This window comes from Calonectris borealis, chromosome 5 (assembly GCF_964195595.1).
Source record: "Calonectris borealis chromosome 5, bCalBor7.hap1.2, whole genome shotgun sequence".
In the NCBI taxonomy this organism is placed as follows: Eukaryota; Metazoa; Chordata; class Aves; order Procellariiformes; family Procellariidae; genus Calonectris; species Calonectris borealis.
Genome location: NC_134316.1, coordinates 25,096,869 through 25,667,703, shown reverse-complemented (window position 1 = coordinate 25,667,703; position 570,835 = coordinate 25,096,869). Strand labels below are relative to the sequence as shown.

The 570,835-nt window shown below is 45.9% G+C and overlaps 17 protein-coding genes and 1 long non-coding RNA gene across 47 annotated transcripts; 6 read left to right on the top strand and 12 right to left on the bottom strand.

Moving 5' to 3' along the window:
- Nucleotides 1-43,095: 43,095 nt before the first annotated feature.
- IRF2BPL (interferon regulatory factor 2 binding protein like) lies at nt 43,096-46,247 on the bottom strand. Its single transcript, XM_075151447.1, has one exon. The coding sequence runs from the start codon at nt 46,063-46,065 to the stop codon at nt 43,837-43,839; it is 2,229 nt and encodes a 742-aa protein (XP_075007548.1). The 5' UTR covers nt 46,066-46,247; the 3' UTR covers nt 43,096-43,836.
- A 54,727-nt stretch (nt 46,248-100,974) lies between these two features.
- CIPC (CLOCK interacting pacemaker) lies at nt 100,975-112,948 on the top strand. 6 transcript variants are annotated; one of them, XM_075151442.1, is made up of 5 exons: nt 100,975-101,097; nt 103,669-103,780; nt 104,096-104,270; nt 105,183-105,352; nt 108,508-112,948. In XM_075151442.1, exons 3-5 carry the CDS (start codon nt 104,204-104,206, stop codon nt 109,384-109,386), a joined length of 1,116 nt encoding a protein of 371 aa, XP_075007543.1. In that variant the 5' UTR covers nt 100,975-101,097; nt 103,669-103,780; nt 104,096-104,203; the 3' UTR covers nt 109,387-112,948. The 6 variants fall into 6 exon arrangements, with proteins under 6 accessions (XP_075007543.1, XP_075007544.1, XP_075007546.1 ...); XM_075151443.1 differs by having other exon boundaries at nt 103,597-103,780; XM_075151445.1 differs by lacking the exon at nt 103,669-103,780 and adding an exon at nt 102,002-102,142.
- Nucleotides 112,949-128,621: 15,673 nt separating this feature from the next.
- ZDHHC22 (zDHHC palmitoyltransferase 22) lies at nt 128,622-133,974 on the bottom strand. Its single transcript, XM_075152497.1, has 2 exons — nt 133,413-133,974; nt 128,622-129,138 (listed from the first exon to the last, which is right to left on the bottom strand). The coding sequence occupies exons 1-2, from the start codon at nt 133,972-133,974 to the stop codon at nt 128,873-128,875; spliced, it is 828 nt and encodes a 275-aa protein (XP_075008598.1). The 3' UTR covers nt 128,622-128,872.
- A 38,545-nt stretch (nt 133,975-172,519) lies between these two features.
- On the top strand, nt 172,520-186,500 carry TMEM63C (transmembrane protein 63C). Its single transcript, XM_075152496.1, has 22 exons — nt 172,520-172,717; nt 173,093-173,172; nt 174,873-174,960; nt 177,186-177,223; nt 177,646-177,788; nt 178,090-178,141; nt 178,551-178,659; nt 178,757-178,830; nt 178,936-179,016; nt 179,148-179,268; nt 179,392-179,525; nt 179,762-179,884; nt 180,392-180,545; nt 181,109-181,215; nt 182,035-182,121; nt 182,651-182,716; nt 182,826-182,988; nt 183,194-183,299; nt 183,504-183,671; nt 183,973-184,088; nt 184,254-184,325; nt 184,407-186,500. Exons 1-22 carry the CDS (start codon nt 172,520-172,522, stop codon nt 184,617-184,619), a joined length of 2,493 nt encoding a protein of 830 aa, XP_075008597.1. The 3' UTR covers nt 184,620-186,500.
- A 2,234-nt stretch (nt 186,501-188,734) lies between these two features.
- Nucleotides 188,735-196,039, bottom strand: NGB (neuroglobin). The gene is made up of 4 exons (XM_075151439.1): nt 195,823-196,039; nt 193,741-193,852; nt 192,175-192,294; nt 188,735-191,002 (listed from the first exon to the last, which is right to left on the bottom strand). Exons 1-4 carry the CDS (start codon nt 195,927-195,929, stop codon nt 190,856-190,858), a joined length of 486 nt encoding a protein of 161 aa, XP_075007540.1. The 5' UTR covers nt 195,930-196,039; the 3' UTR covers nt 188,735-190,855.
- Nucleotides 196,040-204,868: 8,829 nt separating this feature from the next.
- Nucleotides 204,869-236,030, bottom strand: POMT2 (protein O-mannosyltransferase 2). Of its 4 annotated transcripts, none has more exons than XM_075151435.1 (21): nt 235,786-236,030; nt 234,993-235,077; nt 234,073-234,177; nt 232,784-232,892; nt 231,830-231,938; nt 229,993-230,152; nt 226,714-226,820; nt 225,666-225,748; nt 224,433-224,542; nt 222,266-222,332; nt 221,300-221,372; nt 219,681-219,759; nt 218,761-218,912; nt 216,956-217,047; nt 215,796-215,872; nt 214,460-214,531; nt 214,187-214,246; nt 213,869-213,974; nt 211,875-212,015; nt 211,164-211,278; nt 204,869-209,981 (listed from the first exon to the last, which is right to left on the bottom strand). In XM_075151435.1, the coding sequence occupies exons 1-21, from the start codon at nt 236,028-236,030 to the stop codon at nt 209,876-209,878; spliced, it is 2,253 nt and encodes a 750-aa protein (XP_075007536.1). In that variant the 3' UTR covers nt 204,869-209,875. The 4 variants fall into 4 exon arrangements, with proteins under 4 accessions (XP_075007536.1, XP_075007537.1, XP_075007539.1 ...); XM_075151436.1 differs by having other exon boundaries at nt 221,300-221,369; nt 235,786-235,985; XM_075151438.1 differs by lacking the exon at nt 235,786-236,030 and adding an exon at nt 235,703-235,777.
- Nucleotides 236,031-236,067: 37 nt separating this feature from the next.
- Nucleotides 236,068-245,545, top strand: GSTZ1 (glutathione S-transferase zeta 1). 4 transcript variants are annotated; one of them, XM_075151474.1, is made up of 9 exons: nt 236,068-236,208; nt 239,363-239,414; nt 240,131-240,198; nt 241,028-241,108; nt 241,584-241,709; nt 242,249-242,324; nt 243,184-243,236; nt 244,458-244,507; nt 245,148-245,545. In XM_075151474.1, exons 1-9 carry the CDS (start codon nt 236,188-236,190, stop codon nt 245,272-245,274), a joined length of 654 nt encoding a protein of 217 aa, XP_075007575.1. In that variant the 5' UTR covers nt 236,068-236,187; the 3' UTR covers nt 245,275-245,545. The 4 variants fall into 4 exon arrangements, with proteins under 4 accessions (XP_075007575.1, XP_075007579.1, XP_075007577.1 ...); XM_075151475.1 differs by lacking the exon at nt 236,068-236,208 and adding an exon at nt 238,512-238,827; XM_075151478.1 differs by lacking the exon at nt 239,363-239,414 and having other exon boundaries at nt 236,075-236,208.
- Nucleotides 245,546-246,516: 971 nt separating this feature from the next.
- Nucleotides 246,517-254,327, bottom strand: LOC142082840 (kelch domain-containing protein 2-like). The gene is made up of 12 exons (XM_075151456.1): nt 253,957-254,327; nt 253,569-253,674; nt 252,933-253,055; nt 252,186-252,405; nt 251,162-251,185; nt 250,234-250,356; nt 249,492-249,679; nt 248,527-248,726; nt 248,112-248,203; nt 247,739-247,793; nt 246,951-247,048; nt 246,517-246,810 (listed from the first exon to the last, which is right to left on the bottom strand). The coding sequence occupies exons 1-12, from the start codon at nt 254,118-254,120 to the stop codon at nt 246,596-246,598; spliced, it is 1,608 nt and encodes a 535-aa protein (XP_075007557.1). The 5' UTR covers nt 254,121-254,327; the 3' UTR covers nt 246,517-246,595.
- A 2,055-nt stretch (nt 254,328-256,382) lies between these two features.
- TMED8 (transmembrane p24 trafficking protein family member 8) lies at nt 256,383-269,753 on the bottom strand. 2 transcript variants are annotated; one of them, XM_075151433.1, is made up of 7 exons: nt 269,461-269,681; nt 268,054-268,132; nt 265,237-265,366; nt 264,150-264,291; nt 263,582-263,881; nt 262,330-262,584; nt 256,383-259,225 (listed from the first exon to the last, which is right to left on the bottom strand). In XM_075151433.1, the coding sequence occupies exons 1-6, from the start codon at nt 269,558-269,560 to the stop codon at nt 262,367-262,369; spliced, it is 969 nt and encodes a 322-aa protein (XP_075007534.1). In that variant the 5' UTR covers nt 269,561-269,681; the 3' UTR covers nt 256,383-259,225; nt 262,330-262,366. The 2 variants fall into 2 exon arrangements, with proteins under 2 accessions (XP_075007534.1, XP_075007535.1); XM_075151434.1 differs by having other exon boundaries at nt 256,383-262,584; nt 269,461-269,753.
- A 1,367-nt stretch (nt 269,754-271,120) lies between these two features.
- On the bottom strand, nt 271,121-284,451 carry NOXRED1 (NADP dependent oxidoreductase domain containing 1). The gene is made up of 5 exons (XM_075151432.1): nt 284,383-284,451; nt 280,053-280,310; nt 276,390-276,541; nt 275,293-275,515; nt 271,121-274,650 (listed from the first exon to the last, which is right to left on the bottom strand). Exons 2-5 carry the CDS (start codon nt 280,205-280,207, stop codon nt 274,359-274,361), a joined length of 822 nt encoding a protein of 273 aa, XP_075007533.1. The 5' UTR covers nt 280,208-280,310; nt 284,383-284,451; the 3' UTR covers nt 271,121-274,358.
- On the bottom strand, nt 283,682-297,721 carry VIPAS39 (VPS33B interacting protein, apical-basolateral polarity regulator, spe-39 homolog). 5 transcript variants are annotated; one of them, XR_012673854.1, is made up of 20 exons: nt 297,574-297,665; nt 297,342-297,434; nt 296,749-296,848; nt 295,328-295,471; nt 294,295-294,333; nt 293,902-293,966; nt 291,225-291,281; nt 290,197-290,289; nt 289,480-289,513; nt 288,927-289,029; nt 288,811-288,838; nt 288,552-288,625; nt 287,935-288,010; nt 287,506-287,640; nt 286,909-286,950; nt 286,408-286,497; nt 285,934-286,020; nt 285,299-285,388; nt 284,882-285,014; nt 283,682-284,608 (listed from the first exon to the last, which is right to left on the bottom strand). XR_012673854.1 is itself a non-coding variant. In XM_075151426.1 (20 exons), the coding sequence occupies exons 2-20, from the start codon at nt 297,432-297,434 to the stop codon at nt 284,588-284,590; spliced, it is 1,476 nt and encodes a 491-aa protein (XP_075007527.1). In that variant the 5' UTR covers nt 297,574-297,721; the 3' UTR covers nt 283,682-284,587. The 5 variants fall into 5 exon arrangements, 4 of the variants coding, with proteins under 4 accessions (XP_075007527.1, XP_075007528.1, XP_075007530.1 ...); XM_075151426.1 differs by having other exon boundaries at nt 284,882-284,986; nt 297,574-297,721; XM_075151427.1 differs by lacking the exon at nt 291,225-291,281 and having other exon boundaries at nt 284,882-284,986.
- Nucleotides 297,722-297,809: 88 nt separating this feature from the next.
- Nucleotides 297,810-304,525, top strand: AHSA1 (activator of HSP90 ATPase activity 1). Its single transcript, XM_075151430.1, has 9 exons — nt 297,810-298,180; nt 298,578-298,768; nt 298,952-299,034; nt 299,715-299,832; nt 301,515-301,603; nt 301,941-302,075; nt 302,948-303,049; nt 303,615-303,666; nt 304,105-304,525. The coding sequence occupies exons 1-9, from the start codon at nt 298,101-298,103 to the stop codon at nt 304,275-304,277; spliced, it is 1,023 nt and encodes a 340-aa protein (XP_075007531.1). The 5' UTR covers nt 297,810-298,100; the 3' UTR covers nt 304,278-304,525.
- Nucleotides 304,526-311,412: 6,887 nt separating this feature from the next.
- Nucleotides 311,413-332,548, bottom strand: ISM2 (isthmin 2). Its single transcript, XM_075151425.1, has 6 exons — nt 332,411-332,548; nt 317,831-318,091; nt 316,981-317,335; nt 315,980-316,120; nt 315,394-315,471; nt 311,413-314,867 (listed from the first exon to the last, which is right to left on the bottom strand). Exons 1-6 carry the CDS (start codon nt 332,546-332,548, stop codon nt 314,350-314,352), a joined length of 1,491 nt encoding a protein of 496 aa, XP_075007526.1. The 3' UTR covers nt 311,413-314,349.
- Nucleotides 332,549-333,923: 1,375 nt separating this feature from the next.
- SPTLC2 (serine palmitoyltransferase long chain base subunit 2) lies at nt 333,924-415,268 on the bottom strand. Of its 9 annotated transcripts, none has more exons than XR_012673849.1 (13): nt 415,077-415,267; nt 402,214-402,408; nt 393,836-393,990; nt 392,663-392,811; nt 392,207-392,331; nt 386,825-386,918; nt 384,075-384,180; nt 383,011-383,230; nt 381,031-381,157; nt 348,460-348,595; nt 346,229-346,358; nt 338,578-341,085; nt 336,006-337,783 (listed from the first exon to the last, which is right to left on the bottom strand). XR_012673849.1 is itself a non-coding variant. In XM_075151421.1 (12 exons), the coding sequence occupies exons 1-12, from the start codon at nt 415,200-415,202 to the stop codon at nt 333,960-333,962; spliced, it is 1,617 nt and encodes a 538-aa protein (XP_075007522.1). In that variant the 5' UTR covers nt 415,203-415,268; the 3' UTR covers nt 333,924-333,959. The 9 variants fall into 9 exon arrangements, 4 of the variants coding, with proteins under 4 accessions (XP_075007522.1, XP_075007524.1, XP_075007521.1 ...); XR_012673850.1 differs by having other exon boundaries at nt 336,006-337,780; XR_012673851.1 differs by having other exon boundaries at nt 340,232-341,085.
- A 2,885-nt stretch (nt 415,269-418,153) lies between these two features.
- Nucleotides 418,154-443,195, top strand: LOC142082825 (uncharacterized). The gene is made up of 3 exons (XR_012673848.1): nt 418,154-421,356; nt 432,349-432,485; nt 442,374-443,195. It is a non-coding gene; the product is annotated as an uncharacterized LOC142082825 (long non-coding RNA).
- On the bottom strand, nt 432,485-449,770 carry ALKBH1 (alkB homolog 1, histone H2A dioxygenase). Of its 2 annotated transcripts, none has more exons than XM_075151419.1 (6): nt 448,976-449,770; nt 446,400-446,508; nt 441,718-441,880; nt 438,169-438,259; nt 436,834-437,027; nt 432,485-434,338 (listed from the first exon to the last, which is right to left on the bottom strand). In XM_075151419.1, exons 1-6 carry the CDS (start codon nt 449,513-449,515, stop codon nt 434,107-434,109), a joined length of 1,329 nt encoding a protein of 442 aa, XP_075007520.1. In that variant the 5' UTR covers nt 449,516-449,770; the 3' UTR covers nt 432,485-434,106. The 2 variants fall into 2 exon arrangements, with proteins under 2 accessions (XP_075007520.1, XP_075007519.1); XM_075151418.1 differs by lacking the exon at nt 432,485-434,338 and adding an exon at nt 435,751-436,294 and having other exon boundaries at nt 448,976-449,761.
- Nucleotides 449,771-453,383: 3,613 nt separating this feature from the next.
- On the bottom strand, nt 453,384-471,565 carry SNW1 (SNW domain containing 1). Its single transcript, XM_075151417.1, has 14 exons — nt 470,662-471,565; nt 469,438-469,591; nt 467,633-467,794; nt 462,155-462,250; nt 461,956-462,062; nt 461,015-461,119; nt 460,849-460,918; nt 460,077-460,142; nt 458,690-458,806; nt 458,213-458,354; nt 456,389-456,485; nt 455,408-455,525; nt 454,225-454,388; nt 453,384-454,144 (listed from the first exon to the last, which is right to left on the bottom strand). Exons 1-14 carry the CDS (start codon nt 471,198-471,200, stop codon nt 453,940-453,942), a joined length of 2,142 nt encoding a protein of 713 aa, XP_075007518.1. The 5' UTR covers nt 471,201-471,565; the 3' UTR covers nt 453,384-453,939.
- An 8,363-nt stretch (nt 471,566-479,928) lies between these two features.
- On the top strand, nt 479,929-560,917 carry ADCK1 (aarF domain containing kinase 1). 5 transcript variants are annotated; one of them, XM_075151411.1, is made up of 11 exons: nt 479,929-479,983; nt 482,968-483,105; nt 486,980-487,063; nt 510,528-510,731; nt 534,960-535,118; nt 538,934-539,092; nt 542,303-542,419; nt 554,228-554,377; nt 554,627-554,824; nt 558,541-558,734; nt 559,939-560,917. In XM_075151411.1, exons 2-11 carry the CDS (start codon nt 482,980-482,982, stop codon nt 560,108-560,110), a joined length of 1,563 nt encoding a protein of 520 aa, XP_075007512.1. In that variant the 5' UTR covers nt 479,929-479,983; nt 482,968-482,979; the 3' UTR covers nt 560,111-560,917. The 5 variants fall into 5 exon arrangements, with proteins under 5 accessions (XP_075007512.1, XP_075007513.1, XP_075007515.1 ...); XM_075151412.1 differs by having other exon boundaries at nt 479,942-479,983; nt 482,965-483,105; XM_075151413.1 differs by lacking the exon at nt 479,929-479,983 and adding an exon at nt 483,707-483,970 and having other exon boundaries at nt 483,013-483,105.
- Nucleotides 560,918-570,835: the final 9,918 nt, after the last annotated feature.

Here is a 570,835-nt window from a genome sequence, read left to right as displayed (position 1 = left end):
ATTTGCCAACAGGAGAGAAATAAGCTCGGGGGTGGGGGGGGAGGGGAAGGAAAGGGGGGGCTTGGAAAGAGCATTAAGGAGCTAAAAATAACCATGGGTCAACTCTGAATGAGCCTGAGGCACTTCTCCTCCCCCAGCCCCCAGCTGATGCCGCAGTCAAAGAGAGGACAAGCAGCCATCAAGAATTCTCTCTGTCTTCAGCAGCAGCTCCTCTCCCTTCCCTCAGGGCATCCCTGCTGCCAGGACAGGGATTGCCACACTGCTATAGAAAGAGGAAAACAAAACAAATGAAAAGGAATCTGCCCCAAAATAACCCCTCTGCCTCCTGGCACCACTTCAGCCACAGAAAGTTTTGTGAATCAGAAATGTTAGGCAGGAAAAGACCTATTAGTTCCCATCGACTCTCCAACCAGGGGGGTGGGAGAAGGAGAGGTTAGTGCTAGATTATCCCCTCCAACCTATTTCAGTTAAGTATATTTAGATAGGAAATTCCCTTAGACCCAATAGACAGAGACACAGCTCTCAACAGCGTCTGCTTTGAACACAGTAGCAGTGAGCTCTGTCACCCCTTCGGGGATCCGTCCAGGTCTGATTCGGAACGACATATAGGGATGAAGCAATGAAGATTACAAAGCACTATGACATAACATCTGGTGTTTGGTAAGATCTAACTAAGGCAATAAAAAGAGGGATAAAGACTCGATATATTTTGATTGTCGTAACCCATGACTTGTGTGAGTAACAGTTTCACCACCTTGCATGAGCTTTAAGAAGGAGTAAGAAACCCAAAACAGAGGCAGGTGTTTCTAACACGGCTGGGAAAATGACAGTAGTACTACTAATTTAAATATGTTACAAATAGTAGTTTAAACACCTACATTTAAGTGTAAAGATTGCAGAGGCCAGCACTCAAAAATAAAGAGGTGAGAAATGCATGTGCAGCAATCCAGTCTTTTACTCTCATTTCCCTTCCCTCAGACCCCTGCCTATTCAGTATACCAGGTGTCCTGAAGTGTTCAACGAATGAGGACGTCATCAGCCTTCCTCCCAGCCCAGTGAATTGAACCAAACTCAGACTGCAATGTCTAGTTTCCCGCTCCAGTCTTCCTACAGCCTGACTTTATGGACAAGGGATTTAGTACCATTAGAAGGCTTGATGTTTTTTCAAATGCATGTACTATTAAAGACAGTGATGCACACCTTGCCAGTGGATTTCACAGCTGTAAGCTGACAGATGAGAAATGTCAGCATGCAGATATAATGAATTCCAACCCAGATTCCGTAGGAGAATGTTTCTGTGATTGCATATGCTTTTCCCAGCTTCATCAGTCTTCCTGTGACCCTTCTGCTGTCACTCACCTACTTCCCAATCCCTCCTGCTATCTTCTACACCATCTTCTTGCCTGTCCCTGCCATCCAGCTGCTGCTCCTCTCATGCTCTGAAACCTTACAAAGAGAGCTTAAGACAGGAACCAAAGGATAGTAGCCAAGTGGGGAGGATGGAGGCAACAGTGATAAGAAGCATGATCACATAGATTTGCCATGTATGGCACTACGTGCTGGGATTCACTTCAAGGTTTGGGGAGCTTTGTTTCTATAACTATTTCTATTATGAAATGAAAATAGATCAGCAGCTCTGCAGTGGGGAGGGGAAGTGGGGATCTCACCCTCACAATTTTTGTGAATTCCCATCCCCTTGACAGTAAAATGAGAAAGAATAAAATTGGCTACAGCATTGGCTACTTCCCGTGTGCTGTCAGCCTGCTGAGCACCGTACAGTAACGGAGGAAAACAGTCTCCACCCAGGAAATTCAGACAAGCTGAGAATTCCCAGCTCTCGGAGGGAGGACATTCCCACTGTGTTCCCTGAACTCTTCCCTGATGGCCCTGCTGACGCCTGTGCACATCCACTGATATGATGTAAAGGTGAGGGAAACAGGACCAAATACATGCAAGGACTTGTAAACAGATAACACACCTAGTACACCTCTTCAGGCAGGGCTAGCACATACAGAGCACCGAGAAGGGACAAAATGGCCCAATAATCATGGCAAGGGAGACGATAAGCTGTTATGGTGAAAAGGCCTAGAGAGGACCCAAGAGAAGGATGTGGAAAGAAAGCCTCAGAAAGCCTCAGGAACAGTTCAGCTAACATTTGCCAGGAATGCTATCCTGCTGGGAACAAGGGGATGAATGGAATGATCTTCTAATCCTACCTTCCAATCCTGTGACCAACCTAAATAAACTCAGGCACCAGTTTAAAAGGTAGTCTGGAGGATGCTCTTACAAAATGCTTCCTGAATTTATTTTCTCTTGTGTTTTAAAGAGAGTCTTCTAGCCTTAAGAAAGTACAGTTTGACATGCTGGGGAAGTGCAGCGCTCAAGCCAAGTCTGTGAGAAAAACCCTACTCAGCAGCAACTTTATTTTGAATTCCCAGCACCTGAATCTGGAAGGCTGCCATTCTCCTCTAATCCCAGAGCACAAACCAGACCAGCCTACTGCAAACTCCATTAAGATACCACCCTTGCCTTTTTTTCAGAAAGGCAACCTGAACTGTATCAATGAGCAGTCAGGTGTCCAGCAGTGTGACTCATTCTTTCTTTGTCACAGTCACAAAAGCCATGATAAGACATGTTGCCCCTGATGGCAGGAGACAGGAAAGGATGACCCAGAAGGTCATCCTAGAAAAGCCCTTCTTCCAGTCCTGTGTTCCTTGCTCAGTGAAACTGAGAAAGGAACAACGTTTTCAATGTTGAGAGAGAGGATCAAGAGACTTGAATTTGTTCCTGCCTTGCCACTGACTGTAAGGTTTAGTGTATCCCTTCTATTACTTTACCTGTAAAACATAGGCAGTAAAAGGCACTAGACACAAAGAAACTGTAGAATTCAATGAATGGATAATTGTGTTTCTCAGGAACAAAGTATACATTTCTAATTAACTGGAAGAATCATTCTCTATTACCACCAGCCTTTGTAAAGCACTTTGATTGCTCAGAAAGAAACATATGACACACAGTTAGCAGTACATATTATTAAATTATTAATTCATCCTACTATTCTATATGCCAGCATATTTATAATGTGCCAGTTGCTTTGGTTTCTAGGTGAGGAATGCAGAGTATTGAACTCAAATTAATGAAATCAAATCTTTACACTACATACTTCTAATTAGAAATGCTACAGATGATTTCGAAAATGATATTGTTAACAAAACAACATATGGCTTGCCTTGTTCACAAGCTTTTCAATGCTGCGGTTGGTGATATAGTTTGGGATCCCCAAGACAAAAGATGTTACATAAATATCAATGCAAAAGTATTTCAACAGTTTCTCTCGCCAACAAAAGCCCCAAGGCTTGCTGCATACTTAGCATAGTTGTTTATTTATTACTTTTACTATTTTTATTATCACTGTTTTTTAAAAGTCAAGTAATACAACATATTAATTATGATTACAGATTTTCTGATATATTTCCTTTAAGATGGGAACTGAATCTCAATGACTACCTCCCAGTTTGGGTAGTTAATTTCTACCTTCTCCCACTTTCTTTCCAGTTTCAGCTGGATATAATCTGATTCCTCCCTTCCTTAAAAGACGATGCAAGTGCTGCTATGTACTGTTAAATAAACGTCACGTTCAGCCCTAAGAATGACTGGATTTCAGCAATAGGTAAGGAATTTCTATATTTTATTTTAAAAACTTGGCATATTTCAAATTAAAATGCTTACCTAAAGAATTACTTTTCAAATATTTGCACTTCATGATCCTTATCCCTTCTCTTTTCATTTCTTTCTAGTCCAGATCCCCTGGTCTAACTGGGAGGGAGGGTTATGGAACCCAAAAGTGGCTTTAAGCTGCTTAAACACTTCAGTAATTCTGGGGCTAGTAGAGGGTCAGTTTAGCTCCCGGGCATTGTGCCAGTGCCATCACCCACCCGGGACAGGGCAGAGCTAGGAGATGGGACCCGCAGATCTGAGCCTGCATGGGCCAGAGGAAGAGAAATCATCCACCAAACTAAGACTGGGAAGCACAGTTGTGGGATGAAAGGACAGCAGTTTTAAGAACTGAAGATTTCTGGAGGCAGTTTTTAACCGCTGGTTTGAGAATCAGCTGTGATTTCCACAGCCACATCTACCAAACTGGACTGAACCACCTCCAGCACAGAAAAAGCCTCAGGGAGGAGATGAAAAGTTTAATTAATTAAAGCTTGTAAAATGCTTTGAGACCCTCAGATGGAACACACTAGAGAAGTAGAAAGACTTAATTATTTTTACCATTGATATTATGGGGGGGGGGGGGTAACTGCTTCTTATTGAGATACTGTAGTCCTTTCATTCTTTTTGAGTTGGATCTGCTCTGCATATGGTATCTGAGACTGAAGAACAGCTGGCGAGAAATGGTGAGATGACAATCTCAAGGATTTGGGCTGTAAAAACATTTTTTCAGAGATATTTGCTCTCAATGCAGTTGTACATCATTATGTCAGACCTGCCATTAAACAGGATTTGGCCTATGGCATGAGTACACCTTAAACCAGGCACTGAATTGTGCCTTTGTCTCCTGCCACGGCAGTTCTTTTCCCCTTATTTCCCTTTACATGATTTTACAACGGGAAACGTATCTATTAGCTAAATGGCAGCAAAATATTCATACTGACATTATCAGAGCTAACCCCCTGAATAAGCACAAGGAGATATTGGCTAGCTTAGCAGGACAGGAAAACAGACTCCAGATCCTTTCACCTCCATGTCACCAGGTCCAGCCCAGTCTAGATTGATAGTTGCAAAAGTGCCATTTGACAGCTTTTTGGCACTCTGGACAAAATGAACTGGGCAAAGGAAGGATGGAAAAATCTCAGCCCAAGTCCCACTGGGACAAGTATCAACACTACAAATGGCACTGCTTGCCAGCTCAGAAAAGAGGCCATTGCACTTCTCAAGCACATTACTTCCAGGAGGGCAGGAGGAATAATGTCAGGGCCACGTTAAAGAAACTTGCCCTGTCCTGCATGTACCTTTTAGACTCCAGAATTAACTGAGTGCCTTCCATCAGAAAAATACCCACTTTAAAGAGCAGAGGAGAGACAGTTGGTATCAGCCAGACAGGGAGAGTGTTATTTGGAGGCAGTTTCCTGAAAGTAGCTGCTTTTAAGAGTGTGCCTCAGGAAAGAAAAGGGAATTACTGCTAGTAACAATCTGTTATAACTCAGTGTTACCAAAATACTTCTGCACCCCAGCACTGTATCCATCCATCCCTAGTTTATTTGCTGCACGAATCATAGCTTATTTGGAATAAAACATGGCTAGATAGAGGAAGCTGACTCTTAAAGTTACAGTATCTTAGACACCCTTGTGTCCTCCCTATGACACCTGGGCACTACCTTGTCCTTGACATATTTTTCATTATGATATCCTAATGAGGTACCCCTTCAAGTGTTCTTTCAAATGCTGCAGTCAGCATGGATCTTGGTGCAGTTGCACATGTACCTCATGTGAACAAACATGAGGTTTGTTTAAACAACTGTGTTTGGCATGGCCGTGCGTGAACCATGTGGTTCTGGTACTCTGAAGTAGGGGAGAAAAAGCAGACCAGCTGAAACTTTCTGTTCCCTCATAGTCTGATGGCTGTGTTAGCTTGCGGTTGTGTTGTCGTGGTTTAACCCCAGCCAGCAAATAAACCCCACGCAGCCACTCGCTCACCCCCCCCTCCGGTGGGATGGGGGAGAGAATCGGGAGGGCACAAGTAGGAAAGCTCCCGGGTTGAGATAAAAACAGTTTAATAATTGAAATAAAACTAAGTAGAACAGTAATAATAACAATGAGAACCACAACAATAACAGAATACACAAAGCAGGCGATGCACAACGCAACCGCTCACCGACCGCCGACCGCGTGTCACGAACGGGGGGCGAGCCCACCCCACCACCTGGTTTTTATACTGAGCATGACGTCACATGGTATAGAATACCCCATTGGCCAGCTGGGTCCACCACCCGGGCTATGATCCCCCTCCCCGGTGCAAGCATCACCCAGCAACAGCCAAAGCATCAATGGGCCATCAACGCTCCTTTCACACCGAACCCAAAACACAGCACACCCCCAAGCTACTGGGAAGAAAGTTAACTCTGTCCAAGCCAGAACCAGGACATGTGTCAACGCAGTCACGAGGCCCATGTGAAGTATAATATCTCAAAGAACAACACTTATCATAGGGTATGTCACTTCTTCTATTTCTGATGGGAATGCAGGACCAGCTCAGAACAATGTGAAGAAGCAGTACTGCTGGTATCACTCAAACAGAGATTGGGATACAGGGTCCTGCACCTGGGTTGGGGCAACCCCCGGTATCAAGACAGGCTGGGGGATGAAGGGATTGAGAGCAGCCCCGTGGAGAAGAACTTGGGGGTACTGGAGGATGAAAAGCTGGACAACAGCTGACAATGTGTGCTTGCAGCCCAGAAGTCAACCGTATCCTGGGCTGCATCAAAAGAAGCGTGGCCAGCAGGTTGAGGGAGGTGATTCTGCCCCTCTGCTGTGCTCTGCTGAGACCCCACCTGGAGTACTGCCTCCAGCTCTGGAGCCCTCAGCACAGGAAAGACATGGGTCTGTTGGAGCAGATCCAGAGGAGGGCCACGAAAATGATCAGGGGAATGGAACGCCCTCCTGTGAAGAAAGGCTGAGAGAGTTGGGGTTATTCATCCTGGAGAAGAGAAGGCCTCGGGGAGGCTTTATTGCAGCCTTTCAATAATTAAAGGGGGCTTATAGGAAAGATGGGGACAAACTTTTTAGTAGGGCCTGTCACGATAGGACAAGGGGTAATGGTTTTAAACTAAAAGAGGGTAGATTTAGACTAGATATAAGGAAGAAATTTTTTACGATGAGGGTGGTGAAACACTAGCACAGGTTGCCCAGAGAGGTGGTAGATACCCCATCCCTGGAAACATTCAAAGTCAGGTTGGACAGAGCTCTGAGCAACCTGATCTAGTTGAAGATGTCCGTGCTCATTGCAGGGGGGTTGGACTAGGTGACCTTTAAAGGTCCCTTCCAATCCAAACTATTCTATGATTCTGTGATACTTCTCTCCCAAAGGTAGAATTGGCTCTGGCAGCTAGATCCAAAGCATAATGCTGAGAAAACATGAGCAGATTTCCCATGAACTAAGAATTCAAGTAGTGGCATGTCCTACAAGCACATGGTCTGGACACTTTCTCCTCCTGTTCCATCCTGCCATCAGACAAGGGGATCACTGAGATCTGTTACTGGAAGAGAACAGAGGTAAGTGTTGCAAAATGATGGAACTAAAACCGAGGGCCTGAATTTGCAGTGAAGCTGCCCTGAACTTTATCACTTGTAATGAAGTGATAATCCACTTTCTGACATTCACTAGGAAAGTTAAATGAGTGAACAGAGAGAGAATTATGTGTGTTACGTGGGTTAGACAGCCCTGCTTTTTTCTACAAGGTGCAAGACCACAGCAGCAAGGCCTCTCTGAAGTTTCTTGGTACTGCAGAAGTCCAAACCCGAGCAATTCAGGACTCATTATTTCCTTGCATCTGTAGTGGTTTGAGTCCTGGATGAAATGGATTTACTCCTTGTAGGCTGACAGGATGGCAAAATTCACAGGTTAAAGTTTTGAAGCTCAGGCACAGCAGCAATAGTCAGGCATAACCAAAGTGCTGTCTAACCACCACCATGTCAGAAGGGGCAGAAGGAACCAGCCACATTCCTCAAGAGGAGCACAGAGCACCTGGATGGCCACAGCTCCTCCACAGTCACATTTACGTGCAGGAATACAACCGTGACCCAAGCCCAAACTACAGTTAGACCCTTTTATTAGATGAAGAATTGAAGCATGGAGGAAGAGATCCAGATTCAAAAGCTATTTAGACACCTAATGATGCAGATAGATGCCAGCTGGTATTTTCAGAAAACACCGTTCAGCAAATAAGAGATTAGTAAAAATCTGCCCTAAATCAGCCTACAACCAAGCAGAAAATCATAGGGATCGAAGACGAGGAGAGGTCACCACGGGGACAGCAAGCTGCTGGGTGTCAGCTGCTCCATAGGAAGCACCTCGGTGCACACTCCTTTCCTTTGGTAAACCTGAGGTAGTGTGAGGCAGCTTATCCATCAACAGAAGGGGAATGAACTGTCTCAAGTTTAGTGCTGCATAAAGGAGTGTAAATGGATATGGCACTGCTAGACTCTGGATACAAAGACGACTTACAAGCGGAACATTACAGTTCCTAGAAAGAAACCCAACAAACTCAGAAAATAAAACATTCTGACCTACTTTCACCTCCATTAACCTACTCCTTCCTTAAAATCTTAAGTAGATACATTCACTTGTTGCTAGGCTCTCAGCAGCAGGATTTGAAGTGCAGAGATTCCAGTTACGCTCAGCAAGGGAGCGTGTTGTGGTACCCTGGATACAAAGACTGTGGCTCTCACCCCCACCCTCGCAAACAGGAGGACTGATAGCTTGAATGCTTCTGCTGCTCTCAGTTGAGCTCAACTTTTGTGAAAGCCTGTAGGCAGAGAGAGGGGTCTCCAAGCACCCAGAACAAAGCCCACTAAACCTCCACGGGTCACAGCTAGGCCTTTCAGAGCTGGGGGCACCACTGAACTTTGGTTAAATCGGACTGACCAGCTCATCGTGAACGAGAATGATAATATGGTAGTGTCTGACTTGCTAGGGAGGTGGATGTGCATTGGGTGAAGGTAATGCTAAAAAAGCAGATGTACTTGACCTCTCTTCCAGGGTCCTCTGAGGACTTTCAGCTCGAACCCTGTCTGAAGGCACTGGTGACCTGGCCTCAAAGATGGGAAGGCAAGAGGAGATGCACAGGATTTTAACAACAAAGTGTGTTTGTAGTTCCACTAGAGCTGAATCCAGGAAATGTCATTGTTCACAGCATGGGCCATGACCCCCACAGCCTGCTTTGGAGGCAGTGACCTCTGCCAACTCAGCTCTTAGGTTCAGCTTAATCCTGACCTGCAGCTCCACCTTTTAGCCCCTGGCTTCCAAAATCACTTTGACAAGACACTGAACTCCTGACCTACAGAATCCTCTTTTATTCCAGTCCTTATCCCCCTCTGTCTCCATCTATCATTTCATCGCTCTGAGCTCTGCCAAAGCCTCTCGCTCTGGATCTGTGACACCCTTCTTATTCCAATACTGAGTATTAGTATTAGCAATACCATTCTCACCAGTGAACTCCTCTGTCTGACTATTGCCAACACTCCTCAACCCTGACAATACCTGGTTTTGTTAGGCACACTGATCGGTTAAACTGCACCCCTCCCAATCTGAAGTGCCTCTGCTACTGCAATTCAGGGCTGGCCCTTCCTCCAGCTGTGTTGATGCACCTCTCTCCTCAGAGGCTCTCAGCATACTCTATTCATAACGGCTACAGCCTGCAAAGATGCTGAAACAGGAAGCCAAATGACTGCTGCGCGACCTTGGGAATGCAAATTCCATGTGTTTGCAAAGTCAAAGCAAGCCATTTCCTTCCCCAGTCCCTCCTCCCTCCGCAGGCGTGCAAGCCACAGCTAATGGGAAAACACACAGGCACACACAAAGCTTTGTCAATGCTAATTGCCAGGAGCTGAGGCCCAGTCATCCTGTTGACTAATTTGTCAGCCGCTGCTGACTCAGCAATCTGGGGGGACAGTTTCTCTCAAGCGCTCAAGTGCATTGGGAAGTAAATGGCTCTTATTGTTCTTTCCTTCCTTTTGCTCCTGTGTCTGTATTTGTGGACAATTCCTGCTCTGGGCTTGACCTTGGCTGCAGCAGTGACTGGAGGCCTGGGATTGCCATGGCTGGTGGGCCTCTCATTAAACCCTAATGGAAGGAACAGGCTCAACGGCAGTACGAGAGAAAGGGGGGAATGTGTGACCTGATCTGGAAATAGCATGTGCACGAGCAGGCCAGGGCAGAGAGGAGAGAGCTGACCTGAATTATGTGTGTTGCGTGGGATAAAGAACAAATGTCCCTAAAACTGCCTGAAATATGCAGGACTTCCTCACTGAGCACTGCCTCTGCTCTTTGCTTAAACAGCGGATCTGGGTGTGAGCCCAGGCAAAAGTCCTCTGGCCAAAGGGAGAAAGTGCTGCTGGTGAACTGCAGATGACATGGGAAGAAACGCAGGCTTCCCGGGGCTGATGCTGCAGGCAGGAGAACAGACACCTGCAGCCGTGCCACGCAGCAACGTGCAGTTCTGCACAGTCGTGCAACAGGCTCCTATACCCTGGCAACGTAAGGACCTGTTTGTAGAAAAGGTTACCTGAAAATAAGAGATGGAGAAAGTAGAGGAAGAGACCGAAGACAGGGCCCTGTGAAATCCCCTTTTCCCCAGGTGGTTCATGGAGAACGATGCCCCAAAGGGCACAGGTGGGACAGCTCATATAGCACACCCACATCTACCCCAGCTGCCAAAAACATCTATGTCGCCTCACTGCACCACAGCTGCATGAGCCCGCACACATTTCCATAGAGCACACACTTACACGGAGGGAGAAACGCTGCCACGCGCTAACAGATATCCTATATGCACCCATTTATTTCTACATGGATCTTCTGTATGGGCATACTGATGTGGTGTATCTCTGTCCCCAGCATACTCATTAGCGTGCCCTGCTCTGCGCACGGGCCTGACTCAGTCCATCCCTGACTGAGTAGTTCTATCAGTGCTGTGAAACTTCAACGCGGCTGACAGCAGAGCTGAATCCTTTCCTGGAGACTGGCAAGGAGAGCGCATTTCTGCAGTCACTGCGGAGGGAGCGCTATGCATGCATAATACTTGTTGGCAGAATGGTACAGCTGGGGATTCTGTTGGAGTTTCATCTGGAGCTGATTAAATAATTCATTATCAATAATATTCTGAATTTTGGCAATATTTTCACTGAATAAATATTTGCAAATACGTTTCCATTATTTAGCCAGCTTTGGCTCTGTCCCATTTCATTTAATATGCAGCTCTATCAGACTTCGCTCCCAGGTACGAAAATAAGCCGGATCCTGTACGATGCGTGGATCCCAGAAAGTTTTAGCCAGTTTCAGCAGGTGGCATTTATCTAATTGTCTCTTTGTAAGAAAGAGCTTTGCTATGCAATGTTTTCCTAACCAGGCTGGGAATCCCAAAGGTCTTTATTGAGAGGCCTAGGCATTTACAGTACATACAACTTCTGTCTGTGCATCTTCTTTAAATTCCTTGGTTTGTAGCTTCTCAGAAATAGCGATTTTGCCCTTTTTCACTTTGACCTGTATGCCCTGCTGGTTGTAAACAGGCCATTTTGAACAAATGACTCTTCTTTTGGAGAGTATCCTGCATGTCAATAACATGAGTGGGTCCTCTGAAGATAGCAGGCAAGTTTATTTCAGGGTCACTGTTTTGAGAAAGCTCTAGAAACCAAACCTTCTTCTATCTTTCTCCTGCTGCCAAACCAGGTATGAAATAAAACTTTGCAGGATAGTTCTGTGCTTTCTTCTAAACATCCTCAGAATAGCCTGCTCTGTTCCTGACTTGCAGGAGTCTAGATTGTTGTTAGGCTGTTGAAGAATTTACTTTTATTCCAGGCTTTCTGAAGTTTACCTTCTCCCATCTCTTTCTGTCCATCTCAATTTAGTTACAAATCTCTCTCCTCCTGAGAATTTCTCTGCTCTGCTAGTGAGTCTGCATCCCTTTATATGGCTCACAAAGAGCTCACAGACTCCTGAGAGGTTCAGAAATCTATAATGAATAACTCAAAAAATAATCATTCAGCTGCATAAAAATACTGAGAGGCTCTAATTTCTATTGAGGACAAATCACACAAATGTGGCCCTTCTAAGACAAATCCATTTTGAAATAGGATATTCCAACAAATCACTGGAAGACTTTTTCAGAGATAAAAACCTTCTCACTTTCCAGACATCTCTTTTATTAAAAGCCCCATCCAGTTCATTGCAATCTCTCCATATTAGGCATAATACCAAATGCTAAAATGTATCAGAGAGAAAGATGAGAGTGATGAAGTTGGGATCTGAATTGTCACAGAAAATTACTTTATAATGTTAAATTGGACTATGGCCACAGTCCCATAAAAGTGGGTATTTATCACAGAGAGAGACAGACCCTTAGTCTTGGCTGTACTCTATGTATGTATTAAGTCCAAGGACAGAGGTGGCCTTAAACCACCTTTGGTGTCACCAGTCATGGGGTGCTGGGTTCTCTGATGTAAATTAGAGCAGCTCAATGAATCTCACTAAAGGGGCTTGATTTTTTTTGGAGATGTTGTGAATCAGTCACACACAGGCATAGAGTCAACTCCCTTTACCTTGCATGGGTTCACATGCCTGGCAGTAAGACATGTGCCACAGCACTTCCTTCTGTCTGGAGGAGTGAGATCCTCCAGAAGTCAGTCTAGAGCCTAGGCTAGGGACCCATCTATTCACCACCAAAGCATTGCAACCTGCACCTGCTTGATCAGCTTCCGAGAGTGAAAGCAATAAGCTCCTTGGACTGCTCTGTAAATCAAGAGTTAGAGCAGACCAGACCTGTACTATCTTTTATTCCTATTGCAAAACATGTTCCAGTGTTCCAAATAAATGTTAACTTTTGTCTCCTTTCCTGAGAACGGAGGATGTTTCTGTAATGCATGAAGAACTCATGGAAAAGGAAAACCCTGCCACTTTTATTTTAATGGGGTATTTTCATTTTATCTATGAAAGAAAATAGCTTCTTCAACCATCAGCTTCTCATGTGAAATTATGATTGCTATCAAAAATTTGGAGCCCAACAGAAAGAGATGAGGACATGACCCTGAAATGCTAGTTTCTTTCTCCTTGTCCCTCTCTTTTTTCTTCCTTTTTTCTCCCCTTTTCCTCTGCCTAGTCCAACATTCTCTTACTTTCTCTTTAGTAGGGATCAAGGATTTCAGTAACATAAATTTTAGCACCAAAGACATCTCCTGTAAAAGCCAGGTAGTTTGGATCCAGGGCTCTATACCTCCCACTTAGCTTCTATTTTAGTTACTGCTGACATATCCTTCAATCTCGGCATGGGATTAGGCACACAGTTTACCAGACGATTCTGTCCACTCAGTATAAAACTGCATCACTGTGTTCCCCCCCCTTTTCTTCCACTTAAGTGAGTTGCAGCCTTTCTCTCCTCCTTTCTCCACTTGTCATAGCTTATCCCAAAAGAGTTAAGTAGTGCATTGCCCCTTCCCCCAGCTGAGGAATGAGGTTGCTAAATTATATTCATAGGTCCCATTCTGCTCTGTGACCGTGTAAAATTAAAGGCCTTTCCTGTCTGAACAGGTTTACAAAATGTGGAGTTTACCAGGAGTTCTGCTGCTGTTGTCACGGTGCCTAGGAAAGTCTTGGGAAGCACAGGCAACAGCAAACCAGGCCCAGCTCTGCATAAGGAACTTTTCTGAAGGAGGGAAGAGGAGCCAGTGCAAATCCTGTGGATTTAGGAGACAAGCAAGCAGCTTCTCATGAAAGAAAACAAGCAATTTCACTTGAAACTGCAAGGGCAGAGGGCTTCACAGTCCCCTTTTCAGTACCTTGGCTTTAACAGAGAATCCCTCAGTTTCTCCTGCCACTTCCCCCCATGAATCACTAAAGAGCAACACCAGATACTTCTCCTTTGGGTGACCATGCTTCTGGTAGTGCAATGCTGGGGAAGGCTGAAGGGTCGGTGGGAAACTTCCACGTGGCTCCACTTCTGGGTGGCAGCGCTGAAGCAGGGACAGCCAAACTGCACTGCAGAACTCACTCATTTGTTCTACAACACTGACCAGCAGCATTTTGGAGGAACTCATCTAGGAACAGCATCGAGGCACCAAAACAACATTAAAACATGGGCTACATTGGTCCTTAAAGCCCCTTTCCCCCTCAGTTTTCTCTGAGGGATAGCTTTTTCCTTCTGATTTTGTCTTCCCTTCTTGCTACCTTCCCTGTGTTCCCATCTGGCCTGCTCTCTGTGTGACCTTGGACACCCTCTCACTGCCTCCAGTTTGCCATCTGGGGTAGTAATACCAACCTCCATCCCACAGGAATGGACTTGTGAGGGTGATTTTTGGAGAATTCATGCCTACAAGCACTTTGAGGTCCTCTTATGGCCTCGCTAGAGAATAGGAGATAACTATTTTGATTGCTGCTCTCTCTCCCACAGGCCAGTTCTCAGGCTCGGGTCAGCGTGACGCCCTGCCTAAGGCTCTCGCCTTGCCCTTTATACAGGGACGTGATGGTTCCTGAGCAGAGCCTTCCTCACCCAGGTTATTTCTGTATCAGACCTGCTGCATGCTAGGCTCCCTAAATCCAGTGCAATCCAGGAAGAGGTCGTTCCTCCTCTGCCTGCGCTGCTCACACCAGGTTGTCACCTACTCTGTGAACTGGGCCAGACGCTGTGCTGCAGCTTTGCTTTTACTTGGGGAATTACATGCTAAGATGGTTCCTTCTTCCCATCCCCCATATCTCCAGCCACAAAAACAAGCAAATGCTTGTGAGCTAATCCTGTGCAGAGACTTTATTAAATAAACACAACTGGTACTGGTGGCTTGTTTGTTTGGGGTTGCTTTTTTTTGCATTTGCTATCTTTGGAAAGCTAATCCTCTGGAGTTCACCCAGCGATTTCAGTCACCTCCAAATAACACTTACTAATAATCTTAATAAATCCATCTCCTAAGCAGCAGCCACTACTGCCTGGCACTGAAGTACACAGAACACCTCAGCAGCTCTGCTTCAGCTGATACCCTTGTTTATCTTGACCGTAAATGAAAAGGAGCGCTTGCTCCATACATTCTCAAATCTCTCCAAATGGCTCCTTCGGGCAGTGTGACTGAACAGATCAGCGAAGGGGAAGGCGGTCAGGAGGATGTGACTTGCAGGCTTCCTCTCTTCCTCTGCCCTGCTCCCAAACTAGCTGCTGAACACTTCTCACAAGGCTGCTCATATCTGGGGTAAGAGAGCCATATTAGATGCATGTGTAGCCATAAAGACAGAGAAACTGCTTGATTTCTTTCGAAAAATGAAAGCTCCCCATCAAAATAATGGTTCTAATCAAAGCAGGGGAATCTGGGGACATACTCTCCACATTTTTGGTGCCCAGTCTGGTGCTCATGGCAAGAGATGGGGTGTCAGGACATAGATATTCTGTTCTCACCTATTTCATTGACTTTGCTTGTGAAGTTGGGACAAGTAACAAAAGCAGAGATCCATCAGGCACCAAGAGTGGATCGTAAGCATTGCATGTGTCTCAGTCCAAAACTGCAAACCTAATTCTATCTAGGTTCCACAAGCTAATTTAGGGTCCCTGAAAACTATGCAGGGCTCTTGTTCTTAACATTGTATTTCCCCCGATACTTGCAGACCCTCATGCCTTACAGCGCTGAGGAGCTCAGTGCTGATCTCATGCTGAACATGCTTCTTCCCCTTTGCTCCCAAAGAACTTCAAACTGGCAGGCAAGTTCCTATCCAATGAGTCTTTGCACAGAGACTCTTTCAATAAGAGTCTCCATTTCCTTCAAAACAACTCTGCATGATGCACTGCTCTGCTTAAGTATTTTTAACCCCTGGTGTTACTGATGGGAAAATTAAAGATCAGTGTGAAATGACTAGTTTAAAGCAGACAGACCAGTGGCAAATCAGGTACCAAGGTGGAAGAAGGACTGGAGATTTCTTGCTTGTAGATCCTCAGCCCGCACAGACAGACCCCTTTGAAGTTCTTCAGTTTAATGATTTAATCACAGCTTATTATATGCTCTGAAATATCTGGATGACAGAAATTATGCATATTACCACTTCAACTTGTCTGTATGCCTCATTTAGAGTGGCTGACACTAGAGGCAGCTTCCTTATTGTGCCACCGGTGAAATTCAATGCCTGCTACAGTTTGGCTCCACTTTTTCTGACTAGTTTTCAGTATTCTCTGTTTCACAGGGGGGAGGAAGCTCTTGGGAAAGATGCCAGGGTCTTGGCCTTGATTACACTAATTGAGAAGTGTGGCGGTTCCAAACCTCCACCAACAGAAACTGAGAGAAGTTTGTAGCACTGGTGCCCTGTAATACTGGAACTGGCAGGGCAGGGGCTGGGCAGAAAGAGAGAATCCTATTTCTAATACAAGCTCATCCTTACTTACTGCCATCTCTTCAGAGTCAAGGCAAGGTTAAGCCAAACACTAAGAGAATTAAGAGGTTTGCAGTTTTTATCCTACATTAACCATTTGGCCTCACCCCTCCAAGCACCCGATTAGGATTTTATCAGCTAAACCTTCTTCCAAGACCCCTATGAGCCATTGGGGAACTACAGATTTTGGGGAGTTTATTTTTGTTCTGCTTCCCCATATTGTGCTCTCTGAGATTTTGAGTGCTATAGGCAGGGGCCAAATGAAGGGGAGAGATGCTAAACCAAACTGCCCACAGGAATTTGCAATGTTGAGGCCCACTATGAGTTAAAAAAAAGGGAGAAAAGAAAGAGAAGACTGTACAAGAAACATGCTATGAAAAGGGACCTGACTGTATGTGCAGGCAGGATAGATTACATTTAAAACATTTGTTATGGGAGCAAGAGTTTGCAGTCTGATGAGGGGAAAGGTAGGGAAAAGAAAGGAAATTACGAGGAAGAGAAGACAGAAGACTGTAGACAAAAGAGAGAGGAAGGAAAAGAAATAGTCTCATTTTCTTCTCCATTCATACTTCTGAATTGTGAAGCCCTTTTCGAGCAAGACATAAACGAAATGCGAGCTATCCCTACATTTCCTTTCCCCTTAGTATAAAGTAAAGGAAAATTCATCTGTGCACAGAAAGAAATGCAACTCCTACACTTAAAAGGGAAAAGACTGAGCAATGCAGATGCAGAATGACAGATAAATATGGAGACACACAGATACATATGGGCATACAGCCACAGACACGCAGCGCACACAGACGTGAAAAAGAAACAACACGATACCCATGCAACAGACACCCCCCAGGCATCATGAATAAAAGCAGCAATAAAATCCTTCTATTACTAGCATTTTGCACTACCAGACCGGCTTCACTGTAAAGCAAACAAAAAGCTTCTCCTTGTCAGAGCCGCATTCTCTGTGCCTGCCAGCCCGGCATGGCGGCGTGCAAAGGCTGCCGCACACTCTCCCTCTTCCACCAGCCTTGAATGCAGATACCCAGCTCGGCCAAGGTCTGTCTTTGCTGTCAGAACCTTTTATGCAGAACTAAAAAACTCAGCAAGTTTCATACGGCTAAAATGCTGAAATCACTGCCTCTGACTAATCTTCATTTTCTATTTAAGCTCCCCCCCTCCCCCTTTCTGATTGCTCACTGATTACATACAGCATTGCAAGGCACAAAAGCGATTTTAGCTATGTGTACATGACGGTACAATCTCCTGACCAGACCAATGTGTGCTTTTCTTGATGACAACGTTACACAGATCCCGAGTGTTGGGTGGCAAAAGCTGCAGCCAGTTTCCCATAAGTCTATTTCTGGTGCAATGCAAGTGCATGAGCATGGGGCTGGATGTATATTTAACTCCACATGTTTTAATCCAAAGAGGTCAGGAAATAGGAGCATGAATGCTCTTGTTGTGGCAGATGGGAATGTGTTGGATTGCCCACATTGTCAGGCAAGGGGCCCTGGGCCTGGAGGTAGTGCTGACATCATTGTCTCTCTCTGGGTTTTGCCTGGAGCTGCAGACAGAGAAAGCTGTGCAGGCAGTAACCCTTTCCTGGCTGAGCTCCCATCTAGCACGCTCTCCCACAATCTCCTCTTTGTCACTGTTTCTGCAGTCCCAGCCAACGCAGCCTTCAAAGAAAATTGCTTTGGGCCTCCTTAGGCTCTGATATTTCCCTTCCAAAAGAAATAAATTGTATCAGCTCTTGGGGGAGAAGGTTAAACATAATGGGAGTGTGTCACCTCAGCTGTGGAAAAACACAAGCCCCAAAAGAAAGCCTTGGCATTTATCATTCAAATACACAGATAGGAGTGCACAAGGACACAAACCTTCTGCTATAAACACCCAATCCTAAGTAAATTTAGGAACTACATAAAAACTTGACATTTAAATACCCTTGACTCAAGGCAATCGTATAAATCCAGGAAAGGGAACAGGCTCCAGCCTCTGCATCTTCAGCACTTCCAGTGGTTTTCAGATCTTCAGGTAATGGCTGAGGTGCAACTGGCCTAATTGTCGCTCTGCTCTGCCCCACAAGGACCCCTGTTTCTGAACTCCTCATGCTCCCCTTTCCCCACCCACACAACCTCTTCCCTAATACCTCAGCAGGTACCCACAATGTCACGGGAGTTAGCAACAGTTCCCAGGGGACTCAGCACAACAGAGGATCGAGTGTTAGGTCTGCAGGGAGGCTCTGGCAATGCCAAGGGAATATGCAACATAAATCCTATAAATCCAAAAAGTCAGAGCACACATAAATACCACTGTGGTTCTATGCATTGCTACATGGCTTTTAGGCTCTCTGACAGTTTATCTCCACTATCCAGACTGATACAACAGCAATTTGGAGAATTTGAACCAGCAACACCCATTCAGTAGCTCTTGGGAATCTTTAAAAGCCCCTTTTCCTTGTACATCAGCCCTTTTCTTCACCATTCTTCTCTGTGGTGACATGGAAACAAGCCATGAAAAAAAGGATTTTGCAGGAAAATAATTTGATTCTGTATTTGCACTTTTCCACAAACAGCAATCCCCTAATGATTTGGGGTCATTTTCTCTTGCCTGTTCCTTTTTATTCTAGCAACATAAAAAAGATCCTTAAAAAAATACTTGCTCACTGTTCAAATAACAGAGAGGGACTAACTCCCCTTGCTCCAGTAATGCCACAGAATCCCACAAAGCACACTGACCTCTCCTTCACTCCCCCCTGTTCTGCTCAGGGATTACAGCAGTCTCAGTACAGGCTTGTCCATGCATGGGCTGTGATTCCCAACCACTGCAAGATCTTTTATGAATGTAATTTCAGCCTTATCCACATTTCCTGACTTCTCTGTATTGCCATCAGAATTTTGATATAAAAGTAACCGACATGGTTAACTCTTCAGAGCAGGAACTTTGCATTTTTACTTATCTGTAGATGACCCTAGAGCAATACTGTGTTATAAGAGAAATAATAATTTGGTTGTGTGTATGTGCATGTGCATTGAATTGCAGAGGGGAGCATGAGGAAGAAGACAAGTGGTTTGAAATACAACATATTTAGAGTTTTTGTAACAGGATTTGTGAAACTGGGAAACGAGACAGATCCTCAGTCTCACCTGCAGCTCCTCTGCAGTATAAATTAACCACTGCCTGAACTGAGGGCTATGCATTTACTCTTCACACACACAACCTCCTCAGCTCCATGTGGGAAGAAGGGCAAAGGCAGAGCATATGCTGCTACCTGCTCTCTGGGCAGCACTGCTGCTGGGAGTGCGGTAACAAACACCATTCAGCTGTAGTACATCACTTTGGCTCCTTCCCCTCTGCTAATGTGGGATGCACATTAGCCACAGGTAGGTCAGGATTAAAGGCATAAAAAAGTAAATTGGGGGCCACTTTCTGCCCCTGTTCTCCTAAGCTGCAGCAAACGCAAATTCAGCTCATCCTGAACTCTGTTCCTATCTGTTTAATTTGTTGTAGAGTGACATTTATATGACTGTATCCACTGAATGAATCCAACATATTCTGTGTAACACACAGTTTGGTGACACAAATGTACATGTCAGATGCTTGTATGGATATCTACACATAGACAATATTATGTGCATTGCGCATGGTTTCGGTTTGAATGTATAACATAGATACGTCCAGACCCCCCAGGTGTCTTCTCCAGAGCATGAGACAGCTCCAAGGCCTCTGATGGTGACTGGGTCCATAATGTAAGAGGGACTTTAGCGCTATACTAGGACCCGGGGTCTGCCTCTTAGCAAGATCCCTTTGAGCGCAAGGGGTCTTGTGCCTGCACATGCTCTGGCTGAAGCATCATGGCCTCTCTCCACACCCTGTACAGGCACAGCCCATGAAGATAAATATTGATTGTCCGCATTCAGCGCCTCAGGAGATGAAGTAGAAGACAGGCCATTAGCAGATGTTAAGAGTGCCTTGGCTGCAAAATAGTGTGAGGCAGGAAACAACGATGTTAGTCTTGCACCCAGTGTCCGACTTGATAGGTCTCCATTAGGTGGCATTGGCAAAACCTTGTAAACCTTAGGAATCCCCTGTCAGCTACAAAAAAAAGCTTTGTGGTGACTGTGAACTCAAAAGTCTTCTTCTCTAAGGTCCTGTCTTAAGTAATTCGACAAATACCACTCCACAATCCTTGGATTGGGACTGCAGACCGGGCCAGCCTGATTCAATTGCCTTCCTTTATCTGCTGCCACTAGAGGAGTTTAACCTATTCCCCGGGGCTCAGGGCAGAGGACAGTGAGCCACACAGCCCTGGTCAGTCAGCAGTGCCGAAAACATAGCACCCCAACATGTTCAATGTCGGCCCCGCTCTGGGGGTATGAGAAGAAACCCGCCATTCCCACATGTGGATGTGCATATGCCTAGGGCTTGTGCGAGCGTTTCGGTAGTTTGCCTTAATTTATATGGTGCAGGTTTATTTGTGTGTGAATCTACAGGCGTAAGAGTGAGGAGCTGTTTCTGCTGGGATCGCCAGAGGGATTTTTTTGCTAGGAAAGAGTTAACTGGAGTGCCCTTGCTGAGCTCCATGTCTCCTTGCATTCCAGGGTAAATGGTGTTTTGCAGAGCCCGGTTACCTATGGCAACAGCGGAGAGGAATATTGCTGGCGAATCTTCTGAATCACAGGATTTACAGCCCATATGTTTATTCTGCAGTGAAGCACTTCCAGCCCTGCTTCTGATGTGAGCTGGGAACCGCGAGAGGGCTTTGCAGAGCCATTTAAAAGGCAATGTGAGCTGGAAGCGAGGCATTTTTAATCAAAGGCCAGGCTCAAAAAAGAAAAACATAGCAGAATCAGAGGAGCCTCCAGAATGAGCTCTACTGTCACGAAGCATACCTGTAGTCACACGTCGCCACCATTAATAATCTCCACACAATTTCGTGGCTACATAATAACTCCCCGAATTTCTAGCCTCAGGCTCAGCTCTTGCACAGCCACCCTGGGCAAATCAGCAACACGAAGTGGCTCCGAAGCTGGCACAGCCGCGGCACCGTCCCCTTGGCCAGACCGGGCTCTCCAGGGGCTAAAGGCACCTTGCTCCCTCTTGAGCAATACCCAGATGGGGTACTGCCCCGTGGGCAGCAAGCATAAATTAAAGCATCTGCTTTCTGATGTGTGCATGTACTACTGACTTACAGATCATTGTATGGATGCTTTTCATTATGACTTTATAAAAATTTGAATAGGATTTTTTAAAATTATCACAACTGGAGAGAGTGCTTTAAGCCTGTTAAGTATTAAGCATATTTATGGCATCATTTGAAAAACAAGAGCACAAATACATGTTTTTACATATAATTTTGAAATGCCAATGGCTTCACTGAACTAACTGCATCTCATCTCATCCCTTCTGAGAAAATAAGCAGTTCCAGGCCTGGCTAAGCTGTGGCGGGGAGATCATCTGGGAATTCAGGAAGCTAACGGCACAAGCCAAGGAGCTGTGGTTGAATGCTTGAGCAAAGATTAGTTTCACCTAACTCTAACCCTTCGAAAGTCAGGAATCTGGTCTCGGCTCCCTCTGTAGTCAGCAGAGATACATTCAATTATTCAAAGACAACTCATCACACCTAAAAGAAATACCTTCCTGTTGAGCGTGTGCATGCAGGTGCATCTCGCGGTACTGGAGACAGTAATGTGATCCCAGTACAGGCTGAGGGCAGGTCACTGTAAACACAGCTAGACAGACACATCAGACTGAATTCACGTGGAAACGTCCAATTTATACTCTTCTCTCTGGAACTTGAATGCTCCCATATGTTGCTACTTCTTTACTAAGAAATTCGCAGTGTATGCTACATATTAATCTAGCTATCTCAAAGCTTGAGAGGAAAACGCTATTCTGGCTGAATGAGTAGCTGGACGTTTTGCAGGAGTCTGCTACTCATTTTTGAAAGCGCACAGGCAGGTCATTGCAAACTGTACTTGCTGTAACCTAGAAGGAATTTGCCTTGCTGATAAATATTTAACAGTCACGAAGGACTGATCTGCAATGCCTTGTATGGACACCCTTTCAATGGGTTCAAAGCAGTACATACCATTTTTCAGGGCTGCAGTTCCAAATATACATTTTTTTCAGAAAGGGAAAGGGAAAGCAAAAATAAGATACAAAACAGCTGAATCACAGGGCTTCTGTGTGAGCCCTCAGAATTCAGAAATGGGCACATCTGTTTAACTCAGATTTTTGTTCCATTTGGTTAAAAAGAAAACATTTACTTCTTCTTACTATTTTTCTTTCCCTCAATTTAGAAAAGAAAACAGAATCCAAGTTTATTGATCCAGTGAAATTTATTTGGGAAATTGCTTTGAAGCCGTGGACTAAGATAAACAGTAATTCATAATATATGTCATGCAAATTGCAGAAAAGGAGAGAGAGGAGGAGGGTGAGAGGAAGGATTCATCCCTTAGATGGAAAATGAATGGGTCTTTAAAATAGGAGAACTGGCAGGGTATCTGCCTGCCTATCTGTGCATTGCTTTTTTAATGCACCTATCTATTGTATACAACCATCAAATACAAAATTAAAACTTGAGTTCGGTCTGCCTATGCATCATTCCCAGGTTCAGCTTTTTTGTTTGTTTTTTGGGGGTTATATTCAAGCCCTCGTTACAGTAGAGGAGATCTGAGAGGCAGTGGGGTTTGCATTATGCAGTGAAATCACTCAGACTTCAGATGATTTTGGTCAGATGGAGGGAGGGGGTCTTTCTTTTTCCCTGCAAATCAATCCTGGAATTTGCCTCGCTTCTGGCTGAGGTTGTAAGGTTTTAGAAAAAGAACCAGCAATTCTGCTAGCAGGAGGAATTTTGTGTGGTTGAAGAACAGAGAGTAAAAGCGATCTTTCCCGTGTGTTAGTTTCTCATTCTCCACCATTTCCTGAAGACAGGGCTTGGGGAAAAAGCACACAGACACATAACATTTTTCCATTAGCAGAGCAAGCGGGGGAAGGTAATGGGTTGGGGGGAGGGGGTGGTAATCAGAGATCTGCTTAGTCTTCATAGAAAGAAAAATGCCTGGGCGCCTGCTTTGCCATAAATTGCATCTGGTGGTTGGAGCTACAGCAAGTTATTAAAGCGACTGCATTAAAGTCATAATTCAGCAGGTCAGCAGCACGCTCTACAACCCCTCCTCCATCATCCCTCCCAGCCCCATTTTCTGAAGGGACCGAACTCCGGTGGCCTGAATCAGCTCCTGCTGCCGCACTTTGTGGCTTTTTTCCCTGGGAGGGGAGGAAGAGGGGGGGAAGAGCGGGAGAGCTCACGCTACTGAGATAATTTGCTTTGCAGAGTCATGGGGAGATGGTGCTGCCCACCCAGGCCTGGCGATACAGGAGAAATCCCGCTTCCCAAATTTAGCTTTCCCCACACAGCAGTAGGGTGACTCTCTGGCTCCAGGCCCCCTCATGCTCTGTAAATCGTTCTCCCAGCTTCCTCACTGGGCTGGGAAGGGGGGGGGGCGGGGAAGCAAGATGTCAGCGTACCTCAGGGACGGGGCTGAAGGAGGAAGAGGAAGAGGAATATATGCTGCTCGTGCCCGTTCGGACGGAGGGACGGGAGTGGAAACTGCATCCCACAAACCCCAAGATGGATGCCGGAGTGGGGGCTGTGAACCGCCTGCTTAGCAGAAAGCTCTCGCTATCGAGGTCAGAAGCTGGCTTGGAGGAGGCAACGTTTGTCTCACATTTTGTGTTAATATATTTGAGCAGCTCCCTGCCTCACTGCTATGATGAAAGCTTCCTTCAGATAATAGCTTCCATTTCATTTTCCTTTATAAAAAAACAGGTACATACAACATTAGTGCTAAAAGGTTCAGGAGTCCTCAGCAGCTTTTCTGATAACAAGCTTGTGCACATGTGATTAAAAAGAGACTTGTAGGGAAAAACCCCACAAACCCCAAAACTAAAGGGAAAGCAGATTTTCACTTCAGCCTCCCAGAATCCTCTAAAAGCAGTGATTTATTAAAAATCAAGATTTTTTTTTAAAGTGAATCACCTCGCAAAGATCCTTCTAAACATCCTCAAATGCGGAAGGTCACCATGATTGGGGTTTGGTTGCTTTTTGTAGATGTGACCCGTTTCTCCCATTTTCAAGAGGACAGACGTGCTCTGGAATCACCCTTGCACCCTCAGAAAGCGCTCTGGGGCTCTGTTTCTATTGGCCTGGCTGTGGGGAGCACAGCAGGCCACAGGGCGCCTTCCTTTCTTCGGATGCTAAATATTTTCGTATTGAATCTAAGGAGGAACGCTGAAGCTAAAACTGCTGAGTTGACAGGTAGGTGGGTGAAGTCACCCAGCGATGCCAGCTCAAGAAAAATGCCAGGTTTTCAATGCATGTTCATGGATGTGGGCCTAGAAAACAGCACACAAGAGGGAAAAAGCATGCACACCACTATGCCCTTGGCAGCAAAGATGCCTTGCTTAAAACAGACATGTAAATGTGTATTTTTTCTGCAGATTACATGTGTTAGAGACACTCTGATTTTTCCTTCTGTTTTTCACTAGCAGTATAAATATGTACCTCGCAGAGACTCCAGCAGAACACTGGGGGATGGGTTTCTTCTGCTACCCAGGCTCCACAAAATTGTCACACGGCTCCCTTGATGCACAACCACACTTAGACGCACGACTATGGAGGACAAGTAGAACATGCCACCGCCTTCTGGGTCAGGGTTTTTTATTCCCATTGAGATTTTATTATAGGCTTGAGATCGTCTGAGAATTAAATCCGCTGCTTGTCTACAGAATAGATAATGGCAGGGCAAGCTTCCCACATCACTGCCTCCTGCCAATGCGGCTCAGCCCTGACCTGGCTACCATTCATGACTGGACAGAGTAGACTTCATTCTCTGTATCCCATTCATAGCCACTGGCCTTTGCAAACAAGAAGGAATTTAGAATCCAATTTGATTACTTTTTTCAGAAGAGAAACCAACCAGCAAACCAAGCAGGAACTGAGCTCTGAGGGACTAAAATAATTTCGAATAGATTTCCTGTATACAATGTGGATGGCAACAACTTTTGAGCACTAGTGACCCAAGTAAAGAATGAATAACACAAAATTAAAATGCGAGCTATCCTGTACCCACACAGAGCTGCTCCAAGCTTTGTGTGTGTGGCATACGGCAGGGCCGCTTTGGAAAGGAAACACTCTTGTCACTGCAGTCTCACTCTCCAGCATTTACTAGAGCAGTAGATTTTTTTGTAGTTGCCGTGACCTAAGCACACAAGAAAAGGAAGTGTGTGACGGGACAGCTTGTATGGCTGAAAGCTCGTCTATATTTCGCAAGACTAAAAAATTGAAAAAACTTATTGCCTCTGCCTACAAACCTCGCTTTTCTATAGCTTGACCCTCATTCATGTTTGCACTTCTGAGAATGCAGCAGTTCAGACAAGCGCTAGGCGTTACAGCTGCGATTGCTGTATTTATTATTCCGAATACCACAGCAATGAGACAGACATTCCTATGTGAGGTCTACGATTTTCCCCAAAATGTGAGGATATTAGTCAAGCTCATATCACAATGTGAAAATAGTAGTCCGCCGTATTTCCAGTGTTCTTTCCAGCAACAAGGGGGCAGCAGGGAGCCTCGAGCAGAGCTCAATATCGAGCAAGAGCAGGCGGGCTTCAGCTCCTTATTTCCAGCCTCCTTCGGGCAGTGATGGAGGAAAGCCCACTCCTGGAGGAGTATGATACAGCCAAACCCCAGGAGAATACATGGGATCTTACCGTGTTTCTCAAGCAGACGGACTGGGAGTGTCCTGCTAGGTCTCTTTAGTATATCTCATACTCATTTCTAAAAAATCTGACGGTACAAATCATCTTTCTTCAACTAGTGTTTATACTGTTACACTAGACTCGTAAGGGACAAGCTAGGCTCCTCCGGATTTACATTGTCAAGAAGTCAGTTGCTGATCTTTCATATATAGAAATTTACTTTGCAAATGTACTGGGTCTCACAATTGAAGTGGGTTTTGGGGTAGAAACCACCATTTCAAACCTGCAGGTGCACCTGCACCAGTGGGACAGAAGAACCGCCAATGTAATTTGATTTTCACCACAGGATTCACCACAGGAGTATCCCTAGCAAATTCTCACCCCTCTGGCTGCAGGCGTGCTGGCTGTCCACCTTCCTCGCACCCAGATGTACAGAAATCCACCCATGGCTGTCTCTCCACGTCCTTCCCTGAAACGCCGCACAGAGAAACAACCTGTGAAATGTCCCTGGCATTTTGGAAGCATTTAGTGTGTAGAGCTGCAAAAAACTACTTGCAGGGGCATTATAGACATGCTTGGGAAATGCACAAATGAAAGGCAGCATGTGTTTATTCCTACTGTTCAGACAAAAATGTAGAGTAATATTCGAGAAGAAATCTGAGGGCAGCTTCACTGAGCAAACTACAGTTTAGCCAGATCTAGAGCTGCTGTCCTTTCCTGCAACAGGGCTTCTCACTAAATCACAGCAGCTGTCCCTCCAGCGCCAGCAGCAGCCGGGAACACAAGGAACCATTTTTTCTCTCTTTCCAGTGCGGAAGCAACACAGGAAAGTCACAGAGCAGCACTGAGTCAGGGCTCTGCGGCACAGTAAATTTCTGGGGCTGCCTGGTATTCTAGGCACATCCTTACGGCAATAAACTCCTCAGCATCATATCCCAGCCAGGAGAGAATCTGGAGCAGCTAAAAATACAGCCCCTGCATCTCAAAAGCTTGCACACAGCAAACTGCTGCCTGTGACCTCTACACCCTCCTCTCCCAGCACACACACCCAAGGCAGGTGGTGATCAGCCCCAGCCCTTAAGGCAAGGACCAAAGAGAGCACTATACGCGGTGATGGGCATTACACACAAATTTAGGAATAAACTTGGGCATCTAGTAGGAAGGAGAATTTCTCCTTGCCTGGCACATGAGAAAAGACAGGTGGGGTCTGCATTGCGTTGGTGTTTGAGGGGTGATTATTTCTCATTTTGCTTTGCGTAGTGGAACACCCCAAAGATTCTGGCATTAGCAGGCACTATAAATCTCGAGGACGCCACAGCTGTGACTGGATTATTTATAGCTCTGCTTTTACATTACAGCTCCAAAACATCACACAAAGAGGAAGGTAATGAAATCTCCACCTCTCCAGCCGTCGCCCTCTAATCTGAAACGGGATTTCCAGGAGCCATTTTCACTCAACCAGGGAGTCTAGGAACAAACATGTTCTCACCCTCCCACTCACTGTCAGACAGCCCCACAACTGGCACGCACGTACACAATCACACACACATTCATTCTCTACATTTCTCACCGAGAGATACAAAAAGTCTCATGCATTTGCAGTTTATCACATGCAAACATACACATCTCTTCTCTTTCAGTCACGCAAATACACAATTGCAAACGCATTCTGGGTTAAATTCTATTTTCACTTATGCTATGCAAATATAAAAGCTGAATACTTCCATTAAGATAACAGATTTACAACTGTGTAACTGAGATCAGAATACGGTGCTGACTCCCTCATACATAAATTTCCATAGTTGCTCCTGAATTTGTCTTTTTCCTCAGCCGCCTCTCCATGCATTAATCATTCAACATTTAAATCAGCCATCCACTTGCTTCTTTTTGCTTTGTCAATGAAAATTGTTCAGCATTAATTATAAAACTCATTTTCTACTGAGGTTTTCTTGGCTTTTTTTCATTAGTGGGTGGAAGTGTCAATTTACAGTCATCTTGTTCTGTCTTCAAAAATACCCTGTGTACCAGCTATACTGCAGAACACATTCTCTGTGTGAGAGTGCCTGTGAATGTGTGTGCGAGCTTGTGAATGTATATGCAAGATTGGGGATGCATGTGCATACATGTGCATATGTAGAAAAGATATGGAGATTGTGTTTGAATTAGAAAGGCTAAATCTTCCTCAGGCTTTATTTTACAGTTTGAATTTTAACCACTTTCTGAATCTAAAGATTTTCATCCAAGCAATAGAGATGATTTCAAGTTACAAAGCAAAGAGTTTATGGCAACTGCAAATGTGTTCTAAAACAAATCTCTTTGGTGACAACAATACAATACAGATCTAATTTTACATAGTGGTAAAACCTCTCCAGATTTGCTTTCATATTTTATAATCAAAAGGATTGGACATTCCTGGTCCAGCACGCTGTGCAATCCTGCAGTACAAAACCAATATGAGTACGCAGTGCACATGGTAAGATAATACTGTAGCCAAGAGGACATCACAAGGCAATAAATCACAAAGGCTAGAGGATTTGGTTTAAATGGGAAATATTTTACTGTATGGACTGAATACAGTAAGGCAGAGGCTGACTACACTTGTCTTTGCAGGTATGATTTTCACAATTGTGAATGTTTTACTCCGTTACTACAAAGCAGAAACTACAACAGCGCGTAAAGGCTTTCCAATCTTTTCATTATACTGGGATGCTGCAACCTATATTTAACCCAAGGGGAGGGATGTACTCAAGAAACAATTCTCTCCTTGGCAATCATTTCTCTTATCAGTTATATAGAAATGTTAGACCGCTTTAGCTGCCAACCAGGGATTACAAAAAGCGGGAAAAAAAGGCAATCAGGAGAAAGCTGTATCTCTCTGCAAAAATATATTATGAACCAACGTAAGATCTGAGTCAAGAAACTAAAGTAATCTCCAAGGTGACAACAAAAAGATGAACAATGCAAATGCTTTTCCCCTTCTGGGATTCTGGTACAAGTTTGTCCTGTCCTAGTACAGTTATGGTGTCATCCCCTTCATGGGGGCCTTGCTTTGTAGAAAGCGATGGTTCAGGTAACCGGGTATGTGATGTGCCAACTCTCTCCTCTTCCCTCATATCTTAATTCTGTCTGGGCTGGTGGCCACTGAAATATGGTGCCTGTTCTGTATGTTCTGCACTGCTGAGATGGACTTGCAGTTTCTGTTCAGTTTCATGGAACTGCTGCCCACCACAAAACCCTGCATTGCAACAGGCAGTAATTGCCTCAATTGCAGAAAACACCCAAAGTAAAAGGCTCAGAAAAGAGATCGAGAATGGAATCAATCCTGAACTCTAAACTGGGGAAGAACAGGAAGCTGTCGAGAGGAGGAAGTTAGTATTACCCAAGCTATATACATTCTGTGAAAAACAAGAAACCTTCAATCTCCACAACTATCAGGCAGTGCTTTTCACTCCTACTGAAAAATTGGAAAATAGAAAGTGTTTTTTTACTCTACGATGGAATGAAAATAAGTAGAAATAACAGTCAAATAACAGAGCATCTCTCCAATCTAACAGAAGTTGTGCTTTAGCTAAACACTCAGAGAGTGAGCTGGGAATACAGCCCAGGGTTTGGGTTTATTTATTTTGTACAGAGCTCTGCATGTGCTGCTCTGATGAGGTTAGCACACAAAGAGGCAAGATACTCTGTTCGTCAAGCAGTGCTCTCTCCCACTGATAGAACAGGAGGAAAAAGGTGAGTTTGATTCTCATTTACATCAAAACCGTTTTGTACACCTGGGTGCAAAAAAAAAGGAGCTCAAAGTCAAGTCTGCATTAGGGAGCACTCCTCCGGAGTAGGTAACCTGGGAAAGCACTACAAATGTAGTCGGAGATTATACAGGCAAGCCATGCTTCTGCGGTATCAGGAGCAGGCTCACTAGGTGAGGAGACTAAAGGAGCTGTGGCTCCGGCTCTCCCGTGGCTCCCCGCGTAGAGCACAGGCTTCCAGTCACACGATGCAAAAGTGCTTTGCAACCCTCCTTACCTTCCCCTCCCTGCCTGCCACTGTGTGTTCCTATGGAAAGTAAAATTTACTCCAGCTTGTCTCCCTTTCCAAGAAAAGCACAGGTTTGCCATCATAAACACATCGACACCAGAAATTCTTACTAGCAAAGCAATGCTGGTCAGAAATCATCTGATATCATACCCATGCCAGCAGGGCCTACGACAAACCTGCCTGTAGATGGACAGAAAGGTATTTTGTGCCAAATTCTAATTTACACCCATAACTCTTTACAGTTCTTGCCAGCATGAAGGAACCTTGGAAGAAGCATATACCATACCTGTTTTGACCCTGCTTGCACTTCATACTAGTGTGAATGAGAATCTGGAACTGTGAGTCCGTATGTGCCTTCTACATGCTTATTTTAGTAGTATTTGTCACCCATGTGTATGCAAATAAAGCTTGCAGAGGAGTTCTGAGTAATAGGGAGAAAACAGCCTACCACTGTTTATTAGACTACAGCTGATGCCACAGTAAAAAATGCTGCTGGTAATTTTAGTTCCCTTCCTCAGGGACACTTCCTGCCCTTCCACATTGTTATGAAAACTGCTGGTGACAACGCATCTGATCCCAGTACTGGGAGCTCCTCACAGAGACCCATAAGGAAACAGGCTCTTGAGCCTGTTTTTTTCTTTTTCTGCTAATCTTCCAGGTCCAGATCTTCCTTCTCTTCCAGATCAGAGGTGAAATGCATGACATGGCAGAACAAATGAAGCCTTTCTATCCCTTGCCCATGGTCTCCTTCTCCTAAGGTCACATAACTTCATTCACAAGAACTGTCAGTCCAATTCCTTTCATAGCCATGAAATTACCTGAAAGAATTTTTAACGTACTTAGATTTTAGTACTGTATTTTTACACTTTTCATCTTAGGTTTCATTGTCTGTTAAACCATCTTAGACTTCGAAAGCCGCATTTCTTTCTGAGTGATTCTGTCTTTTTCCACTTGGCAAGTGTCACATTTTTCTGTGATTTTCTTATGGCATTTAAAGCAACAGGATTCCTTTTATTTACTTATCTCTCTGGGCATTCACATCATTGCTCATTTCTCAAGACAAATGCACAGATCCAGGATTACTGCCCCTGCAAAATCATCCAAAGAAGCCCACCTACTTCATCTGACGTACAAAACTAGTGACAAATTTTATTTTTTCCTTATGTGAAAATTCTGAGTGATTCAGATACATAGACTGATGTTTTGAGCCACTCTACATACTAGGCATATACTAAATTTGAATGAAATCATTTGCACATGTGCAACCTACATTTACGCATGCAAATCAGGCAATTAGGTACAAAATTACCTGATTTGCATACATAATGCTAGAACCGAGCAAGTAATATGCAATAAAAACATATTCTATTAATATTATTTTCTGCTGTTCTGAAATTAGCTGCAACTGGATTAGGAAATACTCAAAATTTTCACCACTCAAAATGATTAGTCTATTTGATGAACATTTCTAGGTCTACTGATGTGCTGGCTAATTATATATATCAAATGATACCGATTTGGTATCATGTTTGGTGACTTACCATGAATTTTACAATAAAATGTGCAATTCCACCTTTTTCACATTTAGAATTCAACTTAAAATTCATTTGCACAAATAAATCTTGAGTGCATGAATATTAAAGCATCACAACACAGATGCCCCCAAAATTTGCTTTTGAATTCAAATATTCGTTGAATTTTTTTTTCTATTGGTGCAATCCAGCTGCTTTTCCGTGCATACAAATATGGAGCTGCTGTAAAAGCAGCTGCATATGTAGAAAAAGAAGCCAGTGAAAACAGAGTCTGTGGAGTCTGGAGGATATTTCCTACAGGACTGCAGTTGTAAGCAGACAGGTCACACCTCATAGATAACGAAACAAGAAGCTTTCTCTTGGCACAGCAACGCCAGAGGGACCTGCCTTACTGGAAGGAAAGTGCCTACCCTGGGAGGGCTCTGGTGACACTCTTGACCCTGACCTCTCCTCTCCAGTGGCTCTCTCTACCTCCCGCTACCTCGCTGCTCTGCACATGTACCAACACACTGCTTTTGGTTTGCTTCCCTCAGCTGTGCTCTGTCTTGCTCGGAAGGCAAACTCCTCAGGCACAGACCTGTCCTATTTGTCTACAAAGTCTTATGCATACTAAGGGGCTTTAGCTGTAGAATAAATAAACAGTAACTGCACTTCTGCTGTGTGGAGACATTTTTGCATGTCTCTAACTGTTCTCATGGGCTTATCTCCAAACCCCTTTAAGCAGCTCATTATCATTTTTAAGATGGGGTCACCAATATTCTTTCAGATAAGGGCAGATCTTTGGTTCCTGTAATGGCAGTACAAAGCTCCACATAGCGTTCAACATTTCATTCCTCATGCATCCTGGCGTTTGCTTTCTGATCAAAGATGCCCATTTTACAGAGGTGAGCTTCCATTAAGTTATCCAGTAAGTTATCCAGTAAGTTATCAGGTCTTCCCCCAAATATTCTGGTATCTTTAATTTAAAACTAGGCAAAATGCTGAGGAAAATGGTTTCCTCACACTGTGCACAATGGCACATGCCATAAATTTCACCTGCTACTATCTGGCTCATCACCTATCACCAGTGTGCCAAGTCCTACTGATTTGATTTTTTTATGCTCAAACAGCACTTTCAAACTTTTCAATATCCCCTCTTGTTCCTTCTCCTTTAGTATTTAAATTGTAAGCATTTCTAAAAAGACCATGTCTTTGTCTTCTAAAAACTATGTTGCATATCTTTGGCTGACACAAGCAAATAACAATAAAGACCATCAAGATATTTGACGAGATCAACATTTAAGAGCCATCATCTTGTGACAACCTTGCTGTTGATTATCTGTTGCCTCTCATTTCAGGAACTTCTCACTATTTCTTATTCATGGACGAATTGGTAATGAGAGACTTTTCACCTCACGACCTATTGGTCAACTGTCTTATTTATTTTATTTCCAGTGCCTCGCTGCTCTGCAAAGTTTTGCTGCGTATAACTATGCAACCATTTGACTCTTATTTGTCTGTCCATCACAACAGCTTCAGAGCATCTCCCAAGCATTTAAAACCAGAAAACTCTGCATGTCTCCTTCTTTTTCATCCCCACCTGCTGAAGGATAGAGCTTGTCTAGTTTTCCTTTCTTGCCTTTGCCTCTGGCACTTGTTTTTACTTTATTCTCTATTTCAGGCTAAGGATCTCCAGATCTCCTTGACACATGTCCCAAAAGAGGTACATTTCCATTTCTTGATCTTTCCTGACAGCAACCATCTCTTCCCACACTCAGCAATTTCATTTCTATAAGGAAATAAATACAGTAGCAAGTCCGCACCGCCTTTGTAAGCTCAAGAATTTGTAAGAGGCACTGGAAAGCCATGCAGACTAAGAATGTAAGTGTATCTGTAAGTGATATGTATTTCAAGCTATGGAGATAAAAAACAACAGTAGTTCTTCTGTCCCAAGTAAGATGTACTTCATTCTAATCCTAACATCTATCACACTTCCAAATAAACAATGCTTAGAAAGGACTCAGGGCCTTTCATTGTTCATGTTCGTCACACATATCTAGTTTAACCTCCCAAATTCCCAAAGAGAAAAAAAGGATTTTGTAGGAGATGCTATACCATATACAAAGCTTCCTTGATGTATCTGCAAACAAATTGCTAAGTGTAACCTGCCTCTCTAAGGACCCATGGACCTAGAGCAAACCAGCTATGATGTAAGGTTATTGGACCCAGCAGGGAAGGAGCCAGAAGAATTACAGAAAGGATTTAGTAGTGGGAGCAAATTAAATGGGTGAGTTTGTATGGTTTGCCTTGCTGTGGCAAACAGGCCACTCTAGCTATGTGCTCAAAGGGGGACAAACTGCTGACTGAATGGACTTGGGACCCTGAGACAGAATAATCCTCGGGGAAAGTAAACCAGAAGCTTGCGCACCATGAAGCACGTTGACAGGCAAATGGACCGTATCACTAAGAGAAAACTAGAGCAGCTACATAAAAGATAATGGCAAAACCAATAGGTAGATAGATCTCAATGGATTCTTCTGTTGTGAGGGGGAAAGATGGAAATGTTGCTTATCTGCTGCTGAAAAACCAGCAGCAGACAAGGCACTCCTCTTGCAGAGTCAACAAAAGCAACAGAAGCTGCAGCTTGCACCTCAGCAGGAGAGATTGCTGCAATGTATGCTGACATGGGGTCTGGGGACTACTGCTGGACTGGCAGAAGGTAGTTTGGGCCAGCTTAGCTCTGTGCTGATGAAGCTAAAACATTACCCTCAAATGCCCATCTGCATCTCTGATTGCCTAGTGCTGCTGATGTGGAGGGTTAAAATTGAGTAGCTACAGAGCAGCTCCCCAATGAGAGGGGGCCCACAGCATAGAGAGTGTTGAGCTATTTGGCTCTTGTTCTGGCCAGGCTGAGGCTGGCTCCAGAGGCAATACTGGCGATTGCATCTGGGCTGCATTACATTCATGGGGAATGTGCTCATTTATAGTGATCAAACAGCCAGGGAACATCACTATCTGTACGTTCAGAGATGAGAACGGTAGCCTTGGAATGACATCTGCTGCTAGAGCTTAAACTGATTGCCACTCTGGGCACTCCTCTGCAAGTAGCATGATGGAGGAAATAGAGGTGGAGGGAATGAATTCATGTGACAGACTACAGCATTCTGCTACAAAAGGCAAGAAAGACTTGTAGCTTGCCGAAAAGCTTTAGAAGAATTATTAGTCCTACATCAGCTTACAGAAGGTCCTCCTGAGAGCAGGGAAACTCCAGTAATATGCAGTTGGTATGCATACTTGCGCACATGAAGGGATTGTTCACTGGAGCATATATAGTTCTGTGCCCAGCATATATAGATATGTGTCATGTGCCATTTGAGCCATGGGTTGAGGTCTCTGTTCAACATAGCAGCTTCCTGCATCAGACAGCCAGAGAAAGTCGCAAGTAGCGAGTAGCGAGGGGTAAAATGTTGAATTGAGACCAAATGGTCTCAAATTGTGTGGGAGAAATGAAAAATCAAGAGAAGTCTGGTGACTACATTGCCAGGCTTCCTGAGGGAACAGCAGCCAAAAAGGCTTAAGAAGCTTAGTAAAAAGAGCTACCCAGGCCCAGACATCTTTAAGCATCAAGGAAAGCTGGTGTATCAGTATGCAGACTTGACAACCCTGAAATGGAACATCATTGAGAAGTCTGTGTGGTAATGAGATAAGTCCCCATCAAACCGTAGAACTAGCTTGGCTTGAAGACCCTGGGGGTAATCGTGTGTGTGCTGTTGAGAATTGATCTCTTAAATGCTGGCAGCAAGTAATATGGTGACTCTCACAGCGCTGGGAAGGAAGCAGGTGACTATAAAGAGCTCATCTGAGGAGGAAACTGTGTGGAGCAGGTGACAACATACAGTTCCCACAGACTTGGACCGAGATATGAGCACAAAGGGCCTGCTTTGAAGCAGAGAAATAACCTTGCTCTGGTCTGGTCCCTTGGTTCTAAAGTTTGAACAACTTGTACTGGCTTTAAGCACTTGCCATCTTTTCGGGGCTAGAGGACAGACCTGATGGCTATACAAGTGCTGGAAATGAGGAAGAATACAACTGTATTTACAGGCTCTGTGTTGGAAGGATTTTTTTCCTTAAAATATTAGGAAATAAATCTTTAATTTTATGTAACTCCTTATTTGCAACTGCAGGAAGGAATACTGTTTTTTTTTTTAAAGTGACTTTAACCTGATACTGTTGTTTTCAACAACGGTGCTATTAACAACTGTTATTGTTATACAGTTCTATAGAGTTATGTTGTAATTGATTTCCATAGCAACATGATCATGTCATATATTCTGGATTACAATTTAGAGGGAGAGGGGATGGGAAAAGCACAGAATGAAGACTACAGAGCAAAACCTGTCCTGATTATTACTTGAATCTTGAATGTTCTTATTAGTCCAATTTGTTTAAACAGTGTTTATTTGTAGGTAATGTTGAGGATCCAGCCAGGCTGCACCTGCCTCCCCAGGCATGCTCAAACACAGCCTGGGATTGCACATCTTCAAGGGAGAGCAGGGTGGGGTTCCTTCAAATGACAGAACCTTCTGCGAGGAGGAAGTTTCAAGCTGTAACTTGCAAAATATGTACAACACACTACTGTAAAAATCCAGCCATCAGAACAAGGAAGATCTAGGCAGAGAGCTGCAACTAATCATGCAAAAAGCTGAAAGGAGCTGCTCTTTGTACTAAGCATGTGCAATACAGTTCTCAAGAAATGCTGTCGTCTCTTCTAGCATGAGGAAAGACAGATACACAAGAGCATGAGAATTTCTGCATTGTTTCCTGGTATTTAACTGTCACACAAGCCACTAGACATCCTATCAAGGATGCTGACTAATGAATCTATCTTAGGCTGCAGGTCCTTGTTAGCACAATGTGACTAGATGTCCACAGATCACACAGCTGATACTATCCCTGATGGCTGCATCTCTTGCTGCCTCCCGTCCAGCAGAAACGATGCAATGAGCACAGCTAAATGAATACAGTTGGATGAACAGAAGAGTTGACTGCAGGGGGTGGGGGCGGAGGGAGAGAACCACTCAAAACCACAGCAAATGTTTGCCAAAAATGAGTATGTATACTCACCAAGGTACAGCTCTTGAAAGGCTGCATCCTTTTGATAAGATACATGGCATAATCTTTCACTGAAGGAGGTGCTATAAAATAGATGCACCAACTGGCCTTTCTTATCAATGCAGTCTGAGTTCTTCAGAGAGGAATTATCTTTACATGTAACAGGGAGTCAAGCACATCAACAACACTGAGCAAGTAATAAAAAATACTCCAAAATTTATTCCTGCAGGGAGACAAGAGCTCTTTCAGTTGTTTCACGCCTAGATATTTTGTACCTTCTCTTTTTATTTTATAGAAATAAGTTACAGACACTGAAGAAGAGAGTTCCAAGAGAAAATGTCTAGCATATCAAGCTGGATCAAATAAGCCTGCAACATCTTCAAGTCAGTGGCCTATATTTTCCAGTAGCAGACCAGATATTCAGGCTTCTCACTCCCTCCCTAGTTCTGCCCCTAGCTCCGACACAAATCAAACCTACAAAAGCGCGTTGTCTTTACCCCAACTGTGTGCCAGCCTGGACATGTTCAAATGAAAACCTGAGCTATGCTATGATCTTGTCTCTTATTACCGTGATGTGTGCAGTGAAGAGCAAGATTGCCTCAGATAGGTCCGGAATACAGCAATTCAAAGCAACCCCCTCCTGTCTTTGATTCGGATGGGCTGTGCTTTCCATCATAGCCAAAGGGGAGCTCCTACCTCTGACACACAGGTATGCACTCTCCTTCACCCCAGCCCTTGGTATGTTGCATCAGCAAGAACAGCAACAGCCTCCAGCCTTGGAGCTATCTGAGCGAAGGACACGGGCTGCAGGCAAATGGCCTGGCACTGAACATTGTTGTTCCCAAACACCTGTGTCACACAAGTGCTTTTGAGTTCAGCTATACACAGTCGTCGTAACAACATCCTTTTATCCCAGAGGAAGGGAGACTAGCAGTTGGGGCAGTAACCAAAGGCCATGGTCTCCCTCATTCTGATAGGCTTTTGCCGTGTGACCTTGGCTAAAACACTTGAGATTACCCATCTGGAAAACGGATAAACTAACATAGTGACTTGAGGAGTAACTTCACCCTTTCCTGGGCACAGTCCTCAATTGTACTTAGCAAAGTCCTAGCCAGCTTTGCATAAAAAGCACTTACTTATGGAAGGGCAAAACACTGTTTTGGCTTCAAAATAGACTTGGGGCTGCCTCCCCAGGAGAAGCCCCCCACCCCTCGCCAGTCTTCAGCAGCCCCGAGGCAGAAGCAGGCTGCTAAATCAGTGGTTTGTCTGAGAAGCGAGCAGAGGCTTGCAACAGCATGGCTGCTTTCTCTGCACATTCCTCTGGTGACGCTGCTTATTACCCAGCATGCAGATAACCCTGAGTCAAGGCTTTGGTATGAGTGGCGCTGCCAGGAGCTGCGTGCTCAGAATAGAGGGTTACAGTTTAAACCGAGGTGAAGCACCGTCCCCAGCCAGCTGCACCCTGCCTGCCTCCCCTCCTCGGCTGGAACCAGCCACCCCTTCACCTATTTGCAGAAAAGGAGCTTTCCAGTCCCTCCCCTCCACCCCACCGCTCACCCAGGGATCATTCCCATTGAGAAGCTCTCAGCCTAGTAGTAATAATCCCGACGAATTTAGCTGCTGCTAATAAATCCCACCCCTTTGCCCCTCCCAACCTGCCTCCATGCAAATCCATTTGTAGGTTACTTGAACAATAGCGGAGCTGTAATCAGCCCTCCCCTCTGGCAGCCTGCAGGGAGGGAGGGGAGGAGGATGATGACAGTGGGGAATTCTGCTCGGCTCCTTGAAGCTGCACAGACATGTTTCATGTCCCCATTCCCATCCCCTGCGCAGAAGCAGGCAGGCAGGCGGGCAGGCAGGCAGGCGGGGGATCACATGGCCGTCTCGGCCGGGCCCAGGCCAGCGGCAACTACATGCAGTGGTGGCCCTGTGCCCCCTCCCCGGCCCGGCCCAGCCCAGCCCAGTTCAGTTCAGCCCGGTGCGGTTCAGCCCGGTTCGGTTCAGCTCGGTTTGGCTTGCCGCCTCTCAGTCCCCGCCTGAGCTGCCATGCCGCAGCCGTGCCAAGCCACTCCATGCTGCGGTGGGCTTGCCAGGCTCAGCCTCCACTCACAGAGCACTGAACAAAGCAAGAGGCCTCTGCGCTGGCCAAAACATAGAGGAAAAGACCCCAGTGAAGCAGGCTCAGGGTAGCCGGTTGCCCTGGCACACCCGGTACTGCTGGGAGAGCAGTGCCAGCCGGAGAGAAAGTGGCAGTTCCCCATTATAGCTCTCTTTGGGGGCAAGGAAAAAACAGTCTTCTCGCTGTTAAAGCTGATCAGTGTGGGAAGGAGGTGTTTTCCTGAAAATAAGTTGCTATTCAACAGCAGCTCACATCTTTGAGATTTCTTTGCAAAGTGTTATAAAAGCAGCAGCGAGTGCATATGGCCGTGCAGGGCTACGGGGCGGATGCCAAATCAGCTGAAACCTAAGAAGCTTGACCTTCCTCACCTCCACCCCTGCTCCCACCGCCTCCAAATAACCTTACAAGGGTGCATCGGGAAGGCAAGGCACACAGCAGCAAGGGGAATGCAATCTCAGCCCAGCAGCAGGCAGGGCTGTGTGGCTGTGTGTCAGTGAGGGGGGAGAGGGGACACTTCAGGGTAGCTGCAGTCACCGTCAGCATCGCACACTGATACCAGCAAGGTTCATTTCGTCGAGCCAAGCACTGTGCAATGTTGAACCTACCTAGCCCCAAGTAGCTCAGCCAGTCCAACCAGTCACAGACCGTACTGGCCGGACAGACTGGTGACGAGCATCCTTCCCCTCCCATTCACATGTCTAACTGCTCCCTTCTGCTTTTCACTCTACAGTTCCCTGAATGGCTGAAAGAGAGTGGGTTTGCTGTCAGAAACTTGAAATGACACGTAATCTCCTGTGTTTCTTCTCACAGAGGTAGGCAAGCCCGTTCCCAGGGAGAAGAGCTGGGTTCCTGCAGAGCCTCCCAGTCAGGGCCAGCAGCATGGGGCTGAGCTGCCCCGTGGTGAACACACGGAGAGGGAGATGTTCGGCTGGCTCATCAGATGAGCCCAGTAGTAGCCTCGCTCAGTGCATACACACCTAATCCTATTTTTTAAGACATACGGCAGGGGAAAGACCTTGTCTGCAGTTCTTTTCATATCACCCCATCAGCAGAGGCGTTCCCCTTCCCAGTCTGCATTACAGGTTTTAAGGCAGGGGCTGAAACAACAAAAGCTCAGTACATTGTTTTCAGACACTTTGGAAATAAAGCCAGCAGTGCCTATTTCTATACAGGAGGGTATAACTATGCCCTCTGTATCTTCCAGGGGATGGTTGTAAGGACAACTATGTAGATACAGAACTATGTTTTGGGTAGAAAATGCATGCTGTAATGGATTCTGATGGCTGAATGCCAAGGGGGAAGCTGTTCTGCTTCAAGAATAGCCTTACAAGAGTCAGCATTACAGTGACAGTTCAGTACTCTGCTGCAAATCTACAGGATGTGTCACTTTGGCAGAGAAAGAGGCTGCTAATGCACAACACAAACCATCCTACTATGAATGAGAATGGCTGCATACCACAAAAAAAGAAAATAGCAAGACCTAGGGAAGAGGGAAGCTGCAAAACGACTACTGCATAGTAAGCTGGGAACCTGAGAGCTCTGAGGAGACAAAGCCCTTTCCCTTGAGGGGAAGAAAAACTCAGCTCGCAAGACTCATAAAGAAGCAGACAACCCTTTTTCCAGTGACTGCTGCAGCTCTGCAAAGCTATGTTGGCAGCCAGCCTATTTGAAGAGATTGGAGTTTCAAAACAATGTTAGTCCTGACTAACATTGGAGCTCAAATGTTAAAGGAGGGGCGGGGAAGAGCATGCTCACACGCACAACATTGCCAAGCAAATAAAAAAGGTAACAAAGTTTATACTAAATGACACCAGTTAGCATTGGTGAACTTGAGCTACTGATGGAACTGTGTAGTATTTCCCCCAAACGGACATAGCATCTCTTCACTGCATAAACACTTCCATCTCCAACTCACACACAGTTGCCAATGCTTAAAAAACAAACATCCAGTGACACACATGTTCTAACCCATTTCTTAGAAAATAGGCTACAAGGCTATTAAAAGAAACGTCGAGAATAATCTAACTGGAAAAAAAAAAAAAAACAACCACCCTCCTTGGGAAAATAAACCATTTAAATACTTCCCCATTACAAGAAGGAATGAGAGCACAACAAATGACCACCTGGACAAATAAATTCACTTACACAATTTATTCAAGCAAACATTGTGCTTTACCTTAAATAAATGGTAAATATGGGGGAGAGGAGCATTACTGTAAAATACAGACATCAGCTGAATCTCTGTACATGAGACTCGCTCAGCAGCTCCTTTTTCCTCCTCCTCGAAAAAAGGTTACAGCTTGTTTGTCAGCTGTGGACATCTTCAGAAAGAGAAAAACCTATGGAGTGGGTTCAAAGAAATGCTGGCTAATATGCTCAGACTGGCTGCTTAATGAGCCAGAGTAAAAGAAAAGGTCACATGGCTACAAAAAACCTCCATACAACAAATGCCCTGTAGCTACGGTTAACTTTAATTAACTGCAGTATTAAAATTCACCTCAAGCTTATTTTCCACCTATGTCTACTGCCCCTTACCTTTCCTTTGCCTGCTAAAAATCAAATTGATGAGTCTCATAAGTGGGCTTATGTTTCCAGAATTCTGACTGATAAGAGCTTTTCAAGAATGCTCTGCAATTAAAGAAATCCACCAAATGGGGCTCTTTCTAACTCCAACTACTGATGACTGATTTCAAGATTACAGGAGTGGTTCTGTTTATATAAATCAGGTTATTCACGCTTCTGTGACATAATTAAATGTTGAATAGCCAGTAGTTTTTCTCTTTTGATGGCAGTTGCAATTCACACATGAATATTACTTCTCTCATTAGGTTTAAACTTGAATTTCATTCATGTGTACGATTTTTTCCTCTGCCAGTCATGAGCTCACAATGTCAGTGCCCCTACCTCGTGATTTAGAAATAAACTGCTGTGTGGGAACTGCATGCTTAGAAATAATTGAAAATAGGATTAGTACAATTCTATACTCTAAAAAATGTATAGATTGTATCCAATAATTAACTCAAAACGTATAGGTTGGATCTAATAAATAAAACATTCTTTTTCTGCATTATTCCCTCCAATTCATTAATAAGAACAGTATGCTCTGAGATGTTTAAGCACCAATATATCACTTGGCAGAAAAAATAATATATATACACAAAGTCATTGTCTTAAATCACAGATATAGTGACGCCAAAGAATCTCAAAACATAACCCACCCACCCACCCACACGATATAGGTGGAGTATGTACCTATACAAGAGAGCAAAGATCCATAGGCACACTAAGCACATAGTCTCCAGGCTTCTACCATCCTTTCCATCAGGAATACAAATGAAAAATGGCTGATTAAGAGCAAGCAGATACCAAATGCCATCCAGACTTTCAAAAAGTACCTCTTTATACAATTATGGGGTTTTGAGGGGTGGGGATCCTTAATATTCAATAAAACTCAGAGCTCATAACCTGTGACACTGTTGCATTTGGAACAGCTCTTGTGTTCTGCTGGTCAAACTGCAAAGAATTTCTGCAGTGTTGCTGGTTTTGTTTTGGGTTTTCTATCTTTCCTCCATTTGCCTCACTGAAAAGGACAAAGTTCACATTAGGTTTGTTTGCATTTTCCAGCTAGTGTGAGGCCTGTGTATTTACTTTGCCTGTTGATCACCTAACAGGTATTGCACTGCTCCCCAATCTCCATAAAATGCCAATGTCACATGAAATAGTTAATTATACAAAGAATCACATATGATTGTTGCCAAAAGGAAAGCAATTCACTTCAGTGCTTTAAGGAAGCTTCCTCACCTGAAAACACAACACAGCCCCTGAACTGTTCACCATCTCAGTTATGAAAAGTCATTGCCTAAATGGGGTAGCTACCCACCAGCTGCAACACCAACTGTAGAAGCTGTTATTTCCCGCTACCCTTTTTTGCGCTGTGCTCAACTCCAGCCCTGCCTTACCAAGAGTCTATGGCTAATGTTGAGCTTCGACGACCATTCTTAAAATCAACTAAAATTATTAACCACGTGATGCTGGTTTTTTTTGTGAAAGAGGGCTTCGTTTCAAATCTCAAGCCTTATTAAATTGCGCAGGCAATGGATGCATCCTGTATTGCAAACACTGTTTGCAGCTGGGGAGCTGGGGGGGTAGTGGAGAAGGGAGGAGGAAATGAGATGCAGAAACAGTAAATAGAAAATGCTTAGTCAGCAACTGTTACTGCAACGTTAAAGGTGAAATGTAAATAGGCACAGTGCCAAGATTTAGATGAGTTTGATAACACTATCAACATCATCATCTTACTACATATATGTGAAAATGTGCGTACAAGTGCCACATTTATCACAATGAACTGCAGGCTCTTGGTATAATGGAGACTTTTAAAAAGGCAACATGGCTTGCACATGCTGCCTAAGCTCTGAGAAAAATAAAACTTGTTACTCGAGAAGTATTAATATCAATTGAATTTATTACAATTTACTAAGCTCCAAGGCACATTACAGTGTTCTGTTAACTACAGAAATGTATAAAGGACAAACAGAGCATGTTTTTCATGTACAGCATTTTGCTCTACTGTTCAAAAGCATCCGTGCATCAATAAAAGCAAAAACAAAAAACACATGAAGATTAAAAACGTTCAGATCAATAGAAACAAACTGAAACATTTTCCTTACAAACTTGCAACAAAAAACACCCTCCCCCCCAGAGCCACCCCACCGTTTTGCAAACAAAAAACAAAAACGAAAAAAATAAAGTGAAAGACTAACACTCAGGGCTTGTAAAACATAAGCTGTCACCATTTTTGTAGCAATTTTTTAGGCATCAACACTGGCCTTGGCAAAAAAAATTTTTTTTTGTCTTTTTTTTGTGTTTTTCTTCTTCTTTCAGAGAAGTGCATACATTTACAAAAATACACACCAGCAGCAGGTAATCGCTAAGGGCTATTAACTTTGTACCTAGCCAACACACTGCCAAAGAAATGAGAACAGGTATTATGTAGTAACCAAACAATATTATATTCTGTTTAACAAAAACCAGCTCTATCCTTCAAATGAAGAAGAGTACATACCTTTGTTTCAAAATATAGAAACATACGACGAAAATAATGTCTATACATAAGACTAACTTTTGCAGTTTGTTATATTCACAATTCTACATCTTCAGGAGTCTGAAGGGATTGGATTTCCTACTCAAGGGTCTCTCTCCTTTTTCACTTTAACGTCCCCAGCTAAAATGGTCGCGATCTCGCCCTGCATAAATGCCCAAGGCACATTGGAACCGACTAAGGGGCATTTCTCTCCGCTGGGGCAGTAGACTTCGCCAGTCGCCCCTTGGGCCTTGATGCTCTCTCTGGAACAAGGGAAGCAGAACTTGTGGCTGGGCACAGAGGGGCACTGAACAAAGTGGGTGTCCTCCAAGCGTTCGTGGCAAATGGTGCAGCACAGGGGCCCGCTGTTGGCCATGGGGGAGTCCGGAATGTTTTGGGGGTGCACTTGGTCCATGGCGGGGTGGGCGCTGGGGGGAGGAGGGGCCACTTGCAGGTTCATGTCCCCGTTGCGGGAGGCCAGGCGGCGCTGGCCCGGCACCGAGGCCGGCGACACAGGGCTGCTGCTGTTCCTGCGGGTGGACGTGGTGGAGTGCACCGAGCTGCCATCCTTGGGCGAGTGGGCATTGCCCAGCGTGTCGGCCACCGACATGAGCGCGGCCATGGGGGACTGTCCGTTCTGGGGGGCGGACTCGGGCGGCGTGGTCCGGTTGGAGTGAGGCCCGAGGGGCGGCGGCGGCGGCGGCGGGGGGCCCCCGCCGTGCACCGTCCCGAAGCCCCCGGCCGACATGGTGAGCTTGAGCGCTTCGCTCTGGCTGGCCATCCACTGCTGCCGTTGCTGCTCGTCGCTGAGCTTCAGAGCCCCCTCGGCCGAGTCCGAGGGCTCGGGAGAGGCTTTCCGCTTGCGCATCGCCCCGCCGCCGCCACCGCCGCCGCCGCCGGGTCCCCTAGAGGCGGCGGCCGTGCCCTGCGCCCCGCCGGCCCCGGCCCCCGGCCGCGGGAGACTCACCAGCGCCGTGGGCAGCATGGGGCAGCTGGCGTCCAGGTAGGGCTGCGGCAGCATGTCGGCGCCCACCAGCTCCTTGAAGAAGCGCACGGACTCGGGCAGCAGGTCCCCCAGGAGCCGCCAGTCGCCGGAGCCGTGCTTCTTCTCGTACTCCAGGTACTTGAAGCCCGAGGAGAGGCCGCGGCCGAAGTCCTTCATGCAGTCCTGGTACATCTGCTTGGCCACGCCGGAGGCGCTGGAGAAGACGGTGCCGGAGCCGCTGGGGTACTCAATGAAGAGCTTCAGCTCATAGTCCATGCCCGGCTTGGAGACGGCGTCGAAGGCAAAGACGCGGCCCAGCAGGGCGTGATCCTTCTTGAAGCGCACCTCGTAGGGGGTGCAGCCGGCCAGAGTGAGCAGCGTGTCCCGCACGATCTTGGGCTTGCTGGCCCACTCCTCGGCCCGGTTCCGCAAGCTCTCGCTGAGCTCGGCCAGCGCCTCCGCGTTGCGCTGCTTCTCTTTCAGCTCCCGCTCTTGGTCGCTGCTGGACACCGAGCCCGGCCGCTTGCCGCAGGCCTCGGAGGACGAGCCACCGCCTCCCCCGGCGCCGCCGCCGCCACCGCAGGTGCCCCCTTGGGAGGAGGCGGAGGGAGCCGGGGGACCTCCGCCGCCGCGGCCGCTCAGGCCCCCGTGCGGCGGGGGCAGCGCCACGCCGGAGGCGGCGGGCCCGTTGAGCAAGGTCTGCGGCAGCAGGTTGGGGGGTACGTTCATCTGGGCACCGGCGGCCCCCGGGGGCAGGCCGGACACCAGCCCCCCGTGCGCCCCGCGGCGGGAGGAGGAAGAGGAGGAGGAGGAGTTGGGGCTCTGCCGGTTCAGCTCTGGCGGCCCGTCCTCAGGCGGCTTGGGGAAGCCGTTGGGCCCCCCCAGCCCGTTGGGCAAACGGGCGCCGTGGCTGCTGCCCAGGCTGCCCGGCGGCGGCGGGTACTCGAAGCGGCTGCGCTGCTCCGCCGCAGCGGCGCTGAGCCCGTAGCGGTCCAGGCTGGACTGGGTCAGCCCCGCCGAGGCTGCCTTGGAGGAGGCGTCCACATGGTTGAGCTGCTGCTGGGCCGCCGCTGCCGCCGCCGCCGCTTCTTTGGCGGAGAGCGGCACTGCCTTGACGCCGACCGGCGGCGGGGGGCCCGGGGAGCGGCCGTCCTGGAAGCAGCCGTGCGCCCGCTTCAGCTGCCGGGCCGTCTCGATCACGAACTCGATGCGGTCGGCGCCCTCGTAGTTGACGCAGCCCCGGCAGACGGGCTCCGTGAAGTCCCAGATCATGGCCCAGGGCATGCGGGGCAGGTCGCACAGGTAGCATGACTGTCTCCGGGACGACGACACCTGCGCGGCGGACATGGTGCTGCTGGCCGGGGAGCTGCTGCCGCTGCCGCCGGGGTAGGGGCTGGCTCAAGTCTTCCCCCCCGGGCTGCAGGGGGGGGAGGTCTCCGTACCTGACCCTTGTTGCCCCTTTCAGCAGGGGGATCGTCTGCTTTTAGCTCGCTCCTGCTGCTTCTTCTACCTGGTCCTGCCGCTGCTGCCCCGGTGGGGTGGGAACCGCTTCTACTGCTCCTCCGGGGGGCTGGGTGGGGGTCGCCTTCTAGCCGCTTCTGTTTCCCTGCGCTCTCTAGCTCTCCGCTGCTGCTGCTCCTCCTCCGGGAGGAGGCGGAGGTGCACGGAGGAAGATGGGGGGGTCACCTTCCACCCGCCGCGGCTGCCTCGCGAGCTCGCACTTCGCTACGTGCTGATCCTCCGCCGCGAGCGAAAGAGGGGCACCCGCACGGAGCTGTCCGGTGCCGGCTGCGGCGGCGGCTTCCCCGAGCCGGCGGAACGGGAGCGGCCCGGGGGCAGCGGCGGCAGCAGCGTGGCGAGCGGCGCCGCCTGCTCCTCACTCACATCCTCGCCGCTGCTCGCAGTCCGAGCGCGGGGTGCTGCGCGCCGCCGCGTGTGCCTGCGCGCCCCCTCCGCCGCGCCGCGCCGCGCTCCCCCCGCGCCGCGCCGCCCCTCCCCTCCTCCGCGCCGCGCTCCCGGCTCGGCTCGGCTGCACCCGGGCGGGGCCCCGCGTCACCGCCGAGCGCCCGCCCCTCGCTCCCCTCCCCCAGGCCGGCGGCGCGGAGCCCACTTGTTGCGCGGGCCGCGCATGCCCGGCGCCCTGCCCGCGCCCTCCCCTGCGCGGCCGGCAGCTGGAGCGCGGCGGGGCACGGCGGGGCGCGCGGGCAGCCCGCGCTGCCGGCTATGTTTGGAAACTTGAACGCCAGATCGCGCCCTCGCCCGCCGCCCCAGCCCGCGCCGCCGCGACAGCGCGGGCGGGAAGCGCATGCACAATGATGGGGGTGGCGGTGTGGGCTTTTTCCTGGCTGGGCTTTCTAAGTTCAAATGTCTCTCTTTCAGGATTTTGCGAACCCGCGGATCGCCCCGCTTTGCCTCCGTGACGACTGCGCGGCGTCCTGCCACCGAGGCTGTCGGTGGGATTCCCGGGCGCTCCGGCTGCTGAGGCAAATGGGGATCCCGCCTTAATATCCGATTTCGTGTTTCTCTTTCAGTGATCCCGGTGACAGAATGACACAGTTTCTGTAAGCCCGTGACTACATCAGAAGCTCTTCCACTTTTGATTTGTTTAAATCAGCCATGTTTGCCGAGTGTTTAAGGTTGGGCTGGGAAAGATAGTGCTGTGCGTTGCTCAAGGGTGTAGGAGAGGCCAGGCAGGTGAGTAATCGCTGTGATCTCATCTCGCTAATGCAAAGGGACATAGGATTTCCCCGGCGCCGTGAGAACACACGGCTTTTTTTTTTTTTTTTTCTATTTCCCCCTTTAAATAGCTTGCTAACATTTGCATAACACTGCTAACAGGCAAATTACTCAAAACAACTCATGCAAATAAGCCGAGAATTCATTTCACTGGGAGGAAAACAAAATAAAAAAACCCCGAAGCCTGCCTTCTCCCGACCACGATCCCCAAAGTTGCCCGCTCCCCTCCCGCCCCCGCGGCCACGCCGGTGCCCGGACTCGCCAGGCGGGGCTTTGCACAGCCCGCTTTTAGTCTCGCTGCAGTCGGCCGTTGTTTTTGCAAACGCCGACGTCGCTGTCCGCGTCCAAAGAATAACAAACTCTCACTGCAGGGACGCGGTTCGGCAGGGACCCGGCGGGCTGCGCTGCGGGCGGCAACCGGCATCGCGTCACTGGCGCACGCCCGGGCTCACGGGCGCCCGCGGAGGCAGCGCGCAGCGGGGGGAACGCTCGCACGCTCGGTGAATGCGGAGCCTCTCCCAGCTGGGCTGTGTTGGATGGATTTCTTTCTTTCAGTACCTCTTCCTGATTCCTTTGTTGCTAGAAACGCCGAAAAACCCGTCCATTACAGGTTTCCCTCTGTGCTTTAAAGGAACTTGGGGTTTCTATGGCGTGGTGCCACGGCTGCCTTACACACACATGCACGCCCAGCAGCGATGCAGCACCGAGCAGGAAAGATACCTTGTATTGGGTTAATAACGTTTCAAAACTCACACGACAAAAAGTTGTTTCTTTAAATAATTCGTTTCATATCGCCAATGCGTCTCATTGCCATTTTCAGTTGTCTAAAACGTTTTATATGTGTCTGGTTATAATCTATAAAGCTGGCAAACGAATTTGATATGTATGTGAGCGGAATTATTTTACAGGGAAGGCTTAATGAAATGCATATGCTGAAGTTACAGAAATGGTAGGAGCAGATAAAATACAGTAAGAAAATCAATTCTGACAAAGTGACTCATTTTCACGGGAAGCTTGCAGAAGCAGCGAGTAGAGATAGAGAAGTCTTTGAATTATGTGAGTCTCCTATATGCAAATTGGCTGAAGAAGATGCAGTAAGGAAGAGTGGATTTCACACTTTGAAATTTCACACCTTTATAGGCTTCACAGAAGCAAGCTTCCAGTAAGACAGGTGAAAGCTGGTCAAAGTAAAAGTCTTTGCTTCCAGCCACAGTGATTTAGTGGTGGCTGCAGGATTTCTACACTAATATGACTTTATTTGACTAAATAAGCATGTGTTCGCTCTGATTCATATTGGAAGGTCAATGCCTTTCCTATCCTTTTACTGCCCCGTGTTGATCTTCATATGAGAAGCAGAACTGGACTGTGGGAAAAGGTCAGCCCCCGCTTAAAAAACTCAGGTTGAGAGAGCTGAGGCTTTCCCCTTCATCCCGACTGTCTGGGAATGCAGAACTGCAGCATATCCCGACTGTATTTCAGTCCCCGGGTTATACAAACCCAACCCATGACAAGGCACTCTGTGTGCTTGAACCACCCCTCACCCTGGCTTCTCGCTCCACTGAATCCTCCTGCAAGAAAGCCCTTTTTTGGTAACACTCACCTCACAGGAACAGACTTCTTGGCTCACAAGAGCAGTCTTTATAGTGGGTGTAAATAATAATCACCTTAGATATAATCTAGCCTCAGAAAACCATTTACAGGTGCTGTCAACTCCCTTTATAGTTCGTGAATAGAAAAAGAGCAGAGATTAGCATCTGTGACCCGACCAAACTGCCTTTACTTTTACTTGCAGGATACACAGTCGCGGAAATATGTTTGTTTTTCCGTAATGATTAAACTTTGATTTAAACTTTGGTCATGGGCACGTACTGTACCATTACGCAAGCGGCACTTCAGGATGAAGTGTCAGCATTAGCAACAATATGGCCAACAGCAGCGGTGATCTCTGCAAAGCTGATTGATGAAGAGAACTGCAATGTAAATGCAAATAAATGCCACTCCGTGGCACCTTCACAGGGAACGAGTTGTCAGTATCAATCTAATCTGGTAGGGGAAAATAGATTGAACGGTGACAATGTTAACAAAGCTCCAATCTATGGCAGCGCTGTCCCTGTGACGGTAGCAGCGTGCTTTCCTGCTCACCTTCCGCCGTTCCTCTGCCATGCGAATGGCGGGGCAGGAGCGATCCTGATCGGTCTTGCTGGATTTATACTAAACACGTCTGGTGTTTATTTAGCTCTGAAATAATCCAGGAATTAAAATTACGTTTGGAGGAGGAAAAGAGGAAGCCCAAACAATGAAGCCATTCAGGTGCCTGATCTGGCTAACTGAAAGAAAGAAGCGAGCAAACAAAAAATAGCTTAAGAACCCCCCCAGACAGTAGCTTGTTCAATAAGAGGGAGGGGAGCGCAAGGAGGGACCGAGCCGCCGCCGCGAACAATCGCTACCCAGCTACTGCTTTTCGCGCAGGAACGCGAGTCAGCACTTTGGATGCAGCATTAGGGATTCTGCGGCGATTGCCCAAAGTTTACGACCTGCCAGTAGTCCCAAGGGACAAGGAATCTAATTTGCGCTATCAGAAGTGAAATCTACTAACTCCTTCCTTTCAGTGCTAGGATAAATACTGCCATCCGATAATCCCTTTCCCTTTATTCCTATTGCCCTCTTTATTTGGAAGTACACACTCACACACGCACATACCCATCTGTGTAACATTAAAACAGCAGGTGAAGCTTTGATTTAAACGAAGGAATCAAAACGATCATACGAAACACGGCGTGCGGGAGCCGGCCAGCACCTTTCCTACTATGGGAAGCAGAAAGTGCAACGCACCATGAAGGAAGAAGCGACAAAACCCAGGTGCCTGGCTACGTCCCAGGTCTGCCAGGCTCTGCTCCGTGCCATTCCCGTGCAGGAGCTCCCAAAATACGGGGATTACTATTGATCTGCATGCGAGAGGAGTACTGCTGATTATCGATCAGCAATCCAGTGTCAATTATGCGGAATATAGGACAGCCCCAAAGTTTGCAAGCAGTAATAATTAGGAGCCCATGATCTCGGCAGCTTGGGAATGAACGGTCTGGTCTGGCTCTGAATGCTCACAGCCTGGGAATACGTTTAACTCTTTCCTGCTCGCTTTACGAAGTTTTGGCACTGATCAGTGCAGCAGTCACAGCAGCTGGTTCTTCTGCAGGCGCTCACCTACAGAAATGGCTTTTTCCTCAGTGGTCAAAACAGCAGCTCCAGCTGGAAAAAAAAAAACAAGAACCAGAAGGGAAGAGCACTCCCGAGAGTGTGATTTACATGGATTTACCTCAGTATAGCAAATAAAATCCGTCACAATCAAATTATTGGCTTCAAAACAATGCAGAGATTAGCAGTGAACAGAGTGCTGGTAAAGGGAGTGCGTTCAGCAAATCCAAACACAAACACTTCAGGAAGGAGTTGCAGAATTTTGTCAAATTAAAAGCTAAACAACATTGTCTTCTACTAGGAGCTGCCAGGAAGTGTCAAAACACCTAGTTACAAAGAATAGGAGTGTAATTACGTGTTTCTGTTTATCGTTTCAGTTCTCATCTCATTTTAATTCTGTTTTTTCCTACCATTCTTCAGGTAGTGAGCCTTGCTGACATACAGAGCCTATCGCTTTCCCACCTAGGAAGTCTTCCCTTCTTCCTTTTTTTCCTTCTCTCCTGGGTCTGCAGTGCAGACACATTTCTTAACGGACATTGCCTGTGTGTCCTCCGGTTTTACCGGTCCCATTTCCACATTGCTGCTGGAGCGCGGAGCCCAGGGCACAGCCCGGCGGGAGGCTGCTCTGCCCGCAGCCCGCCCGCCGCCGAGGCCGGGCGCCGCCGCCCCACGTGTCCAGCCAAGCCCGCTCTGCAGCCCCCCGGCCCCACCAACCTCTCGCTTCTGCCCCGGAACGCAGTTAGGGCTCCTCTTTGAGACCCGCCCCAAATCGACTTTCCTAGAGCTGTCTTTACAGTTTTAAAACGCGCCTGCGAGCCCAGATTTCCGCACGCTAACCTTTGCCAAATCTTACAGTGCAAAATAAGACACCTATAATTAATTCTGCTCGCTCCGCAAGGGACTAGCGACTGGGTAGCGTGTTTTAGGCTGGGATATGCAGAGGCTGGGTCTTCCGCTGTTGTTATTTTTACTTTATCCCCGGACTGTTTTCATCTTACATCCTGTGGACGTAGTAAACAATCAACAATAATGAATCAACTGAATCGGTACATTTTTTAAGGCTATTCCCACTGAGAGCCACTTGCACTTTCGTGACAGTAAAGAATCTGCCAAACATTAGCTTAGTTACCAGCAAGACAGGCTCCCCCCTCCCTTCACCCCATACACAGATTGTTTATCAAAACGTGCTGCCAAGAAAAATATCCCTGCTTTTGGCCTCCACCAGTGATTAATAACACTTGAGAACTGAACAAAACTTTACTGTGTTTTCCAAAAAATGGGGGAGGTGGAAAGGAAGGGGGGGGGGATTAAGAAAGAAAGAAAGAAGGAAAGGAAGCGAAAGGAAAAGAAACTCCACTATCTTAAGTTATTTCACATGGCACAACCTCCTTTTCCTCTGTAACTAGGCCATCTGAAAAGACCTAAACCACTTTTTTCCAAGACCCTGTTATAAATGCTGATTAACTTTGTTATTGAAAGAAGGATCATATGGACACAGGGTAAGGGTGAGAATAGAAGCGGAGGGGAGGCAGTTTCTTTTATTAGCACATATCAAGATGAGCTATGGGGGGAAACTGAGAGGAAAAAAAAGATCATTTACTTTCTTTTCAAAGACTGTTGGTAAAATTCCTAAGGGAGACTAAATGCCAAAATTAACTGTCTTGGTGTATTACTTTTAGACACTACTGCCTGGGTGAATTAAGTCAAGTCTTCAAGCAGCAGCCAAAGATAGCTGCAAGCTGAAAAAGAGGCACTACATTTCCTTGTTTTGTGGTGAAACTCACAAATTTGTGGAGATTGTCTTTGCTCCAGGGTTTTTTTTCATCTCTCTCTCTCTCTCTCTCACACCTTCTGGGCTATTTTTACTATTTTATATTTGGCATTATAAATGTGTTTTGTAATGGGAAGGCAAGGTAAGAAATAAGCAATTGTTAAGAAAAAAACAGAAAAGTAAATAAATGCAAGTGCATCCATGTATACTGTATCTATTTATATGTATACATACATGTGAGTCATATAAGCTATTTTTCATTACTCTGTACTCCAAAAGACATTATTTAGTAAAAGATAATAAACAACTCTTGAACAGTGGGATATAGACTAGTGAAAACAGTTTACTGAAATTAATGATGCTGGATTGAACCAAACCTTCCCTTTGGAATTTGTGCCAGACATAGTTTTCCTGAACCCTGTCCAACTGCCTGAGCGACAGACAATTTTCATTCTATTTGTGCTAAAGGCTTATGACTAGTGCTGGAAAATGAAGCCCTTGCCCTTGATCTCAGTGCAGATTAAAAAAAAAAAAAGCAGAACTGTGCCAATTTGTTTCCTCTGCCAATAGAAGCCCTTGTGCTTTGGGTAATGCAAAACAATAAAAAGTTCACATGAAAACTCTCCATTGAAAGGAAACCCACCAAGAGCCATGTATCTCTGCTACATTCATCAGCCAGTTTCCGAGATTCTCACAATGTCAGTAAAATGCTGAGGGTAAGGGCAGAAAATATTTACCAGCCAGAAATACCCTCTTCTTTTTCTATTCCACATCTCACTGCTATGCATTCGATGATGATTGCTAAAAATACTCCACTGTAAATAACCACACTCTCCCTTCTGCTAACACTGATCGCTCCATGCTCAGGTACTGCATGCAGATTTGGGGCTGCGCAGCCCCTGTTGTCGGAGCTGATTCTATTTCTGAAGGATGACATACACGTTTGACACACACACCCCGAGTTATAAACAGTGGCTATACTGTACTGCTGTCAGCCAGCTAATCTCCGATTGCTTTTTCCTAGATTATTAATAAAATTAGAATCCGAAGCAGAAGGCGTTTGCTTTCATTGTACAGTCTGCACTTGTGACATGGTACATGTGGAAAATTTTGAGTGCACTGCAGTGAATGGTCTGGGGGTTAGTTTTTAGCTTCCGCTAAGTACCTGGCAGGCTGCCATGGCTGAAGGATTCTGGGAACTGAAAGGCTCCCAAGCACAAACTGCCAGCATTAAGCAGTCCTGACAGCTCTGCTCCTTCCACACTTGGCAGCAGTTCAAAGTGCTCTTTCATTTGAAAGGCTGGAAGGCTGCCATGTGCAATGCAGATTTGCTGTGCCTGCTCTCATAAGGAACTGATAAATGCCGTTGCTGTTGCCATGGGGACAGGAGGCTATCAGAATGGCCTTGTGATCTGCAGCCTCTCAGCTCTGCAGGGTTTTTTTTTCCCTGAGATGGTGAAATAAATGTTCTAGAAAAGGTTAACTCTTGAAGGACAGGAAGCACTGGTTTGAAAGGACAGAGTGAACCTCTGTGCGTGGCTCCTCCAAAGTGCTGGGAACAAGATTAACACATACCTGCCAACTGTCCCTATTTGGGAAGGACTGGCCCCAGGGATTTTTTTAAGGCCAGGAGGGAGAGAGAGGGAGAGAGAAGGGGGAGGAGGAAAGACCTCCTTCTCCCCACGCGGTGCCTTCAGATTTCTCTTCCAGTTCAGGATCTCTCAGCATAATTAAAAGGCCGTCCCCTTTCTTCCCCTCACTATCCCCACATACAGTTTTCAGATGCTGGTGGAAATGAATTAATTTACCACTGGATCTTGTAACACGCCCCATGCCTTTAGCTCTCATTAACATCACTGGACAGCTAGCAGGATTAGACCCATTACGTGGACTCTGTGTGTGGTTAATGTGAGTAAAAAGACTGAACAGTGTGGTATAAAACTGCATGTTTGAGATCTTAGTGACGATGCAAGTCCTGAGAGTGAATCTTGGCTCTTCCTAGTTCCCAAGATTAAAATAAACACACCCTTGAGCTATGCACAGTTTGAGTGTGTACATAAATGAGTGTGCACATCTACTTCTGAAAAAGTGTAGAGAAAAATACAGGTGGCAAATATTTTAGCCAGAATTTATACCTTTTTTCCTATGTCTTCTTTTTTTACATGTTATTATTTCTTTCCATCTCTGCTACAGCGATAAATTTGGGTTCCCTAAAGACATTTTGCTGCAGTTCAGTAAACTGAATTCTGTTTAACCAAGGCGAAGTCTGGGCATGACATCATAGCAGGGAACAATGGAGTGCATCACTCCTCTCCCTGACCATGCAGCAAACTTCAGGGCAGCGTTTAAAAAGATCAATATGGGTATATATCTGTGTTTGCAGAGTGCATATAAAACGCAGTAAGGATTCAGATAGTGGCATAAAACAGGAAAGATAAAGCATTGGAGGAATTTTGTTTATATACTGGAGTGTTAGCAGTTTGAGGGCTTTGTTAAAACTGGTAAAAAAATCAACCACCACACGTGAACAAATCCCCCCCTTCCTTCTCTAAACATGGATCTCTGTCTTTCAGAATTGTATGCTTGTATCTTTCCAATATATGTGAATACTATTACATGAAATGGCACGTTAAAACTGAACAAATAGAATTTCAACCCAAATTTGACAGATAATCTGGTTAACCACTTGATGGTTAATCTGTCGCTTTTTTAAATAAACACCACCACTCTTACTTACTTTAGTTTCACTTATTTTTTACTGTATTCATTGTTTAAAAGCTTTTTTGTTGTGAATGTATTAAGCAAAGGTTTGAATGAAGAAAGTGGTCATTTGAAAAACATACAAGGGAGAATGTTTTAGAAATAGCACAGAAATACACACTATACATGTGTGTAAACACACACACACACACGCACATGCACCCTTTACCTTTTCTGAATTCTCTTTTAGTTTCTGTTTTCAAACAAATTAAGGCATCTGTGATTCTGAGTTTTGTATCTGACATCAAATCTTGCTGGTTAAAACAATCTGCATATGCAAATCTAGATAAAAGCTACTTGAATACATTTGCAAAGAAATTTCAAAATTGCAAACAAGCTGCATTTCACAAGCCTTTGCACCATACCAAGCTAGGCCAAAGGAAATATTTCTTCCTGACTGCTTAGGATTTTTTTTTTTTAAATAAATAAATGTGAAGTTAACTGTAATTCTACTGTAATTTCTTTACCTGATTCTCTCTGGGTTCTTGCCTACGGTTGTCATGGTAATTTGATAATTCTGGCTTGCTCTCTACACATTCTGTTTGTCTCACTGGATTTCCTGATTATTCAGAAAACTCTTTTAAAAAACCCTCCCGTCTCTCCCCCTCTGCCCCCGTTCTGGGCTCAATCCTGCTTTTTTCATTCCTCTAGCATAGAGGAATGTGTATTATTTTGCTACAAATCTACTAAGGTGAAATTGTTTGCTCCGCTTTCCTGAAAATGGAGATAATGAGATAAGCATACATACAAGAGCACTTCTTATATTTTTTTTCATAGTCTATGACAGGGGATAGAAAGGAAATCTGTGGAAAGATAACTGCATATAGATTTCTTGTAAGGTACTTGGATCTTAATGCTATAGATATTATTTAGGGTTTAACCGCTGCATTTCTGACAGCAGAAACATGTATTTAACTGTTGCCTTTTCAAACGTGACAGACACATTTGTACCTAGAGTTAGAGAGTTAGAATATATTCTCTCTGTATGACAGAGTAGAAGCAATATTTTTATTCAGGGGTTCAGGTGGCAATTTATGCCAGAAGAAACAAACTGATCATGCTTTGAATGCACCAGTGAAATGCAAAGAAAAATGCACGCTGCTAAGTAATATTTAGCTCGGGTGTGTTGTTACAAAAGGTTTATGTCATTGATGTGTTCATCTTTTTAAAGCACTCAGTGTTAGATTATGTATACAAAATATATACATACATATTATAGATGTATACATAATATATATGTATGAAGGTACATAAACTTGCTTTTTTGGGGGCAGTTGTTCACCCCCAGACACTACATGATTTTTTTGATAAAAGCACAGAGCTACCATATGTATCTATGGTTACTTCAAATAATTTGCTTGAATTTTCCATCTCTCATTATTTCCTTTGTCTAGTCCTTGTACATTTAGCTTCTACGCTCTTCAAGAAAGGATATGTGTTTTACTGTGCTGGTCAATGCCTCATTCAACTACACCTTGACATCATTAGGATCTCAAAGAATTATTTCAAGGCAAATAATTCACCACCATTAAGAGTCATAACTGAAACTATAGTCCAATTTATTACAATTTAGACCAAATAATTTCCACTATACGCTGTCTTTCCAAAACTATCTGTATCAACGGAATCTGCAATCCCACTGGATTAAAAGCATCGGTATCAATTAAAAGTACCGGTATCAATGGAATCTACAAATTCTACTGTCTGGCTTCTATTGCTTTCTTTTTCTTTCTCTTTCTTGTACTGGAAAGCATATTTGGGATTTCTTTCTAAGTTCTTTTGACAGCATCACGCTGTGGAATCTGCTAAACTCAGAGAGCATTCCAGCTGTGGCAGACCCTCTGCCCCAATCTATTGCCATAATCTAGGACATCTGTGACATCATCTAACAGTCTGTGATATCACCCTGTGAACCGCAAGACCAGAAAAAATTGCTGTTCCTTAGTCACCATGAATTTAAAAGGTGTCACAGGTAGTATTTGGCATGCAACTGCAATATTCACACTTGATTTTAACTGTGAAAATGCTGCTAAAATAATCTCTTGTACATAGAAAAAAGGACCTATAAATCTGTTTGGAAACTTCTCAACTGTACAAATCCTGTTTTCTTCTTACTTTGATTTTCAAATTTCCATTTTCAGTAAAATAAAAATGACAAATTTTTGTCATGTGGTGTAATAAATCAGCAATGAACACATTTTCTCTTATGTGCTAAAAAACACCTATCTCCCTCTGCTACTCAACAGAAGAAAAGGTTTCAGGAAATCACGTGTAGGACATCTAATATTAAAATGTTCTTAAGTTCTCTTTAAACTCCTATTTATTAATGTATTTCTACAATGTAGACACTGCAGAAACTCAATAGACCATATGCTTCATACCTAGCAGAAGAATGATGGCCTCTCTCTTCTGAAAAGAAGACTGAGCAGGGGAATGCTCTATTTTACATTCTGCTCACACCTGATTATTTTTACAAAATATAACCAGTAGCATTTATTATTTGAGCAATCATAAATATTTACAAAGAAATTATAGTCTTGAAAGCAACCTACATGCTGATGCTTTTTTCTTTTCTTAGAATGTTGTTTATTTACATACCTGCTAATCGCAAAAATTCAGTAATCTGTAGTGATCTTACTTTTATTAGTGTAAATTAGCAAAGTCTTGCTGCACAAATTACCAAGGCTTTGCCACGCAAATATAATAGGCTCAGCTATTTCTTTTAAAAGTCAGTGTGCTCTAGTCCATTTTTTTATTACTGTTATCTTTAGTTCTGTGAAGCCTTGGAACATTTCCCAGTCTGGATCTATAGAAAGTTTCCCGGGAAAATGTATAAAGAACCTGTGTTCTGCTTTACTCTGTGCTGGCAATGCCTGTGAGCTTTTGGTGAGCTAGGTCTTTGAAGACCTAGCCCATGCATGGAGTCCAGTCAGGCTGAAAAATTTAGCAGTTGAGACATTTTACAATCCAAAATCTCTTTTAAACAAAGGTGTGGTTTAGCAGGACTGGCTGCTTCTGACCTCTTTCAGCCTCTTATTATTGCAGCTGCTATGATGTAAGGCTGAGTATGGTAGAGTTAAAGTAGCTGAGGCTCAGGGAGAAATGCTGAGAACAGCTGTTTTACTGTAAACATTAACAAGGGTTTGACTTCATTTGCAAGCTGGGAGCATTCACAGTTTCTGTACAAATAATACTTCGGGAATTTGATCTAGATGTTCACAGCACAAAGAAAAAAAATTATCCCTTCTATACGTTACTGCAGCTTTGAATGAAGCAAATTCTCTGCACAGAAATGCATCCCATTAAAATCAACAGGGAATTTTTCACATTAATACACAGCTTACACAGACGATACAGACGCACACACAGGAAAAGACGAAGTAATATTTATCTGCTTTAGCTATTTCTGAAGCTCCTATCATGTTGGTATCTAAGTGCCAATTAGATACCAAAAATACTCAGTTGTAGCAGACACTGATATCTGCTGATTATTGCACAGCTACAAACAGAATCCTATCCAAGAGGGCAGAGAGGGATTTGAATGCTTTCCCCTTAGTTCGGTGCTGCAATTCATGGATGTTAGGAAACAAATTTCAGATCTCATTTCCTTCATTACATTCTCGAGGTTGCTTTATTCTGAAGCAAATGAAAAATCTCAGACAAAGTGACCTTTGCAGCGAGCAGGGACATTCACTGATATCACATACATCTGCATATGCACACACAGACATGCAGGCCAGATCCTCCAGACACTGAAAGCTGTTTTTTTGCCACATTATCAATGCAATGGAGTCTGCGACGCAGCTCAGCCAGCTACTTGCGCATCAGTCAGCGCAGATATGACAAAGCCTCAGCTGGTTTGCAGCCACTGCAGGGTCTGCAATGGCTCTTCCTTTCCCGAGTCCTTGTGAAAGACACACAGTTTAGAAATGGCTAAACTGAGCCTATTTCTCATGGATCCCCAGTTACCAGACTAGTTTCTTGGGTCCAGTGGTAGCCAGTGCAAAATACAGTAGCTCTGCTGGTGTTACAGTTTACACTAGGGGCCATGCTGGCAGGGAGACAAGCCCAGGATGATGCAAGGACGGCTTAAAGCTGCATTTTCACCACCCTCTTTGAGGCCTGCCAAGAACTGTTTGGCCAAAGCTTGGGATCTGGGCAACAGTCCCTACTTACAGACTCCTTCCAGAAACTCCCCATATTAAATATGAAGCTATATAAATCCTGACTATCTTCCCCATTTGTTATTATTATGTTTCACAGGCTAAGTAGCATAAACTCTGGTCACCCCTTTGATAAAAGACCAAGGCAAACTTGGGGTCCAGAAAGGCTTGTTAAAGTTCATCACTTCCAATGAAAATCTTAAAGTTGTGCCTGTGCTGTTGGATGTGGACCCCTTTGAATGAGAAATAAAATTAACCAATTGAACATGTGACCTTTTTAATGTTCCCAGGACATTTCCCACAAATCTGGAAGTATCAAATTTAGTATCTCTCTAAAGTTCAAAGCTAGTTAACTATATTCTGCTCTTAAACTGTTTGTGTTTATGCAGGATAAGGGGAAGTTTTTGGTCTCTGTCCTGGTTTATGGTGTTAATCTATTGTGCAGTTGAACAGCTACTGTCTCCTCCTCCAGACTGGCTGTGTTTCTTCAGATCATGGTTTGTTTCTACGTTTTGGGATGAAATAACATAAAACTCTGTCTACCTGGTACAGCTGTAAATATTGGTTCTCTTGCATTCCTGTATATAGCGGAAAATAAAAATATTCTGAGTGCCATTTATTCCTCACCCCAGGCATGTTCAAATCTCCAATTAAAGTTTCACCATCCATGTGCGATAATTGAGGCTTTGAAACGCACCTGGAAACATATCTCTCTTTTTTTCCTTCTTTCCTTCCCTCTGACAGGATTTCAGAGCTCTGGAATCATATCTGTTGTGCGTTGCCTTTCCCCTAGTCGTACTTTTTATTGAACAAATGTTCAAAAAACTACCCAGTTGTTTGCCTAGATCTTGTAACCAAAACAAGGCCCCATCCTGTCCTCTTCCACTGCCCATGCCTATAATTTCTTCTCAAGCTGAACGCTGAATGGGGCTAAAGCCAGCATACTATTACGTTTGGAACCAGGTTCCATCCAGGAAAATGATACAAATGAACCTGGGAAATAAGCTGCAGCTTGAGAAAGTCATAAAGCATGTTACAGTGTTCATATGTAACTGGAGATGGAGGAGCTGCTTCCAGAACAGGGACTGGAAAGGACATACTGGCACTCGTGTGATTTCTGAATCACTGAAGTTAAATTCTTTCCTCTCTGTCTTGGCAAGCCCAGAGACCAGATGAGATGCCGTGGCCTGGCCAAAAGAGAGACTGCTCTGGCACTACAGAAACATCTTCTGTAGCTGATTCTTCCTGTGATAGTAGCTCTTCTCACCATCTCAAAAATGCTCTCTGAAACACCAGCCCAGCTGCATGTTCTACAACTGGATGAAACATCTGTCACCACTATTAGAACCATTCAAGTAAAGAGTGGGATAAGACACTTCACAGCACTGGGCCAGCAAAGAGTAACCCTGCCCTAGGCTGGCAATGCACATTCAGGCAGCTGTATCAGGATGGTAATTCTGAAGGGCACCGAATGCTCTTTCCCAAAGCTCCCTGAGAAAACCAGGTCCGAAAGTTTGGATTTTGTATTGAAATTCCCCATTAAACATCCCTGTAAGTTGAAACATTTGGTCTTGTTGCCTGTTCCCATTTACTAATCCCACCTAGAAGCCTTCTTGTCTATAAGTCTGTCAGACACACATAGTTGTCCACCAGAAAGCAGGTGAAACCAACAAACTCATCACCTTGGTAATTCACAACACTAGCCCACACTGCTTTTCCTGTGTTGAAAACCGGACTGTCAAGGTATTTCGAGATCTGAGAGAGGCTGACCTCTAAGCATACAATCCGACCCTATTGACACACAATCCAAAATATAAATACTCTTTTTTATTTCATCTATTCCTCGATTTGTCAGAAATAAAACCTCTTTTCATAAATAAGACACTATATTTGAAAATCAGTCCTTCACTTCTGGCCCTCACTGCTATCCTGTAATTGACATGTTGCTGCCATAGCCCACTTCCAAATGTCCTTCACAGCAGTGAGCCACCTCTGGTCACAAAGAATTGCATGTATATCCCTTCCTAGCGCTCCCTATCAGAATGCTGAACCGGTCAGGTTTAAGCAAATCACTGCAAAACTGTAGAAGTTTAGGCCAGAAACTCCCGAAAAAGCCAATCGTACGGAAAATGTTTAAAAAAAAAAAAAAGGGCAAAAAATTCCTGTGATTTTCCTCAAACATTTTCCAAAGTCAGTCTTTCTCCAAATATAACCCAAAACTTCATCTGGAAGGTGTGCATTTATTCCAATCCAGGCAGTCTTTTGGGGAAATGCATAAAACACCAAACTGTATTGCATACCTTTTTGATTAGAAAAACAACTCCAATCGAGCTCGTTATCTGAAAATAAGCGTAGTCAAGCTTCTGTAATGGGAAAATGTCTGCATTCTCTAGCAGGTCAAATATAAAACAAAAAATGTCAAAGATAAAGTCTGACCTTATTTTTGAAGCTTTTAATTTTAAAGGTATCTGGAAGAGCCAAAGGAATAATGGAGCACTTGTAAGAAGGAATACAAAAAAATGTCAGTGCCAAATACACTGGGAAGGGAAATGTGATGGAGAAAGTACACCTCTGAAATAGATTTTTGAGGTGACAGCCTGAGCATCAGGTCCAGTGAGGGAATTAGTTACCCAGAACTTCAACCCCACAGTGCCAAAGTGAAAGGTACTGGGTTCCTAGAGGGGAGTTCAGAACCTCTTGTTCTGTGTCTAGATTTCGTATACAGAGCATGGGAAAAATTAGGCACCTCAGTGTATGGTATCCAAAACATCTGTTTCTGTATTTTAGCCAGTGACTATTTATATGAAATATTTAAGAAACAGTCGTGAAAGCTGGGAAGGGAATCTAAGGCGCTCTCTGCCAGATGGGTGCCTTAACCAGTACAGTCATGCTTTCTCTTACGCTTTCTCTGCTCTCTGTGACTCCCATTCTCTCTCTCTGGCCCAATGAACTTAAATTATTTTCTGCAGCATGGCACAGTTTCAATAGGAAGGGTGGAGAGTCACTGCCTGCAAAACAGCCTGCAGTCTGGTGGTCAGGCTGCTCTCCTGGGACATGTGAGTCGGAGTCTCCTCACGCACGGAACATTCTTGTGCTCACAGACAGGAAACGGTGAGGGTACACTTGAGAACTCACCTTGTTTTTTCTAATCTCTAACTGCTATTATACAGATAATAAAAGGAAATATTTAACAATAACCATGAGAATTACTGACACTTATAGACACCTTTAATCTTTGAGATTCCAAAGCAAACAATGGGTTATGCTGAAGCAAGTTTGCCCTTTGGACCGAGCAGAAGCCCAAGAATGCAGAAATGGGCTTTGCTGTACTTCTTAAAATGTTGTAATGCATGTTTCTTTGTGAGCTAGATCAACTCCGTAGGCTGAGTCAGAAGAAAATTCTGCTTGCATGGTATCCTTTTTTGTCCACTCTGTGGAGACTCACTAACACCATTTCAGCTTTAACCTCCTTTAGCTCCTTCTGCTTTCCTAGAGCAAAAGTACAGAAGTTGTATTTAAGCCCTGTGCAGGAACTCAGAGGGGTAAGTCTTACCCACAGGTATGTACATTTGAATCACGTTGCTTACTATCAGTTTATCATCTCCTGGGGCATCATGGAAGCAACACTGCACAAGCTTAGGCTAGGAGATGAAGAAAACTTCAACATGTTATTGAAAGTGCAGAGAAGAGCTTGAAGGAAGCAGAAAATAATAAAGCATGTTGGATTTTGGCCAAGACAGTAAGAATTAATAACCTGACTTCCAACAGCATCCCATGGTTACTACTGTAACTACAACTACGTCCAGTTGTCTGCCAGGTTGTCGGTTTCACATGGATTTGACAGTCTTGCAGGTCAGTCCCCTTTGAATCTACTTTAATTCTTACTATATTTAAACAAAAGAAAAAGAGGAGGAATTTCTGAGTCTGCACAGCTCCTGCTGGCAAAGCTACACAGAGCTCACAGAACAGTAGGAAGGGAACTTTCCAGAATATGGATGTCTCTTTTTTCAGCCAAACCAACACTTGCTCCTCAGATAATGACAGTCAGTCAGTCTCAGGCTGCCTCTGTGCTGCAGCCAGCCAGGAGTCCTAGCAGTGCAGGTCCTACTTCCAGGGTTACTCCATCATCCCTCCAGCTCCTGCACTTATACGAGAAGCAGTTATAATGGCCCCATACTGTGCCTCCATTTGAGTCAGTCTTTCTGTGCCAATTGCTGTGCATTAGCAGACCTTGTATACTGAAGGAACAAGAGCCAAACCTGTCTCAGTTTCTAGTTTTTTGACTCAGGAAGTTTATGCAATGCAGGAAGTTATGGTTTCCCAAGTCCTTTCCATAAACAGTGTCTTTGGTGAGCACTTTGCTCCTCTATGACCCAATCGAATCAAGGGCAGTTAGCATATAAATAATTTCATGTCTGTATTTAAATGTTTTGCTGAATCTGGGCCTAAGTAAAGATGTGTTTAAAGATAAAAAGTTTCCTAAAACTATGGATTCAGAATCTTTGTGCATACCTTAGAAAATGAAGAACTAATGATGTCTTTCTAATAGCTTCATTAACATTCTACATTAATTCCTTCCTTTTCCTATTTAAATGTAGAATATTTAAGACTTGTAAAATGTGTACTTTTACTATTAGGATTTTGGTTTGCTATAATTTTTGCTTTTGTATTTTGTGCCATACGTATGTGGCTTTCAATTTTATGCATTAAAGGTGACCAGTTTTGGCCATGATAAAGGAAGACCTCCTTTAAAAGACTTCCCTTTACCAGCAGAAAATCTCTAGCACAGGACAGGGGAGAAAAAGGAATGTCACCTACTCTGTGTCAGCCAAAACCTTAGCACATATTCCTCTTTGTGCCTGATTCACACAAATTCCTACTGCTGTATCTTATTACGGCATTAAAGATTTTGAGTAATTAGATGTTGAATACAACTCACATTGTCTGTCACAAGCTAACACACAGACACACATATGCAGTAATACATTCTCACCGCTTGTAATTATGAGTCTTTATCGTAGCGTTTTCCACCTTGAAAAAAGTAGTAGAAATATACAGCATGCAGAAGCTATTTTAATTTATAATTTCTTTTTTTCTGCTTCCATTGCCAATGACTACACTGGGAAAACACATATTCTAGTGGTAGGCATGTCAGAGTGCATTTTATATACCTTGGTCATGTAACATGGGCTGCACACACTATTCCAATCTGAGGACCTTTTGAGGAGACAGGTTGTGCCCATACCCCCTGAGCATACACTGAATGAGCAGGTAAGAACAATAGCACAAGAGCCACCCTTTGGCTCTGCCTCACAGTAACACAAATCCCTGCAGCATGTGTTCCATGTTGACTCACTGGCCTTACACATAGCCTGTGACCATATAAACAGGGCTTCAGCCAGACACTGTCCATCAGCCTCTGCTTTGCAACTTTGACATGTACACATGATGGCTCTTGCTGCAACTTCTGCTGCTGCTGTTGGTTTGGATGGGATCAGACATTGAAGAACTAACTTGGACACGTGGTTCTCAATGACGAGCAGAGAGTTTGGGACTGCAGGCTTCTCCCTCACCCTAGACAAAGGGAGACTATTCTGTTTAGAACAGAACACCTCTGCCACTTATCACGTAGACTTATTCCTATAACAGAACCTATCAAATACAGATCTCTTCCCCAGCAAATAGAGGAAGGGAGAGGGAGATGAGCATGCACTGGGAGGACTGCTTCACATTCTACAGAGGGAGGATGGACAGTGAGTCCACCACTTTAGGATAAGGAGTCACTCTGTGCAAACAATCGGAGCCTGCCCAGCAGCATGATGGGATTTATCCTTATGTCCATAAGCACTGCAGTCTGGTTGCAAAGCCTGGACGTTCCTGACTCCTGCAACCAGTCCTGCAGTGATAGAAAAGTTAATCATCAGGTGGCCAGCTCAAATGTGCTCAAGTCCACCATCCCCAAATGGTGTGGACCACTGTTGGCAGTTTCCCGGAAAGTATGCTCAAATAGAGGGAAAGGGGCCAAGAGATTAGCTAATAGTGCCTGGCACAGAGGGCCTTTGACAAAGTTATTCAGAAGAGATTTCCCTTCCTGGCCTACAGAGCCTTGCTGAGTACAAGGACATCATGACAGAGTGTACCCACTGAACATATGATTCCTGTATTTTCCGGATTAGGATATTGATTGCATTTTGATCAGTGCTATCTATCTTGTGCTCTCCTGGTCATGCTGTCCTACCAGACAAGGAGGCAAACATGAGTTTTTCATCAAGCACTAAACTCCTGATAGGTAGAGGATAAATGAGCTTTTGATCAACTCATCAAGGCTACCATGTCCTCCAAAGCTTTTTCTGGGGCCCATGACAGCCTTTCCATCCAGAATGGATGCTGCAAATAGAGCCCTTCATAGCAACTTCTCAAAAGCTAGCACCAGTGTAGGCAGTGAGTCTGGCTTCTTGATGGGGAGACAAGTCTGAGAAGCCATCAAGTTTCTTTTGCAGCAGAACTCACAGCATGCTCTCATAAAGTGCAAACATGTGGGTAAATGGCCACTACCAGTGGCCATTTCTCTTCCCCATTTCTCTTAGCCACTCTTTTCCCCCCCCTCTTCCCTCATGACCCAAGCCTTCAGGCCCTCATGACTAATGTCTTATTCCCCAGAATGTCGATGCGCTTCAGCCCCTAAAAGGAAACCAAAGGCTAGTTAGTGTGATTTTCCAATCACTGGGTTATGTGCATTTGGTAGGAGCTCCCTCCTACTCTGTTAGAAAAGCTTCTCTCCTGTGAATACCGTGCCCTCTGGGGCACTCTATTCCCTCAGTCCCAACCCCAGTGCTCACTGCACATACTATCTTCACTCTGTGCATTCTGGACCAGGGTTTCTCCCTCTACACAGGATGCCTATTTCGGCACACACATGAAGGCCCAAGAAGGTGAGGGGAACAAAACATAAAGAAAGTGCCAGCACCTAAAAATTCAGAAAAATATAAGAGGGCACATTATTGTAGTGCACTATTCATTTTACAACTAGCTCACTATTTTTCAGAAAAGCCCAAACAGAGCAATAAGCTATTTATTCTCAGCAAACAAAGTAACTGGGAATTTGGGCACTTATAAGAATATAGCAGAAGATTTGGGGGTCACGTAGAAAGATCTTAATGTGACGAAAAGGAACATAAATACCTTTACATATTGCCATCTCTTCTCCCATCAATTCCTGCTTCTCGCTGTCCACCAGCAAGATGCCAAGTTTGCTGGGAAACATCTGGACTAGCAAGGCCAGAACGCTTGTCGAGGTATCTCTGGAGACCTAGAGCATGATTAGGTCTAGCACAGGTTGAATCTGTACTGTTTGCTTATAAACCAAAGCAAGTTTTTCCTGCCCCAAGACCTATTTAGTTTCCCCTTTAGTAGAAAACCTCGGCATAAATTAAGCTTGTATTCTGTAGAGATGGATGAGGATGAGGACACCAGCGTGAAACAGGGGTGCATGGTGTACAGATACATGCGAAATAGAACAGGGTATCTCTGGTTTTAGCATAGTCAGGTAAACTATGCTGTTACCTGGGTCAGGTAAACTATAAGGAAAGGTCTCAGGTTAAGCCCAGCGCTTCTCAAAAATATCAATAAATGTGCAGATTTTCCTCTTCAAACTACTATCACATTAACTGGCAGATCATCAATTTCAGATTGAAATAGTCCAGTGTTGATACAGTCAGAAAATCAATTGTATTTCTAATTATATTAGTGGGAATATAGCCCAACTGTATTAAATTAGAGCTTTTGTTCTAAGACAGAACACAAGTTAATTTTTTTGTTCAAAAGTTAGAACTTTCGAAAATCCCACCTAATATGGGTAATAACACTGTACTCTGCAACAGAGATTCCAATTAGCTTTTTACAGAAAAAAGGGGCTGTGACTATATCTATTTTTAAAATTCAGTTATTAAAGTGTCTTTGAATAAATTGACAATAAAACACTTAATGATCAACAGCACTACATAAATGCTAGTAAATTACAGAAGACAGAAACTGATGGAAATTGCAAGATAAAATTATACAATTTTATATTTGGCATATGTGGGTTTGTTTCCAGCCAATTACCAAAATAAGTAAGTTGTTTTGTTATGGGCCTATGTTTCTTATCAAGGTCTTTACAACTCTCACAGTTTATAGTGACTAAAAATGCTGAAAGGAGATGATCAAGATAAATTTTTGTGTTTTGAACGACCTTACTAACAAAATCTATGATACTGAATCCAAAAGCCCTTTAAAATGTTATTTTTCAACTGTTAGGTTGTTGTTTGTTTATTGATTTCCCTAAATATTGGCAGTGAAACAAATCTGATCTGTGTCAGGGTTGTTTCTAATCAGTTGGGCTTTCTGAGTCCCATGTATCTATTTACACGTATTTCCCCTATTAAGGTTTCAGATCTTACTGGGAAATTTTTGCATTTGTCATGAGTTGGTATAACAGAGTAATAGTTACCTAACACTTGACACTATAAGGCCTTGGTTTAGTTGCTTGTAACTGCCAAATTTTAATAATTTGAATTTAAATTTTCTGTGCCGTCTGCCTCAGGGTGATATTTTGTACAATGTCAGCATAGATGTTTCTGTCTTTTCTGATGAATAACTAACAGAAATCTATATTGTTTTGTCAATGATAAAAAATTCTTACACTTGTTTTCAGAAGGTTCGGCACCTTGATGCTTCAGAACCGCAGACCAAATGCTAGGGTAGCCCTGGTAGAGAGAAATTGTTCCCTAGGTAATTCGCGCTGGTAAGGTGGAAAACAACCTGACATAATAAAGTCTGCAATGGCTAGCTGTGTGCACTCAGTGTATATAAGAGGCTAGTAAGTAAATTTGTTGATTATTTCATCCATACGGAGCACATCCTACTACAGGCTGAGCTGAGTTTCTTTCCAAATACAGGAGATGATAGACTGAAGAGAGTTAGAGCAGAGGGTCTGTAGCCATCAGTGCACATACAATACCAGGACAAGGCTTCCTGAGTCCCATCCTTCCTCTATTGTCAGCAAATAGCCGTGAAATCCCTTCGCAAAGTGCTCGTCTCATTTTGCCTTTAGAGGCTGGTTCTCATAAAGGACAGCTGCCTGTTGTTTGAGGACAAATGGTAGAGGTCTGTACAAGCATATCTAAGTTCCAGCTCTACTAATGACCCATGTGAGACTTAATGTAGTTCCACATGATGGAATTAACACAGGAAATTACACACAAAGAGATTATATTAAAAGAATATTATGGCTGCAAAGTCAAACACTCCAAAATTTAAAATGCTAAAATTCACATTGCCATGAAAACTTAATTCATTTCTTGTTGTTCACATGGAGCACAAGATGAGCAACACGGTTAAAATTGTGGGTACAAGGTCCCAGGAAATCAGCTGCATTACCTTGTACTTAGCAGAAGACACATACTTAATTGTTGTGCTGAAGAAGACTCTGTAGCCTAAAAATTAGGACAATGACATTGATGTTTTATCAGCCATTCATGTACCATGTAAATATTTTGAAAAATAAAGCCTAGTTTCATGAGTGGTGCAAAACTTCTCATCATCAAAGGTGCTTCATGATGGGTGAATTTAGGCCTCTTTCTTGTCTGTGTTTGTCTTAAAGAGATAGAAAATGACTTCATGTTTCTAGTGAAACATGCTCCTGACCCCTGATAATATGGTTAGCATAAATAACGCCATTTGATGAGGCAAAGCCTTCTCTGTGACCGAGTGAGTCACGTATGAGTTCCCCTTCCCCTCATTATCAGGCCCTGAAGATTCTGTGAATCAAGTAGATTTCTTCTTCCCCTCCCTGCTGGCCTCAAGGTTCCTGGGCACCGGGCCGATAACTCTCTCCCTTACCAGCCTTGAAGGTCCCAGGCACCCAGCCAGCCAGGTGTTGTTCATGACCCCGTCACAGAACAGGGAAGCGTTACAGCATACAGAGCACTGTCTATAAAATCAAGCAGTTACAATTCTCGGACCAGAACTGCTGCTGGACAGTGAGACCCATGACCTCCCCATGGCCAGGGATGCCTCTGCTGTCATCTGCTTCCTCCAAGGACTGAGTGAGTGACTTGTATTCTTTATATGTTTTTGAGTCTAGATTATGCTTGATATATTGATACAGCAAACCATTTATTAAGATCTGACCTGATCTGCAGAGGATCTGGGTGATTAGAAACCATAAGTTAAGTTAGAGTCTAGGTGATTAAAAATCATAAGTTGTACTATAAATTCTGTATTACGCTACTTATAAATTGTACTACATTGATTCTGCTTGTAGAAATCCTGTGCAGTTCTAATCATAAATTCTGTGCTACACTAATCGTAATATCCTGTTAAAAAAATAAAGCTTTAATTGTAACTACAACTTAGTGCTGTCATCATTCTGCCAAGAATCCCTAAAAGAACCTGTCTGTCCCCTTAGTGTCAGGTGACGGTGTTTTAGTCCCATCAAAATTAGTAATAAATTATAATTACTGCGCTATGTAATAATCAGCTCCATTCCCAAAGAGAAGGTAGACTGTGAAATAAACTGTAAATTCACAATAGAAAAAAATGCAGATGCTAGGTTATACATACACAGCAGCTTAAACCCAGGAAATCTCAGCTCTGACTTGTAATGACTTGGGCTTCATTTCCACCATTCTTGGTGTCACTTCTCCTTGATGGAATTATAGCTTTCAACTACAGCAGTGATTATTGATTTTACATAAGTCTGCATGCAAATAATTTAATTGATAATTCTGGATTATATCTGATTGATGAATAGTAAAACCCAGCACCTCCTGAAGCTTGGAAATGTTCCTCTGTTAGTGACATTACAATTGATCTTGAACTGGTCATCTGAAGTTTGGCTCCATCATTTCTTCCACGTTGTTTTCATTTTACTCACTATTGAACAGAACTAGCTGTTCATTGAATATCCCAGTAAATTTTCCAAGAACAAAATCCTGGGTTCTGCTTCTGATAAAATGGGCACTCTTTGAAATAACCCACAGGCTGCTAATAAAAAATTTATGTACTGTAACAGCTCATTTTGTTGCCTGACCCTCAAAGAAGATTAGGTACCTTGGCTTTCTATACTGTGCCGGGAGAAAATTAAATGCCCCAATCAGACAATCGAAAAGGATGAGTGGTGAGCTGCAAAAAGATGCATAAAGGGAGAGAAATGTGAAATGCTGTTGACCCAAGAATCCCATCTTCAAGGTAAGAACTCTGACTATCAGGCTAGCGAGTCATGCCCCTTCTTGTCTGCCATTCTTCTGGAACCATAAATCTTGTGCTCCTTTCAGCACGAAGGCACAAAGCCAACAGGAAGAAGAACGCTGCCCCTACCTCAACCAGTTTGCTAACTGTTAGGGCAGGCTCCTAGGGAGGAAGAAGGTGGCATAATTGAACCTCTAATTGAAGCAAACTAAACTCAGGACCCCAAGGACGTCATTGGTAAGTGCTCTCACCACTGGCTTAGAGGGTAAGGCAAGAGCTCTAGCGCAACGTCACCATATAAAAGGTGACCCCTATAATCTCATTTTAAGAAGAAATTAGTTATGATTCCTTACGTAATTTTCGGTCCTAAAACTACTGTGTAGTATGAGAATCCATTGTTAACCAGCCACAATATTCCTACTCAGAAGTGGCAGTATTTTAGCTATGAACAAGCAGCCACTTGGGATATATGTAACTGGAAAAAGAAAAAGGGAGAGGATCTGATTATCTATGAAAAATTTTTATATCCTTCAGATGGATGACAACAGACAAAGATAGTAATTTTTCTCCATAGTTTCATATGTTGCTAAAACAAAACAGATAATTTGTAATAATATCTCACGTTTCCCTATCTTCCTTGTTCTTCCCCCTTAGAGCAAGTGCACTCATTTACAATGGGCTTAGCTTTACAATCTTGATAGGGAGCCATCTGCCCAAGCAGAAAACAAGAAAATTAGCAGCAGAGTGGATTGTTATTTGACGCTATGATGCTTTTCATATTAAAGTCATAGCTCTTCCTTAAAAGAGTCCAGAAATAATAAATTCAACAAGTAATTAGTATTTGAGGTTTGGCTTCTTCCCTTGTGACCATCTTTAACAGAGACTTGCTTTTAAATTTACTGAGGGAATGACTGGCTACTAACACAGAGGCAGATACATTATCTTGGTTGATAATTCCAGATACTTCATATCCATATATGTTTTTTTTTATTTGAAAAGGCAGTAATTTTTTTTCTTCCACTTTTTTCCTTTTCCCTTGCACTCTCTCTTCCCTGAGCCATAATAATCAGAGGAGTGGATTGAGAGCTGTCGCATAGAGACAGCCTCCCCCAGTACCTGCCCTGCATACTAATTAAGTGCTTCCAGTCTGCAGGCTGGGACATGGATTCAGTCTTTCAAGTCAGCCCAAGGCTGAAAATGAAAATGAAAAGCTATAAACCTCACTGAGCAGAATGGAAAGCATAAGGTTGCTGGGATATTGTATTGTGCAAGTTACATTCATGAATACAGTGAAAAGGACTAAAAGAATCTGCTGTGACAAAAAATGCAATGGATCAGGGGGATTTCTTAGGAGAGCTGGGTATGGATCTGAATTGCAGCTACTGATTTGCTTTCATGTCATCTGCAATATTTGCCATCTCATTGTTCACCCCCCTTTTATAGGTAACTGCTCAATATATTACACACAATAGTAGTAGTAAGTACTGTACCTTGTGGCACCCCACTATTAACCTTTTGTCATGTGGAAAATCTAACAGTTCTGTCTTTTAATCAGTATCTGATTCATAAAAGTATTACCTCATATCTGTGACTTTAATAACTTTAATAGCTTTGTCTGAAGCTTTGCCTGTGAGATTAATGATTAGTGAAGGTGTAACTCCTTTTCCCTGTAGTACCCCTTCATACTCTGAACCAACAGAGAGCTGACGGGAAGATTGATAACGTCAGGCAGCTAGGAGTTTCCTGTGAGATTTCTGTGCAAAGAAGCTCAGACTAGGGGAAGTTAAGGCTGATGGTTGGGATGAGCGGAGAATGCAGCCATGGAGAGGTAAGGCACTGCTCTCAAACGCTGTACTACTTGGTTATCTAAGGGCAAGTTTGTTTCATTGTTCAGAACTTGAGAAGAAGGAGTGAGAGATCTTGGTTACTTAAATTTTATTTCAGTTGTGTCTGTCTCTTGCTCCTGGAAAATACGCTCTAGCGGCTCTAATTTGCAAGCAGAAGCAGCTTGGGATTCACAGATTCTCTTGAAGAAAAAGATGATGACATTTTTTTCCTTCCAGCAAGGAACATGGAAGAACTCTGTTAATGTGCATGTTTACTGCAGATCCAGAAGAAATACATCTCTTTTGATGAGCTGTTGACAAACCAGGGCTAGGGTAGAACCCTCCTCCCACCTCTGCTGGAAAGATGCTGTGGACCTCACAATTTCTAGGGACTCTTCTGGGCAAGTGGACTGTTCTGGAACCAGAGATTCTGTCTGGATAACCTTATTCTCATGATGCTTGATTCCTAAAGCCCAGGATCAGATGTCCCCAATTTTTCTTCCTTAAAGGGAAGAACTCTTTGCAAGAATGAGCACATTTCACTGTGAAACTGATGCTATAAGAAGCTTTGATTGGTGCACATAGGAGCGTTATAGCCTGGCTGCCAGAAAAGGGAGCTGGTAAAAGTAAATGGCAGGCCATAGTGTACCGATTGCAAAGTTTTCTCTGTGTTAGCATTTTTCTCCAGAGAAACATTTAAGAGTTGGTCTGTTTTTTGGATTGGATACTCCTTACCAATCTTGATTTTTGGAGCAGGCTAAAAGAAGGGCACCTCCATCAAAGTATATTTGGTCAGTATTGGACCAAGTCTTTCATGTGTTGATAGAAAATGCATCGAGTCCGAAATTCAAATGCTTATTTTGTACTTTAAACTCTCTTGTTCTGCTACAGAACATATCCAAACTGCATACCATTCTTCAGTATAAAATCAACAAAATAATATAACCTGGGTATTCTGCTGTGGATATAGCTTGATATCCTGTCTGCATTAAATTTTAGAAGCCGTCCAAGCACATGCAAACTAGAGTCCTTTTGAGACGCCAGGTGGCCTCTGTCAAGGGAAGAACCTGAAATGGGGCAAAAGAAAGTCTTATTTTGACAGGGATTCTTCAACTAATAAGTTTCCCAGAAGGCATGAACTACCCTGCTGTAAAAAATGATCTCTAATGAGTTCTCTAGATAACTAATGCACCTGCAGACAAAGATAAGATAAAACCATTGCCAAGCATTTAATGATAGCCTAAGGACTAATGAAGATCTGAAGGATAGCAACTTGAAAGGCAATGGTCACAGCCCACCAAGAACATGATGTACTTTCTTGTCTTACTGAGATATAGATGGAAATGATTCAAAAGCCTAGAGACCCAAATCCATCCTGAACGTTGAAAGGATAGATTACTCTCCTCTAGTAAAGCATGTAGAATTTCCTTCTACTGAGGTATTTGTCCAAATTGCAGAGATTCAAATCCAGTATGTAGTGTGTGTGTGTGTGTGTGGAAAAAGAATACAGAAATTGAAACTCTTCCTCCTGGCAATGTCTTCTATGATTCACATTTTCACTATGGCCAAGTAATACTCTTCAAGGGTTTTTTTATGAGCAAGATACCAGGAGCAGAAGGGGACAAGACCTATAGGCTTTGGTTCTGTTTCTAGTCAGAATCACCACCCCTTTGAGCATTTCAAACCAAATGACCCAAAGAAAATGCAAGACAAAGAATCATCACAAGAACAGAAATAAAAACATCTCTCTGGCTTTAGATCTCATATATCATATGCATAAATGTTATCTAGATTGAACTTTGGCTTTAACTTTGGATTTCAGGGGCAATTTTGATTTCTTTTTGAAGAGGGCAGAAGAGGGAGAACAGCAAGAGGGGCGTTGGTTTTTGCATTCTCCTTTGATGAGGACTGGCAGATTCTTGTGGTCTTTGCAGGTAGCCAGTTCCTAAAAGAGGACTGCTAACTGCTGTCACTTACAGAACTGAAAAGATTTCCTACAAAAGCAGAGTTTGATTCAAGCCCTGAAAACTGGCTGTGAACTCCGTGGCTTTCAGCTCTTCCAAAACCTTGTCTGCCTTGAGCTGAAGAGATCTGAGTGAGTCCAGTTTCTTAGATGAAAAGAAAAGGAATTCTCATCTCTCTATTTAAGTTCCTATACTAGTCCAATCTCTGAGATATGAATCAGTAATGTCTCCTGAGAGAAACCATCATGCCTAAAGACCGCCAGCAGCACAAAATATCAAAGGAACCTTGAGGAAATGTTTGGACACCTCCTTAGCCTTCCTTGAACAATTCCAGATACTTCTGAACCCAAGAGCCAGCCATGAACCACAGTGAGTCTGTGTCTGGCCATAACTACTCAATAATTGGCAGCTACAAGTATTGAGAGAGCCAAAGAATAAACCTTTCCTCCAAACATGTTCAATTGTTTGGACACTGTCTCTAGGGGCCGATGACACTTCTCTCAGTTTTAGACTTGCAATCTTGCAGCCAAAACCACAACAAGACAGGGTAGGATGCAGGAAATAAATCAGATGCCACCCTTTTCTGGAAATTATTTTTCTGCAGCTATTTGGCAACATTTTTAGGTTTGTGGACCGGAAGGTTGTCAGACTGAACAACTCAAGAGACAGGGAAAGGAACAAGTTTCATCATTGGAATTGCTACGCATTCCTGCCCCTCTTGTCCCACCCAGCTTAATATCTATTATCTCTTCTTTAGGGCTTTTTTTTAAATTGTCTCTGAAAAAGCTACATGAATGGTTGGGTGAGGAGACAGTACTGGATGATATCTGTACCACCACATTTAGATGAATCTTTAATGTCTGAAACATGAACTTAAGATTCCTATTAACATTTTCTTCCCCAAAGTAGTGGTCTGCCCAGCTCTCCCACAAATTGTTTTCTGGTCTTTCCTATCTTCCTTATGGTTGCTTTCTGCCTAATGAAGGTTTGATGCAGGCAGCCACAACAATCCTCAATTTGCACAATGCTCTTTGAGGCAGCGATGAGAAAGTAGTGCCTTCAATAAAAACTAGGAAAAGTCTTTAAGTGTCTAAGAAGAATGCTGGACCTGCCACTCCCCAGGAATTACTGTGTATGCTATGACACAAATGAAAGTTACACTCACCCTCTATGCTATGTTTTCTTTCCCACCTATATCCCTTTTTTAGATTTGTAAAGCAAATCAACGAACCAACCAATCCAGGACTGGCATCCAGCACCAGCAGTTCAATGCCACCTAACTAATTCTCTCTACTCCTCCGCTTTTTTTCATAGAATCATAGAATCATTAAGGTTGGAAAAGACCTCTAAGATCATCAAGTCCAACCATCAACCCAACACCACCATGCCCACTACACCATGTCCCTAAGCGCCTCATCCACACGTCTTTTAAATACTTCCAGGGATGGGGACTCAACCACTTCCCTGGGCAGCCTGTTCCAAGGCCTGACCACTCTTTCAGTAAAGGAATTTCTCCTAATGTCCAGTCTAAACTTCCCTTGGCGCAACTTGAGGCCATTTCCTCTCGTCCTAGCGCAAGTTACTTGGGAGAAGAGACCAACACCCACCTTGCTACAACCTCCTTTCAGGTAGTTGTAGAGCGCGATGAGGTCTCCCCTCAGCCTCCTCTTCTCCAGACTAAACAACCCCAGTTCCCTCAGCCGCTCCTCATAAGACTTGTGCTCCAGACCCTTCACCAGCTTCGTTGCCCTTCTCTGGATACGCTCCAGCACCTCAATGTCCTTCTTGTAGTGAGGGGTCCAAAACTGAACCCAGTATTCGAGGTGCAGCCTCACCAGTGCCGAGTACAGGGGCACGATCACCTCCCTGCTCCTGCTGGCCACACTATTTCTGATACAGGCCAGGATGCCATTGGCCTTCTTGGCCACCTGGGCACACTGCTGGCTTATGTTCAGCCGGCTGTCAACCAGCACCCCCAGGTCCTTTTCCTCTGGGCAGCTTTCCAGCCACTCTTCCCCAAGCCTGTAGCGTTGCCTGGGGTTGTTGTGGCCAAAGAGCAGGACCCAGCACTTGGCCTTGTTGAACCTCATACAATTGGCCTCAGCCCATCGATCCAGCCTGTCCAGGTCCCTCTGCAGAGCCTTCCTACCCTCCAGCAGATCAACACTCCCACCCAGCTTGGTGTCGTCTGCAAACTTACTGAGCTGAGCACTCGATCCCCTCATCCAGATCATTGATAAAGATATTGAACAAGACCAGCCCCAGTACTGAGCCCTGGGGAACACCGCTCGTGACCGGCTGCCAACTGGATTTAACTCCGTTGACCACAATTCTCTGGGCCCGGCCGTCCAGCCAGTTTTTTACCCAGCGAAGAGTGCACCTGTCTAAGCTGTGAGCCGCCAGCTTCTCTAGGAGAATGCTGTGGGAGACAGTGTCAAAGGCTTTACTGAAGTCCAGGTAGACCACATCCACAGCCTTTCCCTCATCCACGAGGCGGGTCACCTGGTCATAGAAGGAGATCAGGTTGGTCAAACAGGACCTGCCTTCCATGAACCCGTGCTGGCTGGGCCTGATCGCCTGGTTGTCCCAGACATGGCTCATGAGCACCCTCAAAACAAACCGCTCCATGACCTTCCCCGGCACCGAGGTCAGGCTGACCGGCCTGTGCAGGGACACTTAATAACACCTTTTAAGGCTTTGTATAGAACAATCAAATTTAAGTGTACATACCTGGTGGACAAAATAAAGATCTTGCTTAGCTTCTTGTCTTCCCTATATCAAAACCCTTTCCCCCCTCTTTCTCTATCTAAGGAAAAATAAAAAGGTTTTAAGTGATCACTTGCAAGGGGAGTATACTTGGATATAAGTGCACTTACAAGGCATGCCACAAGCCACTCTGAAACCATCTGAAGAAGTATTCCCCTGAAAGAGGGTGATGCCTGAATTTCTATAGACTGGCAGGTATATGTCAACATTTCTTGCCAGAGGGATGAGTGATAGATGAGTAGAACCTTAGCCCGTGCTACAGAATGCCTGGAAGAACATCGAAGTCAGAAGGTGAACTCCAGAGCTATCTAAACTATCAACAATGGCTTCAAAGGTGTTCTCTTGCTTAAACATTTTTATTAAGTGGATTTTCAAAAGAATAATACAAAACCAGCTCCTTGACTCTGAGAGGTTTATGACAGCAAGATGGGATCTATAGATTTCAGAATTTCGGTGACATAAAGTTGTCTTTGAACTTTGACTTCCCTTATACAAAGGACTCATTTTCCTGGACTCTCATTTAGTCCAGAGAAAATGTTTCCTAAAGATGTTGAGGCATCAGTAACTTTGGACTATTTGACATTTCCTTCATAAGCACCTCCAAAGATGCCAGCTGATGGTATCTTGGCCAGGCAAGCTTAAGCGGCACATTGCTATAGATGAATGATCCAGTCAGTCTAGATGCAAGAAGCTTTTATCCTTGAGATAGGATCCAAGGTTGTTGACTAAACAGATCCATTGACTGTTGGAGCACCTTCTCTTCCTTTCTTTGCTCATATTACAGGAGTTGCTCCCCTTCACTTCATCTGACAAACTCTAAACTTTTACCCACTGGAACCCACTCAACAGTTCTGTGTCAGGGATAACACACATAAACCCCTTCCTGGTTCACTCTGCATTTAAATTCCCCCACTGTGTGAAAACAGGAAAGTAGCTCCTACACGCTGCTTGAACTAACAGCTGTGACTTGTTAGACTGCTAGAAAGAAGAGATTAAAACTGTCTTCTTAGTAGGGGAGGCTATAAAATAAGAAAGCAGGGGTAGAAGGGAGACAGAGGTACATTCCTCCTGTGGAAGGGAGGAAGAAACTAAAAAAATCCCATAAGCCAAGGAGGCTACCATGGTTTCCCTACAGCTTTTTCTAGTCTTGCTTTAGAAGAGAGAAGTTCTTTAAAAGATTAAATGTAAAGAAGCCATACTGGCCACTCCTACATGATCATTTAGGAGATGGTCTAGTTTTTTAGGTTTTAGTGGGAAGGCTAGAAAGATTAAGTTCTCAAGTTAAGAACTGTGTCCCTTCTGGACCCCTTAGGGAAGGTTTTCAACATCGTACCCCATAACAGCATGTTTCTCAATGGCATAAAGGCAATTTCTGTGCCCTGGAACAACAAACACTGGAAATGAATCTGCCATATTGGGCAAGGTCCAAGGAGCCTAAAAATGTCCCAAATTTGATAACCTGACAAAAAATAATCTCTTTAAAATAAATTTCTTGAACCTACCTTTAAGATTTTTTAAAATAACTTACAATTTTACCCATTTCTTTCTTACATAAGAAAGAGGTTTGTTCTGAATACTGATCTCTAGTGCAGCTACTTGAAAATAAAGTCCCTGATAAATTAATTGGTTTCATTGCATTTAGTTTGTAGGTTCAGTATCCTTCCCAGCAGTATTTATAAATAGGTACAACATTTGCCTCTATGCAAGTATTTGAAATATCATGGTAACTTATTTCAGATTTTTAAAAGTAGACTGAATATTTTATTAGCAGCTCAGCTACTTCAAGAACTCTGTAAAAGCTTAAAAATGGATAGAAGGGAATGTTATTTTTTTCCATTAGAATCTCTCATATGTCTTTTAAATTCTTCCTTACACCTTGCATTTGGGCTGCATTTTTCTTTTCTGGAGGTAAAAATACTCATTTGTCTTGAATTACCATGTGAACTACTTTGCTTAATGCTTTTCTTTACTATTTGTCTGGTTTGGGGTTTTATCATTACAATCCCTTTTAAGGTAGGGAATATTTTTATACTTTATCTCATATTTAATAGTAAAGAAGTATAAATACCAGTCATAATAATTTAGTAACAACATAAGATGATAAATATTAATGTCTCGGCGTAATGTGTCTTAGAAACTGCTCTCTGCAAGACAGCATGATGATGATTATAAATTTAAACTGTCCCATAATTTAAATGCATCCAAATGCTCAAATGCATAAAAGTACACAACATTACTACACAGCAGTTCAGGAAGTGATGAAGTATATCATGCCCAGGTCAAACTTTAGGGGGAATGTAGTCAGTCAGCTGGAAAGTAATCACAAAGCTGTGTTCCTGAGAAAGACGCTACCGATCTTTAACAAAATCAAACAACAAAGAACTCGGGCTTATACTTCATCAATAAAATAGTACTTTCTGAATCATAACTCTAGCATCAGTATCATGCTTCACTTCAATCCTCGAACACAGAACACAGAATTGAGAAGGACACAGGCAACCAACAGGGTCCACAAGAACATGCACACTTTCCTTTCCATCTTCCAGAAGTAAGTCCCCACTACCTTTCAAAGGTAATTTCATTACTCAAAACCTACAGTATCACAGTATCACAGAAAGATATCAAGGAAATCTGTCATGCCTTAGGCCCTTATAATGACAGGGGATTTGTTAGGTGAAATGAACTCAAATGATCCTTGAGTGAACCACTTTACAAACTACAGGGAAAGGCATCCTCCACCCCACCCCACCCCACACCCCCAAGAAGATCCTTGCCAACGTGACCAGTAAAAAAATTTTCTTTCTGACCTGAAATCAGTGCACCAGATCTGAAATCCCATCAAAGCTGTGGCCAATCTCATCAGAGAAAGATGAAAGAGTGAAAAACATTTCAGAAGTGAAATTACACGACCAAAAAGGAGAGAAGAAAACAAGAAATTTTTTCTTCTCCTTTTCAGGCAATGAACGGAAACTCTGAAGCATGTGATACATTAATTAAATGCAACAATTAAATACAATAATTACTACTGAAAGCTCATGATCCAGCAAGAGATGAAGCACCTCATCTGATGAGTGGGTCTGGGTTGGCCCAATCTTCTGTCCCTGCACGTATCAGCCATAGAAACCCTTGGATCCCATACCGAAACATGTCCTTGAAAAGACAGTCAGTTTGCTTTCATGGACATGCCTAGTATCTACAGGACAGAAACCACGCCAGTACTTAGCTTTTCCTTTTATCTGTGCCATTTTCTCTCATTACCAACTTTTCTGGCTTCACTCTCTTCCATTTATTAGTTTTACAGCAAACAAAACACACGGCACCAAACACTTCCTGACACAGCTGCACGTGGAAAGCAAATCTTCCTTTAGTGCTCTTGTAAGAATGACAGCAGACCAAATGCACAAAGCCTCATTTCACAAGCTTTATTTTCCAACTTCATGACCATCCCTAGCCTGCCCTTAATTTATCAAGCTTCACCTTGTAAGCCATTCAGATTCCTTGCACCCATTACTCTGTCTGGAAGACAGTTCCAGAAGTTCATTTCCCTGATGGCTAGAGAACTTCTTTTAACTTCCTGTCTAAATGTATTTTTGATTAATTCATAACCATTTGGTCTTACCTTTTAACTTTAATTATTCTCTCTACTTGCTATTTACCCCCAAATGTATTTCTAGAAAGTAATCATATCCTCTTTGAATCTTCATCTTGGTCAGCCAAACCAAGCTACGTTCCTTTAATCTCCTCTCAAAAGACTTTTTTACCATTCCATTAATGGTCCTTGGAGACCTTTTCTGTGTTTGTTCCAGTTTAAATTCACCTTTTTTCCAGCACAGATGGTCCGACTGATACCGGTAACCCAGATGATATATTAACAGTACTTTGTCCTAATCGTAACAATATTTTCCAATACCCACAGAAAATGTGTTTTTGACATTTACAGAGGCCTTCTTCATGGCTGAAAAATACTATTAGTGCGTTTATCTTAATAAACACAGAGGTCTAACTTCCCACACCCCTGCTGACCAATGAGCCTCCAGCTTACAGCAGAAGGTCGCTAAATGCATGACTTGGCAGTATTAAATTTTTTCTCATTGTGATGATTCCCATTGACAGTCATCTCATTCTTGCTACCTTATAGGCAGATTCTCCTTAATATTAGTAATACCTCCTACCTCTCTGTTATCTGCAAATTTCATGAGCAGAAACTGGGTTTTGCACTAAGGTCACTAATGTGAAATATTAAACAGAATCAATCCCAATATGAATCTTTGAAAAATACTATAAACAAACTCCCCACATTTTTACAACCTCTCTTTCAAAATACCCCACTACAAGTCTTTAGCCAGTTTTTAATTCCAATTCATCTCCTTTCCTGCTTAAATAATGATTTCCATGAACATTGTTTCAAATGTTTTGCTTAAATCCAGATGTATTAGGTCCACTGCATTGTCCTTTTAAAAGAAATCCCTTATCTTATCAAAGAAAGATGAGGTTTGTCTGACATGATCTACTTTTGATAAAACCATCTCACATTTTATCCCATTTTCCATTTACATGATCTTGATTACTCCTTCCTTTCAAACTTTTTCTAAGATCTTGCACAACATCAAGGTCAAAACAACAATCCTGTAACTTTTCCCTTTCTTTTTAAACACAAACAATTTTTGATACTTGCCAATCACATGGTACCATCCCAGAATTGAAGGATTAATTGAAAATCCTTGCTAGCAGAGTTGCAATTTCATGTGCCAGTTCTTTCTGGCACATAATATAGGTTTCCTGGTTTATCAGGGTACGAAGTCTGTATTTTCTATATTCTTCCACACTGGTGATAGCCATTTCTATTACCCTACCATTATTCCCATTAGGTATTCTATCCTTGTCCTTTGAATGTCATTATCCTTATTCTCCATCTAATTCTCAAATCATTAAGACCACGTTTCTTCCTTATAAAACTTCTTTTCATATTTAAATATAGTAGGTCACCAAACTAACAGAAGTACATGTCTTATATTAGTGCTATAATTGATGTGATATAAGAATGGACTACATAGTATAAAACAGTATGAAGGAAACTCCATGAACATTGTTTGGCTCAGTGATATTTGAAGAACATCACTGAAACCAAGAAAACATTCACAACAAGGTATAATTCCCACTGGTACTTCCTACTAGAGGCACCAAGGTTGTTGCAATTTTTCCATTTAGTGTGAAGAAAAAGCTATTACATTGATTTCATTCCTTATTTCATGAAAGGAGGATGAGAAGAAAGGTGTTGCAAAGGGAAATGAAGAACAGCTAAGTTTTATGCAATGAAATTTTATCAAACAAAAAAGTGTATACTTTGTAAAATGCAAGTTTATAGTCTGTAAACAGAAGAACATACAGATTCACTGGCTTGCTGTATTTGCTTCTTCTTATTCTGTATTGCTTGCTTTTTACTATTACTATCCCATAAGAGAATCCCATTTAAGTTCTTCCTGAGGTAACATATGACAGGAAAAGCCATCCCTATAACATCATATGCAGCTGAGAACAAGGAGCAATCACTAAAATTAAGTTCTTATTCTCTTTTTATTCAGAGTTATGACATTTCCTCTATCTGCCTTTTCAGCCCACAGAAATGTGAAAAAAATATAGAGTTCTCACAGTTCTTCAATCAGAGTTTTCAATCATCCCTGAGACTGGAGAACCATGTACAAAATTTACAGAAATGACATCTCTTTCTTTTCATTCCAGCATCTCCAGACTCCCATCAAGCTCTGCTCAGCCAACCTAGTATGCTTGGACAAACAAGGTAACTGATCAATCTGGCAATTAGTTAAACATAATAGCCTTTAAGATTTGTCCCAAGTTAATCTTTGACAGGACAAAGTAAATGAAGAATTGGGTCTAAATAATTCTTTTGAAAGCAGAAACAATCCCTAAAAGAGGTATTTTTCTTCCACAATATTTTTAAAGCACTCTATAGCCTTCTCGGAGAGATCTGCCTTTAGGGTACTCTTTTCCTATTTGACTGCCTTGGCCTCCTTCTCATTCCTCTTCGATCTCAGTGCTCCCATTAAAGGATCACAGATGTTGCAGAAACAAGCATTCACAAGCTGGTAAATGCCAGCAGTAGTCTTATTCATGCATATTCATTAGAATAAGTTTACAATTGCATGATCACGTAATATTTCCATGGTATTATTCCACTGCTCTACCCAGACAGTGCCTCTTACCCTCTTCTGCACCTTATCCATTTTCTACATGACTTCCAACATCTAAGAACATGTAATTGGACTATTTCATAATGCACAGATAAAATAGTTTGGAGTCGAGTTTGCCCAGGAAGCCTACATTCTGTTGCTCTCTTTTCTGAATGCATGACTTAGAACTTTAAAAATTTTTTGAGATATTTTTGTCAGTAAAATGCATTTTTTCCTATAAATTCATAGGTCAGAAAGACTTTAAAATCCCTTGGTTGGATCTCAGGCATATCACAGTCTATTAAATTTCACTCCATACTAAGGCTACTAACTTATTTTTCATTAATGCATTTAAAAAAAACCAATCCCATTTTGATTTGAAGGTTATTCATATTTCTTTAGAGAAACTTTCAAACTTTTATCTTATGAGAGAGGAATCTCCATCTTTCTCTGTAGCTTATTGTGTCACTGTTAAAAAATTTGAGTTTTGTTTCTAATGTGAATTTATCGGGATTCAGGTTCCAGCACAAAAGGATGCTATTGTACTACGCCTATCTCCCCTAAAATGAAGAGCCCTTTAGAATGTGGGATTTTCTCCACAGGAAAGTACTTATACATTGTCATCAAATCACTTCTGAATAATTTCTTTCTCTCTCTCTTTTTTTTTTTTCCCTAATGAACTAAGCAGACCAGGCTCTTCAGTTTTCAAACTACAAAGCAATTATCCAGAATTATTTCTGTGGCTCTCTATCCACTCAAAGTGCTCACTGTTCTTTTTAAAATGCAAGCCCCAGAAACTTACTCAGGATTCCAGTGCCAATTCCATATCCAAAATGTAAATGACCTCTCAAGTGGTTCATTTCCTATTGAAATGACCTATTTTTGCCAAGTCATTACAGTGGGAACCGATCTTGAGTCATTTGTCCACTGTGACCTTGAAATCTTTTCAGAATCACGGTTTTCCAGGAAACGACTCTTCTTCCTATAGACCAACAGATAATATGTTTTCTGTCCCTAAATATATGATCTTCCTTTGGCAGTGTTAAAATATAACTTTCTTTGGGCATAACTTAATCAAACAGTCCAACTGGTCCTGTAAGACTGCCCTAGCTTCATTCAGTATTTACTATTTCTCCCGTTTTTATATTATCCACAAATTTTACCAAATGCATTTAGTACCATTCATTTATTAAAATAATGGGGAAAATACTGAATAGCATTAGACTACCACTAACCTACTGATAGCATTAGTATCAATCCCTGCGCAAGGTAAACTCCATTCATGACAACCTCCTATTGACAACTACTTTTTTGTGTTCCAAGTTTTTCAACCAGAGCAGCATGTGCCTCATTGACACTGTACAGGGTTCACTTTTGAATTAGAATGTTTTTTTTTTTAGTACCAATTCAACCGCCTTGTAAGTATCTGTATATATTGCTTCTATAAATTAGTAAACATATAAATGTCAATCAGACTTCTTTGACTAGACTGATTTTCTGTATATCTACTTTGATTGGCATTCACTATATTTCCATTCTTTAATTCTTTTTTTTTTAATAAATCCTTAATAACTTTCCATTATATTGGCATGGATTGATGCCAGGCTAACAGATCTATAATTACTTGGGTCAGTCTGCTTACCTTCTAGAATGTTAGCACAACCTTATTACTCTTCCAGTTTCATGGAATAAATAATTAATTAAGGGTGAATGCAAATTCCATCATATGGACCTATGTTGATCTCTATAATAGTAGGGTTCTAATCTTTAAATTCATAACACATGCCGCTGTCAGAGTTAGACTGCACTAACAAAATCACCAGTAATAACCGCAAACTGCAATATAGGTGAGAGGGTAGAGGGTAAGGGTAGAGGGGATGCACTTTGCTAATAGATTTCATATATATTTTATGATAGCAAAAGAACACTGAGAATCAGGTTTAATTACATGTTCTGTTGATTAAAGAATTTCTTTTCCTCCCTTTTTTTCCACTCATTCTAGCTTGTGATGTTCTTCTCTCGGCTTGATAAATATTGTACCCCTATCTGACCCATGACTATCCTTTCCTATTCATTCCTTTGCATGCCATGTAGCTTGCTTTCTGTCTTTTCCATTCCCTCTCTTAGCAAGAAGCAGCAGCTTTAAGATACAACACTTTAGAAAGAAGACCCATCATGGGGAAGAAAGTTCAGTAGAGACAGAGAATGCTCAGTGGATTTGGCTGCCAGATTCTGACAAACCATTCCAGAATATTTAAAAACAATGATTTTCAGAGATTAACAGTTCAACCAAATTCATCTCAATCACCACAGAGGCATACGGAGCTTGCTGAACAGAACTGTATATGTTTTGCAAATCTTTCAGAATTTGAGTATCTATCCACTGTGATTCTACTCCCAAATTTTACTACTCTGACATAAATTGTGATATAACTTCTTCCGATACATGTCATGTACAAAGCCTCTAAGTGTTAAAAAAAGGAAGAAGAGTAGGCTTAGAGCCTACCTACCACATTTCTGCTACTTTTTCCTAACTTAGACCAAAATCCGGCAATTGTATTAACAATCAGTGATGCTGGCTAAATAACATTTCTAATTGTAAAAAACCAATAACAATCAAAGAACATCTTTTCTCCCTGTGTGGTTCTAGCTGTTAATTAGACATATCATTTTTTCACTGTGACCGTGACAGTAGATTTGTACGTCCATAAACTTTCTATCTCTCCCAAACATAACGTAATAGCTTTTGTAAATGCAGCATCTCTGTAAAACAAAACCAGTAAAGTCTGTTGTGTTTTGACCGCAGCTCACTTTGGGCTCAACACAAATTTGAATGCCTGTGTTATTTCTGATGAAAGTAAAGAGACCTTTTAGATCTGATTTCCTTTGACAAAAAGGTGACATGATACTGCTTGGATGGCGTAAAATGGACTTAGAGGTGTGTTTAGGTCACTTCATGCAATGCAAGCCATCATCTTACTATAAATGAAAATCAGGTCAACAATTTTCCACAGAGTTCCTCCGAATGTTGTTGGGAAGGTGCAGCATCAATCCTCTTCTTTTAATCAAGCAAACCTGAGACTGATGGTTGCAGGAGAGTATTTGAACTCCCCAAATGTGCCATATGATGGTGTCAGATGCTACATTTTTTCACAATTATATTTTCAATGTATATTGAACAGCTACCATACAAATGTTTAAAGCTATTTTAAATGTAAATAGCTTTATTCTCTTTATTTCCATCATTAGAATAAATGAAAAGATCTCTTTTAGGCTTTTCTTTTGAACTAGTAGGCAACATCTATACCAACCTGGACACAATATTCTTTGCTTTTCTTTTCAGACACAAAATCGATAACATTAAGTAGGAAATCATTTTTCTCTATGGATACTTGTATCCATTATCCATGGATATTTCTCATGTGCAACGAACCATCTGCTTTAACGTCAAAGTTGATTCTTTTAGTTGTTCCTTTAATTTTTTTCTTCTGTCTCTTCACTTGCAGTATCTAATATGAAACCACAAATTTAAATCTCTCTGAATGAGAGTATTCAGGGCAAAATGCTTCAATCACTTTTAAATTGCTCATTTTGTGCTACACTGAAGGTAATGTTTTCAGAAGAAAAGAAGGTTGCAACTTTCTATCAAGTTCAAGCCTTTACCTTCATTTCTTTCTTTTCTTCCCTTTTTTTTTTAAGGTGCAGTCGCCAATTGATCTGTCATATTGTGGTTTTCAAAGATGAACTGAGAATGCTCTGAAAGGAGGTTGCTGTTGAAGAGCTGCTGGAAGACCTAGAGTAGGGAATTACATTTTCATTGTGGCTAACTTTCAATGATACTGAAGATGTCTCACTTGGAAGACCATCAAATCTATGTTTTCTCTTCCACTTCAACAGACAAAGCTTCATTCATTTGATGTGGAGACTCTGAAGAAACTAATTTTCTTTTTGAAATAAGTGTGAATTCTTTTTATCTCTTGATTTAACAACTCTTGACAATGCTTACATTTCACTTCAGAAAAATTAGCTGGTTTTGTAACTTCAGTCTTTCCAATCATTTTTTCCTACTAAGTCTTTTAGTATTCCCTTTCTCAACCCAGGTTAATATACATGGAAGTTTAGTAGTAACTACTTCTAAATTACCTATTTGTTGTATTAAGAAAAAGCTTTCCCACTTACTAAAATTACCATAAAAATAACCATTTCTTGAATTTAACACTGTAAAGAATGAAAATAAGATGTGTTAATCATGTTCTCCAATGATTTATCTTCCATTAATTTCTAGCAGATCAAATCCATCCTTGATTACCTGATACTCTTACCTATTTTCTCCTTCACAATAGCTAACATTTAGCTCCATCCCTGTTCTCCTGTGACTAAGAATATCATGCATTCCCTGTAAGGCTTCCAGTTCTGTAACTATGCTAATGCTTAGTACAAAGAAAAAGTATTTTATAGTTCTACAATACGTATTTGAAAAAGATTTCATGTACAAAAAGGGAGACAGGAATAAAAGTGAAACGAGACCTAACTTCTGGAAAAGTATATTATTTGGGAGTTCCTTTTCTAGAAAAGAACCCTGACTTTTTCAAGTCGCTGAAACTAATTTTCTATTAAACAGTTCAACATACACTGTGTGTGACTTACCACCATGTTACTGGGCTATAAGAATAATGCTCCAAGTTCTCATTTTGTAAGTAGAGCGGTGCTAAGGCCTTGTGATCTCCTTTGGTGAGAAGATGCTTTACACAGAAATTGCAATTTCTACCTGAACTACAGATATGACTTTCAGAAGTTTGTAAGTGGAGCCAAAAATTTCTTACTAAATTAGAAGCCAATTTGAAGCTCCCAATGCAGTATTTTAAAAAGCTTATGGAGGAAAAACATGGGAAAAGGGAAAATAAAGATGGATTACCGCTGATGGTGACTTTTACAGTGAAAACATGGAAGTTATTTTTGGTTTAAATATCTACTGCATGTAAGTCTAATGGTTTCTGCTCCCAACTCTACATGGTATTTAACACATACAGAGAAAATCCTCCCAATATTTGTATTATACAAATCAGAATACCTGTTTCCTTTCTACAAAATCTTATTGAAGTGAATATTGGTGAAAAGTGCTTGGTTGCTATCACTGTTTTCTGAAGTGTTTGACATATACACAAGACTGGGGCAGCCAAGGTTGAAGAAGGGCAAACTTCTGACACAAGATGCCACTGGAAAGGACCTTGAAAGCTCATCTCATCTATCTACTGTCCTAATGGAGCACAGAAATATCAGTAACATTTCTGAGCACAGGTAGTCTGAACATAAAGAACTCCAGTAACAGATATTTGACATCATCTCTTCACAACATATGCCAGTGCTTCATTATTCCTACTTATTCCTCCCAATATCTAATCTGAATTTCTCTAGCTGCATTTTAAACCTCTTATTTCTTGTCCTATCCATGCTGAACATGGAGAAAAATGATTCCCTTTCTTTCTGGGGTAGCCCAGAAGACATGTCTGAAGACATGTTTCGCCTCAGACTTTTTTTCCTACAGACTAAACACCACCAGTTCTTCAAACTTTCCTCATAAATCATGATCACTCTCATTGTTCTGCTTTGGACTCACTCCAGTTAACCAACCTCCTTTCTGAAGTGTAACGCTAAATGCTGACTACAATAATCTAGCTGAGACCTTACTGATGCTGAGCACCATAATTTCCTATATCTTACAGGCTACATTTCTGATTTTGCATCCAAGGGAGACCTACTCTATCCCCCAGATCCTTTTCTAAAGGACTAGCCAGTTATTTCCTATTCCAAGCTGTTAAAGCTGCTTAATCCCACCTAAATATGAAACTTCTCATTTCTCCATATTGAACTGCATCCAATTTTCCAGATTGCTTCTCCAACTGGCCAAGACCATTTTGAATTTGAATTCTGTCCTCCAACTTGCTGTGGCCAGCCTACTGCCATCTGTAAATGGAATAAACATACTCTGTATTCCATCCCCAAGCCACGAATGAAAATACCAAATAGTATGAGACACAGGAGAGATGCTTGTTCAACCCAGTTGATACATCCTTCCAATTTGACAGTGCTGATTACTTTTGCTATTTTGCTATTATTACTATTGTTAACTATTGTCTGAGTATGCTTTCTGAATAATTCTGCCGTTGTGGTGTTCATATCAAGTTTTCCTGCTTTGCTTATAAAAATGTGGTGTATATATATGACATGTAAAGATGGTCAGAAACCCTGCTGAAGTCAAGATACACAACCTCTATTATTGCTCTTCTGTTCACAGTCCTATTAGTCCAAAGCAGAAGGAAAACAGATTGGTGTGACATGGGCTGCTCTTAACAGATCCATTCTGTCTGTTAGCCATTTATTTGCTGTCTTCCAGATGTTTACATATAACTTGTTTGATTGTTTGTTCATTATCTGTTCTAGTATTTTTTTAGGAATTGAGGTTAAATTGATGTAAAATTCCCTGGCTTCTTCCTTTTTACCCTTTAAGAACTACATTTGTCCTTTTTCAATCTCTTAGAGCCTTAGCAAGCATCTCCAGGTTATCAGAGAGGCCTGCTGACAGCTTTAAATAGTTTTGGCCAGCGCTCTAAATAACCTAGAGTCCATTTTATTAGGCTGTAAGATCATGCTCCTTTGTTTTTCATAATAATTGTATTAGCCACATGATTACAGTAGACTTCTTTAGTGAATACTGAAACAAAAAAGGCATTAAATGTTTTGGCCTAAGACATCTTACATTACCATTTTTCTCTTTCAACTGAGTATTGAACAGTTTCTCAGTCTTTCTCTTATTCCTTACAGAATTCAAGTAGAAACTCAATAGTGATAAACTGCAATGTTCTTTATAAAAACATACTTTTTAAGCTGGTCACTTATAAAAGGTTTCTTGTTCCTCTTAATTATAACTTCTGTGCCTTGTTCTTTTTGATTTCTGTCCCCACATACTTATGCATTCCTTTACACTAATCCTAGTAATCTCACATAATTTTCATTTCCTGTATGACTCTTTCACGTGTTTGAGGTCAATATATATGATTTAACCAGATGATTTCTTGCTATATATCTGCTATTCTTTCCTTGCATTGGGATCATTAAATTCCGAATAGCATCTTTTTCACAAGGAAGTGCTTAATTCCTTCATTCCTTTAAACTTCTCTTCCATGACGTGATCTTCCAGTATTCTGAGTTTGTTGAAGTCTGCTTTCTTGAAATTCTCTTTTTCTATTTTGCTGTTCTCCTTCCTTTCCTTCAAAAGGATCATGGATATTTTCATTTCATGTTCACACAAGTTCTTTTCTGCTCTCATGTTCTCATCCACATCCTATTTAGCACAAGGCTGCTGTAGACTGTATTCTAACCTCTCTAGTTGCTTCCTCTACTTTCTGTACCAAGGTTGTCAGAAAAAAAAAAAAATTTTGGTCTCTCTCTGTAAGCGGTTACATTCCTTTCCAGCTGAAGTCTACATAAACTTTTTTGCCTGTTTTTATGAAGTTCTATGCCTTAGAGGATTTGGCTAGTTTCTCAAAGAAAACAAAACCACCCCAAAACCCCACAGAAGAGCCAAAACTGAATTCAAGCCCTATGCAGCAGATATTTCTGGCTTGGGATTTCAACAGAAATCTCCCTGATCTCATAACAGGTGTATGTATCCTCTTTGTGGACAAGCCACCATGTGTACCCTTATACTCATACTTTAAACATATGAGCCATTCTATGCCATTTGAGTTGGAGTTTTGTATTAAGAATTCCAGCTTTTCTGTTCCTCTTCATATAGCTGATTTCTATTTCTGAAGAGACATTTCTAGATGTGAAAGGACAGTAGATAATTTGGGCTTCAGATTGCCTGCTTAACCTGCTATCAAGTGAGAAATTTAACACCCATTCTCATGGAACTGTTTATATTCACATTTTTCAATGAAAAAACAAAACTTTTCCCGATGTGCATTCACCATTAGGGTTTTTTTCTGGTGACCTTCAGTCTGAGATGTGTTTTTTGCTGCTATATACTATGAGAGGAAGGAATGGCACCTATAGTCCAGATTTAGTAGCATTTGCTATTTACAGAAGATAAATGGGAGGAATATTTGGCCTTAAAACTGCAAAGTAAGTTAGAAATCTCAAGTTATTTTCTCACTCTGCTACTTATGCGGGTATTGTGTTTACTTAGAAGAACATGTACTTTTCATGCGCTTTAAATAAAGTACAGCTATAATCCTAGTGAAGACAAAAGAGATTTAGCATGAATCCATATTAACTGCTTGAAGTAAACTCTAGGATTATAACCTTTTCCTCTGGTATGACAGTACCCTGGTGTGTGAACTTTGGCAACTCATTTATCTGTCCTTTAATTTTTGGTTCCCCAGCTGTAAAATGACTATGACAATAGTTATCAAATTCAGAAGTGGGGTGTTTGTTTTAAAGAATATTTATAAACCCTTAAAGATCCCCAGATGATAAATGCTACAGAAAGCAAAGGATTATTATTAATAATGCCCACTTGGAATGATGCTTGTATCTTAGTGATAACTTTATCCCTAAAATCACTAGAAGAAGATTTAAAAGCTTACAGAAAATGCTGAAACGAGGCAAATTTTCTCTCATCTCTGTAAAGCATCTTGCTGCACTGAGAGCTCCAGCACACATCTGTCATCTGGAGGCCAAGCAGGCCTTCCACGATTCCAGGAAATCAATTGCAAAGACTGTAGATTGTCAGTTGCTTGTACACTGGAGGCTGTCCAGGCAGCAGATTAAATTGTCTGAGAAAATTGTAGCAGGCTCTAGACTGCACATAATGGAGACCCCCAATGACCTTTCTGAGGACTTGGGAAACATGCATTGAAATTTCCAACAGGGCCTTTTGTAGCACCAAAACTGCATACTGAACTTCTCTTACTCATCACACAGGGTCATTCACAACTGAGCTATTTCTGCAAATGTAATCACCATCCTTTCTTCTTGTAGAAAATGTACAGGGATACCAGAGCTGCATTATTTGTAGGACCAGAAAAAAAGAGAAGTTGGTACTTGTGAAAGCCTCAGTCTTTAGCAGCGTTTAATGGGGCTGCTGTTCCTGAATCTTTCACCCCTGAGAGACTTCAGTAGAATACCGAGAACACTTGCCAAATGATTGCTGATGCAGAAGGATGATTTAGACATGTAACAGTTTCAGTTTTGTTGTTTTATTCAGACTCTGTTGACTACTCCCTGGTTTTTGGTTTCATTGTTTCTAGAGTACCCTCGACATGGCCAGAGTTCAAACTGCTAATGTGACCCTTTCAGTGCTGCTCACTTGGGGGTTCAGGCTATAGTGTGTAACTCTCCTTGTCTTGCTACATGTACACAAAGAATCTAATCCCTTTTGAATATACCAACGAAGGATGAGCTACATGAAATTCTGTTTATTACTTCTGATCAACCTATGGTTTCAAAAACTGTGGAGTTACGCCTCTGACTTCTACTTCCCCATTTATCAGTGGCAAGGTAAGGCTGGTCATTTTATCTCTCTCCTTAATAGTATTCCTACTCTTTGGGAAAGCTGCATGGCTTAATGTATATTTGTAATTAATTTTTAAATTTAAATCTATTAGAAAAGATTTACAGGGCATTGTAAGCAGATGGAATAAGTACATTTGTTGGTTTGGAGGGGGGCTGTGTTTTCTGAATAGCTCCTTTACGTTCGCTATGACAGATAAACATGTCTTTTTCCTTTGCTAAAACATCATATGGAATTATACCCCAAGCTGCCCATAACTTAGAGTTTTGTATTTCTCTTCAAAGCAGCTTTTAGGGCATCAGACTACGCAAGTGCTTAGTTGGACAGCAAGACTTTACAACCTCTATAAGGCACATGATCAGAGAGGAAAATGGTGAACAGGAACTGCCCTTACCATTCTCATGGTTTTTTGACTCTACCACAGACTTCCTATATGACCTTAACCAACTTTTAAAATCTATTTCCTAATCCCTCATGTGCTATTCTGGGGTAATAATTCCCCATGTCAGAAGCGTCTGAGTATAAATTTATTGCTAAATGTCTTCTATGCTAAGACTTCTAAGTAATATCCTCTCTCAAAGAAAATTATCTTTCTGCTAAAGGAGCAATTGCTCTATTGACTATAAACTAACCTTGTTTATATTTTTAACTTTGCTTTATCAGAGATCTTGGTTTGATCATCTGTAAGTTGTACCTTATGCATTCATTTACACACCAGTATTCTTCTGCCACTTATATTTGATATTTTCACATGTTTTGATCCACTATAGATTACTACTTTGGTGCTGGGCACTGTAGAATTAGACCTCCTGTGTTCTTGGGAGGAAAGATGGGGAGAAAGGTATGGAGCAGCAATCCTTGCACACACACAAAAAGAAAATCTATGGGCTGAATGAATGAAGAATGGAATGAAAGGCATATCAATACGAAGAGGAGACTTTCAAAGACTGTTTTAGCCACAGGCCTTTTCATGTCAAATATCTGCTGCATCCAAGCTGTAAAAAGCAAAGCAGGAATTTCTAGGATCAATTTCACCTCTTTGACTCATCCCCTTCCTTTGCCCATTTGCTCTCGTAAGACAGGTCCAGAGTGTGCAACAGGAAACCAACCAAAAACAATACAAGAAAAACGCATTTTAATTTTAGCCACACAGCTGCCTCTGGGTTCTTTAAATACACACCCCTCTAAGTGCTTCCATACACCAAGCTATCCAAGCGTCCTAGACAGGCTGAGTCTCAACTGCAAACTCATTCCACAATTAATCTCTCTCTGGCATTGTTACAGCAATCAAACCAAGCTGGTCAAATGCCCCGTTGGGGCAAACTGGGTCCTTATCAAAATGCCCTCTGTTATGTGGCTTAAAGCGATGAGCTACAGTCTCCAAGTTCTTTGGGCAGGGACAAGTTTTTGGATAGGATTAAAAACAACCTCTTTTTTCCTTATCCTCTCCCTCTGCACATTAATACACAGCATAAGAAACCAAAAATATCTTTTGAAGTCATGCCTGTGAGTGACACTGTGCCCTAGTATAATGTGACAGCTGACCTATTCTTCTTGTGCCAGGCTGCGTGTAGCCTTGCTGTTTGGAAAACTATCTGGGGAATGTAAGGACTACCAGGAGTAAAATGGGAAATCCAAAAGCTCAGTCACATATTCAGTTCTTCATCTCGGGTTGTTTTTTCCCTTCGGCTTTTGAAGGTGAAACATAAACCACCTCTGAATTCCAGAGGTTTTGTACTGCCATCATGTGGAGAATTTCCTAAAAAAATGAAAAAGCATCTTCCCTGACTGGATGTGATTTTTCCTGCCCTTGGCAAAACTGAAAAGATCTAATTCAGTCTTACATCTACACAGGGCTAGTCCTGGAGCCACAAATGCCATAAACATCTGCTAAATATTCTACCATTCTTAGTATATTTTGCTTTTGCCTTACTGAAGCAGTGTATTTGTTGACATAGCAGAGCTGATCAAGAGTGTTACAGCCTGGGTATGCTTGCCATTTCTGATATTCCATTACAGGTTTCTTTCTCTAGTCTGCAGGAACACACAAACATTTAATATCCATGCTATTTCTTTCCATGCAGCAACGATACAAAGGAAAACCATATTACAGCAGGGTATCACAAATCCAATTATACGAATTATCTTAGGATCAGAAATAGACATTTTTCAGGCATTACTGTTCCCATTTCGCAATCCTCCATTTTATCTGACCACCATAACAATACCACTTGAGGAATTTGATAAAAATATTACACCTGCTCCAGAAGGTTGGAAATTTAGAGGGCTATATTAATTTTAATAAAAGAAGGAAAGTATTTCTACCTTCCAGGAAATTCCAAGATTTCAAAAGTTTTGACCAAAACCAATAACTATATTTCAATTCAAAAAAAGCAGAATGGAACATCACCAAATTTGATTTCTATTTTATTTCTTTTTAGTTTTGTATTGTACTGATAACATTGTATTTACTACTGTAAAAGTAAAAATAAAGTATTTAGGTAATTTTTCAGTGAACTTTTCAGCAATATTGGCACATTTTCCTTAAAGGTTTTCCTTTTGTTAAATCAGTACAATCTGTAAGACAATTACTGTCAGAAGATTTCCAAGAAGCTCTGTTTATTTTCCCAAAGACATGCAAACAAGTGCCCCCATTTTCGAGAGTGGTGAGGCGCCAGTAGCTCCTCCTGAATTCAGCACAACAGAGATCAGCCTTGCATGTGGGTTAAGAATCCAATTGGTATCTTCTGTCCATTCTGTTATCTCACTTGAAATGATAACTGTTTTTTAGTTTCTCCCTGACCAGAGGCTTGCAATCATAGTAATTATGGACCTCAGCGAGGTCAATAAATGACTCCAGAACAAAAGCATGTTCTAGTTGATACCGACATCCTCCTGTACAACAAGATCTCTTCAGAAGAACTGCTACACTTGGTAAGTTCAGAAAGTTGGTCTGAACATCTATGAAGTACTATCATCAAGTGACTGCCTTCTTCCAGTCTCTTAAAAATCCATTCAGATCTGTACATAGGCCACTGGAAAAATCAGCACTCAGCAGCTTTTTCTTGATCTGCTCCTGTAAGTCCTCACAATTCCTGTAGCCGTGGATGCAAACTGTTCCATGTTTCACTGTGGTAGTCTGTGCAGCATAGATTTCTAAGTTAAAGATAAAACGGATCCCGCTACTGTCCCCTAGCATAGGGGAACATGCTTGCCCTGCGAACCAAGAGCCAGTTCTATATTTGTCTTTTAAATGGCTCTAGTAATTCTGAACGTTTCACAATCGTATTATTAAGCAAAGCCTCAACCACTATTAAGTGAACCCACACGCAACAGATGAATTCAGACATCTAACATAACAAGCCTACAGGGAAGGCAACTGAGTCACAGTGGCACCTGAGCCTCTCGGAAAGCCTATGTCCAGTCTATATCCTTGGCTCATCTATCTGTACTACATGGCACAGCACATGGCTATATCAATGTTACTGCATCATATGATCTCTCTACTGACTAGTCCGTAGAAAATTTAATCCTTCTATTTGCAACTAATATGGCTAGTCTTTAATCCTCTGTAGCAGAGGTCTGAACTGAAGGTTCAAGGTTCAAATTCTCTTCTGCATGGGGTACATTTGTTATCCTTGCACATAAAGTAACGAATTCTTGCTTTTTCATTTACTTGTAAAAATGACAGGAAATAACAGACCAAAATCCTTATCAAAATAATATTCTTAAATATAGTCACGTAAAATATAGTTCCCATCAATTAGGAAAATACAGATTTGAGATCACCAGTGCAGCCTTAATTCTGCTACATTATGCATTTATGTTATCAGGGTATCTTTAATTACCTATCTTAGGTTTTTTCCCACCAAACAAGATGCCATTCAGTCAATTGGGTAGATGGTATTGGGAATAAATCATACAGAGAATTAGGCTGTTGTTTGTAGTATACCTTTCTCCCTTGGTATATAAATAAAATTGTTTTAAAGTAAGATTTGGGACTACTTACTGTAATTTTATGTAAATTAGATAAAGTCCTTTTCATCCTGAAAAAAAGCCCACAGGCAGTCCTTGCCTGGACCAAGTTTGACCTTCCCTATATACTGTAATTCAAAGAGACACACGACACCCAGTGGTTATTAGAAATAACGCAGGAATGCAGCAGCCATGTAGAATGTGCAGATACTTATCACCATTCTCAGGTATACAAAATTAAGATGCAGCTAGACAAATGAAGACACTGGACAAGTTACAATCCATATTAAGGAGTCAGTAGAGATGGCCTTAACAGACTCAATGCTTACAACACAAAAAAACTCCCAAAGCAACCACCATTTGAAATACAAAACCAAATAATTTTTGATCTCCAGGAAAACATGACATCTATCCTACTTTGGAGTAAACAGTAGCTCTTTCATGACAACAGTGTAAATCCTGTAGATTTCTACATCAGAAAAGAACAATATCATGATGAGATTTCCCTGACAGCATTGCCAGTAAAGCCATCCTTCTGCACCCTTTAGCTTTCCATACACTGGAGGCTATATTGAAGGCAGACGGAGAAGACGATGACTGCTCTGGGGAGGTAAGGGAGTCCGAAAGGGCATGCTGCCCTCCAAAGTATTCTGGACTGCTGAAATGGTCTGAGGCTGCACAGATTAACAGTAGTCACTGGGGCTGCTCTTATGCAGTTTCCCCAAATCCTCAGTTGGCCCAAGAGTCTAGGAGTTGCAAAGGGGGTGTTAAACGCACCTCCCAAATCCTCAGTTGGCCCAAGAGTCTAGGAGTTGCAAAGGGGGTGTTAAATGCACCTTTGTTCTCCTCCAATATAATACAGTACAGAAGAGTGTAAAGAGCATAAAAGTGCTTTATTCTTGATATGCCATCTCTGCTTATCATTTGTTATTGTTTGTCATTCTGCCTTCCCTTAATTTGGAGACATTTATGGTAAAGATGAAGTTGCGGATGGATACAAGAATCTGAAAGATGTGTACTTTGAAAAGGGAACATAGCTAGATAAAGTTGAAATGTAGAAGAAAAACAAGCTATTGCTAAAATACCTTCATTAGAGAAAAATCTTGTTAATTCAACTGCTGGGTGAAATTCTATGACCTGTGATAGATTTCAGGTCAGAGCAGGTGATCACATAATATCTCTTTCATGCTTTGATATTTATTAAATAAGATATTAATTATTAACAAAACCCACATGTGGAATGACTTTTCAAACAAATTTGGAGGTTCAATATTGTTTTAATGTCCAACAACACAGCTAACACAAATATAAAAGGTAACACATTTGAGATTTGATGCCCCTCTGCTGAAAGGTGAAGCAAATACTTTATCCACACATATTCATTCTTTGGTTGAAACCAATGAAAACCTAGAGGCATCATTTGAACAATATTCTTCTATTAATGTATGAAAACTACAGAAATGAATAATAGAAGGAACAAAGATATCTGTATCAAAATATCGTAAAAGTTAAGACTTTGGTTCAGTAAAGTGAGATGTATAAAGCTATTTATTTGCAGATGAACTTAATGCAATACAGTACCTACTAACTTGTATTTTGTCTGTGACAGCAAAATAAATTGGTGAGTATATGAAGAAAAAAGATTGAGTACACGGTGTTTTCAGACAAACCCCTAACCGTTCCAGTTCAGACAATGCATTATGAAACGACATTCTTCTGACCTGGCTATGCTTTACTTCCGAAGTTCGCCAAATATTTCTTTCTACTGCTGTGTTAGGACAAAAGATTCTTTGTTCCACAAGCATTTATGAAGTCCATGCATCAACACCTTTATTAATTGTTCAGTAACCACACAAGACCTATTATTTAACCGCCTTATTGGATAAATACTAGCTTTTGTCCCTCTTAAGCCATGAAAGGTGATTTCTGCATCTTTTCCTGGAAGAGATTCAACACTTTTTTTTTATTTAATAAAAATGTTGAAACACCTAAACTGAGTAAACATGCAGTCATACTTCACCTATATTCTTTTCACTCTTCTCCTGTTGTGTGACCAGAATAAACAGGGAAGTGAACAAAAAGCTAATACTCATTTGCCAAAATGCTCACCTTTAGCATAAACAAACAAACCACAGTACAACATATGGAAAAAGAAAAACATCCTGTTGCCGCTGACAGTAATCACTGAAAGCACACAGTAAATTAGACCTTGTAGCAATGAATAATGAAATGAAAGGAAAAGGGAGAGAAAGGACAATGACAGAAATATCATTAAAACCACAAAAAAGGCATATTTTGGAACACGGATAATTCAGGCGATAATGCTCAATATAAACCTAAGGTTTAATTCAACTGAATTCAGGAAGAATTCAGGTGATAAGATTTAATTTATTTAAAGCAGAGGTTTACCTTGACCGTCAAAGAAAACTTCTCTATTAACAGTACAGTATTTCAGTTCTCCTACCTGCTGCCCCTTGGATGACGGCCTGGTATCACGTAGTCCAAATCTGTTCTGAATCACCTGAACTGAACAGCGGGTTGTCTGTCCCAAATACAGATTGCTCGCTTTCTGATGAGCTGTTTTCAGTGAGTACCCACACATACTCCATATCCCGAGAAATCTGCTCTCTGTGGAGATCAGTAAGGGTTGTTTCTGGGGATAAGGCAACCAGGACCATGCCTGAGCAAATGTCATGATGCAATAGCATTCTTAGCATGCTTTTCCTCAGAACAGTAAGGGATCCAAATCCACAGTCAAGAGATCACACATCTCACAGTACTGTTTAGATGTAACTCCGAGTCAACTCTAGTATTTACTCAAAAATACATCCTAGGAATATGTGTCACTAGAGTTCTCTCACAGCACTTTGGATTAGTAGGACTGGAATCCATTCTGTGTCACATTTTCAAAATGACAGTGTCCCGGACATTTTTGTTTGCATTTGACAGGTTATTTATGAGACTACACTGAGATTTAAGGTCCTTCTCTTTTCCATTCAGGAATTTATTAGATTATGTTGATCTTTTTAATCAGCATGTTTCAGGTTCTCTAACAAGGCCATGATAACAGCGAAAGTATTTCTTTTATCCCTTTCTATTCAGGGAATTCATTGTGTCTTTGCTCAGCCCTTTCACACCGTCTTTTCAGTTTTCCCTAATGAAATGGGTTTCATGTCCAAATGCAAAATACTCTTGACAGACTTCTGGGTGCTGGTAGTGTTTATGCAGTTCTCAGACAAAAATAGCTATTCTAGTTGTATTCATTGATCTAGAGGATTCACTTCCTCCTGCTTACTTGCCCTTGGTTTATAGGCAGTTCATGGAACATTTCTTTCACTATCTCATATTTACCAACCATGTAGAAGAATAAGGGTATCCTTTTCTTTTGCTCATGACAGCTCCTCCTTTTGCTGTGTTTTCCCTCTTTGAGACAAGTTTAAAGCTTTTGGACCTCTTTGGTGCTGCTTTCCTCATTTTGTAAGTGGCTGTCAGTGTTTACGTTTTTGCTATCCTCTCTCATTCTTCAAGTGAGAGAGACTCTACAAGTCTAAACTCCTCTGTAGAGATGAATTGTACTCTTTTGCACAGTATTTGGCAAACCCAGCAGCATCCCTAACTCCTGGCTCGGATCACCCTGTCTGATTCCCTCAAAGTCCAGGCCAGGCAATACACAGCTTCAAGCCCTCGCACGCTTGCCTGGCCACACAGCACAAGGCCAACAGGAGGTATCCACACCATTTTTCAGTGAAGATGCTCTTTTCTGCCATGTCCCTGACAGTCGTGGTAGGATGGGTCTCCAAAGGTCTTTTGAAACCAACACGCTGGTGGGCCCTTGTCCCTGACAGACCCGGTGTGCATGCACGGCCGCTTGCACATCCACAGCTGCCTGCTCCCACCTTACGCCAATCCCCACTGCACTTGAGGGCCTGTGGTAAGGACTCCTATTTTGAGCCTGCCCCCTCTGTACCCCCGAGGTCCCTGTCCTTCCGCCTCCGCTCCCTATGAGGCGCGCAGGCCCCGGGCACCACGACGCCATCCCGGGCCTCCGCCCCGCGCAGCGCGAGGACGGACAGCAACGGCCGCACGCTGCAACCACCCCGCCTCCAGCAAGCGCGGAACGCGGCGGGCCGGCGCCGGCAGCGTCGCTGTGCGCATGTGCGCCGAAGGGAGCCTGGCGGGCAACTTTCCTCTTCCGGGGTGGGCTTGTCTGGGTGATGAGGGCGGTTCGTGCTCAATGGTAGGGTGTCGCGCATGCGCGGCCCGGCGGGGTTGGAGCTGTGGCGGCCCGCAGCCAGGTGAGGGGCGGCCCGGCCCGGCCCGGCCCGGCGCGGGGGGAGGCGGCGGTGAGGGAGCGGTGGCAGCTGTGGGGCTTGGGGAGTCCCGACCATCGCCGGGGCCTGCTTCGCCTCGCCGTGTGGCAGGGCAGCGGCCCGGGCCCGAAAGCCGGGTGGCTCGTCCCGCCTGCGCGGGGGCCTCTCCTCACGCCGGGCCCGCTGGGAGGGCGCCCCGCCCGGGCGGGCTGTGCTCAGGGGCTCCCCGCCGCCCGGGCCTGGCGTGTGGGCGCAGCGCCGGGAAGGCGGTCGGGTGGGGTCAGCTCTCGCCGATGCGGCGGGAGGGAGGGCTCTGGGCGTCGGGGTTAGCGCCCGGTGCTTCCCGTCGGTGCGCGGCGGAGCGCCTGCCTGCCGGGCCGGGGGAGCGTCTCTGGCCCGCCGGTGGGCAGGAGGGATCCCACGCCTGTGTGTCGAGAGAGTGGCGCTTTTGGTTTGTTTATTTTCGATTGTGGTTTGTTGTTATTGTTTCGGTTTTTTCCATAAGGGAAGAGAAGAAGATGTGCTAGCCCTTCCCAAAGCTTCCCTTGATGCAAGGCTAGCAGATGGCGTGTTCTTATTTTACTTATTTCTAGCCCTCCTGTTTCTAGTTCTGCCTTTTTGGAGATTAGCATCAATATGTATCACTTTCTTAAAAAATACATTTGTTTTGGAAAGGGCTAAGTAACGAAAGCATGGATCGGGACTTAAACCTCATCTTAAACTTCATCTTCTATTCCAGGGATAGTATCTAGGTTGCTCTTATGTAGTTATGTTCGCTCCATACCTGTTAGCAGGTCAGCAGGTGTGACTGAAGATGGAAAATAAAAATGGTGCAAATAGCTACTGCGGAAATTCTCTTCTGCTGACAATTATTCTGTCTTTCTTGCAGTTATATAGACAGTCACCCTGCCATCTCAGCACTGTTATCTAACATACAGAATTCATTACTGAAGGTGCCAAGGCTCAAGATCTTGGAGCAGAATTCTAACAACCAGTTGTCAGGACCTTAAGAAGAAACTTGCCTTTTGGGGTATATTATTCCAGAATGTCTGCTGCAATGTCATTTGAAGTAGCTTGCACTGAATACTGCCATTAATGGACTGCTGGCCTGACTATGATGCAGACTCCTGAGTTCCTGTATTTGTAATTTAAACATACAGCTCTAACATGAGACACAACTTCAAAGGGTTGCTTTATAGGAAAATAATTTCTACAAATAATATTAGACATAATTTCTGCACTTCATCCTGTTATTTTTCTGTTAGCCAAACTCTCAGCTACCTTCTTTAAGAGAAGAAGAAACTTTGCTCTGTCTTACTAGAGCCCATCTACCCTCAGGAAGCAGCTGAAGGTTGTGACAAGTATGTAGTATGGGAGGCCATAATGTAACTATATATTTTTCTGATTTTCATAGCTTTTAGTTTCAGCCCTCCAGTGTTCTTATTCTGGGTGTGGCAAGAAGAGGGCATTTCTAAGGCCGTGTCTTCCCTAGGAGTGCATTGCAGATATAGTGTGTGTTGCGCTTTTAGCAGTGTGGATTTCTTTAGCCCCAGCATGTTCTCTGATCACTTACTTTACTTTCTTTTCTTTGATGACTTACTTTACTCTTGAGAGTGAAACAGACTGTATTAAAAAACCCACAGCTTTGCAGGTTCCGATGTATTTGTGGGCTTCACCCAGCACAGCTGACTTGTTTTGGGTTTCAGTCCCTGGGATAGCTAAGTTTTTGTAAGATAAATACGGCTGAGTAACTTTTAATTCTTGAAAAAAATGCTGTTTATGAATAGCCTTTAGCTTTTAGTTTGTTTTGCTTTTTTTGGGTGGAGAACCATGTCTGATACATTAGTTTTCTGTCTACATTTCATTCTTTGAATAATTTGAGATGTTTCTATTCTGAAAGTCTCTATTAGCTCACTGGCAGTGTAAAAAGAGATACACAACTATTCCACATGACTCAGAGGGGCATTGATTTAATTACAGATAACAACCATGTACTTTGTATTTGCTATTTTATCTTGGTTACCCATTTTGCTGAACTTCATAGAATTGGGCATTACATTTTTAGCAGATCAATAAATCACGTTCCTATTTCGCAAGTTTTGTATGTACGGTAAGGAATTATTACCTTGTCTGAAAGAATTCATAACAGAGTTAGAAATTACTTATGCATTGTGCTCTCCAGATGAATCTACCATATACTTTACTCAGTAATTTTAAGTATGAAATGATTCTACTTCAGATAATTCAGTAAGATTGGCTGACCTGTGCTCGGTACTCTGACTTGCTCAGCCACTGAAGAAAGGAGCAGAATGAGACAAGTGCATTCTGCCCCTTCAACTGCATCCATGTCTTCAGTACTTTTAAAATATCTTTGATTCATTGATGGCATTCACAGCAGTAGTAAAAAATAAAGAAATTTAAAGAAAAGTAAAATATCTGTGCTGTATTTCTGCTTCAACTAATTTCTTCCTTCTTATGCCTTAGGTTTTTTGGCATCTTTTAACCTACCCTGAAGGACTCAACAGCCATGCCTAGTATGATATTGTTCTCTTGTAGTTGGTGCAGGGGACTGAAAGATTGGATCATGGAAACTTTCCTGAAAACTTCCTAAAAATTCAGCCTAAGGCAGATGGAAAATTTTAGTCCAGAAGATTCTACAAAGTAACATGTCAGTTGATGTGAAGAATTGTTGCCTGTCTTTTCTACTCTGTAATGCGTTATTAAACATGCATAGTTTAGAGAGTTTTGCAGGGAATAAACCGTGGTTTTATATTAGGTTTTATTTTGCTAACCTAAATGTGTGATAAACATAGCAAATGTGAAGCTGGGAGTTTAATAGAATTCTACAGATTGCTTAACAAATGCGGCAAACCTTTGATGACTACATTTCCGTAAGGACAAACGTGGCCTTCTTTGTTTTATACTGATGGAACTTTCTTTAGATTCAGAGAAAGTCCCCTTTTGTTCTTAACCATTTTTGTAGTTCCTCAATGGAAAAGATGTTAAAAACTGCCTGCGGCACTATGGAAGCATGGAGACAAAATAGTCATCTATTGAGACCCTCAAGGAACTATTGGGCAAAGTGACGGAAATGAAGAGCTTGAACCATCACTTCAGCATGGCGGCAGCTGAATCTGACAAGGACTCCGGATATTCAGGTTTAGAAAACTACTGCATTACCTTTTTTTTGTGTTGTCGTGCTCAGACTTTGCTTTTATTGGTGATGTTTGACAAATCTGACTCTAGCCCCTTACAGTTTGTGTCTCATTACCTGGGAGGGCCTTGAGGCAGATTGCATCTGCAATCATCCTACCATCAAACTTTTTTGGAGTGGAGCTTTATGTAGTTATAAAGTCCATCCTGTGAATTTGAATGGCAGGGGAATTTAAAATGTGCCTAATAAAGAAATGAATGGAAGAATCTCAGACTTCAGAGTCTAGAAGTGGGGATGGCAAAATTACTTTTTGTTCTTTGCAGTGATGAATGAACTGTTGGATTATGCCATATAATGTCTCTTATGATTTGACCGGATTGTCAGTAGAGCTTGATAAACCAGAGAGTAATTATTATAACATAAGTAAAATGTAGACATGGTGTACCATTTTCATACTCAACAAAACTGTGCAAAGATTGCCTTTAAAAGAAAAAAAAATGCTTTTGTGAGAGATACCTGCCTTATTGGGTTTGTAGATAGAAGATATCAAGACACTAAATGCCTGCAGCGCAGACTACGTCTGTGGCAATGCTGGAGCCCGTAGTTCTTTCCTGCACCAGGTTTTACAGCAGTCTTCATGATAGTGCACAGTCCCTTGGAGACTAAATACAAAAGAACAGAAAGTAATAGATTTTTTGGGAGACGATATCTGCATGAGAACTGGCCTGAAATATAAAGCCTTTTATTAAAGGCTATTTGATGGCTGTCACAGCAGGTCTAATTTTATTGGTATTCCAGAACTAAACTTGGTTCTTCTTTGTGGCTTGGTTGAAAGGAGGCAGAATAGTAGAATTGAAAGGAGGTAGCAAGCGTGCTGCATGTGAAACAACTAACAGCTGACTTCTACATCTGGCAGATGGAAGTTCAGAGTGCCTGAGTGCTATGGAGCAGACTGACTCAGAGGACGTGCTGAATGCGTTGTGTTGGAACGCAGAGGATGGGCCTTGGCAATGCCCAATGACCACAAGCCACTCTTTTCCTGCACTTTCTCCTATGGTTGTAATGAAAAATGTGTTAGTTAAGCAGGTAGGGAAGAAATAATATATTGAAAAATACTGCATGTTCTTAAATTGTTTGTGTTTTTTTTTAATATTTTTCTTCTCAATAAGATTTTACAAAGTTGTTGCAGCCCAGAAAGGAACAGGTAACTTGAAAAGTTCTATTGTGACAAGCCTGTTCTTTTGAGGGGGCGCTAGAATCATTAAGATGGAAAAAGTGTGAAATGGAGAAGCTCTGCTACATCTACTAAACCTCTTTGTCTCAAAGGGATCCCCAAAAAATAGGTCTTTAAGAATGTTATATAAATGGCACCAAAGATCAAAACAAAAAAAGTTGAGTGTTTTTCCTTTTGAAAGCTGATGTTTTCTTTCTGAGAATACAGTGAGAAGGGGAAAAAAGAATATAGATCCTGATTCTTTTTCTACTGAATCTGTTATGACAACAGGCAAAACCTATTAAATTCAAATACTCTGTATCAATGCTAACACAGGTATGGGTTTCTGTTAATATTTAGCAGATTATGCATTTGTGGGAGAGATGGTTCTGATCTCTGAGCATTGTGCTTTATCTTGACAAGAAACAATTTTATTTTATAGTCATGTTCCTAGATGTGTGGACAAAATACTGTTTAAACAAATGCTGAAGTTTTCGTGTAGTAGGGAGTAGGCAAGCTTCACCAAATGTTGATAGCCTTTGGCCCAGAGCTCAAAAATTAAATACTGATTGCAGTGGCAATCTAATGTTAAACTCCAGGTTGTGTTGCAAACAGTTAGGAGCAGTAGCTAATACATATGTTAAAAAAAAAAAATTATATAAAAAGACTGGTAGTGTAGCAAAAAGGGAATTTGGGGAGGAAGAGTTGGAGGTAGATAAAATTACCAGACTCAGTCGTCTTGAGCAGTGCGTCATAACATCCAAGTCTAATTATGTATGGTTAAGGACAATAATGTTAAATTGAAAAATGTTTACTGCAATAAACAAAAGCAACAAGTATAGGTCAGAATAATAACAAAGTGCCTTTCTGCCTGCCTCTTTCCATTATGCCCAGTTACCTCAGATAGTCATGCTGGACATCTTTTTAAAACGGTCTTTTCAACACAGTGCTCAGTTGGACTCACTGGACCCAAAAAAAAAAGCAGCATCCAGTTACTGCTGTTTATTTGTTCCAGTTTCAATTTCAATCAGCATCATCCTTCTGTCTTAGAACCACTGTGATCCTGCACAGTGATGGTTACCTGCTGTCCCAATTTCAGAGTGTAAACAGCTAACAATAATGTTACTTTAATAAAAAAAAAAATCAAGCAGAGGGATTAATTCTCTGAAACACAGTACTGCTTGTGGCAAGGTTTCTGTAAGTCTTGTAAAAGTCCTTAAGAAGTAGGAAGGCTTTTTAGACAAGTGACACTGATACATGCAGGATGTTAGCTTTCACTTAAAAAAAAAAAAAACCCACTTTGCAGAATTAGTAAAATAAACATGTCCTTCTCTGCTAAAAATGAGGTTTTGAGTAGGAGAACAAGAGCAGAACACAACATGAGTGGAAAGGAGAAGAAAGCAGATAACAGAGGTAGGAAAAAACAAAAACTAGATAAACAGTTACCACAGCTCTTTTGGCCTCAATGATTTTGGGGCTCTGCTGTGCTAGATACTGTACAATTGTGCAGTAAATGACAACTTCTGACCCCAAAACCTTGCTCCTTAAGGCTGCATGTTCTGTCCTGTGTATGTATAGCCATGGTATTTATATGGTTCCTCACTCCTAACATCTCCAGGTACTTTTCCTTTGAACGTGTTTGTCCTTTCTTCTGTGATAAGGTAGTAATATTTATTTTTTACAGGTAGTTGTTCTGTACCTCTATTCCATAAGCATCTTGCCCACTGAACCAAATAAATTCTGTGTCAGAGTAGGTAATTGAATCTGATCTCCAAGTCTCAGTGTCCTAATCAGTGGGTAATATCCGCTTTTGACAAGTTCAAGGCCTTTACTGTGGGAATGGACTTCAGCAAAGCATGTTAGCATTTGCCAGTTTAAATCTTACGAGACTGGGGGAGAGGAGATGGATTTCAGATAACTTAGTATAGTACCAAAAATAATAAAATGTATTTGTGCTAGCTAAAGACTGTGCCTTCAGCAGGCCTGCCAGTAGTGTTCCAAGTTGTAAGGAATTGGAAAAGCAGCTGACAGTGTGTTATATTAGTATAATTGTAGTGGTGATGACTTAAATGTATTAAGAAGTGAGATTCTGCTTCAGAAAGAAAGAGTATCTCTTGCTAGACCGTTTGATATATTTGGAGAAAAGCAGACATGCTTTTTAGCCAGGAGATCTCATGAAGATCCGTAGTAATGTATTGGAGGAGGAAGGGGTAATGTCTTGTAAAAATTGATGGATTCCCCTATATGGCAGAATATGGCTTGTGGGAGGGAGCTAAAACTTGGGCATTTTTCTTGAAATACAATGGTTTTAAGGTTTATCGGTGTGCACCATTTCACCAGAGGTGTGGAGTTAAACTGCTCTGGGCTTACAACAGGCTTTTTTCTTTGCATTGGTTGATATTCAGCATCTTTTTTTCTACTTCACGGTTTTAAATTTGTTGAAACTGTGTATTGTACTTAAGGTTGCAAGACTTACTGAACAGCTGTCGTCTATTTTAAATAACCATTTCAAAAGCTTGCTATAAGAATAGAATTGACAAGATTAGAGTTGCTGCCTTTCAACAAAGAGGGAGTCTGAATTGTTCCTAAAATGTCTGTGCAGTCTTTCTTTGACTGTTAAAAATATTTCATAACCACAATGCTTAATTATTTTTCCACTTTTCTGTATAACTTGTTGTTCGAGCCCAAGTCTGGGTCGAACTTTTACATAAGCATTGTACAATATAAGCGTGCACTGTAATTCTCATTTAGGAAAGCATGTATAAATTCGGATTGAATTGTTTTTAAATGTATCTGCTGTTCCATAGTAAAAGGATTATGGGTGACAGCTTTGATTCTAGTGCTATGCTCTGTTGACAGAAAAAGAGAAGGATGAGTTTGATGGAAAACTGTTCAGATCGTATTAATTGGACAGTGTATATCAAATATGGAGAAATGGCACAGTCCACCTGTTTCATTTAAGTTTTTTTGATCCTCTTCTACAATGTTGTTGTAAGACTTCTGTTTTTTTCCCATTTGTGCTTCTCAGGGGAGTTCATCACAGCTCCAATCTTGGACTGTGCAGCCATCCTTTGAAGTGATTCCGGCTCAGCCACAGCTAGTGTTTCTTCGTCCATCAATCCCACCTCCCATTAACCCTCACCCTGTTGGAAAAAAGAGAAATGACTCCACTAATTATCTGCCCATCCTGAATTCTTATCCCAAAATAGCACCGCAGCCCTGCAAAAGGGATCATTCCTTTGATCTAGAAGAACGTCATGAAACCAATTGCCATAAACGACTCTGCACAGAAGCACCCAAAATGGAGACTTCTTCTGTATCGATGAGCACGGGCTTGCCTACTAGTCCTTTTGCCCACCTACCAGTTAGCTTTAAGACCCCTCAGGATTCTAACCAGCAAAGTTCTTCAACTCTGGTGACAAGTGGAAAACTGTCAGCTCTTCCTGGTTTTCATCGTGTTTCCAGTGACACTCAGAAAGCGCCGGGTTTGACTCCCCTTTTGCCTTTTGGAACTCTGCAGGCGACAAAGTGCACCTCTCGTGAGAGTGAGAGTGCAGCACAGACTATGATGCAGTCTGCAGTGTGGAGCCCCCCATTGATACCAGAAGAGATTTGCAGTACCCCTGAGCTGCTCTTGCAACAACAAAGCAAGTGCAGACGCTTTCAGAATACACTTGTTGTGCTACGCAGGTCAGGATTGCTGGAGATCACTTTAAAAACCAAGGAGCTCATTCATCAGAACCAGGTGACTCAGGCTGAGCTGGACCGGCTGAAGCACCAAACACAGCTTTTCATAGAGGCAATAAAGAACAATGCTCCACAGTCATGGGCAGAGCTAGAAGCATCTCTAACAGGATCTGATAAAGCTGATAGCAACCTTGAAGACTCCAGTTATCCCAACATGTAGTAAAAAGCTGTTGGTCAAGTTATCTCTGTGCCTCCTATTTCCTGTCTCAAGCTTTTACTTGAGCATTTTCTGAGTCCAAGACTTGCGAAGTGGCATGCCATTAACAACTTGTCTTAAGAGCCAGTTGTGGGACTGGAATAGCATGGTGGGGTCTTGACAGAATGGGTACTTACTACTTCAGTGTGACCTTGAACTCCATGCTAACTCTGTGTACTTCCTTGGACTCGAGAAGCTCGGATGTGCCCTGCTGGCATGTTTCCATTCTTGCTGTGAAAAGACAGTCATTTGCAGTATTCTGCAAGCAAGCATCTTCCTATTCCCATCTTCAGATAGTCAGTTCTGAGAATGGAACAGCACAACAGACACCAGTGTTGGGCCATCATCAGCTGCGAGTAGATGAAGGGAGTTGGTGTGAGGAGAGAGAACTTATGTTGGTGGGGTGGTATCTTCAGGCTGGCGCTGTCCTTTGTTGCAGCAGAGAGTCTTGCTTTGGGGTTTTAACCCCAAAGCATTCTATATTCATTGCAGTCTTTGGTCAAAGTGATGAGTGTCTTAGGACCCAAGTGAAATGATGTGTTTTGATGAGTATACTTTTGATTTTGATCTGTACAGCTGAGTGAGTGAAAATCACAAGGCTTGCACTGGAAGTGTTTGTTCCAAAGCCATATTTACTAATGGCTAACAAGTGTACAAGGTAAGTGGCTTTGGATTTTCTCGGTAGCTAACAGATTAAACATTGTTATTAAAGACTCCAGTGGCTTTTTTTTAAAACAGTACAAGGAGTATATTCATTCACCAAGATTAATTTGGCAAGACTAGTTGCATGTTATTTGATACATATATCTTTAGTTTACAAGCCTAAACTCCTTTTTTTCTCTGAAATCAGGTTGCTAAGTATAAAAAAAAAAAAAGAGAGAGGTAAAAGGAAAAGGAGCATAATGGCCTGTGGTGAAACAAGTCCCTCTCCCATCCCCCTTCCCTCTCTTTTTTATTTAGAGAAATCAGGTGAACGTACCTGGAGAAAGGATGGGGGGGAAGGAGGGGGGGAGAAGAGAGAGAGAGAGATGTCAGCTTGGGTAATCTCCCTAAAAATTTCATCTACCTGAGTTTGAACTTAAAAAAAAAAACAAACCCCAAAACATTTTTCCTCCACATAAATTTATATAATTCCTAGCGTGCTTGCCTTGAGATATAGCTAACACCACTGTATGCATAAGATATTAGGCCTTACTAGTAGAGATCCACATAGTCATGTTACAAAAGCTGTTCCACAGACATTTATTTCATTTCAGTTTATCTAGACACTTAACTATGTCACTCCCTCCAATCTGAAGGTTTTTTTTCAGAGGCAGTCTGTGTAGAGAACTGAGAATGGCTTTGTCTAATAATGTTAAGGAATCTGGATTGTTTATGGTATGTTCCTTTCTGCATGACAATGTTTTCAAAAAACTGTGCAGTCTAGGTGACTGGGTGTTTTGATGCTTTGATCACTTCTATCATCTGTTTCAGATTCTTAAAAAAAGAAACTCGAAAGTAGAATGGATGTCTTGCTAATTTGTGACTAGACCTCATTTTCTGATGCCTCTGGGAATCAATATTGCAGAAGACCGTGCAGAATGCTTTTGTAGTCTTCCTCAAATATGTGCATTAGAGAAATTGTAAGGGGCTTCCCTCTTGTAAGGGATTTCCCCTTTTTTAGACTGATGAAAAGAAATGCCGTACATGCCTCACAAAGAGGAGAAATGCGAGTCATGTTTGTACTAGCCATAGGCCTAGAAAGAAATTTCATGGCAGGATTCACCCTGGTGGAGCTGTAGCAAACTAATAGCCATGCCTTTCATGGTATCCTGCCCACCTGCTGAAGACTAGTGCAGTTCATGGGAATTGATTAAAAGAAAAGTGTTCATAGACTATGTTCTGTCATGTATTTTTTTAAATATACCTGCTATAATTGTGCATACTAGGATGTCGGATAACTCACAGCACAGCAGTATCGAAACTCAGCCAGCAAACCCAGAAGGCAGGAAGCCAGCATAGTACAGTGTAATAACATAGGACATATCTGATCTAGCTCTTTTGGAATCAGTTGTGATATCTGCACCGAATGACAGGACAAATGTGATGGCACCTTAGGCCATTTGTGAAAGAATCCCAAAAGATAAGCTTGTTTCTTCTGAGCTTCTTACAGGAAGGAGAGGAGGCAGTCAGAGGCAGTTCCATTGATCTGATACCTTTAATAGGCCTAGAGGTGAGGTGTGAGAAAATGCATAGGGTATCTTTCCTACTTTTCCTAGAATTCTTATTCTACCCATCAAATAGAGAGGGGAATTTGAAGTTCAGAATATATATATTTTTAGGAAGTGATTGTCCTAGAAAACAAGATGATGTACTCAGGCTACCTAGAGATGAAAGGAAGTCAGGAAAAAAAGTGATCCAATCCTAGCAGTTTGAGACAAGAAAAGGTGAGTCTACCGGTGACTTCTTCTCCATCCTATTTCCACTGCTCTGATGGAGTAAAAGGAAGGAAAAATTGGCCTTGCAGGGTCATGCCCTCTGACATAGAGAGACTCTTGCTGGTAGAAATCTCTCATAGTCCACACAGTACCACATGTGTTTTTTCCCCTGACAGCACTGAGGATGGGCTGAAGTGGGTGTGCTTATAGCTGATGGGCCTTTCAGCTGGTATAATTTGTATAAATATATATTCAATAAAGCTGTGAATAAAGTCCAGCAGCTGGTTAGAAATCTACTGGGCATCAGTCCAGACTTAAATAGTATTTGCTGAACTAGAAAAATCCACTCTGAAACTATTATATGTAAATCTGGGACCCCTTAGGAAATATATCCCTGATAACTGCAAATCTTGACGCAACGTCTATAAAAAAAGGATGTTGAAGGCCCCTAGTGATAGACACGTCATCAAGTACCATTCTGTTCAGTTTCTCTTAGCTGCCTTTATTCCTAGAAGCCCTGTAAACCTTTAAACAATACGGGCTTTTCTTTCTTGGCTGCAGTTTAATGAAATAGGTTAGCTTGGAACTGTGCTGAAAAAATGAGTTGACTACAGCAGGACCAGAATAGGTCCTGATTCTGGGCAGGATCTGGAAGTGGTCCAGTAGATTTGAGCAGAAACATTAGCCTCTCTGATTGGAAACCTGTAAGCAATGAACTTACAGATTTTTTTGACCTTTGAAGCAGCAAGACTTTGCATTAACAAGTTAACTGAAGACAGCTGTCCCGGTCTAAAAAGTCAATCAGATGGCCTGCTGGGGCTTCAGTTACTGCTGACAACTAGCAGGCAGGGTAGCTTGATGGGTCAGACAGACTGCTGGTTTTCTATTATGTTTTAATAAATGTTGGTATTTTTGATTACTTTTACTATGTATTTTTGAAATTCTACTGCTCTAGTTGGAATGTAAACATTTTCTGTACTTTTGAAGTCCATTGCCAGCTCTGAATACAGTAGCCTAAGAACTCTGTTATAGAACATGACCTTTTTGCTAAAACTTTATAGAAACAGACTGTGAACTATGAATGAAATAAAGTATATACTTGAAAAGTTTGTGGGTTATTTTAATGCTGTTGAACTGCAGAGTTTTTGGTTCCAAGGCATGCTTTACATACAGCTCCATAACAGCATGTTGCCCATGTGGGAAAGTGCAGATCCAAAAGTGATACTATGATGTATCTCTCTGAAGAGAGTCATGTGAGCTTTAACAGTATGTATGAATTAAAGGGTCTCTGGGAGGAGCATGAGTAAAAGTGAGCTGTACAGAACACTAAAAATACATTGTTGTGGGTGACCATTGCCATAGATCTGTCATGAACAACCTGGAAGGATTTTTCCATCTCTGAACTGTTATCTCCATGTGATGACTGTACATTATGCTCACCGTCTGTGCAGGGTGAACTCCCACACTGTATCTTAATCCTGTCAGCCGGGTATGCAGAAGTTCTAAATTATGAAGTGAGGATCTTGGCTACTGAAAGAATTACTTGAGTGAAAATTTTTACTCTCTGTCTTGAAGAACATTCTTCAACTAAATTTGTATATCAGCTTTTCAGTAAAACACATTGTTCAAAACGTGGCCATCTTTACATGGTCTTTTCTTTGTTCAAAGATGACTCTTACAGTGAGAACTAGGCAGTCATTCCCAGAACATTCAGCAGCCTTGTGGTGTGAGATCCTGTCCTAAGGTACAAGAAATTCTGGTTAAAGTTCCTACTTGGCACCAGACAAGGCAGTAACTTCAATCTCATTACTTTACTTCCAAAAAGGAGTGCCATCAATTGAGGTAATTTATTCCCTGAGGCTGGAAACTCAGTGTTTGCAAATTCTGTGTTCGTAAAAGGTGTGGGTACAATTCAATTTCGGGTCTCTGTGTCTCTTCTGGTTAGCTTTTTCTTTAGATGGTGAAGTCTATCTGCAGGATGTCTCTGTGTCTCTTCTGGCTAGCTTTTTCTTTACATGGTGAAGTCTATCTGCAGGATGTCAGGCCTGTTCACTTTATTTCACTGAGGCCAAAAAGGTGAATTGCTTCTTTCAAGTGCACTATATCTGTCTTGTTTTTCTTTCTCATGACACACAAATGGTCTGAAAGGAGCAGTACCCCCAACAGGCTTGGGCTGAGGAATCTCCTGGCACGCAAAATTTCTGGCATCCGCTAGGTTGAACATAGCTTGCTGTTAACTGCTTTCGTTCTTGTAATTCCTGGGACAGAAATGCGGGGTCCCTACCAGCACAATTTTACACTCTTGCTGTGTCTAGGTGATGCTTCCTTTCAGGCGGCTGTGTAATGCAGCCATATAGCCCCCAACTGTATTGCATGGTCTAGAGTGTCCAGAAAGCATGAGACTTCTCTTCCCTTTTTAAATTGTACCTCCTTTGAGGTATGCCCATGAGACAAGCTTAACTGTTCCAGTGTAATCTGATTCAGAAGGCAGAAGGAAATGCCATGTGTTCAGTCTGCTCTCTCATAGAGCACAGTTTCCAAGACTTCTTCAAACTCTTGTTTGAACGAAAGCGTGTTTTTACAGGAAGCTTTGATTTGAAAGCTCCTAGTGATGAAGAATCCACCCAAATTGTTCAAAACGTAATTACTTACTGTTAAAAATGTGCCTCTTATATTGAGCCTGATTTTGTCGTCTTTCAGTATCCAGCTGTCAGATCTTTCGCCTTTTGTCTGCTAAACTGAAGTGCATGCTGTGACATTGCTGTTTTCACTGTAGGCATTTACAAACTGAACAAGTCATTCTTCAGCTTTCTTTTTTAAAGTAACTGATTAAGCTCTCAAATCTTTTGAATACTTTACTCATTTGTGGCACTCTTCTTTGGATCCTTTAAAATTATTTAAATGCATTTTTAATTGGAACGCTAACATTTTTAGCAAAACAGAATTGCTAAGAGTTGTACAATATCAACCCTCCCTACTGCTACTCTGCCTCATTTTTATAGCAGCCTTGGCCATGCCATCAAATTCGAAGTCTAAATCATCCTTGGACCTGTTGCTTCTGCGGTTGGTGAATGCCTGTCCTTTAAGTATGTTTCCATACTCCTTTGAATGCAGTTTGCAGCCAGAAAGCAAAACAAACTGGTTTTAGTAAGTGAACAATTGCATTCATTAGTTACCTCTGCTTCTCTCCTTCAAAACTTATTCACCTTTAGATTTTAAAGGTAATTTTATGTTGTATTCCAATTATTAAAAATAATATTAAATAATGTTACAGTCAAGAACCGATTTTGTACCATTTTCAAAATAAGAGTAGAAGATAGTGTTTAATAGATCTCTGTATACAATTCAGAAACCATAGTTGTAATGCATTTCACACCATCCGGTTAATTTTGTATAATTCTGGCTTTAGTCTGCGTCCTGTGGTGCACTGTTAAATGCCCATCAGAAGTATAAATACTATATCCGTGTTGGCTTTGTCCTCAATCAATTTTTAATTCTAATTCATCAGAATAAGGAGTCAGTTTTATTTGACCAGCTCTATTTCTTATAAGCTTCATTAATTTCAGTTATTTTTGCTTTCTATGTCCTTGATTAATCAAAGATTATGGGTTATTCCGTTACTTTCTCTCAGCTGTGCAACCTATGTTCATTCAGATCAGTCTACCTCCCACTGAAAAACTGATGCTGTTTTAGTTCTTCCATTCCCTCAGTCCTCTGAAATCTTTCCTAGTGGTCTGAAATTCATTGAAATAGTATTGATGGTCCAGAGAGCTTCTTGGTTAGCTCCTGTTAAATTTCAATCACAACTTATTCAGACTTGCTGACTTTAAAATGTTTAATACTGTTGTTTAAAATGTCCTGAATTACTTTTGAAGTGGAAATCAAGCTGCTGTCATGATATCAGAGGAACACATCTGGCTTTTTTTTCATTGCTCAAGAGAAATTTTTGTGAAATGCTTTTGCCATTCTGCACTGCAGCAATGTAATTTCCATCTTGAAATGGAGCACTGCCAGCATAAAGATGACTTCTGCATCTCATACATTTTGAGAAATGGAGGAAAGGGGCTTTCCAGGGCCAAAAGGGGAGTTTCATCAACTTCTTCATTGTTTTCTTCTCATTCTTATTGCGATTAAATTAATTGAGCTAGTTTAACGGAACTGGAATGCCTCTTACCATGCCACCTAGGCAATCTTACCTTTTTTCCATAGCAGCAGTAAGGGGTTTTTTAGGCCGCTTATGTTTACCAGGACAAAGAAATCCAATAACAGACAGAAAACCAATCTTTATTGGTTTCTAATAGATAGGACTGCTTGAAAAATGTATGTGTTTTCAATGGAAAACTCCCATGTTTTTATTGGAAATGAAAATGTATTTTGGCTGGAAGCTTAGTGTTTTGCGGCATTAGTCATAGCATTCATTTTTCAGTGAATCTCAAGCATTATGGAAATAGTCTGGACTATGGGGGTGGGGAGAGATGTTATTTCCCTTCACCCTCATTCCCTTCTCCTGGATTGTTTTGGATTGCCTATACAGGAAACAGGACCTGAACTTTGACGAGTGGTTCCATCCCCTCATGCTGAAGAAGAAGTCTGCATAGACTGCTGAAACTGCTCAATCATCTGCAATGGAGGAGGAGACTAATAGAGAGCTCCTGAGTAAGTGAGGGTGAAACAGCATCTCCTGAGAAAATTGTTAGCTCAATGAATACAAATACAATTTTTTCACCATATCCCTAAAAATGCTAATTAAAAAAAAAATTAAGGGTTTTGTTTGGTACAAAACATCGCTGTGCCAGATAGGCTTTGTTCTACATTTGCCAGAGGCAGAGTTCAATGCAATGACTATTTTGTGAGATGAGCAGTGTTTAGTGTGGAAAGCGTGAAATACGAGTACACAGCAGGAAAGCTGTTTTATCCAGAGTAAATGTTCACAATGCCTATTGTTTTGTATTCTTGCTAAATATTGTCCCCCATGCAAATGATAATGCTATACAACATGTCCAAACATGCTCAGAAATCAGAAGAGGATAGTCTTCATCAAAGTGAAATTGGCTCTCACTGTTCAACATCCTATTGCTGACCATGCTTGCAGCATGCTTACGTGATAGTGCTTTCCGAGATCACTCTGAGAGTGGGTTGCTGACATCAATTGTGTGAGAAATGGCCAGAAACAATTCTGAAACATTTTTTGCCACGCTAATTGTGCAAGGAAGGCAAGTCTGAGCTTGAAGATTATAATCTGAATACTGAAACGCCTCTAGATGTATAATGGGAGCTATAGCCAGCCCAAACTGGAACAGCAGAGCGGTGAACTGCACTGAGGGTCTATTGCTGTAGTGCTTGTGGTCTGCAGTGGCAGCATTTGGTAGAGACTGTTGTAGCTAGAGAGGGGATGCGGTTCAGAGTGAGGTGTTGGTGCACAGATACATCAATGGCCCTGGCTAGTTTCTAGCAGTTCAAAATCAAGCTGGGCAGTCTGGACATGCACTACATGGCCAAAGTCAAAGGGTCTATTTCTTTGAAAGGCTAGGATGCAAAGGTAAAACTCGCCTGCACATTAAAATTGTTACCCTGTTCATTTCTTCTGCAGCCAAACTTAAAACAGTCATGTTAGGCAAAGCAGAATGATGCACTGCCTCTGCCTGATCCTGGAGCCAGCAAAGTTATGGGAAGCATTATTGCATTTTCTGAGGCTTGCTTTTTTTCAAATTCCACTGTTTCTCCAGCATTAAACACCCACCAGTCTGAGAGACTACAGCCATCTGATGTAAAGGGGTTAGTTTATCAGTGAGCTTAGTTGGATGAGTGGAAGCAGATGAATGCCAATAAAATAAAAATCCTGAATTCCTGGGGGTGAAATTACTCCCCGATATCACTTTTCCTGTTCCATGTCATTATAACGTCTGTTTATCCACGGGTGAACATCTTAGAGGAGTACCCGCATGCTTGCTTCATCTCGCTTCAACCCATCTGGCAGTGGGTTCAGTAACAACCAAGTGCTCGGTAGCCCTGCAAAAATTCACTATTACCTCTTAAAAAATAATGACAATAACAATAACAATAACAGGCCACTGCCTGCATCTCACATTGGTATGGGGAAGGGAGGAAAACACCCCATTGTTCTCCACAACTTAGCTTGACTTTGGGCACGCTTTTGTAATTTCTTTGTCACACTCTGTTCTGATGCAAGCTCAGTTCTTGGCACATCATTTTTCAGTAAATGGGCTACGGCATCCATTTTAGGTCCCTTTAAGATATAAATGTGACTAAAAAGAAGTCTCTATTTGCCTGAAATTGTTTCTGTTTGGGATAAAACCAAATATAGCGGCACTCAATTCTTCTTGGACTCTTCTCATACATTTCCATGGCCCCCAAGCTTCAGGTCAGAAGCTGAGCACACATAACGGCATGAAATTGATATCGGCAATTACGTTCACACTTAATGTCCAACAAGTACCATTAGCGCTAACATGTCTAACATATGCTTTTGGACTTTTCCTTTTTTTGAGATTTGCCCTGGTCTCTTTCTTAATAATTCAAGAAAGATCTTGATGTGGATGTGATATTTATGATGTGTAATATCAGCTCTCAATCTTGTTTTAGTGATTGCTACTGATGTTCATTATTTCCTTGGCATGACAAAATGTTTGTTTTAAATCATACACTGTTCTCAAGGCACTGTAATTTTCCATTCCTTTTCCACAGTCTAAACAGACACATCAGGTAGACGATAAAATAGGAGAATTTTGAGTGAGGAGCTGGTCGCCATATGGCTGACGCCTAAAATCTCAGCAATTTGAGGAAAGAAAGTGGAAAAAGATGAAGTAAGTTCCACAATATTAATGCCATAAGTAGGTGGCAGCTGTTAGTAAAGAAGAAGGAGAACAAAGGCAGAAAGGAAAAGAATACTGAACAGTAATGTTATGAAGGATTTTTCTCACAGATGCGTGAAAATAGATTTTAAGGTAACCATCCACACACAGTGTCCTAAACCTGTTTTCCATATTTCTTTTTAAAAATCTGAACACTGTATTTTTAACCACAAAGATTATTTTTCCCATTTGATCTAGATATATAAGCTGAAATGTATTTTGATGGTGGAGATAAACTTACTTGCTGCTTTCATTGAATGCTCGCTCTTCTCCCTTCTTTCCTCCGGCCAAAGAGTACGCTGTAGGCTTATGTTCATGGCCTTAATCCTGCAAATCACACCCAGCTCAAAAGCACTTGGCACCGACATTGCTACTGCTGCATGAAATAATTCAAACAATAACATATGGTTGGAATTGAGATGGCCCCAGGCTCTCTTCCTTGTCTCACCTTGGAGAAGGCACTTTGGTCTTCTCAGTTGTAAAATGAGAAAAGCAATACTTGTTCCCGATTATAAAGTGCTTTAAGCTTCTTGTATAAGAATTGCAAGACTGGTATTTATTACAAGTCATGGCTGTGGGCTGTCATGGTTCTGGTGCTGGATTTTCTAAAGGCTGAGCATCTATATGGTTATACTAACCTACATTTTGTTTCATGCTAATAAATGAAACTATATACTCACTGGGTTAATTTCCCCTAATGTAATTCCAATTAGATTTGGAAGGAGAGGGAGATGGAGCAAGAGTAAAGAAGAAAAAGAAAGAACATCTTAAAATGATGTCAGAATTCAAAAGTGATCTTAAATCTATTATGACATTTCTGTTTGCTTGTATTTATGTAGCTGCTCTATTTAAGGGTCCTGACATTTCCAGAAGTTCTTAATTGGCAATATTTCTACCATCTGAAAGTTGTGTTATGGGAAGTTAACATACCTAACTGTTCATTTCAAGGTTAAAAAAAATTCAAATAGAAATATAGCTATGTTTTCTTCAGTTTACATACACATAGGGCGGTCATTCTGGTGGTACTTGAAAATATAAAAGAGGGTAAAAACATAAGCAGTTTGGGTATCTCTTAGTCTTATTGAAATGCTAAGAAATATCATCATAACTCATAATTGAACAGAAAACTACTTTAGGGATATAAGATTGTGAAATTCTCTGACATCTGTCAATAATTGCTGTAGCATTTACAAACAGAAGCCATATGGGAATCACATGCTCTAAACCCATGCTTATGAAGAGAAGACCAAAACACTGTTTTGTGCTTCTTTCAACACCTATCACCTATATATAATTACTTTATCTGCACAACTATTTGTATTTCATGTTACTTCTATTGAATAAAGCACTGGTACTAATAAATATTTTGAACCCAGCTGAGATGGCAAGAAGTGCAATGCAGAATAGAAAAGGGTAATAATAATACAAACAAATCCCAGGTGAGTATGATCAGTATCTAGATCCTCTTGGCTTAAGCTTGAGCAACTGTCTAGGTAAAAAGTGGAAGCTTCTCTGGTTTATTTTTCCCCACTGTTTTCCAGCAACAACAGGCAGCTCTCTATTCACTGTGCTTTACCCTGTTCAGCTATGTAACTCCCTAGGTGTGAAGATTTCAGCTGCTCCAACCTAAGGTTATTCTGAAGGCTGACAGTGGAAGAACTGCTGTTTGGAAGTATTTCCTGAAATGTTAATATGTCATTTCCTTTTCTTAAACTGAACTCTGTTTCTAGTTGATGCTTGTTTATCCAATAAGAATTATTTCTCCCACCCTCCAAAATACATGGATGGTGCCACATTTTCCTTACATCCACTTCGGCTGTAGTTACCCAAGCTAGGCAAATATAACCATTTTTTCCTGTTACAAATCCATTTCTCAGCTTCTTAATCATTTATGGCTTTTCTGTGAATTCCATCTGGTTTGACTAATGAAGGCAAAGCTGAATATAATATTCTGTGTCTTCATTGCACCAGACCACCATTGAAAAGGTTTATTGTATTTTTTTTGCTTCACATTCATCTTCATATGCAGTCTGAAATGCTGCCATCTTATTCTGCAGGCTCATATCGAGTTTGTCCATCATGTTGTAATTTGTAGGCTGGGTTGGCACACTCCTTCACATATTTCACACTTTCCTAATCTTTTCCCATAAACATAATACATATCCTAATGAGCCCCCCTGGAAATTCATCCTTTCCCAGAAGATGCTAATAGCTGGTTGGATGACGCTGGACAAGTTTTGGCAAAATTAGTTCATAAGGAGTAGTCAGTACACAAAGCCAAAAAGAGATTGGCAAGGGGAGAGATGTGGTGTTTGCCTCCAGCCTGACTACAGAATTTCTTCTACTCCAAACCTGGATCTCATACAAAGCTTCTGTGTTACATGAAAGATCCTTGCCTGAACTAAGGGCTTTTACTGTGCTGTTGACAGCCTGGACAGTAACACTTCTTTCTGAGCTGACGGCATCTCTTGCTGCAGGACATTGGCTCTGCCCAGGCTGACTGTACCTGCCAGCTGCATTGATTATACAGACAAATTTCTGAAACACCTGACTACCCTGAAGCAATGGAGTGATCTGAGGTGGCGGTAGGCTGAATTCATACACCTGGAAAACACTCCAGTTCTGAGAGCCAGAAACTGGGTCTTATAATTTGATTTGAAATTTCAGCTTTCCTCCTGGCATGAAAAATATTATGAGTTTTTTTGAGCTTTGTTTCCAGAGGCTTTAAATGAAATTTTAGATCTCCATGAACTATATGGCTGATAGCTTAGTAGAACTTTGTTGCCACCTTTTGCTTTCTGCAGGCAGTCCCTTTATTTCCTTGGCTTCATATTCACAAATTGGTTTATTTCCCTGGGTGGTTAGTGACAATGTAAGTATAAGGGAAGACAGCTAAAGCACTCATAAAATTGCAGTCTAGTACATACTAGTTTAGAGACATGGATAGATGGATCCAAAAGATTTTTTTATACCCTATACTGTGGCTTGAAGAGAAAAAGAAAAAGTCTTTGCCTTGACAATAACACTTCCAAAATCTCAATCAAGTTTTTTTAGTGTAATAAACTACTTGAATAACCAAAGTTTCTTCAGACAAATTCATCTCAGTGAGTGTTACGGGTGTTCCCTGGAGAAGAAAGTCATAATATCAATACATGCTACTGAGATGACCTATGGTGGTCTTCAGAACTGCATAAACCACTCTTATTTAATTTCATACTGGATGTTTTGGGAGAACATCCAGTGACAGCCTTGAATATCAAACTCAGTGAAGATTAATAAAGAACTGACACTTGAAAGTTGTCAGTAGGGGGACAGGTTCTCTAAGTCTTGAAGAAATTTCCATTGCTCAAAACACTGATCTTAGCACTGAGTGCTTGGAAGTTCTTATCTAGTGAAACACTTTCTTCTTTAGGTAATACTATTTTGAATTTTCTCTCCAAGCAGCTTTCATAGCATCTGGACTTTCTGGACCTGCTTGACTTTGGCAGTTCATGTTTAGACCTACAAAGTTGGTTGTACTGGTCAACAATTTCCTTCGAGCAATCATAAACCATTAGGAGTCCTGGCTGATGATGCTGGATCTGTCCCTTGTTTTTTGGTCACTGACCATAAAGCTTATCCACAGTCGCAAGCAGTTCTGGATGATGACATCATTCCTTGATAACAGCTTCTGTGACAAGGCTGCATTCAGCAGTTGCTTGTCAACTCCCAGGGCAACTCTTATGTGAGTCCACTGTGTCAACCCCATTACCCAATGAATATATAAGATTCTTAAGGGTATAGTGATGGCAAACCAATCATCCATCATATTTTCAGCAGTCTGATGATACATAGGTGTGGTGGGTTGACCCTGGCTGGATGCCAGGTGCCCACCAAAGCCGCTCTGTCACTCCGCTCCTCAGCTGGACAGGGGAGAGAAAATATAACGAAAGGCTTGTGGCTCAAGATAAGGACAGGGAGATCCCTCAGCAATTACCATCATAGGCAAAACAGATTCAACTTAGGTAATATATTAAATTAATTTTTCCCCATCAAATCAGAGTAGGGTAATGAGAAATAAAAATTAAATCTTAAAACACCTTCCCCCCACCCCTCCCTTCTTCCTGGGCTCAATTTCACTCCCGAATTCTCTACCTCCTCCCACCAGCGTGGTGCAGGGGGACGGGGAATGGGGTTGCAGTCAGTTCATCACATGTTGTCTCTGCTGCTTCTTCCTCCTCAGGGGAGGACTCCTCACACTCTTCCCCTGCTCCAGCGTGGGGTTCCTCCCATGGGAGACAGTCCTCCATGAACTTCTCCAACGTGGGTCCTTCCCACGGGCTGCAGTTCTTCACGAACTGCTTCAGCATGGGTCCCCCACGGGGTCACAAGTCCTGCCAGCAAAAGTGCTCCAGCGTGGGCTCCTCTCCCCACGGGGCCAGAGGTGCTGCCAGGAGCCTGCTCCAGCATGGACTTCCCACGGGGTCACAGCCTCCTTCGGGCACATCCACCTGCTCCAGTGTGGGGTCCTCCACGGGCTGCAGGTGGATATCTGCTCCACCATGGACCTCCATGGGCTGCAGGGGACAGCCTGCCTCACCATGGTCTTCACCATGGGCTGCAGGGGAATCTCTGCTCCAGTGCCTGGAGCACCTCCTCTCCTCCTTCTTCACTGACCTTGGTGTCTGCAGAGTTGTTGCTCTCACATATTCTCACTCCTCCCTCCAGCTGCAGTTGCTGTTGTGCAGCAGCTTTTTCCCCTTAAATACGTTATCCCAGAGGCACTACCACTGTCGCTGATGGGCTCGGCCTTGGCCAGCAGCAGGTCCGTCTTGGAGCCGGCTGGCATTGGCTGTATCGGACATAGGGGAAGCTTCTAGCAGCTTCTCACAGAAGCCACTTCTGTAGCTCCCCTGCTACCAAAACCTTGCCACGCAAACCCAATACAATAGGTTCATGTCTTCACCTCTTCTTATCCAACACAAGCAGCTGAAAGACTGACCTGACATCTAATGGAAATTTTCCAGTCAGGTGTGATAATAACATGAATCTGGGAATGATTCGTGGTAAAGATAGACCGAGCAAAACAGCTGAAAAACATGCCAGAGGCTGTGGATTCCCCTAAGCTGGTGGATATACAGTAATCACAGAAACCCAAGTTGATAACTATTCAAGATCAAGGTAGATTAACAGCAGCGTTTAGAAAACCAGTAGCAGACAAATGAAACTTTCCCATCCCCGCTGATCACACGGTGAGCCTTCTCTTTCACGCGCAGAGCTTGCTATTGCCATCCACGGCTTTGCCTCTTTTGAAGTAAACTGATCAACATGCTCCATTTATTTTTAATTGATAGCAATTCTGGAACTACTATTAAGGTGTCTGCCAACATGTTAAACGAGGCACTGTGCAAACAGCGTATGACTCTAGTACTTGAGAACTTGCATTTTTATTTGTAAACATCTGGGGACACTAGAAGATGCTGGTTCCAAAAGCCTTAACGGACATGGGTCTGGCCTGCCTGAGCTCTGACATCACTTGCCAGTTAGATTCAGCAGGACAACCAAAGCTAAAATCTCTTTGGTGTAATGAAGAGAAGGCTGCTGGCTGGACAGCACCGTAAGCACGGACTGGACTGAAGCACTAATTGGTCCATATTTGCTGTCTTTTGGTGTAATCTCCAAGGACTCTTTACTCCCCTGGATTTCTGGAAAAGAGCTGGAAAAGCAGAGAACCCACATATGGACATGTAGTTATTAGAGAACATCTTACTGTTCGTTAATATAAGTTGTCTGACATTATGTTTCCATTGATTTAAATATCTAGCAGGGGACAGAGACTCCACATATGCTTTAAACTTCCTTCTCCCTTTATTTATTTATATTGAACAAGTAGGTCATTGCTTTACTCCAACCATGATAGTTCTGGCTTGTCTTTAAATAACTTGACGAGAACTATATAGACTCTGCTGTTGCTACTTATGACTTCTACCCTGCTTGTAACATCATTTTCTGTGCAAGAGAGAAAAACCCTTTTGAGTCTGCCAGGGCTTTGAGGTTTTTTGTGCAGAAAGTTATTAGCAATGAGTTTTTTCAGTCTGGGCTTTCTTTATGTCCATTGAGTCCACAATCAATGAAGATAACTTGAATTCTGTTGTCATTCCTCCTACCGCCTGATGGCTCTCAGTACATCATCCCAACAAATGTCAAATCACTTCTGCTCTCACTGGGGCCACTTTCTCTGCTCTCTTCTGACTGTTTTAAAGATAGGTGCCCTAAGCTCTGACCTTGGCTTTTCTTTCTCTCAGTCCGGGACTGCCTGTCCTCCTCCAGCTATCTCCTTACAGTTAATGAGTCTCCTCATTCATTTATTCTGTCTCCTTGCAAGTATTTTTAGACTGTGATCATCTCCCTTGAGTTGGCTATTTCTTAAACAAGAGAAATGCTATTTCACGTCATCTTTTCTCATATGTTCCCTGTGCCTTATTACTTGAGACTCTTCATGTTTTAACTCTATATCCTCTAAGGATATTCAATGAAGACCTTTTGCATGCAGGCCTTGAGGGCTGCCCAATAGTGTAGTATGAAGAGAAAAACCATCCACTCCTTATTTTGTATGAGATTCTTACTATTCATAAAAACAGACTTCTTCCTGTTTACGTCACAGTTGCATCCCCTAATTTGCTCTATACTGACATTGCAAAGACTTCTGAGACCTTAGAGGTGGCATTATTTTTTAAGGTAGCGACACTTAAAATAGACAAACCACTAAGCAAAAGTCTATGGTTTCTGTGCAAGATCTTAAGCAACAGGGAGCTTTTACTTCAGCCACTAGCATTATCAGAGAAGAAATGATACTCATCTGATTTTCCAAAGCCAGAGAAGCCCTAAGTGTTTTATTTTTAAAACCTTTATAAGTATTTAGACGTATTGTCACAAGAAATCATGTTCCAAAATGTATTTGCTATTGCAGCTGCTATTTAATAAAATGCAAATAATAAGTAATGGCTCTCTAAGCACAGAAAATGAGAAGCTTTTGTTATTTATCCTTATAAAACTTTAGAGCCATTGAACAAATGTAGAATTTGTGACATTGCCATTGAGCTCAGCCTTCATTTACTAAATTATAGCTAAGAGCAAAGGTTCTCTTCATAGTTGTTGAGCCCTGTTACATTTTCTTGCCAAGGATTTCTGTAAGTGGATGCACAGGTATGACAAGGAAGGGATGTCAGGGCAGCTGGATATTTAAAGAACTACTCTCAACTCTGTTGAGAGTTCCTGCAGAACCTCTACTCTACCCCAACAGGGCAATCCACACACTTGGGAACGAGCAGAGAAATAAGCCCATATACAAGGATAGTCTAATGTTACATTTTTATAGCTCCTTTTATCCCAGAGGAACTGTAAAGGCTGTATACATCTGAAAGTCCCACCACTACTGCTGAAATCCACTAGTTTGCTGCAAAGGAACTGTTTAGCTGCATAAAATGGCGATGCAGCCAGGAACACAGGTGTCTGACAGAAAGAATAATTGTGGGGAACCATGCTGCAGTTACTCAAACTGGGATCTCTCTGTGCTTCACCAAGGACCGAGACTTTGTGGTGAGGGCAGACAGCTGTGACCCTGACGCAGGGGCTGGGCGTGATCCAACCCTGGTGTGAAGAGGCAACAAGCTTCATGGGCAGCTAATCCTGTTGTGCTGCGTGGGGGCTGTCCTTGCAGAGTGGCCCACCGAAACTCTGAGTTGGTTGTGCCCTTCTCAGCGTGCAGCCCCAAAGAGCTTCCAGCCTGAGGCGGTGTGGCAGCAGGCGCTGAGTGCTACGAGCTGCCCGAGACTGCAGTGTCAATCAAATGCCAAAAGGAAGGGGTGAGGGTGTCAAACCATAATTTCTGCTGACATGAGGAAGCTGCTGACTGAAATGTTGGGAGCCTGTTGCCTTTAGAAATATATGAAAAAGAAGTTGGATCAACCGGTCTGTGGAATAAGAATAATCCTGGGAATCCTTCCAAGGGGAGGTGTATGGCACGAGGCACTGGCTCTCGTTCCAGCGACAAGGTGACTGTCTGCTCACCTTGATGCCATTGTACCAGTAAGGAATAATTTATGTCGAGATGCTGTTTGTGGGTGATGATAATAGCTTAATTTTCCTGTAGCTTTCAGTTGAGGTTGATAGTGTAATTTATAAATAGAAATTAGAATGGGTCTGCCAGTTGATTATTAGATGCATTTTTAGATTGGTCATTACATTAAAGTAGGAAGGGTGAAAGGACTTGTCCAAAATCATATGATGAATTATCGGCAAAGCCAAGAAAAAAATCCTAACTTTTTCCTTCAACATATCTGTATGTATACTGTAGCAAATGTACAGAGACAGCTAATGAACTGTCAAAAAGCACAATACAGCTCATGTAAAAAATCAGAACACTTTTTATTGTACACTGTTAGTGAAAATACAGCGTATTACACATGGAAACACAGGTGCCTTCATGCGTACACACATAGTGTGGAAGGACATATATCCTACATGTTTTAATTATCCAGCTAAGGGTTTTTCCAGTATATTTTCATGGTTACTCTGCTCATCACAATAGACTTTGTTTGTTATTGATCCAAATGTGTATACAAGTGTGAAGCAGTGAAGGACAGTTACAAAGCCTGTAGGAATGAGTGCCTCTGTTCTGGTTCATGACAAACGCAAGGATGAAAGCAAGTGCGTTCCCCTACCTGGGATGCACCGAGAGCATTTCTGAGGAAGAAATGACATTTTTCACGGCTTGTCAGCATAATCCCCAGTCTATTAAAGAGAGGCAATGGATTCCTATCCAACCCGCGTAAGCTGATGCAGTTTGCCAAAACGGAGGCTTCTTGTTGCAGCTGCTGGGGAATCCAGCGGTATGATCCTGGTAGAGATGTCATGGTATCCTTTCTTAAGGCACCTATTAGCATAGGATCTCAGCACTGATCTCGTGGGCTGTTGCTGCAGCTAGAAAACAACTAACACATTAGGCTGATTAATCCCTGTAGTAATTCCATTAACCTCCTTAATGGAGTTATAACATGGATGAATTTACCCCTCTGCAGCAATGCGAGAGGGAATTGCCCTGGAGAGCCTATAAATATGGTGTGGCAGGCATGTCCGAGGTAAACATTTTTTTGTTTGTCTTAGTGCAAAGTGAAGCGTCCTGACTGGCTGGAAAACCTCCCTGTCTTCTGGGATTTTGAACTCTTCACAGCACTAATGGTGCAGGTGCCCCCTGCGAGAGGGTGATGCATCAGGGCTCAGACACATCAGCAGGGCTCTTGGCACCCTCCTGACAGCTCGCTGTGTGTCCACACTTCCCCCTCTCTCTCACAGGCGCGCATAGCCTGCTGCATCACACAGCTTCTCAAACACGGCCTTTTCATTCACCTCTGCGGTTTCCTCTCCTTGTGCCTCCGTCTGATCATGATTTATCTGCTTTCTGCTCCCTGTCAGAAGGGCAGCTTTGCCTGGACTGTGTCATTGGGCAAAGGACTGCTAAAAATAAGTAACAGCGCTACAGTCCTGACATATCATTGCATAGGGAGCAGATCAAGAACAGAAATGAGAAATTCTGAATTTCTCTTTTTTTTCTTCCTGATTTTCTAGCCTGTGGAGAGAAGGTTTACCTGCCACATTAGCCATGTGCATAGCCTGCTCCTAGGGCTGCATCGTAGTTCTGTCATTAAAGGCTTCTCAGTACTGTGAAGTTACCTCAAGTATATAAGAGCCAAAAAGGCACCCTGCAAAACCCTCCCAAGGAACAGACACCGTTTTTGCAGTCTACCACAACAGCCCAGGCTCTCTGAAAGCTCCTGCTACGGTTCGTTAGGGACTGTGTAGGGTAGCTAATGGGGCTGGGGGCTGGAGGAGTCAGGTAGGAAGCCACAGGAGGGTCTGACTAATTTTTCTGTTAGTTCAAAGACTGTTGCCACGTACACAGGTGCAGTGATGTGACTACTAAGCTGCAGTATCTCTTCATCTACATGGTTTGTGATCTCCTTGTTAATATGCTAAATTTTCTGTTTGATAGCCAGTCCTTTCCTCCCACAGAGGCTGCAATCCCGAGAGATGGAGTAGCCCAGCTCTTAGTGATCCAGGAGACAGTGGGAGAGAACAGGGGAGGTGTTGTGTGCATGGGATGCACACACATACCCAGTGATTTTATTTCTCTTTCTGCCTATGATAGTCACTTCCCACGTTCAGCACAGGAATGAGAAGTCCTAGCAGCCACCTCTTGCCAAAGACCTCTTGCAGGTTCTCCCTCCAGGGCCGGGCTCTTACCACCACCCCTTTCCGCACCTGGTACCGCGTCTGCCCACGCAGGATCAGCAGCATCTGGTGGCAGCAGAAGCCAGCGCAGGCCAGTCCGATCCCAAGCCAGAGGTAGAGCATGAGGATGACAAACATCTCAGAGCTAAGGAGAGCTCCTGCAGGCGAAGAGTCGGGGGAAGGGAGGACAATAAAAGAAAGATTTTAGACACACCTCACATGCCAGCGTAACACTCAGCCCGGCGAACCAAGGAGCTGCCTATATTCTCTGGCCACACGTGGGGAGTTAGGAGCAAGACAGGCTGGTTGCCCTAACTATATAAAATTGTTTCCTTTGTAGCGTCTGATGCAATGGACACTGCTGGGGAAATACTAAAATGATAATGGTCCCTGTACACTTCTCCCTTTGCTGTTAATGTGAGGATCTAGATTACAGGGGCAAATTCAGCCAGAAGTTAAACATGTCTGTAAGACTTCAGCACTATTTTGAAGAATGGTTAATTTATTTAAGGATCTACCTGCTCATCACAGTGAATCTAAGATTTCTAGGTTAATTTTGAAAAAAGATGTATGTCCTACAGCATGTAGATGCTTCCAGAAGCCTTTCTTTCTCCCTCTCATCACTATATATATATATACACATATATATATATTAAGAAAAACATTAAAAAAGAAAAATAAATCAGTAATGACTTTCCTAGCATCGGGAAAAGGCAGTTTTCATATGAATGCAAAAAACAGAAACAGAAAACTTTTCAAAATACAACGTAAATTCCTTTTTTAAAGCTACTGCTAGAATACTCAAAATACTTTGTAGGTCTGAAGCTCCTAAGTCAACAGTTTTTGTAGTATATATTTATGCTGAATATATTTAAATAAAAATATTCTGTGGGCCCTTTCCTCTACAATGATTTTAGAACTCCTTCTGGAAAATATTAGTATAATAGCAGGTATCACTGAACGACCTTTCAGTGCGTAGGCAGGTCTAAACCCGTTAAAATAATACTCTCTGTGTGTGCATAAGAATGTGTACACACATATTTTGTGTATATTGGTATATTATTAAACACACATATTTACACACAGGCACACAAAGAAAATTAAATGTGTGTCAGTACTGGTATAAACAGCTGTTATCCTCTCACTGGTTCCTGTGAGGTTTAAAAATGGAAAAGCTCTCACATGCTCCCGTCCCTCTGGAAGACCCTCAGGCAGGCAGACTCGGGCAGGTGAAAGCTCTGGTCGCTCTAAGGCCCTGCAAAAGCAATCCTGCCGGAGCAGGGATTGCATGGACAGTAGAGGTGTGCTGCCTAAAACAAGTACGTGGCTGCTTCAGGTTTTAAGTTCAATACAAGGGTGGCTGGAGAAGCGTCTCTTGCTTCTCTTATACAGAAGGATGGATTAGATGGTGTCATCTGGTTTTGCAATCTGTGAATCCCAGCTTCTTCACCTGGCAGTGCTCTAAGTGAGAGATTGGGGCTGGCCCGTGACAATCACGTCAAGCTGTGGGCTCAGCCAGCAAGCCCCTCTGAGGATGATTTGTAAGGACACTGACTACAGCCTCAAGCTTTCAGAGATTGTCCTCACTTGAAAACGGCAAGGAGTCATTCAGTTTTCTTCCTAAATGCAATGTCATCTTTCCCTTCTCATTAGATCCCATTCAGCTCAGTGGGCTTTATATGCAATACAGCAAGGGAAGAACAAGCCCCTTAGGACAATGATAAATCCTCATACTAATTCTGTCAGAATAAGTTAATCTATCAGGTAGGAAGCCCAGAGCCAGATATGGGCTTCTCTGCCCCTCTTTTGCTGGACCAGAGCCTGACAGACACTTGTTTTTTCCTACAGCTGATATTCAGGTGGGATATGGAGAAAGACAGCTATTTTCTTTAGAGCCTTTGCAAGGCGGCTGTAAGCTTTATTTCTATGAGCTGCTGAAATTCACCGTCAAGAAAGTAGTTACCCTTATTTCCCCTTCCAAATATTAAGCGTCTCTGAGCCGTGCTTTCCAGAAACATGATTTTTTTAACCTTTTCTTCAGGTTACCTACATAAAGCATTTTCTATAATTTCTTTTGTGGATCCAATCTGACCTGTGTTTACAAAAGTACTCTCCATTTGTATCTCATCACCACAGTCCATTTTAGTCTCAGATTCACTTTTGCTCCAACTGACCCGGTGTGATCTCAAGATTATTGCCATACATTATCTATGCCAGAAAAGCTGAATCACAGGCTGAAATTATAGACTCTGGGTCAGATCCTGAAATCCATGCCGGAGCACAGTCTGGGCAGAACAAGCCAACTGAAAATTTTCCTAGCATGAAAGCAGGGAACGCTCAGTTGCCATAAGACCAGCAGATTCCCCCTTCATCCTCCTTTACTCCTCCTCCAGTGCAGAGGGCATGCTGGAGAAGAAGAAAGGTAAAATTTTTTCCCTGCTGTAGCAATGCTGTTTGGATCCTACAACAACCCTTAACTAACAGTTATGTTAGCTGAAAAATATTGGGTGGACAACCCTTCCAGGTAACTATTCCAGGCTGTGTTTTTCTTTCCTGAACTGGAGGTTAAATGTCCTGGTAGAAACCCAGCAGGCCCTTCCTCCCAAGCAACCAAGACACCACACACCCATATATTGCTGTGTGAGGCAGCAGTTCTCATCCCGGCCGAGCTAGAGGTTCGCTGGGAGCTGCGGGGAGCTGCTGCTTCTCGAGGGTGTTCTGGCTCCCAGGTCCCAGTGCTGCACCCAGCCCTGTTGTGTCCCACTCAAACACTGCCCACGTGCTCTCTTTGGCACTGCAGTTGCTGACACCAGAGCTGTGGTACTTCAGTGGCTCTTCAAACATATGCCAGGGCCCAGCTCAGTGCAGATGAGCCCACAGAGACAGAGAGAGAGAACAAATTCCTTGATAATCTCCTCCCACATCCCTGCTCCCCCTGCCAGGCTGCTGTGCTGAGCAGAGCTCAGGCACAGGGGAAAATAATTCCCAGTGCTTTTAATGCTGGTGAAGCTCGTGCAACAAAAATTCTTCTACTTGGAAGAATGACTCCATAAAAATGTCATGGCAGGATTTCATGTTCATTGTCTCTCAGTGATTACCATGACAAATCCGCTAATTTGCCAAGTGGAGAGATATCTGTTTGTTTTCAGATGGCAATCCTGCAAACCCAGCCTGGAATCCGAAAAGCAAGCTGGGGCCTCTCTGGCACCTGTATCCCCAGCAGCGGAGACTCCACGCTCAGATCATAATCAACACTTCTGGTGACGGTGAACCAGCCAAAACAGACTCCGGCCCTTTCTTACTGAGCTCGGCTGAATCTGCAAAGCTAAAATATATGGGATATTTTAGTCTAACGAAAGCTGATCTAAGTGTGCGAGGCATGAGCTGCATGGGGGGGGGAAATGGCATTTTTCTGCAGTTGCTTTCAGGGCAGCGTAACAGTTCAGGCTGTCTGCATAGTCCCTTCTCTGACACCGGGTTTTATCTAGCTCTTGGGTTTGGACAGAGAAAGGGTTGAGGTTGGAGAGTTTGAGGGCATGTTGAAAGGTGAAGAGGCAAGGCTGGAAGAGCAGAGGAAGAGTTATGGGAGCAGAATCAGGAGGGGGAAGGGGAAGGGTTGTGGAGATTTATGGAAAGGCAGGGAGAGAGGGGAAAGGGGGAGAAGCAGAAGAAAAGGTAAAGGATGGTGACAAGGAGAAAGAGATACTTGCTTTTGGTGTGGAGCTCTTGCAAAGAGCAGGCACAGAGAATTTCCCCTGGTTCTCTGTGGACTTGTGTCCCAGACTGGGGTCACAAGAGAGGTGGTTAATCATGTCAGATTAACTCCTTTCTTCATTTCTGTTGCCTGAACCCCAATTCTCCTGCGCTGGAAGGATGGCACGATCTCAGTGAGTTTGTGCTGCCAGGAGGCAGGAGGTGAGTGACAGTGGAGGGGGTGAGTGGACCTGGGTGAAGAGAATGAGAATATCTCCGCTGGGATATGGGGAACCTGCAGACTTGTAGGATACAAATACCTACAGACCCCCCACCTCTGCCTGTAGGACAGGCAAAAGATCCCCCTCACCTGCAGTACAATGAGTGAAATCCCTCTCCTCCGTCTAATTGTAACACACTCCCTGCACAACAGATAGCTCTATTCTATCACCAGCAAGCTGGTTATGGGGCGTTTTCCAGAGCCTAATGCATTAGGAATAGGGCTGTGGCTGTAACCGGGAGTGGGTCCCAGCCTCTACTTCAGGTGACGCGAAGTCCTTTGCAAAGGCTGTCTCTAGCCTCTAAACAGGGCTTTGTTAAACACAGCCAATTGTCTCTTTTGCCTATTTCCCCACCACCGCTCCCCACACACAGCTATCCGAGGAAGATCACGTCCCCCCCCAGCCCGGGAGCCCTGGGGGAGGAAGACGCTCCTCATCTCCGAGGAAAGAATCCTTACCTGAGAAGAACTGGCTGATGGAGTGAGGCAGAAGAGTGAGGAAGGCCAGCGGGTTCGCAAAGGACATGGAGAGTGCAGCAGAAATGTAAGCCATGCCTGCCACCAGGGAGTCAAGGCAAGCCAGGGAGGTATAGAGGCAGAACATGATGAAGTTTCGCATGTTTCTGCTCCCAATGCAGTTCCCTGTGAAGAAACAGTGGTGGTCATGCCTCTGGGTGACTCTGGCACACAGTCTACAGAAGTGAGTGCTGGCCAAGGCTGAGCCAGGGGACCTGCTTCCATCCAGCCAGTCGGCCACCACTTCGGCTCCTTCACCCAAGTTTAAGCCCTTGCCCAAGTCCTCGGGGGAGCTCTGGATCACAAGGACGTAGTTGCCCAGGGCATTAGCTGAGAGGAAGAGGAAGAGGGCCCCATGCAGCAGAGCAGGAGAGAAAAGTGGGGTGGTGGAAGGGTCTCTGAACATGCTGGGGATGAAGAGAAAGATCTGGAGGACGAAGGTCACTAGGGAGATGCACAAGAAGTAGGCTGGAGCGACAACATTGAGCAACCTGAGAACTAGCATTGCGGATTACGTTCCTGCAGGGGAAAGCAAGGAGAGAAGGAACATCACCGCTCCGGCTGCACACTTCATTCTTCCATTTCCTGCCGGGTCCCGGCCCCGCTGCCTCCGGGAAATGCCCTCCGGGGGCCGCTCTCTCTCGCCGCCGCCCCACGGCCCCGGCCGGGCCGGGGCAAAGGGACAGCCCGTGGGCGCTCCCCGGCGCCCGGAGGAGGCACCCCGGCCCCGGCGCCTGCCTCCGGGGAACTTGCAGCAGCGATGACCCGGAGGGGCTGCGGAGGCTGCAGGGGAGAGCCGGGTCCCGCGGTGTGCCGGCGATGCGGGCACCGCTCTGCTCGCCTAGCAGAGTCCCTCTGCCAGGCAGGGTCAGTTTTGGTATTGCATGAGAGGAAAAAAGGTGGTGCTGGAGGAGGGGGGAGTGAATTGAAAGCGGGGGGGGAGGAGAAGGGGAGGGGGGAGAGGTTGCTCTAATCCACTGCAATACGGATCAAATCCAATGCTCTAATTTATCCTTTAAAGCCACGGATCTACAGATTACCTCTATGGCCGCTGCCCTGCTCTGCACGAAATAAGAAAATGCACAAAACAGCTGGTCAAGTGCTGTCCGGATGCAACCTGCGGCGCCGGGCTACCGAGCCGGGGCGGCCCCGCAGCCGCAGCCGGGGCTCCGGCCGGGCACGGTGCATCCCCGCCCGCCGGGCAGGCCCCCCCAGCCCCCCCGACCCAGGGGCTCAGCCTGCATTGCTAGGGCACAGGAAAGCCCGGGGGACCAAACGCAGCGAGGAGCTAGCTGGGTGGCAGTGTGGGTGCCCCGGCACCCCTCGCACCCCCTCGCCGGCAGCCCCAGGGCTCCCCAGCGCCGCGGTGTCTGCGGAGCCTCGGCGGCCCCGCGGCGCTGGGGGCTGCACGCCGCCACCTTGCAGTCCCCTTGTCCCCAGGCGCGGCGGGGTGCCGCCCGGTACCGGCGTGTCTGGCGCCGGCGGAGCCGCCCCGGCGCGGCGGCCGCCCCCGGCCGTGCCGAGACCCCCACGGCAGCTGAGTCGGAGCACAGCCCGGCGTCTGCCCTCCCTCTCCCCTCCTGCCCTTTTCCTGTCCCGCTCGGTTCGGCCTTGTCCCTGCCCCTGTCCCTGCCTCTGTCCCTGCCCGTGTCCCTGTCTCTGCCCCTGCCCCTGTCCCTGCCCCGGCCCTGCCCCTGCCCCTACCCCGGCCCTGTCCCTGCCCCTGTCCCCGTCCCTGCCCCGGCCCTGCCTGTGTCCCTGCCCCTGCCTCTGTCCCTGTCCCTGTCCCTGCCCCTGCCCCGGCCTCTGCCCCTGCCCCTGTTCCTGCCCCTGTCCCGGCCCCTGTCCCGGCCCCTGTCCCTGCCTCTGCCTCTGCCCCTGCCCCTGTCCCTGCCCCTGTCCCTGCCCCTGTCCCGGCCCGTGTCCCGGACCCTGTCCCGCTCCCTGTCCCTACCCCGGCCCTGCCCCGGCCCGACAGCCCCGGAGCTGTCCATTCAGCACCACCCGCACCTCCTGCGGGTCCCTCCGCCTCCCTCCGAGCACTACCCGGGGCCCTGGGGAGGAGAAGGGTGTGCTTGCGGCTCTGAGGTCCTGACAAGTCCCACGGGAAAAGCAGCGGGGTGGGAAGGGACGTCCTGCCTGCTCCAGCCCGCAGAGCGTCCTTCCTTCCCGCAATGTGGGTGAGGGAGGCAAGGTGAGGCTTCAGCATGTCTCCCTGCTGCCCCAAAGCTGCCCCTGTTGGAACCAGCATCTGAGACAAGGGGAAATTTGGAGGAGAGTCTCTGCAGGTTCAAAGCCTCCCTGGGTTTGCAGGGCACCTTTGCACAGCAGCTTCAAAGCCTCCCTGGGTTTGCAGGGCACCTTTGCACAGCAGCAGGTAGCTAGGAAAGGCTTTGAGCTGGGCAGGTGGTGCCCGGGCTGTATGACATGCTGGTAGAAGCTTTGCAGACATGTATTTGCCCTATGACAGCTGCACACCCTCACCCCCCTCTGCACACCCACGCAGCCCTTATACTGTCTACATAGGCGCTGTGCACAGCCGCTTGCTCTCCTACACACCTACGTGCTGCACCCTCCCAGCTCTGATGAAAAGCATCCCTGTCTCCCTCCACAGACGAGCCACCCGTGACAGGAGAAGGGGAGAGAAGAGGGCTGCTGGCTGCAGCTTTGCCCCTGGAGACAAACTCTGTGCTGGTCACAAGTTAAAGAAAGATGGGTTTAACCTAATCTTAGGTCCTAGGCTTACTGGTCAACCCCTCAGCACAGCCAGTGACAGACTCTGCTTCTCCAAGAGAGACTCTCCCTTTGCCTGAAGGTACAGAGCAAAATTAAAGTGTGTTTCATGTCTCAGCTTCCATGGAGAGGCCTGGAGGAGAGAGTGGCTGTGTCTGTCTCCTGCACATGCACTAGCGTGCAGGAGGGTGGTGACAGCAACCGAGTGTTCAAGGGTTCTTTATCAGAAATAACTTTTTCTCCCAGCTAACTTTCATGATTCAACATTTCTGAGAAAAACAGTGGCAATAATAAAAGCAAGTGCAAACCAAGCCTGTAGGCACTGGAGCTGCAGTGACGAACAACTAAGAGACACCTTCGGCAGAACTGGAGGGAAAGCTGCTCAGAACTGATCAAGCTTTCACTCCCACCTCCCTCATTCTCCTGTCACGACTACTAGAATAAAAATCCTCCAATATTCCCTCAACTCATCAATTTAAAGTAGACTGAGCCTTGCAATAGAGGTATGTGACCCAGCCTGGATTTTATTTTTAAATAATCAGACAGTGTTTTCTCCATATTTTAACAGCTTACATCAAAATAATAAAAAAAAAATTACAAAGAAACGTTTTCATGTCATGAAATACTCCTAGACTGAAGGGACTGCATCTCATGAAAGACATTAATCTGCCTGCATAGGGAGCATCATAAGCTGTGGTCAAAGGGGAAGGAAGGAAGGGAGGGAGGGAGTGAGGGAGGAAGGAAGGAAGGAAGGAAAGAAGGGAGGGAGGGGGGAAGGGAAGGGAAGGGAAGGGAAGGGAAGGGAAGGGAAGGGAAGGGAAGGGGGAAGGGAAGGGAAGGGAAGGGAAGGGAAGGGGGAAGGGAAGGGAAGGGAAGGGAAGGGAAGGGAAGGGAAGGGAAGGGAAGGGAAGGGAAGGGAAGGGAAGGGAAGGGAAGGGAAGGGAAGGAAAAAGGGAAAACCTGTTTTCCACTGGAATGGAAGAATGGTGAAGCATATTATTCCCCTCATTCTCATTAAAATGCTCCTGCAAATTGATGCTTTGACTTGTCACTGTCAAAATACTGGCTTCATATTTTAGAATATAGTAAAAAAAATTCCTCTTTCAGCACTGTTGTGTTGGTATGATGAGCTGTTGGCAGGATGGGGGAAAAGTTGTCTGGGGATGAATTTGCCTATGCACGTGCATGTGTACATAAGAGAGAGATGGGTAAATAAGGAGATTAGCACAGGGACTAAGTGAATAATGAGAACAGTAGTTAATTTGGAGCAAGCATTAAAAAGTAACAGTATTTACTGCAGGAATTTGATTTTCTCCTGCTATAAAACCAACATAATGAGAGAACATGGATGTGTGGCACTCAGAAACAGTATCTCCCTTTTACTTCTCTGAGGAGAGAGAGTTTCCCTGGACAGAGTCTGGTTGTGACCCAGGAGGTGGAGTATTTCCGCATCCTGCTTTTCAACTATAGCTAAATTACTTCACCCATATGTCAGGATTTTCCTGTCTTTTGAATAGGGTGGGGACTATGCTACATGCCTTTCTCTGGAAGACCTTGACAGCTCGGCATGAGGAAGACCTGTAAGAGCAATTTATTGTTGTTATTACCTACTGTGAAGATGTTCTTCAGAAATTAGCACAGCATACCGCAGCCAGTTCCTCTGTCTCACCCCAGCCTTCATGTCACTAAGTCTCACCACTCCACTCTCCCCTGCTGGCCAGTTGTGTGGAGGGGCTTTCTCTGGTATGGACCCTTTCCCAATATGTCCCTTTAGCAAGCGGGGTGGGAAGCCACTGGCATAATCTATACGGTTGTCAGCCAGCTGGTGTTTTCATCTTCTAGTTCAATAACCTGGGCTACACCTGATGATGACTGGCAGATGACAGTCTTGGTAGCTTGGTCCCCAGATCTCCTAGTTCCTTGTGCTCAGACATTTTAAGCAGAATAAAATACAGTTCCAGTCAACGCCATGCTCTGATACAGCCTGCTCAACATCTTTCAAGGTCTCGCTTTGAATTGCATCCCAAATTATGTATCATTTCTTCCAACTCAAAATGTGCATTGCCTCAGACAGCCCCATTAGTTTAGCATTCAAGATACAGTCTGATGGTGATTTTTCTCTGAAATGAGTGAGTTAATCTCTGCTATTTGCTGTGATAATTTGGAACAAATTAATGCTCTCTGTGGTAAAGCTGGTGCTGCTTGCCTTAAATTATCACTTAAATACAAGCCTTATGAAGTTTTTGCGGGCTTTTTTTTTTTCTTTTTCCAGTTAGTTAGCTTTCAAAATTTGAACACCCACAATGTCTAGAGAGGTTTCCTTTTGGTTAGGTAAAGTTGAATGGCCACAAAAAGTGGCAGGAGAAGCCTGATGTCTTCAATTTAGCAACGAAACAAATATAGCATGGTTGGCAGCAGAGCTGCGTGCCTTTCTGCAGACCAACTTCAAATCTGCCTAGGTGGAGACATGAACACTGAGAAGAAAGGGGAGCTTAGCCCTTTCCTCATTCAGTTCTGTGTTATACTACTGAGATTGTTAGGATGGACCTGATGTTCCTGAAAGAGAAATCTAATACTAAGCTCCTACTCATAGTGAGAAATTACCTTCAGAGGCCAACTCAACCATCTTTCCCAGTTCCTCCGTATGCTTGCCGCAAGTATACCTATCCCTTGCAGACACGGGTCTGATCAGGTCCCGAAGATCTCTGGAGATGGAGATTCTCCACCACCCCCAGGGCAATCCATTCAGTTCATTGTTATCCTTTCAGAGTATTTCCTCATGCCTAACTTGACACTCCCTTGCAATAGTCTAAGGCCTTAGTCCTTATCCCATGCCCATTGGATACAGAGAAAGATGAACCCTTTCCTCTCTGCAGTCTTTTATGTACCTGAAAGTGGCTACCATGTCTTCTCTAGATGAAGCCACCCTATTCCCTCAATCTTTCCTCTTGGGTTGTGTTTTGGAAACCTCTGAAAGAAAGACTGAAGGACCTGGGGTATTGTATCTGTTGTGCAAAAACCTGAGAGCTGAGAGGCACCCAACACTGAGGTCAGGCAGATTGACAGCATAGTTTTAGGTAGCCAGGTTTTAATCATTTTGACGTAGATTGCCCGTTGTGCTGCCTCAGTTGAATTGGGGGTTTCAGTGAGGAGGACTCATTAAAAAGGGAAGAGATAGTAACTAAATGGTTGACAGATGGTCATGACTTTAGCACACTGTCAAGCGCGTGCTGTATCTGAATTTATATCTTAAGCTGCTGAACCTCTTTTTCAGCTCCCATCTGGCCAATCTTCACCTGCCCTCCCCTTCTCCTTCCTTCAGGGACAGTGTTGAGAAAGAGGGGGATTTTATACAGTCGTACCTCCTGCCTCAGTGTGCCGAGTCTTCCCAGGCTGATACAGCCACTGTTTTCTCATTACAAACCTCCCAGCTTATCATTCAGTGTAAAACTAAGCTAGGAAGTAATGCTTGGTGTACAAGGTACTTATGCAGGGACGTGTTATGATTCAGATAGTGGCATACATTAAAAACTAATCCAGACAGTTCTAAAGTAAACGAGTAAATAATCTCCCACCTAATGACATATCTATGACTTGCTGTATCTTTGTATTTGAGAGACATTTTCAGATCAATAAGCCATGTGAATGAAGAGGAGAAATGGAATTGAGGGGGAAAAAATGCACCTAGAACCCTGTTCTTCAAAAGGGCTTGTTCTCCACCTTTCCCTGTGATGATGTTCTTTAGCGAATGGATTTCCAGCACTTCAGAAGGCAGAGTGAAAAGTTTATTGACAAAGGTCAATTGCCTCCAAATGAAGAATGAGTTGTTGAGTAGACTGTAAAAGATGTTTTATGTCTATTGAACAAGACCGACCTCCCGAACGTCTGAATAACAACCCACCGCACAGACGGGGCTGTTGTCATTTCTGCCAGAAAGTCCAAGACGCAGGCAGCCCCAGTAGCATGAGCACTAAGGGTATATTTAGACAAGGAAAAAACTGGTTTCTTTCTAAGATGTGTCTTAGGGGTCTTCTAATTCACAGTATTTTTTTTTAAACAGGACTTGATGGCTAGGGTACAAGGAAGTCCATCCTTCAAAACATTAGCTGATTTGCTTGTCTATGCTCTGCTTGACTTGGTGCTGGCTACCCGGGACTGCTTCTCCTCCTGCAACCAAGGAGCTGCCACGATGGCTACATTCCTCTGATGCTGGCGGTGACTAACAGAGGGAGTCCTAAGACTGCGGGATACCAGCTGTTTGCAGGCGCTCAGCAAGGAACACAAAGCTCACCACAAAAAATCAGAGCAGTCACTAACATTGCCTCATCCTGTGTGAAAGTCCTTACATGTCTCTCTGTCCTTCCTAGCCTATCATCTGCCTCATTCTTGGAGTCATATAAACATCTAAACATCTTCTGGGGAGAGAGGAGAAAGACCAAGCAGCCAGCGGGTTCCAAGGAGCTGGGATATCGTGTTTTTGATGATGCTCTGGGCTGTTCTATCTGGCCCGTGCAATGAAGCACCAGGCCTGTTTGAAACAAATCACAATTTACGGAGCACCCTGCTGTGTTAGGAAAGCTGTCGCAAAAATCAACATTTGACTCATTTGCTGCTTGCTAGTGGTGTTGGGAAACAAACTTTTGCAGTCAAGTGAAGTTCAATATGTCAGAGTGTGCCAGCAGGAAGAGAAAATGTTGATGATGGGTGGGAAGGGAGCGTTGCAGGAGGGAAGGCACTTACAGGCCTGAGCTCAGGCCAGGGCTGTTTTCCCTGGCTGTGGTGCACCCACTCCTCCATCCCCCTGGCCCTGTAGGTGCCCCTGAACCTGTCCCCATAATGGTGTGGGGAGTCTGCCCCTGAGGGACCCAAGACGGTTCCCTTCAAGTGCCTGTGACTGCCCCCTTCATCAAACCCTGCCCACGATGCTGGCTCAGCACCAGAGGAATGGCTGAATGCTATGGCAAAAACCCCTGTAGAAAAAAAGCTCAGGCAGTGAAAAGAAAAGGAAGGACAAGAGAAGGGGGAAGTACTACAGGCACTTCTTCCAGCAAAGCTCTGAGCATCCTCTGCAGGTATCTGGATGCTCTCGAATTCCCATCATCCCCAGCAAGCTTCAGTATCAGGCATTATACCCTGACAACAAGGTGTCACCCTGGGACTTCATGGGAATCTTTTCCTTGCTTTCAAGATACTTTGGCTAGCAGGAAAAGCGCACAATAAAACATCTCTTTTTCGGCTGGCTGATTTGAAGCTCCTGAGCCATAAAGCTCAAGCCAAGTGAGCAGTCCCATCACCCCCAGGTGAATACCACAGCGAGGAAAGGTATTGGACTGAGGTTCCTTTTGTTCTGCATCATTTCCAGGCAGGACAGTGCGGGAGCAGAGCTCTTAAGGACCAGAGAATTAAAATAAAGAATGTAAATGGTGTTTATTGCAGGGGAGGATTAAAGCCCCAAGTAAAGGGCGTGAATATATGAGGGTGGTCATTTGAAGCAATCTGCTGTCAGCAGGAGCAGCTACTGCTCCAGAAGTTGTGCACTGCCCTTTTTCACAGGGGTGACATCTTCCTCCCCACCCCCAGCCGGTTGCCCGACCTTCATCTGCCGTGCTGTGTTGCTGTTAAGCATTGTGTCAAATTTATATTGGGCACATCAAGGAGCAAGAGCCCTGGTCTTCCTTTCTGCTTGTGAAGTGTCATGCACACCTGGGGAATCCTATAAATAATAAATAACAATAACACATGCACATATTCATAACCAAGTCACTGTTTACATAGTGAATATTCAGCACCCACCAGATGGTTCTTCTTTCACTGCCTCCAAAATGGAAATGACCAGTTACTAAAGATAAAATATTTCTTCCCTCTTGCTGCTTCCCTAGGGGTCCTACTTGTTGTTCTCTAGCAGAACTGCTGCTCCCTAGAGAAGGAAGCCTTTCAGCCTTGGAAACAGTGAAATCAGATCTGAAATATGAAATGTTTCAGCAGGAGCTGCAGATAAATGAACAGAGTGTTAAATCAATTCCAGAAAATAGACTTGGATTCATCCTCCTGCCTGCCGCAGCAGTGCTCTGGGAGAGGCGATCTCTCTCCCCGCCGTCACACAGCTGCTGCCCCTGCCATCAAGATGCTCCTCCAGTGGGTCTGTAAAAGCAGTTCCTAAATTACTTTGGCTCTGCAAAGATGCTAGCTATCAACTAGTGCACTAGATGCACTGCACACAACACTACCCCAGCCACACTGCAGGTGGCAATGATTTTAACTGACTACTTGTTTGCTACAGGGAGGGCCAGATTCTGTCTGCTTCATTTCCACCCACCCCACTGGGTGCAGTTTCATTTATGATTCTTTATGTAAAATGCACTGACAGCACTGGGAGCAGACACCAGGCCTCCAGCCAAGTCAAACACCACCTTGCTTCTTGCCCTTCTTTGTCCCAACGTGCCATACGCACAGTTGCCCAGCTCCAGTGAAGGGGCCGGTCCCATCCCATCCCATCCCATCCCATCCCATCCCATCCCATCGGGTAGCTTGGTATGAAAGATGCTAGGCTCAAACTCTGGCAGATTAAAGAGGAGCTAGAGCTCAGGCACTTTACTTTCTGAGCCACGTTTGAGCCCCAGATTTAGTGCAGAAGAAGGGCCATTATTCCTGCCAGCCAGGTGCCCATGTGGAGGGGATTCCCACACTGATCCCCAAGCGGGTCGAGGTGCTTTCTCTGTACCCCTGAGCTAGACGTCTGTTCAGCCCCGTCACCAGCCAGGGCGTCCTCTGGGCAGCTCTCTGTCCCTAGCAGTGGTGAACAGCATCTTTTTCTGGAGCAGATGTGGCTTGCTCGAACAGAAGAAATTCAAAGCCCTGTTCAGGAAGAGGATGAGAGGTAGAACCACGTCATCCTCTGAGGAGGCTGGAGGCAGGCCCACGTTTACCTGTTTCCAGCCCCCATGTGGCCTGGACTCCCACGGGAGGCACCTCTTTCTTTGTGTCAGGGCCGGGGGGAGTGCAGAGATATCCCTACAGATTTTGGGAGTGAACACCAGGCCCCTACGGCCAATACCCCTTCTGGGCTGGGTAGGGCTGAAGGGTAAATCTTGGTCCAGTAATATCATCTCCCTAAATGAGCCAAGGAAAAATAATTGAGATGCTGCTTTCTTTTCTCAGCTGAAGGAAAAGAAAGCCACAATTTGATCATGGGTAGTTGTTTGAAAAATTCCAGGAACTACCTGATATATTTGGTATCAAACAAATGAAGCCCTCAGCACTGCTTTGAGTAAGCCCAAGTTAGGCTGATGGCACTATATCAAGGGCAACCACACATCAGGCTGCCTGAAGAAAGGGCGTGCTCCTGTAATTTCCCTTATCCCCAAGCTTCTGGTCATCTCCAAAGGCTGATGATGGTCCAGGGCCTACAAAGCCGGTGTGGTGTCTGCTATGGGGATGGCATCTTTGGCCTTACTCTCCCTCCTCCTCGCAGGGGCAGTGACTCAGTGAGGAAAACCCAACAGAGGACTGCAATGGAGGAGCAGTGGACTTCTGCAGAGGAGGATTGCAGAGGACCTCAGTGTAAACAGCAAAGAGGGAGGTGAATTATTCACCTCGGAAGACCCAGTGAGGAGTTAGGAGAGGAAACAGAAAAATGAGGAATAAATATGAGGGAGAAGTCCCACAGCAGCGAGACATGGGCTTTCTCCAGATTAGTCTTCACTTGCTTCTCTCAGATTCCTGTCTGGTGGATTTTGGGTAAGCACAGCCAGTACCCAGGTTTCCAAAACACCTGCCAGAAGCAGAAGCCAGGATCTGCTTCCCTCACAGCTGGGGAAAGGGGGCTGCCCTACAGAGCTGGAGGGGGCAGCTGGCAGGCTGTGCCTGGGGAGTGGAGGGAGCAGCAGCCACACAGTGGGGAGTGGGGGCATGATCACTTTGGGGGCTCCGAGGGGACGGGGGCCAGGGGGAGCCCCTGGGGCTCAGGCAGGAGGGGCCCTGGCATGGTGTGGGGGGCAGGACTGAAAGGAGTTGGGAAACAGGAGCAGAAGAGATGGTGGTGTGGGGATGAAGGGGACTTCGGTGTGATGTGAAAGCTGGAAAGAACAAGGGTGGTTGGGGTCAGAAAGAGCCAGCGGAGGGATTGGGGTGAGCGCCTGGATGAGAGGAGCTCTGTGCAGAAGGCGCTGGCTTCCCAAGCACCCTCCCAACCCCGGCACTTCTCGTCGGACCTCCCCGGGCACCCAGCTACCGTCCCCCGCTCGGTTTTCCAGGGCTGCCGCTGGCCCCTCTCGGGCACCTCTACAGCTGAGGAAGAGCTGCAGGTCCGCGTGTGAGGGATGAGCCTGTCACCTCCTGAGGAACGGCCCCCGGGGGGTGCGGGGGGTGGGCTGGCACATGGGGACAGGAGAGCATCCCCCCCCGCACCGGCGCCGGGCGCGGCGGGATGCCCGGCCCAGCCGGCAGGTGGTGCTGGGAGCCCGCCGGGAGCGCGGGAGGGGCGGGGAGCGGCGGGCGGGGACGGGAGGGAGGCGCAGCCCTGCCCGCGGTCTCACCCCGAAAAGCCTCGCCGAGCCGCTTCCAAAGGCCGCTCCGACCCGGGTAGCCGTGATGCCCCGGGCAGCCGTGATGCCCCGGGCAGGTCCCCCCCGGCCGGCTGAAGGCCCCTGCGAGTCGGGGAGAAGGGCCAGGCTTTCAGCGCTCGTTGGGCAACTCCCGCTGGAAGATGCAGACGCAAATAGGGTCTTCTTCAGAGAAGCATAGCCCCTTTCTACACTCACCTTTATCCGAGGCATTCGAAGGCAGTGGAGCAATGACCAAGGAAAAGGGAAGCAGAAATCCCACCCTCCCTGCCGGGCTGGAGTCGAGTCACCTCCCCAAAAGCCTTTATCATCTCGCCCATGGGGAAGGAGTAGCAAATGAAGGGGCTGCACAGAGACAAAATCAGTACGGGCCACCAAACTTGCTCTAGCACAACTGGTTTTTCCTACGGTACCTGCTTGTACATCCAAGACAGGCAACCTGGAGGTTCAGCTGGCTCCAACCTGCCCATAAAATATGCCCCTGGGGAGCTTCACATCCATCTCTTATCAAAATGCCATCTTGTCAGAGGCTAATACAAACTGGGCAAAGTGTTAGGAACTGCACAGTGGGGAATGAATCAGCTGAGCAAGAGGTGTCGGTCAGTGGGTATAAGCGGGCCCGTACCACATGTGGCACGAGATGTTGCGGTGCTGTATTTTCAGCCCACTGGATTGCAGAGCTCGGGGAGCTTGCTTGGCCCACAGCCCGTGCTCCCCTCAGCAGACGGCTGAGATGCTGCCCTGTCTGGGACGGTCAGGCGGCACCAGCCAGCCATGAGCGTGGAGTGTATGTCCTGCGGCAGTCAGCTCTTCTGAGCCCACTCTCCATCCCTCATGGCACACAAAAAGGGGGCAGATGTGTGGGGTGGAGAGAGTTTTCGGTGGAGGCTGAAGATACAGAAGGTGTAGGAGAGTGGGAGCCCTGCAGTCAGATGGGGATAGTGCCAGGGTGCAGTGGTGGTGCAGGGGGTGGGCTGGGGGGCACAAGGGCCCAGCTTACACATCCCTTCTCTGGGTCACCCACAGCATGGGGCTGCCACCACTGTGATTCGGGAGCCAAGCAGCTCAAGGACATTTGCGGACATGGGATGGAAGCCAACCATCACAACCCAAGAGAGACCTCTGCCCTGCCTCCCTCTCCAGCTCTGCCCGGGAGCCCCCACTCTGCAGCTGTGATCTCCTTTAGGAGGGCAGCGCTAGCTCCCCCAGCAGGATCCACCTGCAGAGCAGCATCCCCCACCCACACCTCCCCAAATCGCCACTGATGAGGACCGCAGTCCTCACTGCAGGAGGACAAAAGCTGCATCAGATGTGAATCTTACCCTCTGCAGTGATTCATGCTCTGTTGCAACATGGCTAAACGTGCTCCAAGAGTTCTCCAAGCTTTCTCCTTGTTTGTTACACGACGTGTTACGTTGGTCACCAACAGAGAGCAAAAGAGCTGCTGTATTTGCATTGTCTCCGTGTGCTAGAGCTCTCCCTGGGGCTCTTGGAGGTCTGCTGAAGCAGAGGCAGAGCTGCCAGCTGCTGAGCTACCTGGGAAGGTGAATGAGGGACCAGAAGCAGGGCTGCGATCATCAGTGACCACCAGTGTTTCAGGACTCTGCTTTTGTCATGGAGTAGCATTATTAGCCATTAATAGCATGTCATTCACTCACATTTCCCTTCTAGTTTCAGTTCAGCTGAGCATTCCCAGCTCCTCCCTGGTGTAACTCCAGCCTGATAAACCCCATATTGCCTCTACTTGAGTGGTGGCTTCATTTCAGTGCATGTGCAAAGGAGGGGAGGGAGAAAGGAGGTGCAAAGATCAAGATGAATGAAGTTGAAGATGATAAATTATAGACGCAGTAAAACCATAGGTAAAGCCGGCAGCATGAGGAGGGAAATTAATAAATAATTATTTGTTGATGACTAGGCTCAAACGTTGACTCCATGTTCCAGGCTGAGAAGTGGGTGAAAGTAGCTGGTGAGTGGGTCAGGAAAGCCACGAGGAGACATGCTCTTCACACAGCGCGCGGCTTACCTGGGGAACACCTTGCTGCAAGGCATTGTGGATGCCCATATTTTATATGGCTTCTGAATCTCTTTCAGGAATGATGTATTTGCTGGTGCAGGAAGCCTCGTGCTGGTGAGTGGGAGAGGACACTGCAGGAGCATCGTCCTCCTGCTCTGTTCTTATGCTGTTCTCAAGGTGTTTGCTACCAGCCGCTTCCAGAAACAGAATGCTAGTCTACATGAATCCCTTTTCTGACCTATGATAGCCCTTCCTTTTTTTTTCCTTTTGGTCTTATTTTCATTCTGATGCTATTCTGTACATGGAGGCAAGGCCAACGAGCTATTTAGCAAAGATGTTTTTGTTGAATATTTTGTATATGAGACAGTCTATTTAGAGTTAATGACTTGCATAAAGGACCACGCCACCGTGCATTAGCTAGCTGTGCTGCTGGCAACTGTTTTAGCTGGGGAGAACATCAGTGCATTGAGTGTTTGCTCCCGGGAAGGCCAGGCATGTGGGCAGAGACACAGCCTGCACGCAGAGCCCTGCGTTTGGCCAGAATGGTAATATGGTTCATTACATGATGTGCATCTTCCTCACTGGCTTTCCCAGCTCAGCCTGTCAGCTTACATCCTTCCCCCATAATCCACTGACATTCTCATTAAAACTACCATCACTTCTCCCCGGTATCTCTGCAATCAATCTTTCATTGCTTGAAGCATCATTGCAAATGCCATTTCCTGCTTCAGAAGGTCAAGTGCTCAGCCTGGATCTTCTTCTCGTCTGTCAGGAATTACCGGTTGCACCTCCTGACATAGAGGGGACATTGCCCTGAGACGTGCAGGAAAGATTTGACTCTGATCCATGACCTCCACTTCAAGCTCCATATAACCATGTATTTATTTTGTTTCTCTTTCACACATAGGTGCATAAGAGAGGGAGATGTAATTTCCACAGAGAGAATGGACCCGTGTTCCTATCTGCGTGCATCTCCAGAGCCACAAGCAAGCAACACAGCACACCCTGTGCTTTCAGAGCAGACATGGGGCCAGGTCAGAGTGCCTGTTGTTGACAGGGTAGGTGAGCAGTGGACCTGACCTCTGGGGAAGTGCAGACTAGCTATTTGCAGAATAATGCAAGGATATTTGATGCACAAAAGCTGGCTTGGCGTTACCAAGTGCAAGCCTGCAGGTCTACAAGAAGATCTCCAATTGGTCCTTCTTCAAGGGGGTGAGCGAAGTGCTCCGTGTTGCAAAAGGCAGGATCCAGGGAGGGGAAATGTGGAGGAACATTTGGTTAGTGGCAGGATGCTGGGGTGAAGAGAGGAAAGCCCCGAGCAAGAACCTACACCAGTTGCTTGCGGTGATACAGGAGCAGGTGGGAGCACCCACAGAGACACCGCTGGAGGCAGCAGTGGCTGACGGCCAGGGGGGCTGGGGATGGTACTCGTTGAGATGAGCAGTTCGGCTTAAGCTGCATCGGTGACCTGGACAACTTCATCTGCCTGTGCTGAGGGACCAGCCATGGTGCCTTTTGGTGTGGGGCTGGCAGTGGCAGGGCAGCAGCACCGGAACACCTCGCTTCCCCAGGCCAGCCAAAAAACTGAGATCTGGAGGCGGGGAGAAATCCCGTGCCTGCGAGCGCTGAGCCACACTGTCCCGCCTGACTGGCAATTGGGAAGAGCCAATTAGCATATTTTAATGTAACTGATTAGTGCCTGATCATGCAGCCTGGGTGGTGGGTGATTTTTGAAGCAGATTTGAAATTACAAGCATGCAGACACCAAACCACAAGGGAGCCAGCATGGGGGAGAGATGATTTCCCAGCTTAGCAGCTGCGGCCCCATTTCTCTGCTATTCCCAATGGCAAGCTGCCTTCAAAGAGCCCTGCAAAGGTCTGGGGTGAGCACTTGAAAATTAAGAAATTAACTTTTTTAATTAACGGAATTGAGGTGGCTGGTGTGATGGTGGCTCAGCCTCTGCTGCAGCTCTTCCAGCCTCTCCTTCTGCAAAGCGTGAGTCCCATGGTCTCCTGTAGGAAGGGAGAAGCATCTTGCATGGAGCCAGGGGTCCCTGCCAGGCAGACCCCAGTGAAGGGCGCAGAGCCCTGCCCTGTTGCAGCCGGCTCTGCCCCGGATTTCAGGGGGTGTATGTGGGAGGAGTTCCCCAGGGCTCTGGGAGTGGGCTGTGGGAGTGGGTTGTGGGGCAGGCCGGAGGCCCCTGGCCGGGCTGTGGATGGGGCTGGCACTGCCTCAGCCCGGGATGGTGCCCGCAGCTCCCCTGCACCCTGGGGACCCAGCAATGGTGCACACTGAAAGAAGCTGCTCCTACAGGAGCCCTGTTGCCTTAGTTACGGCAGGCAGGAGGTATTTCGGGAAGGAGACAGGCAGCGCTGGGAAAAGCAGGCAGGTCTTGGGAGAAGGCAGCTAACGCTGCCCTGGGGAGCAGCCCCTCTCCTGGCACCGTCCCTGGGGCTGTGCAAGGCAGGCTGGTTCACCAACACTTCCCTTACACGGTGACTGAACTGCCCGGGTTTCATCTTCCAGGTGTCCGCTTGGTGCCCTGGAGTCCAGCTGGAAGAAATGCCGAGCGCCCACGGCCGGGGCTGAAGTTAGCACAGAAGGGCTGCAGTGCTGTGCCATGCCAACTGCAGGAGAAAGTGCCCAGCATCGCTGTGTAAGCGCAACTTTAACCTCCTCAGGTGTGAGTTTCTATCTCTACCCGGGGGATAATCCCCCACTTGTCCCAGGGATGAGAAGAAAATCCCTGTGCTAGGGAGGTGAGGGCTCTCCTCGATGGTTGCCTACAGGCAAGCCCTGGCCAAGGGCTCACGGGCCATGCTCGCCGCATCCTAGCTGGCTCATCCTGGTGGGGAGCAGCCGGCATGGGGACATCCCATCAGTGCCGTGCCGTGCCAGGCTGGGCTGCCAGCCAGGGGCACAGACGGGTCAGCTCCAGGAGCAGGGAGCGGGGACTAAAGGGTATTTTCATTCCCACACCCTTCAAGTCTGCCCCTGACTTGGGCAAACTGCAGTTTTCCAGGGACATACACCAGCCTCACGGGGGTATTCAAAGACACATCCCCAGCTAAAGGCCACACCTTTGCCAGCGTTTGGCTCTGAAGCTTGGAGACACTGGAGCTGCCTGAAGAGAAACCACCAGCCTTTTTTTTAAACATATGCGAGATAGTCTTTTTCTCCAGACATCATTCTCGGAACAGTTGCACCATCTTGCCTGAAACGTGTCTAGACAAACTCAGCCCGAGTCCCTGAGCCTGCCTGGAGAAATTCAGCTTAAGTATTAAAGCTGTAAGTGACGGAAAAGAGGAATTACAATTGGGAGCATCATACAGACAACAGGATGTAGTGCTACGGCTCTGACTGCAAAGCAGCTCCCTGTGCCTCACCTCCCGCTGCCTCCGGCTGCGGCTCCGCGTCCCTCTTGCACTGCTGCAGGGTTATAAGCAGCGCAGGAAGGAGGTAACAGGCTCCTCCGCACGCAGAGCTGGAGGCTGAGCCACATGCTGCTTGTGCTTCCCAGACGTGTGGAGAGACTTAAAAACCGTGGGATGCCTGAGCCCTTGTGAGACCGTACCCATAAGGCTCTTCTTGGGCCAAAGTCACGGCCACTGAAGCCCAATACATAACAGAAAATGAAGGAGTTTTTCTCCTTGCTTGGACTCCTCTGTGTTTCCCTCTTGGTTTATTATTCTATTCTATTCTATTCTATTCTATTCTATTCTATTCTATTCTATTCTATTCTATTCTATTCTATTCTATTCTATTCTATTCTATTCCATTCCATTCCATTCCATTCCATTCCACTCTATTCTATCCCAACTAGGCACTATCTGGGCCAGGGTCAGGAAGAAACAAGTATCTCCAGGGAATGGTTTACACATGAGGCAGTTTTGGGTGATCCCTGATGTCTTGGCGGGCCAAGGGAGGGGGGAGTGGGCGTTCACTCCTTTGGGACTGGGGCAGCTCACCAGCAGCAAGGTTGCCAGCTCTGCTCAGAAGTCAAGATTTCCCAGCAGCATTTGCCAGTTTAAGTGATGGAGCATATTGGCTTCCAGTTCAGTAGGTCAGAGAAGTCATGGCTTATGAAAAACACAGTCTGCGCTTGCTGAGAAGTAGGGTATTGAATATTGGGGACCCAGTGGCAGATCACAATCACAAGGCATTTTAGAAAATCCCCACAGATTTGTTTCTCCCACAAGCCCCCGTTGCTCGGCGTTTGCAGAGCACATGTTGTACTAAGCTGGCACAGTCCTCTCTGCTGTCTCCTGAGGCAGGCAGTGTCACCTGCTGCAAGGCAGCAGTCAAGGTCTCCAAGTCTCGGTGATGCTGTAGGACTGGTGCTGGCTTGTCTGGAGTGGGGGGGCAAGCCGCATGACTTCTCCACATCATACATATTGCTGGGGCTGAAGGAGATGGCAGTGAGAAAGATTTGGAAATCTTTTTTTGTTCAGCTGTTCCGTAAAGTCTTAGGCATGTGTTGTTTGGGCTATGGTAGCTCCTAGAAATCACCAGCCGGGGATAAAGGTCTCATTTACAGTAAACTTTTATCAAAAGGCATCGCATTGTAGCCCACCTGTGCTCTGCACAATGCTCCAGCAGAGCAGAAATCAGCTGAGTGCTACCTCAGCCTTGGGGAGCCTGAAAAAAAAGGAAAGACACTATGGGAGACACCTGGTTTTCACCCCTTGGTTCCTCATGGTCCGTGAGCTGTGCCAGCCTATTTCTGCTTGCAGGATGAAGGGAGGTTCTTGGCTGGCGCCTCATTACATGTTTTGGTTCCCTGATGCTTCTCCTGGTGACTTTCATAGTTGTGCTTGTCAGACTGGAAGGTCCTTTAAACAGCAGGGGCTTAGCCACTGGATTGTGCGTCTTCAGCCTGAAGGGGATAAAATGAGCCCAAACGAGCCTTCAGAGGATGCTGCAGAGCAGCACTGTTTACTCAGCATCTGGAGAAGCCACAGATGTGGGACCCCAGGCCCCCCATATGAGGTGGTAGCAATGAAGCACTTGGGATGTCAGTGGGACTTCCCTGCGGTCACATTCTGGTGGCTGTTCCCTGCTAGCCCAGTTGCAGGTGTGTCCCTGATCATGGGTTGGGAACACCGGTGGCCAGGCGAGATACCCAGCACCACGCCCCTGGGTGTGCTGCTGGCCCTTTCTCCAGCACGGGGTGCGCTGCCTGCATCCTCATGGGTTGGAGAGATGGGGAGCAGGGTGGGATGCTTAAGGAAAACCAGGCTCTCAAAGCCCCTTTGCACCTTGGTGGCTCAGGTCCCTATCCCACCTGCCAGTCACTCCTGATGGCAGGAAGGCATGGCTGCTCTGCAAAAATAAGACCCCTAGGAAGTTTCTTAGCTACCAGCCCTGCCAAGCAACTGAGCGATACTGCATCAACGGGAGAGGTTTTGCAAATGCTGTTGAGGTCTAAAATGCTCCCATCCACCTGCCCCTGCCGCTGTGTTGGGGGCTGACCCCCCGTGTGCCCCCACCGCGCTGGCCGAGTGCCCTGGAGGCCCGTTCCTCTCGCCCGCTGTGGCTCACGCCCGGGCAGCCACCCCGAGGAGCCCGAGCGCCGCAGAAGCTGCTCGGAGAGGCTGACGCGGCGGGCACAGCCTCAGACCCAGAAATAGCCTGAGACGCGCAGACCCCGCACCCAGGCGCTCCGCCGGCAGCTCTCCGCCTGCTCCCCGCACCGAGAGCTGGGGCAGCCGGGGCCGCCGCGAAGCCGCCGGCCGCGGCCTCGCCCTCTCCTCCCCGCACGGATGCCGCGGGGCGCAAGGTAGGCAGCGCGGCGGGGGGCTGCCCGCCCCCGCTCCGGGCCAGGAGGCGGCTCCCCCTGCCGGGCCCAGAGCTCCGGCCGCTTTTCGGCCCGGCGGCCGGCAGCGCAGGCCCGGGCGCCCGAGCATCGGTGAGGCGAGGGGGGGGCAGCCCGGGGACCGCGGCCTCTCCGCCGCAGCGGGGCGGGCGGGGGGCGGAGCGGCGGCGGCCCTGGCCCCTTCCCCTTCCCCTGCCGGTGCCGGTGGCGGGGCCGGGCAGCCCGCGGCCGGGCGGCGTGGGGGGGGCGCGGGAAGGGGAGGAGGGAGGCGGCGGGCGCGGCGCGGCGGCGGGCGCGGGGCCCGGAGCGGCGCCGGGACCCCCCAGCAGGTCAGTCCGGGACGGGAGGCGGCGGCGGGGCGGGAGCCGCGGTCCGGGCTGCGGGGCTTGGCCGGCGCCTGCCGCGGCAGCGGGCGGGGGTCCCGGTGGGCAGCGGGGCTCCAGCGAGGGGTGGCTGGGGGGTCTCCTGGGGTGCGGGACGGGTCGGGGAGAGGGCGTCCTGCCGGTGGGATGATTGGGGTGGGGAGGAAGCCGCGCCGTGCGTGGGGCTAATCCCGGCCCCCCCGTGCTTAGCGGCGCCTCCCGGGTGGGCCTGGCTTTGGGACTGCGCTGGGGGATGCTCACGGCAAGTTGCGTGACCCCCTGCGCGGGTGTGCCAGCACCGCGTTGGGCACCCGGGTATAGCTCGCGAAGGTGACTCTGGGGGTCCAGGACACAGGCTGTTGTAGGAGATTTTGGGGTACTTAGCTCTGTTTAGACGCTGTTTTCCTGCCCTCGTTCTGGACCACATACGAAAGTGGCTTTAAGTAATGCTTGTCTCCACCCGCCTGACGGGCAGCTGAGGCCCGGCGAGGTGCGGGGGCTTCCCTGGGCTGCTGGAGCGAGTCAGCGGCAGAAGCAGAGAGCGAACCCCAGTCCCTTGGTATCCTTTCCCAGTGCCCGCGCGCTAGCCTGCGCTGCTGTCCTCTGATGCGAGATAAAATGTCATCCCACCGCTGTGTCATGGCATGGTTTGTGCTCGGTCCCCACGTCATCCTGGCCACAGAATCCTCCTTCCGGGAGCCACACCTGACGTTGTTAGAAATGCTTCGTGCTGGCAGGGAAGAAGGGGTGGGGATCTCTCCCCATTTCTCCCTCCGGCTTTTGAGAGATTGATGACTCTGAAAGGGCTGTCAAGTAAGGATGATCTAACGCTCTGGCCAAGCTGCTCTCCCCCCAGTTTATGACTTCATCCAGATTTGTCCACAGATCCAGGCCCTGTCTTCTCCCTCGCTTGGTCCCCATCCTCTCTAGCGGCAGCGGTGCTGCACAGTGGGTTTGCAGTTCAGAAACCTGAACAGAACGGGTGTTATCCAGGAGAAAGAGAGAGACCTTTGTCTGGCTGGCGGATGATATTTCTGCATGAACATCTTTTTCCTTTTAACTGTTTAGCCACCGTCTCCAGCACTGATCTGCACTCCTGCCTTCTCCCCTTTCAGAGAGTTCAGGGGGGAGTGGACAGAGAACGAGGAGGTGAGGGGAAAGCTGAGTGGGCAAAAGAGGTACGAGAAAGCACCTTGTCCCATGTTGGGGTTTTACAATGCAGTGTGACAGGTCAGGCTGCCTGAGCAGCAGAAAGAAGGCAAAATGTGCCATTTGGAATAAAAGGTGCTGTTGAAGTGGTTTGCGGTATTTGTTCAGAGGAGAGAGGGAGGAAAGTGTGGAAAAGCAGAAGGCAGAAAGACCGGCCCTGAGACCAGACCTGAACCCTGGCCTCGCTGCCTTCCCTGCTACCCTGCAAAGTGGTGGTCAGGGCTGGGCAGCAGATGGAGAGGGAGGCAGAAGCAGCTCTTTCAGAAAGGATTTGTCTTAAATAGCCTGGCAAAGAGCCATTGGCAAACAAATAAGTAATAAATAAAAGCAGGGAGGCCGCCGGCACCCTGCAGCCTCTGACTCCATAGCACATATGGGCTTTTCCGGCTTCCCTGTAAGCTTAAACCTCTGCTGCCTTCCCATGGCAGCATCCTGGCTCCTGTCTTCCTGCAACTCTGAATGCCTTTCAGCTCTTGTATTTTTTTACATGATAACACTTGAATCGCTCTGTAGCTGCTTTCCTCTTCCAAGCTTTCCCTGAGGTTAACTAGTTCATTCCTGATTTGGTGGCTGCTGACAATGGTAAGCATAGGGTGGTCCTGCAAACAGGGACAGAAATAGCAGTGCTTGCTGGGGATGCTGGTCAGGGCTGTGCGTAGGCCCTGGCAGGTAAATACTCTCCTCCTTCCACACAGCGACTTCTGGCCCAAGAGAAAGTAAGGAGATTTCATCACAGCTTCAGAGCCTACATCTGCAGAGTTGTAAAAGGAGGAGTGTCACTGCTTTAAAATATTCCTCGCAGGAAGTAGTCCTGTTTTAACAGACTGCAAGAGCTTTCCTAAAGCAGCAAGGAGAGGGAGAAATGTTTCTAAAACCTACAAGTGAATTCAATTGATATTAAACTAATCAGTCATCTAAACTCTTAGGCAAACATCAGTTGGCTGTGCAAAGGCTGACTCCTCCGTGAGTCCTATAAACACCAAAACCTTCTACCGTTGTCACTTCTGCGATTGGTGAAACAGCTCTTCTTACCTACTTTAATTGCTGTAAATATATTTCGTGTACTTAGCCCTAAGTTTGAAGAAAATATTGCATTGCTGATGCACTGCTCTCAGAGCAAAAACAGGTTTGCTTTGAGATTATTTCGGGAGAAGCACCTCCAGTCCCAATTTCCTTCAGCTATGGCTTGATTACATTCAGTCTCTAACCAGCTATCAGCTCCCTCAACGACGAGAGGTCTTAGAGCTTTTGAGGATTCCACTGGGCATCCACCCACACTTTAAGATGCCTAAACATCCTTTAAAAGCTGGCTTGAAGTTATTGCTTCAAATGTAGCTGGGACTGGTAATTAGGCTGTGATCACACCTTGTTATTAGGTAGGGACAATGGCAGCTGTTTGCTCGCACCATTACAACAACAGCCGTGCACGGGCCCTTCCCATTGCCCAGGCCACTATTGTTGCTGGTTAATGGGTGAGACTGGGCACGGCAGGTCCCGCAGGGCCTCTCTGCAGAGGCAGGGGGAGCTGGGGTGGAGCAGCCTGGCGGGGGGCACAGGCTCCCCTCTCCCAGCGCGCTGCCCCGGTCCCTGCGTCACCCTCACCTCTCTGGTGGTTCAGCCGCCGCTCGATCTCACACCTCCTCACCAGGTTCGCTTTGTATGACTCATCTTGGTGGTTACCTAAGCCCCAGCGCTGTCCTGCCTTGCCTGTCCTGGTACAGCCCTCTTTTGGCTGTGTTGGCCTAAGAGCTGCAGCCATGCTAAGGGCTGCAGAGAAAACCTCTTCGGCTGAGAAATCGCCTTCCTAATTGAAATTACCGTAATGTTGCCCAGCCTCTGGGGACCATGAACACCACGGTATAGAAGCGTTTCGGCACCGGGATCAGTTCTGCACTTCCCAGCAGAGTCCCCATGAGAAGCTGTGGGTACCATTTTGACCAAGGAGGGACTTTTATGCTGTCGTAGTTTGATGTCAAATAAAGATGTTTTAAAATGGAGTACCAGAGCAGAGAGGCTCAGTGCTCCTGTTCAGTGGGAGCATGTGAAAGATTTGGGTGACCCGATTCCCCTACCCCTAGCACCAACATCTTGTGTCTTGTCACTTGCAGATTTTGGGTGAGCCGAGAGGAAGGCAGGATCTGAACAAGCCAAGCTCCACTGCACCCCCCAAGTGCTAAAAGGCAGGTTGTGAGAGGTGGAAAAATATGTCGTCGTGTAATTTTGAGTTCCTCCTAACAGAGAGGAGGGGGCTCTGGCTCTGCTCCGCCGGGGATTGCTTTATTGTTAGCTGGGAGTTGGTGGTAGGAGGCATCTGGGGCAGGAAGTGATGGAGATTGAGGCAACGAGCCCCTTGTTGTGCTGTGTTGGATGGGGTAGGGGAGACTGAAATTCAGAGAAGGTAGAGGTGGGGGAGTTAGGGCAAACCTCAGGTTTGGAAGGATAACTGGGGAGCAGCTCCCAGCTGTGGCCCAAAGTGAGTCTGTGGTACCCTGAGATGAGGCCTGGGGACCCTGTGTTGGCCAAGCCAAGGTGACCCTGCTGGAGGAGTCCTCTTGCTGTACTACCCATGCAGCAAGACAACCCACACTAGGATGACGCGCCGGGGAAGTGGCACAGGCTGAGGTGCTGAGACGTCACATGAGGGCTGGCAAGCTGTGGGGTGACTTGCGAGGCTTGGGAGTGGCTGACTATGGGCCACAGGGCACCAGCGCAGCTAGGATCCCAGCTGGTGCTGGGACAGCCCCCAGTAGCCTGGGTCTTGGGACCCACCTGGCTGGAGGAGGTGGTTGCAACAGCAGGTTGGGATGGTCTTCTCGGTGTGGCTATGGCTTTGAGCAGAGTCTGCATCCTTGGAGATATTCAAAACCTGTCTGGACATGGCCCTGAGCAACCTCCTCTAGCTGATCCTTCTTTGAGAAGGGAGGCTGGACTAGACGATCTCCCTTGAGCCTCAATGCTTCTGTGATTATTTGTCCTACCTTCTGACAAATTTGGTCACCATGGGAAAATCCCCAAGGCAGCATTAGAGAAATGACCAGAAGTTTGGAGGTTTGCCTAGCTCCCCTGAGCCTGCAAGCAGCGGTCTGGAGGTCTCTACGCCAGTAGGAGACTCCCAGGGCTTCCAGGCTCCAGGCTGGAGACATGCACCGTTCCTTGTGTTTCTGGGCTGCTTTTCTCAGGGAGAGGTCACAGATGGCAGAACTTCATGGAAGGGAAGTAAAATGGCAAAAATGGCAGAAAAACGAACCAAACTTCGTAGATTTCAAAGTAAGTTTGATCTGCGCCTTGTTTGGCACTTGCCCTGCTGCTGAGCAGGATGGATGGATTAAAGTCACAATTTAAATTAATGATCAGAAAGCCATGACCTAAGTACCTAGTTTTAATCTTACTGTGTTTGTACACTTCTGCTCTTTTCCTAAGGACAAGCTGATTCTCAGTGATGAGTATGTTGTGGTACTTAGGGCTGAGCAGGAGGCTGCACCATGCTTAAGTGAGTGGGTTTACAGTGTAACATATGGTCTTATTTAGATTCTTAATGTCTATATTTCTTGCATTAGAAAATGGTGAGTGACACATTTCTTTATTAGATATCACTTCATTATTTATTATAAATTTGGTCCAGCTGTATTTCAGTGGAAAATGAAATCCAATTCAAATGCAGAAAGCAAGCATTTAAAAAATGGCTTCTAGTTGGTTAAATAAAACTGCTTAAAATGTATGGGTCCACAAAAGAAAAGAGTAAGTTTATGAAAGCATTATTTATATATGTAATGAATTTAACAATTCATATTCAATATTATATATTACTATACTATATTGTATTACTATAATACTATATTATAGGAACAGAATTTTATTTTAAGAGATGTAAAATATAACCAGTGATATAACCTGATTATTTCTGGCTTTTAAGAATTCAGAACTAGTGAAGATTATCCTCTCACACTTCATCTTCATTGGGCTTGGAAAGAGAACCAGGCTCTCCTGCATTAATTTTCTGAACTTTGACTAAACTAGTCAGTGTACTAAATTAATTGAAACATTTTTTTTCCTCTGCTTTCAAAAAGGTTGCTGCTGTCAGAGCCGCTTTTGCAGTTCATCAGGCTCCAGGTGAGCCAGTGAGCGGATCTGGCTGCAAGGACATGCTGCATGAATTTCTACTGACTTATTTTTCACTGATGAGAGTGATCTGAGGTCTTAGCATGTAGGTTGTTATAACTTCCAGTTTTAAATTGGCTGTCTTTTAATTTAAAAAGTTGTTAGTTCAGACAAAATCTGATTACTTTCAAGTCAGGTGTATGTTTCCAAAAGTCATAATTCTTTATTTGTTCTAGTTCCAAGTCCTCTTTATTGCTTTTTCCTTTCATATTACGCTGTTGCTAATCTTCTCATCAGGCAGTTTCCTTGGATTTTTCTTTTGGGAGGTTTTCATCAAATTTAATTTTCTTTCATCCAAGTTTTTAATTTCTTGTGTTTTCTTCCATGAAATTTCATCAAATTCTTCCTTGTTCAGAAACAAAAAAAAAAGCCAACAAAGCGAGTACTGCTAATAACAGCTGCAGTGGCTGGGCCACCTCCTGAGAATGGTGCATTTTAAAGACTTTCAGGTTAGTTCAGGCATTGCAGCAAAGTCAGGGGATGGATGTTTCTGCAAACACAGTCCTTTGATATCCTACACACTGGGCTAGATAAACCTAGCTATGCAAAACTTTAGTAATTGGACTTACAGAAACTATGACCATGCCCTAAGCCTTGTCTTGGGTACGTACGTACGCGTCACGACTACAGCTTCACGTGCGTTCCGAGGTAATCATTAGGTTTCAGGATTCCTTCCTCCCGGCAGCTACGTCTGAGGGGCTGACTGTTTATCTGGACAGCCCCTGCACAGAGTCACTTAGCTCATTGAGCAGAGCGAATCTGGGTAGCTGGGGTTTGCGGCCATGTCCGTGTGCGTGGCAAGCCTGGTGCTCTGCGCAGCACCAGCGGCATCGCTGGAGCCGGCTCTTGGGTTTGGGCTGGTCCTGCAGCTCATTTAGCACAGGGTCTCTCCGTGCCGTGGTGAGCATTAGGAGGAGCCTTTACAGTGCCCTCCTGTGGCCCCTCACACCTGGCTTTTGGTCCTTTTTTGGTGCCCTCCTTCCAGCTTGACATCCATGTGCCCTGCGACAGAGCTGTGCTGCCAGGAAAGCAGCTGGGCAGGATTTGGAGACTGGTGTGTCCTGCAGGCGGTCCTATCCCCAGGGAAGAGGCAACAGTGCGGGATTCAGCATCACTTAAATATTGATCCCTGCCACTCTGGAGGAGGGTTTGGCTGCTTGTGCAGAGCTCTGCTTGCCCTCCCGGGGTTGTGGTCGGCACAGGGATGTCGCGATGAGCCGGAGCCTCCACAGCACCTGTGGTTGCACAGCTTTTTGTCTCTAGTAAGTGCAGGTGTGGCGCTGGCACTGGTGAAGCAGAGAGGTGTTTCAGGGTGGGACGTGCCCATGCTTTACTGGAAGCACTGGTTGCGCCAGGGAGCCAGCTGGGAGGTGGCTGTGCTGAGGTCTCGTGCACTCTCACCGTGGGTTTTCTCAAACTGGCTGGAGGCTCTTTGTGTTTCCAGGTGGGGAGATGCTTCCCAGAGCAGGGACGGCAGCTACACAGCATAGCATGCGCCAAACTGCCCCTTACATCAACAACATAGTGGATGAGGAGGTGGAGACCCTCACTTATTTAGAAAATGCCTTGCTGGTACCACAGAGGCCGAATACGGGATCTCGGGGCGCTCACTGCAGGGCCAGCCCAGCCAGGCAAGAGCAGCATTCATGGTGGCAGGTTTGGGATGTGGTGGGTGGGGATGCAGGCAGGGAGAACAGCTTATCTGAAACCAGGCGGAAAGCAAGGGGCTGGGCTGGGGCTGGGCCAGGACACCCAGCCACTGTGAAAACCCCTCCCTATCAATGCTGCATCCCCAGGCATCTCTCCCAAAATGGGCACAGGGCCTGTCTGATTCCTCCTAATTGTGGCAGGGCCTCAATAGCTGCTGGGCTGTGGAGAGGCTTGCAGTGGCTGTTGCTGGGACACTGCTCTGTGCCTGGGCCCCCAAATCTCTTCGGCTGGCTGTATTCCTGGTGCCAGCACTGCTGTGCCCGAAGTGCCCTGGAAGGACAAGGAGGCACAGGCTTGGGGAGGCTCCTTTTGCAGCCATGTGCTGCAGTGCCTCATGTTTAATTTCCTTTCCTTTTCTCTTCTACGTGAGCGGTGATGCTGTGGAGGGCAGGGGGTGGCTGCCTGGCGACCCCACGCTGCCGGCAGGGGGGGCAGAACGGCACAGGGGCTGCCAGCCCTTCCCCGAGTGCCAGCCTGGCTGCGTGGCCCTGCGTGCGGGGAAGGCAGGCTTGTGCAGAGAAACCAGGGACAATCTCTCTGCCTCCCTGCCCCTAAAACTTGCCATCCTGATCTTTTTTTCCCATTTTCCCCCTGATCCCAGATAGCCTTTTTCTAAGTCTGACTTGCCCATGGAGTATCTCTGATGCTGGCTGTTGGATGTGGCGTGTTTGAAAGGATGTGGCCCCCCCCCAAACCCGCCAGGCTGGGCTGACAGCCCCTACGCAGTGTTGTGTCGCCTGCTCTTGCAGTGGGAAGAGCTTGCAGGTCGCTCCGTGACCACCCTGATGCCAAATCTCCCATCTGTCTCACCACGTCCTCTGGGCGATGCTGCGCCTCCCAGCCCACGGCTTCTCTCCTCCCGATGCCTTGTCTCTTTCCCAGCCCAGCTGCTGTACGTGTCCAGATGTGATGCTTCCTTCTCTGCCTGAAGGAAAAGAAACCATTTCTTGTATTTTCCTCTGTTGCATGCATCACTCCCGATGCCTCTTGCACTGGCCAGTGGGCACAGCCAGAACGGGGCAGGAAGGCAGCATGGTGGGTGCGGGCAGTGCCAGCCTGCAGCACTGGCACAGCAGAGGCTGCGTGCTGACCATCTGTGCCCCGCTTACCCCTGTGTGCTGGGCCACCTGCCTGCGGTAGGTGTGTGTTGGGGGGGATCCTGAACCCCAGTCCTTGCCATGCATCTTATCCCCACTCCCGCTGGCTTGGGATGCACTGACGTGCCCATGCCAACAGCCCCATGATTTCCCTCCTATCTCTGGTGCTCCAGGGCCATTTGACTTCCCAGGTCCTCTCCATGGAGGAGACGAGAGCAGGCTGGTGGGTGTGATGGGCTGTCTGCTCTGCTTTACCCTGCGGCAGGTACGTGGCTGGGGCTGTGCTTGGGTGTCCTGGACAAGGGGAATTCCCTGGGGGCGATGCGAGTGATGAGGACAAGCTTGTCTTGTCAGTGCACGCGAGCACCTGTCGCACTGGGAGGAGACTGGAACAGTCAGTGCTTTGCAGAGCTGCACGTCTGCAGCTCCACGTGCGACTGCGAGAGCCACCTCCCTTCCCAGTTGCAGCAGCAGCAGCTTTCCTCTGATCTCCCCTGAAGGCTGCGTGGGCTGCAGAGGCGGCTGGATGTGTGCCCCAGCGACCAGGGGGTCCGACTGCGTGCTCCCTCCGCTGCCCCAGCAAAAAGCAGCACGGGGCTGGCCCTGCGCGGGGGCAGGCTTTGGTGGGAGGGCAGGTGGCTGGCCCACGGCCCGGGCAAAGGCAGCGCAATCTGGTGTTGAGGCTATGAGACGGGTTCAATCTCTTCCCTCCTCCTTTTCAAGGACCAAATTTGCTTGCACACTGGCGGATAGGTGGCGATTTGGTGGGTCCCCTATGGATGCATCCCCAGGAGATGGAGGTGGCCAAGCCAGGCCTTGGGGAGCACCTTCTCTCCTTGTCCTCCCGTTGCAGGCCACTGTGTTCACCATCAAAGGCTTCCCCTTCCCTTTGATGCGCTATTGACTCAAACCAGTATGCTGCGAGCTAATCCCTCTGGCACGCTGGATGCGGCTAGCGCAGCCACGGCCGGGGCCATTCCTGCTTGTGCAACCCGCTGGTGCCGGAGCCTTCGCTGAGCTGCCAGCTCCCACGCTCCCAGGGCAGCGTGATTTACCCCAGTCGTCTGGTGTTATCCAAATCTGCTCAGAAGCTGGGCAGAGGTGGGAGGAAAGCCTCGCCGGGGCCAGGATTGGCAAGAGGTGTGCTCGTGGGCTCCTGCTGCAGCCCAAACCTCGCTCTGCTCCTGGCACCAAGCACAGGCGATAGAAATGTTCTAGCTCTGCAGATGCTCTAAAATCATATTTTATATGTGTATGTGTATATATATAGTGTTGTAATATATATAGTGTCATAACTCACTGCTCTCAGGAAGAAGCTTTTGTGCTTGCAGAGAGGGGAGCTGGGCAGGGCAGCAGAATCAGCTGCGGGGGACGTTGTGGCTGCTCGAAGCTGGGGAGGAACGAAGGTGGGGGAGGCTGGCAGCAGCCAGGTGCCAAGGCCTCCCCCAGAGCAGTGCGGAGGGAGGTGTGCGGGTGGCCCGAGGAGAAGGGGATCAATGGGACCAAGCATGATGCTCCCACTGGCCCCTGGGAGGCTCTGGGATGAGGGTGCTCGGTGGCAGGGTGCCCCCAGCTCCCTGTCAGGCAACAATGGGCTGGAATGGAGCAGAGCTGGACTCCTGCTAGCCCGCCATGCACCCGCACTCGCCCCCATTGCACAGCAGGCTTGTGGGCATCAGCCACGAAGGGGGCTGGCTGGAGCTCAGCAGCTGAGAGCAACCGTGCAGGGGACTGGAAGTGCGCCTGCTTTCTCCACCAGCTTGGCGGCAAGGTCCCTGCCATCCCCAGGTGCGCTGTGCCATCCTGGCCGGGCAGGAGACTGGGTGCAAAGCCACCAGAGTTGCCTGGTGGGAGCAGTGCTGGTATTGGGCTGCTCCCCAGTCTGCATCCCCCTCACTGCACAGCTTGAGTGTGCTTGCCTGTGTTGCGAAGCACAGCCCTCTCCTTGCCTCTGCCCTGGGGTGAGGTTCCTTTCGCTCGCCGGGGATGGCTGTGGCTGTGCTGGAAAGGGCTATGCTGGCCGCTCCTGTGGCTGGCAGTCTCTCTGCAGCAGGTGGCTTTGTAAATGGCAGCAGAAACCTCCCGCTTTCCTCTTCACCTCCCACAGCTCCCCGCTCCCCAAACAGCAGAGGGAACTCAGGGAGGAAGGAGCTGCTCTCCTGCCTTTTCCCCCATCACCAGGGACCACAGTGTTCCTGGCATGTTGATATTGTGAAAGATGCCTGTGACCTGCAGTGACAGCCTCAGCCTGGCCCCCGACCATGCCACGGCTGCTCCTGGTTTCCATATAGCTTTCCATGAGGGAGTGTTTTCCCCAGCAGAGGTGGCACTTTCCTTCTCACAGGCCTTAAAATCCTCCTCTGTTTGAGCTTGGTTACCTGGGTGGAGGAAGAAGCAATCTGCCTCTCAATGCCCATCACCGTCACGACCTTGCTGAGAGGTGCCCTCCTTGGCCTTCGATGCAAATGGGAGCAGCTCCTGCCGGGCTGGCTGTGCATGGGCACAGCATGCCGTGGTCCTGGAGCTAGCGGGTGATAAACAACCCGGGGCACCCTTTGCCCAAGACCTTCCCTAGGGCCGGTTGCTGCCATGGCCCTCAGTCACGCAGGCAGCAGGGGCTGGGAGTTGTCCTCATCTGCGCCTATCATTGTTAATTAATTGCAAGTGCAGGGGTTGCTCTGGGGACTGTGAGCAGCCTTCAACATCCCAGCTCGGAGCGGGGACCTGGTGGTGCCGGGAGCTCTCTTTGCTCTTTTCCTGAAATACTGTTATCCTGAGTGCACGTGTGTGTGCACATGTGTGTATGTTAACCGAGAGCCCCAGGATGACTCCCTGCCCCTTTCCCACCTGTGAGCAACCTCCATCCCCTGCAGTCAGCCCCGGCTTTTTTGCAGAATCATAGAATGGTTTGGGTTGGAAGGGACCTTTAAAGGTCATCTAGACCAACCCCCCTGCAGTGAGCAGGGACATCTTCCACTAGATCAGGTTGCTCAGAGCCCCGTCCAACCTGACCTTGAATGTTTCCAGGGATGGGGCATTTACCACCTCTCTGGGCAACCTGTGCTAGTGTTTCACCACCCTCATTGTAAAAAATTTCTTCCTTATATCTAGTCTAAATCTATCCTCTTTTCGTTTAAAACCATTACTCCTTGTCCTATAGCTGCAAGCCCTACTAAAAAGTCTGTCCCCATCTTTCCTATAAACCCCCTTTCCTAGATCTCTGCTCCCAGCCATTGCTAACCAGCAGCCTGTCGGCTCCCTGCCCCGCGCTTGGGCTGGGCCTGGCCTGGGTAATCCTTTGTGCTGAAGAGCGTTGATTTAAGCGTTATCAGAGGAGAAGGGTGCACGATGCAGAATGAGCGACGGGCCCCTGCGCTGGGGAGCTTGCAGCCCAATTAGCTCATGTTTGCTCGGTGCTGTGCGCACACAAAGAACGGTGTGAGGGGCTAAGCACGCTGTGTGCACAGTGGGATATTGAAATGTAAAACAAACATAGGTTAGAGCCAGCCTGCAGTGGCAGCTTAGTCAAATGTGGCAAAAAGGGCTGGGGGTGGAACGAATAAACTCCTCTCCGGTTCTTCCTTCCCAATTGCCGTGCGCTGGCTCCAGCAGCCGCTGGCTCGCACATGCGTGGAGGAGGCGCTGGAGAAGAGCCGCTCTGTGCACGGCGTCTCCCACGCACCGGCCCAAACAAACCTCCCCGGCTGTAGATCTCACCGTAAGCACCGTTTGCTCTTGGTTGCCTGAGGTTTGGCTTCATTCTCGCGCCGAGGAGCACTGCAGCATGTCAGTGCTGCTCTGCCCGGTCCGCAGCATCCCCTGGGGAGAAGGGGCTTGTGCAGGTGGCTGCCGTATCGCAGAGGAAGGCCACAAACGTTGTCCTGCGGAGAGCCCCACTGGAGGCGGGGGGCTGGGACACCTTCTCATCCAAAAACCTCATAGATGGAGCTTAGTCTGTCCCAGCACCAAAACGCGGCCACCCTTGGGTCTGCAGGGCGGTGCCGGGGAAGAAGGGGAGGGCAGGGAGCTGGGGGCGATGCGGCAGCCACCGCAGGGGGATGTGGCAGGGGAGGGTTTTGGTCTCAAATGCTGTGTTGGTTTAAGGTGAGTCTCAGTTTTTTTCCCTTGGGGCACCGTGACCCCGCGCAGGGTTTTCCAAAGGTGGTGACAACCCGCCACTCCTGAGAGCAGAAAAACTTGCTTGGCTTCCCAAAACAGGGTCACAGTCTCTCCTTCCTGGTGGGTCACATATAGTTTAGATGGTCAGTGTCGGCGGAGCAGTGGGTGAGGAGAGGGGAGTGGGGAGCACATGCGTTTTCTGTCCCAGGAACAGATGCCTCTTCCCTCAACCTGCTGCCCACGTTGTCCCTGGCCGTGGGTCCCTGCGCCTCCGCGCCATCCCTTTCTGCAGGAAGCTCCCAGGGCGCTAGGGGGGCCACGCAAAGGATTCAGAGATGGGAGTGGGAGTGCCAGAGGGGGGCTCACTGCAGGGTTTGCATCCCCAGGTCCTGGGTGGGCTCGCAGCTGCTCCCCCCGCCATCCTGGCCTGGCTGGCAGTGAGCCTGGTGGGCGTTTGTGCCCCTTGAGGGGAAAGCAGTGCCAGAGCTTATGGGCAGGGAAGGTGATCTTTATTTACACCATCTTTAAGCAGGTTTATTTTACTTAGCCATGATCTCATGCTTGTTTTCTCATTGATCCCACTTGCTCCCCCATCTCACGAGCACCCAGGCGCATGTGCCCAGGGTCACTTGTGGGTGATATGGGGACAAGGGACACCAGCCCTCGAGTCCTCCGGACCCCTCTGAGCAATCATGTCTTGATTGGCAATGACAAAGTTGCTCTTTGAGCAGGTGTTTTATACCCATTAGGAGTCATCAGTTGCTGCAGGGTGGTCCTTTGCCTCCAAACCTTACTGACCCCAGCCTCTGTAGCCCACTGGCCGGGTTGCCGCTCGTGGTGTGGTCCTCCTTGTTTGGAAGATGCGTCTTGTTTCCAGCAGGCTAATGGCACGGGCTGGTGTATGTCCTGTGTGAGGCGGCTGCTGTCCTGCTGGTGATGGGATGGAGGTCTTCTGCTGGTGGGTTGTCTGTGCCGTAGCCTTAGCAGGGTGTGGGCACAGTGTTCACACCAGTGTCAGTGTTTGTGCTACCAATCTCTCTGCATCCAGTGCCTTGGCTCCCCAGCGGGGTCTGGCTCCACTCTCCATGGGTCTGTGGGAGACAGCCCCAGGGAGGCGGGTGCTGTCCCAGTGGGGCCAGTGTCCTGTGCAGGCATCTGCCCTGAAGATGCTGAAGGTGGTGTGAAGAACCCTGCCGAGGAGTGCTGCTGCCTGGTGCCCGCTTGCCCCCACAGGCCGCTGGCAGCCCACTCCCTCTTTGCTTTCTGGATCTGGAGGCAGTGACTCTAAGAGAGAAGTGTGAAGGGAGAGCCAGGGAGGAACGCCTTGGACCCACACGGGGTTTTGGAGGGCCATGTCTGTGGTCCCATCCCCTCTGTGCTCGTCCCCCTTGGGGATGGATGTGGCCTGTGATGTGCCTGTTCTCCCGTCCACCAAGCTACAGGGATGGAGAGGTCACCATGCCCTTTGGTGCCAAAACTGCCTCTGCCGGGGTGTGCGCTGAGCTCAGCACAGGGTGTTGATAAGCCTTTTCCCAGCCCGAGGTCGTTAGTTGTGCTGAGTCAGTGGCAGTTGCTCGGGTTTCAGGCCACCCTGGTCACTGCAGTCCTGCAAGGTTGGTCGCTGCAGTCGCACAAGGTGGGACACCAGAGGTTCACCTCCCTGCCTGGCAGTGGGCACACCAGGAGATGAACCTGATCTTCCTGTGACGGTGGTCCTTGTTTTCCCCTCCCACAGCCTGACCACATCTCCTTGTGAAGGAAGAAGGATGCAGAGACAGTCAGGTAGTGGGGATGCTTGCTTTCTGGGAGACATGGTCTGGCTCCTCAGCCTGGCTTTTCTGCTGGCTTCGTGTGGCCATGGGCAGCTCCATCAGCAGCCCTGCGCCCTGCCTGCCCATCCGCCAGCCGAAGTGAGTAATGCCCTACCTGCTGGAGCAGGACGCCAAGGCTGGGTGAGCGCAGGCATGCCGAGAAGCCTGGCTTAGTCATCTGAGCGCTCCCAAGACTTTGTTTTGGTGTTTTGCTACTCCAGCTGTCTGTGAATCCCCTAGCAAATGAGTTTGCTGGCAGGGTGCTTCAAGGGAAAGACAGATTTTGAAAAATTGCATTCGCATAAAATAAATGCCTTATTTTCAATTGGAAATCTGATTCTCTGGATTAGTGCCCACCCAACCGGAGAGGAGCATATGCTGGTGTATCAACAAAACAAACAGGGCACTGAATATTCAAGGCAAACCTTACACACTGGAAATGCTTCATAGAAAGTATCCAGCAAATCACTTCCAATGGCAAATCTCATACATTCACTGTCCATTCACAGCCACTGCAAAGCAGAGAAAGGAGGATTGCCTTTCTCTAGTACTCTGCACATTTTCTGACCCTATTTTACCATCTTTCCTCTAAGACCTAGATTGGATAGACCATATATTGTGATTTCTGCTTCTATGTTATTGCTTCATTTTCCCAGCTGCAGTCCTGCCCACTCCTGTGTTTCTTGACTTGCCCATTGCTGTCGCTCCTCCAGGACAGAGGCTGCTCCAAGGGACGCCTGTCTGTGGTTGGCATCTGGAGGCACTGCCTCATACACAGCTAACGGGAACCTCTCCCAACACCTTCTGGAGGTGAAGGCACCCACCCAGCTCTGTTATTCACAACAATATTTTCTCTTCTAGGCATTAAATATTGGGAAAAGCACAATGACAATGGTATAGCTGGGAGTAGGATCTGGTCTGGCAGTGCTGTGGGGTTCATTTGGACCTTTAAGATACGATCGCAGAGTGCTGTCACCAGAGTATTGCAAAATACTGAATTATCTTACACGTTTGGTGTGAAAATTTAGCTTAGGTATTTTTTACAGTGACTTTAAGACTGACCTACAGTGTCCAGTGATCTCTCACTCTGTATACCAAGTAAGGTATCTCCTCCAGTTGGAGGGAGGTTGAACTTGTCTTACAGGTCAGAGTTCAAGCTGTTCCTGGAGCATGTGAGCAGAAATCTCCTCTCCCTCTTTCTGCTGCATGTGCTGTTCCTAGAACATTTACATGATTTACTTTTAGCTGGTTGCTCCCAATGGTTATTTTAATGGTAACGCTGCAGCTATATAATTTGCATAAGCTTTTCTAAGCACAGCACCATAAAAGGTGAGATTAGCTGGAACAAGCAGTCTAGAAAAGTATGGGTTTGGGTATTTGGAAGTGGGTTTCCATGGGTATCTGGGGGTGAAGGGACCAGGGAAAAGGCAGGAGAATGATCTTGAGATCAGCTTCGTAGGAGGTGTGATACGCCGCAAGGGCTGTGTTACAGGACTGAGCATGATGTGATGGCTCCTTCGGGCAGCGGAGTTGGAGGCGCCTAAGAGAGACGGGACAGAGCTGGACCGGTGGCATCAGGACTCTCTTGCTCCTGAAATTTCTCCGTGCAGTGCTGGGTGAAGAGACAGGAACCAGTTTGGCTGAGTGGGTGAAGGCTTGCGTTTGGGAGGTTTGTGGACAGGAGAGCTTAGAGCAGGAGGTGCTACCACCATCTCCAGGGGGAACCTGTTGCTTTTGGCCACCAGGAGCAGAATATCTGCTACTGGGGGAAGGGGGCAGCATCAAGGACTTGATAGGAAAGGACAACCTGTACTGATCCCTGTGACAATCCCCCTCACCCCGCCATCCTGCGGCAGGATGTTCCTCCTACGAGCGTGAACACGGTGCCTAGGAACAAGCTGCAGGACCTTACCACTGGGTAGTGGAGTGTTGGTGGCAGAGAAGGGACTCAGAGGTTGCTAAGTCTCCTTGTTTATTTGCTGAAGGTCCAACAGCTCCCTCAGTCAGAGACACACTCTTCTTGTTAACAAAAAGACAGTGAATTATTTAGCAGCTGAAAATGCCAGATGGCGATGGCTCTACTGCTTACAGGAGGAGGGGAGGTGGGGAGATGTGCACATGGGGAGAACAGATTGAGGGCGTCTCTGTAGGAAGGGACTGACCCCGGCCGGAGGCCCTGGTGGCCCCTGTGGTTTCACAGCCGCCTGACAGCGAGCGGGAGGCAGGTGGGCCGGGGCAAATGGCTGCTGCTTGTCACAGTGGCCCACTTGTTTCCCACGGGTCTCCCTTTGTTGGAGTTCCCTCTTCAGGGGTTGTTATCCCAATGGGGCCATGCTGGGCCTCAAAGTACGGGACTCCCAACCCCAGCTGGGAGGCAGGCCATGACTGAGGGCACTATAGGGAGGCTTTGCCAGCCCATCTCTCACTTCACAGCTCGCTGCAGGGGTGGTACTTCAGCCCCAAGTCTACTGCGATGCCCTTTGGAGCAGTATCAGTGTATCTCAGGTGACCTGGCAGTTCTTTTGCGAGCCACACTAATGGTCAGCCGTCCCGGCTTGGGCTATGATGTCTCCAGACGCCATGGACTGGCCGGATCAATACATATATGGCTAGGGACCACTGAGGAGAACTGTAGGCAGCATGGGCAAATCTGTAGCAGACACTGAAGCCCATGCCCCAGGTGACACTGCACCATATCCACAGTAAGAGGGACTGTCATGGGTCTGCGTGTCCTGGGGATCTTGATGCCTGTAGTTCAGTGGCTTCTGACATCTCTTCAAGGCACCTATGCAGGTAGCCGGATGCCAGCCTAGCCCTGGAGTGGGGTGAGCCTCGGGCTCTGCGGGGCTCATAGCCTTGGTCCAAGCATCCCAGACACTCTTTGGCTTCTAGTGGAGATTTTTCTTTGGGCTGGAATTTAGGCTTCAGAAGTGAAGAAAATAGCAAGTCACCATCTCTCTGTGTTTAATTTGGAAACTGCAGGCACCAAGACTAATTCTTAAGCTCTTCAACCCTGTTGAGAGCTTGGGTTGAGAATCCCTTGGGCATCCCTGGTGTCCACCTGATTGCATTTGCCAGGCTGTCAGAGCCTTTTTTTTTTTTGTCAACTCAGTGTTTGAAAGCCTGCCTCTTCCTCAGTCTTTCCTTTCCCCAGATGAGGAGGTCAAAGAGGGTCAGTGTCTCAGGCATGTCATCTGTAGCAGCTCCTGCCCCAGCACCCCCATGCTACCAGCTCTGCTCAGCCATGGAGTGGGGGTGTCTGGGCTCCTCAGGAGCTTTAGGACAGGACTAATCTCCTCAAGCAGGAAGCTGCACAGTCTGAGAGAGGCTGAGGCTACAGCACTGCACATAAAACCATGTGCTGCTGTAATCTCCCATCTGTCACACTGACACAGCAGAAGTAAATGTTTCCCAACAAAAGCAAATCCGTGTAGAGCTCAGGAAGATCCCCTTTCTAAGCCGAGGCGTTTTGTGCGTGCTCTCCCCAAGGACCTCTCAATCAGGTTTCCTTTGGTGTTGAAGCAGAGTTGATCCTGTTTGGTCTCGATGGGAAAAAACCCACCATAAACACTTTGCATCTCCAGGTCCCTGGAGGTGCTGACTGTCTTTGCATCCTCCTCCGTTGCTTAATGAGACCGTGGCTCTTGCTCCTCTTCCTCCGTCCTGTCTGTGTGGGCTGTGAGCATCCTGCAGCAGGGATCAGCTGCGGCTGGTGACTGCAAGGACTGCAGCAAGATCCCAGTTGTGGCTGGAATATAGATAAAAAGGAAGGAGATGAATGAATGCCCAACGGCTTGAATACAAAGCTCAAAGGAGTACAAGTTAATGGGCATGATGAGGTTTCTTGTGGCCTTTGCACAGGCCACAATATATTGTGCTCACTATTTCTGTGGGGCAAGGCACTCACGTAACTCCTTATAAACTTCAGGCAGGCCAGAAGATGTTCTTGTCAGGAGCACAAGTCCTTGAGAATAGGGACATAGAATAACTGAGGTTGGAAAGGACCCCTTGGAGGACAGCTGATAAAAGCTCCTGCTCAAGACCGGGCCAACTTCAAAATTACGTTTGGTTGCTCAAGGCCTCCAAAGTCAAAGTTTCGTTGTCCATTTGTTCACCCCAGTAACGTCAGTCTTCCCCTAAGCAGTCTTCAGCCCTCTGGGTTTATCTACCTAAAAAGTACTAGACATCTTACCTCAGGGCCTTTTTGGAAGAGACATTAGGGACCCAGCCCGGTTGCCATTTTGAAAACTCCCCAATGACCTGTTAATGGACCGTCCTGAGAACACCCTGAAGACCCCTCACTGTCCCAGGGTGCCTCTCACCCCGGCAACGTGGTTGGTCTCACCACAGTCAGAGCTGTCCTCCTCTGAAGGCCATGCAGCTCTCCAGGCCCACAAGCAGCTGGCTGAAGGTGCTGGCGGGGGCTTCAAGGCATGGAGACATGACAGGCATGCAAGGAGGAGAGACTCTGGCCCTGTTGTCCCCACCCCATGTTTGTTAGCGTTTGCTGTGCTGTCCTCCTGTAGTTGTAGTGAGTGCAATGGCCATGCAGCACTGTCCTGGCATGCAGGTCTGTGGCATCCCTGTGACAGACATGCTGGTTCATGGTGGCTGCTGTAGGGTGCTTGTTCCCAGGGGTCCCAGGCACTACACGTTTGGAGAGGATCCTCTCCTACTTAAAGCATGGTGATAGGAAAGGTTTTGGAAACATGACACAATCTTGGCCATTAATGGCCTTTAAGTGTTTCCTACCAGTGCGGGCTGTAGCCCACGGTATCAGCTCCTGGGGAAATGGGGGGAACCTTGGCATTTAGGGTTTTGAGAAGCTGATTCTTCTGAAGACTTCAAGGTGTCTTGGAAGGAGCAATCCTGCTCTGGTGGACAGATGGAAGGGAGGTCCCATGACTCCTGAGTCACACAGACCGTGATGCTGGAGGAGAAGGGAGGGCCGGGGGATGTTTCACAGGCAGTAGATATCTGGCTGTGGCGACCGAAGCCAGCACAGTCCCAGCAGCCCAGTTGTTAACATCGTCATTCTCTTATTCGCAGAAACTCAAGCAAATGCTTCGGCTCCTTGTTCCTGCCTGTTGACTGCACCGGGGTGGCCATGACTCAACCCAGCTTCCAGGACTGAGGGGCAGAGGTGGTGAGAGACCTGTCTGAGGTATGACGGAGACAACCAAATAGCATGGGGTTTAATGGGGTGGGGAAAGGGTATGAGGTAGCTGCGAGATTTCTTCAGCAACACCCCCTGCACTGTGTTCCACAACCCCTTCCTGGTAGAGACTGGGACTGGGGAAGCTCCAAGGTCACCAGCCAGTCCTCTCCCCTCCCTGCCCTTAGTGAGCTCCTCAGACCTCGCTGGAGGACTTGGAAGAGCCACGGCCCCTTTTCAAGCAAAGGCTTCTCTATCTGCACCCCTGCCCCTGTGTTGCAGGGTGAGGTCCCACGACGGCACCGATGGAGAGCGTGTACTCAGTGGAGCCAGCGCCTGACGGTGCCGGCCCCACCTCGCTGGACATGCTCAGCTTCCTGGACGCCCTGGCGAACAGCACAGAGGAGCAATGCTTCAGCGCCCGCTCCCGCAGCACTGTCCTGGAAGGGCTGCCGTTCGGCGGCGTGCCCACCGTGCTCGCTATCAACTTCATCCTCTGGCTGGTGAGCGGGCCAGGAGGGTGCCATGTCCTCAGGCACTACAGCCCCCCGGCAGCGATGTCAGAGACTGGCTGTGAGCACGAGTGTGTGTGTTACAGGTGTGCTGACAGCCACACCTGTGTGCAGCGTGCGTGCCTGTGTGCCCGGCTGTTTGGGGGAATGGGTGTGAGTGAGTGCAGGGGACCAAGAGCTTTGTCCACATCATGGTGGGCAGCAGGTGGCACTTGGGTGGCAGTGGTGAGATCACGGAGCAGGAGCAGTTTGGCTTGAGGCAAGAGTTTTGCATGAGCTTGGGCTCATGAGTGGGAAAACAGTGGGAGACCCCATGGGGTGAGACTCTGCAGCAAAACCCTTCACCTCTCCTCTTCCCTCTTCCAGCTTCTCCTCCTGGTCTTCTCCTGCCTTCGGAAAGCAGCTTGGGACTACGGGCGCCTGGCGCTGCTGATGGACAATGATAGGTGAGCAGGACGTGAGGCCACCGTGGGTGATGGCTCCAGCCTCTCCAAGAGGGCTGGCAGGAGGGCTGGCGCTGCGGGGTGGCCCATGGAGAAGCTCAGCAGGTGTTCCTGTCCCTCCTTTCCACTAGGAATGGCCTGGCTGCCCTTGTCCATGGAGGCATAGGCACTGCCTGCTGCAGGGAGAGGGAAAGCCCAAGCCAGCTTTGATTCCCACTTGCAGGCACCCTCTGGTGACGGTGCTCTTGGTGCCAGGGAGGGCACCGTCCTGGGAAGGACAGAGGCCCAAGAGCTGCTTTGGCTGGGGACTGAGACACTGCCTTTCCTCTGCCGCTTTCTTGGGATGAGCAAGGCTGGCCAGGGGACGAGGCAGAGGGAGACACGCAGCAATAACACGGTTCCTCGTGTGAGCAGGGCAGCTTGCTTGGCCCATCCTTTGGACTAAGTGCAGAATCTCCCCCCAAAATCCCAGTGTCCTGGTGAAAGTAGAGCCTGGACCAGATTTCCAGGTGGGCTGTGCTGACCGCAGCTGCCAGAGCATGGCTGACCCCAGGCAGCAGAGCATCTTTCTTTGCTGTTGTGGTTTAACCCGGCAGGCAGCTAAACACCACATAGCCGCTCGCTCACTCCTCCCCCCACAGAATCAGGGAAAAAAAGTAAAATTCATGGGTTGAGGTAAAGACAGTTTAATAAGACAGAAAAGGAAGGGAAGATAATAATAATAATAATAATAATAATAATAATAGTAGTAGTAGTAGTAGTAGTAGTAGTAGTAGTAGTAGTAATAATAATAATAATAATAATGATAAAAGAATATACAAAATAAGTGATGCATAATGCAATTGCTCACCACCCGCCGACTGATGCCCAGCCAGTTCCCGAGCAGCAGTCCCCCTCAGCCAACTCCCCCCAGTTTATATATTGAGCATGACGTCATATGGTATGGAATACCCCGTTGGCCAGTTTGGATCAGCTGTCCTGGCTGTGCCCCCTCCCAGCTTCTCTCTGGCAGGGCATGAGAAGCTGAAAAGTCCTTGATAGGTAAGCACTACTTAGCAACAACTAAAGCATCAGTGCGCTATCAACATTCTTCTCATACTAAATCCAAAACCCAGCACTATACCAGCTGCTAGGAAGAAAATTAACTCTATCCCAGCCAAAACCTGGACATTTGCACAGGCGGTGCACACAGGAGGGGTCTCTGCAAGGCTGGGCAGCCTGTGGGAGGAGATGTTGCAAAAGCCCCTCTCCTGCCTTCTCTCCTCTCCAGCTCCTCTTGGGCTCATGCTCTGGACCTGAGTCTGGCAATGGACAGGCAATGTTTCCCTTCACCAGGGAGATCAAAAGGGCAATCAAGACTTAAAATTCAAGCACTGATTACATTTCTTTTACTGTAATGCCACTTGAGGGCTGAAACCAGTGGAATATAAAAATCTGATTCAGCAGGCTCTCATCCTGGAGCTAAGGCCAATTCTCCACCTGCCGTGTGCCAGGGCCACAGAGAAGCCACAGGGACTCACCGGTGCAGAGGCAGCGAGTGCAGCTCCTGCCCCGAGCCCAGCGGTAGTCGCTGGTCCAGCCCTAGTGCAGGATGCAGGGAGGGGGGGAGGCATTTCCTGGGCTGCTCTCCTAGGAGAAGCTTCTCCGAGGGTGCTCATCCTCTCCCGTCTGCTGCTTCTCTCCTGCCTCACCTCACTGCAAAGTTTGACGTCACTTTTCTACGGAGAGCAGAGCGAGAAGGAGAAGTCACCATCGGAGAGCAGCCCCCTGGACGTCGACAACAAGGACGTGGTGAGTGCTGGCGGCCGTGGCAGCGGGAGCCCAGGCTGGGCTTGTCCTCACCCAGCCCACTCTGCTCTTCATGGGAAACCCAGGTCAGAAAAATGTTAAATGGGAGACATTAAATCCTCCAGTGTGGAGTTTCCTGCTTACCACCCTTTAGCAGTGGGGTATTCCTGGGAAAGCTGGAGGGTTTCTTTGTCCTGGCTTGATTTGAGGCATTTACCTTGAATGGCAGCTCGGAGGGGATGCTCCCGCCAGGGTGAGCATCTCCTGGCTGCTTGGCCATCCCTGCCGGCTGCGGGGACCTAGTTGGATGCATGGCCAGAGCCTTGTTCTGTGTGCCTGCAGGGACCTTTTTGGCCCTGGCAGGACCAAGTCCCCTGGATCACACCTCCACCTCTGCCGGCATGGTGGGCTGTGGGGGCTTTAAAGCCATCTTTTATTTCTCTCTACCACACCAGGCACAAACCAGGTTTGCTGGAAATGAGCATGGACCAACACCTTTTTCTGTCTGTTTCTTTCTGTTTTTTGGCAACAAAAGCTCAAAAATCAGTCACTGGTGTGACTATGAAAAAATGACAGAACTTCTTAAAAAAAACCTAGGCAAGAAAGGTAAAGAAGCAAAATTCTTGCAGGTGGTAGGAGGCCTGTTTAAAAGTTCAGTACTGGATGCTCTGGGCAAATGTATATTGCTCATCAAAAAATAAGTGAGAAGGACCACAGGGAATGCCAGCATGGCTAAAGAGCAGATTAAGGGAGATTATTAGATGTAAGAAGACATCCTTTTAAAAGTCAAGCTGTTCCCAAATGAGGAAAATCTAAACTGTGCCAGGTAAAATACACTAAGGGTGGGTGGAAGAGGAGTTTGAGGAAAAATTTGTAGAGAGCAAGTACTGGATTTTTCTTCACACATCAGGAACAGGAAACCTCCCAGAGGGTTTGTAGGGCTGATAGGTGAAGGTAGAAAATGCTTGCTGGAGAAGGCGAGAATGTGGCAGGAGAGCTAAATAAAGTTTTGTGGCCTGTATCCAGTGAAGAGGAGCTCGACCAAATTCCTGTCCGGAGGCCCTTCTCTGCAGGGAAGCACCAAAGCATCTCTCCAACAGCGGGGTTGGAGGTTGAGGTTGCAATAAAAGCAGCCTGACAAATTCCCGTTACCATCACAAATTCCCAGAAGCAGGCATGGGACCGCTCACTCACCCTGAGACGAATAGCCAAGCTATTGACTGTAGTGTGCAACCTCTCTCCTGCACATGGGCATCCTAGAGAGCTGGGAATCGGCTGATAAATGCTGGTTTTTCAGGAGGGTTTCTGGAAAAGCCAAGAAACTACAGCCCAGGGAGCTTGGGGTCTGAACGGACAACCCCCCAGACATGGTTCTCCAGAGCAGAACCCCGGATTGGGGTGTAGGAGGGGAGTCAGCCTGGCTGTGCTAAAGGGGTGTCCAGTGCCCACGGAGCTGTCAGGCACGTGGGGATGCCTGTACCTCCAAAGCCTCCCACTGTGGACGATCAGATGAAGCTGAGCTGTGGGGTAGGAGGGAAGGTCCTGGCTTTGGTAAAGCTGGGGAATGGAGAGGAGGAAGAAGCTGCCAGCTGTCACGGGACAGGGTAAGGGAATCCCACAGGGGGCTGCCTGGGGTGCCTCCCATCCAAAGTCAGCATAAATCCACTGGAAAGGAGGCGAAGAGGAGGGACCCGATGGCCAAGTGTTATTTGGTACAGCCATGAAAGGGAAGACTGCAAAGGGACCTTGAACTTGGATGAACTCCAGCATTGGTAAAATGTAACAGAATACGTAAGGGAGAAAAACTTTAATATTGTCCCCTGCAGTGACAGGGAATGAGCTATTACACAAGATCTTGGCGTTGTCATATATCGCTCTATGGCGGTGCTGGCTCAGCGCTTGGTAGCGGTCAAAAAAGCTCATTGCATGGTAGGGGCTGTCAGGGAAAGCACAGAGGAGGGAGCTGCTGGAAGCTAGGAGCCTGTGTTACAGAGACACCCCGTGTTTCCTGCTCCTCCTGAGGCAACTGCCTTTGGCCACCACTTCAGACAAGCTGCTGGGCTGAACATTGCTGAGCTGCTCTGGGCACTGTCTCCGCTTGCTCAGCCCCCCAGCTCCAGGCACCGCACCGTCTCCGCACACATCCCCAGTACGTGCTGTGTCCCAGCTCCTCGCTGGGGAGGTGGGGGTGGTCGCCCCTTGCTCATCCTGACTCTCTTCCCTTGCAGGGATTCTGCTCCTGGCTAATTTCTATCTACCAGATGAAGTAAGTGTGTGTCCTCGGCATTGCAGCCGTGCCTCACTGCTGCCCGACCCTGGGGAGCCAGTGCCCATAGGTTGTCACACATCACCCAGAGCTGCTGGGACTGGCAGCTGAGGAGAGCCCTCCTAAAACATCTCCCTGGGAGAGAGAGCAGAGGGTTCACCTCTGTGTTTCCTCCTGGCCCCTGGCTCCTGTCCCGAAGGAATGAGCTTCAACCTCTTTCTGGTAGGAGCTGGTCCTGTAGTGGGATGGCAGCCTGATGGCTGCTTGCATTCCCCGTTCCCTCTGTGCCCAAATCCCATGTGCCACAAGCGGGATACCATGAGTTGGCATGGGTTGTGTGAGGCTGGAGCAGCCAGCGTCCCCGGGGCGGGAGGTGGTGGGGAGGCACCACCAGCGCTCACCCCCACCCGCCTCTCCCCCAGGGATGAGGAGATTCAGAGCAAGTGTGGGATCGACGCCACCACCTACCTCTCCTTCCAGCGGCACCTCCTGGTCCTGCTGATGCTGGTCTGTGTGCTCTCCGTGGCCGTCATCCTGCCTGTCAACTTCTCAGGGGATCTCCTGGGTAGGTGCTTCCCTAGTTGCGGGATGGCTCAGGAGCATGGCACAAGCTTTCCCATCCTCGGGCTGAGCACCCTGCCCTGGGAACAGAGGGCAGAAGGACCACTCCATCAGGAGCCTCCATGTGAGCAGGAACTCACCATCAGCTGGAACGCAAGAGGCAGGGAGCTTCAGGATGGCGTGGGCTTGGTGGAGACCTGGGAGACGGAAAAGGAGGGAGCAAAGACCAGAGCTACTAACCCTGCAAGCATGGACACACACACTGCACTGAGTTCCTGTAACCTCCCGCTTCTCTTCCCCTGCAGGACACAATCCCACCCACTTCGGCCGGACAACCATCGCCAACATCCCAACGCAGTACGTGGCTGCCGTGTCCAGTGGGGCTGTGGGCACTGCTGCTGCGGCGGGCACTGCTGGGAGTCACAGTCCCGGAACAGGGGCGGGTCCCCGTGTGCGGCATGCTGCTCGCGGCAGCCCCCGTGTCTGCCTGCACCGCGCATGAGCACCGTCGCGGTGGGCAGCCTGCTGGCTCTGCTCGCTGCACCCCACTGCTGGCAGAGGTGCTCTCGGGGGTTCTGGGCCGCCTCCTTTCTGCAGCATCTCGGCCAACACCCTGGACGCTGCCCCTCTCATCCCTGGGGTGGGGGTCCGGCAGCCATCCTACTGGGTGGTTGGGCTGGCTGTGGGTGAGGCGCTAAGCGCCAGGCTGGTCTGCGTGCCATGCGCCCGCCGCAGCGCTTGCTGATCCCCTCTTCCCCTCCTCCAGGGACCGTCTCCTGTGGCTGCACAGCATCTTCGCCCTCATCTATTTCATCCTCACCATCCTCTGCATGGCTCACCACTCTGTCCACCTTGAATACAGAGAGAATGAGAAGGTGAGCAACATCGCTTCCTCCAGCTCTGCCTTGTTCAGCACTTAACAGCCTGCAGACCCCCACCCATCCACCCCCTCTCCTCCTTCTCCTCCCCCAGGTTGCCCGGACACTGATGGTTACCCACATCCCCAAGGAGATCACAGACCCTTCCCTTATCATCAAGCATTTCCAGTGAGTAGTGGTGCGCCGCAGCCTCGCCAGGGCAGCTGGCAGGCAGGTGGCAGGGGCTCTCCCTGTTCCCCGGCTCCTGGTGCCACCATGTCCCTGTGCCCGCAGCGAGGCTTATCCCAGCTGCACCGTCACCAACGTCCAGTTCTGCTTCGACGTGCGCAAGCTGATGAAGCTGGATGCGGAAAGGTGAGTGCCTGCAGGTCCCCATTGCCTCTGCGGGTGGGTGTACCACTCCTGCCCAGCATGTCGAGGGACCCAGTCTGTCTGTCTGTCTGCTATTCCCTGAATGACCCTCATCCCTATCGGCTTCCCGGCAGGCGCAAGGCAATGAAGGGGCGGCTTTACTTCACCACCAAGGCGCAGAAAGAGGGGAAGATCATGATCAAAACCCACCCCTGCGCCCGCATCTTCTGCTGCCGCTTCTGTGGCTTTGAGCAGGTAGGTGGGTGCGGGCAGGGCTGCAGGCAGCACATCCCCACTGTGGGCAGGGCAGAGCAGAGCATGGCAGCTCGCCCGTGCCGCAGCCCAGCGAGCACGGCAGAGTCCCGGCTGCTCCCGCAGGTGGACGCCGAGCAGTACTATGGGGAGCTGGAGGAGAAGCTCACGGATGAGTTCAATGCTGAGCGCAACCGCATCACGCTCAAGCGGCTCGACATGGCCTTTATCACCTTCCAGGACGAGCGAATGACAGCTGTGTGAGTGCCCCTGGGATATGCCAGCACAGGCACGTCCCCCAGCCTGGTGGCCATTGCCACTGAGGCACCTTGCCAGCTCCTCTGGCCAGAGACAGGCAATGGGTCTATCTCTGCTGTGCCACTGCCACCTGCAGAGATGGCTGCTCTGTTGGGGCTGTGGGAAGGGTCTCATGAGAAGGGTGGGGGGGTCCTGAGCCCTCAGCCTGGACCTGACCCCTGGCTCCCTCCTCCTGCAGGATTTTGAAGGACTACAGCCACATCCGCTGCCGCAAGCACCCCCAGCAGTCCTCTGTCACTACTGTGGTCAAGTCACACCACTGGGGCGTTCACTATGCCCCTGCACCCAGCGATATCATCTGGTGAACCCCTGTGGCGGGAGAGGGAGGGAAAGCAAGCAGCGGGGGGAACCCATATCAATAGCTATAGAGAGCCCATACCCATAGCTATAGGGAGCCCATATAGCTGTTGGGGACCTGTGCCCATACCTGTAGGGTGCCTTCTCAGGATGACAGGGGCTGACAATCCGTCCTGTGGTCATAGCAGAAGTCACCAGGGGTGATCACCCTGTGGGTGGCAGGGCTTGGCCAGGTGAGGTTTGGGGTGGTTGTGAGGCTCTGATTTCTGCAGCCTGACTCCAAAGCCTCCTGGTGCACAGACCCCCCCACTGCAGTCATACTCTGGTCCTGGGGCTCTGCAGGTGTCAGCGCAGCAGCACAGGGAGCGGGGAGAGGTTGAACTTGGAGCAGAGGCTGCCAGGATGGTCGGTGTGGGCAGTGGGAGGCAGAGCTTCGGGGAGCCACGCTAGGAGACCCAGGACATGTGGCTATTCCTCTGCACCATGTCTGAGTTGTGCTTTCCTCTCACAGGGAGAATTTATCGGTCCGTGGCACATCTTGGTGGGTGAGATTCATCCTCCTTAATATCTGCCTCTTCATCCTCCTCTTCTTCCTCACCACGCCAGCCATCATCGTCAACACCATGGACATGTTCAATGTCACACAGCCTGTGGAGAGCCTCAAGGTAGTCCCTCGGGCCCCATGCCAGCTTTCCCAAAGGGTCTCCATTTCCAGGCTTGTCTGTGACAGGGGGAGGGCACTGACTCTATACTGACCCAAGAAGACGAGCCGTCACTGGGATGAGCATTGATGAGAGGCAAGGAGTCATGCCCCTGCTTACCATCCATCCCTTTCTTGCTGTATTTCCAGTGACAGAGCCCTGGGACACCTGTGCAAACCTGAGCTTTGGTGCTGGTGTCCATGGGCGAGGGTGGGTTGGTGTCCATGCAAGAGGAGAGGGATGGGAAGAGCTCCAGGAGATGTTAGGAGCTGCCAGCAGCACATCTCCTTCCTGCTCATTGACATATGAACTGTTGGGTGGGCACTGGGGCTCAGAGCATGCCCGTGGTACCTTTGGCTGGCCTCAAGCTCTTACTTCCCGAAACAAACGCCCCTGCTCAGGGAGGGGATGCCCCAGCCCGCCCATTGCATGCACCATCCTGTGCCAGGAGGCCCAGGGAGCTGCCTCCAGCATGGCTGAGCTCCAGTGGGCTCCTGAGGGGGTGTCTGGCATCTCTCCTCTTGCAGAACCCCATCATCACCCAGTTCTTCCCCACGCTGCTCCTCTGGGCCTTCTCCGTCTTCCTGCCCTTCCTCGTCTACTACTCGGCATTCTTCGAGTCACACTGGACGAGGTAACGGGGCTGGCCCCGCGCTCCCCCAGGGCTGTGGTAGATGGGAGGAACCTCAGTGGGACTCGTGGGACCCGACCTGCAGGGAGGCAGGCAGTGGAGTGGCACACCCCCACAGAGCCCCATGGGTGTTGCCCTCCAGGGAAAGAGCCCTAAATCCATGCCTGAAGGAGCCATTTTCTTGCGATAGCCCTGAACGCTTCCAGGCTGCTGACAAAGGCAGGTGGAGCTGGCTTTAAGATGGGTCTGAAGAAGTTTGTGAAAGGGATGGCGTGATGGTAGACTGGCAGCAGCAGGGCCGTGGCCCTGACTCGAGCGGCACATCCCAGCCGTGCTTCCAGCCCTCCAACATGGAGGTACGGGTTCAGGATGCTCAAAGTCTCCTAGCTCTGCCCAGCTCCTACAGTGTGCTCTCTCTGTCTTGACCCTCCACTGGCCCCAACCCTTGTGCCTGGTCTGCTGAGTCCTTGCAGGAGCTTTGTCACCTCCCTTCCTTCTCCCAGGGGAAACAGGGGCTCCTGAACCTGTTGTAGACAGCCAGCTGCCTCGTTGGGTGTCTACACCAGCAGGGATAGTAGGAGAGGGCAGGGATGAAGGAGGTGAGAGGCTGGGAAGACAAGAGCTTTCACTACAGCAGATTTCCTCATGGTGACTCCCCCCGGCCTGGGAGACACTTTGCAAGGCCCCAGTAGATGCACAGATCAAATGCACGTGGCTTCCTGGGGCTGGGAGTGGCTCCTTGGTGAAGAGCGAGACAGAGCCCAGCCTCTCCCCCCACCTCGGAAAAGTGCAACATTCTTCTCTTGCCTGCCCTCTCCTCAGGTCGAGTGAAAATCAGCTCACCATGCACAAGTGCTTCTTCTTTCTGGTGTTCATGGTCATCATCCTGCCCTCGCTGGGGCTGAGCAGGTACGGACCACCCTGCCATGCTGCTCTCCCTGCCCCCCCGCAGCCGGGATTGCACCCAGACCCCTTGCCTCCCACAAGCCAGCCCCAAAGGGCTAAGGGCCCACTGCTGCTGAAACACGGCTGTCTCTGGGGAGGAAAACGCTCGCTCTTTAGCTGTGCCAAGCTGCTCCCAGACGGTCACGGACAGAAAGCTTCCCTGCGGAGGAGGGAGGGAGTGGAGCAGCTTGCCAGGCTGCCACGGCTGACCCGAGGGTGCTGGCGGTGCCCTGCTTGGGGTCAGCCCTTCAGCAGACCCTGAAAGGACCACGTCAGGTATCTGCGTAGCCCCAGCTACAGCAATCCTGACCGTCTGGGAGGCGAGCACCCACACCGTGATGGTCCCGTGCGGCAGAAGGGGCTGCTCTGGCAGTGTAGGGTCCAGAGGGTCTCGTCCTCCTGGGGCAGGGGAAAGCATGTGCCCACTGGGTGCTCCCCACGTTGCTCTGCAGCTCCCTCTCTTTCTGAGCTGCTCCTGTTCTCCCCCCTCCAGCCTGGACCTTTTTTTCCGCTGGCTCTTTGACACCCACTTTCTGGACGAGGCCAATATCAAGTTCCAGTGAGTAGCAGGGAGCTCCCGGGCGAACAGGAGTACCCAATGCCAGCCCCCAGTGGCTCTCCTGGCTGCCTGCCCGAGCATCCTCTCACCCTCTGCGTCCCCGGGGCAGGTGTGTTTTCCTCCCGGACAACGGCGCTTTCTTCGTCAACTACGTGGTCACCTCCAGCCTGATTGGGACGGCCATGGAGCTGCTGCGCATCCCAGGCCTCCTCGTCTACACCGCCCGCCTCTGCTTCGCCAAGTCTGAGCCTGAGCGGCTCCACGTCAAGCGCGTACGTGGCTCTGGTCACTTCCAAGCCTATGTGACTCCCCAGCATGGCAGGGATGTGCTCACTGGAAACTCAGGCTTGTGGGGACAAGCCACCGTGCAAGGGGTGCTGCTATGGCCTTGGTCCCATGGGAATAACAGGGGGAGGCAATCGTGTGGGCCAGGGTGCAAAGGCAGAGACAGTAATGGCGCTGTTGGTTGTGTCCCAGAGCCAAGCCTACCAGTTCCAGTTTGGACTGGAGTACGCCTGGACCTGCTGCATCTTCTCTGTCGTCATGACCTACAGCATCACCTGCCCCATCATTGTCCCTTTTGGTGAGTACGATACCATGCCCCTGGTCCTGCTGCCCCCAGCCGAGCTGAGAATGGCCAGTCCCAGCTGCCAGCAGCGGTGGTACAGGAGGGTATCGTCCCCTGGGCCACTGTCCCTGAGCCCTGACTGTTCCCGAGCCCTGGCTGTCTCCAAGCCCTGGCTATCCCCATTGTCCTCTCCCCAAATGGCCCTTCTCCTCCTGCCAGGTTTGCTCTACATGCTGCTCAAGCACATGGTTGACCGGTACAACATCTACTACGTGTACATCCCCACCAAGCTGAACCAGCGCCTCCATGTTGCCGCCATCAGCCAGGTCGTGGTGGCCCCCATCCTCTGCATGTTCTGGCTGCTCTTCTTCTCCGTCCTGCGCCTTGGTAGGGCTGCTCCCCACCACTGCTTAGGATCACATCTAACGCTTGGGGGGACGAGCCGCTGGTGTGACCCCTGAGTTAGGCATGGCATGGAGGGTGGGAAGGAGGATGAGATGGGATGGGGTGGGATGGGATGGGGGAAGGTGTGATGGAGACTTGGCAGATGAGGGGGGGTGTCGGCTAGTGTTTTGGGAAGGGGGTTGAGAGCTTGTAAGACCCAAAGCAGGCACCAGCCTGGGTCTCAGCTGGATGTGCAGCAGGTCCTTGGAAGCTCATGTGCTGCCCCAGTGTCTCTCTGCTTTAGGTCCCACCCGCCCTGTCACCCTTTTCACCTTTGTGGTCCTCCTCTCCTGCATTGTCTTCTCCTTCTTTGGCCTCTGCCTGAAGAAGCTGCAGCCGCGAAAACCCTCCAGCTACCAGGTGAGCACGCGCAGCCGCCCATCCTGTTCCCTCACCCCGCTGCATCCCCTCCTCGCCTCTCTGGGGTGCGCTTTCTGTGGGGAGTCTGAGGCGGTGCCTGGCTGCACCCCAGCTTCGGCTGGGGGCCCCCAATCTGTCGTTTCTTCCTGGCCTTCGTCTCCCCAGATGTCCGACCAGTCTGAAGGCGCCTTCAATGATGTGGAGCGGAGCAGCGTCTCCTCCACCCCCAACTCCAACGTGAGTACCCCTCCCCAGCCCCACCGCAGCCCCCCCACCTCTCTCCCCTGGACCCTGACCTCCCGCCGCCCCCCGGGGCAGCTCTTCGTGGCCACCGTCCTGCAGGAGCCCGAGCTGAGCCTGACGCCAGCGGCCTCCCCGGCGCACCAGTCCTACGGCACCATGGGCAACCACCTGGAGCCGGTGGAGGACGGGGAGGATGGGGGGCTGCAGAGCTTCGAGACGGAGCTGGAGACAGTGGAGGGCGAGTACAGGAGCGGCCCCGTGATGGAGAGCCAGGCCCGCTACCAGTGAGCATCCCTGTCACCGGGGCGAGGACCGGCCATGCTGAGAGCAGAGGACGTGTGGGGGGCAGGAAGGAGCCTTTCCAGCACTGGTGGGGGCCACCTCGCCGACGGGGCAGGGGGACGACAGGACTGATGTGAGGGGGAGACCGCATTGCATGGGAGGTGGCGGGAGGCTCTGCCGGCCCCTCCTGCTGCCTGGACCGGCTCAGGCCCCCCTGTGCCCCCCATTCCCCCCTGCCTCTTCCATCCTGTCGTGGGGAAGAGGGGATGCAGTGGTGTGGGAGAGGGTTTCTCTGAGAGGCCATCCTTTTGGGGACGGGAAGGAGGCCCTGGCCCCTCCATGAGGGGGAAGCAGCCCAGACAGCTCAGACGAATGTGCCCGCCGCCATGCTGTCCCGCAGATCCTCGGTAGCAGAGGACGACCACTCCTAACCCTTGCTTCCCCTGTCCCCCGCCCTGCCATCCCGCTGCCTCCCCTGGTGCCAGCCCTGCAGGCTCCTGCCCACCCCTGCTGCCGCCCATTAAAGCAGGGACTGCTGAGACGCGTGTGCTTTGGTGGAGAAGGTGCGTGCCTGGGGCTGCTCCTGCGTCTGCCTGAGCACAAGCAGCCCTGCTACGAGGCAGGCATCAAAACGCAAGCCCAGCTCTTCCCCACCCTCCCACCCCATCTCTGCCGCTGCTGCCACTGCACCATGGCTGTGCCCTTGGGTCCTCAGGGAGGAGCAGGAGGTCAAGGGACGAGTGTGTGAGGGCAGCTCCTCATCATCCTGCTCCCCCCAGCAGCATCCCGCTCGTGCTCGCATTCTCCCTGGGGCTGGCCATGGGACCCTGCATGGGTCCGTCCTGTTGCAACAGAAATGGGAAGGGTGTGTGGCCTGGCAGGACCCCAGCCTCCGGGTCCTGATCCACTGCATCCTGCCCTCACCCACAAGCCGCAGCCACGGGATGCTCCCCGGCAGCCGCACCGCCTCTCAAGCCTGAGTCCTACTGTGGTCAGTGTAAATGCGCTGGCTCCTGCCTGGGCAGCATCTCTGGGGTTTTCCAGCTCATCTGCCGCAGCCATGGAGGCCCCTGGGGATGAGGGCAGATCCTCACCCTGCTCGGCCTCTCTCCCATTGAGCTAGCCCACCTGGGCATGCTGGCTCCTCGCTCAGCTCTGCTTTGGCCTCAGGACTGATTTTCCTGCTCCTGATTTTTCTGCTGGCTTCAGAGCAATTCTAGCCACCATCCCAGGGCCGTGCAGGGAGGGAAGGGACGACGGTGCAGCTCTGCCGGCACCGGGGCTGCCAGCGTGGGGAGTGCTGCTGTGCGAAGGCAGATGCTCGGCCATGGCACCACTCAGCATTACTGGTGCCACTGGGGTGGGGACACGGTGTGCCAGTCCTGGAAGGCGGGGGTTAAAAGGCAGTCCAGCAGCAAGCTGTGGGTCTCTGTTGGACTCAAGTGGGCCAGCGGGTCTCAGCTCGGCCAGCTGGCAGCCCGGTAGCCGCCATCCCACCCATGCTCCTGCATGCTAAGGGGCAATGGCTGCGGCATCCTAGCCACCAAGCGATTGCCTTGGGGGAGCCTTGAGATTAGCCGCTCCCTTCCAACCCCAAAAAGCACCCTGGGGGGCTCGCAGCTCCCTGCCTAAGGTGCCCCTGGGGCTGCCCACAGCTCAGCCGCTGCCCTCACTGCCTGCTCCAGGGGCAGCTACGGCCGGAGCAGGAGGGGATGCTGGTGGCCTCTCCGGGTGGAAGAAAGTGCCTGCGAGTGGCACCGCGTCCTTGGGAGTTCGGGCTGCTGGTCCGATTGCCCTTGGCTGCCCCGCTGTAGGAATGTGCCAGAGGTCCGTATCTTCTCGTGATTTATTGCTATGACCGTGCCTTGAATAAAATTACTTCACCCAGTTGCTGCCTGGCATCGTCACCCCAGTGCATCCTGCGCAGTGCCAGGAGAGGGGCCCCTCACTGCTGGAGCCTGCAAAAGTACCCCAGCCTGTTTCCCGACCTGTGGGCTGCTTTTGACCCTTCCTGGGGATGTCCTGCAGAGGCTTCAGTGGTGAGGAGACCGCTCGGACATCTCCCCACCTCCAGGCACCTTGCCACCCACCATGGTCCCCACAAAAGCAAACCCCACCGAGTGGGCAGAAGCAGCAAAGGCACGGGAGTGGGGGAGCACCCCGTCATGTCCCCTCGGAAAGACTGGCACAGCCCTCGGCACTGTCCCCGGCACTGGGGATGGGGTGCAGCCCTGGGACAGGCATGTGCCTCCCCTGCCCATCCTCTGCCAGCGCTCGCCCCGCAGGCAGGGCTGACTCAGGACACCACCAAAGGGGCACACACTGCCTGTAGGGAGCAGGAGGGTGGCCTGGAGCTCCTCTGGGACCACAGCAAGGAGTGGAGGCAGTGGGGAGACCCATCCCATCTGGGGATGGAGCAGGTGTTCCCAAAGCTGAACTGCCCACCAGCAAGTCCCGGGGAAGAGGGCGAACACCATTTTAGGAACCTTTCTCTAGGTTTTGAGCAGACAGCGCTCTTTTGCTCCCCTCCTCCCTCCCAAAACACACTCTATACCCAAATTCCTACTTGAATGATTTGCCTCTGGTTTCAGCAGGTCCCTCCTGCAGGCCCTGGGGTGAGCCCTGCCCAGCCAGCCTGGCTTACAGCACAGGGCAGGGCGCAGGGGGAGGGCATCCCTTTGGGTAAAAAAATGGAAAATTTAAAAACTCACTCCCTTCATCACACACCCCCACAGAGGCCCCCCACGGTTTGTAATTAGCAGTAAATGGGGCTAAATGCAGGGCCTTGCTGGTGCCAGGGAGCTGAGGCAGGAGCCCTGGCTGTGAGCGAGGGCTGTAATTGCCCCCCCGGCTCGCAGCTCTCCCAGCCCTCGCGCCGGGGAAGCTCATCACAGCCTGGCGAGGTTGTGTAACCCTCACCACGCTACGCCTCCGCCACTCCGGCCCTAAGAAACCCGCTCGCCTGATTACAGCCTGCGCATACAAAAGTCCCTCACAGCTGGGGCCGAGCAATTGCACGGCGTCTCCCCCTGCGCCGGCCGGTGGCGGGCAGTGCCAGAAGCATCCCCGCCGGGCAGCAGCCAAGGCAAAGGGGCGGTTTGTGGGAGCCGTGGCAAACCTCCGCGCTGATACAGGGAGTCGAAGATGGGGGTGCTGCTGGGGGGTGCCACGCTGGCCCTTCCCTGCAGCGCTGGGGTTGGGCTCCCACCGCAAGCCCTGAGGCTGGCAGCTGTGCTCCAGGCCAGGAAGAGCTGGAAATTTTATTATAGCAATGAACCACAGGGAGGATTTCTTTGCGTTCAGATCTCTGCTGCTCTCCTTGCCCTTCGCAGCCCGTCACACGTCACCCTGCAGGACAAACGTTGCCCAAAGCAGAGCAGCGCGGCTTTCTCAGGATACTCACCATGCTCTCCTATGGTAGGGCTGGGATTTCCAGCCCTCAGGAGATGCTATTACAGACCTGGAGCTGGCTTCCCCACTTTAGGGACCACCCTTCTTCAGTGCAAAGTGCCCAACTCTCCCAGGGCTAGAAACCCACCATGTCAAAGCTAGAACATGCCCCGGAAAGGGGGAGACAGGACCTCCTGCATCCCACCAGCTGCTCCCTGGGGCAGGGCTGCTGGGGCGGCTCTGCAGTCCAGCTGGCAGGGGGGATGCTGCATGGAGCCGGGCAGGACTTCACTGCGAGGCCGTGCCCTGCTGCTGCGGGCAACCAGCAGTGGGTGACCAGCAGTGGGTGAGCCAATGCCATCTCAAAGAACAAAAGCAGCAGCTGAACAACAGAAAAGGGATTTTTAGGCTGATTGCTTAAAAATCTAATTCCATTAGAGATCATTAAATTTGAAGGATAATGAGCAATCAGCAGCAGGACGCCTTTGCTAGCCCCTCCGCAGCTCACCCATTCAATTATGGTGCACAAAAGCTCCCAACAGACATTTGGTGCTGGATGCCTTCTCATGTCAGTCGAGCTGGACTACACAAGTGCTCCCAATGACCAGTACCTCCCAAGCTAGAGCCAACAAGAAACCAGTAAACACCTCTCTGTCATCCTGTTTTTTTGGCTTGCTTGGGCCTTTTATATTAAAATAACCGTAAAACATAAGGCAGCAAAAAGGGCCGAGACTTACTGTTGTTCTTTATTAAACAGTACAGCTGGGTATAAGAGGCACACAGACTAGTTCAGTTCTCTTGGGAGTTACACAAAACATGGTACAGCAGAGGAGAAGGCAAGGAGCTGGGAAAGCTAGAGGGAGCGGGAATGGTTTGGGGCAGTAACACCCATGTCCCACCCATCACACAGCTGCCTGCTTGTCACAGAGAGCCAGAAGGTCCCCCCATGATGCTGAAGGCTGATGCCCCAGAACAAGGTTGCAAAGAGGACATCCCCATTCCCAAAGCCTCCTGCCCCATACCATGCCGTCACAGCTAGCGCCTCCCCCCAGCCCCGGCCCCTCCATCCCTCACTGCCTGGCGTGAGAATGGAGAGGACCTCACCTGACCCAGCTGATAGAGACGCCCATGGGCCAGGATGCACAACACCATGCTGTAGGACTGCAGGAGCAGAGCCTGGTACCGTGGGGAGGACAGCGAGCATCCTACATGGGGATGTTCACTGCCTGTTCCACAATACCCCTCAGCTCCCCTCCCAAACACAGCTGGAGGGCTCCTTGCTTGCTGGAACCCCACAGCCACCACCAGGCCTGGTGGCAGGGAAACAGAGCCCCATCTCACAGGGCAACCCATCACCCCCTCCATGGCATGGGGCTGGGAGACCTCAGCTGCAGCTGCGAGGAGCAGGCAGCCCTCTCCTGCCCCAAAGCGGCGGACATCTGAGTATAGGAGGAACATGTCTCTAGAACAGGACCATCTCAGCCCTCAATGCCGGTCTCCTCCTGCCCTGAAGCAGCAGCAAAAAAGGGCGCTGCCTGTAACTGAATACTTGCTCCATGTCCTTGCCCTGGGGCTAGTGATGGCTGGAAACATGGTTCTGCCTGTCCCACAAAGATGAACTCTTCTTCAAAGTGCTCAAGTTCAGCTCCCCCCAGAGCCCTCAGGTGCTGCCTCTCAGCCATTTCCTGGGATTTGTTCCAGCAGATGCTGTCTTCTCACTCCTGTACTGACACAGCACTGCTGCACACACCTAACTGGGTGCCTCGTTCTCTCCGAAGCGGCTGTGTCTCAAGTATTGCTTGGGAGGGATTACTAAAGAGTGAGGAGCTCTGCAGATGTGCACTGTGTGCAGCTGGGAAGCGCTCCAGGTCCTGACAGCATCAGCAGAGAAATTCCAGCTATGCTTTCTCTGGCCAAGAGCCAGAATGATTTCTGAAAGCTGTTGCCATGACATGATTGCAACCTTAATTTTTATTTTAAGACATCTTTTCCTTGTATTTACTTTATTCTCCTTAACAAAAAGCAGTAAAGAGCCACCACTGCTGCTGCGTTTCAGCTGGCTCTGAGGTTAAACCAACCAGCCAAAACAAAACAAAGCCTTTCAGCTGGCAGCCCAGACCTGCCAAAAGCAGCCTCACCTCGGGATTAACGTGACCCCACTGCTTGAAGCATCCCTAGGAAACACACAGAGTTGTGGTCAACCTGACATGAGGAAAAGCCACGGATCCCATCTGGGCGAGAGGCAAGGCAGAACAGAGCACCAGGATTAACTACCCGGTAGTGACACGTGGGTGAAGGGAGAGGGGGAAAAGCTCCCCGCAAGGTTTGAGGAGGACGCCACGCGGCATGGCCAGCTCCCACCTCTGCTGCCCCTGCCCCTGGAGGGAGCCAAATCAGCCAATGCAACACCTGAACTGGGCACAGCAGCGTGGGAGGAGCGAGCAGTACCAGACCTGGCAGGTCTCAAGCACGGCAAATAGGATCTCGGGCAAGTAAGCCCGATAGGTCTACGCTAGCTGTCATCTAACTAGGGTGGGTAGCAAGAGGAGGGAAGACGAGCCAGCTAAAAACCAGAGTAGGTACACAGGTGTTGGTGTTCCTGCTAGCCCGAAGGAACTTGGGGCAGGGCGGCGTACCTGTGCTGTGGCACTCCTAGGCTTCGCAAAGGCAGAGATGTCGTCATGTTGAAGCAAGGCGGAATCACTGGGAGAGCCCTGAAGCATGCGTGACCGGAGGAGATGGCGATGGGCTGGTGCACAAAGACAGAGGAGGAGAGAGGCAGAGAGCGTGGTGTGAGCGCTCTCCCTGCCCAGGGCCGCTGAGTGGTCAGGGATGGGGATGGCTGGCAGGATCTAGTCCCCTTCTGGGAGGGTCTCCCAGCCACGTCGCATGGCTTTCACCACAGCACCGTAGAGTTCGCTCCAAGCCTCCTGCACGTCTGGGCTGAAGGCAGTGCCAAGGCATTTCTCCAGCATGTACAGCAAGGACTCGCCGACAGTCTGCAAACCAAACAGGGAGGCGTCAAGCTCAGCACCGGGGGATGACACACAGCCCCTTCTCTCAATTCACTGCCTTTTTGGACTTCTCCCATTGCAGGGCAGCTGCTCCTCCTCCACCAGCGGGACCAGGCCACCCCATCCCTGGCTGCTCAGAGGGGCCCCAGAGCCAGCCCACGCCATCCCCTTCCCCTGCCCTATGCTGGCCCTCACCCCATACCCCACACCCTGGGTGAGCGGGGAGCGCAGGCAGGGAGCAAGGGCTGACAGCGCACATGTAACACCGGAGAAGAGGTAGACGTCCATCCTTTGTGGCTCCCAGATGCGGGTAGTCAGCCCCATCCCCTGGCATAGCAGAGGATCAGCAGAGCTGAGCAATGCCCTGATGCCAGGAGAGGGGGTCAGACCCCAGGCTGGATGCTGAGGGCCTGCCTCGCCGCCTCTCAGGCCTCTCCACAGGGCATTGCTCCTCACGGAGCTGCGAGCAACCCCATCCAGGAGCATCCGCACATTGAGCACAGGGCTGGTGGGGATCACTAGCCAAGCAAAGGGGACCCTGCTCCCTCTGAAGAGGACCAAAGCAAGTGGTATCAGGAGGGAACCATGCGTTGGTTAGAAACCTTTCCTTCGGCCTGCCCTTCCCCGCTGCATTATCCAGCATTTCTGTCCGTGCTTGATAGCAGGAGAGAAGTAAGCAAGAGTTTAATATGGAGGATGCTCCTGTCTTACTGCCACAGAGGAAGCGGGGGCTGAGGTGCAGCAACCCCATCCCAGTGCAGACACAGAGAGAGGTGGATGCTCCCTTTCCCAGGTGTGGTGAGGTTTACGCAGAGCATTTGATGCAGAGGTCCAGGGCCCAGGGCAAAGGCTGAGCCTGTAGCCCTGTGTCGCAGGAGAGACTGCAGTGCCCCAAACCGTGGTCCTCCGCAAACAGGGAAAATGCCTTGCTCCCCTCTGTCCTTTCTCACTGGGCTTACTGGGGGAGGGCAGAAAATGAGGGGAGCTCAAGGGCTTCCCTGATCAAGCCAACGTCGCTATGCTCAGCAGCTCGGGGGCTGCCCTGAGCCACCACCTTTCTCTCCAGCCAGCTGAACCCAGCAGGTGGGTGGAGAGGGATGGGGACAGCCGAGGGCTGCACAAACACAGCTGCAGCGGGACAAGAGAGGACATCTCACCGAGAAAGACTCGACCTTCACACCGACTGCCTGGTGCTTCTTGCCGAGGTTGCAGAGATACTCTTCCAGGCAGGACAAGTTCTCCAGGTGGCTCACAGCGGCATCGATCACCAGCATCACCTGCAGGAGCACAGAGGCAGAACGGCATTAACAGCAAGGCTCTGCTGCCTTCCCAGAGGAACAAAGAGTCTGACCCCTCTACTTCACCCTTCTCAGCCTGATCACCTCCCAGCCCAGCAGATGCCCTCTGAGCTTTCCCCGTCCCAGCGGGGGTAAACAGCCCGACAGCAGAGCAGTTAGGGGCTAAGATCTAACACTGATGCAGTCATTACAGCTCTTGGGACCCCAGGACAACTGCAGGGGAGCCCTGGAAGTTGCCAGACTAGAGTTTCCAAGTAGAAGTTGCCAAGATGGTGCAATTGTGAATAAGGCAACTCCAATTCTAAGATCAGCCAAGGTATTTGAGGAGATGGGGTGAATGGTACAGCCAAGAGACCTGGTCTGGTAAAGCACGTACCACCATGGTCTCCAAGGAGCATGAAGAGTCAAATGAAAACAGGACAGAGAAGGGTTAATGAGGGATGAAGGGAACAGACACACCAAATTAGAGGAGATTAAAGCCAGGGCATGGCTAGCTGGGCAAAGCCAAGAGGTGATAGAATTGTGCTCTATAATTTCAACAGGGAAATTATCTCCAACAAGAGCAAAGAGCTATTTCAGTTCAAGGCAATAATAGCAGAAGTAAAAATGGACTTAACTTTGCCAATAAACGGAGGCTGGAAAATAACAAAAAGCTTGCAGCTACGAGAGAAGTGCAGTCCTGAAACAGCCTCTTACGCGGAATAGAGATAGGAAAGCGAGGCACCAAACTGGTTTAAAGATGGAGCCAGACAGTTTATGACGGCATCTGCAAGCCAAAGCTGTACTCTGCCCCAGTGTGGCTGCTCTTCAGGGCTCAGCAAAGGGTCTCTGCTGCACCAGGTGTAATTCTGCCCATGCATGAGCTCCTCCAGATGACATCAGCATTGCTCCTCTTCCTATTTTGGGGGGGAGGCAAATGCGTATCGCAGCGCTCCCCCAGAGGCTATCCAAAAGATGCTGTGGGCCTTCTGGCTCTGCAGCCGCACCAACAGCCTCTCCACAGTAGTGGGTCCACAGGAGCCTGGCCCACTGCCCAGCTCTGTGCCACCTCCTGGTCAGCATGTGGCCAAGCAGAGGGCTTCGGTCTTTGTCTAGAAAAAAGCTCACCGAGGCACTTCCACGGTAGAAGAAGGGGGCTTCCAACTTTCACAAGAGGCAATCCACTCTCACATGAGGGCATGAAAATCAGCATGGTGCTTCTTACCCACCACAATCCACATCCTCGTCCCCTCCCCACTGTTGTAGTGTACTTTGTCCTGGCAATAGCACCTTCTGCTAGCATGAGTAACCCCCTGCTGTTACCATTTCAGGAGGAGACTTCCCATGCGTTCCCCAGTCAGACACCCCACAGTCCCAAGCCATTTGCCTAAGGGCTTCCTCCTCCATGGAGGCTGCGCTCCAGCCATGCCACAGCCCCCCTCTCACCTTCCTGATGTGATCCAGGAACTCGGGGGCAGAGAGGCATTCCTGAGGGCTGGCAAACTGCTTGCAGTTGTACTGGAAAAGGGGCAACAGGTCAGGGTCCAAGTCAAACAACCTGCAACAGCAAAAGAGAAACCTCCACCTTCTCACTTCCTCAGCTTTTAGAGTCCTGCTCACCCCAGGAACAAGCCCATCAGCAGCACACCCGCAGCCCCCTCCCACCTACTGATCCCTCCCTGCCTGTAAAGGATCCAGAAGTTATGAGAAGTCTTAATTTGGGGCAATCCAGGTTACCTATAGTCAGAAGAGTCTCTATTTGTAGGGAGGTGATCATCCCCCTGTACTCGGCACTGGTGAGGCCGCACCTCGAATACTGTGTTCAGTTTTGGGCCCCTCGCTACAAGAAGGACATGGAGGTGCTGGAGCGTGTCCAGAGAAGGGCAACGAAGCTGGTGAAGGGCCTGGAGCACAAGCCTTATGAGGAGCGGCTGAGGGAACTGGGGTTGTTTAGTCTGGAGAAGAGGAGGCTGAGGGGAGACCTCATCGCACTCTACAACTACCTGAAAGGAGGTTGTAGCGAGGTGGGTGTTGGTCTCTTCTCCCAAGTCACAAGTGATAGGACGAGAGGAAATGGCCTCAAGTTGTGCCAAGGGAGGTTTAGACTGGATATTAGGAGAAATTTCTTTACTGAAAGAGATTACAGGTTAACATTGGAACAGGCTGCCCAGGGAAGTGGTGGAGTCCCCATCCCTGGAAGTATTTAAAAGACGTGTAGATGAGGCGCTTAGGGACATGGTTTAGTGGGCATGGTGGTGTTGGGTTGATGGTTGGACTTGATGATCTTAGAGGTCTTTTCTGATCTTAATGATTCTATGATTCTATTTCCCTGGACCACAGCCCCAGCTCTCAGATACATGTTTATGGCACCTGAGGACCAGTCCCAGCTTGCTGGAGTTCCTCCCAGCCTGGCCCTTCTCCCCAAAGTCTTGGTTGTTGTCTCAACTCTTCCCATTCACACTTCATGATCCCCTTGAGCCCCAAAGCTCCCAAATCTGGGGAAGGCTTGCCAGCTCCAGCAGCCGGCTTTCCTACTTGAGCAAGGGGTGCATGTACAAACTCAGCTAATGCCCCACCCTCCCACACCATCACCAGCTCCCATTTTTTCCCCTCTCATCTTCCCTGCCAGTGTATGCCAGGCACGTGTGGGTCGCCGCAGCAGCCACCCAGGTAGATCTAACAGGCTGATGCTGTCCATGGAGGCCACAGGGAATTCAGTCTCTCCTCTCCCCATCCTGCACGTTAAACTACTGCATCCCGCTCCCCTCCACTAAAATTCCCAATATTGCTGTCGCTGCTCGCAGCCCTGCTGTGCAAAGTTTGGCTCCCGCCTGCTACGCTCCGCTCCAGAAGCTGGTCATCGACTCTCCGATCGTCCTTTTTAAACGACTTTTCGTAGGTTTTTTCCTTTTTCTCTTCCCATAATTGAGACATTAATCTGTTTAAGAGAGGCAAGGAGCTGGGTTTCAGCTGTTCCCCCCGCACACCATTTCCTCTGCCCTGAGACTGAATTCCTCCCCAGCAGGCAGGTCTTTGCCTGGGCTGGAGCGCCGTGTCAGGGACAATTCGGCGGTCCCTTCGATACGCTCCCCAGAGTCGGCGGACACGCAGCTCTTTGAACAGCAGAAGTAACGGTGACAAGGTGGGGGATCAGTGGGCACAAAGGCACAACGCCTGCCCGCTGCCTCTCTCCCTCCACCTCCCCGAAATAAAGTTCTCACTCGTGGAGGGTGGGAAAGGCCGGGAAGCCGCGCGGGGCGGACGGCCTTCCCCACGCCGCTGCCCCACGCCAGCCGCGGCTCCGCGGTGGAGGGGCTTCAACCCCGCGCTGCTCGCTGCGGGCCGCCAGCCCCGGGGCGGGGAGGGGAGAGAGCGCGGGGTGAGGCAGCCGGCCCGGAGCCATCGCCAAGCGAAGGGGAGCGTCTCCCTCCAAGCAGCGGAGCCCGTCCATCCCCCCCGCGTCGGTCCGGGCGGGCGGCCGGGGCTGGGGTGCCGGTGCCCGCGTCCCGTGCCTGCCGCCCCGCTCACCTGGAGAAGAGGACGAGGCCGTGCTGCACGGGGCTGCCGCTCACCCGCTGCCAGCTCTCCCGGATCAGCGCTCGCTGCCTGCCGGACAGCAGCGGCCCGCTCTCCATGGCGGGGCGGGGGCACCTGCCCCTCGCCGCCCGAGGCGAGGCGCTGGCACCGCTCGCTCCGCGGGCGGAGGGGCGGCGGAGGGGCCGCCGAGCGGCAGCCGCCCGCCCCTCGCTCCGCCGGGGGGGGCGGGCGGCGCGGCGCTCACCTGGGGGTCCCGCCCCCGCCGCGGCGGCACCCGCGCTCCGCCCCGCCCCGCCGGCACCGGCGCTCCCCGGTGCCCATCTCCTCCACCCGGGGCTTCCCCGACCGCCTCCCTGGTAAGGAGGAGCTCACGTTACATTTCCCACTCAGGGAAAGGAAGGAAGAAAAAAAAACTTAAAAAAAAAAAAATTAAAACACCCAGCGCCCCCCGCAGGACTCGCAGCCGCAGGGCAGAGGAGAAAGTTCAGCTCATTCATGGTTGACATTTTCCGATCGGCCCGATTTTACAAGGGAAGCAGCACGGCAGAGCAGTGCTAGCGAGGGGACCACCGGCACCCAGCCGTGCTCGCTCGCCGTTCAGCACGGCTCCCTCTGAGCGTAACTTTACTGCGGAGGTCCTCAGCGATGCTCCAGCACTACAGCATCCTCTGGCTCTTGGCCACTTCCACTGAGACTCAGGATGCCCCCCAGTCACCTGCTATCTCCATGGGCAGATACAGTCTAGACACTGCAAGACACATGTTTAATTTAAGGCTAATTAAGCCAGCTGAACCAGGCAAAGTTGTTAATAACAGATCAGAAGACACGTTATCTTTGTCATACATGTTCAGGACACCGAGCTTCTCTTTATTGTTCAGACAAAGGGAAACATTGCTTTTAATTTGGCCCCGGGATTTAGGCAGCATGGAGGAAACAAAGCAAGAAGGGGCAAGCGAGGTCTCAAGCAGCACAACAGAAGCCAGGAAAGCCAGAGCAGTCATGCAAGTAAAGGTTTTCAGAAGGATGCGAGCAACACAAAGGCACAAGTATTACTGAAACCATCACAGCCTGCTCTGAAATAACGATTGTATTGATCTTATTACAAATTCTGGTTCTATACATCAGACTTACTTCTTGTTATCAGGAGAGAAGACAGCAGCCTCTGACCTAACCCAGGAGCACATTTTCTCAGTGCAGACAAAAAGGAGGCTTTTCTCGTTGGAGACTGAAAATAATCCCTGGAAGGAGACAAGTTCAAAGGCACAATGCTACAACCTCAGCCACAGCCCCTGCTTGTCTCCCAGGGGCCTTCCTGCTAAAGAGCAGGAGTGACAGCACTGACTGCAGCGACAGTAGGAAGCCACCCGAGATGTCTCTGCAAGTGCCAGAATAAATTACCTGTTTTCTCGGGCTTTTGAGACCCCGCATTCTCAGTGCAGACCAGATAAGGTGTTGTATAGGAAAAGCTCCATGTACATTACAGGAAGCTGGAGGACCCTGTCCTCTTGAAGAGGCCAACAAACTCACAAAGAAATTGAACTGTCAGATAGGACTAGGGAACCTCACAAATGCTTCAGGTCTTTCTACTGAGCAGAAAAACAAATGATGTTCCAGGTTTGCTGTGTTTTGAATGCCATTGCTAGAAAAGACTTAATTAATTGTCAAAGGTCCCAAGTCCTGGAAAGATGCAAATGGTTTCTGTTAAATAATGGCTTCTGTTAAAAATACAGTATTTCAGCTTTCATGCTAACTACGAAAAGCCTGAAAAGCATATGATCTCTACACATCTATATTCTTAGAGAACAGGGGATAAATAGAAAGCATTCAATAATAAAGAAAAGTCATGAGCTGCAGGGCCATCTCATGGCTGGGGGGTTGGGAACATGCAACCTGCCAGCCCGCAGTGCTTCCTGCTGTTGGCCACCATCTTCTGGTCCACAACAAGCTCCCACTAAAAACAGCATCTTAGCTGTATGGTTGCAAAGGAAACATTCAGACTGGGGACTGGTGATAAATCAGTGCGATGATAACTGCTGAAGCTGCAAGGAGTCTGAAAGAGCAGCTAGCAGAGCAGCGGGAAATACCAGGTTAATCTGAACAGGGTGGCGAACACAAGCCCGGCAGTGCCAACACAAACATTAACCTTTAGCTATCTTGCAGCTGATCAAGCACACCAGTAAAGAGCACGAAGTGTCATCCTATATGCATCTGCACGAGCTACTCTGACATTCCAGCCTGTTGTCACAACCACACAGACACGGAGCTTCACCAGAGCCTGGCTGCACAGTTCAGCCTGACCCTGCTAACAAGAAGGGAGAGCAGAACAGGCAGGCAGCGCTGCGCTGCCAGCGCGCTGGAAAGGAGAGCGGAGAATCCTCCCTAGACCACAGGATACTGAGGAGCAGAGTTGAAGCACGTATATGCAGTCAGAGCAGCAATCGAGGCTGAATATTTGCCTAGCAACATTTTGAATATATTCAGAGCTGGCTGATAGAGGAGGAAGAGAAGCACCATAAAAGCAAGTTAAGAGTAATCAGCTCCTAAAGCTTACTTGGAATACGAGACACCTTTTCTTGGGTCCATGCAGGCACCATACCAGCTATCACATCCCAAAGCAACAGTGAAATACAGGTTCAGCTGTTGTTCCTGATGGCAAGGATACCTCAGACAATAGCAGTGAAGCCATGACGGCCAGGGAAAATGGTGGCTCTTGTCCAAAGTCTTCCCCCCCACACCTTCCCTCCGTGCTGCAGATGGTGGCTGCATGCTGAGCGCTCGCAGACAAGGCACAAGTGTCAGAACAGAGCAGACATAATGGCAGCAACAAGAGTGCTAAGCGTGACATGTCTTCTTCCGAGGAACATGCAGGTGCCTCAGCTGATGAAAGGGGCAATGGGCTGGCCATACCACTGTCCACCTGCTGGCACCCAAAGCCTACGCTGGTATGACACTCAGCAGAGTCTAAGAACCAAAAAGAAAGAGGTTAATACCTTCCCTGCGCCCCAGCACCAGCTCCTTCTGGGCAGGGTACGGGCACATTCAGGAGCAGTTTCCCCACCTTCCCTGCCCCTCTGAATGGTCAGTCCATCCCTTTGCTGCCTTCTGGCAGAGGTGTATGCTCTCTCCCTTGATAAAACCACCAGTTTTTTCCCTGTGACAGCATAGATTTTCCAACAGAGGAGGAGGGGGGAACTGTAAGGAGGGACTTGAGGTGGGACACAAGGAGAGCTCGGGGGTAAGAAACACCTGAACTGCCATTCATGTGACTTAAAAGAGCAAGGGCTCGGGAGACATGGTGCTCTTCCCTGCGTGCAAAGCAGCTACGTGGCTGTCAGAGGAGCTCCTCCTGCTGAGGAGCACTGCATTCACTGCAGCACTGTCACCTGCACTGAGGTGCTGACAGCACAAGAGGAGTCCAGAAAGGACTTAAAGTACAAGGAAAAACAAACAAGCAAACCTCCCTTCTCGTTCAAGTGTTTTGTGAGCCTTCAAGCATGAGGAAGCCCCAGGATGCATCAAGAGGTTGAGCACTGCAAATGTTTCCATGGTCTGAGGGTTTCCTGCGATGGTCCCCAGCTCCCTTGGCTCCCTGTACCTAGCCTGGCAGCTCAGCTCTTTTCTGAGATGTTCTTGGATTTCTACAAGACTGTTCCTGGAGCTGTCATGAGTGAAGAAGAACCAGGTCAGCACCACAGACTTCTCCAAAATCATCTTTAGGCCACTTGGAGAAAGGGGAGGAAGATTTCTGGAGAAACTCACTGACCTGCAGAGAAAACAAAGCTTTTTTATGCTTTGGAAGAAGACAAATTTATATAATGTTTTTAATTTCCAGTGGGTCTCATTATTGTAATCTACAGCACCTTCAAATTACAGCACCAATACTCATAACTCCCCTTGCCAAGTGTTGGCTTTGCTTGTTCAGTGCCACAGGGAAAGAAACTTGCCCAATCTCATAAAATGGTGTGACAGAACTGGGAATAAGCTTGCAAACGCCTGTCCCCAACCCTGCACTCAGGGTTCAGGGCACTTGGAAAACAGACCTCCCTCCCAAAGGAAAACCACATCAGCCTGGTCCAGGGATGGCTGTTTTGCATGTGCTGCTGTGGCGCTGTCAGTTTTCGTCCCAGCTGCTGTACCAACAAACCCAAATCGCCTTTGGACTCCTGCTCATTTCCAATTCTACATCTGTGAGTCCTTATGAATAATGCCACTCTGATCTAGCTGCTCCAGGCTCTCTGCTCACCGCAGAGACAGACTCCCAGGCTTGGCTAATCCCCTTTCTTTCCCCTGCCCCCAGTCTCAAAACCACAGACCATGGCAGCTCCTCTTTTCCCCAGATCCCCATCCTCAGGTGGGAGCAGAAGTCATGCAAGTTCCCAGCAGTCTCCTCAGGCTACCCCCTCAGGCCACGGCACGGCACAGCTCAGTAGCAAAGCAAATCACGAAATGCAGTTACGTAACATGAAGCAAAAGAGATGCAGGGGGGAATAATCTTGCCCATAAAAAGATGAAGGCAACAGCTGCAGAGCTCGCTGGCTGCCACTGTGCCTGCGGGGAGAGCAGGGCAGCACTACCGACCTTGAAGATTTGGGCTAAGGGGAGGAGGAACAATGTGTGGGAGAGGATTCAACAGCAGAATAAAATGAAAACATGTCTTTTGACTTCAATTTGCTACTAGACATCCCCAGGTTCATCTTGGATCTCCTAGGGCCAGCTGGGGAAAGTTTGTACAGCAGCTGAAAACAATCCAAGGCTGACAGGGCATGAAGCGGGGAGAGAAGCCAAAGGGGACGACAGAGAGAGCTGCTAGCCTGAGTATTTTTGACTTATGAGGCAGTTGGACCAGGTCCGGCATTTGCAGATGCTCAGACCTTATCTTGGGTGTTATTCACCTTGTGCTCTCTAGCACAGTGATAATCCACCAGTTGCTACCCCGACCACCAGGCTGTGATCTTCCAAGAAGCCTCCTCTACCTTTTGTAAGTCACTCTACCAAAGTGAGTTCAAAAAGTCTATCTACCGTGTTAGTTTTGACCGAAAGCTGAATTTGATCATAAGACACAACTACAGAGGTGCGTACAGCACACCAAGCTGGTGGGATGCAAAGAACTGTGGTCCCAAAGCTCTCCAGCCTCATTAGCTCAACATGGTGCTCTAGCTAATATGCCTGGCAACTTGACAAGCGTGTCAGCACAGTTACCTGGCTTCTGTCCTACCTGGGGATGGTGCACATGGGCTTGGATCTTCCTCCAACTGTCCTTATACTTCTGGACTGGATCATCCTTCAGCTGCTGAAACATCATGGCAAAAGCTTGGTGAAAGGATGCTTTACTCCCTGTGGAGCGTCCTCTGTAGTTTCCCCACTGGATTTATCTTGTTTCAGAAGCGCTGCTGGCACCGATCTCTGAAGTGGTTATTGATTGTCTTCTCTCTGATCTCAACTCCGTCTGTTCTTTCCCTCCTTCTTGCAATTTGAATTGATACTATTGACCAGGGCATCTCCTACAATCTTTTGACCTACAAGAGTTGTCTCTGAGAAGTGTCTTTGCTGTGACGTATTTAAAAAAAACAAAAAAAAAAAGGTTTTGCACCAATTGCGCCCATTCCTTGATGGCAAGGCTGGGCTAGCATCACAATCTTTCAGCTTTGCGCTCAGCCATCTGCTCTCAAAGCAAACCCCATGTGTTATTCCTTCTATGTGTGGGATTCCTTTTCTGCTTGAGGTCTTCTCCTCCTCACCTAAGTCATTCCAGTTTTGGGGCTCTGTCAAAAATATTCTTCAGTTCAGTGAGAAATTTTGCACCTGCAAACTCCAGAGTCAAAAATGCCTAAGCGTTGAATAAATATTGTGGCTCTGTCTTGAGGAGAATGATGTACTTACGCCACATCATAAAGCACTTTCCCATCCATTAGTAACTAAATAATATGTTAAACAGCAACTGTTAGAAATAAAGACTTAAAATCAGCACGCACAGATAGCTCACACCCATGAGTCCTACAAAGGCTGCCTGAGAGTACCTCCAACCCACTTATTGTTAATTTTTTTTTTTAATAATGCTTGAAAAAAGAAATTTCAGCAGACATACGGAGTATAAAATGTGGCAATACTCAAAAAGGCCAAACAGGATGATTAAGTAAGGAAGAAACTAACTAGGCCTGATAAAAACCATCATAGAGAATGAAAAACCCAGTAGGGAGTTTAGTATAAAAGTGTTTGAAGATGGGTGTACAACTTCTCAGGGTGATCCATCAGTTCATGCCTTTCCATCTCTGCCAAGTAGTGGTCTAATTCTTGACCCGTCTTTTACTACCGATGTCCTGACAGTTTTTCATTAACTTTGATATTCCTCATTATGTCTTCATTTTGTGAAGCAGCCTTTTTGCTTTCCCCCTCTGCATGACTCTTTTATAGCAGCCCCTAGTTTTGAGTTCTCACTTTCCAGATGCTTCTTTCTTGTATTGAAGTCAATTAAGAACTTGTTACTCAGCTTCTTATCTTTGGCTTCTTTCATTCTTCATGGCCTTGCTTTGCACTGGGATAGTTGGTGCTTGTGCTTTTGGTGTCCTTTATTTAAATATCTCTCCTCAGATTTCCTTCCAATGGGCTTTTGCCTAGAAGTTATCAAATTGTTTAAATTCACTTTCTTCAACTGCACTGGCTTTATTTGGCTGTTCTCACACAGTTCAGAAATCTTAAATAAAGATGTACAATCTTATGCATGTTCACATTCTCATCTCAATCAAGTCCTCCCCGCTTCTCAGCTAGTTTCCTTCTCCATCTTGTAACCAAACAGTTATGGTCCCTCAAGCATTCCAAGGGATCAGCACGCTGCCAGGCTGGGACTCAGCTAACCCAACACAGATGCCTTCATATGGGCAAGTAACCTAAACTCCCTTTCTGGTCAATGGAGAAAATCAGGTACTTCAGAACTAACTCATCCTAAAATACATGGTAAAAAAAAAAAAGGTCAGATGAATGAAGCCTGAAAACTACCTTTTGTCAGCTGCAAGGATGTCAGCTGCAAGACAGCAGGATGACTAGCTTTGGATGAAATCCGGAGATAAAACAATGACTGCAAGAATGGTAAATATGGAAAAAGCAATTTACAGCAATTGTAACACTTGGTAGACTATGCCCATTCAGATAAAGCACAATCTTTCTATTTCCAGAGCATGCATTAGATGGGCCAGAGCTAGAGTTAGAGATCGTGTGTTGGAAAACAACTCCAAAGTGTACGACAACCACAATCCTTGCATGTAAATCAGGAAGCAGTGGTAGGAGTAATGAAGATTTATTTCAACCTGGAGAAGAGAAGGCTCCGGGGACACCTTATAGCAGCCTTCCAGTACCTGAAGGGGGCCTGCAAGAAAGCTGGAGAGGAACTTTTTACAAGGACATGTAGTGATAGGACAAGGGGTAATGGCTTTAAACTGAAAGAGGGTAGATTTAGATTAGATATAAGGACGAAATTCTTCACTGTGAGGGTGGTGAGGCTTCTCTGGAACAGGTTGCCTATAGAAGTTGTGGATGCCCCATCTCTGGAAGTGTTCAAGTCCAGGTTGGATGGGGCTTTGAGCAATCTCGTCTAGTGGAAGGTGTCCCTGACCACGGCAGGGGGGTTGGAACTAGGTGATCTTTAAGGTCCCTTCCAACCCAAACCATTCTATGATTCTGTCATGTGGAATTGGGGAGACTGATGTTGGAAGACAGTACAGTTTGGGAAACCATATGGGTAAACTGAAGAAAATCAGAAGAGAGGCGTGGAAGATTTGAGGGCTAGAGAATGCAACTTGCATTGAAAGTTTCTATTTGGTTAACAAAAAGAAAATTAAGCAGCAGCTTGAAGACAGACCACAAGTTCTGTATTAAAACACTAGGTTATAAAAAAGCCTCATTCTTGTTGAGGAACACGTAACAGGACAATGGCTGGAATTTAGAAGCCTAGAAACCTAGCAGGTTCAAAACAAATGCAAAATGGAATCAGTCACTAGTGTCCACCCACGTGAGATCACTTACCTGCAGAAAGAAGCCATTCTTCCTTCAGAGGGCAGTGAGAAGTAAAGTTTTACTTCATTATCAGCATTTTCTGAACAATACTTCATGCCTTTTCCTTATGGTCATCTCCCTACTCTCTAGCACAGCTTCTGTATCAGCAGTCCTTCCCTCCAGAACGATAGCCCTGATCAGACAATATCCAAAGACCAGCTTGCACTTTCTGAAGCAACACCAGATGTCAATAGGCTTTTCAGTAACTACCTATTAGCCTATTGTATCACTATGGCGCATTCCATAGTCCAGTTTTTAGCTGTCCTGGCTTTACTTTAGCAGCCCTTGGAACATGTCTAAACAGACTGGTTGGCTCTGATCTGGGCAGCAATGTGTAGCCCCAAATAAGACGACTGTATTTTGTTTTTCCCCATCTTAGTTCCACCCCAAGGATGGCAACCCTTTGTTACACTGTACTCAAAAGTATACGCTGCCCTGTCACGACAGCCTGGCATAGAGCCAGATTCTGATTTACAGCATTCCAGTTTTATTACAGACTCTTGCATTTAGTCCACAGCAATAATTTGTACAAAATTGTGCTTCAGTCTGATGTTATGGACACTAGACACTCAACGTAAATGTTGGGTTCCTGAATAAAGTGCTCGATCTGTCAAATGAAGTGTTCATAGGCAACCTACCAGAAGCTTGATGAATATACACATTAAACCTGACATATTACACATATTTACAATTTAACACGTCTTTAAAATGGAGAAATAAACCTGTGTCAACAGACAGTACTTTATTACAATGTACCAGTTTCACTTCCTACTCTGCTTATCAGCACATCACTTGGACTGCAGTAAAACCTGACCTCCTAGAATTGCAGTCCAGCAACATTTGTGTGCTAAAAGCTGATTTAGATCACCGTTGTCCTAAATCAAACTCTCGAACAGGTCTGTTTAAAGTTCATGTTGCTACTTCAAGTGTGCATGTGAGGGAGAGAGAAAAGGGGGGAAAAAAACACCCCAAGATTTAGACGCAAAGAGAATGCTTGAAAGAAGACGTATTTATTACAAAATTAAATTCCAAATTCTACCGCATCTTCCATGATCTCCTATACAAAATACATTTATAGCTCAAGAGAACATTCTCCCATCCACACTGTATGGTGCAGTAATAACACCTTAGTTAGCAGACATTCAGTTCACGGGCAGATGCACGCATGCACACACACACACGCATTAGTAAGAAAGGTTCAGAATACAGGACAGAATTACAAGAGAACCCCTCTCTTTGCTGCTCCAAACTCTTGCTCAGTCAGGGGCAAGTTCTCCAAGGATGGCTCTAAACAGCGCCTCTTGTAAAACACAACAAAGTCACTTGGCAAAGTTTTAGGACCAATTACAAATTCAGCAGGAGTGGTTTCTGTGCTAGTATGTCCCCTACCTCAGATATTATTTGTAACAATCATAGCCCTTGACATTCAAGTAAAGGGCATAAGGGAGTTTAAAAAGTAAAGCAACTCACAACCAACCACGCAACCAAGGTCTTAGTACTTTAAAGAAGACGGAGACAATTTTCAGTCCTGACTGCTTGCAGCCCACAGGCCCCCGAAGAGAGCAAGTGTGCTATGGAGGTGGTGTTCTTATCCTCAGCCTTCTTGTCCCAGCAGGAAAGAGCCTTATGATGCACACATTTTTATTTTCATGACACACACTTGCCAATGTGTGGGGTCACTTGCCGTAAAGGGGAAAAAAAAAAAATCATACCTATATTCCCCAGCTGGTGGAGACACAGGGCACCGCTAAGGAGATTTTCACATTGCCAGCAGGATCCTGAGCGGAGGAAACAGTGTTGTAACGGTACTTGTGCGCAGAGTGCCAACCCAGAGGGTGAGTTACACAGGCACGGCCTCTGGAAGGGAAGCCGCTAAGCGTGGCAATGGAGAATTTCAGGTACATGCCTGTGTTTCCATGTTGACAGCTGGTTCACTCTCAAGCCCCTTGAAAATGATTCTCAGAGGGATACAGGAGGGGCAGGAGGGACCTGCCAAATAACACATTTGTTTACCCTTCCATAACAAGGTTCTGGTTTCACTTTCAGTGCATGTGACAGCTATTCATCCACACAGGATACTATGACGTGTCCTGTCCTACCCCTTGTTCAGGCACCCGTAAGAAACGGATGCACCGCCTAAAAATTGGAAGAGAAGCAAAGATATGTCCTGTACTTTGGGTATACTTGAAGAAGCAGAAGGAAGGAGGGAGATATAAAAAGGTAGATCGTGTCAATGCCCTTTGTGCATCCATAAGCTCTTCCAATCAAGATGCAAAAAGAAAACTCTCTGCAGATGAGAGTGTGGTGATGGCTCTCCCACCCACAGGGCTGTGAACGATGCTGGTAAGCAGTACATGACACAAAAGTCCTCCACCTGGACCAAGGGCAACCTTGGCACAGAAATCTCCATTCAAATCCTCCTCACAGTCACATCTGTGTCTCATAGCATGAGTAGTCCAGTTCCTGGAAATAGGCCAGTCCCTGCTGCTGGAATAGGTGTGTGCGCATCGGTGTCCTGAAACGACTGTTAACAGGAACCTTTTAAGATGGATGGATTGTCTAGGATGAAGCTAGATGAGCCTAGAGGCCTTCTATCTATCCTCCAAAGACTGAAGAGGTGAAAATAGAGTTTACACATAAAAAAGAATGTGAAGCAGGGAACGTGGCAGCCTGAAGCTTTTTGTGACTTGAATCCACAGATACAGTTTGATGAAATACTTTGTCAGTGATAAAAGGAGCCCTGTGAAGCAAAGTTCAAAGAGAGCAGCTGCTCCAGAGAACAGCATCTTCTGGCCTCAGAAAGCACCATTAGCTATTTTCCACATGACTGGGGAACAGGACTAATAAGCAGTCCTCAAAATGAACCTGAACTCATTCCACCAGCACAAATGGAAAAACAGAACAGAAGCAGCCCAAATTCCATTCAGAAAGCAAAGAGTGCCCTGCACCCATTGCCTCACATCTGCATCACTCAGACATTTTAAGTCAGAGTCAGTAAAGGAATCCCAATTATTGTATTTTATTGACCTCACAAAATACTGATTACTATTATGTTCCAGCTATGGCCTGACAGGTTTTGTTTTGAGAAGCAAATATTGAAGGTCAAATTCTAACTAAAATAATTTTTCAGTATTTTTCTTCTGAAAGAAAACAGAACGACATCAACCTACACTTACTTGAAAACCCAACCCTTGGAGTCCAGAGGGTGCAGAGGAAATGTCTGCCCTCTAGTCTTCAAATGTAGACCTTTTAATACTTTTAACTTCAGATTTAAAAAAAAAAAAAAAAAGATTCTGCTGGAGGTTGCTCACTCTTGTGGAATAGCTAGATTTTTTTTCCACTGTATGCCTCCACCCCCTTAGCAGCACACAAGGCCTAAGAAATAGATTAGTCTCAATGCCAATCAAGTGCTCTCAGAGGATTTCTGAAATGGCAGTCCTAAAGAAAAATAAACCTTTGCCTGTGTTGAAACAGAAGCTGGGCTTGTGCATAGGAAGGTGGGATGGGAGCATGGCCACCTTCAGATGGCCAATCCCCAAACCCAGCTGCCAATCCCCAAACCCAGCTGCCAATCCCCAAACCCAGCTGCCAATCCCCACCCAAAAGATTATCAGCAATAAAGGATAGAGGGACCCTGGCCAAGGAACACACTGGCTCATCTTTCTCAGGCAGCTCCTACAAAGCTGACCCCTTCATAATAACTGAAGTAACCAAGGTTATTGAGTCGATCTTTGCTTTCCCACAGATTCAATTTGATAAATAAATAGTGCTAGAAACTGTCATTCCAAAACAGTTGCAACTTTCTTAGTTTTCTTTGTTGTTAGTGTTAAGGGCAAGTGTGTGATTGTATGTTCTGGGAAAAACCCTACACTTTGAATCACGGCTTTTATCAGCTTTTCTGGTAAATCCTCCCCACGGCAATGGGACTACCTTAGGGAAAGCTCATATTCAGGATAGCAAGGTATTAAGCCAACAATCTCAGCAAGAGTAGAAGATGTTGAATCACATTGCTACAAAGGCAGCACCGCACTGTCTGCCTGCCATGTTGCCAACAGTTAACAATTTGCAGCTGCTGTCAGATCAAGCATGATCTGAATAAGTTTGCAGCCTTCTCCCTCGTCCTTCTTGCCTACATATCACCTCTGTGAACTCCTGGCTCATGCAGGTGGAAGCACTTCCTGCAATAGCAAGTGGAAAAGCATCATCAAACCCAGTAGCTAATGAGCGCAATAACTTCCCACCATGTATTACCAGCAGGTGATTAACTCAAAACCTTTAGAATCAAAAGCATAGGTCCATACCACCTGAGTTAGTGTCTGTAAGAGTCAACTTCTGGAGAGAGATGTGACACACCAAGCCAGAGCCTTACAATAGCAAGCAGCTGCCTTACTGAACAATGCTATGGATCCCCATTAAAGAGGAAATAAAGCAAGTCTCACTGGAGTCTCAGTCCCCCACACAGAACAACTATGCTAACACAGCCCTTCTGTGTTGTAGGAAACACATTAGAATTCAAGGTTTGGTAAGAGAAATGAATGCACAATTCATGTTTAAAGACATGCTGCTCTCCCTGTATCTGTAATTTTGATGCAAGGCTGAGAAGCAGAGCAAGAACTCTGAAATGAAAGGTGTAAGTTCCTTGAAACATACACAAAAGAGTTTTGCAAATATTACTTCTTGAGACAGGAACACAGCTGGGGTCTAAGTTTCATTCATGTTGGATGCTACAAGGTAGAAACCTTGAACTGTGACAAGAAACTGAAATTGGGTGAAGAGTAGGAGAGGGAATAAAAGGAACATTTACAAAAATAGATCTAACACAGGAGAAAGGCACCTGATAAGTAGTATTCCACTTTCTTGGAAGGGGTGGATTCAACATCCAATGGCCCTTGACACTTAGCAGACAAAGAATTTTTGCCTGGCCTCACATTTTCTTCAATACATTAATTTGATGCTCAGCCATCTATGAGAGGGAACTTGCTGGAATAAAGTGCGCAGATACCATGGTACTGACAGCCAGTTTTGCAGATGCCACATTCATTAAGATGAAGCCTTCCCCCTAAAAGCACAGGTACTGGCACTAGAACAGCTGGGATCAAAACATGAATGACAGCTGTCTGTAAAATTTCCAAGCTATCATTTCAGTCTCTGGTATACCCCAAGAAGGCGGTCTTCACAGCACACTGAGGCAGAAAATAAATCGCCTGCTATTTCTACTGTAATTTCCTTAGCAGTTTCAGACAGATCTACAAAGTGCTGAGCTGGAACAGTCTGGCTCTGAGTGCAGGCCTGCTAGGTGATTGTTATAAATGATTAAAGGTGACTGGAAAGCAAGGCAGTATACAGGGATAAACAATCTCCATCTCCTCTGTCTGCAGAGGGCCTGGGAGACAGGCAAGGCACAGTGGCTCAGGATTTCAAGCAGACCCCTTTCAGTCAAATTCTAAAAATTCAGGGTCAGAACAAAAAACCGCAGACAGCCAGGGCAGGGTAGAATGGAGGTCCCCAGATACATGAAGCTTTCAAAAACCTCACCATAAGAAAGGTTGTTAATCATGATAAAAGTCCTAATGTCTCAGACACTGTCTGGCTCTCAAACTGCAATGATGCTTAGATTACCAGAAGGAAGACACACACACACACATGAACGTGCAACTACACACAGCCTCCAACTTGTACTGGTCTCACTGCTGGAATGCCACTGCTGTTTGACTGATACATATTGCTCAAAAGAATTGAGATTTAAGTAGCCAGTTGTCCAGAAATATAAACTAAGGATTCAGAACACGAGTCTTTTTAAAAGGACCTTCTCATGGTCATCCTCTGCATCTTCCAATGCAGGCAGTGCAAACAAATGCCAAAGCAACAGGACTACTATACCCACAGTTCTCCAGAGAGGGCATTTTACAGTCACATGTCTCCAAAGAATGAGAATCAGCCTGACATGCAGCAGATCTCATGCTTCTCATTCGCTGTTCCCAGGCTCCCTTTGCTGGCTCTAGAACTCCCAGGAGTCCATCCACCGGAGCCCTGCCATGGGGCTGCTAGGGTCAGAGGCCATGGGTCCTATCATGCCATAGGACAGAGGATGGAAGAGGTAGAAGCTGTGGAAAGAAACCAAATGCCCATCAGGGACAGCACAGTTTTCTGTCTCAAGAATATTGCAGCAGATTAGTCCATACAGATGTCCTGAGGGACCTTTGTTTCTGGGCTGCTCTAAGCTCCGCTGGGGACCTCCTAATCTCTACTGAACACAATATATACATATGTGCTGGTTTGGGCTGGAATACAGTTAATTTTCTTCACAGTAGCTAGTATGGGGCTGTTTTGGATTTGTGCTGGAAACAGTGTTGATAACACAGGGATGTTTTTGTTACTGCTGAGCAGTGCTTACACAGCGCCAAGGCCTTTTCTGCTTCTCACCCCACCCCACCAGCGAGCAGGCTGGGGGTGCACAAGAAGTTGGGAGGGGACACAGCTGGGACAGCTGACCCCAACTGACCAATGGGGTATTCCACACCATATGACGTCATGCTCAACATATAAAGCTGGGGGAAGAAGAAGGAAGGGGAGACATTCGGAGTGATGGCGTTTATCTTCCCAAGTAACCGTTATGCATGACGGAGCCCTGCTTTCCTGGAGATGGCTGAACACCCGCCTGCCGATGGGAAGTAGGGAATGAATCCCTTGTTTTGCTTTGCTTGCGTGCACGGCTTTTGCTTTCCCTATTAAACTGTCTTTATCTCAACCCACACGTTTTCTCACTTTTACCCTTCTGATTCTCTCCCCCATCTCACCGGGGGAGTGAGCGAGCGGCCGTGTGGTGCTTAGTTGCCAGCTGGGGTTAAACCACAACAACATAGTACACAGTTTTATCACAGGTAGTATTTTCTCTTAGAAAGCAACAGCTTTGGAGAAAAGCCATCTGAGAAAACCTACAGCAATGAAGAATTTGCCTGTATTTGAGGGATGTGGCACCATCTGACACGTGGACTAGAATTAGAAACCACTGAGCTGTGGGTTTGGAGGAGAATAGAGTGTTCACACTGAGTGCTGGGATAAAAGAAAGGTTCCCTGCAATGGAAAGATGTTTTATAACTCATTACTGGGACACACATCTGAATCTAATCAAATTTGAGTGTTTAGAATTGGGCTTGATGATGTCTGACAAGTTCAGCAGAGTAGAGAGGCAGAGACAAAGGCTAAGGGTAATTAACAGGCACTAAGGTTTCCATTAAGACAGTGACTGTCACACATTCAGGAAAAGTTCAGCTTTCAGCACTCACCTGTACATGATGAGTAGAACCAGTGCCAGGAACCCCCCTCCATATACTTTTCTAGCTGTAGTGCTCGCTGACCAGAACCCAGCACAGAACTTCAGTAGTGTGTCCCAGGTGATTCCTAGGAGAAGGAAGAGGTAGAATCAGGAGCAATGCAGAGGCCAAAAACAGAGCTGCTACATTCAGCAATAGACTGGGCAGACAAAGCTCTGTTAACAGCAGAAAACCTTGTCAATTTTTAAATTTATTTACATTGGTAACCTTCAGAACTATAGGGATTGTTTTGTATCAACAGAAGGTTGTTTTTTCCTACCTTACCATCTGAATAAATGCAAAAGAGATCTGGTCCCCAGCATGGTACAAAATCGCAGAAAAAGCTACCAAAACTGAATTATAAACAGACACGACAGAAAAGTGGGGGCAGTAAACAAAGGGAAGTAACCCGTATAAAAGCATATGTAAGAACAGTGACACAGCAGAGAATAGGAATCACATCTCTAAATTTAAATGCCCTAAGCACTAGACATGACTGCCTCTTCAGGGTGGTAACAAAAAAAAAATTGGCACTGCAAGCTCCTTTGTGAAAAACATTTTGAATTAGTCAATGTTTTCAAGCACTTTGCACAAGCAAGGAAAAAACCTATTAAAAAAATATACTGTTTAGTCTGAAAACATTCAATTTAACAGAATTGTCTTCTTCCAGACGCTAGTATTTACCTGTCAACATGCTGGAAAAAAGCATGGCAGGAAAGTAGTGGTGAAAGTAGAGAACTCGGCCCATCATAAAAAAAGGCAGGTAATGAAGGAGCCAGCCCAGTGTGATCTGCCCTCCACCACATAGCACAACTCTGGACAGTTCTGGAACACAAATAAACAGACTTCAGCAGAGGAAAAACTCAACTACAGTTCCTATTTGCAAGCCTTATCACAGTAAGTAAACTCAACGGGAATGATCTTTGCAGGAAGTCATGTACTAGTCTGAAATTGCTCCAAGCCTCTGCAACATCCTAGCTGCACTCTTTACAGACATACAAACACTTTTCAGGAAAACAGTTATCCTAAAAGATATACAAAGATGTAAGTCTCAAGGGATTGGCAGGAGATTGACCATGCTCTATGTTAAGACTGAACTTGCAGTTTCTCAGGACGTACATCAGACTAATTATGTCATTCCAGTTTCTGATGTTTTTTATTCTCTCTGCAATGAGACTACAAGCCATCGAGATGATCACTTTGCCAGCCTTCCCTGGAAAGAAATGTTGCCTACCTTTCAGAGCCTGGGTAAGGGCTCTGGTGTCTGCACGCAGCTTAGCCAATAACTTATTGTCTAACTGCATAGTTTCACATCACATTTTAGAATTCACTTCCCACAAAGAGATCTACAAAATGAAGCAACCATTGACATAAACTGGTATGGTCAAAGTGTGACTTATGAGGGTTTGTGAAAAGCTCTATGACCTTGGCATTCGACATAATAAAGGATCATTGCATCTCTTGCATGTCATTTTCTTTTCATAAATATCAGGAAACTTTTCTAATTTCAAAACACCATGCATACTACAGTAGCACAGAGCACATGCAGAGCTTGAGAGTAGGGCATTGATCCAACGGGTCTGTCTCCCTTACAGCCAACACAGGTAGCTCCTTGCACTATTTTTGTTGAAGATCTGTCCTGTTCACTATTAAACTATTTGAGAGATGAAGCTCCCACTCTTTTCCTTGTGGACATTCCTCAATAACATAAGCTCAGTGGTTTCCCACCCTTGGCACACAAACTTTTAAGGTGTCTGCAAAAGTCAGTTGTGAAAAGGAAGCCTTATTATCAGTAACGTATGTAGGGTAAGTATCTCTACTAGAAAAAACATCTTGGAAGCCTGCAGAACAAGCTAAAAACCATGGGACCAGTAGATCTCTGCATCAGGAAGGTTTCCCTGACATACGTTTTATCACCTTCTCCTACTGATATGTCCAGATCAAATATAGTCTTTCCAACAGATAAGCATCTGGTCATTTCTGAGCTGCAGTAATCAATGTAACTGACAGCAATCGTGGCCAACATCTTGATTCTTGAGCAGTTCATAAGCAACTCCCATGCTAGGCTGGGTGATCACCTGCAGACCAGAGCTGGCATGTAGCTACTGACTAATCCAAGCCCTTGTCTCCTGCAAGAAAACAAGGCAGCAAAAGCCTACTGAGACTCATAAGTTTGGATCACCTTAAGATGCCAGCTTATACCCAGTCCAGCTCTGTACTCTCCAGCAAAGGAGTGGCAAGACTTTTGAGAAGCCGCTGATCACATCCCCTGCCTGTGAGTCACTTCCAGAGCTCTTCTCTTTGGCTAAGTAGGGGTCTCAGGGCCCTTGCTGACCTGAAGATTTCCGATCAAGTCTTATAGGCTTAGGAAATTTGGCAACTCATCAGGAATGGTCTGCCATGCAAAAAGTGAGATTTATTCATCAGAGTAATAATTTCTAGTATGGAACCCTTTGTTAACAGTCACATCATTCAGCACTACACTTTCAAAGCACTATATAGCTTAGTGTTTTGTACATACAGCTGCCTTGAGTGTATTTTGTTCAACCCCCAGGGTTTTAATACAATATAAAAAAAAGATTTTTTTAATACAGGAGTCCCAAGATGAGCTTTCCTGTACCAGAAAACCAGGATGTTACAATAGGCATTCTATAGTGCAGGAGGAAGACTGACCTCACCTTTGAGTTCAGATGTCAGTTGGACACCTCTCTTCAGGGTCACGGCAGTGGAAACTGCCATCAGAAGATATAATCCAATAGTGACCAGATTTAGCCACCAAATCACCTACATAGGAAAAAAAGAAAGATTTGGGACTTTAGGCTGGACACAGGAATGCGCATGTGAGAGGAAATGAAAAGCTACATGCAAGCATGAAAGTACAATGAGAGAGACAGTCCAAAAGGAGGAGGAGGAAGAGAACCATTGTCACTGGCAGAAGCAAGAGTAAGCTAAAATTTGCTAAAGACATTGGCTTGGAACCTTCCACTCCAACTTACCGGGTTTCCCAGCAAATAAACTCGATAATCAGTCTCATTGACACCAGAAAAACGCAGGCCCTGAGGAAACAGACCAGAAGGGAGTAAAATGGGTTTGCATCAATTCAGTTTGTATTTGCACAGTGTCAAAGGTGAGACAAATTCCCATCCATGCAGCTCAGGTGCTACAAAATAAAGCTGACATCATCTTCAATGTAATTAAGAGGTGCTATGCCTCAAGAAGCACAGCAAAAGCACTTGAAAACAGAAAGGAAGGTGAATTAATCAATATACCTGGTAGTTGATTGGCCAGTGCCAAGGTTTGGATGTAACTTCATTGTCCTTTGGTTTGAGGCCACTGTTTCCCTACAGATAAGTCAAGATAAAATTTAAATGAGCCAGCAGTTATGCTGCAAAGCCTGCCCAGAAATGTCTGGGTACACAAACAATACATGAATACTCTTCCTGAGTAAAGACTGTTTTCTGACTATGTAAACACATCACCTTCTGGAGATGGCCACAATGAGGACAACGAGTGTTTTAATATTACTGTGCAAGTGAAAGTGTTCTTTGGGTACCATTAGAGGCAATATTCTTTCATTTATCTTCTCCAGTTTTTCTGTCACTGAGAACACATGTTGCATAAGCAAGACCTTTGTTCATTAAGAGACTATTTCAACAGGTTTCCCTCCACTCTGAAATAAAAGCCTCAGAAAGATTATTTCCATGGAAACTCATGCAGGTGCTTCCTTACCTGAGACAGCATTATCACTGGTTGCCACGGAAATGCTTAGCATTAATAACAATTTGCTTGACTACCTTCTTTCTTTTAAGAATCTGAGAAGAGCTTTACAAACAGTAGCAAATAAAACCTTAGATTCCTTTCTCAAAATAGTAACTTCTCATTCTTCAGACGAGGGATTTAGGAGCTGGAAGCAGAAGGACTGTGGCCAAGAGCACAAAGAACAATCATGGGAAAGACCATAAAAGTAGTCCACCTTGAAAATATTAAATCCAGCTCTTTTTTTTATATTCAGGGATAAATAGGGAAAAGGAAAGCAGAAAACACAGCACTTTGATGAACTTTAAAAAAAGCAGAAGTTTTCCATTTTCAATTCAAATATTTATTGTTCTCATAAGTGTGTGTTTAGCTAATTTTCCTCAATAATATCTTCCTGCCTCACAAATACTAATTTAACTTTAAAACCTTCCAGTAGGGTAGGGAAAATTTCCAACTCTCCTTTACAGAACCGAATTTCAGCAGTGGAGGAATTACATTATTGGGCTGTAGCTAGATGACACCAACAGCAGAGCCAGCATCAAGCCCAAGGCTTCCAAACTTTTGAAAGATTTAGCTGCAAGATCACCCCTTTTTCTAAGCAAAAATTAGCTTAGAAAATTTAGCCCAAAAATCAAGCCCAAGGCTTCCAAACTTTTGAAAGATTTAGCTGCAAGATTACCCCTTTTTCTAAGCAAAAATTCATGTAGGTTGCTGGGGCATGTAAATTCTGCCCTAGATTGCAGCCCATAGATTGCCCTATTGCACCCAAATATCTCAGAAAATGCTATTTCTTTTTGATGCAAGAGAAAGGAGGAAGAAAATTATAATCTAGAATTAATGATATCCTACCCGGATCATAACCATGTGGGATTCTAGCAGAATTTCTGCAAAAGAGGGCTTCAAAACATCCAGGCTGATATTGGGCACTTTAGAAAAAGAGAGAAAAATAGATTAGAAGTCTGTATGGTTTACTTTGATTTGCCTCTTTCATAATAAACTAAACTCTCTCCTCCTGTGACAAATCTGCTTCTAGCACCTCTTTTAATACCCTACACAATTCATTCATATTTTGCAGTCAAAAGTATCCCCCAGTGAATTTCACAACTGGTGTACTCTTAGATTTCCTCCTTTACTTCCAGGAGCAAGAGAAATAGCTAAAAGTCCATGAAAAACAGATTTGTATTTCTAGCTGAAGTTAGAGACATATTGTTCATGGGCTGCTGTTTATCTGTAAATGAGCCATGAGTGTGGGTATGTAAAATGCATTACAACAGAAGAGGAAATTCTACCAAGTCAACAGCTCAGGATTCCTCTCCTTTGGTTTGCATACAGTCGCTCTGAAAGGATGAAAAACACTAGGTTTTCTAGTAATTCAGAACTCAGCCCAAGTCATCTGCAATTCATGGGATGAAAATAATTGAATAATTCAGGCCAAATGAGGCTGTGACACATATCTAACTCCCGGATACGGCTGGAAGGCCCATCTGTCGTCATTGACAAACTTAGTTCTCTGTCACACTTCTATTCATTTCTTCGTGGTACTGCAAAGTCATTATTTAGCATGCCCTGGTAAGAGAAGGGCAAAAATACACCAGAACAGGGTGGATCCTAGCTTTTTTTAAAAAATCATTAAAGTATACATGACATATTCATACCAATGACAATAATTCCCTGTTAAACCAATGATGTTAAAAATAACAGCCTGTGTTGCAGTGCCTATAAAACTTCACACTTTTGTTACCCATGAAGATCTCAAAATCCTTAAAAACGTCTTTATACTTCCACTACACTTGAAGCATTATCACCAGCTTACAGTACAAACAGTGAAGTAGAAAAAGGCTATGCATCTCTGAACAACTGGCCCAAGTTCAGCAAGTTCGCACTTGAGTTGGGAAAGAACACACAAATTCCAAGCACTGAATGCCAGTTCTTGCCATCTGATAGCTCATCCCTTCCTTTAACAGCAAGCCAAGAGGCACTCTTAAAGGAAAAGGAAATAAATTACTTACACTTAGGGTTAATATGATCTTCAAAGTTCCAGAGGGAATTGGGAGTCTCCTTCAGGTATGGTGTGCAAGTGACTTCCACTTGTTCCCAACCCCTGAGGAACAGCACAACAGTTAGGCACCACCCCACAAAAGATCACTCAATATTTCCAGTTCACATCTGATTTTTTCCCCATTTAGCTTTATAATTCCCCATAACACCTACCATACCACTCAACCCCAGCAGCTGCATTCTTACACGCTCTTACGGGCTCTAAGCACTATGTAGAAACCAAAACAGATTTGAAAGGCAGCCAACATCAAAATTCTACTGAATATTTGAACCACATTTCTAACTTTGGGCATCTAAACTAAAAAACCTAGGTCCATACATAAGCAGTGGGATCTTTGAAGATGATGCGTATTGACAACTAGAAACTTCTTCAAGTCAACCCTTACAGTCTCTCCAGAACAAAATCCCTATCGTTAATTTAAGTCAATCCATGCCTACAGCAACTGTGTTACAGAAACAAAAGAATGACTTTAGATGATCCCACCAACTGTTCATTTAGTCTGTCACCCTATTTCTAGCAGGTCACATCAAACACTTTGGGAGAAAGTGCATCAAACCCTGCAGTAACGTGACGGATTAGTAAGAAATTTTCTATCAATCACCACTTAGCAGACTTAACACCACTAATTCATTAATTACATTATTTAATCACCACTTAATTCTCTGAAGGACAGTGATTACTCCCCTTTAAATTCCTAAAAAAAATATAAAAATCCAATATACACTAGCCACCCCTATTTGCAGTTAACAAGTATTTTTTCCCCTCAGCTCTTAATGTCATCAATATTTTGTGGCGATAACTTCCATTCACAGGGCAAATTTGTGTTAGGGAAAAAAAAAAATATATATACCCCCTTTCTTGAATGCTGTTGACAGATGCAGTGATTTTTTTTTTTTTAAGACCAATCACATTATTTACCCATGAGCCCAGTTTTACTGGTACAGTCTAAATGGCATTTGCATTCCAGATACCAGAGGTATCTGCCTGCGCTCACTATGAGTCAGCATCCACAGGATTCCTCAGAAGCCCTTTTTACCATAACACAGTGAAGGGAAACCTAAGCTAGCAGTAACGGAGGCTGCTCTGGAAACAGAAGCAACATGACCGCACAGCCTGCTGCTTCAGGATCCATGTTAGCATCCCACACAATACAGCTTTGCAGATACAGCAGCTTGCTTGGCATTATTCTGGATGTCTCTGCATATACCTCATTTTAATGATGAAGATATATAATCCAAGGACATATTAAATCACGACCCCTGCTAATAGCAGCTTGTTACCGTTGCCCTTGCTTCAGATGCTGCATGCAAAAATGGCAGAAGGTCTTCCAACCACAAAAGAAATTAATACCAATAAAAAGAAATTTGGAAGATTATAGTATGGAACAGCATGAATTGCCCCAGTTTCTAGCAATTTTTGTGAATCCCAAGGATAAAATGGGCCCTGAAGAACATGTCTGTCATCCCCTCCTGGACTTACCAGATGACAAGATCTATGTCCATGCCACTCTTGGACCTCTCAGTAAGGGATATTTTTTTTCAGAGCTGTATACCTTCACTGTAACAGACTGCATAACCCTAACCCAGATCTTCCCCTCTGGTTATATTTTTAGTACCTGCTAGTTACTTTTTTATTCTTTTAAAGGTAAGGAAATGGAGGAAATGTGGTTATTGCTTAGTTTAAAATTACCATTGAGCAAAGGAACACGTCAGCTCAAGGTCTTGCTGGGGTGGAGGGGGATTACAAGCTATTTACCATTTTGGCAGAGTCTTTCCAGAAGAGCCCAATATACACCCTGTGGCCACATGGGTTAGCCGGACCTGACTCCGTAGGACTTTGATGAGCTTCCCAGCCTTTCTGCCCACCACTTCAATCCGCCAGAAATCATTGGAGTCTCCTGTTCCATTCTATCATGCAAACATACCATAGGAGAAAAAAAAAAAGAAACAACACAAAAAAGGCAAAAAACCCGCAAGCCCCAAAAACGCGAACTAGAAGACTAGGTTTGAAGCACTAAATAGAAACTTCTGAAACTAATGGTGGTAAAGCTAAATAAAGGAGCCCAGGCTACGGCGCTCTCAGACTTCACAGAAGAGATTCCCTACTAGGAAGAGATGATTCTAGACATGAGCAACTACTCACAAACACATTTTTATCTTGCCAACCTTAAACTTTTTTGCTTCCAATTCATACTTGACTGTGGCTCAGAGTTACATTTTAAACGGGGGTAACTTGGCTGCTTCACAAAAGGGGTTTAGGCAACAGCCCCTTGCGTTTGGAAATTCAGCCCTCAAAGCAGATTACATTTTCATGATTCAAAATTCTGTCATCATTCTGTCAAAAAAGGCACTTGTCTGTGAGACAAGGCCAAATGCATAAAATAATACTTGCCAGAGCAACTTCAAGGTTGCTCAAGTTTGGCGTTTCTGGAGCTGAACGCTGCCAAAGCTAGACTGGCAGTAAAAGTTTAAGTTATTTTCTTGTCTGTGTTCACATTAAATAGACCTTAAATATGAGATAAGCTATTTCATACTAGATCAATTTTTCCTCCAGTATGGTAGATGCACATCTATCACTTTGGCTAACAAACTAAAAAAGCAAGAATAAATCCCCTTGGCACGGTATGAACTCTCCGCAAAAGAAGGAGCTTTTGTTTTATCTTGCCATTCACTTACTATTCCGTAGCCAGTGACCTGAAAATGCTTCCTTGTCAGGGGAGCCTCGTGCTGGTGACTGTGAAGATTTCTAGAAGTTCTGAAATTAAATTAAAAGTCAAACTTTGTTTTGTTTTTATGTCTCAGTCAATTTGCGATAAGAACTTTGGTTTGAGCCATTCAGAGAGCTGCCAGCGCTTTGACCACTGAATTCCAGCCGAGGGCAGTCTTAACAGTGATGGGGCCACAGACTGAAACTGCCGCTTCCCACCATGCAACTGAGCTTATGCCACACTGGGCAGTGCTGGAAAAGGAGGACAGCATGAATAAATCCAAACCGCAACCTGCAACCACCTCCAAGTGGAAAAGACATTGTTGTTTTTGCTTTTGGTTTTTTTTTTTTTTTTTAAAAGAAGAGTAAAGGTGGGACTAACAGTCCTGCTCTTGCAAGAATTAAAGCAAGATCCTGTCCTCTCTTGACTATCAGTTTTGCTTTTGAGGGGAAAGATTGTACCATTTAGTTGGGCACAGATTTACTGAGGGGGAGATCAGTGGCCCCCATTAGCACCAGCTGTACATGGTGCAGACAAACAGCCTCCCGCCCTAGCAGGGCCTGCTAGCTGAGGCAACCAGAAAAACGTGGCCATGTCCTAGTCAGTCCTTAATAAAACCACTCAGACAATGAACCACCTCTGCCAACAATACAGCTGCATCCAGCCCTCATCTGCACAGAAATGCTCTGCCCACGCTGGATGAGGTTTGTATGTAAGGAGACGAGAGCCATCTGCTGCATCTTTGCCGCAGCACCGCAGTGAGCTGATCAAGACCTAACAGTATTGCCTTATCAAGATTTTATCACCTTCATTATCATATATTTGGTAGTAAACCCCAAAATTCAAGGCATTTTTTTTTTAAATCTTAAAATCATTTTGGAAACCTAAGTAATGATTTGTGAACACACAATATTGAATGCAATATGTAATGACTTCCAGGCTCACAAGTTTAGAGCTTCTGTTAAAAAAATCAAAGCTGCGACAGCACAGAGCATTGTGGCACAGTGACATTAGACGAGATGAAGATTAAATATCAAGTCACTAGGGTTCCCCTGCTTCCTCTCAGGTATTCCCTACAGAGAGGGAAGGCACCAGCTGACATTTTCATTAAAAGTGTTTCACTGCTGTGATCTCAGTGCTCTTGAGAACTCCAGTGGGTGGGTACTGCCTATGCATATAGGAACAGGACACTTGCAGTACACTGACAAAAACCCTACACTATTTGCCTAGAAAACTCAAAGAGTGGGGACAAGCAACAGAATGAGAGTTTTGAAATTGCTTCTTTGCACAAGCATTACCCTTAATATTGCACCTCACACAGCTGAACAAATCCCTCTGCTGCTTAGGTAGGTATTTCTAATGAAGTTGTGTGGTTCTGTTAAAAGTTTTCAATTTAAAAGACACCCTTCAAAACATAAACCATAGAAGAAAAACTCCGCAAACTCCACACTGGAACTGCAGATATACAGACACCTCTGTCACACAGCCCGCTTGTGCTGGTCTAACCATGTAGTCTCCAGCAGGACAAATCTCCCACCAATTCTATTCAATCACGCAATCTCTTTGAATCCCAGAAATCATCCTTACTCTTTATGTTCCAGACGAACAATATCTCCGTGCCTCACAAACTCCACAGGGCTTGAGGGGTTTGACAGATCTGCTGAAGGAAGGCAAACTAATCATATCAATGCACTGACAAACATATCAGGGTCTTAGAAAGTTTCTTGGGAACGCTCATGCCTCAAGGACAATACAAGGCAAGCTAATTTGTGTCGACTCTAAGCCTGGTGTAAAACACTGCTCTAGTTTAAAGACCAGCCCTGAGGGCTACTCCAAAGAACATGGCCCCAAGGAGCACATACTGCCCTTAAATAAAGAGGATGCCTGGTCAGGCTAACTGAACACCAAATATATAAATATATATATTTCATGAACTCTTGCAACACTGATTATAATTTTGTTATATCTAGGTTATTTGCATTTTTTGTTGTTTACAGACAGTTCTTGTTAGTTTTTATATACACGTTGCAGGTGAAGAAAGGAAACTCTGTCAGACCAAACATGCCTCAACTACACTATATGATATTCTAAAACAAAAGATATATGTACAAACCATAGATCTTCACGTTCAGTACTCTTATCTTGTCCCAAGCAAACATCCATGCAAATCAGTTGAACACAATGTATCAGAACGTACCCAACGTATCAGAAGGACCCAACTTCTCCAAGACCCATAGCCACAATAACAGATTCCACAAAATACTGAGTTCAGATTAATTTCCTCTCTGTTATTTGCAGCCCTACCTAGCTGAAAAGTTGTCAATGCAACCTTCAGCTGAGAAAAGCTTATTTACTTCAGCTGTACCATCTGGAGAAAAACCAAAACCACAGTAGACACAAACAGCGTTAATCAAGACGGAGCCATATTCCTCTTGTTCTTCGTCCTCTTCCCCCTCATATCCATGAAGGATACTTTGCCCTGGACGGAACTCAGAATATTTAAGTGAAAAACTGAAGCAGCGTTATAAAAGGCACTTTACTGGTATTTGTTACCTGTATCTGAATCATGTTTCTTTATAATCCACAGGTTATTCAAATCTTTATGTAAGTAGGCAGTGACCTGAAAACACAGGATGTTATTTTACCAAACAAGAAAAAAGCTGGTGATAGCAGACACACATTCGTCAGCAAGTCAAAGTCCCAAATGAATGCACCAATAACATAGAAACCCTGGGATGACTTTTATGATAGTGCTCCCTAGAAAGTCAGTTACTGGCCACTCCTTAACCCAGATCACACCTTTTATTCAGTGCATAACCCGTACACTCAGAAGCACTACACTTAATGGCAGTTCACATGCATCATGAGTAACAGCCTCCAACCATACAGCTTGACCTCCTCTCATCCTACTTCAGAGGCTCCTTCTACAACAACAGGATATCCAAACCTGAACTTTTTGAATAATCACTGACCAGTATCAGAACCAGGAGATGGAAGCAGCACTGGCTTTACAGACAGGCATCACTGGTAGAGATTTATGACAACAGGCTGCCTGTGACAACCATAATACTTCTGCCAGAAGATCCAGGCAAGGTAAGAAGGATTCAGGGATCAACTGTTAAAGCCACACATGCTACCCAGCTAATCCTTACCGGCCTGCTCAGACTCACACGGAGTAACTGCTCCTACTGTTACACCGGCAGGGGAGGCCACCCGGCCCCAGGGTGCTGCTCCCGAGGGCAGCCTTCCCAAGCAGCACGAGGAACTGTGCCCACTTTGCTCACTCTCCTCTTCCAGCAGCAGCAAACCCTGCTCTGTGGGACCCTAGACCAGCCCCAGACCCGTGCCTCCCACTCAGGTGGGAGCTGATGGCCCAGTGGGTGAGCGAGAGGCAGAACACACAGGAGTGTCTGAGGGTGGGGAAAAACAGAGAGCTGGAGGTGGAACCTCATACCTTGAGGTTATATCATCAGGAGAGGCGGGAGAGGAGGCAGAGAGATCACTGCCTCCATCTTTTCCTCCCTAAATCTACCCCACGTTCTAAATTCCCTTCTCCTCTCCACAGCCCCCAAACTGTCCCAGCCCCCTACCCTTGTCCTACCTCCAGGGCAGGGAGCACGGGGGGGGGGGGGGAATCTCCACCCTTTCCCACTTACCCTCAAGGAAACTCCCATCAGCGTCCTCTCCAAATCCCCTTTCCCTGCTTTTAGTGACATAAAGCATGCTCTGCACTTGAATTTTGCCTATCCTTGAGCCAGTTTTGGTATGACATCTCCATCTATGGTAATAAACATCAATGTCACATGAGAATATTAGAATTTTTGGTTGGGAAGAACAGCAGGAAAAGAAGATTGAGACAAAGTTTTCATTTCTGAAAACTTCTTCCTCACCACAGAGGCTGAAGGAAGTTAAAACACAAACACTTGTTTTTCTCTGGCAACTTTCTTTCAAGGAGCTCAGAACAATTTTTAGACACTAACATGCAAACTGCAAAATACATTTTGGGAAAGCTGCAGAACCTGCAAAGATTTGTGAAGCTTGATGATGATGATAAGAAATTCACTTAATTTTTGTACTACTTAATTAGGGATAGTTACATGATTTCTGATTTTTACTTCGATTTATTGCTTAATTTTATCAGAAGCCCTTAGAGATTTCAGATAGTTTAATTATGGCTAGCTTACAAATGTACAGATATGTAATTTAATGAGCAAAGCCTTACAAATTCTTTGGTGGCAGATGAGGAAAGCAAGGCACAAAAGGAGAGTAACTCATGTAAGGTCACAGAGGCCGGTGGCAGGAGTGAAAACAACACACAGCAGCCCTATTCTGTTGCTTTTAAAACACAGCAATTAAACCTATAAGATAAAGTAATGTATTTGTTTTAAACATAAGTTTTACAGCCTTCCTTAAGTCAACAACAGCACTTTCATTATGGACGATTATTTTTAAACCCTCTTGGGCTCCACCTATGGAGGGTGGTCTTGCTACTACACTGAAGCCTTGTTACTGTAAGTCACCTCTCTGATGCAATGTGGTAGGCTCTCTTCAAGCATCCTTTTTTACTCAGTCTTCCAAGCCAAGTGCACAGCTGTGGCACTGAGAGGGTAACAGATGCTGAGTAAATACATAGCTCCTGTCACAAGAGCACCTAATGCTAAGTGCAACGGGAGCGAGTCGATGGTTGTAGTCAGAGGCAGTACTACCACAGCACACTAACCTGCTGCTGGCGAGCCCCAATGCCCTCCGGGTAGAGGTGCCAGTGGGAGTGAAGGTATCCCCCTGCCATCCGAAGGTTCTTCATTGTGACCACAGACCCGTACGCCAAGTCTACATGGGAAGGGAGGAGGAAAAAAGGCATAAGGCAGCTCTCCTATAAACATCTCCCCCAGTGAGTCTGCAGTCTCCAATTAGGCATGCATTCTCCCGCTTTGTTTTGATGAAAGCTCATTTCCTGTTACTCCACACAGCTCGCTGCAAGCTTATCTTCCATCCCCAACCACCATTCAGTAGAACTGTTACATAACATTTGGCTGAAACACTTAAAATTCTCCCACCTAGTTTTAACATAAACAGAAGCGCTAGTTCTTTTGTATGTAATTTCAATAATGAGAGGTTTGAGATAGCTTTCCATAAGAGTACATGGTCCAATTAAAACATGATCAAGTTTGAAAAGCATGTGACTACTTTGAAGCCCTCCATCGCCCAACCCCTACAGCAATACAAGAGGGAAGGAAGGCAAGCTCAACTATCAGAGAGTGGAGCCAATACCCTGGCTTCAGACACCTTCCTTCATAGCCTCCCAACACAAGTGGGAGAACACAGTCTTGGAGAATGGACCTGATGCTCTCCCAGTAGCAGTTCTGGAGCAGGGAACAGTCAGAGAAAAGCTGAAGTAATTGGAAAGCTAAACCATATTAAAGGGTCAGTAGTCCCTAGCCAACCTGCAGATTAGGGAACGACCACAGAGCCATCTTTCTCCTAAATTCATATGCATGCTTAAATACAACACAGCTGAACCAGGGGCATGCTGTGTCACAAAGGAGTTGATAGTTTTCATTTACACACATTTTGGAAACAAATCCCACATCTGAACACCTACAAACCTAAGGTGAACAGGACAAATCTCTTTTTGTTGTCTCAAGCAACATAAATGCCAAAAAACATAAAGATGCACGCACACAAAACTGTCAAATCCCTCAAAATGGCATCTTTCCCCCTAGAAGGAATATGATGAAACAGCTAGTGACCTTGCACTAAACATGGTGTTATTTTCAGCCTTTTTCTTTTCTGTCAATATATAAAACTGCACAGAGGAACAGCATGGATCTGACCATGATCATGAAGGCATAATCTGCATCGTCCTGCACTGACTCACAGGAGACGCTGTTTTTATTTAAACCCTCACGTACATGGACAGCACTCAAAGTGCTTTATTCCTTTGGACACTCACGCTCTGGAACAGAGACATTATGAAGATTGTTCCCGATCAGCTGGGACTGAAATGCTGAACTGAAGAAACCATCCCCAGGACCACTACAAAAGAGAGCAAAGAATGCAACAATTCAAAGTCTGGCAGAACAGGCATACAAAGCTCTATCATGCATTACCACATTGTTTTTACAGAAGGAAAAAAATAAAACCAGACATGGCATCAGGAGAAGAGTGACTGCAGTTCCCTTAGATGCACACACCTCTAATGTTGTGAATCATAGCAGATAGAGACAGTCTTGCAGGAAATTGTCCAGAGCTGCAAAGACTTGAGGTCACAAAAATATACACACTCACACTGCACAAAGCACCATCAACTATCTTTGGAGGTGTTCTTATAACAAATAAGCTGACCCACTGTCAGGTTGTATCTAACAAAGCCTCTCTCTGTGGCTCCTTAAGTCTCATTTCTGCTAAGTCCGTACTGGTAAGACCAGTCGACTTAAACTGAAAAATAACAGATTTAATTTTATATTCTTTTTTTATGGTGAAATGCTTATTCAACTCATCTCTTAATGCTGGCATATGGAAAAACATTACTCGGCCATTTCACTAGCTGTTGTGCTCTTTCTACATAAAAAGCATCTTTTGGTTGCAGGCATTCAGAGAAGAGTCCTCCCTTTGGGCACACTCTGACTTTTTTTTTTTTTAAATCACAGCCAAAGCATTTTTTAAGAAAGCAATGCCTTTTTTTTTTGTTGTTACAAAAAACAAAAACAAAAAGAATGGGGTTGAGACATTTTCAGGTCCAGGAAAGAGAGGAGGAAAAAAAAGGAGACAGAGAGTTTGGTTAGGATACTTGCTTGGCATTTCAGAAAGTCTTAGGCTCAAACTCAGTTTCACTGCCAGCTTGGCCAGAGCCTTTCTCTAAAAACAATGCAGGAGTCTGGGAAGGGAGTTAAACAAAGACACAGCTTCTGACATTAAAAATGGAGAAATCCATAATCAATAGCCTTTAATTCAAAGCAAAGACAAGTGATTCTTCTTCTGGAGAAAACATTGTGAAATACCTTTTATTTAATACTGTAAAATGAACAGCAAACATAGCCGTGTAGAGGGCAAGTGGGAGCAGGATGAGGCAGAGTACACGAGCCAGGAAATGCTTCCCAAACATGACCTGTAACAAACACAACCTGGATCAAACAGTGCAGCTGCAGGAACAACTCCACTCTTTATCTCACAGGACTCTGAGCAGTCGTCCTATAGCAGAAGCCTACCATGCAAGCAAGCCCAGCAGGGTGCAAAATTAGCTCAAAAAGGCCTAGGTAAAAGCTTAGGCAGACCTTGTTGTGCATCTCCAAAAGCTGGAGCTGGGGTACCTTGAAATTTCAGCGTCTTGGGAAGACGACAAAAACAGGCAATAGGAGGGTTTAACTTTTAAAAATGCTGGGCATGCCTAACTTTGGCAAAGGAGGTTGGGCAGCCCCCATTGACAATACTTTGAAAACAAGGACCTTAGCTTGTTTATCAGAGCGGTAAACATCTTGACAAAATCACAGCAAGGAGATGGCTTCCAGAATAATAACTGTCAAAGCTAAGCAAAAGGGAAAATGAAAACATGAGGGTACAAGCTACTAGATACAATTCTCCCAACAAGTCTCTCTGTGCAAATATAACTGCAACAAGGACTTCTTGGGGACCTAGATATGCTGCATTCACAGAAACCAGCCCACTTAGCAAGCATGCTCTCACATTGCAACTGCTGTTGCTGGTCCTCAGCCAGAAGTTACAGAAAAGTCAGCAGCAAAACCTGTGAGCGTTTCTAGCTGCCTCAACACAAAAGCAGAGCATTTTATTTAAATCCCTTGGAAAGGTGGTTTGTACACAGATGCCCAAGACTCAATTACATATTCACATCCTACTGACACTGCTGGTAGTAGAGTATGTAATCTAAAATACAGGGTGGGTAATAAACAGCTGTGGGAGAAGAAAACACCTTAAATAGCAAAAATCGTTTGCTAAATGTCCAAGGCAGATGTACTTGCTATCTTCCATTTTTTTTTTACATGGTACCTATCATACAATCATTAAGCTAATCACCCTCTATCCCTTAATAACACATCCAAAGACTTAAGAAGTAATGGAAAAAGAGCTGAACACATTAGAAAACTAAGAGCTGAACACATTACAAAACTAAGAACTTACTGAAGTCAACAAAGGAAACAGTTGCTCAGCTCAAGTACTTGAGCAGAACGCTTAATAACCACTGGGCACTTGGAAAAATGCTGATTGATGGTATATAACCAAATTTATGCAGCGGAGAGGCATATGAACTAATCTCCAGTTCCCTGCTCAAAATGACCACAATATGCTTCAATCTTTGTGAAAAGGTTTTCTTTAACTACAGACTTCAATGCAAAGTCAAAAAAGAAAATGCATATGAAGGACAGCATCAAGCAAACCAGAACAGTGGACCAAGATAAGCTGAGAAGTCTAGAAATCAAATCAGTCCCAAAAACCTTGCATGTAAATAATCATGAGTAGTTTCCTAACAAATGCAGAGATAAGTTATTCAGGCTTCCAGGAGTTTAATCCTCACTTCTTTTTTTTCCCCTCCTCAAGCACCAAGGTTGCCAAATAGTTATTCAGAAAGCATCTACCTTCTGGAGTAAATTTCTTTACATGTTCTAACACTCAGGGGCTTGCTGCCTTTGCTGCCAGCAGCACAAATGAAATCACTGTACAGCCGTCTGCTGGCAGAAAGCTTAGACATGATGGATTTGTTCAATTTCAAATGCAATTAACTGACTTTGCTCAAGAAGTGCTTCTCCGGAGCTGGAACATTGCATCTTTGCAGCCCATATTGATCCACATTAATCAGAGAAAACAAATCACATAGCAGGAATAGAAAAAGTCCCCCAAAACCCCCACTGTTTATGAAACAAACAGACAAAAACAGTAAGTGAAAGATGGAGAAATTTCAAGCTTCAGAAGAGGCTGAGACAAGAGGAGAACTGAACACCTTTTAAAAGATGTGCTTGAAGAATTTGTTTTCCTGCTGGTTGCAAGACAGCAAATGGTACATCAAGGTATTTCTCCAAATATTAGATTTCACAGTCCCCATATATAAAATGCAATATATTAGAACAGGGCACCCAAACACACTAGCAAATTTCTTAGAGCTTGTAAGAACTAAATGTATGTGAAATCGAGCACGCTATGGCTGCCTTCATCCTCAGGACTGGTGTCCTGGTTTTGGCTGGGATAGAGTTAATTTTCTTCATAGTAGTTGGTATAGTGCTATGTTTTGGATTTAGTATGAGAATAATGTTGATAACACACTGATGTTTTAGTTGTTGCTAAGTAGTGTTTACGCTGGTCAAGGACTTTTCAGCTTCCCATGCTCAGCCAGGTGCAGAAGAAGTTGGGAGGGAGCATAGCCAGGACAGCTGACCCAGCTGACCATTAGGGTATTCCATACCATATGATGTCATGCTCAGTATATAAAGCTGGGGGAAGAAGAAGGAAGGGGAGACGTTCGGAGTGATGGCGTTTGTCTTCCCAAGTAACCATTACGTGTGACGGAGCCCTGCTTTCCTGGAGATGGCTGAACATCTGCCTGCCGATGGGAAGCAGTGAATGAATCCCTTGTTTTGCTTTGCTTGCGTGCACGGCTTTTGCTTTCCCTATTAAACTGTCTTTATCTCAACCCACACGTTTTCTCACTTTTACCCTTCTGATTCTCTCCCCCGCCCCACTGGGGGCGGGGAGCGAGTGAGCGGCCATGTGGTGCTCAGTTGCCGGCTGGGGTTAAACCATGACAACTGGCTATGGAGACTGCAAGTTACAGAGCACGCCTATGACTCACGATAGACCATAGCGTGCTACTGCTACGCGGCCTGTGCCCCCGTACTCTCGTGAAGCAGAGCCTGAGCTTGCGCTGCATATGCAAACTAGGTGCTGCAAGACATGCCTGTCAGCCAGGTAGCTCATACTCCTCAGAAGGTCATGTAACAGTGTTGGACAACATCTTGCTTTGGGCCATTGTACAGCCATTCCCAATGAGCATTTTTAACCTAGACTGAAATAAAATTAATCCAACTGCAAATGTAATAGTTTCTCTCGAGAAAAAGCAACAATCTTTTTGCTGTGCTCTTATGACATTATATCCCGCTGACATATGTGGGGTTTTTTTTAAGCTTATGGCAATAGTTTTTCCATTATAACCTTCATCTTTAATCATCATCATCAGATGCCCGTTTGCTGCTATCACTGTTTGGCTAGTTGTAAATAACTAGGAAAACAAAACAAAGAAACCCTTAATGTAAAGAAAAGTGTTCGACACTCACCAGTGACAGGCTGAGGTTCCCCAGCAAGTCCCATAGGTCATAGATTGTGTTCAGGCCAACCAAGAGGACCACAAAAAGGCCAACAAACTTTACCCCTATTGCTCCAGCAAGGTTCACGCCAGTCAGACTCAGCCAGAACCACCAGGAGGCAGAAAATGGCCTGCAGGAGAGATAGAGCAGGTCAGTAAATAAATAATGGCTCCTTGAATGGACATCTGTGATCAGGAAAACAAACAGCAAATTGGTTATCCCGCAAAATTACATTCCACCTTCTTCTCAGGAGCCCATGAGGAATAGAAAGATAATGTTTTCATTAATTTTACAACAATGCAACAATACCCCTGATACAGGCTTCAGAAGGGCCCAATACTTAAGCCTGGGCAGCCCTAGATCTCCCCTTTAAGGAAGGGAACATAAACACCAGGTATAAGCTAAAATACCAGTGTGAAGAAAGTCTGACACATGGAAGGTCTGAAAATAGAAACAGGACTTTTGCTCCATAAAATGCAAACTTACATCTCTCAGAAAGCTAAGGCCGTGATGGAGAACAGGAGAAAAAGAACAGCTACTTTTCCTAAAGCAGAAAGGCCATAGTGGAAAACATCTACCCAAAGCACAAACAAAAGCTGCAGCAAAAAGCAAACAAATTACAAACTAAACTAAAATTAAACCACAGAGAAAAGATGAGAAAAGATGACAGCAGAATTTAAAACTCTTTTCCTACTAACTCCTGATGCTTGTATTTTGGCTAGACAAAATCCCTGTGACCTGCTAAGCAATAGAATAGCTAGAGCTGGCTTTTAATTTGCATAAAATCAACTAGTTTGAAAACAGGATTAGCTCCAAGACATGAGAAAAAAGTTCAGGTCAAGGCACTCAGAGCTGATCAAACACTGCCTTGTAACTTGGTGCTTGCACTCCCTGAGGTGTGTGTTGTAGATGAGGATGGCCTTGGATGGCCCCAGATGACACTGCAGGCTGCATTTTAGCCACATGTGCTGCAGTGACACTAAGGTTGATATGATCAGTTCTTGACCATTTCATGAAACAAAAATTGCTCATATATAACACAGTACTCTAAGCTTTTATGTCTCTGAATTCTGGATGCATCGTGGGGAAACTACTCTGTACAGCCCAGCGACAAAGCAGCCTTCTGACATATCCAAATACCTATAAATCACCATCCCCCTCTGAATAGGTCTACAGCAAATATCCTGAGCAACTTAACTGCTTTATTCAAAAACATGGCTATATTTCTCTCAAATTTTTGGTACCAATTTCTCTAAACCCAACAAATTACACTATTTACCTCAGTTAGCAGGATTTTATAAGTGTTTATAGGATTACAGTCACAGATAAGCTGTGTTTCTCCAGCCTGGAGACAAAGTGATTGGTTCAAGATAACAAATTAATATTTTTGCCATTAAGGAGCAAGGCCTTGAACAGCCTCCAACCATCCTTCATTCCTCCTTCTCTGACCTACAATGCCCTATACTATCTTTCTTTCCTCTCAAGTTTTAAAAAGCTTTAACCTTTATTTTCAAGATTTGCAGTTCCATAAACACCACTTCTGCTGAAATTTCCTTTCATGCTAAAATAATTTATTTAAGTCTCTCTCTCCTGGTGTACTCCAGCCACTATCTTTCTCCCTAGTTTCACAAACCCTCATACTAAAAATTTTTCTCCCCTACCATGAGCCATTTTCACCTCCAAATTTCCTGAAACAATCTCATCTCAGCCATTCACCCAGACTACCAAGTGGCAGACGTATTCTAGTACTTTATCTGTGTGAAAGTTGAGTACCTATAGTTTAACAAAGTTATCATCTTTATCTTACCTTTCTGCACAGCTATTACATTTCACCATACTCAGAACAGCTCCCATGAGGAAGAACATCAGAATGGGGTCCAGCAGAATATATTGGGACAAAGTAATACAGCCCGTATCTGCAAACAGATGCACAAGAATGTCAAAAAGGCCTGCGGTTCCAAAGTGAATCTAAAATTGCAGGAAGCCTAAGTTTCCTCAGTGTAGTCAAGACAAGGGGAACAAGGGAAATTTCAGAAACAGAAGCAGATCAGAACATTTCAAACAACTGAACAACAAATGAAAAACAACCCTCACAAAAACCAGGCAGTACAACATTATCTGTTAAACACCATTTGGGAGGTGCTGCTAACATATTCAGATGGAGAGCGTTACAGACAGCAATGATCTACCTACTAAGGCACCAGCACAGTGCCAGAGGATGCTACAGGAGAAGTCAGACATTACCTACAAAAAATGAATATGACTTGGATATTTTAAGTCTCCATACCTCAATATCTGTGTGTCCTCACAAAACCCCAATTTGGGTAACGCCATTTACAATGTTAATTTCTCCACTTGGCTCAATTCAAGAAGGAACTTTATTCATTTCTTACTGTGAACTCTTCCACAGTAATGTAGTAGGCTGTTACATACCTCTATAATTCATATGGGAGACATCAATATTTCACTAGTGGGCAAAATCATTCCTGACCATCCACCTTATACAAATTCTTAAAATCGAGGTGAAATGTAGTCTAACGCTGTGGTTATGCACATAACAGAAGTACCTATGAACTAAAAAAGACTGTAAAATTCTCAAGGGGACCACCAATTAAAAAGCCTCATATATATAAAGCAGAATTACTTTGCTTTTGGGAACCTCTCTCATTAACCCCAAACCCCAATATCCCCTGGTAGGTAACACATGATAATCCAGAAATTAAATTAACCTGCTCAATTTTGCTGTAGCAGGAACACCTACCAAAAATAAGGATGAAAGCTGTGAGTAAGGCTGCTGGCAGTGACTTTGACAGTTCCAACACTGTGAGATAGGCAAAGGGAACCAGGCAGGAGCCAAGGAACGCACAGAACTGCAGGAAGAGAAGATCATGGGAGAAGTTACAACCCTCCCCAAGGTGAACATGCACCCACACCCTTTCCTTCCTTCATCTTCCACACCTACCAACAATAGGAGGTGTTGCAGTAGCTGAACTGACTCACTAAGAACATCAAACAAAAGCCAAATGAACAAAGATACTGTTCAGAGGACAGCTGCTTACTCTGTTCTGTCTCTAGAGGTGTCAGTAACAACAGTTGGTCATTCTCTTCCTAGACTACATCAGATATTCATAAAAAGATGTGTCAAGTAGGTACACTACACATCCACCATACTCAACTTATTTTAACAAGACATTAGAATATGAAATTCAAGAACAAAATACACCTGTACCTTACATCTTTACCAGACCAGTATCCTCGCCCCTACAAAAATGAGACTGAGGATAGTTGGGAGGAGGAAGAACAGAAATCAAAACAAAAGAAAGCAGCATCACAGTAAAATTTGTTCTCTTCAGTGTCTGGTTCTAACACTTCTCCCACCTTTGGCTCAAGGGAAATCTAGAACCACGAATTGCTGGAGACCCAGAAAGTAAACCAAGAAAAGATGCCTTCCTAGTTTTTATTCTTCTTTCTAGGCACTAGCAATTGGCCACTGTTTCTTTTTCTGACTTGTGTTATCTGTTGTCAGTTTTATGGCTCTTAGTCTTCCTAGATAGCAGTACAGCCAGGGTTTCAGACAGAACACCACTCTGAATAGTAATTTCCACCCCCACCCCGCTCCATCAGCTTATTCAACTCAGTGTCACTGGTGGTGGCAAACTGCAGGTGACAGTGGATGATCCTGGCTTTTTGACATCTTTGGCTCTCCAGCAGAGCAGCCGGGCACAATGGAGTGAGCACAAGCCCAAGCTCAGCAATGTTCCCTTTACAGAACAGGCAAAATATCTGTCCCACTCAGGAGTGTAGTCCTACTAATTAGCAGCAAGGCTTGGCCTCAATAATCACCTTACTTTCCTACCTGGCCTCTCACAGCCAGACATTAAGACTTATTCACAATACAACCACTAACACTTTTCTGAAGAGCGTAAAGACAAGGTACAAGGCTAAACAGACCTCTGATGTGATCCAGGAGAGCTGTTCTTATGACGTAACAGTCTGTACTGAAAAGCACAGAAGAGCTAACCAGCTTGATATCAGCCTGTAGGGCCTTACCCCTCTCATTCCCACGTAGTTGTGCTGCTCATATTTGTCCCCTGGCTTTTGGAAAGGAAATGTACCATCATATCCACTAAGGTAGCCAGCAAGTCCAATCAGCATCTGAAGAGGAAAGGTGAAAAAAACGGTCAAGGAAATCCTGAGTATCCAAGGAGTATCCAAGTCAGCAACACGTAAGATTTTTATAGAAGCCAGTCTGATCCAGAGGATAACTACTTAATTCAGACACATCATCCAAACAAGAGCTTATGTACAGAATTCATATGCATACATACTGCCCTTTGTCTAAAGGCAAAATCAGAAGGGATGAAAAGGATTTTGGCTGCTGACTATAGGGACAACTGCAAGCTCAAGAGAAATACCAGGTGTGGGATTTAGCAGAGAGAATTCTGTCTCTGTAGATTCTCCCGTAGCTCCCTATTCCTATAGTTTAAGGAAACTCAGCCTGAAAGGAAGATAATCTTCCTGAGGCAGGAGGAGTGCGCCTTCATCAACACTGCACACTGTTGCTAGAACAAGTACTTTGATTACAGAATAGCAAGTCAAGGCTTTCAGGGTCCTTTGTGGTAGGAGTCTCATTTACACACAAGCTGTCAGGAACTGTTTGGTTCCTTTGAACTGCAGGCTTCGATTAAATATCTCTTCCAAACCATGTAAGTGCCACGTTCATTTTTTAATGTCAAACCTTTCAAATACCCAACATGCAATACTGTTTTGTCTTCCCATATTCAAAGCACTTTCATAAAGAAGAAAAGATGCAAGCTGAGGCTCTGGATAGAGAATGCAAATTACCACGATGCCATCAACAGTTAGAAAAGATACTGGTGTTCATCACATCCTTCAGCCAGAAGGATAGGGAAGACTTTTGTTGGCCCACTCCTGTGGCTTCTAAAACATGTAACAGAAGAGCAGTTTACCTTCCCCAAAGGGGGGTGGACATCAAAGAAGAAGGTCCGATTAATGTAGTAACTTCCCATCTTCCCAAAATGAGTTTCATCCCAACTAGAAAAAAAAACAAATACCAAACAATCTGCTATAATGCTGAAGACAGTAAAAAAAAATCCAGGAAGGTCTTTTTACTCATGCTTTTCATCATATAGAGGGTTAGCGCCATACGTTCTGTATGAGACAATGCATTAAATTCACTGGGAAATCATGGCGAGTACTTCAGCCATTCTAGGCAGGGTCCTTTTTAAAGAGTTTGATATTAGCACTCCAAAACCTCTAGTTTGCCGTTCTGATCCCAGATTGAGCTTAGACATGTTAAAAAATCAGCCTGCAACCCACAGATCCCCAAAACCGCCTCCCCGAGACCCGGTCCCCGCTCTGCAACACGTCCCGAGTGCAGCGGTGAGCGCGGGGCAGGGACCGGGGCCGGGAGCGGGCTGGCCGGAGGGCACGGCGCTTCCTTGTGGCCCTCACTGCCAGGATCCCATCCCACCACCTGCCTGGAACAAGCACGGATCCCTTCCCAGCCGGGCAAGGCAGGGGCGGGCGGATGCTGGAGAACCGGGCGGGGGAACGCGGCGAGGCTGGGAGTTTGGGCGCACTCCCGTCCGAGGGGCCGGGCGCGGGGACGACAGCCGGCTGTTTGCGGGGCGCCTCCCGGGAGGAGCCGGACACCCACCCGCAAGCAGGGGCTCGGGCCCGGCCCGCCGCCCCCGGGGCAATGCCCCGCCGGAGGGGCACAGGCACCGCCCCGGCCCGTACCAGACGTGCGGCGGCTCCGGCAGGCGGTGGAAGCGGGAGGCGAAGCTGAGGAGGGTGACGAGGGCCAGCGCCGCCGGGCGAGCCGCAGCGGGAGGGGCGGCGGGGCGCGTCGGCCCCCCCGGCAGCTGGCGGCGCTGCCGCTGCCGCAGTGGGCCGCCGCGCGGGCCCGGCTCGGCCCGGCCGCCCCCCGCCGCCGGCATCCGCGGGGCTCCGCCGCGCGCAGCACCGGCCCGGGCGCGGCGCATCCTGGGAGACAGAGTCCGGGGCGGGCGGGAGGGGCGCGGGGCACGCTGGGAGATGTAGGCCTGCCGGGGCGGCGGCGGTCACAGCTGCAGCCGAGCCCTAGTTGAGGGGGCGGCCCTGGGCCGACACTGCAGCCCCCGCGGGGAGTCGCGGCGCGGGATGAGCTCTGCCGCGGCCAAGGTACGCGGTGCTGGCTCTGCGCTCTCCTTGCGGAGTGTCGCCGCCGGGCGGGAGGGGAGCGAGGGGAGATGGCGGCGGCGGCGGCGGCAGCGCTGGAGGGAGCGGGGCTTGGGGCGGCGGCTCTCCGCCTCGCTCGGTTTGGCCTTGCCGCCGGCTGCGGCAGCTGACTGGGATCGCGGCCTAAATCAGCTTCTGGTGCCCCGGACCCCGGCAAGGCCGGGCTGGTGGTTGCCGAGAGGACTGCACCCCCCTGCACAGCGTCTCTCACGAGGATTGCCGCGGTCTGCGGCCAGGTCTCTGACTCAGCGGAGAGCAAGGAATTCGCCCCCATGTTAAATAAAACTAATGCCTTTCAAAGCAGTGGTGGTGTTTACTTAAGATAGTTTATCCATGTGAGCTGTTAACACCAACGCCTGCTGCAGAGATACTGATAGTTTAGGAGCAAACCTGTTCCTTCTGCTTATACCTTTACATTTTAACCCAGTGGAATACAAGCGGTGCCTTTCGGACACCGAGGTTTCCCCTACGCAAGCCTCCACGGGTTTTCTCTCATGTCCCACGTGCGTGGCTGCTCCTGCGTGTGTGTGCAGGCTGCTTGGGGCGATGGGTCTCAGGAAACAGGTGAAAGACTTGGCCTTTCCGTGTGCATCCTGAATATAGCCTGGAAAGAGGTGGTATCCAGAGAAGACCATACTGAAGCAGACAGGCTTGGAAATCTGAGAGCTCAACACACAAGTTTGTGGTGTCTCTTCCATCTTCCTAAAAAGTTAAATGCATTTCCCAGATTTTTACTCTGTATTGGGATTTAAACCCAAACTTTCCTCACTGCACCACTGATGCTGGAAATGAAAACAGAACCAAACCAGAAATCTCAGTAAACGTCAAGCAAATGTCGTCCTCCTGCTATCCTCCCAGCTCCAGCTGGTCTAACCTGCAGCTTAAGGCGATTGTACCTCACAGGGTTGTAAATGGAAGCAGTTCTTCGCCATTACTTTCCTGGCCTGTGCTCAGCTCTTCCTCCAAGGAAGACTAGATATAATGTCACTCTGTGACCTGTCCACTGAGGAAAAAATGCTCCTGCTGTCTCTAGTCTTTACTTAGCTGATTGTTTTGCCTGTGATCTGCCCTGCTGCTGGGAGCAAAACAGCATGAACTTAAGGGATCACTCCAGGCCCCAGCCTCTGGAGACACAGTTCCCAGCTGAGGGATGGGTTGTTTTCCATGTTCTTTTTGGTGAAATCCCCCGGGGCCTTGAAATTATAGAGTGAAGCAATTAGCTTAGCACAATTTATTGCAAATGATAGCGCAGGCTGCAAAAACAACGAAGAAATGTAGAGAGGATCAGGCAAAATGTCTCTGGCAGCTGAGAGGCCAGAGTCCAAAACAGATGCGGTGAAGCACATGAATTTCTGAGCCAAAAAATCATCGGCAAGGTCCCCAGGAAAAACAAGTAAGAATAGTGTGTCATGAATGCTTTTGAAGTCATAGTTTCTGTTTCTTTCCCTGCAACCCAGCAGGTTAGATTTTTGAAAAAAAGCGTAGCTAAGATTTCTAATGCCCTGATTCCAGAAGCAGAGAATTTAAGAAAATCAGTAAACACTTTGTCCACGAAAGCGTTGCCAATACTGCCATCACTTCCCTCCTCACTTATAAACCATTTCGCCAGTAAACTTTGACTAGAGTAATTTAATCAAATGCATACCTCATTTAAAGTTATTTGAACCAATCTAAACTGTAAGAGAAGCATTAAGTTTACAAAGAGGACTGGAGCACAGAGATCCTCGGGGTCTCTCTGGTTTTCTGTTTACAGATTGTGTGTCAGTGAGCAAAAAACTGTCTTTTTCTGTCTTGCTGTCAGTCTCTGGTATAATTTCTATGCATTTTGGGAGGGTGGAGACACAGAGAGATCACTGGCATGCCATGGGATCTATGGAAGGAAGGAGAGACATGATTATGGGTTTATTTAGAGACATGCATGAGTACCAGTTTCCTGTGTGGAAAGAAAAGACCATAACACAAAAATGTTTTGTACAAAGTTGGCCTGGTAGCAGAGTAGCAGTCTCTCCCAGGCCTGCAATGTAGAAACCTCTGCACCAGCTGGTACTGATGGGAGGAGGGCTACAGGAGGAGCCTAAGGGACCTCCCCGCAAAGGCAGCCCCTGTTCTGGGAGCTGGCTGTTGTTCCCCAGTGAAACAGAAATTCTGCATGTGGCTTCAGTTTCCTTGTTTTGTTTCCTAGGGCTCTATTTCTGCATTGGCAACTGCTGAGAGCCTGACAGGCTCTCTAGATATCTTATTTATTTCTGGAGAAAAAGCTAGGGAAATAAGGATGGTCCCTAAGCGTGCTTCCAACCTCAAAGCTGGTTAACAGTTCTGCTCTCAGGGCTGGGGCTGCAGCACAACACAGGGAGAAGCGGGTGCAGGTGACTGTAGTTGCTCAGGATTGAATCTGACTGGCTGGGTTTTGTGTCCTGGGCACAGACTGGGGGGCATAGTCCTTTTCTCATTGGCTGTAGGAGAGAAGCCTTCCCCCATCCCAACTGAGTTAAAAGGGAAAGCAAAGAGGTTGTTTTTATTTCCTGGAGTAGATTGCACACATTGACCATGGCATCTGAAAAGGTGAGACATTGGACAGGGTGGAAGCATCTGGGAAGGCCGCCTCAGTGCTGGAGTTGAGGTAGAGATGAATTGTCTGCCTTCTTGCCCTTCATCTCAAACAGCAGAAGCTGTTTGGAAAGAGGCCTGGCCCTGCTCTGCGTGGCTGGAAAAAATATTTCATGGTATGCAAATACCCAGTGCAGGTGCTTGGCACAATCAGTGGGGAATTTGTTTCAAAAATCTAATATGGGATAGAAGTTAGCAACATCTGATAGGGACGAAGAGGGAAGCTTTGTAGACGGTAATTTTAAGGTCACTTGTGCATTGTGGGAAACATCAGGTGCAACTAAATATTCAGAGGGCCAGTATGAAAGACAGTGATACTACCTGTACGCCCAAAATAGGAACAGTCACTTTCAGAAAGGAGCCCTCTCTCCCCCAAACGTTGCTCTTCCCTGTCTTACAGCTCCTGAAATGCCTTCTGTTCATGCATTGTTCTCCTTACAATACTCTGGTGTTCCCACCGTGTAACCACTTTATCTCTCTCTCTCCTTAGCCGATACTTTATAGTTATTTCCGAAGTTCCTGCTCTTGGAGAGTAAGAATCGGTAAGATCCAGTGTTGATCTCTCTTTTATTGTCTTGGTGTTATTGCAGTATTCTCCCCTTCACTAACCCGATTAATCAGTCACTTATTAAGAGAGATAACAGCAAACATGAACCTCGAACAGTGAGGCATTTCCCCAGTCAGGGGGAAGGGAATACCACAGCTTACCTGGCTCAGGGAGAAGGGAGAGGAACAGACAGGAGGGTTTCGCTCAGCCTGCAGCTAGTTAGAGGGAATTACTCCTTTTGTAAAGCTAACAGATGGCTGTTTCTTCCACGTTATCTAGAGGGGCCCTACACTCTGTTTTTACATGGATACTGCCTCAGACTCTGGTCTGCCCAGGTCTTCAGAGCTGACCAGGGCTGGGAATGGTCCCTACTTGTACTGAAACAGTCTTAAGCAAGGTTTTGCAGGTGAGCACAGGGCCCCCTGCCCTCTATAAGCCAAATCAGGAGGGGCTGTGCTGCAAAGAGTGGCAAAGCTTATTTTGAAAAATGCAGTGATTTTGTCAGGACTGATCTTTAGTGCCTTGGTCCTTCATTTGCCAGAGCACTATCTTCTCGGTGGACTCAGGCCATCTTTCTTGAGGGATAGGCTCTTTTTTGGTTTTAAAGCCATTCTTTTTTTCAAATGGAGATGGTAACATTTCCCTGAGCCCATTACCGAAGAAACCTGTCTCAATGTGCCTGTCTGAAGCTGTACACTCTGCTCTTCCTAGCACTGGCTCTGAAAGGGATTTCCTATGACCTGGTGCCAGTGAACCTCCTGAAGGACGGGGGACAGCAGGTAAGGGTACAGCTACCATTGCTCTCTCCAGGGGTACTGAACTTGGGGATCATTGGGAGAATTGGGATTAGCACTGGAAAGTTCACAGGCAAAGTCACGGAATTCCTCAACGCTTCTCTGTAATTAATAGTTGCTTTCAGCCACTATTCCCTGGCATGCAAGACAGAGGGCGAAGATGACTGCAGGAGACGAAAGGTTTTTTCCTCTCTTAAACATCTGTGACTGAATTTCATAAGGCTGAAGATCTTTTGCTCCTGCTTAGCATGATATAACTGAACATATCTGGTGCACTGACTCAGAGAAGCTGCACTGCAATTTAAACACAGACTCAACCTCATTCAATTAGCACCAGAAAGTGTGTGTGTGGCAGGGGGTGTATGTCCAAAAGATGCTAAATGATATAGCAAGGAGCTGCAAAGGGCCTGCCAAAGGAAACAGTGGGTTGCCAGAAGAGATCTTCACTGAGAACTTATTCGGGGGGCCATAGCGGGGAGTTGTGCACCTAGTAGTACCACTGGCTTGATGTGCCAAGACAGAGTTGGAGACCTAGAACAGTAATAGTGACACTGCTGTAGTACCACCCATCCTGAGCTTTATATTCATGGTTTATCAAGAGGTAAGGCAGTCTGGCCCTGGATGCAGTGATCCACGAGCCCCAGTGAGAGCTTGCTGTAGGCTAATAATACAGCATAACTTACTGCAAACATTAGTACTGAGGTAGAGGGATAAGCCAGGAAAAAAAATTATTTGCTAACTGGGTTCTAGGGGAAGAAAACAAGGAAGAAGAATTTCTTGTTGCAGTAGAGTAATCTCAGGTTTGTTTCCACAGTTTTCTGCTGAATTCAAGGCAGTGAATCCAATGCAGCAAGTCCCAGCCTTGAAAATTGATGGCATCACCCTTTCTCAATCAGTGAGTTACCAGCCACATCCCTGTCAACCATTCACTCCAGCCTGCTGCCCGGTCTGGAGGGGATGGCTTTGCCCCATCTTTTCCCCCAGAGCTCCCCTCTGTGCATTGGAAAAAGATGGCATTTGTGGTAAACAATCCCACTTGGGAGCAGAAATAGCACATAGCCTCTGCTCGGAAACTGCTGTCAAGGATTTAAGCTCAATTCAGCTTTGGTTTGTAACTCCACCTTTCACTGAGCAGTTTGTAGTCTAACTTAGATGGCTGTGCCAGGGTTTACCTGAAATTACAGCTGGGCTAAATGACAACAAGGCCCCAAGCAGACATCGAAGGGGATATTCTGTTGCTTGGATTGGTAACAAACTTCATTCAAAAGCTGTTGTATTCTTTTGGATCAGCTCCCCTTTCCCAGGTGTTCAGGATGCAAACTTTTCCTTGGCTCTCCAATAACCTCCCCTTATCTCTTTGTTCATTACAGCTAGCTATAATTCATTACCTAGAAGACACCCGTCCTAACCCCAGGCTCCTGCCCCAAGATCCGAGGAAGAGAGCCCAAGTCAGAATGATCGCTGATCACATTGTCTCTGGCATTCAGCCACTCCAGGTATTGCCTTGTCATATCCATGCAAATGAGAAAACCAGGATGGGTTTCCAGGAGTCTGTATCCCTGAAAAGCTCAGTCTCTTTAAATTGTTGCCAGCCAAGAGAGTGGCAGACCTTAAGACTGTGTGTTAGCAGATGAAATCTTTGCTTAGCCTCTGCCTGATCTGCCAATGGCAACAATACAGTATTTCCTACAAAGAAAATCCTATAGCACCCCAGGGTTCTTTCCAGAAACAGCTGAACCCATATGGTTTCACTGCTGGGTCTAGGATGTTTTAGAAAGAAGACAATTGAGCAATCCAAAGAGCAGAGGCAAAGGGATACCCTGGCAGCTGTTACAGAAGGACAGTCCCAAGAGAGAGATATGGCAGGATGCATGATTTGGTGAGGGTGAGGTCCGGGCTGACCCAGCAGGCTGAACTCAGGCTGGGGGTTCAGGCTTGGCAACTCCTCATCTCCCCTCTCCTCCACTGAATGAGGCAGTGGGCAAGATCCAGCCAGCAGCGGTCAATCTAACCTGGAGATCGCTTGTCTTCACAGAACCTGAGCATCCTGAAACAAATGGGGGAGAAAAAAATGGAATGGGCTCAGAACTGCATCGCATCTGGCTTTCAAGGTGATTCATCCAAAATGATCAGCACTTTGACTGACCCTTAAAAATGCTGCACTGCTGGGGTCCTACTTTCCTCTTCAAGCAGAACAACAGATCTCCCTAGGCTGGTGTGCCGGGGCCCTGCCCTGTTGGCAAAGACAGTGCTCTTCCTGCCCAGAGTGCCTTGTCCAGGACTGGTAGCTCTCCAGGGTCTCTGAGGAAAGATGCTGTCCACAGGGCGCTTCCACTGCTGCGCACAGAAGAGGGGAAGCCTGGGGCCATCCTGTACACCGCAGCAGTTGATTCACCCTGAAGCATGAGGGCTGACAGCACTTCTCCTTTCCACCCAGCTGCTCTCAAACTAGTGCCTTTTACTTTAAAGTTCTATCAATCTATACTTATATGCTTTTGTAATCAGATAAAACATATCTGATGGCAAACTCCCACAGAATCTAGCAAGTAGCAGAGTATTTCTTTACCTCCCTGGGAGAAATAGGGTGCTTTTTGTTTCCTCAAAACCCTTTCCCCCATGTGCTGGAATGGCAGGCCCATCTTCACTTCCGGACAGATGCAAACTGAACCTTTGCATTTTTCCCCTCCCCACTCACATATCTCTATATTGTCCTCTTAGTATTTCAGGTGCATTGCCTGAAGCAGCTGAAATCACTCTGGGTCCCAAAAAGCTGAAGGACCCTAAAGACTCCCATAACTATGCTGTTGTAAAATTTCTGTTCCTTCTAGGTTTTGTCCCAAATTGTTCCTTTTTCATACTCAGCTCAGGGTCAAAATGCCCTTGTTCGTAATTCCCAGTCTAAAAGGCCTTTGGTGTCCCTTTCAAATGAATTTCCAATGCCTCACTCCAGTGTACCACCTCTCTTGACAGCACTGGAGCAGATTCTGCAGCACACTGCTGGGCACTACTGTATGGGGGATGAAGTAAGTATCTGAGAGAGTGTTGTGTACCATTGGAGAACTGAAAACCCCAGTATATTCCATAAAATAGGAAAGGAAATTAGTTGTGGAGACACAGCACAACCCCATCCTGTGCCTGGAGTTACATGCAGTACCTTCACCATAAGAAAAACAGCTGCATGGATCCTACTTAGGCCATTACTGAATTGCAAATAGTTACGGAGATGTTTACTTGTCTCTGCTGTTAACCTGCTGATGGCCAGATTCTGCAGCTGTATCTAGGATCTGGCTGCTACCTGAGGATGTGGAAACAGATTATTAGTATTTCATCTTTAAGAGATTTGGAGTTCAGAGCGTCCCATCATAGGGGCAAAGCTTGGCTCAAGAAACACAGGTTCAGTTCTTAGCTCTGCCCTGTGGAACCTTTAACCAAGTTGTATTGTATTTTTCTGCTCTGTTTGACCAATTTTAACATGGACAGATTTCAGAGAGCTCACATACAAGCTGTTCTGACCCTTACCAAGCTAGAGGCCACTCAGGCCTCCTAGTAGTCCTGTTTGGCAGGCAATTGGATCTTTCCTATAAAAGCCTAAGAAAAAAGGAAGGCTCCTGCAACATGCTGTGATGCAGAGGATTGTCTAGTAGGAGGCTTATGGAACTGAAGCCCTTGGTGGGCAAAGGCTAGTTACGAGATCTTATGCTGGAGAACAATGTGTGCTCTGAAGGGGCTTTGTGACCCGGGGAGCTGTATTGTCCTTGAGTCGTCTTTTCAGGTTGTGAGTCCCGGAGCCTGTGTGCAAAGGCCCTGTCACATATCAGGTCTTGACATTGGCAGGAGCTGCTTGATACTCCTGCAATGCAAACAAGTAAAATTTACTCATCTTTTCCCAGCCATGCAAACTCCCCCCTCCCTCCATCGCCTCCTTCTGCAGCTTGCCAGCAGACTTGTTTGCTCAGAGGCAGCTGCCATAGAATCACTGTGTCCTTGAGGTCATCATGATCAGCTGGTAAAGATGAGGCTCCCTAAAGGATGATGGCTGCTTCTACCAGTGATTGCTATGAAGTTCCTTTCCTTGTACCATTGTCGTATTATTAATGCTGGATTAAAGAATGAGATTGTTGTGACAACTCCTCTGTACTGGCTGATAAAATAATTTCTATCCTGCTCTCAAAGTCTGCCACCATGGCGAAGCACATAGATGGGCTCTGAGTTACTCTGACCCCTTTTCTCTGCTACATTTGCAGGTTTCCATGGCTGATCTGTGCTTGGTGCCTCAAGTTGCCAATGCTGAAAGGTAATTAAGGCTAAGCTTGCGGCGCTCTTCAAGGGCACCTACTCCTTGTGCTGGGCTGTCAGAGCTTACCTTCTGCTGCTCCTTGTGCCTGTTAGGAAAGCATCCCTCCTGCCTGCCCTACCCAGTTATGGATTCTTCTCTGCATGAATTTTCCTATGTCATAAATACTGTCACTTTTGGAAGTTCTTGGAAATAAGGAGCTGTGCTCTCTTCTCAGAGGCCCCTGGAGGAAACCTGATCTATGTCCTTAGAAAAGCTAAGGTTGCCTGCATTCCACATCCTCTCTCCCTGTTTGACCTATATTTACACTGCACGCAGAGGGAAAAGATTAATCTGACTGTATTTGTTGAAAGCCTTAAACCTATGCAAGTAGTGGCTGCATGATTCCCAGGAAAAGCATAATGCCTTCTTACCCCGTGCTGCACACTATGTAAAAGCCTAATGAAGATGGAAGAACTAACTAACCTTTTCTCTAGCATTTGTTTTTAACCCTACAAGGACGAACCTTTTCTCTTAATGCAAATGTACCCCAGCCTGTGAGATTCTCCCATACTGGGCAGGCTCAGTACATTGCCCTTCTGCTCACTGCTGCACTGGCTGCCTGACTCGTAGTACCTCACAAATTATTTTCCTTTTGCAGATTCAAAGTGGACATGGGTCCATATCCCACAATAACCAGAATAAACAAAACTCTCCTGGAGCTAGAGGCATTCAAAGTAAGCCACCCATCCCGTCAGCCAGATACTCCTGCAGAGCTGCGAGCTTGAAGCCCTTCTACTCATTAAATCAAGTAAGCTGAAGTGTCAAAGAGGACAACATCTACAGCTTGAGTGCTGTAGGACTTCAGTGCCAGCAGGAAGCCCTAGTACTATTGTCTCACTTTCATCTGGGTGGGAAGAAGGACAGAGGACCTGGAAGTAGCCTGGATGACATACAGGAGCTATGCCCATGCTGGAAAGCTTGCAGCTACTTCTGACTATGTTTTTTCTATCTGATGTATCTCCATGAAGCAGATTAAAGCAAAAGCATCCATAATTATCAGAAGTCCCCTTTGTTTGGCTTTGGTTTGGGGAATCTGGCCACAAACTGTGAGGCACTGAGCCAATTCTGGACTCTCCACAGGGGCTTCTTCTTTCTATCATCTACAGAAAGAGCATCAGGGAACTAGTGTGCACGCCTGCTACTAACCTAGCAGGCCTGCTTGTCCTTGCAGTTGCCTCAGAGCTATGGCATAATCATCAGTGCCATGGATATAAACAGTCTTCTGACAGAAGACAGCTTAATCCCAACCCTTGTTGGGTCCCATGGGTCTTGCAAGAGCCAACAGTCAGCCATTCTCCCACCCCTTGCAATGACAAGAGAATTAGTACCTGGGACAGCTGATTTGTACCTCTTCCTTATGTCTAGCAGCAGTCTTGCAGAATTTATAATAAAGGTCCGTCTAGAGCAAAGCTAGGTGGTTGTGCCATAGTCAGCAAGACACAACCAACTCACTCCCATACACTGAAAATGATGGCATTCTCTTCCTTTTCCCAGACACTGTTCTAGGTGTTTTCCTAGTCCTCAGCTGCCGACTATTGCCCAAGGGAATCCCACCCCAGATTCCCTCCAAACCAGAATGATGCCTGTACTTTCACAAGGTGAGGACCTTCCAAGCAGCAGGAGTAAATCCCATTCCACTCATCCCAAAGGAAACCCAACACCTGAGTCACCTTCAAAGCTGAAAGCACCCTGGGAATTCCAGCCCAGAAACCTGTAGGGCAAGAAGGGAAACCCAGAAGCCTGTGACTGTGTTCCTGTGCAGGCTCAGCTCAGATCCCACTGAATGTTTTGGCACCCAAGCCCAGGTATCAAGCCAGGGATATGGGAGTGAATTTCTCCAGCCTAATGCTGTATATCAGCTACCCTAAGAGGGCAATACCCACGGCCTTCAGAAAGACTTTACAAACCCATGATCTCTTGTGCCAAGGTAGCATTCACCTACATATAGATACTTGGACTGCCACATTGCTTGGACTCATTTATTGCCATCCATGTCCATATTCAGAAGAGCCCTTGCTGTTCCAGGCTCATTCTGAGTATTGTGCATTATCCTAGGTCCAGCTGGATCTTGACTGTGCTGTTGTAAAGTGTCCCAGCACAGTTGGAGCCCCCAAAGACCAACACCGTGTGCAGGTTATGCTCCTCTTTGTTCTCCTTGTCCACATCCATCAGGTGGGCAGAAGTCAGGTCAAGCAATGTGTGGCCAGCTCGGGGCACAGAGCAGAGGTCGTGGTGGATCACCGTGCTCCACGAAAGAGTATCTGAAGTAGAAAGGGGCTATCAATACTGACAAGCCCATTCCTAGTGCAAGGGATGAAACAAACGGACCAGACTAGGTGTTCAGAAACTGCAGCCCAATAGTCCCTTTCAGCTATGGAAACAGGGAGGGAGGGTCACTCACCTAGGTGGAAGACAAAGGCATCCTGCAGGGCTCCCTTGGCATTGCAGCCTCCACTGATCAGAACCTTCTGGTCCGACACAGCCACCGCTGCATGAAAACTGCGACGAAAGCAAAGCCGAAAGGTGACTACAGCAAAACCTGCTGGGGTTGCCTCAGTCAGCAATGGGCAGACTTCAGCAGGAGGCTGGGGGCTTAAGCTGCAGAATGGAAGTTAACTTCTGCTTCTCTTCTGCCCTGACTTGCTGAATAACCCTGAAAGAGCTGTTTGTTTGCCTCCGCAGGTCAGGCCATAATCAGGCCTGAAAAGCACCTCATTATCTTAGAAGGAGCTATCAAAAGTCCTACGTTTTGCTCTATAGAGTGAGATAGCAGGCTAGCTGGGCTTTGGTCTGATTTAGGTCGTTGTTCTAGCGTGCAATAGTGTCCCTTTAGGAACAGCATAGTCCTGGTACAAGAGTTTCTTCCTCTGTGTGTGTGTGTTGTTCTCCAGGTACTGTGGAGGCCAAACAGCAGGCAATACAGTTCACTAGCACACAGCAGAAAACTTCCCCTAGCCTGAAAGACAAATTTCCAGGGAGACTAAGGAGCCTGTACCCCCCACACCCTACAGGCACCAACTAGGACAGCACAGGAATTTCTGGTCCCACAGCAGAGGGGCCATCCACTGTATTTTGACCAGTGGGACAGAGATATGCAACTGGGTCTCATCACAAGCACTGTTTAAACCGAGCTTCAAGGAGAAAGGACAGAGGAAGAAGATAGCTTCTGGGTCTGCAACAGGATCTTACCAACGTGCGGAAGGCTGTCCTGCAAGGAGGGGGACTGGTGTGTACTCCATGAAACCTGACAACCAGGGGAAAGGCAGGTAAAATGTCCAAAAAGCTCAGCCTCATAACTAGACAAAAACTTCCATACTCTGCCACATCAGCAACCCGCCCTCTCTATTACCCAGCTTCTTCCAAAAAAGCAGTCTCTTGTTTTTCCCCATTACCTCCCCTCTTACCCCAGAAAGTTTTTTTACCCCATAGTTTTCCATCTCCGTTGCCTACTCAGGAGTTTGTATAATGTTAATGCTGCCTTCCCATCAAGCGTGCCTCATTCCCCTGTCCCTGCCTTAGAACAGACCTTCCCAAGGCAGCCACCTGGCACAGACTTTCTTACCCAAATCCAGGATGTGCATGTCACTGAGGTAGAGAGAAGTCCTCCGACCCCCAAAAATCAGCAGCTTGTTCTTCAGTAGAGTAGCTGAATGCCTGGGCAGAGAAGAAACAAGTGAACAAAGCATCTTCAGCAAGTTCCCAAAACTGATGTTTCAGCCTTGTCTTCTGCTATTGGGCTGCCATAGCTTCAGTCTCACCGGCCTCTACCCCCAGCCACTGCAGCCGAAAGACAGAATCCCATCACGATTCATGACAGGAGATACGGGTAGTCACATTGCTCAAAACATAGCCCTATCTTAAGGAGCAAACGGTGGAGAACAACCACCTAATATTTAGGAAATTACGCTGGGGTGGGAGGAAAGGTGAGCAGAGGTTTCCTGCTCTATTTTGGAGGGCTGGAATAAGAGCACTCTCACCCAAGCCTAGGCAGAGGCTTCTCCCCTTCTGAGATGGGCTGATACCAAATTTCATGCTCTGGATTGAAGACATAGAGCACATTGCTGCAGGGTGCAGCTGCCAGTGATGCCTTTTTGGGGAAAGTCCCTCCGAAAACAAAGAGCTCCTTGCGGTAGATAGTTGCACTGTGGTAGGTGAGCACTGGCATCCTCCCTTTAGCCTGGAAAAAGTTCAACATATGTTTGTTATGAGAAGTGCATTATTTGCTGCATGGCCCGTAGGAAAGGGGCCCACATCATGCAGTGAGTTTGACAGGTCCCAATTTTCACTTTATTGGCTCCCCAGCCAGATCTTTGCCACACAGGCAGACAGTACATCCTTTGCATACTCTGCACCACCAGAATGCTCTGATGAGAGAAGTCAACCTCCCACCCCAGCTTCCTCAGAAGAAGACAGAGAACAGAAAGATCTCATCCAGGCTTATTCTGTAGAAGCCATCTTGTGCCTTAGCCAGGAAAGAGACAGACAGTCCCTCACTGACAAGGCCCTCTGCAAGGACATGACAGGCAACTAAAGAGCTCAGAGATCTGCTGTGCCCAGAGCAGTCCCTGATCTGAGAAGACCAGCTCTTCACCTCAGCATCCAGTGCAGCTCTCGACAGCACCATATGAAATGAGAGGCCATTTCCCTCTGCCGCTTGTACAGTACCTCCCACCCACGACCTTGGTCAGACACAGCACTCTGCAGCAACCATTTTTTCCCCTTGCTTCATTCATTGTAGGTACAGCCCCTGGTTTCTGCCAAGCTTGTGGCCTTTCAACATAGCCGCCTTCTATCTGTCAATCCCAACTAAGCAGCTCAGACAACCTGCAGCAACACTGGACCAAGACTACTGGAATAAGGATACGGGCACATCGATTGTCACATTCAGGCAGGACCTGCCACCCCTACTGTGCTTTTGTCTTGGAAGAGCTACAGTACTTACAGCCACGAGGAGCCATTTCCAGGTGACTGTGTCCAGAATGTAGATGCCGCTGTAGTCTTTGCCCTCCCTTATGCCTCCAAAGATGTAGATACGCTTGGTGTCTGGGTCGTAGGTGGCTGTGTGACCATGCAAGCACGATGGCATGGCGTTTTGTAGCTGGAAGCCCACTGGAAGCCAGAAATCACTGTCTGTGGGAGCAACACCAGACAGATGGTGTGGGACTTCAAAGATGCTCTTGATTTCTCCAGATTTAAAGAATATGTCATAAAATCTTTACTCAAGACCTTGCTCCCTTCATCTCCTCCTCTCCTTTGATTCAGGGGACTCATCCAGAAATGTTTCTGTGTAAGGAATGAAGGGGAACACTAACTAGGTGGGGAATAGTAAGGTGGAAGAGAGGATCGGTGAGGTGCAGAAAGCTGCAAGGCACTGGAATTGCATCTCAGACTTCTCCACCAGTCATCACACACAGACTGCAAACCGTGCTGTTGCTTTTACCCCTTAAAATTCACCCAACTCTTTCTAGAACTTACACCTTAGTTCCTGGAGGGCTCTCACATACAACCACACAGCCTCTCATGGCACCCCACACTGTCAGCTCAGCCTGGTGACCATGCTAGGAGATGTGACACCTTTGCTGTCCTCTCCCTATGCACAGACCCCTGAGTATCCCCTCCCATCTGCATGAGTTGCCCTCGAGTCCCACTCCCCCCGTTGCCTTTGATAGCCCTAAAGTCCCCACCAATTTCCAGCTTCCAGAGTGCATCCTTGCAGGACTGCTGATTGACACCTTCTCCACCGATCAGAACAGCTGTCCCCAGGTCACTTAGGCACATGGCATGGCACCACCGTGGGCTGGGACTGCCTGGGGAGGGGAGAGCACAGCGTTGTGAGCAGAGTCAGACGAGACACCCCCAGCTCCCTTCCCTGCTAGGGAAAACAAGGCAGCTGAAGGCTCAGAGGGGAGAAATGGGAAGGCAAGGGCCCCAGGTCCCTTCCCACTGGGGTGGCAAGAGACAGCTTCCTGAGGAAGATTTTCTGTTGGCTTTGGGGAATAACTGCTGTACTAGGAGAGACATCGCTAGCAGACGGAGCCAGCAAACAGTCTGGCTGGAGGTAGGACGCATACAGGCTGCCAATTCAGATAGGCTTGGATGCCCCCCATTGATTACCCCTCCCTACGAGGGATATCCCAGTTGTGCTGTCCCCCTGTGTTACTCCTTGTGAGGGAAGGCTACCCAGGGACAGCTTGTTAGTGCCTAAGATAGAGCAACCAGAAGCCTGGAGCTGCCTCCAGAGATATTCCTCGTACTGTTCTGTTCCTCTTCCTTTCCTCTCCCAGGCCCCTGCGGTTGGCTGAGCAAACTAAAAAATACTTTTTAATCAAAGTCTATTCCACATCTTACCCTTTGCCTCAAAGGTCTATGCACCCAGAGGTGTGCCTGAGATTCACAGGGGCTACAGAAGCATATTGGAGAGCCTGACAGTACTGGAAGCACCTATACTGAGGGCAATTGCATGGAGAGGAACAGTATATACACACAACCTACTTGTAATTCTTGATCACTGGGGAGATAAAGGATGAAGCATGAGAGGCCTGCGACATTAAAGCGAATGGCATCACCAAGTGGCTGAAAAGACAAAGCAGGGTCTAGGAACCAGATCCTCACCTTGCAACTCCTCCACTGCCAGATCTGCAGAAGAAACACAGAGATGACCCCATAAAGAAAGCAACCAGCAGACATACCGTGCAAGGTGCTCAGCTCCACAGCTTAAGAGCCCTTTGGCCTTCCTTCCTCCAAACCCCAGCACAAAGCTACCTCACTGCAACAAACAAGGTGCAAGACCAATCCTGAAGAAAGTCTCATCAGAAGAACTGCAGAAGACAGGTAAGAGCAGGGCACGCTTCCTTTGACTGCCATCATGCTGTCACCATTGCATTTTACCCCTCTGATGGAAGGTCATTTCACCCCTTCTCACACTGCCTACAGCGGAAGCGACTTTATGATGGAGCTATATTTGCCTTTGTGAGAAGCAAGCCAAGTCCCAGGAAGCCACTTCACATGGGGACCACTGAGTTATTGTCAAACATTTACACACAAACTTGGTCACACCCTGGAGCTGACTTGGAATTCACACTCCAGAAGCTAAACATTCTGTTTCCAAACCCCTTGGCAGCTACCTTCTCCCTACTGAAAAGTCAGTACAATTATACTAATTATACATATATTCCTTTTCATATTCTCTACACTTTAATAATAACCAGCATCTCCTACGGACCAAGTGGTATGCTGTTAGTAGGGGAACAAACAGGCTAATGGAGAGGTTACAGAACGTCACAGTAGGTAACTTGTGCCTCAATTTACTCTTTTGTAAAACAAGGTTAATGATACTTGCCTTCATTTATAAAGCACTTTTACTCCCATGAAGAGATAGGCGTATTATGTTATGGTACAGAGTGTTGGCACTAGAGTATACCATGTTCTGTTTCTGGCCTTTTCCCAACAGGCAAAAATTCATCAAGCAGTTTATCCAGGACTAAGGAGCATTCTCGGTATTTCGCAAGCCAAGACAGACAAGCCCATCTTGCCTTGGAGGTATACAGAGAAATAGACTGGGAAGTTGTTGCCCAGCAGCATTGACAGATTGTTTAGACAAGACCTATAAAATAAACCTGGAAGCTGTCAGAGCTACCTTCTTCATTGAGATCTCTCTCAGATGCTGTGGGTTCAAATAAAGCTTTCCTGGGCTTCTTGGGGTGGACAGGACTCTTCTTCCAGGCCTCACTGGCTTCCACCTTGCCAGATGGTGGCTTCAGGGCACAGGGTACCGCCAGGGTCCTCAGTGGTGGGCGGATGTCCTTCCTCCCAGGCGTGGATGCTCTAGCAGTCACCTCTGAGCTCTGACTCTTAACCTGTGACAAGAGTTCCAGTCAAATCAGCCCTGAAGAAAAAGACCTGAGGTTACTGTGCGTCATCTATTACTGGGCCAGAGATTAGTTTCACGTGGTGACTGTTTTCAGGCTTGTCATCCCGTTGAGTCTTAAGGGCCAACAGTATCAGCTGCCAAATATACGCTGAGCAACGCAGCTACCTGCTGCTATATGCTCAGTGATCCGCTTTCAGACTGCTAGCTGTGACGGGCACAGCTAGCACAAAGCAACTGGAAAGGCAGAAAGGCCATCTGTGCTAGGAGTAACCAGGCTGATCGATCATCCCACCAAGGGCTTTTAAATTCAACCCTTCCAAAGGCATTTCAATGGAGACTACCACTTTCTTTAGCATAAGTGAATCTTCGGCTCCAAAACTTGCTTAGCCAGGTCTCCACTAGGAGAGCGGCAGCAAATGTTTCTGCTAGACATCAACTGAGCAGCTACAAGTGAGGGAGAAGATACTAAGGAGAGGGTGAAATAACGAGAGGAAGGCTCCAGGATACACATACTGCAGTAGGATCCTCCAGGTCCTGGCCAAGGGGCATATCATCTGCTGGGAGCACTGGTGACTGGGTGGTCTCCGGGACGAGGAAGGGGCGGGCGGGCGTACTGCTGGAGACACCTCGGAGCAGCTGCGGCAGAAACAGTGACAGTGAGAATAAAAGGACATGCCAAGTGTGCTGGCCTCCATCCACAAAGGATGAGCAAAAAGATGTCTTGCAAGGGACAGATTCCCTGCAAGGGAATAGTCCAGCTTTCATCTCTAGCACCAACAGAATAAACAAAGAAAAGCAAAGGCAGGCACTGGGAGATGTTAAATGCAAGGGCTTCAGCACAAGGTAAAATAACCACGTAAGTACCACAGACCCAGGAGAGAGTGGAACTGGAAGTGAACCGCTCCCTGCTGCCCGTCTCCTGCAACACATGAGGTGTTTTGACAAAGCTGTGTTTAGAAAATAGGCCTGGAGCACCACAGAGGGTTTAGGCTCAGCACAGATGTGCATTAGCAGATCCGCGTGAGGCGGCTCTGCCTTGGAGTAGCAAAGAGAAGGAAAAAGAGAGGATGGGAGAGGAAGTTCTGTAGCTCAGAAATGACAACATTTGGGACCTAGGGTAGGAAGAGAGGAGGATGTCGGTTGTTTTACCTGTCCATTGACAGTCAGGACAAGCTTCACAGGGTTGCCTTTGTCCATCTCTTTCAGTGAGGCCATGAAAATATCTGTCCTCCAGTCATCTTCCCACACCAGAGACCTGCACAGGGGACCATGGGTTTTCAGCCCACAAGTGATACTGACCATGGAAAAATTCCTGCTCCTACACTAGCTGGTAACACCCCAAAACTGAAAAAAATCCAGCCCTGAAAGCAGCCAAAAGGAAGCTGAAAGCACCACTAGAGAGAAACACCATGGTGGAGGACCAGCAGGCCTGAGGAGCTTTGGAACGACACCAGAAGAACCGGGCAGCATCACAAAGCAGAAACCTTTTCCAGGACACCCCTCCTGACACCCTGGCAGCACCAGCTCCCGTCATGACCTGCGGGTGGGCTCCAATGTGCCGACCCGCTGCGGGGCGACGCCCGGGGACACCACCACATCCGCCGCGACGCTTGTGTCCGGAGAGTAACAGCTCCAGTCTCCCAGCCCGAACACCACCAGCTGCTTTGGCAACGGCAGGGGCAGCCAAGCCTGGAAACCCATCTTGCTGGACTGGCTGCGAGGGGAGGGAAGAAAAACAACAGAAAACAGAGATAATCATCAAGGAGTAAAATGGAAGGTTCAAAAATATTCGAAAAGGCTTGAAACACGTTTATGCCAGGGGAGGGCAAAAGGAGAGTGTTTGTGTCATTTAAAGAGGAGACTGCGCAGGGATGCGATGAAGAAAATAAGCAGTAGCCTGGGAAGGGAGCGCAGCCATGAGCTGGGGCAGCACAGCCATGCGGGCAGGGGCAGCTCCAGAGAGGAGAGGCAAGGCGAGGCGAGACGTGCAGGTCGCCCCCGGCCCGCGGGGAGTCCACCCCTGCACAGGGCCGGGGCCGGGCCGGCCCCACCGCTCCCTCACAGCCCCTGAGCAGCCGCTGCCGCGACGGGGCTGCCCCTGGCGCCGCCGGTCCGCACCTGCCGAGCCGCCGCGGCGGCTCCCGCAGCGCCCACAGCACGTAGAAGGCGAGGCCGCTCTCCTGGGCGTTGCGCCCCGGCCTCGGCCGGGCCCGGCGGCAGGCAGGCAGCATGGCGGCGAGCGGGTGCATGGGCCGCGGGGTGCCGCCATTAAGGCGCCGCGGCACAGCTGCGGGCGGCTGCCGGCCATCCGCCGCCCCCGGCCTCCCTGCGGAGGCACTCGGCGGGGCCCGCCCCGGCCGCACCGCCTTGGTCGGCGCTAGGAGCGCCCGAGGTTGCTGTGCCCCCGTTCACGGCAGTGCCCGGGGGGTGGCCCTGGCAGCAGGGAGGAAGACGGGAGAGCAAGACCAGCAGCTCTGGCTGTCCTAAGCCAGGCCCACCCTCGCCTCCGTAGCAAATTACGCTCATTGCTAGAGCCCAAGCCACACGTCCCTTTCTGGGCAGGGGTTGTTTGCCGATTCCTAAATGATGGTATCTGTACACATTTCTTGTAGCTCTCATAAAAAGGAGCAGGTGTAAAACCTGCTTCTCTTATCCACAGGCAGGGCTACCACCAAGAGAAGGCAGGATAGTGGCAGATCCTCTTTAAACAGTAATTAAATCTGTGTATGTGTTACTACAGAGAGTCCGCTGTGTACCCAATACCACCTGTATGCTAAGCTCAAAACTGCTGTTGATAACCAAACACCACTAAAATGGTGGCGACAGGGCTTCAGCAGCCAACGAGTGATACTCTCCATGTGCAGCTGAAACAGGGAAGAGTCACTTCCCAAGCCTGCTGCGAGACCTTCACCGAGCGGCTTGTCATCAGAGCATTTCTGCTGCAGCCCAACCACAAAATTTACAGAAAGGGTGGGAAAGAACTAACCTTGTGAAATTTCATGTCACTTCCCTGCATCCCCACCAAGTTGCTTAGTTTTCCTCTCGGCCATATGCCAAGGACAGGGATTCATGTTCAGTGCGTGGTAGTCAAGTAGCTGTAGTGCTGTTTCTTCAGGGGTCTTAAATCAAGTCTAACTTGGCAGAGTCATCTATTGTCATCTGTAGAGTTATCTATTTGATCAACTTGCTTTATGATTGCTCCTGCCGATCAATTATTTTATAAAAGTGCTCCAAGGAAACACAGGACTAGAACAGAGACAACGGAACTTCTGCAGCACTTGTCCTACTAAGCTTCGTAACGAGACAAGTGAGGAAGGATGGCTCGGGCTGCAGGTATCATTCCTCATTTTGACCAGCAGGTGCTTCTTTCAGACCATGTAAATAAAGTCTTCATAGTAAGATAAAGTTGATGGGCAAGCAACTATGAGGAGCTATGAAGGGCAAACACTTTTCTCTAGATAATTTAATCAGTACCTGGTAACTGAAGAGATGTTTTTAATCCTTCAAATTGAAAGCTGAAGCAACGGAACAGCTAGCTATAGGGGATCTCTGCAAATGGAGGTGAAAAGTACCAATATGAAGCACTGGAGGGTAAAGCGTTCAAACTCTACCCATGTCCATGATACGAGCTTGGCTACTTGCTTATTCCTCTCCAATTCTTCAGGCATTCAGTACAATCTCAAGCATTGCAGAGAATTTGAAGAATTAAAAAGAAAATCCCAGGAAGTAATTTTAACAGACAGAAAATTTCCTGGCTGGAACCATCATCACCAGCTGACAACAGAGCACTTCCCTATCCATTTGCAACCAGAATGTGCAGTACACTGAAAAGTACATTTTGAGTATTTGCCTCTTCTCTGCTTATAAAACCAAGTTTAATTGTATTCTTGTTTTGATGGAAAGTCTGTAGTTCAATTTTTTATATCAAGACACTCACTTGCATTAAACAGAAGACAAAGTTCGTTGCATAGTGAAAAGTTTATTTAAAGGGTGTAAGTTCCAATATACTATTACAAATCAGCCACAACACATCAAATATAAACAATACAAACCAAACATAGAAGGAATGCAAGCACACTATAAATATAGTCTTCATATGTGCCCTTCAGCAAGAGGTTCAGTGCCACATTTTGTTAAAATATCCTCTCCTCCATTTAAAACTCATATCTTGGGAGGACATGAAAAGCAAACAGCTGGTGCCGAGAACTCAATTTTGAAATCACAGGACATCAAAAATATTCACATCACATAGATAAGGACTGACAGACAACCATCACAGTTCACAAGAATATAGGTCTGAAAAAGGTATGACCAGCTACAAGATGCTCCCCATTGAAAGACTATGCTAGCAGCTTGGAGCAGCGAGTCGAGAGTAGACTGCTTCCCTCTGAGGAGAGCAGATACTCACCAGGGCGTCCTGGAGGTTGCAGGGAGATCATTTCCAGCTATTTATAATTTCCAAACGCAGCTCCTTTACTTGGCAAAGCCTCCTTAGCTCTGAGCTTAATGGTTGGCATCCAGCTTCTTGCCCAAGTAACTTGACTGACCATTCCAGATTGGCTTAAACCCGATAACCCTCGCTGATGGATCACAAAATTCTTCCTCTCTCCCTACCTGATAAAGGATACATTTCTTGTGATGAAGCTTCTGAGAAAGCAACCTGTAAAATCCAGAACAGAACGCAGAAGAGCCAAGGGGAGTCAGACCCACCGTCCACCAGGCCTGATGTTGTGTCTTCAGCTGCAACAGCACCAGTGTTTCAGAAGAAGTTGCCAGAGACTTTTTGGAGGCAAACATGGAATAACCCCACAGAAAATTCTCCTCCTAGCAAGATGTACTTGAACTCTGCAGTTTTATGTACCTTCTAAAATTTTATTTAGTAGGTATTTACTGCAAATCAACTTATTTAGATAAATGACTTAGCTCTTTGACTCCTGCTCAACTCTTGGCTTCTTTCACAGTCTAATTAGCCAATGTATTTAACATGATCAGTTCCCCGTTTTTCATTCTAGCAGTAGAGATGTTCTGCTACATCTACATGACATTGTCACACCCAATATTTTCCCAGATATGAGAAAAAGAGAAGCAGTCTGTTCTTTCACACTTGTAGATCAAAACAAATTTTTTTGCTTTGGTCTCTTATCCAGCCTCAATACACATAAGCACACACCACTCACAACGCTGAATTCAGACACTCTTTTTAGAGAAAATGATGAATGGCCAGAAGGAATGCTCTTCTGTGTCTATCTAGTGTTCCTCTGGTCCTCAGGTTTAGCATTAGCATATCAAAAGGAATAGTCCTCTGGTGTTCCTCGATATCTGACAGCAGCATATGACTTTAAAAGGCAAAGATCTTATGGCGCCAGGAAACTCAAACACCATTCTACTACTCAACTTACAGCAACAAGGCAGTCTAATGAACAGCTTAAATCTCCAGGAACAGCCTACAGGGGTTTTCCTTGCCTGACCTTAGGAAGTGCCTCCCCTCTGCCCAAATGGGCAGAGAAACAAGAAATCCCTTGGATTAATGACATCTACGGCTCTTATTTCAGACATGCTCCTTGTTCCTAAGGCACCTTGTGATGAATCCTCTGTAGAGTGGCTTTAGTGGGCATAGTGAGACAAGGAAGGGCATAAGCAGTGGGGATAAAAGTCAACTGATTTAGGAATTCATTCTCTACCCTAATTCCCCACAAGAATGAGTAAGTCTTTAAGCAACTAGACATGTGACAAGGTTCATCTCTAACTCAACTCACCAGGTCCAGCACCACAATAACTGACCCACTGCAGGCCATAGATGAAGGTTACATGCACCCACAGTTACAAGGAGACATGCGCACAGGGTATAGCCAAAAAGAAAGGCGCGTGGCTGTCTTCTGGACTCTGTTGCATAGTAACTCGACTTTCTTCTTAGCACCTGAAGTCAGACAACTAAACTCTTTCTCTTATGCATTTTCATCTTACCTGTTCATGTAAACGGCTGATCACCAATAATAATCTACGTAACTATTAAATGGGCCCCAAGCATTAATTTCCAACTAGCCTATGTCTGACACCAATAACCTTTCACAAGAATACATATTACAGGCCTCCAAAGAGTTTGAGAGTAAATTAAATCAGTACAAGTGGTCCCCGATTTAAGCAATTTTAACTCTCTGTCCTCAGTAAAACACATACATTTTAAACTCCTACTGCTACATTACACCTAAAGGGAAAAAAAGAGAAAACAATGGAGAGCTTATGACCTTCTTTGACATAAAAAAGATGCCCAACAGATTATGGCCATTATTATAAATAAACAATTATACAAGCTAATTTTTATACAAGTCCTGCACTACAGGACTATCTTATATCTCTGGCTGAACACGTAAATCTTATTTCTAGATCTAAGTTACATTCAAAACAAAATGGAAAACCATTTTGTGCTTTCACAAAATAAACCCAAAATGCAAAAGAAGCTTCTTCCTTGATTTAGCTTTTTGAATTTCTAGACGCAATTTACAGGGAGAAGAAACACATTTTAAAAACCTATCTGAAATCTTCCTTCCACAGAAACAAAGAAGGAATTTTCCTTTCTCAAGGATTAATTTCCCTCTTTGAAGTGCAACTGCCTTTTTAATTCATTTTTCTTTCTATACCCAAGGTCTAGTTCCAAACGTGTCCAATTAAAGTAATAAGAGTTTCCTTATTATGCAAAAATAAAATATCCTTATTCTCACTATGTTGCTACAACGGAAGGATTATAATCTATTTTTTTTGTATAGCCAGATAGCAGGAGTGGATACAAATCCAGGAGATACACCAAACTGAAAAAAAAGACACATGAGAAATAAGATCACTTCTTTGAACCAACTATGGGTTCGATTTTGAATGGGAATGGCCGCTTTTAATCACTAGCCACACAGCCAAGCTATTGGATTTATCAGAAAATGAATAAAGACTATATATATCCTTCCAAAGGGAAGTTGTCACTTGGATAATGAATGCTATCTGAACACCTGAGAAACAACATGTAATATGGAAATTAAAAAAAAATAAACAAAAAGAGGAATTATCCTGTACAAGCTTCACATCTGTGAAGCTTCCGTTTCCTGCAGATGAACTATTCTGTGCCTAAAACTATCTTGTGTTCATAAGAGATACCAGACACTCTGGGAAACTTAAGCAGTGAAATAACACACACTGAACGCTTTCAGTTGCACTGCAGCAGCCCTATCTGTGGGCACGCTGCATTTGCAGACCGGGCACATGCTGATTGGGATGACATACCATATTCAATGCTGCTGTTGGACTTAAGTCACTGAGACAGGCACAGTTCCAAACAAATGACCTGAGCCTTATTAAAGGTTGGTCCACACTTCAGAAAGCTAGAACTGAGCAATTGGATTACCATCTACAGAGCAACTTATCTTAACTAAAACCACTAACTAATGCCTTGAAAACCAGCACATGCTATTTATGTGTCAGTGAGTGATCAAAATTGGTTGTGAGGCAGGCCTATTAACTTCTTAAAATATAAGAAAATGAATTTCGAACCTTAATATAAGCAACAGACAGACAGGAGGGGGAAGTAGCTGCGAGTTAGCAACACGGAGGCCACACTATAAGGGAAACAGTTTTTTAGTGGAGATAACCCACTAGCCTGCAATAAGCCATGCGACTGAGGATCAATAATTCTGGAATATCTAATGTATGTACAGGTCAGAGTTCCCTTCAACATAAATAAATCCTAATTAGAAAGTGGAGTGGGTGTCAGACAGTGCATCATACATTAATCAGCAAGTGCACGCAGAGTTCTGTGGATCTCACAGCAAAGGACCAAAGGCAGTCATTGAGTGGGGCAGTGCTGACATTGTGATCAGACTGAAGGGTCTTTTCTATCTTCTTCTGTTCAGTGTCTAGGAACTTGATAGACAAAGGACGAGGAAAAAAAAAAAGAGCACGCCTTACCCAAGTTGCTCAGGCCTCATTCAAGTGCTGTACAAAGGCCACAGGATGGTCCTTTATCTCCCCCAAGAGAGGCTAAAGGAAGGAATAGTCCTCCCCAAGCTGTTAAATGACAGAACATCTTACTCTGATAGATACCAAGTCTCCCTGCAAGGTTGTCCTGTGGTTGCCCCCGCTTGAATAAGGCAGCTTTGCAGTTCACCCCCTGCCCAGGTGCATGCTTTCTCTTTTGAGAAAGGCGGCTGTTTTCTCCCATCTCAGGGCCCAAAGCAGCAACAACTCTGCTCCCTGCCTGCTCACCCAAAAAGCCACTGTGCTCCGTTGCATTTCCAAAGAACCAATGTCCTTTGCATTTCCACTCCTCCTGCTCCCAGCTTGGGCTGCTCTCTTTCTTACTGTTTTGACCTACTAAGTGCTCTAGGGCAGTGAATAAGTAAACAGAGATAGTTAAAAGAAGAGCTTGAATATGGAGCAAATTGCACAGCATTACAATATAGCCTTAATAGGAAATATGTGGCCCTCCTACGAGAGAAATCTTTGGCTTTAACTACCCCAAAATAATTTTGTCCATCATCCCCTCTCAATAGAAGGAACGGACCAAGTAGAGGTGTTTTACCTGGAGGATTTAAAAATAAAACTCAGAACTTTACTAGAATCACCATGCAAACAGCCGTTTTGTGTCTCTGCAAAGAGGTATCAAAATGTAAATACAGCAGTATTCTTAGAAAAGAGAATGTTTTCAAGTTAGAAGTATTAAAATAAACAACAGTTACAGATAAACATCATTTAAAATTCATTTCTTGAAGGATTAACTTAATCCTTGTTCAACTCTGCCAGTACTTGAGCAGGTGATCACTAATGCCATCATTAGCCACCAAAACATGCCAAGGAGCTCCATCCTTTACCATGTGGTCAGGGTTAGCAATGGCCTTGCTGATTCTGGTTCACAGAAAGGATTGATTAAATCCCACACCTTTTGAGTTTCTGAGCACAGATGTTCTTTTCTAACAATACCTTTGCAACAGCAATAGCAGCTAACAAGCTACACTTCTCTGGGGAGCCTTCTCCTTGCTACATATGGTATCCAGCTGGCAGCAATACCAGTGAACCTACATGCTACTACTAAGAAACATTTCCTGTATGTTTATTGGTTGTACTCCAACCTTTTTGTATTTATTCAGCACAGCAGTAAGTAATTTCTTCTGCTTCACATCTGGATTACAGAAAAAACTTTTGGTGGTCACTGAAGTTTTAATCATCTACATATCCCTACAATCAACAGGTATAACATCCAATTCTTAATCTGTAGGAAAACCTTCTTATGGACTTATATATGTGCACCCTCCCCCCACCCCCTGTTCAAACACATGCTGTGACTGCCCTTTGGGGCCCACCTGTTGTGGCATGGCCTAGCCACTGCAGCACGGGCTGCCGCTGGTCAGCTGCGCTCCCACCCACCCGCGTGAAGGAAGCGCTGGCTGCTGGTGACATGTAGTAGTGGTAGAGGATGAGATTATTAGTGGCTAGGTGACAAGCCAGCTGTGCTTTCGGCTCATTGCAGCTGACAGCTGCCCTCTAGTGACGCAGATGCAGCAGGAGAGTTGGAAAAGTTATTCACAAAATAGTAACAGATCAAGAATATTTTCACTTCATTTCGTACCAGCGCAACAGATTGAAACCACGACCACCTGAACCTGGCCTCTGGGCATTTACCGGCTGTGACATGAATGTCCAGCCTGATGCCTGCACAGAGCAGACCTCCCGAAGTTTTACAGAAAGAGCAGCTGCCTGTGGACAACCAGGCAGTCACAACTACCTTTCTCCACTGGGCAGCGGGGAAGGAGGGTGTGGGGAGAAACCAGTTAGTGTCTGAAGAGGAGCTGGCAGCATTGTGCCTTGGTTCTGTCACATGGCAGTGCCCATCAGGCGGTACCAGGGCTAGGTGGCAGCCTGCTACACTCACCATTACCTGCCTGCTGTCCCTGCCCCTTCCCGTTTCTTCAGCTAGTGTAATAGACGTGAAAGAACAGAGTCTTATTGCGGAGGAGAGAGTACGAGTTATCGAATTTCAGCAGGTAGATGCCCTCGCCTGGGTACTCGTGGCTGCCTGCCTGCACCTCCCGATGGCTGTTCCTCCGATACACAGGCATGATCTCTCCATAGCGGTTCCGCAGATAGCTTTTGGAACCCCTTTCCACGTCACCAACAGGGGAGAGTCCTGAATGGGAGAGAGGAGACAAGTAAGCAGGCCAGAGCCCGTTAAGCCACTAGGTAGTCCAGAAAAAGATCAGCAAGACGAGAATGCAGCAGAGGAATGCAGATATATGAAAGGCTAACTATGATAGCATTACCCGTAGCATCTGCTCTGACCTTTCTGCAAAGAATACCCACAAAGTCCAGCTTTCCTTATCATGACAAAGGATATGCTGAGAACCAGTTCGCTTGGGAATACTGATGGGACAGTATCCACTTGCCTGCTAGCCTGGTCTCCTCTCCTTGGACTTACCTTTTAGACACCTCACTGCTTTTATACACACAACAGTGGTGCAGTGATATAGACTTGAAGCAAAAGAAAGGCAAGAAAGCTTTAGCTATAACCTCACTGTGTTTATATCCTCAATTCCTCATACAGGAACCGCTTTGGAGAACCTGCAAAATTAATTTCAGACACCAACCCCCCCAGCTACACTGGTCACACATCCACTGAAACCACAGAAGAGGCAACACCACTCTGTGTTTCACAAGTACAAAGACACAGGTAGCAATCCTCTCAAATGCAGTCAGCAGGAGCTACTGATGTACTGGGGGGGGGGGGGGTGTGGGAACAACCAAACAAAAAAACCCCAGAAACAAAATCTTTTTGCTTCTATTCACCACCAGAAATTTCTCAGTCTGAGAGGCTAAGAAAAACAGTAAAGTTAAAATTTCAGACCCTAATCTTTTTATCAGCTAGAAGTTGAAAAAGTGAATTCTGATTTTATTTTTCAATGTGTTCAATTTTAAGAACGCTCTTGGAGAGGGACAGCCATTGACATATGCTGAAGCAGGAAGGGCTAAATGCTTTCTCATCACAGCCTAACCAAGAACACAAAAGGCTGCAGAGATAACAAGTGGGCTGAGTAAAAAAAGTAGATGGAAATTACAGCATCTGACAGACTCTCTCAGCAGCATGGCAACAAACACCACAAATTAACCCTTATAAGCTCTGCACTAACCTTCAATTTCCTCCTCCTCCTCTTCATCCTCCTCATCACTGGATTCGCTGACCTGAACAGTAATGGCAGTGCTAGTAACCGTGGTCCAGTCAAAATAGACTCCAAACCCAATGTCGTAGTCATCTGTAGCAAACTCCCAGCAAATGCATTTCCCATCAGGATGGGTTGGCACGCGGACTGTCACCACCTCGCCTCGCTTCACCACCATCCGGCCATTCTTCTCTTTTCCCATCTTGGCTTTGAATTCCTTCATCTTCTCAGTGGTCCACATGGTGGGTGGAGCCAGAGGGGGAGGCTGAGCTGAGACAAGGGAGAAGATCATGGGCTCACCTGACTTTTCACTACTGACAAACTGTTATCTGAAAACAGTGAAGCTATTTCTGATAAGGCTTTTGCATTCTGGAGCCTGCTCCCAGAAGCCTTGGATGTGAAGTTTTCCCACTTGCTAGCCAGGAGCCCAAATTTCCAGCAGGAATTAGCAGTGTCTCCAGGATAGCCTCTGCTCTTCTCTAACCAGGGCAGGCACTTAAAAAGTGGCCCCAAGAAGTGTTTTCCTCTCAGAACTCACCTTTCCTCTGCTCCCCAAGGAGGTCTGCAGTCTCCAGCTCAGCTGAAAGGATATCCACAGCACCAGTGTGATCTGACTGAATCATGACTATATCCCCTGCTCCTTGAGGTACATGGTAGTTGGTTATCCGAACAACAGCTTCCTGCACAAAACACATAAGAAACGTCGTCACAAAGACCATCCTGGTAAGAAAGTCCCAAGTTGGATTTAAAACAACTCGTTAGTAATTCAGGCATCTTTCTGAAGCCAAGTCAGACCCTGCAGAAGCTTCTATTAGTTAAAAAGAACTGGCTGGCTCCGAGACACCTCTCTGCATTATTTCCCCCACAGCATCAAAGTCATGGAAGTCAAATGCTGTGTTAGTCTCACAAATTACACACCCCTTGGCCTCCCCAGGAGTCCCTGGACAGGCACGTCTTTGCATCTGCCTCACAGTTAATTGTCACCTCTCAACAAAGCAACAGCCTTACAGATTTAGCTGACTACTCTTGGAAAGAATTCCCAAGACACAATCTCTCTAGGGAAAGCCTTTCAGCTCTGTGTGCGTGTAGACTACACCCACAATCAAACTGTCATTTGCTGTGTCCTAGTTAAAAATCCATCTGGTTCACTAGGGCCAGCCCTCTCTCCTTGTATATGCAAACTCACAGCTCCTGAGCTGGGTGCCACTTGCACAGGTTTTCCCAACTGTATCTGTAATGCAAACAAATTGGCTGCTCACCAAAAGAAGCAAAAGATGACAGTGTCACTTTCAGTTCCCTCTTCCATAAATCTGCAAGAAGGGAATTCCCAGAAGCCCCAGACAAGAGGCAGAAGGTGAGAATAACCTTGAAGTCTTAGCGAGCCAAAAACTGCAAGAAAGCGAGGGCTAGCCGAAGACACAAGAGGGATTTTGCAAATCAAACTGGTAACATTTACTTCCCGCTAATGTATAGAAAGAAAATATAACTGAACCTATGTTAATACCACTTTTGTCTTAACACAATCCTTAAAACCTCAGTCCCATAGCCATAAGCACAGCAGTAGGGTGGAAGAACTATTGCTGCACCTCTGTCCTTACTTTCAGACATAAGAAACACCCACCTACCTCTTTGAGGGACTGGATTTGGTCAGGCAGCTTGTCTTCTAGTTCAGCCACTTCCTGGTCCTCCAAAGTGCCAGCTTCTTTCTTCAAATCTTCTGTCACGCCCGCACTCACAAGCGACCCAATCTGCGACCTTTCGGAGGAAGAGAGCACTACAATTCAGCACTTGCACCCAGGGTACAGCCAGCAGAGGAATCACTCTGCTCTGGAACTCGAATTCAAATGGACTGAAGGGAATAAGATTCTGTGGTCAGCACCTGCCAACCGCACAAAGAGCCCTTTGCAACCCAGTCCTGCCCTCATTTCCACGTGACTATCTTCCATGTGAGCCAGAGGGAGCAACTTCAGTGAGATACTCCGTATTTACCGTCCTTTAGACAGCAGTAATTCACTGCACTCACCCCACAGCATGCTAGCTCACCAACACTGTACTAAGTGCAGAAATCAGTAGCAACTTTTCTGCTCAAGAAAGGACAACTTCTTTTATGCCAGCTACTACATGACATCTGCATATTACATCAGAGGTCAACTGGGTCAGTGAAAGGATTCAAAACAGTTTTTACAGCCATCCTGAATATGTCCTCTATTTAAGTGGCCCATTATGCCTTTCCTATTAGCAATCCTAAGAGACAGAGGGAGCACCCAGGTGTCTCTCTGCCATACTCAAATATGCTGCACAGACAAGCAAGCCATAAGACATAAAACAGCAGCACAATAATAGCAAAGAGGTCCAAGTACTGCGCTGTGACAAGAGGAGGTGGACATATTAGAACAAAAAGAAAGGTACATAGCAGGAAAAGAATGGGCAAGAAAGGAAACATCTTCAGCATTCATTCTCTCTTGAGGACTTTCTTCTAAATTATATTAAAAAAATGCTGGGTATTGTCTATAGCTGGAAAGAGTTATCATCCCAAATGAACTCAGAGGGATGCCAGAAGAATCTGCCCTGTCATACTCTCGGATACTATGTGAAACTTTCATGAGAAGCAACCTCGTCTTTAACGAGAATAGAAACAGTTGCCCTTTTGAAAAGCAAATCCTCCTGTAAAACCAATGTGAACTGTCTTGGTCTAAAGGATCAGAAACATGAGAACACAGCAGTAATGGCAAATATGCGCATTTCCTCAAATGCCTCCTTTCAGAAATGAGAAATATGCTCATTAGCAAGGGAGCAGACTATCAGTATAGTGTGGAATAATTTAAAAAAATAATTAAAAAAAAAACATACACAGCTCAACTCAGACGCATTCCTTGCTGCATCCATAGAGAGGACTAGAACAGGGCAAATATGGCTTTTGTTTCCAAATCTTTACTCCTATGGGGGTACAGATTTTATCCAGAAATAAAGCCATTTCTTACTTAAATTCTCTCAACAGTGTGATTTCCTTTCCTAGAAATGGCATGATAGACCAGAAGGTCTGTAAGAAAAACTCAAATGAGCTGAATACCAGGATACACAAAATGGCAGCAGATGGACAATATAAGAAAAGAAGGGACACTTGGAGGGGATAATTTTTTAAGGGAAGAACTCTCACAGTGATCCGTAACTATTTCTCTGGCAGCCCAGGACAAATTTGGACTTCTATGCCATCATTTTCCAGCCCACTTGCTTTTTAGCTTAGCAGTTGCATGATCACACCTAGAAGGGCTATTTGGTCACTTGGTACCATAGGTGCGCATATCTGCTCAAAAGGCTCTCCATCAACATATGAGCTAACAGCTTGGGAATTTTTTCCTCCAGACGCTCCTGAAGCCCAAGAGTCTCACTGAAAGATTAGGAAGAGCTACACAAGCTTTATAAGCAAATTTACAAAGACAGAGTTCAGCTGATTCCTCCTCACACAACCCTCTTGGACCACCCCTGTCCCTTTCAAAGGATATCTAACTTAGACAAATTTATCGGGTAACATTCACAAGTATCCAGCACGTACTTTGGCCATTTTGCTCACAGTCTATATTAATCTCTTCGAAGAAAGTTAGAGGACATAATAAAGAGATGGAAGAACACATGTTTGGAGTTAAGAAGGCTGATATAGATGTCATTAACATCAAGTCAAGATGGCATCAAACTGCTGTTTTAGTAAGTAGGGTGGTTTGTTGGGTTTTTTTGCCGGATTTTTTTTTCCCCTCTTTTTCAATGAGGTTGTGGTTTATCTACTGTCTGATGTAATTAACTCCCACATTTCTGAAATTGTATCCTGTGCAACAAACGTATAATGGCAAATGAAACTCCACTGCATACGGTATTAGTGCTTGTAACCAATGCAATGACTTGGTCACAAGCACCACATGCCCAATAGATACTAACAAGCCAAACATCTGATAACAGGGTCGATCAGCAGCATTAATGAAGGAGTGACATAGAAACACAGGGTGAAGGAAAAAAAAAAAACAACGTTGTCAGGAAAACAGTAAAAGGTGTTTTCTTGTTCAGCTTCCACCAGCATTATAGACAGTGGGAATGCTTAATTATTAAAATAACCTTCAGACAGGATAGAGAAAATTTCCTGCTTAAAGTTTATTAGCTCTTACAATGGACTACGAAACCTTGCAGGGTTCCTTCCAAGCTGAATGATTCTGTGATTTGAATAGCTGAGCCATGAACTACACTTCTTCATTTCATAAGCTTTAAAACAAGCTTAAGCCTGTAAGAACAGCCCCTCCTATACTGATTCCAGTATATACTGTCCCAAAGCAGACAATTCAGTCTCCAGTCCCTTCTCTTCACCTGCACAGAATCAAGTGCCATACGGAGGAGGTCACAGGGGCGAAACAGACTGTCATGCCTGTGGGCCACAATACATAAAAATATTTTCCTACCCGCTCTGCGAAGTACTGGACTCCAAAGAATCAACCAGCTGACCTGCAGGCTCTGTCTTTTGGGCTGGGTCTTCATTTTCTAACAACAAATTGAATATACGGAGAGAAGGTGAAATAAATTTCGGTCTTTAGGATATACAAACAGGAGGAAAAACTACAGCCATCACTCGTACGTTGATAAGGTCACATGGCTGTGTAACGAAGAGCTGTGCCAACCAGTTTTTCATGTTATGAGCTGTATCTAGCACAGAACAATGATTTTTAATCGTCTCAACCCTAGGAAAGGGAGAACAAAAACCCATGCAAGTTTTTGGTGCAGAACCACTCTCAGAAGCAGTGTTCATTCAGGAACCACCGATTCTAGCTTTAGAAGGACAGAACAAGGCCAAATTTCATCACGTAAAACTGGGCTGACAAAGCCCTGGAAAAAGCAATCATGCAGCGGTTCCCACAGGGCACTGATGGGATGGAAATTCCCAGGTCACTGTAAAAGGACCATCTATAAAGATGGCTCCTGGTCTCCCCCGAGTCTCCTGAGCTCTGGGAAAACTCTGTCCCCACACAACTGCGGTATGCGCTCCACAGTCCCGCTGTCTGATCGCATTAAGGCAGTGAACTGGGCATGGACAAGTTCCAGCTTTTGCAGCTCTCTGATGATACGCTTTACAGCCGCTGGCCATTTCGTGGAGTCAATTCAAAGCTGGGAGGCACCTCCAGCCCACGGGCATACAGCACCAGGCCCCCAGCCCACGGCAGAGAACGCATGGCAGGGGTAGTCCAGCTCCCGGCTAGACGGGGCCTCTTTCACCAGGGAAAGCACCCTGTCTCTAATAAACCTCCATCAATCCTCGCTCTTTCCACTGCGGGGAAGTAACGCCGGGCACTGTCGCTGTAGTTCCAGGCGCTCGGGCGGCAGGTGGGCCGAGCACCCCGGGGGGCAGCGGCGGTGCGGGCCCGCCCTAGGCGCAGGTGCCAGCTGCTGAAGGGCACGCCCAGACATCACAGCCTGCCCCTTTCCCCCCACACCCGGTACGGCAAATGTTAGCCAGGGACTAAGTCCCGATGCTGCTCTTCGCAAGGGGTACGGTATTTTCACCGAAGCAAACTGCCACCGTGGACATAACGCCTCTCCGGGAGAAACAAGGAAACCCACCACGGAAAGGAAACTCACGGCATTCTCCCTGGCCGTTAAGGCCAAAGCTAAAATACGCGCCCCCGGGCCTGCCGCCTCACCGCCGGCAGCCCCTCGCGCACTGCCCGGCACCCCGCGGGCAGCCCGCCCCGCCGCCGGGGGGGGAGTGTCCTCCTCAGGGACCCCGGCCGGGCTGCAAGCGCTCGCCGCCGGCGGGAGGGAAGCGCGCAGGCGGGGAGCCGCTCCCGCCACCCTCTCCCCTGATGAGCCCGTACCTGAGGGGACCTGAGGCGCGGGGCCGCCGCGGCCGCCCGGCGCCCCGACGGCCGGGGGCTCGAAGCGGGAGCCGGCGGCGGCGGCCAGCACGTCCGACATGGGCAGGGCTGAGCAGGCGGCCGGCGCGCGCGGAGCCGAAGGCGGCAGCCCGCCACGGCGGAAAGAGCCGAGCGGGACCGAAGCGCTGCGGCCGCCGCCGGCGGAAACACCCGAGTGGAGGGGCGGCAAGAGCCGATCGGGTGCGTGCGACCAGGCAGAAGGGAGAGGGTGGTACCGCGGTGCTCATCACTCAGCCTCCCCCCTCAACAACGCAGCCAATCAAAAACTAGTTCCGCAGAGCCACCAGGCGCGGGACGCAGGCGGCCTTGTAGTATGGAGGGGGTGGCGGAAGGGAAAACGGCGTGCACCTCCAGGAAGTGGTGGTTGCCATGGGAACGGGGCTGCGGAAGGACGCGTTACCGAGGTGGCCTGGCGACGGCGCCGATGGAGCCGAGCCCGGGGCCTGCGGGGCCGGGGGCGGCCGAGGGGCCGGAGCCCGAGCCTGAGGGCGCGAGCGGGCCGCGGGCCGCCTGCCCCTTCCTGGCCTGGAGCGCCGCGGAGGTGGCTGAGTGGGTGGTGCAGCTCGGCTTCCCCCAGTACGAGGTGCGGGGCTGCCGGCCCGGGCGGGAAGCCCCCGCCCTCACCGCCGCCTGAACCGGTGGTCCTGAACTCTGTGTGCGTGTGTGCGTGTGTGTGAGTGTGTGTGAGCGGCGAGGGGGGGACTGTAGTGGCCGAGGGCGACCCGCTGCTCGCCGCCCACCCGCCTTTCCCTCCGCTTCCCTGCCCAGGAGTGCTTCAGGGCCAATGGCATCACCGGCCGCCGCCTCATCCTCGCGAACTGCTCCAACCTGCCCGCCATGGGCGTCACGGACTTCGGCCACATGCAGGTGCGGCCGGCTGCGGGTCCCGGAGTTCCCTTCTCAGCCCCTCGGAGCCCAGCTTTGACCCTTTCTGCTTGCAAGCAAGCTGGGCTATAGCCTGTCCGCCCAGGCAGATTGCTTATTCAAAGAGTGAGCCTGAAACTGGACAACCAAATTTGTTCAGCCAAACAGTTATATTTCTCGAGTCTTTTCAGGTATAAATCCTTATACAGCTGGAGGTCGCAGGCTTCCTCTCTGGGTCACCATAAGTGCATCAGAAGTGCTTAGCCTTTCTTTAAGCCTATGTTGCTCCTCTTGCCCCATGAAGTTGCTTAGCGAGATGCACGCGCCTTTCTTAGATATCCCTCAGGATTTCTTTTCAGTAATTTTCCACTTACTAATTTGTAGAACTTCTAAAAATCTAGGCAGATTTAACCTGCAGCAATTGAGCCACCGATCTCAAGCAGCAAAATGGCAACTCGTTATTACTTCCTGTTTTACACTTTGCTGAACACTCTCCCTCATTTTATAAACATGTAATTGTCTGGTCATTTTCCTTTCAAACCTACATCTTTTCTTTAACTAACACTGATAGTTAAGCTAACGGGACTGAAGTTCAGGGCTACAGTCTGGCCTTCCAAAGCTTCCTGAAGGTTCAGAAAACAAGCAAGTTGACTTAAATTTCATTACCCTCCTTCCCCTCCCTAATGGAAACCACAGAGGGACTCAGGGCTGCATTTACAGAGCCAAATCATTTGTTTCGCATCATGATTTAAAGTTGCTTTCCCCAGAGGACACAAGGTAGAAGTTCAAATAAGCAGGAAGAGGAAAAAATCTTTATGCTCCAATGACTAGAGTATGAACACTGTTTGTTTTATTCCAGAGCACTAAAAAGCACCACAGTTCTGTCTGGCTGCACAATCTTAACTTTGCTTGAAATGAAATATGCCACCAAAAACATTGACTAGTGCCTTTGCCTGTTGGTCGGAGGAGAAGGCATCAAATTACAACGCTTAGTTTTTCAGACAGCAGCCCTTCGAGAGTATTTCTAGTACAAGCAGATACAGCCTTTGTAGTCATTTGCACTTACCAAAGATGGCAAGAATTTTGTAGGCTTTGTAAGCCTCACCCTCACATTGGGATATAGGGATTATGTACGGTGGTAGTTTAATGGCTGAAAAACCCTAAGCCATGGGTTAGAGATATCAACTGTAACCCATTCTTCCTCCTGTAGAAACTGAAATTCCTCAGGGCTGGGATAAGCGATAGCCAGCATACTGCAGCAAGCTTGGAAATGAGACTGTCTCTGTAATGTTTTCCAAAGCTTGCAAGTGAATTGGGAACATCTCACACACTTCAGTGGAATCTAGATGTTCTTGAAGATCATGCCCTATCCTAGTAGTTACTTGTGTTTTAGAGAACTTTCCTCTGATAGAATCCAAGCGTGCAGAGCTCTGAGCAGGATGTGGCCCTTTGGGTCTTTCAGGAAGTTGTACTAGAGCAAGCACAAAGTTAACGCCATAATCCTGGGCGCATCAACTTCCCAACAAGAAATATCAATGAAAGGCTATGAACAGTCGAAAATGAGATAGTTACTATAGAAATAAACATGATAGCATCAGCTCAGTGACATAGAAACTTTTTGCAATTTAGGGGAAATGGCAGTTCGGTAGACAACTACACAGTGAATTATGTGGAAGCTACGCAGCACGGACAAGTGAAGTTACTGCTGGTTTTCATTCCACTGCACTGGTATTTTAAATATCAAAACCACTGAAGATACTAGTCCGGTATTCTTTTGATATCACACAAAGTAGGGTAGTGCTCTTCAGAGTCAAGCCAAAGCTGGGGGAAGGTTTTGAGCAAATGCTGTGAAAGATCAGTAAAACCTTGTATTTCGAAGCTTCAGTCAAATCAGAAGGTTACATTCTCAGAAGTGGCTTCAAAAATAATGGCAGGGCTCTGTTCACTGACAGTTCCAGATCCAGCTGACTCAGCCAGCCAGTTACCCATCATTTTCTTAATGAGCAGTATGGCATATTGGTTTAATTAGTTTTTACACCTCTTCCGTGTATAGACTCTGTCGTTGACAATATAACTTAGCAAACAGCAATGTTTTTGCATTAGGCAGAATAGACTCCAGCTCATTCGCCCATAACTTGTTTGTTCTGCAAGTGCAAAGAGGAAAGCGGAGCTATTTATGCCACTAAGAGACCAGATGTGATGCCATCCCCCACAGTAAATCTGGAGAATGAGCGGCCTGCTCTGCTTTTACAATATCACACAGGGCTCATGGGTTCAGATCCCTAGAGAGTTGCAACTTCAAGTGTGAAGCTGTTCCAAAATTCAGAAATTCAGTTCTTTTCCTGCTGCTCTGACACAGAGTGAATGGTATTAGCTGTTGCCCTGTGAAATGAGAATTTCTGGTATTTTGTCTTGTATTTCAGCAGATTTCACGACACGTGCGAGAGTTGCTGGGGATTGAGGAGCCTCTCTTCAACAGATCCATTGCCCTCCCATACAGAGACAACATGGGTCTCTTCCTGGAGCAAAAGTCCCGATCAGGAAAGAAAGCAGATGCCCTCACTTTCTCACAGTTTATCCAAGAAGCGGGACTGGAGCCCTATACTACAGTTCCTCCTTTGCAGCCCACACTGGGGTAGAAGCAGATGCTCTCCCTGTATCGCAGAGGGCCCAGAGGCAGGATTAGAGAGACTCACACTGCATTTCCACCTTTGTAAGAAACCCAGCAGGGACAGCAAAATATACCCTTATTACCTTGCAGTTTGTCCAAGGAGGTACAGTTCCACCTTGTCCTGATTATAGAAAAGGCCATTGCAGCTCTTAGCCATTTGATGACAGCAAACACATCCCCACATTGGCTCTTTTCTGCAATCCTTCATTTGTTTCCACGAACTAAGTGAAGCAGAAGCTATAAATCAGACTGTACCACTGTCTGTCTTTCACTTCTGCTTCACAGTTGATTAAAACGACCAAAAAACAATCATAGACATATTTTAATTACCAGTGATTGATAACAACTTCCCCGCAGCTCAAGTGAATAGATTTCTCCCAGGCTTTAGTGTCTGCAGACTGGGCTCACTGCAAAGCCCAGATGTAAGATAAATGGCATATACAATAACTGGTATACATGTGTGGTGCCAACTGCTGTCGGCGATCGTAATTAAGCAAGGAGCCTAGTTACAACATGCACAACTAATCCCTGGCCTCACCACAGAAATTATTTCCTGTAAGGCAAAATCAGTCAGTGGTTTCTCATAGTAAACAGTACTGAAACACATGGTAGATGACGGCAGGAAGTATAAGAGAATACTGTAAGCTGAACTAGAGAATTTAGGGAATAAAAAAATGCTTTGTCCTGGGTAGATTTGGACAGAATATCCAGTTACCTCCTTTTTCCTTGAAAGAAGTATCACGTAATCTGTGGTGGTGGGGTGCATTATCACCAGCAAGGAAGCATGAATAAGTGCTGATTAAAGCCTGGCTCAACAGAAAGAGTGCTCCTGACTAAATCATTACTATTTTGTCTGGTATCAACGGCTTCCTTGAGATCCCCCATGGAAAAACTTAAAAAGAAGGAAAAAAAAAACAAAAGACTGGGCCCAATCCTGTTTAGTTATTTACGCCAAAGCGGTAGCCACTACACTACAAAATAACAGTAATTTGGTTTTGTAATTCTATTTTCTATTGAAACTGCAACAGAAACCCAGTGAAACTGAAGCAGTTCATAGGCCAAAGTGACTATGTAATAAGCAAATTCAGACCAAAATAAAGCAAGACACAGGCAGCCAGGGAGAAGCAAGTTTGCTGAGCGCTCTAGAGTGAAACTTCTAGAAGCAAATGTGTACATAGGGTTATTGGCTGGAATATTTTAAAGAGTCCAAGAGTGAACAGTGCTGGTTCTTGCACCCCTCAGTCCCATGAGGGGGCTGGGATGAGATCTCAGCAAAGCATTCTGCCATGGGCTTTGTTACCGTTTACAAGGATTTAGAATAATAGTCAGCAGTTTCCTCTGGAATTTCTGAGAAAATGTCAGAAGCAGCTGTGGAGAATGGAGACTTGTCATCCAACGTCACACCAGGCTCCACTACAGCTGAAGTAAGAGATGTCTTGCTGCTGATCAGCCGACATTGCTTTGTAGGCCAGTCTCCAAAGGATGCCTGGTATAGCAGAGCAAGATGGCACTGGACAAGCTCACTTTTTTCTAGCAGCTGGCTAAAGGGAGACTCTCTCAGTTGTGCAGCTGTCAGGTCAAACCAGGGGAAGGTTCTGGAAAGAGAAACCAAGTGGAAACATTTATGGGCAATAACAGTCTGAAGCAGCTTGCTAATAATTTAACTAATAATGTTGACATTTCTTCAATGTCTGACTACGAGTCTCTTTCTTGGGTCTTTGAGAAACTAAGACTCAGAGACTTGAATCTGAAGTGCCCCAGGCATTACTCTGCCATGCGGAGCAAAACTGAGCCTAATGGCTCTAGAACAATCCTGCACAAGCAGGAGTCCTTTCCCTCAAGCAGTGTTCTCCTGACTTAACATCCTCAGTAGTCTAATCCATGAACTGCCGTAAGTTCATTACCCGTAAGAACTGTCCTCTCTAGATGTTCCCATAGGAATTTTTTTTTCTGCATCCAATGCCCCAGTCCTGATCAGTGGCTTCAGACAAGCCTGGTAAGCAGCCAAACAGGAACCAGGGACAAAATAACTCGGGGATGATAGCCCAGGTCTTTTATTGCTAATACATCATTTAAGGGAATCTTCCCTGGCAAGTATGTGGTCCTCAGGGCAACACACAGTTCAGCACTTTCTAATCCAACAAGACAAGCCATGCTTCAGCTGTGGGACGCGACAAGTTTCAGAGCAAAGAGGAAGCCTGGACAAGCAGTACCTCAGCATTCAACCCTTTACTTACTCCTCTTGAGTCATTGAAGAGGCAAAACCTTTGCTGACAAAACTCTTGCACACAAACCGTGGGCAGGAAGTTTTCTGCTCTGCACAGATGGGGCAGCGTTCAGGAAAACAGAGGTCATTGAGTAACTTCAGTGCCTTCTGGTCAGGCAGGCTCTGCCACGTGCTGCTGTTCAGGGCTGCATAGAAAATGGCCACCAGCCATTCAGCATTGACTCTTATTTTCCCTGCAGGACAAACAAAATCAAATGTCAATTACCAGTGTGCACACAGGTGTGAAGAGATATTCTCATCTCCCGCTCCTGTGAAGAATTGTGTTGGCAGTCAGTTAGAGCGGGTTTATTTGAAACCTCTGATCTAGGATCATTTTAGATGAGGGATGCTGAAATTAATAGTAAAAAGTCTAGTATAGCTTGTATTTTCTGTAGCTCATTCTCATCGAGTAAAGAGGAGCCCTTTACAGCTGCATATAAAGTAGTATAACCATTCAGCCATCATGGCATGATGAGCACTGTAGCTGCTTTAAGAGCATTCGGCAACGCAAGAATTAGAAGTGCACACGGAAGTATATACTGAAATTGCGATGGACAGAGGTAGCAGGTGGCAGAAGGAAAAGCACGTCCATGGAAATAGAAGTTGTGCCTGCGGGAAGATAAACAGATTTTGGGCCATGTTCTTGCTCAGAAAGAATATCTCAGCTCCTGCTCACTGATTTAGCCTCAGAGCAACTACTGTTTCATGACGGGAAATGGTAGCTCTTTAGAAACTGGTGGCAGGTACATGGAAAGCACTGCTCCTGAAAGAAATGGTGACCCCCGGCGTGCTAATCAGAGAAACCAGTGAAGGAGACACATACTGCCTCATTTTGCCCGTCCACTTCTCGTGCATGACTACCCCCTTCCATGCACGCTATTTCCACTCCAGCTTCAGCTGTACAGTGGCAGGATTTCTCTAGGAGGGTTTTCCTCTGCACACTGCACGCCTAACTGACAAAATTATCGCCAGCCCAGACCTAGCCTTGAATCATACAGGCAGGGGAACCACCGAGCGCAACACCTCAGAAGAACTGCTACCAAGTTGAAGCAAAAAGAGAGCTTTTACCTCGGGAACTGCAGGGGCACGTCGCCCGCACAGCAGCAGGGTCTCGCAGCGCCGCGGGCACTGTCCCCTTCGCCCCCCACTCATCGGGCCCCTGGCCAGAGCACCGGTACTGCGGCCTCACGGTGGCACTGTAGCAAAGGAGTTGCTTCAACCTGAAAGCGGAGGCAGCCGAAATGAGCGTAGCGGGAGGGGGAGAGGATGCTTCTGGAGAGCCCGGGCTGCGCTGCGGCGGAGCCGGCGCCTGGAGCCGGCGGTGGCCGCACAGCACGGGTGGGTTCGTGGGGTCTTTCTTCCCCAGTGCACAACACAGGTCATACCACAACTGCAGCAGCACAGGAACGTGTCGAGGTCCAAGTCCCCCCCCACTGCATGCAGATTCCTTCAAGCAAGGTCTCTCCCGTCTTTTCCTCTCCTTTCCCCTCCCTTCTGCAGCTGGATTCCCACTACTTGTCTGCCCTCCCTCAGCCCTGCAATCAACAGCCAGCATCACCCAAGTTTAGCTGATGGAGGAGAAACTAGGTTTAGCTGGTAAGGAGGAGGAAGCAGTTATCTTTTGCAGGATCTGCAAACTTTTCTAGTAAACAGTCTCACCCATAGCATGAAGAGCAGCGTCACATTTGGCCTGTCACTGGTCACCTCAGCAGAAGGCCAGGACTGGCCTGACCACAGGGGCTAGGCACCCCCAGGGGTCAGGACCAGGGGGTACAGGTCATACCCCTGCACTTAGAGCCCTCGGGAGAGCTACGGCAGCAGCTTAAAGTGAAACACAATGCACTAGTTTTGCTTTTTTGACCATGGAGACTGCAGGCTGCTTCTCTGCACCTTGTTTCCTGCGCTGTCTCACAACAGGTTATCTTGCAGCAATAATCTGAGGCCCTGGCAGGAGCAGGGTTTCAACGCCAGCATTGTTTTTGATCTGAAGCTCCTTTGACTCCTTTTCATTATGTTTTCAGGTTTATAGCCACAAAGTCTACAACTTCCTCTAGACAAACAGAAAGCTGAAACTCTACAGTGGTCCGTGACTCCAGCAGCTGGGGACTTGCAGAAGTGACGAACTGTGACAAAGTTTGCAATGACGTTTCATAATAAAATGTGAGAGGCAGTATGAGCCGTGCTCCTGCACAGCTCCGGTTTGGCCAGCGCATGTGTGCTATGCTTGCCCCGTGAGGTCCCAAACGACAGCAGCACGTCCAGGCTCAGAAATGATGTGGTCCGTTTTACCTGAGGAGAGGGGAGGGCAGTGACGAGGCTGTACATAATGCAGGCTTTCTGGATGGCAGGCCGAACAACGGAGCAGACAGATGGCACATGCAATGGGAGGCAGCAGAAGAACACAACGTCTGCCCAGGCCACCAGCTGAGCATTGTTGTAAAAGCATGCAAGCCCCTGCTTCTGCAAGTCTGCTGCAATAAGCAAGAAGGGGACTCGAGAGCCCACAGAACCAGCACAGGTGACCGACCAGCACCTCTGAGCACTGGCAGCGCAGTTACCTGTGCTCTGCCACATGCCGGTGAAACACAAACCACCGCTCCCAGGCTGGGACCGCTGGCTGCTTGCCCCAAGTGGCATGGAGGGCCTTTGGCTGCTGCCCATCACTGTTCCTACATAGCAAAGGGCAGCCGCAGAGTGACACAGGGCAGGCAGCCTCTCTGCCAGGAATAAACATGCAGAGAGCTCAGCTGCCTCAGCTGCCTGGCCCCAGTTCACTCAGGCTGATTTAAAGCCTTTAGCTGAAACAGCCAACCCTTGGGATCTGGCTAGTTTTCAAGATCTATAAAAAGCCATTTAATAATCCCTGCTTCCTCTCTGCCCTGAGATGATTAGAAGGAGGATTTTATTGTTCCAAGCATCTCCCTGGAGGACCATTCTCCCCACTTGTCTTGTTTTATATACGAGTTTACAGGGCAGTTGACAGTTTGTATGCAAACAGTTGCTGTAATGGTGCAGGCTGATCTCCTCTCCTGGCTGGGCGATCAGAGCCCAGCAAGAAGCTTGTCTGCTACAACTGACCCTGCAGCCATGAAACAAGCAGAGGCATGTCTCCATTTCAGCACTGCCGCTCATGTGGGGAGATGTTTTCTCTGTGGGTGAATATTTAACAACCTGGAGTATCAGTAACTGACCAGGCAAATGACAAGGAGAATTTTGAAGAGCCACAAAAATGGGGGGGGACTAAACTAAAACAGGCCTTAAACTAGCCAGTGTTCAAAGAACAGCATTAATGTCTCCACCACACTCAGATGGGAATGGTAAAAAAAGCAAACAACTAAATTAATGTTTGGTGGACAGTGGGTTGCCAACCAAATAAAGATCTTTTCTACCACAGCATCCTCTGCTTCCCAATAAAAAAACTGGAGTTTCCATACCTTCAATATTTTTGGCAGAAAAACATTATTTAGTGAGTTCTGTCTGAAGTGCTATGAAAAAAGTGCAGTTAAAAGTCCCACTTCCAGGCCCAGGCTGGGAAACACTTACCCAGGCTCTCAGGGCGCCTGGTGGAAACATGGATACTGGAGTGCGGAGCCCAGCTCAGCATCAGGAGCACTCGGGCCAGATGCTTCCCAAGGTGGCCCCCACCGATAATCCCAACCTTCAGGCCATGGCTGTCCCCCAAGGAAGTCGGCAAGCCCTCCTCAGTCCTTCTCTGCCTAGGGAAGCAGAGAAGCTGGAATCAGCCCAGCATGAGCCATGGTTTCCCCAGACCACATGCAGTCCTACCCTTCCAGGAAGGGACCCATGCCACGTGTCCAGATAGTACATCCCAACCCCACTCCTTGCATCCAGCCTACCTCACGCCCCTGCTCTCCAATGGGATGCCAGAGAGGCAGAGGTTGATGGCTGCAGCCTGGCATGCACAGCATCCGTGGGGCTCGGGGCTAGACCCCAGGGAGCATGGTGTCCCCATCCCAAAACACACCACCCATGCTGAGGCTAACTGGCCTCTAACTGTAAAGCAGCTCAGCAATTAAGAGCTGATATCTGGCAGACACATCAACCCACATGATGGCCAAGCTCAGGGACAAGTCAGCATGAAGAGGATAGACTAGTGACAGCAGAGGCCGCTGCTGAGAAGGGACATGGGACAGCACATGCTAGTGGAGGATGTTTGGCTCATTATAAATCATATCAACTAGTGGCAGGAGGAACAAGTCACAAGCACTGGGCACTACAAGGTTTCTGGGATGAAACCCCAATTTGGTGCTAGAGACAATCTCCATTCCCTGGTTTTGTCAGGAGAAAACTAGTCCAAATGATTTAAGACTGACTGACAGTGAGTTTATACAAACTTATTTGGTTCAGTAACCAACAAGTGTGGGTATAAAGAGTAGGTGAGTTTTTAACCATGCAGAACCAGATAAAAAGCTAACAAACTGTAGCATTGTGTAGGAATACCTATATAATGCTTAATTTCATACAGAGATGGTGTGAACCACACAAGAAACTCCCTATAGAGACCAGTCACCTTCCCCAGTCCTCCCTGTGACACGTTCATGCTGTTTAGACCGACACCAGGATGACCAGTGATGTGCCTGTGTCACGTTTTAGCTCAGTAAAGACACAGTAATTTGGGAAAAGCTTGGCATGTCAAAGTTTCTCCCTGACATGACTATGTCACCCAGCCAGCACATTTTACCAGCAGTGAGGAGCTCGCTTCCACCTTACCTGAGGTCATGGAGAATTTTGTGGAAGAAGATGGCATGGGCACACATGTTCACTGCCAGCCCCTTGCGGCGCCTTGTCAGGTACACGAAGGCCTCCTCACCTTCTACTGCTTCATCAGCCTGAGAAGACTTGAAAGGCTCTGTAATGTCCCACATCTTGGCCCAGAAGGACAAGCATCAGCAGCGAGGATTTAGAAGAGGAACGTGGCCTCCACCCACGCAGCATCTCAGTCCATCCCAGCACCTGCCAGTGTTGTACCTGCAGCGTGAGACCCCAGCCCTTCTCAGGGTTTCTCCTTGCCAACACGGGACCTAGAAAAGTGGCTGGTCCCCACATGCAACGCAGCCACCGAGAACAAGATGCATCAGTGGATGCCTGAACCCGTGCTTTCTCTGATGCTACATTTCTCTATTACACAAGTCCCAGTTGGACTTTAAAGCCCAGGCACCCACAAGCTCCTGGGGCAGTCTTCATTGGACCTGCTGCTGGGCCAGAAGTAATGAGAAAACCAAACCTTCAGCAAGTGGTTCAGTTTTCCAGTTCAAAGCTATTTTTTCATTCGTCCTCAGCTTTCCTAGGCCAATACTGTGCCTCCTGCCCTCCCCAGTTGAGCAGCCTCTCAGCTCCTTCTCCCTGCACGTATTTGCTGTGAAGTCCCTGTGTTGTGGCACAGCCAGCTCAGCAGAGTCCACGTGTGGGAACCTTTGCCCAGGACCTGCCTTATTGCTTGAAGAGAGCTGCAGGGATGCTTCCAGGGGTACAAGGCAATCGTCACCACAACAGAGTGACTATGACTAGCTCAGAAAGCTCTGAAAACCAGAGCAGCTGATTCCCTCCTTTGCTAAGGAGATGGTGTTTCAGCCAGCAAAGGTGCTGGGGGTTTAGATCTGGCCAGAGCAGCACCTCCCAGCCTTGCCTGCTTCAGCAGAGGACAGCTTGGTGCACCAGTTAGCCTGACGTGAGGCAAATGTACAGTGCTCTTGGCCAGAGCAGGACACTGCTGAGCTACCTGAATTACTTGTGACCCGTGATGGAACCCGGAGCACACTTCAGTGTATCACAAATCTGCACTAGAGATGGAGAGAGGTGAAAACTGGCCCGTTCCCTAAGGCTCTCTGCAGCTCACCCAACTCAGGCACGGCTCCCACGGGGTGAGAGGCACCAACTGGGCTGAAGTGCCCTCAGGCAAGCTCGTCAGGGACAAAAATAACCCCATGCCCCATTGCCAGTGGTTGGAGTCCTGTCTTGCGCTGTTCACCACCCTCAGCCCGCTGGTGCCTATGGCACCGCAGTTGGCGCGAGGAACAAGGGTGGCCTCAGTGAGGCCCCCAAGTTTCCACGCACAAGTTTCCACCTGCTCAGGTTCTGTCCTGGTTCATGTCCCCCAATGGTGTGGCAGGCACCAGCTCTACCTGCGCGGGCAGCGAGCCCACACCCCTGGGTGCACCCAGCCAGCCCAACCTGGGCACGGCTGCTGCCACGGTGAGCGTCTGGTTACCGGAGAATCCCACACTTTCACCCCGGGGAAGTTGGGAGTGCCGTTCCAGAGCCACGGCAGCATCCCCCAGAGCAGAGAAGAAAGCAGAAATCAGTCGTGGGGGAGGGCCACCTTCACTGCAGCAGTCTGTTTTTTTCTGCTGGGTACAGCTGTGCCACCCTGAGAGCCAACAGCTAGGTTAGCATGAAAAAACTAAGAGGGCAGGGGTTGAACATGTCTCTATGCCCACATAGGGGAAAAGGTGCTCTCAACCAGAAGAAGGTTGGCCTCTCCAGTGGGGGCAGATGAGTTGAATTTCCAAAGGAAGCAAAAAAAAAGCATTTTGCAAATTCTCTCCACGATCTACTTCATCAGCTGGACTGTGCAGCCTAAAAGCAGATACACGCCAAAAGCACACAGGGCCTGGGACAGGTATCAGAGAGGAATCCTGTATCGCACTGAGGCTGTCCCAAAATTATCTGCATCAGCTGGGCAGTGCCTGCCACATTGCTTAAAAAAAATTCCAACAAAAACCACCAGCTCTACAGTAATTTTAGGTTTACTACTTACATAAACCCCACCCTCCCCAGCCATAGGACACATTTCCCTGGAAATCCTCCTCTTCCTGCCCACACAGAGCAGTCATGGGTAGCCTGTGAGCTCCCAAATGCTGCCTTATAGACAAACGTTCCCTGATGCACCACACACAATCAATCAGACACTTACACCAGCCACGGTGTCCTGGTGCTCTGGAAGATGCTCACAAAGCTGGTGTCCAGCTTCTAATATTGGGGTGTGAGGATCAACTAAATCACTAACACCATCCCATGTGGCACATCAGCATTTTCTGTTGCAAGTGGTCCTGCTTTGCTGGGGACATTGGCAGTGCCACTACCCACAGGTCAGAAGCACTGCATCCTGCAAACTGCACACCGAGGTCAGGGGATCAGTAGGCATAGCCAGATCACAGCTCCCCCGCTGCTGGACTTCCACATCCCCTTACGTGTCTGTATCATTGGTCATACCACAAGAGGGGCATCCAGGACCCATGCTTGGAGAATACAGGTGTGAAGATTTATTTTATGGCTTCATCAGATTCCTCCAAGGGTATGTTCAGCTTCTCCCGTTGCTCCCTGACATAAATCCCAACCAGTGACACCGTTCCAACTCCCACAACCAAACAATGTCCTGGCCTGGTGCATGTGGGAGAGCCTGGCAGCAAACCTTGCCCTGGCCAACAGCATCCTGGGCTGCCTTAGGATGAATGTTGCCAGCAGGTTAAGGAAGGTGATCCTTCCTCTCTAAATCCAGAGTGCTGTGTCCAGTTCTGGGCTCCTCAGTACAAAAGAGACAAGGACATACTGGAGAGAGTCCAGCAAAGGGCCACTAAGATGACTAAGGGACTGGAGCATCTCTTGTATGAGGAGAGGGCAAGAGCTAGGACTGTTCAATCTGAAGAAGGCTCAGCGGGGATCTTGTTAATGTGTGTAAGTATCTGATGAGAGGGAATGAAGAAAAGGGACCCAGAATTTTCAGTGGTGCCCAGTGACGACAAGAGGCAGTGGGCACCAACTGAAACGTGACAGTCCATCTGAAGACAAGAAAACACCTTTTTACTGCAAGGGTGGTCAAATTCAGGAACAGGTTGCTCAGAGAAGTCGAGTCATCTCCAGCTGAGGAGATACTGAAAACCCAAACAGACACAGTCCTGGTCTGCCTGTTCCAGGTGACCCTGCTTGAGCAGGACTGGACTAGATGATCAAGAGGTCCCTTCCAACCTAAACAATTGTGAGAAAAAAAACAAACAGCAACAGAAAAAAATTGAGAGTGCACAGTGCAGCAGGGAGGCTGAAACCCAAATCTGCCCTCAGACTGGTACCTCACTACATATAACCTTCACCTTTGTGTGACCACCCCTGCAGCAGCAAACTCTCGTACAACATTAAAATGAATTCATCTGTGCTGATGCCATTGAAGGTGTGAAATAAGGTACTGCTGCAAGCAAAGCCACTCCATGGTGACACACATTGTGCTTTTCAGGACATGAGAAAACACCCTGCATACTCGCTTTGTGGGAGGTGTGATAAATTGCTCAGGATTAGCACACAGAGTGACAAAGTGCTCAGTGTGGGAAGGAAGTAAACAGCCCAAGGAGAAAGAGACAGCTTTATTTAAGGAATTGAAGTGAGGTCTGGAAGGATGAAGCCAGCAGTTGCCTGAGGAGTTGTGTTTCTGAGAAAGTGCAATTCAATCCTTCCTGGCATAACACACACTGAGAAAAGAGCTGCTGGGGCCAGCAGGTTTGTGCCCACTGAGAGGGGTCCCCCCTTGCTCTCCATCCAACCCAGCAGGGCTCTGACCAGCTCCACACTAGGTGCCTGTTCTTCCCTGATGAAGGGATCTTCCAAGAGCTGCAGACTGCCAGCACAAGGATACTGGCAGAGGCTGCTGTCCTGGCTCTCTGCAGGAGTTCATAAAACACCTCTTTCCCTAGGGTAAGCCAGAACAAACCAACAAAAAAAATGAGCTTTAAGGTGCAGCTGGTCCTTTCCCCCAACACATTTTTGATGTAGGGAGAACACAGTCCAGCAGGCTTTACTCCAGCCACAGTCATGACCGGTGATGCCCAAGCCAGCTTGAGTGTTACAGGGACTGGTCAGCATTGTCTGGTGGAGAGACCCACGAGTGTGACTGACGTGTTCCTCTTGCGAGAATAAGCCCAGGCGCCACCCAGAGCAAACCTAACCTTGCTGTGCCCAGTAACTTCCCTCCGTAAACAAAAGCGATGCCTGGCTTACAGCCAAGTCAAAGAGAATCAGATTCCAAAAAGAATCAACCCTGGTGGATCAGTACCATGCTTTCGCTGGCTACATCGGAGCAGCTGCCTTCAACCAGCCTGAATGCCACTGTCCCACAAGCCACAGGCACCCACTGTCACTGACGAACGTTGATCATGCAATGAGTAGTAACAGAGTTGCTCTGTTGGCACTGGACTGGACTTGCACTGGACTTGGAGTCACTGGCAAGGCAACGGCCAAGCAGGCTGCTTCACAGGTGCTCAGTTCTTCCATCGGATTTGCTAAAAGAGAGAACGAGACATGACTAACATCAGTGCTGAACACAGATCCCTCAGGGGTCAAGTTAGTGAGTCCCAGTCCGTGACAAGGACAATTATGGCCAGAGGGTGCTATTTCTATCAGTTTCACCCTTCATTCCTACACTGAACGCAACCCCAAACATAAGATTAGCTTCCCAGCAGGGATAAAAAGTATGTAGGACAGCCATGCCCTTACACCTAATCTACAGCCATTTCTGATAAAAGCCTCTGGAAGAAAAAGTTGGTGTTTCTTACCACGTTGTTGAGAATGCTGTTTATCTTCTCTTCCTCTGCAGAGCCTCGCTCCACCTTGCATTTATATGCTGTCAGCTGGATGCGATCCTTTAGATCCCTGTACGTCTGGATAAACAGCAAAACCAGCACCCAGCTGAGTGAAGAGGACACTTCCAGAGTTAGACAGTGCCCTGTAGGGCAACCCTTCAATCTCTGCCTCAAGTTCCCACCACAGCACAATTCCACAGCACAAACGCTAGGAGCCACTCTCCTGGCTTACTTGGCTGCCACTGGGAACCACATCACTGCTCCCAGGCCACAGGGAGAAACAAACCCCACACCAGGCACAACAGCAGTGGCACATGGCAGAGCAAGGGAAAGCTAGGGAGAAAAAGCAGGCTCTTGTCCCATTTCGTCACACACACAGCAGGGACCTACCTCAATGACAACATCATGGCACTTGTATTTTGTGGCAAGGTTCAACCGTGTCTCTACATCCTCCACCAGGCGCACATACTCCTGCAGCACCTACAAGGGAAGGAAGAGTGTCTCAGCAACCTTCTGCAGGTACCTCCTGCCTCGTTCTCTCACCTCAGTCACAAAACCTTTCAAGGTCGCTGGTCACACAGACTTGAACCCTTCCTTCCTAAGGCAACAAGTGACAAGGACAAGACTGCTCAGGACCCCAGAGGCAGTAAAGCTTTGCTCACAAAGCTCAGAGTCCTAGGCTACCTCATTCCTATGGATCGGGCTAACCATTGCCAGCCAGATGAAGCATGAGAAAAGTTATTGTAGCAAACAAAGGTGGCAATGCACCGTGGGGAGAGAGCTCCCAGACAACAGTAGGCCTGCTGTCTCTCTTGCAGTCAGACCGAGGACCCAGCCCTCGCTACTACCCACACTTCCTGTTGATGCATGGGGTGCTCAGCTGAGTGCTGCGCCCACCTGGCAGAGCCAGCAGCTCGGCTAGCTGTTTTCCCACTCCCAGCTAGGAAGCAGCTCACTTAGGGAATCATTCACATCCCAAATCCCAACAAAGAGCAGGAGGACATACGCAGCAGTTCTTTGCTCACCTGCACAGGTGCATTGTTCCTCTGCAAGATCTCCACTACCCGGTGGAAGCCAATAGGTGCCTTCTTCTTGGTGTAGCCCAGCCAGTTCTGAAATGAGAGCCAAACCCTATGTTAATCCTAAAGGGCAATCCCTCCAGCCACAAGAAAATGTTTTTCCCCAGTGCCAGCAACCAGCCACCACATGCACCACTGGCAGAGCCCTTCATGCAGTGGTTGGGCGCAGGTTGGCTGCGAACCCTTTGGTAACAGAGCACGAGGGCAGCCCCCTTCTCTGACCTTGTTGCTGCAGCCAAGCCAGGCCCAGCAGAGGTTTTAGGCAGGGAGAGGAGGAATGTACTGCAACACCCTGCAGCAGAGGTGCTGGGCCCTGCTGAAATAAAACCAGTCTGTCCGGTAACTCCAGAACAAGCCAGCTATCAGTAGTAGATACCAGTGCCTGGAACTGAGTCCCCAGCAAGGCTTTCCAAAACTCACCTTGGTGGTGAAGAGGGCATCCACATCATCCCAGGCTCGCAGCTTGGCACGGGCAGCCAGGGCAGTCAGCACATACTGCTTATCAGGAATCTGCAAGGCAGAAAGCTGCAGTCAGAGCACTAGCACAGCTCAGGCGGCCTGTGCGGGTTGGACAGGAGTGGCATCTGCCCCCAACCCTGTCAGGACCCACACCAACAGCCAGGCAAGGAGGTGAGATGCTACCTGAGGCCAGGGCCAGCACTGCAGAGAGCGGGCGGCGGGGGATTTGCAAATGCTGCTGCAGCCAGGGTGCACCCAGTGAAAGCCTCCACATGCCTTTCTGAGCCTCCCACTTGCCTTTCTGAGCCTCCCGAATGGCCCTGCTCAAGGAGGATGCCATGGCCCCCTCCCTGTCTCAGTGCTGAGTCCCTCAAACTGCTCCTACCTAGCCCCCTTGCTAAATACAATTTGGCTGGCCACATTTTCAGCTAGTGCTGCCACAACAGCAGGAGACTCACGTACCTTAAATGTTTTCTTCAGGTTGGTCGGGCTGCTGAACGTTCCCTAGAGAGAGCAGACAAGTCAGTGCAAATTCAGCAGGACAGGCCACCGGAGAGATTCAGACACCTGTTGTAAGGCATTTGCCTCACACAGGGTGAATCTCACCAAGTTTTTACTGCTTTTTGCTCATGTCAGTGCCACAGGAGGAAAAAGCTGTCAGAAGAGAGCAACTATCCACCCCATTAGCTCTCTGGTTTGGTTTCCCCTACATCCTCAACTGGTGCACCTCCAGCACTGCCAAGACCAGTACCACACACCCCAGCCTCATGGGATTAAGGGCCAATTCTGGCTTCTTGGAGCCAGAAGTAAAAGACAGTGGTTTCTAGGAGGCAACTCACTGACAGGCTGTCCCACGTTGCATGTCCCATCTTAGAGCACAAAAGAAAACTCCAAACTGGTCCCAGATGGACAAAGGGAGCTGGGTTCCTCTAGGTCTCTCGGAGGGATGAAATATGACCTCCTCCCCTTCTTTCCTTAACATGTCCCAGCTTAACCACCCCACATATTGAGGGCTAGAGGGATGAGACATAACCTTCTCTTCACCCACATCATCCTCACCTCAGCCTCTGTGTAGTGGTAGAAACAGGAATAAAAGAGGGTGGTCACTAGTGGCATGTTAAGAATTGAAGCCTTGCGAGGATATTTCCGAAATATCTCTGACTGCCCAGCTGTCTCCAAGTGCCGATCATTGGCCTGCAGAAACAGGAAGACAGAGAGGGTGAACATGAGCCAGGGCAACTGCCTGACCTAGCTGTGGTAGAGACCTGGGGAGAGTGTTGTGATAGCAATGCACAAACACAGCCTCAACATGCCATGAAGTCTCAGGGCTGGTATTTCACACATGTGCCTGGCACAGCAGCTTGGATAGCAATTAAACTACACTAACCATGGCAGGCTGGTTAGATCCAAAGTGGTATAAGTTAGGGACAGATAGAGATCTCGCAGCTAGGCCCAGTCATCTCCTGACCAGCAGGGAAGATCTCATACCTCAATGATGATCTGTCGCTCCAACAGGGTATAATGGTCTTGGATGTGGGAGGTATCCTCAGCTGAAAATGGCAGCCTGGCCAGACATGGAGGAAGGAGACACTGTACTCTTAGAAGGATGCTCTTCTCTACCAAACATGCTCCCCACAGACAGAGATGTGGGGAACATCTCCCATTCTCCCCAGCCTGAGTGGCTGGTAGCTACTCAAGCTCCTGCCCTGCTGCCCTCTCCAACTGGATCTCTCCTAGACAGGCTCCACAGAAGAAAAATTATGTGGCATCTCTTGCAGAACAACCTAAAGCTGATGCTATCAATTTCCTCAAGTGCTCAGGCACCCAAGCTTTCATCCTTCACAACCTGAAGGGTCAATGATCAGAAGGCCCCTGACGCATCTTTGCCCCCAAGTAAGCAGCAAAAGCTGCTGGACTAGTGGTCACCACAAATTCTTCCTCTCTGGTCTACATTGTGTCCACAACACCCCGCTCCCACTGAGGCAAAACCAACGTCAGCTCTCAAACTACATAAGCTGCGGCACTGGGACAGAGGTCTAATTTTCTTTACAACCACCTTCTGTGAAGCACCCACATCCTTTCCACCCTCTTGCATTTTTTCTTACCCAATGCAGCCTTTCAGAAATTCCCTCCTTTTTTCTACATCCTGGATGTTCAAATGCTCCCGGTACTGGGACAGCTGGAGGGAGAGGGAAAAGAAGCACAGTCTGTTCTCACGGATTTGGGAGATACAGGACGCCAGACGGCAAAATGGGGATGCAAAGCTCTTGCCTGACTACCAGACACCCGGCAGTCAGCCTCCCCTTGCCCACTACACTCCCTCTTCACTGACGAAAGGGAGCTTCTGCCCCTGGGAATACTCACAGCAACCTCCTCAGTCCTGTCTAGGAACCTGCAAAAGGGAATGAGCAAGCATTAACTTGGAGGCAGGTTCCTAGCAGTGTGCTGAGCCCTGCCACAAGAGTGGGCAAGAGCCTCACCTGAGCAGATCCAGAAGCAACTTCTGCTCACCCGTCTCTTTGAGGAAATGGATCAGATGACACAAGGCCACCTGCCGCACCTCCAGCTCCCGAAACAAGATCTCTACAGGAGAGAGAGATATGTATAGGTGGGTAAAGTAAGTTAGCACTACCAAGCCAGAGGGGGCTAAGCATGGTGCATGGAGTTGCAAGCCATTGGCAGGATTCAACAACCTTATCCCATCTCAAAGCACAGTCTTGGAGGCCAGAGCACAGGAGAAGAGCCCGTTCACTAGGCTGCCAGCTGAATTCACAGCAGTGTGCTACCCCTACAGATTGATTTTCATTCACCCCATCACCACTACCACCTACCACTGCTTAAAGCTTCTCTCTAGGGCCTTTGTGGGCATCACCATCCCCCCTCCCATGTTACAGTTGCTGCAAAAATATTTCACGCTCAGTAAAGTAGCAATACTCCAGATGCTCAATTTGTGACTTGCAGCCAGTGAAAGAACTCGCCCCTCTGCCCTTAAATGAAACACACTATAGAAACCCTGGCCCCAGTCACACTTACCTCTCCTCAGTGTCCGTTTCAGGAATATCAGGACCTGTGAGCACAGAGAGGCAGCTCTCAGCTGACCAGAGCAGTCTTCACCAGAATTAAGACAGACAGACGGCAAACTGGTCAAGGCCTGGGGAAGCTTTTGCAAAGGGCCTTTGCAAAAGACAACAGCTCTTATAGCACTGAACTGAATTCAGCTACCTGCTAGACACAGGACAAGCAGTGAGCCAGGGCCACAGCTGCCTGGATGCCTGCCTAAGCTCCTACTCTGGAGCTTGCATAAGTGAGACCAAGATTTACAAAGAAAAACCTTTCCATCAGACATCCAAGTGCTTAAAAGACCTGGATGAGGGAAGCTCTGACACAGTCCCATTTGCTGCCTGATGCTTTGGAAGCCAGATAAACTAGAGAGGCCCCTCAAATCATCTGTGCTGCAATGAGCAGATTAAACCTTGGCCTTCAAGAAGTTGCTGCAAAGATCTGTAAGGATGAAGGATCGGGTTCCTTGTTATTAACCTGACATGAATTCTGCAGAGTGGCAGGAAAGCCAGTAGGAATATGGAACTTCCCAGTCTTAACCTTTGACACTTTTCAGTAACTTCGTGGTTTTAAGTAAAGAACAACCCCCCATCTTGCAAGATTAGGTGGCCACTTGACTGCATTCACACAAGCAGCCTCTGTGGGGTCACCCAGGAAGTCCCAGCCCTATATGGCCCCAGCAGGACTCACAGCTGTAATGACATTCCCATCATGTCCTGCCACAGCTTCATCCAAGAGCACCAGCTTGTCCTGCAGGGAGCGAAATCTCTCTAGAGAGCAGACCTGGAGATGGAAGAGGTATAAGTAGGCATATGGGATATCAGACAATCCCCAGGCTGAACCAACTCCCAAGGCACTACCTATTCTTCCCCCATGAGCCCTTCAGCAACATGAATAATTGCCCTCCCAACCAGCGGAGAACTTCTCATTTAGCTGAAACCATGTGCTGCGTGATCACTGGGAATCTGTCCACAGGGGTTGCAGAGTTAGCCCTCATTACTGCCCAGGCTAGGACAGCAGACCCTGTAATTCAATACAAACTCCCTTGTAACAAGGCAAAACCTCCCTGCACACCACAAACCTCCAGCCCTGACAGGAGGAGGGAACTCTGCAGGGCCCCTTCCATGGAGGAGACCAGAAAAGTAGAGTTGTAAGACCCTTCCTCCCTTCTTCTTACTCCATAATTGTGGCCTCTCTCAGCCTTTAGTTCACCTCAGTCTTTGAGGAGACACATGCAGAGTAAAACCACAAGCTCCCTGTACGCTCACTGCAAACTGAGGCAGCTGAGACTAAGATTCCAGCTCCAGTGTAACCAAGATTGCTTCTGTCTTCCTCTCTCCATTTGCCACCAACTAAGAAGGCAAGTAAAGCCCCACACCCTCAGATTTTTTCCATAAACCCAGCCTCAGGGAGCAGAAAGGGTAGAGAGGGACACAGCAGTACAGATGCCTCCTGTCAGAGCCTAGCTGAGGGGATGACTCAAGTAAACAATGCAACAAAACTCTGAAGGTCTCCTGCTGCTCCTGAGCTAGCGTGATCCCAGCACTGCCACCTGGCAAAGCAGCAGACAGGCAGAGCACCGTCCCTGCTAGATGCTGCAAGCAACACGGATCCCCTCCCTGTTCCTGGAAGAGTCAGGAGCATAAGGAAGTGTAAAGCAGTTTAGGACCACCCATCCCCCCGTCTCTTGCAAGCAGGTGGGAGTGGAAAGTCCTTACCTTGCCCCTCTGCATTCGCCTGACTGTATCTTTGGGGCTCCAATCACTGCTGTAATCCTGCCACAAGAAAAATAAAGAGCTCTTGAGCCTCAAGAGCCCAGGTCACGGCAGCAGTCCCCAAGCTGTTTTCCACTTGCGCTGGATCAGAGTGATGGCCCATGCATAGCTTCTCAGACTTATCATTCAGCTGCTCCAGGGGGTTGTTAGTAGGATGTGTCCCTACAGTGTTCAGGTGCAGATGCTGGGCCCTCAGACTCTGCATGCTGGTGGGGAGGGAAGCTAGAGGGTCAGATGTTAACACAGAGTCCTTCTATTGCCTCAGTAAGGTTTGTCATTATATTCTTTATTAAGAAGTGCATTTCGACAGGTTGTCCTCCTTGCAAATTAAAGCTCCAATGTTGCTTTCAGAAGGACAAACAAAATACATGCAAAACTGACAAACCCAAAACTGGGGGGGGGGAAGAGTCAGTTTCTTGTTACAATTCAGACAGACTTCTGCTGGTGAGCCTTTCACAGCAGTGTGGAGAATGCAGGGACAACAGCTCAGGCAAGTGCCTGGAGAGTCACACAAGATTAGTACAATGTGACAAGAGCACTGAAGCCTGTAGCAAGGCCATCTTAAGGTAATATGCTAGTGCTGCTGCAATGACCAAAGTTCTTCTCCTGCAGCCTGCAGACACTACGATCTGGAAGCACTGGATAAAAAGTGGCAGTGGCCTGAGCCACTGCTGAGCTCAGACTCCAAAAAGGCACCTAAGTCTTTATGAGGCACTCAAGCCAGTGGTTGTAATTCATCCTTCTGCCTCAAAAGAGCCAGAGAAAGGGAGAAACCAGAACTAGCTCTGAGGACATTGAATTTTAAATTCATTGAAGATTTATTGAAAGCCCAAATTTAAAGAAAAAAAGGGCTGACCCAGTCCTATTAGGGGACCACTGCACACAAGTCTCTCAACTCAATGTATAGCTGAGTGTCAAATGTCCTGAGCACTAGGGTTCCTTCCAGCACCTCTGGTCAGAGACAGCTCCTCAGCCTGTCACCGTCAGTACACTGGTTCAAAGCTGCCACTAACGTTCCCTTCTTTGTTTCACCCCACTTACAAGACTCCTGCCTGCTTTTAAGGTCCTGTACAACCCTTACCCTTCCTGCTTCACTGCCTCTACAGGAACAGAAGACAACAGGGCACACATTTCCCCTACTGTGCTTTCAGGAAGTGCTGCCTGTTAGGTTATGTGATTAATGGCTAATCAACATAAACACATCAACCTGGTGAGGATCAGATGGCCAAGGACAGGTGGAGAAAACGCAGTAACCTAATCAGTGCAATCTGAGCACGCTGACTTGGCCACTCCTTGCCACCATCAAATGAGACAGATTAGGTTATTATCCTTTGTGTAAAACCCTCCAAGATGAGTAAACCAAAGAAACTTTCCCCAAACACCATGCAACCCTAAAAAGGTACAGGACTTATGTATAAGACGAAGGGGAAAGAGAATCCTGGGATGTTTTAAGAGGGTTGTGTAAATGTGTAAGGCTTGTTGCAGAAGTTTACTGGAAAGACAAAAAGCAGGGAAAAGGAGGTATCAAAATGAATTGGGAAAATAGAGAGAAAAGGGGCCATAGGGTGCCAGCCAAGTTTAAACAAGTTAGTGTGCCTGTTTGACTGAGCCCCGCAAAGGATCATTGCAGTCTGTCTTATATTCTCATTAAATTCTATATTTAACTACCTTCTGTGTGGGTGGGCTCTCTATTCCAAGTGTACGTGTTCATATGGACGCTAGTGAACTTCAAGCTCAACCAGCCAGTAAGTAGAATAAGCAGTCTGAGTACCAGGAACCCTAGGGGCTCAAGGGTCCAGATGCCAGCAACTGGAGGAGACCAGGGTCTGGGATTCAGCTGCAAAACAAACTGGGTGTCTAAGACCAGCTACTGGAGAGACCCATAGAGTGTGTATATGTTCCACTAGTGGAATTCAATCCTGGTCAGACAGAAAGGAGGCTCAGGATCAGGCTTGAGTGTTGTGTGTTTTGTGTCTGTTGGTAAAGGCATCGGTTTCTGTCTGTGTTAATCTGTGTGGGCAGCTGTGTTAGTATTGCGCATGTCTGTATCTATTGGGAATATATGCTCAGTCCTGTTACTGGTTGGACCTGGGGACATGGAACCACAACCCACACCTAGTAGGAGGAATCCATCCAGTCCCAAAATCCACTAGATTCTGCAACACCTAACACTGCCTATCTGGGAGAATAACATTCCTGCCAGCTGGAACTCCATCTCTGTGCAATTCTCTCTGTGCTGTCCCAGTGATTCATGAACAAGAAATTTAGAAGCCTTTAGATGTAAAAAATTTAAAACGCACACGTGATGGCAATTCATCTGACCCAGCATGAAAGCAGCTTACAGGCAAAGTGCTATTTAGAAATCCTTTTCACAAAGGCTGCTGGGCCATTCATTAGGAGAAGGAGTAACTAAGACCCACCGCAAAGCTCCCTACTTCTGAGCAAAAGCAGAGAACACATAAATTACTGTGAGGCTGCATTTTGCAGCTCCCTGTCCTATTCCCTGCATTGCCCTCTGCTGTCTGAAATAGCAATTAATCATTTCCCATGAAACCAATGGAGTAGGAATTTCTCCTGGCAGCACTCTGATCTCAACACACTACAAACACAGGCTGCTCACCTTGTACTCAGCTTTCGGTCTGCGCAGTTCTGGGGCGTAGTTTTTAACTCCTGTGTCAGAGAGGGCTGAGAGGGAAAGGCAAAGCTGAGTAGCACATCAAAATCCTGATTCACAGCCACTTCCCAAATTGCCCTTTTCTTGGTTTTTGTGGTAGAAGACCCAAACTCAAGCACCAAATGGCAACACAAAGTTGCTCTACACCCAACATAAGCAGATTACCCCAAATCATCATGCCAACTCTTTCGCTTCTTTGCTGAATGACTTTCAGAAAACCCATGATTCAGTTTCCCTTTCTGCAACATAAGGAAGATGACACTTCCTTTTTTTCTGGAAATGCTTTGGTTTACGTAAATCTGCACCCCTCCCAAAATGAAGCGGGGATTCAAAACTTACCATCTGAAAGGCACTGGAAGCTTGGAAGTTTGTTTCGTCCTAAAATCAAAACGAACACTCATGAGAGACTGTTCCTTCACCAGCAACATCTCTTGCAGAGGGAACACAAGCCTAGACTGCAAGCCAGTGCACTGCAGCTATGCCACTGTAGAACCAGCCACTCTGTATAGTGATTCACGCTACACCGGCATAGCTGGGGCTCGCCTGCTTGCAGTCTAAGGCTTTGAAGTTGTCTGCGGCATCACAAACCATATCACACCCCAGCCCTATCTGCCCTCTTGTTGCTGAGGCCAAGAGAGGTTAGAGAGCCTGAATTCACCCATCTACCTGCAGAGCAGAGGCTCAAGCACACAGCACTGTTTAGGCCATGGCAACACGGACAGCTTCGTTCACCAGGGCTGAGATTTGGATGCCTTTCATTATCACTCTATTATCAAAGTTGAGAGTAAAAAACCACCCCAGAGAAAGAGAGACAAAGTAAAAGCTGGTTTGTCGTCTGGCTGTGAGACAACAGAGCTGAACTCTTGCAAGCTGTGTAAGTCCCCCCATTGCCTGCTGCACAGTTCCCCCCATAACCAGCTATGCTACCACTGCTGCTACCATGCGTTTGCTGAACCAGCTATAACATCAACAGCAGCCAGCTGAGCTCCAAATAAAGGATAATCAACCTATCTTCCCTACAGTACTGAAGATCAAATGAGGGCCACATGGGTCAAGCCAGTCCCTTTTCCACCATGCAAACAGATACCTGTACAGTGCTGTGCTCTACCTTGCTGTTCTGTGGAACCTGGTTTTTAAGAAGCCATAATCTCCAAAGCCCCCTCCCATACCACAAGAGCATGCGATCTTCTGCACAAGACGGTCTCCAATTTCTGACCAGTGAGAGATACACTCCCACACTGAGGAGAGATCAGAGCTTCCCTGTTTTGCAATACACTTAAGAGAAAACGATTTACACAAGATAACACATAATTGCCCCTTGACGCTCTTGAGGGAAAAACCATTTGTCCATATTGTATATGAGGAACCTCACCTTTGAACAGGCTGCTTAGGGAGTAGGAGGAAACTTGTTTGGGAAAAGCAGCATAGGAGGAAGAGCCCTTCTGTAGGCTGGAGTCTCGTCCCTCCAGCGAGCTAGTGCTGCTGGAGGCTGTCTCTTTGATTGACCAGGAGATACCTATGTGCAGACAGAGGTAATTTGTAACAGAGAAAGAGAAAACCAGTCTGTAAAGAATGATCTTATGGCACGGGAGGAATGTTATCAAGTGTGTCCTGGTCAGTTCTGCACTAGCACATCCTGATAATTTTGACCCTCAGCACTAAGTAGATGCAGTGCACAGAACCCCAATCTCGTAATACTGCTTATTAAACAGTTGCGCATTGTCCTCCAGAAATGATTGATTTTAGCAATGCTGTACAGCTGGTTATGGCTTATATAAAAAAATGCATATGTTGTTGCATGGGGTAAAGCATAATCCTTGCTCTAAAAGTACAGAGCAAGGCAAAGAATCCCTGGCTTACCTCAAATTACAGAAGCATACCTTCCTGAACACTGGAAGGTGTTCTCCCCACACAGACAAAACAGCTATCAATATGCATATGCTGCTGGCAACAGTGCATATGTTTCCCTCCTTCTTGTTCGAGACACAGTTTTCCCTTCTTATCATGCAGCTGCACAACACACACATTTTAGGACAGGGTGACAGAGCAAAAAAGCCAATAGGTAGAGACCTTGGGTGGGAAAAGAAACGGCCTGAACCAGAGGAAGGAGCTACAGCATAGGACAAGAAGAACAGACTCTTTGAAGGTCCTCTGGGTGATACAAATGGAAATTTTCACTGTTTGGCACTGGCTAGCAAGTGCCACATATTCTGTGGGTCATGAACTCCAAAGCGCAGCAGACAGCATCGTGTGTGGGTCATGAGCTTTCTCCCATCACCACTAGAAACGCATTTGCTTAATGCTTACAATTCCCTTTCAAACTTCAAGCGTAAGAGTCAATCTATAAACACACACTAAACCTTGGAATATCTCCTTAAAGTGCTGGGGGGACAAAGCACAGAGAACTTTAAATGGTGCCATTTCAGGCAGCAGTGTGAAGGAAATAATCATCTAGAATCCCGCAGGCCAGCTAAGCATGATGAATATCAAGCCATAACCTCCAAACTATCTGCTCTAAGTTGGGCTACATATTGGGAAAAACACAGTGAATTCCCTCCACTTGTCTGCATGCCTCTTCTCTATGTAATTTGGGCTTCTGCTCATTCTCTTTTCATTGGATCCACACAGGTAAATCAAGTGGCTCACAACGTGACTTGAGGAGACTAGAATTAGATGAGATATGCAGGATTAGATAGCAAGTAGTACTCCTGACCTTGACTAAACGATATGACTTAAGCAGTAATTTTAAACTCCCTCTGTCTCAAGGATAACTTGCAGTACTTGTGCACTTACTTCCCACAGGTTCTCCGCTCCAGCTGACCCTCTCAAGGTCGTCATCATCATCATCGACAATATCCCGAAGGCTATTCACTGCCCGTTTGGATTCCTTTAGCTATGGACAAAAGAAAGAGCTTGTATAAAGACCACCAGTGTTGCAGAGCACACTTTGTTTCCTATTACCTTCAAACAATCTCCCTCAGAGCTTTGAATACAGCTTCTTCAGCTTCCACTACCTCTTCTGGAGGAGGTATTTTACGCCTGTAGGTGTTCAACAGACACGGCAGCCCTTCCCCACCACTGGGAATCCAAAGGCCACCAACACCTACACAGACACTGACAGCTCAACCAGCAGGAGATACAGTTTGGTGCACGGGCGAGGAACCACCGTCCTAACGAGATTTCGGATTGGCTACTGCGGGGGGCGAGACGGGAGCCCTTGGTGGCCTCCACACCGGGCAGGAGGAAAGCATCCACCCCACCCACGAAGCACAGACCCCAGCGAAGCGCGGGGCCGAGGTCAGAGCTGAGACGGCCACGGCGGGGCCTGCCCGGGGGGGTCTCACGCCGGGCCGCGGCGCCCCGGCAGACGCGGGGTCGGACCCTACCTGTGAGAGCTCGTCATCCTCGTCGTCGAAGGTGAAGGCCCGGAACTTGGAGCTGTGCCAGTACTCCTCCTCGTCCGCCCTCGCCCTGCTCATCTGCAACGGCACCGCGCGGCTGCCTCAGGGGAGCGGCTGCCTGAGGGGAATCACCGCCCCCGCCCCTGTCCCCTGGTCCCGGTCCCCGTCCCCGTCCCGGTCCTGCCGCCCGGCCCCGCCGCCCCCCGGTCCCGCTCACCTCCCCGCGCCTCCTCTCCCGTGCCAGGCACCGCCACCGGCAGGGCAGGGCAGGGCAGAGGAGGAGAGGAAGAGCGGCTGCCGCGCAGGGCACGCCGGGACAGGTAGTCTCCCCGCCGCGGCCCGGCCCGGTGTTTCCCCGCTCGCGCACTACGAGTACCGGCGTGCCCCGCGCGCCGTGCTGCCACAGGGGCCGGACTACAAGTCCCAGCGGGCCGCGCGTGGCGGTGCAGTGTCTGGGCTGGTTGCTGAGGGCTGGGCTGCCGGCAGCCGGATTCGGGACGGCTGCGAGGCGAGGCGAGGCGCGGCGTGGCCGGTTCCAGGAGGTGCCGACAGGCGGGACGGGGCGGGAGGGCCAGCTGGAGGCGGCGCGGCGGAACCAAGAAGTCAGGCCGCGCGCAAGGCGGGGGAAGGCCGCCGGAAGGGACCGTGCCGGTGACGGAAGCCGGGAGGTGGCGCGGCGGCCGGCGGTTCTAGCAGTTTCCACGGGCGGTCGGTGCGGAGGAGGCGGCGGCGGCGGCGGTCCCGATGGCCAAGTGGGGGGAGGGAGACCCGCGCTGGATCGTCGAGCAGCGGGCGGACGCCACCAACGTGAACAACTGGCACTGGTGAGCGGGACGGCCCGGCCGGCCGGCGCCGAGACCCGCCCGGGCGGGAGGCCCCCGTGCCCCTGGGTGGAGGGAGGCTGCCCGGCCGGTGTCCCGGGGGGGGCCTCTTCCCTCTCTCCCCTACGTGCGTGTCGGTGCTGAGGTGGGGGTGTCCGGGCTGATGCCCCGGGAAGGTCACCGCGCGTGTATGTGTGTGTGCGGGGGGAGGGGTGGTGGTGGTGACCGATCCGGTGTGTTGGGGGTGCCCGGAGAATACCTGGGTGGGTGCTCCGGGGAAGGGCTGTGTGCGTGTGTGGAGCGGGGCAGGGAGGGAAGGACCGGGGAAGGCTAGATAGTCCCAGTGCGTGCTGGTGGTGTGGCCTGTCCCAGGTTGTCACACTGCCCGGTTTTCTCTCAGGACGGAGCGGGATGCCTCCAACTGGTCCACAGAGCGGCTGAAAACTCTCCTCCTGCCTGTCAGGGTGGAGAGTGAGGAAGGGGCTTGTGAGGTGACAGAAGTGAGCAAGCTGGATGGAGAGGCGTCCATTAACAACCGCAAAGGGAAACTTATCTTCTTCTATGAGTGGGCTATCAAGCTGGCATGGACTGGTGAGTGATGTTCTCCTGTCCTGTTTCAAGGCCAGATTCTAATATAAGACTAAGAATAAGGATTCTTACCTCATTTGGGAAATAATAATAAAGGGAAGTATTGTATTGTGATACAATACAAGTTTGCTTTTACCACAACCAGAGTAAGAAATGTTGATCTGAACAACATAATTGTAATTGCAGGCACCTCAAAGACAGGAGTGAAATACAAAGGTTATGTGGAGATTCCTAATCTCTCAGATGAAAATGACATCGATGAAGTTGAGGTAAGCAAAGCTAAAGGCTAATACTGCTCGCTGTATGGCTGTTCTAACAGGAATCCTCACAGCATTAGTATTTCCTTCCATGTTACCTTTTTTAGAACATTTGTGTAGAACTTTTTTAGTGTTAGAGACTGCTTAAGTTAATAGAATCATAGGATGGTTTGGGTTGGAAGGGACTTTAAAGATCACCTAGTTCCAACCCCCCTGCCATGGGCAGGGACACCTTCCACTAGACCAGGTTGCTCAAAGCCCCATCCAACCTGGCCTTGAACACTTCCAGGGATGGGGCATCCACAACTTCTCTGGGCAACCTGTTCCAGTGCCTCACCACCCTCACAGTGCAGAATTTCCTCCTTATATCTAATCTAAATCTACCCTCTTTCAGTTTAAATCCGTTACCCCTCATCCTGTCACTAAACTCCCTGATAAAGAGTCCCTCCCCATCATGTTGTATCTTTATCAAATTAATTCCTGTCTTCTAGATATAAGGGCTTTATAGCACATGAAGGTATTAAGATACATGCGTACATTAATGTAGGATGAGAGAGATGAAATTAAAGATTAATAAAGCTGCACTGCTGCTTGTGAAAGTTTAGCCAAAATGTAATTGCGATGTTGAATTGAGTAATAAAAGGACCGTGCAAGTACGGCTTTGTTAATCAGCACTTGTCCTTCTTGTTTAGATCCATGTCAGCCTTGCTAAAGATGAGCCTGACACTAACTTGAAGACCCTGATGAAGCAAGAGGGTGCAAAAAAAATTAGAGATGCAATGAAAACTTACATCAGCACTCTCAAAACAGGTATGTAACTGAGAGGGAGAAGTGTTATGGGAACCCATGTGGGCTAATGCTAAAGAAGGGATGGGAGTAATGAGAGGAGCGAATATTAGTTCCTCACCCCATCTCAACAGGAAGGTGTCAGAGCAACAACAGTAACTTTTCTGTCTCTTTTGAAAATGGTTAGCATTTGGCAAGAAGCACTTCTGTCTCTAGACACTGTAGCACAGCCCAGAAAGATTGTTTTTAGTGATAACCCAATAATAAACAGCATTTTTGGATTTATGTTTTAAAACTGAGAATGTCCTTCACATGCTGAAGCTCAGCTATAGAGAAAATAAAGCCAGTAAAATGTGTTTGCTACCCCAGTGACACAGAGTATCAGTCACTGCATGTGGCACAATCTGGCCTTTAGTTTGCTTACTCCCTTGGAAGGTGATATCTTCTCTCTAGTTTGTTGGTTTTTCTCTTTTGCCACACTAGTAAAGGCATCTAGTGTTATTTGGATTTGAGAATAACTGAGAACTGGAAATTGCTCTGCAGGTTTTGTTGGTGTCATTGAATGAGCTGTCTCAGCATCTGGATCAGAATTTTTTTTTTTAGAAGATAAATCTGATTCCAGCAGTTGGAGTTAAATCAGTGTGCTTTGATTGAGTTTGGCTTTGCTCTCTAGTACAGGCTGGGAATGCTATGGTTGCTTTTTATATCCATTTACCTATATTACACTACACGTGCTGGATATTCAAGTTTTGCAGAGTACAAACCACCACTGGTTGCTGTTTTTCCAGGATCAAATTTCTGTACCCTTGGGTTTTTTCAGGCATTTTAGTGTTCAGGGTGGGAGATGCCGTCACCCAGTGGAAGATGAGAATGTTATTCAGGAAAAACTGTATGATCTTGTGGGCTGGAATAAATAAGAATAGGTGGGAACTAAGTATTGCGAGATGCAAGATTAAACACATATAATAAAATTCTGCTATATAATGGAATTTTGCCAGTTTGAACAGATGAAGAGGAAGGAGAAAGAGCAAACAGTTTTATAATTGGTAAAGGCAGAAGCGATAGAGCTGGAGAAAAAGCAAACATGATGCTGAAGAGGCTGAAGCTTCTGGTGGGGTTATAAAAGTGCTAATGCTGCTGCACAGGGCACTGATGAGACCTCCCCTGGGTTTCTGCGTGTAGTCCTGGCATCTGGAGTCAAAAAAGATAAATCGAAGGTGGAGTTAGAAGTAACTTTCTTTTGTACTACAATGATATGAAAAATGGAGAGCCAGTCTGAAAAGAAATGGAAAAGCTTGGTTTGGTTTGTCTAGACCAGCAAGATAAAAGTATTTGAGATGTGATTGTTATTTGTATTAGAGAGTGAGAGGGAGAAAAAGCTACGTAAGTGTAAGGCTAACTAATATGAGAGCAACATGTGGAAGAGAGTGATCGGTATGTCTAGGCTAGGAAGAGGAGGCAAGTTCCTAGCTGTTAGTATAGGCAGGTTCTGATATGGCCTTCAGTGGAGAGTAGTGAGGGCAAGAAGAATTAATTGCTTGTGAAATGAGGTCTGTTTACTTTTTTTCAAAACTGTTTCAAGTTGTGGGTGATAGCAAGAGCAAGGGAGAAACCAGGAAGCCCCTTTTGATTGTGTATTTCAAAGAGCAGTTAAAAGGTTTACTTGATCTTTTATTAGTTTCATGGGCGCATTCCTGTCTTTCCAGAATTCACCCAGGGCATGATTTTGCCCACAGTGAATGGTGAACATATGGAAACAACACCTCAGGTGGCTCCTAAAGCAGAAGATCGCAAGGTAAATAAAACTGTGCAAACATGCTTTTGGATCTGTGAAGAAAGGTACACAGTATTAGATTGCAGCACTTACAGGAGCAACCAGTGCTGTTCATAGGAAATATATATCCAGGAATTGGCAATCTGTGGTATAGGCCTGACTGTTTCGATTTGCAGCACATGGTATTTCTTAATTCAAGCAGAGTGATAAATCTGCTTTTTACACACTCAAATATGGTTGGTACCTAATTACATCTTTACCAAAGGCCTTCGTTTTTTCTCTTGGAAATGTGAAGCACTTGTTGAGGTTTTTTGTGAAAAAAGTATGTGTGTGTTTGTTTTGTTTGTTGTTTTGTTAGACAGCTGCTAGCAGCAGTTCTGCCACATCGCAGTCCAAATCCATAGGAGTCAAGATCCCTACATGTAAGATCAGCTTGAAGGACACTTTCCTAACATCTCCTGAAGAGCTCTACCGGGTATTCATTACTCAGGAGGTAATGCCAGGCTTGTTCTGAGAATTGTTCTTTGCAGATAGGAGGTTGTTCCTAAGAAGCTTTTTAAGTTATTCTGTAGGACACTCGCAATCCATGAGAATGGAATAAGAAAGCTGGTCCGCAGAACTGTTGCTTAAAGCTCGCGTGTGCATCTTTTCGCACAGTTGATGAGAGGATTAATGCCAGCCAGAAGCCAGTTCCAGACTGCTGTCAGCACCTATCTGTAGGTGTATTGCTTACTGCATGTGGTCAGATCTCTTGGGATTTATAGTTGTGTGCTTTTTGGTTTTGTTTTGTTTTTTCCTTTTAAGGTTAGGTGATATCAAAGTGTACTTTGCTGTTTTACCAGGATCAAATTTCTGTACCCTTGGGTTTTTTCAGGCATTTTAGTGTTCAGGGTGGGAGATGCGGTCACCCAGTGACCTCATAGCTTCCCCTCTCCTGCACACTATTATATAGCTTAAGAAGAGAGAGCAGCATTGTATCATTATTTAAACATGGTCTTAGTCTTTTAGTTCCTCCTTTTTTTTTTTTAAAAAAAAAAAAAAAAGAAAAAGCAAAAAATACGACTTTTTCTTAGAACTAGGTTTCATTAAGGAATCAACAGAGTAAATCAAAGTGTAGCTTACAGAACACTGCACAGAATATGAAAGCTAGGGGTTCTTTTCCCTTGGCAGGCAGAATGCTTCTGTAGTGGCTATAACCTTGCTTTTCTGGCCAGGACGGGGTTTTTGTCTTTTCTTGATGAAGACCTTACACTATTGACTTACCTCCTCTTCCAGGACTTTTGTAGCTAGGTGGGAGGCATTAGGCAACAACTTTGCAAGCAGATAATGTCAAGTGATACAGGTCTCCTCCTGAATTCTTTTCAGACGGTCCAAGCTTTCACCCACGCACAAGCCGCCTTGGAGGCTGATAAAGGAGGCAAGTTTCAGTTACTGGATGGCAGTGTCACAGGAGAGTTTGTTGACCTAGTAAGTACTAACTAGTGCAGGTGTATCTTCCTCGGGGGCAGCCTTTTTATTTTTGAGGTATCAATTCTGTAACAATGCTTCAGTTAGCTAATTGTGGAGTTCTACTTGGTGCCCGATAGTTACCTATAATCGCTGTGGCTATTGAAGCATTCCTTATAGTATGGATTAATGTATGGGACTTCAGTCTGGGGAGAAAATCTGGCTTCCAGTCATGCATCTGCCCTGTCTTTGTGTGATTTTACATATTTATTAGGGGTTGGAGGGATGTTAAAGATAGTAGCTGACCCTTTTCCTCTTTAGCTCTCCTACCACTAAAGTCTTCTGGACAGGGACACTGTCTCAGTGTCTGGGGCTGTACTATGGCCTACCTTCCAAGAAAAGGAGTGGAAAGAAAAGAACACTTAAAATCTCTTTCCTTGTGTGTGTGTGTGTGTGTGTGTGTGTGTGTGTGTGTGTGTTTCTCAAGGGGTCTCTAAGGCTTCAGATCAACACAATTCTAGTTGTTTTCTATTAGACTGCAGGTTTTGCAAAAAATTACCACTCAGTCTTTCTTTTTCTTTTCAAGGTCCCTGAGAAGCAACTTGTTATGAAATGGAGATTTAAATCTTGGCCAGCTGGTAAGTAGTCCAAAAATGGACTATGGTATTACAGCCCTTGCCTGTGTTTGAAGAATTCCAGCCCCATTTGCCACACTGCACTCTGGCTCGTGATGAGGGAGCACACGGTGTTCTGGGAGCTGCACCAGCCTTATCCCAGCTTCATATCCCACACGATCAGGTCAGAATCATCAGCCACCGCCTAGAGCAGCGGCCAGGGATTAGGAACGATGAAGTGGCAGCTTGCTCAGCTGTGGCCACAGCTGCTTTGAACCCCATGAAGAGGGAGCCGTCTCTTCCCTCTGTTTCTGAGGAAGGCCTGCAGTAGTCATAAATAGATCCTCGGGAAGGATCCTGAGGAGTCCTTTAAGTGGTGCCGTGTGAGAGGAGCAGAGCAGCTCCTTGGGGCAGCATGTACTATACTACACACTGCTGACAGGTTTCCTTTGGTTCCCCTAGGGCACTTTGCAACAATTACCTTGAACTTCACTGACAAAGGTGGCGAGACGGAGGTGTGCTTGGAAGGCAAGGGCATTCCTGCCAGTGAGGAGGAAAGAACAAAGCAAGGCTGGCAGCGCTACTACTTTGAGGGCATTAAACAGACATTTGGCTATGGCGCCCGCTTGTTTTAATACCGGTTGCTGGGAAGGCTCTGCCTGAAGACTCTGCCACGTGGACTGATAAATTTCTCACCTGTCCCTTTCTAATCTTGGCCCTGCTGCTGAGTAAAGTGGGATGACAGGTGATGAGGAAGGCCATTGAGCAGCACCACTTTCAGTCCCTCACTGCTTTATGCATGTCTCGTGCTGCAGGGGATTCTCTTACATGTACATACTTCTATTGCTAAATAAACCTAACTTAAAAAAAACACTGTGGCACTTGTGTTCTCAGATCGGCTTGAGTTCAAAGGGTCGGTCGATAGGCTGAGGAAGGGATCTGTCTGGAAAAACACCGATCAATGAGGAGTGCTGATCCCAATGTGATTTACTCCTCACTGCTGGGGGAGTAGAGAGCATGAGCTTGATGCAGTTTTTAGTTTGAGCAGCTGCTCATTTTCTCTCTTCTTTTGATCTGCCGCTAGTAAATGTTTCGAACCCTTTCCATTTCTGAAGGGATCTAAGCTCCTGGTCAAGCTATTCGTCTCCTCCCTTGCACATCCCCTTCTTCAACACAATCCTTTCTTACGCTTACACTAGCCTGCTCTGCAAGAATGCCAATCATTTAGTCACCCGATGTCTAAGACAATCAACAAACCACTGCTAGGGAAACTCCCACCTACAAAACAGTTCTAGCAGGTTGCAGGGCCCAGGGTCGGCTACCTCCAAGAGCTTCAGGCCAAAGCAAACTGTAGACTCTCAATGGGGCTGGGATTTATTCCTGTAAAATAAGCAAGGTGCAGTACTTTTGGCTGACCCCACTTCAGCTGTCGCTTTCAATGGTGAGGAAGGAAAAACCACTTGCTTGTTCCGTCCTGCTAATACAGTTAGTTCCCAGAGATGTCTTCTGAAGCAATAAACATGTTTATAGGATGGGGGGGAAATCTAGTTCTTGTCAGAATTGTCAGTCTGCTTGATCGCAAGGGCGACTGAAGTGCTTGGTTTTCACTTTGAGGCATGAGCTTCTCTTGCATACTTTGTTTTCCGCTAGTGTTTTCTGCAGAGCATCTCTAGTAAGCTAGAAGTAAGTAATGTTACTGGGTGAGGATTCCTGTTTTGGGGATTTTTTTTTTTTACTCTGAATGGCATGTTGTAGCCATCCCCTTTGGTAGAGGAGACAGGAAAAAAAACTTCAGTGCCTGTTTAAAAAACCCAAATGTAATTGACTTGTCTTCTAAACTATGGAGAGGCATTTCTAGCCTTTTCCACTCATTATTTCAAAGTGATTGTTCATGGAAAAGTGTGTACAGACATCAAGAGTGCAGTATGAAACTAAGAAGTTCTGTATTGTGTACTTATCCCTGTGCTGACCTGTGACCACAAAGGAAGTTGTACGAAGCCGGGGCACCTGTGGATATGGTGGGGCTTCCCTGTGTCCTGCAGGGTTGTCTTCCTTAAAGCACTGTCTGGCTGGGAAAGGGGCCGCACGTACTTTGCCAGGATTGTTATGCACAGGTGAACTACTGTATGCATCTGGTAGGCTGCAGGAGTTTAACATGATGTAAGCAGGCTGATGTCACTGTGCAGCGTGCGTTTGGTTTTCTGTTTGGGAAATCCTGGACAGAAACAGAGGAAATCTTAAACAGCAGGGCCAGCAAGTGTGTTCACAGCCAAGGCAAGAGCTTTGTAAGAGAAGAACAAAATGATCTGAAAACTGAAAAAATGAGCTCATTCTAAGTTAACTTGAGACAAACTCAACGGCTGAATCACAGTGTCCTTGCTGTGCTTCAGCAGCCGTGCCGGCAGCTGGCCGCGCCGCGGCAGCAGTGCTCGCCTGCAGTGGGGCTCTGCTGGCACAGCTGAGCGAGGGCAGCAGAAGGCAGGCCCCGCTAATCACCTGCCGCTGGAAGGTTAGGAAGTGGGACAGGAAGGCAGCTGAAGTGGAATTTTAATTGCCTTCCTTTCATCACAAACAGGGTTTACTTCAGGCATCCTGCTGCTACTCTAATAGGACACGCTTTGGCCTCAGCCAGCAACTCACATTCATGGGGCTCACGGACTCAGGGCTTCGCTCGGAGGCCGTTTGAGGGCTCTTCTTCCAGCAAAACTCACTGCCCTGAGTTATGCGGGTGCTGGCCCAGCTGGCTCCCTGCCCCTCGGGCTGGAAATCGCCATCCCCACAGCAGCAGAACGGGCTGTGTAGCCATGTAGCCGTGCCTTGGCTGCTGTTCACAACCCACTGGTGTAGATCTTGTGCTAAAAGGCCAGGCTGTGAGCTAGTGCTTAGCCTGAGGCACAGAGCGTGTCAGGATATGCTACTCTAACGGGTCACAGCGGTGGTAATGCCTCACACCACTTCAGCTGCTTACTTGGCGAAGGCGAGCTGAGCCTTAAGTTGCTGCATGCTAGCGAAGGTCCCGGTGTTACATCTGCCTGTTCTCAGCAAAGAGACCCACTCCTTCAGCTGCAGCTGACATCTGGTGCAGCTATACAGATGCTAATGAGAAACCCCAGACCTTTGCTTTACTTGGAAGTGTCAGGAGAGCCAGACACAGTTTGCAGTCCTTCAGATATTTGGGGGAGGGAGGGCTATATAAGATGAGGAAGAAAAGCAAGGTTCAGTATACTCCTGCCCAAAGGCTCTTCAGGAATTTGAACTGACTCAAAATAAGAAGGGAAGTCTTGTGAATTAAAGAAAACAAAGGTTAAAAACCCAGAAAACAGAGATAGAAGTAAACACGAATAGAATTTTTCACGGTGATGAGAAGTCAGAGGTGGATGCTAACTGGCTGTGCACTTATCAGGCACATGGAGAAGATGAGTAAGGAGCAACCATCAAACAACAAAAGATGGGGTCCCAACCAAGGGGTCTCTGAACACACTTAGTGAATTCTGGAATTTCTTGCAGCTGGTGGTATGGTACCACTAAAAGTTTACATGGATTCAGAACAGAAGTGGAAAAATTCATGGAAGAATAAACCAACCAAGGGCTATTAAACAGAAAGACCATCACATCTGGCTCACGAAGCCTCTTGGCCACCAGCTGCTGGCAACAAGGAAAGTACTTCAAGGAAATAGCGACATGTGCTTGTCCTTTTCTTCACTCTTCCTTCCTAGTCACCTGCTGTTGACTGCTGTCAGTCAACAGAGCATCCAGAGACTGGATGCTGGTTTAGGTGATGGTGTTATGACTCACTTGGCCCTTTTTAGTGTGTTTTGATCATTTATGTATGTGAAACTTCTACGGGAAAATCAGGCCACAAATCAAAAAGATTGAAAGCCCCTAGCCCAAGTAACCATTAAAACTGCTTTGAAACATCATCCCAACCCTATTTCAATGGCAAAACGGGAAGAACTTCAATAAAATATTTTTTAAGAAAGCCAAAGTGAAAGTAGTTGGATGTTTCCAGCATGACAGGGCCTGACACAGTTTGCCCTAGAAGACTTACTTGGGAAAGTGGAGCAATCTTTCAGAATTCAATGAGGAATGGGGCTGCAGAGAGGGAGGGAGGAGGAGAGAGAGGTGAGGGCCAAGGGAATTAAGTCAGTCTGTAACATCAATTCATGAAAAAATACTGATAAATGCAGTCAGTAACCTGTAAATACCCAGCTAATCAGGTAAAAAGTAATGACCAGCATACCTATAGCACGGCTACATCAAGCACAACTTATATCGAGTCAACCTAATGCCTTTCTTTGGCAGAATATCTGGGCTTTATTAAGGCTTCAGGCAATGCTTTATATGATATTTTTATTAGTAAATAAGGGAAGGCCTAATAGAGCTGTAATGAATCCAGTATGTTTCAGTATAGAAGATAACTGATAACTTAAAAGTCCCAAGTAATTTACATCACCACCGGTGCTGTAAAACACTTAGAAGACAAGTTCAGGATTGAAAATGGTCTTGACGAAGTGGAAAAGTGATCCAGGAGGGAAAAAAGTATATTTGACCTCACTGAATTGCAAAGTTTTACACTGAGGCAGAAGCCACCAGTGACGTGTACAAGAGGGGAAGCAACAGGCTTGGCAGCACATCTGTAAAGACATTTAAGCTGGGCAGGTTATGGTGAATTTTCAAATGAACATAAATTTAAAACATCATGGAAGAGAACAAAAGCTGCCTGGGCAGGCTGGGGTTTGTAGGTCTTGTGAAGAAATCTTCCCACATAGCATTAAGAAAGCCCCAGATAAGACCCTGTGTCTTCAGTTTTGGGCTCCACGCTTCAAGAAAGATGTGAATTACTTGGAGCAAGCCCAGTGGTGGGCAATGAGACTGACTGGAGGTCTACAGGTACAGCTTTTAAGGAAAGCCTGAAAGAATTGCATTTGTTCAGTCTAGAGAAGAGAAGATGGCGGAGAAGGAGGGAAATCAGAGCGCAATGATAAAATTCTGAAAAACATGAGAGGTAGGAGAAAATAAGGCTCTCTGTGATCACTGCAGATAAGATGCAGTGGGCTTAAAAAAAGCAGGAAGGATTTAGCTTGGCTGCTAGTAAAATATTTCTCCCTGCAAGAACAGTAAAGCTGAGGGTTACTGTGGCATCTCCATCACTGGAGAGCTTTAAGTGCAGGAGAGAGCGGGACCAGCTGGTGAGGAATGATTTGCCCATGTCCCCATGGTGGGGCTACGTAGTTTCTCGAGACCCCATCTAAATCCATTTTCTGTGGTACATCCCTGTGTGCGAAGGCTGTGATGCCTGGTCGGGGGGACTTTCTCCTGGCTCTTCAGAAAACTCACGGCCGCCCCGCCGGCTGCGGCTCAGCTCCCACAGCACAGGCAAGCCCGGCCGGGGTTGGGGCTGGCATGGCGGGGGATGCTGGCTGGCGGATGGGCTCTGCTGTGGCCCCTGGCCCGTGCGTGACAGTCAAGCTGCGCAGGGCTGTGATCCCTACTGCCGAGCTCCCATGCGGTGAGAGAAGAATAGCTGACATGCTTGCAAGGACCTGGAACAAAGCAGGGGCCGGGCCCCGCCAGCTGGGCTCCTTTCAGGCATTTCCGAGGAGCAGCTGGCCGCTGCGTGGCAGGGAAGGAGGGTGAGACATTCCTTTCCCGACTGCAAACATGTGGGTCCATCCTCTGTGGAGATGGAGGGCGTAAATCCCATCCCGTGGACACGTCGGGCAGGGCTACCCCAGTGTGATTTTGGCATCCCTCCTCATGGTGTCGGTGAAAGCGGAGCGGAGAACGGGCTCTGCTGGGTGCTGGGGTCCTGCCGGGGGTGATTCTCCGCACTCAGGGTGAAGGCAAAGCCCAGGAGACCAGGTCTTGCTACAAGCTCCTGCTCACCCATTGTTCACGCTGTGGTGTTCAGCAGGGCTACTGCCGAAAAACTGCAGCTAGTGTGATTTTTTTTTTTGTTACTCTTCTACAGAGAAGTTGGCGGCTGCGTGCCATGCTGTGCCACACAGTGGGGTGGCAAGGAACAGCGGTGCCTGAAAGGTTTTTTTCCTCTCCAGAGCTTCAGTTTTAACTCAAGGTCCACAGACCATCACAACCACACTTGGCTCTTTCCTAGGCTCAGGTTTGCGATTCAGGTCTGCTCCACAGGCTTTGGCCAAACTCTCCTGGCATTATCATCCTCTGTCTTCTCCTCCCAAAGCGGCTCCTTCTGGGCCCAGCTGGGCTTTTTGTGGTTTCCAAAAAGCAGATTCTTGGAGCAGGAGCCCTGAAAAAAAGCAGACAGCTAATGGGATCTCTGTTGCCATAATCGTGTTTCTACGAAATCTTGCATTCATCCCTGAGAGGGGGGGCTGCACTCACCCTGCCTGTCCCCCAGGCAGCTGACCACACGCCCGTGCCTTCAAGGTGTCATCCGCAGTCAGAAGGTCTTTGCACAGCTTGCTCCTGACTTGTCTGGGGCCAAGAGGGGAAGTCAGCAAGGACATGGTGACCATGGTGCCAGCAAAATCTGGGCTCGGCTCCTCCTGTGTACAAACTAACTCTGCTGCAAGTCAGGTGCCAGGGAACGGGTACAGCTGAGCCACACAAAGCTCCAGTCCAGGCTGGTAAACTAAGACAACTCAACTGGTCAAGAAGTCTTGTGTTCAAAGCGGTGGGCAAAGGTGCAGCTTGAGAGTCAGCCACAGACTCACTCTGTGATTTCAGGTGACACCTCCAGGTCTTGAGCACCTCCAGAACTAGGGCAGCAATTCTTCCTGCTTCCATCCTCTGGCTGTGGGATTTCTCTAGCCCAGGAGTTTTGGAGCAGGGCTCAGCATCCGGCACAGCAAGGACGTTGTTGCAGAGGGTAAAGGCATGTTAGGCATGTTATATACACCGTAGTAACTGCTGCCTGCCCTTCCAGGGAAAGAGCGATTTTCTCTGTGCTGCTTTTTGCAGAGCAGGGCTCAGCTTGCTCCCACTGGCTCGGGCTCCATGCAACATTTTTGATGTTGCAGAAGACCAACGGGAAGCTCAGAGCATCCTTCACGGAGAGGAGCCATCTGCTCCACCCAGGCAGGGGCCAGCAATGGCGCCAGGCAGCTGCAAGCAGAAGCCCATGCTGGAGTAGCAGATAACCCTTGACAGATGTGCAGCCAGCACAAAGCAGAAGGAGCAAGAGAGAAGGAGGGAAAACAGCTGGAAATAGCAAGAGCTTGGAAGTGATCACGATTTATGCAGCAAATTGAATGGCAACAAAAAGTTGTGATCCCTGGAAAGCTTTGCAAATCCCCCTGCTATCATTAGCTGCTGGCTCTGGAGGTGGTTTGCCAAACCAGTTCTCCAGCTGGGATGATGCTGGGGGTTTTTTTAACTCACCCCCATGCTCAACACCTGCTTAAAGCACTGCTGGTGTAAGGTCGGCCGGCACCCAGCTCTGGCCAGGCTGAGTATGGAATAAAACCTGGGGTCAGGGCTGAGGCACAGGCAATGCATTTGCTTCTCAGCACTGACCCTGATGGTCTTCTCATGGGAGGCTTCCTTCCCTGTGAGCAGAACTTCACATAGCCCATGGCTGTGGCAGTGGGCTCCGGATAGTCTGCGATTCTTGCAGCCAGACACTATCAAATGCAAATGCTAAGGGAAGGAAGCAAAGCCGCCACGGTCTTTGCAGTACCGCTGCGGCTGGGGACCCAAGACACATAGCATTCAACGTAGTGCCATCCCTCTCAGCCAAAACAAATAGCAACATATGCTTCGGTCCCAACAGAATGAACTCAGCAACACATACATATATAAAGTGCTTTATTGCAGCATCAGAATAAAGAATTCTTCTCTATGAAATTTTGTAGGAATAAAAGACATTTTATATATATTATATATAAAACCCACAATAAACTTAAGGAGTGGAAGCTTAGAGATTCATCACTTAAATAGCAGTGGGCTGGACAGACTCTTTGATGGGATATAAAAATGAATGCTTCCTTAATGTCTACTTTTCTCATGGTGCCCCGCAAAGCCTCCAGGTGTGTAAGGTGCTTGTGTGAGGAACAACACTGCTTGTTTCTCATGCTCCAGTTCATGCCTGTATTGTCCAAACCATAGAGGCAGCGAGGCAGAACACCCACTCAGCTTTCAACCAGCTTTTGGGGGGTGCTCAATGCAAGAAATTTTTCTACTTGCCCTTGGACCATTTATTACAGAATATAGTTTCCTTTTGTGGGGTTAGACTGGTTGATATACCCAGTATAAAGAGGAGGAGGGTGCAAATCCTGGGTAACAGTCCTTAATACAAGAGCACTTCCTCAGAGAGCAGCCAGGCTAACAAACAAATTGGCTGAGCTATTGAAAGTCTCCTTCAAGAAAGGCTGTTTGCAGAGGTCCTGCTTCATGCATGGGTCCAATACTGGACGCTTGGCACGTTTAACGGGAGGTTGTTTTAACGAAGTCTGTGTACTGATGGTAAATAAGCTCCTCTGATAGTCTGCTGATGTTAATGATGACATATGATATGGGAGAGGAAATATGAAGATGCTCTGCCAAATGACAGAAGATAACAAGTTCATCCCTTCCATGGCCTCGGCCACTCAATTTGTCTGCTTCCCCTACAAACGCCTCCACGTCTGTTGCTGAGCCTCCCCGCACACGTCCCAGGCTCCCAGAACCAACCCACCAGACCACTGCCACCCCCTCTTGACCACCTCTTTATGACCTACCTCTTTACCAGCAAATGACCATTCGGGCTAGGGAACATGTAATGGTCGTGAAAATTTACCAGGGTCTGGGTCTCCATCCATGCTTATTCGGTGTGTCCTCCTTCTCACCCTTTACATAACACTGGTCTCTCAGACTGCACGCCTGTTGGGAGATGGACGGTGTCTGCCTATGTTTTGATAGTACCCATAACTGGAGTCTGGGGATACCAGTGTGGAATAATAGTTAAATAAGAATAATTCAGTGAAAATCTCATCAATACTTTTGTTTTACCAGCAATGAAGTCTTAGGTACTGATGACCAAGGATGCAATATTCTATCAGTAACCAAGGCAAAGAGATCAACATACACTCAACATATATAAGACACTGCCAGACAGACTCCCCAAAGAGTTATCAGACATTCACTGTGGATATTCACTGGCCCTGGAGAAAGCTCCTGCAAGAACGATGGACCTAGCACAGGACAGTCAACCAAGGACCTCTGCACCCAGACAGATGTCCAACAGTGTCCTGCAGAAAAACATGGACTAGCCAACAGCCTTGGGTGAAACCTCTAGTCTAGAAATGACTCCATTCTTCTTTACGTGTGCTTGACTTGCTCTTTTATTTCCTCTGATGCATAAAATTTGCTAAATAAAAGCTATGAACAGTTTCTGCCAGGTTCAGCAACTGAATTTCCAGGGATAAAGGTGCTCAGCCTAGTTTCTCTGCGGGAAACTTGGGAGCTCCCAAAATACGCTGGGAGGAACTGCCATGGACCTGTGAAAAGCTGAATAAAACCCAGGCAAGACCAAAGCGCCAATGGAGAGCATCATGATCCATGACCTGCAGACACCAGGTACTGACATTATTAGCACGTGTGTCTTCCTCCTTTGGAGCCACACTTGCTCACCGGGCCAGGCAATGACCTGAGGAGCACAGGGTGCGCCCACGACTTGCTTTCTCTGGGCTGCCTCTCACTGGGGACCTGGGCAGACACGGGGTGCACCCAGTGGCACCTGGCTTGTTCCCAATTTGGCTCAGTGCTTTTTGCTCCTCTCCAGCAATGGCACGAGAGGTGGCCAAGCTGCCTCCTGCCCCCGGCAAGCCTGTGGGTAGCAAACGGAGGACTTTCTGCTGGGCCATGTCACGGGTGCTCCCGAGCACTGAAACCCGCCGGGGGCTGCCGGGGAGCCGGGGCGTGGAGGCGGGCTGGTGATGGGATTTGCATGGGTGCTGCCAGCCCACTCCCCCAAGCACTGAGGCAGAGGGGCTGAAATGCACACAGGCGGCGTCCCCCCGTGCTGACCTCCTCTGACGTCCACCCGTGTCTGGCTTTGGCACCCAGTGTTCCCTTCCGCAGCCAAAACCGCGGTGGCAAGGCAATCTTGCAAAGGCAGCCCGGGCGGCCAGTCTCCTCCTGCTCCGCACACTCCCTGGACCCATGAGACCCTGCTAAGCCTCTCCCTGCTCCTTCCCAAGTGCACACGCAAAAAACCGAGGAGAGGGGAGGCCCCGCTCTGTACGCATGGCTGGGACAGCCCTGCCTCTCCCTAGGAGGACCAACCCCCAGTTTCAGAAGAAGACCAGCGTGTGCCAGGGCAGGTGTCCAGGCAAGAGCAGGCAGCTCTGCCTGCAGAAGGCCAGCTCCTCAGATGCGGCGTGAAGCCAGCAGGAGCTGAGGCCATTTCAACCCTGCAGACATTCAGCTTTCAGGTTGCATTGAAAGATCGTAGAGAATAAAAGCAGACGGGAGCAGCCCCCCGTCCCCTTTACGCCTCCCATCCCCTGCGGCTCCCCGCGCGCCAGCCCAGGCACCCCGGGGTGCGGGACCTCCCCAGGTGGCACAGCAGGGATCGCACCGTGATAACCTCTGGCACCCTCGGAAATCCGATGGGGGCCAAGGTGCCCCTCTAAGGGGACGAGACAGATGGTGCGTCCTCCCCTCTCTGCCCGGCACCCCCAAGGAGCCCGTGAGCAGGGCCGGCGTGGGAGCTGGCGGTGGCCGTGGCTCCTCTGAGCATGGCTGCGGCTAGTACTCCTTGGCCTCCTGCAGCTGGGAGAGGTACTCCTCCTCGGTGGGGTTGTCGGCACACCGTCGCCCGTTGTTGGGGGGCCGGACGGCGTGGTAGCGGCTCCAGTCGCCCTTGCAGAGGATCCAGGGCAGCATGTCCACCTTGTAGTGCAGCTCCGGGGAGAACTCGGTGCTGATGAGGTTGGGGACGCCGGCCCCCTTGCCGCGGGTGATGAGGCGGGTGTGCTCGTCATAGCAGCAGTGCTGGGCAGCCAGGGTGGTGCTGTCAAGGGAGAGCATGGAGCGCAGGCAGAAGCGCGCCGTCGGCTTGTAGATGTCCAGGCGCTCCTTGGGGCCGCTGGCGTCCCGCCATCGGAAGCTCTTGCCCTGCCGCTCATCCCGCAGGTTGACGGCACTGTAGACGGCCTCCAGCGGGTAGGAGCAGGGGCAGCTGGGCAGGTCCGTCAGCACCTTGCTCAGGTACTTGGTGAGGAAGTCGCTCTTGCAGTTCAGCCACTTCTCACAGCTGTCCACCTCTGGGGGGGAGGGCACCGAAAGGGTGAGGGCACGCGCAGCCCGCACCCCGCTTTACCCAGCTGCCATTTGTCCGTGGCCTCGCCAGCACCACCAGCGGAGCCTGCAACCACCAGGCAGGAGCAGCCAGGCTCCTGGGACGAGCTGGAGCCAGGCTCCATGCCCAAGGCAGTGACAGAGGGAAAGGGTTTCATGCTGGGGCAGAGCTGCCCCTTGCAGGGGCTCTGCCCGGGGCACCCACTGCTACAGGGGCCAGGCTGGCAGCATCCCCCCATGGGAGAGGGCACGCGGCAGGCTGGCCTCAGCCACTGCACCGTAAAACAGGACCGTGTTGTACCAGGGCTGTGAGAGGAACTGGGTTTCCCAGCATGACTGCCAAAGCCTGCACATGGCAGTGGTTTGGGTAACTTAGGTCTGGACACCAGATGCAGCAGCCCTTGGCAGAGCCCTCCCCCCCAGCCAGCTACACCCCCTGTGGGGTCTGGCACCGAAACCCCCAGCGCAAGACAAGGCAGAGCAGAGGCTGACCTGAGTTGAACAGCTCTGTGGTGTTGTCGCTTTTGAAAGGCGTCTCCTCTGTGGGGAACACCATTTCCCCCTCTGCTCCTTGAGAGGGAAAAAAAACCCCAAAGAGCCAGGTTGAACACCAGGAGGAGTGGTGGGTTTTTTCCTCCGTAAGGGCACCAGACACCATCCATTTTCCACCCCGTCTCCCGCCACTGCTTTGGCGACACGGCCCTGTGCCTGGAAGAAAGGGCCAGCAGCAAGACAGGCAGGACAGACCCGCCCTAGGCTCTGGGTTATGCAAATCCCAGTGCACGGGGCCAGCTCTCAAAATGCCTCAGGAGAGGATTTCAAGCTCCCAGTGTGAAAGAGGTGCAAGGAGTTGCACACCAAGCTGGATGCCAGCTCTACCACCCTTGGGCACCACGTAACTGCCTGGGGAGCCATGAAGCCCCATCAGAGCTCTTTCAAACCCCCGTGGTCATTAGCCCAGATCATATTAAACATAACTAGTTCTTGAAGCATGAGCAATGCCCAGCCCGCAGTGGTGGGGGACCAGCCCACATTGGGGTCGGACAGTGCCCAAGCACTGGCATGGCCGAGAGCTCACCAGGGCAGTGCGGCAGGTCGCAGGTCCTCGACTCCGTCGCTGTGCAGGCATAGCCACAGGACCGGGTCCTCTTCTGGTTGCCGCTGCCACAGGTGATGCTGCAAGGGGACCATGGGCTCCACTCCTCCTCATCTTCATAGTCTGTGCATGGCAGGGGAAAGGCAGAGAGTGGTGGACCTCAGCAAAGCCTCAGCAGAAGGGGAGCCAGCAGCCACCTGGGACCTCCCTCAGCTCTGCCCTGGCCCTGGGATGTCCTTTACAGGGACGCAGGGCCAGCGCTGCCCGGAGTACATGGAGGTGCCCGGCCACGTGATGCCAAGGGCCAACTCTGTCCTCGCTGGCAACCCCAGGGAGCAGTCCCTCAGTCCCTGAGCAAAGGCTCTCGTTCTCACAGTTTTGCTCATGGTTGTACTGACCCAACAGGCATCGCTGCCCATCCCCATCCTCACCAAACCTGCCCGATGCACTGGCCATGATGCTGAAGCAAAGGCTGTTAGCAAAGGTTGACTGGTTTTGGGCTTGTGGCCGGGAAGCTGCAGGAGGGAGCTGCTGTGCTGCCCTGGCCTGTCTGCGCACCGGCACCTGCCCTCTACCCCTCTGCAGCTCCTCTCCTGGGGGGTGCCCGGGTCTGTGGCAAAGGCTTCTGGCACTGGTGTCACTGCAGGGACCTGAGTCGATGGCAGCAGCACTTGCCGTTAAACATTTACACTGTATTCCTCATCTGAGCATGCCTTTCCTAGAGTCCACGCTCCAGTCTGATTACATGCAAGGGCAATTCCCGCTGGGACGCTGGCATGTCTGACCGCTGGCAGCCCCAGCTGGGTGCTGGCCTTGCTCCTCAGCATGCTTGCTTATTTTTTAAGTAGGAGCTGAGCACCAGCGTGCTGTGATCCCCGGTGCAGGGCTGCTCCCCCTGCAGCGAGCCAGGGGTGCGGGTCAGGCAGGGCAGGGGAGAGCAGTGCCACTCTTCAGGGCAGCTGTGCACACCCAAGAGGACTCACCGTAATTATACTTTTCCTTAAAGATCCAGTTCTTCTGCCCAGGCCACCGCTGGTCCCAGTCACCTCCCACTCCACTGAGTATGGACTCCTCCTCCTCATACTCTGCTGTGTAATCTTCCTCCTCCTCATCCTCTTCCTCCTCCCTGTCCCCTACATCCAGGTTGTCATCTTCTTCCTCCTCTTCCTCCTCCTCCTCCTCCTCCTCAGCGGGATCGGTGTATTCCCAGAAGAGGGGCCAGAAGAGGTCTTTGTGCGACAACCACTCAGAGGATGTCAGGGACCAGTCATTGCTTGTCTCCTTCAACAAGTCCATCTCCATCTCAGCCTGAGGATCATCCACCACTTCGATGGTCACCTGGAGGGCAGATATGAGGTAGGGTAGTGAGCCGGGGCACAGCCCTGGGACAGACCTACCAGCCCATGCACTGATTCCCAGCCCAAGAGGCCAGAGACGCTTTGGGCTACAGGACCACGCGATGAGTGCAAGAGATCTCGCCTCATCTGGAGGGACTGAGCAGGGGCAAAGCGGGAGGTGCAGGGGGGCTGGTGGTCACCCACGGGAACCAACACTACCCTCAGAAATTGAGAGGTTACCCCCATGGGAGCATTTGCTCCTGCTCTACAGAGAGGGGCTGTGGGGGGACAGGGAAAAGGCCATGAGCAAATTTCTCTGGCAAGGAGCTTGTCTGTGCCAGCTATTTGCATCTGGTAGTTACCAAGAAGACAGACGGCAGCGGCCACGTGGACCCCGCTCACGAGATCCTTCCTCTTAGGGAACCAAATGAGGCTGGGGAGCACATACAGTGCTCTCCCGCATCCCCCCCGCAGCCCGCCCAGACCTGCTCCCCACCTGGATGTTGGGGTTCTGGGCGCTCAGGTCCACGTTGGCCAGCCCCGGCAAGCTCTGCAGGTCCAGCACGAAGGGCAGGCTCTCCTCCCGGCCAGCGCCGCGGGGCTGGGGCACCGCTGGGCTCCTGGCAGCCTGCTGAGCCACCCCACGGCGCCTGTGCCGCCGCGGGCCAGCCTGTCCGCTCCGCCTCAGCCCCCGCACCTTGCCCGACGGCGGCAGCTCCTCGTCCCCTGCCGAATGGGGGTCAGACGAGGCAGAGACCTGAAGAAGAAAGAGGCGGTGAGGACATCTCCCAAGGGTGGCTGTGCAGGGAGCAAACCACTGCCCAGCGAAGTGGAGTCTGATCTCCTGCACCAAACGGTTCCTCCACCCCATCTTATTGCAACATCAGGGCAGCAATTAACATGTTAATTAATCAAGTTAATATCCAGTGGCCTGTGCTGTGCCAGGGCTTGTCCCCACTCCACCTGAACAACCTACAGGTCTACTCAGGCTGGTGCTTCCCATTCCTGCGACCACCCTCTCTGCACCCCTCTGCTGTCCCATTGCCCATCTCACCTGGCTTTCCGCTTCTTGCTCTCCCTTTTTGGCCATCGCTTGGTCCCTGGAGATGGGTAACGGCAAGGGCTGCTTCTGGTCACAGAGTTGCCAGAGCTCACATTTAATAATTTTATATATTTATAAAAAAGTCTATAATAAGGGCTTTTGACAAGGGGGAAAACCTCACCTAAATAAATTCTTCCGTGGTGTCAGTATAAGGGCAGGCGACTTCAAGCAACACAGGTTTAACTGAGATTTCAGACGCTGCCCACAGGCTACCACAAGGAGGGAAAGAAACTACTGGTAGATATAACCCAGCTACCTTTATCTCCTTGGGAAAGGGAAGATGCCCAGCTGAACAGGACAACAAAACTTACTTGCCAGTGCTGCCAATGGCTCTAACCGCTGCTGCCGCTGCGGTGGCACGTGGCGCTTTGCAGCCAGCCCTGCCCAGGGGGCGCAGGGGGAGCGGACAAGGACCCTCACTGGGGCGGCAGTGCCGGCTGGCTGGGGGCGCGGGGAGGCGGCCAGCAAACCCTGCCAAACGGCCGGGCTTGCGCCGAGTTCCCACGTTCCTCGTCCCCGTGCTCGGCGCGCGCCGGCATGAAAGAGCACGAGTCAAAGGGCCAGCAGGCTCCAGTGCGCCCGAGAAACCGGAGATGGGAACAACTGGCAAAGCCCCCCTGCAGCACGGGCTGTCCCCGTGAAGGTCTGCAGGGCCCCGCAGCTCGAGGCTGGGAGCGGAGGTGCCCGAACCCCCAGCATCTCCGCCAGCGGCTGCCTATTTCTGGCTGCCCAGCTGAAACCCCCTTTTGTTCCCAAGCTCTCGCCCTTCGCGCCAGCCCAGCGAGAGCCACAGGATTAACGAAGAGAGCGGCGTGCCCCCTCCCCACGGGGGACGCAGAGAGGCATTTCTACCTGCAATTAGAGCCAGATGGTTTGGGGAAGGACTCCCCTCCCTTTCATCCTGATCACTGGAGCACTTCAAAGGCAGCTGGAGCCTGGCCAGGCTCTCATGAGTGCACACAGCCTGTCCCCAGCCCTGTGCCTGCACATCAAAGCCCACGACCCCCCGTCCCCGGGGGAGGGAAAAGAGCAGCAGGGACGCTGCTGGTCCCTTGGCTGCTGCCCAGAGCGGGCTGGACGTGGGGAAGGGCCGGTGACAGACTTCACCAGATGGGCCCGGAGGAGCGAGGGCTGCAGGGATGTGGGAGCCTGTGCTGCCTGGCGAGAGCGTTTGGGGCTCACCCCTCTCCCTGGCCGGGAGGGCTCCTGTGGCACTGCTAGCAGCAAACGTGGGCACAGACAGACCCCTCTGCCTGTACCTTCTCCTCCCAGCTCCCTCTGCACCCATCTAAAACCACAACGGTTTCAGGAAGGACCCATGGAAGGATGCCTGGCTGTGCCCCAGCCTGTCTCCCGGTGCCTCAGCCCCTCGCCAGGTCTTCTCTTGTGCCCAGGGACTCCCTGGCAGGGAGCAAGGAGGAGCCCAGGCAGAGCAGAAACAGCAAGGGGGGCCGAGCAGGCAAACTTGGCCGTGTCCCGGTGCTGGCCGCACGACACCACCCGCCGGTGCTGGGTTTGCTGCCAGCTGCGCGTGCCCAACGCAACCCCTGCACAAGGGGCTGCCAACAGCCCTGCGAGGCTGGTGCTCCTGCCTAATTTGCAATGAGCTTATCGGGGCTGGGTAAGCTCGTTTCACAGACAACCCAAATTTAATACACATGGAAAGCGAGGTCTCCTCTAGCAACAAGATCCGAGCTCACCCAAGGACATCAGAGCAAGCGAGCCAGGAACAGACTCCAAGTCTCCAAACTTACATTCAGTGCCTAATTCAGATTTTACGCCCAAACAAGCTCAAGAAATTCAGAGTACTGTTCCCACAGGGAAAATGTAAAACTGCTCCAGGCGAACTGGCTGCGAGAGTGCCGCAGGGCGAACAGAGCTCCCTCAGCTCCCAAATCCTCTTGAGGCACAAAGACCCCAGGGGTGTCCATCCTGGATGGCCCAGAGTCCTTCAGCGATGGTCACTGCACTGTACCCCTCCCTCCTGCTAACATCTGCATTGCTCCGAGGTTTCGCTAGGTTGAAATTTGTCCCTGCATCAGAATATGTCCCTCCTGAGCAAGGTCCTGCTTAGTGCCCTGCCCCAGCCGATCAAGCCATGGATTTTAGCAAGGTCCTATGAGGCCCAGTGCTCCCTTCAGGTCAGAGCATCCCTGGCATCACAATCCTGACGGGCAGATGTGTCTTCTCTGTGTCACCAAGGGGCTCCTGCCAGCCACGCAGGCAGCTGCCCTCAAGGGTCGCACTCCTGCCATGTGACACCCACCCTCTCCTCCGCCCTGCCTAGGGAACAGCTGGATAAAGCCATCAAGCCTGGAGCTAAGCCACTGCAGTGCATCAGCTAAGGCAAGAGCAGAGCTGGCCTTTCCAGAGTGAAAACTACTCTCACGCTCTCCCTGCAGAGCACAGGAGAAAGGCTGCAAACCGTCGCAGAGCTGGTCGTCAGCAGCTCCCTTCTCCTTCTGCCGCTGGGGAAGGACACCTGCCACCACGCCGCCGAAGTGGAGCGCGCAGTGCCGGGAAGCCATCAGTATCTCGCAGCCAAGCTCCAGCCTTCTCCTGCAACCAGCCAGCACCAAGCAAAGGAAAAAGCCAAAGGGGGAATTGCCGCAGCTCCTCCTGCATACATTTGGGATATCCTGCCTGGCTGGGAATAAAGGTTTCCAGGGCAGGAACCTGACAGAAACTCTGGGGCAGCACTTGGGAAAGAGCATGCACTTTCCGTTTGTGAAGACCATGTTTAGACTGAAGGCTATAAGCAGGATCACACCTGCCTCACCTACACACCTTGGGGCACAAGCTCAGCAAAGATGTTAGGAAAGGGACGGAACTCGTCAGCAATTCACCCCAGTATCGTGCCTACTTTGTACATAACACAGGCGACCGGCTGTATGGAAAAGGTGTGGGGAAAGGCCACACATCATTCCTTTAGAGACTAAAGGCTGATATTTTCCCATTTCTAGTCCATACACTTCTATTAATATTGCTCGGAAATCTGAAGATGGCGAAGAGAGCAGCTGCAAAACCATTTCAAAGGATGGAAAGACTTTTCCAGGGAAAGACTTGTACAATTCAACTTGTTTGTCATGTTAAAAAGAGAAAGCAATGACTTGATTTCCCAGTTCTTTAAGGCAATAATCCATCAGGCACCAGAAACTCTCTAATCCAGAACAGAAACACATAATAGGAACCAATGTGTCCAAGACAAAGCCAGACAAATGCAACTGAGGAATAAAGATCGTGCTTTTAATGCCGTAGGCCATTAACCACAGGAACAAGCTAACAAGGAAAGTGGGAATCTCTCTTGTGGAGACAGTCAAACCCATGTCACTCCCATGGGCTCAACACACATGTACCGCATCTGTGCTAGGGAAGAAATTCAAGGATCTAATGATTTCTTCTGGTCTTAAAATCTGCGATTTTGCTATAAACTTCTCTAAGACTCTGAGCTAAACCTGGGCAAAGAAAGCAAATAACCGACATTCACGTGCTGCAGCTCTTACACAAAAATGATTGGAGACGTGATATCTCAGATCTTACAGCAGTTTAAAACCTGAAAACGTCAACAGACTAGTCCCTGTGCTGTACTGCCTGTTGGCAGCCAGGGACACCACTATGCTGCCACCCCAACCACAGGTACTTGTCCCTCCGGCGCGTTCCTCAGCATCTCCGTAGCCACTGCAAGTGAACCCACTGTCAGTGCTCTTCGTAACTACATACATGGGTGAGCAGAGCTGCTCTTCATCACGGGGTTAAACCCAAGCCAAGGACACTTGAGAGAACTCCCCGGGGAGCGAAGCACTGCTGGAGCCTGTGCATCAGCGTGTGGAGAAAGCGAGTCCCCGGCATAGGACAAGCTCAGAGGATGCAGCTTCGATGCACACCTATCCCGAGCCGATTAGCGAGTGCATAAACTCATTCAGCTTAAACCAAAGAAACCTGTGCACATGGGAGTCAGATCAGAGGCAACGTTCAGGCTGTGCTTTGGGATTGTTAACACTGCAGTGAAGAAAATGACATATTTGCTAAAGGCCAGTATCACACTGGGCTATAATTATAAGGAATGGGGGGTTTTGTTGCTTCATCATTACTGCTTGTGTTAGGTTTCCTTTGAACAGTTTTACCACGCCATACTGAAACAAGAACCCACCAGAACTATTGATCTTTTCCTGAATAGAGTTGAGTCTACACAAGCGTCTTCCCACTCTTTCCCCCAAGCTCTCTCCAAATTATTTTAAAATCTGTCCTGCCGTTTATTGCAAACTTGGCCACTTATGAATTAGCCAAGTACAAAATAGAAATCAGAACATTTTTTTCTTTTTTCTTTTTTTAGCATAAAACTTTTCCTTCCATATTCACCTAAATGAGCTGCAAAGATCTGGAGAAAGCTTTCAAAAAAAATTTATCTTTGCACTGAAACCAGGCAGGAACAACTCCAGAGCAGAGCTTTTATTATAAAGCTATGGAAGCAGAGGGATGCAGGTTGGTTGCTTCAGAAGGAAGCCCAGTCTGTCTGGGGAGAGCTCTGGGGCTGTAAGTTGCAGAAAGGCTCAAGACAGTTTTTGCTGGTGAGAGTGAGAGCAAGGGGAGGTTTTTCCAGTGCTAACAAGTGACACTGTTAAGTCTTTTTAAAATAAAAGAAGGTTGAACAACAGGGTAATCAACAGGAACAAATGCAGCGTGCCACACTACCTCCCCCCCATAGTGCTGGGCATGCTCCCTCCTTGATGATCCCACTACAGACACTGCTCAAAGAAAGGGCTTTTTTAGCCCAGAGGTGGCTGAGACTGCCTTAGCCTCCCGAGGGCTGTAGTTTGATCCTCCCGGCTCATAACCCATCCACCGGCACATAACCCATCCACTGGCACAGTCTTTCAGCCAGATGGAAAATCCACTGGACGCACATCAGGCAAGTGACCTCTGCTACCCATCAGCTCATCACCCGCTTAATGGATTTTCCAGAACTGTGCCAAAGCACGGCGTGCTTCTAGAGGTGTCAAGAGCTGGGTGGGTACCTACGAGAAAACGGGGAAGATGCCACCCAGTCCCTGTTACTGTCTGTAAGATCTCCCGAGCCACAATCCCAACGATCAGACACATCACCTTTAGACAAACCACCTTAGACCTTGCAGGTGGTTTAGCAGGAGCCATCACTCAGGGTTTTGATAAGTGAGCTCCGGAAGATCTGCCAGAGGTAATTTAAGGTAGTGGACACCTTCAGCTGCCTACCTCTTCTTCTGCTCTGGGTTACACTCTTGCCCGCAAAGGGGCTGTGGTGCAAATAAAGAGCAGGACCAAGATCTCCCAACTGCTCTACTCACTGGTCCACCTCAGGATCAACTCGCACTTGAGTGTTGTTTTTTTGTTTTTTGGTTTTTTTTTTAAATAAAGACACAAACATCTCCCTTTAGGTTTTGGGAGAGCTCTGCAAGTGCTCGTAGAACAGACAAGGCACTCTTATCACGCTTGCGTGGGCAGATCCTGTTTATGACAGACCAGCAGGAGCCGGCAGCAAACTGTGGGCTGTGCAGATAATTATTACGCCCTCGTGATTGTAATTTTCACTCAGTTATCAAAATACTTTAGATCATATGGAATCACTCTCTTTTCTAACTAGCTTCATCCCAACTGTCTTGAGTAAGGAGCTGCAGGAGGCAGCATCAAAGGCCTCCTCATGTCTCATTTATTTTCACGTCTCACATTTATTTTCATGTCTCACAATTGTGACAACTGTAATCTCAAAACTCTTTCCAAGGTTGGTGACTCGGTTGCCCCCGAGGCAGAGCCAGCCCTGGAGCAGAAGACACCACAGCACAGAGAAGCAGCAGCACACAGCACCATGAGGAGCAAGGACACATCATAGTTGACTTTGTGCAAGACCAAAAATGGGGCGGTTGGCCAGGGCCAGGCTGCTGTCAGTGCTCCTCACTGCGCATCCCCGTCAGCACGGCCCAGCCTCTCTCACCGCAGCCGGCTCTTCTGCGGGCACGCCTATGAGTAACTTGCCCATGGCATCCTCAGCCAACTCCCCAGGTCACTTGTGACACAAGGAGGACAAATAGGAGCCTGGTGCCTTTTCACCTCTCACCATGCCTGGCTGTTGCCCTCCTCAGTGTCACACGCAGGTGCTTCTCTACCATAAATATCTTCTCCCTCTTTAACACTGAGACAAATGCCGTAAAACCCCCATTTTGCAGACAAAGAAAATTACCTGCCCCAGGTAGCCTGTGGCAAGGCCAGGAATAGATACAGGTCTCCCATGTCGTACTTGGAGAAGGCTCTCAGGAAGGTCCACCAACAGCTCAGTTTCTCCTCCCCACCTGCCCCCCAGGAGGGACTGCCCTGCCTCCCACATGGATGAACAACACAGGCCTTGCAGTGGAGAAGCTGGGGCATCTGGTTAGCACCACTGACATGTCCCAGCACAGCAGCCGGGGCTGTCCTTGCACCCGAGACTCTGCCCAAGTGCACAGTCCAAGGGCTGACCCTTGACAGGTGGTGCCTGCTGCGACGAGCCCAGCCGGTGGCAAGGCACCCTTACCTGAGGAGGAAGGTACCCCCGAGACCTCTGCTGCAGCCAGGCCAGCTGGGAGCTCCAGATAGAGCACAGCAGTGGGTACGGGAGCAGGGCCCCCGCAGGGACTGCACGGAGAGGTCCCCCGGAGAGGTGAACAGACACACATCCATACCCTCTGGTGCTCTCTGGCAAACGCTCCTGCTAGGGCACATGTTTTCTGTTAACATAGTTGAGTGGTAATATGCCTAAGCTCTTAATGCATTGGACTGAGTTGCTGTTAACTTGTTCCAGCTCTAAACCCCATGTGCTTCAGTAACCATTAACTTGTTCCAGCTAATGATCCACATTTGTTAGCCTGCACAACGTAACCCTCCTCCTGCTCCAGCTGCTGCTTCCTTCCCCGCCGCAGCCCAGGCAAAACTGCAAAAGGAAAAAAAACCCAAATATAGCAAAGCAAGTGCAGAAACCGGAGGGACGAGACCAACGCCAGCCTCCCCCTGCCCCCCAGCCTGCTAGAAGAGCTTGCAGTGGGGGGGGGACACAGGGCAGGCAGGAGCGCAGGGGGCACCCGCTCCTCTTGTCCCACGCAGGGTGCACAGGCTGCCCCCCCCATGCAGGCAGCGGGGCAGGGAAGGCAGCCCACCAAACAGATGTAAATCCATCGCGGATCCCTTCAACAACAGACAAAATGGGCACTTGAGCTAGACTCGGAGCATCTCCATGCCCTGCACGGGAAGGGATCCAGGCAGGGATGCTGCACCTCAGCTTCCCAAAGGAGCAAGGCTGGGGTGACTCACAGTCAGCAGCTCCTGCCCCAGGTGTTGGCTGCAGCTCCCCAGCATGGGGGCGAGCCCAGCTCCCCTCCCCAGCCCAGTGGCAGGATTTAATCACTCCCGCACGTCAGCGTGGGGTGGAGAAAGGGTCTCAGGGTAGGGAAATCTTCCTCTCTGGCCCCAGTCTGTGTCATTTATAATTCACTTGTTCATAAGCTTTTCCAGGACAGTCCCTGCTACTTCTAGGTGCCTCACCAAAAAATAATTACTTTTTTTTTCCCCACCAGATGGGAGCCTGAGGCTTGCAGGGCTGCAGAGGCAAGTCCAAAGTCAGAGGAAAGCTAGGGCACATCCAAACAGGGAGCCCCATTTCCCCAGCATCTTAGCCCTCAGTTGACCCCTCCTCTTCCCTTTGGCCGGTCACTTCCCAGCAGAACCTCAGCTGTAACCCCAGGACGGGTCCCCAGAGCGGGCACAGATGCGCACTAGCTGAGCTGTAATCCTGGGTGCGGGGGAAAGCCAAGCTGACCCTGAGACGCCCACAGCACCTCTGGGCAGCCCCGCATCTCCTCCACTGGAGGCACGAGGGGGGCCACACTGCGGATGCTCCCCAGGAGAGAAGAACTAGGTGCTCCCCTAAGGGAGATCTTTGATTTTTAAGGAGCAGCCAGCTTAACCAGCTCATACAACTGCAGTGTCCCCAAAGGGGAATGGGGGAACAGTGGATGTGAAGACAACTGTACAACACCTTGTCTCGCTGGAGGTGCTGCATGGCACGGCACAGCTGGCCTCCCCTGGGATTTTGGCTGTTGCGGGAGCAGCTGCAGGGGAAGGGGAGGGCAGGGAGGGCAGCAGGAGGGAGTGTCGAAGCAGTGGGGAAGAGAGGACATCCCAGGGAGGCAAAGAGGTGCCAACCCTCCACCGGTGGGGCACCTCCTGCAGCACCTCCCGGCCATCCCAGAAATACTATCCCCTCGCCTGGCAAGTGCCTCAGGGCTCAGCTGCCAGGAAAGAGCCAGGTCTGGCTTGCTCACCCCCAGGCTCAGCCCACTGGGGCTGGGATGGAGGACAGCTCAGCTGAAGGGCACCGTACCCAAGCCACGCGCCAGCCTTGTGCTGCACCCTACGTGGTGGAGGCTCCCTTGGCTGGGGACACGTTCCCAGCCCTGCCTCACACCCCACGTCCTCCATGCTAGATAAGGCCCTGGCAGACCGGACCAACCAACAGCTCCTAATCCAAGATAAACCCACACGTCACTTGCACTTTTGCAAGCTTTTGTCTGAAATGGAAACGTTTTAACACTGAAACATGTCTGCAATCTCTTCCCTGCTTCTTCGCTACAAGGTCCGGTATTTTATACAGAAACCGAGCCTCTGGCTGACAACATTTGCTTTGGAGGAGCTGGACGGCACGGGCCACCTTGCTGTTGTGACTGTAGCTCAGACTGTCCTCAGGCTTCCCTGCGGGAAGTGTCTGGGCATCTTGTTTTGGGGATTATTCTGAGTGGAAGAATATTTATTGACACTATGGAAAACAGAAGATCCCTGGTTTGCGCTCCCTACCCCTAAGACACTACAAGAGGAAAGCAGGAATTAATCCCCAGCACACTCCCTCCATCACCTCGCTGGGCTTGGAGGGACCACGGTTGGAGGCAGGATGAGTCCCCCAGCCTGCCTGTCTTTGGGGAGAAGGTCTGCAAGAGCCGGACACTTTTGGGAACCCAGAGAGAAGACTGGGCAATGCCACGGGGAGCGATTTATGCCTAATCTTTTCCCCTTATATGTGCCTTTTACAGAAACCCCTTTGATTGTGACAATGAGAACGCAGCAGACCTATTTGTGCAGTGAAAAGGGAAGAAGCCCCCTTGTTGGGCAGCTTCCCTACACCCGGCTCCCTTTGTTTCTGCTCCTGCCTCAGCCCCAGGGCGGGAGGGTTTTCAACTGTGTTGACTAAGATAATTTGGCACTTCTCAAAAGGAAATTTGCTACAAAGGGCGAAGTACCTCCCTGCGCACAAAGAGCCCCTTTCAGAGCGGAAGGATGCTTCAGTGCACGTTTTGTACCCACAAATCCGACCTCCGCCAAGGACAAAGCCAGGGACAAGAACGCTTAATTGCTGAAGAAATGAAAAGGTAAAAAGCACATCCGCAGGCAAAATGACTCTGCTACTGACACAGCCCGCAGAGGCCGCAGGGATCTGGCGGTGCAGGGAGCCAGCACCGACCCGGCTGCCCACTCACACCCCGGCTGAGCCCTTCCAACGGGGCGGCAGCGCGGCGAGGAGCCCCCACGCAGGGCAGACATGGGTAACAACACAAGCTGGAGATCCGCAGCAGGGCGAGATGGCTCTGGGGAAAGCGAGATCCTCTTCTCGGCCAGACAGTCCTGGGGCAGCCAAGAAGGACCAAGAGCTGGGGGGAGGCACACGTGCCTGCGCAGGCAGGAGCCAGCCCAGCGGTCTCCCCAGGCAGTGTGTCTAGGCCACGTTAGGCCTCCCAAATGACAGGGCTACCCTGACTTACAGTCTCTTGACAAACTCCACTCAAGCCCAGCTGATATTTCCCTTTAACGCTTTTTATCTAATACAGCCAGGCCATGTCACCTTGGAGCTCCTTTACCCTCCGCTTGCTGGTATCTCCAGCCAGGCATCACGTCACTGCTATACATTTAATTCTTAATTCTCCTCTGCACTCAGACTCCCTATGCACAGGGCACGTCGATTTAAATCAAGACTGCTACCGATGATTTTTAATCAGCAAGGAAAACATCTTGGTGTAGACCTTCAGTTTTAAATGTAATTTCCCATCGCTACTCTTGCTGCCTGATGCAACCAGTAAATAGTACGTACTGTTGTTATTCGTTTCCTCATTTCTCAGGGGGCAGGAGCCAGTCATACCAGGTGCTGTACAAACTCACTGATTTGCAGCCAACTACAGCCCTTATGCTACGCTTGGTATTTCTTTTGTTGCCCTCCGTTATCTCTTATCACAGACGCCAGATTTGCTTTGCTCGCAGCCTCAGACCAGGGGAACTCCAACAGCAAGCTCCAGCCTGGATTCTCACCTTGCCCCTGTCCCAGCCCCGCAGTAACACCCCCGGTGCCTCGGGGAGCTCGCTGCCGTTGCTCTTGGCCCCCTCTCTCAGAGCAGTTCCCTCCTGCGGAGGAGCACCCACCAAGCCCCGCGGAGCTGGGCTGGGCGGCTTGGACGCTCCATAAAACACTGCTGGCTTGCTCTGCCGCACCCCATCACTGCCGGGACGCTCACTACCGACACCCCCATCACCATTACCGCTGGTACTATTACTTCTATGCACACTTATTGAAGCAGTTGCATCCATTCACACAGATCTAATCACTTCTAACATTTACATTTCTAGCATGTTAGAACATCAGCTATTTTCTATTTACTAGAAGAGCACAGGAACCAGTTGGTATCAGTCGGAAAGAATCCAAACATCTATTAACAATGCTCAAAGCCAGTATTTTGAAATCTAGTGAGTTTATCAAAACATATTTTGCATTTAAACCCCCTGACTTCATAAATAAACACAGCATTAAGCAATGTGATGAGCTGTCCCTCGTCTCCACAAGGGACACAAGCTTTTCCAAGTATTCAGTTACCCAAATTCGAAGAGCCGCTGGCGTGGGTCAGCGCTTGGACCTGCCATATTTCTGCCCACGTCAGTGTGATGCATCCGACCTGCAAAAGCGTTTCTAAAAACGCTGCTGTACACCTGCCTCCTGCTTCAGAGCCCACCTGCCTTCCCAAACATCGCCAAAAGCCTCCCAATGACCAGGTATCTTCTCTTGTTAGATTTAAGTCACAGTTTGGAAAGAAAGTATTCTGCCTTTTCAACTTCCAGTCAAATAGCCTGAAGAAATAGAAAATATTCTCGCTACGTCTGTTGCTTGTGCTGGGCTCAGTGTAACTCAGGCAAAGCTTTTCTGCACAGTATCACAGCTGAGAAAATGTAAATGCAAGCGCTTGCTCCTTTGGTAATGGCTGGAAGTAACGCATCCTGACTGAGGTACAGGACTTTGGGACATATGGATAAGGCTATCGCCCAAAGATAAAGCATGTGTTTCCTCCATGCTTCCTACAATTAGAAGACTTTTTAACTCAAAAATTTACTGAAAACCTTAATGATTTTAATTTTTCTAAATTATTTTAGTACAGAAGTGCAACACTGAGGCTCAGCACAGATTATAGAAATTCCATTCCATTCTAAACTGAAGAAAAATGTTTGCTTTAAATAAAGATGTTAAATTAAAATAAGTCTAAGTTATGTAATTGTTTAATGGTTTTGATTGTCTATCTGCTCTGCTCCGTCATTTCTATTTTTCTCCTCCCGGCCCCCTTCATTCTACCCACATCTGTAGGGCATTACCATAGTGTAACCAATACTCCAGCTGTGGCTGCCCTGCTGCCATAGAGACAGGACCTATCAGCGCTGCAACAGGAACCATCTGTGCCTATGACCCAAAATCACTCTGGATTTTTTTTTTTTAACCACCATACTGCTGCGCTTGTGCTCTCTGCTTTAGTTCAAACAGCCAGGCATGACTACTCCAAATTCTGCCCCGCATGCACCAGAAACAGAAGATTTCCTCCCAAAACGCAGCTAGAAGACACATGCCAATACCTACCGCTTCCTCCCTGACGCTCCAACTGTGCAGCCAGTACCCTGAGGGATGCAGGGTGTGCCCGGGAGCACCAACAGACCCCCAGAGGAATCCATTCTTCATCTTCCTCCTTGCTCCTAACCTCCACCCTCAAACGTTTGCCTAGAAACTTCTTGTATGTTTGTATTTCTGCGAGAAGCAAAGGTCCCGGGGACAGAGGCTGCGCTGTGTAAGTGCCGCATGTGATCTTTGGCTGGCCGCACAACGCTCCCCATTCACAACCATTCACAACCTGGAACTGACAGCAGCTCGCCCCACTTCCCGATGTATTTTAGACATCAGATAAAAAGGAGCCTGACATTGCGCTGCAGGGTCCCATGGTGGGGACCTGCACAGCTTCCTAACATGCAGTTTGTCCCTGTCCTACGCTCCCTGCCAGAGGGCTGCAATACTTTCCTGGATTTCAAGCATAAATCCCTACTCCCTCTGCAGCCAGAGCCCAAGCACACTCTGCCTGGCATTTGTCTGGCGCGTGAACCAGCATCTACATCTATGCTTGAAGTTTCACAAGCAAAGTACAGCACCAACATGGTATTACCAGTGCTACAGCACGCAACATCCCCAGCAGTCCTGTCTGCATCTGCTCAGTCCACACTCCAGTCAAAACCATGACCAGGCTCGACTGGTGGTACTTGGCTGGACGCAGCCCAAACCCTCTTTTGCCCGTTGGCCAGGCTTTCCGTGCAGCAGATTCCTTCTTCACACTTGTTGCCTGGATTTCATGCTGGAACGGAGTTTAGTGCATCCGACAGGAGCCGACGGCATGACTCCTCCACAGATCAGCACTGTGTTTTGGCAATAACTAGCAGTAAGGTATATTCCCACCACTCAGCACCTCCTCTGCCAGTCTGACACTGCAGATCAAACCTCCTGCCTCTCATACTGCTGTGTATCTCCAGCAAGGCCTGAGCTGCTCTTACCCTGTCCTGCTCAACCTCCTCCTATCGTCACTTTTCCCACTTACTCCTTTCACCCACTTTTAGCAGTAGCATTCTTCAAAAGGGTATTTTTTAAACACAGCTCTGCTGCCTGAACCACTTTTTCTCCAGTGAACAGTTTCAAGATGGAAACAGCTTGTTTTAACCGTTCAGTTGTCTTTCTTTCTTATTTATTCAAACCCTTCTCCCTGTCCTCCTGGTAGTTTGTTTCTTCGCCGTTCTCCTCCTGTCATCCCCATCAGGTCTCACCAGTTGGTTCCTTGTCTGACCAGTCCCTCACTGCCTGCTGAAGTTTCCCCTTCCACGATGCGCGTTCCGAAGCCAGCACTGGCCAGGATCCGGCTCTCAGAGGACAGAGAGGCGCAGCCCCGGGACCTCCCCCCCAGCCTGTGGGGGCTCCTGAGGCCGCTTGCCCGGGGGACGCTGATGGGGCGCAGGCAGCCGGGATGAGAACGGAGCGTGACCACTCTGGAATCTGCCCCAGGGTCGTCCCAGCGGGAAGGAGAGATGGTGGCTGAAATCCGTCACGTCTTACTTTTGTAGTAGCGGAGTTTTGGAGTTCCTGGCAAGCCACCAACCTTGCTAATTTTGCGCAGGTCGGGTTGCGGCCGGACTCCTCTCTCCGAAGGCTGTTGCCCCCTGGAGGCAACGGGTCTTCCCGGGCACGGGGTGACGGCACTCGGCCCCGATCTCAAAGCACCTAAGCCTGCCCCTTCCCTGCAGCCCCTGTGCAATGCAAGGACCTGAGGCTACCCGAAAATCCCGGAGGCCGGGAAAGAGCTCTGCCCCTCAGCGAGTGGAGAAGCAGCCCGGAGGAGGGGAGGCCCTAAACCCTGCTTCTCCCCGCTGCTGCTTTTCCACTCGGGGCTCCGGGCGGCCTGCCCGCGGGGACACGTGTTGGATGCTGCTCCCTTCGGAGATGCACAACCGCCTCCGAGGGAGCCCCGATGACCGCCCAGGTGGCCGGCTGCCCTCCTCAGCCTTCCCGGGCACGGGAAAGGGTGCGGAGGGCTCGCCCCAGCACCCTCCCGGCTCTTCATCCTTCCCCAAAGGCTGCCTTACCTCCGCCAGCTTGGAGCTCCTCTCCTTCGGGCTGTTGCTGCGCTGTTTCCTCATGGGCAGCCCTCTCACCGCAGCCAGGAAAGTTGTCAGAAAGACGAAGCCGAGGATGAGCACGACCTTCCCTCTAATCAGAGGCATCTCTCCCTCCCGCCCTCCCTCTCGCCCCACCTCGCACGCCCAGGGCAGGCGGCCCGGCAGCACGCCCGCCCGCCCGCAACGCTACAAACCCCGTCCTTCCTCGAGAAAGCGAGAGGAGCAGGGAAAATTTTAAAAAAGAATAATATATAAAATATCGCAGCCGGGAAGTGCAGCCCCCCGCGGGTGCGGGCAGGGGCCGGGGCAGGGTCCGCCGGCCCGGGCGCGCCCGGCCGCTCCGCTCCCTCTGATCTCTCTTGCAGTTTGCCGCGCACGTTTCGGTGTCGCTGCTCCCCGGGCTCGCCTGCCGGTGCCACTGATGCTGAAGGGTAACTCTGAAAAGCTTCGCAAGTGTGTGCGGGGAGGGGGGGCAGAGGGCTTCGCCTCCCCACCCCCCTCCCTAATCCTTTCGGCAATCTGATTTCTTTTCCTCCTCTTCTCCTCCCCCCGCCGAGTCACTCCCCGGTGCTGCCGCGGCTCTTCAGGCAACGCCGGGCACCGGAGGGCGGGCGGCCGGGCCGCCGCTCGCCGGGGAGAGGCTCCTTCTGCATGAAGCGCGGTCAATCCCCTCCCGGGCGAGCGGCGCGGCAGCCGGCCCCGGGCACGGCCCCGCCGCGCCCCTGCCCCGCTCGGGGGCTGCCGGCGCTGCCAGACTTCCCCCTCGCTCCCTCCGAGCTTTGCCCCCTCCGGGGCGCCGCCGGCCGCTCCTCCCCTCCCGGCAGCTGCATGGCCCGGGCGGCCGCGACCCCCTCTACCCGGCGGTGCCCCGCGGGGCGCTGCCCCTCCGGCGGGGCCGGCCCGGCCCGGCCCGGGGCTCTTTGTTCCGCTCCCGGGCAGCGGCTCGCCTCGCCGGCGCCGGCCTTGCACAAGCCCCGCGGCAGCGGGCGCTTCCCTCCGGGGGAGCCCCGCCGCAGCGCCGGGGCAGCGCCCTCCCGGCGAGGCGAGGCGGGGCGGGGCGGCCGCGGGCTCCGGTGGCTCCAGCCCGGGCCGGCCGCATGAGGCGGGGAGGATGGAGGCGCCCGGGACGGAGGGGCGGGAGCCGGGCCGCGGCCGAGGGGCTCAGCCGCATCGAGGGTTCAAAGCCTCCCGCCTCGCCCCCGGGGAGAAAAGCGGAGCCGGATTCCGCTTGCAGAGGCCGCCCCCCTCCCCTTTTTCGTGCGGGGCCGCGGGCTGCAGCGCCGGGGCTGGGGCCGCTCCGCTGGAGAGCGGGGATGGGGCCGCCCCCCCACCCGGGCCAGCCCATGGCAGGCAGAAACAGGGCTCTGTGCTCCCCCGTGAAAGCTCCGGCTGTTCCCGAGCTGCGGGAGGAAGTTTCCATCACTCAAAATAAGTCTTTATTCTTTGATCTGCTCTCTCCTGCGCCGGCAGCATCTCTTCTAGCCCCCAAAGCCCGTTGGAAATATGCTGTGGCTGTTTACTGGGGGTCTAGAGAGCATCTTTTCCAGGATCTCCGCAGGCATTCATCAGCCTGTGAAGCAAATTATTAGGGAAATGATTATGAAGGAATTACCAGGGAAAGACACTGAAAGGAGGTTTTGCAGCCCACTGAGGGAAAGTGCCAGTGCTGGCACAGACCCAGAAAGGGACACCTAGCAGAGAAAAACAAAGTCCAACATTTCTACGGCAGCCTTAGCACAACCCTGCAAGTCACCTGGGCCCATTTGTGCACCCACAGCTGAAAACCGGACCGCACCTCCTTTTCAAATACTGATATCTAGTTTATGCAAACTTAGGGCCGAGATGAATGGAAGGAAATGTTTAAAACAAGGGACAGACTGCCAGACAGATGTGAGGTCAAGAATCCCATGCGAGATGGATCAAGAAGCCCTTTCAAACATCTCATTAGCAGTATGACAGCTGATAGCCTGACACTCTAACAGCACCCAAGGGTAGCAGCCTGACTTCCAAGCAGAGCCAGCTTTACATGGCTAGCACAGAGCTACAGCAGGCACTCACTGGAGTGCTGCACGTCAGGAACAGCAGTAACCTCTGCAGACCTGCCTCTCCACAACAGAAGCAGCTTCCCTACACTGTGCATCAGGGCTGTTGTTGTACAATGGACCCGAGACTGGTAAGAAACAGCTAAGCATCCATCTCACATGCAAGGTTTCCTGGCTCTGGAGGCCCAGGCTAGAGGGGGACACTGATCTATCTGAGCTCTCAAACAGTTTTACCCAGCCATTCATTCCAGCATGAAACTCGTGTGTTGTTTTTTTTTTTTTTTTTGGGGGGTGTGGGTGTGGGTGGTAGAGGGATTGGGAAGAAAGGTGAAGAGGATTTGGTCTCCCTAACAGGGGAAAAGCCTTATTAGCATTAAGAAAAAAAAATAATCACAATAGCATTTTTTTTAAAGTCTTTATTATGCAGAACATAGAATATATTTGAATGGATTTTTTTTCCCAAGCAGTTTTTTCTCCAGTGTTTGTTTTTTTTTTTTTTTTAAAACATGCATTGTTACCTTTTTAAAGCCAATGTACCATCCATTTATCTTTTCCCCGCCCACAGAGCATCCAACTTCATGTTAATCCTGAGTGTAAAAAAAATTAGACATCTGGCATAAAATATTTTGGGGAGAGCCCATTTAAAAATTTTATCTAAAATGTCTTATCTACAAAAAAATCCAATATATATGTACATTATAGCAACACAGAGGCATAAGAATACAGTGCAATTTAAGACTAAGTGCTGTGACTTGGTAATTCTGCCCAGGGCTTGTGGAAATGTGGGCCACCATTGGCTTTGGGGCTGCTAGCCTAAAGCCTCAGGCTCCAACGTTCCTCTGATCTCTCTCAAACTGGTCTGAAGTTAATAATATTGGAAGGCTGGAGATGCATTTAGGTTAATATACCGATAGGGGGTAGCAGAAATACTGTCTGAACAGGATGAGATTTGGCAAAAAAAAACCAAAGAAGAATGCTTTACAGCAGTCAGATGGTGTGGTGCATGTTTCACTTTGCCATGGGTATTTTCAGAATGGTACCAACCCGTGGCATACTCAAGTGAGGCCTGTTCACCTACTGTTGAGGAAATTGATTTGCTAGCTGCCACTACTTCGGAAGTCCCTGACCCTCTCAATAATTCTCCCACTTTCAGCAGCCCAGGAACAAGTTACTGATGCTTGCTACATAGGAACATCGGTGCAGAGAACTGCACTATTTTTGGCCTTGACATACAGACACCTCTTCTGCTCCTTAAACAGCTGCTAGCCAGGGTCAAACACAAATTGAGTTGAACTTCTCCCTCCCTCCCAAGAAAACAGCAGTACATATTGCTTAACTAAGAGCACAGAGTATTCTCCATGGGTTAAAATCCACTGCATTCTTCAAGGTCAGTTTTAATTTCAATTCTTCACACCAAGAGTCACAGTTTAAGGCCTTCAACACACACCACAGTTATCATCTCCTTCACTCAGCCCCTTTTGGGGATGTAAACACAACAGCTCCAATGTCTGCACCAAACGCTTCTCTTTTTAGTGAAAGATAAAGCACAATACTTCATACAAACACTTCTTGGTTGCACTCTAGCTTCGCATCCAAATCCTTGAACAGGTGAACAACTGCAAGGCTGGGGATGTTTACAGGAATACAAGCCATCACAATGGCATCCGAGTTGTGGTTTTGGTTTTCTTTTTTTTTTTCTTCTTTTTTTCCTTTCTTTTAAAATCATGTTCAAGGTACACAGGTCGAATGACTGGTGCTTTTCCCAAACAGTGGTCCAATGCCACTTGGGTGCCAGGTCTAGTGCTGAAGCCAGCGATGCACCTGCTGAGGGGTCATACTGGGCATTCCCAGACAGCTCAGTGCTTCACTAGTGTTAAAACAGAACAGACCACAGGTACCTCAGATCTCTGTGCAGAAGGTGCCACCCACACAGATCCCAGCATGCTTGACACTAAGGATAAACTGTAAAAATAATATATATAAACTGTACATATAAACTGTATAAATTTTGACTGAGCATTGTATATTGGGATAAATCTCCACAACTTTCCTTCTCTGTGATGCAGCAAGGGGGCTCATGCATAGTGCTCCAGAACCAATGCTGCAAGGTGTTCTCAGATGAAATGGAGAGCTCAGGCTCACAGGCTTTCCTCCCACCTTTCCTATGATCTGCCTGAAGGGACAACACGGCTTCTGGACAAGCAAACGGCTGCAAGCCAAATACTTTTCAGAGGTAAAGAAATGAAAATTTGCACAGAAGGAGAGGAAGTATTTACTTGGTGTGGAAAAGTTTTAGAGGAATGTCCCTTTGGGCATTGAAAGATGCATTCCTATCCTAGGGATGCTTGTTCAAGTACACATGAAAGATCTCTGTACAGCTGAGAATAAGTGATGATTGACTGCCCCTTTTCTCCACCTCTGCTGTATCAGTCCTTCATGCACACAGCACAGGGCTGGGTCACTGATTTTACCGGCACACTTCCCTTTCCTGCTCTGTGTGAAAGTGCAGCTCTGACAGCAGGTACCACTTCTGCACTCTTAGAGGAAACAGCAAGAGAAGGATGGATGATGCAATTCCTTCACTGAACGACTTCATCACAGTAAGATGTTCGGTCAATTCACTCCTGAGTCTTTGCCTAAAGCAGAAGCATGCTACACCAGTAACCCAAGAACCAGAACAGCTCTTTAAGGATGCTACTGAGAAGGGAAAAAATATAGAAACTAAACAAAGAGTTAAATATACCATATACACAGATACTATACAAAAGTTTGTGTCTTGTGTAAAAAAAAAAAAAGCCCTGAATATTTTGACACAAAACCCCTTGGTTTCTTCTCTACCAAAGAACTAAAGAAAAATTATGAATCAGGCTCCTTAAGACAAAGGTCTACTTGGGAAGGCCTGTTTCTAACAAGAAGCAGATCTCTCACTCTTCGCTGATGCTCAGTAATAGGAGCTTCTCAATTTTCTTAAGAGTAAAAGAGTATCAGCCTTGAAAACTTAATGGTTCTAAACTCTTCACTCCACTCAGCAGAGGCAAAATCTTGCTTGCTAAGTTCTTCAGAGAGGTACTGGGAAAGTAACTATTGTATATTTATGAGTAAGTTTAGCCAATGTACAGTACAGGACAAAATCCTTTGTTCAAAAGCAGCCTTCATTTTCTTTTGCATCTCTTAAGAAATACCAGGAGTCATTTTCAATTAGAATGTCTCAGAAAAGTTGGCAGGGACTGAAGTCTATTTCTTAAGCAGCTTTTCTTCCTTTGTGATCTCTCAGGATTGGTTCTTTCATTCACTTCTACTGCCAGGACAAAAAGGAGACAGATTTCTGGTCAGTACATAAATAGCAAAGCAGCAATCCATCCTACACATACCGTGACAGCGTACATGCTGTAGGTTTGCCTAGTACAAACCAGTAGTGGTCTGCTCCTTCAGTTGTGGGAGCGGAGTTTTTTTAGTAGATGTGAAAAGATTTTCCTGGCTTTCATGCTCAGTGAATTACTGACTTAAAAGTGCAAAATCTTGGACTTGTAACTTTTTACTTTTTCAGAAGCAGCTTCAACAGTACCAGACTTCAGCAAAACAGGTTCCCTTGAATAAAAGGCCTCCTGAGAGAGGAGGTTGCTTTCCAAAAAGGATATGGCAGAGCTGAAATGTAACCAAGCAGTTTGCAAATGCTACCAACTGCCTGAATGATTTCTGAAATGTCTTTGCAACCCAGAATTCAAAGTCACATGCAGACAGCATGACACAGCAGAAAGATACCAAATGGCAGAATTTTAGCGTGAACACAATTTCCTCAACAAGTGCAACTGGAATCCCAACAGGGACCAGTAATTTTAAAACACTGACAATTTCAGAAGTGTTATACAGGAGTTATCTGAATTACTCAGATTTATCCAGATGTTTTTCTCCCTTCTAAAGGCAAGCTGCCCTAAAACTGAATCCCAGAGACAAGACTAAGACTCGAGACTCGTAGAATCTACGATAACCCACTTCTAACTTAATACATCACAGTTTTCAAACTGACTTGACTACACAACAGACACAAGCACGCTGTACATCTGGGAATGCTCAAAACAGCTCCCTACTGACCCGTGCCTATGCCTTCAAGGTGGTTGGTTTTGTCCGATCTTAAACCATTCCATGATCAAGTCAACAGGACCAGCGCTGGAGTCAGGACTTCCTGCACTTATCTCCTCTTGTTCCCTACTACAATCCAGAAACAAAAAAAAGCAATAATTCTTTGAGGTAAAGCTTCTTGAAGTCAGAAAGCAGGTCATCTGCTGGAATGTTAGAGCTAGTCCCGGGCAGAACACAGGCAAGAAAGTAAGCTCATATAATTGCAGTTTACTCACTCTGTGGCTGAACAAATGAGACTACTCCATAGCTATCAAAGTTGCACATACGGTTTACAGACTTCTTGGACTGTGCACATACTTTGCTCCAGAAGGCAAGCAAATCAACATTAGTGGACTAAGACAGAAACAGTTATCTGGGCCTATTTTGAAACAGTCAATTTTAGTTCTTCTCATCTAATTCGATTTCTGAAATGCAATGATAAAAAACTGAACTGGTGTTTTGAAGTTCCGTTACTTTAAAACGGAACAAGATCTATAAATGCATGAAGAGAGATATTTGATAAAATAGAAGCCAATTCTGCTTTAAATCACTACATGTATTTGCAGAACTGCTTGGTTATAGTGACCAAAGCACTTCTTCCCTGTTAGTTGCAGAGTGAACATAAAAGAACTTAAAAAAAAAAATTTTTTTTCAGCACCAGGTAAATAGCTTTGAGCTGCACTCTGCTTTAGCATTATGATGAAGAATCTGTTTAAAAAACTCCAGTCACCTGTAAAAACCATCATGCTAACCCAAATTGAAGAGCTGGCCCAACCCAATTGACATGATGTTAAAAGTTTTACTATCTTTGCAAAAACCCTATATGTCCAAGGTATAAAATACAGAAAAACTATACTGCAACTGACTCCCGTTATAAAATTTTTGGTACCTCTTCAATGATCCATTCTGTTCACTGAAAGAATTCAAGATGCACTGACTAAGTAGCAGACCACCTCTAAGGTGTGCTAGAGCAAAGGTATCTATTTTAAACTTTGATCAGAGTAAGTCAGTGTGGAACTTACAAACAGCAACTGGCTCAGTGAACATTAATTTGATCCCACAGTAACAGAAATGCACAAGAATAAAGATCTCAAACTGAATGCAATTGTGAGGCTATTCTCTCTTGAGGGAAGGCCTACACAGACATGCAGCTGCCACCTGAGACTTTGTTAGCTCGCCGAAATGTAATGTATGATACAAGATCCAAGCTATTTTCTTTGCACAAAAGCTTTGCGCAACAAGGCGAATGAACACTTCATATATGACTAGAAACAGTGAATTAGCGTGGCAAAGGGTGGCAATCAGTCTTTCACAGATCTGCATGAAATAAGTGGTTCTCCTAATAGTCATCCATTGTATAGGCCTGCTTATTGAGAGGTTCTGGTCTAAAGAAGCACAAGGCTTGCTATGGTTTACTCAATCCCAAGAGCACCCTTCTAGAACTTAGCAGCGACTTGGTTCATGGTTTTATGATAATTCTAAAGCAAGAGAAAGTAACCTGAAGACGAGAAAGCAACGCACACACAAACTTTTTTTTTTTTTTAAAAAAAGAGAAGAATGTCAGAAGGAAGACAAAACAGAGCCCATTTAAAAAAAAAAATTAACAAAAACCCTCTCCATCACTTACCCTATATCAAGAGGACAATTAGTGTCAAAACCAGGAGGCAATCTGGTATCCATACTGGGAAGGAAAAGAGGCTAGAGTTCCAGAAGTCCTTCTGCCTGTGGCTTAGAAAACTAAATAATGTTTGGGAACAATGGTCCTGTCAGTGACATGTCAACAACACATTTATTTTAAAAAGGCTAAATTCAAGTTTTAAACACAAGTAACTGCAAAAGAAAAAAAAATTTGGTTGATTATCCATCTTGTTAAATATGTCAAAGTTAGCAATCAACAGTTTCTCTAGGAAGTCTCCAAGAACAGACAGTAAGTGAGCTTACTGGGAAGGTCAGACACCTAGCAGTGACACTGGAAGTGCTGCCATGCCAGCGTCACACATGCTCACAACATCTCAGCCAGCATTTGGGAGGCTAATGGTGCATACAAAGTCTGAGCTGATCAGCCACAACCAACTTGGGTTGCTGTGAACTCACTGAGACAAATAAATAAAAAAAGCAACAAGAAAAAATAAAGCCAAGCACCTCTAGGGCCAGACCCCAAAGACACAGGAATCAAAGCTTTTTTTTCTCTTTTCCCTATTTACAAAATGCCATTTAGAGCTGATGTGGCCACTTCAGTATTGTGAGGAAATGTCTTTTATGCTAAGCAGTCATAGGTGTGTTGTTCATGGACGCTGTGGCTTGTGTGCCACGGAGTGTCCCACGGGGTGTGTCCCTCCCACCAAGGCACATGGAGGGAGTTCAGTCTTCTGTTTCTTCATATGTTGTCTCATCAAACGGCCGGTCCAAGAGAGGTACCAAACGGTGACGGGAATATTTCAGTTGCAAAAGGTCCCCAACTTCATTGATTTCTTTTAAAGCCTGAGAAAGAGACCACAGTAGATCAGCAGAGGAGACAGATGCAAACAAGTTATCAGCACATCTTCCTTTCTGCATGCCTGCAGACTACTCGGACAGCCATTTTACTTAAGTGAGATTTTACTGTGCTAGAAGTCTGTAGCTTCAGAGGTGCATAGGATTTGGTTTTGATTTTAGCATTCAGAAGTCTTGAGACCAAGTAAGCAGTACTGGTCACTTAACAGAGTGACTCTGCACCCACCTGACTACGCCACTTCCAAGGCAGGATCATAATATCCAGCAATACTAACTCAAATTTCACAGTCATCCCCAAAAATGCCATGACTATTCATAGACAGAAAAACCGAGAACAATGTTCTTCCCTTCCTGGAGGTAATAAAGCTGAAGCAGAAAAAAAAATGTACGTGGAGGTTTGCCTCCTCTTTATGTATCCTTCAGTATGAAAACATGTGTGTTAGTATACCATCTCTGACCTACTGTATTTTTTAAATTGCAAGATTGCAGAAGGCAAACTGCAATATTGTGCTAAGAAGTTCTATTGATGCATTTGTTATATCTATATTTGGTTAATTTGCATTGTCCATATACAACAAGAGAAGCAAGGCTCTATCATAAACAACATTGCATGGGAGATTTTTGCCAATCAGTCTAGGGAATGAAAAAAAGTTATTCTAGGTAGAATCCCAGGCATTTTCTCCCTAGAAAGCAAGTCCCACTGACTGAGGTTGCCACAAAGGCAACACTCAGGCAACTGATGGCCCAGAACACTGCTAGTGAGCTAACAAAACCTTTCACTGTTTTGACCTGAATGCAAATGTTATGAAGTTTACTAGAGATCAAACATCTGCTAGCATAAGAAATCAGGAAAGTCCCAGCTCAGTTAATCATACTTTCTTTATGTTGCAATCTCTTGGATAAGACACTGGTACACAATAAGGTTTGTTAAAAAGCCAAACCCTAAACTTCAATTCATTTCTCTACAGAACGCTCCTGGAGCAAGGTACAAAATCAGTTGCTGCAGACAAATCTGCAAGAGTATGTGATGCTAATTATCTTATATAGGCAAGTGACAAAGAAATATGTTCAGAAGATGACTTCCAAGACCAATGTGATTTTTTAACTCAAAGGTTGGCATTCTGCACTCCCTTGAATTGTAAATTTATTCAGCATTCCTTCAGAATGCCACTAATTCAACATTAATGCTCCAATTTTAACATGTTCTGGGTCAAATGCCTGTCTCTTGAGACTAGCTGGCAGACTGGGGTTAATATCCCTACATGCTTTTCCTTTCTGGATGGATAGTTCAAGTTTTTGTTTCTTTAAACAATGGTCCCTCATGCTTGTTATATCTGGCAGCAAGAACCTCTCCGCTCTAAAATCTGGGGGAACGACAAACCCAGAAGTTGGACCTTGGAAAAAACAAAACAAAACAAAAGTGTGGGCACAGTTTGCCAGAGCTTTAAGTAAAGATCCCATATGGAAACAATTTAAGGTTGAATTTCTGTTGAAAGAGTCTGTTAACTGTTATTCTTGAATGCAGATTTAGGATTTTATTAATTTAAAACAAAAAGGACCATGTGACCAGCAAAGACTACAAAGGAAATGGCATTGGTGAACTCTGACTTCAGGAGAGTGTAATATATTTTTCATCACTCTAAAGAAAGCACGAGCCCACAGGGATGCAGGTTATGAGGGACTTCACTCTGATCCTGAGCCAAATATTTTCAGGCAAGGAAGTTTTATTTACATAAAATGGTTAAAATTGTAACTGAGAACTGTTCCCCATCATGTGGGTTTATTTAATACGAACAAGGAAGCATTACAAATATCAGCATTTACAAGACAAGCTTCTCGCCCCCGTGCTCCAAACCTGCATAGATTTTGTTTAGAAAAAATGCCATAACAGCCCTAGTTAGCATCCATGCACACATGGTTGGGCGACCAAGTTCTCCTCTCTGTCACTGACGAAGAAGCTCTCTGCTAGCTCTCTCCAAGACTATTCATTTCAGTTCTTTTTCCTCCTGGATATTGTTGCCACAGTTCAGCAGAGGGATCAGATCTGAGGGCTGCCTTAATGATCAGCTGCCTGAAATCAATCCCCTTTCACTGCATCACAAGAAAACACAACAGTCACTGACACAAAGACTTGCTCCTTATTAACTCCTCTCGCCAATGTTCTGGGATCAGAGCATGCAGCTGTTTTGAACCTTAAAGTGGACTACACTAACTTGGAACAAAGCCTCCACATACTGAGCTAAATCAGGATTTCTTCATTCACTTCAAAATTCACACCTAATTTTGTCCTGGATTAATTCTCTTAGGCAGACAAGCCCTAATATATTAAACAAATATTTCCTCCATTTAGAGCAGTTAGCACCTACAGAGATACTCTAGAAATGAGTCTTTAGAGTTAAATGCACAAAACTTGAAACATTTTCTGGAAAGCAGAAAGACTTGTAAGTGAATTGACAGGAAAAGAGCTTTTTTAAGCAGAGTAACAGAAGTTACAGACTGGTTTTGGAAGAGAGCAAGTATAGTTCTTATATAGACCCTGCAAAAGCAGCTTGTTATGGTAAAGACTCCAGCTAGTCACTAAGAGAGAAGACCAAGAATCTAACCAAGAGCAAGACTGCACGGTTGCTCAGGTAGTGCCAGCACATCAAGTTTGCACGGTTTCAGTTGTAGCTCGGTTTGCAGCAATATGATTTCAGAGACTTCAGTTTTCTTTCTTTTCCTTCCTCCCACCTCCTTCCCATACATCCCCACATGTCCACCCGGCCAGAAGTCACTGCTCCCTCATTGTGTCAATGCGTTCAGTTCTATTACCATGCTCTGAGCCAAGTCTGTGATACTATTCATTTTATATGAGGGGAAAGGAAGGGAAGGAGAAGGTCTTCTCCAAACATACTGTTTCAGAATTTTTATTTGGAACAGAAACAACTGAGTTGGGATAATTATCAGAAGAGTAGCAGGACAAGTAGCTGGGAAGGAACTCCTTAAGCAGTCTGCTGTTGGAGTGTCAGGGCAGAATCTCTCAGGTCTTACAAGGCAGAATCAACTCAGAAACAGCAAGTACAGCATCGGATACATGGCAGGTTTTTAACTGACACAGAAAGACATAAATATACATTACCAAACTGCACACACCACTGCCTTACTATTTTTCCTATCAAAACTGAAATAAAAGAGCCATTTTCAGCTGTTGATTTGAAAGTTCTGTGGCAGTGAAGTGTGAAAAGTTTGAATATTTCTTTTTTTAACAAGACATTAGTAAATATCTGTTTTTATGTCCCATTTGCTGTTCATGTATTGAAGTGTTACCACCTGATCATATCTGGACACTGGGCATGATTTCCCCTTCATAACTCCATGATGACTACTCTCAATCACCTTCTTGTCCACAAAATGTTTGAAAAAAGTTTCAAGGATTTTTTCCTCCATCATCTTCCCAAGGATCAAGGTGAGGCTTCTCAACCTGCAGTTCCTCACATCACACTTCTTGCCCTTCTTGAAGTCAGTGGTGACATTTGCTTTCTTCCAATCCTCAGGAACCTCCCTCAATCACCATGACCTTCCAAAGATGATAATCAAGAGTGGCCTTGCAGTGACAGCCAGCTCCCTCAATACTTGTGGGTGCATCCCATCAGGTCCCATGGACTTGTGTATGTTCAGTTTGTTTAAATGTTCCCTTATTTGATCCTCCTTCACACCAAGGGTGTCTCCGTTGCTCCGTATTTTTCCATTGACCTCATGGGCCCAGGATTCATGAAGGCAAGTCTCATCAGAAAGACTGAGGCAACAAAGGCACTGGGACCCTGGCCTCTTGCATGTCATTTGTCATCTGATCCCTATGCCATTCAGCAGCAGCCCCACATTTTCTCTACTCTTCCTTTTGCTCTAATATCCCCATAAAAGCCCTGCCTGCTGCATTTCATATCCTTTGACAGACTCAGTTCCAGGTGGGCTTTGGCTTTCCTGACCCCATCCCTGCATGCTCAGAACTGTCCCTCTATTCCTCCTGGGCCACCTGTCCCTGCTTGCACCTGTTATATGCTTCCATTTTACGTTTTTGTTGGTTTGTTCATCCATGCAAGCTTCCCACTACATTTGCTCTCCTGTAAGTCAGGATGGACCATTCTTCGGAGGGGGGGGGGGGGGGGGGGCGCGGCGCGGAAGGGGATCAAACCAGCTGTCCTGGACACTCTCTTTGGGAACATATCCTATGGGATTCTTTCAAGCAGGTCTCTGAACAGGACAGAGTCTACTCTCCTGAAGTCCAAGGTCATGACTCAACCTAGCTCAGGTTCTGAGTCATAGAACAGCAAAGCGAGGAAAAAAATACAATGGAGAACTTTGGCAGAGCCTAAGACAGCCCATGTACATGTCCATCAAAGAAGATTATTCTGAAGACTCAAATATTAATGTAGTTACCACACCAAAATGTAATAAGGATAATCAGGCTTATTCATATAACCCCCTTTCAACTATATTAGAGAGTAACTTCCATCCTTAATTTTTAAGGCAGCATCTCCTAACTGTCATGCAGGCCTCCTTAGAGGGGACCTCCATTCCTGCTGGAACATGCTTAGTGCAGGCAGGAGTCAGTAAGGCATTGCATGTGGCACAGACTCATTTAGGACAGGATCATTTAAGATACAGGGCTCTGAAGCTGTAAACAAGAGCTGGAATAGTAATCTTTGGAATAAAAATTCTCACTGGTAATCATGTGCTGAGGTTTGCACTTGCTTTTGAGAAGAATATAGATGTTTTGAAGGTTCTCAGGCTTTTTTTTCTTACCTTCTGCATCTACGGTCAGAAGAAGCAGAATTTTTTCCTTCTAAAAGATTCAGTGGAAGGTAGAGCCTCTTAAGAAGGGAAAAAGCATTGTCTCAAAGGAATGAGACCGTCTCTCGCATAATTTAAAATAGGAAAAGAAAGTCCCTGAGATTTACTGTAGGCAGCCATTATGCATTGTTGAAGCAAGGAGAGAGAGATTAAATCATGGCCAGCTCTACTACACAAGGCTTTGAACATTAGGTTCAACCAGTTTGTGTACCAAACATTGAACCAGTCTACAAAAAATAGACAATTGTTGTATCTGTTTATAGGAGGCATGAGCAAAAGGAAGACAAGATGAGACACTTACTGTATCAAGCATCTCTTTGGTATGAGCTGCAGACAAACAGAATCTGGCTCTAGACTCGATGATGGGGGTGGCAGGGAAGCCCACAACCACAACACCGATGTTCCGCTTCAGCATCTCACGGCCAAACGCACTGCCAGAGAGAACAAGAAAGATAGTCAGAATGGTACGAGTGGAGGCAAACCAGCAGCAGCATGAAGGTCTCAGTACGTTAACCCATACAGGTCTTTGTTGAAGCAAGCCTGTAAGACCACAATTTGGAGCTTCCAATGCTTTCTTTTAGAGGCAGAATGCCTGTTCACAAAAGCCTTTTTTAAATTCAATCCCAAGGTGGTCCTCCTCAAAAGGTTTCGTTGTATTAAGTTCTAACAAAGCTGAAAGATTATATGTGGCAGAGGCTGGTCTTTTAGCAGGCTGTTTCTAAATGGTTTTGTAACCTAAGCTTGGAAATCTTTCCGATAGGAAATGGGGATTTTGGCTCAGAAGTTTGACTATACAAGGAATCCCCCCATGCTGCAATTCCCCAAAGCAGATGCTTCTGCAGTTTCAAGATGGTTTGTTTTCACCAATTTAATTCAATTAAAGTACATTAGGGTGTCACAGAATGTACCACTTTTTAAGTGCCTATCATGGGAACCACTGAATTGCCACAGTAAATTGAGATCATCTAATCCGATACCAAATATTTTTAAGGAAGGTGCAAAAACCTCATACAACTGTCACACAGCATCTTCAACAAAACAAATTCTTATGCGCATTAAAGAAGTTAGCGGCTGTGACTTACGCGATGAGAGGCACGAAGATCTAGATCCTTTCCATAATGGCAGTACAATTGCGGGTGTTTCTACAGGCCACAGGAAATGTTTAATGCTTTTTGAACTGACCTAGTCTTAAGAAGTAGCAATGAACTTAAGAGGCTTATAAGGATGTACAAAAATAACATCCTTTTACTAGGTTTTAAAATTTTCTGCCTTTTACTTCTCTTACAACTATTTTCCTTATAAGTAGGTGCATCCTGATACACTTCATTTTGTATCCATTTATTACTCTCAAATTATTTTAAAAACAGTCTACAAGAGACAAAGAAAGGATGAAGCAGACCTGATGTAGATCCTAAGGGCCAACTCTCATCAGAGCTCTGTGTTCTTGCTCGTTTTTAAGTAAGTTACTGGCCCAACTGCTCAGCTAATAAACATTTCCATGAACGTTTCCAGGGAAAAGATTGTACTGACTGGTAGAGCAGCTGGGCGGTAGAAACAGTATGCTTCTGTGTGCTGGATGGTGCACACAGCAGACTTTACGTCACCCATAAAGGTTACAGGCCGTTTAAATTTGGTTATACTGAGAAGGGTGGAGGAAGACTATATCTAGCTTCATGCAGAGTGCTAGAAGATGTTTGTTCCCTCACAGAACCACAGTGCTTCGCCAGACTGAAGCCTAATTGAGCTAGAAGAGCACTAGAGATGCTCGGTACGGCTTGAAGTGAAGCTATGCTTTCCAAATTTGAAAGTGTTGGTTGAGCACTGCATTATACACGGACACTGAAAAGCAGCTACCAAAGCCAAGTTAGCCTTGAAGTCAGGTTTTTGTTTATGTTGCAAAAATTTTTGATATATACATTATATCCTGCTTGCAGAATTTTAGCCTTAATTATCCAGATAGCAGCCCACAAGTCCATAAGTGTTTATAAAGCTATGTGTTACAGTTCTATTAGTATTTACAATAACAATACCTGAGCTATTAAATCCTGACCTCTTAAAAAACTTGGGATTCATCAAATACAGGTTGTTGCGTCTCATCATGTCCCACCCTCCTGCTTTTTCTTTTTTTAATTTTCAGAGTTCATCTGTGGATATGTTGGCTGCTTCTGATCCAGGAGCTGGTTGAAAGATTCCTCCAGTGACTTTTAATGTTAATTTCCATTCAATTTCAGCTTCTCTTTAGCACATATATATACTTTACATATAAATAAAATGAAAAAAAAACCCCTAACTTTTAAAACATGGCATGTAGTGGTAAAATTGCTTCCCTGAAGTGCTTTCTTGCTGCCCCAAGCTACAAGCCTTGATTTTCTCAAGATCACTTATAGGAAGTTTCCATGTTTTATAAGACCCAGTAGTAATCATAAAAGCAAAAATCAAACCAGTCTTTTTCTATATTTACAGAAGTCTTAATATTCTTGTACCATCCTAGCTTTAAAGGAGATGGATGAGAAGTTATCCTGTTAAACCTACCCAATTTTTGCTGGCATGTACAGCATCAGAGGCACAACAGGGGAATCTTCATTTCCGTAGATGATAAAGCCCATCTCTTTCAGACGTCTCCTGAAATATCTTGTGTTCTCTGCTAGCTGCTGCACACGCGCTTTCCCTAGAAAAGAAATTAAATAGTCATAAGTTACATGCGTAACTGCAACATAAGATCTCTAGCTAAAGTACAAACTATGAATGTACCACTTGTGCTTATGGAAGTGTTAAAAATAAATGCAACCTAGAATTCGCAGTTTCTTCTCCCTCATGTAATCAAGATTAATCACTCATTTTCTGACAAGGCTGTACCTGAACGGACTGAGACAAGTACAACCATCAAGTCCAAGCACTCCCACTCCCTAGCTTTTTTCATATCAGGTTTTTAATCAAGAGGTACCTGGCAAAACAAGGCAGTTACCTGCTTTTAAACAAGATTCAAAATTTGCTCAAAATTCACTGGTAACTGCATCTTGAAGAAGAGTTTGCTTACACTTTGAATAATTAATGGAAACCTATTGAATCAGCTGGGGCTGTTGGCCATGTTTTATCCTGCTTGTCTGTATTAATGGAAATCACTACCTTCCTCCTTAGGTCTGCTTGCTGAACTGATCACGTGGCTGCTCCCTATCCTTTTTCAGTTAAAATGAGCTGGGTTTAAATTACACCGATTACTTCTGATAATCCAGCTCACTTTGCATAAGCAGCAGCAGCCAATTTATCATGTATTCAGCCAATTCTGTATGGATTTTTTTGACCTTTGTCAAAATTAGTACACAGGACATTAGACAGCTAGTATAATTTAAATATTCCAGTTATTCAGATATGCATAGGACAACCTATTTATCAGTTAATTAAATTCTAGCCTAGCACAGTGTACTACATTTCTGTATTGCCCAGAAAAAGATCCACATCATCTCACTTAAGCAGATGATAATGCATTTCTGATCAACCAACACTCTAATGTGCTTAAGAGATTAAGCACTATGCCATTGATGAGACTGTAATAAGTAATATTTATAATTACTTGTCTCTGGTCCATAGTGTATATTTCTGGATAATTGATTATCCAAACACTGCCTTCACCAAATGGGCGATTCATATACTGAAGCATTAAATCTACAGCAGTGCAGATCTATGCCACATAGTGAAGTCGGCTGCGAGATATTAATCGTCTTCCTTTAAAGTTGCAGATAACATAAGGTGATTAAACAAAAGGAATGCCAGGTCTCAAAGAAACACCCAACACCCACATAGCTCTGCCCCAGGCCAGAACAAATGTAATTTTAAGAACCTATATAGTTTTTGTAGCCAAGAGTATCAGACATTCCACCCACAACCATGCAATCAAAGGCAAAATCCCATCAAAGGCAGAGCATGAGAAAAAAGGATGAAACCTGTTAAGTTTGCAAAACTCAGCCTATCATTAGTGGGTAGAAGCTGGTATTTTTAACAGTATTCACTGCCATATAAGACATCTCTTCTCCATTAACAGCATTATTTCTTAATCTTTTCTCCCCCAGAGTTTTTGCAGAAGCTTAATTCCTCTTCCCCAAAAAGCAGTAAGATTTCAGTAAAACACAAAGGCATCTTGTGCTTATGAAACTTATTTTTTAAGTGGCTCACATCAGATCGGATCCTCTACTGGAGGCCCAGCTTTCTCTTATGTTTTCAGACCAATTATTTGGTTATTTTAAATACCCCTGACTGCAACATTGAGGGAAAAAAAAACCAAAAACAACAAAATAAGAAGGAACAGGCCTACTGCAAGATACTACAGAGAGTGGGCCAAAAGCCACTATGTACATTTCTAACATTGAGACAACCAATAAAAACACAAGTGTCCAGAGCAATCTACATGCAGAAAAAAACTACTATGGTACCTTCTGAGAAAGCTACATCTGCATGTCTCCTATACAGAAATGCACAACTTCTGACAACATTTCAAGTCAGTGATGTAGAATCCCGTCAAAATACACGAGATTTCACCACTATCAGAGCAGTAAAGTAATGTACACAGCTGGATACAACTGCTGTGATCAGCCCCTCTCCCACAACCAGGAATGCAGCTTTTCCCATACATACATTCTCTCCATGCTCCCATAAAGCACATAGTTTACAGTGCTTCAAGCAGAAGGAACTTCAGCACCTTTACAGTTTCCCCCTCTATACATTCACACTCTTTTCCAAGTTGTTGGGAGCCTTCCACGCTAAAGATTAAAGAGCAGCCTTAATTTGTAGTTGGCAACAGCTTCACAGTCTTCCTTAAACTCTTTCCCATAAAAAGAGTTTATGATTCTAGATTTGTCCTTATAGATTGAAGAGTGCTTTGAGATGTAAACAAGTTTCATGCGCAAGTCTTTCAGTTCTCTACAGAGACGTAATCACCTACTACAGCAACTGACATATTTGGAAGACACTTGCCTTCTTCAGGTTTGTGGGTCTCAAAAGCCTGTCAGCTTTTACTTTGCTCCAGAACCATCAGTCAATTTAATTAAATTATTACCTCTCTAAAAACTTGTCACCATGGCTACAACAGTATTACCAAGAACTTGAAAACATATTCAGTGGTGTCTTCTTACTACCCACCATGTGTCATTACCATCTTCTGAAGAGAACTGTAGTCGTGGTGAAGTAAAGCACCAGGAATCGAACAAGAACGGGGCGCAGGTTCCTTGTCCTCCGCTTTCCTTTCTCCCTGCATTCTGTGCAACAACTCTCCTCTGCACTTCCAACATATTTAGTCTCCTATTCCACTATAAAATCCTGCACTTGAAGAGTGATGCTACACGCTAAGTGAATAGGGTTTGCAATATTATGCAACAAGCATACACCCAGTGTTCAGCTCTGTTAACATTTGCTGGTTCAGCCCCACTGGTACACACTAGTGTAGCAGGCTGTTAACTGCTACTTCAGTTTTACCATGTTTTCTGGGACCACAAAGACAAACCAAGCAGTGCCTGGAGACAGCAGTGACTAGGTACCATTGCTAATCCCACTTATACCCAAACAGTGCTTGAGCATTCAGACAGGACCTCAAAATCCCTTCCCAGCCCAAACATCTTCTGAAGCTCAGAGCTCTGTCCACATCTGCGCAACTATAGGCCTGCAAAGACTGCCAGGACTGCAGCAATCCTCTAGCAGCTGGCTTTCTTGGCAGTATGCAGCTTCATTTTTAAGACCACGCAAAAAAGGCCGGCTCAGACACCACCCTGCCAATTGTTCTCGCATAGGAGTTGTGCAACAATTCTGGTAACATCCTTTCATCTAGGAAACTGGAATGTGATGACCTGCAGGGAGGGAAGGAAAGGGAGAAGAAAGGGAGGATTACTGGAACTGAGTTCTTCAAAAGGCTAGAAAACTAGAACCCCTTATCAGAGCAACTGATCTGAAGTCCCTTATGAGTCCTGTAAATGGCTTAAACTAGCTACTGACAGACCTACACTGGAATTAGACAATTAACTAATAACTTCTCCTTTGCTTTTATACCCTTTTGCAAGTTTACTGCAGTCATAACAAGATTGCTCTTGCAATTTAGTAAAATACTTCCTTGCCTGTAGCAGCCTGGGCATCGTTTAGCCTAAAGCCCACATGTATCCCCTTAAGAACATGCTGCCATTGTATCAGAAGTAAAGGTCACATGCCTAAAGGGGAGAAAACTCTCCCTTTACCACCCAACTCAGAGCTGTAGCTGTGTGGACTCAGAAGAGAAAGAAAAAAGAACAGAGAAAAGAAATGCAACAATTGCCTCTGCTTGGATAGCTAAGATGGGCTGAATATTTATAACTGACAGTTTGACAAGAGGAACATGTTTTTACTTGACATAACTTTATACCAGTCCAAGATAACAGGCAGTCACTTTAAATTGGCATTGCTCATTTTCATACCGACATATGTTTTACTGTACACCTTAAGTGCAGAATACGTGGTACAGAGTTGCAGCCCTCCCACCCCAGGTGTTAATAAACCAAGTGTGAATTCCCAGATCAGTAGCAGCTTTGCTGAGGAAGTCACTCAGCTCCTCCCAAACATTTGCTCTAAGGCATTGCCCATAACATCACGGTTGTTATCTACTCTACAGAGCCAAGAATGCCAGATATATGCTTTTGCATTTATAAACCCTAAGCAACTCAACTCTAGACTTAACAGAACAGACAAGTCAAGCTTTAGAGTTTCTGCAGCAGAAGGGTTCAGTACCACCAGCTGAACCAATACCAGTAAGTAATGGCTGACTGACTGTAGTATTTTTACCATTCTTCCAATACTTAGCACATACCTTCCAATATGAACAGCAAACTTTTGCCCACTTCTAAACAAGCTTCAAAAGATGGTGTTTCTAGATTTGTGCTGAGGGAGATTATTTCTCTTTTCTGACATTTTACCATACGGCATATCAAGTCTTACAAATACATAAAGCAAGCAATGTTCTTTCAAAAATGCAGCTAGCATCTCCCTGGGAAAAAAAAATATTCCAACACCCTAGAGAAAGCACTCCATTATGAATCTAAAGGCACGTGAGATGCATATTCCCCACAACCCTAGAGGAAAGTAAATTAGTATCTCTGCCAGGACAGATTCCACAGGCTGAAAGAATGATACTTCACCACTTGTGAAGGCCTCTTCTTTAGAGGTCATATTGCTCAGAAAGACAGAAGTTAGACTGAAAACATATCTAGGAGATATTTAAGCAAACTTCTTCTCAAAGCAGAAATTAAGTTGATACTTACCATAGTTATCTGCAGGATAAAAAGAGGACTGCACATTCCACCACACCAAATCTAAACTCCTCTTGCAATGGGTTTATCAATGAGGCACATAAACAGATAAACTCACCTGTATTTAGCCTTGCTGCTCTTTACATCATAGAAGTCTCTTTACATCATAGAAGTTCATGCTTAAACTAACAGTCCAAATACTGCAAGGATTCTCAGACAACCCTTATTTGCAAAAGGCAGTTTAACACACACACAACAATTGCTCAGCAATTAAAAATTTTTGCAGGGCCAGGATGAGCTTAGTCTTTGAGGAAAAAAAAAAAGAAAAAAAAAGAAAAACAGACACTTCTTAAAGCTGAGATCTGTGTAACTTCTCTATTCCATCTTAAAAAATCATCTCTACAAAGAACAAAGAAGCCCTAGAATTTGTGGAAGTTACTGTGCCACAAAGATCTAATATTTGTAACGTTCCTGTCATCTGTTAAGGCTGATGAATAAGCTATCGTAGATGGTATTGGACTCAAAAGAAAATTTAGTTCAACCAGGATGTATTTGTTTTTCCCCCCTCTTGTGATCTCTAGGCAGTAATTGGAGAGCATTCACAAATCCGTCCTTCTAAACAATGCAACACTTCATCAGCAAGGCTTCTTGAGAAATACAAGGCATGTTGCGTTGTACACAGACAGACTACCAACTGACACTGAACTCCATAGGGGCAAACCAACTTCAGATGGGGAAAAAAACCACAAGTAGGATTTTATGTATTTTATGCAATACAAACAAAGCTATATGTTTACATTTTTAATTAATTCTTACAAAGACTTAAAAGCAACATAGTAGGACACATCTTTAAAAATGGTTCCTGAGCAGTGAAACTGTTAACTGTATGCCCAAGCTGCAATACAGCTCTTGTTGGTCAACAAATACCAGTTCACATTAGATAGCTATGATGAATTTACTATATGTTCTTTCATTAACTGATCTTGTAGCTGTTTGACACATTAGAGTTTTAATCTTGCAGTCTTAATTTAACCTTTTTTTTTTTGTTGCCAACATGGACAATGAGGCTAAACTGAGCAATTTCATGCCTTTATCTTACATTACACTTGAAGGCTAACATCTTCGGTTCTAATGATTAAATGAAAAATTTAGAATAAAAAGAAAACTCTTTATATGAATAGATTGCTATTCAGTACATGCAGAATCATTCCACTTGTGATACATATTTATTGCCCCAATTACTCAGTCTCTCAATAACAGTTCACACTGTAACATAATGGAACACCCTCAGTTCCAGTTTTCATTATGTGATCAACGAAATTAAAACTTTTACAAGCAGAGATTTGTAAGAATTCTCTGAGAACTTGAAGATGTACTCTGATAGTAGCACACTGCCTCTGATAAGGCTCAGTATGTATCTAACAAGAAGTAGGTTTTGTTAAGAAGATTGGCTGGAGCATATTAAAGACATCTTTTAAATCACTGCAAGAAGTAAAGAAGATTAGGGCAAGTTAATCTTAGTATCAGAATCCTAAGGCACCTGAGATGACAACACTCCATTAATTCTTTGCACAAGAGTTACTTTCAGTTTCTAATGTAATTTGTTTCGCATTGTTTTTCAAGCTTGTCCCATCTTAGAAACTCTTGCCAGCGCAGAGGTGTTGGAGGTGAGAAGCATTGTATCACCTACTGACAGATGTGCCATCCTTAGTTTGTGGCAGAATAATTTCTCTTGGTATAGCTTATTTCAGTCAAGGAAGGGATTTACAAGGCAATAAGCTTACCCTGACAAATACCACAGCTTTACTGATGTTAGCATGACCTCAGCAGGAATACTTTGCTAGGAGGGATATCAATTTTGTAGGACTGCTTACCTGGGCAAGTTTCTTGCCCTCTCCTATCCTGACAGCCACAATCTAGGGAATGTAATAAATCTTTTCCCTCCCTTCTACAAATGCTTTCCCAAGACTAAACAAGTTAATTTTTTGGTCTTTCTTAGATGAAAAAATAAGAATAAAAATCAAGCCAACTAAAAGAAGGTACTTGGTCAACTAAGTGCTCATGCGGATTATGGTAGCTCTGTGTGCACATACACGTGCACGCGTATGTGTCGAAGGACATCAAAGCAGTAGATCTCAATGTACTTTTTCATGAAACAATGCTGAAAGGTATTTTATAGCCTAAGCAGTAATGTTTACTGACTGTTGCTAGTTACTTAATTAACAACTAAGCCTCCATATTCTTGTGTGGAATAAAAAGAGCTTGTGGAAAGGGTATGTTCTGTAGCATCCACCGTCATTCCCAAATGACATGACCAACCTACAACCCAATTTTATGGAAATCCTTACTTGAAAGGGTACTTATTAATCCAAGCTTACTAAAGATTTTTACCAGATATGTATGTAATTAAAAGCCAACCATCACTGAAAACAGAAAGAAAAGAGAAAGAAATCACAATCCATTATGAAGGCACACAGAACAAACTGATGTCATCGTGTCCTGCTCCCCAAACAGAAGATAAAGTGGTTAAATACATCCTACATGGAAAGGACATGGACCAGGCTGCAACATTTCACGGCTGCTTTTCTGAGAGCACCAGCATCAATGACAGTGAAGATAAAGCACTATTTCATTAGCATGGATAGAGCTTTTTCTCCATATACCTTGCTATCAATGGGCCAAACAGAAGAAAGTGAGTGATAATTTCCGCTTCAAAAAGCCTGTATTTTCAGACATTTGGAAGTGTTTAAATCAAAGTGATGATGAAAACTTGGTTACATATATCATTCTCTAGAAGTTTGTTTCTTCAAGTCAGAGTGATGCTACAATATACTGAAGCTTGTAAATTTTTCCCCATTAAACCCCCCTTGTTTTTGCAAAGGCTTATACTTCCATTCTGTTTATTATTCCTACATTTCTGTCTTTTGGTTGGCTGTTTCAGTGGAAGACATAATTCAGCATACTCTGTTTTGGAAACAAGCATTTTTCAAATCTCAACCAGGAATTCAATATTCTTCTGCTGATTTAACAGATTCTCCACTAAGCTTTCAGAAACTAAGTTGCCTCCTGAGGGCTTATGAAGATCTTTTGCAATGTTAACATAATAAGTCAAGCTGTTTTCTGGACACTATACTTGTAAATACCTCATCGTTAAAAACACACAACCAATTCCTTTTTTGAGAAGGCATAAAAGCACTACTACTCTTTTACTGACGTGCATGTTTTTCATATAAGATATAGAAAATACCCTCTTTAAGGCTTCTCCTGAAAAGCACAAGTCAAGCATGACTTCTAACAACATTTGCACAATGAAAAAAAATAGCAAAATGTTTTTAGATTTGCCAAGTAGCAGAAAGGACAAGCACGACTTAAGAATATCTGACTGGAAGCAAGGGTCACTTATTTAAGGGTATAGTAAGTAACCTGAAAACTAGACAAAGTAGAGTGAGATTTTAAACTAAAAAACACTGGAACGCTGAACAAAATTCCAGTTCAACATTGATTAAATCCCAGCGCTTTTACCTTTTAAGGAAAAGTTGCACTAAGAAAGACAGGGAGAGCACGATGTTGTTAAAAATGCTGTAATACATGTTTAAGGACCTGGGATGGTAGTATCTGCCAGAGCTGATTTTAAGAGGCTTGTAACATCATCTGTCAGAAAGAAGACTCATAACATGAACTCACATCCCAAGGCAGAAAGGGGGATCAAGATTCATGTGCACAATCCTGCCAAAGGCAGCACTCACCTACACAATAACAGAAGGGTCACCTCCTACAGCAACCTATTCTTTCAGCCTCAAAAAAAAAGAAAAAAAAAAGAAGTGATTTACAACAGCTCAAAAACGAGAAGGAGGTTTAAAACAAACTTTTCACTGGTTTCTTCTGAGACATCATACTATAAAAGCTAATAAGGGAAATTTTATTATACATTACATACAGATTTCTTGTTTTTCAGAATACTTTTCCTATCTCATTGTTTAAGTTCCAGGGACAAGGTGGCTCCACACGTACCAATCTGCTTCCTTTAAGTTTGCACGTGTGACCACTGCACTGCTGCCAATATTTGCAATATGAATTTTACATCCTTCCCTTCAGATGCCATCTGCAGATTTTCATTACAGGTCTTCAGAAAAGTATTATATACTATTACACAATGTAACCTGAGATTGCACAGAGACATATTAACATGTATGGGTCAGAATACTATATTGCCCCAGTTTTACATTATAAAGCACCAGCTCACACAGGCAAATGCCAAGAGAACCTGTGAAAACAATGAGAAACTTTAAAAAGTAATTAGAATAATTCCTTAACTCAGTGCTATTATATTACTGTTTAATAGCTCAAACTCTAGTATTTAGCAAACCAGTCAGAAGAGAGAAGCGACTCATTGGGTTTTCCCGCAGTGCTGCTGTGGGGATCCAGGTTTAAAACAAGCTTGGAAATGGGAAGAGTCATTATGGGAACAGTCTTTAGGCTTTATGTCTAGAGTCTGGGGTCACCAGAAGGACCGAGCGTCTTCCACTAGGGGCCACTGCCGCACAGAGGGAGTCAGCAGCCGCCCTCTGCGGTACCCGACTCCCTCTGTGCAGCAGCGACCTGCTGTCAGGACGCGCTCCCCCCAAAAAAGCCGATGCCGCATCACGGTAGGGCCATGCTTAATTCATCCAGGAGACGCTAAGGAACCGCTAACTGGACAGCTGAGCCAAGTTATTTATTCTTCTGACACACTTGCCTGCTTCCCGAGTTCACCGCTCGGGAGATAAACTGCAAATAACATGGGAGGAGAAGCGCGTTTAAGAGCCAACGCACTTGAAAGCATGAACGAGGAAATCAAAAGCCCGCTGAGAGCTCATGTTCGTTGGCCATATGGCAGCAGCATTAGGAACGATTTATTTTAGGAGAAGCGGTGAAGGGCTTGGCTCATGACCATTCTGAGTTAACCCCATGCCTGTGGCTTTTTAACAAGACTGTATGCAGGGGATTTGCCTGGATTACATAGGTACTGAGTATGGAACCACTGCAGAGGTGATGTAAAAATGTTCAGTACTTTAAAGGAGAGATAAAAACAGTTAAAATTGATTTTAAAAATTGGCAATGGTAAAGCCAAGGAGATTCAGAAACAGAAAAACGAGAAAAGAAAAATGATGGCTGATGTTCTTGGCATTGAAAGGTCTCAGAGAAACAAAATTTATGCTAATCTAAGTATCTGTCATTGCATTTGCTATCAAGCTAAACAGTTCCAGTGGAGTTTAAAGGCATGCCAAAAACCAGCTGGGTGCATGTATTGTGTGCTCACTGAGTTTATATATACTGGTGAGATTGAAGCCTTTGGCATATTCCAAAGCCCAGAGGAATATTTTTATATTTGCACTTTCTGATTTTGTTTGCAACTACCAGCTGCATTTAGAGAACTCCAAGGCAGCCTGCTTGCACCATGAACTTCATCATAAAGAGATGCAGCTCTCACCATGAAGAGGTCATGTCTCTTGACTGGAAAGATATGATCTGTTAAGGAACTACCATTTAAAATATACTGACTTAAAGAAGTTTTAAAAGAACTTGGTCGAGTGTGTAATCATAGAATAGTTTGGGTTGGAAGGGACCTTTAAAGGTCATCTAGCCCACCACCCCCCCTGCAATGAGCAGGGACATCTTCAACTAGATCAGGTTGCTCAGAGCCCCGTCCAACCTGACCTTGAATGTTTCCAGGGATGGGGCATCTACCACCTCTCTGGGCAACCTGTGCCAGTGTTTCAGCACCAACATCATAAAAAATTTCTTCCTTATGTCTAGTCCAAATCTACCTTCTTTCAGTTTAAAATCATCACCCCTTGTCCTATCGCAACAGGGCCTACCAAAAAATTTGTTCCCATCTTTCTTATAAGCCCCCTTTAAGTATTGAAAGGCTGCAATGGAGGCACTTTCCCATAAGACCTTTCTAATTGTTCAAAATAACACACGTTCCACAGTTTATTATTCTATTAATAGAAACTCTACATTGGTGACCGCAAAAGAACTTGACTGATCAGGCTGCACATGCACTCCAAACATCACAGTGGTAGTATTGCCCAACCTTGTTGTAGCAAATAAAATAGTATTTGTATTAACAGCATAAGTCATAGAATCATAGAATTGTAGAATAGTTTGGTTTGGAAGGGACCTTTAAAGGTCACCTACTCCAACCCCGCTGCTGTGGGGGGGACAATCAAGTCTGATTTCTTCATATGCCCTGATCTGTGTATCATTTAAACTGTAAATTCTCTAGAGCTGTCACGATCTCTACAGCAGTGAGCACAACAGTCTTAGCTCATGTCAAAGGTTTTCTGCGATATGGTGACACTAAGATGTTACAAAATGACATGGTAATAAAATCAGCTAAAATGGCTGCTCACCCGTGCACAGCCATGACAGTACTATAATTATTTGATTAGTCATCTTTTGCCTCAAACAGCAGACTTTGAAATAAGATACATGTGTAAAGGAGACCAGCATGAATAAACATTTTAAGGAGTTAGTAAAAGCAGAATTAAAACCAAATGATTTAAACTGAGCCAATGTTTATCAAACTACAAGAGACAGCTTTTCTACAGCAAAATCCCTTTTATAAGATCCTGAAAACACAAGCTTTAAAGACATAGAGACTAAACCAGTACAATGCTACTGACACCACAGCCACAGAAAAAAAGATGGGCTAATGGACTATCCTGCCTCAAATCTGGCCAACGTTGGCTCCTAAAACCAGTGTAAACCAAGCATTTAGTAATAGTTGCAAATACATAAAATGCGTAAATTCCATTAGAGATGTTTATAAATGCTGAAACTTAGAAATTATTAATCCTTCGTCATTAAAAGTGAGATTACAAATGTTATCATTTTGCCTAGACTCCATGCCTAGTGCCATTTTTGTACAAATGAACAGCTAACACAAAGCAGCAATGGCTAACAGCAGAGCTCTGGGAGTAGAAAGTTAACACACTAGCATACCTCCAGCTATAAATTTTTACTGAGCTACCATGTGGCAGATCAGGATTCACATACGTACCAGCCAGGCAATTCAGAACTTCAGGCCTGCCGACCACCACCACTTACTCATCAGAGGACAAGTCAGCTTTCCCTGACCACAGGTTGAAAATGCGCATAAGCAAACATACATAAATCAGCTACGAGGCAGCAGGAATTGATATCATTAAGAAGTGTCAATGCAATGAGGTCATTCTAGGATGTATCCTGCACGGACAATGATTCTGGAAACATTCACTCTGCACCTTCCCCTATGGTCCAACAGCATTGGAAAAGGCACTTGTGGAATGTAAGAGAAGCTCTACAGGTTTAGTATTCTCTGTGTAAAAATATAAAATGTCCAAAAGTGCTGAAAATAGGGTGCAACTGCTGTGGGAGGTACTGCTTTCACTTTTCACAAAATCCTTTACGTTGGAAGAGATGTCTTGAAATCAGCCAGTCCAATCAGCCTGCTCAAGCAGGGTCAGCTAGAGCAGGTTGCCCAGAACTGTGTCCAGCTGGGTATTGACCGTCTCCACAGATGGAGACTCCACAACCTTTATGGGCAGCCTGTTCCAATGTTTGACCACCTTCACAGTTTCAATTTTCAGAAACTCCCTCCCTCTTTGATAAATCCTAAAATTATCAAAAACTTATCATTTACCAGATGCAAAAAACAGCTAAAATTCCATACATTAATTCAGTTCCACCTTGTACTTTTAGCTGCCTCCCACAATAGAGGATGAAATTTCAAGTCTATCAGTTTGAGAGACTAATAAGAATGAGCACTTTGCAACTTTTGCTCATCAACATGCTGCACATAATAGATATGAGGCATCTAGCCTACACGGCTTGAAGCTGCTGAGGTATTTTGCTGGCAAAAAGCGAAGGCCCGAGCTGCCAAACCCCAGAATAATACACATCCGCTTCTTATGTACCCTGGCAGTCAAAGAGTAAGTCAAACTTGCCAGGGCACTTTGCTCATTATACATAAAATGCTTGACTGAATTTTAGTAACAACTCAACATGGCTTCAGAGTTATTTCAACCTGTGGCCAATCCCCACATGAATGTCCAAACTGCCTAGCCACAGAAATAACAAGCATAGCAAACCCAGGTTCAAAGTGTTTTCTCTTTGCATCTAAATCTAAGATAAATGTTATTCATGCCACACTGTGCAAATATAACTGCAAGGACTCCACCTCTAAAAATAGAAGTGGTAGGAAAGTAAGAACTAGTAATGAGTGGTATTACTGCTACCTCTGCCCAAGTAAGAAAGACTAAAATGCTTTGCAGAGTTAGTTGATCACACTTCCCTCTGCAGCAATTAGCCTCACAAAAGGTATCAAAAGAACTCAGCAAGAATAAGCTTCATCATGGTGTTGCTGTGATTATTTTTTTTAAAGCAAATAAAAATTAGATAATTAGGAGAACCAAAGCTGCCTCTCCCCTCCAAGGCTTTTGCAGACATTTCTGTTTAACAATCATCATTGGCTCAGATGTTTTTTTTTTTTTCCACAGCACAGAACTGAGCCTGAATGTATCATATAATTAGGCAGGTTAGAAGAAATAATACTTTGGCTGGGACAGCAAGAAAAAGAAGTAGTTGCCAGGAGGACCAATTAGTTAGCAAACTACCTAACACCACTCTGAACTTTTACTTATAAATGCAAACTGACTAGTTGGCAAGTTTTTAGAAGAGGAACCTACCTCCCTGAAGCTACAGCAACCAACAAGTTTAAGTACAACCACTCCTTGAGAAAATCCCATTAATAACCTGCACTGTTCTTACTGCTAGGTGAGAACTACAGTAACAGTCCTTGGGTGGTAAAATACAATAAATGGTGCCAATTGCACCTGAAATACTCAAGATTTCTATCGACACTTTTTCAAGCTCTCCCTCAACAGATTAGTGGAATTGAACTTGCAGGAAGAATTAGCTCCTGAAAAATCCCATGCACTATCTTGCTTTCTGAAATTTTCCTTTAGAGGTACATCCAGACATAAAAAGAAGCAAAAGCTTTGTGACCAATGACAGAGAAGTATGTAATTTCCATAAACAATATATATTTCTTATTTTCTACCAATCTGGACATAAAGCCTCCACTGCTACCAAAAAGCTGCAGCCTTACCAGGGCCATGTAATTTATCACAACCAGATGGTGTGCTGTCAATAAAGGAGGGGCTGCTATCATTCCAGGGCAGAATAATTACCTTCCCTTTGAACCAAGGACAATGTTTTCAATAAAAACTCAAAGCTGTTTAAAGCAACTTCCAGTCTGTCAGACTCCCACTGTGCAGCTCCAGGATTCATTAGACTCACAGAAGTGAAGGAGACCATTTGTTAAAAACATAGCACAAGTCTCTCAGAGAGGACATTGATGATATACAATTAAAAAAAAAATAAAGAGGCATTTTGAACCTTCTTTAAAAGCTTTTTGCATAGACTTTTTCCATCACAAGTTTTACAGGGAAAGTAGCTGTACTGCATTAAAATGCCATCTATATCCTAGGCCTTTTAAGTAAACTATGGTAGATCTTCACTGCTCTGGTATGCATCTCTTCTGGCTCTGCATTTTTGCATCTCAAAAGCAAGAGTAGCAACATTTTTTCTGGGAGGAAGACTAATAGGTAAGGGTTGTGAAGCACAGAGAATTAAAGTTTAGCTAATAAACAAAGCTAAAGAAGAACTGAAAGCCGTCTCTTCCAGACCAAAACACCACTAGGCTGATACTCCTCTGACATCTGGAAACACATCCCAATTATACTGGAGTAATTCAGAGAACTGGACCTTGCAGTGTAATTAATCAAGTTACAGTAAAACCAAATGGTACTTTCACTTTAAGCAATGCAAGAGACTGGATGAATTTCACTACATACTAAATTTCCCCTAGAGCTTCAAACTCTGCCAAATAAAAAGCCGTAATTATTTGAACACTCAAAGTATTTTCTGAGTCTACTTCCAAGCCAAATTTTGACTTTCAACTTCCCCTTCTTTCAACAGTATATATTTAATGAAGTGGTTAACAAACACATCCTCTTTTCACAACAGCAGAACATTTTGTTCGTCTTGAAAAGCTAGAATAACTATCAAGCCTGGGAAATTAAAGGTGAGCTGCAAGCCCAAGTGTGACCATTTCCAGGAATTACATGTAACAGAATAGAATGGAAATGTTCATGTAGTTTTAGTTCCAAGATGGTAACAAACATTATTAAAAGATGGCTTAGCCTGGTTTACTCTTGATTGACCCTCTAACTAAGATAAAATCAGCACATTCTTTTCTTCATGCAGAAGTTGCCTAAAGGCTGCTACTCAGATTCTATTATATTTTACATGTGATTTGCAGCCTTAGAAGAAAAAGATATTCCGGCAAAGCATGATAGAAGAGAAAAAAAAAACCCACAATAATTGAACAGCATTTAAGATTTTGCACAAATCTCAACTGATGTACATTTCTGCTCATCACCTCCAGGAGCTGCAGTCAGTAGCTGATGGCTTACTACCCAGAAGACCACAAGGAATAAAAAAGGGTAAAGATAAAGCACAAGATCTCTCGGTCCTCGTAAGAAGCACCGTTATGTGCATGAACAAAAAGCTTCACAGGGAAAGAATAAGTTGTCTCCTCTGCATGAACAAGCAAGGGTGGCTCTTACCTTAGGATATTGGGGTCCATCCCCACCAGAACTTCATAAACATCACTGGAAAATATCTTTGTTGTTCTTCCTTAATGAGTACATGCAGTGGGGACATAACACAATGGAGATAGCAAGTAACAAACTTCCACAGAGACAGAGATACAGATCTATTTTTACTTAAAAGCTTTTTTAAGCTTTTATTTTAAGCTACTTTTCACTTAAAACTTTTCTCAGAGTTTGAGCATTTCTTGCACCTATGCAGAAGCCTTCAATGGAGATTTTGCAGGCTTTTCCAAAGCCCACAGACACAGATGTACGGCAACTCTCGCTGAGTGTGCAAAGGTGCACCCAAGAGAAAAGTTCAATGTCCTTTACAAGGTAGAGGCCTTTGTTTTCCAACACATGCCAATAAGTCTCGTCTTGATAATGAACCATTTCTACTATTCTTGTTTTGTACAATATTGTTCTCTCCAACTCTGCTGTATTACACACAGAGTATACTACAAAATAATCTTTTTTGAGATCCCCACCAGCTATAAAGCATTAGTGTGCCACTGCTATTAAAGCTTCTTTAATGAGAAAGTAGTGAAAATTGAGTACATACTGGATTGTCAGAAACCAGTCAATCCAATCAATCAAGCTAAAGGCCACTGATTTTGAACTTACATGAAGCAAATACGTTCAGAACTACCAATATTAACTGATGCACGGTACTTGGAAAAACGAAGCCAAAGAACATAGGCTACACCAGAGCACAGATGATCAGCTGCTAATTACATCAGCACTTACACCAGGGCAGAACCAGACTGTAGCATGTTCAGAACCTTCCTCTTGATCAACCTCCTTCTCCAGTGACTGAAGAAGAGATACCAGTTTCTAATTAACACCACATCAAATCATGTAATACAACTTTAAGGACAAACATGTCTGAACGATTTTGCTGTAGGTTTTACCTTGACTCTTCCTTCTAGTTTGCATTTTAGATTTCCTAATTAACCTGAATTTTCTAAAGCCAGCAACTGAATTAACCTATTTTATTAATTGAAACACCTTAGTCCCTCTTGCGAGACAGATGGATTGGTATCTACATTGAAACATAATTAAATGAAACGGGGGAACCCTACAAAAACCACACAAGGCACCAACAGTCAACTTTGCGGAGCTTTGTAAAGTGAACTTCAGTGCAGTTCTGGGGAATACAGATTTTTAAAGGCTCCACTGGTATGCAACATCATGGGTACACTAACTAGCACTATTTTTAAAAATACCAGGTATTTTCAGCATTGTGATAAAAACACAGCCAATAGCTCATCCTTGGAAATAGTCCCTGGATTCTTTCAAATCTTTCTCGTTTAAAATATTGCTCCACAGTAGGAACAACATGCAACTCTTTGGTACATCCAAAAGACAGGATTATTTGTAATTTAATATGGAAACATTTCAGCTGTCTTAATACCAGGATAATTCCTATGCAAGTCTGGCATTTGAGACACGCCACATATTTGTCACTGAAGTGTGTGCATTTTTGTGCCCTTATGTGTGGTCCACCAGTAGATGCATTGCCCATAACAGTACCCCCTCCCACACATTTGCTGTCAGGTTGCTGAAGAGATTATTGGCCCTTTGAACCTAGAGCTTTTTCATTGGACCATTTCTTTGTTCTATAAGGCACCATACGGTCCTCAAGAGTTCACAGCTAAAGGGATACTAACAGCCTAATCTGGCTGTGAGCAATTCAGCAAAATGCATGTGTTTACATTTATCAGCTTTTAAAAGAAATCTTAAGAACCACTGGGTTTGTAGCAGTAACCGTAACAAGGTTTAACACTTGAGCTGCAGTGCTTTTTTCCCCCATCTGATTTTAAAAGCTGCCCTTTCCCTCTGTATAGATAAGAAAGTGACACACAACAGGGATATGGAACCATTAGTATCTTGGACTCCCTGTGTGGTAATTAGAGAAAATGATTTGCTGACCTCAAGCAGTCTTTGAAGTCTGCACAAGCAGTACGTAGAGAAGAGGGAAGGGTTATTCAGCAGGACATATATCCCCTCAGGCCTGCCTCTGCAAAAAGTTCTGCTGGACTGATTCTTCTCTCAAAACCTGGAAACACCTGGGCTGCCAGAAAACTTGTGTTTATAGATAATGGTCAAGGATTGCTGTAAAACAGCATTTGCATATCAGTGTTTTATTTAAGCCTAACGTACAAAAACTGTCATGAGGCAAGCATTGCTTTGCAGAAGTCTGAATTACTAATCAGTTAACATTGGGAAAAAAAAACAAAAAGAAAAAACCAAAAAAACCCAACCCCAAAACCTATATAGCCCTTCTATTTAGAAAGCTAACCACAATTCCCATTGACATTTACACAGGCTTTTATCTTACATAAGACAGCATACAAACTAAAATGAATTGCTAACATTGTTTATTGTCAGCAGCCCCCGATTTTAAAGATACAGAAATTACCAAATAGTAGATCCATACTGCGTAAATAATCTAGTTGAGTTAACCATGTAAGAGAACCACAACCTCAAACATAACACCAACAACTTGTAATTTATTCCAAGAACTCAATTTCAAAAGATGGGAAAGTGTAATACAGTCTCTTGCCATTTCTCTGCATACTCAAAATGCACTGTGTATTACAGAAACCTACTTTTTTAAGACTCAGGAAAGTCTTAAAAAAGACTGCTGGTTGCTGGTACCATCAGATTCCTTAATGACTACTAGAATTACATTTAGCTAGTAATAGACTTTTAAAATTTTTTTTCCAGTATTAACTGCAATGGTATACCAGATCCAAGTCAGACACTGCAGAAATAGCAACTGCCTCTACTTTAAAGTTTGCACAGTGGAGAACAAAAGATCCTGTGCTCTCCATTTGTGTTCAGTGTGACTCTTCATAGGAAATCCACCTAGACAGAAGTAGGAGGATTTCATGTCTTTGGTGAAGAATGGATCCTGTCCAAGGCAAAAAAAAAACCAAAACCAACAACAAACAAAACCAAACCAGAACATTGCCTCCTGTGAATGGCTCTCAGAAACACACAAGCCCTTTCCACTTAAACTAGAATTCAAGATAATGCCTGGTCTGGTAGAGCTGATAAAAAGTTATCCATGAACTTTGTTTTACCATTAAAAAAGAGCAAGAAAGTGAAAGCATGTGTCTGTCTATCTAAAAATCAGTAAGACTGCCAGAACACAGAATTATTTCATATGCGAAGGATTGCATAGGAACAACAACTCATTTCACCATTGCGTTACACTTATCTCCTCTGATATGTTCCAAGCCCTATATATCAATGCTGCAGTGAGAGACTAGGCTCATGAAGAGATCCAGAAGGGCACCCTAACTCCAATTCCATAAGCCACCACAGAACTTTTCCAGAAGCTGAATTTCTACTGAAAGCAGCTTAAGTTCTCTCTAGAGTATTGTAACTAAATAAAATAGCTATACAGACAGGCCCAAGTAACTGTCCTGTGAGAGAAAGTGAGAAAAAAAGCACACTACCAGCTCAACTTCACTCTGACACTAGCTGAAGATCTGCTGAGGAACAGCAGTATTGCCTGCAACAAGTAATTTCCCTGCCCCCTGCCAGGGGAATCCAGAAAGCAATTTCTGAAATATAATTCACAAGAGCAATACTTTTTTATGACTGTTTAGTTTTTAGGTTTAGCTGTTCATGTCTGTTTATACCTTGTTCACTGTATATGGTTACACTGCTGTCACATGGCTAAAATGCATTGCATCCTAACAATTATGATTTACAGTCATCTTTATTTTGAAGTTGAATGTAAAAAGCATTAGTTCAGATTAATCGATAATTTTAAAGAATGAGATTAGGGCTATCCCTCCAGAACAAAGAAATTAAGTTTGTGTTGCCTGGGTACACGTATTATCTAACTCTGCATATTAATTACCGGGATTGGTATTAACACTACTTACACATTAGCTCATACAAATTGCGTATTATCACAAATCATTCATAATCATTGCAAAGACAGCTGTACATATCCTGTTTGACAGCTGTTCTTGTGCCTTGCTGAGAAGAAAGGGAAGAGAAATGTGTGCTGGTCAGACTATTCTTCTGAACTAGTTATGGTGCCTCCACTATGAAGAAGGCAAAAAACATGAAAAAAACTTTATACAGTTTCAATAAAACTTAACTTGCCAAGTTAATGGAATTTTAGAGAAAAGCAAGCATTTTAAAACTTTTGTTTTCTTTTTATTATGATACCTTGGACATTGGAACTCAGAAAGCACATCTTTGCTCTTAAACTCAAGAATAAGACAAATCATCAGTGAAGAAGCAACAGAAGGAAACAGACTCAAACCTTTGTACAACACAAACAGGTTGTCAGGCCTTTATGGCAGATCGAAGCCACAGAGAGAAAAAACCATCAGGAACACATACAAACACCACATTTCTTTACAAGCTAAGGAATGTGCAAGCTTTGACAAAGCATATTATATAAAGGATGTTTATAATCTACTTCCATGGAGACAGTTCAGTAGCTTTACAACATAGTAACAAAGAGTGTGAACTATATTTTCCATCTGTTTTGTGCAGACTGTTTTTCTACAACGGAAGCCAGTATCAAAGCTAACTGTTCTCTGGGATTTTAAACAGCAACACAAGAGGGTAGAGAAATGCTCTTTGCCTTTGTAATACAAAAGATGATGATCAAGGATATGGCCTCTTCATATGTTTCAACCAGGTAGTGTTACAAATAACTTAGTAGTCACCTAGTTTCAGCTAGCATTATTAACTGCCTTTACTAATTGTAAAATATCACACAGATATAAAATACCTTACAGAACCAGACAGATTATCACCTCCAGCTGAACATCTGCCATAAGAACACCAAATCAGCCCACTTCCACATTCTAGGACAGCTATAGCCGAAAAGGAAGGCTATGGTCAGTATAAAACATGAATTCAGCTTTAGCTGAAGCATGGGAAGAACAAAAATGCCAGCACTGTAAGAACTCCTTCCATCTCCGAAGTTCATTTACAATGGTAGCATAAAATCTCTTCTGAAGCTGTCCACCTCAAAAGAGATAAAACAAATAACAAATAGCATCTATTGTACTGTTATATATCATTAGCACAAGTTCTGCCATGCTGCTGCTGTTAGGCTGGAGTACACCCTACATTATATGGCATAGATGTTCTCTACATATATAGATCACTAGGAATGGAGTGTAAGACACATTTCTTTTCCTGGAATACAAAAAAGCTGTAGTGCACACCAGCTTTTCCAAGAAAAAGCATAATGCTCGTTTAATAGGTCTGATCTACACAGACAACACTTCAAAGAAAAAGGCACTTGAAACACTCCACAAGACATTACTACTATAGAAAAACAAACGTGTATGGATTGTACAGCTCTCATGGCCTGTTAGACTGTCCTCAAATCCGAAGGGCAGTCACTGAACATTTGCAACCTGTATTAGGAAAAATCTCCCTACGAAAAATCTTCCCAAAGTCCCCTATATGAGCCTTCAAACAACCCTTCAATCTCACTGAACACATCAAAACCAAAACTTAAGCAATGTTACATACCCCACCACATGGATCTAAGACTGTGCCTCAGCAGCAGTAGTTTCTCCCACCACTCCAATAAATACCATTACAAGAGAACTATCAAAACCCCTGGATCCTACACACACGCTTCCCAGAACACAGTTCAATTCCCCCAGTTTACCAGGTATCTACAGAGGTTCCATGAAGGCACTGTTAATGCAAATCCTTCACTTCATGATGAATTGTCAAAAGAATTCACCCTGAAGACAAGACAAACACTTGTAGGGGAATATTTTTCTGTCTACATAGCACCTTCCAAAGGTTTCCCTTGGTACTAAAATTTCTAAGTTAACTACATACCAAAATTCATGGACTCAACCAAGATATTAGGGCACAATCTCCACAATCAACAGGCTACAAGCTACTACCTTCTTCTTCCTGATGGAGAAAATCCTGTAACAAAAAAATGATTGTGTAGCCTTACTCTACTCCAAACTGGGTTACTTTGTCTCAAAACATGGTGAAGGAAGCAGGTACAAGTATGAGGTATTATAAAAATTAAAAGGATTAAAATCCAATAAAAATGAGTGCATACAAAGCGGCCTACAGCAAAAGTTCAGGGTTAGGAAGGATGAAGAGTCTGACAGCCATATCTGTGTCGCTGAATGCCCTGTGTTAACAGATTAGCAGTAAAATAACTAGTTTCCAAGTAGTTTTTTTTTTTTTTTTAAACCAACAGCTGCAATTTTCACCTATATTTAAATTAATGTATTTTTCATACTACATGCAGTACTCTGGAAAAACCCCACTCCTATGGTTTGAATTAAAAATCACTAAATGTTAATTCCAGATGTTCCAATAACCTCAGGACTGTGAAAATGAATACTACAGTCCAACTTAGCAAAGGTACGAAAAAGTACAATTTTCCACAGGGAATGTACATACCTAAACTTATGATAGTACCACTACAGGTGTATTATTTATCATCTTTAACCAGTCTTCCGTGCCTTGAATTACACAAAACCTGTTACATTACAAAGTTATAACTAAGGCAAGGATAACTAATAACTAATGCTTAAGGATGATTTTTAATTACACTGAAGTATATCCATTGCAAAGGCATTCAAAACCAATTTCTAAACTTTAAAAATGCTAGTCTTTATTTGCAGCTTGGTTTTTTGTTTGTGTGTTTCTGGTTGGGGTTTTTTTGTGGTTTTTTTTTTAATTATTTTTAAATAAATAATTCAATTACCCACTATAATAGTTTGAAATTTGTCTAGAAATGCACTGGAGAATTTATATTTAAGTGGAAGTAAGACTGATTATGATTTGCAAGGTCTGCAGTTTACTGTGTATGTTGATTTGCCCAGATGGCCAAGAAGGCCAACGGCATCCTGGCCTGTATCAGAAACAGTGTGGCCAGCAAGAGCAGGGAGGTGATCGTGCCCCTGTACTCGGCACTGGTGAGGCCGCACCTCGAATACTGTGTTCAGTTTTGGGCCCCTCACTACAAGAAGGACATGGAGGTGCTGGAGCATGTCCAGAGAAGGGCAACGAAGCTGGTGAAGGGCCTGGAGCACAAGTCTTATGAGGAGCGGCTGAGGGAACTGGGACTGTTTAGTCTGGAGAAGAGGGGGCTCAGGGGAGACCTCATCGCGCTCTACAACTACCTGAAAGGAGGTTGTAATGAGGTGGGTGTTGGTCTCTTCTCCCAAGTCACAAGCGATAGGACGAGAGGAAATGGTCTCAAGTTGCACCAAGGGAGATTTAGATTGGACATTAGGAAAAATTTCTTTACTGAAAGAGTGGTCAGGCCTTGGAACAGGCTGCCCAGGGAAGTGGTGGAGTCACCATCCCTGGAAGTATTTAGAAGACGTGTAGAGGAGGCGCTTAGGGACATGGTTTAGTGGGCATGGTGGTGTTGGGTTGATGGTTGAACTCGATCTTAGAGGTCTTTTCCAACCTTAATGATTCTATGATTTACATATGAAAAAATGTTTTTTACCTGTACATTTCTCTGCTCTAATCTCCTACCTCTCAGCAGCTGCTGATCTATCTGCTTCCCCTCTTAGACCTATTCCTCACAGTGCCTCTATTGATGCTAGGACAGAAATCAGTTTTTCATCAACTTCTGACCTTTTCAAGACCTGCAGGACAGAAACTGCAAATGTTGCTTCATCTGAAAGAGCTGGCCACCATTCAGTACATTGACTTTGCTATTCCAGGCACACGTGTGTGAAGCTTCTAGAAGATAATTACAACTTTACACAGGAAGGACCTACACAGGTAACTGAAGTGGCTCATGTATCTATCTAGTTAGAAATTCAACCCAAATTGTTCCTTTCGCAAATAATTTCAGTACCTGCCATCTTTCAAACATCCTTTTTTTCCTCTGTAAGTATGACCACTGCTGATACTAGCAGCATCTCAGGTGGTTTTGTTGAGCTGAGACTTTGTAATACTTGAGAAAATGAAAAAACAGGAAGAGATGCAGTGACAATGCAAAATGAACAAATGAATTACTCAAAGACTTTTTGTTTCGTGTAACAGTGTAGGAGCGAAGGCACATAGTAAGCATTCCCTGTACCAAGCAGCCACCAAGGACTCTTTTCTTTGCCTCTTATCTGAAACTCAGTCAGTTCAGCCAAATAGAGGGATTTGTATGTCACGGAAATCACAGGCAATGTGGTAGCCATAAGAAACAGTGCAGATCAACTGCAGATGACTAGCAACAATCTTCTCCCTCATTCTCTACAGCTGCATCAGCCAATGAAGTGCTGCTTTTAACTATAAAATCAGATGGGAGATGTATAAGTGCAAGAAACAGTATCCAGCAAAAGTCAGTTGATGGTCACACTCCACGTCAACACCTTAAAAGTTTCTAACAGCATTGTTCCTGAAGCAGTTAGACTAATGCTCAAGTTCTAGCACAGCAAGGCTTGATATTCAGTGGAAGAGATATACTAGCCAGCTATAAAGTGTCCACCTTTGGTTTGAAATAGCCAGTAATCAGCTTAGTCTAAAAAGAGACAGATAGAGTTAGGGCATCCATTCTCTTACCTGGATAGTGAGCAAGGCTGAGGGGTGGGATGTGTTTGACTATGCCACTCTTTGGGAAACTTCTTTGGGAGATGGCAGCCGTAAACACTAGAATACCATCTTCTGGCCAAACTGAACAGAAATCAGCTCCCTAAAGAAACGATGCCTCAGGAGCACTACGAAACAGGCTCCACGAGCTTGACATAATAATAAGATCCTACACAGAAGTAAGCTTTGACCAGTAACTGATACTGTACGGTACTATGAGAAGTACTTCATCTTCGTGTTAGCACTTACTCTGAATCCAGAAGAAAACCTGGCACTTACTCTAAATCCAGAAAAAAACGTGGCAGACAGACTACCTTCTACTAACAGTCTCTTGGTACAAGGATCTCTTAAGGGATAAGGAGAGTGAACAGAATAGTCCTAAATACCTACTTTTCCTCAGTGGTACTAAATGGGACCTTATGGAATGGAGCACAGTAGTTTCCAAAGGTCTTTTTGTCCCTCAACATGACTTTGATATACCTCCCAATATTGCTAGAGATTTCACCTACATAACACAACGAGCAAAGGGAGAGACAGGATGCTGCAAATATGTATGTGCTCTTTACTAACGTGTCCTAAAATTAAGAATTTCCACTCTGGAGGAGTTGGTTTGGTTTTGTTTGTTTGCTTTTTTAAATAGGAAGTTTATGTATGAAGTCACTGAGAAGGTAGCACCTGAATCTTTCACAGAATGCAGTCTTCATACATCTTTTTGTGAAGACCTTGATCCATTCCCATAAGAGGCCCTGTACAACATCTCAAGTTTCTCCTTTGACAAAGATGCTTATAGTTAAGAAGTTCATCTCATGATAAAAGCTATAGCCTGCAAATTTGCCACCATGTCAGAGCTGCCCACATCTGCCTGTACATCTGTTATAGCAGCCGTACTTGTCCTTCTCCAATGTGCTCTCAGATTTACCCTAAAACTCTGCAATAATTTCAACAACAAGGGTGTTGAGCTTTCCTATGTTAGTAAGTTGTATTTGGCAAGCAGCTCCTGGTAGCCTGCCACCTGGAACTGCAGTGAGGTGGAAGAGTAGGCGTTGTGCCTGAAAAGACCCAAACCCTGGAGGCCTCGTCTCTGCTGTGACTTTTATAGACTTGTTTTTCCTGCACAGCTTTATTTTCCAAGGATCCTGGAAAGATCAAAGCTGGGCATATAAAACTCCCAATTGTCTCTACAATGCCAGGTCCTGAACAAAAAGTTACTTGTCAGGAATATAGCAATAAACCTAGAAAAGACAAGCTATTTGCAGTAAAGATTGGAGGTACTAAACATTCTGCTTCCAGCTCTTGGTACAGACAGTTATTCTGTAAGAGTACCACATCTAAGCACAGAGTACTTAGTTCTGGAGATGCTAATTGCAGGGCAAATGAGTTCTCCACTGACCATTTAAGGCCCGAGTTTGGCAACACACTTATACAATACAATATTAAGCCGACCAGCAGGAAGGCAAGCTTGAAGCTTGAAAACCTTAAGAAGCTTTGGAAGTATTTTACTGGCGCTTTTTTTTTTTTTTTGAAATCCCAGTGTCCGTAGACAAACAGTTAAGAAATCTTAGGAGCTGCTAGCCAACATGAACTTGAGAAGCATGCATACTCTGTAATACATTTTCCCCTACAGGCAGACAGCCTTGTAACCACAGCTTTTCCACTACACAACAATTATGCAATAACCTGAGCATTAAGAGAAGCTTACCCATGGCAGCAAGAGGCTCTACAGGTTGATTTATCCTGTTCTTGACAAGCCAATTTGTCTTGAGCTAAACCCAACTGTTGAAGCTAGACTGCAACAGAACCTGCACAATCTCATTTAAAGTTGTCTCAAATCTCTCCACTGGCCATATGCTCTCAAAACACATTAATTGGTGTGCAGGTTTTTCAGATAGCTTCTTCCTTCAAAGATTAAATCTGTACTATCTAAGGAAGCTTATTAATTCTGGGACATTAGCAAACATCTGCACACTAGTAGGACTAAAGTACACATTGTAGATTGTCAAGATCGTCCACGTTTGGGCATTTGTGGTAGATCAACCGCACTGATGTGAAATGGCATGAGTTGACCTGGTGCCAACCACATTTTACATCAGAACCCGCTAAAGTAGGCAAGGACAGTAGTTTGACTGGTCTGCAAGTCCCACATAGCCTAATACACCTGCACATAGACAACAGAAAGGGCTTCAGTTACAGACTGTTGCTTGTTTCCAAAGAAGCTAGAAACATTTACATTATATGGACTTCATAGAATGAAATTTTGCCATGTGTCTGTACACTGCAGACACTATTGCAATACTAGTATTAATTTTTCTACATCACCTCATTTATGATTACTCCTGTTCAAATGCTTTACCTTAACATTCATACTGACTTACAAGCATTTTAGTCACACTATTGCTAACAATATATGCTAGTGAGCTGCTACCCAGTGTTTTTTCCTTTCTCTGTATGAGCAGCACACCAGCATTCTGTAGAAATGAGGCACTTCAAGTGCTATTGAGAGTAAAAGGCGAGCCACACATTTTAAATCAAATGTAGTGTAAGATAGAAAGAAAAATGAAATTACTTCAAAGCCACATTCCTAGTTGTATTTCTGCTATGACAGATCAGTGTTTAGGCTGGGTGAAGATATAGGATGACAGCTCACACCTGAACAGAAATAGCAAGAACCAGAATGTTATGAGAACAAAGCAGGTGTACAGTTATAAAGGTTTATGAGCTCTTGCACAAACATCACAATGTTGATTAAAGTCCAAAAGAAGAGACACTGAAGATTTCTCACATTCCAATGCACAACACAAAGGGTACAGCTCTGCTAACGTCTGTAAACACTCTTCAAAGTACCAAAGGCTGAAAGATTTCTCCCACCCAGCCCAGGTTAAAGCAATTTTTCTGGAGGCTTGCCATGCTCTGTGGGAGGGAGGTAGGGGTGCAGCAACAAGCTGGATTTAAAAGATCCCCAGCTGGAAGCACAAATACCAAGAGTGATGTTTAAAACTGTTAGTCCCCTGGAGAGAAGCAGGAAACTCTCTTTATGACCCTCAGAGTATTTGTTTTTCCAACAGTTTCCCAGCTCAGCTTGAGATTCTCAAGGGCAGCAACAAAAAAAGTTTTCACTTTGCTGAAATTAGTTTTGACTGGTCCCTGGGTTCCCAAGGTGATAATTTAACACCTCATTAACAAGTGCATTATTGGAGGAAATTCAAATGAACCAATTTTAATGCTAATTGAATGTTTTCAACCTCCGCCTGCACAAGGAATATTTATTTCCCCTTTTGAGTACAACAGCAGCCACGGCTTCCATTTGGGGATCTACTGCTAACAATGGCAAGGTACAAACTTCATTTATAAATATACTATAAAGTACTTAAAATTCAATTCCAAGTGATGTAACATGGGCTATTCCTTCATTACTGCTTACACTTTATACTTGCATACACTTACGGCTTGTCTTTGGAAAGAAAAGGGGAGTATGTCCAACTTGAAGAAACCTACTGATTAGGCAGCCAATTGAACTACTGAGGTCATATCTTCACTTGAGGGCCTGATTAACCACATGGAAGTTAAAATACTAACTGCAGTCTTTCTCGCCTAGAATTTAAGTGGACCAGGCTTAGTTTTGTTTCCAGCATCTTCTCCCTGTGCATATTAACATTACAGCAATGGTCCTGCCTTCTCAACAGCTCAGTTAGGTTTAGTTCTCTGCCAACACAGCTGTACATTCTTATTCCCTATGGCTATAATTGGTTTAAGTACCTTTTCTGATTTAACTCACTCAAGTTTGTTGCACACAGCAATGGCAAGACTCGAAATCCGTATTTTTTTTTTTTTTTCTTCTTAAGGTTTCCTCTGACTAGATGTAATCAACTACTAGCTCTTCACAACCGAGGTGCTCAGATGAGACAAATACCAATCAAACTACGTGCAGCTGAGTAGCCTTCAAAGGTTAGTTATTCATTTCCAATAGTTTAGCAGCTGGGATGGCCTATGCAACTGCTACCTCCGTTGCTTGCGACATAAGAGCTATGTAGGGTAATAAACCTTGATTTCTATACAGTGCTCAACACAATGTTCATTCAAAATTTAAGTGCCATCTTGGGCAAGGTCTATCCACAACTTATTCTATATGTGCCACATATGGCACTGTGATTGGGTGTGGGATATTTGCCTCCTGAAACTGAGATGGAAGACAGTAAACTTGTTATAAACATCAACATGTATAATTATTATTATTGAGTTAACGTCCATGGAATGAAGTAGTTCACCTCTTTTTCAAGCCATTAACACTGCCAGCTTTAGTTCAAACTTAAAAACACTCCTGGATTTAACGCTCACCTTCAGTTTTGAATACACAGGACAGCAAACTAAGTTTCATCTCTGAAGGAGGTTAACCAGTTCCTAGACTGGTTTCACCTTGCATGTTTTGATTTGCCCACATCTCAGTCAGGTTACTTTATGATTTTCTTCCACTTGCCCCCACCGATGTTATCAGGGCAACAAACAGGCTGGGTCCTGAACACCAACAGTGCTAACAGAACTCCAGTTGCACAAGATATATCACTGGCTCTTACGTAAAAGGCAGAAAGGTTTCCCAGTCCTAGATTGTAATGGCGAAAAATCCAACTTTCAACTCAAACCGAACCATTGATGCTGAAAAATTCACCAAGTACAGTACTTAATATCATAAATCCCAACAATGTCTCATTTACCAGGACAAGCACCAAGCTGTCTCATTTTCCCTACAGTCAATTTAAATAACCCAAACACCACATGAACAACAAGAATCAAGTGGCTCTACACTACAAGTTTCCAGAACTCCATTCCAGGAATCAATTTTTCATCTTTGTGTATACTGTGACCCCAAAAAGTCTGCTTATTGTGTCTTTTTATTATTATTGTTTAAAAAAGCCCCTTTATCTACAAAACTATCCAAAGTTCATTCATCTTTGAGGCTGAACAGAGAGAAGGAGCAGCATCCACTGAACTGCTGACAAGCATCTGCAACACTTGCAACAATTTCAACCACAGTGACTTTGAACTGGAAAACCAGCTCCGAAATTTTTTTTTTTTGCAGAAAGAAGCCTTCTCCATCTCTCCTACTGACCTTGCTCTACTATATATATCAAAGCCAAATGTGATGATATGCGAGATACCCGTGTACATTGTCACTGGAGTCCTCTGACAACATTCTATGTGCTCAAGATAGACAACTGTTCCTTTGAAAAAATTCTCAAAGTGATCACAAATCAAGTGTGTTTTGGTTAAGACCACATGATGGTCTTCTAGCCAATTACATGCAAGACAAGTAATGCAAAGTAAAACAGGACAGACATACAGCATTGAGCTAATGATGTAGAGGAGTTTCAGAAGCAGTACTGCAAACACCACTACCAAGAACCCGTAACATGGCTTTGCCATCGCTTTGGCTGTTGCAGTGTTTTTTGCAGTCTGGATGAAGGAGCAAATAATATACTTGTATTCATATATAATTATATTCCCATAACTGTCTTCAGAGAGATTGAGGCTTGCTAGTGACCTACATGCATAAACAGTATAGAGAATTAACAGATTAGTTCGAACAGAAATCAAGACGCAAGAAACTACTGTCCCAATTCAGGCAGCACATCTTATGTTCTCTATAAGCAGCCATTCACCTTTTCATAGCATCTGTATTTTGTCTGTGTTGCATCCTACTAATATCCTATTTAGTCACTGGCAGCTTGCAGGAAAGATCTGAAAGGAGATATTTACTTTTTTTAGTTATGTAAAGTTTTAGTAATTACAATGCCTTATATTGTAAGTTTAGAGCCTCCAGGTGTTTCATTAGATTTAGAAATAACCTGAAGTATAAGAGGAGAGAATTAACTTATTCTTGCAAAGTAATACACAAAAAAACCTTTTGTCCTCAAAAACGAATTGCTTCCTTCTACTTATTTCTCAGCTACAGACCATCTCAATCTGACATCACAATTTCCACAAAGGTTTGATGCCATGGAGGACAGCAGCTTTTACAAATAGCGTATGGTGAACAGAAGCAGGCAGATAAAGAAGCCGCAAAGGCTCTTTTCAAGAAAGGATTCTTGAAGCCATTAAAAGATTTAGCTGTGGCCCAAAAAACGCGGTTAGGAGCTAGCCGTCTACTGTTCTGATTCCAGCTCCAATTCCTGTGCTCTTGTAAAACCATTGCCCTATCTCAGTTTTCCTTGACTAAGCAGTGAAATTTTTGTAATACACAGTCGATTCAGAAGTGCTTACCAGTGACCCAGTTTAACACTTTCTCTACTTGTCTTCCACAGTTAACAACTCTTACCAGCACCACTCTACTCCACATTTACTTGTAGTCAAACCAACTGCAGGCATTGTCCTCCAGAGCCCCACACATAATTCCACAGAATCCAAACAGAAGTTTTTCAGCCAAAGCCCTTAGACAAGGAAAAAAACTTTGTCATGCTATCACTAAGCAGCTGCTCAATTCACCCAATTGAACTTTTGCCAACTTCATCCACAGAAAATGCATACAAAGTAATATTATCTCTAAAGCCTTAAGGCAATTAAAAAAATGCATGACTGGGAAACAGCACAGTGCAGAAAATGAACAGAGAAGCACTTTCATGCTGGGATCATCCTATGAGGTGCTTATTCTAGCTGAAGGCTGACTTAGATGCTTAGAAAGCCAGTAACACTTTCACGAGACCTGTAGCTGAGAAATCCTTTCTGAGTATGAGCAGACAGGACTTTGGCTATCCAGCACTTCCGAAAAGCACTGCAGTTTGTACAGAAATCGGACATACAAAGGCTTCTTTGAAATGACACAGCTTTCAAGCACCAAACCGCTTCTTTTCTCAATAGAAAGAGTGGCTAGGAATTCTGGTACTCCTTAGCACCAAATTAGCAGGATGTAGCCTGACATGCATTTAAAGCAACACGACAACAAAAAAGGCCTTTTGAGTTTATTTTTTTGCCAAATTGGTTCCTGATCTGGTTCACCTTTCAGCTCTGATGGATCTTGCTGGCATAATAGCAGGAGAACAGACTGGAGTGGAAGTTGCTTCCATTCTCCCAGCTTGAACAAATATCACGCTGTAGCCTCAGAAAGGGGCAAAAATGCCTTAGTTTGAATACTGCGAACAGAAATCAGTTACACATTCCTTGCCTCCCACTTCATTAAGCAAAACAGATACTGGAAGAAACCCAAAACAAGCAACGCCTGAGCAGACCACAGACTGTTGGCAAATCATCAGCTAGGAAGAGCTCAAACAGTCACTTTTAAGATGACAGCAAAACCAAGCCCTTTTGCACCAAGTTTTCATGTAGTTTGAAGTTTGGTTAATATTTGTTCTCACGAGCAGCACTGGGGACAATTCTTGGCTGGTACAGGTATCTCACATGGACCACTCGGAAGCACTCAAAGCCAGCACAGATACAGGCTGCTGCCTGGCTGTACTTGCCTCAGTGATGACTTCCCTATTGAGCAACCACCAACACCAATTGCTGGCACTTAACTCTGTTCTCAGATAATGTAAGCAAATCGAATGAAACCTGTTATAACAGAAAAATTCTTAAGTCATTTCTTCAGCAAGCTTTTTCACTGTAGGAGTCATCTGCCAGGTTAGTTGGTCAGATGACCCATGTTCAAAAGCAAACACAGTTCTTCAGTATACACTACCACCTCGTGGCCAGATGCCTGAAACTCCCATAACTGAATATATTCTGCAGTTTGAATTTAAGAGCCTCTGAACTGAATGCCACTGACAGATCCTCAGCAAAATACACTGTCATCCTGTGTGAGCCGCTCACAACTTTTTAATTACCCGTGAAGAGGGAAAAGTATCCTACATGCAAAGTGCTGTACCATTTCAGTTTCAAGGCAGCTTACACAAGCGCAAGCTATTTACTTCATGCTATAACTAAAGGAAGCTGCTACCTACCAGGCAAATGAGACACAACAATTTGTGGTTTTGACTTTGAATGCATCGAGACTAGTACAGATTTCCCCTTTCTTACTTTCATAATGAAAAAAGAAAACTAAGACAATAAAGATGAATATGCTGAATTTCTTCTGCTGGTGCATTAAGTCTTGAAAACTGCCTCGAGCTCCCCAGGTAAAAAAGGGATTTCAGAAACACTCCCGTATTTACTGTAACTGAGGTGCAAACGTCAAATTATACTAGAGATGAAAATCAAAAGCATTGTCCCTGCAGTAACCAGCACACAAGACTGTAAAAGATACACAGCAAAATACTCTGAAAGCAATCTAAAAAGTGGGACAAATGACAAAGGACAGGCAAAGGGGAAGAGAAAGAACGAGACTAGAAAAGCTAGACACAGAACAAAAATCAATACAAGACAATACTGTGTCTTAGATAAGACTAAGATGACTTACCTCTGGCTGGAAATTCCTTATGCTGTTATTAGGCTGATCTGCCAAGTAGGATAGTGAATTGGTTTATTGCTCCAGAAATTCAAAGTCTACAGATAATTATAATTCTACTAACAGATAATTATGAAAGCGTCCACTGAATGAGTTATCTGTCAAAGTGATAAAGAGGCTCTGTTTGGCTTCCCCCTTCCACATGCTTACTGTTAGAAAGACTCACCAACAGTTGTACCATCTTCACCCATAATGCACTTCATGGAGGTGATGATTTGCTCCACAACAGGAGGTGACAGTGATGTTGCATACACAGCACTGTGAGAGTATGTCCTGAGGTAATCAATCAGTTCCTAGCAAGACACAAGAGGCATCAGACATTGCCTTCCCAGCAGTCAGAGAAATGCTTTATTGTCGTGTCTTAATCACACAGTAAAACGGGTCACCACAAGAAACCTCTTTCAGAATGCTCTGGAAGAGAGGTATCTCACGGATTGATTTTGCGGTACAAGTAATAAACAGTTGAAAAGTGAACAGCGGGGACATGACAACCCATAATTATGTTACAGGGCAAGAATGTGTGTTCATCAAAGACAAATGCCTATGACAGACTTGTTTAACACCACCAGCACTGGATTGCAACAAGGTGTTTGCATTACTCAAGCTGTGCGCAGGCTGTGTTTCAAAAGTGTTTATTATAACACTGGGAGTATAAAACAAATGAAATAGTGGGGAGCAGGATCCATAGGTGCTTATGTATCATGCTCAATATAATTGTTTCCCCACAAAAGTCCCAAACAGGGAAACAGGTCACAAAAATATTTCCTCCCATTTATCAGCACAATATAAATAAAGCAGCAGGTGTAATTTAAGAGTGCAAGAACCTCAGCATCCCCCTCCTGCATTTCCCAGTTAAACACACCTGCTACATTTGTTAGAGGGCAAAAGCAGGTCATTTAGGAACAAAGGACCAACACACTGTAGATCTAGGCTGCTTGTTGTTAACTGTAACAAAACCACTCTAAAATACCCAGACCACTCCAGAAAAATATTATAAAGACTAGTGTGAATGCCAGGACAGATTCTATCTTCTGCTACCATAAAATTAATAATGATGGCCCTATAGATAGCACAAGCTGGGAACATATAGAAATATGTGGAAGTGTTCAATTTTATGTTGCTGTCTGCCTGGAGTCAGAGTTAAATGACAGGAAGTGTAAAAGGACTTTGAACTAAACTAGGTAAGAAGATTTAAGGCTTCTTACCTCTGAAGCAATCCCTCAAACAGTAGCTAAAACACAGTTGCGAAGGACTCTTAGCTGCTTCACCTTATGCCAAGGGAGTTAATCCCACTAGCTCACTACCTTTGGAAAAAGATTAATACGGTGCTTTCTTCTGGAGAAGGTGTCAGAGTAATTTTAATTCGACTGTAGTAAACTCCCAAAGAGGAACATCTGCAAGTTCCATCTCCATTTGGATGGGCTGAGGTAATTGTCACTATTAGTATCTAAAAAACTATTGTCCTGGTAGGAAAATGGTAGAATTTTACTCTCAAATAACGCTTAGAAGCCTGATCTGTGAGATACATTTGAGGATATGAGAAAGGGGACACATGCAATTGCCTACACCCATCCCTCCCAAAAGAAGGGGTTTGGCAAGGGCAACACTTTCTATCAGTACCTTCCAATAGAAGGGAGTAAGAGAGTCAGTAGCAAAAAAAAAAAAAACCCCAAACAAAAAACTAACAAACACCACCACCAAAACCCAAAAAGGGAAGAAGTGTCTTTTTATAAAGCAAACTGTTCAAGTCCTGAGGGAATCAGTTCTACCAGACTAACTCAAGAAGGGGATTTTCCTCCAAACAGGCTGAAAAACTTCAGCTTTTGGCATTTTTCCTGCAAGTCTCCTTAAAAGTAACATTAAGAAATCCCTGCTTCCTGGCTCCTAGCAGTTCCTAAAAAGATATTACACTACTACTGTATATTCTGCAAACCGAGATCATCACTGACCATATAAGAACTATACAATTATAAGGTATTTTACTAGATTAGACTCCTCTGCATTGCACAGACTTTCACTGTACTAGACAGTACGTAAAATTATGAAACAAATAGACAATCAGGGTACTTGAGAAATAGATCAACTTTGAAATGCTTAGTGAAGGACTCCACCACCTGAAAGAGCCATGAGATTCCCAGCTTTTTACCTTCTTGCCCCCAATGTATCCTCCAGCAGCTCCAAAGCTTTTGGTGAATGTTCCCATCATAACATCCACATCTTCAGGACTGAGTCCAAAATACTCCACTACACCCCGGCCACTGGGACCCAGGGCACCTATACTATGAGCCTCATCAAGGTACAGATAGGATTTGTACTTCTTCTTAAGGGCAATCACTTCAGGCAAACGGACTATGGATCCCTCCATACTGTTGAGAAACAGAAATTCAGTGTAAGTTGATTTAATGGTTGGGGCCTCCTTATAAAGCCTGAAGTTACTAAGCTTTCTTTTCTTCATTCTTTCAGAAATTATGAACACATGAAATTTGCTAGACACATTGTGTTCTGCAGAGAGAGGAAAGATAACTCCTCATTGCACCCGGGGCCCAGATCGCTACTTGCTACCTGTGTAACATCTCTGGGACGCTGACATACAAACTAAATAGCAGCAGCACGAGGAAGTTAAGGCAAAGGAATGTGTTCAGTGACAAATTTATAAATGAATTATCTCATTTTTACTTCCACCCTAATGTCAGTATTCTGATCTGACATCTACTTACCTATTGTTTTTAAGTTTAAGAACTGACTAGGCTCTCATTAGAAGCAGTCCAAAATGCCCCATTTTTGCTGAAAGTCACTATGATTTAAATGCCTAACACAGCTAAGCCTACTACATGCTCCTACTCACTCTCAGCAAAAACATTCAGTTTGCACAATTCCATTCACACTAGCATCATCTAGTGAGCACAGAAAGAATGGAATGGACAAGCAATTTAAGACCTCAGCTCTGATGTAAATAATCAGTTTAGATTAATTAATTTCTACAATCTAATCAAGATGTGGGAAGCATTGTGATAACACCAGGTGCAGCTAGAGTACTAGCACAGAAAGTCCAGGATGTGAGACATACATAGCTCAATTTAATTCGCAGATGAGATTAATGAAATAACTATGAAGTGACAATATTCATAGTTTGATTTGGCAAAGGAACCCAAATACTAAGCAGCTAGATCTCATGTGGAGGGTCTTAGGAATATAAAGAATAGTTTGTACCTGTATATTCCTTCCACCAAGATAAGAATTTTTTTCCAGGGCCTCCGTGTACGAGGTTGCCCATGCACAATAGCATCTTTGAGCAGCTTCTCCAGGCTTTGCATATCTGCACCAGAAATTACTGTTAAATGGTACCAAAACAGCTACTAGCTTGAGCTTTGACGTGACTAAAGACAGCAATACTCCAGAAATGCACAAATTGCTCCAATGTGGAGGGCAGACCATACATAAGTCAGTAAGCATGGGCTTCATCTAGATGCGGGCCCACTGATAAGATTAAAGGGAATGGTGACTGTATGAACTCCAAGGAATAATTTCATCATTCTAAGGTAAAAGCACAAGCTAGAGTATTAGGCACAAACAGCAAACAAGGAAGGAAGGAAAAGAAAAAAAGAAAAAAAAAAAGGAAGGCATCTCATTGTAAGGAAAAGAGAAAGTAAGTTATGTAGTAAACGTGTCCCTGTGGATAGAAATAACTTGAAAAAGAACAAGCAAGCTCAAGGATAATCAACTAAAGGTAAGTAGAAGATAGACCAAAGTGCAGGACAAGAAGGAGAGCAAGTGTATTACTTTGTTTAAAATTGAAGGGACTGGAAGTATGGAACAGGAAGCTACTAAACCAAAAACAGAAAAGGAAGAAAAAAGAACCACCAGTGTAGGAAAGAGGACAGCGCTCAGCATATCAGAAACTAGACAGATGAAGTTGTTGTTAGCAACGTATTCTGAAACCGTACTAGCTTTGGCTACAACACTTCACGTGATCCTAAGAGACCTGACTACAGTCCTGAAAAAAAACCTGTGAAAAGGAGTGAAGATGGGAGTAATCAAACCATAAAAGGTAAAGTGCTGAGCAAGAGACAGCTATAAACACTAGGGCATGAAAAAGAGCACAAACAATCATGAAAAGAGGACTGGTAGACTAGGGCAGTTGCAGCAGCGAGAGGAGCTTGTGAACTAGAACTAGACTAGAAATTATACAGCAAAATAGGTCAGTAATAGACTGTTAAGAGACAGCTAATTTTCAGAAAAAGACAAAGATTAAGAACTCAGCAGAGGAGTCCTTGCCTCCAACAAATCTCTCAGGGAAAAAAGGACAAGTTTAGTGCAGTTAGGGAGAATAATACAATATAAACTTCTGCTCTGATCTCTCAAGAAAGAGAGAAAGACTGGGAACTAGGTCTGACCTTAATAAAAAGGACAAACTGCAGAATAAGGTACGAAAAAAATGAAAACATTGAAAAAGGATTTTAAAGGGGATTTTTCATTTTTTTCCATGATTTCTAAAAAGCAGAATATGAATGAAACCATTAACATCTCAGGAAAATGAAGTTAACTAAGGCAGCATAGAGTATAACAAGAGCAGGACAGAGAACACATACATAACTATGAATTGAACATCATCTTGACGGGCCAAGATCATTGCTTGCATTTTGCATTCTGATTCTAATCTGCCATTCCATTCTCTTTCACAGATCCACACCATCTATAAGGTTTCTAGACTATCCCCCAATCTCACCATTGCCAGTTTGTACCCCGTTCCCACAGATCATCTGTTCTTCCTCATCACACCAGAGCTTCCAAGTCCTTCTCCTCACACCCAGAACTCTTTGTCACCAGTGTTCTCAGAAATTCTGGAACTGGATGCAATGTTCAGAAGTATGTCTATTTAAATGCAGAAGTTGAATGCAAAGCTTTTGTGATCTTGCCCAGCAATCAAGATTTATGAAGAATTAAGGAAAGGGAAAAAAAAAAAACAAAGCCACCAGAATGTTATGGTAAGCTCTACAATTCTGTAATGAAAATTATTCAAATGATAGAGAACAAGAAAGAGAGAACACAAAAGAAACAATAAGCACAGCAGAGGATGCACTATCCTTCGTCCTAAGTAGGACGAAGAAAGGAAAATAATTGCAGCCACCCAAGCTTTGCTGTCACCACCACAGATTTCAAAGACAGCAAGAGTCATCACGATCTCACAGATCGATACTATAAAGAGTATTAGGAGCAGCTGAAGAATGAAGATAGTGGCTTTACTAATCAAGGACAACCAGGTACCTCTTTCACTGAGAATAAGAGAAGGAAACCCTAAGTATTTTTAATCTGAAAGTTATTCTAAATACCTCCTTTAATGGAAGCTGAAACTAGCAATGTGAAAATTCTGTGTATTTTGGAAACAAATACTTAAAGCAAGTAACTCAGTAAAATTAATCTATGCATCACATCTCAAAAATTCCTTTTGTACTACATTGTACCAATGCATGGCTGTCTAGTTTAGGTAGGACATCTGCATTCATAAGCTTTTGTTACTGTAGGATCATGTCAGCATCTGGTCCTAAAATTAAACTTTCTTTTCCCCCAGATTGTAATTTAGACCACTACGAGATTGCATTACTATGTGACATAGACTGTTAGAATAGTCTAACCATGCTGAGCTATCCAAGTAACAAGAAGCTATGTTAAAACACCAGTGTCCCTAGACTTGCCAAAGGGCAGCATGTTCCTCTTCATACGCAGAAGATGTAAGCCAGAACAGCTTCAGAATAAAAATGTTATTAGTTGAGACTGAACATATCAAAAAATATCCAATTCAGGATGATTAAATTCTCAGTAGCAGCAGTCTTCTGACCTTTCAGGCAACCAGCAATTGATTTCCTTGCATGAAATTGGATTTCCAACTATTAGAAGATAGAAGAGATTGTATCTGATCTATAGCATCTGCAGAAAGGCAGAGCCCACCATCTGATACTTACTGTTGTGCTTAAAGATTCGAATAGTTGCTCCTGACAGTCTTGCTCCGAGCACTAGTGATGCATGATTCAGTTCATCACTCAAAATCAGACAGCCCTGAATTAGAAGGGGAAAGAGGAAGATATTGAAAAGGTTATGTTTCACAGCCAAGCATATAACACCTTTCAGCTCTGAACTGCTTAGAGATCATTTAAGAGGAAAAAAAAATTTCCAACATAAATGCAGCTCGTCCAGGCAAGACTTGCTAAGAAACAATTTGCGGCCTTAGTATGGCAAATAAAAATACACAACTGCTGAAAGAACCACTTAAGTTTCACTTTTCCCAGAAGTCCTGCAGCTGAATCTGCCTGAATATCTCATGTTGATGACTAGTACTCATCCTCCTATGCAGCCAGGTAAAACAGAAAGCAGAGCAGCTTGCCGCAGTTCACTCAGCAAGTCTATAGTGGTGCTACGAAACAGGCCACCAAAGTCCTAGATTAAAGACCTTATCAAAATTGCACTATTTCTTACATTAGGAAGTAACCACTGACTAAACCCATGTGTGCTGAGTGGTACCAAAGGAACTAATTTTCTTTAATGAACAGAACTATCAAGTACTTTGTAGATGGAGGTAACATACAAGAGACAGGAAGTGGAAAACAAAATTGCAGAGTGAAATTGAGAAGTTTTCTGAAGCCATTAAACATTACACTGAATTTGTTTGCTTTTTCAAAAAAAGAGAAGATATATCCTTGGACAAATATCAAAACAGGATACGTCTGTTTTGAGAGCAGCAATGATTACAGGTCAATAGCTGATATGCTGAACACTCAGTCACAGTGTTATCGCTGCGGACAAGAATGCATACCGGGGGATTAGTTTGTGAGAGAGCAATAATATTTCTAAATAACCTCGGCCCACTCCAATTATGCAAATCTGGTGCAACTCTAGAAGTGACTTTGTTAAGTTAAAATTCCAGAAAGCGTGTCAAGATGCTGAAGATTCGACACTAAATGCACGCTCATTCTGTGTTTGTCTATTAACAATTGGTAGAGGGAAGAGTCAAGAACCTTTCTTCTCTGCAATGAGAGTTACTAGAAGGGACTGTGAAAAGCATTGCCTACAGTTACAGAAGGAGGTGCCACAAACAATAGGAGTATTTTTTCCACAGTAAGGGAAATTTTGCACTAGAATTGCAATGTACCTAGAAATATTCTACATCCTGGGAAATCTTGAGACTGATTTTCCCCAGAAACTGCACTACATCTCAAGTGTTCAAACTGCTGTTACAAGGATTCACACTGCATATTTCAGAGACTTTGGCGTAAGAAGCATGGAAATCTCCAACGAGCATTTACTCTTTGGAACTACTATATCAGACAAGGAGTATGTATACTACATCAGAGGGCATTGCTGTTAAACACTCCTGTATCAAAACATGAATATAATAATCCAGTACTAGTATCCTTCCTAAATGGTAGGAAGTAGGAAAAGTGATAGATTAAAAAAAGAGGAAGAAGAGATTAATAGTCTAGAAGGAGCTTCTCCATAAAAACAAGTATGAGCTTTTGGTAGAAAAACAATATTTAGCAAATCGATGAGCAGCCTCTTTTCACCCCCCTGTAACAGAAAAGGACATTCAATTAGATAAAATAAATTAATTTTAAAACTGAAGAGGAAGTAAAGGGTCTGCCACTAGAGAGAGGGCAAAGGATCAAAGAAGCCACTGGTACAGTTCAGCAATCACTGATGATCATATGTAAAACTGAGTGCTGCTACCACAATAAGACTTCAGTTGCATTTATCAGCAAACTTACATTTGAAAGAGTATCCAAAAGACTAACACTAATTAGAGATCACACTACTGGTATCAAGAAAAACACATGCCAGTGAAGATCAGACTTACCAATGCATCCTACAAGGCAGACACAGAAACTGAAGTGAATGCCACGTTTTACCACAAAGCACTTGTCATGGTTTAACCCCAGCCGGCAACTAAGCTCCACACAGCTGCTCGCTCACTCCCCTCCAATGGGACGGGGGAGAGAATCAGAAGAGTAAAAGTGAGAAAACTCGTGCGTTGTGATAAAGACAATTTAATAGGTAAAGCAAAAGCCGTGCACGCAAGCAAAGCAAAACAAAGAATTTATTCCCTGCTTCCCATCGGCAGGCAGGTGTTCAGCCATCTCCAGGAAAGCAGGGCTCCATCACACGTAACGGTTACTTGGGAAGACAAAACGCCATCACTCCGAACGTCCCCCTCTTTGCTGCTTCTTCCCCCAGCTTTATACACTGAGCATGACGTCATATGGCGTGGAATATCCCTTTGGTCAGTTGGGGTCAGCTGTCCCCTCCCAACTTCTTGTGCACCCCCAGCCTGCTCGCTGGTGGGGTGGGGTGAGAAGCAGAAAAGGCCTTGGCTCTGTGTAAGCACTGCTCAGCAGTAACAAAAACATCCCTGTGTTATCACCAACATTGTTTTCAGCACAAATCCAAAACATAGCCCCATACTAGCTATTATGAAGAAAATTAACTCTATTCCAGCCAAAACCAGCACAGCGCTGCATACATGAATAGCGTAATTCAGTCCTGAGCACTTAATTTCACAAACTAACTATACATGGAAATTAATTTGCTTTCTTACAATCAAAAAAGATCCTTCAAGCACCGTTGCTCTAACTCCATTATCTAGTCTCTGTCAGTCCAGAGCTATGATGAAAAGCTCTGTGCTAAAAGCAGTACAGAATGCTGTTATTAGCTAGTTACAGTAACTACATTAATGACACTTACTCCAAAACAGGCAAGTTTCAGAGTCTAGCTTAGCCTCAAATGCCTGACAACTTCTGACTATGTAATCCTCAAGTCTCACATTATCTGTGGTCTAGACTCAGCATACTTGGCAGTGACTGTACCAGGCAGCCCACAACTTGGTTGTCAACAGCGGGTCTCTCCTGGGGAAAACTGCCAGGTGCAGAAAGACCTGTTTTTAGTGATGCTTTAACAGTGCTGAAATACAACTTTCAGTGTACACCAACTGTACCTGTTTTCAGCATCTGCTTAGCAGAAGCTGCTGTTAACAAGGCATAGTGAATAAAAATCAACTAGGTAATGCTGATGAAGCTTTTTAATTCCTTTTGCTGACCAACCCTGATCAGAGTATGGGGTAGAGTTGGGTCCTAAGATGGTCAAGTCATATTTGTTGCTATTAAAAGAGGATTCAGTAGCAACACAAACCAAGTGATTAAGGATTCCACAGAGCAAAAACAGAATACGTGGTCCAGTATTACATACATGTGAGTAACTTTATTGCAGTTTGTGTTTTAAGCTAATTAAGTTGCAATATAGGTGCCCAGATATGATGTAAATAATGATTAGCTTCAAATCATATCAGTGACTGTCAAAGAAACTCCTTCTGGCCAAATGCAAATGCCATTACTGATTATACTTGCCAAACCTCCAAAATTAACGTTCCAAGCAACTTTGCACCTGAAAAGGTACATAGGACATGCAGAGAGAGACAAACAGTAGGGAAAAAAAAAAAAGAGCCCAAGAATTTAATCAAGCATAGGAGACTCTGGGCTTTACTGAGGACTATATCAAAGCATTGCCGAACAGGCTGTGCACACACAGCCAGTTGTGTACTGGGTGGTGCCAGAATTCAGGATTTATGCGAGTCCTTATTTGCAGACAGTGAAGAAATCAGAAGTGCAGTGAGAAGCAACTTCAGGCAGCCAAAAAAAGCATGTAGTGAATGTTCTGAACTGTGAAATGGTTCATTTGACAAGAACTCTTTTCTTCAGAAGAGAGCATTTTCTGTTTGGAGTATTCATTTGAGTATAAGGGCACTTCTAGTGTTATGAGGCAGAAGCTTCTTACTACTTTATTTAAAGTGCACAAAAACTAAGTATGCTCATTACTAAAATAACACAGTACAGACTGCTGTATCCATTTATGAAATGAGTTGGTTTAGTAAATGTGCAAGTTATGTGCATGAAAACAGGTATGTTACATGCCTTGGAATTTACTGTTCAGATTCTCTCAATGGTTGTAAAAACTGTTAAAGTTCAAATGTGAAAACTAAGGAGCTGAGTAAGGTGTCTCAAGGTTATTCTCATGAGGTATTAAAGACATACAGTGGGATCCACATACACAGAAAAAAAGATTGAGTAACTTTGCAGTAATGGGCAATTTGTACTGACAACAGACAGAAGTCTGCTTAAATGTATCTGACCATGTGTGTTCTGAATCCAAAAGGTCTCACAGAATTCATGAATCATTTTTCCGTTGAAGAGAAAATTGGGGAGATAGGGGAAGACAAAAAGCAGAGAAATGCAAGTAAAATGCAAGTAAAAGATGTGTCAGGAGTAACATATGTTGTTCAAAATCACAGCAATGCAGAGGTATTTGACTCCAGAAAGACTTCATTTGAAGCCCTGAATTTCTCTCTGGCATCGGACTGAAAGACGTCTTTCATTATGGAAAGCATCTGATATTTAAACACTACAGCTAGTCAAGAAGAGATTCACCAGGAGGAAAAGTTGCTGGGAAGAACAGGGCAGCAATTTTATAATCTGTAGATACCACAAGTGGAAGAACTTACAAAGTGATCTCAGCAAGTGGAAAAATAAATAAATGGAATAAAGGGAAAATAATTCACTACACAGGGACAAAGAATTCCAAAAGGCTAGTAGTATTAGGCTAACAGTAAATCATTTTCAAAAAGAGGAAACAATTCCACTACTTGCACTATTTTACTCTAAGTAGGAGCTAAGAGAACATATATTTTGCATCAAAAGATGCAAACAAAGAGCTCTCTTCCATTTAATTTTCCAATAACTAAAAAAATCATAGTTTGAGATGCAGGACACTCAGGCTGCATTGTGTACTGTTTTATGGGGCACACAGTAGACATCATCAGTCTTTACATTTGACCTTGTTTCTCGCAAATCGCTTATCTACTAGGATTTTGCTCCTTCAAAGGAAGGATTTTTCAGCTGTCACTCAAAAATAATAAATTCTCTATTTATTACGAATATGCAATTCAGCTTATCTGTGTGTCTCACTGCCACAGTCACTTCTTAGTGTCTCAAGAGCATCAGAACAGTTTCAGCCAATCAGCCTGTTAATCAGCCACCATTTCATACACTAACAAGTAGCCTGAGGAAGCAAGCCTTAACATGCTAGGCTCTCTCCCAGAAAGAGGGCAAGATCTGGACTGCTACTGGTCCCACGGATGCTGTTTCCCAAAAAGATTTTTGCAAATGTTAGAGACGCATACTGTGACCTATAGTTTCCATAGAGAATATCTGCAGGGGTTGCCACTGAAGAAAAACAAAACCAAACATGTAGCTTTTAGAAAACCCAACCAGCAGAATCTTTGTTAGATGAGCTTTAAGCCATACCTTGCCAACCAAAGCAGGAATGTTCATAGAGTTGGTTGCAAACCCCATTCCATATGCCATTGCAGATTCCACACCTAGGAACCTGGCAACTAGCTTTTCCAGCTCCTCATGTTTGTCCAAGTTTCCTGCACATAAAATAAACGAGAAATTCAGAGTGAGAAGAAGCTTTCAGTATTGCTATATTCTACGAGAAGAACTTCCACTAACCAGGCTGCTCTTTATTTAAAGGCCCATAAGGGAACACTGAAAAAAAAATAGGTGAAAACGTAAGTGAGCCAACTGCTATGCCATGTAAACTAAACCCAGCAAGTCAATTTGTCTTCACTAAAGTAAACGCTTCTTTATTGATTAGTCTAAAGTTCAAAAGCTGGAACAAGTAATGTTTCAAAGACCTGCGATCAAATTACAGACTTTGAAACAGATGTTCAGGGAACATCCTATCTTGCTGCAACTTACCCATCTCCTGCCTAGTGCTGCACACCCCAGCTCCATAATGGGACAGAACTTTAGCTGCTGCTTTTTGGCAAGTCCCAGCCTTCTGTGCAAATCCGAGGTAGTTGTAGGAACCCATATTAATAATGTCCTTTATCACTCTTCCCGTGTACCTGCGTTTTAAAAACACCACAAGTTAGGACACCCACAGTTAAAAAAAATTAACTACAGCAGAAGGTTCTTACTTCAGTTTCCTAGAATATACACTGAAATGTTAAAAAAATCAATAGAACCAACCACTAAATTATTTCAGTACTGCCCCTCATCATCAAACTGAAATAATCAGTGAAAAAGATGCTTTCCCCATCTTACAGTCTCAAACTAGTTCCTGGAAGAGTTTACATTAAAAGGTGAATTTGCTATCATATCTAAAATTGCTTGAGGCTTCTCAAACCGTTTGTTGTTTCTCTGACATGTCCACGCTCCATCCCAGAAACATACAACTTTCTTTTCAATTACAAATTAAAATCTCTAGATCAATTAACTTGGCAGCCCCTCAAGCAGGATATCCTCTAACCACAGAAAGGAAACACATCTGGCACCGCTGTGCTAACAGTACGTGACAAGGAGATTAAGGAAGAAGTTTAGCGGAAAAAAAGTTCTAATTATTTTGCCCTTGAAAGCCAAGGAGAGACATGACTAGTTTCACCAAGTACTGTGCTGCAAACCTCTTCACATCAAACTTGTGATATGTCGTTTCCAATTTGTGAAAATCGTTGTCCTTGCATTTCTGATTTTGTTTCTACAGATTACTTCAGTTCTGACTCAAAACAATCATGTTAAATTCAGTTTCAGGCAGCAACATTTACTTCAAGCGTCAGGACTGCTTCTAAATCAACACAAAGTCACAACTATCTACTCTAGGTTCTGGTCATCACACACAAAAGTATAAATTTTATTATAGGTGTATGCCCATGAAATCTTTACACAGTCAGGACTTCGTAAGTAGCCCAAAGATTATACACAAATAATCACCTTGGTGGCCAGATGTGTTTCAAAAGAGCAAAATTCATCGATTCAAGCCGCTGGAAAGCTCAAAACAAACACGGTTCACAATCCTCACAATCTGCAACTTGCTCTTATAGACTCTCTACTTAAAGATAATTGTTGGAAGCCTTTTTTTCAATTTTGACTCACGTGAATGTCCAGTTATAGTCATGGGAAACTCTCTCCATCATGTCCACCTTGGCCCCTGGCACACTGCAGATTGGACGGTTCCAGCTGTCCCGAATGCGCATGTAGAGGTTTCTGTTGTAGAAATTTTCAAAGTCCTGGTACAATGGAACAAAGTCCTGAAACACATCAAAAGCACTCAAAGTAAAAGGAAAATATATATTCCTAGCAAACTAGGAATAAGAGGAATAAGTTGTTTCTGTCATTCGGGTGTAATCAATAAATGAAAAAAATCAAGAAAACTCAAGAAAAAGTTAGAGAGGTCTTCACCACAAGCCCTGAAACGAATTCCACCCAAAGTGTGGAATTTCCACCTGGAAATCCATGCCAGTGCAAAATTATTTGAAGGTGAGACAGCAGCAAAACTGAAGAGATTCATCTGCTAGCGCAAAATCCATCTGCTAGATGTGATTTCCAAACTTCTTCAACCTGCAAATCTATCACGCCCCCAAGATTTCTTCAACAGTAGGTGCTTATTTATATATAACTTAAGTAGCTCGTAGAATCTAAAAGGCATCAACCACAACTAGAAAAAACAATCATGGCATTAGGTCATGCTTCAAGTTAGAAAGCCTCAGAGACTTCTAATGTATAGGAGAGGGTGTGCTGAAAGCAACACAGAAACTGAATTGGGAGCTCCTAATGACACAATGAGGTCTTGTTCTCTGAACTCAAATGGAACTTGAAACACCTTGGCTCTCTTTCCAGCTCTTGCTGGGTAGTTGAGGAGAGCATCTCTTGAAACACACAATAACCCCCTTTGTGAAATGCATGGGCATATAATCTTTGCAAGAGATTTGTATTCAACCTTCAGAGTTAAGCAGAACAAGGGAACATGCAATTGTTTTTTGGCACCAAACAGCATGCATTGCTCTACTGAATACACAAAGAATTTGAAAACTGAGGTACTCTGCTGTATTTTATTCTGTACATAAGAAATGCATTTAATATAGCAGCACTAGCATTATTATAAAGGTTACCATTAGAACGTTCCACAGTTTTTTGTTCTGAATCCAAGCTAGTAAGTTACATTATGGCACCTCTCTTCTGCACAGCTTATGGGCACTTAAGTCCCACAGGATTTCTTTGCATGAGCATTTCCTGAATTCTAGCTTCCCTTCCAACGTTTTTCAGGAAAAGTAAATGACTGTCTTGAATGGATAACACACAAGAATGTCAAACTAACTGTGACAACAGGGACATCTGAGCACTCAAGAACATTTTTTTCTGGCCTACTTAAAATGCTCCAAAGCCATGAGATTTGCTTATTACTATTCAATTAAAAGGAAGTTTGACATTCAGTAGTTCTAAGAATGCATAATTTGCTACTGTTGGGGAAAAAAAGAAGCCTTTTTAATAATCTACAAAAGGAAAAAGTAAAATTTATGACAAAGGTAAGAGCCAGCATAGCATGTCTTCCTGTTTTTCACAAGAGAAATACAAACATGGTGAGGGGCATTTTATTTTTGGTGACAGGATAAGCAAGACAGAATATCTGTCTGACCAAACATTATGGTGCCTGATATTTGTACCACTGAAGCAAAACTGGGAGCATTTATGCCAGCTTTTTAATAGCAACTCAAACAAACGGGCACTGAGAAGCTTTTATTTACAATGCTTGACTGCAGGAAGAGTACTTTTTCTCTACCTTCCCATTTTAATGATTTAACAACTTTGTCCTTTCAGTTTGGAGTAAAGGAACCATATAGGTCCACCCCTTTGCATCCTCCTACCAGCAGCTGCACAGGAAAGGCAGAGCCCAAAAGTGGCAACTTCTAAGCAGATATAGTTGCATCTAAGCCCCCTTCTGATTTGCCTGTGCATAATGACATGCCAAAAAGGCACAAAGATATTAATTTTCAACATTTCAACTATGGAAAAACAAATCAAATTTAGCCAGTGATTACTCCTCCAGGGAATCATAAGTATGTCCTTTCTCAGCAAAGACTGACAGCGGGAACAAGATTTCTATGAGCTAATATGCACAGAAGGGCAATTATTTCTTCCATGTTCCTCTACTTAAATATAGTTTTGCATTATTTCGCATGTACCAGGTCTTCTCTGAAGGCTCTTTATCAAGAGAGGTTAACAAAGGTAGTAGGTCAGCTAATAAAAAGCTGTAACCCCCTAGAAAATCATTAGTTTCCTGAAGTAGCGACATAGCTTTGTCCTTCCTCAACTTCAGTGTCTCAGGTTGTTCCAGGCAGAAAGTGGGTTTCAAGGCTGAATCACTAACAAACTGGTCACTTTTACAATAGAGAAAAACATCTTGGTATTGACAAAGGCATTTGAGAACTTCCTTCATATATGAAAAGTTACATAGCTATTGTACCCTATTACAAAGTGGCATGAGAGTACTTGTAACAACATACTAAGAAGATCCCGATTCATGACACAAAATCGAAATAATTATCTATAAGTCTCTGAAACCTTCTGCTACATCATTTGTACAGGGGTGGGGGAAGCGAGAAGATCAAAAAGAAACTCTGGCACATTAGAAGATCAATACTTGAGGGACTTGTACTTGTTACGTCTAATTATAATCTACTGAGATCCTTTAAAGCATTTTCAATTCCTCTTAACCATCTTTGCATGAGAATTCAGCTTTGCAGTAGTTTTTCAAGCACACTAACTATGTGACCCAGGAAACAATTGAGATTTTAGCCAAGGTTCTTGGCTAGGAGCAGAGGCTGGAAATGAGTCATTATACCAACTCAAGCAGGTATGCCTGGACTGATACAGTCCAATCTCACCTCAGACTGATCAGATAGAGCATGTTTTATTTTGAAACCCAAGCTGACAAAGCAGGAAGAGTAACAAGCTCAACTGGTGAGATAAAGACAATCACCCACAACAGGTTGACACCACCAAGATATATAACACAAGTACGATCTTACAAGCCAACAGTATAACTAAGTTTAAAGTGATTTAACTGTGAAGTTGAGAAGTTCCCTGAACCTAATGGATTATGATAAGGAAAAAAGGTGTCTTAAAAGTCAACAAGAATTCAAGGAATAAATTATGGGTAAGGGAATTAAGGTCTAATACGGGACACTAGCCTTAGTTTTTGGGGATACCAAGCTGTAAGATTACAGCAAAGGGCTCTAAGTGAGGCATCAGCTTAATGCCAGCTCCTTTGTTGTCTATTCCACCCTCCCACAATAAACCACTCTCAGCTAGCTCCTACGAGAAAGTTCCTTGGAATAGGACAGGCAGGAAGTGTTATTTTGGCATAAATCAAAACCGGACTGTCTATTTCCTCAGTAATCCTAACCCCACCAAGAGGTTCTCATGACCCATGCATATGAGAACACAAAAAAGAGAAATGGTAGGGATTTTTATAAACTGGTTATTTATAAAATGGTAATGCCTTTATAAACTGGTACTGACTTTTGGAGTTTGAGAGCCCTCTTTTGGAGCTGGCATACAGGACCAAATGGTTTGCCTGGTTGGTTTGGGGTTTGTTTTTTTTGTTTGTTCTCCCCACCCCAATCTTTCTACAGTGTGGCATTTCAGATGGAGAGTAGAGTGGACAGTACACCAAAAAGACCACTTGAATTCCTCATGGAAATTAAACGTTTTCAAACTCTGAACCAAGAAAAAACATTTGGAGGGGGGATGGGACGACGACACGAAATCTGTCAATCCATACTATTTCAAATTTTTGGCACATGCAGCCACAGTGCTGTGCTGCAACAGTCTCTTACTGCTGGAAGCAATCACTGTCACCTTTAGATGGCTTTCAGAGCTTATTGTTCTTTTTCCATCAAGTTCTCATCCTATTTCAGATTTAACACTCCTTCTAGCCCTAACAGACCCTTAGAATATCAGCCTGAGATGGAACAGCTTCATTTGGAGGAAAAATTTTCTAGGAGTGAGTTGATTCTTTGCGCAATCTTCAGAGTAAGCACAAACAACTGCAAAGGTTATACTGTTTCCAAAGGAAGGAGCAAAAGCAGCATGTTCTTTCATTTGAATTCATATGAACATGGAGCTAAGAAATCCTAAACAGCTCTTTTCCTGTCGATTTGAGCCTAGAACATATCCCCTATTAGTAAGATGATGCCTGATGAAGAAACCTAAGTACTAGTGGTCTCCCAGAAGCCTGAAAGGCACAGCAATTTCAAAAAAGAGTGAAACAAGGGAAGAATAAAATTCTCCCTTCGGGTGCAGCACCTTAGCATAAGTGATTTGGGAATCCAAGATTTCATCATACTGTAAATTAATACTACAACAAGTGAAGGTCATAATGAGAGCTTTGTAACCATTAGCTTGGGGCACAGTGACATGCAAGCGCAGTGATTATGCTGCTTTTAGAGCCAAGTTTTCACAGCGTTGCACCTAAGCTAACAAATGGTGCCATGAGCACCAGCCGGGCTTATCTGCAACTCACATAATGTGTTCCCTGATAATACAAAACTGACTCTGAATGGAAATCAAGTAGACAATTGCAACAAATTTCAGGCTTCTAAAAGGAAGCAGAAAGACTAGTTCCATCTCACTGCTACATGAGTCAAGAAAGAGTGGAGCAATAACTGTGGGTAGCCTTTATACCATCAGGAGGCCTCTGATGAGCTATACAAATGCTAAGACAACATTGAGCAAAAGACTCCATTTACTGCCCCGGAGGTGCTCCTACAGCTGGATTCCTGTGAATAAGTGTTTGAAAACCCCAGATGCTAGAAACATGTTCTAACTGGGCAAGCTACTGAGCATGAAGAGGTATGTTAGAGAGTTACCGGCCCCATTTGCACAGTTGCTTCTGTATACAAAACGTACAAGGTAACCAACAGGCAAATCAGACCAGAAGAAAGGCAAAAGTGATTTTCATCCTGCCTATAAAATCCTACATTTTGCAGATTTAACTACATTGTATGACCAGACATTACATTAAATTCGGTATGCATAAATTGATTCCAGGGTAATTGAGAATTGTTAATCTCGCTGCTTACCCATGACTGAAAACAGACTGATAATGCTTCAGAGAGGATGTGCTACACAACACTGGTTTCCAGGAAAAGCCCAGCTGGATATATTTTAAACAAAGCCAAAACCCATCAGACTATTTCCTGGAAATCAGTACTATGAAAGCTTGTCCCTTTTCACCCTTTTGTGTTCCAACGGTGAGTGAATATTAGGTTTTCCTGGAATCATTAATTTCAATGCAAGGCTCTAATAAATTCCAAGGAATTTACCCACCATCCCAATATAGATGTGTTGGAAAGCCTGCTCTTTAAATTAGTTTGGTCACTTTTGGTTTCTTGTTCTGATGCACAGATTAAGATTACAATGTTAAGTGACAATTTAAGGAAGGATTTCCTCTACTGAAATAAATTGCCCTCCAAAACACACAAAAATTGGCTACTTTTTGTGTTTGTTTTTAATACCAGATTTTGGACTTAAGTTTACATTATACTTTCAGCTGTGATCACCTTCAGAAACACACCACAGAAAATCCACATATTTTAATTTCATGACTTTCAGGACAAGTTCATCCAGCCCTTTATGAAACACTTCCTCGCACTACGTAATTTTGTTTTGCTCACGAAGCAGGTTGTCACACACTGTTCAGCTACACAGCTACTCCCACTACCTTTGCTTTGAGCTTTTCACCTAAGCAATTATAACTATTTCAAAAAGCTAAAGCTAACTCTTTTGCTTGCTTGCTACTTAAGAAAATCATAATCATCTAGTTGGCTCTTTAGAATCTAAATAATAAAAACGTTACTTTTCACATGAGGTCACAAATCTGCCAGAGACTACCCCAGGGTAACCGCAGGGCTCCTTCGATTTGCATGTATTAATAAAAAAAACAAGTGTGTGAGTTTCGAGCCTTTTCTGCACACTAGTATCTGCATTCCGTTACCAGATGATTGGGCTGTCAGCCAGCAGCTTGAGAGATTCAAATATTTGAAAATCCTGAGAAACTGTTTCAAAACAAGTCATTGAGCACCCCCCCAGCACCAAAATAAAACCTGGCTCCCACACTAGACAGGCAGCAACGTGCTCTCATCAATTCATTTGCAGGCAAACAAAGCTTAAAGCAGCAAAGTGTGAGGATAAGTACTGTATGTTCTAGACCTCACATGATCACTTTTCTATTTGTCCGGTATCGGAAACAGCTATTCCAACCTAAGCACTAGAAATATGATTTGGGGAAGTACACTAGGCTGAGATTTCTTCAACACCAAAGCTTTTTTAAACAGGATTTCCTATTTTTCATTCTTACGCAATATTCACTGGCACTTCTTACTAGCTCCATCCACAGACATCCTATGTACCAAACAAAAACAGAATACATGCATCTCTTCCCTGCAAGCTATGACTAACACACAGACTCAAAGGGTTTTAACTCATCTGTCCGGGAGGCAGAGTTGTTAAGCTAATGTCTTTCAGGGTAAGATGGAACGCTAAGTCAATTTATAAAAAATTTCAAGGCTAAATTTCTTTTAGAACTAGGATAATCAGTTACTAACAACCTCTGTGCTTCAACATCCTCTGTGACAATCTTTACCGAGAGCATAATATCAATAACATATTCCCAGATCAGACCTACTGTCCGAGGTCCTCCTTTTGTATGCTCTCATGGAAGTCATGACTGCTCCCCCAGAAAAGCACTACTATAAGCAGCCTTGCACCTTACATACTGGTAACAGAACAAGCGTTTCACAAAAACTGTGCAACAGAAATATAACAACTATAGTATAGAGTAACTGCACCAACACCTCAGTTACCCCTTTATAATCCTCAAGTACCATGAGTACAGACCAATATTTAAACCTTTATTTTCATGTCTTGGTAGACTTCTGCAACTGTTTGAATGTGCTCTTCTGTATCAACTTCTACTTTATACACAGAAAAATACAACGGTGTCATGTTCTCAGGTGACATAAACCAGAGTACCTCAAATGACATTAATGAACACATCAAGTTTCAAGCTGAGATTTAGCCAGCAATCCTCATTCGGATATTGTAACTGTTAAAAGAGATTCAAGATTTTTACTTCCAGATTCCAGAAGTCAGTTTTGGAAATAGTGTAATTTAAACTCCTATACTTTTAACCAATATGAAATACCTATTACTCATTAAACTCCTATGAGAATGTTTCTATTTTGGAATTAAGCGCCTTACTACAAATCAGCTTAATTATACCTCACAATGCTCATACAAAGAAGCTACTGTGAAGTAATTTTAGGCATTGGTTAGTTTACTGCATCTTAGCTAATCTACTGTAAAACGACATGCACTTTACTCCAGTGCTGCCTCCAAAAAAAGCCTCCAAAGAAGCCTTCCTTTTTTTGCTTCCCCCCTCCCACCCTTGATTATTTGTTTGCATTAGTGAGATGTCCTTCCCAACCCCACTATTTTCTGCTAGCCAACTGCTTGTGCAGCTGCACAGGGAACCAGAAACCAGCATCTGGAAAACAAACTCCCTTAACATTTTATAAGCCAGATTGGCTCCCCAAAGCAGTTGAGAAAAACAGAACCCCAATCAGCAAGAGTAAGCCAATTCACTCCACCTTTGGGAGCAAAGCTCACCGGTATTCACATTGTGCTAAGAGGGCTCACACTAAGAGTTAGCAGGAAATAGCTTGTGAACTGTGAGTTTAAATAGTAGCTTTCTTAACAGCAATTAATTCCTGTGGGGAATAAAGGCCTCTCAAAATACTTTACAACTACTCAAAATTAGGATTATCTATTCCAGACTAACTGCTGAAGCAGGCAAGACTTTTCATCACAAGCTTTTGTGAACAGGTCTTATTATGAATTAATTCTTTTTAATTGCTATCAGTGAGTCAGGAGTCAGTACCTCAGATTACTCACCAGCTAACCTGCTAGTGTTCTGAACTCCAGATGAATTTAGTGTCATCCAAGCTTGTGCTTTGGTTCTCACCCACAAACTTTTCTTTGCAACTACTTAGGCTAAAGAGGATTAATAGCATGCTTCCAAATCAAAACACAGCCACCAGAGCAGCATCAGAAAGACTCCCACTGCTGTCAAACTCAAACCAATCCTTTGATAAGCATTTCTTTAGCTGCTGATGCTGGCATATGCAGTCTCTCTCCCCCAAACCCTTGTTTCTGCAGTCTCTCAGCATGTTGATATAACTGTTGATGCAGCTTTGGAGTGAACCAGATGAGGGAATTGCTCTGCCAAAAAATAACCCAACTAAACGAAACATCATTGTTTAACAACACAGCAGTACTAGCATAATATTTGGGGCATTCAGAAGACAAGGAAAACAGCAGAAAACTTTGAACACCACGGCTCCCTAAAGAAATGCTCAAGCTATAGCCTCAGCCACATCATTTCCCACCGACCATTATTTCCCAGTGATTACCTTTTGTTCTTCTCTTTCTGTTGCATTTTGACACTTCTCAATCTTCCACTGCCGCATGAAATCTCGCAGATATCCAAAGAGAGTGAGAACACCATAGCCTACGTAGGTCAGCACAGCAACGAGCATTGGTGTTTCTTCAAATGCTTCATTGAAAGGCCTTTTGTATAATCCTCCATTGTGCACAATATGATTTATCTATAGTAAAAATTTAAAGAGAGGCAGTTGTGAGATATATTCATTCAAGAAGTGACAGATAGGCATTTCAGAGTAGTCCCCGATCAGATATAAGCTCTATATCCCCCCCGCCCAGCTCAAAATACTTCCAGCTAGGTTCAGCCATTACTGACAAATACTGTCTGTCTCCATATACGAGGTTGCTAAGTTGTTGATATAACTACAGTAACAGTTATCAATTTAGTGCAGTTTAATCTAACATCTCATTAAAGTTCTTTAGCTTGCAAAGCTACATAGAGCGCATTGCTTACATCCAGGCCAACCAAAATGAAAAAATTGCCTTCCCCCTTCACCAACAACTAAGTAGGCACAAATAACAGAACAGTGAGGCTTCCCAGGCTCACTACAGGGAAAAACAAAGTAGAAATGAATAGTTTTATTAATCTAAACAATGTATTCTCAGGATTATGAGAACTGAAAAAGTAACTGGAAAATATCAAAATAGCCTCAACTTTGGAAGCCTATATTACTGTAACAAAACAAGTATAATCTATGTGTCTCCATAGCCGCTAGCCTAAAGATGCTGACGTAAACACTATACTCATCCATAAGGTGGAAATGACACCACAGACAAAAAAGTCATTGTATACGCAGTCTCAACATTGCATGTATGTCAGCACACAGAACAAAGCAAGGCTTTCTGCATAAAACCCATGCTAAAAGTCATCTTGCTACTTACATACCATCTCCTGAAGATAAGAGCTTGACTAGTTGTACAATACATGTGCATGTCCCTCTCAAGTATGATTACTGTAATACATATTTGTCACTATTACAGAAAAACTTCACAGCTACAAGGCAAGGGCCTACTCAACATAACACTGGGTGGGTGGGGGAGGGAAACATCATGGTTTTAACTATACTACTTGTTCAAAGAATTAAGATAAAGATCAGATCTCAAAAGTCAATGTATCAAAATATAGAAACCCAGCCATTAGATGCAAATTGCTATCTGTATTCCTAAAAGTTACAGAGTAGCTACCCTATAATAGAATAGCTATGTGTGAAAGAACACTCTCTGAGACGTAAATCCCCTATCTGTAGCATCAAAGGTGACAAGTCTTACTCCTTGCAGAATAGATTTATTTTTGCCAGTACTCCTAGGCTTAGGAAAATTACAATCTATTAAGTAATCTAAACAGATTAAGACTGGCATACAATTCTGTAACACTCTGGTATCCAAATATATTATGAAGGATGTTGCCAGATGTGCACGGGAGCAGCTAGAAGACAAGAAGGAAACCAAGATAATATGTTTCAATAAATGCCTATATTAATAACACCACACTGAAGAGAGGGCTAGGACAAAGATGTTGCTCAAATTTCTGTGGATTGTACTCAGATTGGAGCTTATAGCCAGATATAAGAAGAAATGTATTTTAAAAAATGTTCTAATCAAAGAAACATCAACATCTAGGAAAGAGGTTGATCCTAAATACATCAAAAAAAAGACAACAGCAAATAATCGAGAGGGTGGGGGAGGGGGACAGCAGACATAATAAAACCAGTTATTCACCTATGGCACTCATACTATCATATGGGAAAGGAAGCCAGAGTTGTACTAACCTCTGTAACAGCTAATGAATCAATAAAGGCACACATACTTGCTGGCCTCACCAGACACTGCATTATTTGGAAAATGACACCTGCTCATCTCACATGCTGGAGCAAGTCTGTATTTCAAGCCTGGCGTTGATATCTTGAAAGCAATTTTTCAGAAGCAATTTTCTAATTTAAGCCACCACTGTACGCAGTATGTTTTTAAAACTACTTCAGTATTAAACCTGGCCTCAAAGCGCTGCAAGTTAGTTATCTGCATCTGGGGTAAGTGCTGCTGCTAAAAGAGAAGTTCCTACTGTGTCTTTGCTGTTTTGTTTCTTAGGGTACAACTACACTATAGCTATGCAGTCGCTGAGTATAAACCGCACCAGCACCTTCCTCCTGATACGCATTTCTACCTCTTCCCTTTTGCCAACACAGACATCCAGAACAAAGTTTTAACCAGAGCAAATCCTCGATTTGGTCACCGTAGTTGCAGGGACTTTAGAATTGGTACAAGTGTGGAAACAAAATAGCAAAGACACAGTAGGAACTTCTCTTTTAGCAGCAGCACTTACCCCAGATGCAGATAACTAACTTGCAGCGCTTTGAGGCCAGGTTTAATACTGAAGTAGTTTTAAAAACATACTGCGTACAGTGGTGGCTTAAATTAGAAAATTACCATGCTTTGGAACAGGTGTAGGAACACTTGCTTACCACATTGCAGCTCAGATGATGGCAACTTTAATGCAGGCCATAGATTTATACACTGTTCTCTTCAGGAACAGTGCCAGCCAAAGGAACTGCCCCTGCCCCACTCACTCCCATTTTGAGCCATCTGCACCACCCTCTGGCTTGCACAACTAAGGCTAATCTGATTTTCAGCATAGCGTCCCTCCAACACTGAACTGATCCAGGTTGGAAATATAATGGTTTGCAGAAGGTTATTTATTAGACCCTAATAGTCTTTACAGCACCACTCCACAAACTCATCCAAGAGATCTCAGCAAACAAGACCCAGCAGCTGTTGGGGAGAGAGAAGGGGCAGCAGCACCATGACAATCAACAGGCTCGGTGAGCCAACGCTGCAGAGGAAAAACCATGAAAGCTTTCTCTTCTCTATTACTTTCGAGATTGCTTAACTGTATCACTATGACTCCAATTCATGAAACCATAGAATTTTATTGCATCCAGATCTGAGAAAGATCATGCACCAAAGCTCCGATTACTACAATTTCACAGCTTGATGAATTAAAGTTGAATTTTGTGTCCTCACGCTGACAGACCAGGCTGTGAATAGCAGCTCTTCAGGAGCAGACACATGACATACCTGCTACCTGTGGCTGTCTACTAGTAGCTCATTTCTGGATAAGCAGACAGAAAACTGGTAGTGACTACTTTGCAAATTACCTAGCATCTAATAAACAGAGATCACATCAAAGATTTTAATGTCTTTCCCAAGTAACTGGAAGTTCATCTGGAAGAGATGAGAGGCTACATCCTAAGGGTATGGATCTGAGGTTACGTAATACCAAAAAATAGCTACTGGGGAAAAAAAAAAACCAACAAATCCAAACCTATACACAATTTTAATCAGAATAAAAGCATACCAATTTTTTCCAGGTCTTTACAGGTGCCTCTGCTTGTGACAAATGCTAAAACTAAACAAGTTATTCCACATGGTCAAAAACAACATCTCACTGAGAAAGGCCCTTTTGGGAATACCTGTATTGATTCAACACATACTCCAATCAATTCTACCTCCCACTGTTCTCCTACCAATGTGCTTATACATCCTTATACTCTTATGTCAGCTACCACATAAGCTGAGAAGCTTCTATGCTATCCTATCTAAATTAAACATTAAAGAAATACTCTGAATGCAATTGCATGGACTTTTCATGAAGCATACGATGACTATAAATACACTCTAGAATTGCCTATAGAAGAGACAATTGTAGCCACATTTTAGATACAAGCCTATTCATTCTTCCAAGAATGCCTTATGAATCTGCACATTTGCCTTCAAATGAAGGCTTACATGCTGTGAGCTCCAAGCCTGCTGCCAAAAAGCAGCAAGTTCAGTTCCAGAGACCGAGAAAGAAGGTGGCTACAGCTTAGTGATTCATTTCCTTTTCTGGAGAAAAAAAAGCATGCAAGATTAAGACTTTTATGGTTTCAAGAAGTCTTATGATAACTGAGCCATGATCTTTGAACTAGAAGATACTGCATATCTAAGTGGAGACTACAAAGGAAAGTCAGGGTTCACCTAAGTGTCTGGTTCAAAAAACCACATATATGCTCACCTACATCTCTCTTTCGTGTACTGCCCAGACCACATGTACACAGAAGAGCACCATCCCATTAAGAAACTCAACTGCAGGAGAAAAATCAGATGATCTGCACCACCCAGCTGTTTACAGAAGGCAGCAAAGAGATGGTATTCTGAATCAGCCACAGGTAATGCCTGTATTGGGCCAAGCTCTTGGGGAAACAAATCACATAAAACGGTATTGTAACAGTTACTGAGCAGCAGCAGCATACAGCTACAGCTAGAAAGGACTGCCTTGGTCTAAGCAGAACACATCAGGGAGTCTGATGATAATCATCTCCCCAACCTGGTAACAAACAGTTCCAATTCACAAGATGTTACATTACAAAACTGACTTCAGATTTAGTTCATGCTGCAGATTAGAAGCATTATAAGTAGCATGTCTAGTACAGGCAGAGGATGGCATTGTGGATGTACGCACGTGCAGCACAAGCATACCCAACCTGATGTTCTTACCCAACTCCTGCGCAAAGTTATGCTTTAAAGACCAGTCTCCTGATAACATCAGATCTTGCAGTGCCTTAAGGTCAGGTACCATCAGAATGAGACTCCAGCTCCACAGATAGAAAAGGTATTTCTGACTATCCCAAGTTATTCTAATTCTTTAACTACATATATGGAAAACATCTCACATAATACCCCTTTTGCAGTTACCTTAGCATGATTACAGGTCATCCGGCATTAGGGACAGAATAGTGTAATCTACACAAAAATAGTTCTACTTTAAGCCACCCTACTGAGCATAAATTCACACTAGAATGTATCCAATTGCATGCTTTATTGATTACAACCTCCACTATCTGACTAGATGTGAAGATAACTCCTTTATCAGAGCATTAAAAAAATTGCAATTCATAAACAGCAGTTAGCAGGAAGCTTGCTTTTACTGGTGCCCTTCACCATTTTCCATTTCCTAAATTTGGACAGTAGGATCTTCAGAGAAGGACCACCATACCTCACCCTGTCATGGATAAAGAAGGAAAAACAAAACCAGCAAACAGATACAGATTTTAGTGTTAATTAGGCTTTCACTGCCAGCACCCAAAACAGGTCATATATGAGATTGGCATTATTCTGAACCTGATTTCCTTTTCATTAAAAACTTATTTCTCAAAACCAATAGGAAAAAGGGTTTTCAGTATATTTGCTATACCTGTGTCAACAGACAACTTGGATAAGAACTCATCCTAAACAAAGTCAGCATGGCAGAAATCGGTAGATGCAAAGGAGCACACAAGAAGCCAAAAACTCTCAGACTGAAGGGTACCAGGTTTAACTTTCAAAAGCATTAGAGAAGGAGAATTTTTGTGAGAAGACAAAAGCCATGCTTAAGCACAGGAACATTTGCAGATACTACCATAGACAACACACAGGATTTATCACAGGAATCTGAGTACATACCTTGCATGGCAGGCATATACTTCAGGGAGAGAAGATGCTACAAGTGCAACACGCACAGCACACAGTAAGAGAGAAGTACACAATAACTGGTTATGCTGCTACCCCAGGAAAACCCTAACACTCTGTATTAAAGAGGCTGTTTCATCTCATGCTGCCAGGAAGAACTAAGTCAGATGAACCTGGCAGACCTTTATGTAAACACCCTAAAAGGATTATTTATGCTGGAACACAACTTCACTAAATTCTTATTAAAATTTAGTAGCTTCTTGTTGCCGCATACCACACATACTGCAGAAATTTTACTAGCAGCTTTTTTTTAGAAACATAATGTGGAAGACCACTTCCATGAGTTGCTTGCTCTTTTGTCAAAGATTCCTGCCAAATATAAGGAATAAAATGGAAAGATATGGGATGCACCTCTGCTCTAGGATATGCCTCCACTCTCAAAAGCGGTCACGTTTATTATAAAGGATCAAGGGAATCAGCACTAGAGAAACTACAGCAGTGAGAACTCCACATGGGCAGCTGCTCTAAGTTGTTAGGGTATTCTGTAGTAATTTTACTGTCACCTCCAGCCCTTTTCCTTGCACTGCTTTGTTCTTAGACTTCAGATCTCAGACTGTTGCATGGGTAAAAAGACCAAGTATTTACTACCAAAATTAGAATGAACTGATTTGAATCACATTTTAAGCTTTCAAAAAAAAAAAATCACAGGAGGGGAACTTGTTTTACAAAACAGACTCTAACACTGGAATGTATTCCTAATTAAATATTTGTTCTTGTTGGCAGGTATTATCAAATATTTTGATTTGCCACTAGTTACTCCCAACATATTTGACATTCCTTTGTTAAGACACACTTGCCACATCTACACAAACAGTATAAATCTTCGTAATGTTTAAGTGTTGTTTGGCTTTTTTTTTTCCCTTTTAGCAAGTGAATGATGCAATTAAATTTGGGGGTTTTTCCTTGCTACATATGGCTGACAGTTTGAATCCTACTTTTTTTTCCTGACAGTTTACCTTAAATTACCTTAAACCTAATATGTTACTTTATCTAGTATGTTCAATAGATTTTAGGTGTATAGCATTTTGACAGAGAATTCCTTAACTGCACGCCTAATTACTAAATGTGTTTTACAATAAAGATTTCCAAAGACAGCGCAAGTCTGTAGCGGTTCACTAACAAGTCAATCTCTAGGCCCTCAGATACCTCTGAAAGAGTTCCTAACGTACTTTAGAATTCGCTCTCACTTATGTTTACAGACATTAAACCCCATTACTTCCTAAACTTTTCAACTCCCGCTTTCTCAACGATAAGTATTCTTCAAGACTACACTTCTCAATTAAAAATGGTTCTTTTTCTAGGAGTGATTTTTTAATGAAGGCAAAAAAAAATTGGAAACCTTGCTGAAGCTGGGCCAATGTTTTATGTTCCTACTAGAGAAACTGAAGTCAATAGGTAATTAAGATAAAGCTTTTTTCCCAACGAATTGAAAGCATGACATTTAGGAAAGCAATGTTTCTGCTGTACGATTAAGACAGGAAAATACCACATGACATATCACTCAACTAGTTACAATAACAAAAAATGAACTTGCATACATTTATAACAATTTTTATAGCATTTAAGGCTTATCACCAGCTAAATTTGAAATGGCAGTCCCAATGTAATTAAAAGATTTTAACACTTTATCCAAACTGACTTCTCAGTAGCACATATTCAAATCCAAAAGAAGCCAGTCACATCAACAGCTACCATGGGTGCTTGTTTTCATACCAGTACAGATATACAAACTCTCAACAAGTGCAACACTGGCACTACATCTATGATGGCCTCAAATATTCATTTAGCCAGACAAAATGTTGTGTAGCTATTCCTTCCACAAAGGCTTATAGCCTTTTATAAGTGAATTTTGTATTAGAAAAGTATCCTCATGCACAGGCACGCTTTTTCAGAAATAGAGTTTTGTTGATTAAAACATCTGAAGGAGATCACAGTCTTTTCTAGGTCAGCCAATTTTCTACTCACTTCAGTTTTACATTACTGACACAATAAATGAAGTCAATCAAAAAGGCAAGCAAGAGGCAGAAAGTAATTTCTTTCCTCAGGTCTGATGCAAGCCTCAGAGTACATGCTACAAGCCCTAAGGTACACATTTTTACAGGGGTTCAAGGATTAAACGCTCATGTCTAAACCTGGGCAAACTCTCCTGCAATCCATGAGTTTCTCTCTGTAACCATGGAATACCCAAGGTTGGAAGGGACCTCCAGTGGTCATCGTGTCCAACACCCAGCTCAAAGCAGGTCTGATTACAGCAGGTTGCCGAGGGCTACGTCCAATCTAGTCTTGAACACTTCCGAGGATGGAGGTTCCACAACCTCTCTGGGCAACTTCTTCCAGTATTTTACTACCCTCATGGAAAAATTACTTTCTTTATCAAAATTTCCCATTCTTCCAAATTACATCCATTGCCTCTCATCCTATTGTCACGCACTTCCAAGAGTCTGGCTCCATCTTCTCAATATCCTCCAGCCAGCTAGTTGAGCCTTCTCCTCCTAAGGTTGAGCAAATGCAGCTCTCAGCCTCTCCTCATACCTCATGTGCTCCAGCCTCTTCTGCTTCCTGGGGGCCCTCCACTGGATGAACAGACTCACGTGCCTATGTCAGCATCTTTCTGGGGAGCTCAAAACTGGACACAGTACTCAAGATGCAGTCTCACAAATGCTGAGTAAGGGGGAATGATCACTTCTTCGTGAATAAGTTAATACGATTTATTTCTTTACGATGAATTTTTTTTCTTTTTATCAGAAATATTTGCATTTTAGATTTGCACGCAGATGTGAAAAAAACCCCACAATTCTGTACTCAAATTCCTTTTTATACCAGTGGATAGGGCAGCTATTTAGCATCTTTATCTTATCCTAACCTTCATCTGAAACAAGGGCTCATTCACATCGCTGCTACCACTAACTCACTGTAACAAGAAAAACTTCCAGTATTTGTTGCACTCATCTTCGTAAGTGCTCTTCCAAAGAAGTTACACTAACCTGAATCCCAGCAAAAGCATCTCTAAAATCAAGATGAAGCCATCATTCCCCTGCATCCTGAAGCGTCTCACAAGATGAGCCTACAAGCAGTATGATTACTCTCTCTGAAAAAACCAAACACAAATCACAGGACCACCCAAGCTGTTTTTAGCATGTACACACCAAAGCTTTCAGAAAAAAAAAAAATCTACGCTGCCCATTTTAATAGCTATAAGAATTCACGACTTGTGACAGTTTTAAAGGAATGCAAATCCCACAGTCCTCCCACTCCCTTCAACCAAACTATTCCTTTTGTCTTCCTGAGGAAGTAGTATGAGACCTTGTTTACAAAAGCATGTATGCAATAAGCTATCTGGAGATTGCTATAGTATGGTATTTGAAGACCTTCTAGAAACATCAGGGAAATTACAATTTGTTTATATCATTCCAGCTCCTAACTGACTGACTTGGAGATACCATGCGCAACAGAAATTGATATCTAAAACCTATATTCCAATTATTTTTTTAGTTTGAGATTATTTCTTCTTCAACTTCTAGAAGCATAACAGAACCATTCTAAGGTAAGAAGCTCAATTAAGGAGTCCAAAAAACCACATTACTAAATATCTGTTCACAATAATAGGTAGATTCCAATAAGTTATTATGGAAAATAAGGGCACCTTGGCCCATTAAATATGTCCCAATCTCCCTATTTTAAGCAAGAAAATTTTTTTCAGATGCAGCATTAGAAAACCATTAGCCCTTTGCTTCAGAGCAAAACACTCCAATGGTGAAATACATTCCAGTTTAAAATTGCACTGCAGAAAGAAAAAGCAATTTTCCCTGCACTCTTTATTATTCCCACAAGTGTCTTGATAGATCCTAAATACCATTTTTCTACTGAACTCACTTAACACTCTCTCTAACAGACCAGAAGGACATAAAAAGTAGAATCATGCACAACTTGAAGAGGCAACTTCAATGTTCTTTTATTTAGATTTGCTTTCTTTCTCTTGGCTGTGTTCATTTCCTCACGTCATGAAAATACCCTTTGAGGTGTCAGGCTTTCATCTTACATAGTGCAGTATTACACTGAAGCATTAAATCAGTTTTGAACCCATCCACAGATTACTATTCTTCCTAACCATGCACTCCTTTAACTGTACATAGTCAGAAATAAGTTACTTACTTTTTTCCAACATCCCACAATTTTTAATTGCTAGATGGTTCTTCAGCCTCTTTTAATTAAGATGCTTATAGTGAGATTTTTGCATTCACTGAATTTTAATCTCTAAACAGATTAACTGTTAGCAGAATCAAAGTAATTTGAACACAGGACTTCCCAAGAAACCAAAACAAAGAGCTGTTATTTATCTTAGTATTTCAACAGAATGTTTTTTTAATATGCTGAAACCTTAACTTCAAATGATTACTTTCCTAGCCATTGATGATATTTCATTAATCTCCAATGTAGCCAAAGTCAGTTACTGCACAGTCTTAGTAGACTACAAGTTCCCCTCTCCTCTTACCAAGGGGAAGGATTAGCAGTTCAGATCCCAGCAGGAAACAAAGTAATACAACCTATTTAAAAGTTAAGGTGAACAATTTCACCCTTTTTTGCTTATGCTGGAATAACAGTAAAGAGCCCACTCTATGTTAAATACCAGCCTCTCTCTCTGGAAGGATTTGTAAGGAAAGCCTGAAATCTGTGTCATAAGGATAATACCCTTGAATCTAAACTTCTTTTTTTAGGGTAAAAAAAACCAAAAACAAAAACAAAAAAACCCAAAAAACCAAACAAACCAACCCCAAAACTTACTCAGGTAACCACAGCAGAGATGTCCTAGTCAGGGGCAGATTCCTTTTTTTTACACCGTTAAAAATGGGTAAAGCTTTCCTGGCTATGAAGTCCTACAGGAGGGCACGGTGATGTACTACCCTGTCTCCAAGCTCTCCTCTCACAAGCTCCAGGCTTTTCCAGATAAATCGCCAGTGACTGCAACACTTCTTTACACCAATAGCTTTTCTTGCCCCTCCTCTTCCCATCAATATATTCATTTTATCTAGATCTCTTCTTGGCTCTTACTTCTCTCAAGGAACCCATCATAGGCTTTCTAGCAAAAGCACTTTTCCCCTTATCCTACTTTTCTGGTTTTTTTTCTACTAAATAGGAATTGCACTCTCACGTGTAAGCTGCCTCCTTTTTGGCACTTGATTACTTTGCATTCCAGAGATCACTTGCAGATTCTCAAGTATTGTATGTGGTATGTACATAGTATAGATATATACATACATAGACAAATATATTCAACACAAGGTAAGCATTAACATGTTTCCCTTCTCCTGTGTAAAGGCCCAACAACCAAAATTCAAAAGCCAAAAGGCCAATCAAGTAGCCAACTCTGTGATACATCAGCAACTATATCTTTGGCAGCTCTTAAGCTCCCATCACTGACGCTATTTGAGAAAGCTGTACATGGCTAGTACCCCCAAACAGTCACTTCTTCCAGTCAGGTTCTAACATTTAGACCCTCATTTTGAAAGTTAGCAATCTGGCCCACATAAAATTATGGAGAAAAGAATGCAAGACTCCTAATTATAAATCTCTGCTAGACCAGCAAGCAGCTGCCAGAAAGATATAAAACTTTCTTACAGTCGTCTTATATCCTCTGACAATGCTGCTACACCTTGGCTTTTTGCTAAGATTTCTCATGACCACTTCTCACCCTTTAGAAATAGTTATCTCAAACACCTCAGGCTTCCAAGGCATATTTGAGCATAGTGTCACATGCAAGCTACTAACTGAATAGAATGTCTCATAAACCAGCAAGGTTTTTAAGCCTCCCCAGTTTGACATTGATGGTTTTTCCATTCACATGCTGCATCTCCCATGTTTTCCAGATACATAGCTGAACAAATCCTTGAGGAAAAGGCTTCCTTATCCCACTATTCTGTTCCGAAGCAGAAGAACATAACTGTACTCAGCCCTTCTTCTTTAAAAAGCACAGAGGGGAAAAAAAACACTCACAGAATAACACTCACCACCACCATGTTTGGTCTTAGCGCAAAGATTTACATCTACGATTTTATAGTTGGTAGTGCTTGGTGTTTGCAAGGCAAGACTACCAATGCCATAGCTCCCTGAACCAGTAGAAGCTAGCACTGCTGCCAAACAAAGGTGCTGTACCCTCCTCCTCCATTTGTTCACTCCCAATACTGTGCTATCACCTCCCAAGTGCCAGGGCAAGACTATGAGTGTCCCTCCAGTGAAAGAAATACAGTAAGCATCCTGGGTTAAAGTTAACTCAGAAAAAAAAAAAAAAGTTTAGTTTTATCCTGCATCAGTTCTCAATCTGGTTCACGCAGTGATTGCACAAGCCTACACTGGAAAAACAGAAGGGGCAGCACAGGAGTAACAGGAGGGGTGACAATGGGGGAATGCTTTTCCCAAGCAGCTTTAGGTGTCCAAGGAAACACAACCTATTCCATACTGCTGGGATTGCCTTCATGAGAACCATTAAGTACCTTACACTATAACACAAAAGTTTAGTGTTTTGCAGAGAAACAACCGGAAGTCTGAAAGCACAAAACCACACTCCCATCACAGGGTGTTAATACAGCCAGGTGGGAAGTGCTGCATCAACCTTTAACTCCTCTGTAGAGAGAAGTCTCTACTCAAAGCTACTTGTACCCGTAGCCCTGTGCACCATACCTGTAACAATAGAACAGTAGTGAAGAACTGCTAAAATCTTTTCTCCTAAAGCACAGACTATTATACTATAGTGAGGCTTAAGCTTAAAGCTCTGCTGCTAACAAAAGCCTTGCAGTAGAGATATAGCAAAGCCCTGAGGGCCAGCCGTTTCACATGAAGTTACCAGCCTGGCGAACAAACACCCACCAGGCGCAGCCCTCCGAGGCAGGCCCGTCGCCGAGGCGCTGCTCTCCCTCCCCAGGCGAGGGCCGGGAGGGCGCAAAGCCGACCCCCGCCAGCCAGCCAAGTTTTGCCGAACTCCCCAATAGCCGCACCTCGGTGCCTTCCCGGAGCCCGCCTGCCGCCGCCGCAGGGCGGGGGGCGGCTGCAGGCTCCCCCGGCTCCCCAGCCCACCCGGGGGGGGGCACTGGCGGCTCGCACAGAGGGACGAGGCGGCGGGGCGGCAGCGCCCCGAGGCACCGCTCGGCCGGAAGAGAGCAACCGGGACAGACGCCGGCCGCGCCGCGGGCGGCCCCACAAGCCCTACCCGCCACCGGAGCCCCCGAGACGGGCGACCGCCACCCCCCACCCCGGTGCCGGCCCCACCCGGACGGCGGAGGACGCCCGCCGCGCACACCTGGGTGTCAGGCGCGGGCAGGCCGCGCACGTAGCCGTTGCGGAGCGCGCCGTGGGCCGCGCCGCTGCAGCCGTTGGAGCGGGGCTGGGCACCCAGCGCCGCCGCAGCCCGCTCGGGCCGCTCCATCCCGCCGGCTCCGCTCCGCTGCGCTGCGCCCGCTCCGTCGCCCCCGCCCGGCCGCGCCGCACCGGAAGCGCGACCTGCCGCTTCCCCCAATGGCGGGCGGAGACGTCACGCTCGGGGACGGGCTCCGCAACGACGCATCAGCGCGCGTGCGAGGCTGGCGGCAGAGGCCAGGGAGAGGGGGCGGGGCCCAGGAGACGGGGCCCAATGAGAGCGCCGTATACCAATCAGATGGGAGGGGAGCGAGGTAAAGGAAGGGGTTTGTCCAATCCCAAAGCAGAAAGTTTGGAGGGAGGTGGAGCCAGAAGGTCCAAGTTGTCCAATCACTTGGCAGAGATGGAACCGGGAACGAAGAGAAGGAGATGAGTTAGCCAATCATAGCGCGAAGTGGAGGGAGGGGCATGAGCGAACAGCGGGGTCCGTCCAATGACAGGAGGGAGGAGCCGGGCCGTGGCTGAGGCGGCAGCCAATGAGCGGGTGCCGGGGCGGGCTCGCGGGGCAGGGGGTGAGGCGGAGGTGCGTGAGGCGCCCCAACTGCCGCGCCGGGGGGCGGGTCCGGTCCCGGTGGCAGGATGCGTTGCGCGGCGAAGGGGGCAGCGCCGCGGGGCGCGCTGGCTGGTGCTGCTTCCCTTACCGGCGGCGGCCCTTCCCTCGGGGCACCCCAGTCGCTGGAGGTGGGGGAGGGACAGGGTGGGGTGGGGCAGCCAGGGAGCCCCTCGCCGCCCCTCGCTGCTCCGAATCGACGGAGCTGATGGATGAAGCCGTTCCTTCAAGACCCGGGGGGTTGCCCCAGGACACGCAGGGCTCGGGCTGTGATGGGCTGTGTGAAAGATAAAGTAACCCATCGCAAGTCTGACAGGAGAACCCCTGGGTGAAACTCTCTGCATGGCTTTTTAGGAGGTCAGACTTAATTACTGTAATGCCTTCTCCTGCCCAGGATCGACTTGGGAGAGGTGTATCTTGGCTCAAGTCCACCTGGATAACGAAGGACCTGATAGGAAACCCTGCGGACAAGCTCCAGGCAGAGCTTAAGTCAATAGGATTTAAACTTGGGCTTAAAGGTAGGCGTATGCTTGGCTGCCTTGCTGAGCTAGTATCCCTGACAGCTTAAGTTGCCAGTCTGTTAACTCTGCCTGCGGCTGTGTTTAAAAATCAGCATGTATTTGGCTATGAATTTGAGTATTTTCTGACAGGGTTTGGAAATACATACTTCATTCAAAGACCGGGTAAACTAAACACTGTGTTTATTTCCGTGGTAGGTATTACCAACCTTAGTAAAGTTTGGGTTACCAAACATCACATAGACAACAGCAGAGGAAAGGTGCTCTGCAAACCACAAAGCATCTGTATTTGTGCACTGTCTATTATACAACTTGTATACAACTTGGTGAGGGAGTGAGAAGGGGAAGGCATCCAGAGATTTCTGAGTTGCAGGAGTGTTAATTGGTAGGAAGGAAACAGCCTAACACGTTTAATCACATACTGAAGAGAGAGAAGAGTATGACCTTTGATTTCTCCAGCGTAATAATTGAGAGGGAAGGGCTGTAGTGTTTCTTAGAATGTAACATGAAACAATCAGAACAAATCTCAGTTAACACAATGGAAAATTAACAGGTTTAAGCAGATGAATTTGAGAGAATGGTCTCATCCTTTTCTTTCTGATTTGCTACTATTGATAGTTATTTTTCTGTATTATGGTCACATCTTGGAGCCTCTGTCATGGATCTTATTGCAAATTCAATGTGAACATGGAGTTCCTAACAGAAGTGAATTAGCTTCTGTGAAAGACAGTCATTTTTCTTCCCTCAAGAAGACTTGGGAGAGCTTCACAGCCTGGTTTCAGCCTGTTTGTAGGCAGCAGTATGTGTCCAGCACGCTTCATATCTCTGGGTCACTTCTAGACATGAGAGCTTTTTGTAATGAGGGGTGCAAACACAGACTCAGGGGTAACAAGCGCAGGCTGGGTTTGAGACCTTGTTCCTTTCCTTGCTGTCTGCGGCCGCTCCCATATCCTTACTAAAGCAGGTATGGACTTGCCTAAGAAGCATTCTTTCTTCACCTGGTTTCGATATGCAGTGAGACAGAGCCGTCAGCTAAGATGGGATGGGCTGTGTCCCCTCTCTCATGTTGCGGGATGGGAGCACGGGGGAGACTGGTGTTGCTAGGAAGGACCTAGTGATCAAGCAGCAAACACCCCTGTTGAGCATTTGGGTGCTTGTGCAAGTGGACTTGCTTCAGTGTAGGTGCAGTTAGGAGTGCTGGTGGGGAGGAGGCACAGGGACCCCTCTTGCTGCTGAGCTTTTCCTGGATAAGGAGGGGAGGGCTTTTGCAGAGTCGAAGTGATCTATGAGGAAATGAACAAGTATTATAATGAAAAAAGAAAATGAGTGAGCACATAAGAGAGAAGTGTTCTAGGGGACCACATACTGTAGAACTTTTTCTGTATTATTTTTTTCCCGTTGCCATAGTTGGCTGTTGGTATTTTCCTCCTGTCTCTTCTCCCTTTGAACAGAACAGATTGAATTATACTGCCCAGTTTGTGCCATGGGGTGCAGATGGTCCACCAGCCTACCCTCACAGGGCGTTTGTGGGGCAGCACCCTCCACTCCCTGCCCACCTGCCTACGGAGGAGTTTCATCTGCTAATGCCTTACTTCTAGAGAGGATAAGCTGCTTCACCTGCCAGGCACTGGATCTCACTGCTGTGTTATCTGTTCAGTTAGAGCCCAGACCCCTTCCACGTGTAGGTACCTGCACACTGGTTACTTCATCTGTCCTTAAACCCAACTAGCACAAACCCTTACAATGCAATGGTTTCAGTTTTGGTTTAGGAAACACAGGAAGAAAAAACATTAAGGGACGCACCAGTTCACTCATGCAGGACTGGACAGTCTCGCACACCGGCTGCAGTGCTCCCCTGCACATGGGACCTCATCGTGTTGCCAGGACCCACCCTGCCCTTAGTGTGGGGCCGGCATAACCTGGTGTTTGAGGGGCATCTGGCCCCTTCTGGCACAGCGCAGGAGGCAAGGAAGGCCATGCTCACCCTGGGGCTGCAGTGACAGAAGAGTCCAGGACATCCGTGGAGACAAGTCCTAGCATGGGGGTGCCATCCCAGGGCACAGCTGCTGCCACAGGCAGCACCAAGCACACCCCACAGAGCTCCTGGAGTCACTCCTGCAGGCAGCTCTGAGATGGCTCCGTGTGACACACGAGACACCCATGTACACAGGTGGCTGCAGCTATGCAGTTGCAAAACAGAGGAGCCAAATAAACTCAGAACAGCAAATTCCAGTTCTAAGTTTCCTTTTAGGTCTCAAGGATACTATTCCTGTGAGCTGGCAGAGCAAACAGCCTTACTCAGCCAACTGAATGAAGCAAAGGACTGTATCAAAAAATGTAATGAGTCAAAAGGAAGAGTGGACCATAAGTAACAAGTCAGACAGGGAGGGATTGCTGCACAGCAGGCTCATATCAACACAGAGCTTACATCAAGGACATGAGTCAATGGGTACTGTTTCTAACCATCTGTAGGTTTGGGGATCACAGAGTAGAGTTGTGAAGTTTGGAGACAGCAGAACAGCAAATTCAGGAAGGAACAATTGGGTAACCACCGGGGCAGAGAAGTGTAGCAGAAAACGTCTGCTCCAATGTCCCAAACAGAGAGAACAAGGGTCTTCTGTGCTCATAAGAGATAATCAGAACTCGTCACTGAGATGTGACTGAGGGGAAGAATTTCCTTCGAGAAAGGAGAGAGTTGATAACTGAGAGAAAATTGGGTATGTGAATGATGCCAGCTACGCAGAGTCTCAAGGCGGCTGTAGTCAGAAATAAATCTAAGCCTTTGATTTTTATATTTGCAATGCAGAGACAGAATAAGCAGCGGCTCAGCCATTGCATTCAAGGCAGTTAATAGCAGGCAGGCTGCTCTGAGAGGGAACAGTCTACATTCTTCAGGTGCCTTTCTTCTTCTTCATCTTCAGTCTCCAGGAGCAGGCTGAAGTAAGCACGAAATGAGTGCTGAAGGTATAATTGAAAAGGCTGCGGTTTGGGCAGACCAATGCAGTGCTGTGAGGTGGGTATTGTTTCTGTTTCCTGTTTTTTTTTCACAGTTACAGCAGCCTAGCACTGAAACTGCAGGGACTGTGCTGGGAAATTACTTCGGGGGAGCAGTGAACCTGGGTTTTTAGTTTGGGTCTGAATGGCAGAATGCCTGCCTGAAGCGTAGGAGAATTAGAAGTGTGGAAAGCTCTTTGGGGACCTCATAGCCCTTGAAGAAAGCAGATAGCTATGAGGTTGCCCCAGGAGAATTTGTCAATCCCTTAGCTAAATTTCATGGAAAGCTGGAGAGGCCTTGGCGTAGCTCGTAAGAGGGAGTGACGCTTGGAAAGTTGGCTAGCTTGGTATAGGAATGACCATCATTTGTCCTCAGCATATCTTGGTAAGTAGGTAAACTGTGAATGCCCACAGCAGCTTCCTTCTGGTGGAGGCAAGGGGAGGCAGGTACATCTTTCTAGACAATGGAGTTGGTTGGTTTAAATTTAACTGAGCTGAGAATTGTGTTTCTGCTCCAGGAGAGACCCTCCCTGGGCTTAACATTTTCTGCTGTGAATGCTACAGTTCTAGGCTCACCACAGCTTCTATTTCACTGGCTCAGAGAATAACATTATTCTGGAAATAACTTAACCTCTAAAGCTATACAATGCTAAAAAGACTCTGTTCAGACAATTTTCCCCTCTTTTTTACGATGAAGTCTTGACTGACTCTATCTCTGGGCACTGATTTGGACCAGAATTTGTAAACGTGATGAACTGTTTGCTATTCAGGGTGTTTGCCTGGAGAAACCAGCCAGGCTTGCAGAACGTTTTTGTGGTAAAATGGGAAAGGAGTCAGGACGGGAGGTTTGTTACCGGAGATGCAAAATGCCTGAGAGGATATACCGGGGACTGAAAGATGTGTATTAATATGGGCCTGATGAGCCACAAGAAAACAGAGATGTAAAAGGGGTTAGGATGGTAAGTGTAGGATCAGCGTGTCCAAGCTTTGTTTGGAGCCGCCTTCTCTATGCTTTTCTGCTTTTCCTCATGTCCCCTGTCCCCAAGACTCCTGTGCGAAACAGTACTCAGAAAGTCATGTCCCTGTCTGTCACCGTTCCCCCCCCAGTTCAAATTCCTGGATGTTTGCCTCTTCTTTGGGCAGTGGCTTGTGTAGTTTTTTGGAATGGAGATTACTGTTTCTCTGCAATGGAGCTAGACTGTGTCTTATAGCTAACTTAAGGCCAGCAGTAATATCCACCCACTTTCACTATGTTTAACCCAACCCATGGCAATACCTGCTTTTTTTGGAGCCTGAGTTTTGGATCTTTCTTTATGCCATCTCAGTGGAACTGTGTGGTGATGTGTCTTCTCAAGTCATTGTTACGACTTGGACTGGGCAAACCAAGGGGTCGTAGAGGTTTCGAGATTCCCTCGGGTTAAATTAAGGTGAAACAACACCAAACGATCGATTAAACATTTTATTTATGGTAGAAGCAACCTGAACTTGGAAAGCGTAGTGGTAGGCAACGTGGGTTTTATTGAAACATTTAGAAGAAGAAGAGGAAAGAGAGGAAAAGGAAAGAGAGAAAGAAAAAAAGAGAGATATCACCACCCTTGGATCCTGTGACAACGATGACGGATGGACGTGGAAATCCTCTGGTGATGAGTGCGCGCTGGCTCCTTGGGTTGGTGTCCTTTTATAGTCTTGTCCCCACATCTCGGTTGTGTCGGCCACGTAGTTTCTAGAACTTACTGCGTAGGCACCGTTGTGGAGGGGGTGGTCACGAGGGGTCTTTCAGGTGGTCTTCGGGTGGTCGCGAGCCCCTTCCTCAGATAAATTCTGTATGATCTTTTGCCATATATGGCGAGTTGTCTGGCTTTGGCAGAACACGGAGCTGCGCACCCTCCATGTCCTGTTATCTGATTTCTCATTTGCATCTTATCATTGCCATGCAGAACTCGTTTGCCACAATGTTTGAGACATCAACTTCACATTAACTCTTTCAGTCTCTCACAGTCACTTACTGGCACTGTGGGACCAACAAAGGCTGTAGATCCAGGAACCCTTGTACTTGCCACTGAAAAAAGCTGATATGGGTTAAAACTTTCCTAGCAAAAATGGTAAGTTTGGTCCTACCATGCAATTCATCTTGTATCTGTGTCAGATATGTGGTTTAGTAGAGGAGGAGAGGCAGGTTTGGGAATGAATGGCTGAGATGGGATCAGTTATTTTATCATTCTTGGCTTATGTCAGCTTTTGTAAATGGAAATATGGCCTGGCAGAGTCTGTGGTCAAGATCCAGGAGTATTGGCAGAATGGAGGTGCATTCAGTGCATATTTACTTGGGCAGCAGTGGCTGGAAGCAAGGTAATCTCAGTAGCTTCTGATCTCGTATTTAGTTCCTGTGATATGTTGTTAATCACCCGTACTGCTTCAGCTTTCATGTCCACCCTCCATGAAGCAGTGTAGCAGAACCTTTCTTTAGGTCGCAGGTTCAGTTACTTTCTGACAGTGCTTCGTGCATCTAAACAGGCCTCAGTCCCCTAGGTTCAAGGCTCCCTACTGCATTCATTACTAGACCCTCCATCTCAAACACATTGGGGATTGGACCTTGCATAGTTGACGTGATGGGATCCTATTTCGTCTCCCTGTCTCCTAATAGTGAAGAAAATCTTGTGGCTGTAACCTATGACCATCGTCTCTGCCTTTTCTGCCACCCATGTTGGGTGATATTGAGCCGATGAGGTCATTTTGTTTGTGCCTTGCTTTCTTAGTCCATAAAATAAGAGTAGTGTGAGACGGTTACCCTCCCTCTCCCCTCCCCACCCAGGATGAAGTGAAAGGCTGCATCTGTGCGGTATAAACAAAGCCCTAATTTACATGTAAATGCGTGTGATATCGCTGTAGCAGCAGAGTTGTACCAGTGAAGCCCTCCTTGTGTGCAGGCAGCTTATGTCAGCAGAATAGGGCTCTTTTTTGAGCAGAACTTTTCTAAGCACTATCAGCTATATCAGCAAAAACTTTGAATACCAATATAACTGCCTCATTAGGACCCAGAGCCCCATGATATTTTAGTTCCTAACTTCTTTTTAGGTGCTTAATACTTTTGAGGATCTGGGCCTGCAACTTTTGGCACTATGGAAGTGACCCCAAACACTCCTCCCATCAGTACCCTGGCAAACAGGTTCAGAGCAGATGTGGTCTCACTTTATCAACGGCTGCAGAAACTCTGGTAAAGGGCACTGAGCCTGGCAGAGCGCCATCAGGCTGCGATGGCTAACTTCAAGGAGGACAACTGCTTCTGCTCTTGCTGCTTCTGACAAGGTTGTTGGTGCTGCAGGAGACTAGAGAGACTCCTCCTTATTCACCTGGTCCTGTGTGAAGAACAGAACTAAAAAGAGTGTTTCCTTGAAAATGTGTCTTTGTTGATACTTTTTGTTTCATCCCTTACTGATGCTATTACAAAGGTGGCATGTGAGAAGATAGCATACTGTAGTGAAGAAGAGAGATGGTGAGGACAGTACTCTAGCACCTGAGCAGTGACCAAATCTTAGCTTGGAGAAGGAAGGAAGGAGCAGTTTGTCCCCTTTCAGGTACCAAGCACAGTTTTGCAGGTTCTCATTCTCCTGCCTCTGCTCTTCAGAAAAACTGGATGAAGGGAGATAGACAAGTTCACAAAAGACTTGTAGCTAGAAGAACTTTTTTTTAATGCTCAGCTTTCTACCTGCAGAGTGAGTCAGTTCAACTCACTGATCCAACAGAAAATTATCCCATGGAAAATTGACTAATTTTGCTTCAGGTCAGTGAACTGAACTGACTTGGTAGCTGGGGGAAGGTGGCCATAGATTAGATGTAAGGGGAAACTACCCCTTCTGTGCAGTGAATTGCTCTTGAGTTACAAATCTGCTATTAGGGGTGATGGGAGCACAGAAAGAACCAGCTACCTGAAGCTCAGTCCAGAGAAAAAGGTCAGTACAGGAAAACAGAAGGCTGCTGCCTCTCCTTTTGGCAAGGATATTATTATGTGGATAGAAGAGAGAGAGGCTTTGCCATCCGGTGCAATGGGGTGAGGGAGCAGTTGAACAGAATCCTTAACTACCCATAACTAGGTAGTTAAAAACTTTCCCTTCAAAATCAAAGTAAGTAAAAGCCATGCTTAATTTGAGGAAAGGAAAGATGTTAGAGGCTGTGCCCTATCATAGGGGAAATCTGCCCCAGGACCAGGGATGGATACTTGGGCTTCCATCAGAGAGACAGTATGATGCCGCAGGCAGGACACGCACTGAGCGCTCGAATTGTCTTTCCTGCTCACACTGCTCACTGTGTGTTGATCAGCATCAGCCAAACAGGGCGGCAAGGCTGGCTCTGTGCTTGCCCCCCAAGTGCAGGGGAGAGATGTCTGTGCCCAACAAGTGTAAGAGGCAGCTATGGGGAATGTCAATTTTCACAGGAAAATCGCATCTCCAGTGAAGATGCTGCAGGCCTGAGTGGCTGCTGTATCAGGCATGGCCATAAGAGGGAAGTGTGTGCTCAGGCATTAGGTGTCTTTCTCCGGGCTGGAGCAACCCCAGCTGGGTTAGTTGTGGGCTCTGCAAGCAGCGTGGGCTCTGCCTGGGTCCCACCTCCTGTGCAGGACTAAAAGCAGGGCCTGTGCCTCCGGAGGCACCTGAGCCAGGTGTGCAGGTAGCGATGATGGGGATGGGGAGAGAGGGGAGCAGGGGTGGGAAGGTGAATTGCCGTGTGTAGGTGTCGGTCACTTCCTGGAGATGGGGGAAGATGAGATGTGCAACCCTGACGAGTCCTGGGAGAACTGGGGCTGCCTTGTCCAGAGATGCTGGGCAGCCAGGTGGGGAAATCTCATTTCAGTTGTATCCTCACACATGTACATCAGATCACTGGCTGTTTTAGCTGAATCATACTCAGATTAGCTTATTCAGGCTTGAGGATGGTGATGTTGAGGTGCTTTTAGGAGGGGTAGGGGACCTCAAGAGAAAGAGAGCTGAAGTCAGCAAGGTGAGCTTAAAAGGTTTACAAAGAGGAGAGTGGGTCCAAAACGATATGGGCAGGCATCCCTGCCAGCTCTCTAAAGGAGATGTTTTGCCTGAAGCACTTCTCAGAGCATTTTGTAGGCCAAACGTACAGACCATGCAAGCTATATAGCAGTAACAAGTGGGACTTGGTTGTTAGCAACCCCGTCAGACTCTGGTGACTGTCACCCTCATGATATGGGCCATCCCTGACTCTCTGCCTTTGCTACGAGCTTGTTAAAACTCACCACAGCACAAGGCAGAAAAGGACACTTGCACCATGCCATATGGGAGCTTGAGGCTCCACCAAGTCTATGCCTGCTGGCTCCCGTGGGCCCTGGTAGCTGGAGCTGTGACATATGTATGGCTGAGGAGTTTCTACTTGCCACCTGGCCTGGCTGAGGGCAGCTCTGTGCCCACCCTAGTAACACTGCCCCAGCTCTAATCACACACCAGCACCTTCTGCAAGAGCTGAGGGAACCTGATGTGACAGTGGTAGCTTGGGAGAGGTCCCCAGGCTGTGTCTCATGGTGTAAGTGGGAGCTGAGTTTCATCTTTTGGTATGGGGTGATACCTGGCTGTTGTGTAGCAGAGTTAGGAACTCAGCGCATGGTTCCTATATACCATGCTCCTGCTATGCTATAAAATCAGTCACTGCTGTTCTGGACTTCTGTTTCCCTGCTATCAGCAGGGAACTGAGCTCTCCTGCAGGGATCCACAGGGTGCTTTGAGGAGAAATGGAACTGAGATTCATTTCCTATAGTTAACTGCCAAGAAATGTGAGCAGCAGGGTCCAGTCAGGAGCACCAAACGACCTGACCACCAGCTTCCCATGAGTTGGCACTGGAGAGAGGCACACAGTCTTCTCCTTATAGATCGGCTTCTCAAGGACATTTTTTCCTGAGAGGTAGAGACAGAGGAAAATGAATGAGACAGAGCTGAGTTTATTCCTTGTTCATGCCACAGCATGAAAACAAAATGCATCCAAGAATAAACTGTACAAGAGCTGTAGGCAGGTGTTGTGGCAAGGCATTGTGGGGGAGACAGGGCAGGTGCGCCTTTTGGCGGCTGGCTGAGCATGCGTTATCTTGTGCTTCTAAAGCATCTTACGCCTGTGCAGCAGAGGGACCTCTAGTTGTAGGAGCAGGGACTGTAAGCCTGGCTGGTTATCTAGAGGCATAAGTGATATGAGTGGGGAGAGCTGAGGGAATGTGTATTGCTCAGCACATACATGTTGTGTATCATGTGTAGGCAAGGGTGTTGCACAGCAGGGGATGTAGTGTGTGCGTGGGCTGCGGGCAGGGGGTTGCTGTGCGTGTGGATACACAGGCAGCGTGCCGGCAATGGCTGCATGTAACACAAGAGGTTACTTTGCAATTAAATGAAGCGAAGAATTACCATGGCGACCGCACTCTCCTCTCCCTGCCAGATGCCAGGCTCCCAGGCAATAATGTTTGTGTGTCGTTCTAAAAGCCTAAAACTCACTCTCCCTCTTTTGAGAATGCGTGAGGACCATGCTGCCTTCTCTCCAGACTGGGAGAGCAGTAGAGACACTGGGATATGGGGGTGGTTTCTGGACACTCCATCTTTCAGCAGAAGGGGGCCACTGCCTGGGTACCTCCTACACTGGTGGCTGCTGCAGTGCAAAGACAGAAGGGCTATGTTTTGAATTGCGATGATACATTATGGTTCTTGCGCGGCATGTCCACACAGTGTCCTCAGGAGCAGTGCAGTCTGAGCCAGTTGCCAGTTCTTAGGCACCTACTGTGCATGTGCAGAGAGCTGTCTGTTGGAGGACCTTGCACCCATGCTGTAAGAGAGGTGCTCTAGGGAGCACCACAACGAACAACTTCAACCCTAGTACCACCAGGAGCTTGGACCTCACCAGCGATAGGTACTGCAAGACTCCAAGGATAGACAGAAGGCAAATGTGCACCAGAACATAAAGCCTCCTTGCACCTAGTGTATTCATGCTTGCTGTTAGTGTCCACACGGAGTATGTTTTCTGTTCTTCCTCATTTGGATCGGATCATGACCTGTGCTGTAGCCCCTGGCGAAGAAAGTACAGCTGCATCTTTCAGGTACCACAGGAGCTAAGGTGTGTTCCTCAGAGACCTTACTCCTTTCATCTTCAGAGGCCTTATTTCTTTCATAAGCTCTCTAGGTTTAGTGCTCAGTGGTCTGTGAGGCCATATAAATCATATCTCTCCTGTGCTCTCAGTTAAAGATTTGGGGAGATGGTTGCTTTGTGGTCTGTGGGGAAAACTTGGAGGAGGAAAGCCTATGTGGCCTAAAATGTTTGGAAATGCTTGGTTTGGGGAGGAACGCTGATGCATCCTGCACAGAGCCATGTGCAAAAGCTAGAAAGAACAAACGAAGATGGTTTGTGCACGCTGGTCCTGTAGGCTAAAGTGCCACAGGAGACCATAGAAGTGCTGTAGATCAGCAGGTAGGTCATCATGTCACTTCTGCTGCACTGGAACATTGCAGACATGCAGAACACAGTTCGAGGTAAAGGTCTGGTACTCCTCCTGACTGATGTGCCCATTGCAGGTTCTTCCCTTGAGTACTCGTCTTTTCCCTTTAAGGGTTTTTTTTAAAGCACAGAAGAGCATGCTAGACACTGACAAACAGGTATTGTCATTTTGCAGAGGGCTGGCAAACGAACAAATAGCTGCACTTCAGTGGAGGTGAAGCAATCTCTCTACACAGCAGAGATTTGCTAATTTGCACGGTCATGAGGTCTCATTGGAAAGATATTTTTAAATGAAAAAGCAAGGAAATGATGCAAAATAGAGTTGAGCATATTCCAGGAGATAGTTAAATTTTTCATCGTGAAAACCGATAATAGATCAGTCTGTGTGCTATGAACATCTCATCACAAAAATACATCACCAGAGGCTTCTGGTGTCTATTCTTGGCTGAGCACTGACCTTGGCTATTAGATCTCAATTAAGGAAGTATGTGACTAATGTTTCTCTCTCTCCCACTTTTCTGCTGCAGAAAATAATATTCAATGAATCAAGCACTGAGTACCTGCACACTTACTCTCCAGGTGGGACCCATGGTTTCTCAGTAGGTTCCATGTCACCTGAAAAAACAGCATTTCTTGTGTGAATTCCAGGGAAAGGAAGTATTAACGATCTGTGGAGCCAGGGATTGCAGCCTTCAGCATTGAGCAGCCTCTGCTGTTCCCAACAGTGTGCAGTGATGCTTGCAGCTACAGGGGAGGGGTGAATAGGTCACAGGGATTAGAAAGAGCATGCCATATCTTCACTTCTTTATGCTTGCTCACCTGGGATCCTTCTTTCCTTTAATTTGTCCCTTTTCTTTAATTTCTCCCTTATCATTTTGTCCTAGGAGAAGGGAAGAAGTGCTAGTGGATTAGACAAGGGTGGTAATAAGACTATGCAAGACTTGTCTTGCTGCATAAGACCCCTGTGCAAGCCAGGAGTTGTCCGCAGACTGGTTCTACTTTCAGCCCAGGTAAATGCTGAAGCATCAAAAGAGCGCACCAAACTCAGATCTCTCCTGGAGCACAGTCACAGCACTGGGCGAGGAAGGGCTTGGAGGAGATCATATCCCTACACTTATGTTTGACGTCCAGCAGCAGCTGTCAATGGCAGTAGCAGCCGCAGAAACAGTTGTTGGAGAGGTGTGCTCCTGCTGTTGACAAGTGAGGATAGGGCTTTAGGAGGGGATGAAGAGTTCTCTCTGCCAGCTAATTATGTGTGTTGCCTACAGTTGGGATTCAGGCAGGGAACAGGTGACATGGCAGCATCTGAGCTACAAAGACGGAGGAGGAGGCGGGGAAAAGACAGATTTTTGTTGCACTTGTTCCAGCATTGCTTGGAGGCAACAGGAAGAACGAGGGGAAAAAATGGACTGTGGACAAGGACATGCTATCTCCTACAAATTGCCCGTCTTATGGGGAGCAAAAGAGATGCCACTTTGTCACCAGCATTGTGATGAGGATTTGATAGAGCAATGTCAGTGTGAAGAATAGAAAAGAGGTTTCCTACATGGTGGAACAAAACCCTTGCTTTAAAAGGACCTGTGGCATGTTTTCAGCTGTCTGGGCTGAAAAGGGTCTTATTTACACATAGCATTCAGCTGGGTTTAGACATAGCATTTAGAATGGCTGCAAATTATTTGCAGTAGTGCGGCTAAAATGTTCCTGACCCCCTGTCTTAGACACCTGACAATCAGCACTTTTGCAAAGTCAGGTTTCATCAGAGAATGAGAACAAGCCGACAAACTCAAACCAGTCATTACAAGATTGGTGCTGTTCTCTGACAGTCTTTCCAGGTGCTGGCTGTATTTGACAAAAGGTCAGACTAACATCTGACTTCAATCTTAGAGGAATGCTGTCTGAAAAGCCAAGGGGGAAAAGGCCAGTGTATATGAAGGTGTGCTGACTGGAGTGGCAGAAAGCTGTACCAAAGCTTGATGTCAGCCACTGGGACAAGGTAAGACAACTCCAGATCAATTCTCTCTGTTCTGGAAAAGATGGGACATGCTATGCAACAACTGGGAGTGAGAAGGGTGTTAGATCTTGGTGCTTGTCCCATATTCAGTTTCTTCCCTTTTCTCTGCCTGCCTTGGCTGTGAGCAGTGACACTTTTTCTTCATCCTTGAAAGAAACGATTTCCAAACATTTTTTTGTTACCACTACTGCTAAGAATTTCTCGATGCTCCACTCAGGTTTACTTCTGTTCAGCTCCATCCCATGATATCTAGCTCCACAGTCTCAAGATTTGTCTAAGGACATGTCTCCTTATGAACCAGCGAGTCTTTTCAAACTTTAAATTCTGTCTGAAAACAAAGCTAACTCCGAAGCTTCAGCAACAACCAACACCTCTGCCTGGACTGATTGTTTTTAAGCAAGAACAGTGCTTTGAAAGATGAGTCTCCTTTCCAGGCTGTGTGCTCTCCTTTGGCTCCTCCATCATTTCAAAATCAATAGCTGTCTCTGATTGCCCCCCTCCCCTCCAGAACCTGCTCTTTGCTACCTCATTTTGGTTTTAATTTGCCACAGCAAAATTGCAGTCATTTTTCCCTCATCCTAATTAAGAAACCTATCTGTTAAGGAGAAAGAAAACAAAAACAAAACCTTCTTATCTAAGCCCTTAGCGCAAAACAGAGACAGAAATGATTGGTGAGATGATCATCTCTAGAAAGCCAAGGCCTTTATTGATTCTTCTGGCCTTCCTCCGTAAATACAGAATGAGTTTTAAATTCACCTAGAAGGAAGCTAAAAGCTAATGTAAAGTGCTGACTTCCCAACATCAGAGAAGAAAAAGGCAGTATGTCTTCTAGGCTGACTCACTTTTTACTCTCTATACATAGTTTCAACAAGAATATTTGGATAATGTTTTGTTGTACCTCATAGAACCATAGAATCATTTAAGTTGGAAAAGACCTTTAAGATCATCCAGTCCAACCATAAACCTAACTCAGCCAAGTCCGCCACTAAACCATGTCCCTAAGCGCCACATCTACACGTACGTGTGAGTGCCATCTCACCTTACTTCTATTTCAGTTTCCTCACATTTTGGTATAAATTGGCCTTGCTCCTGACCTTCCAGGGGGTAATGGTCCTGACCCACCTTTTGGAAGAGCTTTGAGGTCATGAAACAGATCAGAAAAGCTGCATTGCGGGCAAGTGGCCGCCTTCAGCCCAGCCAGCAGCACTGAGCACTTGACTTAAGGAAGTAAGCATTGAGTGATGGTAAAGGAGGGCACAACCTCAGTGCTAAGATGTGTGATTACAGACACAAAAAGAGAAAGGCTACACAGAGAAGCTCAGGGGAGAGTCCACTACGCATGGGGATTTTGTGGAAGAGGATGTTCAACAGCACCATAGGAAAAGGTCAGAGACAGCGTAGTGCCTAATGACTTGGGAAAAATGATATGGGAAGTGCCTCCACGAGGTTAAAACTTTCACTGTCCAGAGGAATAAACATCTCCTCTATTCTGCAGAGAGGGAAAGCTACTGCAGGCTTTTCCAGACTTTATCCTCTCCCTCCTTCTCCCCCGGTGCAGTGGAAGTGGCAGATACCGTCCGTGATGCCTATCTGAATACAAGCCTTAGCTGCAAATAAAAATCGGATCTGGCTCCCTGCTGTACTCCAGACACTTATTTACCATCTTGGAGAGAGAAGCATTTAGCTGATTAACCTGTTCAGAGTCTCTGTGCATAGTCAGCTCCTCTGAAGAGGGGTCATACACTTAAAATAGCAGGAACCGGATGGGGATGATGCTTACTGGGCTAAAATTACTGATATTCCAAATTGTTCCTGTCTTGACCGGGACCCTAAGAGAAAAACCCCTCAGAGCAGGACCTGCTATAAAAGTCCAGACAAGTCTGCATTAAGAGCATAAAAGGAGGCTTTTGAGTCTGGCTTCCTAAGGGAATAAGGCTTATGTTCTCATGGTTTGTGCATGTGTGTGTTAAACTCTGTGTCTCCTCACATTCCTGTCCATAACTTTGAAACCTGTCAGTCTATTTCAATTAGATTTGATAGATGGCATAAATTTCACAGCTAATTAAGTTACTGCAGGTTTAGTAGGTAGCCAGTTAGAGGAGAGGGACCCTATAAATAGCCTGATTCAGGAAAAGGGTGCACCGGGCATGTGTTAAATACTGGAGAAATCACATGGGAAAAATCACTTATAAATGCTCAGCTGGAAGAAAAACTTCAGTAAGAGCTCACAATTTTTCAGGAACATAAATCCATAGGGAACCATGGTACATTCATTCTGTACCTCATAAAACTACCGCTTTTGTTTTATTGTGATGTAGATGGGAGGAAAAAATTATTTAATTTAGGAAACACTGTAAAAAAAAACCCCACAGCCTAAGATCCAGTGGATTTAAGTGGATCTGGTGGATCTAGCAGGTTTAGGAACTAGTATTCAGTAGCCCATTTGTGGTTGGCATGCTGTTTGTAACAGAAACCAGCACTAGCAGAGAGAGCAGTGTACCACCTGAAATAGGAAAAGGTGCTGAAGAGGGCTAGTGAGGAAAGTCAGGGGCCCAGGACACACGATCTATGGGGAAATGATGGGGGTCCCAGGGTTCTTTCTTGTGGCACAGAGGAGACTAAGGGGGATGGGTCTAACTGTAGACTTCAATTATTTGAAGGAGAGTTACAAAGGCGTGGAACCAAACTCTTGGTAGTAACAGATGGTAAGAAAAAGGCAGAGGGAATAGTTACAAGTTGTATTTTGGGAAACTCAGGCAGGACATAAGGTGAAATTTCTTCATAGGGTGAGTAAGGCAGCACTGGCACAGGTTACCAAAAGAAATGATAGACCCTCCATCATGGAAGGTTTCTAGATCTCATGTGGGTAGCCCATTGGCAACAGCACTATTCCTAGGGGAGGCTGGACTAGACACCTCCAGAGGTGCTTTCAACCACCATTTCTGTGGTCCTTTGACTACAGATACCAGAAGATGATGCAAGGAAACAGCCTGTATGAGCTAAGCTGTAACTTGCACAGTGGCAAGTTTTATCTCACCTCAACTTTATGAGCATATGTGAACATGTTCTTAGTCAGTGTTCAATTCTTTGTATAGAAGAATGGTTTTATTAAGGTATTTGTGATTATCATTTGCTAAATAGAAATAGCGGAACTTATTTTGTACTGTGCTAAACTTGTGTCAGCCACATCTTGAGCCTCTTGTACCAGACCTATAGCATTATGCTACAGATTGTTTTCAACCAGCTTTGGTTATTAGGATTTACAGAGGCATCAGCAGACTGTGGATGACTGTCACTGGTTTTCTCTCAAAGTTTCTTCTTGCATAGAGATTATCCAAAAAAAGGCCTTTTATATACAGGTCTTTTGAGGCCTCCAGCAACTTATTTTTCTGGATGATTAATTTCTGCAGTCCACGTACTTCTGTTAACTTTTTGAGGTAATGTGTTCAGACCTAGGCAAGTTTTATGATTTCATCAGAACTAAAGTATGCTTACAGCACACTGGATTATAGCTCAATTAATTTTGCACCCCAATTAAGTGGAAAACAATCTTGTCACCGACAAGTCTCTTTTCTGTGTTAAATCTATCCTGCTTCAGGTGCGATGCAGAGAATGAGAATGACTTACATGAATAGATGAAAACAGATCCAAGCTCTTGCCTGCACTCTGCAAGATGCAAGCCGGCTTCCACCTGGACCTGTAGCCATGGCAGTGAGATACTGTGCTGCTATCTGGGTATTCCCTACCTACTAGCTTCTCCCTACCTACTAGCTCAGTAGAGCATGTAGCATAATTAGAGGAGTTTAGGTGTACCTTACTACTATCTGTAGAAATATCTCATGTGGAACAGTGAGGAAAAATGTCAACAAGCTCTCAAAGAAAGGGAAAATACCAAAGATCAGAATAATTCTGGCAGCAGGCACAGCTCTAGGGCCTGCTTTGGCCGTAAGTTACTGCCTGGTAGGCATGCAGAGGGCATGCAATAAATTTGTCTTGGGCACTAGCCAGCAGTCTGGTTTGTAACACTGAACTTCATTAGCACAGTACTGTCAAGATGACTGAAAATTCTAAGTTTGTACAGGCAGTTTCCTCTTCTGCTTCCAGTATTCATCGCACTGTGCTTTCATTCTGATTTAACTGGAGATTTTATTTTCCCTTTACTCTTGATTATATAAAAAAAAATCACTAATTGTTTAAACTCTGTTGGACAGTTAGCTTAATCTATAGATCACATAATGTACATGTGGTAAACAACATGCTTCATTTCCAGGTAGCCTTGAATTAAACATATGATTATCTTCCTGTAGTCAACTCATTACATTAATTTTCTTGCAAAATTGGTCCAGATGACCTCTTCTTTCCATCCCCTCAGCTGTACACAGCAGGACATCCTAGAAGACTGCAGCCTACGCCACTGATGCACTTTTGTGCTTGGGGCCCTTGGGCAGTACTTCTCCTTTAGAGGAATTAAAAGCTACAGAGATTATCTCAGTGAGCACAAGCAAATATTTGTGGTACCTATAGATACAAAAATTTGATCAGTGCTATGAAAAATCCTGTTGTGTCATCACAAACCTAAACACATGAGGTGCAACGTCACAGCCCGACAGCTGTGTAGCGTAGGTCAATGGTTCCCAATCATTCTGTCCTAGAAGGAAGAATCAGCAGAGTGTATCACTGGATGCAGCCCTATTCCCCGCCTTCTTCCCAGGGCTGTTGCTGCCTCTTCAAAATCATGTTCTGGAAGCACAGTTTGCAGAGCCCACCGAAGTCCTGTGGTCTGCTCATTTGTACTCGGCTCTTCTGTGGTCACAGAACCAATGCGCCTGCTAGGCTGGCACTTCAAGAAATTCTCCCTTCTTAAAGTTGTTTCTCTTTGTACACGGATGACTTTTTTTTTTCCTGGGTCACTTCCTATATGCCCATTTCTGGGTCATGGACTTTTCATTTTCTGGGTGTCTGATACAGAATTAGATCAGGGCTGCCTCTCACTCACAATGGCAGTAGGTAACAAGCTTGACTGCAAGTCAGTAACTCAGCAAATTCTCAACTCAGTCACATCTAAACATAAGGCTTCAATGGACTGGATACTTCCCATGACCAATTGCTATCAGTAGTTTGCAGGATTTACTAGAATTTCAAACTGCAGAGGACAAACAGTATGGTTTCTTGTCCTTGAATTACAGGAACAACTGAATCCTGGAATAAATGATTGCTTGTCATTTGTTATATATTTGCAGGGAACTAAAGACATAAGAAGTGAGAACCATGGACTTAAACCTCAGCCCACAACATGAAGAAACCAGCTCCAGTTCATGACCGTCTAGCTCCATGAGTCTCATGTCTTCTCTTGTCTTCAGTGCCAAGTGAATTGGCAGATTTTTGCTTCCCTTTCAAGAGTGAAGACCAGACAGTCTGCCTTCTTACTGTCAGGAAAACAAATACTCCTTGCCCCTTCCCCACCTTCAGGTGCCACTACAGGAGCTTTGCTGGAGACTGACTTAGTCAACTTTCCTTTCTTGTCATGTTGTAACCTCTCTGCATCATCGTATTCCCTCTCCCAGGGCTCAGCTGTAAAAACACCAGGCCTAGGATACAGAAAGGACACATTTCTGGCATAGAATAAGATATTAAAACCCACATCTGGTTATTTTAGACATTAAATTACTGGAGCTCTTTGCAGTATTGTGTAAGGAATTAATTGCACATATACACACATTCACCTGCTATGAAATAAGCAGACCAGACACACTTTCCCCATGAGGAAAAGCTGCCACATACCTATTAAATTGGACTTCGATACTGCAGGCAACACCTCTCTGAAACTGCCCAACAAACCCCGAACTGCCCATAAGCAAAGCACCCCTGCAGACATATACAGGGCTCCTCCACTGGAGCTGGCAGATGGCAGAGGCAGTAGATTCAAAAGAAGCCTGGAGGGAACAGCACAAGGGATGCGGCAGCATTAACAATACACTAAAATAACTACCAGGGAGAAAAAGAAAAGAAGAAAAAAGCCAGTTCAAAACTGATAGAGATCTTTAATTTAAAAACCCAGTAAGCTTATTCATTGGGAAAGTGCAACAAAATACCCCAGGGATACTGCATTCCACTCCAACAATTAAAATTGCATTAAAAAGCAGATAGGAAGGTCTGAGTCTTAAAGAGAACTGGCACCAAAGCTAGTGCTTTTCTTTGTTTCAATATATTTATCTTTGGGTGACACAGATAGTCACTGATTAGTTTTTTAGGTACTTAATTTACAATTTCATTGCTTCTATTTGCAAGTCATTCTGTTCCTTAAAGCTAGCTTGGGACTGGAGGACCATAATCTACAGGCACTTAAGAGGGGGCAGTTTTGAAAGAATGGGGATGTAGGGCTCAGTCACATACTTACTGTTGGGAGGAGATCCAGCTGGGAGCTAATAGATAGTCTACGTAGATATTGCCCCCAATTGTTTCTCTCTAAAATCTGAAGTATGCAAAAAAAGTCCAGTTCCACTCATAAGAGCAGTTTCTGCTGCAGCTGATGAGGTACAAGCAGGCAAAAGGAGAGTGCAGGACTACAGCAAGCTTACAGCAGGTGTTGCTCGAGGAAGCTGCTAGTTTCTGATCACTGAACCAATTTTTGCTGTAGACGCAATTCTCTTGGAAATGCTGCAAGTAGGTCTCACACCCGTAGCAGCCTATTCTCATTCATACTTGTTACTGCACTTCAGCTGAGCTTTACAAGCCCAATAGGATTCTGTAACACACAGGAATTATATATCTTTTGCTAGCACTTTCTGCCCAATGATTTCAAAATACTTTATAAGCATCACTGAACCAAGCTTAAAATTCTCTGACATACAGTTATTTTAAAGGGAACCGAGTGCAGTAAACGTCTGCAACAAAATGGCAATAGAATTCATGTCCCGAGTCCCACTCCTGAACTTACCCTTCTTTTCCTTTTAAATTCTTTTTCTCCCCCAACCTATTTCTTACAGCAAGAAGGACTATATTTATTCTGCAGAAGTTTATTAATCCCAATACAGACAAGTGACTTCTAGTATGATTACTTTAGTTCCCAATTCCATATGGAGGTTGCCTGTCCAGTCTATGTCAGCATGATCTCCTGGTCTCAGCTGTCTGTATTTGGTTTATGTCTCTTGGCTCTGCTGTTTTCCTGATGGTGACTGTCTTCAAAGGGTGCTTGGCCCTTTCCGTTTGTCCCATATTCCTCTGGAAATTTCTGACCCTCAGCCAACACCTGCCGAATAGTCATATTAATGCGGGAAGACTGCAAGTACTTGGCACAGACCTGCCAATCCTCATCGGCGCTGGGCTCAATGACTGAGCCAACAGGAAGGTCTGAAGAAAGTGCCTGGTCCAGGCACGAAGGCAAAGCTGTCCCTTCAGGGTTGGGGAGGACCCGGGGGACAGCATGGTACAGCAGACGGCTGAAGCCAGACATCACCATGATATCTCCACTGTGCATGAACATTGCTGTTGGGGCCTCCTCCCGCTTCAGGCCCCCAAGCAAAAATATCGAGGATTGCCCAAAACTAGAGATGGTATGAGGATGGAGAGAGAAAAGAAAACAAATTCAGGTAGAGAACAATTATATGTACAGTAAGAAAATATTAGCAGCTAAATCCCTTTATAAAAAAAACCCAACCAAACAAACAAGAAAACCAGATGGATTCCTAGTAACAACTTTACAATGAGAACATGGAAAACAGACTAAGAGGCCTGGTTCAAGGTAGGCAGAATATGAGCAGTAGCCCTGCCAGGTTTAAAGCTCTGCTGAGGTATTTTATCCTTGCCTGCTAGCACCCAATTGCCACTCTGCTGCTTCAGAACAGAACTGTGCTCTGTGCAAAGAGCTCTTCCACTCCAGGCGCCACATCCATGCTATTCAAGCAGTCTTTAAAGAAAAACCTATGCCCTTGAGCTACAGCTTCCTACTATTCAAATGTTCGGAGAACGAAGATTATATACCCAGTTAGCAAACTACATTGTACTGAGTTCCTATAACCACATGCAACCATAGAGAAAAAGCCACCAATCCTTCCACAACACTCAAGTGCTTTCCTTGACTCACCTGAACGATAAAAGGGGCCGAGAATGGTCTAGTTCAGACTCATCCACATGAATTCCCAGTGAAGAGTCAAAATGATAGTAGTTCAAGATCCCTGCTTGGGCTTGGAAACCCCGGAACCCACAGGCTGCGGCCACTTGTTCTGACAGGAATGCAAGGTCTGAGGGGAAAGGAGTGTGGTGATTTGCTGAGTACCTCTGGAGGAAGGAGAGTGGGGGGAAAAGAAAAAAACAAACAAACCACACCCAGAACATCAGAGCAGCAAATACAATTGGAAACAAACATCAAATGAGAACTCAGAAATTTGGCTGACAGTCATGGAGAAGGACATCATATCTGCCTGGAAAATGACTACAACATAGGTAGAACCACTGCAAGTTTACCTCTTATCATTTAATTCTGGGCCTATGCTGAGACTGCCAGAGATTCAATTATTCGTGGAGTTAATCATTATATCTGGATGGCAAATTTGAAGTCAGTAAGATTAGTACCTAAGGTTAGTACCAACATCCTGAGGATCTACTTGGTCACTACTTAAAGCTGCCAATGGGAAGACAGTTCTGTATCTCAACAGAGCTCTGAAACAAGCATCTTTGTTCCTTCTTTGAAGAGTACAACAAACAGGAATCAATTGCAAACCTACTGTTCTCTCTCCCATGAGTGATTCTGAGAGGACTGGAAGGGAATAACCAAGTTTTTATTAAGGCCACCCAATAACAGGCTGACCTGGTAAATATAAGGCTGCAAGCAGATTTGGTTAAGTATCTGCAATATACTGATAAGACTGCATATTCACTTTACTATCTTTTCTCAGCCTCCATCTGACTCAGTCTTATGAAAAAGTTTATTTTGGTCAGGAGCCCCAAAATAGCTGTTAGTTGGTGAGACTGTACTATACTGGTTCAGACTCTTAAGTTCACATCAGCAGCAGTCTCTTCCTGCTCTTGCTCACACGTCCAGAGGACTAGTTTCTCAGAAGCAGCTGTCTTCAAGCACTCAAGGTCATTCTCACCTTAAGTAGTTAATGATGCTTTTGTGACCATCCCTTTTGGTAGGGTAAAAATGCTCACTTACCCTGAAATAGAGTCACAGGTCTAGAGCTGAGTATATGCTACCATATTACCTTTCAAAGGAAAGAATGCAGCAATGGACTTTTGCTGTTAAATCCTTCCAGTAAACTAAAAGAGATTAAAATGTTCTTACAAGCATGGTTTGTTACAGTCTTTCCTCAAGACCGTCTTGCAGGATCACAAGCATTTTATTCCATGATACCCTCCTCTGTCTACCATTCGGAGTGCTTACAGCCAACAAGAATGGAGAAGAATTTAATTTCAATACCTTAGTATCCCAATTGTAATGGTAACCAAGGGTCACCCAGCGCAGCTTCTCCAATAAGCTTCTGGGCTCCCGTTTACTGGAACCTTTCCTTCTGCAAAGACAAAATGGAAAGAAATAGGATACGTGTTAATTTCTGAGGGGTTTGCTGGTAGTGCAGCATACAGTAATGAGATTCACTCATCCGTATGACAGCCTATTAAAATGATCAATGCTAAACTTTTATTTTCAGTGCCATTATTTTTTCCTCCAAAGACCTTGAAATTCAGTTCATGCAATTTGTGCAAGCTATAGGGCCTACTGCTGTCAGTTTGAAAGCTTGTATTTTCAACATGGCACATAATGGGTTATCAGGTAGAGACAACACAATGAACTGGTGCAGATTTGGAAATCAGAATTAAGCATGTGCTATTTGTCCACCTGAAAGTGAAAGAACAGAATCTGTGAAGATCTAAAAGCTGCAAACCCAAGGAAAAAGATATTCTAGGCATGTAATGGAAAATGACAAGAATGGAAAATGCTTCACCTGACTGTGAAGGATATCAAGCTGCATAATACTGAAAGGACTATTAGATCTACTACTTGGTACTTTTACAAGAAGTCCTTAGGATGGACTGACTCAATGTTCAGTAAGAAGCAAAACTGCTCTAGCTATGACCATACACTTCTTGTAATGTCAAGAGTCTAGATTGCAGGTGTCTCCTATCCAGACTGTGGGACAAAAAGCTGTTCTTCTCAAGTGACAACCCTAATGCAGAAGGACTCAGTGGCCTGAAGCCATGCGCCAATTTACCATTCTTGAAGGTGGTGAAGGCAAGAAGAGACCTCAGGAATGGGCTTTTACTATGGCCTTAGGAAAAGTCCTTAAACAGTTACGAAGAGTATTACATTTACTGTAGTAAATTGGATAGAAACATGCTAGTCCACTTATTCCAGCAATTCCAGCTTCTTTTCTCAAGCTCATGTGTTATGGTAAAGAATGAAAGAAAAGTGAAATGTACTCAGAACATCATGATAAACATTAGCACCAGATGGTTGGCTCTCATTTATAGCCTCATTAGTTCAGTAGGACTCTCTTTTACAAAACAGGATTCATATTTGTGCTGCCATGGTCAAGTCTCAGCCAAGCATCTCCATTTAATGTGCATTTCTACCAGGATACACAGCTTGTTTCTGCCCTTCACCTATACCATACTGATAGCTCCTAAGCTAAACCAGGAACAGGAGTAAAAAGCCAGTTTCTTTACCTTTAGTAATTTTTCATAGCTTGCTGATTATTGAAAGTCATTTTTCCAGTTTCCATCTTTGTCATAAGGTAATAGCAACTGCAATTACTATAATGCAGCAACACAGTAACTGTCAAATACATGCTGCTTGGAACAATTTATGGAGCCTACAAGCAGGTAACACAGCAGTTAGAAAAGGGAGAGCCCGCAACTCGTTCACCTTTCAATCGACAAACTTAATGTTCATAAACATTTTTAGCACGTGCCTTTTGAAAGTGCCCTTCTTCTTTTGTTATAGTGCTAGAGTGTTTGCATAACAGCAAGGAACCCTAATATGCTCGGTAGGTCCTTATTCCCAAAACTTAGTATTTTACATGTGATTTCACATGCGATTGCTAAGGAGAGGGAAGGCTGAGCGTTACGTATCTGGAAACAATAAGTTCCTAGAGCTGTAGCAGCAGGTGCTTCTACAAGAAAGCACAGAGAAATTCTGGTATGTTAGAAAGAGAAAAGACTGAACAGCAGGGGGGCTTTGGTCTGAAGCTCCCTTTTTTCTTTATTCACTGGTAAATGATTGCATCTATAAAATCCCCCCAGCCTTTTCCTTATACACAAGGAGATATATATATCCCCGCTAGGGATGCTCTACTCCCTTTTATGCTTTTAATTGTCCCCAGCACTAAAGAAAATACCTGAACTCCACTTTGTGGAGAGAGCATAGCATACATTTTTAGGAACTGTATGGACTCTCCCTACCTTGTGATTCCTGCATCCTGAAAAGAGCAGATAAGCCATGACCCAAGCACATTTATGCATGTTCCTGACAGCTTTAAAAAGCGTTAAAGTTGTGTCCGATCTTGGAAGTAGACATCTTTTTAGTTTAAGCACTCTGTTTCTCCCCTCCCTGAAAGGCTCTCACTCCAGATCCTAGACAAGTTGGCTAGTTTGATCCGCTGTCCCCTAGGTAAAAGCACAAATATAGCAGTTTGCTCACTTGAAGACTCAGGCAAGTGCTTAATAAAAATGCCAGTGTTTCTCCCAGCCACGACTCGTCCAAACACTGTTTTCAACTGAATTAGATTCAGCTGCAAATTAACTTCTGTTCTGATCATTCTCTCTGCGTGCAGGAGGTGCTGCTGGGAAGGGCCTGTCAAGCTGGAACAATACCCCACTTTTTTCAGCTGTAGGGCACAATGCACAATACTTTCAAAGAACAATTTTTAATCCTTGACAGAACACAAAAAAGGCATCTGAATTTCTGTAACTAATTCTGACTGAGCCTGGAAAACACAAGTGGGGGGCATAACTTCTCTCCTAGGTGCAAATATTTAGAAGTCCAGATTTTGCTTTTGCCATTCCATATCTTGTAGATGTTAAGAGTATTTTTGAAGAAAAATCTCAGCATGTCAATTTTACTAAAAGACTGAGGTGGAAGATGAGAGTTGTAGGGAACTCTGGTCACGCCATCACACGAAACAATCGTTATGAAAAATGAGCAGTGAAATCAACAAGGTAATGATAAATACACAAATAATTAAAAGATTGTGTACTGTTAACAGCATCTTCTATCTTGTATGTATTTTTACAGGCAAAAAAAAAAAAGGTCTTTAAAACTTGGACTTTAAAACTTTCTCACTGACTTCAAAACTTCGACAAATTCTCCATTAATTTCCAAATCAGGTAGAGGAAAGGCAGCTGCGTCAGCCACAGAACTCGGAACCTGTGAGAGTCTTTCAGAGTAAACAAGGTTGCCATCAAAATGGTACATTTAATCACCATCAGATTGAATGAAAAAAAACCACCAACCAAAACGAAGAAATACTTTGGAAAGTAAAAACACAGAAACTAGCTGACTTGAGAAGTTCAAAAAAGTGCAGATAACAGCCTTTCAATTACAGTATACTAGGTCCAACAGCTGACTGGGAAGAAGAGCTGGCATGAGTGGGGTGTTTGGAAAAGATGCCTTTTACCTCAGGAAAACTGAGGCCTAGAGGGACCTCATGGTTCCACTTGTAGCTGAGCTTAGTAACCTTCCAAGCACAATGGTATCAGCCAGGGTCACTATTTTACATTTGACTGATGGCTTTGGAATAATTTGCTACTAGAAAATCCCATTGTGAGTGTGAAAGCAGAGATTTAACAAGGATGCACATCAAGCCATGAAAAATCCATCTTTAACTTGGCATGTCTGACACCATCTGTATACTGCCAGCATGTACACAATCTTTTTCAGCTTCCCTTCCCTGCTCATTTTTCTTAGACCTTCTCAGAGCTGAGACCTTCTGGCTCTGCTAGTTTTGACCACCAAAGGTTATTGTGGACTTACCTCAGCTGCTCCTTGCTCTGCCCCCACAGGTCAATGGTCTTCTCAGGAGCCATGTGCAGGTCCAGGTTGCAGACATTGGGTTTCTGGGGGTATAGCTTGAGACACTGTTTCACCCAGTGACGCTGGCAGCCCGGAAGGAAAGGGTTTGGTATGAAAATAAACCCTGACCACAGAGAAAGAGGGAGGGGGTGGGGAGAAAGTATGATTAGATATTTCCCTGTTTTTTCTAAAACGAGAGCGAAGGACAGGGGTTGGAGGTACTGAAAAGACACCTTAGATATACAACCACTGACTTTGCATGTAAGCTGATGAAATCTATTAACAGGTTTGAATAATTAAGTTAAAACCTATTGGTTTTTTCAGTATAAACAAATGGTGGCCATAAGGTGGAAGGCAGGGAGGGCAGCCAACACTGGTCCAAGTGAAAAATGATAATAAAGGACATATCTGTGTAAGGCATATTGATTACAAGTAGATAAAGGAGTAAGAACTTGGAAAACCAATTGCTTTGGAGTAAAATTGATTTTGAAATGATTCAGCAAGATTCTTCTCTTGAACCCTGCAAACTTAAAGTAATTCTGGCCTAGTTTTTCTAGACTTCAGCCTAACCTTGTCGCTGCCTCTGAACTTGTACTGTCTTCTTATTGCTACTTCAGTATCATCAACTGCAGAGAGCAGTCCAAGGGCTGAGCAAGTCTCTAGTAACATAAACCATCCTCTCCTTTGCTTCATGCTTATTTCCAGGTAAGTCTGGTTATATCCATCTTTGTATTTTGGTATGGCAATACTCACCAAAGGGGATGAAAGTCACGTTATATCCCAAACCGCTTATTGCTGAGTGCAAATACTTTGCAGTCATTGTTAATTAACAAAACAAACTAAACATGTAGCTAGTCTGCACATTCTTTTAGCCAGGCACCTCAGACAGAGTTCAAGCAGCAGCCCAAATAAGAGGGTTAGCAGAGATGCCACGGATTGATTTGGTCTATATCTTAACAAACAAGAGTCCTTGACATAAGATCTGCCATCACCAGGACTGCTAACAGGATTCTTCACTGGAATTTTCTTCGCAGCACTCCAGGGGTGTTTCCTTCCAGGCCCGGGTCCACGGTATTGATGAATGAGTGTCTGACAGGAAGATGCTATTAATCTGTATTGTACCTACTCCGAGAATCAAGACACTCTCTCAAAGACTGTCAATTCAGTAAGACTCACCAACACAAAATTCACATAAGGGTATGGGAGGAACAAAGGAAAAGGAGGTTTTAAGGTTTTGCCCTACTGCGTCTTTTTGAACTTCTCAGTCATAGCCAGTTAAACAGAGACAAAAATAGACGAAAAAGGAAGATGCAAGGCTAGGAGTCTCAGTAGGATACAAACTTGCCTTGTGGCCTTACGAAAGTGGTAATAAAAGCACAGAAAAAGCTTCCTGCCAGCATATCTCACAGATCTCAAAAGATTAAATTAACTGGTTAGAAAAAGAGCCTTCAGTGTATTAAAAATATACTGTCATTCATTTCACTCCATTCCTTGCACCTTTAGACCACGGCAGCCTTCTGATAGGTCTAGTTACAAAAAGTTTCTTTGCCAGAAGCATTAAATTTACTTTCTGTTGGCCTCTGCATAGAACAGAATAATAATATTGCCCTTACTGTCTACAGCTTTTGATGTGGGGTTCTCAAAGCACTTTACTACATTAATGGAATTACGCTCTACTATGTATGTATTATCTCCAGGTATTAATGAAGGAATTGAAGACTGGAGGGCTAGTTACACACAGAGCTGAGAACAAGAATTCAAATTTTACGACTCTTGTATCAGAAGCTTAGAACATGCTCATGTCTCTCCAAACCTTTCGTTGCTTACTCCTAAGAAACCAGATTAGTCTAGATTTATAAAAGCGAGAACAACTAAAAAGTGGGTTACTGCTATGCTTCTGATGTCAAGAAAGGCAGAAACCCCTGAATTTCTAACAGTTGCAGAGTTCTGCTATAAAATTCTACACTAACATTCAAGACTAATAGTTCCTGGGAGTGCTAGAAATCAGTGACTTACCACACATGGGAGGGAGAAGAGCAAGAAATATATTTCTCTAGCAACCTTAGTCAGGACACCACAGACTAAGAACACCACAGACAAGCTTTGAAGGCAACACAGTTGAACCTCTTGGCCTTGAAAGAGTTGGTCTGAGTGGAATGGGCAAAAGATGAATTCTTTGAGCATCTGTATACTAAAGAAATCTGCCTTGAGGAATGAGATGCAATTCTCTTACTGCAGCAAAATCTTGCAGCACACTAGGAATTAATTTACACCTAGTGAAAGTGGTCTCCAGCCTCAGTCAAAGGAAGGATAAGACACTCCGATGTCCAGCAACAAGAACAACCCCTCATAAAACCAATTTGTGTCAGTTACAAAGACCCAAACACAGCATCACCCATATCTCACAGAACTCAGGACACCGCAACAGAATTTCACCCAGCTTCCTTAGTCTAATATTTCATTACTCACTGTGGGGACAAAACCAAATTACTTCCCTTCCATTTGCCCATAGACAAATTAAAGAAATTCTAAGTTATTTTGGAGGACTATTGCAGCAGTTGGTTAAATATCTTATAGTGCTTTAGGATGTCCAGATAAAGGTAGCTGGAAAAGGATAAAATATTATTCTTGTCCACACATGATTTGATTCTAAACAGGACTGAGGATTTGTTAATGTATTTGCATTTCATTTTAGTGAAAGGTTTTCTTTATCAAAGCAGAAGAAAAATGCAGTTAAGTGGAACACTTGTAATCCCCTCCACATGTAATTGCTAGGAAAGACATTCAGACAGACATAAAATGACAAGTGAGACCAAGAAAGGGCAGTTATAATATGACAGGTAAGTGGAACAAAGAATTTATAGAGGCAAGAAGAGGTGGAAGCCTTTCTCCTGAAGTTATTCTATTCCTTGTGTATTAACCATGCCAGATGGCTAGTGCGGCTGCCTCAGTTTCAGAAATGGTAGGCTGGCTTCATAGCAACCCACACAGACACTGACTGCAGTCCTGATGAACCAAAAGAAACATGAGAAAAACCAAAATCAAACAAACAAAAATCCCTGAAATAAGGAGGATTTGGGGAACTACAAACTCAACAGCCTTACCAAAACCCCTGGTAAGACTAGGGAGCAAACTTTCATGACAGCCACTTCCAGACAGAAGATGGTTGGGAACAGCCCACATAGATTTACTGAAGGCAAATTTTGTCTAACCAGCCTTACTGCCTGCTACAGTGAGATGCCCAGACAAGGGGAGAACAGGGGATGCTGTTTACCTTGGCTTTAGCACAGGTTTTCCAGTCAGTCTCCTGCAGCATCACTGGAGCCAAACTGGGGACTCATGGATTTTATGGGTAAACTAAAAGAGTGAGCAAAAGTTGGCTGGGCCACCAGGCTTAAAGAATAGTGATTTGAAGGTTCAAAGTCTAACCAGTGGCTGTTATGAGCCGCATTCCTCAGGTTGAGAATGGGGCCAAGACTGATAACTACATCTACATTAACAACCTGGACGACGGGACTTTCATCCTCAACACACTTACAGATAACCCTAAATTGGGGCAGCAGTGGACATGCTGGAGGCTACTGCTGCCACTGAAAGGGACCTTGACAAACCAAAGGAATGGGTCAACAAGAACCTCAGGAAGTTCAACAGCGATAATCCTGCACCTGGGGCAGAATAACCCCATGCAACAGTACAGCCTGAGGACCAGGGAACAGCTCTAAATTAAAGAACGAGGGAGTCTTGGAGGATAAATTGAGCACAAGTCAGTAGTGCACCCTTGCGGCGATAAAGGCTGATTACACATTGGCCTATATTAGAAAGGGCTACCTAAAAAGGCATTATAGAGAAGGTGGAGCCAGATTTTTCTCAGAGGTGCATAGCAAGATTATGAGAGGCAACAATCACAAATTACAGCAAGACAAATTTTGATTAGCTGTAAGGTGAAAAAAAAAAAAAAATCACAAGAGCGGCCAAACACTGGAACAGGTGCCCAGAGAGGGTGTGTAATCTCTATCCTTCCAGACTTCCAAAACTCACCCATACAAAGCTCTGAGCGACCTGATCTAACTTTCAACTCGACCCTGCTTTAAGCAGGGAGTTGGGACTAGACCTCTGGAGGTCCCTTCCAACCTAACATCTTTCTGTGATTCTACCAGGTGACCTGCAAACCTAAGATCCATTTCAGTTTTTGAAATAACCTGCCTAATGAAATTACTCTGTACCTTGAATAGGACAAGAGGTTCTTACTTATTGTACTCAGTGTTCTACATCAGCAAGTAGATGCCACACTTCAGCCCCGAAACGCCTGTATTTCAGTCACTTATCTAATTTTCATGCTATATGTTGAGGAAAAATAGATGCTACAGAAATATAAAATCTCTTTCAAAGGAATCCATTCTCACAAGGGATGGTCTGGTTGATCAGAGACTGTGAAACAACTGGCCCTTCTGTTCTCACTTTCATATATATTGCTGCATCCCACCCTTTAGCTGACTCCTTTGTCCTCCTGCACTTAACATTAAATTACACTTAGGCAAACCAAAATAGCTTTTTCAGGCAGGGCACGGAGGATAAGATGGAAGATGCCCGAATTCAAAGCAACAAGGTTGTGTTTAATTTTTCTTGAAATCAGAAGTACCTACCCGGATACCCATTGAGGCCATAGGCCTTCCACTGGCTAACTGGCTGTAATCCTGCTCTGTAGGCATCTTGATCACTCACTGAAGAAATACTGAGCTGTGATCTGAACACCTGGCAAAAGAAAACAGATCTGTTTTTTTTTTTAAAAAAAAAAAAGGAAGAAATATAAAACTCATCCAAAAATAGCACCTATAAGAAAGAGTGCTCCCATATTCCAAGGTAAGTCTCATGAAAATGCCAACCGTACCACAGAACTATTGTCTAAGCAACTGTGAGCAGAAGAGGGCATGCTGCTCACAGAGCTAGTATGTACTCAGCACAAGAACCAAAAGGTACCTACAGTTTTTACAATACTTGGGGATCAGCAGAGATATCCTCCATTCATAAAAAAAACCCAAACAATTTATACCAATCAGAAAAAAAATCAGCACTATTTGTCCATTTCCACACTACAGCCTCATTCTGGTAATTATCAATCTCCATTAGAGAGCAATATTTAGTACCCATAACACTTTATATCTTCAAAGAATGTTCCAAATACAAGTTGCTCATGATCCCATACGATAGACGACTATTCTAATCTGTAATTTACAGAAGGAGAGGAGGTACAGTGATGAAATTAAGGCCTTTGCAAGCAGTCTCTGCAGTGTAAATCATTGTGTAAATGTGTAAATCATCCTCTCTGCAGGCTGACAGCTCTGGTTAACGTTTTCTGAGCAATGGGTCTAAATTACATACATAGAATCTGTAAGAAAACTCTGAACTAGGGCTGGGCAGCAGCTTCTGGCAACTCAACGTGCTCAGTTTCACCAATTTTTCAGCTCTCTACCAAAAGCAGCTTTGCAACTGCCAGCCTTGAAGAGCTTAGTTCAGAGTCCTGTCTGCAGAACGTCTCCAGGAAGGCTCTTTCTTTGACTAAGACTCTTGCCACCCCTCTGCCTTCTCAAACTGCTTACACACTGGCTGCTGCCAGGGCTTCTGGAGAACAGGAGCTGTTTCTATGCTGAAGAATTACATGTGCTGAATCAGTCAAATAAGCCTGGTAGCAGGGCAGCTGGGGTATGTCACACTTCACTGAAGAGCTCAATCACTTGAAGCAGTTTTCGAGAGAAAAGGCACAATAGTATCTAGGCCAATCTGCCTGGCCTGTAGCTCCTCTTAAAGAGAAAAGCCAAATGTTTTTAACCTAGGGGAAAGAGGAATAAAAGATGCTTTCACTAGTAAGCTATCAACTGATCTTAGAAGGTAACAGGCACAAAAAGAATGGAGAGGGGACAGATGCTTGTGACGCTTTCAAGTACTTTAAATTTCCCACACGGGCTGTAATGCTGGAAGCCTTTATTTGATAAAGGATTGCTGCAAGCTCAAGAAAAGCTGAAATGTTAACTCCCTTGTTTAATGCTAACGCCTTGAACAATTTCATATGGGTCAGGTTTTGTGTACCGTTAACAATATCAAAATTATAGTCTGAAAAGATAGAAAAAATATGTATTCTAATAGAACAGTAAAAAGAAAAGGCTAAGCATTTGAACTATGAAAAATTAGGCAAAGTTTCATTTTAACTATATTCCCTACTCCCTTTTTTCATATAGACTCATATGTAGAAAATCGCTGGTTAACAATACTTCAGCAGACATCCGTTATCCTTTTGTGAGGTAACAAAACGGAAGATGAGTTTAAAGGATCACTTCAGATGACTCAAGACACGGGAAACTACTAACCATGATGGCTACTACTTTCAGATGTGCTCCTGACTGCGTGCCCCTAATCCACTGCAATGGTTGGACTTCGTCCTGATGGCTAAGCCAAACGTTTATTATACAGGAGTAAGAAAGGAGAAGAAACTTTACCAAGAGGAAGACAGCAAGAACCCTGGGCACACACTGCACAGCTGGGGGAAGCTGATCCCGGCTCCCTCTCCAGCTCACCCAGGTATTTCAGGGCCAAGACAAGGACCAGCTGGCCCGGGAAACCGTGTCACCTCCAACAGTGAAACTTGCTTTTTTCCATCCACATGTCCCTTTGCTTCCCTTGGTTCTATTAGAGGCTTTGGAGATCCCTTCCTGCAGCATAGAGAGCTAATTAAACATTATGGGAGTAAATAAACATAAGCAAACGTGTTATCTGTGAATACACAGTGTGCTGGCCAGGGGCGGCTGGGACGGCACCTTGTGCCCTCGGGCAGGGTCCTGTAACCCCGCCGGCCCAAAGGGACCCTGGGCGAGCCTGCCTCTGGGTCCTGCGGGCAGAGGGGCCCTGGGCCCTCAGAGCTGCACGCCCCTCCTCAGCTGCTGGTCTCTAGTCATGCAACTGCTTTATAAACATTATAGTGACCCGTAAGAGGCTCAGCGCTGGACGGCAGCGTCTTCTAGCCAGCAATAGGACGCCATTAGAGACTTGGCGTCGAGCACGAAGGGAAGCAGGTGGAGAGAACAGGCTGCAGCAACACCGCCAGAGTACGGCGCTGAAACACCGCGACACCGCTCAGAGGGCGGGACGAGCTCGGAGCGCGCCGCGCCGCGCCACCCGACCCGGCCGGCCGGCCCCTCGCCGCGGGCCGGGAGGAGCCCGGCGTTACCTGGGCCCCCGGCACGGAGAAGTCCACCACGCCCCGCAAGTCCGACACGTCGCGTTGCCGATAGAAGCGAAAAAGCCGGCGGAAGGCGTCCTCGCCGCCCTCCCGGGTCAGGGCCGCCGCCGCCATTTTGGCCAGGCCGCGGAGACCGGCGGGCGGCGCTGCGCACTGCCGGGGCGGGGCCGCCCGCCCCCCTTCCCGCCGCAGCTCCCAAGATGGCGGCCGCCAGCGCGGTGCGGGAGGCGGGGCGCCGCTCCAGGAGGCTCTTCGACATCTTCGTGGCTGACGTTCCCTGGACGGTGTCGAGTAGTGAGTTTGCGCTGCCCCATCATCCCCCAACGGCACTAGGGCTGGCGCGGCTCCGCCGCGTTTGCCGGCACAGGCCGTGGGCGCCGGGCGAGGGCGGTTGCGGCTGCGGCTGCGCGGGGGTGGCGGGCTCGTGTAACCAGGTGTGCGTTTCCCCCACAGAGGAGCTGAAGGAGTACTTCTCCCAGTTCGGGTCAGTACAGAGGTGCCAGCTGCCGTTTGTGAGTACCCGCTCATCCTCCAGGCCGCTGTTCGTGTCTTCTCGGTAAAACGGGGAAGAGCCGCCGGCTGGTGCTCGTCGGGCCCCGGCAGGGTTGGGCCTGCTGCTGGGGCCCTGCCCCGAAGCTGGCTCCCCCGCTCCCTCGGAGCTGCTTTCTAGAAGCCTCTTCTAGTCAGATTTTCGGTGCCCTCCACCCTTAGTTCCTTCTCCCAGTGGGTGCCTGCGAGCTGTAGGCCTCATTGAAGCTTAGTGGTTTCCATTGGCTTTGAAAGAGCTTTAGAAAGCACATCTCTCAGATCCTGTTGATGCTGCCGTTTCTGAATAATTAACATAAAAGTGCTTTGAGCTTCTCTATCATCGTGTTATCTTGCTTCTGACAAAGAATAAAGCGTTTATGTGCCTGGTCGTACTGGCCTAAAAAATCCAAAGATGTGGGTATGAACCTACAATCTTTTCCTGCTGTGCGGGGCTAACAAAAACCGCAACCTTTTCAGGATGCTCCCAAGCTGTCAGCTGTTCATGCCTCTGCCGTTTAGGTTATTTATCTTCTGAGCGTGTAGGTCAGGGATAATAGCATCTAGTGCAGTTTCTTAGAGATGAACAGTCAAAAAAAGTGTTCCTTTCCCACTCTGTTATGGATAAGTTGCAGGTCATTGCTGAAGAAGTAGAGGTTCTCCTGCCTGCTCATGTTTCTCCATGTGAAGTAATAGTCTGTTAAATTAAGCTCAGTGTGTAGTGAACTTCAGTTAGTGAGCTGATGGGTTCACTACCAGTTGAGGACTAGTTTGGAAATGGAGAAAGACAGTTTGAAACAGTCTGGTTATTTCTGAACACTGAAGCTTAGGTGTCTGCCTGCCATGCTCTGTTCCTCCGGCCCAGGACAGAACGCATTGCTTCATTGCGAAGGCTGGCAGCTTACCATAAACCTGCCTCCGTCACTTACTGAAGCTAAACTGATGCACGTGTCTATGTTTTGAGTCAGTGATTACTTTAGGAGGGTTCATTAATGCTTAAAACTGCCAGAGGTACAAAAATCTGCCCTACTTAAGACATCCTAATTAAGACATCACTGGGATACTGGAACCGGGCAGCGTGACTATAGTACCTTGTGGGTGAAAACTTCACTGGTGTTTGGAAGTGCTGCCAGTCATGCCTGATGATCAGTGAATTCAGTGGCAGAGCTGTTGTGAACTCTGATGGGGATCAGAGTTGGGATAAAAGGCACTTTAGTAGACCTGGCTTTTCTGCATTATCTCCTTTTATTGACAACTGTCTTTTCCAACTGGCAAATTATTCTTAAAAATAACTTTTTTTCCCTGTTCAATGCAGTTAGTGCTTGTCATCTCGAATTGCAGCCTGCTTTCTTAGCATCTTAAGCAGCTGCTTTATCTTGCTGAATGCTTTTCAAGTACTGTGGCAGGCTTATTTTCAAATCAGGCAGCCATTTAAATGTCAGTTCTGTTGTGACTGGCTTAATAGTAGATAACTACTGCAGTTTGAAATAACGCATAGCTGGTTGTTTCAGTCTTCAACTGTAACTTAAAATCTTAAATTTTTTTATGATTGCTGGACTCAAATTGAGAGAAAAGGATGCAGAACAGCCTCTGCTAGGCCCCCACATGCTGTCAATGAGAGTAAATGTCTTAAAGTGTGAAAAACTTCTGAAACAGCAAGTGTGCCAATTTCTCTGATAATTTCTGAATCCTTAAATTGAATATCCATATAAAGTTTTTAACAGCCTATGTGAATATTTTCTACAGTAATTGGATTTTTTTTTTTCAAACTGGTAACTAGGACAAAGATACAGGCTTTCACAGACGTTATTGCTGGATTAAATTCTCAACTCTGCAAGATGTTCAGAATGTGTTTCAGAAGGACTCCCACATACTTGAAGGTGCCAAGGTAATGTGCTAATTCCTTTAATAATGTAATGAGTTGAGCTCTTTAATTCTGCCTTCGGTTGGACACAGTAACATCAAAATATTGCCATACTCATTCCAAGTGATTAAACATTTTGCCACTTAGTGTACTTTTAATGTTTTTTTAAATCACTTTTGTTTATTCCCCCCTCTCATATCCACTAGTTAGGGTCTGAGATCCTGCAGATACCACAGAGATCACACACCAGATACCAAAGCCTCCTGTTATGCTAAGCCAAAGGAATATGAATGCAGTAAAACTGTTCAGGAACTGCCATGCAACTAGTTGTTATTTCTAATACAGGTTTCTGCAGGTGGATTCCAACATCTAATTTGGATGTTGGGTGTCAGGGGGAAAATGACAAAGAATGTAAAGCTAAGCTTTGAACTTTAGTGAAAATTTCTTTTGTTCTTCAGCTATCATTTCATACAGGAAAAATCAGCTGCCTGCTTTCATGTGTTCAAGATAACTTTAAATTAGCTTTAGTGTAGCTTTTTTCCTTCTTATTTGCTGTCTCTAACATTTTAAATGTTAATAAAGGAAAAAATGACACTTTGGCAATCTCAGTGCTTTAGTGTATGGTGTCAAGAGACAGTGTACACCATCAGTTAAAAACCGTTGGTCTAGTACCCGTACAATGGTGTCTGTCATTGACTGGTCAGTTGGAGCCAGACAGCTGTATCATCTAGCTTCACTGCAGCAAATAAATAGAACAAAGAAATGGCCATCCCACTGCTTTCCAAACATTTAGTATGCAGTGGTGTTGACAGATAAGTATAAAACCACAGTGAGTCAATGGCTGCCAAAGCCATTAATAAATTAGCAGGTCTCATGTCAAAATCATTAGAAACTTGCATCTAGTAGGGGCAAATTACTAGGGGAATTTTCTTGTAGACTTACATGTGCTTCAGCTGACCTAGCTACTCAGATGGAGTAGTACAGAGTGAAACCAGGAGCAACAAGCAGGCTGGTATAACAGACATGATCAATTCATGTCTTAGAATAACTAATAAGAATTCTTCTATGTCCTTCTGACAACTAGTTTCTTGTTTTGAGACTTTCAACGCTAGGAGATGGTTAAGAGTAAAATGAATTAACAAGAGACTTCAGAGATGCAGTATGTTGATTGTGATAAAGTATTTTGCTTGACATAGTTCATGGTACTGCAGAAGTCTTCAGTGGTTGTGGTTACTTCAGTACCTATTCCTAAGAAGAGCTGGCCTGTGAGTTACAGCTGTGGTGCAAAAATGGAAACAGAAATTAAGGAGTGGGTTTGCAGACTTCAGTCTTAAATGGTGACAAGGCAATAGGCTGATCCCTCATAAATTGTGCTGAAAATAACTAGGATGTTATCTGCATGCAATTATCAAAGTAAGTACTAGGAATAGCATAGATGAGTATTTAGTGTCAATTTCTTGGAAATTATTTTGCCGCTTTTTATTCTTGAAGCTGTAAGATAGCCACATTCACTTAACTGCCTAGGCTTTGAGGGCTATACTCTTACAAGAGGTGCAAGAGCTAAGAGGCTTCTTTATAGTGAAATAAAAAGCAGAAGGCAGGCAGTAGTTAGCTTTCTTCATTTCTTCAAAAATGCAAGCTTCTCCAGAAGCAAAATAACATGAGCACTTCTCCCACTTTGTTCTAGCCTAGGTTTAGACAGTTACCTTCTATTAGTTCCACTTGAAAGCACAAGCTTTTAAGATGCATTTTGCTGATACAACTAGCAATTGCTGTGCAAATTATATTCAACTTTCTCTTCGGGAGCTTAGCATTTGTGGTTACGGCTCATGAAACTGAACTGGTTATAAACCCATCTTCCGCTTTCTATATGAATGTTTTAGAAGATCAGAAATAAAAAATATCAAGCCTTCTTGCCTAACCAATTTGAATAATTTCCATTGTTTGCAGCTCACTCTCAAACAGCAGTCCCGTAGAAGACGCAGTCAAAGAAAGAATCAAAGTGAGTGAATGGTGGAAGGAGGCTTTATTTCACTAAATGTAAAGAAATGAAAATAAAGATTACTGAGAAACTATGAGTGAGTATTTGTTTTAAAACCGAATCCAGCTGTTTCCCCTCCTTGTTCAAATAAACTGTATAGCCACATTAAAGAAACACTGAATCATAAACTCCCTAGCATCCATTACAGCATAAGACAGTAATTATATACAGCAGGAAAGCTTTTAACAGATGAAGTAAAAGCTTTAGCTACCTACAAAAACTAAAGCTGTAGGAAGGGGCTACATTCTTACCCTGAGATGCTGGGCAACCAGGAATCAGCAAAGTCAGAGCACTTGCTAAAGAATAATTCCCTTGTGAAATGTTTCAAAGTGGTCTCTGTTCTCCACTCTCCAGGGGTAGCTGTCCTATGTAGAATTAGTGTGTGTATATATATCCACACGACAAGAGTTGTGAACTGCTGCGTTACAATGCCATCCCCCTATACACCTGATATTAAAAATGCCTTCTGCATTAAGTCCAAGCTTGTAGTCCATTTCTCTACCTCTCAAGGAGCAGAGGCACTCAGTCCTTCCTCCTCTTTTTGCTCTCATGCTCATGTTCTTTAGGGCGGCTGCTATCCGATGGCCGTTTAGAACCACCATGTTGCTTAGCTTCTTCCAGAAACTTGTCCAAACCAAATGGATCCTCCTCAAATTGAACTGGCCCATCTCTGCCCCTCCCTCTGCTGTTACGATCCGAGTTAGAAAACTCTTTGTCAGGAACAAACCTGCAGGAGAAGAGGGGACACTCAGTTGATTGTAACTCCAAAGTACTAATTAAGAATATTTTTTAACTTTATTTTCCTACCTATTGGTCTTTATTCGAGCCTCTAGATCATCACCATACATGTCCTTATCCACATTTTTACTTGGCCTGTAGATGTTTTGGGCCATATCCTTGCCGCTTCTCCAAGGCTGGTCATAAACATTGTAAATTTCATCCTCTCCTCCAGCAAAACCGCTGTCCATACCCTGTGAAGAACAGCAGTATAACACAAACGAGTCTGCAAAACTTCAGCTAATTTATTTTAACATCAAGATACACTGATGGTGTCACAGAGATACACAAAGATGGTACTGTGGGATTCACTATTGATTTCAAGTGAGTTCAAGCACTTCAGTAGGATGTGTTTTTGGGTTTGGGATTCAGTTCAGAGAACATGACAGAATCATTACAAGCCTTGGTCAGGGCCACTTCCACTCTTCCAGAAAGCAACAGAAAGGATTACAGGCCATTCATATTTCAGAATAATGGATCATTTCAGTCTGCCCTGCAAGTACAGCTGTCTGTAATAGCCAAGTACAACCATACAGAAATGTGTATTACTCAGAATTTCTGGAAAAAATTATTTAAGCTGACTGATCCAAATCACACAGAGGCTTATGTAAACTGTGAAAGTAGAAGTGCCTGCTTTTTCACTTTTGATTCACCAGCTTTCCCTTCTGCCTGCAAGTCTTTCATTGGAGATGTGAAAAAGAATGATTGACAAACTGCAGGTCTATTCAGGGACTTTCTGAAGCCTAATCTACTTTTTAATCTCTGAATAGTATAAAGTTCAGGGAAAATAAATGTTGCTGTTAACTATTTATATCTTCAGAAGGATTTTTAACATAACCAATAATGGGAATAGAAAGCTTTTACTTGCTTCTCCAGAGCAGATTTCCCTTAGTAAGTACATTTGGACAAAAGAAGAAAAGGAGGTCACTGCAGCTTGAAGGCAAAACAGCTTCTTTCTCCCCACTCCCCAGTGAGAAAAACCACAACAAAAACACTTTAATCCAGTTACACATTCAGAATATTCAATTTTTGTTGCACCAGGTATGGACAAAGGAGATCAATAGTTTCCTAACCAGTTATGTAGAGACTCCTTTCAGAGTATATCCACACCAGCCATGAGAACAGGGTCCCTTTAGTACTCTAGCCATACCCACTAAGGAAGGATGAGAATGTTCTCACAGAAAGCCACACACCTGTGAAAAGGTATTTTTACCTTGCTCTGGTTGAACAGCCTCTGGTCGTATTGGATTTCATTGGATGGCCTGGGGTTGGGTACCCCTAGAGCAATAACTTCACTGATATCTCTGTTCTCATTTCTCTGCAGCTTTGACCTGAATTAAAAATTCTAAGTTTTATTAGGTCAGTAAACCGTATTTGTTGACATGCTCAACTGCAACCCAATCCTGTATTAGTTGCTAACAATTTGCCTCAGGAGCCAGATTGTTGCCATTCCTTACCAGGTAACATTTAAAATTTGTCTCCTGGCAAAGGAAACATTTGGGAAAGTTATGTTCAGCTGGGCATGACATTTAAATTTGCCTTCCACTATCTGCAATTTACATCAAGCCGACTTGGTCTAAAATGTCATACTTATTTTTTGCAAGAATCAGTGTAATTATATTCTGGGAAGGCCGAGCAATCTAATTTTAAGATATCAGAGATTTTAAGCCTCCAGAAACGATTTGTGCTCAGAAATCTCACTGGCTTGGGCAAAAAAGATACTTCAGCCTACACTCATAAATCTAAGCTTACTTCAAATGACTAGCTTCAAGAAACAAAGCCACTAATGATACTCTGGTCTCACCGAAGTTATAGGATCCAGGCTTCAACCTTTGCTGTCAACATGTTGATTAAATCTGAATATGCTGAAGTTCTGCTACAGAAAAACCCACCTAAAACCAACAACCCCCCATTCCTCCATTCATATGGAAAAATCTAAATTTAGAAGAGTGTACTGCAGTACACATAATAGTGTAAGAGTACACATAAGAGTGTGCAGTACACATAAGAGTGTACTGCAGTACACATAATACCATTTCATACAATGAATGAATGGTGAATACCCGTTTCCAGTGTGAACCAGTAAAATTCAGGCACTCGCATCAAGCAAAAGGAGAAAGCCCAGTGTAACAGTTTCCCTAGTGGGGAAGCCAGTGTCAGTACAGGAATAAAGCAGCTTTCTTCTGTGACTCACCTTTTGTCAGGGGCTGCCCTGGAAAGATTTCTGTCATGCTGTCTCTCTTTGCGCCGGTCATGTCTGATTTCATCTCGTTCTCTAGCTTCGCCATCCTCTGAACAAATGCAAGATTGCTCATTACAGACAAATATTTGAAGTTTCAATTAATTATGCCACATAATTGGCAGACATTGGCACAGTGATTCAATTCAGTATTCTTTTACATAAGAGAAGTGACCCTTAGCACTATTTAAAATGTTACACTTTAAACAAACTGAACACATGGAAAGCCACAGCTTTCTTATGCCACAAGCAATTAACTCTCTTGTCAAGGACAGTTAAAACAGACATATCCAACAACTATGTTTTCTCAACTTTCCAAGAGCTTGGAATACTTCTCCATCTAGGAATTTATATCCTAAAACACCTACAGATCATCGTATCATACTTTTATCTCTGAGTGTAAAAATACTGTTCAAACACGCAGGCATCTAAGTCCTTAAAGAACGTTCTGTGACTCAGTATCACAGAATCACTCAGGTTGGAAGGGAGTCTCTAACTCAACCTCCTGCTGAAAGCAGGACCAATGCTGAATTCAAACCAGGTTGCTCAGGCTTTGCCCGCTCAGATGGGGAAAGTCTCCAAGGACAGAGATTGCCAACCTCCCTGGGCAACTTGTTCCCACTGCTTGTTGTCCTCATGGTGAAAACTTTTCTCCTTGCATGTAGTTGGAACCTCCTGCTTCAACTTTTGACCACTGTCTCATTCTTCCACTGTGCAGCTTAGTGAAGAGCCCTGACGATCTCCTTGTAGGTATGGGAAAGCTTCCATTAGGTCCCCCCAAAGCCTATCTTCTCCTGGCAGAACAAGCTTTATTCTCTCAGCATCTCCTCGCTGAGCAGACGCTGTAGCCCCCTGACCATTTTGGTGGCCCTCCACTGAACTCACTCCCGTTTATCAATGTCTGTCTTGTACCTGGGGGCCCCTAAGTGCACCCAGTATTCCAGATGCAGTCTAACAGGTCACCAGTAAAAGGAAATGATTACTTCCCTTGACATACTGGTTACAATCCTACAGAAGCAGCTTAGTATGCCCTTAGCATTACTGCTGCCAGGGCACACTGCTGGCTCACGTTTAGCATATTGTCCACTAGCACTCCCAGGCCCTTTACAACAGAGTGGCTCTCCAGCCAGCCAGCCCCCAGCCTGTTGGGAGGAGGTCACTCCATCCCAGCTGCAGGATTTGGCACTATATGACCATATCCTCCACCTTTTAGTAATAACGAGAGATCATAACTGCTCTGTAAGTTCAGCATATTGATCTTTGAAATGTCATTTCAATCATTAGCACAATGATTTAGATAGGTTAGCAGTTTTTGGGCCTAGTGGCCCACAGAACTACAGTTCTGCAAGACCAATTATAACAACACAAGAGACAGAATATTGCATTTACCATCTTTGAAAACTTAAAGATGGTTTAGTTCTTGTAAACAAAGTTGCTTTTCAATTGCAACAAACCTTTTCTAAAAAAAAAAATTAGATTAGAACAGTCCATGAAAAGCCATTACTTGTACTGATCCATTAACAACTCTGAAATTCTCAACAAAGTCCTAAACCTGTATACACTGACATACTGCTGTGGGGTTCAAATTCAGATCCCATCAAACCAGCCAGTGAATTAACCAAATTCACTGGCTGATCAAGTAAAGACAGGAAGAACAGATGTCATAGAAATTACAGCTGGTATTTAGGTAGTATAAGTTCTCGGGTTATTTCTCCAAACCCACACTTCAGAGAGTGCTAAAAAAAACCCCCATAGCATCTTAGTAACAAAGAAATGTACCTTTTTCAACATGGGTTTTGATCCCTGCTCTTCTCTCCCTGGCTTTCTGAGCCATTTCTCGGAGCTTTTCCTCATGTTTCTCCTTTTCTTTCTGAGCCATCTTCCTCTCCACCTGGGCACGCATCTCCACAGCCTCACGAGCCTGCACACGTAAGACATAGTTAAAATGACAGAAAGCTAGCACCTGGGATGCAAGCAGATCTTTTGTCATGGAGTTATCCAGTAAACAGTGCAGGAATCAAGCCACAAAAATGAAGTCCAAAGCCAGACAGCCACAGCAGTTAGAGCTGAGAAACAAGACCCATGACCTCCAGTAATTTAACCCACACTGAGCCACTGATTCAAAGATACTGGGGATAAGACCTTATGTCTTATGTTAGCCAAGAAGCAGGACAAATCAAAAAGCCATAGCCTATTCACAGTTGATTTTCCCAAGGAAATAAACATGGAACAAAACAGTTTAAACAACCACCTAACCTTTCTGTCAGCTATATAAAGAGCCTCGGCGAGCTTGGCAAAATTTTCATTAATATGAACAGTCTGCAATCCTCTGCCATCCGCAGCCAGACGCTTGTCTAATGGAATGGTGTAACCCTATAGTGGAAACAGAGAGGCAGTTAATCACAGAAATTAACGTTATTTGTAATAACAAACATCATTACATTTATTGTGTAAGAAACCAAAAACACAGGCAAAACTCACAGCCCATCATTAATACACCTCAATGGACCTCCTTCATACATACTTCAAATTCATACCGGGTAATATTAAGCTCCCCTTCAATTCCACGCTTCCCCCACATCCGAATCACAATCTCCCCTCTATTTACATCTTAGTACGAATGACAGTTTTTGATCGATAAGGTCCACTCTTTGCTTTGTGTTAAGCACTACAGATAATAGCTTTCCCAATCTGTAAGCTGTTTTACTATTTGTGGTTAAAAATTGTTTTCCCTAAACTGTTTTTATACCTGTTAAGAGGTTAGCTGATTCAAACTGAGAAAGGGGGAAGGCTGCCAGCAAAAGCAAGAGACACTAAATGCCAATTTTGCCTTCAAAAGCTGAAACCTCAAAGTATTTATAGATGATATTTTAAGATTTTTTTGAGAGCTCCACAAAATTTTTGCTTTGGTTTTAGCATCCGTAACCTAAAATTTGATCTACTAATTAGTGTCAGTCCCAGTTATACAGCTGTGTTGGGGTAGGAAGAAAAAAAGAAATCCAAACACGCAGCTTTTTCTTCCTCCGTTTGAGGCTGCCTCATAACAACAGCTTGGTAAGTTTGAGAACGATTAAACCAGTTACTGCAGCAGATTATAAATTCTCCCTTCTCTCCAAACTTACTGGCTGATAAAAATCAAAGGGTCAGGACATAACCTACTCAAACAATAAATAAAAATAGCTAAGCTAACCAGTGATGAAAATTAATTAGTGAAAGAATGCAACAAGGAGAACTTTCGAGAAATTTGGACTGCAGTATTAGAAACAAACATGCTTGGTTCTCTATGAATTACCTTTCCCTTTTTCAGTTTACATGGCTTTACTTTGTGGGCTCCAGAGACTTTGGTTTCAAACTCCCCCATTATGGGAGTTTTACCTAATGCCATTTTTTCCTCTCAAAATGCATCATCTCTGCCATGAAGTAATATATTCTCTCTCAGTTCTTTACTCCTGTCAATTTGACAACCCTGATATGCCAAAGAGAGAAAAACTGAGCTGTACAATTGTGTGTTCTCCATGCTGGAAGCAGCCAGTTTACCTAACTCTAGAGGTTTAAAACGAGTATTATTCAAGCTTAAATCATTCATAGAAGTCTCACAGCAGGGTGCAACACTAGAAAGGTGAATTTATGACAACTTAATTACCTTTGCATTTTTCCAGTTTGAAATGCATGGAGGAATTTTCCACTCTTGCTGCTCTTTCACAGTCATCTGATTTAAGAAAGGAAACAAAGTCATCTTTAGATTATAGCAAAAGGAAATATTATTTTCTTTCTCAAAGGCAGCTATGAAACTATTGAAATAAATTACAGTACAAAGTTCAGGACACTGTTACAAAAAACTAAACCATTCTTAGCAGCAATAAGATGTTCATTTCTGCACTGTACCTTTGCCAACACTGAATAGTCATGACAGCTTTTCAGCCATCCTCTTAAACTTTCATCACTCAGACCAGAACTCACAGCCAGCTTGTTAACATGTGCACATTTAATGGCAGTTCAAGTTGTAGAAAATTGATAAACCACCACCACACTCATCTCTCAGAAGGAAGCTAATCCTTAATAACACAAGTTAGTGTTGCTAAGGATTAGCTTAGTAGTGTTGTATAAAAGCAGCATAAGTGTACCAAAGCTAAAGCCTCAGTCAACTCAACCATTCCATGGACAACTCCAGCAATGCAGCCCTGCATAAAATATATGAGAAATCTACGCAACCTCTGACAAGGTACACAGGAAGACAGCTACCTTCAGAAGTGCCCAAAAAAAACCCCAAAAGACTGCACCAGGCACCACGTTTATTACTTAACATCACATCAAAAGAACAATAAAGAGAAGGTGCATAGAAATGAACTAGATCAAAGTAGAATTTGTGAACCCATCTAGAATTCAAAACTGAGAACAGCTACGGCACTTCATACCTTTCTACTAGGAGAGTGCATTACAGGTGCTGGAGGAGAAGGTGGACCACGTGGAATCTTCTTGTTAATTCTGAACAATTAAGAAAACAAATACAATCAGCATGTTGTATATGGAAATACATTACAGAATCTTCTATTTGCTGTGAAGAAGTTTTGAATAGTTTACTTGAATCTTGGAGGCTCCATAGGGTCCTTCTGCATTTCCACCATCCGAATAACTCTCTGTTTTGCTCCAGAGTTGAAGGCAACGCCTTGCTGGGAAGGTGTGTACCTGAATAAAACAATCAGAGCGCTCAGTTCTCTGCACACAGCTAGATATTCCTTTCCCACCTCGACTTTCACTCAGTTCACTGCTCTAGCTGCATTTTCATTTTATGCACACCAGTTTAAGACTTTTCCACTGCGGAGGCCAGGAGCAGGTAACAGCACAGAGGATACTGGAATGAATGCAGACAATCAACTATACTACACCAAATATATCTTCCCAGGGCTATATTCTCCTGTTTCAACAGATTCCAAAGCAGAAGAAAAACTAATAGAGTACACAGAGCATGTCACAATACTCTTTACCTGTGACTGTGAATCCCTGGTAACTACTTACTGGTTATTAAGAACCTCTTCACATACTTTTTTTCAGAATTCAACTCAGGCCAAGTCTAAACCTGCCATGGAATTTTTCTGTGTTTGCAGCAGAAAATCATCATAAATGAGTATCAGCTTCCTAGTAATTCCAATTCTTTCCAGTTGCTCATTTTATGTAAGGGAAGAACCTTGTTACATGCCTTGTCTTGGACTGAAACTCCCAGTAAAGACTCTGTTTCCAGGGCAGCATCATTCATAGCGCTCCCTGACAAATCTACATTTTGTTGCTAAAACAGTAACCCCTCCGCAATGTGCCACAACTCATGACATGTTAAGACATATTTCAACACACTTCAAACTAGATTATCTTTAGTGGGTTAATTCAAAATACATAAGCCAGTTTCATATTACTTCCAGAAGAACAGAATTCAAGAGGAATTTCTATTCTCAGAATTTCAAGGAATATCCTAATTTTAATCAGTTTTATATGTAACAACATCTTACACACATAGCAGCACTACATACCGAATGTACTGTGCAGGAGCTAGTTTGTCAGCTGCTCGAACTGGCATGGCTGCTGCAACTTTTTGGGAGACTGATTTCTCCAAGGCTGCTCTTGTCTTCTCTGTTATCTAAAGACAAAAGTACCACAGAATGCATCTCATCGCATATGCAAGACATACAAAACACCTCTGATAACTAGGCACATCAGTGCATATAATACCTCTCTAATTGCCTCCTCATCTGGTCTTTGCAGTTCAGGATCATCCACATTCATGACCTCTTTTGGCACAAGATCAGTATATTTGCTGTAAATAACCTGAAAGACATTATATTTTATTAGTGCTAGTGAACAGAACCATAGAATCATTGAGGTTGGAAAAGACCTTTAAGTCCACCACTAAACCATGTCCCTAAGTACCATGTCTACACATCTTTTAAATGCCTCCCGGGATGGTGACTCAACCCCTTCCCTGGGCAGCCTGTTCCAATGCTTCACAACCCTTTTGGTGAAGAAATTTTTCCTAATATCCAATCTAAACCTCCCCTGGTGCAACTTGAGGCCATTTCCTCTCGTCCTATTCTTCTCGACATATTCTTCAATGACTCCCGTAGAACAAGAATATACTCTATCTCCCACTTTACAGATGGAATAATCGAAGAAAAGAAGCAATCTGATTAAATATAACTACGTAAATCACTCTCAGAGTTAGGATTAGACATCCGTTTCCTGCTTCCCTTTCCTGTTCTTTTCCTTTTGAGGGTCCCCAAGACAGACAGAAAAATCCACATTTGTACTTCTGTTTTCAAGAATTACTTAAGAATTTATAGAAGCCTTTTTAGCATCTAGATTTTTTTCATATCATTATGTTTGCTATGTTCTTAAAAAAATAAATGCTTGAGAAATCTGTTCTTTACCCTTTTCCTCACATGGGTACTTCAGTCTTTATACAACATGCAGCTAGCCGTCACTAACTTTAAGTCCCAATTTTAAATATAGGGAAAGAACACTTAGATGGCTACAGGGAAAAATTTATTGTATTGCATTAATGTTTCACATTTGTCCAACAAAAAAACATCAGAAAGTCTTAGTTCAAAGGGTTAAAAGTCATTACAACTATTATTTCAAGTTCATTATAAAGTGCATGTCCAACTATGAAACTGACCTTTAGCTTCAACATTGATCTGTTACACAAGAGTCATTCACTGCTTCTCATCCTTCACTCCTAAAATTTTAATCCTTTGAATTAGTATCAATAATATCCTAGCTTCTCAGATGCTGAATGAAGGACATCTGAAGAGCAGTGTTCCGCTAAGGTAATTAACTCTAAGTCCAAATGTCTTGATGCATGAAGACAGTGTACTGAAAGAGCTGAAAGAGCTCAGCGTATCCCAGAAGACAAAGAAGAAAAAAAAAAAGCCTAAGAGGTGCTCTAAAAACTACAGTACGCTGAGGTACAAATGAGCTACATGAACTAGTTAAACCTTAAAATATTGCATGCAAGTGGCAAGCTGCATTAATGTGGAAGAAATCCATAATATGGATTAAACTAGCCTGAAAATACCAAAATTTCTGTCTCCATCAAAAACTTGATACACTTGCATGTTCTAATTGGAGTCCTTTTTTGAGGTGATATAGACAGGCAGATAAAGATGTTGCACTACGTCGTTTTTCTAGAAATTTACCTTATTTTAACAGTAATGTTGAGACATTTTATTAATCTAAGATAAAGAGGAGACTGGGACTGTTTGATATTTTAATATGCCCATTCACTACCATTTTTCATCTGTGAAATTTAAAAGGAAGCATCAGCCTGTATTTCAGGTATTTAACTTTGATTGCTACTGAAAAGCAGAATCTCCTTCTAGGCAGCAACAAAATGCTCAATTTTTGGTAGAGCTAGCTGATTCCTTCTGTGGCTGGGGCAGCCTTAACAGGCAGCAATTGGAAATCTGCACGCCACTGCCATCAGAAAAAGAACAATCTTAGTTGTGTAAGATACTGTAGTTGTGTCAGTTACTGTAGCTCATGGTAGGATTTAGGCATCAGTAGGATTTAGACATCAATCACAGAGGTTCACAAGACACCTGATAGATGCAAGTGTCTTGACAGAAATTTCTTAATTTGTAACAGATAAATCCCTCCCCTCAACATATTTTATTCAGAGCAGCCCTGTACAGTGCTTGTCAATCCTATGTGTAAATTGAGAAGCTACCATCAAGCACCGCAGAATGAATTCCTTCCTTGTCAAAGAATGGTTTCTCCATATGAAGCATGTAACATTTTAGAAGTCATTAGAACTATCTGGTTGGAAGCCTGGCACAGACACCAGAGAGAAAAATTGGCAATAAGGTCTCAAACCAAGCTCTATCACAAAGATAAATACACCATGAGTAATGAATACTTTTGATTATTTTAGTTATATTCACATTCTCTTGTCCTGTTCCATCACTGTGACAGGAGTTCCTTCAACAATGGAACTACTCTCTCTTGTGAATGTTTCAATTGAATTCACAATCTTGAGAAATGTGAGAGAAAAACTGTAGGTTAAGATTTGCGGTTCTTTTTTTTCTCCTTTAACATCTAAGCCGCAGCCTTGGGCCACTAAGAAGAAATCCAACTCCTGCACAGAAAAGTCATCCTTGCCAGAAAAAAGTAATGGACCTAATAGTTCCATTCCTTGATTGCACTCTCTCTTCTGTCTTAATAAAAACACAGGAAGCAATTACATGTCCTTATTTTCCTAATAAGGGGACAGAGCATCAGTCTCACCAAAATATATCAATTATTGATGCATTATTTTAGCCTGGCTTTTAGTCATGTGAGTAGAGAAAGTACTAGAAGAACCTATAGCAGCACAAGAGCTAACCACACGGCTAATGCTAGAAATCCTTCATCTGGACAACCAGACAGAACGTCATCCTCAGGTCCATAAGGTCATGTATCCAGGTTCATCAACATTATCCAGCATTTTGTGTCTAGCAGACTTCCTGCCAGCCCCAAACAGGATGCTTGTCAAACTATCTCATTTACGTCAGCATTTCTCAAGGAAAATTCCCTGAAGCAACTATTTTTTAAATATGTAAGGGAACAGATGCAAGAGAGATGAACCACTGCAATAGCAGAAACTGCTGACAAGCCACCTAGATACAGGGTCTGGGTGATGGAACTGCTGCCTCTACAAGAAGGCAGAATACTAAATTCAACTTCAAAAAACCCATAAACTGTAGCAAAAGCAAAATTTGCTTCTTAACTCAGACCAAACAAGTAGCTTATAGAATAGGATCAGAAACTCCATCTCATTTCTGGTAGGTTGCTAAGTATCTATTTCTCTTAGCTCTAAGTATTAAGATTGAAGAAATACTTGAATTATGACTGCAGCTCTCAGAATTATATACAGAAGTTTCATTATCCTACTGACACTGTACTATCAGAAGTTTTCTCACAGAAAATATTCCACATTATTCAACTCAACACAGATCACTGAAGAACTGCTCCCTAGCAAAATAACATCTCTGCTAATATTTTCTCTCTCCTGCAAAACAAATCAAACAATAGTAGTGAAATTGTTTCAAATACCTAATTTTCCCGCAGTTTTACCCCCCTTTGAACCATAATACTTAATTTTTAGCCTCAGTATTTACATCCAGCTGGATGCAACGAGAATCAAGCTGATCCAGAAGGCAGAGCTTAGGGTTAGGAAAACCCAATTCCAGTTCTACAGAGTCCAGTTTTAGAAAAGTCACTCATCTCTTCCATCCTGGTAAGTAAGGCCACAAAATGAGAATATTACTGCTTCTTTATAGATGCCATGTGGAAAGTTAATGAATGCTAGTACAGATCTTCATGAATCAAATACAACAAATGTTAACAGCTTAAATTTAACTTTATCTGTTCTAAGTATTTTCCTAACTCTGAACCAAATAAGGCACACTGAAAGATTAGTCATTTTTACCTAAAGCCTATTATTTCTAGTTCTTTTTGAAATACACTTAGATCCCTATCTGAACGGTTCTATTATATGAACCTTACATCTGATCCTACAGGTAGGTAAAGATGTATTTAACAAGCTGTAAAAATTAGGGTTTAACTATACTTTTTTTTTTAGTTTTTGCTTCTTATTTGCCCTGCAGCTTCCCCCAAATCAGTACAATTATTAATTCTTGTCTACTTATCTGCTCCAAATTATTTTTTATGCTTTGGACTAAGTCAAATTTCTATTTAGTATCAAGTATCAAATATTTAGTATCACAAAATTCTGTAAGGGTAACTAATATTTTAGCACCTTCCTCTTGACAAATAATTAAAGACACTACATAAAGTCTGAAAGAACCCCAATGAAAGTCCCCTCAGTAAAAATATTGCCACTGCTGTTTCTGTTTAGTCTGACTACTTTCTACCACATGACAGCATGGAGTCTGATTGATTTGAACTCTTTTTTTTTCAAAGATACTGCAGTAACTTTAGATGCACAAGATGAGGATATACAAGATGTGACACTTTTTCGACACTCAACCAAGTATTAGTTAAACATAAAATCCTACTGGCATTAACTTTCTGCAACTTTGGCAACTGTAGGATCAACTTAAAACAACAAAAAAAAATTATCTATTATAAAAGAAAGATTTCCCCTGATATTCTTAGAATCCTCACCCTATTTTGTTTGAGGTAAAAGTCACTTTTTGTTTTTCTGTTTAGATAGGTTTTTCCCCTTCCTCATTTGCAGTAAGACATGAGGCATATTACATACCCGTAAGATTTTCAAGGCATCCTAAATTAAAGCAGGAGAAGTCAAATTATTTTGAAAACAACTATTTGTATCTATCAACTAAAACACCTTCTGCAGCTAACCCTCTTTTTAGATTTTCTCTGGGTTACCCTATTCTTTACAGGAGATGCTTGCTATAACAAGCAGCTGGTCAAACATTTGGTCATGCCTCAGCAGTTTTTCAGCCCCCAACACCTGCTTAAGAGAATGAAAGTTTTAATGTAGTCCACTGTTACATTTGAAAGGATAGACGTAGATACTCCTCAAAGTGGACTTAAGAGACCCAAGTAACTGGTCTCCTCAATACTAATCCAGACTTCAAGATAAAATGTCATCTCTTTGTTTTTAGAAAGGTTAACGTATACAGGAAATTGAAGTTGGTTCCCATTAAACTCAACAAAAATCTTGTCATTGCTGAACTTAACACAAAAATTTTGGAATATAACCACTGGCAATATTTTCTGCTACAATTAAAAAAATAAAATAGAAAAAAAGAGCACCTAACAATATTGAAAACAGCCAGAAGCTTCAGATGTTAAATTAGTAAGACACAAGGTGTAGTATCCTGAAAGCTGAACTTAGTTTTCCGTCTTTTTTTTGCCCCCTCTTTCTACACACGAAAATGAGGCTGCTGGTGATCAGGCCAGTTTTGAGTTTCTTGCCTTCATGGGAAAAAGCTCTCTAATGAAAGCTGCTAAGCTATCAGGTAAGTTTTGGGTAGAAACTCTCACCATTTTTGCCTTACTTTTAATTACGTAACAGAGAAGATCAGATAGCGATGCTGGTCAAAATGCCCATGTCTGTCTGACTTTAAGAAAACGGGACTGTACCTCAAGGAGGCAATCCATCTGTCTAATGCAGACCAATGAGTTTAAGTATATGTATCGTGTACATACAACTTTTCCAGGTTTACATATTTGAAGAAATATTACCTTGTCCTTTGATTGTCCTTGTCGAGCAATGGCATCATATTTTATTTTTCCTTCTGCATCCACCTGCACAGCCAAAGCATTGGACATTTTCTTCTTTCGGCCCATATCCAACGGATATTGGGCCACATGAATTTCTGGGAAAGCACCCCCATCTCCAAAATCCTACACAAAAGAAAAAGTAGCGGATGACTGAAACACAAAAACATGGTATAACATTTGCATGTGTGGGAAATGGAATGAAAGAGTGGATTGATTTTAACAAAATGAAACATTGCCAGAATGCTCTAGTAACTTTATTATTTTAGCTGGTAAGAGAGCAATGGACTATAGAACTTACACTTACTGAAAGAAAAGACACTGAAGTGCAAAAACATCTTGCAGTAACTATTCCCTGCACAGAATCGTCCACTGGATGTCCCACATTCAACAATAAGTTACAGAAACAATGCTGAAGTATTAGGCAGAATAAAGTCAGTCATTCCTCAAAATTTTTTGCATAACTCCTGATCTACTGAAGACAGATTTTGTTTTTTCAATTATGGCATTCCAGGATCACTGGACAAAGGTTATACTTTGGAAACATTTATCGCTCTCCAAGAATCTGCATTTGTTTATGAGGCAGAAAGAAGTCCTTAACGGTCTTTCTGAGATGCGTATCACTTTGTCGCCCAGCGATGCTGGAAACTGTGAAAACCTTCACCTGACTTCTTAAGAAGTTCTTTTGCTAACACTTAAAAAGAATAAGCACTAAAATATTAGCTTTAGTAATCAGTGTAGGGAGGGAACTGAAATGAAGGTATAGTTTTTAACATCATACGCTCTATTAAATGCTGAACCTACATAAAACTGTTTTACTTGAGAGAACTACAGGAACTACTATTTGCTACTTATCTAGCACTAATGCATCACCATGGTAGTGTTGGAGCCATCTTTAAAAAAATGGGACTCAAACATAAACGAAAGCAAGGCTGTTACCAGCTCATGAAAGGATGGCATTTGAGGACAATGCAGGATCACACATGAAATACTGTATCAAAACCTCAATAGCATGCCTTGCCCCAAGACCACTGGCTTCTGACTCATCAGAGCAGGTCTCAGATGTTATCGTCAAGTACCATTTCAAAATCTGCAAAGTTTTGTGGCTCAGTGAGAAACTGTACTAAAACAATTTTGTAATCAGAGCTATACATCTGTATTTTCCCTTCTACCTTCTAACATTTCCAGTTGAAATTACATCTAACTGGCAAGGATTACAGCTAAATATACACAACATTGTCCAGAACCCTTTTGCCAGTAACATACTTAAACAATGAATATCTGACAGATTCTTAAATTTCCTCCAACTCTAACAATTTTCTCCCCCACTAGCAGCTATGTTTTGTTACACTGAGAACAGAATACATGAGTATATACACATGTTCACTTATTGCAGCTATAATCTGGAACATGTGTTTAACAAATAATGACAGAGGAACAACATAGATGTCTTTCTCAGAGGATCCTTGCCTTCACAGATTGTAAGCTGAAAAGATCATAGACCTATTTCCATATTACAATATAACAAGGGAAGAATCCTTATAACATCCTGTTTACTATCAAATGTTTAAGTAATCTGATGAAGTAGAACAACTTCTCTCAATCCAAGAATATATCCAACAGTCTGGATGGAAATTCTGCACGTGGTAAGGGTTGGCACAATTCTGTGCTACGCCCAAGATACTAAAGAGTTTATTTCTACACCAGAAAATATACTTTTTCCCCCCCATTAGCAGACACACTACTGCAGTGTGAATTTAAGTATCTACCTCTAGCACCCGTGGTATCCATCCTTTCCGGTAACCATATGGGGGAGGTTCCCTTCTTGATGAGACTAGAGCAGTCTGCCTAGATCTTTGAGCTCTTGCTCGTTCTTCTAATTCTAGCTGGTCTTGAGACAGCTGGGTTGGAGCTGGTAAAAAACTGCACATCCATAGACAACCACCAAAAAGAGAAACATAAAAAGTTAATTCTGATAATTTCACTCAGTGACACTCAACTATGCTTGAGTCTACTACTAAATTATTACTTTCTCTACAATCACTGTATACAGATTGAGAAACAATTTATAAAATTTGAGTACTGTGCTCATAAACCAGACAGCAGTGACTTCTGAGATTACAGGGGAAAAAGCAATGTGCGTTCTCTCAGCATTCTGGAAGACCCCTGTAAACTCTGATGTTAAATTCATCCACATTCACATCTTGTTTGAACGGGAGTGTGTGACAATGCCCATTCTCCATCAGGAATGTCACACACCACTGTGTATTCTTTCCACCGCTACGGAGGAGAAAAAGAAAATACGCCCTTAGTCCCAACGAGTCCCCCTTCCTTTCTCTCAAGGCAAGCGCCCACAAAAGGTCTGTCAACAAGCTCCCGCCTTAACGCCAGATACCTCCCGGTCAAAGCCAATTACTCGAAACGCAATTTCTTGACTTCCCATTTTGCAGTTCGTCTAGACTACGGGGCCCTTCCACGCGTTTTATAAGGAAGCGTCCACCTCCGAGAAAGTCGGCATTCCAGGGCAGACCACTGAAGCTGCACTCCTGAGGCTTGCGAGAGACGCAGCAGCTTGTAACAAAGACCTCTCGCCCTCGCTCACGGTAAAGACACCCCAACAAAACCCCACGGATCCGATCACCTCCGCCCGAGGCGGAGGGGCTCCTTCTTCCCGCAGAAAACTCGCGAGGGAGGCAGAGCCCTGAAGCAGAGACAGTGCCAAACACCCCCTCCCGCCAGGGCAGGACCAGGCAGGGCAGGGCAGGGCAGCTCCCCCAGCCCCGACTCGGCCCTCGCCGCCCTCCCCCGGGCCCCGGCGCGGCCTCCTCACCGGCCGGCGGGCCCACCGCCCAGGAGAGGCCGCGGCCCTGCAGCGCGCTCCCCGAGCACGGCCTCTCTCGTCGGCCGGAGGCTCGCACAGCGGCTGCGAAGCCGCAGGCAGGGCGGAGAGAACAGTCACCCGAACCGGGCCGGACGGAGCCAGCCGGACCCACCTGGTGAGCGCCATCTTGCCGCCTCCGTCGTCTTCTCGAGAGCCAGGCCGCGGGGGACGGGAGGGGGGGAAAGGCCGGTAACAGTAACTGCGCATGCGCCGCGCGCTGTGTCTCCTGGGAATTGTGGTCCGGGTGACGTTACAGGGAACGTCATTGCGCGCATGCGCACAGACCGCAACGCGTCTTGGGAGACGTCGTTTTTCCACCGCAGGGCGCTGAGGGGCCTTACGGGGGCGCCCCCGCCAGGGCAGGGGCGCGGGCCGCCGCGGGGAGGCGGTAGCTGCGCCCTCGGGCGGAACGGTCTTTCCGGCGGAGGAGCGGCCCTGAGGGCACGTCCCTGCTTTAGGGCCGACTGAGGGCGCCCGGGATTGCGGAGGACAGCTCCGCCCGCGCGGGCTGCCTGAAGGCCGCTGGGAAGTGCCCGCGACGCCGGGCCCAGATCTGGCGCCTGACGGGCACAGCGTAGCGAACCCCCCAGCCGAGAGGCGCGGTGTGTCCCGTATTGCGTGTCTGTCGCGCTTGGGTCCCTGCCCAGGCATTGCTGGCCTCGGCAAACTTGGGCAGAGGAGATGAACCCAACGATCCCAACATGGCTGCACCAGAAACGCAAGAGCGATACAGATCCCTGAGGCACACCTGGAAGAAAAAGAAAAAGGGTGGAGCGCAGTACGATATCCTGTCTATTCAGATGGTTTCCAACAAGTTCAGTAACTTTATGGTTCATCCCGTTGAAGGTGTCCAAGTAAGAGGCAGAGAATACAGAGCAAATGGATTGGAATAAAATTTCTTATTCTGCTATCTGCTACTTAGATATCACTGAATTGGGACATGAGAGAGAAGGGAAGAAGAGAGATTGAAATTGCTGTAAAAATAGATTGATTTAAAATAAAAAACTTCTGTATTAAATTCCAAGAGTTGTACTGTATATGTTTAATGGGCATCCATATGTTACACAGAAGTTTTTTTAAATCAAGCCAAGAGATGCACTCTTATAGCGCACAGTTAAAATGTGGAATAGGGAAAAATACTTCTCAGAGAATTGTGGTGGGAACTAGGTGGAGCTTTACATGGATACGTTGCTATTCGTTTTGAAGTGGTGGCGTATGGCACCATATATAAAAAAATTTAGTTATTAAATAGTAACTGCTATCATTATGTTAGCATCTAGTGAATCAAAGGGAGAAGAGTCCCATTCTGTGCTCTTCATCTAGAAGAGAAACAGAAGCTGGCTGGAGAAGAAAAGGGTAGAATGCATAAGAAACAGTTTTTATTAGAAATAAAAAAATGGTATCATATGAGGCAGGAAGACTAAATATCTGCCTTGCAGTCTTCTAGTCATTTTGTCTGTCTTACCATCTTCTAATCTGCAGGACACCGTAGTCCTGCAGGCTAAATTCATCTGCTACAATTTCTAGGATGGGGGAGATTTGGAGGAGGGTAAGGACAGGCCTGTTGCAGTCCTTCTATGCCAAAACTCTCATCGTCTCCAGTGGGAATCAGACTTCGGCTTTGCATTGTGGTGACAGCAGCTCTGTCATCGCCCCTATGAATGACAGATACTTCCCCTTCTCTTTGAGACAGCTGGCCTCTTATGAGCACTTTAGACAAAGCTAAAGATACAAGACTTTGACATATATCGTTTATCAATAATTTTCCTGAGCAAAACTCATCCGTCATCTCTCTTACCCATTTCTGTCAGTCATTTAGCAACAGAATTGCTGTTGTCACGTCTGGCAATATTGCCTCCTGATCCAGGAGCCTCCTCTTGCTGTCGGAAGTTGCCATGGTCTCTGTCTCCAACTGTTACACTAGCCTCAGCTGAAAAACTATCTTTTCTCCCTCCTGCTTTGACGTTTCTCCTTCTTCCTTTGCTGTGATGCATTATTTAGTGCTGTATGGTAAATATACAACTTTGTGAGCTATTTTGCAACACAGTTTACATGACAGCCACAATACAAAACTGTTGTTTAGAAGGTAGAATTGTAGGTGAGCAATATGCTTCAGCTCCTGCATTGGGGAGATGCTCCCTTTGTTTCCTCCGTCTCACAGCTTGTTCTTAGAACTGTGCAGTCGTTTTCTCTTTGCAGTGAGCTGTTCATGCTTGCAGATGTTTATAGCTGGCTGGCTATAAGCAACAACGGTTCTTTTTAATACTTCATTTTCATCCCCTTGAACCTCTTTCTTTTTAACTTCTTTTTGGTTTAATTTTGATGTCTGAGTTGGCTAATTTTGAGTTTGTGAATATGTAAGGCTTTTAGCACTCGATAGAGGGGACCATATGGTACAAAGCGGCTGTACAAGCTTATTCAAAACCATAGGGCTCTGGAAATATATCACAGTCTTTTATCCACGTGCTGCTAATCCAGTTGTGAATAACTTCTTGTCCCTGCCCTGCATTACCTGTCATGTATCAAACCTAGAAAATGCTTACATACATGGTTTAACTGGTCAAAAATGTTTACTGGGATAAAAAAAAAAGTTTAGAAGTTCTGAACTCAAAAACTGTGGGAAGTTTGGAAAGTTTGAATCTTTTTCAACATTTTCAAAATGGATGTTTCCAACTTTGGTGTAAAGCAGTGTTTGTTGGCCAATTATAGGCTGAGTGTGCTCTCTTTTTCGAAATTGGGAAAATTCTTTAAAACAGAATGTGTTTAATTTCTGATCTAATACTTTTTTTTTCCACCATGTGTTTTGGTTTGTTTGTGGGTTTTTTTTTTCCAATTTTCTTCTTGAAGTGAGAAAACAATTTAGTTTTTGTGCTAGGTTAGCCACCAGGCCAAAGAAATAAATTATTCACAAGGTTGTCCTTGAACCTGACCTGGTACACCTCCCATTACTTCTGTCTTCTGCTTCTCATGACATTTTAATTAAAGAATTAGAGTTAAAGAACTGTGCAACACCTGAAGATGTATGCTACATGGGTGGAGATCCAGGAGGGTTATGAGAGAGAAGCAGCTTAGCGTGGATTCCTTGTGCTATGAAGTAACAAAACGCCTCATGCAGCCCATGGGTGTAGAAGTAGGGACATGGTGAATGGTGGAGGGACTCTCTGTTGTCCTGGTGTTCAGGTTTTTAAAACAATGCTGGAAGATTGAAGAGGGTTAGAAGACTACAAAGATAATATAAAGCTAGTGTTAATTGGAAGTGTGCGGGAAATAAGTAAAGTTGTTTTGTGGTGAACTTTCAAGAGGTAAATCTTATATTGCCAGATTAGAATGAGGTAAACTCCATTTATCTGCACTTACTGTCAATTACATTACAAGGACAAATGATCTGAGTGAGCAAATTAAAACATTTAGCATGTTTTGCTCATTATAAAAAGATTGAGAAGAGATTTGATTATCACATATGTGTACTTGTACAAGTTAGAAATGCAAGATCTGAAAGTACTCTTTAATCTCATAGAGGAAGGCAAAACAAGAACCAGTGACTGGAGGTGGAAATTAAGGAAATTCAAATGAGAAATTAGGCAGAAATTTTTAACAATGAGAGTGATTAACCTCTGGAAAGCTGTGGGAAGTGTTCACTTTTCCATCCCTTGTTATCTTCTAATCAAAGCTGAAGTCTCGGGAAGAGACGCTTTTGTTATTACAAGCCTGAGCAGCTAGGGCCCCATACAGGAATAGCCAGATGAAACTTAATGTCCCACAATATATACAGCATCAGACAAGAGAAGTTAATATTCTCTTCTGGCTCTGTGTATTGATCATCTCTGTGCATCTTCATGTATCTCCTAGATCTGGACTTTTTCTGAACCAGACCTGGTAATGGTTCAAAGATACCAGCTGTGGCAGAGCTTTGGTAAGAGGAAACATTAGGCAAGGAATGGTTCTGAGATCCTTAAACACATTTTTCCTAAATATAAATCTGTCTCTAAGAAGGAAGGATGAGTTCCTTTTTATATTTACCGTGATCTTTTTTGCTTAACATTTCTGGACAGTAACGCTATCAGGTCTCCACATACATCACTTTTCACAAGTACACCAAAATGATCCTCTGTTTGGTGAGTAAGGAGTTCAGGCTCTGCAGAGGAGTTAATCCTTGGCGTGGCTGCCAGCAGGGACATTTTTAGTTTGCTGCAGATACCACAACTGGTTTTGAGAACATATTTCTGATGCATTCCAAGGAGTCTTTTGGGGTAGATTCAGGCTGTTAAATCCTCTGCACCTTTTTTATCTACTTCAGCACTTTTCACATTTGCAAATGCAGAATTAAATGGTTCATGAAATACCTTGTAACAAATGAAGATGACAATACAAAGTAATGGAATAAGCTATTGTTAATATCAGATATCTGTATGCCTAACAGTCACTGCACATTGTGGGATGAAAATGATCAAAATAAATTACACTTCTTAACTCAAGGGATAAATTATGCCACAGGTAAGATGCTAAACAGTGAAAAAGAAGAGATTTACCTAGATGGAAAGGTTCAGCTACATCAGCAACCCCTGCATTTCACATTCCCTTAGGGGTTACAGGCAGCATTCAGAAGGAATAATTATAGCTGGGGGGAAAAGATCAGAAGGTCTATTAGTGCTTTTGTAAAAATCTTTAAATTCTTCAAGCCATGTCTGTATTACCTGGAATGGCTGAAAGGGAGGCTGGTTTAATTTCTATTATTTGTTATACTTTGTAGAAGAGTAAACTTTCTCAGGTAGGCAGAAATCATCTCATGTACTTCTGTAACACCTTCCAGACTCCAGGGTGCTTTGCAAACGTTGTTCTGGAAGCATTCCACTCCTGGCTGATAAACGTCATCTTTTAACACAGGATTTGGTAGCCCACTGACACTTCCCAACGACCGGCAAGAAGAACTGAAGTATCGTTTAGCCACCAATAGCTTTAGCAAACAAAGTGAAAGAGAATTTTTTTGCCAACAGAAATTATAAGAGAGAGGTATGGAGGTGACGTGTGATTGTCTAAAACAAAGTGAAAGAGAATTTTTTTGCCAACAGAAATTATAAGAGAGAGGTATGGAGGTGACGTGTGATTGTCTAAACTGGTACTGGGCAACAAGGTTAAGCAAAGGCCTTGAAGGAACAAAATACTAGTAGAAGTGGATTTTTCAGCTCACCTAAAGCACGGCTCTCCAAGCAGCACATCCCCTTCTGTTGTCACATTCAGACATTGGTCACTACTGACTCGAAGGCACTGATTGACCTGGAGCAACGAGCATGTTTCTGTCGAGAGCTGTCTTATCCAAATATTGGCTCTGTACAATATGATTGGTAAGAAGATCCTATGCTAAAATTGGATGGCTCCCAGAGTCAGCTCTGAGCTTTCTGTTGCTGATAGAAAGACAAAATCTGCCAATCTCCATTTTAAGTTGGACCAAGAATGTGGGTGGGTTTGGCCTAGCAGGAGACCTGTGGAGTATGTTAAGCTATCTTCTGGAATTAGCTCCAGGTAGGTTGTTTTGCTTCCCGTCTTCCATGTTGATTTGCACTGTCAACCCTTATGCAGGGGTATTTGTAATATTTCTTTAGGTGACCTGAACTAACTAGAAAAGAATCAGAAAATATTTCATAAATAGAGATCTCTAGCAGCAGAGATCCCACTAGCCAGATCTTCAACTTGTATAAATTGGCATTGCTACAGTGACTTTTAGAGCTGAACATGTTTATAGCTGCAGAAGATGAAAATCTGCCTCTATTTCTGTTGCTGACCATCCCCAGAATGGCAGGACAGATCAGAAGAGTGAAGAAGGATCTGCTGGGTCAAGCTGTTCTTCCCACTGCACTGGGAGCAATTTCTCCCCGTACCTTTTCATGTTTCCGTGTTAAGCTAATTCTCTGGGTCTACAAAATCATAGCATCACTCCTATGCTTTCTGGGACTGTTTTGATCTCTTTTCCCATGCCTCCTCCTGTACATGAGGAATGTTTGCTATCAGTGAGACTTTGCAGATATCTTTCCATGGTTTTCATCAAAGGGAATCTAAAAAAGAGGTTGATTCCCAGTGGGAAGAGCTGGTACTGACCTTCTGTCCTCTAGTCAGGCAGTCTGACTGCTCTTCCCACTCTGGTGCTTGGGACATAGAGGCCTTGGGTTTGTTTCTGCATTTCATGAGATTCACACCTGGGATGCAAATGTCTTCAACAAGAATGAAAAGGAAATGCTTTTCGTTTTTCATCTTTCACAGCAATTTGGGGTAATCTGAGATTTAATTTATTCACCAGTTGAAAAGGAAAGGGAAATCAAGCCAGCAACTTTCTTTTGAGCCAAGCTCTTTCTTGTGTACCCCTGTGCAGGCTCACACAAAAGAGCTCTGATCACTCTAACTAGGTGCTTGTTCTAATTATAGAAAGATTTGGCGTTGATTACGTAATTGCCCACTGCACATTGGCACACGGCATTGTTATACTGCAAAAGCCTTTTTTTTTTCCTCCCCTTTCCGCAGCAGACCCAGCGTCAGCCTGTTTACCTGAAAGCTGCAAGGAACAGAATTATCTGAAGCAACCTCCCATAGCTTTTCCAGGAGAGGCCAGCAAAAATGAAATACTGACCCGCTCCCTTTGCTGGGAGCTTTGCCAACACGTGTGATCTAGCAGTTAAAGCGGGGGATTGATAGCCTGGGCTACAGTCTTAAGTGTCCCCAGCAGAAGCAGTGAGCTGTGATCAGGAATCAGTGGTTGTGCTGAGGTTACTGTCGCTATTTTGGATTTTTATATGCAGTAGCACAGTAGCTTTAAATGGATACCTCACTATTATGCCAGGTATCAGCTTGAGCCATGGAGGTCATGAATTTGCAAACAAAAATCTATAGCAAAACTTCCACAGGCTGTAGTAGATACAGGAGTACATCTTTTTCCCATATTTCTAAGCTTATTTTATTCTGTGATTCAGAGTGGTTACTTCATATTCAGCCTGCACTCATTTCTCCCTCATTTTCTCAGTAGCAAATCACGTGCACATCTCCCTCACTTTTTATTTTCTTCCTCTTTTAACATCACCCTCTAAACTGTAAAGCTTCCTTCCAACAAATAGTCTTTCCTACACAATTAGTAATGGTCCAAGACTAAGCTGTGATGCTTCACTGCACCCCATCAGTTCAAAAGCTCCCATCTGTCCAAGAAGGGGAAGAAACTTAGGGGATTGTAGCCAGCTTTGCCGTCATATGGCTGATGAGCAACTGGCCATGTGGGCCCTGTATCCTCAATGTACCGGCAGGGTAATCACCCTTAACTCTGCCCTTCGTAACTTGCAGCTGCTTTGTCAGGAAGCCCACCTCATGCAGGCATTTATGTTAACGTCTGCCGCAGGGGACAAGTAGGGAAAACAAAACTGAAATGAAGCCAGATGGAAACAAAAGGGGCACCCAGCAAATATTCCCAATATTATTTTGATCTTTTAGGAAAACCTTTAATATACCACTGTCCCACAGCCAGGGAGAAGGTGGAATGGTCACCTTTACAGCACTTTCCACAGGGGCTTGGATGAAAAACCTGGCCATCCTGGAAGAGAGTCTGGACATCAGAATCTTTCCTTGAGCACAATGTCCTGGTTTATTACTCCTTCTTCCTGAAGCTGAGACCTTTTGCTTCATAATCTGAGTTTTTCTAGATCCCTTTTTGCCCTGTCTCTACCTTTTTGGGTGCAACTGTATCCCTGCAAGTATGAGTGGGACCACAGTGTGGTGATGCTTTCCTGGATTTGTTTCAGTGTTTCCTGAATCCTGTTGGAAACTTTAACTCTCAAAGAATTACTAAGATCTTTTTGGTCTCATTCTGGTTTTGGTCTCTGGTATTGTTTTAACACATTAAGGATTAATTGTGGTAGCTGTGCCCTTAGCTCTGTCCCAAATACTTACAGTTTTCCACTATGGGTTCCCTGGTGTTGTTGAATTGCATGTTCTCTTTATCAGAAAGATACTGACTCGAAAACATCATTGAATTTCCTTCTTTTCACAATAGGAGAAAAGTTCAACCAGAAACAAAAAAGTTTCAAGTGGGTGACTATCAAACTAGGTATTTGCTCCAGGGAATATGAATCTCTTACAATATTTATGATGATTCAGCAACATTTTTTCATTCCCTGCTTTGTTCTTTCTCTCTTTTATCGTAATCTTTATTGCAAGAAGACTTTGGTGAAGAGATTGGTTTTGCATTGAACCTTGAATAAGATAAAATTTATTATAATTTTCATTTCTTATAGTAAGGAGCTAAAAGTTAGCTGCAGGAAAAGCTTTTTTTTTCATTCTGCAATTATTCTCCTTATTGCCAGCAGCTCTTTTATTCTTGATGAACACAGTTGTTGTACTGGATCATTCTCTTGGACGGAGAACAGCAGCTTCTGAGCTGTTTATGATACACATCTCTTTGGCCTTTGGAGTTATACCCTTAAATATAAGCTGATATTAGGCAGTCATCTGTGCATTTCACCGAATGATAAAAGTTAAGTATAGCTGCATAGTTTACGCTATCAATTTCTGCTGCTTGAAGATCTGAACACATGATGGACGTTGTTTTGTGTTCAGCAGGAGCAGGACAAAAGTGTTCAATTCTATTGCCAGAGCACTCTGGTGAGAGCACTCCCTTAGCACCGGGAACAGACACGGTGTTGCCAGCCCACGTGCTATGGCTGCATAGGTGACTGTGCTCACACCTAATCCAGATGCGTTGCAGTAGCCAGACTCACGAGATAAAATGTTCATAGCACCCTGGCCAAACCCACACCCTTCACTAAAGAGCAGTTCTGATTTCTAGTCGATAAAAGCATCAGTTCCCGCCCAGCACGTCTCATAGGTATAGAAAGGGAATGCCCTGATATCCGAGTTTGGTATTTCTACCCTCTCTCATAATTTCTGATATATATATGTATATACGCATGCATCTATACATATCTTCTCCCTGCTGCAGAGCTTTCAGTGCGCAAACACTGAAAACCAATTAAAATATCATAAAGTCTGAGATTTTTTTAAAAAGCACAGAAGACGGCTTTTCTGGGCACCTGTGCCAGGTTGGGAGCTCCACTAATAAAGCAGAGATTGTATTACCCGTTGTACATTGAACTGGAGGGTGCTGCCCGTCCATCTCCTCTTCTGTAACTACGCGGGGGAGCAGCGCGCACCCCTGCAGCTGGGGCAGAGGCGTTACAGCTGCCCGGGGGCCGCCGGTCTGCAGCGCCCGCCCGGCTGCCCCCCCGCCGCTCCCCGGTGGGCTCGCCCAGGGGCCGCCCCTCGCAGTCCCGCCGCGACCCCGCCGCTCCGAGCGGCTGCAGCCGGAGACTACATGTCCCAGCATGCCGTGCGGAGCAAGACCGTACCATGTGCGAGGCGGAGGGGGCGCGCCGGAGTTGAAGTGCGGCGGTGCCGGCGAGGCGGTAAGTGCCGGCTCCTGGCGCCGGCGGAGGGTCCGGCGGGGAGGGACCCCGACTATCGCTACCCTTCCGCCCCCCTGCTGCGGCTTCGGGCGCCTCGGCTCGGTTCGGCCCCTCCGCGCCCCGGCTGGTGCCGCCGGCCTGGGGCGTCCGGGGCCAGGCGGCGGTTGCCCGCCGCGGGCGCAGGCCCCGGGGGCGGAGGGCCGCTTGCCACAGGGCTCGGCGGGGCTGGGGTTGTTTTGGAGGCGGGAGCGGCGAGGGGTGCGGGCGCTGCTCCGGGAGGCACGGCACGGCACGGCACGCCTGAAGGAGAACCGAAAGCAGCCGGAGCCGACCCCTCGCGTCCTTCACGGGGGGACCTCGGACCTCGCTGCTGCGGCGGCGGGCGCGGGCTCAAGGGCGAATCGGCCCCGTCGGGGCTTTGCGGCGCCCTCGGGGGTGGTCAGCGCTCCCTGCCGCGGCCTGGGCCTCGGGAGGGCGCGGTCGCCCGGGCAGCGGTGCCGCGCCGGCGTGCAGGCCTGGACAGGCGGGCGTGGTGGGCCTCGAGGGGGTCACCTCCTGGGCTCTGGCAGAAAACTGGTAACCTCGGTCGGCCCCGGCTGGCCCGAGGGGGAGTGGGGGAGGCACGGCGCCCGGCTGCAAGGAAGGGGCACCCCACGTGTGTGAAGTCGTGTGAAAGTCAAAGAAGCCAGCGCGGGAGGCGATTCATCAACGCAAGCCTTAATAACGAGAGGCAGTGGCATCGTGAGGCGTATTTCACAGCTGACGGGGTCTTTGAGATGCCCCTAGGGGTGTTGTAATGGCTCATTTACATGGAAGAGGCTCCTTGACACCTTAAAAAACTTTGAAATACAATTGATTTCTGACAATTCCATTTCTGTACCTTATCTTGGAGGGGTTTTGATTCTTGCCTTTTTATTGGTACAACGCATTAAGCATGAGAGCAGGAACTTTGTCGCTGAAGAGCTCAGCTGCTCTGCCTCTTTATTTGCTACCTGAAGTTCCCATCATCTCTTCGTGACGTACAGCTGGCGGGTACAGCAATAGGTGTGATGTCATGAACTGCATATTATAGCTTCAGGTAGGAATAAGATGCAAGAACAGATGGACTTGCATCCTGCTTTCAAGCAAATGTTCTAGTAATAAAGAAGGTGAAGGAAAAAATAATGAGAGAGTCTTATTTTTTGTGTTAAAAAAAGTCACCATTTCCACTTTTCACTTTCCAATAAATGAAATTTTACAAAAACATACAAGTAGCAGAAATGGTTTAATTAAAACATTTTGCCGAAAATGTTTTTTGAAGGTGACAGAGGATACAAGAGATTTCTGTACCAAAGAGATCAGTTCTTCCTGGAAGAAGCCCCAAAATTTTTAGAATTTCAGTGAGGCAGGGGGAGGAGGGCAGCTTTTTTTTGGGAAGTGCGTGTTCATTTGGCTGCAGTCAATGGGCCAGGTTTATTTTCTCTTGAGTTTGCTCGTAGGTTTGTAGGAGTCCTGATCAGCCAGCTACCCTTTCTGACAGGAGAAGAAGCTGACGTGCTGCAGGCAGCTCTGACTGGTGCTGGCAGAATATATCTCGGCTTTTCTGCCTCAAAGTTACCTAGGGCTTGTAAGGAAATAAAAGGAAATAATAAAGTTTAGCTAAGGTTCATGTACAGAGGTCTCTTGTGTTATATTAGCTTATTTTGCTGATTGTGTTCTTGTGAACTGTTTTTGAAAGGCTTGACCTGTGTCACTGCATGTGTTTTTTGATTACAAGGCTTCCAAGAGAAAAGGCATGAGCCAGACTGACCCCGCTAAAGGTTCACAGAGAGAACTAGGAAAGTTTCTCAATCAAGTCTAAGAGTAGGAGAATTAGTGGACTCCATCTTGATGGGATAAAAGCCCGCGCTCTGTCAAGGGTGCTCTTGAGCGCTTGCAGAGTAGGTGAACCATGCCTCTTGATTCGTGGTGTAAGCAGAAAGAATGGTCAATCATGCTTTCTATCCAATACCAGCCAAAGGGAAAGGAAAGAAAAATATACCTGATTTGTAAGTTTTTTTTCAGGTCTGAATCGTCTAAAGTGACATAAAGAATCATAGTATATATATCATATGTGATGAATTACATGTTTACACTACTTTATATACTGTAAGCAATGAATGCAATGCTGCAAAGTGCTTAGTGCATTTGTTCCCCACCGTAGTCTTCCAGAGAAGACGTGAGCGAGGAGAGAAGTGTCTCACCCCAGGCCTGTGCTGGGCCTGCGACAGAATCACGCTGTTGAATCACGCAGGTGTCCATTCTGCCACTGCAGTCTCTGCCTGGCACTTGAACGGGATGGTGAGAAAACAAGGCTCGCTTGGTCACTGATCAGGTCCCCCACCCCCTGCGTTGTATGCGGCTGTCTGCCACCGGCGGCTGGAGTTGCTTGCAGCCTCCAGGGGTGCATTGCCTCTTCTCCCACCACTCATCAGCAGTGAGGCACTTTCACAACTAGTCTGGCAGAGTTTCCAACAAGTTTTAGGTGCTCTTGGTGTTGCAAGACCTCTTTTTAAAACCTGCTTGTTTATATCTTCTGTTATCCCCTTGCAATCTGCCTACGCTGTGATGTCTTTGAAACATTTGCAGTGAAGACGTGGCCTATTGCTGTGATCAGAATTGACTTTTGGTGAGCACGTGCTGCCTTGTCTCTGTCCACCTCTTGTTTCTTCTTGTAAAGCCTTTGGGCCCATGAACAAAGGTTTTGTTGTGGGTGCCCAAGGTCTAGCACCGTGAGTTACTTCTGGGTTTGTGGCCCATAGACACTGTTGAGTTAGAAATAGCAACGGAGTCAGAGCTTGCGTTTGGTTGCTGCATGGTTGCTTGAGCTCTTGGCTGGGGGCAGTGCTAGCAATGCATCATTAGCAAAGGATCAATTAAAACTTGGATTGTCAGGTCCCTTGGGACTGTAGGCATTGGATCACTACATTCTCAGATGTTACAGCTGCTGTTTTGTGTCTCAGCAGGGTTCATCAGTCATGGCACGAAGGGCCTTGAAACTTGCCTCGTTGGTGGCAGCCACTTCTGGCATCTATCTGTATGGCAACAAGTTCCTGGATCCCAATGATTTTGGAGTTGTTCGTGTGGGCCGAGCCATTGCCACAGTAAGTTTCATCCTGGTAATGTGCAGGAAGATTTTCCTAGGTGGGCAAGGGAATTGGAGTTCACAAGAACTTGGGATTTCCTGCATTCCCCTCTGTGTTTACAGTTGACAGCTGGCTCTGGGAGTCAGAAGGTCAATAGGCAGCTCTTCAAGTTGTGGACACACTGGGGAGAAAAGAGGTGAAAGCATAGGAAGAATAGAGCTGTTGTTTGCACATTTTGGAAGGAACAAACAGAGATACTGGGCTGCAGAGAACTGTCTCTGTGTCCCTGGATAGGGTGGGACCTTCAGAGCAAGGGCTCACTTTGGGCCCTCATCTTCATCAGCCACCCTTCAAGGTCAGTCACCCAGGTTCGGTATCCTGCTGCCTTTAACAGTGACCTAGTTCAAATCTCTTGTCTGCATATGCCATTTTTTACAGTGGAATATTTTGTTTTAAGGATTGTGGTGGTTGTATTGATATGCTATGGTAGCCATTGCCCTGTGACCCTTAATATGGGAGATTTGGGAAGAGGAGGGCAGGTGTTTTGAGGATCATTCTCAAAGCAAGGGTAAAGTGAGGATGAGAGATGATGTATTTCTGAGATTGGGTTCATTTCCAGATCCGTAAAACAAATGCTACATCTGCCTAGCATCACCACTATTTCACCCTTGTGTTGATCACCGCTCCAGAAAACCTGAGAATGGAGACTGCCAGCCAAACAGGTTGCTGCCTTCCCCTTGAGGATATTCACTGATGAATCCATGAGCAGCCAGGAACAAGGAAAGCAGAGACTCTGGAGGGGGTATCAGGCTCCCTGTACCTCACTTGCATTATACATCTGTCACTTCAGGCCATGATCTCCATCTTTTACAAACCCCCAGTGGTAAGCAGCTCTGTCTGCATATTCTATGAAGGAGAAGTAGGAGAAAGGAGATTTTCTTTGCTTTAGATGCTGGCGAATCTAAAGACATGCTTGACTTTCACATCCTCTGCCTTCAGGGAAGTCACAAGTCATGGGCTGTAAAGCACTTCACTGGCCCCGCTCTTAAATGCATTAGAGGGTTCTGCACCCATAGCTGCAAGCAGTGATCCCCAAAAACATGCTATCAGTGTTTTGTGTTCTGTAGGTGATGGCAGCATGTGTTTATATCTGTGTGTCTTGTATACTTTTCAAACATGAATTTTCTGTCACTTGGAATTCCCTGTTCCATCTACTCTTAGGACTGTACGTGGTTAGGTTGCTCCTTTAGTCCTGCTGCACCAGTGACCTCTGCCTTCCCAGCTTGGGATCTGCTCTTTGTTGGAAAGGCAGAGGTCAGCTCTCTGAGCACTGGCAGCCCAGACTGCTCTAATTCCTTAGCCATAGATTGGGTGAAGCCAATAGAGCAATTAAACTTCTTCATTTCTTGAAGCTTGGCTTCTCAGGCTTGCATTTTTTGTAAATGAGAGCTGAGACTGTAGCAAACAAGCAACTTTGGATATTGGTGGCATGTACAAGGACCTAAAGTGTCTGTCCTTCAATCTAGCCCTGCCCAGGCTTCTTATCTGGATGCTTGATTCAATTGTTGAACCATAGCCAGGCGAGAGCAGGCTGTAATTAAGAGGCTGTAATCCTTAAGAGTTAAGTTCAGCAGCAGCAGACACAAAAATTTAAGACAATAAATAGTGTGGCGAACAAAAAACAAAACAAAAACTTGGAGAAAAGAACACATGGAGGTCAAGAAAACTGACCTAGAACGACAGGACTCTGGGCAGATTTCATCTGAGTTTGATTAGAAAGATTTGAGTCTGCTTGTATTTTAAGCATACTGGTTCAGTAGTCCTTTGCAGACTTTCCTAAGAAACTTGATGAAGTGCACTAGCAGAAAATTTCTTCTTGAGCCTCGGTTTAGGGAACTGGCTCTTGCTTATGTGTGGGTGGACAGCTGTTCAGGGGGAACATTGTGCCATGACCTGATGAGATCTGAGGATAGTTTAGGCGTGGTAGAAGAGTGTAAGGTGTTGAGAATTCATTGATACAAAGTGGAAGCCCAAGTCTTTAGGACATTTAACACTGGACTGGATACAAGATCAGTTAAATAATTAATCTGGCACTTGTAAGGGGAGGGACTGGTTGATCTTGTAGGTCTTTTTATGTCTCCGAGATTCAGTCTCACACTGTAACATGAATGACAGCACAATCTTAGATGAGAACAAAGTCGTGGCCTGGACAGCGTCATGTTTCAGACAGTTTCTATGTTCTGGTAAAATTAGAAACCTGGCAGAGCAGTTGTGCATTTGCCGTATTTCTCTGAGGGTATCCCACTTGTTTTGGGTATATGGAAGGAACGTTCTGCGCGGTAGCTGGCAGACACTAGCAGGGATTTGGCAATGTCAGAGTTGCTTATCAGGATCATCATAATACTAATTTAAGTTTAAGATTATGATGTAATTAGCAACCGCTTAATTAATTCCCGCTTCCTCTGTAATACAGGCCAATCTGTTAGCTGCTTCTTTTCAAGTTGGAGGTGATAATTCTCTTGTGGACCAGAGATAAAATAAGAACCAACTCAAGCCTTCATGCAAGGCCAATTTGAACCTCCCTCCACTTCAAAGTTGTTCTTTGAGGTTGGAAAGACGCTTTGAAAATTTTTCTTCTGAATGTGACCCTGTGTAGCTGTGCAGCTCCTGAGTTCACCAGGGGCAAGAGAGCCTGAAAAGCTCAATTTCCAATCTGGAAAACAGGAAATGTGAGAAACCTACCCTCCACAAGGAAGGAGTGTGTTTGTCTGTGATTCCCAGACTGATCCGCTCTTCGATGCATCTCTGAGCTTTTGACTGTTTCCCTATTGTCAGTTCCAGCAACTTTGTCTCAAACCAGATTTGATCCGCTTGCCTTCCTGGCTTTCACGTTACATCAACTGTGCTTTATGTCCTTACTAGGCGTGTTTGTGGTGAAAGGAGGGGATAGTATCCTGTACCAGAATGGGTTGCTACCTCTTCAGTAGGGAGGTTTGAGGAAATCTGACTTTAGATCTGAGTTATGCAAATGGTTCTTTATGGCAAGGATCTTGAAGTTCAAGACAGGTTAGTGGACAGCTTTATCTAGGTATACATTTCCTTCTCTCCTGCCAAGTAAACTTTATGATGTGACCTGTATGTTTCTGTTCTGTTTGCTGACTGTGGAAAGAGAGGAACTTTAGTTGTAGGATAAAATTGTGAAATGCCCTAGATCCATTTTCAGAAATCATTAAGGCACTTAGGAATCTAATTCCACTGTCTGTGGCTATGTCTAGCTAAAAAGCTTCAGCTGGAGTCCTGTTTTGTAGTTGGGTATCTGACCCTTTGGCCCTCTAGTCCTTTGTGCAGTTGAATATCCCCAAAAGTACCGCTGCTTGTGCTAACCAGTGAGCTTGTCTTCAGCCACTCTGCTTCCTGCTGAACCGCCTACCCAGACTGAGCTCAGTGTGCACCAGTGTGGTTAGGCAGCTTGGAGGTGTGAAGATGAAGCATGGGATAACTGGTGGGGCACAAACAGGGTCTTTGTGGCTTCTATTACTAGCAGCAGACCTTATTGTGGAAGCTGACAGAGAACGGGAGTCCGCTGTGCAAGGTGCTGTACAGAGATTATGAAAATGCTTTTGAGCTTCTCAAATGGAAGATACTATAGGAGTATCAAGTGTTGGTTATTTTTAATAGCTATATGTCAGTGAGGTCCCTGCACTGCTTTCTATAAATGTTCATTGAAATTTAAACCTTTTCATTTAATTTCTTATGCGTCTGTTACCGTAAACTCCACTGTGGAGCTCAAACTTTGGAACTTAAGGTACATACGTTCTCCCTAACAGAAGGTTTGTTGTTGTGATCTGAGATAACTGCAGAGCTTGCTCAACACTTCTGGTTTCATTTACAGACGGCAGTTATCACCTATGACTACCTCACCTCCCTTCGGAGCGTCCCATACGGATCAGAGGAGTATGACTTCCTCAAATCACAGGTAGGTGATAGCACTGGACTGCATTCCTCGGAAACTGCAAGGCACGGGTGTGTTGCCAAAGCCATTGCTGTAAAGCAAACCATCAAGCTGTCAGCTTAATAATTCAGTATGCCTTCTACCAAATCAGTAACAGCAGAGGCAAACTGTGCTGCATATTCCATAAGATTCTTGCAGGACCTGCATCACCCAATGGAGAAGATCCCTCATCAAGAGTAGTCTCATGCAACCATTGCTCACTTATGTCCATTAGAGATTCAAGTTCTTGGTGTATGGGATACGATGCATTTGGGCTCTGTTACTGGTTCTTTACTGCCCAGGCTGGTTGTATGGATGTCAGCTGCTGGGAAGGGACTGGCAGTGGTTTCTTAACCTGCTTGTTGGTTGGTAATGGCCATAACAGGAAGGCTGAGGCTTTTAAGTAAAAGGGGTGTGTCGGAGGGGAAATAATAGGGATGAATCAGGCTTGCAGATCTCTGAAGAAATCAGAATTGGGCAAAGAAAGGTACATCTCATTGCAAAATATGTTGTTTTATTTTGATATCACTAACTAACATAAATAGAAAAAGCATTTCTAGTGCGAAGTAAGATAAGCACCCCTATTGCTCCTCTCAGACCTGTGCTGCACCTTTCATTCCAGCCTACAGCCCTACAATACCTTGAGCTGTGAGTGACACTGGGTTTTAGTTCAGTGCACGTGGTGTACGTAGCCAGGATCTCTCTGCTACTCCAGCTTGGGGCCTCTTTGGAGTGGGAAATATGGCTTGTGCCGCATTAGACCAGTCTGCATAGTATGTTTGAAGTAAGGTCTTTAACCTCATTTTTCTTCTTAGTGCATGTAGGATTTAGGCCACTGGTGTGGTTGTAATGCATGGGGTGGTGCTCTCTAGGGACTCTTAGACTGGAGGGACTCTAAAGCTGGAAACAGCGGTGGGCCAGGTAGAAATCAGTGGCATTGGACTCCAGCATGCTTTAGTATTCCTCTGGCAGAAAATCCACATCATCATCAATATGGTCTTAGAGTATTTGGGATAGTTTGCAGAGGGGCTTCCCTGGGCTTGTTCTCATCCTCTCCTGCCTAAAGATGCTAAACTGTTCTGCTATAGCTCATCATCGCAGGTGAGTGGCACTGATGCCCTGGCATAAACTGGGGATAGATGTATTGAAGTCTGGAGCTTCACTTTCTGTCTGCCCATGTCTCTGCCACATGCCTTTGAAACCTGGTTTGCCGAAGGGCTGCTTGTAACTTCCTTGAGCGACACCCAAGTTATGGAGTTATCAGTGCTGTGGACAGCTTGTCATTTGGCAGCAGTTTGCAGCAGCCCTTGCAAATTCCTGACCTTTTGCTGTGTCTCTCCTTGGCTTCATTAACCTCTGTCATGCAGGTGTTGATGGTTTGTCAATTCATGCCCCAGGCAGCCAGAAACGGCCCTGTTTGCTGGTGCTGCACAGAGCTGTGCTCTCCCTGCTTGGCAGCCAAGATTGGCTGAGTCAGCCTCTGCATGTGGCAGAGCCAGTGGCAAGCGCAGCATGTCAGCATGACACAAAAGGGCTCTGTGGCATGGCCAGCACTAGCCTTTGGCTGTGTGAAGAGAAATGAGCTGAGAGAGAGAGAGGAGGAAGTAGGTGCAGGCATAGCATGAGTTAGCAAAACTGGTTGGCCTGTGGAGGCCTCTCTTGCCGTTGGCAGGTGTTATGGAGGGCCACCACTGAGCCTGCAGTGACAGCCTTGTGGATTCCTCAGCAACATCCCTGTTGTGCTTGTGCTAGCAAATCATCAGCTTGGCAGGGGAGAATTTTCTGGGCCTGGGCAATTGCATGCCAAACCCATTATCTCAGTGCAGCTCTAAGTGGCTGGCAACCCAGTCTTTACCATCTTGCAGCTCTTTTAACACTGTGGGAGCTGATTTTATCTCAGACTAGCTCAGAATGACTTTTACGAAGTTTCCCCATTGGAGTTGGTACTAAAGGTTAGTCACTGGACGGGGCCAAGAGGATGTGAATGTGCCTCCCAAGTAAGTGTTGTGTGTGAAAGATACCTACCCAGATGTTGCTTCTACTTGCCTCTGTCCTGGATCGATCTCTAGTGCTCTCAGCCATTCATTGGGCTTTCTGTCCTTCAAGAGAGGCCAGCTTAACCTCCTCTTCACATGCTGAGAGTTTGGAATTTTCTTCTAAGCATGCGTATGAATTGGTTACTGATTTCCAGCCTCACTTTTGGTGCTGTGCTTGCAACAGAGATTCTGTGAGGCAGGGATTTGGTGACCCTGGGACTGCGGATAGTGCCAGCAGGTCTGGGTGCAGCTGCTGTGCCTCTGTCTCTGGTGAGGGACATAGTTCATTAGGAAACAATTAAATGCAAAGCAGATTAAGAAGGAAATGGGTTCCCCAGGGGCTCTTAGCCAGGTTCCCACTCAGCTCCAAGGAATTCTTTTCAATCTTACCCTGTTTTTCTGTCTCTCATGGTCCGCTTTTGATGCTAATGCTCTCAGCCACTCAGTTCTCAGCACCTTTTTATAGCCAGCAGATTGGGGGTGTATTTACTATCTCCACGAGGCAGGAAGCAGTAGCTGGAAATTCAGTGTGTGTCCCTGGGGTTGGTTTGCCTCTCTCTGGTTCTCCCATCAGCCAGGAGAAACAAGAATCCACCTTCCTGATGGTACTCACAGCCCTTCCGCAGCAGCAGTCAAGAGAAAAGATGTCTTATCATTTCCATTCCTGCCCTTGCCTGTAGCAGGGATAAACCTGCTTAAGCGGTCAGGCTTTATGTCCATCCCAGTGGTTGCTTCATTTCGCCACTGGTGGCTGGACCACATAGGTAACTTGATCTTTTTTCTGAGTTAAGAATCCTTTCTTGGGGTGTCTGCCCTTTTCCTTCATATGATGATAATGCCAGTGTACTGATGTCAAGGCCAGTGGTAGCCATGGTTAGCCCCAAGACATTGGATGTCTGTAGGTCTAGTGTCAGGAGCATTAAGGGAGATATGAGTTTTTTTCACTTCATGTCTATTTCATTAAATGATTCTGGCCATCTTTGCACACATAAGCTTGGGCATTTCTTCCCATTTCTGCCCCTGCTTGTACTGGGTCAGAGGAGGAAGGAGGGCAGCCTGCTCAGTGCCATTTCCTTACCTATTGCTTTCTCAACAAACCATTTTATTCTGTAGAGGGCTGCATTTCTCTGACATTCTTCCGCCTCCTTGAGTGTTTGCCTCCTTGAGTGTTTGTCTTCTCAGTCTCAAGTCAACCTACCCTGTGACATTTCCAGTGTGCCTCTCATCGTAGCACTTGGATGTCTTGGTTGATACTTCCTATGTTGTTGGCATCAATTTCTGTTGATCCTGCTTTCAGTCAGGAGGTATCTCACAACATGCAGTTTGTTTAAGGGCTGGCATCAATAGGCTTCTGAGTTGTTGTCAGTGTAGTTAAGAGGGTTGCAATCGGTCGGTCACCTATTGTCGGACACCATTCGGCACGAGTGGCCACAGCTGAAAATCCTGAGTAGAGCTTTTTTTTTGTTGTTTTCCTATGTAAGACAAAAGATGACTGCTGTGAATGTGGATACAGGTATTTTTTTAAATGGAGATGAGATAGCAAGGAGAGAAAGGATCTGTGGTCAAGGTGTCTTGGGAGACAGTGGGAATCCATTCTTGTATTAACTTTGTTGGCTACAGAATTGCTTTGTCAGGGAAAAGCCATTTGAGGAGGTTAATTAACTTTCCTCCTTTTGAGACCAGAATGAGGATGTTCTCATTCAAACTCCTGGTTATTGGGCTGTCAGTATCTGGGCAAATATTTGGAAGGCGTAACCTTGTGCCATCATTATACAGAATACATTTTCTTGCTCCTTGGAGGCTGTTCCTGGTGTTTGTTGTGTTTGCTTCTCATGGTGGGGTGGGTGTTTTCAAAACGAGCTATGTCTCATACTGAAGTTGCCCGACTGGAGGATCCTGGAAAGAAAATGAGTGAGTGTACATGTGCGTGTGTTTTCAAAAAATAACCTACGGTTTCTGGAAAGTTCAGACCAATGAAATAGTCCGTGTCTTTGGAATTCCCTCTTGATTCAGTAACACTGTGTGCCTTAAATAATAGGGAGTGATGTCCTAAAATAGTTTCTTCATGATGGAAGTAGACTGCATCTGCAGAGAGAAATCCCCGGGAGCTCTCCATGGCATTCCTTCAAAAAGGAATGTGAATGGGGACCATGGCCTGTTCTACACCGCCGCCAGTGCGTGCGGTGGTGGCTCTCTTTGCCTGTGCTTCAACCTGTGGTGAACTGGGATGAGAAGAAGCCAATGAACTTCCCTAGGAGACATGGAATAGCCATTAGGTGGCAGTGACTTTCTGTCACCAAGCTAAATGGGAACCAGTAATAGAGATGAAGAGCTTCACAGACCATCCATAGTCCCTGAGCTGATCATGTTAGGTTGCCCTATTATGTGCTCCCCAGAATATCTCTTCATCTAAAAGGCATGGTCGACGCTAGTGCAGTCTAAAAAAGCTACTAGGAGGGCCAGCTGGTAGCTTGATGACTCTACATATCAGCACTGCTGTCTAGCAAACTTCCTGCTAACACATAAAGCATGAAAGCTTTGCGCTGAAAACACATAACAAGCTGTAAAATAAATCTTATAATTATAAGACACTTCCTTTTCCTCCTTCTGCTTTCTAGAGTGGTGTCAGCTGAACATTATGGCCACAGCATCTCTAGGTTTTAATTCTGTAGCATTAGGGAGGTCCATTTCTTTGGGGATGTGTGCCTATAAACCAGGATGTTCTTCAGTCCTCTACAGTGATTTATGCAGAGAGATGGGCCATCTCACTGTGACATTTTTGGAGGAGGAAGGAGGAGAGAAGTGAGGGGAAAGAGGCAGTGCCTCATTTATTGCACTTTTTTTCCTGGCTGTGCACCCTTGTCCCTGAAGTGCTTCACTCCAAGTACATGAGTGTGAGGTGTCAGGCACACCACTTGCCTAAGTGGTCCTGCATCTTTCTTGCACCTCCCCAGCAGGAGTGAAACGGTGTGCCTTGGGAGCATTTAGCCTTCTCTCCTCCAGGTGGGGCTATCCCTTTTCATTTGAATCCCTGAAGACCTCATTACTTTGCTTTCGTATAGCTGCTGAAGAGGTACATAATAGCCAGAGGAATATCTGAAGAACATCTCAACTGGTACAGTGAGGAAACCATTAGGAAGTCCTTGAAGGCTGTAGGCTGCAGGAGCCTGCACCATCAGGAGCACTATAAAAAAAGCAAATGGAAAGTGAAAAAATAATCTTGTTTTATTAAGTGTTTCAACTACGCCTTGAGTCCCAATGTGAAATGAACACTCAGCAGTGCAAAGTCAAGAAATATGGCAAGAGGTGGTATCTTCTTTGAAGAGCTCATGGTTGAGATTTGTTTATTTGCCTAGATTTTCACCCTAGATGTGAGTGGTGCGAATAGATATGCACTTAGGATTTCTCAGTGGGTTGAAAGCCTGTGTAAAGAGGGAAGGAAACAAAAAGAAAGCTGGAATTGCGTAGGATGCCACTGTAAGTAACTTAAGGCTGGTCCCATTGAATCAGGCCCTAAGTAGGGATGTTTTCTTAATGAAGGACTGCGTAGCCTTGAACTACTGGCCAGTTTATACGACTTGGTTGTTGGAGGCCACCAGTAGAGCTGACAGGTAGGCAGTGCTTTACCTGTTTTAGAAATAGGAAGACAGCTGGCTTGAGATTTTAAGTAATCTTATCTGAGACTAGGAAAAATAGATACCTAAAAGATTTGTTTGGGGATAGAGACACATCGGTACTTGCAATGGCAAACTGGCTTCTTAAATGTTGTTTTGTTGAGTCCTTAGCAAGACCCGTATTGTGGATTCTGTTCCCCTTTCTAAGGTTACTGTAGTCAGCTTGCAATGAAACACCAGCTTGAAGGACCCCAAATTAGGAGTACAGAGATGCAAAAACAGGGGTGAAAAGACTGGTGTGGCATGCAGAGGATATTTCACATATCATGCCAGGCTGGAATTTCAGGGCAGGACTGAATACTGCAGATTTGCTCTGCTAAACCAGTGACCTTATCACATTCTCCCCAAAGTGTATCTGATAAAAGAATGCGCAGGGTAGCACACGATTATCTTACCTGTCAAGCCAGTGTCTTCATTTAGTCTGTTAAGTCAGTGTTGAGGGAATTGCTGTGGTGGGTGGCGTCTTGCAAACACTTCTCTGGACTTCTTGGCAACATTGAAGGCGTCTTAGTGGGTTCCAGGCAAACCGTTTTACCTATGGGGACCACCCTGTTTGCATACTTGAGGGAAAGGTGTCTCTGAAGGGAACTCTGCTGTCTTCCCCCATCTGGTGCCCCAGGGCCAGACAGGATTCTGCCAGGCTGAGGAAGCCCTAGGGACGAGGAAAAAAGGAAGCTATGTTTCTCTTGAGTTGGAGCAGTTGCTGATTTAGTCTAGGAACACAACAAAATGTAAAATTCAGTGCCAGGTTTGGAAGCTACTCTTTACTTTATTGACTAGGGTGTTCAGGTACTCTGCCTAGAAATCTGCTGATGTGAGGACATGTCTGCATTTTTGTACATCTGGACAGGCACATCTGTCTGCCTGTAGACGTGTGTGTTCAGGGTGTGAGTGCTTCTGTTGAAACAGCCACTTCCAAGACAGAGTCAAAGGTTCGAAGATGGCTTTGGAGGAGTGAATCCAAGATGGTAATCGCATTCACTGCTAGCCTAGTTAAGCCTACTTTTGGTCCCATAGAATTGGTTTGGGGTTTCTTTTTGTTTGTTTGTTTTCTTCTCTTTTTTTTTTTTAATTTGAGAGTCCTGTCTCAGTGGCTGCAAATTCTGCTGATGGTGCACCATTCAGAGCAGCTTGCTGCTCCTTCCTCTGCAGCAGCATCATCTTGGCAGGTCTGACACCAGTAACAACTTGTTTTGTCAGTGTACTAAGCTGATGTGACTTGGAAGGGGCCCACAGGGAGCAGATAAACATAGTGACAAGGGTCATCTTTATAAAGCCTCCACTCTGTTCCTAGCTCCACTTTAACAATGAATCTGCATGTGAGCCTGCACATATATACACATGCACAGTGCTTTATGAAATACCTCCTGCCAAGCCTGGATCCATTTACTGTCTTGCCAGCTTTGTTGAATTTAGAGGTAAATTCACTGAAAAGGTCACTAGCAGAATTGCTTTTCAAAAAAAACCCAGCTCCTAAAATGTCTTTACTGCCCCTGCAGTCTCTTTTCGAAAATGTACTTGTTGCCTGTGAACTCTGTATCTGTGCAGCCTGTTTGTGATTGTAGGGTTGCTCTGAACACAAGTTGTTTTTTGCAGGATTGCTGAAGGGCAGCAGGCTTTGCTCTCCCATTTGTTTATCGTAGGACTGTTGTGTGAAAAGAAGTAGGGAAGGTACAATTTCCTCCCTTGGGCCCTTTCCTTTGTGTTCATAGTCAGGCAGCACAGCTGGGCAGTTCCAGAGCCCAGCAGGAGCTGTTTCATCTCTGGAGTGCTCTGGTATCACCTGTGCTGTCTCTCCTCTTCCTCTCCAGGACAGCTTCCCTGCTTCTATTTCTTGCAGTAAGTTGAGGTTTTGCTGTGGCAATCTGAATTGGGAGTTATTCACTGCCAATATACGGAGTGGTGATCCTTGACTGGGGAACATTGTTATAATGAAATGATGATGGGGAGGGAGAAACAGCAAGGCTGTTAGCTGGAACCGTCCTTTCCTCGCTCTGAGCTGGTGCTTGTACGGGGCTGTGTGCTTGAAGACAAGAGCTGTGTGCAACCTGATGCACGTGAAGGGCTCCCAAGAGCTATACCAGCTCCTGCCTCCCTGACCGGCAGGGTTAGATCAGCCGCAACTTTGCTTGACCTCTGCTGGCCCCAGAAGCCACAGGCTAGGGACTAAGTCTGTACCAGGAGTGAGGGTGATGTCTGATTCTTTTAAACCTATGTTTTGATTTTCGGGTAGCAAGTGTTTGGTAATGTGGCTCAGGACTGAGCAAAATGCAGGCAGAAGCAGCTTCACGCATGTACCTCTCCTGATATATCCCCGCCTGAATGCATGCAGCTTCCCTTGCTAGCCCTCCACAGCTGACCGCTCCGTTCACTTGTGCTGCCATCCTGTACCAGGCCTGAATCAGCTTCCTGCTCTCCTGATTCTCCTGCAGCCTGCCCCAGCTCTGCCCTTACCTCTCCTCACTGATGCCTCAGCCCTGGCTGCCAACTCCCTGGCCCCCGCTGTACCGCTGTCAGATTGGGTACAGACTTACCCTACCAGGTCCTACATTCATTAGCAACTCACGTGGCAAAGATTTGCCACAATCTTAGTTTTTTGAGAAAATTGAGACCCAGGCACTGGGTGGATTCATCGCCAGCCCCAGTCAGGACAGCTCTCCCAGGCTGTGGCTTTGCACACTCGTGTCAATGGCAGCCAAGCCAGCAGGTTTCCCCTTCCCAGTCCCTTTCTGAAGTAGGATTCCCAGCACTGGCAGAGCTTGGTCCTCACCTGGAGAGACGAGCTCCACTCTGTGTGTACCTTAGCTTCGTTCCTGGAAATCTCACTCCAGAAACAGTCAGATGTCAGGTTCCGTAAAGTGCTGAAATCTGATGAGCTCACAGCCCAAGGAATTCTTCCATTTACAAACAGTCTAGGAACCCATAATATTTCATATTAATATTCAAAGACTAATGCAGGCGTGTGGTTTTTATTTGAAGGATACTAAGCTTAAATAAAGCAACAACAAAGAAGTCAAGCTCTGTCTTTTTGCAAAATCTTTGAAATGGTGGGACGTATGTGTAGCTAATGAAGGAAAGTTCCTTTAAATATTTTTAAAAAGTGTTCACTGCTTATAGTTGTTGGATGTATGTGTAGTAAATTAAAGAAGAAGCAATGTATAGATAAGACTACTTCCCCACACAACCCCATCCCAGTGGCAGATGCCCCTCTTTCCACCTGCATTGCTCAACAAATTTCATCTCAAGAGGGGAAATGAATTCTCAGTTGCAACATGCCTAGTAATTAACCGTGCTGTAATTCTGATGTGCAATGCTGTCACCCACCATCGGGTGGGAGTGGAAAAGGCACTGCGTTTTGTTGATGGTTGAACATTTGTTTTCCTCATCATTTTGACACCAGAGGTAATTGCCATTCCTGGAATATTCTCTTGCTACCATTACAAAGCAACTGTTAGGGACAAATTAATTATGAAGAATCTTGTTATGACAGATTAATAGGCCAACAGAGGAGATTTCTTTTTCTTCTTTCAGGCAACTGAATAGTAAAATCTAACAGCTCCCGTATAACTGCTAGAAACACGTGCTTCTCTGTAAGCCAAGACATATTTTGTTGGAGATGGGGGATTTGCAAAACTAAGGCTAGAGTATAGAGTGGGTTTCCAAGCTTGCTTTTACTGAGCTTTTGGTTTCCCAATATCATATGCCAAAATGAGCTTAAGTCTGGGCATTGCCATATGGAGGGGAGGTCTTCATGGTTGCTATTGGACCAATGTCTTCTGTCTGGGTCATGGTTGAGCAGCATCATGAAGGCTTGGAAGCGAGGAATGCTGGACTTGCGGATTTGATGGATTTTAGAACATAAAGACATGAAGTCATTATCTGGACTGCTTTATGGCCACTAAGAGTTCCCTGTGGCCAGGAGGTCAGATCTGATGTGCTGGTTGAGTTCCAAGTGACCAATGATGTTCTGCCTGCCTTTGTCCCCCTGGAAGTTGCAGACTACTTGCCACAAATTATTCTTGAGGGGTGCTTTCTTGGGACTGTTGTGATGTGGCCCATAGATGGCTGCCTTCCTGTAGTGGAGGTGATTGAGGCACCCTGCCTCCCTGTGACTGAAGCGTTCTGTCCAAGTCCAGGGGAGGAGAAGTTTGAAATATCTGGATTACTCACAGCTGTGTCTAGAAGCTTACCCAACTTATGTGTAGTCAGGACAGCAATTTATGTGGACTTGGTAATTGTGCTTCCAAAGAGGCAGTTAGATATGTATCTCATAGTTGACTGGCTACTATGGGATGCTAGTGAATCCCAGGTGCTGATGAGCCCACAATTAAAAAGGAGTCTATTTTAGGCTCCAGAATAGGCATAATCTAGATTCAAGTAAGCCTCCTGGAGGAGACTTATTCACATTCTCAGCTTTACCTTCTTTGAAATCTCACTCAAGTTGTCAGGCAGACGTTTTAACAGAGTTTATCACCTCCAGCCAAGTACTTGTACACACAGCACTCTGTTCCTGCCCAGGAAAGGAACACATCCTCTGTGCTAATCAATACACAGCGCCCTTTCGTGCCATGATCTTCTTAATGAGAGAACAGTGAAGCTCCACTGTTTTTCAGAGACCAAACCAAGACCATGTTTATCCCATTTTCCATCTTCCCCTGCCTGCAGACATCAACTCCCTGTTTCACTGTGGCTTCATCCTTCTCCATGGGATTTCTGTATCTCTGTGTGGAGTATGTAAATGCTTTAATAAAATGACTATATGAAGCCAGAAGTCATAGATAGCACTACTTTTGGATTACTAGCATCTGATTTCTTTTCATTGCTTTGCTTCACACCCATCTTGTGTAGTGCTAATTCTCTATGGTCCTTTTTGGCGTGCAAATTTTGTCTTTGGGACTATCCACAGTGATTGTATTTTGCCAGCAAGGACTGATTCTTTGGAGGATCTTTGTCAACGTTATTTTTCTGTCAGGTTTTGTACTGATTGCCTTTGTGATAGGCCTTTTGTCTTGAGTTTACTATTTACCTTCTAGTCAACATTAGAAATTGTCTGTCTTTGACTAGCATGTTGATGGAGATCATCTCTTGCCTATTATCTCCACTGCAGTGTCATCTTTGTTTTCTCTTGTCCAGTGTTAGCCTCTTACACCAGATTTTCCCCCTTTTGACAAAGGAACCTTGACTTTTGCTCATGTGAGATTCAAACTGAAACCTCTGGATTCCTAGATGGCGCTTTCTTTTTTAAATTGTGGCAAGCACTGCCCGATTTGCATTTTTTTCTACAAAGAAGTTGTAACTGGGTAGTGATGGACCAGGCCTTCCTTACCTTGCCCCTTGGGGTACTTGCACAGGTGATCTGTGGTAATCATATCATCTCATATATCATATATCATATATCTGTGGTAAGCATCTCATATATCAAGAAAAAATCCACCCTAGATTTCCACCTGATAAAGCCCATTTCCTGCTATTTGTAGTTGCTTCTCTGGAAGAGTCGGGATTAAGGGTAGGGATATTCCTCCACAGGCAATTCCTGAGCAGGAATCTATTTTACAATTTCCTAGGCTGAACCACTACTGACCGGTCACTTTGATCCTGCATGGGATACGTAACCTGGAGGTGGAGGCTTTCTGCTCCTTTTCTTCTTGGCTCAGCTCCCCAGGCACTGTTAATGTTTCCTGTTGCACCCAATTGCTTGTAAATAAAATAATGGCTGACAGTGAGTCTGCAGGTGGAGGGACACTCCGTTTTCTTAAAATTAGAATGAAACAAGACATCCAACAGGTTTACTGACTATTTTATCCTAGGTTCTTATAATGTTTGACATTTACAAATGCAGCATCCCTCCCTCATGGATGCTCATTCATCTCTCAGATGAGAGGGAAAACTCAACAATTGGCAATGGAAAGGGCAAAATGTTGAATATGTAATTGTATATAAAGATGATCTCAGTTTTATTCCCTTCACAACCTTGGTGAGCCATAGCCAAGTGCAGGGTAGACACGTACAATATTGTTCATTGTGATACCAGCTGCAATAAAGGCAATTGCTTCTGGTACTGCTGGGGGTGATTCCTTCTGCTCATTGTGGGAGCAAAACTAATCTAGTCTGGATAATGAATAACCAACATGCAGCCTCACCTGGGCTCTCCTTTTATTCTTCTCAGTATGGTGCCACGTCAAATATTCATATGTTTTACTTTATTAAACTGCTATCTCATGCTAGTTTTAAGAGGCACCCTCAAAGCCAATATAGGTTCTCTCTGTTGTTTGTGTTCCTAGCAGCCATAAGGATTCAGTAGACCAAATGCTACCTTCACTGGCACCCACATAAGCCCATTTTTTCCAAATTCTGCTTCCATTGGCACCTGCACAAACCTATTGTTTTCAGTGAGAAAGCAAAGGAGCGGCTGCAAGGAAGGATCTGACCTTCTAATTGCAGTTTAACAAGTCTATTGATTGTGCATGAGTCAGAAGAGACACCAGGTCAGTCTCCCATAGTGGTGACATTGCTGGGATGCTAATAGACACCCAGTGCCTTTCTTGGTGTGGAGCTGTATGGTGTTAACTGGATAAAAAAGTTGGAGTAGTTTTTGTATATATATATATTTCACTGGAGTCAGCAACTCTGACTGATATCCAGAAGGGAACAGACCTGCTGAGTAACAAGGGGACATTTCTTAGTTTGGTTTTTTTTTTCCCAACATAGGCATTTTTTAAAGTAGAACTGCACTTTGCCATTGATGATCACTTACTGGCACTGCAGCCACTCTCTATTTGTTGGGTGTAGTGCTATGACAGTCATTGCAGTTTTTTGGAATTGACAGCGTAATCCCATGGTTGTTATCTTTCCTGACTTCCTCGTCAATCCGCTTTAATCACTTCTAGGTATTTCATGTGTTACTGTCTCTCTCCTCTTCAGGCATCCTGTTCCTATGGGAAGAGGTCTGTACTTTAAAGGTCAGAGCTTCTCAGATTAAAGAAGGGGAAAGAAATCTGCCTCTGTCAGTTTGGTAAGGGGATGTATTGAGATCTCTAGAGAGGCTGCAGTGGAAACCCTTCTTTCTGGGTTCTGAGACCAAGCTAAATGCTGGTGCCCGTCTGCGTGGCTGTAAGAGACGGAGCCCACTTGCTCTGCCCCCCTGGCAGTGGGAGTGACCTGCCAGGAGAGAAGTTGCATATGTGCAAGGGAGAGAAGCTGCTGTTGCACGGTTTAATTGCCTGACGTTGACTCAGATAGGTCCTGACTGGAGGTCAGCTGTGACGTGCAGCTGGTAGGGTGGGATTCAACTGTTGGGAAGAGAAAAATGTCAGCCCAGATTCTTCGGCATTGACAAAGTGGATGTGACGATTTCTCCCCTCCAGCTGCAACGGCTGCCTCTGCACTTCCTTCTTCCCTGCACACCCACACTAGGAGAGCAGACTGTGTGAAGCTACCCTGTCTTGACCTCAGCTGCTGAATTAGATGAGACTTAGCTGAGCTTTCTCCATCTTTCCTTCTGTGCTTGGGCCATGCATCCTGATAAACCTCACCTTTCAGTGTGTCTTTCAGTGTATCTTCTGTCTGTTGGTGCTTCCTGTGGACTCCATGGCTTTTCCGGCTCCATTTTATGGCAGGATGGGGTGTGGGGACTAAGAGAAGAGACTATCAGATGTCCATATGCATGTCTGCTGCTAGGATCCTTCACTTTGCTTTGAAGGCCAGGAATATTCAGCATTGAACAGATTCCCTTGATACTCATTTTATCTCATCTTCCACCTCTTCACTAGCCCTAGTAACACCCTGTATGTTTCCCTTCCCATTTACAGTGTCTGACCTCTTGAGTAGTTGGAAAATGTTACCAGGTCAACCTTCTTGGCACCATCTGGTTTTATTATTGAGGACAAATCATGAAACTCTCTCTCGTTTACACCATACTGGTTCATCTCTCTTGCAGTAGCTCCTGATGTACTTTTCCTTGTTTGTTTTGCTCTCTCTACTCTGTCTGGGACTTCAGACCTTTTTTGAAGTGAAGAGATCATCTCTACACTCTTCTTTCCAATGCGAAGCCTCCTTATGCACAGCCATAACTGTATGAGCTTCAGTGACAGCTAATTCCCACTGTGGCCTTGTTTGAGCTCTTCCCCCCACGCTCCCCACGGCCCCGGACCAGCGCTCACTTCCCATGTTACTTCCCTCCCAGGATCTCCTTACGTGGACATAGCTGTTTGGGGAGTGTTCTCCCTTCAGGTCATTTTTGCTGCACAACATCATCTCTTGCTGTTCAGTCTAGTCTACGGTTTCTGTAGGGTGTGTCAGCAGCTCCTGGTTAGGGAACACTCCTGAATGTAACGCACATCTCGGTTGATCTTGTTCCTTATAATAACTGAAAATAGCAAATAAAACAGGGCTTAATAGGACTGATGGCTGGGAGCCGCCCACCACAGCTAAACACAAGGCTATATAAGGTGGTGTCTTTACAGCCCTCAGTTTGTTTTTACTGCCATCCCACGTGGTCTGATCCAAGCTGAGCTGAATTAATTTTGTTAGCAAGATTTTGAGAGATGCTGTGTCAAATTTATTATCATTTCACCTGCCTCCATAACAGGAGCTGCAGGCACTGTGATCAATGGATTGAGACACGTGCCTAATTTCACTGCGGCTTCTGTAAATGTCTCTGTGCCTTCTGCAGCCATGCTGTTGAATGACTTCCTATTCTCCGTGGGTGCTCTGCAACAAAGCACAGGACAGATCTCTTTGTATACCAACCCTATAAGGACAACAAGGCACTGAGGGCGCTTTTGGGAACCTGCTGGCTTTGCAAGTATTATACATCTCTCTATACATAGGTCTGGTCCTTCCTTCTCATGCAAATCTGATCTGATCTTATCCTCATGTGTAAGTTCAATTCACATAAGTGTACATGCCCCAAAAGAGAGCCTGTGTGAAGACAAGACCAGGTATTGTCTTCTGAAGTGGACTCCCCTCAGGGTAAAACAGCTTCAAGCATCACCTTGTTCACTGGAGGTGATGTCTGTAGGTGTAAAGGTGACTCTCAGATTCCCATCTTCAGCAGTTGGATCTGGAACTGGTAGTGGGAGAGCATAGGCAGGTAATGCCATAGCCACAGAAGTGCTTCATCCCAGTTATTTTGGCATGTTATTTTCCCCTTGTCTCTGACCATCCCTTCCCTGTGCTCCTTGTTCTTCCTACTCAGGAGACATAGACAGAATAGTGCATTATATCACAGAGGTGTCTAGAGGGGAAACAGCTGCTCCTTTCTGATTTTTCTCCTGAACTGCCCCACAGATAACTAATTGCAGCTCAGTTGCTTCTATTAGCTATTTACCTAAAATTGAGCTGCCTAATGAAAATGTTTCTAATTAATACGAGGCAGATTAAAACTCATTACAGCAAGGTCGTCAGTAATGAGAGATAATCAGAGCACAAATGACCGAGCTTGGAGCAAAATGAAGATGGAACGCAAGGAGGCTATCGGCGCTGGTTGTGCATGCACCAGCCAGCAAGGGCAGGGTTCAGCAAGGTGACTGCCGGCGCTCCATGCTGCAGTCAAGCAACACTGCTTCCTTCTCTCAGAGCTGCTTGGGAAGTGTCTGGCTGAAGAGATGGACCTCAATCCAGCGTAAATGTTTCCTGAATCAAGTGACATCTCAAACTAGGAGTTTGTTGCGAGGCCACCCCTTAGTCACCTGTACAGATTGTTAGGAACCATGTTGTGAATCAGGGGATTAGCGGGAAGAGCATGGGAGGACGTGTGGCGTAGGTGGGAGGCCAATGTCTGTGTGCACTTGTGCGTGGAAATTCAGAGGCCTGATGGCTCGGATGGTGGCAGCTTGCACATCTGTTCAGCGTGAAATGGGCTGGCCTAGGTTTGGAAAAGTCCCTCTTGATCTCCAGGGAAGATTTGCACACATCATGAAATGTGTTTGCTTTAATTTCAGCTGCCTTTAGCACTGGTGATACAAGGCCCCAGCACCAACACCAGATTGCAGCTGTCTGATGCAGACTCACCGTGTATATCCTTCCAGTTGCCCAGAGTTCACTGGCCATCCTGCTGGTCGTGTGACTCCTTGTTCCTGTGTTTGTGCAACTGAGAAGCTAAGAAATCGTTGCTTTAGTCTAGGGGATCATCTCTACCCTTTATCCTTTGCAAGCTATAAAGCTCTCTTTCTCACTTCCTGGCTGTCCCACTGGCAACCTACTGTTGTGCCAGAATTTCTGAAGGATTTTGATATCTGCTAGGACTATTTTGAGCTGTGGAAGTCAAAACTGAGGTTTAGGGGAATGCCTTTTTAACCAGGGTTTGCACCAAGGGGAACTAACTAAAAAGTATGCGTCTGAACAGGTAACAATGTACCTGCCTAAGTGGGAACGTATGGAATGGCCTACTCTCATATGGGCAGGCAAAGACCCATAGGTAAATCTTTAGGAATGTTATACATAACTTACACAAATAATGAATTATTAGGTAGTAGGGTACATTGCACCAGGAGTTATTCCAATTCCAAAGACATGGATCTGTCCGTGATCAGCAGTATGATCAGTTAGTATTGGTATAAGGAAGCTTTTGAATGGGAGATATCTGGCATGCATAGGAATGAGATTTTGTAAAAGGTAGGCAGGAAAGATAGTACAAAAAGGAGGCCATAATAATTCCATTTAGAGTTGTGTGTCTCCTTGCAGCAGCCCTGCTGTCAGTCAGTTTGATTACCAGGCTGACAGTGTTAGTGAAGGCTATAGTAGCATATATTAACTGTATGCGTATTCAGATTTGCTGAAAGAGGAGATAACAGCCCCTTGGACGCAACTGCACTGTCATTGCAATGGGTTCTAGGTTTTCTATTGCTGTTTTTAAAGCACCCAAGTACCCTGTTCACTTCACCAGTAGCTGTATCCTCTCTAAATATCTTCACAGATATTTTGGTATGGCACTTGATTTCAGTCTTTCACTGTGTTAAATTGAGGTGGACATCCTTTCATTCCTCTCCAGTTTGTGCTGACCTGGGTCATCTAAAGCTGTTCCGTAGTTTTACCAGTTGTGTGCATATGGCCCTGTCATTATCAAGGGTGGAAGAGAAAAGGACTGTGGCCAGATTCCTTTCCTATCTTCTCTGACATGTCTTTTCTTCCTCCCTGACTTACGTGTTTTGGGGATACGCACTGCAGAGGTGTGATGACATCCTCTCTTCCCTCTGTATGGAGTCCAAGGGACAGCCTGGCTCTTCCAGTCCAGTCTCCTGCCACTGCAGGCATCCCTGGAAGAGCTGTCTTGTCCAGGGTGGCTGACAGCGTGTATGCCTGGGATGCTCCCACACACTGTGTGCCACAAGATACTTCCCAGCATCCCAAATCCTTAATATGAAAGACCATAAGCAGCAATTCTGCAGTGCCATGGGAAGAAAGCAGGAGTCCATCACCAATGTCCCAAGTCCTTGCAATGGCAGGTAATTTAGTAAATACAGAAGATCCTTGGAAGCCTTGGTTGAACGTCAGGAGAAGGGGTGACTGATTTAACCAGAATGTGGGAACTGGATACACCAAATAAGTTCTTTAAAGATTTTAATGATGCTGGGAGCATCAGTGCATCCTGTTTTCATTCTGTCTCTCACTGTGGCCAATCAATAGGGTAATTTTTGTCTCGATGCCTTGAGCAAGAGTGTTTAAAGCCCTTTAGACATTTTATTACACGTAATGTTCTTATGAGTCTGTAAAATGGGGGACAGCGATCCTGAATTTTGTAAAGAGCTTTGTAAAAGGACTTTTAGAGATGAAAAGCTCCATATAAAATCAGGTATGGTTGTTTTATCATAAATGTCTAAAGCCTTTCTGAATTCCATTAAGCTTTTGGCTTCTGTGTCCTCCGCCAGTGAGTGCCACTGGTTAATGCTGTACTGTGCAACCTTTAAAAAGGTTGTTACTTTGTGGAATGCTCTATTATTTGCTGTTTTGTGAGAGCTGGAAATAGGAATGGGAGATTTTATTTTTATTATTTCATATAACTCTTCTCCCTTATGCATCAACTCTCTCTAATCTAAACAGTCCCCTAACATTTCAGATCTCTTTTTTTTATAGACTCTTTTCAAGTCCATGATCATTTTCCCCTATCCTTCTCTGCCCTCTTCTTTTTCTTCTGTACCTCTTTTTGTGATGGGATGTCCAGAATCCAAGGTGAGGTTGTGCTTTCAATTTATACAGTGGCATTTTGATATTTTTAATGTTTCTCTCTTTTCCTTTCTTAACAGAGTCAAACAGCTTGTTTGGGTTTTCCTGACCCCCACTGTGCATTGTTCAGGTGCCTTTTCTGAGCCGTCCACAACAATGTGATGCAAGTGTTGGGTGGTTACAGTTAATTTAGAGCCCATCAGTGTGTGCGGGCAGGATAAATTGCACCTTCCAATATGTGTAACCTTGCAGCCTCTATGCTGAGGGTGATCTGCCAGTCTATTGTTTGTTCACCTGTCTTTGGTAAGGACTTGGCAGGGCTTATTTTTCCGTAGTGGTGAATAATTTCTGTTGCATCTCATGAAATTTTTGTCACTGTTCTCCCCTTTGCCGGATCACTAGCAGGGGAATTAAACCTTGCTGTAAGAATGGATGTAATGGGACACTCTGCTGTTTGTTTTTGACAGTGGTGCAGGTCAACCCATTTATAGTAGAGAGCCCTTTCTGCCTTGTGGGTGCTACCTGTACCTGTTTCCCTTTTTATCACATTTCTCAGTGTTTCCAGTGCTAGTTCAGCCTCACTGGAAGTAACAACATCGCAGGTGCTAATGTAGACAGGGCTTCTGCAGTATCACCTCATCTAAAAGAATTCAAAGCAGGTTGAAATGAAGCTGTGGTAAAAACATCACTAAATGTTGCAGCCTTGTCCTAACTAGGGTCCCCCCCTGCTGCTGTCTGTAGAGCTGGGCTTGGTGTTGCAAAGAGGGAATTCTGAGCCGGGAATGGGGTAAAATGAGCAAGTGATGTAAAGGAGTATTCTTGCATCTTCTCCAATAATTACTGTTTTCTTTTCACTCTTTGTGAGGGAATTTATTGAAAGGCACTTGAAAGTCCCAATAAATATCTCCCTTTTCTCTTCTATTGACCATTGCATTAACATGCTCAGAGTATTTTAGTGGACTGGTGAAGAATGATTTTTTTTTCTCTCAAAATCCCTATTGGCTTTTTTCAGTCATATCACATTTAGCTAGATGATTTTTAGTACTCTCTATATTGTCTCAACTAATTTAGTTGATACAGAATAAAAGCTTGCAGGACTGTAATTTCCCAGATTACCTGGATTTTTCTTAAATACAGGGCAACATTTGTTCCCCTTCAGTCCTCTGGAAGCTAACGGTTTTAATGTGCGATCCCTTTTTTATTATGATTATTAGCATCTCAGCTACTTTTTGAATTCAGCTGTAATTTTTATGTGATTGAAGTTTTCAAGGTATTTTCTGGAGACATCTTTCTTGAAATATTGTCTTGGAGAGTGTATCTATCTCCATTGTAAGCAGTGACGGGCAGGCTTCTCCTCAGCATCCTGCCCCATGCAGGGAATTGCCTGTAGCAGGAGAAGGTGCCTTCTTTCCCTTGCTCGGGTTGGGGTGGGTGGGATGCAAGCAGGCACCACGTGGCATGGAGCTGTTCCTGCTCACCTGTACCAGACTGCCCTCCAGTACGGAGGTGAGAGGAGGAGCAGCCCTTCTAGCCCTGTCCTCTGGGCGAAATCCAGCCTGACGTCCTTTGTGAGATGTCCGTGTTCCTGGAGGCAGCACTCATCACCAGGAATTTCTGGTGACTTGTTTGTTACGTCTTTGACTAATTGCATTTCAAATTTTCTCTCTGCATTCCTAATCCTCATTTCACGTTTTGCCAGCTATGAGTACGCCCTTCAGGGTTGGAATGACTTTTCTGAAGGATTTTTCATGTGAGGAGTGGCTTCCACCACTTACCTTATGGTCTTTAGTGGCCTTTCTGAGTCCTTTTGTCACCAGGTCTCTCACCAGATACCAGATACTCAGGTTTTCACCAGTGTATTTTAACTTTGGTATTTATTTTCTGTTAAATTAATTTCTTTATTTTTTAAGACCAGATTAGCATCTGCCAATTTGTGACACCTTGCACGTCTGATGCTCTAAAGAGCAGTTCTTTGCCAAGGTGTCTGTGAGTAAAGGCTCCTTCAAAAGCATCAAAATTACTTGGGAAGCCAGGTCAGCTTGTACATCAAGGGTAAATTAAAAAATGTCCCTTTGCAGCTCTGCTTGCTGAGTATGTGCTTCATCCCAGAGGTGCCTCCTCTCCATACCTGACAGTTATTACTTCTATTATGGCCCATATGGAACAATTTTAATAATTGGTGTTAATCCCAGTCTACCCAGGGTTTAGGTAAACCACGAGTCTGATAGCCATGTGGTGGGCCAACGGAGAATTTGTTCTGCTGAAATTTGGGGAAGGGGTTTGAGACAGAAAGAGATGCCCATGTGGACTGGGGAAAGAACCATATACACACTCAGACAGCTTTTGTGATGTGAAGTGCTTCCTGAGGGAGCCTTGTTCTCGGTAATCCTTGGAACATGAAATGCATCCTTTCTCTGCAATGTGCTCCTAGGCATGATGCATACAAGCAGCCCCCTCTCTAACTAGCTGTTGTTCCCAGCTCTTTTCCCGAATAGGAAGAATCTTCAAGGTATTGCTTGTGCAACAAAGAGCAATATCTTGTGAGATTTCTCGGAGAAAAGCTCTGAGCCATTCTGGGGATTTCCATTTACCCTGCAGTTTCTTCAAGGTAGGACAGAAACGTGGGTCAACAGTATCAGACACAGTGGTAGGAATGTGGCACTCTCACTTTGCCTATGATTAGGAGAAGTCATCTATCAGAGAAACAAGTGCTGCATCTGGACTATTACCTAGCTTGGGGAGATCCAGGCAATTAATAGATAGCCTTATGAACATTTTTCAAAAATCCTGACCTGGTTGATAAGAAAAGAGACCTTGGAAGCTGCATTCACAGTCCTGCTTCATTCTCACTGTACTTCTGCCTCTAATGCAGATTGGAGTTTTGTAAAATGTAGGGCTACAGATAGATTTCCTTCTTCTGAGACAAGTTGCCTGGTCATCTTGTGTCTCTCTAGCAGGGGTAGGAGCTGGCACTCCCTGGTCCGGACAGCCAGCCAGGGCTGTCTCTTAGGATTTTTAGCCAAGCCAGTTGTGAGAGCATGGTGGAGGATGCTGTGCATGGGGCTTTTGTTCTGTTTTGTTCCTGGAGCCCTCTGTAAGGATGTTCTCATCTCTCTTGGCCAGGACTGCTGTGTCCATGAGGCCAGCCAGGCTCTCTACAGGGTGGATAAGTTTGGGAGGGCCAAAATTTCCTCTGTCCTTGTGCTAGAGGAAAGAGGGGCTGTTTCTGCCTCCTCCTCAGCAGTGACCGACATGAAGGTACACCCTGCATCCAAGTGCGTCTACAACCAGTTGCATTTTCAGCTACGTGAGTTTTCCATCCTGTTTTTTCCATCTCTCTTGGAGATCCGTGTGGGGTGGGTAAGTGCATTGGAGCCAGCACCTCTACCCCGAGCTGGCTGCCCGGCCTCACACCCAGCACCACGCTACAGCCCCAGGCGTGCTGCTGCTCTGCCCTGAGCCACGCCGCAGCCTGGAGGCATTTGATGGGCTCCTGCTGTGCCTGTGGGAGGTTGCAGGGCCCTGTGCTGGCCCGTGCTCAGTGCTGGGGTTTTTGGAGCACATCTGCAAAGAGCCTTGCCACTGTTTCCTGCCTGCGCCCTGGGCTGTGGCTGCCTGATGCCTCCCGGGGGGGCAGCCGGCTGGCCACTGCTCCTCTTTCCCTTCGCTGCTGGCAGGGGGTTTCCTCCATGGCTGGAGGCAGTGGGCAAAGGGTGATTATTGGAGCTGCATAAAAGCTGTTTCCCTGTAATGGGCTGCACTCCCGGTGCTGTGACAAACTACTCAGCTGCTCTGGCTCCCTCCCTCCCACTGCCTTTCTCTTTCATCCCATTACTCCCTCACTGCTTTTCTTGCTCTCTCGTCCTCTTTCACAGCTTCCTTTCCTTGTCCCCTTTTGGCCTGCTTTTGCCCCGACCACACACAGGGAAGGAGAGCAGGGAAACAGCCAGGGCAGAGGCTTGCTTGCTTGTTACAGCAGGAGCTTTAAAGCTGGTGTGTAAAATGCAGCGCAGTAATGTGGGATACTTCAGGCATGCTCGTGGATGTTATTTTCTGCCTATGTATTTGCAAGTGCTTTTGAGCAGGCAGTATGCTGGGGGAAGCTCACTCTCCTAGCGCGAGTTACACTTGCCCGTGTGCACCCACCTGGGAAAGCGTGTGTGTGCGCCTGTGTGTGTGCATCAAGCTGTCAAGTCTCACACGCCGAGTGTGAGACTTGCACATTAGGCTTTCTCCTCACGCTCCCCTAGGCCTGTGTTTCGTGCATTTGCAGTTCAGCACCCAGTCTGTCCCCTGACGCATTCCCAAATGTGAGACACTCACCCTGTCCCATGATGTGACACGGCACTGCTTTGCACGGAGGGCAAAGATAGCCAGTAAATGGGGGGAGTGTGTGTGGTATTCGTGCGTGTTTGCGGTGGTGTTCCTTTCTGCCACGTACTTCGAGGCTTTTGGTGGAGTCCGTCACCACAGGATCTTGGGCAGATGAGGTCTGCAGACACAGGATTTCACCTTCAATGACTTCTGACACAGAAGCCAGAGGAATTAGGAACCTCTGTGCAGATAGGTGTCAGGCATTAACAGGAGATGGGTGCGGAGTTATTTTTTGTCACTGATTTGCTTAGATTTTATTGATGTATTAGGGTAAACTTATCTGAAGTTTATTAAAGAATATTGAGTATAGCTGTGTCCTTGGCAGGAGGCCTTTCTAGTGAGAGTAATAAAGGCAGAATAAATCATTGTCACTGAAGGATGTGGTGGCTGGTCTGTTCTTGAGAGGCGGAATGAACTGCAGGAGCTGAAATCCAGACCAGGCAAATGGCTGGTGAGGGGTTTTGTCATTTGGTGGCTGCGTTTTAGCCAATGTGAGCAAAGCTGGCAAGTCTTCTAATTCTTAGTTTCTAAAGCCACTGTCACTGCGGATTTTGTTGGCAATGTAAGCAGTAAGACCAAAACCTGACTGGACTGGAGGGATGTAATTTCCCCTTGTGGTGTGTCAGAGTGAGCTGAGGAGGATGAAGGACTGCCCATGTACTGTCCTCCTCACTGCCAAATAGACATCTGCACTTTTGATTTTTAACAGACTCTACTTCCAAGTTCCTGGAAGTTTCTGGGATGGTGTCTGTGGTTTTCTTCTCACTTTAATTCATTGCACTAACACTAAGAGTCTAACATACATGGTTGTTTTCCTGACTTTTGTCTTTTGACAAGGGGTTCCCAAACTGTGCATTGTAGCGGTGGATCACAGTGACAAACCAATGCTGCCCTATGGCTAGACATCTTATTCCGTGCAAGAATGTAGCCCTGGACAGAGCCAAAAACTAATGCACTGTCACTGATCGTAGTGCCTGTGCGAACAAGTGTTGAAGCCCTTTATACTCTGGAGCATCTGGTCCTGAGTATAGCCCCTCTAAGTCAAGCCAGAGTCCTAATACTTAGCTGACACGTTAGATGATGGTGCCCAAAATCAAGAAGGGAAATCCCTGGTCTGTTTAAATACTGGACAAATAAAAAGTATGTATGTGGGCCTGTGCATGTAACAGACAGCAAAAAGCTGATGTTCTGGTCTCTCCGCAGGTGCACCTGCGCTCTGCTGAGCGCCTCCGGGAGCTGTGCTGTGCCAACCGAGGCACCTTCATCAAGGTGGGACAGCACCTGGGAGCGCTTGACTACCTGCTGCCTGAGGAGTACACCCGCACCCTCAAAGTGCTTCACAGCCAGGCCCCACAGAGCACCAGGCAGGAGATTGAGCAAGTCATCCGCGAGGATCTGGGCAAAGAGGTAGGGGCTGTCATAGCCTGTGTTGGCTTCTCAGGCCTCAGCAAGCCCTGGGCAGCTGGAAGAAGGGAAGCAGGAGCAAGGAGGTCCTTGGTGGTTCTCAGTTGCAAGAGATACCAAGGGGACATATCTCCTCCTTGCCCCTTGGAAAATGCCGTGCAAATTTTCTCTGTCCGTTAATGGGCATTATTGGTAAGCTTAGGAAAGGAGAAGATAACAGAGGATTAAGGGTATGAGGGCTGCCAGGTGGAAATGGCAGGGCTCAGCAGAGCAGTGTACCCCAGAGGTTATGCCAAGACTAACAGCGTTGCTGGAGGTCAGGATGGAGGGCTGTCTGCCACACTGAGGGGTGGGAGCTGGAGATATTGATGTTCAGGACAAAGATATATTAGCATGGCTCTGTGAGGGATGACTGCTCTCCCCTGGCTGCACTAGGCCAATTCCAGCTAGCTCTGACAGCCTTTTACTTTCTCGAGCCCCTAATTAACCCCCAAAGAAAATAATAGCATAAATCACTTTTGGTGCTTGCAGTTAGGTAATACAGTAGCCCAGGAGTCTATGTCACCATTAACCCTCAGCAGCCCACAGCACTGAGATCAGAGGCAGGTGCCTGTGTTCATTAGATATAAGGGAAGTAACCACAGTATTTAGAGAGGGCGTTCTGCTACTTTGCATCTTGCCCCTTACAAGAAGAGGTACCCTCACACTGCAGCCCAGCTTGAGGAGAGGCATTTCAAGGATCACAACTGACAGGGTGAGGGGGAGGCAGGAGGCAACAGGGTGGAAAGGCAATGGAAGAGAAGGCGGGTGTGAGGGAGAGGAAGACAGGAGGCTGAAGAATGGAAGCAGTGTGGACGTGTGTGTTCTGGGGTGTTTTGGGATGTGTGACTGTGTGGTGAGGAGGTATGGGGGTAACATGATGGGTTAAGTGAAGTATTTGCACCTAATGAGTATATTATGGGCAGATTTGGATGGGGTGGGTCTGCCTATGTGTAGTTTTAGGGCCTAGGTATTGTCTAGTCAGGAATGACAACTAATATTTCCTTGCAGTTTAATGGCAGGGTTAATGTCAGCCTCTGACCTGCAGGATGCTCCCTCTTTCAGTGCTGCATCCTTGTAGCATGGCTGGTACCAGCTGTGTTTCATAGCTGGATAGATGGAGCAGGGCAGGCTGGCTGCTCCCTGCAGACCCGTGCTGCTCCGTGGGCCTCCATCAGGCAATCTCCCCTCTGCAGTAGCCACAGAAAGCTAATCCCGAGGTTAGTCCCCATTAAATGACCACAGCCCTGGCTCAGTTTGTGTGGCGTCTCTCGGGCTGAGCCAGGTGCTCGGAGGTGGGCCCTCTTCTTTTCTCTCAAGTGCATGTTCAGCTGCCACTGATACGCCCTGGTTTCTTTCAGCTTTTTGGGAGCTAGATGAGCCCTCCATGCCTTGCTGATTCCCAGCAAGGCAGCTCAAATCCAGTCTCCACAGCAGCCTTCCCTCTTAGCATTCACTTCACCCACATGGACAGTGCTGGGCAATATTTAATTTTAAAGAGACAGAGAGAGGGAGGGAAAAAGGTAGAAATGGGAAGAAAGGGATAGAGAGGAAATGCTAGTGAGAGAAAGAGAGTGATGATAAAAGAGAGAAATGAAGAGAATGACATGTATAAAAATAAAGGAGCTGGTGAAACTGGGCAGTATTAAAAGCAGAGATAAATGCCCATTTCCATTAGTTACAAGGAACCAATTCAAGGTATTTAAAAGCAAAAAGGATTTGGGGAATCTAATGCACCAAAGTTGTCTTTGCTGGAGCCCAGAGGATTTAATAGGGTTACTTCAGGAACAAATTTAATTCCAGTGTAGCTACATCTTCAGTACATTTTAAATACAATATACTTAGCTGAAATATAGATGGCAGAAGGGCAAAGTGGAGTGTCAGAGCAGAGGGGATTGCAAAGGGAGGTCCTGAAACCTTCCTCCTTGGGGCCAGCATCACACCTGGGAACTTGCAGATGAATTCAAATAGAAGAGAAAATGACAGTGAGGGAACCTTCCCAGGGGGCCTGGGCCTAACCCTGCTGCTTTCAGATTCAGTGGTAAGACTTCCAGTTCCCCCATCAGGCGCAAGAGCAGGCTTCTCAAATGAATCTCAAGTGTAGGCAAGAAGTAATTACATACAGTTTGGATCAGCACAGAACAAATGGTGGAAATCGCAACTGGAAATATAGAGATACCTAGGGAGGAATGTGACAAGCTGACAAATTAGGCAAGAGCTTGCAAAAGGGCATGAAGATCAAAAAAAGCCAATTTCGTGTATAGAAGCAATGTATCTTCAGTCAATTAGAAATAGCCTGTCTTCTGATGTGACCTACTCCTGAGAATCTTATCAGAGGCTTGGATGTTTGACAAATGGAGTGGTTTTGTGGGAAAACTGGTGTAAACGGAGAGCATGCCAATGGGACTGATCTTTGAGCAAAGGCAGAGAGCTTGTGAGGTGGGTTTACAGAAGTTCAACATGGCTCTGTGTTCAGCACACAGACTTGCATGACACCCTGCTGGTGGGGGAACTCCCATTCTAGGCCAGCATCATGGCTGGAGACTGGGAGCTGCAGCATGTAGCTCTGCTGCATGAGCTAATGGACTGATTTAAAGGCAAACGGCAAGTACACTGATCTGACACAGAAGGAGAAGCATCGTATATGCTGACTAGTGGGTTGCCCTGTCAAACCCTGTTTTAAGTCTAGGGTGTACCTATCAGGGATCATTGAGGTAAAAATAACAGTAGTGAGCAGATGCTGGCTTTCTCATCTCAGCCATAGTGGTTTGGCTAAGTGGTGGTGGGAGGTGATTGTCCTCTTGAGTGTTGTATGCAAGAGATTGAGGTCAGGGTGGGATTCTCAGGACAACAGGAGTAGCAGCAGTGGGAGAGGCTGCACAAAGAAATCTTTACAATGACTCCTGGAAATGCTCACCAGCAAGATCATAGAGTAAGAGTCTTTTGGGGAGACAGTGGAGATAACATCCATGTTCTGGATGGATTCCTTGGATCAGTTGGGAAAAGCTGTGTGCATAAGAATGGGTGATGAGATATGAATAAAAGAGTCTCTCCTACCTCTATTCTCATCTTCCCTGCTTGAACAAGGTTCTGAAAGTGAAAAGGTGTCAGGCATGGAAAATGAATGCAAAATGAGTATGTTCCCTACCCTCCAATTGTCATTTTCTCTGCAGGGCTATTAATGACACGGGGAAAGATAGCTGGTTCAGCTAAGCTCTCTAACTCAACAAGGTGTGTGCGGAGTAGAGCCAGGCAACTTCTGGTGAAATTTGGACACCAGACATTTAGGGAGAAAGGCTGATGAGAGACGCTGGAAGATGAATCTTCTGGAGTGGCTGCACCGTAAAAGTGCAAAATCATTGTGCTTAGAAACTAGAAATGATGGAAGAAATGTTTTGCCAGCACTGGGATTAAGGGCATTTCCTCCCTCTGGCAGGTCTGTTGGAAGAGACTGGCTTGTGGCCATGGGATATAGGGATACTGGGGAGGTGATGCCAGTTTGGTCCCAGAGCAGAGGTGCAGAACCCAGGGCACCTCTGAGTTTGGCCAAGCTGGTTCCATCTGACAGCCCTTTGGTGTCTGTCAGAAAGGCTTCCTGTAGGTCTTTCTGTGTGTGATTTCCATGGACAATGTGCTCAGAAGAGCTTATCGCTCATTGCTAAGACTGATTGGACTATTGTGAAACTCTCCCCTTTCAAAAATAAATCTGCTTCTCTCTGCTCTGATCAAGGCCATTCCAGAGCATCCCTCCTCATAGGACTGAGTAGCTGCAGAATGACTTGGCAGCTTTTACAGCCCCGCCTTTCCAAATATCCTTGGTGTCTTTCTGTTGTCTGCCTCCAGTACTGTCCAGTGCGCAGTCCCTAATATGGCTCTGTGGGTCTCGCTTCTCTGCTGCTGTGCAATGATAATGAGTTTAGATGCTGTGACGTCTCCTGACTTCACTGTGTACTCCTATCTATGCCAACACACTCTTTTACCTCTTTCTAGTCCTAAAATACTTCCTGGTTTGCAGTCACCCATCTGATCCAAGGGTAGGAAGGCTCTGCAGAGGGATCTGGACAGGCTGGATCGATGGGCCGAGGTCAGTTGTATGAGGTTCAACAAGACCAAGTGCCGGGTCCTGCACTTGGGTCCCAACAACCCCAGGCAACGCTACAGGCTTGGGGCAGAGTAGCTGGAAAGCTGCCTGGTAGAAAAAGACCGGGGGGTGCTGGTTGACAGCCGGCTGAATATGAGCCGGCAGTGTGCCCAGGTGGCCAAGGTGGCCAACAGCATCCTGGCCTGTATCAGAAATAGTGTGGCCAGCAGGAGCAGGGAGGTGATCGTGCCCCTGTACTCGGCACTGGTGAGGCCGCACCTCGAATACTGTGTTCAGTTTTGGGCCCCTCACTACAAGAAGGACATGGAGGTGCTGGAGCGTGTCCAGAGAAGGGCAATGAAGCTGGTGAAGGGCCTGGAGCACAAGTCTTATGAGGAGCGGCTGAGGGAACTGGGGTTGTTTAGTCTGGAGAAGAGGAGGCTGAGGGGAGACCTTATTGCTCTCTACAACTACCTGAAAGGAGGTTGTAGTGAGGTGGGTGTTGGTCTCTTCTCCCAAGTAACAAGCGATAGGACGAGAGGAAATGGCTTCAAGTTGTGCCAAGGGAGGTTTAGATTGGACATTAGGAAAAATTTCTTTACTGAAAGAGTGGTCAAGCCTTGGAACATGCTGCCCAGGGAAGTGGTGGAGTCACCATCCCTGGAAGTATTTAAAAGACGTGTAGATGAGGCGCTTAGTGACATGGTTTAGTGGGCATGGTGGTGTTGGGTTGACAGTTGGACTCAATGATCTTAGAGGTGTTTTCCAACCTTAATGATTCTATGATTCTATGATTCTATCTGCACATCCCAGTAGGCCACAGCATAGCTCTACCCACTCAGCACCACTGTAATCCCTCTCCTGTGTACAGCAAGATGTCACTTTCCAGAGCCCATTGCGCGTCAGCTTCCAACCCATCCTTACTCAGCGGCATTTTGTAATCTACTTTCTGACCTTTTCCCCAAGACCCCTTATTCTCCCCCTTGGTGTGTTTGTGTACCCCATACTCTACCCAGGCTTTTACTCATGTTGGAGGTAATTTTTCTTGGTGGGAGACATTCCCTCCCCACCCATCTCTCACCACTGTCCCTTCAGAAATATCCTAGTGCTCCTTTCTGGCAGGTTCCCCTCAGGCGGGTCCTCTGGTCCCTGCTTCTATGTCTGTCTGAGGTTGCGTGGTTGGGAGTTAGGGCAAGGATAAAGTTAGCATCCCCACGAGGCCAGCATGGTCTCAGGCAGGGTCTTTCCCATGCTGGTGGGGCACCTGTGCTGCGTGGCTGCTCAGATGCTCTGTGTCCAGGCTGTGTCTTTGCCTGGGGGGCGAGGGGCTGGTGTAAGACACAGGGCTGGCCTTGTCTGCCGTTGGGAGTGAGAGTCTCTCCTTCCTCCTATCCTCACATCTCTGGCCTCTTGCTAACAGTTGTTGAAGCTGTCGCAGAGATGAGTGGAAATTGCTGAAGCAGAGCCGTCTCAGGTGCTATTAAGTGAGGGATCCCAAGAAATCCTGACCAGCTCTCTGCTTGGATCCCAGATATCCATATCTGCACGCACACTTACACCATTGCTGGTGAGTTTGCTGTGCTCCAGGAGGGCTGAGAGACGAAACAGGCTCCACAGGGAGAACACACCAGTGATTGAATGTGTTGCTTCCAGTGCTTGCTTTGTTCAAAGCTGGGAGAAAGGTCTGAGGAGAGCCCAGAGGTTGAGGCTTGTCTCTGCTGAAGCCAAATTGTATAAAGGGCTTAAATTGATGGAAAGACAGTCATTTGGAAGGATGTCAGTCCAGCTTTGCTTTGTGGGAGTGCAGGTAATGGGAAGTAGTTTCTAATTGCTTGATTAGCCAGCACCTCCAAGGAGACCATCCTTTTCGTCCACAGTTAATTGTGGCTTTTACCTGTTGTTCAAGGACTATTTTGCCATTTGCAAGAAGCCTCCTGCAGCCATACAATAATGGAGCTCGCTGATTGAGCAGGGCATGATACATCAGCGAGTTGACTGTGATTTGTAAGCAAAACACGTGTGGTAGAGGAACCTCCTGTGCTGTGGTTTGTGAAGCAGGATGCATTTTTACAGATAGTGAAGCTTGGGGGACCCAGCCTTCTGTTAAAGGGCTTCGCTGTCCTTGGATTCCTGCCCTTTTTACCTGGCACGGCACCAGTGCTGTGCCGTAAGAAACAGATACTCCTCATCTGAGAAGTCATTGTCACTGCAGCAAAACTGTGGCTAAGAAGGATGCTGCCCTTTGTCCCTCTACCTTAAATTGCTCCCAAGGTTCCCAAAGTGTTTTCTAGGTTGGGTACACGAGCTTTATTCATTCATTGTACCCATATACACCTGGGAGCATGGTCACTGCAATGATGCGCAGCGATGCCACACGGCCATTTGACAGGGAGGGACAAAAATCATATGCCATGGGAAGGATTTAGAATGAGACTGCAGCAAGGTGCTAATGCCCACAGCAAGAGACTTCCCTGCCCTCGAACTGTTGGAGTCTGAGAAAAGACAGAGGGAATAGAAGAGACTCCTCTTTTTACTCCTATTTCTGTATGCACTCTTGGTACAGCATGGCAGTGACAGGGAGAAGGATGGACTGATTCCCTTCCTTCTGGAACTGTTGATTAGCATTTTAAGCTCTGGCGAGACATATGCTTACTTCTGATTTGCAGAACTATTGAAGCAGTGCTCAGCCCTGTGGGAGAGCAGCTAGGCCTTCAATAGGCTGTTGGGTATTACACTGCATGTCCTGCAGCATCCAAGTTGTTCCCAAGGGAATATGAGCCACTTTCTGTAGCTGGCTCCATATGTTGCCCTAGAGAAGGTTCATTTACCCTGCTAGATCACAAGGTCTTCAGGTCACGATGCTGTTATGGCCCCAGGAAGCCTCTTCCCAGGCTGGCAGTGTTGTCTAACCCATCCAGGATGCCAGGACACATGCCTGCTTCCTCCAGTGTTGCACAGCCTTGTGCTTGAGTGTTCTGCCTGAAAGCACTGATGTGTGGCACAGTCACTGCATGGTCGCTCTCATGGTCGCTTGGGGCTGTGGGACTGATGCTGAATGGCTCTGCTGAACACCCAGGTCTCCCATAGCTTGTGACCCTGGTTCTGTCCTTAAGCAGCCCGCTCCAGCAATGCTGTGCTGGGGTGCTCTGTGAAGTTGGCCCTCGCATACATTACTAACAGACATGGGGAAACTGGATTTAGGTCAGTAAGAGCCTCTTCTGCCTGCTGTGGGTGTTATGTCCATCGCAGGAAATCTCCTCTTCCTGCATGACGTTACCCACCCTCCATTACCCACCAGAGTGGAGGCTGGGCTGTGGTGGCCATTACTCTGACAGCGTGAGGGGCTGGGAAGTGGGACGGGAGGATCTGGCCCTTCTCCCACCCCTTTGAGCCTCTCTCAGTAGGCCTGTCAGGGCTTCCAAGCAGCCGTCAATAAAAAACACATTTGTATTAAAACTATAATCAGGAATAAAAAAACTTCACATTTTTTTTCAATAACTCGGGATATAAAAAAGAGATTTTTATCAATTATGGAAAGGATTTTGGCCATAAAAAGGTAATTTAAAGAGTCTGAGATGGATGGCGAATAGCATTAATGTCACCCAGAACAAATGGGCCCGCATTACTCAACTGAAAGGCAGGAGCGGCTGCCTGTACAGATCCCGCTACTGCTGCAGCCTCCACCGTGCTCTCCCTGCCCTGTCTCTGGTAAGAGGCCCCAGTCGCTGGCGTATCTCAGTGTGGCTGCCTCTACACCGAGCCCTCGTGCAGGCAGTAGCTGCCCAGAACCGCTGCTCCACTGCCAAGTGCAGATGGGGAAAGCAAACCGGGAGCTTTGTGTGGCTCGGGTGGTCCACCTTGCTTTGTTCCTTGTGTCCCTGCTCGCTCCGTTTGCAAGCTCCAGTGTTACTGACCCTTAGCGTCACGCCAAGGACAACCTGGTGTCCGTATTGCCAGGGGAGCTTTGGGACAGGGTACTTCCTCTTTCCGTGGGTTTTCTCTCCGCTCACAGCCCATGGGAGAGGATCTGGCTGAGTCCTGCTCATGGCAGCCTCTTCCTGGGTGCTCTAAGCCCCATTGCCTAAAAGAGGGAAGGTTTTGTGGATAGATTAGAGGATAATCTCCTTTGGCTTCCTTCAAATTAATAAGGTTTACAGTACAGGAGGTTGGACAGTGGATTTTCTGAAGGATTTTTTGGGGGGTCTTCTGCAAGGAAGTGAAAGACTTGAGATCAGAAAATGCAGTGGGGAATGGCCTGGTGAGGAGTAGTTCTGATTTGCATGCTTAGTGACTTTTTTTTCTTTAATTTACAAATTCTTTAGGTGCCTGGGGGTTAGCGTATGACATACCTGCATGGAATTTGTTGGCTCACAGTGTCTTGTGTGCAGATGGTAAGCTCTCTTCAGTATGGTTTTCTCAGAGTTTTGATGACACCTGAAGTGTTGCTCTGATGCAAATAAATCTTGGCTGGCAACGGACACCAGCTGTGTCGGGCTGTGTTCAGCGTCCACGTCCTGCGGAGGTGGTGGATGTGCTGCACAGCAGTGCTCTAGCCGTTGGCAGAAACCACCTCTCACCACATAGGTAACCCTTCCAGTTGCAAACAATCTCTGGAAATCGCTATCTGTAACTGGGATTAATAGTCCTTATGTGGCCTTCTTGCATATGGAGACTTTCTTTTTTCAAACATGGTGTGTGTCTCCTTTGCTCAGCAATCTCTATGCATTTATGACACAGCAGGATCGGGGCAGGGGCGGAAACACTGAACTGCCGTGTGGAGGGACTAGTTCTGTTTCAAAACCTGCTGCTGATACACTCAGAAATATTCTTACATGATGCTCTGATCTAGACACAGCCTGGGTTTTATATGCCTGATTTTTCTCTGAGGGAGCAGGGAAATCTGTCATCTGCCTGCCCACTGATCTTTTAATATCCTACTTGATTCTGCCTGGTTAGCATCCCCTGTTTTCTTTCAGAATTTTACATCTGCCCAGTTACTTGGCTCTGACCCATTGGGACGATGAAAATACGATGCAGTGGGTCTGGTGACTTTTGGCAATAGGTTATTTGTAGATGAAACAAATGACATAAGATGAAATAAGGAGTTATAGGGCCCGACCTTGACATATCTGCATTTTCCTAACACACAGAATAGACAAATAGCATTTTTATGAATTTTTAAGACGTATAGTTATCTAATAACCTCTGTTTTGTGGCACTTCTGAGATCTGTCTGAGAGACAGCTCCTAATTCCATGGCAGGATGCTGAGCTATAGAAAGCGCTTCAACCCTGCCTGCAGGTTCTCCTCCCTGTGAAAAAGCTGCTATGGGTGAGAACATTGGAAATTCTCCTTGTGGGAAGCCTCACACTCAACATGCTTTTGTGTTTTGAGAATTGAAGCAAAAATTGGGATCTCAGGGGTCTCAAAGGTCTTCCCACCATTAGTGAGCAAAGTGTCAGTCCCTAGTAGGCAGGCCAGCCTGAGAGAGAGGAAGTTTTCTTATGTTCCCTTTGGAAATCAAGTTATGTTTGCGAACATAAAGCACATTTTGCACTTATTTTCTGTAAGCTTTGCGGTGCCTTGATTTTACAGGATGTATGGTTCAGAGCCAAACCTGTGAAGCTGTCTGTGACAGCTGAAGCAATAAACTCACATGACCTATTGCTTGTGCCGGGAGAGCTCAGCTGAAGCAAACCCATGTGTTTCTTCCTTACAAAGCTCACATAACCACTCCATCTCAAATTGGCAAGTTCTTGGAAGAGGCTGTTCAGCACCAACCCTTCCAAATTTCAAATGATTAGTAGAAAATATACGTTAGTTGACTCATTTCAGAGAATGAATGAAACTGAGGTGGTATCAGTTGTGAGTGGAGAACAAAGCTAATTTTGCCAAACACCTTATTGGATGTATCATCTGATTGGTTCAGGTCTATTAACTGTTATTCCCATTTATCAAGAAAGGCTAGAAGGAGGCTAGAGCAATGAAAATTGCCAGGGCTTGTTAAGAGGGGTTATACTAAAGAAGTCCCTCCATGTAACTTTTTCTGCCCTGTCCTTTGTGAACTGCTAGTGTCTTTGCCCTGGCTGCCAAAAAACCCTCTAAGCCCATGCCTCCTGTCCCAGGCTGTCTTTTGTCCTTTGGACTGTAACCTAACCTTTTCCTCTTCTTTTATTTTTTTTCTTTTTGTTTGAAAGAGCTGTGAGGCTGGTTCTTAATGGGATATCCTGTCAAAGGCCTTTGCCAATCCCTTGCAATCATCAGGAGCAGCTCAGGAATTACAGGTTGGCTGCTCCAAGCTAAACATATGAGACACTGGGTGGTTCTCAGTGAGTGGGCATGGAGGAAGGGAAGGGTATGGACTGTACTGGTTCTGCGGGCCTTATCTCTCTGTTGACTACACAACCATAGCACACTGACAGTGTGTTGGGTTGAGCATCTCCAGTGACTTAGTGTCCTGTACCCGATGAAGAAGGAGGTGCAGCCTGACCAGTAGCAGGCTCTCGCTACTCTCTCCTGGCTCTGCTCTCCACAGGGCATGTCTCAGCCCTTCTTGGGAGAGGTGGCTCCCCAGGTTATGATGAGGTGTTTTTTGAGATGGGTGCCCCTGCTTACATTAGATAGAATCCACCAAACTGCTTTACCTCATCCACAGGAGCCCAATGATTTTGAACTATAGGAAACAGAGCTAGATACCAGTCAGTGTTTAGAGGCTCCCTGTTCTGTTCCTGTTCCAGGGGCTGGCTCAGTTGCTTCATCTGTTTTTTGAGCTGCATCAGCCCTAGGGAGGGAAGTAGGGCAATTGGATTCTGGCTCTAGAATAGTGGGTTGCTGGATTGCTTGGAAATGCATGTGAATTAAACAAAATTAACCCCCTACCTTTGTTTCCTTAGCCCACTTTTCTCCTTGTAACAACCTCTAGCAGTACACCCAGGGGGTGCCAGAGGAGAACTTACGTTCACGGTGGAAGACAAACGAGCTGTTTCCCACTGCACCCGGGACTGGCAGCCCTTGCCTTTGCAATGCTTGTCACCAGGCAGTGGCAGCAGCCATGCTAGGCCTGTAAGTGTAGTTGATTTATTTTAACTGTTAAAACGATAATGTTTAATCTGTAAAGTGCTAATCTATTTTTTATGTTGATTATGAATAGGCCAGCTGTGCCTACTTTCCTATTCATAGAGTTTAGTGAACAAGCCCATTTCACAGGCTGGGTTTGGAGGGTGATTTACATGAGAGCAGACACTGCTTTAAGGAGAGCAAATCAGCTGAGTTACACCACTGAACCAGGGACCGCAGCCCAGCAAGAAGATCTGGGGGCAAGGGAACAAACGTGGGAGGAAGAGAAGGAAGAGACAGATAGTAAATAAACTGTAGAAGGAGCAGATGGATCAGAGCAGAGACATGAAAAGTAGGGGAAGTATGGGCAGGAGAAGAAAGGAGAGGTTGATATTCAGAGGAGAGATTGACAAGCAGGAAGCAGGAAGTGATGTGGCTGGCTTAGCATAGGACTTTCCTCTCTGGATCAGTGCAGGGAGCTCTGGGCTCCAGGGTTTGTATGACTAGTCATTAGGGGATACATGGGACCCCTTCCCCAGCATGGTGCCAGTGATGCTGTTGGCAGAGTCAGTTTTGGGTTTAATTTGCTATGCAGTTGTCTCTCTCGAACGACTTTTCTGGATCTCTGTACATTTTTTCTGAGAATAGGCTGTAAAGGATACAAACTCCAGGGTCCCATCCAGATCTCTTTGTAAGTTATTCTACCTCAACTTCTCTTCAGTCCCTGCACCTTGTTTTCTGTGGTGTGGACTGCTGTACAGCTGTGCCTCTTGCGTTGACTGGCCTGCCAGGTGTGATGGTGTTTCAGTATCCCATCAAGGCACAGTCAGCACCAGTAACTGGCTTATGAGCTTCACATCTTCAGCAGGGCTTTACTACCTTTTTAGCATCTTTCTTCTAATGTAGTGACCTCATTATATCCCTTTCTTGATACGAATTCAATTCAGGCAGAGCTGCCCACATCTGCCAGGCTACATGTACTTCCATGTCCACCTCAGATCCTCACTCCTACTTCTCTGTCCTATTACTCTGGGGCAATGCTGTGCTTCAATAAAACTTTATCATGCTTGCATCAACGTAATTATGACCAAAGCCTGAGGAAGGGACATAGCTGAGCAGAATCTGGCTGGGACTGGGCTTTACCCTCTGCTTGTTTTCATTATACTGTGCCTCTGTCCACCCTGGTGACAGGCTGCTGGATTGTGCAGTGCTACTGCTGTCATTCCTGCTCTTCGTCCCAGGCCTAGAAACACTTTTCCCTCATCCCTTTCTGAGGAGACACATAAAAGCATTCCACATAGTACTCACGGGAGTATGCCTCTCTCCCCCTCTGTTTCAGCTGGAGTAGAAGGGTCTGTCAGTGTAGTGTATACTCACATATATGCAGTGCTGTCCTGCAATGTGGCCCTCCACTCCCTCTGCACACCCTGCCTCTGCACATACACACAAACACTTGTCCTGGCCCTGTTCTTCACTTGCCTCTCTGTGGATGGAGGATTTTGCCTACCATTCCCCACACAAGCTGTGCACACAAATGCACTGCCCCAAGACGACTCCTTAACTCTGTGCAAACAATGGCACAGCTTTGCTTGCTGATCAGATGCTTGTAGCCCACCTCTTCCAAACATATACCCCCAGACATCTCCTCACCACTGTCTGTATAGTCACATAAACCTGCCCATAGACATTTCTCGCCCACCACCCCTTCTCTCATACATTTCTCAAAGCCCCCAGGCTTTCAAAGCTGAATCAGAGGCATTTGAGATGAGACACAGGTGATGTGTGTTCCCGAAGGTCCCTATATATCCTCAGGCTCTGGCAGCTGGTTATTTCTCACAGGACTGCTGCTGTTGGGCAGGCTTACTGCTGACAGGGCCCTTGGGGCATCTCTGCAGTCCTCGGCAGAGCCTCCCTCTGCCTGTTTGTTGTGGGTCTGTTGACCCTTTCCTACTCAAGTTTCAGCCAGTGCATGGCAGGGAATGGAATCATGTGTTTATGCCTGGAATCATAAACGGTCTTGGAAATTCATTTGTTTCTGGGTACTTTCTTAAATCTTACCTTCTTGCTTAATGTGCCAACCGGCCCTGTCTCTGTGGCATTTCAGGAGAGGTTTCATCTTGATATAAGAAAGAAATTTTTTACATTGAGAACTATCGATCATGGGAACAATCTCCCCAGGGACGTGGTAGAGTGCCCATCACTGGAGGTTTTCAGGACGTGATAGTCTCATCTATGCTCCCTTTCCTATGAAAGGTTGGGCCGGATGATCTTTTGAGGTCCCTTCCAACCTGGGCTGTTCTATGATTTGATGATTCTTTCCAAATGTGCTGTCTTTGCAGCAGGCTGCTGGCATCTGTAGGAGTAATATGTAATTTGGGAATATGTCTGCGTGAATTTGATTAAGGGGTTCTGGGTATGTTGGGGACTCCCATGTGTCTTACTATGTGGGTGGCTCAAGAGAAATGGGAACTTTGCGGGGGGCAGGAGGAGAACAGTTGGATTGTTGTCACCGTCACTTGTGAGCATTAGTACTCGATGTCTAGTACTAGATTCAGACCTGGCCTGGAAATGAGATCTGGAGGGAGGTCAATATTGGTGACAAGGCCAAGGCTGCAGGCATGCTTGACAGAAGTTGGTGACATGGTCCGTTGTAATGAGAAAGGAGACAGGAGGGATGGTTTGAGTGAGAAGATTAGGAACCGAGCTTTAGCTTTGTTGAATGTGAACAGAGAGGTGACTATCTGAAAGAAGATGTCTGAGAGACAGGCTGAAATTGTAGTTTGGCTAGAAGCAGGCTGATCTAGAGTACAGAGGTAGAATTACGAGTCACCGGAAAGGACATGGGAATTTTATGTGAGCTATTATCCAGATGCAGTGGTGGGGGTAGGGGCTGTGGGCAGAGCTTTGTGGAACATCTCCAGAAAGCTGGAAAAGGGATAAGGAAGCTGCTCAGACATGCTGACAGAGCCATTAGAAGAGCAGAAGGCTGAGGAAACTGCTCCCTTTCTTAGGAATTACAGGGATATTCCTGCTATGTTAGCACTTTCAGCTCTATTGCTTGGGAGCTGAAGAGCTGTAGAGAACACAGTAAGCCTCAAAGATCTCAGTAGAAAGGGGCCACTACTGCTCCACCTGAACCATGGAATAAGAGTCCCTTTGGGCAGATGGTCTGCAGAAGGAAGTTTATTGGCATCAGAGAGTTGTCTTCTGCCCTGCTGTCACTGCACACTGGTGTAACAAGTGAGAGCCTCCTTTATTAGCAGGAGGAGGAAGAAAGAGAAAGAGTGCTTTCAATTAAAACACAAAAAATGGCTGGGAGTGGAGAAGTTGTGTGCTCTTGAAGGACTGTGATTCCAATCTGTCTGAACAAGTGACAAGTACGGCTCCATCCTCACAGACAGGAGAGATGCAGGTGAAGTAATATTTCTCCAAAAACAGAGAGAAGAGAGTGGATTTAATGAGCATTGTTCAAGTGGGAGACGCTCAAGATGAAAGAGCAAATTAAGATAAAAGGAAGCATTTGTATGTGCAAGGGGAGGGTGGGGAACATGGGGCAGGTTGGAGCATCTGCCCCATAGCCTGCACTACTGGGGAAAATAAGTAGCTCACAAGTCACTACTTTCTTTTTCAGCATGATGAAATGGAAGGAAGTGAACAGGAATATATATGTATATACGTGCCTCAGCTTTACTCTGGTTTGGTCTGTGCATTTTGCATAGACTATAAAATGCTTATATTGTGCAAAATAGAGCACACAGTGACACTATTTAGTGTGCACTTCGAGAGATTATCATTTTCCACCTTCTGTCTCCACACAAGCGTAGTTACTGGTGGACTCTGGCTTGACTCTGGATCAGGAAACACTGGCTGCTGCTGGAGGCCAGTCACAGACAGAATGGGATGTGGAAGTGGTTTAGGATAGCGGGAAGGTGACTAGCTGCACAAGATGTTTATTCTGAGGTGGAAGGAAGTGGGATGCTGAACAAGCCAGGTCATTGTGTTGATTAACTGCATCTGGAAATGGGAAATGAGCATTTTCCCAATGGCCACATCACGGTTAGAGGGACTTGTCACTCAGGGGAATCCTGAGGAAATGAGTGGTGCAAAGTTCTTCCACCTTCCATCTTCTCTATAGGGAAGTGAACTGGACTTGCAGCTTAAAATTATGATGCAGCTTCCAACAGCAAAATCTTTCCTTTGGTAATAGATATTTCAGAAAGAAACTGCTTCTTGGAATTTAATTCTGAACATGGGATTACAGGCATGGAGGAAAGCTATCTGCATTGTCTGAAATGGAGTACTTTGACCAGGAGTAATGTTCACACTGGTGGATGGGTTAGAGACTTGTTCTGAGACATCCCAGCTTTGCTGTTTCCTCTCGCTGGTTTGCCATATTTGGTGCTTGTGCTACCAAAGATAATGTGCCTGCCCTGCAGGTAATGTCTGGACTCTGCTTTCCTGCTATCCAGCTTGATATCTGCCTTATGTGAGAAGTCTAATGTGCAGTCTCTCTGCTTTCAGAGTGCTTTGTGAAACCAGCATCTGGACAATGAACAGCTGAATGAAGCCAAGCATGGAAGAGGCTGTGGTAATGCTAGTGGAAAACCTGTAGAACTCCAGCTGTTGAAAGCATTGACTCTCAGGGCACTGAGCTAGTCTGTTAATCTTAGCATGCTCTGTCTCTGGAAGGTAGCAGGACACCCGATAGCTTAATTGATGAAAAACATTTATATCTCCTTGTGCCAGTCAGGAGAATGTTCCTGAGCCAGTTAGGTTCCAGTCTGGCCATGACAATCCTTGCTTTTATTGGACCGAATATTGTTTGTTTGGGGGAGCCATGGGTAAGAAGTGGCTCATCTTTCGGAGAGATGGGAGATGAGGTCCACCTCACAGGTAGGGTCTCAGGAGACGTACATCAGCTCTGTCTGCTCCTTGCTGTTACTGCCTGTTGTAGCTGTCACCACTGAGATTGGTTTCGATCCAGGATGAGTGATATTCTCAGACAGTTCTGCCTTGTCTTAAGGATCTGACTTTACTCAGGAAAATAAATGAAGATACCATGTGTGTGTCTGAGCACAGACTATTAAGCAGGAGTCATCAGGGATGGAATAAAAGGCACTTTTCCTCAACGTATGGCTCTGTAACACTTAAAGGTGCTATGGCAAGTAGACTGCTACTGTTGCTGTACAGCTCAATGGATGGATGAGATGAAAGCAAGAGTAGCTTTATGAAGGCTTTCCCACTGCTTTTCTAGCCAGAAGAGACTACAGAAAGAGGATGGTAGGTGAGCAGAACAGGGAATAGTCAGGATCCTAGGTATCAGGCAGTGAATGCGTGAGCCAACTTTGGTCTCCAGATGATGGGATCAAGGACTCTTCCTTTAGCAGAGTTCATTTTCTATAATATTCATGGCTTTGTGACAGGAAGTGCTGTTGGTAGGATCCCAGAGAAGATTCTCAGGGGTATAGCTGGTAGTGGACTGCAGAGTACCGAAGTGGTACCAGGTAGAAATAACAGGAAAAAATGAACTTCATACCCCAGCTGGCTCACAGCCCTTTCCCAAAAGAAAGGCTGGTGGCTGGTGGACAGCCCCAATAGTTTTGTGCTATTGTGGTGCAACGTTAGCAGTGATTAACCAAGTTAGCAGTGATCGGCATGCCAGGAGCAAATGTATACGATTGGCAGATGAAGTTATGTGTCTGTGGCTTTGTGTGTAATAACTGCTGTATATGTATTATACAGATAGGTTTTTAAAAAGATATTAAAGTTACAAATTTGGTCCTGAGAAATTAGATAAGGGCAAATTTGTAGCTGACTGGACAGCCCTAATTCTGCTCATCCATGCATGAGCTCTGTGACATGGTGTGGCGCAGCATCACATGGGATATCAGGGACAGCCAATGTTAGAGCTGAGCTCTTCCAAATTCTAGGCAGGCACCTTAATGCACATCTCCCCTTGAAATGGACCACATTGCTTTGCCATTTTATGCACTGAAAGATGCAGGGATTTTGTGTAATAAGCCATATGTAATTGTTTCAGTGCATCAGAATACACACATACCTTTTACCTGTATTCATCTGGATGCAATGTATACCTCTATATCCGTGCACACTTACATATGTATGTAATATGAACATCAGGGAATCCATTCAGAAGAAAACCACTATTCTGTATATATCTACGATATTATTAAAAATATTGAGTTAGTAAATACATGTTCTTGACAGATGCATTTAGGAACCATCAATTAGGCTTGGCATTCATTAGGTGGGGAGAAGTCCAATCAGATTTCACTGACTCAACAAAGCCGCCTATAAATTGTGGGCTGTTTGTTCTGACGTTTGATGAATTATTCTTCATAATCTACTGTCTGCTGCAATAAATCTAATCTTTCAGTTTTTGCTGTCTTAATAATTCTTGGAGCAACACTGTGACATTTTGTTTTCGTAGAGGGGATAGAAAGGCTAGGATGATGGAAAAAACCCTCATTTGCTGTCTGGGAAGTAGATTGTTCTACTCCAAGGTAACATTTTCTCATGCCTAGAACTCTGGTCTTGCAGACTTGCAGGGATCAGTGAGTCCTTAGTGCCATGGTCGTGTATGTTCTTGAAAAGATGACCCGCCTAGGATGAGATTCACATCCCTTAAACCTAGTCCAGGAAAAGCATTCAGACTTTTGAGAGCAATAGGGTCCTAGTGTCAATAAAAAGTGAATTCCAGAAGTTCTGGGAGCCACAAGCCTTAGAAATGCTGTATCAGACATAGAACTGAGTAACTATTCAGCTATTCTGCCTCATGAATAGAGGGGACATTGTACTAGGCAGTGTTAACATGGCAGCTGCAGCCCCCAAAACTTCCCTGGGAAAGCTGCTCTTTTCCCAGAGTGGTATTGTGTTGGTCTGTTTTCCAGCAAGCTCATGAATCCCATTATCACAGTGCCCCGCGCTGTCTCGGCTGGGAGGCTGCAGACAGCATGATCCCTGTGTAAATCTCAGAAAGCTCCTGCAGACTGAGCTCACCTTAGCAAATTGCCATCCATGGAGCCATGATTAAGAGAGTACTGTTCAGTGCTGTCTCTATCAGGAATGGAAGAAACAGATGAATCGAGTTCACTTCATCAAGGGAATTCCAGCTTGGAGAATCAAAGCACAAGGAGATGTGCAAAATTTACCCACCTTAATCACTTTCTTGCTGTCAGCTTCTGCCATGAACCTGTCTCCCAACTGTATGATCCCCCTTGTCTTGAATGGATTTATATCAGCTTCCCCATGTGCATCTTCCTGTGCTGCTGCGTGGCATCAAAGTGCAAGCTGCTCCTGGCCATCACAACACAATGCTGTTGTTAATGGAGCTCTGTTGTATCATGGCCTGTGATGAGTATCCTGGAGGCAAGAAGCTCAAGTTAATCCTGTGTTGCCTAGTCAGCCCCTTCTGAAATAGCAGGACATCTCATGGATTGCTATCTCCAAATACAAAATGCCAGACTCAGGAGCAATTACAGTATGCTGTGATCAGAAGAGGAGATCTGCTGTGAAATTGCGGTTGAGGTTTTGAATGTTTCAGTTTGCATTGCTTTTTGGTGATAAGAGAACAGCATCATCCCTGTTGGGCCCCTTTTTGTGAACTATTTTGAGTGGCTGTGATTGGTGAAGCTGTGGAGCACAGTGAAGTGTCTGGAGATGGCCTCTGTCTGAGATGGTCTCAGCTCCTGCTGCATGTTCCCCAGATGTGCCAGACTCTGGCAGAATCCCCTGACATGGGCATATTTACACTCAGTTCTGGCATGTTTACCGTACTTCTGGTAACAGAAGCAACTTTATTGTCTGAAAGTTACATGACAGACGTTTCATGAAGATGCACTGTTACCAGAGCTCAGGGTTTACCCTGGAGACTGGGCCACTTCCAGCTGTGGTTCCCCCAAACTCTTTGCATTCTCAGAAACTCACAGGGTCTATGAGTAACTTTCTAGGCTGTCAAACAGCAACTGAGTCCCAGGCTAGCAGCCAGTAAAACAATTCCTCCATTGTCCATCCTGCTGTCATTGAGATTGGTCAATCTGGTGGGAAGAGCTTCTGAAGAACATGAGGATGAGTGTACAAATCAGATCAAAAGCTGAAGCTCGCCACTCTGCCTCCAACTGGCCTCCAGCCAGTGTTGGCTAAGAGAGAAAGGCTATAAAAGCATGGCAGGCATACAGTTAATCTTCACCTGGTATGATCTTCCAGTTTCCGGTAATCTGAAGGTTAGAGATTTCCTGGGCCAGAGATTGTATCTTGGTGTTTAATAACTTGTGATGGATTTTATTCATTGACTTATCTACCCATCTGGACTTCTGGTATTCATAACATCCTGTGGCAATGAGTTCCACAGCTTAATGAGTGTGGGGAAAAAATACTTCTTTTTGCTTGTTTTAATCTTGCCATCTGGTAATCTGGTGTGCTATTTGACAATTTGCTGCTCCCGAGTTCTTCTATGGAGTGAACGAGCATTCCCAATCCCATTCTCCATGACAGAAGTGATTTTATAGAGCTCTGTGACATTCCCTCCCAGTTGTTTCTCTTTTCAGGCTGAAGAGTCCTTTAAAGTCCTGGGAAATATTTGAAGGCAATTTTGAAATGCTTTGGTGAAGGACTTTCTTCCCCTGGGAAATGCTGACCATTTGAAAGTCTCCTCACTGACACCACCTGTACTGTACTGGTTCAGCTCTGGCAGAGTTGGGGAAAAGTTCTTTATAAATGGTTGTGGAAAATCAGAATTTTCAAAACTGTCCTGAACTCTGCTGGAAACCTCCTGGATAGGACTTGTAATGCAAAATGTTCTTACTTAGCCCCCATAGTGGCCTCATTCTGGCTTGTGCCACATACATGGGTCTGGACCACCATGCTGGAAGGAGTTCAGCCTGCCAGCTAAATAGGGCTAGGCTGTTGAGACACCTTCTGTAAGTGATCCTGCATCCCACTGCACCCTAAATTGGTCCTGAAGAGACTGCTGGCACATGGCCACCATTCATCTGCTGGGGTCACTATGGCAGAGCAGAGCCACCACATCCCACTTCGGATGGCATTATGTAGTGCTGGACCAGGAAGGGGCTGAGGCAGTATGTTTCAAAAGAAATTAACTAGCAAGACATGCACGTTTAACGATTATGGTTTGGAGATTAAGACATCAGGCTGGAACTTGGGATATCTGGGTTAAATCCCAGCTCTGTCAAAGACTTCTCAGAACATGCTGGGCAGGTCGTGTAAGGCAATACTTTAGGAAAGGACTCAGGATTTGGGAGCTTAAATCCAATTGACTTCCAGTAACTTCCTAAGTGTTTAAGGACAGGATTCACAAAAAATACTGAGGCGTTCTGATGCTCAGCATTGCGGCATCAGCTGGTGTGCACACAGATCTCGGGCAGAGCAGTGTGTGTTTTGGGAAGGTGCTTCAGTATGCGAGGAAGCCTGTAGGTGACAACTGGGGACTCCTGGAGAGTGTGAGTTTGTGCAGGGCCCGCGGTGGCTGTGCACCTCGTACAATGGCCACCCTGGGCTTAATGACGGTCTCTAGGTGCAACCTCAGCACAAATACATACTAATAAGTGTCTAAGTAGATAGATCCTGTAAGAGCTTTTATATCAGCTCCCTGAGGTGTGAATACTAATACCAACAATCATGGAAAGATTTTGCATATTTAAAATTAAATGAGCTTCATTCTTTAGAATTAAACAGTCAGGGCTGTGTTTCCAGCCAGTGAAGTACAATGACACATTCATTTGCTGGTTGAGCACGTGCCTGATGGGGAGCTGCTGTGCAGAAGGCTCGTGAGGGAAACCACTGTGTGCAGGGACACCGCTCACCTCTACAGCGGTGAACCTGCAGCTGGCTGTCCTGCTCCTTTGAAAGAGCAGCCCTAAAGTTCCTTTTCTCTCTTTTAAACCTTTATTAAACCTGTTTGGAAACTATGCTTGTTTCATCTCCTGCCAGGATTGCAGATGGTAACAGCCAGTTTGATAAGGCCCTTTGAGACCAGCTGTGGCCTGAAAGAAGCTTGAGAGTTCCTTAAGTACCTTGGCAGGTGGGCTCTAAGAGTGTCCCAGGCCTTTGCTTGCTAATTATCCATCCTGGAAATGATGGTTAGAGTTTTTGTTGAGGATGCTTATTAGCTGGGTGCTTGTGAGCAGTAAGAGCCTGCAGCCTACTCCAGGAACTCCCAGCCTGCATAAAATGGGTGCAGCCGCCTTCCCTTGGGAAGGACCCTGCTCTCCGGTAGGCAGTGTGGGAGCCTGGCTCACCTCTTCTCTGCTTCCATGTCATACAGCCTCTCGCTCACTTTTGTCTGTCTGGGACACACAGCCTGCAATCAGAGGCACTAGCTGCCTCCAGCGAGCTGCGAAAGGACCATTTCATAATGAATGAGGGTGATTTGCTAAGTGGGGGTCCTGGAGCCCAGCCATAATTGTGCTGCTGCTTTATCTCAGCCTCACACCTGCTCATGTAATGGCCCAGCTGTGATCCGCTCCCTCCCCCATGTGCACGCTCTACCCTTCTGCTCCTGCAGGAGCCATCAATTCTCTGGCCCCGTTGCAGTCCCTCGCCTTGCTGCCTTCGCCTGCAGCTGTGGGTGCACACAAATTCCCCCTTGAATTGCAGCAGGGCCACTGGGCTGGCTCTAACGGACATGACTGCTAACCTTTCATGTCCTAAATAACAAGTATTTAAATGTAATCCTTCTGCCCAAAAGAACTCCTAGAGACAGCTTTCTTCAAATTATGTTTCCTTAGAAAACTTAGTCACACAAGAATATTGTATATATTATTCCTGCCAGAGGGAGTATGTGCAGCTTTTTTTTTTCCCCTGCATTCAATACTGGTGAAAATGGTTGGATTGACAGTATAGGCAATTAAAAGCTTTTGAAATCCAGAGCAGATGGAATTTTATCCAATTTATATGTGGTCTTACTATAAATGTACCTTACTGGATTCAGGCCAGTGAAATCCCAATTCTGTGCTTCAACCTTTGGAGTGTGCTACCACCTTTATGACAGTTAGACTAGTAATATTGGCTGCTACTCTGTAAAGGGTACATCCCTCTAAGATGAGGATGTAGGGTAGCGAGAGAGTTGAAGAAAGCCCCGGCTCAACCTAATGTGGCAAGTTCTCTGCATTTTTTCCTTCCTTACGGGATCTCGAAGCCCAACATGCTCCTGGCCACCTTAAGTCTCTTCCCCTTAACAGGTCCTCTCTTCAGCTGATAGAGAAACTTCATACAAAGGTAAAAGTCCCTGTGTCTTGAACACATGTCCCCTGAGCCATCTCTCATCCTGTAGGTGCTTCTTTCTTTATACTACTCTAAACCGAGAATCTCAAAATCCAGAAGTGAGAGAGAAAAGAAAGGGCAGGGGGAAAGAGAGAAAAGCTTTTTTCTCTTGAGACACGTATGTCAATAGGTTTGAATTATGGACCTGCTGTAATTAAAAAACACATAACTAGTTGTTTTTAAATGCAGTTGTTTTACTTAATTGATTTTGCCGCTGGGACCAATGGGAATTAAATAAATAAATAAAATGCACCTTCCTAGTGAATTACTGGAGGCAGCTGAGTCTCTGTTGGAATCTAATTGCTGCAAATGCTCCAGTTTGTTGCTAGCAATAGTTTTCTGTGGAAGGGGCTGGGAGAGAAGGGGTAGGGTAGTGTGGGAGGGGGCTCATTCCCAGGCAGCTGCAGGAGGGAACAGGCTGCTCCTTGTATAGTATTTCTTCCTTGTCAGCAAAAAGAATATTCGTTTAACGCTTTGCATGAAGACTTTGCTTAGAAGGTCTTTATTCATATTTAATTACTAGCTCACTGCAGCTCCCATCTTTAATTACCTTTTAAAAAGCAGGTTATAAAAATGCACTGACATTCTTTCTTTTTTGTTACTGCATAAATTACAGGCTTCTTAACTGCTCACCCGAAATCAGTCCAGCCCGTGGGAGGGGTGGGACAGGTTCCCTTTGCTGACTTCTGGATACCTCAGAGCTTATCTGCACCTTGCTCTGCAGAGCAGGACGGAAACCCTCGATTATCATTACATGAACTAGCTCCGTGCCTGAAGCCACATAACCATGCTGGCAGTCCCTCTGAGCTAATTAATTGTGTGGAGGGCCTGGCTAGTCAGCCAGGCTGATACCACACTACCATGGTAATAGTGTTTCCAGGGCCTGAGCTGCCCGGTGCTGCACTGAGGGTCTCTAGCAGGGTGCTGTGTTACACAGGGCAGACAGGCCTTTGCCCATCTCCCATTGCCTCACCCACGTCTGTAGGTTTTTGCTTCCTGGACATCCTCCTGGTGAATCTACTTCTTCATCTGCAAATTTCCTTATCGTCTAGTCCTGAGTTTCATACCCAGAGCTGCTAACACTTTCCTTTCCTGCCTGCATAGTGCTTTGCTGTCCTCCCCTGCTGCTTTTTCTGAGCTGAAAGCACTGGTTACTTTTATTGGAAGCATGAGAAAGTCCATCACATAAAACATGTTTTCAGGTCATGTCTTCAGAGGTGCAAACTGCAATTTTTGCCCCCGTGCCCTTACTACTGCTCCCAGTCATGTGCTGGCTTTCACCACGTAAGCTAGCTGACGCTGCTGGAATGCATGGGAGTATGCATTGTCAGGTTTCAGGGGGTCATGGTGGGTGGTATTAAATATCTGCAAAATAATTACATGCAAAGGGACAGCTGTTGGCTTCTGCACCCAGTAACAGCCAAGGATGCTAACCATAATCTCTCCAACCCGTTTTCGGGACAGCCTGGAGAGGGATCCCTCACATGCTACCTGACCGCTCCATGTCCTAGATGAAATGCGCTGCTGGGTTCTGCGACAGGTTTCCATAAGCAGAGTATCTCCAGGGCACTTCCACGCTTGGCAGGCTTCACTGGGAGGCCAGGCAGTGACAAGGCTCAGGCAGGGGACAGAGGAAGGATGAAAGGACCAAGCCTGCCCAGCTTCGGCACATGCTGTCTCTGGCCTGTGGATAGGGCTTTCCTTAGGATAGTCTCCGGCACCCCAAGCTGATGCCTCTTTCTCTTCTTCTGGCAGATAAAAGAGCTCTTCGTAAGTTTTGAAGACACTCCCTTGGGAGCAGCATCACTAGCCCAGGTGCACAAGGCAGTGCTGCAGGATGGGAGAACGGTGGCAGTGAAAATCCAGCACCCAAAAGTCCAAGCTCAGAGCTCCAAGGATATTTTGCTCATGGAGGTAAAACTACCTGTTGACTTTGACTTACAGAACAATTGCCATTGAAACATGTGGGGGCCACATTCACCCGTGGTGTAAGCAGGTATAACAACATCATCCTGTAGCTTTGAAACCTCCGCAGGGATAAATGCTGTCTTATGGGAATAATACAGAAAGTTGGCGAGGATTGCAGTGAGGGTGATTGTGTGGGCAGAGAGACGGAACAAGAGGGTAAGAGTGAAGGAGGGCAGAAAGAGAAGACAGGTAAACATGAATGACATCAGAGTAAGTCCATATGAGATTTAAAAACTAGAGAGTGAGTCCTGAAGTCTCTCTTCAGCCTGTGTGCCCGTTAACTGGTGGATTAAACTGGTTTCAGTTCTCCTTGCAGTCAGGGCTGTGTGGCCAAGGAAAAATTACTCTCTGTGATTAGCATGTTTTTTCCCAGTTAAATTCCAGTGTGGATTCAACAGTGGCTGAGGTTGCTGTGATTCAGTTCTGTTTCTTGATCAGCTCCTTAATGCTGAGCTGATTCATGCTGGAAACAAAAACACTGAAATATGAAGAAGGTCATCTAACAGGGGAAGACACAAATGAGGGATTCAGCAAGGAAAAAAGTTTCAATGCCTCTCCTGAATGGTGGGTACCACTCATATTCCCAGTGCAATGCTGTAGCTTCTCCCAGACTTCTAAGTCTAGCCCATCGAAGGGAGGAACTGGAGAAAAGCTGTGGCACTGCACTGCATTGCAATAGTCAAAGATGCCATTGATATGGAGGGGACAGGAAATGGAGACAGGGCTGAGGTGGAGGAGAGGGGAAGGATTAGGTCTGTAAATGGTAACACTAGAGCTTTCAGCTATCCTAGTAAGCCTATATCTGTATGTATAGTACAGTAATGTGCACATCCATTGGCAGACAGGTATGTCCATGGGACTAAAGAGGGGAAGATTAAGTTGAGGGGGTCTTATAAGTGTTTAGAGGGTACTGCTGATGCAATGACACACAGTTCTCCGTCACAGGAGATCAGAAATCAGAGATCCTGCCAGCACCCTCTCAGAGGAGCACATAACTAAAGCTTCTTTGGGCAGCTAAAAAACTCTGCTTTGGGCATTCCTGGCTAGTCTGCAAAGAAGCACAGCTGGTTCCAGCTGGAGCGCATCAGTTTGCAGCTGAATATTTATTTTGAACTTGTAGTGAAATAAATTTTTGGGTTCAATAAAGGTATCCCGGTAAGATGGGATATGTCTTGTTTCGGTGCTGGTTTGAGAACAGTTTGAACCGGCTTTGGGTCCAGCTGTAGATTTGGATTTGATTCAGGTCCTCTGCAGGACTGACTGCAGTGGTCTGCCCGATGAGTTTGCTTTTGTGAGTCATCACATGCACAGCAGTTCTCAGGGGGCTTATGGTATCCTTCACTCCTGCCCAGGACAGGATGGCAGAAACTAAGCAGTCAAGGAAGAAGGATGTGCAAGGTAATGAAAGACTGTGAGACCAGGGCAATAAAAGGATGTGAATGAATGAGCCAAGACCTAGATCTGTCTTGGGACATTTGCCCTTTTAACAGTGGGTATCACAGAAAAAATCCCCTCTCACACTATGTTGCTGTGATTGCTGGTTATACTGGTAAGAGACATTTAAACAAATAATTTTAGAATGATTCCTGTCTTTTCTGGTTTTAGACTAACTCTCCCGGGAAACTTGAAACTAAACCGGTGTATTTCCTTTTGGCAAGTTAGTATTGTCCTTCCTCTACAGACAGTCTAGTTTGTCATCCTCGAGATCTGTTGTGTACACACAGCTATGGGAAAGTAGCTCACAACGTGACACATGCAGTCTTGTTTTTAAAGGGTCTCTTGTGGAGTGTTGGCTTACATGCATCATCATATCCTTGTGTGGGACTATTTTTGTGTGGGCTGCACTGAAAGCCAGATTACGTGCACTGAGGTTCTGGTCCTTTAAGAATCAGACAGACGTTGCAGCTAGGTAGGAGGTTGATTTAAATATTGATGGAGATGGTCTTATTTAGTGACTGATGGGAAGGAATCTGAATGGGAAAAGCTAGATGGAAAATTCCTAAATTCACTTGAGGTTTCATAGCATCAGTGCTGACTCTTTAAAAATCAGTACAGCATCTGTTAAATCCAGAGAGAGATGCCTCACTGCTTTTCTTATATCAATACTTATTTCAAGACAATATGTTAGACAGATGTCAGAAAAGGGACAGGCCAAATATTTGTTAAGTATGTCCCTGCTGATGGTCAAGTTGCCAAATTGATTCAAAAGAGCATTTAAGAAAATAACAAAACAATGCATGAATTTTCTCACATCAGGCACCAATGAAATAATCCTGCAGCCCCATAAAGTTTATGTACACGTTTATGAAGATCGCTGGTTACATTTCATTTGGGTGACATAAATTTGAAAGGATTTATGCCTGTAGATATAACAGTAGAAAAATCATTCAATAGTGTCTGGAACCTGGTGATTACATTTTTAAAGGAACATTGAGTTTGGAACTGACATTTAGATAAGAGAAGTAGAGACAGGTGGAGAACAAACGTTTTCACACAGCTGAACAGGAGCAGTGATGGTTCATAAATTTATTTTTTGTCATACATTTCAATCATAGCAGCTTTCTGTGTGTGCTTTAAATGTTTCTCCTGCAGTGCAGGAATTCCCAGCTCAACGGTGGAGATCTAGAAAGGGAAACTGTCCAGGAACACACACTGACAAGTGTGACAAGTGTGTTTTCACATTGTGAAAACAAATCTGTTTTCATTTTCAGATGGATGTATAGAACAAATAAGATAAAGACAGCAAAGTGGATTGCATTTTTATGTTTTATTCTTTTTTTATGATTCAAGTAGTTAAAAAAAGCCAAACAAATTATTTTCCTTAAGATGTGGTCCAAATCGTCAGCTTGTGTAGATTTGTGACACTGGTTGAGAAACTGACCCTTCATTTGAATAGAAAGCATGCTTGGCTGCTGTGCAGCTTTGATTATGGCATCCAATCGCATAATCTTTATTTTCTTCCGGAAGGACAGCCTGTCACTTGCCCCTTAAATGTTGCTTTAAGCAAATGTTTCCAGGAACTTTTTGGCTGGGCTTTTCAAGGCCCTATACAGCTGCATACCTAATCCCTTTAAGAAGAAGAGGATGCCAGGTGGTGGATATATGATACTTAGAAAACACCACCTCAACATCGCTGAGGATGGCTGTGACTGGCGCTGAGGAGCAACTCACCCTCTGACCCCCACCAGAAGTGTCCTTTAAAGACCTGTAGCCTACTACCTGTATCCAAACTCCACTGTCTTCTCTGAACTGCCCAGTGGATTTTCTGTGCTAGCAAAATTCTTGCTCAGCAGTGGAAGAAGTAACATAGAGGTGACAAGTCTTGCTTTAGATCTTCCTCTTCTGCATTACCTGAGGGCTGTTTGAATGAAGCCAAACAGTGACTTGTAGAATTATAGGACTCGGAAGAGAGTCACTCCTGGGCCATGCCCTTGGCGAGATCTGGCCATGTGGTCTCTTCTCCAGAGCTTTGTTCTCTTACTTCTAGGCAGCAGGCAGCTGGGCTCCCTTTGGTGTCTGTGCCATCATTTAACTCCTAGATGTGCCTGTGTGGACGGGCAAGTCAAAATTTGTGTTGCACGACCAAGGCATGACACCATGTGTTGTCTAATGATACTGCAGGAACCCTACAAGCACTTGGCGTGCAGGTTGGTTTTTGTTGTCTGTAAGTTACCTGGAACAATCCTATCAAAACAGCACTGTGTGTAGCTGTGTGGCTTTGGAGCTAGGATGCAGCTGATTGTCTGTTGCCTTGTTCTCAGGTTCTTCTCTTGGTTGTGAAGCAGATCTTTCCAGATTTTGAGTTCATGTGGCTGGTGGAAGAAGCTAAGAAGAATCTGCCCTTGGAGCTGGATTTTCTCAATGAAGGCAGAAATGCTGAGAAGGTTGCTCATATGCTCAAGAACTTTGACTTTCTGAAGGTGAGGGAACACACATTTCTGTGTATGTGTGTGCATTAATAGTCTCACTTTATGCTTCTTGTGCACCTCATTCACCACCTGGAGGAACCATACAGAGGGATAATGGAGTTCAGTCCCTCTGTGTTGTTCATCCTAGACTGCTCTGCTGGTACGGACCAGAAACTGCTCTGAGACATGCTTCCTCCTTGTCTGTTTCCTACTGTAGGCACCGTATGTTGGATGAGGAGTGGTGGCTTGGGGCCAGCAGTCTCTGGAGCCTGCTATTCATTTCCCCAAACAGTGTTTCTGAACTTGTCCAGAGACCTGTGAATTTGCCATTCTTTGCTGAGCCATCTGATGGTACATTTTCCTGGGCTTTATCTCAACTGAGGGCAAGAAATGGACATAAAACAGGAAAGCTAGACTGAAGCTGATGATATCAAGCAGGATTTGGTACACTGTGTATCTCAGGAGGAAGCATGTTCGTACAAATCTCTCCTCCTGCAAAAAAGCACATTCTCACTCTGGAGTTGAGCGTACGTCCTGCATACACATCCATGGCTAATGCCTTCATGTTACCTTCATACTGAGCAAACTCAGCTGCACCCATATGGTGCTCTTCCCCACTGACACTCTTATTCCACCTCCCCTGCTACACACTGACTGAGGTCGCTGGCAAATATCTCAAGTACAACCAGACATGTACACATCCCCTTTTTTGCAGGCATAAGCTCACATTTTCAAAGTCACACGTGCACAAATCTTTTGCTGACATACAAGAGGCACAAGCCTCTGCTGTGTACATTCTGGAATTACACAAGTATGGTCCAGCACACATAGTGCTGTGGGCACAATCACTGACATAACTGCACCTGCACATACACAAAGGCAACAAAAAATGCACCCTCCTTTGAACCCCCTGCATACACATCAAAATGAGGTTTTCACCTCCTGTTTATGCAGAAGTCCCAAGATGGAAGTCACCGATGTCTGAAATGAGGTGAGTTAGACTTTACAGGGTGATGCATCCATTTTCCCCTTGCTTCCTCCATGCAAGGGCTATAATTCCTTGTCACCTAACTCCAGGTTTGGAACAGTCCTTTTGGAGCCCAGTGGCAGCAGTGGTCTTTCCGCAGACACAGATAGCTAAAAGCCACCAGAGCTACAGAAGGCCAAAGGCCAATGATTTTGCTGAGTGGGCACTTATCAGAAGTGATGCACCTTGGAGAGCTGTATCCGTTGCAGCTGTAACTAGGATACTGTGAAGTAAATCCCCATGGAGACGGCCAATCACCTCCTCGCTGGGTTAAGGAGCTATCATGATATCAATATGTGTAACAATAACAAATGGCTTGAGATGGCTAAATAATGGATCTTCCCGTCTGACCTGCCAATTCAGAGACGTGTTCATCACCCAAAGGCAACGGAATAATTGGGCTCCTGTATCATTAATTTTCCTAAACACGCTAGAAAGCTGAGAAGTAGATTTTGTGCTGTGAGCCTGTTTGAGCTTTTAAAGCCAGAGACAAATTGTTTCCATGCACTAGCATTACAGCCAAACATCTGTGAGTAATTAAAAAAAGTCACTGAAGAATTTGGCTGTGGGTGAGAGGCATCTCCGGGAGCATGGGTAGTGCTTTACAAGCCCACTGACTCGCCCCTGTAAATCTTGAGACAAGAATAAGTGTAATCTGAAATGATAAGTGAGCTAGATGGGCTGGGGAACTGTTAGTTTTGGAGTTGCTTTGCTTTCTCACCAATCTAACTGCAAAGAATGGACATCCAGATAAGCTGAATCCCTTTGCCCATAGTGGATTCCTGGTGTCAAAGTCTACGCAAGGTTAACAGGCAAAGTATGCCAGGAGTGTTCAACGGTGGGACTGAGGGACATTGGAATTGCTCAGCAAAGGAGTCTTTGATCTAAAGCGGCACACACATGGTAATGTAGAAGTGGGTGACATTGGGAAAATGGTCTCTCTAGGACAGGAACAGTGGGGGAGGCAGACAGTTTGTGACGGACTGAGACACTGTCAATAGTTACAAGCAGAGTATAAAACAAATGCTGCTTGTTCAGGAGTTACGATGAGCTACAGTGGCCTGGCTGGTTCCCCTGGCTTTGGTTGCAATAGATGGACAACACTCTTACCTCTTCCTGTCCTGCCCCAAGGTGCTGGACCCTTGCAGTGCGCGAGTCCTGAGTCCACGGCTGAGTCAGGTGGGTGAGGAGAAGGGGCTGCACAGCTGGCTCTCTCTTTACAAAATGTGTCTCTCTGTACTGGGGCATAGTAATGGGAATGGGTGGAGCTCCCTTATATCTTTGGTAAATGTGCTTGTATGGCTTCACCCATGTGCAGAGGCCAATCTGGACAGCTTGGGAGATTGATCAGCACAGTGACGTGAGGAATATCCAAAGCAAAAGGACTCTTGACAATAGGGACTTCAGCATGGAAAGAATTTGGCTGGAGAGAGAGATTGGAAAAGGGGGAGCCAGCCTGAGTGACGCCTGTGTCACTGCCTCCCTGGGTGACACCAGGCCTCTTACTGGTACCTCACTCAGCTTGATTTACTGCAGATTGAATGAAAAGTGCTTTGACATTTTACACTTGTTACTGTGTCACGTTGGCAATAAGATAGTTAAGGATCTCCCAGGGTTTCTGTGACAAGCCCCGTATTTATGACACTTGATTTTTCTCCCAGTTCAATTGTAGATGGCCTAAGTATGCAGGGTTTGTCAGCTCAAAGGCATTTGTGTTCCAAGGGGCACTGCAGAGATACAATTTATGACGATGGCTTATCATTTTTAGAGCTGCATAAGTGGGCCCTGTGCGTAGCAAACGAGATGCAGTTCCTGTCTACTGGAGCTGAGTGGATGATTCAGAAACTTGCAATAGGTACTAGTTAAACAGCCCAGCTAGAGGAGCTGCAGAGCAGATAAGAAAGCTCTCAGACATCAGTGGGAGTGAGAGGTGGTCAAAATCTTGTAGAGCATGGCCAGCAATGTTGCACGAGGACAGATCCTGCTGCCGTTGTATCGGTACGTTGTCCTTGCACACATTGCTGGCTGTCCTGGGTAAGAGGCCGGTAGATGGATTTACCTACCTTGTGCTCAGGAAAAAAAAAAGTCCTCACTTCACCCTCTTCCATTTTTACTCCTTTTCTGGCTTGTGTTTGATATATTCTCCTTGCTTTCCCAGGCTGTTGTTTGACCTAACTCATCTGTTCTTGTTTCAGGTCCCCAGGATCTACTGGGAGCTCTCAACAAGGCGTGTCCTTCTCATGGAGTTTATGGAAGGGGGACAGGTGAACGACAGGGCCTACATGGAGAGGAATGGCATCAATGTCAATGAGGTAGTTTCTCAGCCATCTCTGAACTGGACGTAGTGGGCAATGCAAAACTGATGTTGACATCATCTGACGTTGATGCAAAACGGAGGCTGGCAGGACAGGAAGGGGCAGAAGAGGGAGCACATACAGATGTGAACAGAGCAATCAATCTGAGAGATCTCAGTTCTTGTGCTTCTGGGAAAAGTACATAACCCCTTCTGGGGAACACTCCTGTAGGCTGCACAACTAGAGAGATCGTCAAGGAGACAGATAGTGAAAGATGACCATGCTCTTCTATTACATACACCCATGGTTTGTTCCAAGATGGCAGTTCCTGTTATCCTAAAGGAACAACTTCAGCTTCTGATTCTTTTTGTCTCTCTTCTTTCCCTCTCTTTCTTCTGCATTAACTTTCTCCTGGACAAATGCATGGGATGTAGCTTTTATATCCCAACAGCTATCACCTTATGCAGGAGATATAAATCATAGGTCTCATATGATCACAGTTATTAGAGTGCTGGAGCCTCAGCCATGGTGCTTTGTGTAATATTCTGACATGGGTTGTTTTCTTCTGCTTTCCAAAATCTCCTTTTTCTTCCGGATGCAACAGTTTTCTTCTTTGCTTCCTGGTCCTACATTACTGTGTAGTTTTGCAGTCCTTCATTAAACAGCTGCCAGATTTCATCCCTATAGAGAGGCTACATTTCCCCGATGAGTGAAATAGTTTGTATGTACGTGTGGCATGAAGCGGGAGAGCACTTTGGATTCTCTGTCCCTGAGAGATTCTTGAGGAAAAGAAGGTATTACTTCCCAGAAGGGCTGAGGAGATGCCGGGGGAAAGGGTTTTGAGCCATTGGACAGTGTATCAAGCCACCCCTCCCGGTCAGTGAGTGCTGATTGAGGCACTGCTGCTTGCCTTTCCCCTTGTGCCCTATTGATGAGCCTCAAAGCTGTACTTGGTTGACTGGCTATCAAAGACCTACAGCATAAAATCAGTTGTACTTAATCTGTCCATCCACTTACCTCCGAAATCTGAACGCTCCCCCTCTTTCTGCTCTTCCTCCTCTCTGCACCCTTTCTATCTGTTGTGGTTTAACCGCAGCCAGCAACTAAGCCCCACACGGCCGCTCACTCACTCCCCCACAGTGGGATGGGGGAGAGAATCGGAAGAGTAAAAGTGAGAAAACTCGTGCATTGAGATAAAGACAGTTTAATAGGTAAAGCAAAAACCGTGCACGCAAGCAAAGCAAAACAAAGAATTTATTCCCTGCTTCCCATCGGCAGGCAGGTGTTCAGCCATCTCCAGGAAAGCAGGGCTCCATCACACGTAACGGTTACTTGGGAAGACAAAACGCCATCACTCCGAATGTCCCCCTCTTTGCTGCTTCTTCCCCCAGCTTTATATGCTGAGCATGACGTCATATGGCGTGGAATATCCCTTTGGTCAGTTGGGGTCAGCTGTCCCCTCCCAACTTCTTGTGCACCCCCAGCCTGCTCGCTGGTGGGGTGGGGTGAGAAGCAGAAAAGGCCTTGGCGCTGTGTAAGCCCTGCTCAGCAGTAACGAAAACATCCCTGTGTTATCAACACTGTTTTCAGCAAAAATCCAAAACATAGCCCTGTACTGGCTACTGGGAAGAAAATTAACTCTATCCCAGCCAAAACCAGCACACCATCCATGGCAAAGTTCATGTGGCATCAGTTAGAGACATGCCAAAGACCTCTCAAGGGAGGGGAAATGTGAGTTTGATATGCCCCACAAGGAGAGAACGTTAAGTGTATCTTCTCAGCTGCCTCCCTAAATCAGCATGCAGCTCTTTCTCTGCCTAAAGAGCTCAGGCAAATTACAGGTGGAGGACTGAGTAGCCTGCCTGTTTCTCTGCCTGTTTCTTTTCGCCTCTTCCTCTGCTCTTGCACCTCACAGAAATCAGTGAGATATTTTCTAGTAACCTCTGTAGGCAGAAAGGCAGGCACCTTTTCATGTGTTTCTCCACTGAAATACAGGAAAGAAAGCTCTAAGGTTAAAGTGGATTTTGAGACTCTCTTTCCATTGTAATTGTGACGAACAAGCCAAGGTCAATGGGTAATAGTGAACAACGCTCTCTTCCCTGTGAGATATCTGGTCCATCTCATTCAAGGGACTTCTAAAATGAATACAACCTCACCTGTGGATAGTACAGTCTCTCTCCTTCCATGTCTCCATCAGGAAGAATTTGGAGCATTTGGGTCACTGATTTTCCTCCTCCCTCTCATCAGGGCATCACAGAGGTTATTGTCAGCTGATCGGAGGTAGACACAATTCCTTCTCTGTGTCTATTTTGTGCTGATGATCTTTTTATTTAACAAGGTAAAAGTGCCTCAGTGATGCATCTGGTCTGCAAAGACCACCATAGTGTGACTCTTGAGAACATAGTAGCTCATGGACTTTGCTATCAAGAGAGATTTTCAAAGCCTCATTCATGGCAGAACATGCAGTCAGCTCCATTCACCTGGACAAGTCAACTGGTCAAAAGCGAGAGAGTTGTTTCTTTGAGTGCGTTCATCCTATCCTTTTCTTCTGCTATAAAGCAGAGGTCAAATTTAGCCCCCAGGGCTCAGATACAACAGTGAATATGCCTCAAGTCTTGGAATAGTCAGTCAGAAAGGCTTGTTTTGATGCATTAGCAGGAGGACTCTTGAGCAATATGTACATTTGGATTTTGAGCAGGGCTTCCTCACAGTTCTTGGACAACAGATCCATTCTGAGATTGAGGTAGCTAGCATAGTGTAGCTCCCTGGGACTTTGGTTGCTTCTTTGAATTTTCTCAAACTGCTGGAGATAGCAAACTTGTCTGGAGAAGCCTAGGGAAAAACATTCTTTGCAATCTTCCATAGCTTTCTCCAGCCAGTCCGGGTGGAAAAGTCAATGTCTTCAGCCTTTCAGTGGGATATTTTGCTGCCAGTATATGCCAAAATAAAGTAGAGAAGCAGCTAATTTCAGTTTTTCTAACTTGCAGAGGCTTTTGCTTGCAATAGGAGAGATTTAGGGTGAAAATTCAGCCCATTTTTTTTCATCTGTGCCTTTGGGAAGGTTGTTTTGTGATGTCTTGGCGCAGTAGGTTCCTTGCAGCAATGAAACCACATATTTTGCTGATCCGGAGCTGGTCTCTAAACGATGGCTAAGATGTAATTTTAAAAAAGTTGTCAACTGCCTTCTACTACTGCAAAGTATAAACCTCAGAGGTTTCTGGCAATATGTCAGGTATAGGATGTTACTCAGCTCAGTGGTAGGACTGAGTTTCTGCAAACTCTCTCAGTGCCTGCGCTGAGCTGTTCTTCCTTCCTTTTCTCTCCCCATCCTCCAAAATTAATGATTAATTTTTACTGATTGCCAATAAAGGAACAGTAGAAAGGAGGGATTACTGGGCCTGTCAGAATCATGTGATGGGGAATGAGGTGTTATTATGGCCACAGTAAGATGAGGTAGGTGCAGTGCACACCCCAGACCTCTCCAGCAGGTGGGGATAAATATGACCAAGGGCCATTATCAGCTGCTGCTGTTGATGCCCTGGGTAAAGAACTGGTGAGCACGGTGGTGAGATGAGCAAAAGGCAGCAGACACTGAAAGGAACATGAGGGAGTGGCAACCCAGGTTTCAAAACTATGACATGGCTTATAATATACAGCAGTTTTGGCTTTAGAGAGATGCATTAGCTCGCTATAAATCACCTCAATCTATCTATCTATCAACCCTTCTATCATCTTACTCCATTTTATTTTACTGGGCGGAGGAAGAGGAGTCTTCACTAAGCAGGATTTCTCTTGTGTGACAAAGCAGCCTTGAAAAGGCTGAGCCTCTCTCCTCTAAATGGAAAGGATCCCTGAGGTGAAAGCTCCCTTCAAACCAGGTTACTGACATTTACTTAATACCGTCTGTAGCAGGATTATCATTAAAGCTGCCCAAAAGCACATTAATCTCTCTGGATCCGTCCAAGCGCTGGATTGTAATGGCATTTAATCAGAGAAGGCTTTGATTTCTAAAGACAAGTGCAAACACTGAAATATCTGCCTGTGGAACAGTTACTTATTCATGTGCAAGTGTAGCTGGGGATAAGCATGCAGCTATGATATTGACAGTGGGAGGGAAGCCTGGAGAAGGGAGTTATCAAGAAATGAGCTGGCATGAATTTTGAGGGAAGACCAGGCCATGGCAGGGTTAAGAAGGGGGCCATGTGGAAACTGGGCTGTTTCTGTTTCAAGACACAAGAGCATTTACAGTCTTGGTTGGGAAGATACATTTGGAAGAGGTGGGTAGAGCAGGGAAGGGAGGAAAAATAGACTGAGGGGCTCCCAAGATGTTTGTAGCATACTGTATGCAGGAAGGAAGGAGGGATTTTACCTGATTCATTTAGAGAGATCTTGTTTGTATACAAATCTTAACGTGATCTCTGATCTGCTGCATGGGTCCTCCCTCTCCCTCCTTGTGGATGCTCTGCCTGTGTCCGCAGAGGCTGCTGGATCAGCAGCTGTGGGAGCTGTGGAGGTTACAAATGCACTCGTGGCATGTGCTGTATTGACTCCAACTAACCAGCCAGCTCAGGTAGCCAAGTGGAGAGTCCCCCATGATCGCTCTGGCTTGGACTTGAGTCAGGGAAAGGAAACGATGCCATGTACTTCAGCTCACTAAGAGCCTGTTCATGAGCCATGGATGATTCAGAAGCCAGGAAAGTGTTTTGTCCAGCTGAGAAGTGAAAGCAAACAGCTAAGGTACTTAAGATGAGCTACTGTGTGCAATTATAGCCATCTGTCACCTCATCCTACTGTGGCTTTTTGCTTCCTTCTGTTGCCGTTCTGCACTGGAATGGCATCTCTTAGCTCAATAAAGAGCCCAGCTACCTTCTCATGGTTGACAGCTTTGCAACTTGAAATATGCTTTCAGTGTGGGAGTTACCCTTCTGCCAAGAGTCAGGAGCTGCTGCCTTGTAGCTGTTAAAATTTAAGTGGGATTTCCCAGGGTGGGATCCCTTTGTCAGCACAAGCGTGGAAACCTCTCAAGTATTTGTGCTTATAACGCTCAAGTGTTAGATGAAATGGAGCATGGAGAAGAACACTGTTTCTGGGGAAAATGGCTATTCTTGCTCTTTGCCCTGCTGATTTAGTCTGAGGAGAGGTTTCCTTGCAGATTCTCCTACATTTCCTCTTGTCTGAAGCTTAATGAAAATTCACAAGGCACTGGTAAGCAAGGATAGTGACCTCCAGCATTTCCAGCTTCTGAACTGTGCAAAGACACCAGGTAAAAGAGTTAAATTACACACGAACCTGTTTCTTACTGAAAGTCAGTCTGAAGCATCAGTGTCAATCAATTGCTTAAGCCTCAGCAACATGCTTTACATTAAATCCAAGGAAATATGACTACATTTAAAGCCAAGGGAAAATTATTTCCATGGCCATTTTGGGTCTGACAGAGATGCAAGAAACAGTTAAATAAACAACGACTGGTCTTCTCTACCTGTGTCCTTTTGAGAATCTGTAGAAACTTATCAAGATAGTCCCTCAGTTCCCTGGGCAGATGAGTCAGAATATTTCTCCCCACTTAAATGCCATGGAAGATGGGGCATTGAGCAGGAAAATAATTTCCTCAGTCCCCAACAGAGAGTATGGGGCATGCTAGGAATATACTCCAGGAGTCCTAAAAACTATTCCTGTATGTTAATGACATTGTGTGTGTCCAGACATCATTTTGCTGTGACGCTAGATCAGTGCATAGTGATAGTATTGCATTACAGAGCACTGTGTTTTGATCCTCACAACCAGATCACGAAGGGCAGAGTGTGAAATCGGATCTCTTGTGTGTGACCATCCTAATCTGCTATGGACAAGAGCCATTTCAGAGCAGAGACACAGAGCAGGCTCCAAATTGTGGCTATTTTCCATCTGCACCCTTTGCTAATTTGACACCAGTTTAATTGGGCAGGATTACCCTAGCAGGATTAAGCAAACCCTTAGATGATGGCTGTAATAACAACAACGAAAGAAAGCAAAAACCCAATACAATCTTCAATCCAATTAACCTTCGATTAAGGTTCCAAAATCAATGCTATTATTTTGGCCTGAGGAGGTAATATTGAGCCCTGAGAAATGAGCTGCACAACAACCTTTACTTTTAATGAGATCAATTGAAGTTAGTGTCGCCATCTCTTAAAATAATTGGCAAATATTACAGCCAAATTAAGGCCAGAGACTAGTATCTACTCCTGATCTAAAGAGACAGTCACAGATGGAGGTGGGACAGGAAGGGATGATGCCCTATTGGGCAGCTTCATCTGGGACTTATCAGGGGCAGGCGGTGAGATCAGCTCTACAGGACCATGTCATAGGATTTTTTCCTTTGTCTTTCTTCTTCATGTCGGAGGCATGGAGCCAGGGCCACTCCAGCTTGCTCACAAGGCCAGAAAGTATCCGTGACTTTCCCTGGATAACCCAGGCTGGTTTGTTATACTGCAGCTACCCATGAACATGATGTATGTGCCATCTTGTTACTGTAGGAGTATTCATAGGCTCAAATTTGCACGCATTCTTTACTTTCTGAGAGGTTTCTTGCTAACTATTGCATATTGGTGTTTGTAAAGATACTCATTTGTGATGGACTTTCCAGTGTTTTGTTGTCAGGTTGCCCTGTCGGCTGGGTGTGCTGATTTGTTAAGAGGAGAGTTGCATACAGGGGCTGGTGTGTGCCTCGGAGTTTGCTGCTGTGGGGCTGTATGCAAGGGAGTGTAATAGGGGTTCATCAAAAGTAGCTGCTAGTGGATCATGCGAGGGTAACTGGTTGTCTAGACTTTCAAAACTGATGGCAGCAACAGTCTGCAGCTGTGTGCGTAACACAAGAAGAAACATATCACTGCTGCTACCTATACTACAGCTTGGGATCCTCTGAATTAGATGACAGAAATGCAGTACGTGTACTTGGTAAAATACTTGGTACACTGGATATGAGTCGGTTAACTAGAAAAGCTGGGGATTAGTAGGGAAATTGCAAAGTAGGTAAGAAACTGATAGAGGCAATGGTGGAGAGGAATTACCGTAGTGGAGTTTTGTGGGGTTTGCTCTTCAAACTGATCTTATTTAATAAATTCAATGATGACCTCGACACAAACAGAACTGTGTGAAGGGGGTTCTTGATGACACCAAGTTGGGAGGTTCTGTCATTGTAGAGGAGGACCGGAGTAGCAATAGCACTTGGTGGCCTTGAGGACTGAAGTGATAAAAAGGGATAAAAATGAGCAATACCAAGTGAAAAGCCATGCGCTTGAAAACTAATAAGAAGAGTTTCTTGAATATGCTGGGAGTTTATCAGAGGAAAGTGGCATATTAGAATTAACTTTGGGATATTAGTCAATCGCAGGGTAAGTGTGTGTTTCCAGTGCAGCGTGACTCCTAAGGCACATCAGATAAAGGAGCATCCTGTAGAAACGGGGCAGTATTTATGCTGTATTTATGCTGATTATTATCTTACTGGTGAACACATTGAAGTAGTAAATACTGGAGAGGGAAGGAACTAGTTAAACTCTAGGGTTATGTTGCCTAAGGAAATGATTTAAACTGGACATCATTAAAATTAGGCTGGGATGTAGGGGAAAGGTTCTGACCATCCCTTTAGGGGAAAGGTTCTGACTTCACTAAAGAATGAATTTTTGGAACAGCCTCCGAAGTCATGCTTTCTGCCTTACTTATTTCCAGTAAACTTGTCCAGTTTATAGACAGACTATGTGATACTGTACAATAATGATCCTTAATGTCTGCACTGCATTCTTACTTTCTTCTGTATTGGCTTGTAACTCACATAGGATAGTTTGTGACATGTAGCGTCCTTGCCATATTTAGTGCATAAAATGAACTTTGTGTGCTTAGTTTGGTGAAGAGTGACTCCAAGTCTGGCTGTTATATGTGTATCTGTCACTCCATTGTTTTTGCCCAGGCTGCTGACTCTCCATTTCATCATCTGCAATCTGCTTATTCCTCAGCTACATTTTTTTCAAAATGAAAACATTGGGCTGAAAATGTGTGGTTTGTCTGACACAGTGTCATGGTCGTGTCACATAATGTGGCAATGGCAAGTTGCTATTTGCATTGACTGGTGAGGCCACAGGCTCACTTGGTGACTGTAGTCATCATGTTCTGCTGCAGCACAGACAGACAAATTGAACTTCTTTTAGGCAATAACACACCTTCTGGCAATAGGCAAGGACATGCCTCTGGCCAGAGGCAGAGTCTGGTGTCGTCCTGACATATCAAGCTCAGCAATGCTTGCTGACTAGCATAGATTTTTTTTCTTATGTGTTATGCCTAAATTATGCCATTCTTGATTACACCCCCTTCTGCCTACTTGTATGTCTTGTAGCACATCCAGTGCTACAAGTGCTTCTGCTTCCTTACTATTCAAACCTTCTAACATTGGTAGATGGCCCCTCCTCAGCCATTCCTTAGTCAACTTTGGAATCTTCAGCTCTTTTAATCTTCTTCCCAAGTAAATTCTTCCTGCATCCTACTCATTTATTTGCTTTCTCCGAACTAACTCTGTGTAGTCTGCACCTCTCTGTTAATGAGGTGTCTGGAAGTGAATGCAGGATTTCAAGGGTGATAATTACTTTTTTTATGATGTGCAGCAGAACAATGCTGGGGGACCCTGGTAATGATAAGGACCTCATTGTGTTGGATGATAAACAGGGCAAGGAATGACAACCTCTCCGTGTCATAACAAAATGCCTATGTGTTTACTTTGGTCTTTGCTTCTGTAAATCACTGCAACCTTTTCTCTAATTTGTGATGCACCTTCACCCCAAGGTCTTACGCAGCCTAAATGCATGCTGAATTCCTCCCTTCTCCTGAGTAGAGGTTTTCACACGTTTGTCTTCTCATTTCACCTAACTGCATTCTTCCAAAATGAATTCTGTATATGTTATTTATCCAGTGGCCTTCTCAATAAGGGTGGAATAAAGGCCCATAGTGGTGGGGCACAGTACTGGAGAATTAATGTATATAAAGGTTTCATGTTTTTTTCCTAGACTTTTTCTCTAGAAATATGAACTCCTTTTGTCTGAATTATAGTGATAGGTCGCTATTCACATATTACACTCTTAAGCCCTAGAAACATAACCTTCCTTTTTTGTTTAGAATTTGACAGTATTGGTGCTTTCTATCTTAATTTAATTTTTATCCTATTTTAGTGGTATGTCGACAGACAAACATATGTGAAAGTACTTTGGTGTGCAGCACAGCTCCATCTCTTACACTGCATAATTTTTTTTTCCAAAATTAAAGCCTGTTTATATGCTTATATCATAAATCCCTGTAACATATCTTCTGTGTGCTAACTAAATTATACAGAATGCATTCCTCTTTCTTAAAGAAGCCATAAAGTCTAGTTTCAATCAATTAACTACTGCAGATACTCAAGGTGGCGTGCTGGGGAAGAGGTAAATATAAGTACAGCAGGGAAGGGAGAGAGGATGGGGATCTTGCAGTGAAGATTGTCTTGTACCCATGACCCCGCCTGTGGGTCTGAACAGGGCTGTGACTCCTCTGTTTTCGTGGTAAGATGGGAACATGAATCCCGAGCTGCTTCTGTGTTGCATTGCAGGCAGCAAAAAGGCTGTGACCACAGATCTGTTTAGTAACCTGTCTGCTCACGGTGACTCAGGAGGGGAGACCTTCCCTGCACCTGGAGCCTACAACCATACCATAAGATGCTGTTATGAGGGTGGTGCGGATAACTTGATGAGAGGTGTTTTTGTAGGATCCTAGGATATTTGAGATTGGAAGGGACCTCAGGAGGTCTCCTGTCAAACCTCCTGCTAAGGCAGGGTCAGCTATGAGGTCAGACCAGCTTACTCAGGGTGTTATCCAGTCAGATCTTTAAAACCTTCAAGGATGGAGATTGCACAACCTCTCTGGGCAACTTGTTCCACTGCTTGACTTTCCCAACCTATGCCATTACCGCAGCACGGAAGGAGAATCTGCTGTATTTGAAGCAGCCTATACTCAGTGCCCCAAATTAATAGCTTTCCAGGCTTTAGCTGTGACCAACCAGCAGGTTTGCAGAACTATCCCCTGTCTGGACTTGTGTTTAACGGGTGTGAGGCATCATGTTGTGCCCCAGGTTGGCCCCAAGTCCTCATCTTCAATAATTCTGTGCTCTTCGTGGTCCCTGGAGGGCAAATAGCTGAGGCAGAGAAGGCAAAATGTGGTTGTGTGTGCACAGGTATCATGGTTGATGCTATGATCAGTCATGATGTCCAACTCCATTCCTCCTTGTGTGCAGGTCCCTGGGAGACTGTGTGGAGGAGTGACTGGCTTAAAACAGACTATCTGGCACATCCTTGGACTGTCAGCAAGTGCTACTCAGCTCTTCTAGGAGGTCACAGCACTTGGTACTTTGGTCCTATCCAGTTCTAGAGCTTGTTGATCTATGAGACCTATAAAGGTCACTTCATTGCTCCAGTGATCTCTGCTGGTGATTCAGAAGGGAAATATTATTCCCCTCAGTGAGTACTTACAATAACACCTGTGTGGCATTAGGGAAGCTGCACTACAGAAGACTGCAGGACTGTGCTATGCCACCTGTGTGGGTGATTCGGCATGAGGGCAGCGTTCTCCATGATTCAGCAGTGGCTCCAGGTCCCACTTGAGGGATGGAGGGGTGTCCCGCCTGGTCCTACAGCTATCTCTGTTGGTGTGCTGCAGGAAGGGTTCCCATTCTTCCTCCTCATTTGTAGTTACTTGGGCACTATTCATAATGAATGCTCTTCTCAGAGGTGGCTGCATTTCAGAGGTGGGTAAAGCAAGCCCTTCCCTGGCTGTCTGCTTTTCTGCAGGATGAGCTGTCGTTAGTATCCCCATTACCTCTTCTACCACCTCTGCTTATGGGGACAGCAGCCTGTTTGCTGCTTACACTGTGTGTCTGGGGACATGCTTGGAATCACTTACAACGATTGACTTTTAATTGCTTGTTCAGCACTCCGCTGTGGAGCACCATGCAGCTCTCTGATGGCAGGGAGCGCTGGCAGTGGGATGTCAGGGCGAGACTGCTGTGTTAGTGCATGGCGAGGGATTGATCCCGGGCCCTGGGGATGTTTGCTTGGTCCTAGGAGGTTTTTAACTTTAATAACATCTCTTGGTGATAAGGAGCAGCAGCATGGAGGGACACAGCAGTGACAGGATGATTTAAACAGCCTTTCTGTGCTGCTTCATCTTCACAGACATCGCAAATCAGATTAGCATGGGTCTGAGGAAAGGAAGGGGGAAAGTGGGGGACAGTGATGGAAGGAGGGGAGAGGGAACCCATGTTCATTCTGGTAGGCAGATGGACAGGCTGAGTCTCCTCCCACCCCTTCTCCCCTGGGTCCTGCTGCCATCCGTGGATGGAAACACCTGAGTCTTCCTCCAAGCCGTCTCTCACCCACCCCAACAGCTCTTTCCATGCCTTCCCTGTGAATGCCTGTCTGCCCCTATCTGCTATCTCACTTTTCTCCTCATTACCAGAAACCCCATTCCAACCCACAGGTATTTTCTCTTTTTTATGCCAGGCAAGTGTCATTAAATAACCCCTGACCCCACAAACACCTTCATGGTGCCCCCTGCATGGATCCTTCCCTGAATGCCCTGGGTCACCCCGTAGTAGATGCCAGCAGCCACCCTGTGCATTTGTCAGTGTGAGGAGCTGCAAGAGCTCTGCACGGGGACATTGGCACGTACCAGACCCTCGCTCCCCGCAGTGTTGGCACGTGGGGGCTGCCTCGCCTCCCTGGCAGGCACCCTGCTGTGGGTGGCAGTGTATGACCATCTCCTGCCTCCTTACAGATCTCTCGCAACCTGGGGAAGCTCTACAGTGAAATGATCTTTGTGAACGGCTTTGTGCACTGTGACCCGCACCCAGGCAATGTGCTAGTGAAGAAATGCCCAGCCTCTGGCAAGGCCCACATTATCCTCCTGGACCATGGGCTCTACCAGGTACGTAACTATGGGGGGCTTCCAGGGCCTTGTGAGGCTGCCTGTGGGCATCAGGCTGAAAGAGCACACCCAGCTGCAGCCTTGCCCCCCTAAGTCCATATGAATACATTTTTCCTATTACTCCCATAGCCCTCCAAGGATAGTTCCTGGCTCTGAAATGGGGGATAGGGCACAACTAGGGGGCACAAGGCTTCCCCCCCCAGTTCCCTGTCCTCTGTGGCCTTCTGGGGGCCATGTCTCCCTCCCCAGGTGCTGAACGAGTCATTCCGCATGGACTACTGCCGCCTTTGGCAGGCCCTCATCAAGGCTGATATGAAGAGGGTGCAGAAGTACAGCCGGCGGCTTGGGGCAGGGGATTTGTACCCTCTCTTTGCCTGCATGCTGACTGCCAGGTCCTGGGAGTCTGTCAACAGGGGCATTGACCGGTCACCCGTCTCAGCCAGCGAGGTAGGTCCTGTGTGTCCTTCCCGATCGTGTGCCCTTCCTTCTCCTCGGGTACCTTTCTTTGTTGTAACCACTTGCACCACTGATACTGCAGCGATGCTGGGCAACCCCTGCCAGCTCTGTAGCAAATTCAGCATTGATAGCTGAGCTAGAAAAAGCCAGGACTCCTTCTGCAATGTGTTTCATGGTGGCTGAACTTAATTTCCCAGTTTCACTTGTCAGGGGCTGCTTAAATTTTGTATAATATTTTAATGGCTAAGTGTTCACCAGTTCTGGCAGAGGAAACATTTGTAGATCAGCCTTTTCTTAAAAAAGTGTTGAATGCAGCTGTGCAGGGAACCATCAAGGAGGATAGGTTAAGGTAGAGGAGACATAAAGGCTTAGTGGGAAGACATGAGAAGGATAATGCATTATCACTATTCATGTAAATGACTATCAGCACTGATACAAACTCCTAAAAACCCTTGGAAATTACCTCCCAATCAGAAACCCTATTAACTTGGAGTCAAGGTTGCTTAACTGCAGATCCTGTCAACTCAATCACTACAAATCTAGGAAATTGCCACTTACATTCTCCACCCTTTCCTATCCACACATGCTGGGATCCTTCTCACGCCTTCTCACACTCCTGACACGCACACACCGCCTTAGGAATAGTAGCAGCCCCTGCCAACTGTGCTGTTTTTAGAGATGAGCATATAGTGATGTGATTTCAGCCAACAGACTAGTGTCTGTAGGTAGAAACATGTTGTATCCTATGGTTTGTTTTTATCTGCATGCATTTGTAGTAGAGAGGATGAAATTCATTTAAGTATTGTTATAATATTGTCCTGTGAAATTATCTTCTGGAAATTCCTTCGGGTTGGCGTTTCATTTTGATGGATGTGGCAGAATTTGCTGCACTGGCTTGCCATTATCCATAGCAATGAGTAGGTCAGATACCTTGGATAATGGACCCCCCCGCCCAGTAATTTGATTGCTTCCTACCTGAGTTAATTTTCTGCATATCAGAAATAATATAGTGACTGTCTAGCAGATCTGTGCTTGATCTGGTAAGTTCTGGAGCTGGTAGCTCCAGAAGAAAATTCAGAGACACCAAAGTGAATCGATACAGACCTGGCTCCAATACTGCAAGGCCAGTGTTGAATCTCAGCTAATAAACAATGTTTATTCTAAACTGGCTTGTGAAGATTATGCCAGAGGTGTAACTGCAGCCGTATGGTGCCTTGTATGGGCTAACGAACTTTGTCATTGAGTTGAATTGCGTGTATGGAGCCAGCTCTGTTGTCTTTGCCTACATGACGCAATGCTGAAACTGGATAATCCTGCAGCAGATAATGGGGAGCTGAGCAGATTTGCTGTGGCATTAGGAAATGAGCTGCTGCTTGCCCTTAGTTTAGAGGTGAATTTGAAAGATTGTTTCAGCAGCATGAGCCAAGCGCTGTGTAGGCAGGTACCATCAGCACAGAGCTCCAGAGAGTGTGCTTGAGGATGTATGGACATCAGAGTAGCCTGTGAGACAAGGAAGCAACCCTCCTGAAACAAAATCTTACTTGTAGTGCTCTGTCCAGTCTGGGGCACTGCATCTCAAGAAAGGTTTGGTGAAACTGGGGCGAGTCCAGTAGGAAGCTACAAGGACTAGTGGTCAAGCAGATGCAACCCATGAGGTAAGTCTGAGCAAGTTAGGGCAGAAGAAGTCCAGAAAAGCACAGGTTGAGAGAAGTTGTAGTAGTGATTTTCAAATCTGTTAAAGACTGCTGCAAACAGGACAAGAAGTAATGGGTTTAAATTCAGCTAAGGAGATTGGGGTTAAACATGAGAAAAGCCGGATCTAATGGCAAGGCCAGTGAAACGCTGGTGCGGATGGTCTGGGGAGGCTGTGAGTCACATCACTGGAGAGTTTTAGGAGCAGGCTAGGCAAATGTGTGCGGATTGCCATAGGTGTAGTTGTTCCTGCCTTAAGCCAAGGCCAGGCAGCTGACCACTCAGAGTGGCTGCTAGCCTCATCTCATCTGGTTTTATGACTGTGTTTTGCTGCATCCTGCAGCAGCCTCAGTGATTGCAGCCAAGGGGCTTTTCTCAGGTCCTGTGGCATAGCTCATTTCTTCCTCTGCGCAGAGGCTTCGCCCTTGACAGAAAATGACAGTTCTGATGACAGGTCATGTGGTTGTTTTGTGATGTGGACAAGTAGCTGGAGCTAAAAATAAAAAGAAAAGAAATAGAAAAGAAAAACTATGTGTAGAAAATAAAGTAGGCTCTGCAGTGATGCTGGCTAGGATAAGGAAGAAGAGATAATCGGGGGAATTTTTTGCCAACAAATAATGGAACAAAACATTTAACATTTAGGAGAGCTAAGCATCTTCTTGCTGAAGCTTTGTGTATTTGGCCAGTGATGGAGGCAGGAGGACACAAAGATTTATTTGTCAGCAGCAAAGCAACCATGGTGGTGTGTAAGCTGTATACATGTCTGACCATCATGACCTGCACACTCGATTTGTGCAGTCTGAAGTTCATAAAGAGTGAGTGCAAGATACCATATTGTGAAATACGGGCCGTCAGTCCCTCATTCCAGAGGAGAGAAGGTTTTAGAGCTGTTCTTTCCCTTTCCCACAAAGGAGCCTCCCTCCTGTAAGAAGTCATTTACTGCCCTCTGCATGTGTCCTGCTGGATTCTGGAGATTTCAGATGTTCCAGGGACTTCTATTTGGATTTGCTGATTCATGTCATGGCCATGTAGCAAGAGGTAGGGACACAGTTATGCGTATAGGATCAGCTCCACACCACACTGTTCTACATTTACTGGGATGGTGAGGGAACTCTCAGATCTAAAAAGAGGCAGAAGAGTGGGGGCTGGCTGTCTTGCATGCTATGGTGGCTCATGTTTGGAGGGGAGCCCATCTTAAGCGGCTCAGGCTGTAGCCCATCAGTTATCAATGGGATCTTACCATGGGCAGTGTATTTGTTGGAAGCTGGGTAACCAAGGAACATGAAGGATTAGTCTGTGTCTGCCTTGGTCTTACACACTTTCCTTAAGCGTCTGCTACTGGCTGCTGCCAGACAGGATATGGGTCTAGATAGACCATTAGTCTGACAGATGACAGTGTGTGATCTTTTGGGTTAGCATGACGCTTAACTGCACAATGCTTTCTCACCTCTGCTGAGTTGGGTTGAGGACAGAGGACTAAACTAGGCCTTGGAAACAGCTTCATCAGTATAGCATAAAGCCATCAGTTGCATGGCACAGCAAGACGAGGAGCAGCCTGGTTGTCCTTGCAGCATGCCTCCACCTTCCTGAGCAGTCCTGTGCTACCTGCAGCTCTGCCAGCCTTGGGGCTGGTGAGGTGAGACTCAGTCAGAAGGCTGCAAGGGCATTAATGAGACATGGTTGCTGTGAGCTGCCTGGGGCCAAGACTGAGATAGCAGTGAGTGCCCTGTTCTCCTGAGAGGCTATTAATCCTGCCAGTAAGGGGACAGGGCCTTACCTCACTGAGGGGCAGTTGGAATATGGCAAGAGTGATCTGTGACTGTTCTGTGAGTGCTTGGGACAGCCAGGTGTCTGCAGGAAAGCAGGACAAAGAACTCTTTAGCTTCTGGCCTAGAGTCATGGTCTGGAAAAACACCATCTCCTCTTGCCAAATCTCAGCTGCATCTGGACCTGGGTTTCCCATGCACTCTTAGCTTCTCTCTCCTTTCTCTCTGACATGACCTGGCTGGCCGCAGGATGTGGAGATCCGGTCCAACGCTGCTGCTTACCTACCCCAGATCACCCAGCTTCTCAACAACGTCCCCCGCCAGATGCTGCTGCTGCTGAAGACCAATGACTTGTTAAGGGGGATTGAGTCAGCCCTGCACACGCGGGCCAGTGCCAGCTCCTTCCTCAACATGTCTCGCTGCTGCATCAGAGCTGTTTCCACGTGAGTCTCTTCTCCAGGCACCAGAGACCAGACATGGAGCGTCAGGGGCTGGCTGTCCCTGGAGGCCAGGAGCTGGAGGGGATCCCAGGGCCAGCAGGTCAGCCAGGGCCGAGTCCCGCAGTAGCTGAGCAAGGCGCGCAGAGCAGACCTGAGATGGTGGTCAGGTCCAATCAAAAGTCCATATCATAATGGAACATCATGGTGACAGGGCAGGTCCAAGGTCAAACCAGAAGGTCAATCTGTAGATCAGGTCCAGTGGTTGTCAGGCCGGTCCATGGTGACAAGACAGGGCTGAGGTCAAGCCAAGAGGTCCGTATGTGAGTTGAAGTCCAGGTCAAGGGGCTTCGCAGCAGAGAATGAGCTGGGGACCATTACTCCTCCAGTGTAGTTCAGGCAGGGACTGAAGGTGCAGGCCTGAGATTAACTAGAGCTTCTGGGCCTACGAGCAGAGGGTTGGGGGAGGTCCCAGGCTAGTCAGGTCCATTAAGGCTTATTAAAGCCCACCACTCAGGGCCCTGACAAGGCCTTACTTGACCTCTTGACTTCTTACTCTTAGCTGTGGACCTCTCCCCCTCATTAGCACATCTGTGGTCCTACCCCTGCTCAGTTACACGTCTCAGCCTCTGTGCTGCTCTCACGCCCATCAGCCTCTCCAGACGACAGGTCTGTCACCATGAGTCAATGCACTTCTGCCTCAGATTCCTCCTCCTTGCAGAAGAAATAACAGTTATTTCTCTGGCTGATGAAGGACCTACGAAGCCCAGTTAACCTCTGCTTCTAAAGAAAGGTGGAGAATTACTTTTCCTGGAATCAGTGTGTCAGGATTGCTGGACTCTTACGAGTGTGCTACCAGGAAGGGCTATAGGGGTGTGCACCTGCCCCTGTTAGCTGAAGTGAAGCTGTACATAGAAGCAGAGGATGCCGTGGCCCAGGGTCACTACGCGCAGTGCGGGGAGAACCGGGCTCACAAGGGAGCAGGCTGTCTCTTCTGCCAGATTCGTGCTAGGAAGGCAGTAGCCAGCTCCTCAGGAACATTACTTGGAGAAAATCCCTACTCCCAGGGGTCCCCCCTGACAGTGATTCTCCAGAGGTGGGACGTTCCCCTTCCCTGGGGAGGGTCAGTTGTGCGGAAGATGTAGGACAGGCCTCCTTCCCGCCGGGCTGCATCCTGCTGGATCTAATGCAGCTGTTTCTCTCATTCTAGGTACCAGAGGAGCAGGAGTCACTCGCTTTACAGGAGAGCCCAGATCTCACTCACAGAAGCCCTGAGCCTGTGGCAGATCAACTTGTATGAACTCTTCCTGTGGCTGAAGGGGTCCCAGCTGGGGAACTGGGTCATTGCTCTCCTGAGCCGGATGCAGCATTCCATGTACTGACATGAACTGGCGGGAGAGGCCCGGATGCTCCCTCCCTCCCTTCTGCTCTCCACGGCACATTTGCCTTTCTGACTGTTTCTGTCTATTCTGTGGGCTATTTTGGGGTCTTGTTCCACGTTACACGCTGCACTGTCCTTGCCTGTTACAGCATTAGCTTACTCTGTGGCGCTGAGAGGTGGAGTCGGTACTGGAGCTCTGCTGTTTCATGGTTTAGAAAAAGGAGGTGCGGGATACTGTGTGTCAGTAAGGGCAGGGTACTTTCTTTCCCCATCTGAGCAGGGGAAATTCCACTCAGATTCCAGTGGGACTGCACTGGAAGCAAAAGCCTCTCCTTGGCTCTTTCTTAAACAATCTTACAGAATTTAAGAGACTCCAACTCTGCCTAGAATGCCCAAAAACATTTCTCAGACCCTCAGAGAGAGGTGGTAAGTCCCTTTAAAATCCAATAGGGTTTATATTAGTTTTTGCAGTCTCCTTAGTCTGATTTCTGTTCAGATGTGCAGAGAGTTTCTCAGAGGAGCAAGACCTTGTGGAGAGCTGGCACTAGGGCTTCCTCTTCCAGCACCAGAGAAAGGGGACCCTAATGGTGAGAGTGGCGGACTGGGAGTCCGGCTTTCTGAGGTTCGTCTCCAGTCCTGTCAGCAAGTGCCTCTGTGTTTTTGGACTTTTCCTGGCCTTTTTCCTTGCAGGTGATTTCCAAAATTCAGGGAAGGCAGGAGGAATGGCAACTCAGGGCTCTGAAACTGCTGGTAATGTATGTGTACTGTACAGTACTGCCACACAGCAAAATAAATGTGTTATATCAAAGACCTTGGGGGGAGGGATGTCTGGCTGTGCATTCAGGGTGATGTTTGGGCCTCTAACCTCAGTCCTGTTTCCATTTCTCCACTGAGTGAGTAATGCCAGGCAGCGCTGTTAACTCCTTGCAAACCAAATGAAATGGCCTCTTGGTCTTTCCTCTTCCCAAGAGGTTTGTTCCACATCTGGGTCCTCTGGTGCTGAGTCAGTATGTGTTGGGATGGGATGGAGGAGCGGGTGTCATTCTGCTGGGAGGACGCACCACTCCTTGCCACCCAGATCCATGCTGAGCCTGCCTCCTCCCTGCCTGTGGGAGCACGCTGCAGCACATCTGTGAGATGTCACCATCCCCATGCCACGCGCTGAGCATTTCGCCTCATCGCTGCCTGTGACGTTTCACTTCTCCTGCCTCAGACGAAAACCTGCCACTTGCTCGGTGGTGCAAGTGACAGGTCTGATGGCTCTGACTCTGCAGCTATGGGACGGCTACCAGGAAGTCTCACTCCGAGGCCTCCTTTATGTGAGACGTATTTGGGATCCTGGGAGATGTCCCTGCTGCTTGTGAGGATTCCTGTAGCCAGGAAGGGTGGATGGAGGTGACTGCTCAGATCATTTCAGCTTTCTCATAAACTGTCTTGGTGGAAGGGGACATGGAGGACAGAATGGGAACATCCCTCTACTGCCAGCAAGCTTGCTAAGCCGAGGGTCATTACTCAGGTACCAGGCTGTGCCTGAGAGCAAGCCACAAGAAGAGCCTGTGCTCTTCCAGTTTGCATGCAGGTTTCTTGCACGGGTGCGAGACCCCACCTTGCAGTGAGTCCATTTGCATGGGAAGGGAAGCAGAGGGCAGAGTGTGGGTGAGCGTGTGTCAGTGCTTGAGGAACCGGTTCTCTTGCTGGCTGTGTGGGAGAGGGGAGGGGTGTAATCCAGGAAAGGTACCTGACCACAGGTGTGCTTGGGCATGGTGAGTTAGTGACTGCAGAAGTGTGGCTTATGACAGTGACTGTGTGTGTGTGCGCAAGCGTGTAGGCACAGCCGGCTGGCTCAGGACTGTCAAGAAGTGATGTGTGATTGGCAGAGTTGTGGATGGGGAATTACTGAACATGGGTTTTTGGTCTCCTATGCAATCGCCTGATCCTGGCGTTAGCTCTCTGAGCCCTTCCTACTACGGGGACAGCAGCAGGAGTGGTGTGCTCTCCCATCCTTGCTAAGAGCAAAAAAAGAAACCCTGGTAAGACTGAATGTCCTTGCAAAGCTTGTCCCCAACCTGTGCAATGACAGCTCAGAGATTCCCCTGACTTCTGGGTTGTGTAATGGTGTCAGGGAATGGAGTAGTGGTCATTGCAGTGACGAGACTCCTGAGTTGACAAGGAGTCACAAGGGCCCTGGAGTATTGGTCCTGCAGCCTGTACGTGAGTAATCTTTGCTCATGTGAGTAGTCTGGCTGAATCAGTGCCTTGCTGAGGCACTTACAGCTTGCAGGCTGGCCAGTGTGGGTGGGCCTGTCTTGTTCTCCTTAGAAGTAGAGCTCTGCTCAAAAAATTGGCCTGGTGCACCCAGTGAAGTCCAGGAGACCCTCTAGCAATGGTCACCGACGGCACATCCTCATCTTGTAGCTGCCCTTGCAAATGCCTTTGCCTATCCATGTCTGGATATACCAACTAGAGCGCTGTTTGGGTCTCACCAATATTTGTGCGTGAAAGCTCATCCCACAGTGAGACCCTGGTCGTATCCCTCACTTCCAGAGGATCCTGCATCATGGAGGGGCTCCCCGCAGCTGATGTTCGCGTTGACTGCCGAGCCCCCAGCCTGCTCTCAGCCACCATGCCTGTTCTTTCACCCCTTTGAAATCCAGCCGTGTGACTGCTAGTCCTGCTGCCTGAGGAAGGTGCTGGCTCTAGAAGTGGTAGGGAACCAGCAGCCCCTCAGACTGTTGTTTTTGGCAGCGTGCAGCGGGCAGAGAGCGGGGTGTATCTGGAAGAGCTTTGTCTATTGACATTAGTCTCTGCCGGGAGGCTGCGTGCTTCAGTGTTAGCAGTGGGACTCCTCCGTCAGTTGTGCTTAGCTCTCACCCTTCCCACAGTCAATCAATGAGGGTTTGCCTGAGGAAAGAACAAGCAAACACCCGGAGTTTGACCCTTTAACATTCCTGCTTTGTCTTTTTGCTGAAAGCTCTCAAAGGTGAATGTGTTAAAAGGGTTTTGAAAAGACACTTTCTCATCCCAATTTGTGGTTGTCAAACATGGGTAACCTGGATCAGCTCTGTGCACTTGGCCTCTCCTTCCAACCTGCATTTATTGGTGTTTTCACCACCAGCAAACACAGCCTCTGCTGCTCTGCCTGCAGTCGGCACACGAGCTGCTGTCTGCCCAGCTTCAGCTGCAAGCAAACTGGAGTCTGGTGCTGAATGTCGGCCTTGCAGCAGATTCCTGAGCCCACCGACTCTTTCTCGGGACTGACAAATGGGGAGTTAGAGCTGGGGCCAGAGATGCAAAACTGATGGGCAACTTTCAGCTCCCGTAATATGAAATACTGTGTTGTAGCCTCGTAGCATCTCCCATGCTAAAGGCTCTTGGTGCTCTCAGACGTGCTGGGGAGCCAGCAGTCGTTTCATCTAGCATTTAAATGTACCATCATTAGGTTGGCTGGAGGTGGAAAATGGGACAGTCGGGATAAATGATGTTGCCATGCAAAACTGTGCAAGAATTTAGGGTATGAAGCAAACAGGCTTTTTTCATATCCAGCTGAAGAAAAAGCCAGAGAGCACATTAGTCTGGGCTAAACACCATAGCCTTTACCTAGCACATCCAGTGAACTTTAATGATGACAAGTGGGTGGCATATAGATTTGCAGATCAAGGCTGCATGGTGCCCTCTGCCATTTCGCAGGGGCGTATGAACCTCATGCAGTCGCAGTGTAGAAGCTTGCCAAATGAATCACTCCCCGCTTCCCACAGCAAATGAACCGTGACCAGCACGCAGCCTGGCCAGCACCAAAGTCATTCCTCTCACAAATGACTCCCCTTGGGTCACCAGGGCTGCCTTCCACTGCGTCGCTTGGCAGGGCTCTTCCCCCTCCACCGCTGTGTCTCTCCGTGTCCACCTGGCACCCCTCTCTCCCCTGTACCCTAAGTCTAAAGGGGTGTGGGCAGGCTGCGGGGTCCTGGAGCACGGAAGGAGCCATTGCACCCGGCAGGCTGTGCCAGGACACCTGGCATTCAGGTGGGAGCAGAGAGAGGGGTGTCTGGAGGGGCGCAGCCCTGAGGGCAGCCGGTGCCTTCCCCCTTCATTCCCTGACAACTGGATGGCTAGAAAGGGGGGTGTGGTGGGTTGACCCTGGCTGGACATCAGGTGCCCACCAAAGTGCTCCAGCGTGGGCTTCTCTCCCCACGGGGCCACAGGTCCTGCCAGGAGCCTGCTCCAGCACGGGCTTCCCACGGGGTCACAGCCTCCTTCGGGCACATCCACCTGCTCCAGTGTGGGGTCCTCCCCTCCTCAGCCGGACAGGGGAGAGAAAATATAACGAAAGGCTCATGGGTCAAGATAACGACAAGGAGATCACTCACCGATTACCATCGTGGGCAAAACAGAGTCAAATTGGGGGAAAAAAAAATTAATTTATTACCAGTCAAATCAGAGTAGCATAATGAGAAATAAAAGTGAAATCTTAAAACACCTTCCCCGCACCCCTCCCTTCTTCCTGGGCTCAACTTCACTCCCGAATTCTCTACCTCCTCCCCCCGAGCAGCTCAGGGGGACAGGGAGTGGGGGTTGCAGTCAGTTCATCACACGTTGTCTCTGCAGCTCCTTCCTCCTCAGGGGAGGACTCCTCACACTCTTCCCCTGCTCCAGCGTGGGGTCCCTCCCACGGGAGACAGTCCTCCATGAACTTCGCCAATGTGAGCCCTTCCCACGGCCTGCAGTTCTTCACGAACTGCTCCAGCGTGGGTCCCTTCCATGGGGTGCAGTCCTTCAGGACCGGACTGCTCCAGCGTGGGTCCCCCACGGGGTCACAAGTCCTGCCAGCAAAAGTGCTCCAGCGTGGGCTCCTCTCCCCACGGGGCCACAGGTGCTGCCAGGAGCCTGCTCCAGCATGGACTTCCCACGGGGTCACAGCCTCCTTCGGGCACATCCACCTGCTCCAGTGTGGGGTCCTCCACGGGCTGCAGGTGGATATCTGCTCCACCATGGACTTCCATGGGCTGCAGGGGGACAGCCTGCCTCACCATGGTCTCCACCACGGGCTGCAGGGGAATCTCTGCTCCAGTGCCTGGAGCACCTCCTCTCCTCCTTCTTCACTGACCTTGGTGTCTGCAGAGTTGTTGCTCTCACATATTCTCACCCCTCTTTCTGGCTGCAGTTTGTTGCCCAGTTGTTTTTTTCCCCCTTCCTAAATACGTTATCCCAGAGGCACTACCACCATTGCTGATGGGCTCGGCCTTGGCCAGTGGCGGGTCCATCTCAGAGCCAGCTGGCATTGGCTGTATCGGACATAGGGGAAGCTTCTAGCAGCTTCTCACAGAAGCCACCCCTGTAGCCCCCCTGCTACCACACTTTGCCACACAAACCCCATGCAGGGGGACAGAAATTTCCTCCTCCTTGGCTCCTCTCTACAGGCAAGAAGCTGGGGCTGGCTCCTGCCCTGGCAGCCTGAGCTTTTGGCACAACGAAGGCTTCCCCCTTGCTCCTGCCGCTGGGCTCGCGCTGGCGTGGGGCCGGGCCTCTGTCAGCCCCGCCAAGATGCCTGCGGGGTGGGGTCATCCTCCTTCCTCCAGCAGTTGCTCAAGTTCTGTTCAGGACTGTGAAAGTGCTGGACAGTGAGAGATTTACATTTGTAATTAATTAATCACCCTTCTGAGAAAAATTATCCTTTCCAAGCATCATAGGGGTGATAGGGATGTCCCCTAACATCTTACTCCATGAGGTATCACTAGGACCTTTCAGCTGAAAAGAAAATCTACTATTGGAGTAGTAGCTCTGCTGAAAAGGAGCAGGAAGGGGGTAGGAGGGACCCCAGGTACAAATGAGCTTGCAGTGGAAACCATGTCCTGGCCTACATCAGGAGGAGTGTGGCTGGCAAGGCTACTAATTCTCCTCTGCTTGGTGCTGCTGAGTCCACACCTGAAGCAGTGTACTCTTTCGGTTCTCTCAGTTCAAGAGGGATGCTGAAAAACTGGATTGGGTCCGGTGGAGGATGTGTGACATGGCCAGGACCTACTGCCCATAGCCTGCAAGGGCGATGGGCTTGTTTGGTCTAGCAAGGAAGAAGCAAAGGGATGAGCTGATAATGGCCGGCGACTCTTTGAAAGGGAGTTAGAGAGGCAATAGAGCCAAATGCCTTCTGGCAGTGCCAGAGGACTTAGCAAGGGCTGATGGCCACAAGTTACAGCTTAGATAGTTAGACTGGGCACAGGGATGAACTTCTTCACCAGACGGGTGGTGCAGAGCTAGGATATGTCACCCAGAGAGGGTCTCCATCCCAGGGGGCTTCAAGGACCTGGCCGGTGTGGCTCAGCTGGTCTCCTGTTGGTGAGAGTCTCCCTCGGAGCAGGAGGGCAGACAGAGGCAGACGCCCCGCGGCCCCTTCCAGCCAGCCTGCCGCGAGGCCTGCCAGCCACGGCACGTCGAGTCAGCGCTGCGGGATGCGGTTGGCTCCGGTTCACCCTTCCCAGCTCTCCCTCTGCGTCGATGTCAGACACAAGATAACGTCCCTGCCCAGGGCTCGTCTCTGCTCTGAAGCCCAGGCCCGCGCTTGCCGGCTGTTTTCGTTTGGTTCGGTTGTGGAGCCAGGGCTGTGAGCCTGCCTGTCCCAGCAAATGCCAGCCTGGGTAGCTCGCCTGGCAGTTTAATTGGCCAGCCGCCTCTCGCGTCCTTCTCGGGCAACGTCCTCCTCAGCAGAGGCAGTGTGCGCCTTCCTGGGGTTGTGGCTACCTCAGGCTTTAAACAGGCTTTAAACCAGGAGTAAATTCTATTCACATCCAGCTGAAGGCTTCTTGAGCAGGCTGGAGGGATGCAGAGTGACCTCTGTGTGATGGTAACCAGGCCCCACAGAGACAGTGCTGAGCGTTTTCCTCGCTGCGGAGTGGTGGGAGCTACACCCGGCCAAGAGGTCTTCCCCGTGCCAACTCGGAAAGCTGCCGCCGCTGCTCCGTGGGGTGGCGATCCACATCTCTGTCCCCTGCAGGGATCATTGCCGTGCGTGCGCCCGCAGCTGTGCCTGAGGGAGCCCTGGGCGGGACGTGACCGCACACTTACCTGTGCGCTTCCCGCAGACCCTGCAACACATTCAGCAGCACCGGCCTCCCCCAGGAGACCCCGTGCAGCTCCGGGTGACCTTGTCAAAGGGTAACAGCCTTTCTGGGTTGGCTTGTGTGACCTGGAGAGCATCCCTCTGCTTGCTGTCCTCTGTGGCACTCGAGAGCAGCCACGGTGCCAGATCACAGGCTGCTCTTTGCACAGCTTCCCTCTTGAGCTGCTTGCTGTAACCCAGGTACTTTGATTTCTGGTGGTCTGGTAAAAACTGTTCACCCAGATTGCATAAGCAGTGTGGAGTAGGGAGGAGCTTTGGTATTTTACTATTTTATTTTATTTTATTTTATTTTACTTTATTTTTATTTTCATTTGACTCAGATTCTTTTTTGCTGAGGCTACTTTTCCCTACTCTGATAAATATGAGCATAAATAACACTCATAAAGCCTCTTCCTATAACCAGAGCACTGCAAAGAGGAGAACAAGAATTAGGTCTGACCTAGGACGTGTCTGCATGTAAAATGCACGGTAGCTGCTGGTGGTTTGCAGCCCTGCAGCTCCAGGCTCAGCGTGGATGCAAGCGAGCGTGCCCCCAGGGTGGCTGCCCCGTGAGCCCCTGCTCTCCTCTCAGCCCACAGCCTAACAGTGCCTCTAACTTTAATAAAGCAAAGATGGAAAAGATTACTAAATGGTAGCTAATAAACAAAGCGACATGCACGAAGCCTGGTAATATCATCTCTTAAAGAAAATATGAAAAATAGTAATCATGGCCATTGTTATTACTGTCTTGTCCTTCACCATGCCTAAACTATCCATCATGCCGATAAGGCTGAAAGGAAAACCCAGCGATATAAGATGCATATATCACAGGGCAGCCAGTCCCGCGGCCGCCTGCGCTGCACCCAGTCTGCACTGGGACTGCGGTTGCTCCTCTGCATCATGGGACCATCAAATAAATCAGAGCAGAACCAAAGCCGGGAGAGCCTGTCAGCGTAGCCACTGGCAGCAGAAGGTCAGCATGGAAATAGCTGCTCTGCAACAGCCGGCGTGGAGACCTGAGCAATGAGGTGATGTGGGCTGGGGATTTACTTTGGGGTATCAATGCACCTAAAATGCATTGGTGTGAGCCGGACAGAGCCCCAGAGGAAGACGGAGGGAGGAAAGCAGATCGTCTGATGCAGGGTGGGAAGTCAGCTACAAGTGTGGTACTGCAGGTAACTGCATGGCAGGCTGAACAGTCAGATTCATGGCAGAGTTTCACCCTGGAGAAATTATACTTGACTGTTCAATTGTGTACCCAGAGAATAAGAGTTAGTGAAGGCGGGGAAGGGGACGGAGAGCTGCGCAGGCTGTGCGAGGTTGCCTGAGCAGCCCTGGCTGGCCAAGGGCTGTTCCCTGCAGTTTGCTCTTCAGCCCTGGCCCTGCCCGGGTTACACAGTTCATGCAACTCCTTTAGTTTGGAGACTGCTCCATGTCTTACTCATGGGATCTCCATCCCAGGTCTTCATCCTGTGGTTTCCTTTGGTTGCTGCATTTGTACTCTCTGCCAAGCAGTCCTGGACAAGGGACCGGTCCCTGGGTAGCTCCCGCGGGAGGCCACAGGGCTGTAAAGCTGCTCGGGTGCTCCCAAGCCATGTGTCCTGTCCCCGGCAGCACCTGAATTTTGCTATGGGAGTGGGTGGTCTTACGGCCCCTCTCCTGGAGCCTCCCACTGAGGCTGGGCTGGGGGGTCCCACCCTAATGATGCGGGTGGCTCTGAGTATGCTGCGTAAGCTCCTTCTGCAGCCTGTCTTCTGCTGGGAAGGTTTATTTGCCATATTGTGCTGCCGGGGGAAAAATCACGACTACACGTGTAGCGAGCAGGCGGCAGAGCACAGCGCTGGCTGTTACTATTGGCAGTTACCCCCTTCACTCGCTTAGGGGCCTACGGATGTCGGAGCGTGGCTGCTGAAATGAAATATTGTTAAACCTGGGATATAAATCACAGGCAGCCACAGAGTGCTGTGCGAAGGCTTCCCCTAGTGTTTAGCTCAGCCTTGCCATGCTGGCACTGTAGCAGGGACAGTCCTCTGCCCGGGGACCCCGCTGGGCTGGGTCACGCTCTGCATCCCGGGTGGCCCCACGCAAACGCATCCTGCGGCAGTGGCAGCTGAGCAGAGCCCACAAAATGTCTCTCCGCCTCTTTCCCTCCCCTGCCTCTTTCCCTCCAGGCTGGGCTCCTGCACTGCCCTGCCATAGCTGCAGCCGGTCCTGTCTCTGGCTGTTGGGGGGGATTTCGGGAGGAGATGGGGCACCTCCTGGGAGAGAGGCGATTTGGACTGCAGTGGTGCATGTTGATAAAAAACAAGGAAAACGTAAAGAAAGGCCTCCGGAATGGCCCAAAGCAACGTGCTGCATCACGGTGCCCCTCACATGGTAGCACAAAGGCGCTGTGTGATGGCAGGGTCATTGTGGGCTTGCGTGCCCATCCCAGGGCACGTCTGAGACACCCAGGTCGGTCAGGAGCACAACGCGATGGAGCTGCCTTCTGACCTCTGAACCGGGGCACGGGGATGGGGTGGCAGGTGGGGGCGGGAGAGGGGCTTGCCAGGCTGCCCAGCTCTGGAAATCAGCGGCACTGCTGTCTCTGGGACTGCCTGGCACGAAAAGGAACCGTACACCACAAATGCCAAAGGTTGGGGCTATCCCTGGACAGCTCAGGCCAGGTTGTTTGTTCACACTCCCCAGTCCTCGCATGTCCCTAATTGTCCCCCGTTCTCATCTTGCTCCCATTCCTATAAGCTCCCAGCAGGCCAGCAGAGTCGCGGCCGCGCAGCAGACACAGGGACCCTGCTGCCGTCTGTGCAGCCCCGGGCCCCTCATGGGGAGCACCGTGCCCTGCCAGAGCCACCCCCATTGGGGTAGGTCCCCATCAGCTGCCACCGGCCGGCTCAGGCCATGCCTTTCTTCCCCACGCAGCAGGCTTTCGGCGGCGGCCACCCCCCCGGGGACACCCAGCTGGTCCCTCTCAGGCAGCGACAAAGGCAATTACCTCGCCGCCAGGCGCAGTGAGCCCCGCCGAGCTCCCCCGGCCGGCTGCCGAGACACTTACCTGAAATTAGCTGCGGCCGGCGCGTTGCAGAGGTGAACGCGGCTGCGATTATGAATGCACTTCTTGTTTGTCTTTTCAGTGCCGAAATCCTGTCAGCGAGGAGAAGCGATAATAACATGCTATTAAGTTCTTTCTGGATAATGTAATTCAGGAGTCAGGAGGCAGTTTGGTCATTTATGCCTTTGAAAAGCTCAGAATAATTTTCAGTGTCATTATCTTCCATTTTAAAGAGCCCGTTTCAAGCATCAATACTGAGAGCCCCCCTCCTTGCCGCCTCACCCTTGCTTGTGTGGTTTTCTCCCACCTTTTGTTCCTGTTTTCTCCGAGTTTTCAGGGATTTGGGGTTTGTTTCCAGTCATTCGTACACCCTGAAGTACACACCCAACCCTTTCTTGCTCCCTTTCTCTTTTTATAGTGGGTTTGGGAACTCACTGCTATTTTATTTAGCATCTCTAAGTCGTGGTTGGTGAAGCAGCAGCTCACGAGGCTGGGAAACACCGCTCGGGCCTCGGTGGCAGCGGGCGGAGGGTGGATGTGGTGTGGATTCGGGTCCTCAGGGAAGGAGCAGGACTGTGGGGGTCGCGGCA

Bases quoted from the DNA above. Each gene is read 5' to 3' on its own strand.
- IRF2BPL (XM_075151447.1), bottom strand. From the start codon at position 46,065: ATGTCCGCCGCGCAGGTGTCGTCGTCCCGGAGACAGTCATGCTACCTG.
- CIPC (XM_075151442.1), top strand. From the start codon at position 104,204: ATGAAGAGCTTGAACCATCACTTCAGCATGGCGGCAGCTGAATCTGAC. The intron at 104,271-105,182 runs GTTTAGAAAACT...TACATCTGGCAG, and splicing joins CAAGGACTCCGGATATTCAG to ATGGAAGTTCAGAGTGCCTG. The intron at 105,353-108,507 runs GTAGGGAAGAAA...TGTGCTTCTCAG, and splicing joins AAAATGTGTTAGTTAAGCAG to GGGAGTTCATCACAGCTCCA.
- ZDHHC22 (XM_075152497.1), bottom strand. From the start codon at position 133,974: ATGCTAGTTCTCAGGTTGCTCAATGTTGTCGCTCCAGCCTACTTCTTG. The intron at 129,139-133,412 runs GTAAGGATTCTT...CTTCGCCTGCAG, and splicing joins CATCAGCCAGTTCTTCTCAG to GAGCTCTCCTTAGCTCTGAG.
- TMEM63C (XM_075152496.1), top strand. From the start codon at position 172,520: ATGGAGAGCGTGTACTCAGTGGAGCCAGCGCCTGACGGTGCCGGCCCC. The intron at 177,224-177,645 runs GTAAGTGTGTGT...CCTCTCCCCCAG, and splicing joins ATTTCTATCTACCAGATGAA to GGATGAGGAGATTCAGAGCA. The intron at 184,089-184,253 runs GTGAGCACGCGC...TCGTCTCCCCAG, and splicing joins GAAAACCCTCCAGCTACCAG to ATGTCCGACCAGTCTGAAGG.
- NGB (XM_075151439.1), bottom strand. From the start codon at position 195,929: ATGGAGAGCGGGCCGCTGCTGTCCGGCAGGCAGCGAGCGCTGATCCGG. The intron at 192,295-193,740 runs GTGAGAGGGGGG...GTGCTCCTGCAG, and splicing joins TCCTGGATCACATCAGGAAG to GTGATGCTGGTGATCGATGC. The intron at 191,003-192,174 runs GTGAGATGTCCT...TTTGGTTTGCAG, and splicing joins TGAAGGTCGAGTCTTTCTCG to ACTGTCGGCGAGTCCTTGCT.
- POMT2 (XM_075151435.1), bottom strand. From the start codon at position 236,030: ATGCGCCGCGCCCGGGCCGGTGCTGCGCGCGGCGGAGCCCCGCGGATG. The intron at 232,893-234,072 runs GTAAGGCCCTAC...CTCTTCCTGCAG, and splicing joins ACTACGTGGGAATGAGAGGG to TTCTGTGCGTTCCTTGGCTC. The intron at 231,939-232,783 runs GTAGGTGTTCCT...ATCTGTTTGCAG, and splicing joins AGCTTTCATCCTTATTTTTG to ATACGGGCTGTATTACTTTG.
- GSTZ1 (XM_075151474.1), top strand. From the start codon at position 236,188: ATGAGCTCTGCCGCGGCCAAG. The intron at 242,325-243,183 runs GTGATTCATCCA...CTCTCTTGACAG, and splicing joins CATCGCATCTGGCTTTCAAG to CACTGGAGCAGATTCTGCAG. The intron at 243,237-244,457 runs GTAAGTATCTGA...CTACATTTGCAG, and splicing joins ACTACTGTATGGGGGATGAA to GTTTCCATGGCTGATCTGTG.
- LOC142082840 (XM_075151456.1), bottom strand. From the start codon at position 254,120: ATGGGTTTCCAGGCTTGGCTGCCCCTGCCGTTGCCAAAGCAGCTGGTG. The intron at 253,056-253,568 runs GTAAAACAACCG...TTTCTGCCGCAG, and splicing joins TCCTGACTGTCAATGGACAG to CTGCTCCGAGGTGTCTCCAG. The intron at 251,186-252,185 runs GTAGCTCTGACA...TTTCTTCTGCAG, and splicing joins GAGAGATCTCAATGAAGAAG to ATCTGGCAGTGGAGGAGTTG.
- TMED8 (XM_075151434.1), bottom strand. From the start codon at position 269,560: ATGTCGGACGTGCTGGCCGCCGCCGCCGGCTCCCGCTTCGAGCCCCCG. The intron at 268,133-269,460 runs GTACGGGCTCAT...ATTTGTTGTTAG, and splicing joins CGCGCCTCAGGTCCCCTCAG to AAAATGAAGACCCAGCCCAA. The intron at 263,882-264,149 runs GTGAGTTCTGAG...CCCTTGTCTCAG, and splicing joins CCTTGGGGAGCAGAGGAAAG to CTCAGCCTCCCCCTCTGGCT.
- NOXRED1 (XM_075151432.1), bottom strand. From the start codon at position 280,207: ATGTGGGACATTACAGAGCCTTTCAAGTCTTCTCAGGCTGATGAAGCA. The intron at 276,542-280,052 runs GTAAGGTGGAAG...CTCCGCTTTCAG, and splicing joins AAAATTCTCCATGACCTCAG to GTTGAAGCAACTCCTTTGCT. The intron at 274,651-275,292 runs GTAAGTAAAGGG...TTCTCTTTCCAG, and splicing joins TCTTCAATGACTCAAGAGGA to AACCTTCCCCTGGTTTGACC.
- VIPAS39 (XM_075151426.1), bottom strand. From the start codon at position 297,434: ATGAGCAGGGCGAGGGCGGACGAGGAGGAGTACTGGCACAGCTCCAAG. The intron at 288,839-288,926 runs GTGAGGCTCTTG...TCCCTTTTGCAG, and splicing joins TTGCTTCTGGATCTGCTCAG to GTTCCTAGACAGGACTGAGG. The intron at 288,626-288,810 runs GTGAGTATTCCC...CTCTCCCTCCAG, and splicing joins ACAGGACTGAGGAGGTTGCT to CTGTCCCAGTACCGGGAGCA.
- AHSA1 (XM_075151430.1), top strand. From the start codon at position 298,101: ATGGCCAAGTGGGGGGAGGGAGACCCGCGCTGGATCGTCGAGCAGCGG. The intron at 299,035-299,714 runs GTAAGCAAAGCT...CTTCTTGTTTAG, and splicing joins ATGACATCGATGAAGTTGAG to ATCCATGTCAGCCTTGCTAA. The intron at 301,604-301,940 runs GTAAATAAAACT...TTGTTTTGTTAG, and splicing joins CTAAAGCAGAAGATCGCAAG to ACAGCTGCTAGCAGCAGTTC.
- ISM2 (XM_075151425.1), bottom strand. From the start codon at position 332,548: ATGCCTCTGATTAGAGGGAAGGTCGTGCTCATCCTCGGCTTCGTCTTT. The intron at 318,092-332,410 runs GTAAGGCAGCCT...TTTCTTCTTCAG, and splicing joins GGAGCTCCAAGCTGGCGGAG to GTCTCTGCCTCGTCTGACCC. The intron at 316,121-316,980 runs GTGAGTCCTCTT...TGCCATGCACAG, and splicing joins TAAGGAAAAGTATAATTACG to ACTATGAAGATGAGGAGGAG.
- SPTLC2 (XM_075151420.1), bottom strand. From the start codon at position 415,202: ATGGAGCGGCCCGAGCGGGCTGCGGCGGCGCTGGGTGCCCAGCCCCGC. The intron at 384,181-386,824 runs GTAAGTATCAGA...TTTCTGGTGCAG, and splicing joins TCGAATCTTTAAGCACAACA to ATATGCAAAGCCTGGAGAAG. The intron at 341,086-346,228 runs GTAAGTGTCTCA...TCTCTTTCTCAG, and splicing joins CCAAAGAGATGCTTGATACA to GCTTTAAAAGAAATCAATGA.
- ALKBH1 (XM_075151418.1), bottom strand. From the start codon at position 449,515: ATGAGCGGGTACTCACAAACGGCAGCTGGCACCTCTGTACTGACCCGA. The intron at 446,509-448,975 runs GTAACGCCGGGC...TTCTTTTGCCAG, and splicing joins TCTCCGTGCCGGGGGCCCAG to GTGTTCAGATCACAGCTCAG. The intron at 436,295-436,833 runs GTGAGTCAAGGA...TACCATCTCTAG, and splicing joins CGGCCCCTTTTATCGTTCAG to TTTTGGGCAATCCTCGATAT.
- SNW1 (XM_075151417.1), bottom strand. From the start codon at position 471,200: ATGCCTGGGCAGGGACCCAAGCGCGACAGACACGCAATACGGGACACA. The intron at 469,592-470,661 runs GTGGGTCCGGCT...ATGGATGTGCAG, and splicing joins GGCAAGATGGCGCTCACCAG to TTTTTTACCAGCTCCAACCC. The intron at 462,251-467,632 runs GTAATATTTCTT...AATGTCTTTCAG, and splicing joins AAGGACAATCAAAGGACAAG to GTTATTTACAGCAAATATAC.
- ADCK1 (XM_075151411.1), top strand. From the start codon at position 482,980: ATGGCACGAAGGGCCTTGAAACTTGCCTCGTTGGTGGCAGCCACTTCT. The intron at 535,119-538,933 runs GTAAAACTACCT...CCTTGTTCTCAG, and splicing joins AGGATATTTTGCTCATGGAG to GTTCTTCTCTTGGTTGTGAA. The intron at 554,825-558,540 runs GTAGGTCCTGTG...GGCTGGCCGCAG, and splicing joins CACCCGTCTCAGCCAGCGAG to GATGTGGAGATCCGGTCCAA.